The sequence below is a fragment of the Erinaceus europaeus genome, chromosome 3 (assembly GCF_950295315.1).
Source record: "Erinaceus europaeus chromosome 3, mEriEur2.1, whole genome shotgun sequence".
NCBI lineage: Eukaryota > Metazoa > Chordata > Mammalia > Eulipotyphla > Erinaceidae > Erinaceus > Erinaceus europaeus.
In genome coordinates, this window is record NC_080164.1 from 70,934,011 (window position 1) to 71,493,548 (window position 559,538).

The 559,538-nt window shown below is 41.0% G+C and overlaps 9 protein-coding genes, 1 long non-coding RNA gene and 1 other non-coding gene across 23 annotated transcripts; 6 read left to right on the forward strand and 5 right to left on the reverse strand.

The window, feature by feature from the left end:
* The first annotated feature begins 675 nt into the window (after positions 1–675).
* Positions 676–1,229, forward strand: LOC103112428 (large ribosomal subunit protein eL43-like). The gene has a single exon (XM_007521855.2). It carries the CDS (start codon positions 966–968, stop codon positions 1,227–1,229), a length of 264 nt encoding a protein of 87 aa, XP_007521917.1. The 5' UTR covers positions 676–965.
* A 3,164-nt stretch (positions 1,230–4,393) lies between these two features.
* On the forward strand, positions 4,394–18,588 carry LYG1 (lysozyme g1). Its single transcript, XM_007521854.2, has 5 exons — positions 4,394–4,514; positions 5,590–5,694; positions 7,898–8,082; positions 16,862–16,994; positions 18,265–18,588. The coding sequence occupies exons 1-5, from the start codon at positions 4,472–4,474 to the stop codon at positions 18,381–18,383; spliced, it is 585 nt and encodes a 194-aa protein (XP_007521916.2). The 5' UTR covers positions 4,394–4,471; the 3' UTR covers positions 18,384–18,588.
* LOC132537944 (small nucleolar RNA SNORA44) lies at positions 5,247–5,382 on the reverse strand. Its single transcript, XR_009549348.1, has one exon. It is a non-coding gene; the product is annotated as a small nucleolar RNA SNORA44 (small nucleolar RNA).
* A 20,571-nt stretch (positions 18,589–39,159) lies between the features above and the next one.
* LYG2 (lysozyme g2) lies at positions 39,160–58,956 on the forward strand. 2 transcript variants are annotated; one of them, XM_060187468.1, is made up of 6 exons: positions 39,162–39,371; positions 40,710–40,777; positions 50,864–51,004; positions 52,930–53,126; positions 56,010–56,148; positions 58,534–58,956. In XM_060187468.1, the coding sequence occupies exons 2-6, from the start codon at positions 40,735–40,737 to the stop codon at positions 58,650–58,652; spliced, it is 639 nt and encodes a 212-aa protein (XP_060043451.1). In that variant the 5' UTR covers positions 39,162–39,371; positions 40,710–40,734; the 3' UTR covers positions 58,653–58,956. The 2 variants fall into 2 exon arrangements, with proteins under 2 accessions (XP_007521940.2, XP_060043451.1); XM_007521878.2 differs by lacking the exon at positions 40,710–40,777 and having other exon boundaries at positions 39,160–39,371.
* LOC132537501 (uncharacterized) lies at positions 58,784–59,874 on the reverse strand. The gene is made up of 2 exons (XR_009548958.1): positions 59,518–59,874; positions 58,784–59,344 (listed from the first exon to the last, which is right to left on the reverse strand). It is a non-coding gene; the product is annotated as an uncharacterized LOC132537501 (long non-coding RNA).
* Positions 59,875–82,665: 22,791 nt separating this feature from the next.
* MRPL30 (mitochondrial ribosomal protein L30) lies at positions 82,666–97,577 on the reverse strand. The gene is made up of 6 exons (XM_007521877.3): positions 97,483–97,577; positions 90,136–90,270; positions 88,107–88,187; positions 83,409–83,555; positions 83,119–83,192; positions 82,666–83,034 (listed from the first exon to the last, which is right to left on the reverse strand). The coding sequence occupies exons 2-6, from the start codon at positions 90,184–90,186 to the stop codon at positions 82,902–82,904; spliced, it is 486 nt and encodes a 161-aa protein (XP_007521939.1). The 5' UTR covers positions 90,187–90,270; positions 97,483–97,577; the 3' UTR covers positions 82,666–82,901.
* A 95-nt stretch (positions 97,578–97,672) lies between these two features.
* On the forward strand, positions 97,673–120,490 carry MITD1 (microtubule interacting and trafficking domain containing 1). Of its 4 annotated transcripts, none has more exons than XM_060187465.1 (7): positions 97,674–97,890; positions 107,875–107,976; positions 112,217–112,368; positions 112,449–112,535; positions 113,458–113,573; positions 120,105–120,165; positions 120,283–120,490. In XM_060187465.1, exons 1-7 carry the CDS (start codon positions 97,740–97,742, stop codon positions 120,376–120,378), a joined length of 765 nt encoding a protein of 254 aa, XP_060043448.1. In that variant the 5' UTR covers positions 97,674–97,739; the 3' UTR covers positions 120,379–120,490. The 4 variants fall into 4 exon arrangements, with proteins under 4 accessions (XP_060043449.1, XP_060043450.1, XP_060043448.1 ...); XM_007521853.3 differs by having other exon boundaries at positions 97,675–97,890; positions 112,232–112,368; XM_060187466.1 differs by lacking the exon at positions 107,875–107,976 and having other exon boundaries at positions 97,673–97,890; positions 112,232–112,368.
* A 14,749-nt stretch (positions 120,491–135,239) lies between these two features.
* Positions 135,240–138,081, reverse strand: LIPT1 (lipoyltransferase 1). Of its 2 annotated transcripts, none has more exons than XM_016187569.2 (3): positions 137,475–138,081; positions 136,531–136,646; positions 135,240–136,406 (listed from the first exon to the last, which is right to left on the reverse strand). In XM_016187569.2, the coding sequence occupies exon 3, from the start codon at positions 136,403–136,405 to the stop codon at positions 135,284–135,286; it is 1,122 nt and encodes a 373-aa protein (XP_016043055.1). In that variant the 5' UTR covers position 136,406; positions 136,531–136,646; positions 137,475–138,081; the 3' UTR covers positions 135,240–135,283. The 2 variants fall into 2 exon arrangements, with proteins under 2 accessions (XP_016043055.1, XP_007521913.1); XM_007521851.3 differs by having other exon boundaries at positions 137,379–138,081.
* A 5,856-nt stretch (positions 138,082–143,937) lies between these two features.
* Positions 143,938–152,216, reverse strand: C3H2orf15 (chromosome 3 C2orf15 homolog). Its single transcript, XM_016187564.2, has 2 exons — positions 151,956–152,216; positions 143,938–144,600 (listed from the first exon to the last, which is right to left on the reverse strand). Exons 1-2 carry the CDS (start codon positions 152,050–152,052, stop codon positions 144,263–144,265), a joined length of 435 nt encoding a protein of 144 aa, XP_016043050.1. The 5' UTR covers positions 152,053–152,216; the 3' UTR covers positions 143,938–144,262.
* Positions 152,217–152,244: 28 nt separating this feature from the next.
* On the forward strand, positions 152,245–281,885 carry TSGA10 (testis specific 10). Of its 4 annotated transcripts, none has more exons than XM_060187473.1 (21): positions 152,443–152,641; positions 159,959–160,087; positions 165,358–165,513; positions 191,087–191,302; positions 194,692–194,757; positions 195,499–195,666; positions 198,158–198,313; positions 201,038–201,208; positions 201,301–201,378; positions 204,748–204,899; positions 216,757–216,872; positions 222,034–222,188; positions 231,083–231,138; positions 233,297–233,465; positions 237,072–237,182; positions 240,701–240,886; positions 246,351–246,560; positions 252,542–252,744; positions 260,407–260,511; positions 264,616–264,765; positions 281,150–281,885. In XM_060187473.1, the coding sequence occupies exons 1-21, from the start codon at positions 152,585–152,587 to the stop codon at positions 281,172–281,174; spliced, it is 2,835 nt and encodes a 944-aa protein (XP_060043456.1). In that variant the 5' UTR covers positions 152,443–152,584; the 3' UTR covers positions 281,175–281,885. The 4 variants fall into 4 exon arrangements, with proteins under 4 accessions (XP_060043459.1, XP_060043456.1, XP_060043457.1 ...); XM_060187474.1 differs by lacking the exon at positions 165,358–165,513 and adding an exon at positions 280,235–280,324 and having other exon boundaries at positions 152,447–152,641; XM_060187475.1 differs by lacking the exon at positions 165,358–165,513 and having other exon boundaries at positions 152,450–152,641.
* Positions 281,886–305,793: 23,908 nt separating this feature from the next.
* CRACDL (CRACD like) lies at positions 305,794–494,588 on the forward strand. Of its 5 annotated transcripts, none has more exons than XM_016187571.2 (10): positions 305,794–305,907; positions 440,329–440,408; positions 445,499–445,667; positions 450,081–450,216; positions 451,027–451,191; positions 459,047–459,274; positions 463,938–465,588; positions 491,783–491,970; positions 492,971–493,115; positions 493,758–494,588. In XM_016187571.2, exons 2-10 carry the CDS (start codon positions 440,339–440,341, stop codon positions 493,898–493,900), a joined length of 2,895 nt encoding a protein of 964 aa, XP_016043057.2. In that variant the 5' UTR covers positions 305,794–305,907; positions 440,329–440,338; the 3' UTR covers positions 493,901–494,588. The 5 variants fall into 5 exon arrangements, with proteins under 5 accessions (XP_016043057.2, XP_060043453.1, XP_007521937.2 ...); XM_060187470.1 differs by lacking the exon at positions 305,794–305,907 and adding an exon at positions 417,163–417,394; XM_007521875.3 differs by lacking the exon at positions 305,794–305,907 and adding an exon at positions 417,184–417,394 and having other exon boundaries at positions 493,761–494,588.
* The last annotated feature ends 64,950 nt before the right edge of the window (positions 494,589–559,538 follow it).

Sequence of the window (559,538 nt, forward strand, 5' to 3'; positions counted from 1 at the left end):
ATGCGCAAGGACATGGTTTGAGCCCTGGGCCCCAACCTGCAGGGAAAAGCTTTGCAAATAGTGAAGCAGATCTACAAGTGTCTGTCTCTCTTCCTCTCTATCTTCCCCTTTCCTCTCAATTTCTGAATATATATATATATATATATATTTTAAATTGTTTTTCTTTGCCTCCAGGATTATCTCTGTGGCTCAGTGCCTTTACTATGAATAACCTGTTCCTGTGGCTATTTTTTTTCGATTTGGGGGGCGGGGGTAGGACCTCCCTGTAGGTGGGGAGCCAGAGGCTCCAACCAGAATTCTCGCAGGTCCTTATGTTTTGTACTATGTGCGCTTAACTCGGTGTGCTACCGCCTGTTCCCCAATTTCTGAATATTTCTATCCAATAAAAAGATGTTTTTAAAAAAGGAGGAGGAAGAGGGGGAAGGAGGAGAAGGAGGATGTGGAGGGGGAAGGGGAAGGAGAAGAGGAGGGGGAGAGGGGAAGTAGAGGGAGGACGAGGGGAAGAGGAGGAGGAGGAGGAAGAGGGGGAAGAGGAGGAGAAGAAGAATTGATCTTATGAACTCTTCACCCCAGGGAGAGTTCCTTAAAAAAAATTTTAAGTTGGGGGTTGGGCGGTAACCCAGCGGTTAAGCGCACGTGGCAAGGACCTGAGGAAGGATCCCGGTTCCAGCTCCCCACCTGCAGGGGAGTCTCTTCACAGGTGGTGAAGCAGGTCTGCAGGTGTCTATCTTTCTCTCCCCCTCTCTGTCTGCCCCTCCTCTCTCCATTTCTCTCTGTCCTATCCAACAACGAACAACATCATCAACAACAATAATAACCACAGCAAGGCTACAACAACAAGGGCAACAAAAGGGGGGGATCCAGGAGCAGTGGATTCATGGTGCAGGCACTGAGCCCCAGCAGTAACCCTGGAAGCCAAAAAATAAAAATAAAAAATAAAAAAATCGGACCTAGTTTGTGGCGCCATGGCCAAGCACACCAAGAAGGTGGGCATTGTGGGTAAATACAGGACTCACTATAGCACCTCCCACTGGAGGATGGTGAAGAAGATTGAGATCAACCAGTACACCAAGTCCACCTGCTCGTTCTGTGGCAAATCCAAGATGAAGAGACGAGCTGTGGATATCTGGCACTGTGGTTTCTGTATGAAAACCAGGACCCATAACACCACTTCTGCCATCACAGTAAAGTCTGCCATCAAAAGACTGAAGGGCTTGAAAGACCAGTAAAAGTGCCACCACCTGAAATATTACTAGCCTGTAATAAATATGTTTATATATATATATGGAGAGAGAGAGAGCCACCTGCAGTTCTACTTCAACTCTCATGAAGCTTCCCCCCTGCAGGTGGGTACCAGCACTATAGTGTGTGCCCTAAACTAAGTGTGCTACCGTCTGGCCCCCAGATACTTAGTTTTAGTCTCAGGAAATGAGCTAGTTTTCAACTCACAATAAAAGTTAGATACTTTGACTCAGGTTTCCAAGATGAAGTCATTTTTTCCCCTAGGCAAGCAGCAAAAAGAGTAAAACACCAAGTTTAGGGGGTCGGGTGATAGGGCAGCAGGTTAAGCACACATGGCACAAAGAGCAAGGACCAGCATATAGTAGGTGTTGGAGCCCCGGCTCCCCACCTGCACGGGAGTCACTTCACAAGTGGTGAAGCAGGTCTGTAGGTGTCTATCTTTCTCTCCCCCTCTCTGTCCTTCCCTCCTCTCTCAATTTCTCTCTGTCCTATCCAACAATGAACGACATCAACAACAACAATAATGACCACAACAAGGGCAACAAAAGGGGGAAAAATGGCCTCCAGGAGCAGTGGATTCATGGTGCAGGCACTGAGCCCCAGCAATAAACCTGGAGGCAAAACAACAACAACAACAAAAAACCCCACCAAATTTAGTGTCTAGCAAGTTTCTTTCAATAGAGAAGATGAGAGGGGGCGGGCAATAATGCAGTGGGTTAAGCTCACATGGTGCAAAGCGCAAGAACTGGCATTAAGGATCTAGGTTCAAGCCTCAGCTGCCCAGGGAGGGTCGCTTCACAAGCAGTGAAGCAGGTTTGCAGGTGTCTATCTTTCTCTCCCCCTCTGTCTTCCCCTCCTCTCTTGATTTCTCTCTGTCCTAACAACAACAGCAATAACAACAATAACAACGAGGGCAACAAACATAGAGAAAAAATGGCCTCCAGGAGCAGTGGATTCACAGTGCAGACACTTCTTCTTCTAGCGTTTGCCCTTCCGTAGCCAGTCAACAGCGTCAGGTTGAAAGCTGTCCGGAGCTGCTTGTTGCTGGCTTTGAAAGTGACTGGGATCCATGTGTATTCAGTCGGCTAGGAAGGATCGTCAGTTTCCCCAATGAATGGGACACTGAGCCCCAGTAATAACCCTGGAGGCAAAAAAAAAAAAAAGAGAGAGCGATAATAAGAAGCTTCTATGAAAATACACATCACGAGACTACAAGTTTTTCCTGTGCTGATGTGACTTCCCTTTCATTTTCCTGGGATTGGCTGTCCTCTTTCATTCAGGGTTAGCAACTCAGTGGGTGTGGAATAAATAATCCCTGTTGTATGGCTGAATCAGAGCATTCCTGCAGACCCAGCTCAACTGGCTAGTATCTGTGTTTTTCTGATGTTGAAACTGAGCATGATATTTTTCTGTTCAACTAAGGTAATTTGGATTTAGACCATCTCAGTGTTATAAATAAAATAATAATAAAAAAAGACAAAAACCTGCCCATATCTGAAGGGTGCCATGCCTTCTTCAATTTCAGAAGACAATTCAAACAATTTCCTTCACATTTTTTCCCCTTCATTTTGATATGTAATCTCTTCCTGGGTCTTTGGTCGGAAGCACCCATAAAAATGACTTTAGGAAGAGACTTGCAGGTGGCTCACCAGGCACAATGCACATGGTATTATACACAAGGACCCAGGTGCCAGCTCTGAGCCACTATATGGAGCGCCTATGGGGCAAAGTTTCAAGAGGAGTGAATAGGTGCTGTGGTATCTTTCCTTCTCTTTCTGTCTCTCACTATCTAAAAATGAAGAAAGATGAAAAGAAGGGAGGAGTACAACTTTGGTGGTGGAAGTGCTGTGGAGCTTTATCTGTGTTATCTCATAATCTTGTAAATCACTGTTAAAAATTAAAAAGGGGTAGAAGGAAAGAGGGAGAGAGGGCAAGAGAGAGAGAGAGAGAGAGAGAGAGGAAGGAATGGGAAATGGCTGGGAGCTGGCACTGAGTCCCAATAACTACTCTAGTAGCAAACAACAACAACAAACCAAAACACTAATTTTTAGGCAGGGTGAGAGTATAGTAGTTTTACAAAAGACTTCCGTACCTGAAGTTCTAAGATTCCTGGTTCAGTCTCTAGCAACACCATAAGCCAATGGAAAGCAATGCTCTGTTAACAATAACAATAATAACTTTAAGGTGTGAAAAGCATTGTGAGAATGTCAAGTGCATTATCTGCATACTCCTATTTATAATGATAGTGAAAATTCATCATGATCAGTAGCCAGGCTTAGCTGATTAAGAGAGATGATGGGGAAAAAAAAGAGAACGAGAGATGATGGGAACACACTGCACTGGAAGGGGTTGGTGGTTGGTGGAGGTATGGGGACAAGACACCAGGTGTTCCAACTTCACCTGGGATCAACTAGAAACTATTCTGGGTGACATTTGAAGATTCATTTGATAGCTAGTATGGATATCAAGGTTCTTTGTACTTGTGGAAGATAATCAGAAGAATGACAGAGATGAGGAAGTGCATGAGAGTAGTGGTGACCAATTGTCAGTTTTCTCAGATGGCAAGATCCTTACTAGGTCAAACCTGGACTTCTCTTTATGACCTGGCTTCATGGGAATTTGGCTTTGCTGGTAGATGTAGCTTGTCTCTTTGTCCTTGCTGGGCACTAGATCAGCTTTGGTTCTGTACAGGAATTTTCTCAGAGGGAGAATGGGGAGTAAAATGGCCCAGCAGGTGTGAGATTCCTAGCTTGAGGTTCTACAGTAATAGAAAGGTTCTTCTAGGTAGAGGGTAGATAGCATAATGGTTATGCAAATGAACTCTCATGTCTAAGGCTCCAAAGTCCCAGGCTCAATCCCCCACACCACCACATGCCTGAGCTGAACAGTGCTCTGTTAACAAAATAAATAAATAAGAATTAAAAACAGAATTTTTTAAGAAAGAGAGAAAGAAATAAAGCTCCTTCCAACTCATTCTTCTATTTTTTTTTTTTCTTTATCAGAGCACTGCTCAGCTCTGGCTTGTGCTATCTCCTCTGCCCACCCAACTCATTCCTCTATTCAAACAAAACTATGTTGCATACCTGCTGAGCTAACTGCCTATTTTCTTTCCCTTTTTATCCCTTTCCATGGAAATATTAGGTTTTATAATGATGACTGATATTTTCGCATCTTCAAATTAATCCCTATTTTAAAATCACTGTGGGATCCTTATAGTCAAATCATCAACATGTCTGCACTGTGGCTGCTTCTGGGCCTCCTTTCTCTTATTGGTGAGTATGTTTCATTTTTCTACATGACCCTGGAGATGGGAGGGCTAAGTAAACATAGGGAATGCAATGGTACTTTTGATACTTGAAACTGCAGTAAGTAATTATTAATTTTCTCTTAAACTATTCAACAAATCCTGCAGTTAATAACAGGGACTGACACTTAGATGTTCTACCAAAGGAGAGATTCTCAGAATACTGGGTGGGTTTAAAACATTATTGTTGGGTGGGGGTATAGCATAATGGTTATGCAAAGAGACTTATATGCCTGAGGGTCTCAAGTCCCAGGTTCAATCCCCCACACCGCCATAAGCCAGAGCTGAGCAGTGCTCTGGTAAAAAAAAAAAAGTTTATAAAAAAATTATTGCTTGAGGAGGGCCAGGCGGTGGTGTACCTGGTTAAGCACACACATCACAGTGTACAAGGCCCCGGGTTCAAGCCCCTGGTCCCCCACCTGTAGGGGGGAAGCTTCACAAGTGGTGAAGCAGGGCTGCAGGTATCTGTTTTTCTCCCTCCCCTCTCAGTTTCTCTCTGTCTCTAATAATAAATCAATAAAAATATTAAAATATTAAACAAAATAAAAATAATATTGCTTGAGTCTAGACTTAACTATATGTCACCAGGCAACTCCTAAGCCTTGAAGGAGTATAACTGCTCCAACAAATCCTCATGATCTCAGGATAAGCAGTGAGACTTTCTTTTCTTTCATTTATTTTTTTATTTCTTTTTTTCCTGTAATATAGGAAAGATGAGTGGCAGCTACAAGTATTATTCTGACCTGTGCTGTCCAAGGCTCTCCAGGTTATTCTTGCATACAGTTGGAGATCCCATCCCACATCTACTACCAGCCATAAGCCTTAGAAAGATGCTGGCAGTGAGAATTTAATAATGAGTCAGTTTCTGGAATAATTTCTTAGTCAGTATACCATCAACTTCAAAGGTGTTGCCACTACAGAGTGAAGTGCTTATTATTTGTTTTATTTTAGTATTTTTATTAATTCCATTTCATTCATATATTGAAGGATAATCAAAACTATTCTAGTTAAATGTCTTAAATTAAAATTTTCTCAATTTGTAGACTTATCTGAAAGCAGCAATTGGGGATGCTATGGAAATATTCGTAACTTCAATACTCCTGGAGCATCTTGCGGGATTGGAAGACGCCAAGGCCTGAATTACTGTGGTAATTATAACCTCACTGTCCACCTCACCCTAGTTTTTTTCTTATTCAGAAGGTGACTCCTGGGGACCAGGTGGTGGCGCACCTAGTTAAGTGCACACATTACATACAGTGTGCAAGGACACAGTTTTAAGCCCCTGGTCCCCACCTGCAGAGGGAAAGCTTCACAAGTGGTGAAGTAGGGCTGCGTGTGTCTCTCTGTCTCTCTCCCTCTCTGTCTTACCCTCTCCCCTCAATTTATCTCTATCTCTATCCAATAATAAATAAATAAAATATTTTTAAAAAGTGACCCCTTTTGGCAAGACTGACTTCAACAGGATCTTGTTCTTTCCCCTAATACCCTATTCCCTGGTCTCCCTGTCCTTCTCCACTTTTTGATCATCTCAATATAACCTTTGCCTCCCACTGTACTACTGGGGGTAGAAGGAGTACTGGATATGGAGTCTCTCTCTGTATTGATTCTGCTCCTTGAACAAGTCACTTAGCTCCACCAAGCCTGTACTGGGAGTTGTGCAGGAGGGGTGGGTCATAATACTTATTTTACACTCTATTTGCTATAACATGGATAAAAGTGTTTTCAAAACCATAAAAGTGCTTAGAAAGTAATTAGACACAGGTTGTGGGGCTAGCGTAATGGTTATGTAAAATGTTTTCATGTCTTTGGCTCTGAGGTCCTAGGTTCAATCCCTAGCACTGTCATAAGCTAGAATTGAGCAGTGTTCTGGTCTCTCTCCCTCCCTCTCTCTCTCTTTCTCATATAATAAAATATTGGGGGGGTCAGGCGGTAGCATAGCGGGTTAAACGTACATGGCGCAAAGTGCAAGGACCAGCCTGGTTCAAGCCCCTGGCTCCCCACCTGTAGGGGGATTGCTTCACAAGCAGTGAAGCAAGTCTGCAGGTATCTATCTTTTTTTCCCTCTCTCTGTCTTCTCCTCCTCTCTTGATTTCTCTCTGTCCTAGCCAACAACAATGACATCAATAACAACAATAATAATAACCACAACAATGATTTTTTAAAAAAAAAGGGTAACAAAAGGGAAAAAATAGCTTCCAGGATCAGTGAATTCATGGTGCAGGCACCGAGCCCCAGCAATAACCCTGGAGGCAAAAATAAATAATTAAATAAATAAATAAATACATAAATAAAATATTGGGTCAGAAAAATCATTCATTTGGATAGTGTGGTAATTTGTTATGTGCAGATCCCAGGTCTGAGCCGAGCCCCCATCGCATTGGAGGATGCTTTGGCACTGTGGTCTTTTTCACTCTCTTCCTCTCTATATATCTATTAAAAAAAGAAGAAGAAAAAAAGACTAAAGGGGTATAGGAAGGTAAGTAGATTAGACAGATAAACTAGTTGGTTTTCATTATAAACAAAATTCTTATTTCATAGAGCTTGAAGTTCACACGTGATTTCTGGGTGTCACGTAGGGTGGAAAGGCAGGCAAAAGTAAAGAAACCTGTCAGGGAGTCTCTCCAAGGTTCCCTTGAAAGATTTGACAGAATATATTTCTCAGCATGTGCCCATTGTAGCTGATGTGAATGCTCATTTACTGGGTAGTTTCAGGGTGCCTATGGTGAGACTAAGGGTGCTCATGCCTACAGAATTGTTCTGGGTGGCGCCGGGCAGTAGCACAGCGAGTTAGGCGCACATGGTGCGAAGTGCAAGGATCAGTGTAAGGATCCCTGTTCGAGTCCCTGGCTCCCCACCTGCAGGGGGGTTGCTTTGCAAGGGGTGAAGCAGGTCTGCAAGTGTCTATCTTTCTCTCTCCCTCTCTGTCTTCCCCTCCTCTCTCTATTTCTCTCTGTCCTATCCAACAACAATGACAGCAATAACAAACAATATTAATAACAATGATAAACAACAAGGGCAACAAAAGGGAAAAAATAGCCTCCTGGAGCAGTGGATTTGTAGTGCAGGCACCGAGCCCCAGTGATAACCCTGGAGACAAAAAAGAAAGAAAGAAAGAAAGAATTGTTCTGGGTGACCCCAAGCAGCCTCTGTTGGGCACTGGCAGCCCAGAAAATACTATCTCAGTAGATGCCAACTCAAGTTCAGATCATAATCTCGGGTCTGGGAATGCCCACTGGATTTCAGACGGAAATGTGAATTGTTCAGATCTTTGGAGTATATTTTCTTTCTTCTCTTGAGCTCTGTTGTGGTATAAGGCACACTAAGCTACAGCCTTTTCTCCATCTTCTCTAGGAGTCCGTGCTTCTGAAAGACTGGCTGAAATAGACATGCCACACCTACTGAGATATCAACCCATTCTACGTACTGTTGGCCAAAAGTACTGTGTGGATCCTGCAGTGATCGCTGGTGTCTTGTCTAGGGACACTCATGGTGGCAATGTTCTGCTCCATGTGGGTGATGGGACCAGGCTGGTACAGGTAACCCTTCATTAAATATGTGGCCTTTGGCACAACTCCAAAAGGGACACTTTCAGACTTGTTGTTGATGGTGACACCCTGGAATCTGTAGAACAAGAAGCAAAAATCTCCCTAGAGTTATGGGTGTCGTGGAGCAGCCTAAGATAGTAGAGTAACAATGTTTCTCCTTTGCTTTGAGTCACATTTCTTGTCAAAGTACGCTTTTTTCTCTGGTTTCCATCCATAGTACCCCATTCTAGCTTTCCAATAAAGCAATGATGTCAGAGAAAAAGTCCAAATGTAATCCTTCCTCTGTTCTTTTGTGGCCCCTGGATAAAACATGTAATCCACATGGGCCTCAGTTTCCTCACCTATAAAATGTTTTTTTTTTTTTTTTTTTTTTCTGCCTCCAGGCTGATTGCTGAGGCTTGGTGCTGACACTACAAATCCACAACTCCTAGCAGCTATTTCTTTCCATTTTATTGGATAGGACAGAGAAATTGAAAGAGGAGGGGGAGATAGAGAAGGAGAAACAAAGAGAGATACTGCAGACCTGCTTCACCACTGGTGAAGTGTCCTCCCTGCAGATAGGGAGGGAGCGGGGACTTGAACCCAGGTCCCTGCGTGGGACCTTGTGTTTAGTCTATGTACACTTAACTGGGTGCACCACTGCCTGGCCCCTAAAATGCCATCCTTATAAAACTGTTCTGAAGATTCAATGAAATAATGTGATAAAAATAAAAATACTTAGTATTGGAGTATCAATATTGGATTCCTTTTCCCTTGTTTTCTTGCTTTTAAAAAATTATTATCTTTATTTATTGGATAGAGACAGTCAGAAATTGAGAGGGAAAGGGGTGATAGAGAGGGAGACAGAGATACACCTGTAGCACTGCTTCACCACTTGCAAAGCTTTCCCCCAGCAGGTGGGGACCTGGGACTTGAACCTGGATTCTTGTGCATTGTAACATGAGCGCTCAACCATGTGTGCCACCACCTGGTCCTTCCTTGTTTTCCTTCTAACAAAACTAAAAACAATTCTTAGTTCTGAAAATTGGGCTTTATTTTTGCCCTAATTTGTCTTGTATCACTTATTTCTTTTAAGCGTTAGGCTCTGTTACTATTACTGTAGTAGTAGTATTACCTTTATTTACATATTGGCTATAAACAGCCAGATATTGAGAAGGAAGCGGTGATAGAGAAGAAGAGAGAAAGAAAGACACCTGAAGCACTGCTTCACCACTCAAAAAGCTTTCCCCCCTGCAGGTGGGGATAGGAGGTTCGAGCCTGGGTTCTTGTGTATGGCAACATTTTCACCCAAAAAAGTGCCCATCACCCAACCCCTCTTGTATCACTTCTGCTGTAGAAATTTCCAGGGAACTGATCAGTAAGTAACCCTGTTGTCAAATGATCTGTGCACTGGGGAGATTTGGTGATGGCAAGGGAGCTAATGAGACTACATTTTTTTTTCTATTTTATTTTTCACATTGTTGTTGAGAAACCTACAAATATTGTAATCATTTTATTATTTTACTGCCAGGGCTTAATTGAGGCCTTGTGTTTGCACTGCTTTTTTTCAGAGAGGGTGAAAAGCAGAGAAGGAGAGAGACAGGTAGTAAGACAGAAAAGGGTAGGGTAGATAGCATAATGGTTAGGCAATGAGACAATCATGCCTCAGACTCCAAAGTCCCAGGTTCAATCCCCTGCACCATCATAGGCTAGAGTTGAGCAGTTCTCTAGTTAAAAAGAGAGAGGAGTATGGGGTCAGATGGTAGCACAAGGTTAAGTGCACGTGGCACAAAGCACAAGGACCAGAGTAAGGATTCTGGTTTGAGCCCCTGGCTCCCCACCTGCAGGGAAGCCACTTCACAGGTGGTAAAGTGGGTCTGCAGATGTCTACCTTTCTCTCCCCCTCTCTGTCTTCCCATCCTCTCTCCATTTCTCTCTGTCCTATCCAACAACGAACGGCATCAACGACAACAATAACCACAAAAAGGCTACAACAACAAGGGTGACAAAAGGGGAAAAAAAATGGCCTCCAGGAACAGTGGATTCATGGTGTAGGCACCGAGCCCAGCAATAACCCTGGAGGCAAAAAGAAAAAAGGGGGGGAGGGGCGGGTAAGGGAGCCTGAAGAGACACCATAGCACTGCTTCACTACTGGTGAAACTTCCCTGTGCAAGTGGTCCCATGTAGTAGTTGAGGGACTCAAACTCAGATCTTTGTGCATGTTAAAGTATTCATCTTACCAGCTTCCTGTCCTTTGAGTCATTTTATTTTATTTTTTAATTTTCTAATTGCCACCAGGGTTATTGCTGGGGCTTGGTACAAACACTACAGATCCACCACTCCCAGTGCCCCTTCTTCCTCTTCTTCTTCTCCTCCTCCCCTTTCTTCCTCTTCTTCTTTTTTATTTGATAGGACAGGGAGAAATTGATGCAGGGGAAGACAGAAAAGGAGAGAGCAAGGTAGACACCTGCAGACCTGCTTCACCACTTGTGAAGTGTTTCCCCTGCAGGTGGGGAGTAGGACCTCAAACCTTGGTCCTTGCACATGGTAATGTGTGTGCACACAACCAGGTACAACACTGCCTGGAACCCCCTTGCAGTTATTTTTTACATTTTTAGAAAAATGTACTCTTCAATGCGCTTTATTTTTTTTTAATTTCTTTATTGGGGAATTAATGTTTTACATTCGACAGTAAATACAATAGTTTGTACATGCATAGCACTTCCCAGTTTTCCATATAATAATACACCCCCCACTAGGTCCTCTGTTATCCTTTTCTTCAATGCTCTTTAAATTGACTTCCTATTAGTACCTACATGACACTTTTTATTTTTTAAATTTTTTTATATTTAATTATTTATTGGATAGATAATCAGAAATCAAGAGGGAAGGGGGTGAGAGGGAGAGAAACAAAGAGACACCTGCAGCCCTTGTGAAGCCTTCCCCCTGCAGGTGGAGACCAGGGGCTTTAACCTGGCTCTATAACATGTGCACTCAATCAGGTGCACCACCACCTGGCCCCCCTTACATAACACTAAATGTATTCTGTATTTAGCTTGAAGATTTATCCAATAGTCTAACAAATAGAAGGGAAGGCATACAATTCATCCTTTTTAAAATTAAAGTATTATTATTATTATTATTATTTGCCTTCAGGGTTATTGCTGGGTCTCAATGCCTGCACTATGAATTCACTACTCCTGGAGGCTATTTTTTCCCTTTTGTTGCCCTTGTTGTTTATCGTTGTTGTGGTTATTATTAGTGTTGTCGTTGTTGGAAAGGACAGAGTAAAATCACGAGAGGAGGGACAGAGAGGGGGAGAGAAAGATAGACACCTGCAGATCTGCTTAACCACTTGTGAAGTGACCCCCCTGCAGGTGGGGAGCCGGGGGCTCAAACTGGGATCCTTACTCCAGTCCTTGCACTTCATATGCCATGTACACTTAACCCGCTGTGCTACCACTGGCCTCCTATTATTATTTTTTAACCAGAGCACTGCTCAGCTGTGGCTTATGGTGGTGCAAGGGGAGGGGGCTTTGAACCTGAGACTTCCAAAGTCTCAGGCATGAAGGTCTTTTTGCATAACGATTATGCCATCTCCCCTGCCCTATAATTCATCCTTTACAAGTGAGGAAATGGATTCACGAAGAGAGAATCAGTGCCACAAACTCACAGTACTACTGGAAAAAGCAGACTGGGAGCACAGACACTGATGATGTTGGGGCTGCAGTCCTTCCCATCATCTTGTCTGCCTCCTGTGTGAAATCTGATTCTCAGATAAAAGACAAGTTTAACTCCTTTGAAGATGAAGAAAGAAGTTCCCAGAATCAGATGTTTCTCTTAAATATAGTGAAACCCACTTGGAGTGGTAACCCAAGGTACATAAGAAAAGCTAGAAGTAACTTTAGATATTCAGGTTAACTGAGAAGAGAATTACAAATACAGCTATGTGCCCTTTAAGGACATTTTATCAACAATGGTATAGTCTGAAAAGACTATATATACCATATTACCTAGGTGTGCAGTAGGTTAGTCATTTAGGTTTGTGTAATTATACTCTATAATAGTTGCACAATGATGAAACCATTTAAGAACATGTCTCATCATCAAGCAATGGATGACTACATGGGTTAAAAATTCTAATCCATCCCAGTTCAAGCCTCCAGCTCCCCACCTGTAGGGGAGTCCCTTCACAGGCAGTGAAGCAGGTCTGCAGGTGTCTATCTTTCTCTCCCCTTCTCTGTCTTCCCCTCCTCTCTCCATTTCTCTCTGTCCTATCCAACAACAGTAACTGTAACAATAAAACAAGGGCAACAAAAAGGAAATAAATATTTTTTTTAAAAAAATTCAATCCAGGGGGCTGGGCAGTAGCACGGGTTAAGCGCATGTGGCACAAAGCTCAAGGACCGGCATAAGGATCCCGGTTGGAGCCCTCGGCTCCCCACCTGCAGGGGAGTCAATTCACAGACGGTGAAGTGGGTCTGCAGGTGTCTATCTTTCTCTCCCCCTCTCTGTCTTCCCTTCCTCTCTCAGTTTCTCTCTGTCCTGTCCAACAACAATGACAACAATAATATTAACAACAACATTGATAGACAACAAAGGCAACAAAAGGGAAAAGGTGGCCTCCAGAAGCAGTGGATTCGTGGTGCAGGCACCGAGCCCCAGCGATAACCCTGGAGGCAAAAAAAAAAAAAAAATCTAATGCAGGAGTCAGGAGGCAGTGCAGCGGGTTAAGTGCAAGTGGTACAAAGTGCAAAGACCACTGTAAGGATCCCGGTTTGAGCCCCAGGTTCGAGCCCCCAGCTCCCCACCTGCAAGGGAGTCGCTTCACAGACGGTGAAGCAGGTTTGCAGGTGTCTATCTTTCTCTTCCCCTCCTCTCATCATTTCTCTGAGTCCTATCCAACAGCTCTGGCATAAATAACTACAACAATAAAACAACAAGGGAAACAAAAGGGAATAAATAGATACATAAATACATTTAAAATAACTCTGACCCATTTAGAAGACTTACATTTGTGACACTGAAACGAGGTGTCAGGTTAGTACCTATGCCAACTCTGTAGCCTCCAATTCTGTCTCTCACTATTACACAGTAACAGCAGTGAAGTGATCTCACTATTTCTTCCTTTGCTTAAACTTCAGAGCTTTATTATTTGCCCTCTGGGCCAGGCTGTGGTGCACCTGTATAAGTGCTCACATTACAGTGCACAAGGACCTGGGTTCAAGCCCCTGGTCTTCACCTGCAGGGGAAAAGTTTCACAAGTGGTGAAGCAGTGGTGCAAGTGTCTCTCTGTCTCTTTCCCTCTCTATCTCCCCCTCCACTGTCAAATTCTCTGTCTCTATCCAATAATAAAGAATGAAATATCAAAATGTTTCGAGAGTTCAATGAAAATGAAGACACAAGCTATCAAAATATTTGGGACACAGCTAAAGCAGTCCTAAGAGGGAAGTTCATAGCTATACAAGCACACATTAGGAAACAAGAAAAGGCACAAATAAACAGCCTGATTGCACATCTTAAAGACCTAGAAGAAGAACAACAAAGGAATCCTAAAGCAACCAGAAGGACAGAAATCACTAAAGTTAGGGCAGCAATAAATAACATTGAGACTAGGAAAACCATACAAAAGATCAATGAAAGTAAATGTTGGTTCTTCGAAAGAGTGAACAAAATCGACAAACCTTTAGCCAGACTCACAAAACAAAAAAGGGAGAAGACCCAAATAAATCGGATAGTAAATGAAAGAGGAGATATCACAACAGACACTGCAGAAATTCAACATATCATGCGAGGCTTCTATGAACAACTATATGCCACCAAGCTAGAGAAACTGGAAGAAATGGACGATTTCCTAGATACCTACCAACTTCCAAAACTAAGTAAAGAGGAAGTGGATAACATGAACAGGCCCATCACAGCTAATGAAATTGAAACAGTTATCAAAAATCTCCCCAAAAATAAAAGTCCTGGACCAGATGGTTTTACAAATGAATTCTACGAAACTTTCAAAGAAGAACTAATACCTCTACTTTTAAAAGTCTTCCAGAAGATTGAAGACATTGGAATACTCCCTGCCAGCTTCTATGAAGCCAACATCACCCTGATACCAAAAGCAGACAGGGACACAACCAAAAAAGAAAACTACAGACCAATATCTCTGATGAACATAGATGCGAAAATATTGAACAAAATTCTAGCCAACCGGATACAGCAGTATATCAAAAAGATTGTTCATCATGACCAAGTGGGGTTTATCCCAGGCATGCAAGGTTGGTTTCATATACATAAATCAATCAATGTGATCCACCGCATCAACAAAAGCAAGACCAAAAACCACATGGTCATATCAATAGATGCAGAGAAAGCCTTTGACAAAATACAACATCCCTTTATGATCAAAACACTACAAAAAATGGGAATAGATGGAAAATTCCTGAAGATAGTGGAGTCTATATATAGCAAACCTACAGCCAACATCATACTCAATGGTGAAAAACTGGAAGCATTTCCACTCAGATCAGGTCCTAGACAGGGCTGCCCACTATCACCATTACTATTCAACATAGTGTTGGAAGTTCTTGCCATAGCAATCAGGCAGGAGCAAGGAATTAAAGGGATACAGATTGGAAGAGAAGAAGTCAAACTCTCCTTATTTGCAGATGACATGATAGTATACATGGAAAAACCTAAGGAATCCAGCAAGAAGCTTTTGGAAATCATCAGGCAATACAGTAATGTGTCAGTAATGTGTCAGGCTATAAAATTAACATTCAAAAGTCAGTGGCATTCCTCTATGCAAACACTAAGTTAGAAGAAATTGAAATCCAGAAATCAGTTCCTTTTTCTATAGCAACAAAACCAATAAAATATCTAGTAGTAAACCTAACCAAAGAAGTGAAAGATTTGTATACTGAAAATTATGAGTCACTACTCAAAGAAATAGAAAAAGACACAAAGAAGTGGAAAGATATTCCATGTTCATGGGTTGGAAGAATTAACATCATCAAAATGAATATATTACCCAGAGCCATCTACAAATTTAATGCTATCCCCATCAAGATCCTGACCACATTTTTTAGGAGAATAGAACAAATGCTACAAATGTTTATCTGGAACCAGAAAAGACCTAGAATTGCCAAAACAATCTTGAGAAAAAAAGAACAGAACCGGAGGCATCACACTCCCAGATTTCAAACTGTATTATAGGGCCATTGTCATCAAAACTGCTTGGTACTGGAACATGAACAGACACACTGACCAGTGGAATAGAATTGAGAGCCCAGAAATGAGGCCCCATACCTATGGACATCTAATCTTAGACAAAGGGGCCCAGACTCTGCTTTTCCCATGGGGAAAGCAGAGTCTCTTCAACAAATGGTGTTGGAAACATGCAGAAGAATGAAACTGAATCACTGTATTTCACCAAATACAAAAGTAAATTCCAAGTGGATCAAGGACTTGGATGTTAGACCAGAAACTATCAGATACTTAGAGGAATATATTGGCAGAACTTTTTTCCACATAAATTTTAAAGACATTTTCAATGAAACGAATCCAATTACAAAGAAGACTAAGGCAAGTATAAACCTATGGGACTACATCAAATTAAAAAGCTTCTTCACAGCAAAAGAAACCACTACCCAAACCAAGAGACCCCTCACAGAATGGGAGAAGATCTTTACATGCCATACATCAGACAAGAGTTTAATAACCAACATATATAAAGAGACTGCCAAACTCAACAACAAGACAACAAATAACCCCATCCAAAAATGGGGGGAGGACTTGGACAGAATATTCACCACAGAAGAGATCCAAAAGGCCTAGAAACACATGAAAAAATGCTCCAAGTCTCTGATTGTCAGAGAAATGCAAATCAAGACAACAATGAGATATCAACTCACTCCTGTGAGAATGTCATACATCAGAAAAGGTAACAGCAGCAAATGCTGGAGAGGGTGTGGGGTCAAAGGAACCCTCCTGCACTGCTGGTGGGAATGTCAATTGGTCCAACCTCTGTGGAGAACAGTCTGGAGAACTCTCAGAAGACTAGAAATGGACCTACCCTATGATCCTGTAATTCCTCTCCTGGAGATATATCCTAAGGAACCCAACACATCCATCCAAAAAGATCTGTGTACACATATGTTCTTGGCAGCACAATTTGTAATAGCCAAAACCTGGAAGCAACCCAGGTGTCCAAGAACAGATGAGTGGCTGAGCAAGTTGTGGTATATATACACAATGGAATACTACTCAGCTGTAAAAAATGGTGACTTCAACATTTTCAGCCGATTTGGATGGACCTTGAAAAAATCATGTTGAGTGAAATAAGTCAGAAACAGAAGGATGAATATGGGATGATCTCACTCTCAGGCCGAAGTTGAATAACAAGATTAGAAAAGAAAACACAAGTCGAACCTGAAATGGAATTGGAGTATTACACCAAAGTAAAAGACTCTGGGGTGGGTGGGTGGGTGGGGAGAATACAGGTCCATGAAGGATGATAAATGACATAGTGGGGGTTGTATTGTTAAATGGGAATCTGGGGAATGTTATGCATGTACAAACTATTGTATTTACTGTTGAATGTAAAAAATTAATTCCCCAAGAAAGAAATAAAAAAAAAGATTGAAATAAATTTAAAAATAAATTAAAAAATCATCATCATCATTTACCCTCAAGGACATTAACGATGACATTAATTCATCCTAAGATGGAGGAAAGAAAGAGAATGAAAACAGGCAGCACTGCTCCTATTCATCTGACTTTCCTTCTGACTTTCTAGGACTCTGGCCATTTTGTTCCCATATCTCTGATCAGCTCGTCCCAAGTTTCCCAGATGACTGAGGAGCTGACTTTTAGAATAAAAGAAATCCAGAGGAGGTTTCCAACCTGGACACCTGACCAATACCTGAGAGGTATGTACAACCTGGGGGTCAGAGATTTCACAGGATGAATTAATAGCAACAAATGTAACATATTGCACCTAGTATAGGAGAAATAGCTCACCAGGTAGGGTGCATACCTTGCAATATAAACAGCATAGGTTTGAGCACTGGCACCACACTTGAAGTGTTATGTCACTGAAAGAAACTCCGTTGGTGGGGTGGTATCTCTCAATCTCTTTCTGAGTGAAAAGGTGGTCAGAAGTGGTAAAATCAGGAGGTGGTGCAGTGGATAAAGCATTGGATTCTCAATCATGAGGTCCCGAGTTCAATCCCTGGCAGCAGATGTACCAGAGTGATGGCTGGTTCTTTCTCTCCTCCTATCTTTCACATGAATAAGTGAATGAATGAATGAATGAATGAATGAATAAATAAATAAATAAATAAGTAAATAAATAAATAAATAAATAAGTGGTAAAATCATGCATGCACCTCTGGGAAAAAAATGCTTGAGATTCCCCAATACTTCATTTGCCTCCTGATAAGCAATTAGTAAAGAGTATCTAAATAGGGAGTCCTAGTCGGTTGGTAGCACACGGGGTTAAGCACACATAGTACTAAGCACAAGGACCGGTGGAAGGATCCAGATTGGAGCCCCCAGTTTCCCACTTACAGGGGGGCCGATTCACAGGTGGGGAAGCAGGTCTGCTGGTATCTGGCTTTTTCTCCCTCTTTCTACTTCCCCTCCCCTCTCAATTTCTCTTTGTTCTATTGAAAAAAAAAAGGGGGGGTTGGTGGGACCGGGTGGTAGCGCTGCGGATTAAGCACACATGGCTCAAAGTGCAAGGACCAGCATAAGGATCCCGGTTCAACCCCCCAGCTCCCCACCTGCAGGGGAGTTGCTTCACAGGCGGTAAAGCAGGTCTGCAGGTGTCTCTCTTTCTCTCCCCCTTCTGTCTTCCTCTCCTCTCTCAATTTCTCTCTGTCCTATCCAACAACAACGACAACAATAATAGTAACAACAACACCTATAAACAACAAGGAAGGGCAACAAAAGGAAAAAAATGGCCTCCAGGAGCTGTGGATTCGTAGTGCAGGTACTGAGCCCCAGCAATAACCTTGGAGACAAAAAAAAAGAAAAACAGAAAGAAAAGAAAGGCCTCCAGAAGCTGTGGCTTTGTAGTGCTGGCATCAAGCCCCAGTGACTAGAGGCAAAAAAAAGAAAAAAAAAAAAAATGAGTAAGTAAACTCCTAAGTACCTTAAAACAGTATGGTCAACATTTACCTTTCTTGTGAATTGTAGGTGGACTCTGTGACTACAATGGAGGTGCTGGCTATGTCAGAGGCACCCAAGACCTGAGCTGTGACTACTGCAATGATGTCCTTGCGAGAGCCAAATACCTCAAAAGACATGGTTTCTGATGTTTAAATCAAATTCAAGGCCACTATTACACATGAAATCTCAACTGTTACATGGGTAAAACTAGTCAATGGGGCTTGTAAATGCAAATCTTAAGTTTGATCTGAAGCTTTTCAAAATAGCATTACTGATGTTAAAGGAAGAATTGCATTCTGTGGTCTGGTGTATCTGTATAAATTAAAGACAGTATTTTTGTTTGTTTGTTTACCAGAGAACTGTACAACTCTGGTTTATAGTGGTTCTAGAAATTGAACCTGGGATCTCAAAGCCTCAGGCATGATCTTTTGCATAATCACTGTGCTATCTCCCTAGCCCTGGGCAGTGTTACTTTAAAGTATTTCCTTGGAGATGAGTTGTGATGTGGATTTCTGTACAATCAACCTGGTAACTCATTGATTCACTTGTCAGATTTAGCAAGTAAAAACACAGAAGTCCCAGTTAAAGTTAAATTTCAGATAAACAGCAAATAATTTAGGGGGACCTATAGATAAATCCCCTAGTAGAACACATGTTTTCTGTCCAAAAAATGCTGGGTTCAAACCCTGTAGCACCATGCTTTGACAAAACGAATGGTGGTATGGTACTGTGGTATTTCTCTTTTCTCTGCCTGTCTCTCCTCTCCTTCTTTCTCTCAAAGAAGTAAGAGGTGGTGGTCCGGGAGGTGGCGCAGTGGATAAAGCTTTGGACTCTCAAGTATGGGGTCCTGAGTTCGATCCCAGGCAGCACATGTACCAGGATGATGCCTGGTTCATTCTCTCTCTTCCTACGTTTCTCATTAATAAATAAAATCTTAAAAAAAAGATAAGAGGTGAACAAATTGGGCCTAGATGGCTACTCAGTTGTGATATTGCACATATGTGAGGCCCTGGATTCATCCCTCAATGTCACTTATTAAAAAATAAAAATAAATAAATCTAGCAACAAAAACAATAAAATATCTAGGAGTAAACCTAACCAAAGAAGTGAAAGACTTGTATACAGAAAATTATGAGTCACTACTCAAGTAAATTGAAAAAGACACAAATAAGTGGAAAGATATTCCATGTTCATGGGTTGGAAGAATTAACATAATCAAAATGAATATACTACCCAGAGCCATATACAAATTTAATGCTATCCCCATCAATATCCCAACCACAGTTTTTAGGAGAATAGAACAACTGCTACAAATGTTTATCCGGAATCAGAAAAGACCTAAAATTGCCAAAACAATCTTGAGAAAAAAGAACAGAACTAGAGGCATCACACTCCCAGGTCTCAAATTGTATTATAAGGCCATTGTCATCAAAACTGCTTGGTACTGGAACATGAATAGACACACTAGACACACTGACCAGTGGAATAGAATTGAGAGCCCAGAAGTGAGCCCCCACACCTATGGACATCTAATTTTTGACAAAGGTGCCCAGACTGTCAAATGGGGAAAGCAGAGTCTCTTCAACAAATGGTGTCGGAAATAATGGGTTGAAACATGGAGAAGAATGAAACTGAATCACTGTATTTCACCAAACACAAAAGTAAATTCCAAGTGGATCAAGGACTTGGATGTTAGACCAGAAACTATCAGATATTTAGAGGAATATATTGGCAGAACTCTTTTCCGCAAACATTTTAAAGACATCCTCAATGAAACGAATCCAATTACAAAGAAGACTAAGGCAAGTATAAACCTATGGGACTACATCAAATTAAAAAGCTTCTTCACAGCAAAAGAAACCACTACCCAAACCAAGAGACCCCTCACAGAATGGGAGAAGATCTTTACATGCCATACATCAGACAAGAGTTTAATAACCAACATATATAAAGAGACTGCCAAACTCAACAACAAGACAACAAATAACCCCATCCAAAAATGGGGGGAGGACTTGGACAGAATATTCACCACAGAAGAGATCCAAAAGGCCGAGAAACACATGAAAAAATGCTCCAAGTCTCTGATTGTCAGAGAAATGCAAATCAAGACAACAATGAGATATCAACTCACTCCTGTGAGAATGTCATACATCAGAAAAGGTAACAGCAGCAAATGCTGGAGAGGGTGTGGGGTCAAAGGAACCCTCCTGCACTGCTGGTGGGAATGTCAATTGGTCCAACCTCTGTGGAGAACAGTCTGGAGAACTCTCAGAAGACTAGAAATGGACCTACCCTATGATCCTGTAATTCCTCTCCTGGAGATATATCCTAAGGAACCCAACACATCCATCCAAAAAGATCTGTGTACACATATGTTCTTGGCAGCACAATTTGTAATAGCCAAAACCTGGAAGCAACCCAGGTGTCCAAGAACAGATGAGTGGCTGAGCAAGTTGTGGTATATATACACAATGGAATACTATTCAGCTATAAAGAATGGTGACTTCACCGTTTTCAGCCAATCTTGGATGGACCTTGAAAAATTCATGTTAAGTGAAATAAGTCAGAAATGGAAGGATGAATATGGGATGATCTCACTCTCAGGCAGAAGTTGAAAAACAAGATCAGAAAAAAAAAAAAAAACAAGTGGAACCTGAAATGGAATTGGCATCCTGATGGCATCATTACTTGGTCACCAGGTTCCAGATGTCATCAGGATGCTGGCCAGGCTTCCCTGGACTGAAGACCCCACCAATGTGTCCTGGAGCTCCGCTTCCCCAGAGACCCACCCCACTAGGGAAAGAGAGGCAGGCTGGGAGTATGGACCGACCAGTCAACGTCCATGTTCAGCAGGGAAGCAATTACAGAAGCCAGACCTTCCACTTTCTGCATCCCACAATGACCCTGGGTCCGTGCTCCCAGAGGGATAGAGAATGGGAAAGCTGTCAGGGGAGGGGGTGGGATATGGAGATTGGGTGGTGGGAATTGTGTGGAGTTGTACCCCTCCTTCCCTATGTTTTTGTTAATTTATCCTTTCTTAAATAAAAAAATAAATTAAAAAAAAGATATTTTAGTCCAAGGGGCCAGGTACACCTGGTTCAACACACACGTTACAATGTGCAAGGACCTGGGTTCAAGACCCTGGTTCCCACCTGCAGGAAGAAATCTTCACAAGTGGTAAAGCCAGGCTACAGGTGTCTCTCTGTCTCTCTCCCTCTCCATCACCCCCTTCCCTCTCAATTTCTGGCTGTTTCTATCCAATAAAAAATTTAAAAACATTTTTAAAAAGAAGTTATGGGATAGTGGTCTAGGAGGTGGTACAGTGGGTAAATAAAGCACTAGACTCTCAAGCATGAGGTTCTGATTTCAATCCCCAGCAGCACATGTACCAGAGTGATGTCTGGTTCTTTCTCTCTTTCTCCTCCTATCTTTCTCATTAGTAAATAAATTAAAAAAATATTTTTAAAGCTATGGAATAAGGAGCCGGAAGGTCATGTTCCCAGTTGAGTGTACATGTTACCATGTGCAAGGACTTGGTTCAAGCCCTTGCTCCCCACTTGCAAGGAGGAAGCTTCACAAATGGTAAAGCAGCTCTACAAGTGTTTCTCTTTCTCTCTCCCTCTCTCCCCCGCCCCCACTTTTCTTTCTTTCTTTCTTTCTTTCTTTTTTTTTCTTTTGGCCTCTAGGATTATCACTAGGGCTCAGTGCCTGCACTATGAATCTACTGCTCCTGGAGACCTTTTTTTTTTTCCACCATGTTTTGTTATTATTATTGTTGCTGTTGTTGTTGTTGTTGTTGGATAGGACAGAGAGAAATGGAGAGAGGAGGGGAAGACAGAGAAGGGAAGAGGAAGCTAGACACCTGCCACCTGTAGACCTGCTTCACTGCTTGTGAAGGGGATCCTTATGCCAGTCCTTGTGCTTTGTTCCACTGCACTACAGCCTCATCCTCTACTCTTTCAATTACTATCTGTCCTATCTAATAAAAAATAAATTTAAAAAAGGAGGGGCCAGGTGGTGGCACACCTAGTTAAGCACACACATTACAGTATACAAGGACCCAGGTTCAAGCCCCTGGTCTTCACCTGCAGGGGGAAGCTTCAGGAGTGGTGAAGCAGGGCTGCAGGTGTCTCTGTCTCTCTCCCTCTCTTTCTTCCCCTCTCCTTTCAGTTTCTCTCTGTCTCTACCCAATAATAAATAAATTTATTTATTTATTTAAAAAGGAAAGAAAAGGGTTAGTGCAGTGGATTAAGCTCATGTTACGCAAATCGCAAGGACAAGTGTAAGGATCCCGGTTCAAGACCTCGGCTCCCCACCTGCAGGGGAGTCACTTCACAAGCAATGAAGCAGGTCTGCAGGTGTCTGTCTATCTCTCCCCCTCTCTGTCTTCCCCTCCTCTCTCCATTTCTCTCTGTCCTATCCAACAATGACAACATCAACAACAACAACAATAATAACTACAACAATAAAAAAAAACAAGGGCAACAAAAGGGGATAAATAAATAAATGTTTTAAAAATCTTAAAAAAAAAAAAGGAAAGAAAAGAAAAGAAAAGAAAAGAAAAGAAAAGAAAAGAAAAGAAAAAAGAGAAAGGAAGAAAGAAAAAAGAGAGAAAGAGGGGGAAAGGGAATATGGTGACCAGTTTAGTCTATTGGGTTCTATAGTTTCCAGAGAGTCACACTTATTAACTTTGCATCATTAACTCAATCCTAAGACAGTTTTTATAAAGTTTACTGTCTCCTTTCCTGGGCCATAGAAGCTTCTACTTTGACCCCTTCTGAACTCAGCTTATTAGTCTCATGTTTGGAGCACTAACATAGCCAGGCCTTGGGATAGTGACTCATCAGTTGGAGTGGACCTCAAGGACACTGATCATGCACTATGTTGAAAATTTATTTAATTCTAGGGGTTGTACTCTATGAAAATAATATCATGTTTAGTCCCTTGTACCACAATAAGCCAGAGCTGAGCATTGCTCTGGTAAAAAGAAAAGTTGTATCTCATTCTAGCAACAGTACAATACCTACCATTATAGAGCACCATTCCTGAGCAATTGTCATTATTTTGAAAAGAAAATTTTAAAGCAACTAAGCACTATATAAGAGTCTCTGTCCTCAAGAACTATTAAATCATGAAATTTAGTTGAGGATAGTAATCAACCACATGTATATACAAGGTACTGAAGCAGTACCTACATCAGATGATGGTGTTCATCATCTTTGTCAGAAACTCTTGTAATCTGTTCATGTTTATTGGTATTTTACATCTTCTCCTCCAGGGCTGCTCCCCTTTTGATCTCCCCACCCTTTGCCTTCCAAGCCCTATTCACACTTAGAGGATTCCCACTGAGGAGAAAACAACTGAGATAATCTGGTGAGACAGTTTACCTGGGAGGGTGCCTGCTTTGTCAGGCACAGGCTCCATCATACTGAAGGAAGTTTTGGTGCATTTGTATATACACCATCACTAACCTTAACCTAACCTAACCTAACCTAACCTAACCTAACCTAACCTAACCTAACCTAACCTAACCTAACCTAGATATTCCTCCACTGACTGGATAGCTCAACATTCTGTCCACCTAATTCATTCCTGTCACTGTCCTGCCCCTGCCTCTGATTTGTCTTTCTGTCCTTGATTTTGCTCATGTTACTAGAAACAATAGTAGGAGAGATGCACAGAAATTCATGTCCTAGAAATGAAGGTTAGAGGAGGGAATGAGTCACAAGGATTACAAAGGGCCCAAGTAGAGCAAGTTTAAGCTGTGTTACTATTTGTTACAGCTGGATGGAGTGAATGAAGTGGTAGTGAGTGGAAAAGGTGTCCCGCTACCAAAATGTTTTATTTTTTTTGTTTTATTTATTTATTTTTGCCTCCAGGGTTATCATTGGGGCTCAGTGCCTGCACTATAAATCCACTGCTCCTGGAGGCCATTTTTCCCATTTTTGTTGTCGTTGTTGTCTATTGTTGTTGTTATTGCTGACGTTGTTGTAGGATAGAACAGAGAGAAATCGAGAGAGGAGGGGAAGACAGAGAGGGGGAAAGTTAGATACCTGCAGACCTGCTTCACCACTTGTGAAACGACCTCCCTGCAGGTGGGGAGCCAGGGGGGAGGGGAGAGAAACAAGATACTTAGTGGGGCTGGGTGGTCGAGCACCTGGTTGAATGCACATGTTACACATGGTATCATGCACAAGGACCTGGGGTTCAAGTCCACAGTCCCTGCCTGCAAGGAGTAATCTTCACAAGCAATGAGGCAGTGCTGCAGGTGTCTCTCTCTATCTCTATCTCCTCCTTCCCTATCAATTTATCTTTATCTCTATCCAGTAAATCAATAAAATATTTAAAAAGTAAATGTTGTATAGTCCTTGAAAATACTTTAAAGGGAGTCAGGCGGTAGCACAGTGGGTTAAGCGCACGTGGCGCAAAGTGCAAGGACCAGCATAATGACCCTGGTTCGAGCCCCTGGCTCCCCACCTGCAGGGGAGTTGCTTCACAAGTGGTGAAGCAGATCTGCAGGTGTCTATCTTTCTCTCCCCATCTCTGTCTACCCCTCCTCTCTCCATTTCTCTCTGTCTTATCCAACTACAACAACATCAGTAACAACAATAATAACTACAACAATAAAACAACAAGAGCAACAAAAGGGAAAATAAATAAATATTTATAAAAAAAGAAGAAAATACTTTTTTTTTGTGAATTATTTTTAATATTTATTTATTCATTCCCTTTTGTTGCCCTTGTTGTTTTATTGTTTTTTTTTAATTTTTTTATTTAAGAAAGGATTAATTAACAAAACCATAGGGTAGGAGGGGTACAACTCCACACAATTCCCACCACCCAATCTCCATATCCCACCCCCTCCCCCGATAGCTTTCCCATTCTCTATCCCTCTGGGAGCATGGACCCAGGGTCATTGTGGGTTGCAGAAGGTAGAAGGTCTGGCTTCTGTAATTGCTTCCCCGCTGAACATGGGCGTTGACTGGTCGGTCCATACTCCCAGTCTGCCTCTCTCTTTCCCTAGTAGGGTGGGTCTCTGGGGAAGCTGAGCTCCAGGACATATTGGCGGGGTCTTGAATCCAGGGAAGTCTGGCCGGCATCCTGATGACACCTGGAACCTGGTGACTGAAAAGAGAGTTAACATACAAAGCCAAACAAATTGTTGAGCAATCATGGACCCAAAGCTTGGAAAAGTGGAGAGGAAGTATTAGGGAGGTACTCACTGCAAACTCTAGTGTACTTCTGCTTTCTTACTTTGGTGCCATACTCCAAACTCAGTCAATTTCTGCTTTGCGTTTCTACTTCTTCTTTTTTTTTTTTTTTTACATGCATAACATTCCCCAGATTCCCATTTAACAATACAACCCCCACTATTTAATTCATCATTTTTCATGGACCTGTATTCTCCCCACCCACCCACCCACCCCAGAGTCTTTTACTTTGGTGTAATACTCCAATTCCATTTCAGGTTCGACTTGTGTTTTCTTTTCTAATCTTGTTTTTCAACTTCGGCCTGAGAGTGAGATCATCCCGTATTCATCCTTCTGTTTCTGACTTATTTCACTCAACATGATTTTTTCAAGGTCCATCCAAGATTGGCTGAAAACGGTGAAGTCACCATTTTTTACAGCTGAGTAGTATTCCATTGTGTATATATACCACAACTTGCTCAGCCACTCATCTGTTCTTGGACACCTGGGTTGCTTCCAGGTTTTGGCTATTACAAATTGTGCTGCCAAGAACATATGTGTACACAGATCTTTTTGGATGGATGTGTTGGGTTCCTTGGGATATATCCCCAGGAGGGGAATTGCAGGGTCATAGGGTAGGTCCATTTCTAGCCTTCTGAGAGTTCTCCAGACTGTTCTCCACAGAGGTTGGACCAATTGACATTCCCACCAGCAGTGCAGGAGGGTTCCTTTGACCCCACACCCTCTCCAGCATTTGCTGCTGTTACCTTTTCTGATGTATGACATTCTCACAGGAGTGAAGTGATATCTCATTGTTGTCTTGATTTGCATTTCTCTGACAATCAGAGACTTGGAGCATTTTTTCATGTGTTTCTCGGCCTTTTGGATCTCTTCTGTGGTGAATATTCTGTCCAAGTCCTCCCCCCATTTTTGGATGGGGTTATTTGTTGTCTTGTTGTTGAGTCTGGCAAGCTCTTTATATATGTTGGTTATTAAACTCTTGTCTGATGTATGGCATGTAAAGATCTTCTCCCATTCTGTGAGGGGTCTCTTGATTTGGGTAGTGGTTTCTTTTGCTGTGAAGAAGCTTTTTAATTTGATGTAGTCCCATAGGTTTATACTTGCCTTAGTCTTCTTTGTAATTGGATTCGTTTCATTGAAAATATCTTTAAAATTTATGCGGAAAAAAGTTCTGCCAATATTTTCCTCTAAGTATCTGATAGTTTCTGGTCTAACATCCAAGTCCTTGATCCACTTGGAATTTACTTTTGTATTTGGTGAAATACAGTGATTCAGTTTCATTCTTCTGCATGTTTCAACCCATTGTTTCCAACACCATTTGTTGAAGAGACTCTGCTTTCCCCATGTAATAGTCTGAGCCCCTTTGTCAAAGATTAGATGTCCATACGTGTGTGGCCTCATTTCTGGGCTCTCAATTCTATTCCACTGGTCAGTGTGTCTGTTCATGTTACAGTACCAAGCAGTTTTGATGACAATGGCCCTATAATACAGTTTGAGATCTGGCAGTGTGATGCCTCTGGTTCTGTTCTTTTTTCTCAAGATTGTTTTGGCAATTCTAGGTCTTTTCTGGTTCCAGATAAACATTTGTAACATTTTTTCTATTCTCCTAAAAACTGTGGTTGGGATATTGATGGGGATAGCATTAAATTTGTAGATGGCTCTGGGTAATATATTCATTTTGATGATGTTAATTCTTCCAACCCATGAACATGGAATATCTTTCCACTTCTTTGTGTCTTTTTCAATTTCTTTGAGTAGTGACTCATAATTTTCAGTATACAACTCTTTCACTTCTTTGGTTAGGTTTCCTCCTAGATATTTTATAGTTTTTGTTGCTATAGAAAAAGGAACTGATTTCTGGATTTCAATTTCTTCTAACTTAGTGTTTGCATAGAGGAATGCCACTGACTTTTGAATGTTAATTTTATAGCCTGACACCTTACTGTATTGCCTGATGATTTCCAAAAGCTTCTTGCTGGATTCCTTAGGTTTTTCCATGTATACTATCATGTCATCTGCAAATAAGGAGAGTTTGACTTCTTCTCTTCCAATCTGTATCCCTTTAATTCCTTGCTCCTGCCTGATTGCTATGGCAAGAACTTCCAACACTATGTTGAATAGTAATGGTGATAGTGGGCAGCCCTGTCTAGTACCTGATCTGAGTGGAAATGTTTCCAGTTTTTCACCATTGAGTATGATGTTGGCTATAGGTTTGCTATATATAGACTCCACTATCTTCAGGAATTTTCCATCTATTCCTATTTTTTGTAGTGTTTTGATCATAAAGGGATGTTGTATTTTGTCAAAGGCTTTCTCTGCATCTATTGATATGACCATGTGGTTTTTGGTCTTGCTTTTGTTGATGTGGTGGATCACATTGATTGATTTATGTATATGAAACCAACCTTGCATGCCTGGGATAAACCCCACTTGGTCATGATGAACAATTTTTTTGATATACTGCTGTATCCGGTTAGCTAGAATTTTGTTCAATATTTTCGCATCTATGTTCATCAGAGATATTGGTCTGTAGTTTTCTTTTTTGGTTGTGTCCCTGTCTGCTTTTGGTATCAGGGTGATGTTGGCTTCATAGAAGCTGGCAGGGAGTATTCCAGTGTCTTCAATCTTCTGGAAGACTTTTAAAAGTAGAGGTATTAGTTCTTCTTTGAAAGTTTTGTAGAATTCATTTGTAAAACCATCTGGTCCAGGACTTTTATTTTTGGGAAGATTTTTGATAACTGTTTCAATTTCATTAGCTGTGATGGGCCTGTTCATGTTATCCACTTCCTCTTTACTTAGTTTTGGAAGTTGGTAGGTATCTAGGAAATTATTCATTTCTTCCAGGTTCTCTAGCTTGGTGGCATATAGTTGTTCATAGAAGCCTCGCATGATATGTTGAATTTCTGCAGTGTCTGTTGTGATTTCTCCTCTTTCATTTACTATCCGATTTATTTGGGTCTTCTCCCTTTTTTGTTTTGTGAGTCTGGCTAAAGGTTTGTTGATTTTATTTACTCTTTCGAAGAACCAACATTTACTTTCGTTGATCTTTTGTATGGTTTTCCTCTTCTCAATGTTATTTATTTCTCCCCTAACTTTAGTAATTTCTGTCCTTCTGGTTGCTTTAGGATTCCTTTGTTGTTCTTCTTCTAGGTCTTTAAGATGTGCAATCAGGCTGTTTATTTGTGCCTTTTCTTGTTTCCTAATGTGTGCTTGTATAGCTATGAACTTCCCTCTTAGGACTGCTTTAGCTGTGTCCCAAATATTTTGATAGCTTGTGTCTTCATTTTCATTGAACTCTCGAAACATTTTGATTTCTTCCTTGATTTCCTCTTTGACCCAGAAGTTGTTAAGAAGTGTACTGTTGAGCTTCCACATTTTGGCACTGTTACTAATCTTTTGTTGATTGTTAAGTGTTAGTTTAATTCCACTGTGGTCTGAGAAGATGCTTGGGATGATTTCAGTGCTCTTGAATAGGCTGATGCTGTCTTTGTGGCCTAACATATGGTCTATCCTTGAGAATGATCCATGTGGATTTGAGTAAAATGTGTATTCCAGTTTTTTGGGATGAATGACTCTGAAAATGTCCAATAGTTCTAGTTTATCTATCTCTTCATTTAGCTCCCTTATGTCTTTATTGATTTTCTTCCTGGATGATCTGTCAAGTTGAGATAGTGGGTTGTTGAAGTCCCCTACTATGATTGTGTTACTGTTAATATATTGCTGTAGCTCTTTCAGTAGAAGTTTGATGTATTTAGATGGCTTCTCATTGGGTGCATAGATATTAATAATTGTTAAGTCCTCTTGATTGACTGATCCTCTGAGCATTAAGTAGTGTCCATTCCTATCTTTTTTAATCTTATCTATTTTAAAGTCTATCATGTCAGATATGAGAATAGCTGTTCCTGCCCTTTTTTGTGGGCCATTGGCTTGAATGATAGTTTTCCATCCTTTCACTTTAAGTCTGTGTTTGCCTTGTTGCGTTAGGTGAGTTTCCTGTAGACAACATATTGTTGGGTTGTGTTTTCTGATCCATCTTCCTACTCTGTGTCTTTTAATAGGTGAATTCAGGCCATTGACATTTATTGATATCAAAGATTGAAGATATTTTAACGCCATTCTTGTAGAGTTTTAGAGTGTTTTGATATATGTCCTATTTGTGGTGGTCTGATTATTTATAGGAGACCTTTCAGAACTTCTTTCAGGGCAGGTTTGGTGATGGTTGCTTCCTTCAACTGTTGCTTGTCTGAGAAGGTTTTGATGCTTCCATCTAATCTGAATGACAATCTAGCAGGATATAGTATTCTTGGCTGAAAGCCTTTCTCATTGAGCACTCGATAGATATCTTGCCATTCTCTTCTGGCCTGTAGTGTTTGTATGGAGAAGTCTGCTGCTAATCTTATGGGTTTTCCTTTGTAGGTGACTCTTGTTTTTCTCTTGCAGCCTTGAGGACCCTTTCTTTATCCTTATTCCTTTCCAATCTAAGTATGACATGTCTTGGTGTCTTTAGGTCTGGGTTAATTCTGTTTGGGAACCTCTGGGCTTCTTGAATCTTTATGTCTTTGGTGTTGTCTAGACTAGAGAAATTTTCAGCTATTATGGCCTGGAGAATGCTTTCTTCCTCTCCTCTTTCTTCCTCTGGTAAGCCAATAATGCGTATATTGTTTCTTCTGAAGTCATCCCATAGGACTCTGTTGATGTTTTCAGCATCTCTTAATCTCTTTTTGAGATCTCTTACTTCTTTTTTAGTTGTCTCTAATTCATCCTCAATCTTGCTAATTCTGTCTTCAGCCTCATTGATTCTATTCTCTCTGCCCTCTACTGCTTTCTGGAGTTCATCTATTTTGTTGCCCTGCTCTGATACTGTTTTAGCTTGTTCAGCTAGTTGCATTCTTAGCTCAGCAATTTCAGCTTTCAGCTCTCTAATAACCATGAGATAATTAGAATTTTCTTCCATATTCTCATTTGTTGTTCCTGCATTTCTGATTACAATTTTTTCAAATTTTTTACTCACTCCTGTTATTATTTCCTTGGCTAATGTTTGGATGTTGAACTTGTTTTGTGCTTCGCCCTCTGGAGGACTTTTAGCTGGACTCTTGTCCTGGTTCGAGTCTCCAATATTTTTTCTTGTTGTTTTAACCATTTTATATAAGTTAACAGTTTTTTCAATCCCTGAGTTGGAGTTCAGTGGTGTAAAAGCCTTTTTTTTTTCCCCTGTAGGCTATGGGAGCCTGAGGGCTTTTAAACTATCAATAGGCTTCTTCGGCTTAATCACTGACTCCTGACCAAGAGATAAAGCAGGGTGTGGCAGAGATAATCCAGTGGTTATGCAAAGAGACTTTTACAGCCCCTCAGCTATGCCACCGAGGTATAGGTCTTCTCCTGAGTTTCCCGGTTAGATCTCTGTACCCTGGTGTCCCTCCCTGTTGCTGCCCCAGATTCTGAGGGTAGTAGCAATGAAGACTCAGAGTTGCACTTGGTGAGTCTCTGGGGAGTCCTTTCCTCCCTTCAGCTGTCCCCTTGTTGGTGGAGCAGACTGGAGGTGGTGTCTCCACTGACAAACTGTTGAACTGTTAGCAGTCACTTAATCTCTCCTTAGGCCCCTCTCTCCTCTCTGTCTCCAGCCACGCGTGTTTGTACTCACGGGTGATTTACTGGGTTTCTGTGGTCATTCTAGTCCTGTCTTGTTTTGGTCCGGGTGGTCTCCTTTGGTATTCCTAGTTGATCTGGGAGAGGAGAGGAGAGGAGAGGAGAGGAGAGAAAGCGATCTGCTGCTCGTAGCTCCGCCTCCGGAAGTCGAATCCACAAGCGACTATTTCTTCCTCAGAAAATACTTTAAAATATTTATTCAGATAAGACATTCAGGAGTTTAGGACAGGAATTAAAACATTTTTTCTTTTGAAATTTAATATAAATTTAAATTGAATTATTTATTTATTTATTACCAGAGCACTACTCAGCTCTGGCTTATGGTGGTGTGGGGGATTGAACCTGGGACTTCAGAGTCTCTGGCATTACAGTCTCTTTGTATAACCATTATACTATCTACCCCCCACCCGAATTGAAATGCCTTAAGATTAAATTGAACATGCTAATGAAATTTTGTTGGTCTTCCTCCTACCTTTCCTGGCAGTCGTTGTTTTTAATTAATTAATTAATTGTAATTAAATACTTTTAATGAGAGATATAGGGGAAGAAAGAGACAGGTAGACAGACTGAGACCAGAGTACTGCTCAGTTCTGTTTTATGGTGGTGCTGGGGACTGAACGTTGGACCTCAGGACTTGAGGCATGAAAATCTTTTTGCATAAACGTTATGTTGTCTCCTCAACTCCTACCAATCATTATTACCAAAGTGTATATCAAGCATTCCCAGGCAGCCTCTTTACTATTTAATCCTTTAAACTGTACAGTAGATGATGAGTTGCTATTTTTTTATATTGCCCTCCCTCCAGTTTCAGCAGGTAGACTCCAAGGTCCCAGCAATTGCCCTTACTTGTCCTGTCATGTCTTTCCTAGCTGAAAAATGCCTTCCTTGTTACTTCCTGTCCTATATGTTAACTCCCATTATGTTTCCTGGAGTCACATAGATAAATAAACAAACAAATGAAATAAATCAACAAGAAGCTAAACTATCAGGATCTGAATGCAACTCATTCATAATAATATGTTTTCATTATCTTCAAAGCAAGGTCATGGGATATCATTAGCAAGCTACTGTGAACATCGACAGGTGAGACAAGCTAAAACTCAGAGTAGTAAGCATCCCTGGCTGTTCTTAAGAAAGGAGATTTGTGGCAGGAATTCACAAATGGCCATGTGGTGAGGCACCCAATCTCTAAAACCTCAAACTAATAATGGGAAGGAGGTGAATGAGGTTGAAGAAGAGACTGTACTAAGGGAGCTTCAGCTACCATAGGTACTGACTCAGGCAAGCTTAGGGCTCATATAATGTGATTTGAGTAATCCTTCAAGGAATTCCCACAAAAAATTGATTTTCTTGGCATGTATAATACCCTAGTTTCCATCATCATTCATATCCCTCTCCTAGTACAATGCTTTTTGAATTTCACCACTGGCATTTTCTTAATGTCAGAAGTCATTGATTTAAAGATCATTCTGAGGGGCAGGGGTAGATAGCATAATGGTTATGCTATCTACCCTCATATACTCTCTTATACCCTCTTATACTCTCATACCTGAGGCTCCAAAGTCCCAGATTCAATCTCCTGAACCACCATAAGCCAGAGCTGAGCAGTGTCTGGTTAAAAAAAAAAAAAAATCAGGTGGTCGGGCGGTAGTGCAGTGGGTAGTGCAGTGGGTTAAGCGCACATGGCACAAAGTGCAAGGGCTGATTTAGGGTCCCGGTTCCATCCCCTGGCTCCCCACCTGCAGGGGGCTCACTTCACAAGTGGTGAGGCAGGTCTGCAGGAGTCTTTCTCTCCCCCTCTCTGTCTTCCCCTCCTCTCTCATCTCTCTGGCCTATCCAACAACAATTATAGCAACTACAACAACAATAATAAACAAGGGCAACAAAAGGAAAAAAATAGCTTCCAACAGCAGTGGACTCGTAGTGCAGTCACTGAGCCCAGCAATAATCCTGGAGGCAAATAAAATAATAGATTTTTAAAAAATCATTCCGGGGACCCTTAGAGCACCTGGAGCAGTCTTAAGAGAGCTGAAGAGAGTTGGGAAAAAAAAAAATGACCTGGGACAGTGACATAGCTCATCTGGATAGTGCGCTGCTTTGCCATGAACACAACTCAGGTTCAAGCCAGAGCTGAATAGGAAGGAAGAAAAAGGAAGGAGTAAAGGGAAATCAAAGGTATATTCAGCTTAAAAGCTACCCACCCTACTGGCCTGGGAGGTGGTGTAGTGAATAAGATTTTGGACTTGAAACCATGAGATCCCAAATTTAATCCCTGGCATCAAATGTGCCAGAACTATGCTTTGGTTCTCTCTCCTCTCTTTAAATCAATAATAATTTTTTAAAGAAAGTCACCCACCTTAAGTAAAACACAAGATGATTTGTGTGTCATTTGATAAGAACAAAAATGTAGTTATAGTTTCCTTGAAAAAAAAAAGTGAAACTGAAATACAGATGTAATCTACATTTAAATTTCTTTACTGCATCTCCCATTTTTATTTCTTCTTCTGAACGTAGGGCATGCTTGATTCACTAATTCCAGCAGATTGTTAGAACCACAGAATACCTGTTCTCATCTGGAATTTTTATTCTACAGATGATAAAATGTTGCCCAGAATTGACTTGCCCAAGTTTCCTCAGCTGATAAGTGGCAGATCTGTAAATTGGGTCACTAAACTTTCAGGTCAAGACACTTCATGATAGGAATGATCAAAGAAAAACGTTTTTTTGAAAACTAAGAAATGTTACACATATACGAATCACTGTATTTAACTGTTGACTGTAAGCCATTAATCCCCTTCTTCTTCTAACGTTTGCCCTTCTTCCGTAGCCAGTTAATGGTTTTGAAAGTGACTGGGATCCATGTGGATTCAGTCGGCTAGGAAGGATCGTCAGTTTCCCCAATGAATGGGTACTCACGGGATGCACCACGAGAAGGTCGATCCAATGCATCCCCATTAATCCCCTCGTAAAGGAAAACAAGTGATTTTGTGGAAACTGCTTACACCTTGATTTAAGGTCTACTGCTGAGATAATTTAAATATTAGGGTGACTGGCTTCTTATTAGTAAAGCCAGAACCTCCAAATGAGTTATGACTTTACTGTTGCTATCAGTGAACTGTTACATTAAGAGGTCTTGGAGGTAGACAACTGGGATGGGATAGGTGTCAGGGCACTGGTTATAGTATTTATATAGCAAGGACATTTAATTAGTATAGATTGTATTTTTGTTTTAAGAAACATGGGATTGGAAAGATAGCAAATGGTTACATTGAAAAAAATATATATACATATATATATGAAAGCAAGATCTGACTTTATAGTAGGACACCAAAGTAAAAATCAATCTGTGTGTGGAGGGTGAGAGTAGATGTTCAACTTCACTGGGGGGGGGGATCGGGACACAGTCCTTTGGTGGTAGGAAGGGTGTTGATGTACACTCCTATTAACTTGTAGTCTCATAAATCACTATTTAATTAATTAATATTATATGAGGGAAAACTGATTGAATGTCTCAAACCTTTTAATGCACAGACTATAGTCTGAGTATATGTTCCTTCAGTCTAAGCACTTAAGACTTCAAATGTAGGGCCGGGTGGTGGCGCACCTGGTTGAGCGCACTTATTACAATACGAAAGGACCCAGGTTCGAGTCCCCGGTCTCTACCTGCAGGGGAAAAGCTTCACAATTGGTGAAGCAGTGCTGCAGGTGTCACTCTCTCTTTCTTCCTCTCTATCCCTACCCCCTTCCCTCTTGATTCCTGGCTGTCTCTATCAAATAAATAAAGATAATAAAAAAAAATTTAAAAGACTTCAAATGTGTAACCAGACTGAATTTTAACAGTGGTCTCAAATTGTTAATACATTTCTTTATTTTTATTTATTGGATAGACACAGCCAGAAACTGAGAGGGAAGAGGGTGATAGACAGGGAGAGATAAGAGAGACACCTGCAACACTGCTTCACCATTTGTGAAGCTTTCCCCCTGCAGGTGGGGACCCAGGACTCGAACCTGGGTCCTTTCTCACTGTAACATGGACGCTGAACCAGGTGCACCACCATCAGGCCCCTGTTAATGCATTTCTAATAATGACTTGTTCTTTGAAATTTTGACTTAACTAAAAGCTTTGACCAGGGAGAAAAGTAGCAATCAGTGGCATTAATTTATAAGGCACAGCTATATATAAACAATGTCAAAGGACAGAAATTATGGTGATGTCGTGTATGGTACAGCAAATTTTAACAATGGGACCTTTAAATTTAACCCAATTGTCAAATAATTTGATTATAGCAATAACTATCTATTGCTTTTTGAAATCCTAAGACAGCAGGAACCTTCTGCTTTCTCTATAAAGCCCATATTTCAGGCAAGGGTAGATAGCATAATGGTTATGCAAACAGACTGTCAAGCCTGAGGCTCCAAAATCCCAGGTTCAATCCCCTGCACCACCATAAACCAGAACTGATCAGTGCTCTGGTAAAAAAAAAAAAAAAAAAAAAAAAAAAGCCCATATTTCCCCCAGTCCTGGAACCTCTAGGGTGGGGCTCACTTTCCTGCATACTTCTCTCAATTCATACCAACTGATACTGCATCTGCTGGTCCCAACCTAATCAGTGCAATGCATACCACCTTGGCATGCTTTACTTCAGACTGTGTCCAGAGAAGTTAGGTGTGCATGTCAACCCTTCAGCCTCATTACTCGTGTGAGACCTTTCCTTTCTCATAGGACTCTCTAATTCTATTTTGACTGGTTCATTTCCTAGCAAAGCCCCTAAGCCTAGATAAAGATCAGGTCCCATGAGATAGGGCATATGTACACATTTATCCATAAATTAGGGCAAAATATATACCTGAAAGCAAAAGTGCACAATAGTTTGCAGTGAGTCAATATAGGCAGCAAGCAAGTAGAAAGACCTAAAAAGACACCATAAAGTTCCTAATGAAATAGTTTGTACATAGACCTAGATACCCTCTTCACCTACTTCCTATTACATTTCCCTCAGTCACTCCAAAACTAACTTATCAAAGTAAGGACTACAAAAGCTGAATAAAGGCAAGAGACTGGCATACTTCAATGATGACTCTCTAGTCACTATCAGGCTACCCCATCAGCTGGCAACCTAGTTGAGGAGTTCTGAGATTCCCACACAGACATGATGGGCCTAGACCTTGAATAGATCGCTCTCTCCATTGTCACTGGTCATCTCCATCAGGAACAACACAATAGACACCTTTGTGTACCCCCATAGGACCTTGCCCTCAATGTGGATCAACAATAGTAGAGAATGTTCCATCCTCTGAAGGGAGGTTGGATAACATACTGTGTCTACCACCTGAGGAAGATGGGCCCTGATATTGGGGCAGCTTGGAACGTTCCTACTCATGACCACAGAATGTGAGCTCAGATCTACAGGGATGCAGAGGTCACACAGGCTCCTAACCTGAATATGGGCCCTAGATCAGATGGGGGGGTCACAAGCGGTGAAGCAGGTCTGCAGGTGTCTATCTTTCTCTCCCCCTCTCTGTCTTCCCCTCCTCTCTCCATTTCTCTTGGTCCTATCCAACAACAATGACACCAATAACAACAACAACAATAATAATAATAACCACAACAATGATAAAACAACGAGGGCAACAAAAGGGGAAAAATGGTCTCCATGAGCAGTGGATTCATGATGCAGGCACTGGGCCCCAGCAATAACCCTGGAGGCAAAACAAACAAACAAATAAAGTGACTATACCACTGTGGATTTAGTTGATCAATATTATAATTCATTAATTTTTTTTTGTGGAATTATTTTTTCTGAGTTTCTTACATGTTTTATTTCATCACTCTGGGCTATTTTTTTCTTGCCTCACAGACTGTTGGACTTAATACCTATAAACCTTAGGAACCTAATTATGGTGTATGTCAAATAAATGTTTATTTATTTGTATTTTCACAATTGTAACAAAATTTAAGATTTAAAATAGTTATTTAAATTCTAGAAGGTTAGTGGGATTGTATTGTTAAATGGGAAACTGGGGAATGTTATGCATGTACAAACTATTGTATTTACTGTTGAATGTAAAACATTAATTCCCCAAAAAAGAAATAAATTTAAAAAAAAATTCTAGAAGGTCTATACATTATCACCCTCATGCTTAGAAGGCCTTGTATTCCTGCTATTTGAAAACAAGGAGGGGAATTAAATATGCTTCACATTCAATCATAATTATGATATTTTGATATTTTATCATTACATTTTTCTTTGGGGGCCCCTTGGGACAGTGTCTGCTACTAATAGTATTTTGGCAGACTGAAACTTTGCCCCTGCATGATTCCAACACTCCCAATGGACTCTTTCTTTAACTAATCAATTATTTTTATTTTATAGGAAAGAAAACAATTGAGAGGGAAGAGGAGATAGAGACATCTGCAGCACTACTCTAAAACTTGAGAAGCTTCCCTCCTACAGGTGAAGACTGGGGGCTTGAATGAACCCGAGCTCTTGCACATTTGGTAATGTATGCCACTGCCTCTCTTTTTTCTTATCTTTTCTCCTCCTCCTCTTTCTCCATCTACCAGAGCACTGCTCAGCTCTGATTTATGGTGGTGCAGGAGATTGAACCTGGGACTTCGGGGCCTCAGACATGAGAGTTTCTTTGCATAAGCATTATGCTATCTACCCTAAAAAGATGGTCCCTGGGAGTCAGGTGGTAATGCAGTGAGTTAAGCACAAACGGTGCCAAGTGCAAGGACCCGAGTAAGGATCCTGGTTCAAGCCTCCGGTTCCCCACCTGCAAGGGAGTCGCTTCACAGGCGGTGAAGCAGGTCTGCAGGTGATTATCTTTCTCTTCCCCCTCTGTCTTCCCCTCCTCTCTCCATTTTCTCTCTGTTCTATCCAATGATGATGACATCAAATAGCAACAATAATTACAACAATAAAACAAGGGCAACAAAAAAGGGAAAATAAATAAATGTTTTATATAAAAAAAAAAGCTTGTCCCTTTTTAATTTTCTTTTCTTTTCTTCTCTTTTCTCTTCTTTATTTTACTTCTCTTTCTTTTCTTTCACACCAGAGCACTGATCAGCTCTGGTTTATGGTGGTGAAGAGGATTGAACCTAGGACCTTAGAGCCTCAGGCATGCAAGTCTCTTTGCATAACCATTATGCTATCTGCCATGGCCTATGGCCCCTTTTTCTTTAAGACACACATAGAGAGATACCACAGCACCTGCCTTGCATGGTCCCCCAGGCCATAAACCATTATGCTTTGAATCTGCTGCTCAATCTCCTACATATCTCTCTTCACCTGGGAGATGTATAAAGGGATTATGGGCTGATTTAGAGATGTCTTGCACTTGTCAAAGCATCCATGACTCCTTCTGTTACTCTGGGAAATGTGCCAAGCTTATTTCTAGAATGCTCTTTTTACATCCTGTTTTGGGAACATATAGACGTAAGTATGGGGAGAGATACTCCATCCTTGAAGAAGATTTCACTCTTGACCAAATTATTTCTACCCATAATCTTGGACAGTTTGGGAAAACAGCATCCATATTGCTACTTCCTGACTACATCTGAGTAGATAGACACTATTTCTAGAGGCAGAAATGGAGCAAAGAAGCAAGTTCATCTATTGAGGTTATGTGACATATTGGCATGGAAGTTATGTGCCTATGGAATGAGGAACAAAGAGTAGGAGGCTCCATATTTCAGGCAAACATACAATCCTGGAATGAGAGTTGTTAGTATTTTCTGTTTATTTATTTATTTTTAGGCTAATTATCTGTTTCTTGTTCTCACATGTAGAAATGTTTTCCTGTTACAATTTTAGATACTTCAAAACAATCTACCAAATATATGCCTCCAGTACAACCTGGGGGTTCATTAGAATAATTAATTATAGTGGTTAATAAATATTTTGAAATCCTTTTATTAAAGGGGTCATGTAAGTCTAAAGTACTAGTATAATCAAGCCTAATCAGGTCAGTGATTTAAAGAGAGGCCTTTAAATCATATATAAAGCTCCTCCAACAATCAGTGGTGCAGGGTGAAGGTAGGAAAAGGCAGGTGAGTTGTTTAAAGAACTGCACAACAGCAGAGCCACACTGATGTTTGCTCAGGTGGAAGCTGGATGCCTAAGTGATCTACTCACTGATGGCTTCACAAATTATCAACTTTATGTTATAGGACAAAGGCCATGACTTTGTGAAAGCCTGAGGTGAAGTTTGTAGATGAATACAGATAATCTACAGAAACAGACAGGGAATTTTCTCTGCAAGGCTACAAATCAGGTAAGTGCTAAGCTTCTACTATCTTTTTTTTTTTTGCCTCCAGGGTTATTGCTAGGGTTCAGTGCCTGCACCACAAATCCACTGCTCCTGGAGGCTTTTTTTTTTTTTACCCTTTTGTTGCCCTTGTTTTTTATCATTGCTGTGATTATTATTGTTATTGATGTTGTTGAATAGGACAGAAATTGAGAGAGGAAGGGGAGAGAAAGATAGACACCTGCAGACCTGCTTCACCGCTTGTGAAGTGACTCCCCTGCAGGTGGGGAGCCGGGGGCTTCAACTGGGATCCTTACGTCTGTCCTTGTGCTTTGTGCCACATGCGCTTAACCGCTGTGCTACCGTGTAACGTGCTAACCTTCTACTATCTTATAAAACATGTAATCTGCCTTTTGAATGAAATCAAGAACTGAGGGGATGGTAAAGTCAAGGAAAGAAGTGAACATAGTCAACTTCTAAGTTGTGATCTCAATGCTCCTCTCAATGCTTTCTTTATAATTTGGATAGGAAAATATATATATATATATATATATATATATATATATAAATATATATATATATATATATATATATATGACCACATTTGGAGATGGGAGTGTGTGTGTGTAGTAATATATGTAAGATGTTTATAGGATCACATACTATATCAATAAAATTAGATTAAAATGATTTGGGAGGTTATGCTTAGAAAAGAGTGAATCAATGAACCATGATATGATGGTGCTACATCTTGAAACTAGAAAAAGAGTCTTAAAGTGGAAATGATACAAAAATATAAAAATTAAGAAATAAGTAGTCACCCAGGATGCCAGAGTGGATAGGTTGCTGGGCTTTTAAGCATGAGATCCTGAGTAATCCCTGGCATCACACATGCCAAAGTGATGTTTTGGCTCCTCCCACCCCTCTCTTTTCCTCTCTCATAAATAAACTTTAAAAGAAAAGGAGTTTAGTGTGATTTCCACTTCATTAAATTTTTATTATATATATATATATATATATATATATATATATATATATATATATGTATATATTTGGATAGCGACTGCCAGAAATAGAGAGGGAAGGGGGTAATAGAGGAAGAGAGACACCTGCAATACTGCTTCACCACTTGCAGAGCTTTCACCCTGCAGGTGGAGGCTGGAGGTTCAAACCCAGGTCCTTGTGTCATTTCCACTTCAATATCCAAATACCAGAGTATTGGTCAGTTCAGTCTTATAGTAGTTTGGGGGGTTGAAGCTGGGACCTCTGGTGCCCAGGGCAAGAAATTCTTTTGCATAACCACTATGCTACCTTCCCTACCCTTCCTTAATTTTTTAAACCAATTTCTTTTGCTAATCATAACAGGTGCTGTAGAATAAGACTCATCACCATGATATCGTCTATCCTGTTTTTGGGACTTACTGCCATCATTGGTAAGTCATCAACTGACATTTAGTATTGTTTGGAGATGTTTAGAAAAACATCCAGCACAGTTATAACTCAAAAAAAAAAAAAAAAAAAAGAGCAATGATCACAAGTAATGGAGGAGTGGGTTCTTTATATGACCACTAGTTAGCCCCTTATTCTGTAATGGAAAGTGTGTTAGGGGCCGGTGGTGGCACACTTGGTTGAGCGCACATATTATAGTGTGCAAGAATCTGGGTTCAAGCCCCTGGTCCCCACATGTAGAGGGAAAACTTTACAAGTGGTAAAGCAGGTCTGCAAGTGTCTTATCTTTCTCTTTCCCTCTCTGTCTTCCCCTCCTCTCTCGATTTCTCTCTGTTCTACCAACAACAATAACAATAGCAATAACAACAAGGGCAACAAAAATGGGGGGAAATGACATGCAGGAGCAATGGATTCATAGTGCAGACACCAAATCCCAGCAATAACCCTGGAGGCTAAATAAATAAATAAATAAATAAATAAGTAAACTTTAAAAACTTAAAAAGAGGGGCCAGGTGGTGGCACACCTGGTTGAGCACACATGTTACAGTGCACAAGGACCCAGGTTCAAGCCCCCAGCCCCTACCTGCAGGTGGGGAAGCTTCACGAGTGATGAAGCAGTGCTTCACATGTCTCTCTGTCTTTCTCTCTATATATCTCTCCTTCCCTCTCGATTTCTCACTGTCTCTGTCCCATAAATAAAGATAATAAAAAAAAATGAAAAGAGAGAGAGAGAGAGAGCTTGCCAAACAGGTGAAAATATTATGAGTGGGAATTTATGGATCAGTGTCTCAGGAGACATATGGAAAGAAAATACCAGTATCAGACAGTCAGTAAGAGATAGAAAAAGATACCAGCCTGGGGATAATTTAGTTGGAAGAGTTCACATCTAATCAGGGTGGTGAGACCAGAAAGGCTGTTTTATGGTGCTTGGTTAAAAAATATATATTTCTTGGAAGCAACCCAGGTGTCCAACAACAGATGAATGACTGAGCAAGTTGTGGTCTATATACACAATGGAATACTACTCAGCTGTAAAAAATGGTGACTTCACCGTTTTCAGCCGATCTTGGATGGACCTTGAAAAATTCATGTTAAGTGAAATAAGTCAGAAAAAGAAGGATGAATATGGGATGATCTCACTCCCAGGCAGAAGTTGAAAAACAAGATCAGAAAACACAAGTAGAACCTGAAATGGAATTGGCATATTGCACCAAAGTAAAAGACTCTGGGGTGGGTGGGTGGGGAGTATACATGTCCATGAAGGATTATAGATGACATAGTGGGGCTTGTATTGTTAAATGGGAAAATGGGGAATGTTATGCATGTACAAACTATTGTATTTATTGTTGAATGTAAAACATTAATTCCCCAATAAATAAATAAATTTAAATATATATATATATATTTATTTATTTATTTATTGCCACCAGGGTTATTGCTGGGGCTCAGTGCTGGCACTATAAATCCACAGCTCCCAGTAACTGTATCTTTATTTTTTTATATTATACTTGATAGAAGAGAGAGAAATTGAGAGGGGAGGCGAGACAGAGAGAGAGAGCAGGAAAAAATAGACACCTGCAGACTTGCTTCACTCCTTGCGAAGTGTCTCCCCCCCACCCCATGCAGAAAAACAAATGCTCAGACCTAGGTCCTTGTGCATGGTAATGTGTACGCTTAACTAGGTGTGCCATCACCTGGTCCCTTGCTTAAACTTTCTTTTAATTGCCAACTGGACTATTGCTGGGATGTGGTGCCAGTACTACGAACCCACTGCTCAGTGGCCATTTTTTTCTTCTTTCCTAATGTTTTTATTAGATAGGACAAAGGGAAGCTGAGAGAGAATGGGGAGATGGAAAGAGAGGAAGAGAAAGATAGACACCTGCAGACCCCCTGCAGCTGGATAGCAAGGGCTTGAACTTGGTCCTTATGCTCAGTAATATGTGTGATTTACTGGGTATGCTTACTGCCTGGCCTCCATGCTTGATTTTTTAAAAATATTTTTTAAGTTTTTTTATATTTATTTTTCCTTGTGTTGCCCTTGTTGTTTTTTATTGTTGTTGTTGATGTCATCGTTGTTGGATAGGACAGAGAGAAATGGAGAGAGGAGGGGGAAGACAGAGAGGGGGAGAGAAAGATAGACACCTGCAGATCTGTTTCATCGCCTTTGAAGTGATTCCCCTGCAGGTGGGGAGCCGGGGGCTTGAACCGGGGATTTACTTGATTTTTAATTAAGAGAGAGAGAGGGACCAGGAATTAACTCATCCAGAAGAGCTTGCATCTTACCATGCATGGGGTCCTGGGTTTAAGTTCCACCACAATATGGAAGCACCAGGGACTGCACTAGTGAGTTCCACAAGGGGCTGGGGAGATAGTATGATGGACTAAGACTCTGAGGGCCCAGAGTCCCCTGCACTACCATAAACCAATCCTGAGCAGTGTTCAGGACTGGACTGCACCAATGAGCTCCATGGATGGTGGAATGGTGCTGAGTCATCTCCTCTCTCAGCCTCTCTTTCCTCTCTTCAAACAAACAAACCAACAAAAAAAGAAAATCAATGGGTGCTGGGGCAGTGAAATAGCTCACTTAGATAATGTGCTGCTTTGCTGTGTATGAAACCCAAGTTTGAGCTCAGCCCCTACTACATTGAAGGAAGCTTCAGTATTGTAATCTCTCTCTCTCCCTCCCACCCTCCTTCTCTTTCTCTAAGAAAAGATATAGTGAGGAAGGGAGGGAGGGAGGGAGGGAAGGAGAGAGAGAGAGAGAGAGAGAGAAAGAGAAAGGAAGGAAGAGAGAAAGAAAAGGGGCCAAGTGGTGGTGCGCTTTTTTGAGCACACATGTTGCAATGCACGAGGACCAGGGTTCAAGCCCCTGGTCCCCACCTGCAGGGAGAAAGCTTTGCGAGTGGTGAAGCAGTGTTGCAGGTGTCTCTCTGTCTGTTTCACTCTCTATCACCTCCTTCCCTCACAATTTCTGGCTGTCTCTATCCAATAAGTAAATAAACACCATTTAAAAACTTAGAGAGAAAGAGAATAAATAGGTCCCAGGAAATCTCTCACACAGGAACCCTGAGTTCATTCTCTAGTTTTACATTAAAAAGAAAGAATAGGGGGATAGATAGCATAGTGGTTATGCAAAGAGGTTCTCATGCCTCAGGCTCTATAGTCCCAGGTTCAATCCCCTGTACCACCATAAACCAGAGCTGAACAGTGCTGTGGTAAAAAATACAAAAAAAAAAAAAAAAAAAGAAGAAGAAGAAAGGAAAGAAAAGAAAAGAAAGAAAGAAAGAAAGAAAGAAAGAAAGAAAGAAAGAAAGAAAGAAAGAGGGGTGGGGATAGATAGCATAATGGTTATGCAAACAGATTCTCATGCCTGGGGCTCCAAAGTCCCAGGTTCAATCCCCCATACTACCATAAGCCAGAGTTGAGCAGTGCTCTGGTTAAAAGAAAAACAAAGAGAAGACCTTACTGGATAGAGGGATGATTTTAGTAAAAGCACAGAGACCAGAAATGTATGCAAAGTGTTTGCAGGTCAGTGTGACTTGAGTAAGTGAGATTTCTGATAGAATGAAAAGGTAACCAGATGAGCGTGTTAAGGGGCCTTGAAGAATAAGAAAACACTGGGGGCTGGGAGGTGGTGCAGCAAGGTAAGCACACATGGCACAAAGCGCAAGGACTGGCTTAAAGATCCTAGTTTGAGCCCCTGGCTCCCCACCTGTAGGAGGATCACTTCACAAGTGGTGAAGCAGGTTTGCAGTTGCCTATCTTTCTCTCCTCTTCTCTGTCTTCCCCTCCTCTCTTGATTTCTCTCTGTCCTATCCAACAACGACAGCTATAACAACTACAAGGGCAACGAAATAGGAAAAATATCCTCCAGGAGCAGTGGATTTGTAGTACAGGTACTGGGCCCTGGTCATAACCCTAGAGGCAAAAATAAAATAAAATAAAGTAAAATAAAATAGAAACAATAAAACACAAAATCTGGCCTACTAAAATGAAAAGCTACGGGGGGGGGGGGGATAGTATAATGGCTATGCAAAAATACCTTGATGTCTGAGGCTCCAAAAAACCCCAAATTCAATCCCCTGATCCACCATAAGCCAAAGCTCAAAGCTCTGGTGGAAAAGAAGAAAGAAAGAAAGAAAGAAAGAAAGAAAGAAAGAAAGAAAGAAAGAAAGAAAGGTCATTGTAAATAGTGCCTTAGTTGCCTTCATTAGTATAGTGATAACTGAGAAGAACATGTTTCTAAATTTTTTTTAATTCCAGGGGTGAGAAGATAGCAAACATGGTAAGAGTATGCACTTTTTCATGCATAAAGACCCAGGTCCCAGTTCCCAACCACTACATGGGAGCACCAAGCAAAGGGAGAGTTCACTAGTGGAACAGTGCTGGGTTGTCGCTCCTGCTTGGTCTCTCAGCCTATATATGTCTTTTAAAAAGTCTGCCAGGGGGAGTCGGGCTGTAGTGCAGTGGGCTAAGCGCAGGTGACGCAAAGCACAAGAACCGGCATAAGGATCCCGGTTCGAACCCTGGCTCCCCACCTGCAGGGGAGTCGCTTCACAGGCGGTGAAGCAGGTCTGCTTTATCTTTCTCTCCTCCTCTCTGTCTTCCCCTCCCTCTCTCCATTTCTCTCTGTCCTATCCAACAACGACAACAATAAAACAACAAGGGCAACAAAAGGGAATAAATAAATAAAATAAATATTTTTTAAAAATTATAAAAAAAAAAGTCTGCCAGGGGGAGTTGGGCGGTAGCGCAGCAGGTTAAGCACACGTGGACCAGCATAAGGATCTGGTTCGAGCCCCGGCTACCCACCTGCAGGGGAGTTGCTTCACAAGCGGTGAAGCAGGTCTGCAGGTGTCTATCTTTCTTTCCCTCTCTGTCTTCCCCTCCTCTCTCCATTTCTCTCTGTCCTATCCACAGACAACAATAACAACAGTAATAACAACATTAAAACAAGAGCAACAAAAGGGAATAAATAAATGAATATCTTAAAAATTAAAAAAAAAAACCAAGATAAAAAGAAAAGTCTTCCAGAAGTTGTGGAATTTTGCAAGTTTGAAGGCTCAATTAAAAAAAATAAAGTTAGGCAGGGGTAGATAGCATGATGGCTATGCAAACAGACTCTCATGCCTGAGGCTCCAAGGTCCCAGGTTCAATTCCCTGTACTGCCATAAGCCAGAGCTGAGCAGTGCTCTGGTAAATAAATAAATAAAGTTTCCGGTTCGAACCCCGGCTCCCCACCTTCAGGGGAGTCGCTTCACAGGCGGTGAAGCAGGTCTGCAGGTGTCTATCTTTCTCTCCTCCTCTCTGTCTTCCCCTCCCTCTCTCCATTTCTCTCTGTCCTATCCAACAACAACAACAACAATAATAACTACAACAATAAAAAATAAATAAATAAATAAATAAAGTTTAATTCTAAAATTGAGAAAGTGATATCACTGCAAGCTAGTAATTCCTAGGTACGTATGCTCAAAGGCAGTGGAACACAGTTTTATTTTTTTTCCTTTCTTTAATTGCCAGCTGGAGTCAGGGATATATAGCTAGTAGGTTAATTATGAACTACTATACTAGTTGTGTTAACTGCAAGTTGACTATAATTAAGAAGGATGCTTGTGTTTTAGATGCCAATACAAGTAGTATAAGGTCCATGATCATAGTCCAATTCCCTTAATGTAATGGTTCCCAAACTAATGATAGGAGTCATTTGGGTACTCTTGGCATTTGATCTAAAGATTCTGGTTCAGTAGACGTGTGTGAAGAGTCCAGGTGCATGTACTTTTGGTAGGCTTCCTAATCACTGTGATAACTATGATCTGTGATTCACACATAGAATTTAAAAAAGGCTGTTTTCCCCGTAAATAGCAACACCAGTCCCAGTAATTTAGATAGCTTTTCCTTCTCATTCATTCATGTATCCACTATTCCCCATTCAACAAATATTTATTGATTGTCCTCTTTTATAAGATTTATTTATTTATTTATTTGTAAACCAGAGCACTTCTCAGTTCTGGCTTATCCTGGTGCAGGGGATTGAACCTGGGACTTCAGAGCCTCAGGCATGAGAGTCTCTTTGCATAACCATTATGCTATCTTCCCCACCCTTGATTGTCCTCTTTGTGATAAATTTTTCTAGAAACTGAAAAGGATAAAGCAGAGAAAAGGTTATTCAAATGAGAGGACAGGAACAAACAAAGGAGTGAGCAAGGAAGGAAGAACAAGTGGTTATCAGGTGGTGAATAAGTAAGATAGATAAAAATTTAAATGATTTAAGGTAATGGGAGACAAGGAATAAGATAGGAAACTTTTGTCTCTTTAATTCTTCTAGCATTTGCCCTTTTTCCGTAGCCAGTCAACAGCATCAGGTTGAGCCTGATGTAAAGTTTCGAGACCTCTGAATCTGGAGAGGTGGCAGTCGTTGACTATGTGGGTCATAGTCTGTCTGTAGCCGCAGGGGCAGTTCGGGTCGTCTCTGGCTCCCCAGCGATGGAACATAGCAGCGCACCGGCCATGGCCTGTTCGATAGCGATTGAGGAGGACCCAATCATAACGTGCTAGGTCAAAGCCAGGTTGACGCTTGCAGGGGTCTGTGATGAGGTGTTTGTTCTTTACCTCAGCTGACTGCCAACTCTGTTTCCAAGAGACTGGGACAGAGAAGTTCAGTGTAGGCGCAGGGGACCAGATTGGGTGACTAGACGTCAAGCGTTGGACAGGGTGGACGAAGATATCCGCGTATATTGGCAGGTCCGGTAGAGCGTAGACGTGGGAAATGAACTTAGATGATGCCGCATCCCGACGAATATCTGGCGGGGCGATGTTGTTAAGAACTGGCAGCCATGGAACCGGGGTGGAACGGATGGTTCCAGAAATTATCCTCATGGAGGAATATAATTTGGAATCGACCAAGTGGACATGGGGGCTACGGAACCATACTGGGGCACAGTATTCTGCAGTGGAATAGCATATTGCCAGAGATGATGATCGTAGTGAGGAAGCACTCGCGCCCCATGAGGAGCTGGCCAGTCTTGCAATGATGTTATTCCTCGTGCCCACCTTTGCTGCAGTTTTTATGAGATGTTCGTGAAATGACAGGATGCGCTCGAGAGTAACACCAAGATAGACTGGCTGGGCTTCATGCCGGATTCTCGTATCGCCAAGCTGCACATTAAGCTCACGCGAGGCCGAGGCATGGTGTAGATGGAAACACTCACGAAAGATATGTCTCTTTAATATCAGTAGGTAAGAAAAGCCCTCTTAAAAGAAAACTTTGGGGCAGGGGTAGATAGCATAATGGTTATGCAAAGAGACTCTCATGCCTGAGGCTTTAAAATCCCAAATTCAATCCCCTGCACCACCATAAATCAGAGCTGAGCAGTGCTCTGGTAAAAAAAAAAAAAAAAAAAAAAAAAACTTTGTGGGGGCCAGGTGATGCACAGCAGATTAAGCGCATGTGGTGCAAAGCCCAAGAACCGGCATAAGGATCCCTGTTCGAGTCCCCAGCTCCCCACCTGCAGGGGAGTTGCTTCATGAGCGGGTGAAGCAGGTCTGCAGGTGTCTATCTTTATCTCCCCCTCTCTGTCTTCCCCTCCTCTCTCCATTTCTCTCTGTTCTATCCAACAATAACGACAGCAATAACAATAATGATAAACAACAAGGGCAACAAAAGGAAAAAAACATGCCCTACAAGAGCAGTGGATTCATAGTGCAAGCACTGAGCCCCAGCAATAACCCTGGAGGCAAAAAGAAAAGAAAAGAAAAGAAAACTTTGTGGGTTGTGGTATACGCAGATGAGTAATCACATTTCCATATACAAGGACTTGGGTTCATCTTTGTGTTGTTTCTTTTAAAAATATAAGAAAATCCTACACACGCACATCTTCATATGCTCTTCCTTCCTTCAATAAAAAGTGTCTATGTCATGCCTGAGGCACTGAAGTCCCAAATTCAGTCCCTGCACCACCATAAACCAGAGCTGAGCAGTGCTCTGGTAAAAAAAAAAAAAAAAAAGAGTATGAGTCTATAAATACTGTTGTGTACCTGGAAATAATTTTATAGAAGCATACTAGAGTAGTTCCTATTTCCTTCTGTACAACTACATAGTACTCTGTTGTGTGGATGTATCTTTGATTTGTAAATCAGTTCCTATAATAATGGTATTTGGACTGAGGAGATAACACTAATGATTATGCAAATTTTAATTAATTAATTAATTAATTTGAAAAAGGAGATGTTAACAAAACCGTAGGATAGGAGGGGTACAACTCCACACAATTCCCACCACCAGATCTCTATATCCCATCCCCTCCCCTGATAGCTTTCCCATTCTTTTTTTTTTTTACTTTTGATATTAGTATTATTTTTTTAATTTCTTCATTTGGGAATTAATGTTTTACATTTGACAGTGAATACAATAGTTTGTACATGTATAACATTTTCCACATAACAGTACAACCCCCACTAGGTCCTCTGTCATCCTTCTTGGACCTGTATTCTCGCCCCCCACCCCATCCCAGAGTCTTTTACTTTGGTGCAATATGCCAATTCCAGTTCGGGTTCTACTTGTGTTTGCTCTTCGGATCTTGTTTTTCAACTTCTTCCTGAGAGTGAGATCATCCGTATTCATCCTTCTGTTTCTGACTTATTTCACATAATATGATTTTTTCCAAGGTTGGCTGAAAACGGTGAAGTCACTGTTTTTAATAGCTGAGTAGTATTCCATTGTGTATATATACCACAACTTGCTCAGCCATTCATCTGTTGTTGGACACCTGGGGGCTTTCCCATTTTTTATCCCTCTGGGAGTATGGACCCAAGGTCATTGTGGGTTGCAGAAGGTGGAAGGTCTGGCTTCTGTAATTGCTTCCCTGCTGAACATGGGCGTTGACTGGTCAATCCATGCCTCTCAGTCTGCCTCTCTCTTTCCCTAGTAGGGTGAGTCTCTGTCAAAGTGGAGCTCCAGGACACACTGGTGGGGTTGCCTGTCCAGGGAAATCTGGTCAGCATCATGCTGGCATCAGGAACCTGGTGGCTGAAAAGAGGAGTTACAAAGCCAAACAAATTGTTGAGCAATTATGGGCCTAAAGGCTGGAATAGTGCAGATGAAGTTTTGGGGGTGCAGACTATTGTATACTTTTGCTTTCAGGTATATATTTTGCCCTAGTTTATGGATACATGTGAACGTATGCTCTATCTCAGGGGACCTGGTCTATATCTAGGTTTTGGGACTTTGTTAGGAAGTGAACCACCTGGAATGGAATTTGAGAATACTATGAAAGGAAAGGTCTCACTGGAGTAATGAAGCTGAAAGGTTGTCATTCCACACCTGAAGTCTCTAGACACAGTCTGAAGTGAAGCATGCTGAGGTGGCACTCATTGCATTGATTAGGTTGTGATCAGCGGATGCAATATTATTTGATATTAAATGAGAGAAGCATGCAGAAAAGTGGGCCCCACCCTAAGGTTCCAGGACTGGGGGAAATATAGGCTCTATAGAGGAAATGTGAGGTTCCTGCTGTCTTAGAGTTCAAGAAGACAATGGATAGTTATTATCACATTATTTGGTAATTGGGTTAACTTTGAAAAGTCCCTTTGTTAGGATTTGCTGTATAATACCCAACATCTTGTATATAGTTGTGTCACCGGTTGCTTCTGTTCTCCCTGGTCTAGGCTTTTGAGAGAGTCAGCATATCAAAGACTCAGCCTATGTATTAAAAAGACTCAGTCTGTGCTTTAAAAAGTTCAAGACATACAATCAATTTTTCCCCCTCTCATATTAATTAACTAGTGATTTATATGACTACACTTTAATAGGAGTGTACATAAACACCATTCCCACCACCAAAAGACTGTGTCTCATCCCACCCCCACACCCCTACCCTACTGCCGCCCCAGGAAGCCGAGTATCCACCCTCCCCCTCACCACAGGCTTTTTACTTTGGTGCTTTTACTTTAGTCAAATCCTGCTTTTAGTTTCCCTTTCTGTTCTTCTTTCTCAACTTCTGTTGATGACTGGAATCATCCTATACTCATCATTACAGCAACCTGAGCAATGTTTATCTATTCTGCTCTCCTAGGCACTTCTAGGGGCTTGTACCCTTTAACGCACTCAATGAACCCTCACTTACATCCTCGTCTATACCATGGCTGCTATGGTGACATCTTAACCATGGAGACCTCAGGGGCCCCCTGTGACATAACCAGGTTGATTAACTGTGGTAAGTGAAAAATAAACATCTGGTTTTCCCTCTTTCAGATGATTTCTTAAGAAATACCTTCATTTTGAAAGGACATAAGCATTACTAGAGTTATAAAATCAAAATTATAGATTTTAAGAACTCAGAATCTGGGCCGGGTGGTAGCACACCTGGTTGAACACACATGCTACAGTGAGCAAGGACCTAGGTTCAAGTCCCCAGTTCACACCTGCAGGGGGAAAGCTTTGAGAGTAGTAAAGCAGGACTGCAGGTGTCTCTTTGTCTATATCCCTCTCTATCTTCCCCATCCTTCTCAATTTCTGGCTGTCTCTAACTAATAAATAAATAAAGATAATTTTAAAAAAGAAAATTGAAAAAAAAAAAGAAAAGAACTCAGAATCGGACCAGTCTAACAAACTGCTTCTTTCCCTTTCCCTCATTCTTTCCAAACTTTGTCCTGTTGTGTTTCTTTCTACATATTGAAATAACTGCTGAAACAAAGTGTTAAATCCTGATTTGGTCTTTTGTTTGTTACGTATTTACTTCATGTTACAATATCAGAAATTCAAGTAAGTCTTTTGCTATTCATACTTCCTCTCTTTTGTAATCCTATCTCAAGGTCTTCCTCATGACGGTATCCTAATAGTAGAAAGCATCTTTAAGGTCACATCTCACCCTACCTTCCCTTCCTTCCTTCCTTCCTTCCTTTCTTTCTCTTTTGCCTCCAGTTGCTGGGGCTTGGTGCCAGCAATATGAACCCACCACTTGTGATGGGGAAGGGGCTTTCTCTTCTTTTCCTTTTTTTCTTTTTCATTTGCTAGGACAGAAAGAAATTGAGAGGGAAGGAGTAGAGAGACACCTGCAGGCCTGCTTCACCACTCCTGACTTGTTCCCCTTGCACTTGGGGAGCAGGGACTCAAACCTGGGTCTTTGGGGATATTCTTTTGCATAGTACTATGTGTGCTTAACCGGGTATTACACTGCCCAGCACTCTCATTCTAATTTATAGATTAGAAAACTGAAGCTCAATGTGGAGGGGCTTTAGAAGACCCAGAGAAATTCAAACTTGGGCGGGCTAACAACTAGTTCAAGAGCTTCCCCAGTGCATTAAAATGACAGAAAGTGGGGGTCGGGCGGTGGCGCAGTGGGTTAAGCGCATGTGGCGCTAAGCGCAGGGACCGGCGTAAGGATCCCGGTTCGAGCCCCCGGCTCCCCACCTGCAGGGGAGTCGCTTCACAGGCGGTGAAGCAGGTCTGCAGGTGTCTATCTTTCTCTCCCCTTCTCTGTCTTCCCCATCTCTCTCCATTTCTCTCTGTCCTATCCAACAACGAATAGCGTCAACAAGAGCAATAATGATAACCACAACGAGGCTACAACAAGAGCAACAAAAGGGGGGAAAAAATGGCCTCCAGGAGCGGTGGATTCATGGTGCAGGCACCGAGCCCAGCAATAACCCTGGAGGAGAAAAAAACAAAAAGGAAAAAAAAAAAATGACAGAAAGAATGAGAAGAAATGGCACTTGAGTTTATGGACCTTTCTGGGTCTATGCAGAGATCAAAAGGCTGTCTTGAATTTTTTGTCCCAGACTGGGTGTTGGTGCATCTGGTTGAGCACAGCTGTTACAATGTACAAGGATCTAGGCTTGAGGCCCAGTCCCTACCTGCAGGGGGAATGCTTTGCAAGTGGTGAAGCAGTGTTGCAGGTGTTGTTCTGTCTCTCCTCTATCACCCCCTTCCCTCTCTATTTCTCGCCGTCTCTATCCAGTAAATAAAATAAAAGATAATGATAAAAATAAAAAAAGAAGTTATTGTCCCTAACTATGGGCCATAGTTATGTTAGCTCGGTCACTTGACTAAGTTATTAATCTATAAAAAAATAATAAAATAAAAGCTTTGCTGAAACTTCTGAAGAGGAAACAGATTCTTTTTTTTTTTTATTTGATTTAGGAATTCGTGGTTCTGAAATGTTTGCTGAGATGGATTTGAGGGCCATTAAGCCTTATCAGACTCTGATCAAAGAAGTTGGACTAAGGTATTGTGTGGACCCTGCTCTCATTGCTGCTATCATCTCCAGAGAAAGCCATGGAGGAACTGTCTTACAAAATGGCTGGGACCATAAAGGACATAGATTTGGCTTGATGCAGGTATTTAGCAATGAACTATCAATCAGTTATTTTTTCCTTTCAGAATCTCAACCCAAAATTGAGATCCATTTACAGTACTCCCAAACTTCAAAATACCTTGGCATTATTTTTTTTTAAATCTAAGCATGGTTTTCAACTATATATATTTAGGACCAGAGCACTACTTAGCTCTGGTTTATTATGGTGGGGGACCTTTAAAGCTACAAGCATTAAAAGTTTTTGCATAACCATTATGCTATCTCCCCAACCCTCAAGTATTTACTTTTTAGTAAGAATTATTTAGCCCCATCTGCAGGGATGGAATTGCTCCACAAGCAGTGAAGCAGGTCTACAAGGATCTATCTTTCTATCCCTTTGTCTCTCTCTCTTTTAAGATTTTATTTATTAATTAATGAGAAAGATAGGAGGAGAGAGAGAAAGAACCGGAAATCACTTTCATACATGTGCTACTGGAGACTGAACTCGGGACCTCATGCTTGAGAGTCCAATGCTTTATCTACTCTACCACTTCCAGGACCACCTCTCCCCCTCTTTACTCCCCCCTCGCCTCTCAATTTCTCTCTGTCCTAGCCAATGAAAAAAACTTATTGGAGGAAGGCCAGGTGGTAGCGCAGTGGGTTAAGTGCACATGGTGCAAAGCACAAGGACCAGCATAAGGATGCCAGTTCAAGCCCCTGGCTCCCCACCTGCCATGGGGGTTGCTTCACAAGCGGTGAAGCATGTCTGCAGGTGTCTATCTGCCTCTCCTCCTCTTGTCTTCCCCTCCTCTCTCAATTTCTCTCTATCCTATCCAACAACAATAACAATAGCTATAACAACAATAACAATAAAAACAACAACAACAAGGACAACAAAGATGGGAAAAATGGCCTCCAGGAGCAGAGGATTCCTGGTGCAGGCACTGAGCCCCAGCAGTAGCCCTGGAGGCAAAAATATATATATTGGAGGCTGGGCAGTGTCGCACCTGGTTGAGAGCACATGTTACAATGCACAAGGACCTGGGTTCAAGCCCCCAGGCCCCACCTGAAGGGGGAAAATTTTGCAAGTGGTGAAGCAGGGCTGCAAGTGTTTGTCTCTTTCCTTCTCTATCTCCCCTTCCCTCTCAATTTCTGATGGTCTATCCAATAAATAAATAAAGATAATAAAATTTAAAAAATTATTTAGGGCATCAGAGTTGAATGATGTGTAGAGGTTCAGCCTGCCTTTTGACCATCTGTGTATCCATGACCTGAGAATGTTTTTCATCTTTGTAAAATGGGGTATTAATCCCAACTTTCCAGAGCTGTCTTAAGAATTATATAATAGGCATGTAAAGCACTTAGTACCATAACCGGCACTTGGTAAACTCTCAGTAAGTAACACCAATGTTACTTTAAAATTTACATATATATATATTTTTTTTTCCACTGGAGCACTGCTTATCTCTGGTTTATGGGGGTGCTGGAAATTGAACCTGGGAAACTGGACTCTCAGGCACTGAAGTCTTTTTGCATAATAATTATGCTGTTTCCCTAGCCCTTTAAATTTTATTTTATTTTTATTTCATTGGGACTCAGTACCTGCAAGATAAATTCACCACTCCTAGCAGCCATTTTTTCTTTTCCTTTCTTTTTTAATTTGATAGGGACAGAGAGAAATGGTTGGGGGGGGAGTCAGGGAAAGAGACAGAGATACCTGCAGTACTGCTTCACTGATCATGAAGTCCCCCCACCAAACATACAGGTGGGGACCAGGGGCTTGAACCTGGGTCCTTGAGCATGGTAATGCGTGTACCCAACTAGGTATAGCACCACATGTGCACCCCGTTACTTTTTAAACAGGACACAGCTTAAATATCAGTGGTGTGAAGTGAAGAAAGCAGGAGCAAGAGAGCTAGACTAAGTTTGAAATTAGACTACTTGACCAATCCAACCTAACTTGTGAAATTCTATCAGTTCAGAGGGTGGTGCATCAGATGATGTGCTGGATGCTCAGCTATGAGGTCCTGAGTTTTTTTCCTAGTCCCATGTGCCAGAGTAGTGCTCTGGTCCTCCTTCCCTCTTCTTCTCATAAACAATTAAATCCAAAGGAGGAAAAAAAAACTTATTTAGTTAATTTTTGTTAGAGAGGGAAAGGTCAGAGCATCACTTAGCCCTGTACATGCAGGGCCTGAGATTGAATCTGGACCTCATACATGTGAATCCTGTGCGTAAAGGTGATTTATCTCCTAGGCCCAAGCATAATTTGTACTGAGATTTCTGTAACATATCTGTGATATTCCCTTCAAGGGTTATCAGTTATTGGCTATCTCCCTCAAAGTATTTAATACATTCATAACTATAATTCATAATAAGCAATATGCAATACACTTAAATTAAGAAAATTTATAAATGAGACCATCATAGGTATGTCCCTGTGGTTCATAAAGTAGAAAAAGACCTCCCATGTAGATCAAAACAATATAATTAAGCCCTACTAAACCAATTTAATCTTTAGGCAAATTGAACAGAGGGCATCAAAATCTCAAATATTTTCTTTCAGTCTCTCTTTTAAAATACCTATAGAAACCCTTCCTAGGTAGAAACAAAATTTAAATTTTTATTGCAAATGTTTACCCTTTGAATGCTAATTATTTCTTTCATAGCAACTACTCCATTCATGTATGCATATCTATCTGAAAGTTGCCTAAACTGTGTATGCCACATTTAATTTTCCCAAAGTTTACTTTGTTTCTCTGAGTCTCTTTCTGCAAGAATTGTAGAACTGATTCTACTGGGGGGAGGAGGACAGAAGGGAGGTGGGTGAGGCCAGTACCTGTGAACTTAAATACAAGGGGAGAAGGCAGGAACCACCAAAAAATGTATTCTTCACCCAGATGCTGATGGTGTTATCTGGATTTTCTAGATTGATAAACAAACCCATAAACCTGTTGGTGCCTGGGACAGCAAGGAACACCTTTTGCAGGGTGTTGGGATTCTAACAGACAGGATTAAGATGATCCAGAAAAAATTCCCTACATGGAATGTGTCTCAACACCTCAAAGGTAGGTCATATTTGTAGTGCTTTGTTTCAAAGAGCAGTGAGTGAGACTCCTTGAGACCAGATGTGCTCTGGACCTCCCTGGGAAGTTCCAGTAGGTTAGCAATGGGTCTGGGTAGGGCTGTCAAAAACTAGATTCAGGCTCTTTAAACCAGAGTTATTTTAAATGTATCTTTCTTCTTGAACTTCCACTTTCCATTCTGCCAAATAGTAAGATACTTATTACATCTCTCATTGGCAAGTGAGATATTGGGCGATGCCTTGATAGTTAATGCAGTAATTTAAAATAATATTTTTTTCTGAATTAGAGAAATTTATAACTACTTTCTGAATGTTTGAACAAATCATATTGTTAGCACTCTCAGTGATATCAGGGCTTCTTTTAAAATTTTTTTTATTTATTTGTTATTGGATAGAGACAGAGAGAAATTAAGAGAGAAGGGGGAGATAGAGAGGAAGAGAGACAGAGAGACGCCTGAAGACCTGCTTCACCGCCTGTGAAGCAGCTCCCCTGTAGGTGGGGATCCGGGGCTCATACTGGGATCCTAACCCATCCTTGCGCTTTATACCACGTGTGCTTAACCCGCTGTGCTACCGCCCAACTCTGACATCAGGGCTTCTTATACTATCATGTGTCTGAAAGCATCTCTCTGCTTGAGTGATCACAGGGCCTCTCAAGTTCAGCTTCTCCCAGAATTAACTTACTAGCTTTCTACTATAAATTTAGTCTTTCTTCTGCATTTTTTTTTTTTGTTTCTGTGAAAAGAGCTGTAATTTACCCAGTCATCTAAGTCAGTGAACCAAATGGTATTCTCAGGTGTTCTGTTTCCTTCTTTCTGCCTCTCTTTCTTTTGAAAAGAAAAGGCCTGGGGGTTGGACTTGGACCTAGATCATACACAAGGCAAAATAGAGCACTATCCAAGTGAGCTATTTCACCAGCCCTGTTTCCTTCTTTCTCTACATTCAAATACACTGATTCTTAACAGGTTTTCTTGCTATAGACTTATGGTATGTATTTAATGCTAGCCAGCTACACTTTTATGTTCTTAATTTAGAAAAAAACAGTTTTTGAGGGTTGGGCAGTAGCTCAGCAGGTTAAGTACATATGGTGCGAAGCACAAAGACCAGCTTAAGGATCCAGATTGGAGCCCCCAGCTCCCCACCTGCAGGGGGGTCACTTCACAAGTGATGAAGCAGGTCTGCAGTTGTCTATCTTTCTCTCCCCCTTTCTGTCTTCCCCTCCTCTTTCCATTTCTCTCTGTCCTATCCAACAACAACAACAATAACAAGAGCAACAAGGGCAACAAAAATGGGGAAAAAATAGCCTCCAGGAGCAGTGGATTCGCAGTGCCAGCACCGAGCCCCAGCAATAACCCAGGAAGCAGAAAAAAAAAAAAAATCACATCAGAAAAAAGTTTTCTTCTTCAAGGTCTTTGAAGGCAGAGCAGGGATCAGGAATATTTTTCTCACATTCAGACATTAAAGGCACACATTTTGTTTTGTTTTACTTTGTTTTACATATAAATACCTATCAAAAACAAAATTCTAGAATACAACATATATGCTTTCATATGCTTATTAATGTATACCACTATGAAGAACTGATTCTATCTTCAGTTCCTTATGCACCATGCAGGCACTATGGCACCCACCCTAAAGCACTTACTTTTTTTTTTTTAACCAGAGCACTGCTCAGCTCTGGCTTATGGTGGTGCAAGGGACTGAACCTGGGCCTTTGGAGCCTCAGGCATGAGAGTCTTTTTGCATAACTATTATGCTACCTACCCCTGCCCAACGCTTATCAAACTGTATGAGTGGGTGAGTGAATAAAAGAATGACTAAAAGGATGATGCTACAAGTATCCTCAGACTACAGATATACTGGGGGTATAATTTTGCCAGTCCTGGAATATATAGAAATCAAATATAATTTCTGTAGCAGGAGATAAAAGTCTTTTTAAAATATTTAGTTTATTATATTTAATAATATATATATATATTTTTTTTACCAAAGCACTGCTCAGCTCAACTCATGGTGGTGTTGGGGATTGAAGATTTAAGTATTTATAAGAGGAGAAAAATGAGAGCAATCTGTGATTTTAGTCTCAGTGATTCTTGTGTAGCAGTTCCTTTTAGTGGGAGAAAAAGGGTGAGGAGAATTTGAGACTGTCAGCTTCAGATTTACCTCAGGGACTGCCATCCCAGGAATGCTCATGGGTCTTCAAAGTTTTTGTTGTATTCAGACTACTGCATAGTTTTGGCTTAGGGTGGTGCTAAGGTTTGAACCTGGGAGTTCAGAGCCTAAGATATGAAAGTCTTTTATATGACCATTATTCTGTCTCTTCAGCAATAAAAGTTATCCCAATTTTAACCTCTATGTTTTATTTCAGGTGGTCTCTCAGCCTTTAAGTCAGGAACTGATGCCATTATCACCCCCATGGACATAGACTCTGATTTTGTTGATGATCTTCTCGCCCGAGCTAAATTCTATAAAAGACATGGCTTCTAGGCTGTGTGAATGGGTCAGGTTGACAAGTGCTCAAATGGCCCCTGTTTGCGGGTTTGACACAGATATATTATATTCAACACTGGCAAAGGGACAACTGCAATTATGACAGAAAAATGTATTTACTGATTATCTTTTTTTTTTTTGCCACCAGATTTATTGTTAGGGCTCAGTGTCTGCTATTACCAGTGTCCTGTTTTGCTTTGTTTTGTTTTTCTTATAGAGACAGAGAGAAATAGGGAGGGAAAGAGAGAAAGAGACATACCTGCTTTACTGCACCACTGCTCATAAAACTTCTACCATGGAACTATGGACCAGGAGCTTGAACCCATGTCCTCATGAATGTAGTGTGTGTGCTCTACTGGGTATGCCACTGGTCAACTTTGAATAATTTTCTCTTTTTTTTTACATTTTTTATTATCTTTATTTTATTTACTGGATAGAGACAGTCAGAAATCAAGAGGGAAGGAGGAGATAGAGGCAGAAAGAGACAGAGAGACACCTGCAGACCTGTTTCACCACTCGAAAAGCCTTCCTCCTGCAGGTGGGGCCTGGGGGCTTGAACCAAGGTCCTTGTATATTGTAACTTGTGTGCTCAACCAGGTGCACCACCACCCTGCCCCCCTTGACTAATTTTCTTAATGCAAGCACATAAGCATAGAAAAGAAAAGTCTAGGGGCCAGGTGGTGGCGCACCTGGTTGAGCACACATTTTTTTCTTTTTATTCTTTTTTTTTTTTTTTTTTTTAGGACAGAGAGAAATGGAGAGGAGGGGAAGACAGAGAGGAGGAGAGAAAGATAGACACCTGCAGACCTGCTTCACCGCCTGTGAAGCGATTCCCCTGCAGGTGGGGAGCCGGGGTTCGAACCGGGTTGAGCACACATATTACAGTGCACAAGGACCTGGGTTCGAACCCCCATCCCCCACCTGCAGGGGGAAAGCTTTGTGAGTGGTAAAGCAGTGGTGCAGGTGTCTCTCTGTCTCTCTCCCTGTCTAACTCCCCTCCTCCTCTAAATTTCTGGCTGTCTCTATCCAATAAATATAATAAATTTTTTTTAAAACAAGAAAAAGAAAAATCTATCTGACCCAAAGTATGTTTCCTATGAAATATACATAAATACACACATAATTAGTTGGCAGTAAATGTAATTATTATGGTAAGTGATGTCAATACATTCTAGTGAGGCCTTATTTAGGCCACAATTTTAAGGTCCACCTAGCTCCCTTTTTTATCAAAACTTTTAATAAGGACAGAGCTGACTTGATGAGCCTTTGTCCTTCCCCAGTATCTACTCAAGCCATGGGGTATAGCATATAAGAGCTATATAACTCATAAATCAGTAAACCCATGAAACAATGTAGAAGCTAAGGATGAAACTATAGTTCCATGAGTAATTGAGAATTGATTGTAATACTGCTGATTTTCCTCAAGTGATCAAGTATACCCCATCCCTAAGACCTGTTGCTCCTGTGTCTTCTTTCCTATTTGCTGAGTGTTCAAGACTGGATTCTCTTCCATTTTCTGTAGCTGCTTCCACACACTTTTACAAGAGGACCTCTTCACAAATTGTGACCGAAGACAAGAATACAGGGTCCAAACTGCTTTTGGTTCTTTGATTACTTCCAAGCAAAAGTAGTCAATACTGGAAAATTTAAACAGTAATAAAAAAATCATTGAACAGCAATCAGAAGACTTATAACACCAAGGTGAAAGTCAAAGATATGAAGAGAAACCAGAAAGCCTTGAGGTCTGGGTAGAAGGAACCAGTCAGCCACTACACTAGTGAATTATCAGCAAAATGAAATGTTCATTTTGTTCAAGAATAATGTCTTCTGGTCTTTTCCATACTACTATGTACTAGATGAGTACTTCATCTAATCACCAACTCCTTATTGGCTCTTTTACAACAATACTGTATGTGAAGATGAGATTATTTCTGAGAGTTTGAAACATTTATAATCTAAATCTAGTATTCACTTCACGACCTGTGTACCAACGGAAGTCCTATAGGAAAATTCATACTGAAGATGTTTTAGATAAGTTCCCTCCACCAAAGCAAACCCTGAGACAAATTTCAAGTGCAAGTAGTTTGAGAGGTGCAGAGAACACTGATAGGAAGGAGCCCAGTGATATATATGTGGGGGTTGGGCGGTAGGTCAGAGGGTTAAGAGCACGTGGCGCAAAGCAAGGACAGGCCTAAGGATCCAGGTTGGAGCGCCCACCTGCGGGGGTGTAGGGGTAGCATCACGGGAGGTGAAGCAGGTCTGCAGGTGTCTTTCTCTCCCCCTCTCTGTCTCCCTTCCTCTATTTCTCTCTGTCCTATCCAACAGCGACAACAATAATAAAAATAACGAGGGCAACAAAATGGGAAAAATAGCCTCCAGGAGAAGTGGATTCATAGTGCAAGCACCGAGCCCCAGCAATAACCCGGGAGGCAAAAAAAAAAAAAAAAAAGAAGAAGAAGAAGAAGATATATGTGTGTCAGCAAATAAGCAACACTTTTTTTTTTTTGCTGTAGGCACAGTGATGCAGATAATGGCAATTGTAAATCAACTATGAACCCTGAAACATCTGGAGATACGGAAAGGCCATTAATAACAGCTGCTTCACAAGGATTAGATATGCCTGGAAGTAGGAAATATCCCTGCAACTGTTTGCTTTCTTTCCTAACCTGATAATATGTAAGGACAATTCCTCATTATGCTTTGTGAATTTCATACAAGCTTAGTTATAATTTATTAGAATTTCTAATTATATATAGTGGTAACTGATTCCAAGGATTTATGGAGACTCGTTTATAAGATATTAGACTCATATGTGATTTCATTGAATATATTCTTTCAGTCAAATATATGCATATAATTGCTTATGCTCCCTTTGTGGATAATGAATTGCTAAGCTTACATCCTAATGTTTAAAATATAATTTATTTGAGTTATCTAGAAACTAAGATATTGCTGGTAATGAAGATTGTCATATATAAATGGTTTTCAAAGCAAATGCGTATCTCTATGGCTGGCCTTATTCACAATTATATTCTCATCCTTTCTTTCTCTGTTAATTAGTACCTTTTCGGATTTCAAGCATAAGACTGAGAACATTATTAGCTTCACAGATATGGAAGCTGAAAGTTCCTGTCTGTGTAATGCTAAGAGGACATAAATGGAAAAGGGGCTTAATAGCCAGATCTACTTCAGAGGGTGTTATGTTGATTAAAGAAGATAGAAATCACTGATATTTAAGCAGTCACTAAGTAATCAAGCAGTCAACATGTGTAGTGGTGGCATCATCACCAAATCAGAGACTTAAAACTACCAATTGGTCACCAGGATACAGGATTTCTGAAAGACCAATTATTTTAAAGACTGAAAATTAAGTGAATGATCTAAACTATTTCCCAACTGACAATCCAACTGAGTTTTAGCCCATGAGTTAGCCTTTAGTTTCCCTGACTGCTGCTTACAGAAGGGAGTAGACTTAATCATTTACTTCTTTTTAGTTGCTATTTCAGTGTTTATTTATATTAAGTTTAAAATCCTTTTTGAATTTTTAATGGAAACAGGAAAGATTAAGTATGGTAGGGCACATATCTGCCTGCCTTACTATATGTGCTGCCTCGGTTAGAGGCCTAGCACTGCGTTAGAGTGACCAGGCATCAAGGGCAACTCTGGTGCTTTGGTCTCTCTTCCCCTCTCTCTTCAAATGAAAACGTGTCCTAGGAGTGAGGTAACTGCACATGTGTGAAGTTCTAGTTCATCAAAAAAAAAATTTTTTTTTTCATTGTGAAATAATACAGGTATATAGGAAAGTGCGTGTAATAAAACTTTCTAGCAGAGAGTTGAGCAGTAGGGCAGCGGGTTAAGCGCATGTGGCGCAAAGCGCAAGGACCAGCATAAGGATCCAGGTTTAAGCCCCGGCTCCCTACCTGCAGGGGAGTCGCTTCACAAGCAGTGAAGCAGGTGTCTATCTTTCTCTGGCCCTCTCTGTCTTCCCCTCCTCTCTGCATTTCTTTCTGTCCTATCCAACAATAACGACATCAATAACAACAACAATAATAGCTACAACAATAAAACAACAAGGGCAACAACAAAAAAACTTCCTAGCAAAATAAACTATTTAATGTGTCGAAAGAATGACCAACTACAATCAAGAGACAAGTGCTATTAGATAATTTATGGGAGTCAGGAGATAGCGCATAGGGTTAAGAGCACTTGGCTTAAAGCGCAAGGACCTGCATAAGGATCCCGGTTCCAGCTCCCCGCTCCCCACCTACAGGGGAGTCGCTTCACAGACTGTGAAGCAGGTCTGCAGGTGTCTATCTTTCTCTCCCCCTCTCTGTCTTCCCCTCCTCTCTCCATTTCTCTCTGTCCTATCTAACAATGATGACATTAACAACAACAATGAAAAAAAAAAAAGGACAACAAAAGGGAAAATAAATAAAATATATAAAAAATCATGTATAGAAAAGATTATCTTGGGACTGGGCAGTGGCATGCCCAGTTGAGCACTCATGTTATCATGTGCAAGGACCCAGTTTCAAGCCCCCAATTCCCACCTTTAGGAGGAAAGCTTGGAGTGGTTAAGCAGTGCTATAGGTCTCTCTCTCTCTTTCACTTTCTGTTTCCTCTTTCCCTTTTGATTTCTCTTTATCTCTATCCAATAACTAATAGCCAAATTAAAAATATTTTAAAATAACTTTTTTAAAAAAAGGGAAAGGAAAAGATAATTTTGTAACTGCATAGTGGAGCATCCAGTAAAGTTCATGTATTAGGTGGTCTGGGAAGTGGTGCAGTGATAAAGTTTTGGACTCTCAAACATGAGGTCCTGAGTTCGATCTCCAGCAGCACATGTGCCAGAGTGATGTCTGGTTCTTTCTCTCTCCTCATATCTTTCTCATTAATAAATAAATAAAATCTAAAAAAAGAAAAAGTTCATGTATTAGGACCTATGTTCAAGTTCCTTGTCTCGACCTACATGTGGAAAAAAGTTTCGTGAGTGGTGAAGCAGTACTACAGGGTTTTTCTTTCTCTCTCTCTCCCTCTGTCTCATCCTCTCTCAGATTTTATGAGTTAGTATAATTGAACTATAAATCTTGATTCCTGGTAAAGTAAGTCTTCTTGCCTGGCTCTTAGAAAAATCCCACAAAAATAACTTTCAGGGTTTTTAAATTAATAAACTTACTTATTAAAATAATTTGTCACAACAAAACTGAGAAGAACGGAGTTCCCAGATAGTCTCTGTCCCCTGCCTCCCACACAACCTCTCTCAATACTGGTATCTTGTACTACAAGATGATCCTATAGTGAAACATCATTAGCATCCAACATCCATACTTTTTTTGGTAAGATTTTTTAATTTTTATTTATTTATTGGATAGAGACAGGCAGAAATTGAGAGGGAAGGGGGTGATAGGAAGGGAGACACAGAGAGACATCTGCAGCCCTGCTTCACCACTCACAAAGCTTTCCCCTTGAAGGTGGGGACCAGGGACTCAAACCTGGGTCCTTGCACGCTGTACATGTGCACTCAACCAAGTGCGCCACCACCTGGCCCTGGTCCATACCTTTTCATTAAGTGTTTACTCTTCACAATGTACATTTTATGAGCTTTGTGAAATGCATGACATGTATTCATCATTATAGAATCACACACACACACACACACACACACACACACACACACACACACACACACACACACTAGTTTCACTGCCCTAAGAGTCTGTGTTCCATCTGCTCATCCTTCTGTCCTGTCTCAGCTATGGTTTATAGTGGTACTGGGGATTGAACCAAGACCTTAGAGCCTCAGGAATGAAAGCTTTTTTGCATAAACATTATACTATTGGGTGGTCTGGGAGGTGGCACAATGGATAAAACGTTAGACACTCAAGCAAAGGTCCTGACTTCAGTCCCTGGCAGCACACCAGAGTGATGTCCAGTTCTTTCTTTATATATCTCTCTCTCTCCTCCTATCTTCCTCATAAATAAATAAATACAATCTTAAAAACAAAAACCAAACAAAAATCATTATACTATTGGGCAGAGGAAATAACATAATAGTTATGCAAAAAATAGTCATGCCTGAGACACAGATCCTGGGTTCAATCCCCAGCCCACCATAAGCCAGAGCTGAGCAGTGATCTTGTTTAAAAATATATATAATGGGGAGTCAGGCGGTAGCACAGCAGGTTGAGCGTACATGGCGCAAAGTGTTAATGGGCCAATGGAAGGATCCTGGTTCCAGCCCTTGGCTCCCCACCTGCCGGGGAGTCGCTTCACAGGCAGTGAAGCAGGTCTGCAGGTGTCTATCTTTCTCACCCCCTCTCTTGTCTTCCCCTCTTCTCTCCATTTCCCTCTGTCCTATCCAACAACAACACCATCAATAACGACAACAACAATAACTACAATAATAAAAAAAAAAACAAGGGCAACAAAAGGGAATAAATAAAATAAATATTTTTAAATATATATAATGGGAGTCGGGAGGTAGCCCAAGAACAGGTGGTGCAAAGCACACAGACCAGCATGGGGATCCCGATTAGAGCCCCTGGCTCCCAACCTGCAGGGAAGTCACTTCACAAGCGGTGAAGCAGGTCTGCAGGTGTCTTTCTCTGGCCCTCTCTGTCTTCCCCTCCTCTTTCCATTTCTCTCTGTCCTATATAACAACAACGACATCAATAACAATAATAACAACAATTAAACAAGGGCAACAAAAGGGAATAAATATATAAAAATTAATATATATATAGTTACATATACACACACACACACACACACACACACACACAGATGTATACCTGTAATAGACTGGTGATTCTAATAGGTGCGTAGCAGTTTTGTTTTTAATTATTATTTTTTACTTATTTATTTTCATGATAGAAAGTCAGAGCTCTGCTAAGCCCTGACATAATGTTGTGCCAGGGATTGAACCTGAGACCTTTGTACTATTTTCCAGACCCTCACTGTTTTAATTTGCATTCTCTTAATGATATATAATGTGGAACACCCCACCCTCTTTCTTTTCTCCTTTCTTTCCTTCCCTTTTTCTTTTCCCTTTCCTTCCTTTCCCTTCCCTTCCCTCCCCTCCCCTTCCCTCCCTTTCCCTTGTCTTCCCTTCCCTCCCCTGCCTTCCCCTCCCTTTCCCTTTCCCTTCCCTTCCCTTCTTTACCCTTCCCTTCTTTACCCTTCCCTTCTCCACCCTTCCCTTCTCTACCTTTCCCTTCTCTACCCTCCCCTCCCCTCCCCTCCCCCCCCTCCTCTTCTCTCCTCTCCTCTCACTTCCAGGGTTATTGCTGGGGCTCAGTGCTGGTACTTAAAATCCACTGCTCCTGGAGGCCATTTTCCTCATTTTGTTGTCCTTGTTACTATTGTTGTTATTGCTGTTGTTGTTGAATAGGACAGATAGAAATCTAGAGACGAGGGGAAGACAAAGAGCAGAAGAGAAAGACACCTGTAGACCTGCTTCACTGCTGGTGAAAAGACCCCTCCCCTGCAGATAGGGAGAGCTGTGGTGGGGCTCGAGCTGGGATCCTTATGCAGGCCCTTGCTCTTCTGGCCATGTGCGCTTAATCCGCCCCCCCCCCTTCTTTCTTTTTAATAGATTTTATTTGCTTTGGTATCAATGAATGAGTGAGAGATCAGACAGTGGCCATTTTTTCCCCCTTTGTGTTAGAGACAGACATAAATTGAGGTAAAACAGGGACAAAGAGAGGGAGAGAGACAGCTGCAGCACTCCTGAAGCTTCTTCCCTTGTAAACCTTGAACCTTGGTTCATGTAATGGTAACATGTGTGCTCAACCAGGTGTACCACTTCCTGGTCCCTTATTTCTTCCTTTTTATTCTGTATACATTTTACAGCCCCCATCCCCAGTGCATTTCTTAGGACTTCCAGTGTGACATTGAATAGTAACAGTGCAAAAGAAAATGGTAGTTACTAGTTCCTGATCTTGGCAGGAGTTTTTTTTTAGTTTCTTATCACTAAACATGTATGTTTTCACAGATGCTCTGTATCAGATTGAAGAAATTCCCTTCTGTAAGTAGTTTGCTGAAAGTTTATCTTTAATTTTACTTTATTTATTATTGGATAGAGGCAGAGAGAAATTGAGAGGACACAGGAAGATAAAGAGGAAGAGAGAGAGGTGGTAGATAGCATAATGGTTATGTAAAGAGACAAATGCCTAAGGCTCCAAAGCCCCAGGTTCAATCCCCTACACCACCATAAATCAGTGTTCTGGAAAAGAGAGGGGGTGGGGGGGAGAGACAGAGAGACACCTGCTACTTGTAAGCGTTCCCCCTGTAGGTGGGGACCGGGGCATGAACCCAGGTCCTTGCACACTGTAGTAAGTGCACTTAACCAGGTGCACCACTGGCTTGCCCCCTGAAAGTTTACCATAAAGAGTACTGATTGTTGCCAAATGCCTTTTCTTTTCTTGTTGTTATTATTTTTTTTTATCACATATGGAGAGAGAGACAGAACTGAAAGAGAAAAAGATACCTCCACATTATTCCACAACTCATCAAATTTTCAACCTGCAGGTGAGGAAATGTGTGTGCTATACCGCGTGCACTACTATCTGACCGCTGTAATTTTATTTATTTATTTATTTTGACTCCAGGGTTATCGCTGGGGCTCAGTACTGGTACTACGAATCCTCTGCTCTAGGTGGCCATTTTTTCACTGGTTAGGATAGAGATAAATTGAGAGAGGAGGGGAGAAATAGAGGGAGACAGAATGGTCCAGGAGGTGGCACAGTAGATAAGGTGCTGGATTCTCAAACATGAGGTCTTGAGTTCAATCCCTGGCAACACATATACCAGAGTGATATCTGGCTCTTTCTCTTTCTCCTCCTATCCCTCTCATACATGAATGAATGAATAAGTAAATAAATAAATATTAAAGAGAGAAAGAGAACACATGCAGACCTGCTTCGCCACTTGTGAAGTGACCCCCCCCCCCCCCCCGCAACACACACACACTGCTGCTGGGGATCCCGGGGCTCACACCGTTATTCTTGCGTGGGTCTTTGTGCTTTGTACTATGTGAACTTAACCACCCATCCCCCCTGTAATTTACTTTTAAAGAATATTTATTAAAGAGAGCGAACCAGACCATCACCATATGGAATGCCAGGGAGTGAAGTTGGCATCTTATAATTTGAAGTCCAGCTACCAGCTGTGCCACCTCATCATGTTCTACATAAGAACCATAGTATAGCTCTCTTATTAAAGTATGCATTCAGTGTTGTAAAATTTCTAAGCCCTGCTTTCACTGCACAACACAAATTTGGGTAAGCTGTGCTTTCTTTTAAATATTTTAAAATTTCTCTTAAGATTTCTACTTTGAGGGGCCAAGCAGTGGCGTACATGGTTGAGCACACGTTACAATGCTCAAGGATTCAGGTTCAAGCCCTCAGTGCCTGGCTGCAGGGGGCAAGCTTCACAAGTGGTGAGCCAATGCTGCAGGTGTCTGTCTCCTTTTCCCCTTCTCAATTCCTCTGTCTCTACTCAATAAATACATTAAAAAATGGGGGGCCGGGCAGCAGTGCACTGGGTGAAGTGCACATAGTGTGAAGTGCAAACTCTGGAGCAAGGAGTCTGGTTGGAGCCTCCCTTCCCCTCTCCTCCCTCCTCACCTGCAGGGGGCAGAGGCCACTTCGAAACTGGTGAAGCAGGTCTGCAGGTGTCTTTCTCTTCCCATCGCTGTCTTCCCCATCTCTCTCAATTTCTCTCTGTCCTATCCAACAACAACAGCAACAACAATGGGAAAAAGATGGTCAACAGGAGCAGTGAATTCGTGGTGCAGGCACTGAACTCCAGCAATAACCATGCAGGCAAAAAAAAATAATAATAAATTAAATAAAAATATTTCTATTTTGAGGTGTAAATAGACAAAATAGCTCACTTGGATAGTGCACTGCTTTGTCATGTGCATGGCACAGGCCTGAGCCCTGGCCCCATCACACTGAAAGAAGCTTCAGTGTTGTAGTGTCTTTCTCTGTCTCTTTCTGGCTGAATAAGTCAGTCTAGCAGTAAAGCCTTGGAAACAAACAAACCAAAACAAACCAAGACAATGTGTTTTTGTATTTTCCAGCTATCTTTCTATTATTGATGTCTAGTTTAATTTACAATTTTGTCAAAACACAGTCCATCTGTGGGGCATGCCCTATGTAAAAAAGGAAAGCAGTCTCATCAGATGTACTAGTAAATGTACCTCACCAAATGATAATTGAGAGAATCAAGTCTGCCCAATGAAAGCAAATTTGTTCTTATTTTGTTTGTGTGTTTGTTTGTTTTTTTTGTTTTTAACTTCATGGGGAAGTTAATGGATTACAGTATAATGAACACATCCTTACAGAATTGTAGTGATATACCATTACCATTACAACAGAACGCATAAAGACAGTAACTATGTTCTGGGCATTGAATTAGTTGCTTTATATGTATCTCTACATTCAATTTTCATGGCTAAACTGATATTTATTTATTTATTTATTTTTGCCAGAGTACTGTTCAGCTCTGGCTGTGGTAGTGTGGGGGATAGAACCTGGGACTTTGGAGCTTCAGGCATGAGAGTCTCTTTGCATAACCCTTATGTTTATACCTCCACTCTGTTATTTTCATTTTATTGGTGAGAAGTAGGAGGTACAAAATCACTTGCCTTTTTCCCACAGCTAGTAATAGTGTGGGATCTGAACTCAGACCTCAAACTTCAAGTCCAAGTAAGACAAACAGAGAAATTTTATTTAATCTCAGGATAAGGAATAGCATTAACATGATTAAATGGTGGCCAGCAAAATAGCTTACTTGCACAGTGTGCTGCTTTGTAATGCATGAGATTCAGGTTCAAGCCTGGCCTCTACCATATACAACACTGAAAGAAATGTTGGTGCTGTGGTCTCTCTATATATGCATATAGAGACTGTATGTGGTGAATTCAACAAATACAGCAATAATACTTAATTTTCCATCCCAACACTATCCTGGAGTTAACTGTCTGAAGGGTTGAGTTCTCCATAGGAAATCATGGACCTTCTTGTCTGAATTTCCAAAGTTGATAGACAGTATCACAAACTTATGGGAGACTGGAACAGGAGGAAATATATTAAGATAGTGCTTTTGATTAAAAAGATTAGGAAAATGAATAGAAAAATCTCCAAGCAGATAACAGCAACTAAAGTTGAGAAGTATGCTTGTCCTTAAATCCAACAAGAATGTTCTGAACACTACCAATCTACTGCTCCAGTTTCCACTGAGTTTTAAGAGTCATTTGCTTCAGGAGGAAAAAGTCTCTTTTTGTAAGAATAGTTCATTTTGTTCTTCCGGTGAATGTGGCTGAATTAGGTGTAGGGCTCACACTCTAGGCTGGGGCATGGGTGCATTTGGATATATGTGCTTTGTGGCTGCTTTTAGCATCAGAGTTAAAAGTGGTAGTCATGGTAGCTGCTTGCTTTCTCTTTTAAAAAAATATGTATGTATTTATTTTGGAGAGACAAAGAAATTGAGAGGGGCGAGCAAAAGGGAGAAAGAAAGTTGGCATACCTGCTTCTTCACTCATGAAACTGCCTCCCTACAGGTGGGGTACCCAGGTCCATTTATTTATTTATTTATTTATTTATTTATTTATTTATTTAACCAGAGCACTGCTCAGCTCTGGTTTATGTTAGTGTGGGGGATTGAACCTCAGACTTTGGAATCTCAGGCAAGAGAGTCTCTCTGAATAAATATGCTATCTTCTTCACCCCCAGGTCCTTTTGCATGGCAACATCTCAGTCAGTCAAATGCACCACCACCTGCCCCCTTTGCTAGCTTTCCTTATGTGTTTATTCTCTCTTCTCTATTCATACATCTATCCCTTAGTTTAACTAGACTTTAATATTATTCAGATATGGTAAGGTCCACATCAAGAGATAAGTGCTGTTAGAAAGATAGTTTATTTCCATACTCCCAAAGAGCGAAGATAGAGGTACATGGCCAGATGGCTCTGGACCCATATTCCACTGGGACCCAAAACATTAGTCACCAGGAATTTTTGTTTTTATACCATCACTGAAAAGGAAGCAAATCTGGAAAATACCAGAGGAAGTGAGGCACTGTTTCACTTATCTGAGTTGAGAAGAAGAAAAAGGAAGGATACTTGGAAGTAGTGTAGTACAGATATGACCATACCAAAAAATGAGAGGGAAAATATATATGTAGATAGATATAGATATAAAGTCAATCCATATCTGTGACCTTGGAAGAACTACTGAAGGAGAGGATGGGGACACAGAACTCTAATTGTGGAAGTGGTGTGGAATTATACCCCTATTATCTTGTAATTTTGTAAATGACTAATAAATTTTTTAAAATTTATTTCTTTATTGGGGAATTAATGTTTTACATTCAACAGTAAATACAATAGTTGGTATATGCATAACATTCCCCAGTTTCCAATTTAACAGTACAACCCCCACTATGTCATTTATCATCCTTCATGGACCTGTATTCTCCCCACCCACCCACCCCAGAGTCTTTTACTTTGGTGCAATACACCAATTCCATTTCAGGTTCTACTTGTGTTTTCTTTTCTGATCTTGTTTTTCAACTTCTGCCTGAGAGTGAGATCATCCCATATTCATCCTTCTGTTTCTGACTTATTTCACTCAACATGATTTTTTCAAGGTCCATCCAAGATCAGCTGAAAACAGTGAGGTCACCATTTTTTTTACAGCTGAGTAGTATTCCATTGTGTATATATACCACAACTTGCTCAGCCACTCATCTGTTGTTGGACACCTGGGTTGCTTCCAGGTTTTGGCTATTACAAATTGTGCTGCCAAGAACATATGTGTACATAGATCTTTTGGGATGGATGTGTTGGGTTCCTTAGGATATATCTCCAGGAGGGGAATTGCAGGGTCATAGGGTAGGTCCATTTCTAGCCTTCTGAGAGTTCTCCAGACTGTTCTCCACAGAGGCTGGACCAACTGACATTCCCACCAGCAGTGCAGGAGGGTTCCTTTGACCCCACACCCTCTCCAGCATTTGCTGCTGTTACCTTTTTTCTTTTTTTTTTTAAATTTTTTTAAAAATTTATTTATTTATTGGGGAATTAATGTTTTACATTCAACAGTAAATACAATAGTTTGTACATGCATAACATTCCCCAGTTTCCCATTTAACAATACAACCCCCACTATGTCATTTATCATCCTTCATGGCCCTGTATTCTCCCCACCCACCCACCCCAGAGTCTTTTACTTTGGTGCCATACACCAATTCCATTTCAGGTTCTACTTGTGTTTTCGTTTCTGATATTGTTTTTCAACTTCTGCCTGAGAGTGAGATCATCCCATATTCATCCTTCTGTTTCTGACTTATTTCACTCAACATGATTTTTTCAAGGTCCATCCAAGATCGGCTGAAAATGGTGAAGTCACCATTTTTTACAGCTGAGTAGTATTCCATTGTGTATATATACCACAACTTGCTCAGCCACTCATCTGTTGTTGGACACCTGGGTTGCTTCCAGGTTTTGGCTATTACAAATTGTGCTGCCAAGAACATACGTGTACACTGATCTTTTTGGATGGATGTGTTGGGTTCCTTAGGATATATCCCCAGGAGAGGAAGTACAAGGTCACAGGGTAGGTCCATTTCTAGCCTTCTGAGAGTTCTCCAGACTGTTTGCCACAGAGGTTGGACCAATTTGCATTCCCACCAGCAGTGTAGGAGGGTTCCTTTGTCCCCACAATCTCTCCAGCATTTGCTGCTGTTACCTTTTCTGATGTATGACATTCTCACAGGAGTGAAGTGATATCTCATTGTTGTCTTTATTTGCATTTCTCTGATAATCAGAGACTTGGAGCATTTTTTCATGTGTTTCTCAGCCTTTTGGATCTCTTCTGTGGTGAATATTCTGTCCAAGTCCTCCCCCCATTTTTGGATGGGGTTATTTGTTGTCTTGTTGTTGAGTCTGGCAAGCTCTTTATATATGTTGGTTATTGAACTCTTATCTGATGTATGGCATGTAAAGATCTTCTCCCATTCTGTGAGGGGTCTCTTGGTTTGGGTAGTGGTTTCTTTTGCTGTGAAGAAGCTTTTTAATTTGATGTAGTCTCATAGGTTTATACTTGCCTTAGTTTTCTTTGTAATTGGATTCGTTTCATTGAAAATGTCTTTAAAATTTATGCGGAAAAGAGTTCTGCCAATATTTTCCTCTAAGTATTTGATAGTTTGTAGTCTAACATCCAAGTCCTTGATCCACTTGGAATTTACTTTGTATTTGGTGAAATACAGTGATTCAGTTTCATTCTTCTGCATGTTTCAACCCATTGTTTCCAACACCATTTGTTGAAGAGAGTCTGCTTTCCCCATTGAATAGTCTGGGCACCTTTGTCAAAAATTAGATATCCATAGGTGTGGGGCCTCATTTCTGGGCTCTCAATTCTATTCCGCTGATCAGTGTGTCTGTTCATGTTCCAGTACCAAGAAGTTTTGATGACAACAGCCCTATAATATAGTTTGAGATCTAGGAGTGTGATGCCTCCAGTTCTGTTCTTTTTTCTCAAGATTGTTTTGGCAATTCTAGGTCTTTTCTGGTTCCAGATAAACATTTGTAGCATTTTTTTTCTATTCTCCTAAAAAATGTGCTTGGGGTCTTGATGGGGATAGCATTAAATTTGTAGATGGCTCTGGGTAACATATTCATTTTAATGATGTTAATTCTTCCAACCCATGAACATGGAATATCTTTCCACTTCTTTGTGTCTTTTTCAATTTCTTTGAGTAGTGACTCATAATTTTCAGTATACAAGTCTTTCACTTCCTTGGTTAGATTTACTCCTAGATATTTTATTGTTTTTGTTGCTATAGTAAAAGGAATTGATTTCTGGATTTCAGCTTCTTCTAACTTAGTGTTTGCATAGAGGAATGCCACTGACTTTTGAATGTTAATTTTATAGCCTGACACCTTACTGTATTGCCTGATGATTTCCAAAAGCTTCTTGCTGGATTCTTTAGGTTTTTCTATGTATACTATCATGTCATCTGCAAATAAGGAGAGTTTGACTTCTTCTCTTCCAATCTGTATCCCTTGAATTCCTTGCTCCTGCCTGATTGCTATGGCAAGAACTTCCAACACTATGTTGAATAGTAATGGTGATAGTGGGCAGTCCTGTCTAGTACCTGATCAGAGTGGAAATGCTTCCAGTTTTTCACCATTGAGTATGATGTTGGCTGTAGGTTTGCTATATATAGACTCCACTATCTTCAGGAATTTTCCATCTATTCCTATTTTTTGTAGTGTTTTGATCATAAAGGGATGTTGTATTTTGTCAAAGGCTTTCTCTGCACCTATTGATATGACCATGTGGTTTTTGGTCTTGCTTTTGTTGATGTGGTGGATCACATTGATTGATTTACGTATATTAAACCAACCTTGCATGCCTGGGATAAACCCCACTTGGTCATGATGAACAATCTTTTTGATATACTGCTGTATCCGGTTGGCTAGAATTTTGTTCAATATTTTCGCATCTATGTTCATCAGAGATATTGGTCTGTAGTTTTCTTTTTTGGTTGTGTCCCTGTCTGCTTTTGGTATCAGGGTGATGTTGGCTTCATAGAAGCTGGCAGGGAGTATTCCAGTGTCTTCAATCTTCTGGAAGACTTTTAAAAGTAGAGGTATTAGTTCTTCTTTGAAAGTTTTGTAGAATTCATTTGTAAAACCATCTGGTCCAGGACTTTTATTTTTGGGGAGATTTTTGATAACTGTTTCAATTTCATTAGCTGTGATGGGCCTGCTCATGTTATCCACTTCCTCTTTACTTAGTTTTGGAAGTTGGTAGGTATCTAGGAAATCGTCCATTTCTTCCAGGTTCTCTAGCTTGGTGGCATATAGTTGTTCATAGAAGCCTCGCATGATATGTTGAATTTCTGCAGTGTCTGTTATGATATCTCCTCTTTCATTTACTATCCAATTTATTTGGGTCTTCTCCCTTTTTTGTTTTGTGACTCTGGCTAAATGTATGTCAATTTTGTTTACTCTTTCGAAGAACCAACATTTACTTTCATTGATCTTTTGTATGGTTTTCCTATTCTCAATGTTATTTATTTCTACCCTAACTTTAGTGATTTCTGACCTTCTCGTTGCTTTAGGGTTCCTTTGTTGTTTTTCTAGGTTTAAGATGTGCAATCAGGCTGTTTATTTGTGCTTTTTCTTGTTTCCTAATGTGTACTTGTATAGCTATGAACTTCCCTCTTAGGACTGCTTTAGCTGTGTCCCAAATATTTTGATAGCTTGTGTCTTCATTTTCATTGAAGTCTCGAAACATTTTGATTTCCTCCTTGATTTCCTCTTTGACCCAGTAGTTGTTAAGAAGTGTACTGTTGAACTTCCACATTTGGGGACTGTTACTAATCTTTTGTTGATTGTTAAGTGTTAGTTTAATTCCACTGTGGTCTGAGAAGATGCCTGGGATGATTTCAATGCTCTTGAATTGGCTGATGCTGTCTTTGTGGCCTAACATATGGTCTATCCTTGAGAATGACCCATGTGGATTTGAGTAAAATGTATATTCCACTTTCTTGGGATGAATGACTCTGAAAATGTCCAATAGTTCTAGTTTATCTATCTCTTCATTTAGCTCCCTTATGTCTTTATTAATTTTCTGCCTGGATGATCTGTCAAGTTGAGAGAGTGGGGTGTTGAAGTCCCCTACTATGATTGTGTTACTGTTAATATATTGCTGTAGCTCTTTCAGTAGAAGTTTGATGTATTTGGATGGCTTCTCATTGGGTGCATAGATGTTAATAATTGTTAAGTCCTCTTGATTGACTGATCCTCTGAGCATTAAGTAGTGTCCATTCCTATCTTTTTTAATCTTATCTATTTTAAAGTCTATCATGTCAGATATAAGAATAGCTGTTCCTGCCCTTTTTTATGGGCCATTGGCTTGTATGATAGTTTTCCATCCTTTCACTTTAAGTCTGCGTTTGCCTTGTTGAGTTAGGTGGGTTTCCCATAGTCAGCGTATTGTTGGATTGTGTTTTCTGATCCATCTTCCTACTCTGTGTCCTTTAATAGGTGAATTCAGGCCATTGACATTTATTGATATCAAAGATTGAAGATATTTTAACGCCATTCTTGTAGAGTTTTAGAGTGTTTTGATATATGGCCTTTTTGTGGTGGTCTGCTTTTTTATAGGAGACCTTTCAGAACTTCTTTCAGGGCAGGCTTGGTGATAGTTGCTTCCTCCAACTGTTGCTTGTCTGAGAAGGTTTTGATGCCTCCATCTAGTCTGAATGACAGTCTAGCAGTATATAGTATTCTTGGCTTAAAGTCTTTCTCATTGAGCACTGGATAGATATCTTGCCATTCTCTTCTGGCCTGTAGTGTTTGTATGGAGAAGTCTGCTGCTAATCTTATGGGTTTTCCTTTGTAGGTGACTCTTTGTTTTTCTCTTGCAGCCTTCAGGATCCTTTCTTTATCCTTATTCCTTTCCATTCTAAGTATGATATGTCTTGGTGTCTTTAGGTCTGGGTTAATTCTGTTTGGGACCCTCTGGGCTTCTTGAATCTTTATGTCTTTGATGTTGTCTAGACTAGAGAAATTTTCAGCTATTATGTCCTGGAGAATGCTTTCTTCCTCTCCTTCTCTTTCTTCCTCTGGTATGCCAATAATGCGTATATTGTTTCTTTTGAAGTCATCCCATAGGACTCTGTTGTTGTTTTCAGCATCTTTTAATCTCTTTTTGAGATCTCTTACTTCTTTTTTAGTTGTCTCTAATTCATCCTCAATCTTGCTAATTCTGTCTTTAGCCTCATTGATTCTATTCTCTCTGCCCTCTACTGTTTTCTGGAGTTCATCTATTTTGTTGCCCTGCTCTGATACTGTTTTAGCTTGTTTAGCTAGTTGCATTCTTAGCTCAGCAATTTCAGCCTTCAGCTCTCTAATAACCATGAGATAATTAGTATTTTCTTCCATATTCTCATTTGTTCTTCCTGTATTTCTAATTACAATTTTTTCAAATTCTTTACTCACTCCTGTTATTATTTCCTTAGCTAATGTTTGGATGTTGAACTCGTTATTTTGTGCTTCACCCTCTGGAGGACTTTTAGCTGGACTCTTGTCCTGGTTCGATTTTCTTGTTGTTTTAACCATTTTATATATTATGTTATGAGTTCCCTTTATCGGTACTTTTCAAATTATTGATCACTATTGCCTGGATTGACTTGTGTCTAAGTAAGTTAATTTAAGGGTTCACAGTGGTGGAAGTTAACAGTTATTTCAATCCCTGAGTTGGAGCTCAGTGGTTTAAAAGCCTCTTTTTTTTTTTTTTCTTCCCTGTAGGCTATGGGAGCCTGAGGGTTTTTAAACTATCAATAGGCTTCTTAGCTTAATCACTGACTCCTGACCAAGAGATAAAGCAGGGTGTGCCAGAGATAATCCAGTGGTTATGCAAAGAGACTTTCACAGTCCCTCAGCTATGCCACCGAGGTATAGGTCTTCTCCTGAGTTTCCCAGTTAGATCTCTGTCCCCTGGTGTCCCTCCCTGTTGCTGCTCCAGATTCTGAGGGTAGTAGCAATGGAGACTCAGAGTTGCACTTGGTGAGTCTCTGGGGAGTCCTCTTCTCCCTTCAGCTGTCCTCTTGTTGGTGGAGCAGACTGGAGGTGGTGTCTCAACTTATAAACTGCTGAACTGTTAGCAGTCACTTAATCTCTCCTTAGGCTCCTCTCTCCTCTCTGTCACCAGCCACCCGTGTTTGTACTCACCGGTGATTTACTGGGTTCCTGTGGTCATTCTAGTCTTGTCTTGTTTCCGTCCCGGGTGGTCTCCGTTGGTATTCCTAGTTGATCCGGGAGAGGAGAGGAGAGGAGAGGAGAGGAGAGGAGAGGAGAGGAGAGGAGAGAAAGTGATCTGCTGCTCATAGCTCTGACTCCGGAAGTCGAATCCCCTAATAAAATTTTTTTTAAGTTTACTTAGAAAAAAAGTTTACTTAGAATTCCAAAAGAAAGAACTCATACCATATTATAATGGGCCACACATTATCATGAGAACCAAAACATCATTTTTGTACCTTCCATGTTAAAAATCAAATGTTTGAGTCTTATAGTCTTATTTTTTATCCACTGTGCCACTTCCTGGGTCATTTTTGGTGATATGATACAAAGCAATAAAACAAAACTAAGAAAAACCCACCAAAATCAAAACACTACCCTATGCCCACATTCACCATACAGATGTTCATTTCTACATTTTCAATTTCATATTTAGACCTATTCCTCTAGTCACAGGTTAATACTATTAACCTAAAACTCCATATGATTTTTTGGTAAAAATTAGTCAATATTTTTCCAGTTTAAAAATTATTTATTTTTTAATTATCTTTGTTTATTGGAGACAGCCAGATATCAAGAGGGAAAAGAGTGATAAAGGGAGAGAGACAAGAGACATCTGCAGCCTTGTTTCACCACTCGTGAAGCTTTCCTCCAGCAGGTGGGGACTGGGGCTTGAACCCAGGTCCTTGCGCACTTAACATGTGCACTCAACCATGTGCACCACCACCTGGCCCCTTTTCATTTATTTTACCACCAGGGTTATCTCTGGGACTCAGTGCCAGCACTATGAATCCACAGCTCCTGGCAGCCATTTTTCCTTTTTTTTTTTTTTCTATTTTATTTTTTTTATTTGACAGGGCAGAGAGAAATTGAGAGGGAAGGATAGACAGAGATACCTGATCACCTGCTTCACCACTTTTGAAGCATCCTCCCTGCAAGTGGGGTGTGGGGGCTTGAACTTGGATCCTTACCGTTGGCAATGCATGCTTAACTGGTGTGCCACTGCCCGGCCCACCTTATTTATTTTGTACATACAGAGAAGACAGAAAGGCTGAGAGAAAGAGATCACAGCCTTGAAGCTTCCTTCAATGTAGTGGAGTGTAGGCTCTAACCTGCGTCACATACATGACAAAGAAGCACACTATCCAAGTGAGCTATTTTACCAGCCCAGTTTTAAACACTTCTAATAGTAGCACAGTAAAAGAGCTGTAATAATTATAAAGCCAGCTTTTATTTGCACAGTTCTCAACCTAACTGCAGCAAAAATAATACCTCTTGTGACGTACAGGTCTCCAACTAGACTGAATTCCTTGAAGTCAGTGCCCCTCAGTTTTGTATCTTCTTTAGGCTTTTTATGCACTGGCTATTCCATCAAGGTTGAGCTGAAATTTTAATTACCATTACGTTTATTAATGAAACCTGGCTTCATTTAGGTGGCATATCTAGCTGATGCTCCCAAACAGCAAGATCTGTGACAGGATGAATACTGAGACAACAACGGGTATAGCAGTGTTATTGCTGTCTGACTCAAAATTTTTTTGAGATAAAAGAAAATGAATATAATTCAGAGATTCTTTGCTATTATCTCTGGCATTAGCTACATAAAATTTCCCACTATTGATACTAAAATTCTTTTTTTTAAATTTTTTTATTAATTTTCCCTTTTTGTTGCCCTTGTTGTTTTATTGTTGTTGTAGTTATTATTGTTGTTGTTGGATAGGACAGAGAGAAATGGAGAGAGGAGGGGTAGACAGAGAGGGCAAGAAAAAGATAGACACCTGCAGACCTGCTTCACCATTTATGAAGCGACCTCCCTGCAGGTGGGGAGCCAGGGGCTCAAACCAGGATCCTTATGCAGGTCCTTGCACTTTGCGCCACATGCGCTTAATCCGCTGTGCTACTGCCCAACTCCCTCTAAAATTCTTTTTTTTTAACATTTTGTTATTATTTATTGAGAAAGGAGAGAAATAACCAGACATCACTCTGGTACATGTGCTGCCAGGGATTGAACTTGGGACCACATGCTTGAGAGTTCAATGCTTTATCCACCATGCCACCTCCTGGACCACTGATCCTAAAATTCTTGCTTCTTCCCTTCCCTCTAGGTATCTTAAATAGAAATAGAGCATTGATGAAACTTAGGCTAACTTTAAAACTAGAAAACAGATGCTATTTTGTTATAAAATTTAAGGCTAAAATGAAACTATGTTCATATATGCATTAACAGATATTCAAGCACAAAGTAGGCAACCTAGCTGCACCCAGTGTTTAATGATTTCATTTGAATCTGTTCTCTCACAAAACAAATTGTAAGATAATATGGGGCAGGGACCATGTACTGGTCATTTTTGGATTTCTCTAATACATGACATATTTACTTAAAGGTTCACTTATACAATTTGTTTGATTCAATTAGATGAGAAAACCGTATCTTTTCTCTGTGTTTACTTTAGGACTTGAACTTTATTTTTAGTAGTGACTTAATAATGATTCACCAAATTACAAGGTAATGGGTATAATTCTGCACTGTTCATTCACACCACCAGTTTTGAAGTCCTATTCCCTCCATCAGGAGCTACAGTTCTCCCAAGGATGCAGATGAGTTAAATGTTTCTATAAATATATATATATATCCTTTTTCTTTTATATTTTATTTATAAAAAGAAAACACTGACAAAACCATAGGATAAGAGGAATACAACTCCACACAATTCCCACCACCAGAACTCCGTGTCCTCTCCCCTCCCCTGATAGCTTTCCTATTCTTTAACCCTCGGGGAGTATGGACCCATGGTCATTGTGAGATGCAGAAGGTGGAAGGTCTGGCTTCTGTAATTGCTTCCCCACTGAACATGGGCATTGACAGGTCGATCCATACTCCCAGCCTGCCTTTCTCTTACCCTAGTGGGGCAGGGTTCTGGGGAATCAGAGCTCCAGGACACATTGGCGGGGTTATCTGTCCAGGGAAGTCTGGTTGGCATCATGCTACCATCTGGAACCTGATGGCTGAAGAGAGTTAACACATAAAGCCAAACAAGTTGTTGACTAATCATGAACCTAAAAGCTGGAGTAGTGCAGATGAAGAGTTGGGAGGATCTCCGTTTTATAGATAGCTAGTAGGCATATTTTAGTTATATTCCAAAGGGCCTGTGGTTATACTAGTTTTTTTTTTTTCCTTGAGCCTGAAATCTGATATGCAGGTATCCAAGTTATTGTTTGGGAAGATGATGTCATGGCTGGAAAAAGGATCAGAAAGCTGGATCAGGGAAGACAGTAGCTCCCAAATAAGGGAAAGGTGTATAAATATTTCTGACTGTAAACCCCACTGATTTGATTTGATGTATGCCAATATTCAGTTTAGGAGACAGTGACCTCTGCATCACTGTAGATCTGAGTTCACATTCTGTGGTCATGAGTAGGAATATTCCAAGCTGCCCCAACAGCAGGACCCATCTTCCTCAGGTGTAGCATAGAGTATGTTGTCCAGCCTCCCTTCAGAGGATGAAACATTCTCTACCGTTGTTGATCCAAGTTGAGGGCAAGGTCCTATGGGAGCCCACAAAGGGGTCTGTTTTGTTGTTCCTAATAGAGATGACCAGTAAAAATGGAGAGAGGGATTTATTCAAGGTCTAGGCCCATCATGTCTGTTTGGGAATCTCAGGACTCCCCGAATAGGGCCTCAGTTGATGGAGGGCCTGATAGTGACTAAAGAGTCATGGTTAAAGTATGCCAGTCTCTTGCCCTTATTCAGCTTTTGCAGTCCTTGCTTTGATAAGGATAGCTTGGGAGTGAGTGAGGGAAGTATAGTAGAAAATAGGTAAGGAATCCTTTTTTTCCCATATGATCCTGTACTCTCTTCCCTCCCAAGTCATACCCACACCTATTACTACTTCTAAGTGTCTTTCCTCTTCTCTCTCTGAGTCCTGAAGTAGTTGGAGTTCTGAGCCCTCCAGTCATCTTCCCCTAACATTTCTCCCCCTCTGGAAGTATAGACCAAAATTCTTTCTGAGGGGTACAAAAGGTATGAGTTCTGGCTTCTATAATTGCTGCACTGGGTATCATTGTTTTCAGGTCGATCCATACTCCCATCCTAGAAAACAGCATCTTTAAAAAGTTAATGACAAGGGGTTGGGAGTGGCACACCTGGTTGAGCAAGCACACACAATTGCAATCATCATTTATTTTTAAAAATTTTTTAAATATTTATTTATTCTCTTTTGTTGCCCTTGTTGTTTTATTGTTGTTGCAGTTATTGATGTCATTGCTGGATAGGACAGAGAGAATAGAGAGAGGAGGGGAAAGACAGAGAGGGGGAGAGAAAGACACCTGCAGACCTGCTTCACCACCTATGAAGTGACTCCCCTGCAGGTGGGGAGCCGGGGGCTTGAACTGGAATCCTTAGGCCGGTCCTTGTGCTTTGCACCACGTGCACTTAACCCGCTGTGCTATCGGGTTATCGGGAATATCATGCACTGGATATAAAGCAGCTAAGTTGCCTGGTTTGTGCTTGAATATCTATTAATGCATATATGAACATGGTTTCATTTTAGCCTTAAATTTTATAACAAAATAGTATCTGTTTTCTAGTTATAAAGTTGGCCTAAGTTTCATCAATGCTCTATTTCTATTTAAGATACCTAGAGGGAGGGGAAGAAGCAAGAATTTTAGGATCAGTGGTCCAGGAGGTGGCATGGTGGATAAAGCATTGAACTCTCAAGCATGTGGTCCCTAATTTATTTTTTTTAATATAAATTGAGAGGGGAGGGAAAGAGGTAGGAAGACACCTGCTATGCTATTTTACTGCTCATGAAGCTTGAACCCTGATCTTTGCACACTATTCAATCAATGCCATTCTTTTTAAATTAATTTATCTATTTATTATTGGATAGAGACAGAGAGAAATTGACGAGAGGGGGAGGTAGAGAGAGAAAGAGAGAGAAATACACGCAGCCCTACTTCACTACTGGTGAAGCTTGCAGGTGGGGACTGGGATGAACCTGGGTCCTTGCACACATGTTAATGTGTGCTTAACCAGGTGCGACACCACCTGGCACCTATCAATACCATTCTTAGCCATGTTATAATGAAACTACTATAGAGGAAGGGGAGAGAAATAAACTGAGTAATAACAGAAAAACATCTAAAACTGAAAGGAAGAATGAGACCATAGTTAGTGAAAATAACTACTGCTTAAAATATATTTTATCTATTTATTTTCAAGTTTTATTTCCAGACACCTGAGAGATCACTGCTCAGCTGCGGCGTATGGTGATGGCAGGGACAGAGGCTGTGGCATCTAGAGCCCCAGGCATTAAAGTCTTACTTGCAGCCTCTGCATTATCTCCCCAGCCCCTGAAATACATTTAAAAAACACTTTCTTGCTGCCTTTAAATAAAATGATTTGTGTTTCTTAATCTCAAATGGTTCTGGTATTAGGACTTAATCATTTTTTGTTCCACAGGGGCTAGGTTCCACTTCAGCACTAATTCCCCAGTGCTCTTGAGGCACGTGGTATCCATATCCTCCTCTGTTGGAAGTCCTTGTGGTAATTTCAGAGGCTGGATTCTGTGACAAAAAAATAAAAAAAAAAACTTTAGAATTATAATGAATAATAGATGTTTAAAAATATTAAAATAACATATAACAAACCTTATTAAATGTTTAACCACTTTCAGTTTTGCATTCACTGAAGGGATATTCTTATGAACTTGAGGAGTATGTGCCTAAAATAAAGAAGACAGTGCTGCCAATCAATTTCAAAAGCAGATGATCCCATGTTTCGATTAAACTGAAGGCTCATTATGATTACATCAAACTTTCAAACGTATCACATTAAGTAAAATAATTGAACAAAAGCAAAATAATAAAGCTATACATTACAATTTTAAAGTATCAAATTTAAAACAAAAACACTAAAATGACTAAAAGTGGTTGCATACTTTTTCCAATCCAAGCATCTTTATTATGTCTTTTTCCCAATACGGACGTCTTTTTGTGCTTTTTATTCTGGTAACAATATGTAGTTTGTGAGGGTTCTGTGGGTCTCCACCATACTTTTCATGATCTTCAGGTGTAGGCTGAAATACCTAGAAAGAAAGAATTTTAAAAAATTTTTTATTTCTTTATTGGGGAATTAGTGTTTTACATTCAACAGTAAATACAATAGTTTGTACATGCTTAACATTCCCCAGTTTCCCATATAACAATACAACCCCCACTAGGTTCTCTTATCATCAAAAAAAAGAATTTTAAGTGATAAAATTTCAACCTACAGTTTCTTCCTTTCTTTCATCTTTATTGACTTATTGGATAAAGACAGTCACAAATCAAGAGGATAGGTCAGATAGAGAGGGAGAGAGAAAGGGAGACACCTGCAGCACTGTTTCACCACTAGCAAAGCTTTCCCCCTGCAAGTGGGGGCCAGGGACTTGAACCTGGGTCCTTGTGCATTGTTAACATGTATGCTCAACTAGGTGTACTACCACCCGGCTCCTCAACCTATACCCTTTTTTTTTTCTTTTTTAAATCCCAAACTGTTTTTTTTTTTTTTTGTAAATCCCAAGCTACTAACGACCTCATAATTTTTTATAACCATCATCCTCAAGATGAACATTTCTACTAGTCTGATTTCTCAGCTATATGAAGTCTAAGATTTTCAAACTTTTTTAGAAAAATAATCAAAGTGTTTTTTGTTGTTGTTTCATTAAAAATATTTTTTCCTTTTTATTTTGTTTGATAAAACCAAGAGAAACTGGGGCTGGGGGGGTTAATAAGGAGAGAGAATGAAACCTGTAGGCCTGATTCACTATTAATGAAGCTTTAAAAAGCATTATGACGGGAGTCGCCGGTAGCGCAGCAGATTAAGCGCATGTGGCGTGAATGGCGCAAAGCCCAAGGACCAGCGTAAGGATCCTGGTTTGAGCCCCCGCTCCCCACCTGCAGGTGAGTCGCTCCACAGGCAGTGAAGCAGGTCTACCTTTCTCTCCCCCCGTCTTCCCTTCCTCTCTCATTCCTCTCTGTCCTATCTAACAACAAAGACATCAATAAAAACAACAATAATAACTACAACAACAATTTTTTTTTTTAAAAAAGGGCAGCAAAAGGGGAAATACATAAATATTTTTAAGAAGTATTATGACAGGTGTCAGGTGGTAGCGCAGCGGGTTAAACGCAGGTGGCGCAAAGCACAAAGACCCACTAAGGATCCCGGTTCGAGCGCCTGGCTGGCTCCCCACCTGGCCCCCCCCCACCTGCAGGGGAGTCACCTAACAAGTGGTGAAGCAGGTCTGCAGGTGTCTATCTTTCTCTTCCCCTCCTCTTTCCATTTCTCTGTCCTATCCAACAACGACATCAGTAACAACAATAAACCAAGGGCAACAAAAGGGAATAAATAAATATTTTTTTAAAATACTATGATAGTACAGACAAATCACTACAGTGGATAAAAAAAACACTGACATTTTGATTTTCTAAGAATCAAAAGGTTCTAGGAAGTCAGTCCACAGAAACATAAATACATACAGTGTATTGGGGGAAAAAAAAAAGGATGTACATTGTAGCACCAGATGTAATACTGAGGAAAAAAAAATCAAAAGGTCACATCCATCTTTTTTTTTTTTAATTTCTTTATTGGGGAATTAATGTTTTACATTCAACAGTAAATACAATAGTTTGTACATGCATAACATCCTCCAGTTTCCCATTTAACAATACAACCCCCACTAGGTCATTTATCATCCTTCATGGACCTGTGTTCTCCTCACCCACCCACCCACCCCAGAGTCTTCTACTTTTACTTTGGTGCGATATGCCAATTCCATTTCGGGTTCTACTTCTGTTTTCTTTTCTGCTCTTGTTTTTCAACTTCTGCCTGAGAGTGAGATCATCCCATATTCATCCTTCTATTTCTGACTTATTTCACTCAACATGATTTTTTCAAGGCCCATCCAAGATCGGCTGAAAACGGTGAAGTCACCATTTTTTTTTCTTAAGAAAATAACTAAAGATGTTGGGGAGATGCTACAGTGGTTAAAAGTGCTGAATTCTCAAAATAAACTCCCGAATTCAATCCCTTGCATCATGTGTGTCAGAGTGATACTCTTGTTCTCTCCTCCTCCTGTTTCTCACTCATTAATAAATTAATATTTATAAAAATATTAAGGCATATATTCTAAAGAAGAGTAATAAAACAAAATATGTAACTAAATAAACAAGATGCTATATGCTACTGCATACAATGCTAACACTAATAATCTATTTTTTCTTTTTAACTAGAGCATGGCTCAGCTCTGGCTTATGGGGTGCAGGGATTTTGGAGCCTCAAGCATGAGAGTTTCTTTGCATAACCATTATGCTATCCACCCACACCCAATATTTTATTTTATTATCATGAGAGAGAGATACAGAGAGGAAGATACAGAGGGACACAGAACAGAACACAGCTCAACTCTGGCTTATGGTGGTGCTGGGGACTGAACCTGAGGGCCCAGAGCCTCAGGCAAGAAAGTCTTTTGAAAAAAACATCATGTGGTCTTGCCAGCCCTGCATGTGTGTCTCTCTTCTCTTTCCCTCTCTATTTTCCCCATCCCTCTCAATTTCTGTCTATATTAAGAGAAAAAGAAAGCACAAGGACTGGCGTAAGGATCCCGGTTCCCCAACTGCAGGGGAGTCGCTTCACAGGTGGTGAAGCAGGTCTGCAGGTGTCTATCTTTCTCTCCCCCTTTCTGTCTTCTCCTCCCCTCTCCATTTCTCTCTGTCATATCCAATAATGACGACACCAATAACAACAACAATAACTACAACAATAAAACAACAAGGGCAACAAAAGGGAATAAATAAATATTTTTTAAAAATTTAAAAGAGAGAGAGAAAGAAAGAGAGATCAATCTCCAAGGCAAAAATGGAGGCACTGCTTCACTGCCCATGAGTCTTCCCCTTTGCATTTTGCTCCCATAGGTGGCCATGGGCTCAAGTACATGGTCAAATGTACATAAGGAAAAAAAAAATTAAAAGCCTAACTCCACCCATATAGAGACAACTATTGTCAGCATCTTACACATCCTTTGTTGCTGTGTGTGTTGAAAGATGTGAACAGCTCATATAATGCCTTTCTGGCTGCTGTTTTCGTTTAGCAATTTATTTATTTTATTTACTTATTAATGATAAAGATAGGAGAGAAAGAACTAGACATCACTTTGGTACATGTGCTGCCCGGGATTGGAACTCGGGACTTCATGCTTGAGAATCCAGTGCTTTATTCACTGTGCCACCTCCCAGACCACTTATTTAGCAATTTAATATCAACCACTCAATAAATACTTTTGAATATTATCTGTATTGTTGCTATTTACAGTCAGTCATGGGACCTGGTACTCGCACAATTTCACCAGTCTCTGGCCAGGTCGTCATTCAGACAAGAGAGGCAGAGACACTGTAACAGTGGAGCTTCCCTTTGAGTGCCATAGCACTCCCATGGTGTGCCAGGGTTCAAACCTTTTGTTGCTGTCATTTAGGATTTCACTGCTCCCAGATCACTTCTTTAGAGAAAGGGAAAGACTCCACAACAGCAAAACTTCCTCCTGTGCAGTAGAAGCCAGTATTGAACCAGAGTTCCATGCCTGGCAAAGCAGCACACTATCCAAAGGAACAATTTTGCCAACTCATTATTTATTTATCTTGCCACCAGGACTATTGCAGTGGAGCTCAGTGCTAGCACTTTATAAAAAGTCTGCTGGGAATGGCAGAATTATGCAGGAACAAAATCCCAGGGAAGCCCTGGTGGTAAGTATATCAAAGAAACTCTCAAGCTGAGGATGTAAAGTCCCAGGTTCAATTTCCCATACCACTATATGCCAGAGATGAGCAGTGCTCTGGTAAAGGAAACAAAACAGGGGGAAGGGGGGAAAACCCCCAAAAGCCAGGGATCCTCCCAGATGAGCTATCTTAATGATCTCCAATTGATCCTGTTTCAAATTCTTTGGTACTACCTACATCTATGAATAATTTAACATATATATATATTTTTGCCTCCAGAGTTATCATTGGGGCTCAGTTCCTGCACTACGAATCCACTGCTCCTGGCAGCCATTTTTTTTCATTTTATTGGACAGGCCAGAGAGAAATTACAAGAGGGGAGATAAGAGAGGGAGAGAGGGGGCTGGGCAGTGGCGCATCAGGTTAAGCGCACCTAGTACAAAGCACAAGGACCTGTACAAGAATCCTAGTTTGAGCCCCTGGCTCCCCACCTACAAGCAGGTCACTTCCTAAGCGGTAAAGCGGGTCTGCAGGTATCTATTTCTCTTCCCCTTTCCTCTCAATTAATTTTTTAAAAAAAGGGAAAAATATTCACCAGGAGCAACGGCTTTGTAGTGCTGGCAATAACCCTGAAGGCAAAGGAAAAAAAAAAAGAAAGAGAGACACCTCACCACTTGTGAAGTATCCTTCCTGCAGGCAGGGCCTGAGTACTAGAGGCAGGATCCTTGCGTGGGTCCTTGCGCTTTGTACTATGTGTGCTCAGCCCAGTGTGCCACCGCCTGAACCCCAACATATTTTCAATATTACAAAACAGGTACCTTTTAAAATATCACATGTTCTTAAAAACAGTAACATTAAGAAGAAAAAAAAAACTTTGTTCTTACTTTATCTGGAATTCTTGACTTGGTAAATTTGTGACGAATCCAATCTGTACAGATGAGAGATTCCACACCTTTTGGCACAGTCTAAAATGTAACACAAGACATTAGTTTTCTCAGAACCCTGTCTAGCATAGAATTCCACACATACCAATTTTAGTTGACATAAAGTCTGTTCTTACCTAATAACTATAAAATGTTTATCTTAGTCTTCTAGCTGAATGTATATATTCACTAACATATAAGGCAAACATATACATACATCTATTAGAACAGGAATTTGTAGTATTTTTCAGTAAAGGACAAGAGAGTGAATACTTCCATGTTTGGAGATCATATTGTTTCTTTTGCCAATCTCAACTGGTTGCTCTTTTTTTTTGTTGTTCTTTTAGGTTTTATTATCTTTATTTATTGGATAGAGACTGTCAGAAACAGAAAGGGAAGAGCTGATAGAGAGAGGGAGTCGGGCAGTAGCACATCGGGTTAAGTGCACATGGCACAAAGTGCAAGGACCCGTGTAAGGATCCCGGTTTGAGCCTCTGGCTCGCCACCTGCAGGGAGGTTGCTTCACAGGCGGTAAAGCAGGTCTCAGGTGTCTTTCTCTCCTCCTCTCTGCCTTCCCCTCCTCTCTCCATTTCTCTCTGTCTTATCTAACAACGACGACATTAATAACTACAACAACAATAAAAAACAAGGGTAACAAAAAGGAAAATAAATTAAATAATTAATTTAAAAAATTTTTAAAAAAGAGAGAGGGAGAATGAAAGACACCTGCAACACTGCTTCACTATGCTTCACTACTTGGAAAGCTTCCCCTCTGAAGGTGGGGACCAAGGAGCTCTATCCTGGGTCCTTACACATTGTAACGTGCGCTTAATCAGGTGCGCCACCACCCAGCTCCCTCAACTGGTTGCTCTTTAGGGTGAAAGTAATACCTAGACAAATGGGCATGGCTATGCTCTAACAAAACTTTACTTATAAAAATGGGTGGTGGGCAGGCTGAAATAGCATGTAGGTTTGTCAACCTCTGTTCCAGACAACATGCAATACTTAAATTTTCAACAATAGAAAGTAAAAAAAAAAAAAAAAAGCCAAAAATGAGTTTTCAGTTTTTCCTCCAGTCCCAGCAATCCCATCACTTTTATTTCCTAATCTAGTGCTCTTTCTACAATCTTCAAGTGCTATTTCTCTCAAGCTGTTAAAGAAAAAACGATTCATGGGCAGGTGAGGGGAGGCGGAGTAAATAGCATAATCATTATGTAAAGAGACTCTCATGCTTGAGGCTCCAAAATCCCAGGTTCAATCCCCTGCACCGCCATAAACCAAAGCTGAGCAGTGCTTGGATTAAAAAAAAAATTACAGGGAGTCGGGCTGTAGTGCAGCGGGTTAAGCGCAGGTGGCGCAAAGAACAAGGACCGGCATAAGGATCCCGGTTCGAACCCCGGCTCCCCACCTGCAGGGGAGTCGCTTCACAGGCGGTGAAGCAGGTCTGCAGGTGTCTATCTTTCTCTCCTCCTCTCTGTCTTCCCCTCCTCTCTCCATTTCTCTCTGTCCTATCCAACAACGACAACAACAATAATAACTACAACAGTAAAACAACAAGGGCAACAAAAGGGAATAAATAAATATAAATATTTAGAAAAAAAATTACAATACGGGGTCCAGCAGTAGCACAGCGAATTCAGCGCAGGTGGCACGAAGCACAAGGGCCGGCGTAAGAATCCCTGTTCAAGCCCACGGCTCCTCACCTCCAGGAGAGTTGCTTCACAAGTGGTGAAGCAGGTCTGCAGGTGTCTGTCTTTCTCTCCCCCTGTCTTCCCCTCCCCTCTCCATTTCTCTCTGTCCTATCCAACAATAACGACAGCAATAATAATAACCACAACAACGATAAAACAACAAGGGCAACAAAAGGGAAAAAAAATATATGGCTTCTAGGAGCAATGGATTCGTGGTGCAGGCACTGAGCCCCAGCAATAACCCTGGAGGCAAAAAAAAAAATTACAGTAATAAAGAAATAAAGACAAGACATACTTACTTGCAGTGTGCCTGGTGATCTTTGAACTATTGAACGCAAAATCCCTGCCATGAGTGTAGTAACTTCTCTAGAAACTGTAAGAAGTAGGAGATAGATCCATAGGCCAAGTATGTCTTGAAAATAAATAGGCCCTTCCTGTTATAGTATTAAAAAAGTAAACAATTAAATCAGTTGTAAACCTGATTGAAGTTCAGCAGTAAAATGTTGGCATTTTAATACAAGGGCAAGAATTAGGTCAGTTAAGTATTTTATTCAGAGTTCAGCAAGACCACAGATAGCAACTACATATTAACCATATTACATATTTATCGAATGCATCAGATTCTAGGTTGGTTTAAAAAGTAAAGAAATAAAGAAAGGAGACAAAAAGAGAAAGAAAGAAAATAGGGGTTACTATAATTTAAGAAATGTTTCAGGGGCAGGGGTAGATTGCATAATGGTTATGCAAAGTGACTCTCATGCCTGAGGCTCCAAAGTTCCAGGTTCAATCCCCCCACACCACCATAAACCAGAGCTGAGCAATGCTCTGGTAAAAATAAATAAACAGAAATGTTTAGGGCAGGCAGGTTACCTCACCTGAGAAGTTAGTTACCTGTTTCGCCAGATACACAGTTCCAACCTAACACCCTATAGAAGAGAGAGCAATGGGGGGGTTGGACGGTAGTGCAGTGGGTTAAGCGCACGTGGCGCGAAGCGCAAGGACTGGCCTAAGGATCCCGGTTGAAGCCCTCAGTTCCCCATCTGCAGGGGAGAACCTTCACAGGCGGTGAAGCAGGTTAGCAGGTGTCTATCTCTCCCACTCTCTATCTTCCCCCTCCTCTCTGTCCTATCCAACAACAACAACATTAATGACAACAATAACTACAACAACAATGAAAACAAGGGCAACAAAAGGGAAAATAAATAAATAAATATATATATGTAAAAAGAAGAGAGAGCAACGAAACCATGGCTACAAAATAAAACATCTTTAGTAGCTGGGAAGATAGCTAAGCAGGCAAAAGGCAGAACTTGTGCGTGTGAACTACTGAATTCGATCTCTGGCACTGCATCTGCGAAAGTGGTGCACTGAACTCTAATGAAGTAAAACACACACACTTTTTTTTTTTTTTTTTTTGCTTCCAGGGTTATTGCTGAGACTGGGTGCCTGAACCACGAATCCACTGCTCCTGGAGACTATTTCTTTTTCCTTTTGTTGCCCTGTTGTTTAAGGTTGTTGTGGTTATTATTGTTGTCGTTGTTATTGGATAGGACAGAGAGAAATGGAGAGAGGAGGGGAAGACAGAGAGGGGGAGAGAAAGATAGACACCTGCAGACCTGCTTCACAGCCTGTGAAGAAATTTCCCTGCAGGTGGGGAGCCGGGGGCTCGAACTGGGAATCTTCTGCTGGTCCTTGCGCTTCTCACCACATGTGCTTAACCCGCTGCGCTACTGCCCTACCCTATATATTTATTTTTATTGAACAGAGAAGAAATCAAGTGGGAGGCCCTGAAGCACTACTTCTGCACTCTACAAGCTTTCCGTCTGCAGACGGTGCCGGGACTTGAACATAGTGACACGTGCATTCAACAGAGGGTGCGACCTCCTGGTTCCTGAAATCATTTTGTTAATTTTAAGTACTTAAAAATAAATAAATCTTCATCAACAAGGCAAGATTAAAAAATTCTGGGTCAGGTGGATAGTCGTAGCACAACAGGCTTTCATGTGAGAGGCACAAGAGGTCTCAGGTTCAAATCCTACTTATCACCATATGCCAGAGCTGAACAAATAAAATTAAATTAATAGATGAATACTTTGTTAAAGAATTACAGAAAAGGGTGGGGGTAGATAGCATAATGGTTATGTAAAGAGACTCTCATGTCTGAGGCTACGAAGTCCCAGGTTCAATCCCCCATACCACCATAAGCCAGAGCTGAGCAGTGCTCTGGTTAAAAAAAAAAAAAAAAAAAATCATAGAAAATTACAGAGCTGAAAGGAACTTGAGAGGCTTCAAATCTTGTAATTTTATTTCACAACACTCTTATTTCTCTCTGTCATATCTAACAATGACGACATCAGTAACAACCATAATAATAACTACAACAATCAAACAACAAAAGGGAAAATAAATAAAATACATAAAAAAAATTTTAAAAAGAAAAAAAGAACTCTCATGCCTGAGGCACCAAAAGCGCCAGATTCAAGCACCAGCACCACCATAAACCAGAGCTAAACAGAGCTATGATAAAAAACAAACCTCGAGGGGGTCGGGTGGTAGCGCAGTGGGTTAGGCGCATGTGGCGCAAAGCGCAAGGACCCCGGTTGGAGCCCCCGGCTCCCCACCTGCAGGGGAGTCGCTTCACAGGAGGTGAAGCAGGTCTGCAGGTGTCTATCTTTCTTTCCCCCTCTCTGTCTTACCCTCCTCTCTCCATTTCTCTCTGTCCTATCCAACAACGAACAACATCAACAATGGCAACAATAATAACCACAACAAGGCTACAACAACAGGGGCAACAAAAGGGGGAAAAAATGGCCTCCAGGAGCGGTGGATTCATGGTGCAGGCACTGAACCCCAGCAATAACCCTGGAGGCAAAAAAAAAAAAAAAAAAAAAACCTCGGGGCGGGTGGTGGCACACCTGGTTGAGCGCACATGTTGCAATGTGCAAGGACCCAGTTTCGAGCCCCCGGGTCCCCACCTGTAGGGGAAAGTTTTGCAAGTGGTAAAGCAGGGTTGTAGGTGTCTCCTTCTTCTCTCTCTCTCTCCCTTCTGATGGATTTCTGACTGTCTCTATCCAATAAATAAGGATAAAAAAAAAAAAAACTTCAAAAAAGTGGAGAAAAACATTTTGCCCCTTATATTCTATGCTTAATGACTTTTCCCCAGAGTGTAATAATAGAGAGTGAAACATAAACCATTTATGGTATAGTGTATCAAAGAAAGGAACTCTGGGGAGGAAGGAGGGGTGAGATGGATGGAAGAGAACTGTGGGGGCTGGGTGCATAATGAAATTATATTCATGTGACAATGACTACACTGTAAAGCATCAACCCCCTAAATAAAATAAATAAATAAGTGGGGGATGCAGCTGGGGAGGTGGTACAGTGGGTAATGCACTGGACTTTCAAGCATGAGGTTCTAAATTCCATCCCTGGAACTCAGGGCACCTATCAGAGTGATGCTCTGGTTCTCAATCTCCTTCAATCTTGTTTTCTCAAAAATAAATCTTTAAAAAGGGGAGAGGGACAATATTAGAGGAATCTGACCAGTGATTAGGTCAGATGATTATGATTACTATAACAAAAGTCAAGTTGAGTGTGAGTGGAGGTGGCATAACGGCTACAGAAATGGACATAGAAGCATGAGGTCCTGAATTTGACCCCCTACACTGCATATGTCAGAGTGATACTCTGGCCTTTCTTTCTCCCTCCTTTTCTCAATCTACCTATTTCTTTTCTTCTTCTTTTTTAAAATATTTATTCATTCGCTTTTGTTGCCCTTGTTTTTTACTGTTGTAGTTATTATTGATGTTGTTGTTGGATAAGACAGAGAGAAATGGAGAGAGGAGGGGGAGACAAGAGAGGGCATGAAAAAGATAGACACACCTGCAGACCTGCTTCACCGCCTGTGAAGTGACTCCCCTGCAGGTGGGGATCCAGGAGCCCGAACAGGATCCTTCCACTGGTCCTTCGCCACATGCACTTAACCCACTGCGCTACCACTGGACTCCCAATCTACGTTATTTCTTACGAAATAAATAAAATCTTAAAAAATTATGTTTCTGAGGGCCTGGGTGGTGGCGCACCCGGTTAAGCGCACACATTACAGTGTGCAAGGACCTGAGTTCGAGCCCCCGGTCCCCACCTGCGGGGGGGAAAGCTTTGCAAGTGGTGAAGCAGGGCTGCAGGTGTCTCTCTCTCCTCTATCACCCCCTTCCCTCTCAATTTCTGGCTGTCTCTATCCAGTAAATAAAGATAACAAAAATAAATTTTTTTAAATTATGTTTCTATTTATTTATTCCCTTTTGCTGCCCTTGTTGTTTTATTGTTGTAGTTATTATTGTTATTGATGTCATCATTGTTGGATAGGACAGAGAGAAATGGAGAGAGGAGGGGAAGACAGAGAGCAGGAGAGAAAGATAAGACACCTGCAGACCTGCTTCACCGCCTGTGAAGCGACTCCCCTGCAGGTGGGGAGCTGGGGCCCAGCTTGAACCGGGATCCTTAGGCAGGACCTTGCGCTTTGCGCCACATGTGCTTAACCCGCTGTGCTACCGCCCTTCTCCCAAAAAATTATGTTTTAATAAAGGTTATTCTTAATAAAATTTAGATGCATAGGGGCCTGGAGATGGCTCACCTGGTAAAGTACACATTTTACCATGTACAAAGACCCATGTTAGAGACCTCAACTACCACACAGGAGCATGGGCACAGGGGAGTCTGTAGTGCGGTGCTGTGGTGTCTCTCCCCTACCAAGACTATTCTCCCTCTCTTAGCCTCTATCTAAAACAAAAAAGAAGTCTGCATTAAGAAGGATCATATAGGTGCAGAATTCCAGCAATAAATCTGGTGGCAATAAATAAACAGTAACTTTTGGGTCTTGTAGCAATTATACTATCTCTTATGTACAACTTTTTTTTTTCTTGCGCTGATGCAAAAACAGGAAAATATATGCCTCATATGGGAAGTAAGATGCCATTGAAAAAAGACTGTGATTGGGTGCTGGGCAGTAGCAGCGCAGTGGGTTAAGCGCACAAGGTACGAATTGCAAGGACCTGCATAAATTTCCGGGCTCAAGCCCAGTTCAAGCCCCCTGGCTCCCCACCTACAGGGGAGGTCGCTTCACAAGTGGTGAAGCAGGTCTGCAGTTGTTTATCTTTCTCCCCCCACCTCTCGATTTCTGTCTGTCCTATCCAACAGCAGCAATAACAAGGGCAACAAAAATGGGACAAATGACCTCCAGGAGCAGTGGATTTGTAGTGTAGGCACAGAGTACCAGCAATAACCCTGGAGGAAAAAAAATTAAAGAAAAACAATGATTGTGATTGCACACACATACAGAAAAAAACTGTGTGATTACCAGAAAAACATTTAACATTTAACATCTGGAGAACAGGCTAACAATGTATGACTTGCCCTGTAATAATGTTTGCTTGTTAGTTAAAAATTAGCTTTAGAACCCATGTGTCAACAACTGTATTGTAAACCACTACCCTCGCACGAAGAAAGTGATTTGGAATTATTTTATTATTATTATTTTTAACAATGGTCATGCATGGGCTAGGGAGATAGTGTAGTGGTTTGCAAAAGGATTTTCATGCCCCAGGCACCAAAAATCCCAGGTTCAATCCCCAAGCACCGCCATAAACCAGAGCTGAAAATAAACAAACAAAAAAAAGTATTATAGATGTAGTATCTCCTTAAGAAGATCTTTCTTTCTTTCTTTCTTTCTTTCTTTCTTTTTTTTTTTCCCTCCAGAGCACTGCTTAGCTCTAGCTTAGGGTAGTGCTGGGGATTGACCTGGGACCTTGGGAGCTTCAAGCATGGAAGGCTCTTTGCAGAACCAACACGCTATCTCCCCAGCCTCTGTTTTCTTTTCTACAGAGACAAAATATATGTTATAATAAAGGTGGTGTAGTGGTCCGGGAGGTGGCGCACTGGATAAGGCTTTGGACTCTCAAGCATGAGGTCCCACGTTCAGTGCCCGGTAGCACATGTACCAGAGTGATGTCTGATTCTTTCTCTCTCTCCTATCGTTTCTCATGAATAAATAAATCAAAATTTTTTAATAAAAGTAAACAAAATATTTAAAATAAATAATAAAGGTGTTGTAACAGAACTGAAAGTGCAGGCGTGTAATCTCCCTTTCAAAAAGTCCAGGTGTCGGAAAACAAGAAATGTGCTTTTTAAGATCAGTAGTGCCTAACAAAATTTCTTGGCAAGAATACACAGAACAGGTAGCTCTGAGTCGCAGGTGAGCCAATCATGGTTACAAAGTGAGTCTTTTATTTATTTTGCCAAGGGGCCTATCACTGGGCTCTGCGCCTGTTTAGCTGCACTTTTCCCCCTCTCCTTTCTATAGCGAATAACACACCTGAGAGGAAGAGACTAGAGGAGAGACACCTGACACCTGGCAGGGGTGCCAACCTCCACCCCCGGGGTGCAAGGAGGCCCGCGTGCTCTTTGGGGTGCGCTAAGCCCCACCCCCGAAGGTCAATCACGAAATGGCCAATGTGCTGCTGTGCGGTGCCCCATCAAAGTTCACCAGGGATCCTGACAGGGTCATCTCCTTTGGACCTGCATTCAGACTTCAAGGAAGCTGGGCAGAAGGACGAGAGTGGGACGACGCATTCTCCCCCCCCCCCCCGTTATTGTTACAAATAATTATACTGTCACAATTGATTAATAACACTTTGGCAGTGCCTGGTTGGAATGGAGAATCAGAAGCACCCCCTCTCCCTTACCCAGGGGCATATTTGAAAGTTACAGTATGAAAGTGGGGAAGGTGGGTCAGCATAGATGGACAAAAGAAGTCATGTTATGACCTGCCCCTCAAAGAAAGAATGCAGAGATTGAGGCCTCCCCCGTACAAGTTGACGTATTGAAACAAAGAAAGATTAATAGTTAAACTGTACCAGATCTAGATGAGCAGTGGTCCACTAGGCAAAGATCTGTATGCCCCCCATAGAAGATTAATGATAGAAATAGCCCTCAGCAAAAGTCTAAAACAATTCTGGGTATGACCTCCCCTGAGGACAGGACGATACAAAGTATTGTACCATTCTTTACAGTTATAGTTGTGATATATAGTTATATATCACAAGACTATGATGTTTATTTCTACTTCTTTATGAGCTAGTTGTCTAGGCAACCTGAATGTAACCTGAAAAAAGTATAAAAGCTAATGCAGTTTCACTATTAAAATGAGTCCAGATAGAGTGTGGTGTCTATCTGTTCTCCCTCCCGCCGACTCCTGACCCACAGGGGAGGTTGCCTTCAAGACCCCTGACCCTCCTGCTGCTCATCCACTGTGGTGGTCCACGGCACTGCTGAAAATTAGGTGACCTCCTATGTACATTCCTCCAAAGTGGAGGTCAAGTGAGGGACTAAAGCAGAAGCGCAGGGCATGTGGAAATAAACAAACCTCACTGCCTCTCCCGGCCGGCCAGCCTGAGGGAAAACACTCGCACCCAGGAGTTTCTTGAACCCGGGAACCAGGTGACCAGGCAACGGCACCCAGGCCCATCTAGGTCGCTCTAACACGCACTTAAAAGTCCACTATAGAAAAATCATCCCGCTTCTGCATAGGGTTCCCAGAAATACAATTCTAGCGAAAAATGCAATACTACTTGTCACGCATATCCACTCACCCACAGCTAAATGTCGCCCGGCTGGAAGTTACCACCGGAGAGGAAGTTAAGCAAAGACCACAGAGCGCAGCACTCAAACCCTGCCACCAACCTGAGAGCTGCGGCACTTGCGTTCCGGTGTCTAGACTCTATCAATAAATGACGTAAAACAAAAGCGCGGGCGCGTTGGTATTATGTAAGCACTACCCGGATAAAAACAGGAGACCCAGCCCAACTTTGGCTAGGTTTGAGGTTCCGGGGAGTTAGCGGAAAGAAACATGGCCAAATCTATGCTGGGACAGGATCCTGAGAGCACAGCCGCGGTCACTATGTTAAAGCGGGCAGTGGAACTAGATTCCGAGTCCAAGTACCAGCAGGCTTTGTTGTGCTACCAGGAGGGGATCGACTTGCTCCTGCAGGTTCTCAGAGGTAAGCCGAGCCACTGGGGGAGAACTGAAAAAATTAAGTATTTCCCACGGTTTCTACGTCAGAGAAGAAAGGATTGTTAGATGGGGCGGGGCCCGGTGGCGCAGCGAGTTAAGCTCACATGGCATAAAGCGCAAGTACTGGTGGAAGGATCCCGGTTCGAGCCCCCGGGCCACCACCTGCAAGAGGTTGCTTCACTAGCGGTGAAGCAGGCAGTAATCCTGGAGGCGAAAAGAAAAGAAAGAAAGGGGGGGAGGATTGTTAGAAGGGCCGGGTGATGGTGCATCTGATTGAGTGTACATTGTTACAGTGAGCAAGGACCCAGGTTCGAGCCCCCAGACCTTACCTGCAGAGGGAAAGCTTTTTGAGTGTTGAAGCAGTGCTTCAGGTGTTTCTCTCTCTCATTCCCTTGCTATCACCCTTTTCCCTCTCGATTTCTGCCCGTCTCTATCGAATAAATAAATAAATATAACAATAATAGAAAATGATTGTTAAACGTCACGTGACAGAAGTCAGATATAGGAGATGGACTATTCTCCAAGACAAGTGAATCAGTTTCTCTTAATGTCTTTCAAGAAAATAGGAAGTACTACTCTAGATCTTTTAGATCAATAGCCAATTGTAATATGTGTTTTAAATGTGAAAGACATTTTCGGATCAATGTTAAAAGGTTGACTGTTCAGAAACAGAAGGATGAATATGGGATGATCTCACAGGCAGAAGTTGAAAAACAAGATCAGAAAAGAAAACACAACTAGAACCTGAACTAGAATTGGCGTATTGCACCAAAGTAAAAGATACAGATCCAAGAAGGATGACAGAGGACCTAGTGGGGTTGTATTGTTATATGGAAAACTGGGAAATGTTATGCATGTACAAACTATTGTATTTACTGTTGAATGTAAAACAAATTCCCCAATAAAGAAATAAAAAAATTTTAAAAAGGTTAACTGTGGACTAGGTAATATTAAAATTATTAATTTTGGTTGGTAGTCTCTCTTTTTCTCTCCAGCCCCCCCCCCAAAAAAAAAAAAAACCCTATTCTTAATTTTTAGAGATAGGAACTGCAGTATTTAAGGAGGAAGAACTATCTAAATTTTATTTTATTTAAGGGAAAAATTGGCTAAATGGGCATAGACAGCATAATGATTACACAGAAGATTGTCTTGCCTGAGACTCTGAGGTTCTTTATATATATATATATATATATTTTCCCTTTTTGTTGCCCCCCTTTTTTATTATTATAGTTATTAATGTTATTGATGTCGTCATTGTTAGATAGGACAGAGAGAAATGGAGAGAGGAGGGGAAGACAAAGATGGAGAGGGAAAGATAGACACCTGCAGACCTGATTCACCAACTGTGAAAAGACTTCCCTGCAGGTGGGGATCCAGGGGTTCGAACTGGGATCCTTAGTCTGGTCCTTGCGCTTCGCTCCACATGCGCTTAACCTGTTGTGCTACCACTCGACTCCCAACTCTCGACTCTGAGGTTCTGAGTTCAGTTCCCAGCATCACCATAAGCCATAGCTGAGGAGTGCTCTGGTCTGTCTCTCTGTATCTCATTAAAATAAACAAAATACATATTTTTTAAGTTGGCTAAATGATAGGCGGGAAAAATAGCATAGTAGTTTATCAAAAAGACCTTTGTGGGAGTCGGGCGGTAGCACAAAGTGCAGGTGCAAGGACTGGCCTAAGAATCCCGATTGGAGCCCCCCCTTCCCCCCCCTGCAGGGGTGACCCTTCACAAGTGGTGAAGCAGGTCTGCAGGTGTCTATCTTTCTCTCCCCCTCTGTCTTCCCCTCCTTTCTCCATTTTTCTCTGTCCTATCCAACAACGATATCAATAACAACAACAGTAAAACAAGGACAACAAAAAGGAATAAATAAATAAATATTATTTTTTAAAAAAGAAGACCTTTGTGCCTGAGGTCCTAGGTTGAGTTCCTAGCAACACCATAATCCAGAGCTGAGCAGTGCTTTGGTAGTAGTAATAATAATAATAATAATAATAATAATAATAATAAGTTGGCAAAATGCTGACAAAGTTTAAGTCTAGGAGATATACTTGTTCATACTATTATCCTTTTCTGTTTTAATATTTTTATCACAATGCGACAAAATCACATGACAGTAGAGAAAGCTCTTAAGAAATTGGTGTACTGGGAGTTGGGCTGTAGAGCAGCAGGTTAAGCATATGTGGTGTAAAGCACAAGGACCGGAGTAAGGATCCTGGTTCAAGCCCCGGCTCCCCACTAGGGGAGTCGCTTCACAGGCAGTGAAACAGGTCTGCAGGATTAAAAAAAGAAAGACATTGGTGTACTGAAGTTAAGTGTGAAAAATATGCAGGATTATGGCTGAAGAGACAGCATAATGGCTATGCAAAAAGCCTTTCAAGTCTGAGACTCTGAGGTCCCAGGTTTAATCCCTAGCCCCACTATAAACCAGGACTGAGCAGTGTTCTTGTCTCTTTCTCTCTGTCTCTCGGTATCTTTCCCTGTGTAGCTACTCTTTCTCATTAAAATAAATTATTATTATTTAATTTTTTTCTTTATTACATTTGACAGTAAATACAATAGTTTGTACATGCATAACATTTCTGTTTTCCACATAACAATACAACCCCTACTAGGTTCTCTATTATCCTTTTCCAGGACCTGTACTCCCTCCACCCACCCACCCCAGAGTCTTTTACTTTGGTGCAATACACTAAAAATAAATTAAATTTTTTAAAAAGTATGTAGGATTGTTGGTAGGGACAGTAAGACTTTTCCTGCACTGTGGTTATTCTGTCTTGACAGTACACAAGTAACAATGTTCAACACAACTCCAAGAACAGCAAATTTATCTGTGTTATGTACTAAATTAAGAGCATTTCTATTCCCTTTCCTGTAGAACTTCCAGTCAACTAGGAAGTCTTTTCCCTGTATTATGTATTAAATTAAGAACATTTCTATTCCCTTTCCTGTAGAACTTCCAGTCAACTAGGAGGTCTTTTCTTTGTGCCTTCTAATTTATTTATTTATTTAGTTTACCAGAGCACAACTCAGCTCTGGCTTATAGTCATACTGGGTAGGTATTGAACTTGGGACTTGGGAGCCTCATGCATTAGTCTTTTTGTGTAACTATTATGCCGTCTCTCCCACTCCACTGCTCCTGGAAGCTATTTTTTCCCTTCTGTTGCCCTTGTTTATAGTTACTGTTGTTATTATTACTGTTGTCATTGCTGTTGTTGTTGGAAAGGACAGAGAAATAGAGAGAGGAGGGGAAGACAGGAAAGACAGACACCTACAGACCTGCTTCACTGCTTGTGAAGCAACCCCAACTCTTAGGTGGGGAGTGAGTGGCTTGAACTGGGATCCTTGTGCAAGTCCTTGGGCTTTGCGCCATGTGTGCTCAAGCTGCTGTGCTGCCACCCAGCCCCCCCCATTTGTAATTTTAAGTGTCACTGAAGTTTTGAGACAGCAGAGGGCTTTCTCAGAATGCTTTCTTAAGGACTATAAACAACACATGATGACATGATGATGCTAACCTATGATAACAAGATAATCATTTATGTAAGCTGAGTATCAAGCATTATGAGAATAAATTCAAACGCATAATCAGAGTGTCAGGCTGTGGCACACTCGGTTAAGCCCACATAGTACTAAGCACAAGCACTCGTGCAAGGATCCAGGTTTGAGCTCCCAGCTCCCTATCTGCAGGGGGGATGCTTCACAACCAGTGAAGCAGTTCTGCAGGTGTCTCTTCTTTTTTTAAAAAAGAATTTATTTATTTATTTATTTATTCATGAGAAAGATAGGAGGAGAGAAAGAACCAGCCATCACTCTGGTACATGTGCTGCCAGGAATCGGGACCTCATGGCTGAGAATCCAATGCTTTATCCACTGCTCCACCTCTTTATCTCTCCCTCATCTCTCAATTTCTCGCTGTCCTATACAATAAAATGGAAAAAATGGCCACCAGGAGCAATGGATTCATAGTGCTGGCACTGAGCCCCAGAGATAACCCTGGAGGCAAAAATAGGTAAATAAAAGCATGATTATACCCTTAAAATTGATCAATGAAGTAGGTGATAATCCTCATTTTACATCATAGAAAAATAAATTTAGTTTTTCAGTTGTGCCAGTAGGAGGTGGTAAAGTCACAATTGGAATTCAGGGCTCTAATGGCTCTGGTATACTGCCTTCTCTGAAAAAAAAAAAAGGGGGTGATGTACAGTGTTGCTCATGTGGGACATTGCTCAAGTCCTGGCTGAAGAATAAGTACCAGGGAAACAGATCTATATAGGTGCACTGAAGATTTGAACAGTTAAATGTTGCTTCTTGCTGGGCAGGGGATTCCTAGGTCCACTGGAGTGTTATAGCTCTCATAGAGAAACCCAGGTGAACCTCTGAGCACAGGTTTGCCACAATCAGAGAGACAGACTTAATTTATAGGGAGCAAGTGAGATGCATGTATAGACATATACAGATGCCACAGAGAATAAACCTAGCTTTCGGCAGGGTTAGATAGCATAATCATTATGCAAACAGACTGTCATGCCTGAGGCTTCAAAGTCCCAGGTTCAATTCCCTGCACCACCATAAACCAGAGCTGATCAATGCTCTGGTTAAAAACAAAAAACAACAGGAGTCGGGCGGTAGCACAGCGGACTAAGTGCAGGTGGTGCAAAGCACAAGGACCTGCATAAGGATCCCTGATCGAACCCCCTGCTCCCCACTTGCAGGGGAGTCGCTTCACAGGCGGTGAAGCAGGTCTGCAGGTGTCTCTCTTTCTCTCCTCCTCTCTGTCTTCCCTTCCTCTCTCCATTTCTCTCTGTCCTATTCAACAACGACATCAATCATAACTACAACAATAAAACAACAAGGGCAACAAAAGGAAATAAATAATAAATAAATATTAAAAACAACAACAACAACAAAAAATACCTAGCTTTCCAGGGCCTAGTCCTTTTATAAGCTGTTGGTAGGCCAAAGAGAATATTATTCTGCTGTTGGTCCCTACAGGGATTGAGTGTTCCAAAATTTTTATGCCTTATTTGCATATTGTATCCCATCTCATAATAGTTGCTTTTGTCTTAAACAGGATGTGTTCAGGAAATAAGCTGGAAACCCTTCCCACAGGGCTTCCTTCTGACCCTAACCTGCCCTTAACAATTTGAAGTTGGAAAAGTGGAGTGTGTGTGTGTGTGTGTGTGTGTGTGTGCCTACTTTATTTGATAGAGACAGAGAAACTGAGAGGAAAGGGGAGGCAGAGAGATAGAGAAACACTTGCAGCACAACCTCACCACTTGTGAAGCCCCTCCCCAACCCCCCACCTCCTGCAGGTGCGGGCCAGGGGGTTGAACCTAGGTTCTTGTGTGTTGTAGCATGTACTCTTATTCAAGTGTGCCACTTCTCTGCCCTGGAATTGTTTTATTTATTTGTTTGTTCGTTTATTTATTTATTTATTTATTTATTTTTTCCTCCAGGGTTATCACTGGGGCTCGGTACCTGCACTATGAATCCACTGCTCCTGGAGGCCATTTTTTCATTTTGTTGCCCTTGTTGTTGTTGTTATTGCTATTGTTGTTGGATAGGACAGAGAGAAATTGAGAGAGGAGGGGATGACGGAGAGGGAGAGAGAAAGATAGACACCTACAGATCTGCTTCATTTCTCTCTGTCCTGTCCTACAACGACGACATCAATAACTACAACAATAAAACAACAAGGGCAACAAAATAAATAATAAAAAAAATTTTTTTTTAAGTTACACAGCCGATTGGGCTGGATAGTGAAACACCTGGTTGAATACACATGTTACCTAGCTCAACCCCCCCACCTGCAGGGGAGAAGCTTTACAGGGAGAAGCTTCACAAGTGGTAAAGCAGAGTTGCAGCCTTTCTCCCTTTCTATCCCCCTTCCCCTCACAATTTCTCTCTGTCCTATCAAATAAAAAAAAAATCACATAGCTGGTAAATACTGGTGAAATTTATTGACTGCTTCTTTATTACTATTGTAAAAATGAATGAGGACAAATTTTATCAAATGATGGTATAAATTCCATAATATATTAAGTGAAAATTGCAAAGAACAGAATATTTATAGTATGCTATCCTTCATGTAAAAAGGAAGATACAAGAAGATATTCATGTATCTATTTCATTTGCTTAAAAAAAAAATCCACACATTCAGGAAATATAAAAGCAGAAACTAATAAGGTTAATTACCTGAAATGAGTGAGTGGGAATGAGGAGGAAAGAAGGGGAAATGGGAATGAGGTATTAAGATGAGAGCATGAGAGACTTGTAATACAGAAGGAGATTGGGAAGAAAATAGGTAACCTAAGAAACAACAAAATAGACCCCTTTGTGGCCCCTCATAGGACCTTGCCTTCAACTTGGATCAACAACGGTAGAGAATGTTCCATCCTCTGAAGGGAAGATGGACAACATACTCTGTGCTACACCTGAGAAAAATGGGTTGATATTGGGGCAGCTTGAAATATGCCTACTAGCTATCTACAAGACAGAGTACCCCCCAGCTCTTCATCTGCACTATTCCAGCCTTTAGGTTCATGATTGGTCAACAATTTGTTTGTTTGGCTTTATATGTTAACTCTCTTTTCAGCCACCAGGTTCCAAATGCTACCATGATGTCAACCAGACTTCCCTGGACAGACAGCCCCACCAATGTGTCCTGGAGCTCCACTTCCCCAGAATCCTGCCCCACTAGGGAAAGAGAAAAGCAGGCTGGGAGTCTGGATAGACATGTCAATGCCCATGTTCAGCAGGGAAGCAATTACAGAAGCCAGATCTTCCACCTTCTGCATCCCACAATGACTGTGGGTCCATACTTCCACAGGGTTAAAGAATAGGAAAGCTATCAAGGGAGGGTGTTGTTAAAATTCGGAGGCTCTTGCTGGCCGGGCTAGCTTCATGGGCGGGTAACAGAGACGACCAGAGACATACGGCTGGGCAGGGAAGCTGTATTTCTTTATTCAGGAACAACGATTTATAAACTAAGACAAACTAATCACCAAACAGAACTCTGCTGCCTCTTTCCCCCGGCGGTGGCGCAAGCACTCTCGAACTCTGGAACTCTGGCACTTTCGAACTCTCTCGGGGTTCCCAGGGGCGGGGCCAAGTGGCCCGCAAAACTAACAGGACTGATCCAATTCTCTTGGCGGGGGAGAGCTAGGACAACCCAATGTAAAGCATACAACAGGAGGGGATGGGATATGGAGGGAGTTCTGGTAGTGGGAATTGTGTGGAGTTGTACCCCTCTTATCCTATGGTTTTGTCAATGTTTCCTTTTTATAAATTTTTTTTTAAAAAGTAACAATGATCTTCAGAAGATGGTATTTTAACTACTCTGTAAGGTTAAAAACAAAAAGTATAGTATATAAACAGAGTTGTAGTTACTAAAAAAAATTCCTAGAGGTCTGAGTTCAGGATTCTGAAGTTATGTATACATTGAACAAACCAATAAATACATTATGAATAATAAAAGTTACAAATAAGAAAGGGGGGGCTAGTTTGAGCTCACATTACAAGGTCATAGCTAGGAACATTCTAGGCCATACTCATTTCAGGACCTGTCTCCCTCAAGTTGCAGATTATGTTGACCCAGCCTCCCTTTGGAGAGTGGTGCTGTTTCTTCCATTGTTCCACATTGAGGGCAAGTCCTGTAGAGGCCCACAAGAGGGTTTATACTGTTGTTCCTAATGGAGATGACCAGTGATGTGGAGAGAGGGGTCCACTAGATGTCTAGGCCCATTATATCTATGTGGGTATCCCAGGATCCCCTGACTAGGGCCCTGGATGATGGGGTGGCCTGGTAGTGACCAAAAGAGCCATCATTAGAGTGCCGGTTTCTTGCCCTTATCTAGCTTTTGTAGTCCTTACTTTGTCTAATGGGATTTAATACAGAACTCTTGGTGGTGGGAATTGTACCCCTCTTATCCCACCATCTTGTCAATCATTATAAAATCATTAAAGAAAAAAAATTGTATCCATCAGTAAGATAGCTCACCTGGGAGGGTGCCTACTTTGCAATGAACTCAACCCAGGTTCAAACCTCTGGCACACCACATGCAAGCACTACAGCAATGGGAGGAGTTTCAGTGCTGTGGTGTGTCTCTTTAACTAGACCTCTGTTCAGCTTTGGCTTATGGTGGTACTGGGGATTGAACCTGGGACCTTAGAGCCTTAGGCATGATGATCTGTTTGCATAACCATTGTACAGTCTCCCTCACCTTTATCTTTCCCTTCATTTCCCTCTCAGAAACACCTCAGAGGTGTTGTAGTGGCTAGAACTCTGGATTTACAAACATGATGTCCTGAGCTCAATCCCCAGCATCGCATGTGCCAGAGTGATGCTCTGATTCTCTCTCTTCTTTTGCTATCATTAATAAATAGATTTTAAAAAACATTTTATTTATTTATTAATGAGAAGCATAGGAGGAGAGAGAAAGAGACAAACATCACTCTGGTACATGTGCTGCCAGGGATTGAACTCAGGACCTCATGCTTGAGAGTCCAATGCTTTATCTACTGCGCCACCACCTGGACCATGATAAATCTTTTTATAAAAAAAATTTGCCTTAGGGGCCGGGTGGTAGCGCATGCGTTAAGCCTACATGGCGATAAGCACAAGGATTGGCATAAGGATCCTGGTTCAAGCCCCCCGCTCCCCACCTGCAGGAGGGTCGCTTCACAAGCGGTGAAGCAAGTCTGCAGGTGTCTGTCTTTCTCTCCCTGTCTCTATCTTCCCCCTCCTCTCTCGATTTCTCTCTATCCTATCCAGCAACAACAATAGCAACAAAAACGGCCTCCAGGAGCAATGGATTCATAATGCAGGCATCAAGCCTCAGCAATAACTGTGGAAGCAAAAAAAAAAAAAAAAAAATTCCTGGAGCAATGAAGCATCAGCAATAACCAATAAATAAATTAAATTATGGTATATATTTAAAGGACACAGCCAGCATGGAGGACCTCTGAAAGCTGATGAGATGTGAGCAAGAAAATCATGATAGTATTGGACAGTTATATTCTATACAACTCATGTATAGAATATACTATACATGAGTTCATATTGATATAAATTAATAATAGATTAAATACATGGGAATAACTTTCCCTTACAGTGTAAATTCATTTAATAAATTATATAGCAATTGTAGAAATAGAAAAGTCATCACTTGGCAAACACTAGTAGTAATAAATGGCGGCTGGGCAGTTGTGAACTTAGTTGAGTGCACATATTACAATGCACAAGGACCCAGGGTCAAGCCCCCAGTCCCTAACTGCATAGGGGAAGCTTCTGGAGTGGTGAAGCAGTGCTGCAGGTGTCTTTCTGCCTATCTCCCCCCCCCATATTTCCCCTTCCTCTCACTTTCTAGCTGTCTCTAGCCACTAAGTAAATAGAGATAATGATAATAATCTTCTTCTAGCGTTTGCCCATGATAATAATAATAAATAATAGTAGTAACTGTAGATCAAGACCATCAGTAGATATTGATACTAGTAGATGAAGGAGTGGTGAGAAACAATAGATTTTCCAACAACATACTTGTTAATTAAAAAGAAGAAAATAGTTAATTTATGGTGGGAAAATCTGTGAATTCCACATTAACCAAGTTAATCAAAGTTAAGACCACTAAGAAGGCATATTGACACAAGTAACCATGGCCATGATCCTTCTATGATATTATTGCCAAAACACGCATGACCTCATTTTCGTTATGCGAAAGACATCATTAGAAAACTACCTAGAAATAAGAAATTAGTGGGAGGGCAGGGGTAGATAGCATAATGGTTATGCAAAGAGTCTCTCATGCCTGAGGCTCCAGAGTCCCAGGTTCAATCCCCTGCACCACCATAAGCCAGAGCTGAGCAGTGCTCTGGTAAAAATAAATAAATAAATTTGTGGGAAATGGACAGTGATTTCTACATTAAATAGAAAAAATTGTTTTGAAACTTGAGAACTTTTATTTTAATTTGTAGGCACTAAAGATGATACAAAAAGATCTAATCTCAGAAAAAGAATTTCCCACTATATGGACAGAGCAGAAAACATAAAGAAATACTTGGATCAAGAAAAAGAAGGTAAAGAGACCGATTAGAGAATAAGACCCACTTCACCCATTGCTTTCAACTCTGCCCTTTGGTCTGGACCATATATCTCTGGGAGCTTACTGAAATTTATTTGACTGTTCTGTTCCTGTTGAGAGTCTGTGAAAGCTGTACATACTGCTAAACTTTGAGTGTCGTCATAAGGAATTTACAGATACCTGTGGAGTTTGTGAGTTCCATTTTAAATAATAATACAGAAGAACACTAGATATAAGTCTCATATTCTATGTATCTTTTTTTTCTTTATTGGGGGATTAATGGTTTACAGGTGACAGTAAAATACAGTAGTTGGTACATGTGTAACTTTTCTCAGTTTTCCGAATAACAATCTAACCCCCCCACCTAGGTCCTCTACCACCATCATTTCCAGGACCTGAATACCCCCCTGTGTTTACCTTTATAAAATAGCCAAGATATTAAAGTTTTAAAGGAATTCCTGGAACTTTAGAATTATGTTCTAACTTAAAACATTTCAGGAGTTAATTATTACTACCAGCTAGAAGTACAGTAAGTATCACTCAGTTATTCCCCACTCATAAGCATTCAGGTATCTAGATCTATTGGATTGTCTGAAAAGTAATGTGTTTTTGCAGAGAAAAACAGAAGAGTGATCCAAGAGGAGGGGCAGTGGGTAAGACATTGGACTCTCAAGCATGAGGTCCTAGGTTCAGTCCCTGCCAGCACATGTACCAGAGTGATGCTCTGGTTCTCCTCTTCCTACCTCACTCATGAATAAATAAACAAACAAATGTAATAATTTTTTTAAAAAGAAAAACAGGGGAGTCTGACGGTAGTGCACCGGGATAAGTGCAGGTGGCACAAAGTGCAAGGACCGGACTGGCGTAAGGATCCCGGTTGGAGCCCCTGGCTTCCCACCTGCAGGGGAGTCGCTTCACAAGTGTTGAAGTAGGTCTGCAGGTGTCTTTCTCTCCAATCTCTGTCTTCCCCTCTCCATTTCTCTCTGTGCTATCCAACAACAATAACATCAATAACAACAACAATAATAACTACAATAAAACAAGGGTAACAAAAGGGAATAAGTAAATATTTAAAAAAGAGAGAAAGAAAAACAAAAGAGTATGTCCCAATATTTCCACCTTTGCCTAGAGTGCACAATCCTCTTTGATAGTCATACTGTAGCCCTCTCCCTGTCTCCTTCTTGTATTCTGCACCAGCTCATACCCTGAGGACCCCCACTGAGCTCCTCTGTTGAATGAAAATTAAGTTATTTCCTTTACCCCAAATTGAACTCTATAATGAAATTTATAATATTGGAATTATGATTTAGAAATAATAAATTAGGGGGTCCAGGCCGTGGCATACCTGGCTAAGTGCCAGGATAGCCTGAGGGTGCTTCTTCCCGAGCAAGTGCTCTCTGGGTTGGAGAGAACTCGACTGGAGACAACCTAGGCTGCTGTGTGGTAGAGGGATCAGGAACTTGTGCCGGGCTAGCTTGCAGGAGAGAGACTCTGGAACTTGCGGAGCCAGAAGGCAATCCAATGTGTGTTTAATCAGAAAAGAATCTGTATTTATACTTGCCAAGAAGGAAATAGTAGGGTGGAAAACAGGATGTGACAGAGAGGGTGGAACAAAAAGTGAGTGCAAACCAGTGGGATTAAACCAGTGCCCTGTAGGCAGGGTGGGTCTCAGGTAAAACAGTGATTATGTAAATAGACCACAGTGTTAAGCAATGGAGCAGGGGGGAGCTAGCATACTGCCCAACAACTAAGCACACATTACATCCTGCAAGGACTCAGGCTCAAGCCCCTAGTCCTTACCTGAAGGGGGAAAGCTTCACAAGCAGTGAAGCAGGGCTGCAGGTGTCTCTGTCTCTCCCTGTCTGTCTCCCCCAGTCCTCTCAATTTTGCTCTGTCTCTATCTAGTAAATAAATAAATAAATGAAACACTAAATTATCTGATGTAACTAGCTTGGCTTAAAAATGGATGTACAGGGAGCTGGGCGGTAGCGCAGCAGGTTAAGCGCATGAGGCGCAAAGAGTAAGAACTGGCATAAAGATCCCAGTTCGAGCCCTCAGCTCCCCACCTGCAGGGGAGTCACTTCATTGGCGGTGAAGCAGGTCTGCAGGTGTCTGTCTTTCTCTCCCCCTCTCTGTCTTCCCCTCCTCTCTCTATTTCTCTCTGTCCTATCTAACAAGGACGAGATCAGTAACTACAACAATAAAACAACAAGGGCAACAAAAGGAAAAATAAATATTTTTTAAAAATGGATGTACAGGGGGCCAGGTGGTGGTGCACCTGGTTGAGTGCACATGTTACAGTGCACAAGGACCTGGGTTCAAGCCCCCGGTCCCCACCTGCAGTGGGAAAGCTTTGCGAGTGGTGAAGCAGGGCTACATGTCTCTCTCTGTCTCTCCCTCTCTCTCCCCCTTACCTCTTGATTTCTGTCTCTATCCAATAAATAAATAAAGGTAATAAAAAATAAAAATAGTTTTTTTAAAAAAGAAAATGGATGTACAGTTGCTAGCTTATACATATTAGGAATTGAATCCAAACTACTTAAAATATTTTATTTTATTTATTGGATAGAGACAGGAATCAAAAAGGAAGAAGGAGATAGAAAGGGAGATAGGTGGCCCGGGAGGTGGCACAGTGATAAAGCTTTGGACTCTCAAGCATGAGGTCCTGAGTTCGATCTCCAGCAGCACATTTGCCAGAATGATGTCTGGTTCTTTCTCTCTTCTCATAAATAAATAAATTTTAAAAATCTTTTTTAAAAAAAGGGAGATAGAAGAAGAGATACCTGCAACACTACTTCACCACTTGTGAACACTTCCCTTCTTCTTCTAGCGTTTGCCCTTCTTCCGTAGCCAGTCAACAACGTCAGGTTGAGCCTGATGGCTGCTTGTTGCTGGCTTTGAAAGTGACTGGGATCCATGTGGATTCAGTCGGCTAGGAAGGATCATCAGTTTCCCCAGTAAATGGGTACTCAAGGGATGCACCACGAGAAGGTCGATCCAATGAAGGTGGGGAGGTGGGGCTTGAACTCAGATCCTTGTACCTTTAACGTGTACCAAACTGGGTGTACTTCCACCCAGGGCCCTTCCCCCTTTTCTTTTTAAGTTAAAGTGCAATCATCATGTAAATCAGGATCCACAATTGGTAGGTTCTGTGTTTTTTTTTTTCTTTTTTTACCACTGTACTGACCAGCTCTAGCTTATGGTGGTACATGGAATGGATGGAACCTTGAAATTTTTGGTGCCTCAGGCATGAAATTCTTGCATAAGCATTATGCCATCTCCTCAGCTACTTCTCTGTTTTGTTTTTTAATCTTAAAAGGGTTTGGTAATTTTTTAATGATTATTCATTTTGAATAAACAAAAGCAGTGGCACTATCCTACTGTTCTTATGGCATGCCTGTCTTAGCTTGGTTTGTTAATAAGTACTATCATTTTCTGCTTTAAACGATAACTGCAAATTGTAAGAACAATTAAAAAATTTTTATTAATATTCCCTTTTGTTGCCCTTGTTGTTTTATTGTTGTAGTTATTATTGTGGTTGTTACTGATGTCGTTGTTGTTGGATAGGACAGAGAGAAATGGAGAGAGGAGGGGAAGACAGAGAGGAGAGAGAAAGATAGACACCTGCAGACCTGCTTCACCGCCTGTGAAGCTACTCCCCTGCAGGTGGGGAGCCAGGGGCTCCAACCGGGATCCTTACACTGGTCCTTGCTCTTTGCACCACGTGCGCTTAACCCACTGTGCTACTGCCGACTCCCTGTAAGAACAATTTCTACACTCCATATTATGCTGCATTTATGTACTTAGTACTCACTTTAGTTATTGTAGGTCATAAAAAGACCTTAATCTAGAAAGTAAGGCCAGACAGACACTAAATGTTAACTTGGTTCTATTCACTGTGACAGGAATATCAGATATCCTTCTACATATAGTCTTCTCCTGAATAAACTGCCTGGCCTGTAGGAGTTAACTCAAGTACTTTCTCCAGAAACTCTGGATTTCTGCTTGCCTGACTTTCGTGAAGGTAGAAATTATTCGTGGAGAAGTTTGCTTTATTTACCTCTGTATGTTTAACATCATTTAGTCTGCATAGTGTTTACCTATCATTCAGAAAAAATGTTGGTGGATGGGGGAGTTAAAGTTAACTTGTATCTGATCCTGATTAATCACTGCATGTGCAATATATATACATATATATGTGTGTGTGTGACATGGTCATTGGCTTTATTGTTGAGGCTTGTATTTTGTAGATGGAAAATATCACAAGCAAATTAAAATAGAAGATAATGCAACGGGTTTCAGTTATGAATCACTTTTTCAAGAATACCTTAATGAAACAGTTACAGAAGTTTGGATAGAAGACCCTTATATTAGACATACTCATCAGGTAGGTAAAATGTAGTAAAACATAATAATAAAGTATTATGTATGTATTTGCTAGTAATAATCCATCCTACTGCCTTTCAGCTGTATAATTTCCTTCGATTTTGTGAGATGCTTATTAAAAGACCATGTAAAGTAAAAACTATTCATCTTCTCACCTCTCTGGATGAAGTAAGTATCTGAAAGTAGTTACTATTTAACTTTATTCCATTACAACTTGTAGTTATATCAAGGAAAACCTGGATTTAATGTGTTAGCTGGCGCTTCATCTGTGGGAATGAATTTATTACCTAACAATAGGCATAAAACACCCTGAGAAGGCCAGGGGTAGATAGCATAATGGTTATGCAAAGAGACTTTCCAAACCACCGTAAACCAGAACTGAGCAGTGCTCTGTTTTGTTTTTTTTAAGTGCTATTGATTCTAGTATGTCTTACCTTGGGGCTTGGCCACTTTGCCAAGTTCTCTTAGAGTTTGTCACTTTAGTCTCTTGGATATTGTAGAAGATGATGACATTGCCTGCACTTTTGAGGTTTTTTTTTTTTTAATTATTTATTTATTTTTTTCTTATAGACCCATTTATTTGGGGAGGGGATGTTGATTTACAAGACTTGCTGTCATAGGTGTATAATTTCACATTTCCTTGTGTCAGCACTACTGACAATTTAGCTATATCAGTTTTTTTTTTTTCTTCTGTCGATTTATTGCTCTGGGCTTCTGGGGGATCTCACAGCATGATAGCAGACATCTCTATTCTGATTTTTGACACAAATAAGAATGTTTCTAAATAATTCAAATTTCTGGGATTAATTTAAGATGAACACGGCCATATGTAAGTAAATTAACAGCTTTTACTAAAAATACATTTTAAGAGATAAAGTATTTTGTGTTATTAGGAAGAATGGCTGTTTAGACAAAAACAATTATGCTTAAATTAAATTACTTCATATTCTTTGAGGGTTTGTTTGCGAGAACAGACATTGACACTAGTATAAAATCTTTTGGTTTTAATCAATTCATAACACATTGCATAATTTAGGAATAATTTTAAATTAACAACTGAGGCAGAAAGTTGTGTTTTTCCTATTAACAGGGCAGTGGGCAATATCAACAAAGTAGTGGCCTGAAAGAAATAAAAGAGTCACTCAATAATCATGGAGTGCTGTTGAAATTAGAATACTCTTCCTCAATACATGACCGAGAAATTCGGTAAGTATAAAGTAATACTTAAGAAAACATTATTGTGGGAGTCCGGCGCTAGCACAGCGGATTAAGCACATGTGGCGCAAAGTGCAAGGACCAGCGTGAGGATCCCGGTTGGAGCCCCTGGCTCCCCACCTGCAGGGGAGTCGCTTCACAAGCGGTGAAGCAGGTCTACAGGTGTCTATCTTTCTCTCCCCCTCTCTGTCTTCCCCTCCTTTCTCTATTTCTCTGTCCTATCCAACGACGACAATAAGAATAACTACAATAATAAAACAAGGACAACAGAAGGGAATAAATATTTTTTTTTAATTTAAAAAAAATTACTGTGCGCATGTATGTGTGTGTTTTCAGAGCATTGCTCTGCCATGTATGTCATTCTGTTTTATTTCAACTTGTTAAGTGGTGCCAGAGATTGAACCTAGGGCCTCACACAAGGAAAGTTCTACTGCTGGGGCCTCTTCCTGGCTAATACTTAAGCAATTGAAATACACTAGTCTTTAGTTCTCTTAGTAAGTTAAATTTTACATAATTGCATATGAAGATTCAATTTATTTATTTATTTATTTAGCTTGTAGGGTTATCGCTGGGGTTCAGTACCTACACTAAGAATCCACTGCTGCTAGGGCTGGGGAGACAGCATAATGGTTATGCAAAAGCCTTTCAAGACTGAGGCTCTGAGGTCCCTGGTTCAATCCCCAGCACCACCATAAGCCAGAACTGAGAAGTATTCTGGTCTCTTCCTGTCTCGTGGTATCTTTCCCTCTGTATCTACTCTTTTTCATTAAAATAAATAAAATATTTTTTTTTAAAAAAAGAATTCACTGCTGCTGGATGCTATTTTTTCCCTTTCGTTGTCCTTGTTGTTTATCATCCTTGTTGGATAGGATAGAGAGTAATCCAGACAGGAGGGGAAGACAGGAGGAGAGAACACTTGCAGACCTGCTTCACCGCCTGTGAAGTGACACCTCCCCACCCTGCCACCCCCCACCCCCAGCAGGTAGGGAGCCAGAGGCTCCAGCCGAACCGGGATCCTTATGCCAGTCCTTGCACTTTGTGCCATGTGCGCTTAACCTGCTGCGTTACCGCCCGGCCCCCAGAAGGTTCAATTTAAATAAAGCTCAATTTTAATATCTTTCCTATAGTATTCTTTAATATCTTTACCATCATTGTGTGGAATCATACTTTTTATATTCTATACTTTTTAAAAAAGATTTTATTTATTAATTAGAAAGATAGGAGGAGAAGGAACCAGACATCACTGGTACTTGTGCTGCCGAGGATTGAAGGCAGGACTTCATGCTTGAGAGTTTAATTCTTTATCCACTGCACCACTTTCTGGGCCACACTTGTATAATTTTCTTTAGCTTTTTTACTTATTTTAATTTTCTTATATTTGATGGGACAGAGAGCAATTGAGAGGGGAGAGAGTCATCTGTAATACTGTTTCACCACATGGAAAACCTGCCCCCTGCAGGGGACTGGCATTTTAAATTTGGTTCTTATGCTTAGTAATGTATACTCAAGCCAGTATGCCACCATCAAACTTACTATAGTTTTCTTTAGAATCACTTTTGAAGAAAAGAATTCTAGCCTATTTTGATCAGAGTGTCATATTTATTTTTTTAATTTTTTTATTGTCTTTATTTGATAGAGGCAGCCAGAAATCGAGAAGTGGAGAGGGAGATAAAGAGAGACACCTGCAGCCCCTTCACTCATGAAGATTCTCCCTACAAGTGGGGACCAGGGACTTGAACCTGGGTCCTTGCACACTGTAACATGTGCACTCAACCAGGTGTGCCACCACCTGGTCCCCAGTATCCTATTTCTTAATAGAGTAGATTTGAGTTTGAGTTTTGTATTTCCTAATGGAATAAAATATATGTGTTCTGTGTCCTCTAAGAAGAAATACTTTTCTGTTTATTCTATCTTACATGTAATGAAATGATATTGGAATAATTTCCTTATCCAGTGTCATTAATATTTAACATATTTTTATTTTGTATGATTATTAAATATTCTAATAAGCATGACAGTATGTTGTGCTGTAAGAAGACACTATGTGGGAGTTTGGCGGTAGCACAGCAGGTTAAATGCACGTGGTGCAAAGCGCAAGGACTGGCAGAAGGATCCTAGTTCGAGCCCCCGGCTTCCCACCTGCAAGGGGGTAACTTCACAAGCAGTGAAGCAGGTCTGCAGGTGTCTTTCCCCCTCTCTGTCTTCTCCTCCTGTCTCCATTTCTGTCTGTCCTATCCAACAACAATGACATCAATAACAACTATAACAATAAAACAACAAGGGCAACAAAAGGGAATAAGTAAATAAATAAATACCTTAAAAAATTTTAAAAAAGGGAAGACACTATGTGCAGTTATTTTAGTAACATACAGCAACCTAAAAGGTGATGCAGTCTGGTGTTGGACTCTCAATATGAGATACCAGCATTGTTTGTGTCAGAGTGATACTCTGATCATCCATTCTCTTTCTCTCATTAATAAATCTTTGTTAAAAAGTAATATACTGGGCAGGGGTAGATAGCATAATGGTTATGCAAAGAGACTCTCGAAGCCAGAGGCTCCAAAGTCCCATGTTCAATGCCCTGCGCCACCATGTACCAGAGCTGAGCAGTGCTCTGGTAAAAAAAAAAAAAAAAAAAAAAATATATATATATATATATATATATATATATATATATATACACACACACACACACACACACTCATGGTCCAGGAGGTGGCACAGCGGATAAAGCACTGGATTCTCAAGCATGAGGTCCTGAGTGTGATCCCCAGCAGCACTTGTACCAGAATGATATGTGATTCTTTCTCTTTTTCTATCTTTCTCATTAATAAATGAATTAAATCTTTATAAAAAAAAAATAAATATACTCTTCTGTTTAACATAGCAACTCCCACCCCCCAACCCCCCAGAGCACTGCTCAACTCTGGCTTATAGTGGTACAGTGGATTAAACCTGGGACTTTGGAGCCTCAAGCATAAGTCTCTGAATAACTATTATGCTATCTCCTCTCACTCCAGATTTTATGTTTGTAGTAATAGCATCCTTCATTTTAATTAAAGCATAAAACAAACTCAATGCAAAACAGAAAGAGTGCAGTTTTTGTAGGAAGTTGAGGCCAGAATTTAGAACTCTTGCTGTTTTATTATTATTATTGATAAAAAATGTTTGACAAGTCTGTTGGATAAGAGAAGTACAGTTCCACACAATTCCCACCACTAGAGCTCTGCATCCCACCCCCTCCACTGGAAGTTTTCCTATTCTTTGTTCTTCTGAGAGTATAGACCCAGGATCATTGTGGGGTGCAGGAGGTGGAAGGTCTGACTTCTATAATTGCTTCTGCACTGGACATGGGTATTAGCAGTTTGATCCATACTCCCAGCCTGTTTCTATATTCCCTAGTGGGGCAGGACTCTGGAGAGGTGAGCTTCCAAGACTCACTGGTTAGATAGACTGCCCAGGAAGTTAGGCATCATGGTAGCATTTGCAACTTGGTGGCAGAGTACTGGAACTGAAGGGTTGACATCCCATGCCTGGCATCTCTGGACACAATCCGAAGTGAAATGTGTCATGGTGGTACTGGTTGCATTGATTTGGTTGAGCTCAGTAGATGTAGTGTCAAATGGTATGGATTGAGAGAAGCATGAAGGAAAACAAGCAAAGCCTGGGAAGTTCCAGGACTGGGAGAAATATGGGTTTTATAGAGAATGGGGAAGATTCCTGCTGTCTTAGAGTTTAAGAAGGCAATAGGGTGGAGGGTAGATAGCATAAAGGTTATGCAAAGAGACTCTCATGCCTGAGGCTCCAAAGTCCCAGGTTCAATGCCCCACACCACCATAAGGCAGAGCTGACTAGTGCTCTGGTAAAAAAAAAAAAAAAAAAATATATATATATATATATATATATATATGCAATAGATAGTTATTGTTATAACCAAATTATTTGAAAATCCCATGGTTAGGATTTACTGTACCATATAAGATCCTACCATGATTTATGTCATTTAATGCTATTTATAAATAATTGTATCTTATATGCTGACAAGACCAGCTGCTTCTGGTCTCCCTAGTCTAAGATTATAGGTGATTTAATAGTTATTTATTTATTTTAATTTATTTTATTTATTTATTCCCTTTTGTTGCCCTTGTTGTTTTATTGCTGTAGTTATTATTGATGTCATTGTTGTTGGATAGGACAGAGAGAAATGGAGAGAGGAGGGGAAGACAGAGAGGGGGAGAGAAAGACAGACACCTGCAGACCTGCTTCACCGCCTGTGAAGGGACCTGCCTGCAGTTGGGGAGCCGGGGGCTTGAACCGGGATCCTTATGCCAGTCCTTGAGCTTAGCGCCACCTGCGCTTAACCCGCTGTGCTACAGCCCGACTCCCTATTATTATTATTACTTTTTACCAGAGTATTGCTCAATTCTGGTTTGTGGTGGTGCAGGAGATTGAACCTGGGACTTTGGAGCCTCAGGTGTGAGGATCTCTTTGCATAACCATTATGCTATCTCCCCTGCTCTAAGTGATTTAATATTTCAAAAAAAAGTCATTATTAGAAATGTATTAACAATTTAAGCCCACTGTTAAAATTCAATCAGGTTACCAATTTGAAACCTTAAGAGCTTAGATTGAAGGAATATATACTCAGAACTGGAGTCTATGCATCAAAAAGTTTGAGACATTCAATCTGTTTTCCCCTCTTATATTGATTAAATAGCGATTTATGGGACTATAAGTTAATAGAAGTGTATATTAACACCATTCCTGCCACCAAAAGGTCTATGTCTCTACCCTTACCCCCCTATAGTGGAGGTGAAAATCATACCCATACTGTCCCTCTAGAGTTTTTTACTTTTGTGCAATACTCCAAAACCAGCCAATTTCTGCTTTGTTGTACCCTTTCTATTCTTTCTCAAGTTCTGTTTATGAGTGGTATCATCCTATACTTGTCTTTATCTTTCTGACTTATCTCACTTAACATAATTCCTTCTAGCTCCATCCAGAATGGGTCAGAGAAGGTGGGTTCATTATCTTTTTTTTTTTTTTTTACCAGAGCACTGCTCAACCCTGGCTTATGGTGGTGGAGGGATTGAACCTGGGACTTTGGAGCCTCAGGCATGAGAATCTCTTTGTATAACCATTATACTCTCTACCCCTGCCTGGTTCATTATTTTTAATATCTGAGTAGTATATATATCACAACTTTCTCAGCCACTCATCTGTTGTTGGGCACCTGGGTTGTTTCTGGGCTTTGGCTGTTACAAATTGTGCTGCTATGAATATAGGTGTACACTTATCTTTTTGGATGGGTGTGACTTCTTAGGGTATATCCCTAGGAGAGGTATTACTGTGTCATAAGTAAGGTCCATTTCTAGCCTTGTGAGGGTTCTCCAGACTGCTCTCCACAGGGGTTGGACCAATTTATATTCCCACCAGCAGTGCAGGAGGGCTCCTTTGTCCCTACAACCTCTCCAGCATTTGTTGCTGCTGCCTTTTCTGATGTATGACAGTCTCACTGGGGTGAGGTAGTATCTCACTGTTGCATTTATTTGCATTTCTCTGACCATCAGTGACTTGGAACAATTCTTCATACGTCTGTTGACTTTTTGTATCTCTTCTGTAGTGAATATTCTGTTCATATCCTCTCCTCCCTTTTGATTTGGGTCATTTGCTTTCTTGTTGCAAAGTTTGGTGAGCTCTAGAACTCTTGCTGTTTATGTTCCCCATCTCTATGTACAAGAACCCCCCCCCCCAAAAAAAAACAAAAAGAAACCCCAAGGCTCCACCATATGTTTGAATATATATATATATGTGTGTGTGTGTATACTTATTTATTCCCTTTTGTTGCCCTTGATATTTCATTGTTGTAGTTATTGTTGTTATTGATGTTGTCGTTGTTGGATAGGACAGAGAGAAATGGAGAGAGGAGGAGAAGACAGGGGAGAGAAAGACAGACACCTGCAGACCCTCTTCACCGCCTGTGAAGCGACTCCCCTGCAGGTGGGGAGCCGGGTCTTGAACTGGGATCCTTACACCAGTCCTTGCGCTTTGCGTCACGTGCACTTAACCTGCTGCGCTACCACCCGACTCCCTGTTTGAGTATATTTTAAAATCACTTGCTAACTAGCACTTTAACAGGCCCCACATATTGGGGCCAGGATTGGTAGCTAGTGCTAAGAGAAAATCCTTGATTACATTTTTGCCCTAGAACTGTTGCAGTGGCAGCTAACATTCAATGGGACACCATAAAGTTTAAAAAAAAAAAAAAAGGAAAGTTTTATCAACAAGCTAAAATTCAAAGAGTAAGTTTTAATTTATTGTTAAACTTTATCAGCTAATCAAATCAACTCATGGTTTCTGTGAAAAGTGTGTTTCATTATAGACATAGCTACCTGGATCAACTCATGCCATGAGGGAAATTATTTTCTTTGCTAAGGGAAAATCTAACTGATACTTAATACAGTACAATTCTGATAATTATCTGACTTAAACTGGGAATTAATGCTCATATGAATTCCATAGGTTTAACAATGGGTGGATAATTAAGATTGGAAGAGGACTTGATTATTTTAAGAAGCCACAGGTAATAAAACACACTCTTGTGAGTGAGTGTATAGCACTATTTTTTGGCACTAAACAAAATGGATTTGGTCCTTTTTTTTTTTTTTTTTAAGAAAACTCTCTTTTCTTCTCTTCTTAGGGTCGTTATTCCCTTGGATATTGTGATTTTGATTTAAGACCATGTTATGAAACAACAGTGGACATTTTTCATAACAAGCATACCAAAAAGATATAATGGTCAACCTAATTTACATTGTAGATTACTATTTTAAGTGAATATTAGATTTTTTATGTTGACAGATCATTCCTATAATGTATGAATTTAATAATAAACTTTTACATTTCTAGTCATTTATGTTCAGTTTTGAATAACCCTGTATGCTGTTGTAAATTATATTGATCAGTTGATGTACAGTGCTTCTTTCTAAGCCATACAGTTAACATTTTACCAACCAGAAATTTAGCCAGATTTTTCTTATTTGAATGTTGGAAAGGTGGGGTAGATAGCATAATGTTAATACAAAAAGACTTTCATGCCTGAGGCTCCAAAGTCCCAGGTGAAATCCCTAGCACCACTAAGTCAGAGCTGAGCAGTGCTCTGGTCAAAATAAACAAATTAACAACCAAAAAACCCCTCCTAAAAACAAATAATGAGTGGTCCAGGTAGTGGCGCAGCTGATTGAATGCACACATTACAGTGTGCAAGGACCCAGGTTCAAGCCCCCCCAGTCAAACCTGCAGGGGGAAGCTTTACAAGCAGTGAAGCAGAGCTGCAGGTGTCTCAATTTCTCTTTTCATCTTTCCCACTTTGGAGAAATATGTGAAAACTCACCCCATCTAAGCCCTAGAAAAAGACTTAAGAGGGCAGAGGTACATAGCATAATGGCTATGCAAAGAGACCCTCATGCCTGAGGTTCCAAAATCCCAGGTTCAATCCCCCGTACCACCATAATCCAGAACTGAGAAGTGCTCCAGTAAAAAATAAAAAGAAAGGAAAAGACTAATACACTGAATCATGAGCAAGGAAATATATATGTATGTGTAGGTATCTAAGACAGCAAGCACTCCAGGGTGGTCTTTGGGGACTTTTTAGATATTACTAGGAGATAGCAACAAACTGTTCTCTTCCCCATTGGTAAATGAAAGTAGACTCACAATCCAACCATATTTGGGGAGGAGGTGAAGGAGTGGATGTATGGGAAGTGAAGAGGGGTCTGATGGGCTAGGTTAACTCTTTGAAGAAAAACAGTATATGGCTGCTGTCATGTCCACATGTAAGGGTCAGTGTCCTGTAGTCATGATAAGAGCCTGGGGCTTGCAGTCACGTAGGGCCCTCTCTGTCACCTTCTACTTAAAATGGGGAAAAAATGGCCACCAAGTATAGTCCCTGAGTCTCAGTGATAACTCTGGTGATTAAAAATATAAGTTGAGGGGGCCGAGTGGTGGTGCACATCGTGAAAATTGTAAGGACCAGCATAAGGATCCCTGTTCAAGGCCCCAGTTTCCCAGCAGCAAGGGGAATTGTTTAACAGTGAAGCAGGTCTGCAGGTGTCTATCTTTATCTCTCCCTTTCAGTCTTCCCCTCCTTTCTCGATTTCTCTCTGTCCTACCCAACAACAACAACAACAGCAATAACAACAATACAACGGCAACAAAAATGGAAAAAATGACCTCCAGGAATAGTGGATTCATAGTGCAGGCACCGAGCCTCAGCAATAACCCTGGAAGCAGAAATAGATAAATAAGTTAAATAAATAAATGAGGGGTTTTTGGGGGGCAGATATTTACCAATATTTAGTTGGTATCTAACTTCCTAAAGGGAATTATTCCATTTAGCTATTTTTTCAGTTCATCCAATCCTGATTGGCACATTTATAAATCTTTGTATCTTAAATTCAACTAATCTCAGCAACAAAAAGGCAAACTACCCCATCCAAAAATAGGGAGAGGATATGAAGAGAATATTCACCAAAGAAGAGATCCAAAAGACCAACAAACATGAGAAAATGCTCCAAGTCATTGTCAGAGAAATAAAAGTAAAGACAGCAATGAGCTCCTACTTCATTCCTTTGAGAATTTAATGCATCCAAAAAGGTAGCAGCAACAAATACTGGAGAGATTGTGGGGACAAAGGAACTGTCCTACACTGCTGGTGGGAGTGTAAATTGGCCCAACCCCTGTGAAGAGCAGTCTGGAGAATTCTCAGAAGGCTAGAAGTGGACTTACCCTATGATCCTGCAATTCCTCTCTTGGGGATATGTCCCAATGAACCAAACACAACCATCCAAAAAGATTTATATATACCTATGTTCATAGCATCACAATTTGTAATAGCCAAAACCTGGAAGTAACAGATGAATAGTTGAGTAAGTTGTGTTATATATACACAGTGGAATAGTACTCAGCTACTAAAAACGATGAATTCAAGAGCCAGGTGCAACTGATTAAGTGCACATTGTGCAAAGCTCAAGGACCAGCACAAGGATCCCGGTTCGAGCCCCTTGCTCCCCACCTGTGGTGGTGGTGGGGGGGTCGCTTCACAAGTGATAAAGCAGGTCTGTAGGTGTCTTTCTCTACCCCTCTCTGTCTTCCCCTCCTCTTGATTTCTGTCTGTCCTGTCCAACAATGACAGCAATGACAACGATAAACAAGGGCAACTAAAGGGAAAAAAATAGCCTATAGGACCCTGCAGACACAGAGCCCCTGGAGACAAAATAATAATAAGGATGATTATGGGGTGATCTCACTCATAGAAGTAGAAAAACAAGAACAAAAGTGGAAAACATAAAGCAGAACTTGGACTGGAGTTGGTGTACTGCACCAAAGTAGAAGACGTGTGTGTGTGTGTGTGTGTGTGTGTGGTGGTGGTGGTGGTCGTGGTGGTGGTGGTGGTGGGGTGAGGTTCAGGTCCTGGAAGACAGGAGGACCTAGTGGGGTATCAATTGTTATGTGGAAAACAGGAATGTTACTCATGTACAAACTATTATATTTACTGTCAACTGTAAAACATTAATCCCCCAATAAAGAAATTTTAAAAAAGAAAAATAAACTAAGTAAATGAATAAAAGACTCGGGTCCAGGCAGTGGCTCACTTAAGTGCACACACTGCAGTGTGCAAGGTTGCAGGTTCCAGCCCCAGGTCCCCATCAGCAGGGGAAAGGTTTCATGAGTGGTGGAGCAGGGCTGCTGGTGTCTGTCTCTCTCCTTCTCTGTTTTCCCCTCCCTTCTCAATTCCTGTCTCTATCCAGTAATAAATAAATAAAAGATGGGTGAGGGGGAGGGTTCATGATGGCAGAGGAGCACCTAGAGGGGCTTGAGTTGTTATGTGGAAAACAGAAATGTTACACATGTACAAACTATTGTATTTTATTTTACTGTTGACTGTAAACCATTAATCCCCCAATAAAAAATTTTTTTAAAAAGTCAACTAATGTGGGTAAAGTTATCTATCCAGATGCCACTTGACTGGCCAGGGCAAAAACTAAGGCCCATGGAGATAGAGTTGGGAAAGGGGACACAGGCAGGGATAAGAAGCAGTCCAGAAGCTTAAAGGATAAACACAACCAAAGACTATAAAGGGAAACAAAAGTATTGGTATTGGAGAGTACACACATAAATGGCACATCTAGAGAAGTTTAAGTTCAAACTTAAATTCATCAGAGGACCAAAACCAGGTGGAAGCAGTAACAATAAGGTTGGGTAGAGTAGTTCTGAGTGACTTTGGATACCAGATTTATGTTTTGCCTTTGTGGATAGAACAATTGACTACATGATAGAGCTGTTGCAGAAATTATTCCCAAACATGAGACCTAAGCTGAGTTTAGGCGAGAGAATTGGATAGGAAGTTCTGCGCCCACCAAAGGAGTGACTTCCAGGAAGTTCTGCGCCCACCAAAGGAGTGACTTCCAGCTCTATAGGATTATACAGCATGGTTAAATTTCAGTTACAAAGGAGCAGGACAGGGTAAATGTTTTACATTCCTTGACACAATGCAACTAGGCTCTGGGGACAGACAAGTTATGGGGGATGGAACTTATCTCCCTGGCCAGCCTGGATTCCTCTCTCTTACCTCACAGGGATATCTCAGGCTGTTCTGCTTAGGAATGTGGGGATGAGTACAACAGCAGCAACCTCTGATTACTGTAAGGCAGGACATGAGGGAAATATGAACACAGGTTATGACAAAGGAATATTCATCTATTCTCTACATCAGAGTAGGCATAAAAGATCAAGGGCTTCCAAAACAGTCCCTAATACATTTTTCTGAAGTTTTCAGATGCAGGTGCTAATAATGCTGTACCTCAAAGCAGTTTTACTAAGCTTACTATATGGAAATTCAGGATCTCAGGAGAGCACTTCACCAAGTGTTGTACTTGACTAATAGTTACTTTCAGCAAAGTATCCTAGCTTATCTATCTTTCTTTCATTTTAAATCTCTGGGAACTTGTTCTATTTTTTCAATATATTTTTTATTATATTTATTTTCTCTTTTGTTGCCCTTGTTGTTGTAGTTATTATTGTTGTTGTTATTGATGTCATTGTTGTTAGATAGGACAGAGAGAAATGGAGAGAGGAGGGGAAGACAGAGAGGGGGAGAGAAAGATAGACACCTGCAGACCTGCTTCACCGCCTGTGAAGCGACTCCTCTGCAGGTGGAGAGCCGGGGCTCGAACAAGGATCCTTATGCCGGTCCTTGTGCTTTGCACCACTTGTGCTTAGCCCGCTGTACTACTGCCTGACTCCCTATTCTTTTTTTAAATCTTTATTTATTGATTAAATAGAGACAGAAATTGAGAGGGAAGGAGGAGATAGGGCGGGGGGTAAATAGCATAATGTTTATGAAAAGAGACTCATGCCTGAGGCCCCAAAGTTCCAGGTTCAGTCCCCCACACTACCATAAATTAGAGCTGATCAGTCCTCTGGTTAAAAATAAAAGGGGTGGGATGTGTGGGGAGAGAGAGAGACAGGCATCTGTAGCCCTGCTTCACCATTCGCAATGCCTTCCTTTTGCAGGTGGAGACTGGGGTCTCTAATGAACCTGGGTCCTTGTGCATTATAACGTTTGCTCAACCAAATGTGCCATCACGCAGCCCCTCCTAGTTTATTTTTCCAGGTATCTATCATTATGTGAAGGTAACCATTCCAATGAGAATGTACATTAACTTTCGTTACTTTTTGTATTAAAATAATAACTTGATTTCTAGAACATGCAAGTCTCTCACTATATAGCAGTTTACAACATTGAAGTTAACTTATCCAACTCTCATAGAAATCCTAAGACATCCTAAGATCTAATATTTTAAGTAGGGTCCAGGCAGTGGCGCACCAGGTTGAGTACACATATTACAGTGCGCAAGGACCCAGGCTCGAGCCCCTGGTCCCCACCTGCAGGGGGAAAGCTTTGTAAGTGGTGAAGCAGGGCTGCAGGTGTCTCTCTGTCTCACTCCCTCTGTCTCCTCTTTCTCTCTCAACTTCTGACTGTCTCTATCCAATAAATAAATATACTAAAAAAATGTTTAATAAAAAAAAATAATGAGTCTACAGTTGTGTTATCCATTCTAGGTATTTGCAATTCTATCCTCAGATCCAATTAGAACACCAGAAAGACTACCAGATGTAAAATTACCCACTAATTATATCAAGAAATGTGCAAGAGCTGTAAAAAGATGCCATACACTTACTAGAAGTATAAATAAGATAACTAGAGAACTTGAAAGACAAAATGCATGAATAGGAAGGCTTAATTAGATTTTAGCTTGATTAATCAGATTTCAGTTCTCCCTAATTATCTTGTAAATTAAATGTCAAAAAAAAAAAACCACTAAGAGGCTTGCTTGATGAGCTAAAAATCTGCATGGTTTTCTTGAAGTTTTATTTATTTATTCCCTTTTGTTGCCCTTGTTTTATTGTTGTAGTTATTATTATTGTTGTTGTTGGATAGGACAGAGAGAAATGGAGAGAGGAGGGGAGGACAGAGAGAAATGGAGAGAGGAGGGGAAGACAGAGAGGAGGAGAGAAAGACAGACACCTGCAGACCTGCTTCACCGCCTGTGAAGCGACTCCCCTGCATGTGGGGAGCCGGGGTTCGAACCGGGATTCTTATGCCCGTCCTTGTGCTTTGCATCACCTGTGCTTAACCCGCTGTGCTACAGCCCGACTCCCAAAGTTTTATTTGTTAACACAAGAGAGAAAGGGAGAAAGAGAACCACATCATCACTGGTGCATGTGATGCCAGGGATCAAACTCAGGATCTCATGTTTCCACATCCAACAATCTAACCATTTTATTGCCTCCCAGGCTTCTATAGTGACTTTTTTTTTAAGGTGGGGAGTGGATTTATTAGGGTTTAGATAAGTGAAACATGGACTGGACAGGTCAGGGAGAGAGATTTGACCACACATGTTGTTGGAATTAGAGAATTATTTAGGAATTGATAAGTAGAGCACTGACTTTGGTACTTAAGATTCCCAATTTTATCCCTATTGTTACATGTACCAGAGCAATGCTCTGGCTTGTGTCTCTGTGTCATATAAGATGCTTTTCATACATGTAATAAATTTAAAAGATCTTTAAAAAAAACACTTGGATATATAATACTTCAAACTTCAATAAAGTGAACCATAAAACTGCTTTTCTTTTCTTTCTAGCGTTTGCCCTTCTTCCGTAGCCAGTCAACAGCATCAGGTTGAGCCTGATGTCAAGTTTTGAGACCTCCTTTGAATCTGGAGAGGTGGCAGTCGTTGACTATGTGGGTCATAGTCTGTCTGGAGCCGCAGGAGCAGTTCGGGTCGTCTCTGGCTCCCCAGCGATGGAACATAGCGGCGCACCGGCCATGGCCTGTTCGATAGCGATTGAGGAGGGCCCAATCATAACGTGCTAGGTCAAAGCCGGGTTGACGCTTGCAGGGGTCTGTGATGAGGTGTTTGTTCTTTACCTCAGCTGACTGCCAACTCTGTTTCCAAGAGACTGGAACAGAGAAGTTCAGTGTAGGCATAGGGGACCAGATTGGGTGACGAGACGTCAAGCGTTGGACAGGGTGGGCGAAGATATCCGCGTATATTGGCAGGTCCGGTCGAGCGTAGACGTGGGAAATGAACTTAGATGATGCCGTATCTCGACGAATATCTGGCAGGGCGATGTTGCTAAGAACTGGCAACCATGGAACCGGGGTGGAATGGATGGTTCCAGAAATTATCCTCATGGAGGAATATAATTTGGAATCGACCAAGTGGACATGGGGGCTACGGAACCATACTGGGGCACAGTATTCTGTAGTGGAATAGCATAATGCCAGAGATGATGATCGTAGTGTGGAAGTGCTCGCGCCCCATGAGGAGCTGGCCAGTCTTGCAATGATGTTATTCCTCGCGCCCACCTTTGCTGCAGTTTTTATGAGATGTTTGTGAAATGACAGAGTGCGATCGAGAGTAACGCCAAGATAGACTGGCTGGGCTTCATGCCGGATTCTCGTATCGCCAAGCTGCACATTAAGCTCACGCGAGGCCGAGGCATGGTGTAGATGGAAAACAGATGATAAAACTGCTAAAAATGTGAGATAATAACCTGTCATGGGAAGGCAAGAAGTTGTACCAATGTATCAATTAACTGTACTGTAAGCCATTAACCCCACAATATGGTGGAAGGAAAAGGCTAATACTCCTAATATACATGGATAATATTACATTTCCAGAAAGTGAACTTGATCTCACCTCATTGAACCTTACTAAGAACTTGGTCCTTTGAGCACTTAAAAAAAATTTTTTTTTCTCCAATTTTTTAAAAATTTTATTTTGTTAGTGATTTAATAATTAATTATGATTGACAAGATTGTGGGATAAGAGGGTACAATTCCATACAATTCCTACCACCAGGGTTTTCCCATCCCCTCCATCGGAAATTTCTCTAATCTTTATCCCTCAAGTATGGACCCAGGATCATTATGGGGTGCAAAAGGTGGAAGGTCTGGCTTCTGTAATTGCTTCTTCACTGAACATGGGTGTTGACAGGTCGATATATACTCCCAGCCTATTTCTGTCTTTCCCTAGTAGGATTGGGCTTTGGAGAGGTGAGGCTGTCTGCTGAGGGAAGTCAAGTTGGCATCATAGTAGTATCTGCAACTTGGTGGCTGAAAAGCATTAAGATATAAAGTAGAACAAACTGTTAAATAATCAGGAACCCAAAAGTAAGAATAGAGAAGATGAGATCTGGGGTCTTCATATTGGAAGAAGCTCAGAAGTCTAATTTAGGGATATTCCAAGGAACCCATGACCTTACTAATGTTTTTTTATTTGCCTCCAGGGTTATTGCTGGGGCTCAGTGCCTGCACCACAAATCCACTGCTCCTGGAGGCTATTTTTCCCCTTTTATTGCCCTTGTTGTTTATTGTTGCTGTTATCATTATTGTTAGTAGTATTGTTGTTAGATAGGACAGCGAGAAATGGAGAGGAGAGGAAGACAGGGGGAACGATAGACATTTGCAGACCTGCTTCACGGCTTGTGAAGCGAACCCCCCCTGCAAGTGGGGAGTGGGGGGCTCAAACCGGGATCCTTACGCCTGTCCTCAAGTTTCAGCGCCATGTGCACTTTAACCCGCTGCACTACAGCCCGACCCCCGACTTCACTAATTTTTGGGCCCAACAGCTAACATGCTGGTGAGCTAAAAGTATTGTCTGGGAAGATGGTGTCAGTTTTTTTGTTTGTTTGTTTGTCTTAATGTTGGGACTCCTGCGCTACAAATCCACTTTTTCTGCAGCCAGTTTTATTTTATTTTACTTATTTTTGGATAGGACAGAGAGAAATTGAGAGGGGAAGGAAAGATAGGGAGAGAGAAGGACACCTGCAAACCTGCTTCACCACCTGTGAAGCGACCCCGCTGCAGGCTCAAACCAGGATTTTAAAAAAATATTTATTCCCTTTTGTTGCCTTTGTTTATTGTTGTAGTTAATATTGTTGTTGTTATTCATGTCGTTGTTGTTGGATAGGACAGAGAGAAAATGGACAGGAGGGGAAGACAGGGGGAGAGAAAGATAGACACCTGCAGACCTGCTTTACTACCTGCAGGGGAGTCGCTTCACAGGTGGTGAAGCAGGTCTGCAGGTGTCTTATCTTTCTCTCTCCCTCCATGTCTTCCCCTCCTTTCTCAATTTCCTTCTGTCCTATCCAACAACAACAACAAAATTAACAACAACAACGATAGACAACAGGGCAACAAAAGGGAAAAGGTGGCCTCTAGGAGCAGTGGATTCATGGAGCAGGCACCAACCCCCAGCAATAACCCTGGAGGGAAAAAAAAAACTGACAGTACAAGCCTAAACACAAGCTATATTGAGGACAAAAATGAGTAAAAATCAAATCTTGGGTGGTCTAGGAGGTGGCACAATGGACCTCTCAAGCATGAGGTCCCAAGTTCAGTCCCCAGCAGCACATGTATCAGAGTGATGTCTGGTTCTTTCTCTTTCCTCCTATCTTTCTCATTAATAAATAGATAAAATATTTTTTAAGAAATCAAAGGGGGCCCAGGTGGTAGCATACCTGGTTGAATGCACATGTTGCATTGTGCAAGGACCTGGGTTTAAGCCCCCAGTCCCCACCTGCAAGGGGAAATCTTTGTGAGTGGTGAAGCAGTGTTGCAGGTGTCCCTGTCTCTCTCTAATAAACAAAGATAAAAAAATAATAAAATCGTGGTCCTGGAGGTGGCGCAGTGGTAAAGCTTTGGACTCTCAAGCATAAGGTCCCGAGTTCAATCCCTGGCAGCACATGTGCCAGAGTGATGTCTGGTTCTTTCTCTCCCCCTCTATCTTTCTCATAAATAAATATTTTTTAAAAAAATAAAAATAAAATAAAATCTTAGAATGGGGAGTCGGGCGGCCCGCAGCACAGCAGGCTAAGCGCACATGGCACAAAGCGCAAGGACCGGAGTAAGGATCCTGGTTTGAGCCTACGGATCCCCACCTGCAGGAGAGTTGTTTCACAGGTGGTGAAGCTAGTCTGCAGGTGTCTATTTTTCTCTCCCCCTGTGCCTTCCCCTTCTCTCTCCATTTCTCTCTGTCCTATCCAACCACTATAATATCAATAACAACAAGAAAACAACAAGGGTAACAAAAGGGAATAAATAGATAATTCTTTTTAAAAAATCTTAGAATGAAAAAATAGGTGGTAGTTGGAAGTGGCAAGTCGGAACAGGATTGGCTAGGAAAGGGGGCGGAGAGGCAAAAGGCATGCTGGGAAGGTGGAAGCATCCTTAGCAACTGTTGGGATGGTTTTAACTGAATTAGCAATACCCTGAGGGGATAACGTGGTAGAGATATTTCAGGCAAAACAATGATTATGTAAGCAGAGCAGGGGGGCTGGCTTTAAGGCCCAACAGCACAGCACCAGGAGCAATGTGATTCTGAAGCATGAAGTCCTGTGTTTGATTCCCAGTATCACATGTACCAGAGTGATGCTCTGGTATTTTCTCATGTTAATAAAGAATTATAAAAATAGTGGGGAGAAAGCATAATGGTTATGCAAACAGAGTCTCATGCTTGAGGCTCCCAGGTCTCAGGTTCAGTCCCTTGCACCACCATGAGCCTGAGCTGAGCAGTGCAAAATAAAAAAAATTAAAAAATTTTTAAAAACTATATATATATATATATATATATATATATATGATATATATGGTTGGGTAAGAAGAGAAATGAAACAAATTAGGGTAGAAATAGGGCTTAGAAAAGTATATTGGCAAGTTCCAGATACTGGAACTCGTGTGGGTGGCCTCGCAGCAGAAAGTAAGCCAGACTGATCTCTCGTGCTAGTGATTACAGAACAGAAAGAGACCAGGGGACCATTTACCTGCAAAACAATCCAATTTATTGTACAGAAGGCAGGGTTTAAATAGCAAAAAGGAACAAAGGGTATTTTTCACATGTGACAATAATGATGGGTTTCTAAAGGTCAGAACCCTCATGGTGAAGGATCTAAGGAATGAAGAGAAGGGGGTGGGATATGGAGATTGGGTGGTGGGAATTGTGTGGAGTTGTACCCCTCCTACCCTATGGTTTTGTTAATTAATCCTTTCTTAAATAAAAAAAAATTTTTTTTAAAAGGAATGAAGATAATTGATAGGGGTAGAGGAGAGTTCAGGGATGATTAGAGTTCAGGGATGATTATAGCAGTTTTGAAACCAAAGAAAGACCCAACACTGGCCGCCAGCTATAGACCAATTTTTCTCCTCTCTGTGTGTTACAAACTCCTTGAGAGGCTGCTTTTGTCACGTATTTCTCATCTTACAGAGAAATTCCTATCACCCGCCCAAGCTGGTTTCCACCCAGGAAGATCTACCTGCGAACAAGCCCTGGCCCTCTCAACTTACATTGAAAATGGATTCCAGAAGAAGTTAAAGATGGGTGCTGTCTTTGTTGATCTCACAGCAACCTATGACACCGTCGTCTAGTCAAGATCTCAAGATGCCTGCCTCCATGGGTGGCCAAGACTATATCGTTTCTTCTCCAAAACAGAAGATTCCGGGTGCATCTGGGTGACAAGTCTAGCAGATGGAGACTTGTCTCAAGTGGCCTCCCCCAGGGCTCTGTTCTGGCTCCTACGCTATTTAATAGTTACATCAATGACCTCCCAGAAACTTCTTCAAGGAAGTTCATCTACGCCGATGACATCTGCTGTGCAACTCAGGCATCCAAGTTCGACATCCTCGAGGAAAAACTTACGAAAGACATGTCTCTGATATCTGATTACTGTAAAAAATGGCGACTAATCCCTAGCACTGCAAAAACGGTATCATCTGTTTTCCATCTACACCATGCCTCGGCCTCACGTGAGCTTAATGTGCAGCTTGGCGATACGAGAGTCCGGCATGAAGCCCAGCCAGTCTATCTTGGCATTACTCTCGATCGCACTCTGTCATTTCACGAACATCTCATAAAAACTGCAGCAAAGGTGGGCGCGAGGAATAACATCATTGCAAGACTGGCCAGCTCCTCATGGGGCGCGAGTACTTTCACTCTACGATCATCATCTCTGGCATTATGCTATTCCACTGCAGAATACTGTGCCCCAGTATGGTTCCGTAGCCCCCATGTCCACTTGGTCGATTCCAAATTATATTCCTCCATGAGGATAATTTCTGGAACCATCCGTTCCACCCCGGTTCTATGGCTGCCAGTTCTTAGCAACATCGCCCTGCCAGATATTCGTCGAGATGCGGCATCATCTAAGTTCATTTCCCACGTCTACGCTCGACCGGACCTGCCAATATACGCGGATATCTTCGCCCACCCTGTCCAACGCTTGACGTCTCGTCACCCAATCTGGTCCCCTATGCCTACACTGAACTTCTCTGTTCCAGTCTCTTGGAAACAGAGTTGGCAGTCAGCTGAGGTAAAGAACAAACACCTCATCACAGACCCCTGCAAGTGTCAACCCGGCTTTGACCTAGCACGTTATGACTGGGCCCTCCTCAATCGCTATCGAACAGGCCATGGCCGGTGCGCCGCTATGTTCCATCGCTGGGGAGCCAGAGACGACCCGAACTGCCCCTGCGGCTCCAGATAGACTATGACCCACATAGTCAACGACTGCCACCTCTCCAGATTCAAAGGAGGTCTCGAAACTTTACATCAGGCTCAACCTGACACTGTTGACTGGCTACGGAAGAAGGGCAAACGCTAGAAGAAGAAGAAGTGGCTATTGGGTAAGAGAGTTAATTAACTGAAGGTACTTAGAAAAACATGTTAATTATACCAGCAATGGAGAGGTAAATAAAGAAAAGCAGAGTACTGATATATGGAGTATATGTGATCAAAGAATGAGGAAATGGAGTGTGGGCCTTACTATTATTCTACTGACAGGGTAGGATGATGGAGTATAGTTTTTATGTGATCAAAGATGGTGAACTTAAAGTGAATTTTAAGCAGGCAACTATTTGGTTTGTAACAAAGGAATGAGTCAAGTTTTAGGGGGTGTAGGTTTCTGTGATGCTTGGGAGACTGACAAGAGGAAATTGAGTCAGAAAAGCTTTGCCCTCCATACTTTACCCCTGAAAGGGAGAGGCTGACAGGTGGGGTATCTTTTCAGACCTCCATCTTTATGATAGTAGTTCCCCTATGCTCTTACCATGCTTTCACAATTATCTCACAGCCAGATGGTGGTGCACCTGGTAAAATGCACACATTACAGTGTACAAGGACCCTTGTTCAAACCTCTGATCCCCATCTGCAAGAGGAAAGCTTCACCAGTGGTGAAGCAGGGCCACAGGTGTCTCTTTCCCTCTCTATTTCCTCTGCTCTCTCAATTTCTCTCTATTGCTATCTAATATAAATTTTAAAAAAGGTACAATGGTAGGGGCCAGGCAATGATGCATCTGGTTAAGTGCATAGAGTATAGTGCACAAGGACCCAAATTCAAGCCCCTGGTCCCCACTTGCAAGGGGGGAAGGTTCATGAGTGAAGCAGTACTACAAGTATTTCTCTCTCCTACTTTATCTCCCTCTCCCCTCTCAATTTCTGTTCTCGCCAATAATGATTTTTTTTCTTTTTTTAAAATATTTATTTGTTCCCTTTTGTTGCCCTTTTTTTTTTTATTGTTGTTATTGGCATCGTTGTTATTGGATAGGACAGAGAGAAATGGAGAGAGGAAGGGTAGACAAAGAGGGGTGAGAAAGATAGACACCTGCAGATCTGCTTCACCGCCTGTGAAGACTCCCCTGCAGGTGGGGAGCTGGGGGCTCGAACCGGGATTCTTGTGCCGGTCCTTGGGCTTTGCGCCACCTGCGCTTAACCCACTGCGCTACAGCCCAACTCCCGCCAATAATGAATTTTTAAAGAAATGTTAAAAAAAGAAAAAAGTGCAGTGGCTTTCATTTAGGGAGAGAGGATGAAAGACTAAAAATATATAAATGGCCCAGGAGGTGGCACAGCAGGTAGAGCTCTGGACTTGAAAGCATCAGATGGTGTATTGTACCAAAGTAAAAGACTCTAGGGTGGGTGGGTGAGAGAGTACAAGTCCTGGAAAAGGACAACAGAGGACCTAGTGGGAATTGTATTGTTATGTGGAAAACTGAGAAATGTTATGCATGTACAAACTACTGTATTTACTGTGGACTGTAAAACATTAATCCCCAATAAAGAAATAAAAAAGAGAGCATCAAGTCCAGAGTGATCCTCAGTATTGCATATTCCAGAGTGATGTTCTGGTTCTCTCTTCCCCTTGTCTCATTAATACATTAAAATCTGTGAGAATTTTAGAGCTTAAGTATCAAAGATGGCAAGAAGTCTGAGTTGCATTCCCAAGGTGAGAAAAAGAACTAATTTCTTCAAATTAGAGTACACAGTATGGTATATATCTACAAAATGGAAACAGAACAAGGAGCAGAAATATTAATATGTCAAGTATTAAAATCAACGGGGGGTAAAATAGCATATCTTAGAGATTAGCAGGAAATATGGAGTAGGGGTGGGGGGAGGAACAGCATAATGGTAACTCAAATGGACTCTTATGCCCAAGGCTCCAACATCCCAGGTTTAATCCCCTGTACCACCATAAACCAGAACTGAACAGTGCTATGGAAAAAAAGAGAGAAAAAGAGAAAGAGAGAAATAGAGAAAAAAGTGAAGTGGCTCTGGAAGTGGTACAGTGGCAGCAGCAATAAAGCATAGGACTTGCATGTATGATGTTGTTTGATCCCCAGCACTGCATATGCTAGTGATCTCTGGCTCTCACTCATAATATTTATTACAAAATATGGACAAAGTCAGGTGATAGACTATTTCAAATGACAGAATTTACTAAAAAAAGACTAGAACCTTTTACCTTAAAAGACATGACCCAAGAGTTGGGCTGTAGTACAGCAAGTTAAGCGCAGGTAGCACAAAGCACAAGGACTGATGTAAGGATCCCAGTTCGAGCCCTGGCTCCCCACCTCCAGGGGAGTCGCTTCACAAGCAGTGAAGCAGGTCTGCAGGTGTCTATCTTTCTCTCCCCCTCTGCCTTCCTCCTCCTCTCTCCATTTCTTTCTGTCCTATCCAACAACAACGACAACAACAAAACAAGGGCAACAAAAGGGAATATTAAAAAAAAAGATATGACCCAGGCATTAAAATGTTTATTTTTTATTAAAACTATCAGTATTAAGAAACAAACAGGAATCACATTATCCCCTTAATTTTTTCACAAAGAATATTCCATTTACTATATAGTTTATGGTCTTCTGGACATGTGCTGCGGAATGTATTTGTAAGAACAGCAGTTTCAGTTGGGCAAAACTTAATGCCAATAAGACCTGAATTTAGCTTGTCACATACTTCCAGTGGCAACCAATGATCTGGTGTCTCAATATTACAAATTTCAATTTTTCCATTCTTTACATTTATGAATACCTTAATTTCCAAGTATGACTCTTTATATAACACATTGAAGGAAGTATTTATACTAAAGTTTGGAGTTTTGCCATATATCCACTCCCAGCTTTGTAGTTCTCTCACCTTGTTACTTATTCCAGGGAATCGTGTCTCATCTGTTGGGTTTATTAGGTTAACGTGATTATCAATCTGGTGAACGCCAGCATACTCTGCAGCAATAGCATTCATTAGGACTTCACAGGTCAGCATAGGATCTTTTTCCCCAAGATTTTTTACTAAAGAAGGTATGCTAGTAGTGGCAGTGCTCTTGATCCCTTGGTAAGGACTCTTCAGCAAAGATGATAATAAGGCCCTGTCAGTACTACATAGCAATGTGCAATGGTGATAAGCAGTAGTCCGGCCAATTTTAGAAGCTGTTCCTGAGATTTTAAACTGTCCATCAAGTAAAAGATCCAGTCTTTTGGTAGCTTGCACATCCAGCTGGGGTTGGACAGCATTTAGAGCTCTCACAACTAATTTCAGATTTTCCATTCTATCATACTTTTTTTTGGTAGTAAAAAAAGTCAAATTGATATTACCCATATCATGGTAGACAGTTCCTCCTCCACTTCTTCTCCGAGCCAGCTTTATACCTTCTTCTCTCATAAGATTTAGGTTACATTCCTGCCAAGGATTCTGATGCCTGCCAATTATAACAGAGGGTGAATTTCTCCATAAGAAAAGAATTGGCTTGCCTTCGAGATTCATATGGTCATGAATCCAATCTTCTACAGCCAGATTTTGGTAAATGTCATTGGAAAGGGACTGTAAAATAAGTCCGTTTTTTACTGTGTTTTTAAAACCAGCTGCTGGCACCCTGAGGTTACAAAGTAACTGGAAACAATTCTTCTTTGGAAGTGGGATCAGCATCCTTTGGAAAACAGAAGACAAATTGAGAAAAGATTAAGGCTCAGTCTACACATCAAAATATAATAGGATAACATGATGGCTAAGGTTTGAGGACCAGGTAGGTAGCTCAGTGGTAAGGCACATACCTTGTATATGTGATGCCCTGGGTTCAGGCTTCATGACACTACATATGAGAAAGTAGTGCTCTGGTGTTTCTCATTCATAAAAAGAGTTTAGGCTGGTATTTTCCCTTTCAGTTTCACTGAGATATAAGTAACACATAACATTAGTTTAAGGTGTATAACCAATATAATGATTTGATGTATCATGAGTCTTGAGGAAATCACCTCAACTCCTGGGCTCTGGAGAAACCCTACTAAAGCCAGGGTGCCCTAAGAGTCTCCTAAAAGAAGCCTGGATTCACTGGTGCATCTCTTTCTTTTAAAACTAACGTTGCCTATCTCTCCTCTCACTTGTTACTCATTTTTACAGATTCCCCAGTAGTCCTTTATTATTTTTTAAAAATTGATAGGAAAGAAATTGAGAGGCGAAGGGGAGCTAGAGAGGGAGAGACACTGGCAGTACTGCTCATAAATCCCCCCCGCCCCCCATAGGTGCGGACCAAGGACTTGAACCAGTTTCCTTGCACATGGTAACATGCGTTCGACCAGATGCTCCACCATTCCTCCTCCCTTCTCCCTAGCAAATCTTATTTCCGGGCTCTAGGGGACACTTAGCTCCCCTCCCTCCCACTCCTTTGCACTGCCAGTCAAGCAGTTCTCCAGTCCTGATCCGGAAGCCTGAAATAAGCACCTGGGGGAGGAGGCAGGGAGGGGGTATAGGCAAGTCCAGCCCCCTGACCCCCTCAGTCACCAGGCTCATTTCCTACCCCTCGGACAGCACGTGGCTATCTCGAGTCTCAAGGGCGCGGGGAAGTTTTATTTCTCCCTTGGGGGGGGGGAGGGGCGCACAGCAGGCACCAGACATGACACACTTTTTTCTTAACCCTTTGTGTTGGGGATAAACTGCCTAACCGCGGACTTAGGTGGTTCTGAGCGCAGCGCGTGCAGGCCCCGCCGGCTCCACTCACCCGGCGGCTCCGCTCGCACGTGTAGAGCCGCGCCGGGCTGGAGCGGAAGAACCAGCCGGGTGATGGCGACCCCCGGCAGTTGCGCGCGGAAGGCGAGGGGCGGTCGCGGCGGCCGGAAGCGGGAGAGGAGGAGGGGCCGAGAGTCCCGACAGCACTCTGCGCAGGCTGCGGGGTTGCAGCCCCCACAACCTCCTGGCTGTGGTGCAGATGCGTTACCTGTCCTAGAGTCTTGGCTCAGATGGAAGTTCCCCGCGCCCCGCGCCGCGTCGCACCGCGTCGCACAGCTAACTCTCCACTCCCCGCCACCCCTCCACCACCTCCCTCCTCCGCTTGGGGGAGCGGCCCCGGGGAGCCCGCCAGCAACACAGTGCAGCCAGGTTATTCGCCCGCCCAGGCCGAGGTGTCCAGACCTTTCCAGTTCTCCACATAAGTCTCCAGGGCACAGAACCCCAACTGGAAAGTGAGGAAACGAAAATCAGTTTTAAGACAGATTGCACTGAGAGGTCGGGTGTCTAGGCCCATCATATCTATGGGGCAATCCAAGGATTTCCTATCTAGGATCCCAAATGATGGGGTGGACTGGTAGTGACCAAAAAGGCCATCATTAAGTGAACCAGTCTGTTGTCTTTTTTTTTTTTTTTTAATTCCCTTTTGTTGCCCTTGTTGTTTTATTGTTGTAGTTATTATTGTTGTCATCGTTGTTGGATAGGACAGAGAGAAATGGAGACAGGATGGGGAAGACAGAGAGAGGGGGACAGAAAGACACCTGCAGACCTGCTTCACAGCCTGTGAAGCGACTCCCCTGCAGGTGGGGAGCCAGGGCTGGAACCGGGATCCTTCCACCAGTCCTTGCGCTTTGCGCCATGTGTGCTTAACCCGCTGCGCTACAGCCCGACTCTGTCGATTGCCTTTACACAACTTTTTTTTTGCCTTTTATTTTTTTAAGTTTTTTCCTTTATTGAGGGATTAATGTTTTACATTCGACAGTAAATATAATAGCTTGTACATGAATAACATTTCTCAGTTTTCCACATATCAATACAACCCCTACTAGGTCCTCTGTTATTCTTTTCTAGGACCTGTATTCTTTCCCCCACCCTCACCCCAGAGTCTTTTACTCTGGTGCAGTACAACATTTAGACAGCTTTTGTAGTAACTGTTATTATATAGAGACAGAAATTGAGAGGAAAGGGGGAGGTAGAGAGGGAGAGAAACATCTGCAGTACTGCTTCAACACTTGTATAGCTTTCCCCCTGCAGGCGGGGACCAGGAGCTTGAACCTGGGTCCTTGAGCACTGTAATGTGTGTGTTTAACCAGGTGCGCCACTGCCTGCCCCCTTGACGTCACTTTATCTGACGAGCTTAGTCTTTCTCCCAGTCCTTAAAGCAGAAAGTCAGTTGTATCCAAACTGTTATTAGGCATATGGGATCTGGCCTCAAGTGTGGGAAGAAATAGACCTAGGATTTTAGTGGGGCTTTAGTTAGCCCAAGTTTTTCTGCATTTACTTGTTTGACAATTTTAATAAAGGTTGTCATAGGCACAATAATTGTCGTTTACTTGGTATATAGTTTTGCCAGTATAAATATTGGACAGTTGTATAGTGTTTCTTCTAAAACTTATCAAGGGGGAGTCGGGTGGTAGCGCAGCGGGGTAAGCGCAGGTGGTGCAAAGGACAAGGACCGGCATAAGGATCCGGGTTCAAGCCCCTGGCTCCCCACCTGCAGGGGAGTCGCTTCACAAGTGGTAAAGCAGGTCTGCAGGTGTCTTTCTCTCCCCCTCTCTGTTTCCCCTCCTCTCTCCATTTCTCTCTGTCCAACCCAACAACGACATCAAGAACAACATCAATAATAACTACAACAATAAAACAAGGGCAACAAAAGGTAATAAACTTTTTTTTTTTGGCTTCCAGTCGCTGTGGCTCAGTGCTGGCATTATGAAGTCATGCCATTTTTTAATTTTTAGTTTTATTTGATAGGACAGAGAAATTAAGGAGGGAAGAGTAAATAGTGAGAGAGAAAGACATCTGCAGACCTGATTCACCACTAGTGGTGTCCCCACTACAGGTAGGGAGAAGGGGTTCAAACCCAGGTCCTTGCACATAGTACTATGTACACTTAACCAGGTGTACCATAGCCCACTCCCCTTACTTTTTTTTTGTATAATTCACTGAGTAGATAGAGTGATTGAAGGAAGTAAGGAGTAAGAGAGGAGGGTGTTTAGGCCTAAGTAATAAATATATAGTTAGAGAATTTATGATGCCTTCTTTAGGCCATTCTACTAGAATGCCAGATTTATTACGTCTAAGTCTAGTCGTGGAGAGCTATTAAGCACTTTTACTTTGAGGTATGTAATTGCCTCTTGCTTTTTTAATTTTTTAATATTTGTTTTCCCTTTTGCTGCTCATGTTTTTATTGTTGTTGTAGTTACTGTTGTTATTGATGTAGTCATTGTTAGATAGAACAGAGATAAATTGAGAGAGGAGGGGAAGACAGAGAGGAGGAGAGAAAGATAGACACCTGCAGACCTGCTTCACTTCCTGTGAAGTGACTCCCCTGCAGGTGGGGAGCTGGGGAATGGAACCGGGATCCTTACACTGGTCCTTGTGCTTCACACAATGTGTGCTTAACCCGCTGCACTAATGCCTGACTCCCACCCCTTGCTTTTGGAAACATGTACACATGGACCTATTACTCTAGGCCTGAACTTGTATCTAGCATCTGTAACATTGTTAGAAAAGGTGCCATCTGAAATGGAACTAGGTAGTTCCATGTTAGGAAAGATCTCACCAGATTAGAGGAGTAAGAAGATTGCCATTTCAGGCTTGGTCTCTCTGGCAACAATCTGCCATAGCATGTCAGTAGCAGCATAATGTGGTATGGTGGTACTAGTACTGGTTGCATTGATTTAGTTGAGGTCAACAGGGACTGTATAACAGGGTAAGGGATCAGACAGAAGAAACATCAAGGGTGGAGGTAGATAGCATAATGGTTATGCAAAGAGACTCACATGCCTGAGGCTCCAGAGTCCCAGGTTGAACCACCGTACCACCATAATAGAGAGCTGAGAGGTGCTCTTGTAAACAACAAACAAACAAAAAAATTAAGAAATATGAGCAGAAAAAAAAATAGATAGATGTGTTTAGTAGGAATGGTAAACTGGCAGCCCAGGAAGTAGTGTAGTTGTTAGAAAGCTGGACATACAACTTTGAGGTTTGATCCCTGGCATCACATGTGCCAGAGTGATGCTCTGTTTCCCCAACTACCCCAACTCTATCACTAATAAATAAATTTTATTTTTAAAAAAGGAATATTATCTCCTTATTTATTTTTTACTTTTTTAGCAAAGCACTGCTCAGCTCTGGCTTGTGATAGTGTGGAGGATTGAACCTGGGACTTTGCATTAAAGTTTTTTGGCATAACCATATTGCTATCTCCCTCAATGGAAATATTCACTACCTTTTTCCAAGACATTTTAAAATGTGTGATTAACAGTGGTTTACAAGATTTTAAGGTTACAGGTTATAGTTTCACACCACACCCACCACAATTTTGTGCCCCTCACCCTCCCAACAATAACACTATAGTTATCACAAAGTCTTTGAGACAGTTTGTTCACTTCTGGCTAAAAGAAAAAAAAAAAAAAAGGAAAATTTATATATCTAATATGTAAAAAAGTTTTTTTCCAAATCATTTTACTGGGGAAATAGTAGTTTACAGGACAGTTGTTGACAGACAGGTACAATTTCCTATCTCCCCTTAATAGGTGTCTGCACACCACTCCCATCAGCAACTTAACTCCCTTTCATCATCATGTACTTGGTCTCTTGTGCCCTCTCTACCCACTACCCCAAGTCTTCTGCTTGGGAGCATATACCACACTAGTCCAAGTCTCACCCTGTGTTTTCCTTTTCTTTCCTGGTTTCTTAAGTTCTACCTATAAGTGAAATCACCTGGCATTTGTCCTTTGGCTTACTTCACTTGTCATGATTCCTTTAATTTTCATCCAATATGAGGCAAAGGAAATAATTACATCATTTCTTTCAGTAGAATAGTATTCCATTGTGCATTTGTACCACAAATTCCCTCCTCTGTCATTGGACATCTGGGATGTTTCCAAGTTTGAGCTATTACAAATTGTTCTGCTATGACCATAGGTATAAGTATACATGTCAACAGATCTTTTTGGATAGAGGTTTTAGTGTTCTTTGAATAGATCCCTAGGAGAGGATCTGCTGGATCATAGATTAGTTCTGTCTGGTCTCCTGAGGAATTTCCAGACTGTAAACAAGAATTTTTATTTATTGTTAATACAGATTTTATTTATGAGAAAGAACCAGACATTACTCTGATACTTGTGCTGCCAGGGATTGAACTTGGAACCTTATGCTTGAGAGTCCAATATTTTATCCACTGTGCCCCCTCCTGGACCACTAAACAAGAATTTTTAACACTAGGTTTATGTCTTATATAAGCTACTATTACAAAATAATAACATCTGCAAGAATAACTCTTACAGTTGGAAGTAACTGTTTGTGGATGGAGGTAGATAGCATAATGGTTATACAAAGAGACTCTCATGCCTGAGACTCCAAAGTCCCCAGGTTCAATCCCCCACACCACCATAAGCCAGAGCTGAACAGTGCTCTGGCTTAAAAAAAAAAAAAAAGATAATAATAATAAAAAAGTAAATGCTTTTCTAATTGCAGTGAATTCAACATGTGTGACTAAAACAGTTTTAAAAGGAAAACTGTTACACCCTGCATGTGTAAAGCTCTGGATCTGATCTCAGGTATCACATAGGAGCAGCCAGGAAAATTCCACTGGTGAAGTAGTGCTTTCATTCATCCTTCTCCCTCTTACTCTAAAGGAAAAAAGGACTGGAGAGGATGGCTCAGTGTTAATACACATTAAAAAATGCTCCTTGGGAGTGAGTGGTAGTGCAGCGGGTTAAGTGCAAGTGATGCAAAGCGCAAGGACCAGCATATGGATCCCGGTTGGAGCCCCAGGCTCCCCACCTGCAGGGGAGTCGCTTCACAGGCAGTGAAGCAGGTCTACAGGTGTCTTTCTTTCTCCCCCTCTCTGTCTTCCCCTCCTCTCTTCATTTCTCTCTGTCCTATCCAATAACGACAACATCAATAACAACAACAATAAACAAGGGCAACAAAAGGGAATAAATAAATATTTTTCTTAAAAAAAGCTTCTTGTGGGGTCTGGGAGATGGATAAGGTCCCGAGTTCAATCCCCAGCAGCACACATACCAGAATGATGTCTGGTTCTTTCATTTCTTTCTCTGCCTACCATACTTCATCAATAAATAAAATATTTTAAAAAGTGCTTCTTAAGGTACAAAAGTTGCTGGATGTTTGCACCGCCTTAAGTAGTATCACCTGGATAGAAATGCAAAAATGCAGGAAAATAAAGTACCTAAAGAAAAATCCTGGAGTTGTACCACATGACACTGGTACAACAGAGTATGTGAAATAGTAATCACAAATTATCTGGGAGTCCAGCTATAGCGCAGTGGGTTAAGCGCACGTGACAAGGACCTGCATAATGATTCCGGTTTGAGCCCCTGGCTCCCCACCTGCAGGGGAGTCGCTTCACAAAAGGTGAAGCAGGTCTGCAAGTGTCTATCTTTCTCTCCCCCTCTCTGTCTTCCCCTCCTCTCTCCATTTCTCTCTGTCCTACCCAACAACAACAATAATAACTACAACAATAAAACAAGAAGGGCAGCAAAAGGGAATAAATAAATAAATATTAAAAAGAAACTATCTGGATACAGCTTATATGTTTTGGCTTTTCCTCATTTGTTAGAAAACTGAAATTAACATTACTCGGGTGAGACCTTTCCTTTTATAGTACACTCTAATTTCATCTCAGGTAGTTCACTTTCTAACAAAGTCCCATAACCTAGACATACACCAGTTTCTGTGAGAGAGAGCGTATGTGCACACGTATCCATAAACTACTGCAAAATATATACCTGAAAGCAGGATTACACTAGAGTTTGCAGTGAGTACCTCCCTAACACTTCCTCTCCACTATTCCAATCTTGGGATCCATGTTTGCTCAACAGATTGTTTGGCTTTGTATGTTAACTCTCTTTTCAATCACCAGGTTCCAGATGCCACCAGGATGCTGGCTAGGCTTCCCTGGATTGAAGACCCCACCAATGTGTCCTGGAGCTCAGCTTCCCCAGAGACACACCTTACTAGGGAAAGAGAGAGGCAGACTGGGAGTATGGACCGACCAGTCAACGCCCATGTTCAGCGGGGAAGCAATTACAGAAGCCAGACCCTCTACCTTCTGCAACCCTCAACGACCCTGGGTCCATGCTCCCAGAGGGCTAGAGAATGGGAAGGCTATCATGGGAGAGGGTGGGTTATGGGGATTGGGTGGTGGGAATTGTGTGGAGTTGTACCCCTCCTACCTTATGCTTTTGTTCACTAATCCTTTCTTAAATTAAAAATTTAAATAAAAAAAAAAAAAGAAAACTGAAATTAAAATGTTTTGGTACTATTTGCATACTGCTACTCTGATTTTTGACAGAGATAGGATGCAAAAACCAAAGAAATATATTTTTTTGAATTTTGGAAACTTTTTCCTCCCTAAAGCAGCTTTTTGTTTCTACACCATCAAAACTGTAGTCAAAGATGATTCATAAATACTGGACAAGTAAGCAATTGTCTTCCTTCATTTTGCTAGGTTTTCTTGATAAGTCTAAGTTCTCATTCAACATATCCATGTCAACAGCAGTGTCTGGTTTCTTTGGTAGTATGCACAAATAACTATTCTACATCTGTCATTTCTATTCCATCACTTCCTTTAACATATACTACTGAACCTAAGTCTTTCTCTGAAAGAGATCCTGTGCCAGTTCCTTTACTCCTTGTGAAGTTTTCTTGGTTTGTATGTTCTAACCTTATCTTCTTGGTGTTTTGAAATAACTGAGTCACTGGATCCTTGTTTTTCTTGGCTCCTTGTATTAAGTGTTCATCCACTTTTGAGTTCACATGCATAGCAGACACCTGAGTAGCACATTTACTGAGAGAAAATCCCACTGGGACCCCTGAACAAATATCAAGGTGGCCTGCAGGTACTTCCTTAAGTTGTAGAAACTTGATTCCTTGAAGGAAAAATGGCAGTATGTGAATATACAATAGGAATTTAAACTTACTTCATGATGTATAGTTTAATAAAATGTCACAATGAGGACGACAAAATAAAGTAAAATTAACTTATACCTCTCAGTATTTACATTTTCTTTGTGAGAGGAGTTATAGGTATGGATTTTTTTTTGTATTTATTTATTCCCTTTTTTATTGCCCTTGTTTCCTTGTTGTACTTATTACTGTTGTTATTGATGTCGTCATTGTTGGATAGGACAGAGAGAAGTGGAGAGAGGAGGGGAAGACAGAGAGGGGAAGAGAAAGACAGACACCTGCAGACCTGCTTCACTGCTTGTGAAGTGACTTCCCTGCAGGTTGGGAGCCAGGGGCTCGTACCAGGATCCTTAGGCAGGTCCTTGTGCTTTGCACCATGTGCACTTAACCCGCTGCACTACCACCGAATCCCCCTCCCCTTTTTTTAAATTGCCACCAGGGTTGTTGTTGGGGCTCAATGCCAGCATTATGAATCCACCACTCCTGGTGGCCATTTTTTCCTGATTTATTTAAACGAGAGAAATTGAGAGAGGACATGGAGATAGAGGGAAGACATGACAGACACCAGCAGACCTGCTTCACAGGCTTGTAAAGCAGACCCCCCTGTGGTGAGGAGTAGAGGAGGGGGGTGTGCTCCAACCCGGGTCCTTGTGCTCAATAATTTGTGCACTAAACCGGCTCGCCGGTCCCCTACCCCCATCTTGTCATAGATTCTTTAAAAAGAATTTCTAGGTCATACATTTCACCTCTCCATGAGGAAAATAATATACTTATAAATTTAGTCCTTTTTCTTATCCCTATCTGAAAATTGTAATTACCAATGAATTAAAGACATAATTACTGAAGGCCAAATACTCTACTAGTTATTATGAACAAAATAAAGATGTTCCGACTAAATATTCACCTATCAAATGACATTACGTCAATAAAAATGATACAACAATGTACAGTACTGAAGGGAGCAATAGTTTTACAATAGGTATACTGATAAGTCCTCTCAATAATAGGTCAACTAGATAGAAATAAGAAAATTAAAGACATAAACAAGAGATTAAACAAATAGGTCTAACATATATATAGAACATTCTACCCAACAACAGCATGTGCATTCTTTTTTTTTTTTCTTGCCTCCAGGGTTATTGCTAGGGCTCAGTGCCTGCACTACGAATCCACTGCTCCTGTGGCCTTTTTTTTGGATAGGACACAAGGAAATTGAGAGGGGAGGGGAAAATAGAGAAGGGGAGACTTAAGATAGAAACCTGGGGGCCGGGCAGTAGCACGCACAGGTTAAACGCACATGGTGTGAAGCCCAAGGACCTGCACTATGTGCCTGCACTATAAATCCACTGCTCCTGGAGGCCATTTTCCCATTTTGTTGCCCTTGTTGCTGTTGTGTTGCTGCCAGATAGGACAGAGAGAAATCGAGAGAGAAGACAGAAAGGGGAAGAGAGTGGTCCGGGAGGTGGCGTAGTGGTAAAGCTTTGGACTCTCAAGCATGAAGTCCCGAGTCTGATCCCTGGCAGCACATGTGCCAGAGTGATGTCTGGTCCTTTCTCTCTCCTCCTATCTTTCTCATAAATAAATAATTAAAAAAAAAAAGGGTGAGAGAGATAGGCGACCTGCTTCACTGCCTGTGAAGTTACCCCCCCTTGCAGGTGGGGAGCTGGTGCTCGAGCTGGGATCCTTGTGTAGGTTCTTGCACTTCATACTATGTGCGCTACTGCCGCCCCCATGTGCATTCTTCTTAATTGCACCTGGAATATCTTCCAGGATAGACTAAGATTTTTTGGGAGGCACACAAATTGCAATGTACCCAGGTTCAAGCCCCAGCCCCCTGCGGGAAAGCTTAACAAGTGGTGAAGAAGTGCTACAAGTGTCTTTTTCTTTTTTTTTTTTCATTTATTTTTTTTCCTCCAGGGTTATTGCTGGGCTCGATGCCTGCACCATGAATCCACTGCTCCTGGAGGCCATTTTTTTCCCCTTTTGTTGCCCTTGTTGTTGTAGCCTCGTTGTGGTTATTATTATTACCATTGTTGATGTTGTTCGTTGTTGGATAGGACAGAGAGAAATGGAGAGAGGAGGGGAAGACAGAGAGGGGGAGAGAAAGATAGACACCTGCAGACCTGCTTCACCCCTTGTGAAGCGACTCCCCTGCAGGTGGGGAGCCAGGGGCTGAAACTGGCATCCTTACTCAGGTCCTTGTGCTGTGCCACCGCCCGACTCCCAGTTTTTCCTCTTTATAAATAAAAAAAGACATAAATATACAAAAACACATTTCATATACATGGTTTGGAAGATTTACTAATAAGTTGTCACTACTATCCAAAATGATGTACAGATTCAGTGCAATCTCATTCAAAATACCACTAATATTTTTGTAGAAATACAAAAACCTATTCTAAAATTTAGTCTCAAGGGTCATTGAGTAGCCAAAAACAACCATGAAAGACAGAAACAAAGCTGATGGTTCACATTTTCTGATATGAAAACTTACTATAAGTACAATTTTTGAAAATAGTATTATATTGGTCTTGGAAGTGGTGCAGTGGATAAAGCATTGGACTCTCAAGCATGAGGTCCTGAGTTTGATCCCTGGCAGCACATGTACCAGAGTGATGTCTGATTCTTTCTCTCTCTCCTCCTATCTTTCTAATTAATAAATCAAATCTTAAAAAAAAACCAGTATGATAGAGGTGTGGGAGGTGGCACAATGGATAATGCTGGACTCTAAGGCATGAGGTCTCAAGCTTGAGCACCAGCATTACACATTCTTCTTCTTCTTTTTTTTATATATTTACTTATTCCCTTTTGTTGCCCTTATTTTATTATTGTAGTTATTCTTGTTGTCGTCGTTGTTGGATAAGACAGAGAAATGGAAAGAAGAGGGGAAGACAGAGAAGGGGAGAGAAAGACAGACACCTGCAGACCTGCTTCACAGCCTGTGAAGCGACTCCCCTGCAGGTGGGGAGTCGGGGGCTAGAACCGGGATCCTTATACCTGTCCTTGTGCTTTGCGCCACATGCACTTAACCCGCTGTACCACGGCCCGACTCCCAGCATTACATATTCTTACTATATCAGACATTGAATTGAATCCTTAGAATGGTATTAGCACAGAAACTGGATTAAATTAGCTCAATAATAGGGTTAACATAGATAAAAAATATGACAGATCTAACAAAACTAAACAGCAAGCTTTTATATTTAAAAAAATTGTTTTTATCTTTACTTGCTTATTGGATAGAGACAATGAGAAATTGAGAGGATGGGGGAATGAGAGAGGGAGAGAGACAAAGAGACACAGGCAGCACTGCTTCACTACTCATGAAGTTTTTTTTTTAAAAAAAATTAATTTAAAAAAGAATTTCCAAGAGGATAAAATCTTTAAAAAAAAAAGTGTAAGAAATTAAGAAAACCCAGACCTGAGTTGGTGAGACAGCATAATGTTTATACAAAACTCTTATTGCCTGTGGCTCTGAGGTCCCACATTCAAATCCCAGCACCACCATAAACCAGAACTGAGCAGTGTTTTGGCCTATCACAATAAAATAAATGTATTTAAAAAAAAACAGACTGTGCAATTTGGGGAGTGTCTATTATATGAAAGAGCAGAAGTGCTATAAAAGAGCTAGCTAGGGCATGATGGAGCACTTACTGCTCCAAGTGAGTGAGAAGGGAAGAAAATTTTCATTTCTTGCATTACGAAAGGCAGTCAGTAGTCCTTAGTAGAAAAAGAAAGAGGGGCTGATTGGTAGTGCACCTGTGAGTGTACACACTATAGTGCACAAGGACCCAGGCTCAAGCCCCTGGTCCCACCTGCAAAGGGAAAGCTTCACAAGTGGTGAAGCAATGCCGCAGGTGTCTCTTTTACTCTCCCACGCCCTCTTTATCTTCCTTTCCCCTCAGTTTCTCTGTCTCATCAATTAAATAAAGAAAAACGAGAGAGAGAAAAAGTTTCATGTCCTGCTTTGACCTTAAAATGATCTTTTCCCTATATTCTTTCCAACAAAACTTGAGTAGTGTGTAGGTGATATACATAAATGCTTTCACTTCATTATCTTTTTCCCTAATGGAAGTACTTTCCTATTTCTTGTCCACAGCCTCCTCCTACCCCATTCTTTATCTCCAACTGAAAATTTCAAAGTTCATATTCTTTTCTACCTCTTTTCAATAATGCTAAATAATCAGAATCTTTTATTCAAAATAACCAAATATCTGAAAGAAGGCAAGAATATACATACTGTTGGGACTCAATGTCCATACAGTGACTTTACTAGTATAAAGGTCAATTTTTTTTTTACTTGGATAGATACCAAGAGATATAGGGGAGAGAGAAGAAAAGAGAGAAAACTGTAGCACTGCTTCACCACTCCTCATATTTCTTCACCTATTGCAAGTGGGGGCATAAAAATGTGTGCACTGTACTTGGTGTTCTACCTGCCCCACTTTCTTTAAACCAAAGCACTATTCAGCTCTGGCTTATAGTGGTGCTGGAGATTGAACCTGGGACCCTGAAGCCCCAAGCATAAAAAGATCTTGCACAAGCATTATGTTATTGCCCCAGTGAATACACATATACATAAAACATATACATAATATATTTTCTATAAAAATATTCCTGAGAGAATAATTATTCCTGAGAGAGGAATAATCAGAGACCATTGGAGACCACAGTACTGAAGCTTCAATAGAGTGGGGGACAGGCTCCAACCTGTGCTGCATACGTGGCAAAGCAGCACACTATCCAGGTGGGCTACTTCACCCACCCTAACATATGTAATTTAAAATTTTGTTTATTTACATATTTGATAGAGAAACAGAGAGAAAGAAAGAGAGTGAGAGAGAGGGAGGAAGGGAGAGAATAGATACCTACAGTACTCCTTCACCACTTGTGAAGCTTCCCTGCAGGTGGGGACAGGGGGCTTGAACCTGAGTCCTTGTACCTTGCAATGTGTGTGCTTAACCAGGTGTGCCACCAACTGGCCCTGATTTTTATTTAGTTATTAATGAGGGATTGGAAGGAGACAAAAAGATCCTCTGGTACATGTGCTGCTAATGATTGAACTCAGGAGCTCATGCTTGAGAGTCCCAACATTTTATGCATTCCACCACCTCATGGACCACATGTAATTTTTTTTTTTTCCAATAGGGTTATTGCTGGGGCTCAGCCAGCACTATAAACCCACTGCTCCCAGGGGCCATTTTTAACTTTTTTTTTTTTTAAACTTCTCTTTGATAGGACAGAAAGAAATTAAGAGGGGGTGATGGAGATAGGGAGAGAGACAGAGATGCCTGCAGTGCTGCTTCACTGCTCATGAAGCTCCTCCCCTGCAGGTGGGGACCTAGGGCTTGTACTTGGGTCCTTGTTTAGGGTAAGCTATGCACCACTACCTGGTCCCTGGGCCCATACTTCTTAAAATAACTTTTCAGGATTGTCTTTGATAGTTCATGCTTCTTTGTGTCTTATTTTGTCAGTTAAGTACAATTATATTTCATTGAAATGTTCCTCTTGGAACCTCTGACCTCTTTCTATAAAATAACAGGAATGGGGGAGCCGGACGGTAGCCCTGCGGGTTAAGTGCAGGTGGGCAAGGACCGCTGTAAGGATCCCGGTTTGAGCCCCCAGCTTCCCACCTGCTGGAGAGTCGCTTTACAAGCAGTGAAGCAAGTCTGTAGGTGTCTCTCTCTCCCCCTGTCTTCCCCTCCTCTCTCCATTTCTCTCTGTCCTATCCCAAATGATAATAAAACAAGGGCAACAAAAGGGAATAAATAAATTTAAAAAATAACAGGAATGGGGTTGGGGAGACAGCATAGTGGTCATGCAAAGATACACTAATGCTTGAGGTTCTAAAAGTCCCAGGTTCAATCCCCCATACCACAAGTCAAAGCTGAGCCATGCTCTGATAACAAACACACACAAATGAAAATAGGAATACGCAACTTAATCTTTTAACCTCTAACTATATTTATAATGTACATATCTCTGCAAAAAAATGTGAGACCTGTAATGGCACAAATAATGATGATAAATAAAAGTAGAGATTGGGTCCAGGGAACCAGTGTAATGGTTATGCAAAGAGACTCTAATGTCTGAGTCTCCAAAGTCTCTGGTTCAATTCTTCTCACCACCACCGATAAGCCAGAGCTGAGCAGTACTCTGATAAAAAACAGAAGACAAAACCCAGAGAGATTGACAGCTACATTTAAATGTACTTTTTGAGAATGGAAAACACAAAGCAGAACTTTGGCCTGGAGTTGGTGTATTGCACCAAAGCAGAGGACTCTGGGGCGGGGTGGGGAAATGTTCAGGTTCTGGGACATGATGGCAGAGGAGGACCTAGGGAGGATTAGATTCTTATGTCTAGGAATGTTACATGTATACAAACTACTGTATTTTACCGTCGACTGTAAACCACTAATTCCCCCAATAAATAAAAAATGTACTTTTTGCTTGCCTGCCAATAACACATCATGGGGAAAATGAATACTCACCTGGCAAAATCAGGAAATGTTAGCCTCTTCAATGTGAAATTACTTGGAGTGTAAAGTTATATAGTATATTAAGATCACCAGGGAACAACTATAAAAAGCAAGTTACCTATTACATCTGTAGGAAAATACAGGGAGATAGTCACCGTTACAAAAATAAAGTCATCGTTACAGTTCAGAAATTTTTCAAGTGGGCTTAAAAAAGAAAAAGCATGCCACCAGATGGGTTCAAATACTGGATTAATAATAATACAATTATTCTTTTCGTTTTTTGGCCACAAAGTCTATTTCTTCACTTTTAAGCAATGGAGATAATTCTCATACATCTGGAAGTCCCCCCCCAAATTACACCCAATAATAATACTGGGTGCCCAACAATAAGTCAACTAAGTTAAATGTTTGTTCCCAGCCTGAAGATTTGTAATTGAGAGAAAACGAATTTGGATGGCTCTAAGCAGAAAAACAATCACTGCAATGTCAAATATAAAGTCAGGTTGTATTTCCTTTCCTCACCGTCATCATTATTTTTGTTAACTATCACCAGTTTCACTGGGAAAAGGAGACTTGGAGGAGAGCTGGCACGTAGAGAAGGAATGCAGGTGGAGAACCTGTGCTTTCCTCAACAGCCCTACTGGCACTTGCTGTTTGACCCCGGCTAACTCCTGCAGGGCTGCCAGGGCCCAGGACGGCGCCAGTCCCGGTGGCTGCTGCACCAGAACCTGACCTGGCCCCGGTCTGCGGTGGGAGGGGGTCGTACCAACCTCCCAGCGCCCAGAGCAGGTCTGGGCTGGGGGGAAACGGATTCACTGAACGTGGGTCCACAATACTACCTGGCCATTGCGAAAAGCAGGACAAGCCAGCGTACAGATACAACAGGTGTTTCAAGAGGAGAGGGAAGATGGAGGGTGGAGAGGCAGCTGTGCGCATGCGTACAGCAGCCGCCCGCCTGGACTAAGAAATAAGCAAAGAGGGCTAGCGACTGGTTACTAGGAGACGGGACGCTCGGGTGGGGCGTCTAGCTGCTGCGTGGGCGTGCGCCTGCGCAGCGCGGATGGACCAGGAAAAGGCCTCTCCTAGGTTCCTAGTAAGGCCAGCAGGTGGACGTACGCGTCTCTACGTGCGTGGGTGCGCACGCGCAGCTTGTAGGACCCGCGACAGGGAGGGTCGATCCAGGTACGCGTGCGCACAGAGATTGGCGGCGCGTGGGACGGAAGCGGAGCGCAGGCGCCGGGCAGGAGGAGGACGAGCCCCCCTCAGGTACAGAGCGTGAGGGCGGGGCCGACAGCGACGCCGGCCGGCGCTAACCGCCCCCGCTTCCTTCCCTCCAGGTCCCGCCGTCCCCCGCCTCCATGGGGCGGAGCCTGGGCGACTGGGGGTGGTAGGGGAGGAGCAAGGGGCGGAGGCTGGAGGCCATGAGGGACGGGCCTCGCCGGTGGAGGCGGTCTCGTCAGTCGTCGGGATGAGCTCCGGGGAGGACCGCGGGCCGGGCCGCCCTGGGAGGGAGCTGGCGCCCCAGGTAGAGCTGGCGGGGGTGCGCGGCGCTGGGGTGAAGCAGCCCCGGGCCGGGGCCTCCGAGTCGGCGGCTGCACGGAGTGGGTGTGGCGGGCGCCGGGGCGGAGGGACCCAAGGGGCTTCTCGGTCCCGGCGGCGGCGGGGAGCTTCCTGGAGCCTCGCAGCGGCCTCGGCAGCCCGGCTTGAGCCCAGTTCCTATGGAGACGCCCCGCCGGCCGCCGCAGCGCGGGGCTCAGCCCGGCTCCTCCCGCCGCGCACACCCACTTGTGAGACTTGAGATCCGGGGAAGCGGAGGCCCGAGATTTATGGCTGTTTGCTTTAAGGTCTCGTCATCACTCCTTTAGTAGGAAGCTGCTTTTGTTTGGTTGGAACAACAACACCTGAACCTGGTACCTAAAAAACACACAGAAAGACTTTTCCCTTCCGCCCAAATGAGTCAGGGAGCTCGGCTTCGTTTTGGAAAAGTTTACAGAGAACGTAGGTGCCTTAGTCTTTGCCTCTTAACGACAGGCCATTATAGTTCAGGGTTTTTGTTGTTTAGAGTTGTTCTGATGTTCAGCATTTCAGGTGTACTTTTAAAAAAGACTTGTAAGGGGCGCGGGGGGGGGGGGGAGTCGGGCGGTAGCGCAGCGGGTTAAGCGCACGTGACTTAAAGCCCAAGGACCAGCATAAGGATCCCGGTTCGAGCTCCCGGCTCCCCACCTGCAGGGGAGTCGCTTCGCCGCCTGGGTCTACAGGTGTCTTATCTTCCTCTCCCCCTCTCTGTCTTCCCCTCCTCTCTCCATTTCTCTGTCCTATCCAACAACGACATCAACAACAACAATAACTACAACAATAAAACAAGGGCAACAAAAGGGAATAAATAAATATAAAAAATTAAAAAAGACTTGTAAGGAAATAGATCAGTTGGTTTGTAACCAGTGTAAGATAGGGATGACATTGTAAATATAATAGGAAAGTGTCGCTTTATTCTCCCAAGGATGAAACTGATTCTTGTTTGTACTTTAACTGAACTAAACTCACAGGTCTTAGTGAGAAATAACTAGAAACGTATATTAAGGCAATATTTTCTTAAACAGTAAATTTTAGTATTGTTGGGTACAGTTATTCAAGGAAAAATACCAAGAGACCAGAATGATGTAAGGACAAAGAGCTTTAATATTCCAGCCAGGCTAGGTTCTGCTAAGGTATATATGGCATATGTGACACAACTCATTTACACAGTGATTGCTTACAGTCTTACATTTGAAGTTATTCACTACCTATGTGAAGGGTGTGTGAAGGGTTTTTTTTAAAAATTTTTTTTAATGTTTTATTTATTCCCTTTTGTTGCCCTTGTTGTTATTATTGTTGTTGTCATTGTTGGATAGGACAGAGAGAAATGGAGAGAGGAGAGGAAGACAGAGAGGAAGAGAGAAAGATAGGCACCTGCAGACCTGCTTCACCGCCTGTGAAGCGACTCCCCTGCAGGTGGGGAGCCGGGGTTCGAACCGGGATCCTTAATGCCGGTCCTTGTGCTTTGCGCCACCTGTGCTTAACCCGCTGCGCTACAGCCCGACTCCCCTTGTGAAGGGTTTTTACAACTCTGGCTATCTTTTCCTGCCTCTGGACTCAGGAGGTGTCTTCTTTTGGCACCTCTCTTCAGGGGTCTGCATCTGCAGTTTGCCTTCAGGTTGCTGGAGTCCAGACCTGCCTATCTTTTAATTACCAATTTACATTTATTAATTCTAGCTCACATCCCATAGTATTACTGAATGGCAATTTTCATAATGTATTTTTCTTTGGCTACGTTTTGTAAAAAAAAAAAAAAGTCAAAGCTTGTAACTCAGCATGTAATTAGATGTAGTGGTTCTTTTTCTGATGTTTGTTTTAGGATGATTTGCTGCTGAAGTCCAGCATAGAGGCAGAACAAGTGTAATTACTCATTTTCCAACATGCCCATCTCTCTTTAGAGGTAGCCACTACCCTGACTTTTACGATCTCATTATCTTTGTATATCTACATGCACATTCTGGTATGGCTTGTTCTGAGCTTCTGTTGCATTTACTGGGTGTTATGCCTTTAAGATTTATCCTGGGGCCAGGAGAGGTAGCATAATGGTTATACAAAGAGACTCTTATGCCTGAGGCTCCAAAGTCCCAGGTTCAGTCCCCCTCACCACCAGAAACCAGAGCGCAGCAGTGTGCTGTGGTTTAAAAAAAAATTTTTGTTGTTGCTTGTAGTTATTTGTTAGTGTTCCACTGGAAGAGTATACTACAACTTATAAACACTGATAGGGATTTTCTTAAAAATATACACCCCTGGGCGGGGGTAGGTAGCATAATGGTTATGCAAAGAGACTGTCATGCCTGAGGATCTGAAGTTCCAGGTTCAATCCTACCCCCCCCCCCCACCATAAGCTAGAGCTGAGCAGTGCTCTGGTAAATGAAAATAAATAAAATATTAAAAACACACACATCATGGTAACCTTTTTTTTTAAGATAAGATTTTATTTATTTATGAGAAACATAAGGGGAGAGAGAAAGAACCAGACATCACTCTGGCACATATGCTGTGGGTGATCTAACTCGGGACCTCATGCTTGAGGGTCCAAAGCTTTACCACTGCGCCACCTCCTACACCACCATGGTAACCTTTTGAAGTGAGATTTGTCTTAGCTAATTCATTACCAAGTAATATTTTTTAGTTCAAAAAAGGCTCTTGAAAGCAACTAATTATTATTATTATTTTTTTTATTTCTTTATTGGGGAATTAATGTTTTACATTCAACAGTAAATACAATAGTTTGTACATGCATAACATTCCCCATATTATTATTATTATTTTTTGCCTTCAGAATTATTGCTACTCATCCACTTCTCCTGGAGGCTATTTTTTCCCCTTTTGTTGCCCTTGTTTATCGTTGTTGTTATTACTGTCGTTGTTGGATAGGACAGAGAGATATCGAGAGAGGAGGAGAAGAAAGACACCTGCAGACCTGCTTCACCGCTTGTGAACCCACCCCACTGCAGGTGGGGAGCCAGGGGCTCTAACCGGGATCCTCAACACGGGTCCTTGTGCTTTGCGCCATGTGCGCTTAGCCTGCTGCTCTACCGCCGGATCCCCGAAAACAACTAATTCTTAAGCTAGAGGCTTGATAAGTGCTGCCATTATTTTATGCTGCCTTAAAAAAAAGACAAGTTTTTATTTATTTATTTTTAAACCAGAGTACTGATCAGCTCTGACTAATGGTTGTGTGGGGGTTTGAATCTGGGACTTTGGATCCTCAAGGTATGAAAGTGTCTTTGTATGCTATCTACCCCCCCCCCCTTTTTTTTTAACAGTATGGTCTGGATAGAGAAATGAGTTTGGGTTTAGATGGGATGACTGGAGAGATGATTTTTTTCCTCATAAGAAAACTTCAACATCGTGGCTTTACTACCCTATGAGACATGGAGTAGGGGAAAGAGGTGGAAGAAGTCAGAGCAAACTGGAAACCACAGGCATGTAAGCCCAAGGTTCTACCAGTTGAATGATTTCTCCAGTCACAGTCCAGTCAATTACTCTATTAAATTGTTCAGTAGGTAATTGTTGAGCACATAGTATATGCATATCACTGATGATACTTTTGAGTATATCATCTTACCTTCCTGTTTCACTAAAAAAATAAATAAATAAAATTTGGGGCCAGGTGGTGGCTCACCTGGTTAAGTACACACATTACAATGTGAAAGGACCTGAGTACCAGACAAGCCCCTGGTTCCCACCTGCAGGGGGAAAGCTTCATGAGTGGTGAAGCAGGACTGCAGGTATCTCTCTTGTCTCTCCCCCCATCTCTATCCAATGATAGATAAAATATTTTTAAAAATTAAAATTCTAGGGCAAGAGAGAGCACTTGTCTAGAAGGGTATCTCCCTTACGATGAGTATGGCCTAGGTTAAGGTTAAGTGCTGTGAAACTGGGGAGGCTCTGGTGCTATGACACCTGTCTATCTCTCTCTGTCTCTTTATCTCTGTCTTTCTGAATGTAAAAATTGTCGGCCTGAGACCAATGAAATTATGCATGCATGAGGTCCACTGTACATATAAACACCTCACTATAATGCTACCAAGTAGAAACAGCTTTTGTTCCATCTTGTTTTTTAATATGTCTAGGAAATATATGTGTGTATATATATATGTGTATATATATATATATATATACATATATATTTGTTAGAGTCATTTTATTCATTAATGAGAGAGAGCTTGTATGAGAAAGCACACCAGAGCATTACTTTGGCATATTTGGTGCTGGGGATTGAACTCAGGACCTCTATTTTTTAGATTTTTTATTTTTATTTACAAAGTGGAAATATTGACAAGACTGTAGGATAAGAGGGGTACATTTCCACACAGTCCCCACCGCCAGAACTCTGTATTCCATCCCCTCCCTTGATAGCTTTCCTATTTATCCCTCTGGGATTATGGACACAGGGTCATTATGTTGTGCAGAAGGTGGAAGGCCTGGCTTCTATAATTGCTTCCCCACTGAACATGGGCATTGGCAGGTTGATCCATACTCCCAGCCTGTCTCTCTCTTTCCCTAGTGGGACAGGGAACTGGGGATGCAGGGCTCTAGGACACATTGGTGGGGTCTTCTGCCCGGGGAAGTCAGGTTGGCATCATGATATCATCTGGAACCTGGTGGCTGAGCAGAATAAATTGTTGACTACTCATGAACCTAAAGGCTAGAATATAGCAGATGAAGATTTGGGGTCTCTGTTCTGGAAAAAGCTAGTAGGTCTGTTTTAGGTATAGTACAAGGGGCCCATGACCCTACTATTTTTTGCATGAGCCTGACAGCTAATATGCAGGTGGACCCAAGTTATTGTCTGGGGAGATGGTGGTCATAGTTGGATCAGGACCTCTTACTTTTAAGTCTGATACATTAGTCACTCAGCCATCTCTTAGTTCAGTGTCTTGAGAATCTTAATTGTATGTGCGTTTAATATTTTATTATTTATTTACTCATTTTTGCGAGTGAGAGAGAGGGGAGGAAGAAGACCAGAACATATGGTGGTGCCTGGGATTGAATTTGGGACAGTTTCAGGCATGAAAGTCTTTTGCATAGCCATTATGCTCTCTCTCCAGCTTTCTCAATTTTTTTTTTTTGGTGTGGTTTCTTTTTCTTTTCTTTCTTTGCTTTCTTTCCGTTTCTTTCATACTCATTTATTTACTTACTTACTTACTTGATTTATGGTGGTGCAGGGGATTGAACCTGGGACTTTGGGGCCTCAGGTGTGAGTGTTTCTTTGCATAACCATTGTGCTCTCTACCCCCTCCCTCTTAATTGTGTTTGAATAGGTTTTCTTTACCTGGAAGATAGGGAGGGAGAGAGAGATACATCTGCAGCATTGCTTTACCACTTGCTTCCCCTCTGGGGATGGGGGGCAGGGTCCTTGTGCACTGTAATGAGTGTACTCAGCCAGGTGGAAATTTCAGTTTTGCTTGCTTTAATACATTGCTTCACTATCAACCACTATAGATCTTTGTTAATACTTTTTAATTCTTCCAAAGAACTCTGTGCAGGTTTGTAGGAATACAGAGAGCTCTAAGACATTGCTTGTTCTTTAAGATTATAATAACTGTAAGGAAAACATATCCAGAAAGAGCGACATCATCAACATCATTATGTGAGACCATATATTTGCAGTGGCTGGACCATCTACCTGGCTACTCTTGTCCATTAACTATTGTATCAATTTCTGCTTTCATCTATTATGTGTAAGAACACTAAGTCATATATCTCATGTTAAAACTTTTTTTATCTTTATTTTTATTGGATAGAGACGGCCAGAAATTGAGAGGAATGGGGAGATAGGGAGAGAGACAGACACTTGCAGCCCTGCCTCACCACTCGTGAAGCTTTCCCTCTGTAGGTGGGGACTGGGGGCCTGAACCCAGGATCTTGCACACTGTAACATGCTTAACCAGGTGTGCCACCACCCAGCCCCTACATCTCATTTTTTTTTTTTAATTCTGTCAATGAATGGTTAAAAATTATACCTCAGTGTTTGTTTTTTGTTACTAGGTTTATCAGTAGGGCTTGGTGCCTGCATAATCAGCCTGCCACTCCCTATGGTCATTTTTCCTCCCTTTTGTTGGTAGAGAGAGAAAGGGAGCCAAAAAGAGAGATCTGCAGCATTCCTCCATTGCTTGTGAAGATTCCCCCATAGGTGGGGACTGGGGGCTTGACCCTGGGTTTTTGCACATGGTAATAATGTGTGCAGTCTATTGGGGTTGCCACCTCCTTGGTCCTCTCTCTCTTTTTTTTGTTGTAAATATTTTTTATTTTTTATTTACTGTTGGATAGAGACAGAGAAATTGAGAGGGGGGAGGTAAACAAGAGAGGGTAAGAGACAAACATCTGCAAACATGCTTCACTGCTTGTGAAGCTTTCCCCTTGCAGGTGGGGACTGGGGGCTGGAACCCTGGATCCTTGCACACTGCAATATGAGCACTTAACCAGGTGCACCACTGCCTGGCCCCTCAGTGTTGTTTTAATATGTATTCCTCTATAAGGTAAGATTGAGTGTTTAAATGTATTTAAAAGTTATTTCTGTGAAATGTCCTTATTTGACAATTTTTCCATTGGGAATTTAATTTTCTTTTTTATTCTTTTGGAATTAGAGAAGCTGGATCTTTGTTGTATGGATAGCAGACATTTTTGTCAATAGATAGGACAATAATAAACAGGTAGTTGCTACTATACTAGACAACACAGCCCTCTATATAGTTTATTTTATTTGTTGACGGCCTATATTTCCTTAGATCAGTGATTAGCAAAGGAATGAGATGGCAATATCATTTTTGAAAAAAACATGGTCAATATTTTAGTACTGTATTTGAAAAACACACAGGAAATATTTTCTTTTTTGATTTATTTATTCATTAACATGGGCAGGGTTATGTGTGGCACATACGATTCCAGGAATTGAACTCAACACTACCCACTGTGCCACAGGAAATATTCAGTAACACAAAGATTTTAGAAAGTGAAGCTAGGGGCAGAGGGTAGATAGCATATGGTTATGCAAAGAGACTCTCGTGCCTGAGGCTTCAAAGTCTCAGGTTCAATCCCCAACACCACCATAAGCCAGAGCTGAGCAGTACTCTGGTTAAAAAAAAAAAAAAAAGTGAAGCTAGAGGAAGACCTCTTAGCAGATGAGGTAGGGTTTAAAGCAGTTGAAAATATATCTGAGGATGTTGTAAATTTTTTTTAAAATGCATTGATTGTTGCAAGATATCACAAAGATGTTTTAAACTAAATACCTTTGCATTATCATTGTTCTTTCCACTAGGTTACCACCAAAGAATATGATTTTGGTCTAGGGGCTCCAGTTTCTGAAGCTGAAAAATACCAGAATACTCTCCAACAAGAGCAAGAAGTGAGAAATCAAGATAAATTCATCTTTACACTGAAATTGCAGGTCAACTTTAGTTTATATATTTCCATGGATGAACTGTGGCGGCATGTCTTAAAACAGAGAATAAATATGAATTCAGTGTTCATTTAAATCTTTTACTTTTATTTTTATTTATTATTAGATAGAGACAGATAAATTAAGAGGGTTGGGGAGATAGGAAGTGAGAGAGACAGAGAGACACTTGCAGCACTGATTCACCACTTATATAGCTTTCCCTCTGCAAGAAGGGAAAGTCTGCATTGGGTCCTTCTGCATTATAATGCATGTACTTAACTAGGTGCATGACAGCCTGGCCCCCATTTAAATTATATATATATGTGTGTGTATGTGTATACATATATACATGATATATATATATAATTAGTTTTGTTTTAAAATTAGAGAAAGATACAGAGAGAGAGGAGAGACCAGGCCACTAGCTTATGGTAGGTGTGTGGGGGATTGAACCTGGGACTTCGGAGCCACAGATATGAAGTCTTCTTGTACAACCATTATGTTTTCTCCCCTGCCCGCTCATTTAAATCTTATGGATCTAAAATCATTCCACTTTTACCTTAACTGTGTTGGTATATATTGATTCAGAGTCAGCAAGTATAAACTATGTGCCAAATCTTGCTTATTAGGTCTCAGCCTTGTGAAAGGTTAGCGGTATAGTATTTGACTACTGAGTAACAGCTTGGATTCCTCTGAATTTCTAAACTAGTTCTAATCTGAACCCAGTTTCTATGAATTGTTTCTGGTCTCTTGGTACCTGGCATATTATGGTATAGCTGTCAATAAAGGCTATTGATAGAAAATTCCTCTTCTGGGAAGATGGAGCAGACTTACTTTTCTCTATTCATCCCACCAGTACAAAGGAAAACTCTTAAGTTCATTTATAAAATGAACACAAGAACCTTGTGCAGGGTGGGAAGAAGGAGGAAGCCTGCCCCACCTGCAGGGGGAAAGCTTCACAAATGTTGACACAGGCTGCAGGTGTCTCTCTTGTCTCTTTCCCTCTCACTATCTCCTCCTTCCCTTTCAATTCTTCCCTGTCTCTATCCAATAATAAAAAAATATATAATTAAGACTGGCTAGGGACTATAAGACACGAGGAATGACACACTAGTGAGTTTTTCTGTATTTTATTTTTACTCCCTATATGCTAGATAAAAAACCTGGCAATATATATGAAGATGTAGAGAAATAGGAGATGTACATAAATACATTTATACAGAAGCGAGAAGGTGGTGTACTGGGTTGAGCATGCACACTTCCATGGATCTGGGTTCAGGCCTCTGGTTTCTACCTGTAAGGAGGAAGCTTCATGAGCAGTGAAGCGGTGTTGCAGATACCTCTCTCTTCTTCTTCTAGCGTTTGCCCTTCTTCCGTAGCCAGTCAACAGCGTCAGGTTGAGCCTGATGTAAAGTTTCGAGACCTCCTTTGATACCTCTCTCTTATTTACTTAGTCCCCTCTCAACTTCTTTCTGTCCTATAAAACACACGCGCACACGCACACACACACACACACACACACACACACACACATATACATACACACCCATGGTGAGAAAAAGTTCAGCAGTTCCTCAAAATGTTAAATAAAGAATTACGAATGATTATGTACTAAGTATATCCCCAAGAGATTTAAAGCAGGGACTTAAACAGATACTTGTATTCACAATAGCCAAAAGGTAGAGACAACCCAGATTTCATTCATGGATAAGTGGGTAAACAAAATGTAGTGTATGCATGCTATTCAGCCTTACAAAAAGAATGAAATTCTGATACAAGGCTACAAAATGGATGAGCGTTGAAAATATGCCTAGTACATAAGGCAAACACAAAAGGACAAATATTTATTTATTCATTATTTTAATATTTTATTTATTAATGAGAGGGATAGGAAGAGAGAAAAAACCAGACATCACTCTGGTGAATGTGCTGCCAGGGATTGAACTCAGGACCTCATGCTTGAGAGTCCAACACTTTATCCATTGTGCCACCTCCTGGACCACAAAGGACAAATATTTATATAAAGTACCAAAAATAGTCAAACTCATAGTTTTTATACTTCTTTAAAAATTTTACTTATGTGGTCTGGGAGGTGGCGCAGTGATAAAGCTTTGGACTCTCAAGCATGAGGTCCTGAGTTCAATTCCCAGCAGCACATGTGCCAGAGTGATGTCTGGTTCTTTCTTTCTCCTCCTATCTTTCTCATTAATAAATAAATAAAATCTTTAAAAAAAAATTTTTTTTACTTATTTATTTTCCCTTTTGTTGCCCCCTTTTTTTAATTGTTGTTGTCATTATTGTTGTTATTGATGTCATCATTGTTGGATAGGACAGAGAGAAATGGAGTGGAGGGGAAGACAGAGAGGGAGAGGAAAAAAGACACCTGCAGACCTACCTGCTTCACCGCCTGTGAAGGGACTCTTCTCTGCATGTGGAGAGCCAGGGGCTCAAACCAGTATCCTTACGCCAGCCCTTGCACTTTGCACCACCTGCGCTTAACCCACTGCACTACTGCCTGACTGACTCCCCAAAATACATCTTTTTAATATATTTATTATGGTAGAAACAAAAATAGGATGGGGAAGAGAGAGACACCTGTGACTGCTCAACTACTCGTTAAGCTTCCCCCCCCAAAGGTGAGGATGGGGGCTTGACCCGGGTCCTCACACCATAATTTTTATTTTATTATTATTTTTTAAAGTATTTATTCATTCCCTTTTGTTGCCCTTTTTTTTTTATTGTTGTAGTTGTTGTTATTGATATCATTGTTGTTGGATAGGACAGAGAGAAATGGAGAGAGGAAGGGAAGACAGGGAGGGGGAGAGAAAGATAGACACCTGCAGACCTGCTTCATCGCCTGTAAAGCGACTCCCCTGCAGGTGGGGAGCCCAGGGCTCAAACCGGGATCCTTATGCCGTCCTTGCGCTTTGCACCACGTGCGCTTAACCTGCTGCGCTACCACCCGACTCCCAATTTTTATTTTTTAAAATTTTATTATTATTTGGTACAACAGAGAAAAATTGAGAGGGGGAGATAGGGAAAGAGACAAAGAGATACCTGCAGCACTGCTTCACCACTTGTGAAATTTTCCCCCTGCAGCAGGTGGGAACTGGAACATTGAACCTGGATCATTGTGCATGGTTATATATATACTTTACCAAGTGTGCCACCACTTGGTCCCCTAATTTTTTTTTTTTTTTTTTTTAACCAGAGCACTGTTCAGCTCTGGCTTATGGTGGTTTGGGGGAATTGAACCTGGGACTTTGGAGCCTCAGGCATAAGAGTCTTTGTATAATCATTATGCTATCTACCCTCCGCCGGTCCCCTAATCCTTGTTCTGTTTTTTTTTCTTTTTTTCCAGAACTCTATTCAGTTCTGGTTTATGGTGGTGCGGAGGTTTGAACCTGGGACTTCAGAGCCTCAGACATGAGAGTCTCATTGCATGACCATTATGCTATCTCCCCCTTACCCCCTAATTCTTACTCTTTAGAGAGTTATTGCTTAATGGGTTCAGGTGTTTTGTTTGGAATAATGAAAAAGTTCTAGAAATGAATATAGGGTGGGGCCAGGTAGGTACCTGACCCCTACATAAATTATTTATTTATTTATGCCCCCAGGGTTATCATTGGGGCTTGGTGCCTGCACTATAAATCCATTGCTCCTGTGGCCATTTTTCAATTTTTGGATAGGACAGAGAGAAATTGAGAGAGGAAGGGAAGACAGAGAGGAGAAGGATAGATACCTGCAGACCTGCTTCACCACCTGCCAAACGACCCTCGTGCAGATGGGGAGCCGGAGGCCTTGAACCGGGATTCTTGTGGAGGCCATTGCACTTTATGATCTGTGTACTTAACCCCGGTGTGCCACTACCTGACCCCCACCTGCTGATAAATAAACAAATTATAAGTAAATTATTGCATGACATTATGCATGTATTTTATGTCATCAAATTGTACATATAAAACAATTTTTAAAATGTGGAATCAACCTAAATGCACATGAGGGGAGATAACGGTAATGCGAAAGGACTTTAAAAAAATTTTTATTTTATTTATAAAAAGGAAACATTGACAAAACCATAGGATAAGAGGGGTACAACTCCACACAGTTTCCACCACCACAACTCCATATCCCATCCCCTCCCCTGATAGCTTTCTTATTTTTTAACCCTCTGGGAGTATGGACCCAAGGTCATTGTGGGATGTAGAAGGTGGAAGGTCTGGCTTCTGTAATTGCTTCCCCGCTGAACATGGACATTGACAGGTTGATACTCCCAGCCTGCCTCTCTCTTTCCCTAGTAGAGTGGGGTTCTGGGGAATCAGCTCCAGGACACATTGGTGGGGTTGTCTGTCTAGGGAGGTCTGATTGGCATCTTGCTAGCATCTGGAACCTGGTGGCTGAAAAGAGAGTTAACATACAAAGCCAAACAAATTGTTGATCAATCATGAGCTTACAGGCTGGAATAGTGCAGTGAAGAGTTGGGAGGTACTCAATATTGTAGATAGCTAGTAGGTATACCTTAGTTATATTCCAAAGGGCCTGTGACTATACAATTTTTTTTCTTTAAAATAAAATATGTTTAAAAAATTGTGGGAGATAGCATAGTGGTTATGCAAAAGACTTTCAGACCTCATACTCTGAAGTCCCAGGTTTAGTTCCTGGCAATATCATGAGCTAGACATGAGCAGTGCTCTGGTTAAAATAAAAAAACAAAAAAAAAACAGCAGTTAAAAGTTTGGCTGGAGGGTGGTGTTCAGGTGGACAGGGCAAAAATAATGTGGGATATATTCAACAGATTATTACTTCACAATTATAAAAGATCGTACTCTGTCATTTGGGACAAAGTGGATGGAACTGAAAGTGATGATGCTACTTTAAATAAGTACTGAGGTGACAGAACTACTGGATGGTTTCATTCATGTGGAATATAGACAACTAAAGCAAGCAGTTTTGCTAAAAAAAAAAAATAAAGTTACTAAACTGTCTCAAAGACTTTGTTAGAACTGCCTTGGCAATGAGATATGCCATCTCACACATGTGTGACTGACCCACAACGACAAAACAAAAGATGACGTGTTGGCAAGGATATGTAGAAAAAGGAACCCTGATACACTGTTGGGAGTGCAATCTGGTACAACTCCTATTGAAAATAGTATGGAGAAGTCTTAAACAAATAAAAATGGAAATACTTTATGGTCCATCAATGCCACTCCTAAACATATATTCAAAGGACATGATAGCACTAATTCAAAAAGATATCTGCACCCTTATGTTCATAGCTGCACTGTTACAGTAGCCAAATATGGAAGCAACCAAAATGCCAACCGACAGATGACTGGATAAAGAAGTTGTGGGATATATACTCATTGGAATACTACTCTTCAATCAGAAACGATGAGAATGTATGGTTTGGAACAAAATCGATGGAACTGGAGGTGATTATGCTAAGTGAAATAAGAGGTGAAGAACAGCTAACTACAGGATGGCTTTGCTCCTATGTGGAATATTGATTTTATAAAACAAATGAATTTGCAAAAGGCAATGGTAACCAAATTGTCTCTTGAACTTTGTGAGAATTGTAATAGTTATGGTAGAATGGGGGGAGGACACAGATCTTAGTGGAGGATGTGGTAAATTGCACTGACAATGTATGTTTGTGAAATTATAACCCTGTAATCTTACAATTTTGTAAAAACACTGTTAAATCACTAATAAAAAAATGACCTCTGCCCCCCCCCCCAAAAAAAAAAAAGTATGTTGGTATAAGAAAGTTAGGAGCAGAGATACTTTGGTGGTTGATGAAATAATTTGCACACATGCTTATTATAGGTGTTTAGCTATGCCTGTGAAATCTTAGAATTTTATAAACCACTGCCAAGTCACTAGTAATAAAAATTGTATAAAGCACAAGGACCCGATAGGGGTAGATAACATAATGGTTATGCAAAGAGACTCTCATGCCTGAGACTCCAAAGTCCCAGGTTCAATCTCTTGCACCACCATAAGCCAGAGCAGTGCTCTGGTAACAAAAAAGATAAAAAAAAAAAAAAAAAAAGCACAAGGTCCAGCTTAAGGATCCGATTCAAGCCTCCGGCTCCCCACCTGCAGAGGAGTCGCTTCACAAGCACTGAAGCAGGTCTGCAGATGTCTATCTTTCCCCCTCTTTGTCTTCCCCTCCTCTCTCCATTTCTCTGTCCTACCCAACATCGACAACAATCATAACTACAACAATAAAAAACAAGGGCAACAAAAGGGAATAAAATATTTTTAAAAATTGTTGTATAAAATGACATGGTCAATTTTATGATGTGTAAAATAAAAGAAGTTTAATTTAAAAAGCCTATAATAATAAACATTCAGGGCAGGGAGATAGCGCAATATTTATGCAAAAAGACTCATGTCTGAGGCTACAAAGTTCCAGGTTTAGTCCCCAGTACCACTGTAAACTAGAGCTAAGCAGTGCTCTGCATAGCAAGCAAACAACACTGCATGTCATCAGACAACATGAGAGAATGAATCAACATGAAAAATACCTGATCTAAAAAATAGATGGAGGAGCCAGGCAGGGCCACACCCAGTTAAGTGCACACCTATGCAAGCATCTGGGTTCCAGCCCCTGGCTCCCCACTTGCAAGGGGGTTGTTTCACAAGTGGCAAAGCAAGTCTTCAGGTGTCTATCTTTTGTTCTCCCTATCTCTCCTCCCACCCTCACTAAATTTCTCTCATCCAAGAAAGTAGAAAAAGATATGGCTGCCAGGAGTAGTGGATTTGTAGATTTGTAGTACTGGCACCAAGCCCCAGAGATAACCCTGGAGAAAAAAAAAAAAAAAGAAATATGCTGGAGAGGAGATAGCTCAGTGGGTAGAGTGTAAGACTTATGTCCTTTTAAAGATTTTATTTATTTATGAGGAAGAGAAAAGAACCAGATATCATCACTTTGGCACATGTGCTGCCGGGGACTGAACTCCGGGCCTCATGCTTGAGAGTCCAAAGCTTTATCACTGCAACACCTCCCGGACCACAGACTTATGTCCTTAGTCCTGGGCTCAACCCATGGGACTGCATAAACTAAAGTGGACTTTTGAAACTCATAAAATAGATAATATTTTAAATGATTTATAATAAATAATAATGAAGTCACTATCATGCTATTTCTGACCCTCATACCTGAGTTTATTTATGTATTTATTTACTGAATAGAGATAGAAATTGATAGGGAATGAGGAGATAGGAAGAGAGACACCTACAGTATTGTTTCATCACTCCTGAAGCTTTCCTCCTGCAGGTGGGGACTAGGGGTCTGAACCTGGGTCCTTGCACATGGTAATGTGTGCATTCAACCAGGTGTGCCACCAGGGTGAAAGACTGAGAGGGATACACAGACTTAAGGAAGAATTAAGATTCTATTTGCAGATGACATGATCTACCTAGATAATGTCATAAAATTTGCATGAACTAGAACAAATGAGTTCAGCAATGTCAAATTACTACATAAATGTGTTTTTGTGAATTAGCAGTTAATATGTGGAAATAAAAATAAAGATGCATTGTCATTTATAATCAAATAGAAAATATGATAAGGGCTGAGTAGTGACATTTGTTACAGTGCGCAAGGACCCAGGTTTGAGCCCCCAGTCCCCACCTGCAGGGGGAAAGCTTTGTGAGTGGTTGAGTTATGTTGCAGGTGTCTCGCTGTCTCTCTCCCTATCTCCCCTTTCCTCTTGATTTCTGGCTGTCTCTATCCAATAAATAAAGGTAATTTAAAAAAAATTTAAACTATGGTCTGTGTATTCTGAAGCTAATGAAAAAAATCAAAGATTAGAGAAATCAAGTGACATACTTATGGATTTGTAGCTTCAATATAGGAAAGATGTTTATTCTCACTGAATTAATACATAGACTTAAGGCAGTTTCCACTAAAATGCCATAAGAGTTTTGAAATAGAATAATCATTAGAAAGTCTTCATGAAGGGCGGGGGAGACAGCATAATGGTTATGCAAACAGACTCTCATGCCTGAGGCTCCTACGTCCCAGGTTCAATCCCCCGCACGACCATAAGCCTGAGCTAAGCAGTGCTCTGGTGTTTCTCTCTCCTCTCTTCATCTCTCTCAAAAATAAAATTAATTTAAAAAAAAAAAAGAAAGTCTTCATGATTTAAATTTAGCTGTAGTCACCAAAATTATGTAGTATTACTAGAAAGATGCAAAAATCAGTAATACAGAAGAGAATCCAGAAATAGATTTATGAAGTATAGCCAGATGATACTTGACTAAGATACTGATGAAGTTTAGTGGGGGGGGAAATGGTATTTTAAAAAATATTCTTTTTTTCTTTTGTTATTGTTATTATTGTTGTTATTGATGTCATTGTTGAGTAGGACAAAGAAATGGAGAGAGGAGGGGAAGATAGAGAGGGGGAAAGAAAGAGAGACATCTGCAGACCTGCTTCACTGGCTGTGAAGCGACTTCCTTGCGGACAGCGACTCCCCTGCAGATGGGAAGCTGGAGGCTCAAACCGGGATCCTTAAGCTGGTCCTTGTGCTTCATGCCACATGCGTTTAACCAGCTGCACTACCACCCGACTCCCAAAAATGGTATTTTTTTTAAATTATATTTATTTTCCCTTTTGTTGCCCTTGTTTTTATTGTTGCTGTCGTTATTGATGTTGTCTTTGTTGGATAGGACAGAGAGAAATGGAGAGAGAAAGACAGACACCTGCAGAGCTGCTTCACCACCTGTGAAGAGATTACCCTGCAGGTGGGGAGCCAGGGGCTCTAACCGGGATACTTACCCCAGTCCTTGCGCTGCGCTACTGCCCGACTCCCAAAATGGTATATATATATATTCCCTTTTGTTGTCCTTGTTGTTTTACTATTGTTCTTATTGATGTCATCATTGTTGAATAGAACAGAGAGAAATGGAGAGGGGGAGAGAAAGACACCTGCAGAACTGCTTCACCGCTTGTGAAATGACTCCCCTGCAGGTGGGGAGCCGGGGGCTCCAACTGGGATCCTTATGCTGGTCCTTGCGCTTTGTACTGCTTGGCGCTTATCCCGCTGCACTACTGCCCAACTCCTCCCAAAATGATATTTTTAACAACAACCAAAAAAAAAAATGACTGCTTATACACAAATGAGCTCAAACTGGATCTTAAATTTAGATGTGACTGAGAACTATGAAACTTGCAGGAAACATAAGAGAAAATTTTCAGGATCTTGGGATTAGTTAAAAGTTCTTAAGACAAGACAGCATACTTCATAAGAGAAAAAAAAGATTTTGGACTTCACTATTAATAAGATAAAAATTGAACTGTGTATTGTTTCTGTCAGAGAAATGTATTTAGAACATAGGAATGATATATGACTGACAAATAAGCATATACAAATATATTTATCCAGGCCAGGCAGTGGCACACCTGGTTAAGTGCACACATTACAGTGTGCAAGGAACCACGTTCTAGCCCCTTATCTCTATGTGCAGAGGAAAAGCCTCACAAGTGAATCAGGGTGTCAGGTATCTCTCTTGTCTTTTTCCATCTCTCCATCTCCCCCTTTTTTCTGTCTCTATCCAGTAATAATGAAAAAAGCATTTAAAATAAATAAAGATATTTATCCTTTCTAATTATCAAGGAAGTACAAATTAAGGCCTCAATGAAATAGCAATACTTCTCTAAGCACAGTTAAAATACAGTACGGTGACATTATGAAATGTTGACAATGATGATGAAAAACTGAATCACTCATTTTTGGTGGGAACAGAAAATGATACATTCATTTTTTTGCCTCCAGAGTTACCACTGGGTCTTGTTCAGTACTTGCACCAGGAATCCACTGCTCCTGGCAGCCATCTTTTTTCCACTGTTGTTGCTGCTGAGAGAAATTGAGAGAGAAGGGGAAGAGAGGGGGAGAAAAATACAGATACCTGCAGACCTGCTTTACTGCTTGTGAAGTGAGCCCCCTGCAGGTGGGAAGCTGGGGGCTCCAACCAGGATCCTTGCACCCAGTCTTTGTACATTGCACTATGTGTGCTTAACCCAGTGCACTACCCCAGATATTTTTTAAAGTGTTATTTTTATTTGATTTTGTATTTATTTATTGGATAAGACAGCCAGAAATCAAGAGGGAAGGGGGTGATAGGGAAAGAGACAGACACCTGCAATACTGCTTCACCACTTGCAAAGCTTTCCTTCTGCAGGTGGAATGGAAAATATTTTTTATAAAATTGTAAACACTTGTTTTATATATATTTGGGTGCACATGTATTGGGAATGTATATATTGATGATGTCTTGTTGAATTAATAACTCTTGACTAATATACAATGTCCTCTGTCTCTTACTACCTTCTTTATCTGAAAGTCTTTTTTTAATTAATTAATTTATTTTTTTTGCCTCCAGGGTTGTCATTGGAGCTCAGTGCCTGCACCATGAATCCACTGCTCCTGGAGGCTATTTTTTTTCCCTTTTGTTGCCCTATTTCTTTTTTTCTTTGCCTTCAGGGTTACTGCTGGGGCTCAGTGCCCGAACCATAAATCCACTGCTCCTGGAGGCCATTCCCCCCCCTTTTGTTGCCCTTGTTGTAGCCTTGTTGTAGTTATTATTGTTGATGTCATTTATTGTTGGATAGGACAGAGAGAAATGGAGAGAGGAGGGGAAGACAGGGGGAGAGAAAGACAGCCACTTGCAGACCAGTTTCACCTGTGAAGTGACTCCCCTGCAGGTGGGGAGACGGGGTTGGAACCAGGATCCTTATGCTGGTCCTTGCGCTTTGCCTCACGTGCACTTAACTTGCTGCGCAACCACCCGACCCCCTGTTTTTTTGTTTAGTGTTGTGGTTATTATTATTGTTGTTATTGATGTATGCTTGCTTATGAAGTATTCCCCCCTGCAGGTGGGGGAGTGGAGGTTTGAACCTGTGTTTTTGTGTATGGTAATGTATGTATCCAACTTAGTGCACCACACCCGGCCCCTTCTCAATCTTTTGATTGTTGAATTTAAGCCATTCACATTTAGGGTAATTATTGATATATATGGTTTACTTAGAGCCATTATGATTTTTGTTTTGATATTATTTTATATTCTTGTTAATTTTCTTGTTTGTTTCTGTCACTGTGTGAATGATTTTCTTTGCTTTTTTTAACATTTTAAAACTGATAGGACAGAGAAATTGAGAGGGAAGGGGTATAGAGAAGGAGGGGAGGGAGAGATAGAGTGACAGACAGACACCTGCAGCACTGCTTCACCACTCATGAAGTTTCCCCCCTGCAGATGGGACCAGTACCCTGAATCCGGGTCCTTGTGCATGATATTCTGTGCCCTTAACCAGTCGTGCCACTATCTGGCCCCTGTGAATGATACATGCTGTTGTACCATAAGTCTAATTTATAATATCTACAATTGTCTTATTTAAGTTGTTGTTGATTCTCCAACATTTGATTGTACTGCTCTCTTCACTTTCTTCACTTTACTATTTTCTTTGTTTCTTCCTGTTTCTGTTTGTCTTCCAGGTTCTATTCTGCCACTGTTCATTTCATTTAGAGTTTGGATTTCTTTGCTGCTTCTTTTCATGTGGGACTCCATTCAGTAATTTATGGAAGGTAGGGGACTCACTAAATAAATAAATAAATAAATAAAGTGAGTGGAGATAAGATCCTAATAAATCTGATTGTAAATGAAAGGGGAGCAATAACTATAGACACAGTAGAAATCCAATGTGTCATATGAGGCTTCTATACACAATTGAACTAGAGAACTTGGAAGAGATGAATGAATATTTTTTGTTTTTAAATATGTCTTTATTCCCTTTTGTTGCCCTGGTTGGAATATTTTTTATTTTAAGAAAATATTTAAAAAAATTTTTTTGGATAGGACAGAAATTGAGAGGGGAGGTAAAGATAGGGAGAGAGAAAGACACTTACAGACCTGCTTCACTGCTTGTGAAGTGGACCCCACTTCCCCATGCAGGTGGAGAGCCCGGGGCTCAAATCGGGATTCTTGAGCAGGTCCTTGTGCTTCGTACTATGTGCGCTTAACCTGGTACACCACTATCTGGCCCAATTTTTGGAAGCATACAACCTCCCACAACTGAATCAGAGGAAGTAGAAAACATTAGTAGACTAGTTTCAACTAAGTTTATTGAAACATCAATAAATCCTTCCTAACAACAAACTTCCAAGTTCAGATGGTTTTACAAAATGTACAAAGCCTTTAAGGAAGAACTAATACCTATACTTTTCAAGCCCTTCCATTCTATCAGGGACACAGGAATACTCCTTTCCACCTTTTGAAAAAGCTAACAGCACCCTGAAACCGAAAGCAGATAGGCAACAAAAGAATATTCCTGGTGATTGTAGATGCTAAGATATTGAACAAAAGTTTAGCAAAACAGATAGAAAAGTACACTAAAATGATAGTACATCCTGACTAAGTAGAGTTTATTCCAAGGATGCAAGATTGGTTTAGCATATAAGTCAATAAGTGTGATCTACCATATTATTATTATTTATTTCTTTATTGGGGAATTAATGTTTTACATTCAACAGTAAATACAATAGTTTGTACATGCATAACATTCCCCAGTTTCCCATATAACAGCACAACCCCCACTAGGTCCTCTGTCATCCTTCTTGGATCTGTATTCTACCCACCCCCAACCCAGAGTCTTTTACTTTGGTGCGATATGCCAATTCCATTTCAGGTTCTACTTGTGGTTTTTTTTTTTTTTTTTTTCTGATCTTGTTTTTCAACTTCTGCCTGAGAGTGAGATCATCTCATATTCATCCTTATGTTTCTGACTTATTTCACTTAACATGAATTTTTCAAGGTCCATCCAAGATCGGCTGAAAACGGTGAAGTCACCACTTTTTTTTTTTTTTACAGCTGAGTAGTATTCCTTTGTGTATATATACCACAACTTGCTCAGCCACTCATCTGTTGTTGGACACCTGGGTTGCTTCCAGGTTTTGGCTATTACAAATTGTGCTGCCAAGAACATGTATACACAGATCTTTTTGGATGGATGTGTTGGGTTCCTTAGGATATATCTCCAGGAGAGGAATTGCAGGGTCATAGGGTAGGTCCATTTCTAGCCTTCTGAGAGTTCTCCAGACTGTTCTCCACAGAGGTTGGACCAATTGACATTCCCACCAGCAGTGCAGGAGGGTTCCTTTGACCCCACACCCTCTCCAGCATTTGCTGCTGTTACTTTTTCTGATGTGTGACATTCTCACAGGAGTGAAGTGATATCTCCTTGTTTTCTTTATTTACATTTCTCTGACAGTCAGAGACTTGGAGCATTTTTTCATGTGTTTCTCGGCCTTTTGGATCTCTTTTGTGGTGAATATTCTGTCCATGTCCTCCCCCCATTTTTGGATGGGGTTATTTCTTGTCTTGTTGTTGAGTTTGGCAAGCTCTTTATATATGTTGGTCATTAAACTCTTGTCCAATGTATGGCATGTAAAGATCTTCTCCCATTCTGTGAGGGGTCTCTTGGTTTGGGTAGTGGTTTCTTTTGCTGTGAAGAAGCTTTTTAATTTGATGTAGTCCCATAGGTTTATATTTGCCTTAGTCTTCTTTGTAATTGGATTCGTTTCATTGAAGATGTCTTTAAAATGTATGTGGAAAAGAGTTCTGTCAATAGATCTACCATATTAAATTAACAAAAGGAAAACTAAACACTACATGATTATTTGAATAGATGTAGTAGTCTTTGTCAAGATTCAACATTTGTTAGAGAAAATGGGAATAGATAGAAAATTTCTTTTTTTAATATTTATTTACTTTTCCCTTTGTTGCCTTTTTTGTTTTTCATTGTTGTAGTTATTGTTGTTGTTGATGATGTCATCGTTGTTGGATAGGACAGAGAGAAATGGAGAGAGGAGGGGAAGACAGAGGAGGGAGAGAGAGATAGACACCTGCAGACCTGCTTTACCGCTTGTGAAGCAACTCCCCTGCAGGTGGGGAGCCAGGGACTCAAACCTGGATCCTTTGTGCCACGTGCACTTAACCTACTGCGCTACCACCTGACTCCCTGAAAATTTCTTAATCTAGTTGAATATATATACAAAAAATGTATAGCTTACCTCATACTCAATGGTGGGAAACTGATAGCTTTCTCAGATCAGGTACAAGACAAGGCTACCCACTGTGACTGCTATTATTCAATGTAGTTTTGAAAGTCTTAACCATAGCAATTGGGCAGGAAAAAGGAATAAAAGCGATATTTCCTGGAAGAGAAGAAGCAAAACTTGTATTTGCAGATGATATGATAGTATATGTAGAAAGTCCAAAACAATCAAACAGGAAACTTATGGCAACTATGAAGCAATATATTATGGCCATAGGCTACAAAATTAATAGTAATTCCTCTATGCAAACACTAAGTTATAAGAAATCCAGAAATTCCCATAACTTACTGTAGCAGCAAAAACAACCAGATAGCTATTAATAAGCCTAACAAAAGATGTGAAAGACTTGAATACTGAAAATAATAAGTAACTATTCAAGGAAATAGAAAAAGATACATAGAAATGAAAAGGTATATCATGTTCATGGATTGGAAGAATTTAATTAACATCTTGAAATGACTATCTGGAGCCATATAAAGATTTAATGCAGTCTCCATTAAGTTCCCACCAAATTTCTTTTATGAGAGTAGAACAAAAGCTAGAAAAGTTTATCTGCAACCAGAAAATAACTACGACTGCCCGTTATGAGGAAAAAAGTCCCCAACAAGAATGGATACATCTCACTTCTTGACTTCACATTTTATTTAAGGTCATTGTAATCCAAACTGCCTGGTACTGTGATGAAACTAATCACACAGACTAGTAGAATAGAACTGAAACCCAGAAATAGGCCTCACATATCTGCAGATGTCTAGTTTTTGACAAGAGTGCCCAAAACACTAAATGGAAAAGGAAAGTTTCTTCAATAAATGGTGTTTAGTAAATTGTGAGAATTGGGTTGAAACATGCAGAAGAGTGAAACTGGAGTGCCATATTTCACCAGGTACAAAAGTAAACTACAAGTGGATCAAAGATTTGGAGTTAGGCCAGAAAACATCAAATACTTAGAGGAAAACACTGGCAGAACACTTTTTGTTGTGTTCTGGAAATATTTTTGATGACTCAGACCCAACAGCCAGGAAAACAAAGGCAAAAATAACCAGGGGGACTGTATTAAACTATAAAACGTCTGTACAACAAAAGGAACAACCACCAAAACAGAAAAAGTCCCTGTGGAATTGGAGAAGATAAGCCAAACATTTGACAAAAGGCTATGAACTCACTTAAGTCAGTAAGGGGAAACAATAACAACAACAACAAGACAATCCTGATTTAAAAAAAAAAAAAGGGGGAGGTTTGGCATATTGCACCAAAGTAAAGGACCAGGGGTGGGAGGTGGTGGTGGGGGGAGGAGATTTCAGGTTCTGGTGTCTGATGGTGGAGGAGGACCTAGGCTGAGGGTGAGAATGTTTTACAGAAAACTGAAGAATTTTATTTTATTTTTCAAATGAGTCTTTGGTAAGTTTTTATTATTTTACTTTATTATTTTATTTTTTACCAAAGCACTGCTCAGCACCGGCTTATGGTTGTGCGGGGGATTGAACTTGGGACTTTGGAGCCTCAGGAATGAGAATCTCTTTGCATAATCATTATGCTATCTACCCTCTGCCTGAAAACTGAGAAGTTTTACACATTTACAAACAACTGTATTTACTATAAACCATCAATCCCCCCCCTAATAAAAATGTGTTAAAAATGAAGCTTTATTTTTTAAAAAATGAAGCTTTATTAAGTGCTAGAAAAAATGGGAGGGAGCCAGTGGAATCACTCACTTGGACAGTGCCCCGTTTTGCCATGTGTGCAACCTAGGCTTGAACTTAGTCCCCACTGCATTGAAGAAAGCTTCAATGCTGTTTTCTTTCTCTCTTTCTCTCACTCTCTCTATTTATCTAAAAAATGGGGAGAGGACATGTAGAGTCATCGCTGAAGAAGAGATCCACAGAGCCAACAGGCATATGAGAAAGTGCAACATCACTGATTTTCAGAGAAATGCAGATAGACAAACACAAGATGCCATTTCACACCTGTAGTAATGCCATATATTAGAAAGGACAAACAAGTGTTTGAGTTAGAATTTAAGGGAAAAGGAATCCTTCGGCATTTATATTGATAATGTAAACTGCTCCAGCCTGTGTTAAAACAGTCCAGAGAAGGGGCCAGGTAGTGGTGCACCTCACTGAACGCACATATGACCATGCACAAGGAACCAGGTTCGAGCCCCTGCTCCCCATTTGTAGAACTGATGCTTCACGAGTGTTGAAGTAGGTTGGCAGGTAGTCTGTCTTCCATCACTCTCCCCTCAATTTCTCTCTGTCCTATAAAAAAAAAAATTTAAAAAAAAGGAAAGAAAGAAAAAACAAAAACAGTCCAGAGACTTTTCAGGACACTAGAAATTAATTTACCCAATGACCCAGCAATTTCTGTCCTGGGAATATGTTCAGAGGAAGCAAAGACACCTATCCAAATAGAACAATGTATACCAATGTTCACTTTAAAAAATATTTTATTTATTCCCTTTTGTTGCCCCTGTTTTATTGTTGTAGTTATTATTGTCATCATTGTTGGATAGTACAGAGAGAAATGGAGAGAGGAGGGGAAGACAGAGAGAGGGAGAGAAAGACACCTGCAGACCTGCTTCACCGCTTGTGAAGTGACTCCCCCTGCAGGTGGGGAGCTGGGGCTTGAACCAGGATCCTTACACTGGTCCTTGCGCTTTGCGCCACCTGTGCTTAACCAGCTGCGCTACTGCCCAACTCCCATATACCAATGTTCATAGCAGCACAATTTGTAATAGCCCAAATTGGAAGCAACACAGATCCCTAATCACAAATAAGTGATGAAGGAAATTACGGTATCTTTACACAAGGGGATACTACTCAACTGTTAACAATTATGAAGTCATCTCTTTTGTTTAATCTTAAATGGAGCTCACAGTTACCATTTTAAGTGAGATAAGCCAGAACAACAACATGCACGCATACATACAAAATGGGGCCAAGATAAACTCACTCAGTAGAATGAAGTTTACCATATTGAAGGACTTGGGTACATGCTTTTCTGAACTTGGAGCTTGTGAAGTTTTCTCTGAGGATTTTTTTTTTCTCTTTCTTCAAGTGTTATCACTAGGACTGCATCCCTGCACAATTCCTTTACTACTCACAAACATTTTTTTTTTAATTTACTTTTTGGGGGATTTCTTTATTGGTTTACAGTCAACAGTAAAATATAATAGTTTGTACATGTATAACATTTCCACATAACAATACAACCCCCTAGGTTGTATTGTCCTCCTCTGCCATCATGGTCCTCCTCTGCCATCATGTTTCAGGACCTGACCCCTCTCCCCCACTCCAGAATCTTTTATTTTGGTGCAATACACCACCCACAAGCTCTTTTTTTTAAAAAAACTTTTTTTGGGGGAAGTTGGGCAGTAGTGCAGTGGGTTAAGCGCACATGGCGCAAAGCAGAAGGACCAGCTCAAGGATCTGGGTTTGAGCTCCCGGCTCCCCACCTGCAGGGGATCTCTTCACAAGCGGTGTAGCAGGTCTGCAGGTGTCTGTTTTTCTCTCCCCCTATTGTCTCCCCTCCTCTCTTGATTTCTCTCTGTTCTATCCAACAACAATGATATTAATAACAATAATAATAATCACAACGATAAAACAAGGGGAAAAAATAGCCTCCAGGAGCAGAGGATTCCTGGTGCAGGCACCGAGCCCCAGCAATAACCCTGGAGGCAAAAAAAAAAAAAATCTTTGAGCACTTCTGGGAGGTGAGGGCATGGAATAACTGGGATCAAAGTGCCTCTCCTCCCAAAACAATAAATACAACAAGAGACCCAACTGAAGTCATAGTCTACAGATGAAAGTTTTCCAGCCTCAGGTGTGTGCTTGCATGCAGTTGGAGCGAAAAGAGGCACGGGTTGGAGAACAGCAAAGTCAAATCAGAGTTCTGTGTGACCTGGGCACTAAACTGCACCATTTTGGTGATTTTACTTTAAGCCCAGCAAGCAACATTGTTCCTACTGCTGGAAGAAAAGAAAAAGGAGCTTAAAGCCTCTCATCCTTTGGCACAGGGGTTTTAGCCTTCTGAATTTAAGACAAGACACAACATAAAACAGGGCATTTGTAACCACAAGACAGCCCAAAGCAAGTACCCCCCCTCTACCTCACCCCACTTGCCACAGATCATACAAACAAGAGAAAACTAGAGATCACAACACACCACCTGCTGGCCATCAGTAACCAGCACAAAAAAATGCACAAGCAGAGAAACAGCTAAACAGCCAACCATGCTGTATCAGCCAGACAGAAAGGAAACAGGAAATCCAAGGAATTGCAAATTTAGAGAGACTCTCAGACTACAAAAAGCTCACTATGAGGACTCTCCAAGAATTTAAGCAAGAATTAAAAGAACATTTTACTATGGAATTAAAACACACAAGAGAGGAACTTAAAGTACACTAAAAATCTTCAAATCTTGAAAGAAGAACTTCAGTCAGAACTCACTAAACAGGAAGCATGAAAGAAAAATTTCAAACAGAACTCCAGGGAGTAAAAGACACTCTAACTGCGATCTATGCCCAGGTAGAAAAATTAGGAAGTAGACTCACTCATTCAGAAGAAATAATCTCTAATCTAGAAGATATGACCAGCCCACTCTTTCAATTCAAAGATGAGGGAGAGAAATGGTTCAGAAAGACTGAAGCAACTATGTGAAATTGCAGACTCCATCAAAAGATTGAATATAATAGTGATAGGTATATCTGAGTAGGAGGATAAGACCAAAGGCCCTGAACTATTTTCAGAGCAATTTTATCTGAGAACTTCCCTCACTTAGGAAACCCTCAGAACATTCTCATTCAAGAGGCAGATGATCACCCAGATTTATAAATACAAAAAGATCAATGCCAAAGCACATTATTTGTAAAACTATCAAAACCTCAGCAATAAGGGAAAAAATTTTGATAGCTGCTAGGGAAAGGAAAGAAATTATATACAAAGGCAGAGCTATAAGACTTTCATCGGATTTCTCTTCACAAACTCTAGAGGCAAGGAGAGAATGGAATGACATATTCAGAGTTCTAAAGGAGAAGGAATTCCAGCTACGAATATTGTATCCTGCAAAATTATCCTTCAAATATGAGGGAGAAATAAAGGTTTTCTCAAATATGCAAGAATTAAAAGAATTTTCTACAATAAACCCCACCTTACAAGAACTACTGAACTGTGTCTCACAAGAAAGGAGGAAGCAAAGGAGTACACGTTCCAAACACCAAGTTGCAGATGCTACCATGATGTCAACCTGACTCCCTTGGACAGACAACCTCACCAATGTACTCTGGAACCCCACTTCTCCAGAGCCCTGTCCCACTAGGGAAAGACAGGGACAGGCTCAAAGTATAGACCAACCTGCCAATGTGTTGTTGTGTGCCGTGGAGAAGAGAGGAAGTCCGGAGCGAAGAGGGAACACAAATCTTTATTTGTGCTGGCACCTCAGAGTTGGGTGCTAGAGAAGCAGGTTGGGCCATGTGGAGGTAGCGAAAATGGTCACCTCACGCAGTAACCTTTCCTGCGTGGAGTGAAGCGCTGGCAAGAGAGCGAGGTGCGGAAGAAGAAGGGCTTTTATAGGAGTAGCTTTTGCGAGAATGGGAAGGGGGAGGAGTAACTATAGCACTCCAGGATAGGATAATAACTCTCGTGAGAATGGGAGGGGGGAGGAGTAACCAAAGCACTCCAAATATCGTGGGGAAATAGACAATGACCTGAGGGCACAACATGGCGGAACAGGCACTCCGAGAATGTCCCAACTCTCCCTGGAACTAGCAGTAGCCTGAGGGGACAACGTGGCAGATGTGACTGCATCTGCACAATTTCCCAGCACCAATGCCCATGTTCATCGGGGAAGCAATTCCAGAAGTCAGACCTTCCACCTTCTGCACCCCATAATGACCCTGGGCCCATGCTCCCAGAGAGAAAGAATAGTAAAGCTTCCAATAGAGGGGATGGGATATGGAACTCTGGTAGTGGGAAATGTGTAGAATTTTACCCCTCTTAGTCTATGGTTTTGTCAATATTTTTTATTTTATAAACAAGTAAATAAAAATCTTTCCAAGGGGCCAGGTGGTGGCATACCTGATTGAGCACACATGTTACAATGCACAAGGACCCAGGTCGAGCCCCTGGTCCCCACCTGTGGGGGAAAGCTTCACAAGTGGTGAAGCAGTGCTGCAGCTGTCTGTCTCTCACTCTCTCACCTCCTTCCCCCTTGATTTCTGGCTGTCTCTATCCAATAAGTAAATAAACAAAGATTAAAAAAAAAACTACCCTAAAAAAGCTTTTCTTTTTCTTCCAAACCCTTTTTTCTTCCTCTTTAGATAGAAGTGAGAGAGAGGGACAGTGTGAGAGATAGAGAGATAGGGTGAGGAGAAATAATTCAGCACTGATTCACCACTAGTGAAGTTTCCTCCAGGCAGATACTCTCATGTGGTCAAGGCTCAAACCTGGGTCATTGTGTATGGTAAAGCTATACTAGATGAGTCATCTTCCAGTCCTCTTCTATGAGCAGTATCCAAAAGTTGAACACACCTTTTTGGTAGTGTATTCTTGGGGTTTGTGAACACCATTACCATTAATTAATATGGAAAAAATTGAGCAGCTACACAGCTCCAAATAAACTATAAATTGAAATGTTCTACTTTTGGATAGTGCAGGAAACCTTTATATAGTAGTTTGGTGTTTTGTGCATTAGGGGATGGGCAGGGAGAATTTGGTTGAACACATATGCTATCATGTGCAAAGACGTGGGTTCCAGCCCCTGTTCCCACTGGAGGGGTGGGGGGAGACTTCATGGTGGTGAAGTAGTGCTGTAGGTGCCTCTCACCCCCATGTCTGTCTCCCTTCCCTTTTAATTTCTCTGTGTCCTGTCAAGAGAAACCAAAACAAAAAGGAGGAAGAGAAGGAAGAGGAGAGAATGAGGAGAAGGAGGAACTGGCCATTGACAGTGGTGGATTTGTTGTGCAGGAACTGAATGAACCCCTAGTCACAGTAAAGCAAATAAACAAGTAAAAAAATAAAATGAGTCAAATAAGATTGTTTCTCATAGAATATCCAGAACTCATTTATATTGGATTGTCAGAAAAGTCACAATGTATTTTTTGTTGTTGTTTTTCTTATTTATTTATTTATTTATTTATTTATTTATTATTGGGTAGAGACAGAGAAATTGAGAGGGGAGAAGATAGAGGGAGAGAGAAATAGAGACACTGCAGCCCTGCTTCAGCACTTGTGAAGCTTTCGCCTTGTGGGGAGCACAGGTTGTTGTTTTTCTTTCTTTTTTATTTCTTTATTGGGGAATTAATGTTTTACATTCAACAGTAAATACAATAGTTTGAAGATGCATAACATTCCCCAGTTTCCCATTTAACAATACAACCCCCACTATGTCATTCATCATCTTTCATGGACCTGTATTCTCCCCACCTACCCACCCACCCCAGAGTCTTTTACTTTGGTGCCATACACCAATTCCATTTCAGGTTTGACTTGTGTTTTCTTTTTTGATCTTGTTTTTCAACTTCTGCCTGAGAGTGAGATCATCCCATATTCATCCTTCTGTTTCTGACTTATTTCACTTAACATGAATTTTTTAAAATAATTTATTTCTTTATTGGGGAATTAATGTTTTACATTCAACAGTAAATACAATAGTTTGTACATGCATAACATTCCCCAGATTCCCATTTAACAATACAACCCCCACTATGTCATTCATCATCTTTCATGGACCTGTATTCTCCCCACCCACCTACCCACCCCAGAGTCTTTTACTTTGGTGTAATACTCCAATTCCATTTCAGGTTCGACTTGTGTTTTCTTTTCTAATCTTGTTTTTCAACTTCAGCCTGAGAGTGAGATCATCCCGTATTCATCCTTCTGTTTCTGACTTATTTCACTCAACATGAATTTTTCAAGGTCCATCCAAGATCGGCTGAAAACGGTGAAGTCACCATTTTTTACAGCGGAGTAGTATTCCATTGTGTATATATACCACAACTTGCTCAGCCACTCATCTGTTGTTGGACACCTGGGTTGCTTCCAGGTTTTGGCTATTACAAATTGTGCTGCCAAGAACATATGTGTACACAGATCTTTTTGGATGGATGTGTTGGGTTCCTTAGGATATATCTCCAGGAGAGGAATTGCAGGGTCATAGGGTAGGTCCATTTCTAGCCTTCTGAGAGTTCTCCAGACTGTTCTCCACAGAGGTTGGACCAATTGACATTCCCACCAGCAGTGCAGGAGGGTTCCTTTGACCCCATACCCTCTCCAGCATTTGCTGCTGTTACCTTTTCTGATGTGTGACATTCTCACAGGAGTGAAGTGATATCTCATTGTTGTCTTGATTTGCATTTCTCTGACAGTCAGAGACTTGGAGCATTTTTTCATGTGTTTCTCGGCCTTTTGGATCTCTTCTGTGGTGAATATTCTGTCCAAGTCCTCCCCCCATTTTTGGATGGGGTTATTTGTTGTCTTGTTGAGTCTGGCAAGCTCTTTATATATGTTGGTTATTAAACTCTTATCTGATGTATGGCATGTAAAGATCTTCTCCCATTCTGTGAGGGGTCTCTTGATTTGGGTAGTGGTTTCTTTTGCTGTGAAGAAGCTTTTTAATTTGATGTAGTCCCATAGGTTTATACTTGCCTTAGTCTTCTTTGTAATTGGATTCGTTTCATTGAAAATGTCTTTAAAATTTATGCGGAAAAAAGTTCTTCCAATATTTTCCTCTAAGTATCTGATAGTTTCTGGTCTAACATCCAAGTCCTTGATCCACTTGGAATTTACTTTTGTATTTGGTGAAATACAGTGATTCAGTTTTATTCTTCTGCATGTTTCAACCCATTGTTTCCAACACCGTTTGTTGAAGAGACTCTGCTTTCCCCATGGAATAGTCTGGGCCCCTTTGTCAAAGATTAGATGTCCATACGTGTGGGGCCTCATTTCTGGGCTCTCAATTCTATTCCACTGGTCAGTGTGTCTGTTCATGTTCCAGTACCAAGCAGTTTTGATGACAATGGTCCTATAATACAGTTTGAGATCTGGCAGTGTGATGCCTCCGGTTCTGTTCTTTTTTCTCAAGATTGTTTTGGCAATTCTAGGTCTTTTCTGGTTCCAGATAAACATTTGTAGCATTTGTTCTATTCTCCTAAAAAATGTGCTTGGGATCTTGATGGGGATAGCATTAAATTTGTAGATGGCTCTGGGTAATATATTCATTTTGATGATGTTAATTCTTCCAACCCATGAACATGGAATATCTTTCCACTTCTTTGTGTCTTTTTCAATTTCTTTGAGTAGTGACTCATAATTTTCAGTCTTTCACTTCTTTGGTTAGGTTTACTCCTAGATATTTTATTGTTTTTGTTGCTATAGAAAAAGGAACTGATTTCTGGATTTCAATTTCTTCTAACAGTGTTTGCATAGAGGAATGCCACTGACTTTTGAATGTTAATTTTATAGCCTGACACATTACTGTATTGCCTGATGATTTGCAAAAGCTTCTTGCTGGATTCCTTAGGTTTTTCCATGTATACTATCATGTCATCTGCAAATAAGGAGAGTTTGACTTCTTCTCTTCCAATCTGTATGCCTTTAATTCCTTGCTCCTGCCTGATTGCTATGGCAAGAACTTCCAACACTATGTTGAATAGTAATGGTGATAGTGGGCAGCCCTGTCTAGTACCTGATCTGAGTGGAAATGCTTCCAGTTTTTCACCATTGAGTATGATGTTGGCTGTAGGTTTGCTATATATAGACTCCACTATCTTCAGGAATTTTCCATCTATTCCCATTTTTTGTAGTGTTTTGATCATAAAGGGATGTTGTATTTTGTCAAAGGCTTTCTCTGCATCTATTGCTATGACCATGTGGTTTTTGGTCTTGCTTTTGTTGATGTGGTGGATCACATTGATTGATTTACGTATATTAAACCAACCTTGCATGCCTGGGATAAACCCCACTTGGTCATGATGAACAATCTTTTTGATATACTGCTGTATCCGGTTGGCTAGAATTTTGTTCAATATTTTCACATCTATGTTCATCAGAGATATTGGTCTGTAGTTTTCTTTTTTGGTTGTGTCCCTGTCTGCTTTTGGTATCAGAGTGATGTTGGCTTCATAGAAGCTGGCAGGGAGTATTCCAGTGTCTTCAATCTTCTGGAAGACTTTTAAAAGTAGAGGTATTAGTTCTTCTTTGAAAGTTTTGTAGAATTCATTTGTAAAACCATCTGGTCCAGGACTTTTATTTTTGGGAAGATTTTTGATAACTGTTTCAATTTCATTAGCTGTGATGGGCCTGTTCATGTTATCCACTTCTTCTTTACTTAGTTTTGGAAGTTGGTAGGTATCTAGGAAATCATTCATTTCTTCCAGGTTCTCTAGCTTGGTGGCATATAGTTGTTCATAGAAGCCTCGCATGATATGTTGAATTTCTGCAGTGTCTGTTGTGATTTCTCCTCTTTCATTTACTATCCGATTTATTTGCGTTTTCTCCCTTTTTTGTTTTGTGAGTCTGGCTAAAGGTTTGTCGATTATGTTCACTCTTTCGAAGAACCAACATTTACTTTCGTTGATCTTTTGTATGGTTTTCCTATTCTCAATGTTATTTATTTCTGCCCTAACTTTAGTGATTTCTGTCCTTCTGGTTGCTTTAGGATTCCTTTGTTGTTGTTCTTCTAGGTCTTTGAAATGTGCAATCAGGCTGTTTATTTGTGCCTTTTCTTGTTTCCTAATGTGTGCTTGAATAGCTATGAACTTCCCTCTTAGGACTGCTTTAGCTGTGTCCCAAATATTTTGATAGCTTGTGTCTTCATTTTCATTGAACTCTCGAAGCATTTTGATTTCTTCCTTGATTTCCTCTTTGACCCAGAAGTTGTTAAGAAGTGTACTGTTGAGCTTCCACATTTTGGCACTGTTACTAATCTTTTGTTGATTGTTAAGTGTTAGTTTAATTCCACTGTGGTCTGAGAAGATGCTTGGGATGATTTCAGTGCTCTTGAATAGGCTGATGCTCTCTTTGTGGCCTAACATATGGTCTATCCTTGAGAATGATCCATGTGGATTTCAGTAAAATGTGTATTCCAGTTTCTTGGGATGAATGACTCTGAAAATGTCCAATAGTTCTAGTTTATCTATCTCTTCATTTAGCTCCCTTATGTCTTTACTGATTTTCTTCCTGGATGATCTGTCAAGTTGAGATAGTGGGGTGTTGAAGTCCCCTACTATGATTGTGTTACTGTTAATATATTGCTGTAGCTCTTTCAGTAGAAGTTTGATGTATTTAGATGGCTTCTCATTGGGTGCATAGATGTTAATAATTGTTAAGTCCTCTTGATTGACTGATCCTCTGAGCATTAAGTAGTGTCCATTCCTATCTTTTTTAATCTTATCTATTTTAAAGTCTATCATGTCAGATATGAGAATAGCTGTTCCTGCCCTTTTTTGTGGGCCATTGACTTGAATGATAGTTTTCCATCCTTTCACTTTAAGTCTGTGTTTGTCTCGTTGAGTTAGATGAGTTTCCTGTAGACAACATGTTGTTGGGTTGTGTTTTCTGATCCATCTTCCTACTCTGTGTCTTTTAATAGGTGAATTCAGGCCATTGACATTCATTGATATCAAAGATTGAAGATATTTTAACGCCATTCTTGTAGAGTTTTAGAGTGTTTTGAGATATGTCCTATTTGTGGTGGTCTGGTTGTTTATAGGAGACCTTTCAGAACTTCTTTCAGGGCAGGCTTGGTGATGGTTGCTTCCTTCAACTGTTGCTTGTCTGAGAAGGTTTTGATGCTTCCATCTAGTCTGAATGACAGTCTAGCAGGATATAGTATTCTTGGCTGAAAGCCTTTCTCATTGAGCACTCGATAGATATCTTGCCATTCTCTTCTGGCCTGTAGTGTTTTTGTGGAGAAGTCTGCTGCTAATCTTATGGGTTTTCCTTTGTAGGTGACTCTTTGTTTTTCTCTTGCAGCCTTCAGGATCCTTTCTTTATCCTTATTCCTTTCCATTCTAAGTATGACATGTCTTGGTGTCTTTAGGTCTGGGTTAATTCTGTTGGGACCCTCTGGGCTTCTTGAATCTTTATGTCTTTGATGTTGTCTAGACTAGAGAAATTTTCAGCTATTATGGCCTGGAGAATGCTTTCTTCCTCTCCTCTTTCTTCCTCTGGTAAGCCAATAATGCGTATATTGTTTCTTCTGAAGTCATCCCATAGGACTCTGTTGTTGTTCTCAGCATCTCTTAATCTCTTTTTGAGATCTCTTACTTCTTTTTTAGTTGTCTCTAATTCATCCTCAATCTTGCTAATCTTTCTGGAGTTCATCTATTTTGTTGCCCTCCTCTGATACTGTTTTAGCTTGTTCAGCTAGTTGTCTTCTTAGCTCAGAGATTTCAGCTTTCAGCTCTCTAATAACCATTAGATTATTAGAATTTTCTTCCATATTCTCATGTGTTGTTCCTGCATTTCTGATTACAATTTTTTCAAATTCTTTACTCACTCCTGTTATTATTTCCTTAGCTAATGTTAGGATGTTGAACTCGTTGTTTTGTGCTTCACCCTCTGGAGGACTTTTAGCTGGACTCTTGTCCTGGTTCGAGTCTCCAATATTTTTTCTTGTTGTTTTAACCATTTTATATATTATGTTATGAGTTCCCTTTATCAGTACTTTTCAAATTATTGATCACTATTGCCTGGATTGACTTGTGTCTAAGTAATTTAATTAAAGGGTTTACCGTGGTGGAAATTAACAGTTTTTTTCATTCCCTGAGTTGAAGCTCAGTGGTGTAAAAGCCTCTTTTTTTTCTTCCCTGTAGGCTATGGATGCCTGAGGGCTTTTAAACTATCAATAGGCTTCTTAGCTTAATCACTGACTCCTGACCAAGAGATAAAGCAGGGTGTGGCAGAGATAATCCAGTGGTTATGCAAAGAGACTTTCACAGCCCCTCAGCTATGCCAAGGAGGTATAGGTCTTCTCCTGAGTTTCCTGGTTAGATCTCTGTCCCCTGGTGTCCCTCCCTGTTCTTGCTCCAGATTCTGTGGGTAGTAGCAATGGAGACTCAGAGTTGCACTTGGTGAGTCTCTGGGGAGTCCTTTCCTCCCTTCAGCTGTTCCCTTGTTGTGGAGCAGACTGGAGGTGGTGTCTCCACTGATAAACTGCTGAATTTTAGCAGTCACTTAATCTCTCCTTAGGCCCCTCTCTCCTCTCTGTCACCAGCCACGCGTGTTTGTACTCACGGGTGATTTACTGGGTTCCTGTGGTCATTCTAGTCCTGTCTTGTTTCGGTCCGGGTGGTCTCCGTTGGTATTCCTAGTTGATCCGGGAGAGGAGAGCCTTCTGCATGTTTCAACCCATTGTTTCCAACACCATTTGTTGAAGAGACTCTGCTTTCCCCATTGAATAGTCTGGGCCCCTTTGTCAAAGATTAGATGTCCATAGGTGTGTTGTTGTTTTTCTATACAAAAATGCATCATGACTCTTCTTACAACCCAATATATTGGGGAGTGGAGGAAGACTAGGTCCTTCACATATGGCATTTTCCCATCTTATTCTCAGTGTGATAAAGTTCTATAAAGCTACAGGAATTACCTCTTATTTTCATTTTTAAGCAATTTTCTTTTTCAACTTTAATTTTATTCAATTTTTTTGGATAGAGAAACTAAGAGGGAAGGGGGAGATAATGAAGGAAAGAGGAAGAGAGACACATGCAGCACTACTTTACCACTCAGGAAACTTCTTCCCTCCTGCAGGTGGGGGCCAGAGACTTGAACCTGGGTCCTGGCGCATGGTAATATGTATACTCTATCACTGCTTGGCTCCTCAAGTAATTTTCTACACTACATGGGAGAAGACCAAAAAAGAAAATAACTAAACTAAGGAAAAGTTTATTTACAGTTTTACTTTTTTTAGAAAAATTATTTGAATTTTTTTTGTTCTTGGATTTGATAACTTAAACTCTTTTCATGAAATATCTCAAGTTAATGTGCTCTATAAAATATCAAGGGGAGAACTATATTAACATAATAGTCTTTGTGGTTGTGATTATAACTTCATGCACTGTATATATAATACCCTAGGTTCACTTGTCAGTACCCCCAAAGTAATAAAACAAAATAAAAAATGACTTTTATATGCTCCTTGCTATATAATATAATATAATACAATATAATATATGACATTGTGATATATTTAAATGTTAATTCATGACTTTTTAGATATTTTCGTGTGGGGCCATGTGGTATTGCACCTGGTTTAGCACACATTACAATGAATAAGGACTAGGGTTCAAGCCACTGGTCTCCATCTGTAGGAGGAAAGCTTCATAAGTGGTGAAGCAGGGCTCCAGGTGTTTCTCTGTCTCTTTCCCTCTCTTCCTCTCCTCTCTCAGTTTCTCTCTGTCTCTAATAATACATAAATAAGAAGATTAAAAAAGAAAAGACATTTTCCTGCTTTTAATTAATTAATTTTATTTTTATGAGAGATTTAAAAAAGTACAGGGAGAAAGACCAGAGTACTGCTCAGCTTTGGTTTATGGTGATGCTGGGGATTGAACCTGGGATCTTGGAGCCTCAGGCATGAAAATCTTTTGCATAACCATTATGTTGTCTTCTCAGCCCTTGAATTTTATTTATTTATTTATTTATTTATAAGACAGATAGGAGGAGAGAGAACCAGACATCACTCTGGCACGTGTGCTGCTGGGGATTGAACTCGGGACCTCATGCTTGAGAGCCCAAAGCTTTATTCCTATGCCACCTCCCAGACCACAGCCCTTGAATATTGCCTTATGTAGACACAAATTATAAAGTTTATATTAAAAAACTGTTCATTTTGTTGGTTTGGAAAGATCTATCTCTATAGCTGAAGACTACAGGGGTAGGACACGAATATTGATTGTTAAGATCACAGATTTGGCAGTTTTAAATGTTCCTTAAGAGACTAAGACTTCTTTTCTTCTGCTTTTTGTATCATCCACAGGGTTTCAGAATAGTAATTTGAATATAATAGGTACTTGTTAAGTGTTAGACATATAATTAGAGATAACACTATGCAATAGATTTTTTTTTTTTTTTTGCAATAGATCTTTTATATTACCACTTTATCTTACAGATAGATATTCCTGTTAGGGCACTTAACATAATGTTTTTTAATTAAACAAATTATCTGAGGACAGGTACTAACCTAGCTTTATCTTTGTAATTTTATGTCATTCCTAACATATAACATGGTTCAGTAAGTCTAATTTTTTTTTTTTCCTTTAAAGGAATTTGGATACCTTCGTGATAGAAAAGGCCCTTTTCTTCATCCATTGTTGGTTTGATAGTGGGCTGGGAAGGAAAGCTGTGGTCCACTTTAGTCAGCAAATACTTAATTGATTGGTATTTAGCCTAGTCAAGTAAGTTCTTGATATATTTAAAGGAAGTTTTCTAAAAGCTAACATAGTTTGATAATAATAATTAAAAGTATAGAGCTAGAATGATAACCCAATGGGTAGTGCATGTGTATTGCCCTGCGTGCCACTCAGGTTTGAGCCCCAGTACCAGGGCAGGAAGTGTCATGGCACCAGGGAAACCTTCATTGCAGTCATGTTCTCTTTCTTTTATTATTATTATTATTATTATTATTTATTTAAGAAAGGATTAATTAACAAAACCATAGGGTAGGAGGGGTACAACTCCACACAATTCCCACCGCCCAATCTCCATATCCCACCCCCTCCCCCGATAGCTTTCCCATTCTCTATCCCTCTGGTAGTATGGACCCAGGGTCATTGTGGGTTGCAGAAGGTAGAAGGTCTGGCTTCTGTAATTACTTCCCCGCTGAACATGGGCGTTGACTGGTCGGTCCATACTCCCAGTCTGCCTCTCTCTTTCCCTAGTAGGGTGGGTCTCTGGGGAAGCTGAGCTCCAGGACATATTGGTGGGGTCTTCAATCCAGGGAAGTCTGGCTGGCATCCTGATGACACCTGGAACCTGGTGTCATGTTCTCTTTCTTTCTGTCACTCTCTGTGAATGAAAAAGTCATACTAGGAGTGACAAAATCACTCAGAAAAAAATCAGAAGTTTAATTTTAGAACATGTAATTGATGGTATTATTAAAGTTAACTAAAAATGTTTTCATTATTTTTTGCAGATAAAAATTCTGACCATTTTTCTAATTAACTAAATATTATTATTATTATTAATTATTATTTTTGCCTCTAGGGTTATTGCTGGGGTTAGGTGCCTGCACCACGAATCCAGCTCCTGGAGGCCATTTTTTTTCCCTTTTGTTGCCCTGGTTGTTTTTGTTATTATTATCATTGTTGTTGATGTCATTGTTGTTGGATAGGACAGAGAGAAATCGAGAGAGAGGAGGGGAAGACAGAGACGGGGAGAGAGATAGACATTTGCAGACCTGCTTCACTGCTTGTGAAACGACTCCCCTGCAGGCGGGGAGCCGGGACTTGAACCGGTATCCTTGCGTTTTGCGCCACGTGTGCTTAACCCACTGTACTACTACTGCCTGATCCCCTGTGAATATTATTTTTTTTGAACTTTCTACCATATGAAATATAGCTATAAGCCTTTAAATTTGCTTTTAATAATTTTTTTTTTCAGATAGGTACTATCTAGTACAAAATTTAGAAAGTAAATAAACATATATAGTTGAGTTTCCTTGCCAGGGAAACAAACATTTTCTGATTTTTTTTTCCCCCAGAGCATTGCGCAGCTCTGGCTTATGGTGGTGCAGGGGACTGAACCCAAGACTTTGGAGCCTCAGGCATGAGAGTCTCTTTGCATAACCTTTACTCCACACTCAACCTTTCCTGATTCTAATGACCTGCTTATTTTCCTCAGATGGAAGCTAATGAAGTATTTTAATGTGATTATTTTCTTTTTAATTTTAACAGATTAAAGATCTCAAACAGACAAATCATGACTTGGAAGAATATATTAGGAAACTCTTGGATAGTAAGGCGGTGGTAAGCAGTCAAGTAGATAATTTAACCAGCCACAATGAGCACCTTTGTAAAGAATTGATTAAAATTGACCAACTGGCAGAGCAACTAGAAAAAGAGAATTTTTTTGTGGTGGATACTGCTGAAAAGAAACTTGAAGAAGCAAAGGTACTAGATTTAAACTACTCAGGATGTTGATTCTAATTTAGACATGATGCAACTATTATGTGCAGTGAGAAAAGTGACATTCTCATATCTTTTGAGAGCTTTTTAGGTTTGACATACTTAAATGTCTGTTCAGATAATTAAATCATATAGGTTTGAAGTTTATTTTTTGGGTATCCTTGACTTAATAAGACTTTATTTTTTCTTAGTTATTTAATGATGATTTACAAGCTTGTAAGATAGTAGGGTTAGAATCCCATACAGTTCCCACCACCAGAATTCTGTGTCCTATCCCCTCCATTAAAAACTTTCCTATTCTTTTATTTATTTATTTATTCCCTTTTGTTGCCCTTGTTTTTTATTGTTGTTGTTGTTGGATAGGACAGAGAGAAATAGAGAGAGGAGGGGAAGACAGAGAGAGGGAGAGAAAGATAGACACCTGCAGACCTGCTTCACTGCCTGTGAATTGACTCCCCTGCAGGTGGGGAGCCGGGGGCTCAAACTGGGATCCTTCTGCCTATCCTTGTGCTTTGCGCCATGTGGGCTTAACCCACTGTGCTACCACCCGACTCCCTCCTTAATGTTTCTTAAGCTAAAATATTACTTCCAGAGAAATGTTAGGAAATAACTTTAGTGTAAAGAATAAATGAGCAGGGGGTGGTGTACCTGGTGGTGGTGTACCTGGCTGAGTATACATGTTATAATGCACAAAGACCGAAGTTCAAGTCCCTGGTCCCACCTGCAGGGGGAAAGCTTCACAAGTGGTGAAGAAGGGCTGCAGGTGTCTCTTTTGTCTCTTTCCTTTCTATCACCCCATTCCCTTTCAATTTCTTACTGTCTCTATTCCAATAAATAAAGATAATAATAGTAATAAAAAGAATAAATGAGCAGTAATTACAGAAAACTAATGTATATAGTAAGCAAGATTAGGAGACATTTTAATTTAGAATAAGGAGGGAGAGATAAGTTTATGAATTTAGAAAACAATATTCCAACTTTTTAAAATTAGTGATTTAATAATGATTAACAAGATTGTAGGATAAGAGGGGTACAACTCCATATAATTTCCACAACCAGAGTATCCCATCCCCTCCATTGGGAGGTTCCCTAGTCTTTATCCCTCTGGGAGTATGGACCAAAATTCTCCTTATTTATTTATTTATTTATTTATTTATTTATTTATTTATTTATTTAATTTAACCAGGGCACTCATCAGCTCTGGATTATGGTGGTGTGGGGTATTGAACGTGGGACTTTGGAGCCTTACACATTAAAGTCTGTTTGCATAACTATGATGTTATCTACCCCCACATTAGACCAAAATTATTTATGGGGTGCAGAAGGTGGAAGGTCTGGCTTCTATAATTGCTTCTCTGTTGGCCATGGACACTGGTGGATCGATCCATACCCCCAGACTGTTTCTTTTTTTTTTTTTTCTTTTTTATTTGAGAAAAGATTAATTAACAAAACCATAGGGTAGGAGGGGTACAATTCCACACAATTCCCACCACCCAATCTCCATATCCCACCCCCTCCCCTGATAGCTTTCCCATTCTCTATCCCTCTGGGAGCATGGACCCAGGGTCATTGTGGGTTGCAGAAGGTAGAAGGTCTGGCTTCTGTAATTGCTTCCCCACTGAACATGAACATTGACTGGTTGATCCATACTCCCAGTCTGCCTCTCTCTTTCCCTAGTAGGGTGGGTCTCTGGGGAAGCGAAGCTCCCAGGACACATTGGTGGGGTCTTCAGTCTAGGGAAGCCTGGCCGGCATCCTGATGACATCTGGAACCTGGTGACTGAAAAGAGAGTTAACATACGAAGCCAAACAAATTGTTGAGCAATCATGGACCCAAAGCTTGGAATAGTGGAGAGGAAGTGTTAGGGGGGTACTCACTGCAAACTCTAGTGTACTTCTGCTTTCAGGTATGTATTTTGCAGTAGTTTACGGATACGTGTGAATATATGCTCTCACAGAACCTGGTGTATATCTAGGTTTTGGGACTTTGTTAGAAAGTGAACCCCAGACTGTTTCTATCTTTCCCTAATGAGACAGAGCTCTGGGAGATGAGGTTCTAGGACACATTTGTGAGGTTGTCTGCCCAGGGAAATCAGGATAATATCATGGTAGCATCTGCAACTTGGTGGCTAAAAAGTGGTAAGATATAAAACAGGACAAATTGTTTAATAATCAGGAACCTACAGGTAAGAATAGAGCAGATGCAACTAAGGGTCTTCATGTGGGAAGAAGCTAGGAAGTTCATTTTAGGTATATTCCAAGGGGCCCATGACTTCAGTAGTTTTTGCCTGAGCCTGACAGCTAACATGCAGGTGGGCTGAAGTTATTGTCTGGGAAATGGTGTCAGTTGAGAATAGGACTAAAGAGTAGCTCCCAAATATGAGGAAAGTATATAAATAACCATTAACTGTAAACCCCATCAATCTGACCTAGGGCTCATGTCTGTTCATATTTAGCACAGAAGTCTGTGTAACCTCTGCATCCCTGTCAATCTGATCTCTCAGTCCATGTTCACAGCTAGAAACATTCCAGGCTACACTTATTTCAAGACCAGTGGCAGAGTATGTTGACCTTCTTCCCTTTGGAGAGTAGAGCAGTCCTTACCATTGCTATTCTACCTTAAGGGCAAGGTCCTCTAGAGGCCCACAAGAAAGCTTATGATATTCCTGATGTAAGTGATCAGTGATGGTGGAGAGAGGAATCTATTAGAGGTCTAGGCCCATCATATCTATATAGGAATCCCAGGATTTTTTTACTAGAGTCCCAGATGATCGGGTGGCCAGGTAGTGATGGAAAGGGCCATCAATAAGTGTGCTGGTCTCTTGCCCTTATCCAGCTTTTGTAGTCCTTACTTTGTCTAACAAGGTTAGACTTAGTGTGATTGAGGCAAATGAAGTAGGGGGATAGGAGAGGAGGGTATCTGGATCTAAGTAGAAAATATTTGATTAAGTACTTTATGGTATCTTTTTTAGGTCTTTTGATTTGCTTACTGCATTTATTGAACATACTAGCTTTTTTTGTTTTTTTCGCCTCCAGGGTTATCACTGGGGCTCAGTGCCTGCACTACGAATCTACTGCTCCTGGAGGCCATTTTTCCCATTTTGTTACCCTTGTTGCACTTGTTGTAGTTATTGTTGTCATAGCTGTTGTTGTTGGATAGGACAGAGAAAAATCGAGAGAGGAGGGGAAGATGGAGAGGAGGAAAGATAGACACCTGCAGACTACTTCACCACTTGTGAAGTGACCCCTGCAGGTGGGGAGCCAGGGGCTCGAACTGGGATCCTTAGGCCAGTCCTTGCACTTGGCGCCATGTGCATTTAATCTGCTGCACTACCGCCCAACCCCTGACTAATGATTTTTGTCCCTGCTTTACAGATTGAACTCATTTGCCAGCAAAATAATATAATAGTCTTGGAAGATACAATAAAAAGACTTAGATCTGTAAGTATTTTTTTAAAAGTTTTATTTTTATTTTATTTATTTTGATAGAAACAGAAATTGAAGGAGGTTGGAGATAGGGAGGAAGAGAGAGAGATACCTATAGTACTGCTTCACACCTTGTGAAGCATCCCCCTTACAGGCTTAAACAAATATTACAAGCTTAAGCCTTGTATATGGTAATATTTGTGCTCTATGAGGTGTGCCACCACCCTGTCTCTGTTTTTCTTTATAAATATGTTTTTTTAAATTTATTTCATTTATTTATTCATTTATTGGATAGAGACAGAAAATGACAGGGGGAGGTAGAGAGACACCTGTAGTACTGCTTCAGCACTAGTGAAGCTTCCCCCTTGCAGGTGGGAAATGGGGGCTTGAACCTGGGTTCTTGTGTTATAGCATGTGCACTCAATCAGGTGCACCACCAGCTGGTCTACACATTTTAACATTATCATTAAAACTATTTGAAGCCAGGGGATATGCACCCATATGCCTTATCCTGTGTGAGATCCCTTTATCAATATGTAGAAGCAGCATGGACAGTACTTGGGGATCTCAATGGATGATGAAGTGGTTCTTTGGTGTGTCTCTTTTATCTCCTGTCTACAATAAAGAATGAAAAAAACTAGCCTGTGGAGGCCAAAATTTATTATTTTTAAGAATTCCATTTTTAAGTTTAGGTTAGGAAATGATGCTATTATTTAGCTTAAAGTAATGGTTTATTTTTTTTTCTTCCTTGACAAGATAATTTTACAGACTGAAAAAACACAGAGTGAATCTCCTTCCAGACTTGATTCCTTTGTCAAGGCTTTGGAAGCAGATAGAGACTACTATAAGAGTGAAGCTCAAAATCTGAGAAGGATGATCAGAAATAGATCTAAAAGTCCAAGACGCCCATCTCCATCCTCCCGGGTAGGTTTTGGAAACTTACAAATATCCAGGGGCTTATTGTTCTAACACTGACTTCTATTCTTTGACTTACCTTATCTGGTAATAATTCATTTTGATTCGGCATGAGTTACTATATCAAAGAGTTGAAAGACACAGTGGTCTCTCAGATGGTAGGTACAGTGGACATATTATTAAGTGGTTGGGAAATAATTAGACAAATATGAAAGGATTTAGGATGGAGCATTATTAGTGGTTGGGAAATAATTAGACAGATGTGAAAGAATTTGGGATGGGGCTGTTTAAAAGGGAGGCATTTAAAAATATTTTTGTTTATTATTAAAGACTGTACTATAATGTATGCACTTAAACAGGTGTGCTGTTGCCTGGCCCTATGAGGCATTTTAAAACTAAATTTTCCTTACTTCATTCTGTTGAATAGTCATGTTTGCCTTTAGTACTGTCTTTAGTATTACCTTTCTTTTTTTTTTAATTTATTTTTTATTTAAGAAAGGATAAATTAACAAAACCATAGGGTAGGAGGGGTACAACTCCTCACAATTCCCACCACCCAATCTCCATATTCCATCCCCTCCCCTGATAGCTTTCCCATTCTCTCTCCCTCTGGGAGTGTGGTCCCAGGGTTGTTGTGGGTTGCAGAGGGTGGAAGGTCTGGCTTCTGTAATTGCTTCCCCACTGAACATGGACGTTGACTGGCCGGTCCATACTCCCAGTCTGCCTCTCTCTTTCCCTAGTAGGGTGGGTCTCTGGGGAAGCGAAGCTCCAGGACACATTGGTGGGGTCTTCAGTCTAGGGAAGCCTGGCCGGCATCCTGATGACATCTGGAACCTGGTGGCTGAAAAGAGAGTTAACATACAAAGCCAAACAAATTGTTGAGCAATCATGGACCCAAAGCTTGGAATAGTGGAGAGGAAGTGTTAGGGGGGTACTCACTGCAAACTCTAGTGTACTTCTGCTTTCAGGTATATATTTTACACTAGTTTATGGATACGTGTGAACATGTGCTCTCTCTCACAGAACCTGGTGTATATCTAGGTTTTGGGACTTTGTTAGAAAGTGAACCACCTGGGATAGTAGTACCTTTCTAATAGTACCATATGTCAAAGAAGAATTTCAAATTTCTTTCTTTAAAGATTTATATACTTAGGGGCCTGTTGGTATGCTTCTAGTTCTGCTTCTGGGATCCCTTCTGTTATATTGCTTGACGTTGTGGTCTGTTTACATGGTTATTCTGTTACAGTGGTTTGGTCTCACTCCCCTTGCCTCTGGGAGATTTGGTTTAGCCCTTGCTAGTTTTGAGCTTTTTCCTTCTCCCCGCCCCCTATCCTATATACTTCTTGAGTTCCTGACACTGCCGCCGGAGGAGAAAGATGCAGGATGGATTTGTGTGGTGATTAGATTAGATTAGTTTTTTGAACCGTTTGCTCGTGAATAAAGAAATACTGCTTCTTCGCTCAGCCGTGTGTCCCTGGTCTCTGTCTCCCGCCCGTGAAGCTAGCCCGGCATACTGGCGCTCTGAACTTTAAACAACATACTTAGGGGCCAGATGGTGGCACACCTGGTTAAACACACATACAGTGCTCAGGGAGCTGGGTTCAAGCCCCCTAGTCTGCACCTGCAAGGGGAAAGCTTTATGAGTGGTGAAGTAGGGATGCTGGTGTCTCTGTCTCTCTCTTCTATCTCCCCCTCCTATCTCACTTTTTCTGTCTCTACCCGATAAGTAAATAAATAAAATATTAAAAAATGAAAGAAAAAAGAAAAAAAAGAATCTTACTAATATATATATATATATATATATATTTATTTATTAATAAGAAGGAGAGGGAGAGAGTGGTGGGGTAGGATGGCGGAGTAGGAAACCAGAGCATCACTCTGGCACATGTGATGATGTAATGCTGGTCATTGAACTCAGGTGTCATGTCATGTCATTCTTTCCATCAGGGTTATTTCTGGGGTTCGGTGCCATCATGATAAATACACCTTTCCCAATGACCATTTTTTCCTTCCCTCCCCTTCCCTCCCTTCCCTTCCTCTCTTTTCTCTTCCCCTCCCCTCTCCTCCCCTTCCCTTTCTTGTCTTTTTTCTTTCTTTTCTTTTTTATCTCTTCACTTTTTTTAATTGGATAGGACAGATAGTAATTGAGAGGAGAGGGAGAGAAAGAAACCTGCAGACCCATTCACAACTTATGAAGCATTACTCCTGCAGGTGGGGAGGTCAACCCAGGTCCTATCAAATGTGTACTTAACCTAGTGTACTTAACATTTGTACTTAACCTAATGTGCTACTGCTAGCAGTGATAATGTTATCTTTTAAAATATAAAAAAAAATTGAGGCCAGGGGATATTCACCCATGTGCTTTACCATGTATGAGGCTTTTAGTTCAAGCATGACAACATATGGGAGCACCATGGGTAGCACTAAGGGATCTCAAATCCAATGCTTTATCCACTGTACCACTCCCAGGCCACTCAAATTTCTTATATAATAATTGTAGGCTACAAACTGTGATGTAGAACTTTTGAAGACAACAAGGGATCGTGAAGAACTTAAATGCATGTTGGAAAAATATGAGCGCCACTTGGCAGAAATTCAGGGCAATGTCAAGGTTCTTACATCTGAGAGAGACAAGACATTCCTTCTTTATGAACAGGTAAACTTATTTATAAATGAACAAATATATAAACAATATATTGAATTCTAGTGATAGGTAATTTTTAAGTTCTGTAAGAATGCTTGAATCTGCCAGTAAAATCTAATGTTTGGGAATGAAATTTGTTCTTAATGAAATTCAGTCTATTTTCTACTCTATAAGTACATGTGCATACTCATACATATACACATGTGTTATTGCCATATCAATTAAATATTACATATTTATAGAAATAGTTTAATTTTTTAGAAGAAATGAGGAAAAATATATATATATAATTTTCACCAGGGTTATTGCTGGGGCTTCCCGCCTGCACTATAAATCCACTGCTCCTGTTGGCCATTGTTTTTTTTTTTTTTTTCCTCTTTCTATTTTATTTGATAGGACTGAGAGTAATTGAGAAAGGAAAGGGAGACAGAGAGGGAGAAGATAAACAGTCACCTGCAGACCTACTTCATTATTCCTGAAGTATCCCCCCTGTAGGCAGGGAGTAAGAACTCAAACCTGGGTCCTTGCACTTGGTAACAGTATTTCTTTTTTCTTTTTGCCTCCAGGAATGTCTCTGGAGCTCATTGCCTACACTAAGAATCCACTGCTCCTGGAGGCCATTTTCCCCTTTTTGTTGCCCTTGTTGTTGTGCTTGTTGTAGTTGTTATTGTTATTATTGTCATAGCTTTTGTTGTTGTTGGATAGGACAGAGAGAAATCGAGAGAGGAGGGGAAGATAGAGAGGAAGAGAGAAAGACACCTGCAGACCTGCTTCACCACTTATGAAGTGACCCCCTGCAGGTGGGGAGCCAAGGATTGGAACTGTGATCCTTCCACTGGCCCTTGTGCTTTGCGCCATGTGCGCTTAACCTGCTGTGCTACTGCCCAGCTCCTGGTAACAGTATTTCTTTCTCTCCTCCTTGCTTTCTAATAAATAAATAAATAAATAAATAAATAAATAAATAAATAAAATATTAAAAAAAGAAAGAAAGTGATAAGATGCAGACCCTGTTTTCTATTTTTGCAACTTGGTTGGAAAGATAAAGTATACAGCATTGTGCTTTTGTTGGTGCTTTTGTTTTTACTTAAGTATCAAGTAATCTAGAAGATAGCGTAAGAAATAAAAATGTGTGGGGGTTGGGGAAAAAAAGAAATAAAAATGTGGACTTTTTCTTAGTTATGGTTGCAAGAAAATCTTTGCTAGATGATGTGGAGCATAAGTAATGAAATGGTTTAATTTTTATTATCTTGAAATGTTTAAATAGGGATGTTCCAGACTATTGAAATGGTATAAGGCAAAGAATAAAGGCAAATAAATAAGAAATCAATAGCTAAATAGATCAGCTTAAAACTAGACTAAAAAGAGCAAGGGGTTATTAATTGTTAAAAGATTGGTTAGACTTCAGCAAAAACTTCTTTTCTGTGAAGGTCCAGATAATAGACGTTTTAGGTTTTTCAGTCCTTGTTTGCTGGGCTAGCTTCACGGGCATTTCTTCCTGGGCATGTGCTCTTTGGGTTGGAGAGAACTCCACAGGGCCAACCTGGGCTGCTGCTTACTCAGCGACGGGAGAGAGATCAGGAACTCATGGCAGAGAGGGAACACAGTGCAGTACCTTTATTGATCAGAGACAATGCCTTTATATATATCTTTAACCGGAAGTGGCAAGTGGGAAAAGGAAATGGCTAGGACAGGGGGTGGAGAAAAGAGCGTGAAGGTAGAAGCTTCCATAGCAGCTGTTGCTAAGGTTCAACCAGTGGGATTAACCAATATCCTGCAGGCAGGGCGTGTCTCAGGCAAAACAATGATTATGTAAATAGGCCACCGCATCAGAGCAAGGGGGCTGCCCTACACTTGTTCTTTTTTGTTTTTTGTTTTTTTCTTCCTTCAGGGTTATTGCTGGGGCTCAGTGCCTGCACTACGAATCCACTTCTCTCAAACAGACTCTCAAGCCTGAGGCTTCAAAGTCCCAGGTTCAGTCCCCCACACCACCATAAGCCAGAGCTGAGCAGTGCTCTGGTATTTGTCTCTGTGTCTCTCTCTATCTGCATCTCTCTCAAAAGTAAAATAAATAAAATATTAATAAAAAAAGATATTGACAGAAAGAGAGTCCAGAGCACTGCTAAGCTCTGGTTTATGGAGTTACTGAGGATTAAATTTGGGACTGTGCAGCTCCAGGCAACCAAGTCTTTTGCACAATCATGCTATCTCCTCAGCTCAGAACAGATGTTCTTTTTGCAATTGGCTGAACCTCTGGATGTATAACTTATAGCAGTACCAGCTGTACTGCTTTCCTAGTAAAATATTCTATTTTGTAATGAATGCCCTCCAAATTATTATTATTATTTTAATAGAGCACTACTTAGCTATGATTTATGCAAGCATTACACATTGAACCTGGAACCTCAGAGTTTCAGGCATGAAAGTCTTTTGCATAACCACAGTGTTCTCTCTCTAGTCCCAAAATTAATTAAAAAATTTTTGACAAAGATGTATATTGGGTTGTTGGAAAAGTCATGACATAGTTTTGCATAGAAAAGTTTGTCATGACTTTTCTAAAAGTCCAGTAGTAAACTACGTTCCTATTTCTATATATACACTTGCATTTACTTTATAAACTAAGTTAAAATATTAAGTCATTACCCTGTCATATACATATAAATACAGGATTGCATTTTAACTGTTATACAGTAAAATAGCTATATTTGTTAAATGAGCATTTATATATTTAAATAATAGGCACAGGAAGAAATTGCCCGACTACGACGAGAAATGATGAAAAGCTGTAAGTCTCCTAAGTCAACAACAGCTCATGCTATCCTACGACGGGTGGAGACAGAAAGAGATGTAGCCTTCACTGACTTACGAAGAATGACCACAGAACGAGACAGTCTGAGGGAAAGGCTAAAGGTTTGGAGGAATTTTATTTATATGAACACATAAGAAACACAATTCAGTGACATTGAAAGTACTTTTGTTATGTTTTTTTTTTTTTTAAACAGATTGCCCAAGAAACAGCATTTAATGAGAAAGCTCACTTGGAACAAAGGATAGAAGAGTTGGAGTGCACAGTTCATAACGTAAAGAAAAATAATTTTTGTGATTCTTACAATAAACCATCAATGGCTTCTTCTTTTTTCTTTATTCTGTGTTCAGAGATTTTCTCTTGTTTTTAAGATAATATTATTTATAGTCCTACAATGTTTAAGGTGGTTATATATAATGAAATTGTCACTCTCTAAACAGTTTTTTAAAACACTTTTATCAATTGTCATATTTTCATGATTTCCTTCTAAAAGTGGAAGTAAAGTCTTTTTAAAAATATTTATTTATTTACTCCCTTTTGTTGCCCTTGCTGTTTTATTGTTGTAGTTATTGTTGTTGTTATTGGATAGAACAGAGAGAAATGGAGAGAGGAGGTGACAGCGAGGGGGAGAGAAAGATAGACACCTGCAGACCTGCTTCACTGCCTGTGAAAGGACTCCCCTGCAGATGGGGAGCAGGGGCCTCAAACCGGGATCTTTACGCCAGTCCTTGTGCTTTGTGCCACCTGCGCTTAATCCGCCACACTACCGCCTGATTCCCTGAAGTAAAGTCTTTTATATTAGGTTGCAAACTGTACCCTTTAAAAAAAAATTAGGGGGCCGAGTGGTGGTGCACCTGGTTGAGTGTATGGTACAGTGCTCAAGGACCTGGGTTCAAGCCCCCAGTCCCCACCTGCAGGGGAAAAGCTTCACAAGTGGTGAAGCAGGGCTGCGGGTGTCTCTCTGTCTCTTCCTCTCTATCTCCTCTTACCCTCTTTATTTCTGGCTATCTCTAGCCAGTAAATAAAAATAGTAAAGAAAAATTAAAAAAAACACATTAGAGATGCATTTTCAGGGATTTTAGTGATTTGTTTTATGACAATTTCACTAAGTGTAACATTGCCAGATACAGAGAAAATAACTTAGTCTACCTATGAAGTAGCTAGAAAAAAAAATCATAGAAAAAGAAACTAATGAGAAAATTTGAATTTATACTGAATTTTAACACAAAGCATCGCACTTTTTACTAGTCAAGAATTTGATGGGTCCATACTCCCAGAGGGATAAAGAACAGGCAATCTATCAGGGGAGGGGATGGATTATGGAGTTCTGGTGGTGGGAATTGTGTTGAACTGTACCCCTCTATCCTATGATCTTGTCAGTGTTTCCATTTTTAAAAAATATTTATTTATTCTCTTTTGTTGCCCTTGTTGTTTTATTGTTGTGGTTATTGATGTCGTCATTGGATAGGACAGAGAGAAATGGAGAGAGGAGGGGAAGACAGAAAGGGGGAGAGAAAGATAGACACCTGCAGACCTGCTTCACCGCCTGTGAAGCGACTCCCTTGCTCGTGGGGAGCCAGGGGTTCGAACTAGTGTTTCCATTTTATAAGTAAAAATTATTAAAAAAAAGAATTTTAGATACTCTGAATATATGTTTGAGTTGCTAAAACTAATAAATAAGCAGCGTTGAGGGAATTTGACTATCTCTTCCCAATTTAAAAAAAAAATTTATTTATTTATTTTTTATTTTTGCCTCCAGCATTGTTGCTGGGTCTCTGTGCCTGCACTGTGAATCCACTGCTCCTGGAGGCTATTTTTTTTCCCTTTTGTTGCCTTTGTTGTTTATTGTTGTTGTTGGATAGGACAGAGAGAAATAAAGAGAGGAGGAAGACAGAGAGGGATAGGGGGAGAGAAAGACAGATACCTACAGACCTGCTTCACCACTTGTGAAGCAACCCCCCATCCCCCGCAGATGGGGAGCCGGGGGTTCCAACAGGGATCCCTATGCTGGTCTTCACATCATGTGTGCTTAACCTGCTGCGCTACCACCCGGCCCCCTCTCTTTCCAATTTTAAGTGACTACATTTTTTTAAATACATTTTTTTCCTTTTCTTTTTATTTTATTTATTCCCTTTTGTTGCCCTTGTTGTTTTATTGTTGTAGTTATTATTGTTGTTGTCATTGTTGGATAGGACAGAGAGAAATGGAGAGAGGAGGGGAAGACAGAGAGGGGGAGAGAAAGATAGACACCTGCAGACCTGCTTCACCGCCTGTGAAGCGACTCCCCTGCAGGTGGGGAGCCAGGGTTTGAACCGGGATCCTTATGCCCGTCCTTGTGCTGGTCATTGTGCTTTGCGCCACCTGTGCTTAACCCGCTGCGCTACAGCCCAACTCCCTTTAAATACATTTTATTTGCTTTGGATAGAAACAGAAATTGAGAGGGGAAAAAAGAAGAGAGAGAGAGAGAGAGAGGAGATCTGCATCACTTCTTCATCAGTTATGAAGCTTCTACCTTGCAGATGGGGAAGTGGGAGCTTGAACCTGCATCCTTGTACTCTGTAATGTGAGCGCTTAACCAGTTGCATCACCACTTGGCCCCACTTTTTTTCTTTATATTTTTTATTTGTAGGACAGAGAAACTGAAAGGCGGGGGGGGGGTGGGAGAGATAGTGAGGGAGAAAGACACCTGCTTGCCTGCTTCACTATTTGTGAAATATTTCCCCTGCAGGTGAGGAGCAGGGGATCAAGCTGCAGTCCAGTTGTGTGCTCAACTGAATGTGCCACTGCCCAGCCCCAATAAATCTTTAAAAAAAAGGATATGTGTGCTATAATTAAATGGAAACAGATAAAAATGCAAACAGTACTCTGGTAGATTTAATAGAGATGCTGTGCAATGGCTCTTTTTTTTTCTTTTGTTAAAAGACTTTATCTGCTTATTAATTAGAGAGGGACACTGCACTCTGGTACATGTGCAACTGAAATCGAACTTGGGACCTCATGTTTGAGAGTCCATTTTTATATACAGTGACATTCTTTTTAAAAAATTTTATTGGAGGGGTTGTTTAATGGTTTATAGTATAGTTTTTTTTCCTCCAGGATTATTGCTGGGCTCGGTGCCTGCACCATGAGTCCACCGCTCTTGGAGGCCATTTTTCCCCCTTTTGTTGCCCTTGTAGCCTCGCTGTGGTTATTATTATTGCCATTGTTGATGTTGTTTGTTGCTGGATAGGACAGAGAGAAATGGAGAGAGGAGGGGAAGACAGAGAGGGGGAGAGAAAGATAGATACCTGCAGACCTACTTCACCGCTTGTGAAGCAACTCCTTTGCAGGTGGGGAGCCGGGGGCTCGAACCGGGATTCTTATGCCGGTCCTTGCGCTTTGCGCCACATGCGCTTAACCCACTGCGCCACCGCCCGACCCCCTATAGTATAGTTTTTAACACATGGCATATGACTTGTTCTTATTTTACTCCACAGATACTTGTTCAGAGTATCTTTCAGAGTTCAAGTCTTAATTTCATTATACATATAGCTAAATCTTGGCACATACCACAGTTTGTACAAAAGCAGTATGGACTCTTTAAGACTATTATTAACACTTTTTTTAAAGTGATGGCAATAACCTTATCATTCCACTTATATAGCTTGATGATGAACGTATGGAACAAATGTCAAATATGACTTTGATGAAGGAAACCATAACCACTGTGGAGAAAGAAATGAAATCACTAGCAAGAAAGGCAATGGATACTGAAAGTGAACTTGGCAGACAAAAAGCAGAAAATAATTCTTTGAGGTAAACTAAGTTACCTTTAAACAATTAACAGTTTACTATAGTTCTGCTTTTTGTAGTGTGTTTTCTTACAATAATGAAATTATTTGCTGACTTTAATTTCTGAAAAGATTATTGTGAAGCAGTTGTAGAAATCCCAGTACACATTAAATGATTTCTCCAACATCAGTCATAGCCTGGTTTTATACCACAGTTAAGTGCGATTCAGACTTCTGATGTTAATTGTACACCTGTGAGTAGCCTCAATGTTTAATTAAATAACTTTCATAAATCTATCTAAGAACACAACACTTTTGACTTTATCATTATTTTTTATTTTAATTGTTTTTATTTCCTTTTTAAAGAGGGTGAGACACAAGGATAGGTTTAGAAGCTTCCTCCCTACCTTGTAACATGCACTCTACCAGGTCTAGGTGGCCCTTGATGTTATAATCTAATTATTTAATTTACCTTCTATTCTGAGAACTGAATACTATGAGAAAGCCCACACTTAACAGTAGCAAAGCAAATAGCTTAGCAAAGATTACAATGTAATGAAAATGCTTAACAAAGAAATAGAAACATGCACCTAGCCCCCACCTGCAGGGGGGAAGTTTCATGAGTGGTGGAGCAGGGCTGCAAGTGTCTCTCTGTCTCTCTCCCTCTCTATTTCCCCTCCCCCTCTCCATTTTTGGCTGTCTCTACCCAATAAATAAATAAAGATAATTAAAAAAATTTTTTAAAAAGAAATAGAAACATATAATGAAACAGAAGTTAATGGAATGCCAAATATTATGCTTGATCATTTCTATATATTGGTATGGCAGCTATGCCACAGAAATATCAATTAAATCAACCTTATAAAAGTATAGAGGAATAAGTTTTTGAAGATTTCTATGTTAGTGACTTTAGTATCCATTGATATGAGAAATAACAGTTTTATAGATTTAGTAAGTCTGAATTTTAGTATATCTATAAGTTATATAAAATAACATATAAGTGTTTATTATACAGATACTTGTTTCACTTGAATTTTCAGACTTCCTTTTCAAGCATTTGTGGTGCACACATTAGAATTAATTGTCAGGACTGATTGTCACTCAAATTCTCTAACAGCTCACCAGGAAGTCACCTGCTTTGCTATATAGGTGACAATGTATTTGATCCCAACCTGTCTCACTTTGGGGAAGTTTCTGTTCTGTGATGTCTTTTCCTCTCTCCCTATCTCTATTTTTAGCCAAAAAAGTTGTCCTTGAGCAATGAAACTCTGGAGATGACAAGAAAACATAATTTATAAACATATTTTAATAATAGACTTATTATTTATTATTACAACTTTTTGGAATTTTGGGGTGGAATTTTTTTCTTTTCTTTTTTTTGCTTCCAGGATTATTGCTGGGGCTCGGTGCCTGCATCATGAATCCACTGCTCCTGGAGGCTATTTTTTTCCCTTTTTTTTATCCTGGTTGTTTTTTTCTTAATCGTTGTGGTTATTATTATTGTTATTGATGTCACTGTTGTTGGATAGGACAGAGAAATGGAGAGAGGAGGGGAGGACAGAGAAGGGGAGAGAAAGATAGATATCTGCAGACCTGCTTCATCGCCTGTGAAGCGACAGGTGGGAAGCCGGGGGCTCGAACCTGTATCCTTATGTTGGAATGAAAGAAAAGACATATAATAAGGGCCAGCTGGTGGTGCACCTGGTTAAGCGCACACATTACAGTGTTCAAGGACCCAGGTTCATGTCCCTGGTCCCCACCTGCAGGGGGAAAGCTTCACAAGTGGTGAAGCAGAGCTGCAGGTGTCTCTCAGAATCTCTCCCTCTCTATCTCCCCCCTCTTCTCAATTTCTAGCTGTATCTAATAAATAAAGATAATTTTTAAAAAAATTTAGAGAACTTCTGATAATATTCGTAATGGAAGTGACCAGTGATGGTAAAGAGAAGGTTCTATTAGAGGTCTAGGCCCATCATATCAATGTGGGAATCCAAAGATTCCCTGACTAGGGCCCGAGATGATGGAGTGTTAAGGCTATACCATTTATGAAAAGGTCAAACTATAGAAAATCAGTTTTTCAACCATTCCTAGGTTTAATGTAATAATAACAAACTAAAAGTACGGTGGAGGATGGGGGTAGGCAGCATAATGGTTATGCAAAGAGAGTCTTGTGCCTAAGGTTCCAAAGTTCCACATTCAGTACCCTGCACTACCATAAGCCAGAGCTGAGAATTCTTAGGGGCTGGGTGGTGGTGTACCTACCTGATTATTGACTATGTCCTCCATGAAGGAAGGCGGGACCAATGCCCAGCTAGTTCACCATAGCTTCCTCACTAGCTGGCACCAGGCGTGAACTAGAAACTTAACAAATGTTTGTGGAAAGAATGTATATTTCTTTGTTATAGATTTATTTATAATAGTGAAAAATGGAATGAACCTAAATACCTGATTATAGGGAAATGCTTAAATGATTATACATACTTAAAAGTAAATGGTTATCTACAAAAATAAAAGATCTATATAATGAAAACTATAGGATTTTGCTTAAAGAAGTGGATGAAGACACAAATAAATGGAAACATATTCCATGTTAATGGATTTAAAAAATTATTATTGTTTTAATGGCCATACTGTACAAAGTTGTCTATAGATCCAGCGCACTCCCATCAAAATACCAAAGTCATTCTTAACAGAGAGGAAAAGCAACATAAAGTTTGTGTGGAGCCTGAAAAATAGAACAAAGTTGGACATTTCAAACTAGCAAATTTACTATAAAGACATAGTAATAAAAACATGCCAGGAGCTTGACTTCTGGAGGCGGGGCTATGAGCAGCAGCAGATCTGTTTCTCTCCTCTCCCGGATCAACTAGGAATACCAAAGGAGACCACCTGGGACTGAAATAAGACAGGACTAGAACAACTATAGGAACCTAGCAAATCACTGGTGACACACGTGGCTGGTGACAGAGAGGAGCCTAGGGAGAGACTAAGTGGCTGCTAACAGTCTGACGGTCTATCAGTTGAGACACCACCTCCAGTCTGTTCCACCCACAAGGGGACAGCTGAAGGGAGGAAAGGACTCCCCGGAGACTCACCCAGTACAACTCTGGGTCTCCATTGCTACTGCCCTCAAAGTCTGAAACAGCGGCAGGGAGGGACACTGGGGGACAGAAATCTAACCAGGAAATTCAAGAGAATACCTTTACCTCGGTGGCATAGCTATGGGGCTGTGAAAGTCTCTTTGCATAACCACCGGACTATCTCTGCCACACCCTGCCTTATCTCTTGGTTAGGAGTCAATGATTAAGTTAAAAAGCCTACTTATAATTAGAAGCTCTCAGGCTCCCATAGCCTACAGAGAAGGAAAAAAAAAAGGTTTTTAAATCACTGAGCTCCAATTCAGGGATTAAAATACTATTGAAACAACTGTTAACTTCCACCACTGTGAACACTTTAATTACCTTACTTAGACACAAGTCAATCCAGGAAATAGTGACCAGTAATTTGAAAAGTACTAAGAGAGGGAACTCATAACATAATATATAAAGTGGGTAAACCAACAAGAAGAAATATTGGAGAAACTAACCAGGACAACAGTCCAGCTAAAAGTCCCCCAAAGGGTGAAGCACAAAATGACGAGTTCAACATCCAAACATTAGCTAAGGAAATAATCACAGGAGTGAGTAAAGAGTTTGAAAGAATTGTAATCAGAAATACAGGAACAACAAATGAGACTCTGGAAGAAAACACTAACTATCTCAAGGTTATTAGCTGAAAGCTGAAATACCTGAGCTAAGGATACAACTAGCTGAACAAGCTAAAACAGTATCAGAACAGGGAAACAAAATAGATGAACTGCAGAAAACAGTAGAGGGCAGAGAGAATAGAATCAATAAGGCTGAAGACAGAATTAGCAAGATTGAGGATGAATTAGAGACAACTAAAAAAGAAGTAAGAGATCTCAAAAAGAGATTAAGACATGCTGAAAACAATAGCAAAGACCTATGGGATGACTTCAAAAGAAACAATATACGCATTATTGGCTTACCAGAGGAAGAAAGAGAGGGAGAGGAAGAAAGCATTCTTCAGGCCATAATAGCTGAAAACTTCTCTAGTCTAGACAACATCAAAGACATAAAGATTCAAGAAGCCCAGAGGGTCCCAAACAGAATTAACCCAGACTTAAAGACACCAAGACACATCCTATTTAGAATGGAAAGGAATAAGGATAAAGAAAGGATCCTGAAGGCTGCAAGAGAAAAACAGAGTCACCTACAAAGGAAAACCCATAAGATTAGCAGCAGACTTCTCCACAAAAACACTACAGGCCAGAAGAGAATGGCAAGATATCGAGCGCTCAATGAGAAAGGCTTTCAGCCAAGAATACTATATCATGCTAGACTGTCATTCAGACTAGATGGAGGCATCAAAACCTTCTCAGACAAGCAACAGTTGAAGGAAGCAACTATCACCAAGCCTGCCCTGAAAGAAGTTCTGAAAGGTCTTCTATAAACAGTCAGACCATCATAAATAGGACATATATCAGAACACTCTAAAACTCTACAAGAATGGCGTTAAAATATCTTCAATCTTTGATATCAACAAATGTCAATGGCCTGAATTCACCTATTAAAAGACACAGAGTAGGAAGATGGATCAGAAAATACAACCCAACAATATGCTGTCTACAGGAAACTCACCTAACTCAACAAGACAAACACAGACTTAAAGTGAAAGGATGGAAAACTATCATACAAGCCAATGGCCCACAAAAAAGGGCAGGAACAGCTATTCTCATATCTGACATGATAGATTTTAAAATAGATAAGATTTAAAAAGATACGAATGGACACTACTTAATGCTCAGAGGATCAGTCAAGAGGACCTAACAATTATTAACATCTGTGCACCCAATGAGAAGCCATCTAAATACATCAAACTTTTACTGAAAGAGCTATAGCAATATATTAACAGCAACACAGTCATAGTAGGGGACTTCAATACCCCACTCTCTCAACTTGACAGATCATCCAGGCAGAAAATCAATAAAGACATAAGGGAGCTAAATGAAGAGATAGATAAACTAGAACTATTGGACATTTTCAGAGTCATTCATCCCAAGAAACTGGAATACACATTTTACTCAAATCCACATGGATCATTCTCAAGGATAGACCATATGTTAGGCCACAAAGACAGCATCAGCCAATTCAAGAGCATTGAGATCATCCCAAAAATCTTCTCAGACCACAGTAGAATTAAACTAACACTTAACAATTAACAAAAGATTAGTAATAGTCCCAAAATGTGGAAGTTCAACAGTACACTTCTTAACAACTTCTGGGTCAAAGAGGAAATCAAGGAAGAAATCAAAATGTTTCGAGAGTTCAATGAAAATGAAGACACAAGCTATCAAAATGTTTGGGACACAGCTAAGGCAGTACTGAGAGGGAAGTTCATAGCTATACAGGCACATATTAGGAAACAAGAAAAAACACAAATAAACAGCCTGATTACACATCTTAAAGACCTAGAAGAAGAAGAACAAAGGAACCCTAAAGCAATCAGAAGGACAGAAATCACTAAAATTAGGACAGAAATAACATTGAGAATAAGAAAACCATACAAAAGATCAACGAAAGTAAATGTTGGTTTTTCGAAAGAGTGAACATAATCGACAAACCTTTAGCCAGACTCACAAAACAAAAAAGGGAAAAGAACCAAATAAATCGAATAGTAAAGGAAAGAGGAGATACCACAACAGACACTGCAGAAATTCAACATATCATGCGAGGCTTCTATGAACAACTGTATGCCACCAAGCTAGAGAACCTGGAAGAAATGAATGATTTCCTAGATACCTACCAACTTCCAAAACTAAGTAAAGAGGAAGTGGATAACATGAACAGGCCCATCACAGCTAATGAAATTGAAACAGTTATCAAAAATCTTCCCAAAAATAAAAGTCCTGGACCAGATGGTTTTACAAATGAATTCTACAAAACCTTCAAAAAAGAACTAATACCTCTACTTGTAAAAGTCTTCCAGAAGATTGAAGACTCTGGAATACTCACTTCCAGATTTTATGAAGCTAACATCACTCTGATACCAAAAGCAGACAGGGACACAACCAAAAAAGAAAACTACAGACCAATATCTCTGATGAACTTAGATGCTAAAATACTGAACAAAATTCTAGCCAACCGGATACAGCAGTATATTCAAAAGATTGTTCATCATGACCAAGTGGGGTTTATCCCAGGCATGCAAGGTTGGTTTAATAAATGTAAATCAATAAATTTGATCCACCACATCAATAAAAGCAAGACCAAAAACCACATGGTCATATCAATAGATGCAGAGAAAGCCTTTGATGAAATACAACATCCCTTTATGATCAAAACACTACAAAAAATGAGAATAGATGGGAAATTCCTCAAGATAGAGGAGTCTATATATAGAAAACCTACAGCCAACATCATACTCAATGGTGAAAAACTGGAAGCATTTCCCCTCAGATCAGGTACTAGACAGGGCTGCCCACTATCATTGTTACTATTCAACATAGTATTGTAAGTTCTTGCCATAGCAATCAGGCAGGAGCAAGGAATTAAAGGCATACAGATTGGAAGAGAAGAAGTCAAACTCTCCTTATTTGCAGATGACATGATAGTATACATGCAAAACCTAAGGAATCCAGCAAGAAGCTTTTGGAAATCATCAGGCAATATAGTAAGGTATCAGGCTACAAAATTAACATTCAAAAGTCAGTGGCATTCCTCTATGCAAACACTAAGCTAGAAGAAATTGAAATCCAGAAATCAATTCCTTTTACTATAACAACAAAAACAATAAAATAGGAGTAAACCTAACCAAAGAAGTGAAAGACTTGTATACTGAAAATTATGAGTCACTACTCAAAGAAATTGAAAAAGACACAAAGAAGTGGAAAGATATTCCATGTTCATGGGTTGGTAGAATTAATTCATCAAAATTAATATACTACCCAGAGCAATCTACAGATTTAATGCTCTCTGCGCCTCCCCGTCACGACCACCAGAGAGACTGACAAAATCATCTCCTCTGGACCTGCATTCAGACTTTAAAGAAGCTGGGCAGAAGGACGGGAATGGGTTGACGCATTCTCCCCCCGTTATTGCTACAAACAATTATACTGTCACAATTGATTAATAATGCTTTGGCAGTGCCTGGTGGGAATGGAGAGTCAAAAGCACCCCCTCTCCCTTACACAGGAGCATATTTGAAAGTTACATTATAAAAGTAGAGAAGGTGGGTCAACATAGACAAAACAAGTCATGTTATGACTTACCCTTCATAGAAACCATACAGAGATTGAGGCCTCCCAGGTACAAGTTGACATATTGAAACAAAAAAAGATTAATAGTTAAACTGTACCAGACCTAGATGAGCAGTGGTCCACGACTAGGCAAAGATCTGTATGCCCCCATAGAAGATTAATGGTAGAGATAGCCCTCAGCAAAAGTCTAAAACAATTCTGGGTATGACCTCCCCTGGGAACAGAATGATACAAAATATTGTACCCATTCTTTACAGTTATAGGAGAATAGCTTGCAGCTTGCCAAAGCCACAAGACTATTGTTACTTCTTTATGAGCTGGTTGCTTAGGCAACCTGAATGTAACCTGAAAAAAGTATAAAAGCTAATGCAGTTTCACTATTAAAATGAGTCCAGATTCACCCTCCAATAGAGTGTGGTGTCTATCTGTTCTCCCTCACCGACTCCTGACCCACCTGGGAGGTTGCCTTCAAGACCCCTGACCCTCCTGCTGCTCGTCCACTGAGTGGTCCGCGGCAGCTCTCCCCATCAAGATCCCAAGCACATTTTTTAGGAGAATAGAACAAATGCTACAAATGTTTACCTGGAACCAGAAAAGACCTAGAATTGCCAAAACAATCTTGAGAAAAAAGAACAGAACTGGAGGCATCACACTCTCAGATCTCAAATTGTATTATAGAGCCATTGTCATCAAAATTGCTTGGTACTGGAACATGAATAGACACACTGACCAGTGGAATAGAATTGAGAGCCCAGAAGTGAGCCCCCACACCTGTGGACATCTAATCTTTGACAAAGGGGCTCACACTATTAAATGGGGAAAACAGAGTCTCTTCAACAAATGGTGTTGGAAACAATGGGTTGAAACATGCAGAAGAATGAAACTGAACCACTGTATTTCACCAAATACAAAAGTAGATTCCAAGTGGATCAAGGACTTGGATGTTAGACCACAAACTATCAGATACTTAGAAGAAAATATTGGCAGAACTCTTTTCCGCAAACATTTTAAAGACATCTTCAATGAAACGAATCCAATTACAAAGAAGACTAAGGCAAGCATAAACCTATGGGACTACATCAAATTAAAAAGCTTCACAGCAAAAGAAACCACTACGGAAACCAAGAGACTCCTCACAGAATGGGATATCTTTACATGCCATACATTGGACAAGAGTTTAATGACCAACATATATAAAGAGCTTGCCAAACTCAACAACAAGACAACAGATAACCCCATCCAAAAATGGGGGGAGGACATGGACAGAATATTCACCATAGAAGAGATCCAAAAGGCCGAGAAACACATGAAAAAATGCTCCAAGTCTCTGACTGTCAGAGAAATGCAAATAAAGACAACAATGAGATACCACTTTACTCCTGTGACAATGTCATACATCAGAAAAGGTAACAGCAGCAAATGCTGGAGAGGGTGTGGGGTCAAAGGAACCCTCCTACACTGCTGGTGGGAATGCAAATTGGTCCAACCTCTGTGGAGAACAGTCTGGAGAACTCTCAGAAGGCTAGAAATGGATCTACCCTATGATCCTGTAATTCCTCTCTTGGGGATATATCCTAAAGAACCCAACATATCCATCCAAAAAGATCTGTGTATACATATGTTCTTGGCAGCACAATTTGTAATAGCCAAAACCTGGAAGCAACCCAGGTGTCCAACAACAGATGAGTGGCTGAGCAAGTTGTGGTATATATACACAATGGAGTACTACTCAGCTATTAAAAATGGTGACTTCACTGTTTTCAGCGGACCTTGGTTGGACCTTGAAAAAATCATGTTAAGTGAAATAAGTGAGAAACAGAAGGATGAATATGAGATGATCTCACTCAGGCCAAAGTTGAAAAACAAGATCAGAAAATACAAGTAGAACCTGAACTGGAATTGGCGGATTGCACCAACGTAAAGGACTCAGGGGTGGGTGGGTGGGGAGAATACAGGTCCAAGAAGGATGACAGAGGACCTAGTGGGGTTGTATTGTTATATGGGAAAATGGGGAATGTTATGCATGTACAAACTATTGTACTTACTGTTGAATGTAAAACATTAATTCCTAATTAAAAAAAACATGCCAGGATACATGGAACAGAGTAGAAAGATGAGAATTAGTGGCTTAGTGAATACAGTCAACTAGCATTTGATAAGGAAGCCAAGAGTGTGCACTGGGGTTAAGGACAATCTCTTCAGCAAAAAGTTCTGGAAAATCTGGGGAATTTATACAGATCATTGAAATTGGGCCATTATCTCACAACATTCACAAAAGTTGAGTTTAATAAACATGTATGACCTGATACTATAAAATTTAGGAAGAAGCTCATCAGTATTGGTCTTGGCTATGCCATTTTGTACATAACATCAAAAATCACAAGTAACGAAAGTAAATACAAACAATCAGGACTACATCAAAGTTAAAAGTTTCTGCACAGTAAAGGAAACAACAAAATGAAAATCCGATAGCCTCAAGAACAAAACTGTAACTAGCTAAATCAATTGATGGGCAGAAGATTAAACATTTTTCTGAAGAGAACATCAAATGGGTGATAAGCAAATGAAAAAGAGCAGCAACCCAGGCAATTACACAGTGGTTTAATGTTGGACTTAGAAGCAGGAGGTCCTGAGTTCTATCTCAGCATTGAATGTGCCAGAGTGATAGTCTGGTTCTCTCCAATCTCTCTATATAATTAACAAGTAAATCTTTGAGGAAAAGAATAAGAAGGGCTGGGCGGTGCATCTGGCTGAGTACACATATTTACGTAGAAGGACTAGGTTTTAAGCCCTGGCCCCCATTGGAAGGGGGAAAGCTTCATAAGTGGTGAAGCAGTGCTGCAAGTGTTTCTGTCTCCTCTGTCTCCTCTTAGTTTTTCTGTCCTATCAGATAAATGAATGGGATGTGGTAGGGAAGGGAAAAAAATGGCTGCCAGGAGTGGTAGATTTGCCCCATGGGCACTGAGTTGCAGCAGTAACTTTGGTTAAGACCCCATCAATCATCAGGAAATGCAAATCAAAGCCACAATAAGAAAGAACCTCACACATATTAGATTGGTTACCATCAATATGGTAAGATGTACTGGGAGCATATGTTAACAGGAACTCATATGTTTTTTGGTGGGAATATTAGTTGGTTAAACTATAGGAAAAAGGGGGCCCGGTGGTAACGCAGTGGGTTAAGCGCAGGTGGTGCAAAGTGCAAGGACTTGGGTAAGGATCCTGGTTGGAGGCCCCAGCTCCCCACCTGCAGGGGAGTCACTTCACAAGTGGTGAAGCAGGTCTGCAGGTGTCTATCTTTCTCTTCCTCTCTTTGTCTTCCCCTCCTCTCTCCATTTCTCTCTGTCCTATCCAACAACAATGCCATCAATAACAATAATAATAACTACAACATAAAAAAAACAAGGGCAACAAAAGGGAAAACATTTTAAAAATTATAGGAAATATGGAGATTCTTAAAAAAACAAAAAGGCTTGTTACAAGTTCTGGTAGAACGTACCATGCCATGTACAAGATTCAGGTTTGAGTATCATTCTCATGGATGTTACAGCAGTGTTGAGTAAAAGGGATGAAAAATTTGAGCCTGTGTGTGAGACATTGTGTTCATTCTGCATACAATTCATTAATTTTATTTCTGGATTTTATACCCAAAGGAAGTAAATAAAATTTACTGATTCTGATAAAATATATGTACTCCTATGTTTATCACAGCATTTATTCACAATAACAAACACTGAAGCAAGCCAAAAGCACAATAGATGAATGGATAAAACAATGTGGTACATGTGTATAATGGAATGTTATCTTGATAAGTAGATGGATTACCTTTTATGTTGACATCAATATACTTAGGGCACATTATGCTAAGTGAACTAAGTCAAAAAAGAGAAAGACAATTACTGTATAATACCACATATATGGAGTTTAAAATAATCAAACTGTTACACACAGACACACACACAGTGATTACCAAGGAAGATGGGTGTAATATGAGTGATGGTATTTAGCAGTACCAACTTGTAATGAGTACTAAATAAGCCATAGAGATCTAGCACATAGTTAAATTAATATAAACAGTATTTCACAGTAATTATACAATGTGATAAATATAGCAGTAATGAAAGTCATACCGAAGTGCATGGCATGTCAAAGTAATACTGTACACATGAATGTATATAATGTTACATGTCAAATTTCAGTTAATCAAAGGTAAATGGTTATTGTTAAGATACTATTTTCAACCAAAAAAGTGATTATTTAGAAGGCAGGACTATAATAATGAAAAGGATTAAAGGTTAAATAAAGGTGGAAATAAGGATTTGGTTTTGAATTAAGTATGGTAACTTCAAAATGTGCATAACAAAATACTACACAGTGAATGAATATCAAAATGCTAATAGCAAACAGTAGACTAAGGATCTCTTTTTATCCTTTACTCTGCCAACTTCCTACAATGTGGTTTTATAATGAAAAAAAGTATGTGTTAGTGTCCTTAAAAGTTTTAAGTATACTAAAAAGTTGACAAACAAACATTTCAGAATTAGTTTTATTATTAAAATGTTTGCAGACTTTTATATGAAAACACAGAAAAAGATCTTTCTGATACTCAGAGACATCTTGCTAAGAAAAAATATGAGCTACAGCTTACTCAGGAGAAAATTATGTGCTTGGATGAAAAACTTGGTGAGTTTTTCCTGTCATATTAATTTTTTCATATTAATTTTTTAAGCTTGATAGACAAATGTTTTCTTCACTTGTAATGTAAATGAACTTGGAATAGGTTCTTAAATTTAGTTTCTAAGTAAAAAATATTTTTTAATGCTTCTTTAACAGTACATTTCAAAGCCTATTTAGGACAATAAATATTTAAGACATGACTATGAAAAAAATAAAGCAGCAACACTTCATATGTTTATGATGATCACTTTTCCCCCCTTGTTTACCAGAGCACTGCTCAGCTCTGGCTTATGGTGGTGCAGGGCATTGAACCTGGGACTTTGGAGCCTCAGGCATGAGAGTCTGTTTGCATAACCATTATGCTATCTACCTCTAACCAATCATCACTTTTTAAAAAGATTTACTTACTAATGAGCGAGAAAGAGGAGAGGGAGAGAACCAGAGTATCATTCTGGCACATTCACTGCTGGGAATTGAACTGGGATTTGAACCTCATGCTTGAGGGTCCAGTGTCCATTGTGCCTCCCAGGCCACAGTGATAGTCACTTTTAAATTTACAAGACTATTATTTTGTGACTTGTCCATAGTTACTGTGATGAAATATAATACTGTAGATTATTGTGGAAAATATGTGTTTACTTAGGCCTATAAGGAAAATTACTGTTAGTCCATTTTTTATATTTTTACTAGTGATTTGTATGAAAATATAACAGTTTATAACTGTAAAATAAAATTTTGCTCAGTGTTATAAAAGAGTTCATTTAAATAGTGGGAGGATATTGTAAACATTTGTTGTTACTATTTTTTTTTGCCTCCAGGGTTATTGCTGGGGCTTAGTGCCTGCACCACGAATCCACTGCTCCTTTTGTTGTATTTGTTGTTTTATCGTTGTTGTTGTTATTATATTGTTGCCATTGCTGTTGTTGGATAGGACAGAGAGAAATCGAGAGAGGAGGGGAGACAGAGAGGGGGAGAAAAAGATAGACACCTGCAGACCTGCTTTATCGCCTGTGAAAAGGCCCCCCCCTCCCGGCAGGTGGGGAGCCGGGGGCTCGAACTGGAATCCTAAACGAGGGTCCTTGCGCTTTGCGTCATGTACGGTTAGCCCGCTGTGCTACCACCCAACCCCCTTGTTACTACTTTTTAAATGTCTGGCGTGAACTTAGGTGGAGGTACTCTTAAATGTGATGGGAAAATTAAAACAGAAACATAAAAGGGGCATATCGAGGAATTCATTTTGATATTTAATGTAAGAGTTAACTATTTAAATTACTATCTCAAAAGAGAAATCTGAGGTAAAAATATTCATATGGGACATGTCAGCATATAACAGATATTTTAAAATCATTGTATTACCTAGGGAAAGTACAGAGAATAAGGGTTTCCAGGACTGAGCAAGAATCTAAAGAAGTAGGAAGAAAATCTAAAAGAAAGTGTTACCTGGGGAACAAGATAATTAAAAATTTAAAGCAGGATATGACTAGTCACCAGATATTTTTAAGAAGTGAAATAAGATGAAAATGAAAAATGTTGACTGGATTTAGCAAATGGGGGACAACAATGACAAAAAAAATTTGAATGGACTGTTGGATATGGTTGATTATTGGGAGATGAAGTAGAGAAAGGAGAAAATAGAAAAAATCTTTTTTTTTTTTTTTTTTTTGCCTCCAGGGTTATCACTGAGGCTCAGTGCCAGCACTACAAATCTACTGCTCCTGGAGGCTGTTTTTCCCATTTTTGTTGCCTTTGTTGTTGCCCTTGTTGTGGTTGTTATTGTTGGAAAGGACAGAGAGAAATGGAGAGAGGAGAGGAAGACAGAGAGGGGGAGAGAAAGATAGACACCTGCAGACCTGCTTCACCACCTGTGAAGCAATCCCACCTGCAGGTGGGGAGCTGGGGTCTTGAATGGGGATCCTTATGCCTGTCGTTGCTCTTCATGCCATGTGCTCCTAACCTGCTGCACTACTGCCCAGCCCCCAGAAAAATCTTTCTTTTTTTTTTTTTTGGAACAATTCTTTTATTTATTTATTTATTTATTTATTTATTTATTTATTATTTTTTCAAAATTTCTTTTTTTTATTGGGGAATTAATGTTTTACATTCAACAGTAAGTACAATAGTTTGTACATGCATAACATTCCCCAGTTTCCCATATAACAATACAACCCCCACTCGGTCCTCTGAATCCTTCTTGGACCTGTAATCTCCCCACCGACCTACCCCAGAGTCTTTTACGCCAATTCCATTTCAGGTTCTACTTGTGTTTTCTTTTCTGATCTTGTTTTTCAACTTCTGCCTGAGGGTGAGATCATCCCATATTCATCCTTTTGTTTCTGACTTTAAGGAGTTTTGGTTGGGTCGGGCGGTGGTGCATTGGGTTAAGCGCACATAGTGTGAATTGCAAGAACCTGCTTAAGGATGGATCCTGGTTTGAGCCCCCGGCTCCCCACCACAAGTGGGGAAGCAGGCCTGCAGGTAGGTGTCTTTCTCTCTGTCTCCCCCTCCTCTCTGTTTCTCTCTGTCCTATCCAATAAATGGAAACATAATGGCACCAAGCCCCAGTGATAACCCAGGAGGTGCAAAAAAAAAAAAAAAGTTGAGGGGTTGGTTGGTGGCGCACTAGATTGAGTGCATGCATTATCATGCTTAAGGATCTGAGTTCAAGTCCTTACTCCCCACCTACAGGGGAGAGCTTCAGGAGCTGTGAAGCAGTGCTACAGATCTCTCTCTCTCTCTCTGTCTCCCTCTCCCCTCTCAATTTCTTTCTGTCCTACCAAAGTAAGAAGGAAAAAAAAGGGTGGGGGGTAAGGGTTAAGGTGGGAGATGGCCACCAGGGAAAGGTAGATTCATCATCCTGCAGGTACCAAGCTTCACTAATAAACCTGGTGGCAAAAACAGCAGGAAAAAAAAAGACTTTTAGTTTGAGTAAAACAAAATTGAGGATTTTGTTGAAGCTAGGTGATATTAGAGCTATCTTAATTATATGTTTTATGTCAGTGGGAGTGAACTGCAATATTAGTACAACCTAAATACATGACTTGCCTTAAAAAGTATTGTTTGGAAACGGACATGATTCTTTCTCAAGTACTGTATAAGCATTCTTTTGTCATATTGCAGGATGGTATTACCTCTCTTACTGAATGCCCTTGCCCAGGATTTACATAGGGATTGTGGCCTAGCAGAATCTTGTAGTGCTTTGGTCTGTGTCAAAGTCACTTGAAGACACAGTAAAGATCATTGAAGTCAGACCACTTGAAGTTGGAATATGGACAGGGCTTTTGTATCTTTATCAATTTACTCAAGTGTTTCTGATGGCTTAGAATCAGAAAACTTCCTTATGCATTAGAATCACCTGGAAGGGGTGCTCATTTAAGCAAATTGTGCCCATTTAGAATTTTGAATTCAGTAGGTCTGGGTAAGACCTAAAATTTGAACTTCTTAAAAATATTTATTTATTCAGTTCCCTTTTGTTGCCCTTGTTGTTGTTATTGATGTCATTGTTGTTGGATAGGACAGAGAGAAATGGAGAGAGGAGGGGAAGACGGGGAGAGAAAGACACATACAGGCCTGCTTCACCACTTGTGAAGTGACTCCCCTGCAGGTGGGGAGCTGGGGGCTCGAACCAGGATCCTTACTCGGGTCCTTGTGCTTTGCGCAACGTGTGCTTAACCCACTGTGCTATTGCCTGACTCCCAAGATTTGAACTTCTAACACATGCCTAGGTGATGCTGATGATACATCTGATGGATGAGAAACCACAGTTATAGACTCAGTCTTCTGTACCAAACATTTCAATCTTTCACCAAGGAACTTGGTTTGTCAGTGTTCTCACAAATTGAAAAATAATTCCAATGGTGACTTTCCCCCTAGATTTTAAAAAATTACTTATAAACAATCAGATTAGAAAATACTTGCCTCTGAAGATGACTTAGTTGGTTATTTTTTATTATGATGATGTAGTCATTGCCAACCTTTATGTAACAGTGATTTTTTTGTTGTAGGGAAATTGATGTTGAAATCAAGAGGCTTTTTTTCTTTATTGGGGAAATAACAATTTACAAAATAGTTGTTGTTATATGAGTTTCTCTTCCTTCCTTCCTCCCTTCTTCCTTTCTTTTTTTTCTTTCACCATTAGGATTATCTCTGGGACTCAGTGCCATTGCAACTCCACCACTCCTGGAAGCCATTTTTTCCCCTCTTGATAGAAGGTGAGAGAGAGAGAGAGAGAGAGAGAGAGAGAGAGAGAGAGAAAGACAGGAAAGCACTGTTCCACTACTGGGGAAGCTTCCCACTGCAGGCCCTTCCATGTAGTTTTCAGGGGTTTGAATCTAGATCCTTGCACGTGGCAATGTGTGTGCTCTAGTGGATAACACACCTATAGGCCTTTTAATTAATATAATTTCCTTTTTTTTCATTAAAATTTTTTTTTTCTAACCACTGTTAAAATTCAGTCTAATTACACGTTTGAAGTCTTAAGTGCTTAGATTGAAGGAACTCAGCCTATGGTCTGTGCATTGAAAGGTTTGAGACATTCAATCAGTTTTTCTCCTCTCATATTAATTAAATAGTGATTTATGAGACTACAAGTTAATAGGAGTGCACATCAACATCATTCCCACCACCAAATGACTGTCCTGTCCCATCCCATCTTGTAACCCCCCACCCCCATGAAACTGAACTCTTCACTCAGAGATTTTTACTTTGGTGCACTACTCCAAACTCAGTCAGATCTTGCTTTGAGTTTCCCTTTCTGTTATTCTTTCTCAACTTCTGTTTATGAGTGGGATTATTAATATAATTTATATCCTTGTGATAGGTTTGCACACCACTGCCACCACCAATTCAAGTCTTTCTCCTCCATTGTTTAGTGGGTTCTTAAAGTCTTCTCAACCCTTCTTGTCATCCTACTTACTTCACTCACCTAACCTTTCTCCCCACTAAACATGTAAATCTACTTTGAGAACTTGTAGTAGTTTCCCTTCTGCTGTTCTGGTTCAATGTGTAAATTGTACTTTCACATATGTAACTCATTTAGAATTTCATGATAATCTTAGTTTTCAGCTATTGAAAATAATATAGAAGAATGTACTTTGAAAAGTGCATCAGTTTGATTGAACTGGAAAAAACTGTCTTAATTAAGACAATGTCTTTATGGCTACATTTTTAGATAATTTTACAAGACAAAGTATTGCTCAACGAGAAGAAATCAGCATTCTTGGTGCAACTCTCAATGATCTGGCTAAAGAAAAGGAATGCCTACAAGCATGTCTGGATAAAAAATCTGAGAATATTGCATCCCTTGGAGAGAGTTTGGCAATGAAAGTATGTTCTGAGAATTGTGAGTTAGAAGAAATGTTTCAACTTAAATCTGAAGAAAATCATAGGATTTCTTCAAATATTTTCCTTGAAAACTGAAAATTTCAAAAATCTGATTTTTGAAATATTTTAAGATAGTCATAGGAAGTATGTGTTCAAATATTTTGCCTTTACCTTGGAAGACAAGTTATATTCCATTAAAATCATCTTTGTAATTATATTCCAAAGTAGGAGCACATTTTCACATTGTCTTCAGACTAGCCTTTCAGAATAGAGTCCGTGGAGCTGGTGAATAAAACTGGATAACCTCCACCCCACACATCAGAATAGGTGTTGCCAAAATGTCAGGGAAATGTTGATACCCTTATCTAAATCACAGACTGATTCTGAAAGTGTTTCCTCAAACTGTTTCCCACAAATGTCTTTAAAAAATTTTGGTTTAAAGCCTTTCCCCTCTCTAAGGAAACTAATAACTAATTTATCCAGCCATTCAAATATTTACTCACAAGGACTAGACATTATGTTTGGAACTAAGCATAAATGGCTACCTTCCCTAAACCTCTACTATAACTGGGAAAAAGACAAAGATGCTATTATGATAGAATGGATTAAATGCCATAATCAATTATGCAAAATGTGTGATTAGAGCCTGTTAAAACATAACTTGATTCAGTCTGGCAATTGGATTATGGGAGGAGGAAAATTTGGAATTCATTTGAGGATGTGATGATTGCCTGAATTGCCCCCAGATGACTAGGAATTAACCAGGAAAAGAGTTAGAGAAGGAGGATAGTAAGAATGATTTAAATGGTTGGAACTGGATTGAGAAGATAGTATAATGGTTATGCTAAAGACTTTCATATCTGAGGCTCTGAGATCATTGAAGCTGTTTATATGAAAGCCCAGTGACTTTTGTGAAATAATTTCATGAGACTTCCTCTCTCTCCCCCTCTCATTCTCATCACCAGGGTTATTGCTGAGACTCAGTGCCTCCACAACAAATCCACTCCTCACAGAAGCCATACATTTTTGTTTTTCTGGTTTTTTTGGGGGGCAGGGCAATAAAGACAGAAATTGAGTGGGAAGTGGGAAACTGAGAGGGAGAAAGAGAGATACCTGTGGCATTGCTTCACCACTTGTGAGGCTTCCCCACTCCAGTGGGGACTGGAGTAACAGATGTGTTCTACTTGGGTGTACCCTTACCATCCTGCCTCATGAGATTTCTTGATAGTTCAATGTGGCCAGAGAATAGGTTACAAAGAGGTGAAGATATGGGTTAGACAAAGACAATATGGAATAGTAAACAAAACTCCCATAAAAATACATGTATGTTCAGTGTAGATCCTCATTATGGATATACAGGATCACTGAAACATAATATAAAAGAAATGTTACAATGTTATTTGTTTTAAAATAAAAATTCTAACATTTTTAACCCACATAAAATATGGATGGTGGGGAAATAAGAGTAGCTCTGGCTTACCGTGGTGCAGGGGATTGAACCTGGGACTTTGGAGCCTCAGGCATGAGAGTCTCTTTGCATAACCATTATGCTATCTACTCCCACCCAAAACTGTATTAGTATAGCAGCAGTATCCACAAGAGACATAGTTTTTTTTATTTTAATTTCTTTATTGGGAAATTAATGGTTTACAGTCAACAGTAAAATAAGTAGTTTGTACATGCTTAATATTTCCACATAACAAAGCTACCCCCACTAGGTCCTCCTCTGCCATCATGTTCCAGGACCCGAAATCCCCATCCCCACCCCAGAGTCTTTTACTTTGGTGCAATACACCAATAGGCTTTTTTAAAAAAAAATTAAAGATATACTAATCTTTAATTAAAGAAGGCGATACAGTAGATACAGCACTGGCTTCTCAAGCATGAGGTCCTGATTTTGCTCCCCAGCATCAAATGTGTCAGAATGGTGTTCTGGCTCTCTCATTGATTAATATATCTTTACTCAAATTAAAAAAATATTTGTGTGTGCATGAGAGAGGGATAGAGAGAAACCCCAAAGTACTATTTTGTCATATGTAGTTCTGGGGATTGAACCCAGTGGTTTAATGAATTCATGGTATATGTTCTATCCACTGAACCAATTCCCAGGTAATCAGACATAGATTCTTAAGAAAGTAAGAGTGACAGAATGTGCTTTTTGATTTAGAAATCATAAAAAGTTTTCTTTTTTTCATCTTTATTTTTGGATAGAGACAAATAAATTGAGAGAAAAGGGGGAAATAGAGAGAAAGGATAGAGAGACACCTGCAGCCCTGCTTTTATGAAGCTTTCTCCCTGCAGTTGGCACATTGTAATGTATATGCATCACTGCCTGACCACAAGAGTATTTTTTAAAATATTTATTTATTTTCCCTTTTGTTGCCCTTTTTTTTTTTATTGTTGTTGTAGTTATTGTTGGTGTTATTGATGTCATCAGTACAGAGAGAAATGGGAAGACAAAGAGAGTGAGAGAAAGATAGACACCTGCAAACCTGCTTCACCGCCTGTGAAGCAACACCCCTGCAGGTGGGGAGCTGGGGACTCGAACCGGGATCCTTATGCTGGTTCTTGTGCTAAGAGTATTTTTTAATATATGATATAGGATACAGAAAATAGAACAGTTTGTATAGGAATTTTACTGATGTGCAGTTAAAATATTCATAGGATGTTTATTTTTAAAATATATATTGTTTTATTTTAATGAGAAAGATAGAGAGGAAGAAAGAGAGAGTGAGAGAGACCCTGACCAAAGCACTATTCATCTCTGGTTTTATGGTGGATTGAACCTGGAACTTTAGAGCCTCAAGCGTGAATATATCTTAAAGATTTTTAAATTCTTTTAAAATTTATTTATTATTGGATAGAGACAAATTAATTGAGAAGGGAGGGGGAGATAGAAAGGGAAAGAGTCAGACACCTGCAACTACTTAACCACTCGTGAAACTTTCTCCCTACAGGAAGAAGCCAGGGGCCTGAACCCAGGTCTCTGCGCACTGTAATGTATATACTTAACCAGGTGGACCACCACCTGGGCCCCCGTGAATGCCTTTTTGCATAATTTCTATGCTATCTTTTTTCCCCTTAATTTTTTATTTTATTATTTTTTGTGCCACCAGCATTATCACCAGGGCTTGTTGCCTGCACAATCCCATGACTCCTCGTGGCCATTTTTCTTCTTTTTTGATAGAAGATGAGGGATAAATAGAATTGGAGAGAGAAAGGAAGAAAGAGACAGAGATAGGAAAAGAACAGTAGCACTCTCCACCGCTCATGAAGCTTCCCCACTGCAGATAGAGAATGGAGACTTGATCCTAGGTCCTTGCACAGGGTAACATATGTGCTTTACTGGGGGCACCACCACCTGGTACCTAGGATCTTAAATTTTTAGATTTGGAGAAAAAATAGGAATTAATATTCTTGGGGGCTTGGGAAATACTACAGTGAGAGTGCTCCAGACTTACATGCATGAAGCTCTAGAGGACTCAAGTTCAATTCTTGGTGCCATTATATGTTGGAACTGAGCAGTGCTATGGTCTTTCTCTCCCTTTCTGTCTCTTTCATGAAAATAAATAACCAAGTCTTTTAAAAAAAAGAGCTAGGAGGTGATGTGCCTGGTTGAGTGCATACATCACGATGCACAAGGACCCAAGTTTGAGCTCCCGCTTTCCACCTGAGGAGAGCAGTGAAGCAGGTCTGCAGGTATCTATATCACTCTCATTTTCACTCTGTCCTAATTAAATAAAAAGAAAAGGAAAGATGGCTAATGGGAACAGTAGAGTCATAGTGCTATCACTGAGCCCCAGAAATAACATTGGTGGAAATATATATATTTTGGAATTATATTTGGAGACCAGAGTGCACCTAGTTAAACACACATAATACTAAGTGAGAGAGGAGATAGAAAAGGAGAATGAAGGACACCTGCAGACTTGCTTCACCACCTGTGAAGCTTTCTAGTTGCCGGTGGGGAGGGGCTCAAACCCGGACCCTTGTGTGGATCCTTGCACTTAGGACTATGTGCACTTAAGAAGGTGAACCACCGCCCAACCCCCTTTACTTATTATTGGGTAGAAACAGAGAAATTGAGAGGGAAGGGGAGATAGGGAAAGAGACAGACACACCTGAAGCCCTATTTCACCACTCGTGAAGCTTCCCCCCACTGCAGGTGGAAACAAGTTTGAACTTAGGTCCTTGCACACTATAATGTGTGCACTTAACCAAGTGTGCCACCATCTGGTCCCCAAATAAAAACTTCTTGGAGGATTATGATAGCAAACACATCCACGCTTTGAATGAAAAATATCTTTGTTGGAGGGGACCAGTCAGTGGCACACCAGGTTGAGCATACATATCACCATGTGCAAGGACTCGGGTTCACACTTTCAGTTCCCCTGACCTGCAAAAGGGAAGCTTCATGATTGATGAAGCAGAGCTGCAGGTACTAGCTCTCTTTCTCTTCCTCTCTATTTTCCCCATTTCTGTCAATTTTTCTCTGTCCTATCAGGCAAAATAAAAAAAAAAAAAAAGGAAAAACTGGCTGCCAGGAGCAGTGGATTCATTGTGCAGGCATTGAGCTCCAGAAATATCTGTGGTGGCAAAAAATTTAAAATAAATAAATAAATTGATGTGAGACATTCAAAAGAGAAGTTGTTTTCTATAGTGATATTGCAAGCTGAATTTACAAATACCCTTCAATGAATAGCAGTAGTTTTACAGTATAGTCTTATGATTACAGAAATGGAATACTATAGAAATAGAATAGTATAGAAAAATGATGTGGATAAAACATTTTTGGATAACTAGTTTCAAAAAGATTTTCTGCTACTTGCTAATAATTTAAGCTAGAAAAATATATAATATTTTTTGAAAACTTAGAGTTTTTTTACATTATTTCTGTATTGGGGGATTAATGTTTTATAGTCAACAGTAAATATAATAGTTTGTACATGCATTAATATTTCCCAGTTTTCCACATAACAATACAACCCCCACTAGGTCCTCTGCTGCCATCCTGTTCCAGGACCTGAACTGCCCCCCCACCCCAGAGTCATTTACTTTGGTGCAATACACCAGAAAACTCATAGAGTTTTGAATAAGGAAAGTAAGAGTTATTTGTGCAGAAGCTTAATTTGTTTATTTTTTTTTTAAATTCCAATATAGATTTGTGACTATTCTGTCCACAATGAATTTTTGATAATTAATTTGAATTTGTGGACCTAGTTGCACACATATATATTTAAATTGTAGAAGGAGTATTAATTAAAATTAATAATAACATACATTTGTACATCTTGGGAAATAGTGGTATTAGTACTATACTAAAAGAAAAAATTCTAAATTATGTATTATTGATTCTACCAAGTAATATTGTTTCCCTAAGATAATTTACAATGTTTTTAGAGAGTCTTATTTTCTTTTTTAATTTTTTTTTATTTTTTATTTTTTATTTTTTTATTTTTTTTTTATTTAAATTTTTAATTTAAGAAAGGATTAGTGAACAAAAGCATAAGGTAGGAGGGGTACAACTCCACACAATTCCCACCACCCAATCCCCATAACCCACCCTCTCCCATGATAGCCTTCCCATTCTCTAGCCCTCTGGGAGCATGGACCCAGGGTCGTTGAGGGTTGCAGAAGGTAGAGGGTCTGGCTTCTGTAATTGCTTCCCCGCTGAACATGGGCGTTGACTGGTCGGTCCATACTCCCAGTCTGCCTAGAGAGTCTTATTTTCATAATGTATGCCTATTGATAAAGGAAAGTTCTTAATCAAGGAATGCCTTTCAAAGACATAAAATTCAATTAGTTTTTCTTACTTATTTAGAAATGTATTAAATTACATTTAAAGACATGTAAATATTCTATTTTAGTATTTTCAGCTTGAGATTTCCCTTTTTATTTTATTTATCAATTTTTGAGTTTTTCCTTTTTAAAAATTTTTATTTATAAATGAAAATATTGACAAGACCACAGGATAAGAGGGGTACAATTCCACATAATCCCCACCACCAGAACTCTGTATCCCATTCCCTCCCTTGATAACTTTCCTATTCTTTATCCTGCTGAAAGTATGGACCCAAGATCATTATGGGGTACAGAATGTGGAAGGTCTGGCTTCTGTAATTGCTTCTCCACTGAACATGGGCTTGAAAGTTTGATCCATACTCCCAGCCTTTTTCTTTTCTTTTTTCTTTTTTTGCCTCCAGGGTTATTGCTGGGGCCTGGTGCCTACACCATGAATACATTGCTCTTGGAGGCTATTTTTCCCATTTTTGTTGCCTTCGTTGTAGTTGTTATTGTTGTCATATCTGTTGTTGTTGGATAGGACAAAGAGAAATCGAGAGAGGAAGGGACGACAGAGAGGGGGAGAGAAAGATAGACACCTGCAGACCTGCTTCACTGCCTGTGAAGTGACCCCATGCAGGTGGGGAGCTGGGGGCTCAAACCAGGGTCCTTATGCTGGCCCCTGTGCTTTGTGACAGGTGTGCTCAACCCACTGCGCTGCCACCCAGCTCCCTGCCTGTCTCTTTTTTTCCGTAGTGGGGCAGGTGTCTGGGGAGGCAGGGCTCCAGGACACATTCATGGGGTCATCTGACCAGGGAAGTCAGGTTGGCATCATAGTACCATCTGGAACCTGATGGCTGAAAAAGAGTTAAAATTTAAAGCAGAATAAATTGACTAGTCATGAACCTAAAGGCAAGTATTTTACAGATGAAGATTTGGGGTCTCTGTTTTAGAAAAAGCTAGTAGGTCTATTTTAGGTATATTCCAAGGGGCCCATGACTACTAGTTTTTGCCTGAGCCTGACAGCTAAAATGCAGGTGGACGCAGGTTATTGTCTGGGGAGATGGTGTAATAGTTAAAGAAAGGACTAGAAACTGGATCAGGGAAGAAAGTAGCTCCCAAATATGGGAAAAGTATATAAATATTGTTAACTGTAATCCCCACTGATTTGATCTGGGGCCCATAGTCAGCACAGGAGCCTATGCGTACTCTGCATCCCTGTAGGTCTGAGCTTGCATTCTGTGGTCATGGCGAGGAACATTCCAGGCTGCACTAATTTCAGGATACATCTTCCTTGGGTGGTAGGTAGAGTATGTTATCCAACCTCCCTTGGGAGAAGGTAACAGTCCCTACCATTGTTGATCCACATTGAGGGCAAGGTCATATAGAGAGTGTTTCCTTTTTAAAGGCCATTAATGGTTTTGGTAGTGGACATATATATTTTTAAGTGTTAATTTGAAAAATTCAGTGTTTTATTTACCTATAATCAAGGCAGGCAGTGAGTTAAACAAAATCAATCACGGTGAACCATTTGTAGGTGGAAGTTTACCTACTTAAGATGAATACCTATATCTGATTATTAATTTTAACAGATAGAAGCATTCAAAACCTATATATTTATAAATAGACTTTAACTATTGTGCAGTGTCCATTACTACCAGATGTGGAATCTATGCCTTGTTACCAGGACAGAAAGTGAGAAACTAGAGATTAAAAAGTTATAAAGAGGAGCACATGATAAAGGAAGATCATTCACACACACACACACACACACACACACACACACACACACACACACACACACACACCCTATGCTTCTCTAAAGAATAGGAACAGAACTGGTTGGGAAACAAAGGCTTATTTTTTTATCACGTTATTTGGTTATAAGGATTTGAAAATTCAAAAGGCAGAGTGAAATTTAGTGTAAAGAATTATTTTTTTTCTTTTTTTCTCTGTGTGTCAGGCATTGAATCCAGTGCTTCATACATGCAGAGCATCTGACCCCAGATTGAAAGCTAGTGCTATACCTAACTTTTTTTATGCAGTGTCTATAACTATTGATATTTCAGGATTAATGAGAGTTTAAAATGAGATGTAAAAATGATATTGATGGCACTAAGAGTCACACCCATTATAGCTTTGACTAACTCCACTAATTCAATTCTATTTCCATACCTTTGTAAAGGGAGAATGTTGTTTGTTTGTTTATTTTAGCTGAATTTCTTTTTTTCTTGATAGGATATATATATATAGAGAGAGAGAGAGAGAGAAAGAGAGAGAGAGACATCTGCAGCACTGCTTCCCTACTCATGAAGTTTGCTTCTGCAGTTGGGGACCTGGAGTGTGAACCCAGATCATTACACATTACAATTGGGTGCACTGCTGCCCAGGCCCTAAATTTATTTTTTTATTTTTTATTTTTTATTGGGGAATTAATGGATTACAGTACAGTTGTGGACACATAGGCTCAATCTCTCATCTCCCTGTGATAGGTGTCTATAAGATACTTTCACCCCCAATTTATGCTTATTATTTTAAAATAAATTATCCTAGACCTAACACATATTACATATTAGCTCACATCTGAATTTTAAAGTATACTTTTATAAGTAAATCCGTAAAATAAGCTATTTGAAGATGTTATTGACTAATGTAATAATATACTTGATAAAAGTTATTCTTAAGGATTAAATTAGATTTACATGCTTCACTTTTCTAGCTTTTGTAACATGAAGAAATTAGGAAGTAAGTCAGTTCTAGTCCTAGTAAGAATACTCCATTGCCAAATCATTGATTTTTTTCCTCCAGAAACAGTGATTGTGGGGTTCTTGTGTTGTTGGATGACTGCACAAAATATCTTATAACAAGGTATTTGATATATTAATCTCATATCAACACACTTATGTATAATCTTTAAATAGTATATTTTATTGTTTTTGTCTTATATAATATTCATGTTGCTATATTAGGATTTTGTTTTAAAGTAAGGAAACAATAGGAAGTTTGTTTAAACCAAATGTTTAAAATAAAAAAGGGAGGAATTTTTTTTATTCATTCAGTTTTACCAGAAGTAAGTTTATGGTAATTTCTATTTAATACTTATATTACTTTTCAAGGAAAAGACCATTTCAGGCATGAAGAATATCATTGCTGAGATGGAACAAGCTTCAAGGTAAATCATTCAGCATTTATTGGGGAGCAAAGTTTCATGTTTGGTACACATAGTAAGAAAAAGTGCTTTGTTGTTATATATGACTCTGATGTTGAAAGATCGAAGTCTGCAGGGGAAATAAAAGAGGACGGATTTTTTTTGCCAAGTAAAGAGAAGAACATACAAGGTAGTACAAAGAAAATCAAAGTACCACAGAGAACCATGGATAATGTTCAAGAGCATCCTGAATAACAGGTAGATAAGTGTGTTGGTACTTGAAATGTAAGGGAGAACATAAAGGAAAGAGAAGCCAAACAGGCAGTCAGAGGTTTGTATTACAGATAAATAAATCGTTTTACCCTGTGGGTTCTTAAGAGGTCATTAAGGAGTGTCAGGATATTTGCCTTAGAAAGATTAGCCAAACTGAAGAGGTGATAATAGATTGGGGTTCATGAGGGTGGGAAACAGGAATGAGGTACTTAGAAGGGAGTGAATCTAGAAAAATGTCAGATTTCTGACTGGGGATGAATATTGTACACAAAAGTATGTGAAGAAAGATGATATCCTTCTGTATTTGAGACTTTTGTATAGACCTGTTAATATATTTAGTTTATTTTTTAACTTATTTTTATTAATGATTTACTAATACTAAGGGGTATAGTTCTATACTGCACCTACCACAGTTCTGTTCCCTATACCCCAGCTCTCTTCCCTACACCCAGGACAAAGTCTTTGACTGTTTTTAAAAAGCAAGTACACGTGTTTCAGTTTTTAATATTGCACCTATGAACAAAACCACTTATGAGATGTCTTTCAGAGAAATACAGGTCATTTGGTAACAGATATAAACTATAGCAACAAGAATTCTCAAACAAACAACCAAATTACAGAACTTCAGGGGCCAGGTAGTAGTGCATCTAGTTAAGCATACATATTCTCATGTACAAGGACCTGGGTAAAATCCAGTAAAAAAAAAAAGTAAATAAAAGGAATAATGGCTGCTGGGAGCAGTGGATTCATCATCCAGGCACCAAGACCCAGCAGTAACCCTGGTGGAAATATATATAAAGAAGAATGAGAAAAACAAAAAAAAAATGTAATAAAGATTAAAAAGTACTAGTGAGAAAATAACATCATTTAAAGAGACATTGACAACTATATGCATTTAAATGTTATACATAAGAGTATTGTATATAACATATAAATATATCTAAGAGAGTATTCTTTTTTATTTTTATTTTTTTTTTATTTAAGAAAGAAGACATTAACAAAACCATAGAATAAGAGGGGTACAATTCCCATAGCCTGATCTCTATATTCCATCCCCTCCCCTGGTAGCCTTCCCATTCTCTATCTCTCTGGGAGTGTGGATCCAGGGTCGTTGTGGGTTGCAGAGGGTGGAAGGTCTGGCTTCTGTAATTGCTTCCCCGCTGAACATGGGCGTTGACTGGTCGATCCATACTCCCAGTCTGCCTCCTAAGAGAATATTTCTTAGACTGTTCTTGTTTTGCTGTGCTTTACTCAAATACCCTCTGTACATTTCTTCTTCTTTAATACTTTAAAGTTGTCCCATATTTCCATGGCTTGTGTTTCTGGGTCTCTTCTACTGTGTTATCACCTTGTTGAGACCTAAATGTTCTATGTGGCAGCCCCACTGAGCTTTTTTTTTTTTTAAGCCACTTTGTATGCAGTTGAGTACTTCTGTGTGGGCCCTTTAAATCTGCCATGTGGATTTGAAGTGATTACAGATATGGCACCCATTGAATCCTTCTCTTTTCCTCTCCTGCTCACACTGTATGTCCATGTGTAATTACCAGCCTTCAGATAGTGATGTTTCTCCATCCCAGATGGTCTCAGATGAAGTTTATTGTTATTTTGTTGTAATATTTGTTTTCTTAGGGAGAGGAAACTTCTTGAGACTAGGTTGTTATGGCTCCGCCTCAGAAGTCTAGGCATGGTTTCTTTACTGCCAATATAAATTTTAGATGTAAATTATAGACAGATAGGTATTAGTGGAGTGTAATGAAGAGACCCAAAGCTCCAATACGCTGGATTTACTCTACAAATGTGTTTTTAAAACTTCTTCAAATGTTTTTATGTTAACTATTCATTTCTTGTCTTGTGAGAATTTGTTTTAGGAAAATGTCTCTTCTTATATACTATTTGATTTGTGAAATAGACAGTCTACAGAAGCCCTAATTATGTGTGAGCAAGATATTTCTCGGATGCGCAGACAGCTGGATGAAACGAATGATGAGCTGGCGCAAATTGCCAGGGAAAGGGATATATTGGCTCATGAGAATGATGCACTCCAAGAACAGTTTGCTAAAGCGAAACAAGAAAACCAGGTATACTTGTTCCTAGAGTCTTTTCTTCCAAGGAAAACAATGTATTTTATCTTGAGCACAGCTCTTATGCCGTTGTACAGAAAAGCTCAGGTTTTGGATCCTACTGTTTAAAAAAAATTTTTTTATTAGGGGGGATTAATGGTTTATAGTAAATACAGTTGTTGGTACATGTGTAAAAATTTCTCAGTTTTCTGCAAAACAATCTCACTCTCAGTTTAAGTCTTCCTCCATCATCATGTGCCACCACTTGAAAGCCACCCCCAACCCTAAGTCCTTTACTTTGGTGCAACACACCAAATTTAGCCCAGGTTCTACTTTGTGTTTCCTCTTTCTATTCTATTTCTCAGTTTTTGTCTATGAGTGAGATCATCCCTTTACTATAAAGAATATGCCAGGGGCCAAGTGGTGGCAAACCTGGTTAAGGAACATGTTGCAGCAAGCCCCCGGTTCCCGCCCACAGGGGGAAAACCTTGCAAGTGGTAAAGCAGTGTGGCAGGTATCTCTATGTCTCTCTCCTTATCTTCCCCTTCCCTCTTAATTTCTGACAATCTCCATTAAGTAAATAAATAAAGGTAGTAAAAAATTTAAAAAGAATATGCCATAATTTCAGCATGAGATTTGGACATGTAAATGATTAAATCTTAAAGAAAAAAGGGAACAGGGAAATAAAATAGATTTGTATTAAGCTGTAGTAAGTAGTCCTTAGTAAAGGTTAAATATTCTAATGAAGCAATATTAAATATTGGTTTATTAAATTTTTAACAAATACTTGATAAACATTTTGTAATATTGTTCTTATTATAAAATTTGCATATTTTTTGCAATTAGGAAAATTGATTTTAAAACAATTTAATTTAAAACAATTTATTTTTTTTTCATTGGGTCATAGGCCTCAGAGTAGAAGATAAGTCCTTCTGTGGCCCAGAGATTGGATAAGAACCCATATGAAAATATTTGGAGAACACAGATTAAAAAAAAATTACTTATTTTTAGAGAGACAGATGATGAGAGAAGTATGAGACAGAGGGCCAGAGCACTATTCAGTTCTGTCATGAGGTAGTACCAAGAGTTGAACCTGTGGCCTCTGGGGCTTAAGGCATGCTCTAACAGGATGGGCTGTTTCCTCAGCTCATTGCCACAACTTTTAACAAATTAGGATGGATACATTTAGTATCTTATTTTCATTTTTGCACTAGGTGTAAATGGTAATTTTAGTTTTATTAGATATTACTCTAGACATTTTTCCATATGCATACTCTCCTATGTGATTATATACCATTAATATTATACCACTATTTACTACATCACTCAGTTAATGTGAGTAAAGATTGTCACAAATAATGCCTTAATGAACATTCTATTTATATATTTAAGTATTTATTTACTTATTTATTTATTTTGCCACCAGGGTTGTCGCTGGGGCTCTGTGCTGCACTACGAATTCACCGCTTCTGGCGTCCATTTCCCCACCACCATTCTCTCTCTCTCTCTCTCCCTTCAGTCACTGGGGGTTGGTGCCCGCACTACCAACCCACTGCTTCTGGTGGCCTTTTCTTTTTTTCTTTTTTTCTTTGATAGGACAGAGATAAATCGAGAGGGGAGGGTAGATAGAGAGGGAGAGAAATATAGATACCTGCAGACTTGATTTAGCGGTTGTGAAGTGAACCCCACCCCTGCAGGTGGGGGGATCCCAGGGCTTAAACCAGGATATTTGCGTGGGTCCTTGCACTTTGTACTATGTGTGCTTAACCCGGAGTGCCACTGCCTGACCCCATCTCTCTCTCTTAAATTTTATTTATTATTGGATAGAGACAGAGAAGTTGAGAGGGAGGAGAGATAGAGAGGGAGAGAGACAGAGAGACACCTGCAGCACTACTTCACCACTTGTGACGCTTTCCCCCTGGGAAAAGCGTGATAAGGTGCTTGAACCCAGGTACTTGTATGTTGTACTGTGTGCGCTAACCAAGTATGCCATCGCTTGGTGTATCCTGCTCCCTTTCTCTCTCTCTCTGTCTGTCTCTCTCTCTCTCTCTCTCTCTCAATCTCTTGTTTAGATAAGACAGGGAAAAATTGAGAAGGAAGGGGAGACAGAGGAGAGAAAGACACCCGGAGACCTGCTTCACAATCATGAAGGTCCACCCTGCAGGCTGGGACCAAGAGCTCAAACCCTGGTCTTTGAGCTTGGTAATATGTGCGCTCAACCGGCTGTACCACAGCTTAGCCCCCATGAACACATTCTTTTAAAATACCATTTTATTAGATTTAATTTGAAAATGAATCAAAGCTAAACTTAGTTATGAATTTTGAAAAATTGTATTTAATTTTTTTTGTTGCCAAGGGATTCACCATTCTGATGAATGGTGAATATTGGATTCACTAACTTTAGATAGCGAGAGAAAAACAGAGAGAAAACATTGTCAGGCTGGAGTAGTGGCCCTGCCTGTGGACTCTGATGTACACAGACAGGGTTTTCAGGTTCAAAACTTCTCCTTCCCAAAAGCTGGTGATTCACTGAGGAAAAAAAAAAAAGAAAAAGAAAAAGAAGCAGAGAAAAAGATAGCATAGCACGAAAGCTTCCAGTAGTGTAGAGGGGCTGAGTTTGAACTTTGTTTGCATACATGGCAAAATAGGCACCCTCCCAGGTGAACTATCTTGCTGGCCCCTAAATTACAAAAAAAAAATAATAAATAAATAACTGTAGGAACCAGGAAATAGCTCCTTCAGTAGGAACACATGCCTTGCTGTGTGAAGGTCCTGGGTTTGCATCTAGGCACTACATGGGCACACAATTAACAGCACTAGGGGAATAGGATGGTATTGGATATGTACGAAATCCAAGATTCATCCCCCAGTGTCATATTAAAAAAATTTTTAGGGAGCCGGGCAGTAGTGCAATGGGTTAAGTGTACATGGCGCGAAGTGCAAAGACTGGTGTAAGGATCCTGTCCAAGCCCTGGCTTCTCACCTGCTTCGCAAGTGTTGAAGCAGGTCTGCAGGTATCTATCTTTCTCTCCCCATCTCTGTCTTCTCCTCCTCTCTCTCATTTTCTCTCTGTTCTATCCAACAACAACAACAAAATGGCAAAAAAAAACCTCAAAAAACTTTTTAAAGGGGACATTTTAAAATATAGTGACTACCCATATATCCATCTCCCACCAAAAGGTAACTGTTTTGGGTCTTGTCTTTATAAGCATTTAAAATATTTATTAATATTATCACCATATAGGAAGTCACCAGTTTGCTTTTTTGCAAAATTGTTTACTCCAAGGATACATGGAAATATCTGTTCCTTGTCATAACAAAATAGCTTTAAATCCTTGCTAGTTTGATAGGCAAAATAGTATTTTTACTGTTTTAATTATCACTTCTTTGATTACCAGTAATCTTAATTTTTCTCAGGTATTACCTTTTGTGATTACCTTTTGTGATTTCTGTTTGAATTCTTTATACCCATATACTACTTGGAATGCTATGTTTTTATCATTATTTCTTATATATTAGATGTGTTGATTTTAATTTATATATTTTGAAAATATTTGTAACTTTACATATGCTTTGGCATGTATTATTTTATTTTTTGTAGTCAAATCTTGCTTTTTCTCATAGGTACTATCCAAAAAATTGAATGATACTCACAATGAGCTTAATGACATAAAACAGAAGGTCCAAGATACTAATCTGGAGGTTAACAAACTGAAGAATATATTAAAATCTGAAGTATGTATATATTTTTTCTTCTTTGCTTACCATGCCCAAGAGTTTTCATTAGAGCCATTGATCAATTACACTTATAGTGACAAGTAAATCAAATCGTTTTAGAAATATGCCAAATTTTCTGTTGTCATGATGACCAGAAATGTCCAGAAAAGAATCAAGAATATGTCCTTTTTAGTTTGCCACCCAGACATTCTAGACAAGTAGAATTTTTCTAAGAGGATAAAAAGGACCAGAAAAGGGTAGTTTTCTCTGCCATGCCTTTATAAAAGTGGAGCCATTTGATTGTATAGACTATTGTTGGGTAGCAGGAGAGGTGTTTATTTTTTATTATCTCTATTTATTTATTGGATAGAGAGAGCCAGAAATTGAGGGGGGGAGATAGAGTGGGAGAGAGACAGAAACACCTGCAGCCCTGCTTCACCACTCACAAAGCTTTCCCTCTGCAGCTGGGGACTGGGGGCTGGAACCTGGATCCTTGTGCATTGTAATGTGCACTCAACCAAGTGCTCCACTACCCAGCCCCCAGGAGAGGTGTTTTATTGCAGCCCTTTACCATGTAAGCTTTGAACCATGTCACAAAACTAAATTTAGTTTAAAAATTAGTTCCTATCTCTGAGGAATCTGAGGTGTTACTGGAGAAACTGTACATCCATTAACTTATTACTACATAAAACTGTAAGTCAATTTTAAGAAAATAACAAAACCAATCAGATTCCTACTGATAAATTTGTATTCATTTGAATCTCTAAAGTCAGTACAGTAGGGAGATAGCTCACCTGGTAGAGTGAATATTTTATCAGGCATGAGGAACTGGGTTCAAATGCTAGGCCACCAGGGGTGGGGAGCACCATGAAAAAAGGGAGCTGCCCAAGTAGTGAGGCAATACTTTGGTGCTTCTCCTCCTTCTCTCTCTCCCTCGGGCTCTCCCTCCCACCCACTACTGAAGAAAATGAACAAAAAAGAAAAATAGTTCCGTGGTACAGGCTGGGAAGTAGCTCAGTGAATGAGCATTGGGCTCTCAAGTTTGAGGTCCTGATATCACTTGTACCAGTGATGCACTGATACTCTCTCATAATTAATGAATAAATCTTACAAAAAGCAGTCTTCTGGGAGTTGTAGAATTATGAATATATCAAGCCTCAGTGAAATCTGCAGCAAGGAAAAAATGTACAGTAGTTTAGTATATTAATTTATTAAGTAAGACTTAGCAAAAATCTTTCATATTAAAATACAGTCATTCCACAAGGTGGCGATATTAGCTGTTTCAACCAGTCTCATGTAATTATGTGAGAATTTTAAGTTTGAATCAAAAGATTTGTTAGGGCGAGGCTTTATTTTATTTTTTCTTTTCTGCCTCCAGGATTATCGCTGGGGCTTGGTGTCTGTGCTACAAATGGCTCCTGGATGCTATTTTTTCCCTTTTTTTTTTTTTTTTTGCCCTTGTTGCTACTGTTGTTGGATAGTACAGAGAGAAATCGAGAAAGGAGGGGAAGACAGAGAGGGGGAAGGAAAGATAGACACCTGTAGACCTGGCTCGAACTGGGATCCTTACTCCTGTCCTTGCGTCTCGCATCATTTGCGCTTAACTCACTGCACTACCGCCCGACCCCATGAGGCTTATTTATTGCAATTTGATCATTTTATTTGGTGCAGTATTTCTGACAGGGAAATGCACTGTTTATGAACAGATAGGGAAGAAGGGGACCTACTGCCTTTTAAATTAACTACCCAAATTATAACTTTTAAAAGTTTATTTATTTATTGGTTTATTTACTAGATAGAGATGAAATTGAAAGGGAGATAAAGAGGGAGAGAGAAAGAGAGACATCTGCAGCACTGCTTCACCAGTAGTGAAGTTTTCCCCCTGCAGGTGGGGATAGTGCTGAATCCAGATCCTTACACACTGTATGTGTGTGCTTAACTGGGTATATCACTGCCTAGTGCTCAGAGAATAACTTAAAAAAAATAATAAATTTCCCAAATCATACCACTAAACTATGTTTTTAAACATAACCTCATAAGGATTACTCAGTATAGTTTATTATTATTTTTGTGGAGTTGATTTTTCCCCCTCTAATGATATACAACTTTAGTAAATGTATATATATATCGGGGTTATTTCTGGGGCTTGGTGCTTGCATAATGAATTCACTGCTACCAGTGGTCACCCCCCTTTTTTTTTTTATAAAGACAGAGATATAGGGAAGGAGAAAAGAGAGGGAGAGAGACATCTGCAACACTGATTTGCCATTTGTGATATTTACTTCTGTAGGTAGGGACTAGGGACTTCAGCCAGGTCTTTGGGTATGGCAACGTGTATTCTAACAGATAATGACAGAACTTTAAGTTAAAAAGGTAGTTCCTGGGCCTGGAGGGCGTTGCACCCAGTATGAGTCACACTTTACCATGCAGAAGGACCACAGTTCAAGCCCCCTGTACTTACCTATCAGGGGAAGTAGTGCAGGTATCTCTATTTGCTTCAGATAGCTCTCTTTCTCCCTCTTCCTTCTCCCTCTCTCCACCTTTCTCTTCCCCTCTCCCTCACTATTTCTCTGTCTCTATAAAAAACAATAAAAATAAAGGGGGAGGGGAACCACTGAAAGTGACAAGAGTCCTCATGCAGGCAGTAACCCTGGTGGTAAAAAAAAAAAAAAGTTATCAGAGTTCATGTGGTGGCACACCTGGTTAAGTGCGCAAGGACCAGAGTTCAAGCCCCTGGTAAGGACCAGGGTTCAAGCCCCTCGTCCTCACTTGCAGGGGGTGATGTTTAACAAGTGGTAAAGCAGGGCTGCAGGTATCTCTCTGTTTCTTCTCTATCTTCCTTCCCCCTTTCAATTTCTCTCTGTTTCTATCCAATAATAAATAAAAAGTTCTCTGTCACATGCTGATATACATGTAAATTAATGAATGACATTTATTGGCATATATTTGACATTTATGTCTGAGAATTGCAGACAAGTAATTAGAATAATAAATGAAAAAATGTTTGTCCATTATGGAGAAAAGTAAGGCTAGGATTACAAATGAAAGGCAGGAACCAGACAGGAAATATGCTGAAAGAATCTTTAGAAGTTGATAATTAAAATATGCAAGAACTCAGAAGCCCTATAATTAGCACGACCAAAAAAAAAAAAGTGTCCAAGAACAAGGGAATACACAAATACAAAAGGCCAAGTTCAAATAGAAACTCAGAGACTAGACCATCAGTTAGTCAATAAATTGATATATGAGAAGACAGACTACCATATTTAACCAGGTTCTAGAGAAAAAAGGGTAATTAACTTTACTAGAAGGATGAGTGTGGCTCAAGAGTCAGGTCTTGGTCCCATTCCCTTTTGTTCAATTACATGATCAATTTTATAAACTAAGACTTGGTTAGATTCATTCCTCAAGGCTATGTTCTAATGTAAATCCCTCCTTTGAGATAAATTCCCAATAATATAATAAATAATATTTAATTTGTATCATGTATTAAACATTTTACAACTTTTAAAGTACTAAGAGTTTCTTTTTCTTAGGAGTCTGAGAACCGACAAATGATGGACCAACTCAGAAAAGCCAATGAAGATGCTGAAAGCTGGGAAAATAAAGCCCGTCAAGTGGAGGCAGATAACAATACCCTCAAACTGGAACTCATCAGTGCTGAGGCAGAGGGTAACAGGCTAAAAGAAAAAGTAGATGCCCTCAATAGAGAAGTCGAGCAGGTAAATTTGGGGAAATGTGCTTAAAGCACATTCTGCATTATATCTAAGAGTTTTGTTTGGCTTTTCATAAAAATACATATAAACTATTATTTGTAATGTGAGCTATAGTATATTTTGCTTATACCTACTCTTTTTTTTATTGGGGAATTAATATTTTACATTCAAAAGTAAATACAATGGTTTGTACATGCATAACATTCCCCAGTTTCCCATATAACAATACAACCCCACTAGGTCCTCTGTCATCCTTCTTGGACCTGTATTTTCCCCAGCTACCCACCCCAGAGTCTTTTACTTTGGTGCGATACGCCAATTCCATTTTAGGTTCTACTTGTGTGTCTTTTTTTTTCTTATCTTGCTTTTCAACTTCTGCCTGAAAGTGAGATCATCCCATATTCATCCCATATTCATCCTTCTGTTTCTGACTTATTTCATTAAAATGAATTTTTCAAGGTCCATCCAAGATCGGCTGAAAACAGTGAAGTCACCACTTTTTTTTTTTACAGCTGAGTAGTATTCCATTGTGTATATATACCACAACTTGCTCAGCTACTCATCTGTTGTTGGACACCTGGGTTGTTTCCAGGTTTTGGCTATTACAAATTGTGCTGCCAAGAACATATGTGTACACAGATCTTTTTGGATGGGTGTGTTGGGTTCCTTAGGATATGTCCCCAGGAGAGGAATTGCAGGATCATAGGGTAGGTCCATTTCTAGCCTTCTGAGAGTTCTCCAGACTGTTCTCCACAGAGGTTGGACCAATTGACATTCCCACCAGCAGTGTAGGCCCAGCAGTAGTTCCTTTGATCCCACACCCTCTCCAGCATTTGCTGTTACCTTTTCTGATGTATGACATTCTCACAGGAGTAAAGTGGTATCTCATTGTTGTCTTTATTTGCATTTCTCTGACAATCAGAGACTTGGAGCATTTTTTCATGTGTTTCTCGGCCTTTTGGATCTCTTCTTTGGTGAATATTCTGTCCATGTCCTCCACCCGTTTTTGGATGGGGTTATTTGTTTTCCTGTTGTTGAGTTTGGCAAGATCTTTATATATTTTGGTTATTAGCCTCTTGTCTGATGTATAGCATGTAAAGATCTTCTCCCATTCTGTGAGGGGTCTCTTGGTTTGGGTAGTGGCTTCTTTTGCTGTGAAGAAACTTTTTAATTTGATGTAGTCCTATAGGTTTATACTTGCCTTAGTCTTCCTTGTAATTGGATTCGTTTCATTGAAGATGTCTTTAAAATTTATGCAGAAAAGAGTTCTGCCAATATTTTCTTCTAAGTATCTGATAGTTTGTGGTCTAACATCCAAGTCCTTGATCCACTTGGAATTTACTTTTGTATTTGGTGAAATACAGTGGTTCAGTTTCAGTCTTCTGCATGTTTCAACCCATTGTTTCCAACACCATTTGTTGAAGAGACTCTGGTTTCCCCATTTAATAGTCTGAACCCCTTTGTCAAAGATTAGATGTCCATAGGTGTAGGGGATGCCTACTCTTTTTTTATCACTCTATTTGGGAGTTAGTCACTTATAGTACAGTTGCTGACACATGGGTACAATTTCTCTTCTGTCTGTGATAGGTATCTGCAAAGCACTCTTACTTCCAACTTACGTTCTCTTTCACCATCATGCATCAGGGCATAGTGCCATGCATATGGCAAAATAGCACACTGTCCGAGATATTTCACTGGCCCTAAATATTTTCAAGTACATTTCCAAACACAGAAAGGGAAAACTCAGGATGAAACTTTAATTAGTTATAATTCATTATGTAGGTCCAAAGACCCTAAAGAAAGGAGGCAGGAAGGGTTGAAAGAGAGGTACGGACCCAGTGCCCTATGTTGGCAGAAGACCACAAATTGGCGTAAAGTGTGGTGTGCTGACATCTTTCATGGAGAGCTGTGAAACAGCATTTCTGTAACAACAGAACTTTTTTAGTCATTGCCATACTGTGGATATAGCCATTTTTCCTTTGTAATAAACTGAAAAAAAAAAAAACACCTTGGATCCTACTTTTGTTCTTCAGTTAATTAATAGTGTGACAACTGTTTTGTAAATCAACATTTGCTCCCAAAATAAAGTCATCTAGAAAATTCCTATACTAAGAAAATCTTACTTTTTTTGATTTTTCTCAATCCCTGTTTACTTTTTCCTATAATAAAATGATGCAACAAATATCCTTTTAGATTTTTCCTTGGGTACATTTTTCTCTAGGTTTGTGTCTGAGAGTAGAATAACTGGATTCAGGTTATGTGGAATAGCTCTTCTAAATATAACCAAATGTTCTGTCAGGTTTTACTTTTCCATTAGAACTTAAGGATGGATCAACTTCTCAAATACTAAGGAATTGTTGGAATTATGAGACTAATTTTCTTTAAAAATTAAAAAAAATCTTTATTATTTATTGCAGAGAGACAGCCAGAAATTCTGATGAAAGGGGGTGATAGAGGAGAGAGACAGAGAGACATTTGCAACATTGCTTCACTATTTGCAAAGCTTTTTCCCTACGGGTGGGAACCAGGTGCTTGATCCTGGGTTCTTGAACATTGTAACATGTGCACTCAATCAGATGCACCACCACCTAGCCCCCAACTTAAATTTCTCTACACTTTTTGTTTTATATTTCCTTGATTGCACTGGATATCTTTTAATGTTTTATTTTATTTTATTTGCTATTTAGAATTCCTCTCTTATTAATTTTCCCTTGACTTTTTCTTGAATGAATTTTTATAAAATCTGTTCATTTTTATATTTGGTTATTTTTTTTTCAGTTAACTTTCAGAAGTTTTCTACACATTTTATTTATTTATTTATTTGCCTCCAGGGTTATTGCTGGGGCTTGGTGCTGGCACTATGAATCCACTGCTTCTAGTGGCAATTTTCCCCCCATTTTATTGGATAGGACTGAGAGAAATTGAGAGGGAAGAGGGAGATAGAGAGGTAGAAAGAAAGATAGACACCTTTAGACCTGCTTTGATACTTGTGAAGCATCTCCCCTGCAGGTGAGGAGCCAGGGGATCAAACTTGGATTCTTGTGCAGGTCCTTGTGCTTAGTACTACTTGCACTTAAGTGAGTGTGCCACTACCTGGCCCCCTCTGTATTCTTCTTTCTAAACCGTTTAGAAAAGGGTTTGCTTCTGCAAAGGACTCCTGGTTGTGATTGACTTAGAACAATATTTATGTTAAAGTTTAGAAGAGGAAATCAGTAAAGTCAGACTCCAAAACTGAGTGAAGTCAGTTAGGCTTTCAGTTTCTCACAATTGATGTGAGGGCAATATCTGCCCTCAATATCTGCCACCCCATTGATAGTCAGGATTGATTCGGCTGATCTAGCTGACTATGCAAGTGTCTCTTTCCTCCCTCACTGTCCCTACCAAAGCTGTACACTCAGTAAAAGAGAATAACCTTCCCCAGATAAGGACAGATAGGTTATACAGGTAGCTCTGCTACTCTACTAGAACTTCCAAACAGGCTCTCAGTTTCTCACAGTAAACATTATTTTTTTTAAAATTTATTTCTTTATTGGGGAATTAATGTTTTATATTCAACAGTAAATACAATAGTTTGTACATGCATAACATTCCTTAGTTTCCCATTTAACAATACAACCCCCACTATGCTCAGTTTCTCACAGTAAACATTCTTTTCCATCTTCACAGACTGTCCAACTTTTGGTTGTCTCTATGATGTTGAAAGCATGTTTTTTTTCCTGGAACCTCCCTCCAGGGGTTATAGATTATGTGGTGGTCTCAATTCCAACTTTCCATTAGTCTTAAATTCTTGTTTCCTATCTTTGCTTAAGTGTTGAAGCATAAACCATTCTCTATTACTGGAGTTTCCTTCTCCTAGCTCTTAGTTTCAGGCCTCCTCTAGCTTTGTTTTCTCTTTGATTTTGGTATATGATAATTTCTTTTTCTTTTCTGAAAATGCATCTGTAAATTGCAAAAATGAAAGATAAATAAAATGTTTTACCTAGAGTTTCCCTATTATTTCAATTATCTATTTATTAGAACTTGAAACATCTAGAGTGGTCTTTCCAAAACACACAAAACCAATCTATCATCTTTGTCTATATTTTATCTTTTGATTAGATAAAAACTCAAGGTTTAACTCACCTTATGAGCTCTATCTTGGAAGTTTTGTATACCTGTAAGTTATAAATGTTATCATTCATACCCTTGTTTTCTGAGATTAAGAAATACTAGCCATCTCTCTTGTCTTAGAAGACATTTTTCCTCCATCTACAACACTCTTCTTAGGACTTTTGTACTTAACATTCCTAAGATTTTGAAAAGCTGCCTTCCCCATAGTACACTACATATCTACTTGCCTCTCAAATCTCAACTCAGTTGCCATGTTCTACCACCAGATCTCCGTATCCCATCCTCTCCCTTTATAGCTTTCCTATTCTTTATCCCTCTGGGAGTATGGACCCAGGTCATTGTGGGATGCAGAAGGTGGAAGGTCTGGCTTCTGTAATTGCTTCCCTGCTGAACATGGGCGTTGACTGGTCAATCCATACGTACCCCTCTCATCCTACGGTTTTGTTAATGTCTCCTTTTAAAAATAAATTTAAAAAAAGAAAAAAAGAAAAAGAAAAATATATTTAAAAAAATGTCATTTTCTCAGGGAAGCCTTTTCTGACTTTGCTACTCTCTCAGTTCAAGTCATTTTCTTTAGAAATATTCTTTCACTTTGTATTCATGTATTCACCTATATGAGATAATTGGGTTGAAACATGCAGAGGAATGAAGCTGAATCACTACATTTCACCACACACAAAAGTAAACTTCAGTTGAATCAAGGACTTGGATCTTAGACCAGAAACTGTCAAATACTTAGAGGAAAATATTGGTAAAACTCTTTTTCATCTAAGTTTTATAGGTATTTTCAATGACACAAGTCAAGTTGCAAGGAAGATAAAACCAAAAATAAACCAATGGGACTACATCAAATTGAAAAGTTGCTTTCTTTTTTTAAAATTTCTTTTAATATTTATTAATTTGTTGTTTTATTGTTGTAGTTATTGATGTCATTGTTGTTGGATAGGACAGAGAGAAACAGAGAGAGGAGAGGAAGACAGAGAGGGGTAGAGAAAGATAGACACCTGCAGACCTGCTTCACCCTGCACTTGGGGAGCCGGGGGTTCGAACCAGGAACCTTACGCTAGTCCTTGTGCTTTGTACCACCTGCACTTAACCTGCAATACTACTGCCTGACTCCCTGAAAAGTTACGTTCTAAGTACATTATAAAGAATGACCAGTTGACTGACTGACTGCCTTACCGTGGGTTTTATGTTATAGAAATTTAAAACTTAAATTTCTTCCTCAGAGTGCTTTGTATTAATATCACCTATATGAACTAAATGTTATATAGTCCAAGTTTACTATCATTAAAGATTTTTCCAATTTTGTTTTCTATTTGTTCAAGTTAAAAATGTGCATATAATCTTGTCTTGACAGCACTTAAATGCAGAACGATCCTACAAGTCTCAAATTTCTACTTTACATAAGTCTCTTGTAAAGATGGAAGAGGAGCTTCAGAAGGTTCAGTTTGAAAAAGTGTCTGCCCTTGCAGACTTATCTTCCACGAGGGAGCTTTGTATTAAACTTGACTCAAGCAAAGAACTTCTAAACCGACAACTGGTTGCTAAAGATCAAGAAATAGAAATGGTATGTAATATATTTATGTAGTTTCCTTAAAATTACAATAGAATTGCCACAATTTTAGAAAATTCTTTTTAAAATAAAATATTACATTAAGATATATCTTTCAATTAAATTTTTATTTTTTAAAAATATTTTTATTTATTTAGTTTGGGTAGAGACAGAAATTGAGAAGAAAGGGAAAACCGGGAGAGAGAGAGAGAGACAGAGACACCTGCAGCACTACTTCACTGCTTGTGAAGCTTATTCCTTACAGGTGAGAATTAAATTTTTATCTTTAAAGCCCAAGGAGCTAATTTATGACATCATTGTTATAAATAACTGAATAATGTAACAGAAACTCTTCCTTTTAGTTTGTGATTTGCATTTACTTTTAGCTAGAAGAACTACAAAATACTTCAACACAGAAATTAACAGAGTCAAAAGGTTGAGCTTTAGCCAAATTACAACTTTAAGGATATTCTTTTAATTGAATTTACTTACTGATGTACTGAGTGCTTTTAAACTGTAATTCATTTGAGTGTACTTACAGTGTGCTTTTCACTGTGACTATAGCTTTCAAAAGATACAGATCCTTGATTTCACCTGCTTTCTAGTGTTGACATACCTATACATTGGGGAAAGTTCTATTCTTGTATTTCCAGTTTTTTTTTTAGTTTCTTTTTTAAAAAATTTTTTAATTAATTTTTTTATTTTTGAGAGAGATGCAGAGAGAGAGACACACAGAGAAACACCAGAGTACTGCTCAGCTCTGGCTTATGGTGGTGTGGGGGATTGAACCTGTGACTTAGAAGCCTCAGGCATGAGAGTCTGTTTGCATAACCATTATGCTGTCACCCCCACCCTCCAGTTTTTTTAAAAGCCAAAAGTGAGTATAGCATCAGATGATTTTTCTATATCAATTAATACACTCTAGCAATTTTCTTTCTTCTTTTTTTTTTTTTTTGCCTCCAGGGTTATTGCTGGGGGCTTGATGCCTACATTACTAATCCACTGTTCCTGGTGGCCTTTTTTTTTCTTTCTGTTTTATTGGATAGTACAGAGAGAAATTGAGAGGAGAGGGGAAGATAGAGAGGGGGAGAGAAAGATAGATACCTGGGGAGTCAGATGGTAGCGCAGCGGGTTAAGCACAGGTGGTGCAAAGTGCAAGGGCTGGCTTAAGGATCCTGGTTCCAGCCCCTGGCTCCCCACCTGCAGGGGAGTTGGTTCACAAGCAGTAAAACAGGCCTGCAGGTGTCTTATCTTTCTCTTCCTCTCCTCTCTCCATTTCTCTCTGTCCTATCCAACACAACTACATCAATAAAAACAACAATAATAACTACAACAATAAAAATGGGCAACAATAGGGAAAAACAAATATAAAAAATTGGACAGGGACTGGGACTTAGCTCATTTGATGAGTATGTGCACACCTTATCATGTACAAAGCCCTGGGGACATTTAACAATTTTTTGATTTTTTGATTTTTTTTTTTTTTTTTTTTTTTTTACCAGGGCACTGCTCATCGTTGGCTTATGATAGTGTGGGGGATTGAACCTGGGTCTTTTTAACCTCGGGCATGAAAGTCTCTATGCATAACCATTATACTATCCACCCCCATTCTGGCTTTTTTTTCCCACCAGGATTATTACTGGGACTCACTGTCTTCATAACCCCACCTCTTCCCCCCTTTCTTTTTGATAGAGTTAAAGAGAGTGAGAGGGGGAGAGAGATATGAAGAGTCACATATAGCACTACTTCACTACTGGTGAAACTACCCCCTTGCATGTGGGAACCAGGATTTTTTTATTTATTTGTGGCCACCAGTGTTATTGCTGAGGCTTTATGCCTGCACTAGGAATCCACTGCTCCCAGTGGCCAATTTTGTCTTTCAATTTTTACTTGAAAATTTTTACAGAGAGAAACTGAGAGGGAAGAGGAGATAAGGGGAGAGAAAGACACTTGCAGACTTGCTTCACTACTCATGAAGTGTTTCCCTTGTAGTTATGGAGTGGGTGCTTGAATCTAGGTCCTTGTCCATGGGGCTATGTGTACTTAACCACCTGTGCCACTGCTGGCCTATGACCAGGATCTTGATGCTTTGTATGGTAATGGTGCATGCTACTGGGTAAGCCACCACCTGGCTCCTGGGAAAAAAAATTAAAGGCCACAAGTGGACTGAGGAATGCTACTGCCCTTCAGGGAACTGAGGCCATTGATGTTTTTAAACATCCCTATTTCACATAAGTATTCAATATAAGAGATCAGTACCATCAAGATTAAAAACACTATACTCAAAAGTAGTAACTTATTTTAACTATTTCTTTTATTATTAGTAAAGACAAATTTCCACATTTACTAATATTTTGTTTCTGTTCATATCACTAGTTCATATTTGCCATCAGACATTGTTCCACTATTTTTTTTTCTCTCTCTCCCCTTTCTACTTACTTGATAGTACAGAGAGAAATTGAGAGGGAGGGGAGACAGAGAGGGAGAGAGAAAAATAGATACCTGTAGACCTGCTTCACTACTTGTGAAGTGACCCTCCTGCAGGTGGGGGTTGTGGGTAGGTGGCTGGAACCTGGGTCCTTGGGCAAGGTGATATGTGTGCTAAACTTGGTGTGCTACTGTCCAACCCCCAATTTTGACTCTTTATATTGACTATTAACATATTTACATTTTATGTGGCCAAATGTAATTATTATTTTGCTTTTAGTTAGTAATGAGAGAGAGAATCAGAGTATCATGATGGTACATATGAAGCTGGGATCAAATTTGGGTCCTCATGTCTCTTAAGTTCAGTGGTCTAGTCACTGTACCATGTCCCAAGCTACCAAATGCCATTCTGAATTGTGTTTAGTTTAGAAGATTCATCCCCTACCTGCCTGTGCTCCATTAATTTCAGTTTTGTTTAATTCTCTTAGAGTTGTATGGTTACCTTTTTCACACTTAACTTCCTTTTTTTTTTTTTTTTTACTTTTACTATTGTCATTATTATTATTGTCACCAGGGTTATTGCTGGACTTGGTTCTGACACTGTGAAAATCCACTATACCTAGTGGCCATTTCTTCTTCATTTTATTTGATATGAAAAAGAGAAACTGAGAGAGGAGATGGGGAATAGGAAGAGAGATACCTGCAGCACTGCTTCACCTCTCATGAGATACTCCCCATATAGGTGTTGGAGCAGGAATTTGAATCTGTGTCTTTGTCACATGATAACATTTGCACTCTGTTGGCCAGCCCCTCATATTTAACTTTTTATTTATTTATTTATTCATTTCTGCCTCACATTTTTTTAAATTTTTAATTTCTTTATTGGGGAATTAATGTTTTACATTTGACAGTAAATACAATAGTTTCTACATGCATTACATTCCCCAGTTTCCCATATAACAATGCTATCCCCACGAGGTCCTCTGTCATCCTTCTTGGACCTGTATTCTCCCCACCCACCCACCCCCACACCAGAGTCTTTTACTTTGGTGCAATACACCAATTCCATTTCAGGTTCTACTTGTGTGTCTTTTTTTTTTCTTATCTTGTTTTTCAACTTCTGCCTGAAAGTGAGATCATCCCATATTCATCCTTCTGTTTCTGACTTATTTCATTAAAATGAATTTTTCAAGGTCCATCCAAGATCGACTGAAAACGGTGAAGTTACCATTTTTTACAGCTCAGTAGTATTCCATTGTGTATATTACCACAACTTGCTCAGCCACTCATCTGTTGTTGGACACCTGGGTTGCTTCCAGGTTTTGGCTATTACAAATTGTGCTGCCAAGAACATATGTGTACACAGATCTTTTTGGATGGGTGTGTTGGGTTCCTTAGGATATATCCCCAGGAGAGGAATTGTAGGATCATAGGGTAGGTCCATTTCTATCCTTCTGAGAGTTCTCCAGACTGTTCTCCACAGAGGCTGGACCAATTGACATTCCCACCAGCAGTGTAGGAGGGTTCCTTTGACCCCACACCCTCTCCAGCATTTGCTGCTGTTACCTTTTCTGATGTATGACATTCTCACAGGAGTAAAGTGGTATCTCATTGTTGTCTTTATTTGCATTTCTCTGACAATCAGAGACTTGGAGCATTTTTTCATGTGTTTCTCGGCCTTTTGGATCTCTTCTTTGGTGAATATTCTGTCCATGTCCTCCCCCCATTTTTGGATGGGGTTATTTCTTGTCTTGTTGTTAAGTTTGGAAAGTTCTTTATATATGTTGGTTATTAAACTCTTATCTGATGTATGGAATGTAAAGATCTTCTCCCATTCTGTGAGGGGTCTCTTGGTTTGGGTAGTGGTTTCTTTTGCTATGAAGAAGCTTTTTAATTTGATGTAGTCCCATAGGTTTATATTTGCCTTAGTCTTCTTTGTAATTGGATTCGTTTCATTGAAGATGTCTTTAAAATTTATGCAGAAGAGAGTTCTGCCAATATTTTCTTCTAAGTATCTGATAGTTTGTGGTCTAACATCCAAGTCCTTGATCCACTTGGAATCTACTTTTGTATTTGGTGAAATACAGTGGTTCAGTTTCATTCTTCTGCATGTTTCAACCCATTGTTTTCAACAGCATTTGTTGAAGAGACTCTTCTTTCCCTATTGAATAGTCTGGGACCCTTTGTCAAAGATTAGATGTCCGTAGGTGTGGGGGCTCAACATTTAACTTTTTAAACACACGCACACACCCACACACACACACGTGCGCGCGCGACACACATGTATTATGAGATAAGGAATAATTTCCCCTCAAATAGTAATGTTTGTTTCCCCTCCTTTGAAGAAACATTTGATTTGCAGAGCATTTTCTAGGCTACATATGCTCTTTAAGTCATATTTTGTAAAGCAAAATACAAAATTTCATAACCATCATAAATGGAACTATCTGGTGGAATGTATACTTTACCATGCATGAAGATCTGGGCTCCCCATTATACATGGGAGCGCTGCATCCCCACCACTGTGTGGAAGCACCATGCAAAGGGGAAAGCTTCACAAATGGTGGGTTGATGCTGTGTCTCTCCTCTCTCTCCCTCTCTGTCTCTTACTCTCTACCCTCCTCACCCCCCAAAAAAGAAAATAAAGAAATGCAAAAGGAGGGCTGGTGAAAAATAAAATAAATAAAAATTAAAAGTTTCCTACAGGTTTATCTGAGAGGGAGTGTACAATTGCTCTGTATCTTTAACTGTAGATTACAGTGATGTTCCATAAAAGTGGGTTTTTTTTTGTTTTGTTTTGCTTTTTGTTTTTTGCCTCCAGGGTTATTGCTGGGCAAGTAAGTGCCTGCACTACACATCCACTGCTCCTAGAGGCTATTTTTTCCATTTTGTTGCCTTTGTTGTTATTATTATTGTTGCTGGATAGGACAGAGAGAAATTAGAGGAGATCGGGAGTGTTCAGGGTGGGATGGCTATAGACAGGACAGAGAGAAATCGAGAGAGGAGGGGAAGAGAGAGGGGGGAAAGACCCACACCTGTAGATCTGCTTCACTGGGAGGCGACCCCCCCCCCCGTGGGTGGGGAGTCTGGGGCTCAAACCCGAATCCTTACACTGGTCCTTGCACTTTGCATCATGTGTGTTTAACCTGCTGTGCTACTGCCCGGCCCCCAGAGTTAGGTATTTGTAACTCATCTAACTCAGGACAAAAACAATAACCATAGCTATCACCATGCAAGTTTTGTGTAAAGATATATAGAAATATCAAAGCTAGAACTGGAAATTGTTTACAATTGGGACTAGTAAATCTTTACTAAATAAATTTCCCAGTATGATCAGCATGGGTAGAAAGTGATACTCTTGTGTGTGTATGAATGCGTATGTATTTGTTAATAAGGAGAACAGAACTTCTAATCAAGAAATTAAAAGAGGTTGTTAATATGTAAAATGTATATATTACACATATAAACTATGTATGAAACAATATGGCAATGTTATGAGTTTCATAATTTATTAGTTTAGTGAGTCTCATATTACTCATTAGTATAGATATGTTCCTATTTTTATACAGATGGAGAATGAGTTAGATTCTGCTCGTTCTGAAATAGAACTCCTCAGGAGTCAGATGACAAATGAAAGAATCTCCATGCAGAATCTAGAAGCTTTGTTGGTGGCCAATCGAGACAAAGAATATCAGTCTCAGATAGCACTTCAAGAAAAGGAATCTGAAATTCAACTTCTTAAAGAACACCTCTGTTTGGCTGAAAACAAAATGTGAGTTAGTTATCAATATACTAGCTTTGTCATATTTTGTAAAATTTTGGCATCTTATTAGGATTTTAAAGGTGGACAACTTAACTTTCATAATTTGTTATTACTTAAACTGAGGGCCAGAAAAATTGTGATTTGCCAAGAAGTAGCATTTATTTCTACTATATGTTTCCATAAATTTATTTAAATTAAACCACCTGTGCTAATTGTTTCCTAGATCTTTGGGTCTAATTGATTATTTGATCTAAAATATTGTCTTTAGGAAATACTATAACCAGATTAGAAAACAGAAAAGACCTGATTGCAGGATTAAGAACTTGTGCACCTTTTACAAAACTTAGCCTCTTTTTTTTTAAATCCAATGTTTGAATACAACAAGAATTGATGGCAGGTGATTTACTAATTAACCTCTGTTCTTATCTAGCTGAATTATGACACTTTGTTATCTAGCTTCAGTCCTACCCTTTTATCTGAGTGGGACCTGGAGAAGAGTAGAATAATGATCTCAGGAACTAGTCACTCATAGGAGTCCCTTATTAAGCAAAGGCTGCAGAGTCAGAACCAGTTTCCTTCAGAAACTATTTTCTGGTTATAGTAGCTATAATTGTCATTATTTTCAGTCACTGCAGCTGGATTTTTATGCTATGTCCAGTCACTACTGCAGTATCATTTGCTCAAGCTGGTAGATGGAAATCTGATTTAAGGAAGCATACAAAAAAAAAGGTGTCACTTTCACGGTTATACTCTGAGATTTACTGGGAAGTACCATTACAACTTGGAAGTTGTTGTTAAAGTTCGGGGGCTCCAGCAGGCCAGGCTAGCGTCACAGCGGTAGACAGAGACAGACTCGGGGACACACGGCTGGGCTGAGAAGCTGCAGTTTAATCTTTATTCACGAACAGGAAAATCACTACACCATGTGCTTCTCCATCATTTTCCCTCTGCTGCTGCTGTTGGGACTCTGGACGTCCTTCGCATAGGGGGCGGGGAGAAAAAGGGGCGCGAAACTAGCAAGGGCCAAACCAATTCTCTCAGAGTTGGGGGGAAGGGGAACAAACCAATATGAAACATAGCAACAATTCCCCCTTCTGTTTTTAACTAAATGACCACAGTATCAGGGGTGTGGGGTGAACAGAAACCTATATCGTACAGGCATTTTCAAAAAAGAAACTGGCACAAACATGGAGAAACATGTAAGCGAGTAACAAGAACCAGTGTGCTGCCAAGGGAAGGCCTGAGGGGGCCATTTTTTTGCCTCTGTGGGCAAAACTTTATCAGCTAAAAAAAACATTTCCTGCCTTTGGGGGGTGTACTTGACTCAACGGGCATTTTCTAGCATGGGGGGAGGGTGAGGCCTAGAGTCCCAAGGCATGGCAGCAGTCAGTCTTTGAGAAACCCAGTAGCATAAGTGGAAGCTGCTAGTTTTGTGCAAAGTGTCCAAGAGTTGTACCAGTGAGTCTGATAGAAATGCGAGGCCAAAGCAGATGACCACCAAAGAATTGTACATCTGTCTCAATGGGGAATGTTAGCCATCGGAATTCTGTTTTTCTGTAGAGAACTTGACAGCTGCAATTTACTTACTATGAAATAAAACTTGTAGCAGGTTAGAAGTTTACCACAATTTATAACTCTATCACAATTGGAAGTCCCTTCCAGCACGATTCTAAGGCTATTTAAACAATAAAATGTGGAAAGGCAAACATGAACCATAGAAAGAAAAAGGCCTCAGGCATGAGAATTATTAGCATAACCATAGCGCAATCTAACGTTCTAATTGAGAAGGAATCTGAGACTTTTACATATCAACAATGTCTTTTTAACCTTTTGTTACACCCATTCAAGATGGAGACACACCCTAGGTGTGCACAGGTTTTTTTTTTTTGACCAACTTAGTTAAAATATACTGATATTTAACCTAATTTTTAACTCAGACTTTAAATGTAAGTTAATTTTATCTTTATGAGAATTACGTTGAAAACCTTTTTCATTTAACTCTGTCTGGTAAGAATATAGCCTTAAAGTTATATTTTTAACCTTAAAGTTAATGTTACCAAACTTTAAACACACACGTAAACATGGTCTTTAATACACAAGGAGAGAAACTTTTGTTACGAAGACATTTCATTTTAAACACGAATTTAAATCTGTACTGTCTTAGTTGTTGGGGGGGGGGATCACCATCCGGAAGTGGCTTCCTGCGCAGCTCCACTTATAGGAATTGTAGGTTGCGATCTCTGGATGAATCTCTGTGTGTTCTAGCTTGTCTGCCTTCAGACCCAAGCTGGAGATCTCGGCCAGGGGGCCCAGTTTTGGCAGGGAGCCCACGGTCTCCGGGTGGTCCGGGATCTGTCCAGACCTCATAGCACGAGGGCGGGTGGACCAGCCTTGCAGAAGGCGCGGGCCGAGGTGCCACAGGGTGGTGGCGAGGATAGGCTGCTGTGGCCCTGCACCATGGCCCTGCCATGTCTGCTGCCCTGCTCCCAGCGGCCGAGCAGCGTGGAGGGAGCCGGTGCCCAATGCCCTGCACCATGCGGCGGAAAGCCGGCTCCTGTGGGCTGGCGTTGGGCTCCTGTGAGCTGGTGTTGGGCAGAAACCGCAGAGTGGTCCGGAGATAAATGTTCCAGAAACAGCGAAACAGTCTTGTGAAGAAAGGGCAGAGGCCTTTGGAGATCTCTTCACAAGCAGAAGAGAAGGCCATAGTACATAGGTAGCCAATTTGTCTTCACTTATCTGAGAGATGCGCAGGTCAGGTCCACATGGGCATCATTTGTTCTTAATGTTTCGGGGGCACCAGCTGGCCGGGCTAGCTTCGCGGTGGAAGACAGAGACAGAGACTCGAGGACACACGGCTGGGCTGAGAAGTTGCAGTTTAATCTTTATTCACAAACAGGCAAATCACCACACCATGTGCTTCCCCATGTTTTTCCTTCTGCTGCTGCTGGGACTCTGCACGTCCTTAGCATAGGGGATGCGGAGAAAGCGGGGCACGAAACTAGCAAGGGCCAAACCATTTCTCTCAGAGGTAGGGGGAAGGGGGCCAAACCAACACGAAGAATACCAACAGGAAGTATGATGAGCTTTTGTGTTATTAAGTTCTAAAGTTTAGATCTCAGTAGTCTATAATACAGTCCTGAAAGCAAGCAAAAACTATAGAATATATGTATTTAAAAATGTCTTCCCTTAATTTTTTAATCTTTATTTATTTGTTGAATAGGGACAGTCAGAAATTGAGAGGGAAGGGGGGGATAGAAAGGAAGACAGACAGAGAGAGACACCTGCAGCCCTGCTTCACCACTTGTGAAGCTTTCCCTCTGCAGGTGGGGATGGGGGCTTAAACCTTGTGCACTGTAACATGTGCGCTCAACCAGGTGTGCCACCACCTGGCCCCAGAATAATATATCTTATATAATACCATTTATTATAGTTAAAGTAGAAAGGAAGTCTTAAAGCTTTTTTTTTTTTTAATTTATAAAAAGGAAACAGTGACAAAACCATAATTCCCACCATTAGAACTCCGAATCTCACCCCCTCCCCTGATAGCTTTCCTATTCTTTATCCCCCTGGGAATATGGACCATTATGGGATGCAGAAGGTGGAAGGTCTGGCTTCTGTAATTGCTTCCCTGCTGAACGTGGGCGTTGACAGGTCAATCCATACTCCCAGCCTGCCTCTCTCTTTCACTAGTGGGGTGGGGTTCTGGGGAATCAGAGTTCCAGGACATATTGGTGGGGTTGTCTGTCTAGGGAAGTCTGGTCAGCATCATGCTAGCATCTGGAACCTGGTGGCTGAAAAGAGAGTTAAAACTATGGAATATTCTATGCAAGTAGGATTCAACTGTCATTATCTTCTTTATGATAGTATGTCTATCACAATTTTTTTGACTGTTACTTAGACCTAAAAGGATTCTTTGAAACTGAAGATTTTTGTTCTTAAATGTGTCTATATTAAGTTTATTATAAGTATATACAAAACAAACTTGGTGAATTATATACATACACATATGTAATAGACTATGTTAATCATGGTTCTAATGAATTCCAGTGTTAATTATACTAGTATATTTATGTACCTTTGTGAAAATGATTTGCGTATATATGTGACACATACAGAAACTGAGATGGAAGTTTTGCCTAATAAAATGGGTCTGGAACAGGCTAGGTTTTTTTCTTTTTTAAATATTTATTTATTCCCTTTTGTTGCCCTTACTGTTTTTTATTGTTGTAGTTATTGACGTCGTCGTTGTTGGATAGGACAGAGAGAAGTGGAGAGAGGAGAGGAAGACAGAGAGGGGGAGAGAAAGACAGACACCTGCAGACCTGCTTCACCGCCTGTGAAGCAACTCCCCTGCAGGTGGGGAGCTGGGGGCTCGAACCGGGATCCTTACACTGGTCCTTGTGCTTTGCGCCACCTGCGCTTAACCCACTGCACTACCACCCAACTCTCTTCTTTTTTAAAGATTTTATTTATTGATTAATGAGAAAGATAGGAGAGAGGAAGAACTAGACATCTCTCTGGTATATGTGCTGCTATGGATAGAATTAGGACCTCCTGCTTGAGAGTCCAATGCTTTATCTATTGCACCTACCTCCTGGACCACAGTTTTTTTTTTTCCCCACAGCACTGTTCAGCTCTGGCTTACTGGGTTACAGGGGGTTGAACCTGGGACTTTGGAGTCTCAGTCACCAAAGTCTTTTTGCATAGCCGTTATGCTATCTCCCTCAACCCAGTTTAGGTTTTTAAAATAGGTTATTTTGCACATTAGCTATACCCAAAATTAGCATGCTTTAGATGTACCAATATAATTTGTAAAAAGCACAATTTGACAATGATCACTGAGAAACCATTGCTAACATGGGTAATTCTATCTAAATTTAAGTTTAATCAATTGTCATCTTTTTTTTTTAATTTAAGAAAGGATTAATTAACAAAACCATAGGGTAGGAGGGGTACAACTCCATACAATTCCCACCACCCAATCTCCATAACCCACCCCCTCCCCTGATAGCTTTCCCATTCTCTATCTCTCTGGGAGCATGGACCCAGGGTCATTGAGGGTTGCAGAAGGTAGAAGGTCTGGCTTCTGTAATTGCTTCCTCGCTGAACATGGGTGTTGACTGGTCAGTCCATACTCCCAGTCTGCCTCTCTCTTTCCCTAGTAGGGTGTGTCTCTGGGGAAGCTGAGCTCCAGGACACATTGGTGGGGTCTTCAATCCAGGGAAGCCTGGCCAGCATCCTGGTGGCATCTGGAACCTGGTGATTGAAAAGAGAGTTAACATATGAAGCCAAACAAATTGTTGAGCAATCATGAACCCAAAGCTTGGAATAGTGGAGAGGAAGTGTTAGGGAGGCACTCACTGCAAACTCTAGTGTACTTCTGCTTTCGGGTATATATTTTGCAGTAGTTTATGGATACGTGTGAACATAAACTCTCTCTCACAGAAACTGGTGTATATCTAGGTTATGAGACTTTGTTAGAAAGTGAACCACCTGAGATGAAATTAGAGTGTACTATAAAAGGAAATGTCTCACCCGAGTAATGAAGCTGAAGGGTTGTCATTCCACACGTGAAGTCTCTGGACACAGTCTGAGGTGAAGCATGTTGAGGTGGCAATTGTTGCGTTGGTTAGGTTGTGATCGGCGGATGCAATATTATTTGGTATGGATTGGGAGAGGCATACGGGAAAGTGGGCCCTATCCAAGGGTTCCAGGACTGGGGGAAGTAGGGGCTCTATAGTGGAGATGTGAGGTTCCTGCTGTCTTAGCGTTCAAAAAGACAATGGATAGTTAATGTTATCATCACATTATTTGGTAATTGGGTTAACTTTGAAAAGTCCTTTTGTTATGGTCTGCTGTACAGTACCCAGTATTTTGTATATAGCTGTGCTATTGGATGCTTCTAATCTACTTGGTCTAGGCTTTTGAGAGAGTTCGTATCTCAAATACACAGCCTATATATTAAAAAGATTCAGTTTGTGTTTTGAAAAACTTCGAGACATACAATTGATTTCCCCCCTCTCATATTAATTAACTACTGATTTATATGTCTACATTTTGCTAGGAGTGTACATAAACACCATTCCTACCCCCAAAAGACTGTGACCCATCCCTCCCACCCACTCCCACCCCCCACTGTCCCAGGAAGCTGCATGTCTACCCCTCACCACAGGGTTTTTACTTTGGTGCCCTACTTACAATTTGGTCAGGTCTTGCTTTTAGTTTCCCTTTCAGATCTTCTTAGTTAACTTCTGTTGATGAGTGGGATCATCCCATACTCATCTTTATCTTTCTGACTTAGCTCACTTAACATAATTCCTTCTAGCTCTGTCCAAGATGGGTCTGAGAAGGTGGGTTCATTGTTCTTGATAGCTGCATAGTATTCCATTGTGTATATATACCACAGCTTTCTCAGCCACTCATCTGTTGTTGGGCACCTGGGTTGCTTCCAGGTTTTAGCTATTATGAATTGTGCTGCTATGAACATAGGAGTACACACCTCTTTTTGGTTGGGTGTTATGGAGTCCTTGGGGTATAACCCCAGGAGAGTAATTACTGGATCATATGGAAGGTCCATGTCTAGCCTTGTGAGAGTTTTCCAGACTGCTCTCCACAGAGGCTGTACCAATTTACATTCCCACCAGCAATGTAAAAGGGTTCCTCTGTCCCCACATCCTCTCCAGTATTTGTTGCTGCTGTCCTTTTTGATGTATGCCATTCTTACAGGAGTGAGGTGGTATCTTAGTGTTCTTAATTTGCATTTCTCTGACAATCAGTGACCTAGAGCAGTTTTTCATAAGTTTGTTAGCCTTTTGGATCTCCTCTGTAGTGAATGTTTTGTTCATATCCTCTGCCCATTTTTGGATGGGGTCATTTGCTTTTTTGGTGCTAAGTTTGCTGAGCTCTTTATATATTTTGGTGATTAGTTTCTTGTCTGATGTCTGGCATGTGAAGATCTTCTCCCATTCTGTGAGGGGTCTCTTTGTTTGTTTAATAGTTTCTTTGGATGTGCAGAAGCTTTTCAATTTGATGTAGTCCCATTGGTTTGTTTCTGCTTTAGTCTTCCTTGCAATTGGGTTTGATTCATCAAAGATGTCCTTGAGGTGTAGGTGGGAAAGTGTTTTACCAATGTTTTCCTCTAAGTATTTGATTGTTTCTGGTCTGACATCTAGGTCTTTGATCCATTTGGAGTTGATTTTTGTTTCTGGTGAGATAAAGTGGTTCAATTTCATTCTTCTGCATGTTACAACCCAGTTTTCCCAGCACCATTTATTGAAGAGAGCCTCCTTCTTCCATTTAATCCTTTGGGCCCCCTTATCAAAGATTAGATGTCCATAGGTGTGGGGGATTTATTTCTGGCTTTCAATTCTGTTCCACTGGTCTGTGTGCCTATTTTTGTTCCAATACCATGCTGTTTTGATGATGATGGCTTTATAATATAGTTTAAGGTATGGGAGTGTGATGCCTCCATTTCTGTTTCTTTTCCTTAAGATGGTTTTGGCAATTCTAGGTGTTTTCAGGTTCCAGATAAATGATTTTAGTGTTTGTTCTATTCTCTTAAAGAAGCTTGGTGGAACTTTGATGGGTATTGCATTAAATTTGTATATGGCTCTGGGGAGAATATTCATTTTGATGATATATCAATTGTCATCTTTATATTCTTCTACACAGGGCCATTCAAAGTAGAGATGTGGCACAGTTCAGAAATGTGGTAACACAATTGGAAGCTGATTTAGACATTACCAAAAGACAACTAGGGACAGAGCGCTTTGAAAGGTAAGTTTGTCTCTGTGTAGTGTTCAACCTGAAAAACAGTGTGTCTTAAACAGGTTTTTGTCTATTTCATGATAGTTAGATTTATTTATTTATTTATTTGCCTCCAAGGTGCCCATACTACTACTGGGGGCCATTTTTTTTTATTGGATAGGACAGAGAGAAATTGAGAGAGGGTAGAGAGGGAGAGAGATAGAGAGATAGATACCTGCAGACCTGCTTCACCACTTCTGAATCAACCCCCCCTTGCAGGTGGGGAGCCAGGCACTCAAACCAGATCCTTGTGTGGGTCCTTGCGCTGCACATTATGTGTGTTTAACCCAGTGCGCCACCGCCCGGCTCCTGTTAGACTTATTTATTTATTTATTTTAATTTCTTTATTGGGGAATTAATGTTTTACATTTGACAGTAAATACAATAGTTTCTACATGCATAATATTTCCTAGTTTTCCATATAACAATACAACTCCCACTAGGTCCTCTGTCATCCTTTTCAGACCTGTATTCTACCCTCCCACCCACCCCAGAATATTTTACTTTGGTACAATACAACAATTCCATTTCAGATTCTACTTGTGTTTTCTCTTCTGATCTTATTTTTCAACTTCTGCCTGAGAGTGAGATCATCCCGTATTCATTCTTCTCTTTCTGACTTATTTCACTTAACATGATTTTTTCAACGTCCATCCAAGATCGGCTGAAAATGGTGAAGTCATCATTTTAAATAGCTGAGTAGTATTCCATTGTGTATATATACCACAACTTGCTCAGCTACTTATCTGTTGTTGGACACCTGGGTTGCTTCAGGTTTTGGCTATTACAAATTGTTCTGCTAAGAACATATATGTACACAGATCTTTTTGGATGGGTATGTTGGGTTCCTTAGGATATATCCCCAGGAGAGGAATTGCAGGATCATAGGGTAGGTCCATTTCTAGCCTTCTGAGAGTTCTCCAGACTGTTCTCCACAGAGGTTGGACCAACTGACATTCCCACCAGCAGTGCAGGAGGGTTCCTTTGACCCCACACCCTCTCCAGCATTTGCTGCTGTTACCTTTTCTGATGTATGACATTCTCACTGGAGTGAAGTAGTATCTCATTGTTGTCTTTATTTGCATTTCTCTGACAATCAGAGACTTGGAGCATTTTTTCATGTGTTTCTTGGCCTTTTGGATCTCTTCTTTGGTGAATATTCTGTCCATGTTCTCCCCCCATTTTTGAATGGGGTTATTTGTTTTCTTGTTGTTGAGTTTGGCAAACTCTTTATATATGTTGGTTATTAAACTCTTATCTGATGTATGGCATGTAAAGATCTTCTCCCATTCTGTGAGGGGTCTCTTGGTTTGGGTAGTGGTTTCTTTTGCTGTGAAGAAGCTTTTTAATTTGATGTAGTTCCATAGATTTATACTTGCCTTAGTCTTCTTTGTAATTGGATTCGTTTCATTGAAGATGTCTTTATAATTTATGCAGAAAAGAGTTCTGCCTATAATTTTGGAATTTTGTAGATATCTAGGAAATCATCCATTTCTTCCTGGTTCTCTGGCATGGTGGCATATAGTTGTTCATAAAAGCCTCTCATGATATGTTGAATTTCTGTGGTGTCTGTTGTGATGCCTCCTCTTTCATTTACGATCTGATCTATTTGGGTCTTCTCCCTTTTTTGTTTTGTGAGTCTGGCTAAAGGTTTGTTTTGTTTACTCTTTCGAAGAACCAACATTTAATTTCATTGATCTTTTGTATGGTTTTCTTATTTTCAATGTTATTAATTCTTCCCTACCTTTGTTGCTAGTTATTTCTGTCCTTCTGGTTGCTTTAGGGTTTCTTTGTTCTTCTTCTAGGTCTTTAAGATGTGCAATCAGCCTGTTTTTTTGTGCTTTTTCTTGTTTCCTAATGTGTGCTTGTATGGCTATGAACTTCCCTCTCATTACTGCCTTAGGTGTGTCCCAAATTTTTTGATAGCTTGTGTCTTCATTTTCATTGAACTCTTCAAACATTTTGATTTCTTCCTTTATTTTCTCTTTGTCCCAGCAGTTGTTCAGGAGTGTACTGTTGAGCTTCCACATTTTGGGACTCTTACTTATCTTTTGTTAATTGTTAAGTGTTAGTTTAATTCTACTGTGGTCTGAGAAGATGCTTGTGATGATTTCAGTGCTCTTGAATTTGCTGATGCTGTCTTTGTGGCCTAACATATGGTCTATCCTTGAGAATGACTCATGTGGACTTGAGTAGAATGTGTATTCCAGTTCCTTGGCATGAATGACTCTGAAAATGTGCAATAGTTCCAGTTTCTCTATCTCCTCATTTAGCTCCCTCATGTCTTTATTGATTTTCTGCTTGGATGATCCCTCCAGTTGAGAGACTGGGGTGTTGAAGTCCCCTACTATGACTGTGTTGCTGTTAATATATTGCTGTAGCTCTTTCAGTAGATGCTTGATGTATTTAGATGGCTTCTTATTGGGTGCATAGATGTTAATAATTGTTAAGTCCTCTTCATTGACTGATCCTCTGAACATTAAGCAGTTTCCATCCCTATCTTTTTAAATTTTACTTATTTTAAATTCTATCATGTCAGATATGAGAATAGCTGTTCCTGCCCTTTTTTGTGGGACACTGGCTTGTATAATAGTTTTCTATCCTTTCACTTTGAGCCTGTGTTTGTCTTGTTGAGTTAGATAGGTTTCTTGTATACAACATACTGTTGGGTTGTGTTTTCTGATCCATCTTCCTACTCTGTGCCTTTTAATAGGTGCATTCAGGCCATTGACATTTATTGATATCAAGGATTGAAGATGTTTTAATGCCATTCTTATAGATATTTAGAGTGTTCTGATATATGGCCTATTTATGGTGGTCTGACTGTTTATAGGAGACTTTTCAGAACTTCTTTCAAGGCAGGCTTGGTGATAGTTGATTCTTTCAACTGTTGCTAGTTTGAGAAAGTTTTGATGCCTCCATCTAGTCTGAATGACAGTCTAGTAGGATACAGTAGTCTTTGTTGAAAGCCTTTCTCATTGAGCAATCAACAGATATCTTGCCATTCTCTTCTGGCCTGTAGTGTTTTTGTGGAGAAGTCTGCTGCTAATCTTATGGGTGTTCCTGCTGCTAATCTTATGGGAGAAGTCTGCTGCTAATCTTATGTGGAGAAGTCTGCTGCTAATCTTATGGGTTTTTGTGGAGAAGTCTGCTGCTAATCTTATCTGCTGCTAATCTTATTAGTCTGCTGCTAATCTTATGGGTGTTCCTTTGTTTTTCTCTTGCAGCCTTCAGTATCCTTTCTTTATCCTTGTTCCTTTCAATTCTAAATAGGATGTGTCTTGTTGTCTTTAAGCCTGGGTTAATTCTGTTTTGGACCCTATGGGCTTTTTGAACCTTTATGTCTTTTATGTTGTCTAGACTAGAGAAGTTCTCAGCTATTATGTCCTCAAGAATGCTTTCTTCTCCTCCCTCTTCTTTTTTCCTCTGGAGACTTACTTATTTATTTTTTAATCAGAGCACTGCCAAGCTATGACTTATGGTGGTTTGAAGGATTGAACCTGAGATCTTGGATATTTTGAGAGTCTCTTTGCATAACTATTATGCTTCCTCCCTCACCCATGGTTAGACTTTAAAGTATGATTTTAATTGTATTTTTTTTAAAAGTTCAAACTCAGGGGCCAGGCACTGGCGCACTGGGTTGAGTGCAAGGACTCTGACTCAAGCCTCTAGCTCCCCATCTGCTGGGGGGTTGCTTCACAGGTGATGAAGCACGTATCTTTCTCTCCCCCTCTTGTCTTCCTTTCCTCTCTTGATTCCTTTCTATCCTAGACAACATCAACAGCAGCAAAAATAACAATAGCAGCAGCAGCAACAACAATGGCAAAAGATGGCCACCAGGAGCGGTGGATTCATAGTGCAGGCACTGAGCCCTAGCCATAAACCTGGAGGCAAAAAAAAAAAAAATTCAAACTCTCAGCTTCTATCTGTAATGGGGAAGCTTTGCAAATGGTGAAGTAGTACTACAGGTGTTTCTCTGTCTCTCTCCTCCTCCCCTCAATTTTCTCTGTCCTATAAAATAAATATTAAAAAATAATAACAATACAAAGTTTAAGTCTTACTGTCTTATTTTAGGGAGAGGGCTGTGCAAGAACTTCGACGCCAGAATTACTCATGTAATGCTTATCATTTAAGTTCCACAATAAAGCAAAATGCAAAATGTCACTCACCAGACCGTGCTCATCATCGATCTCCTGACCGAGGCCTTGATCGATCATTAGAAGAGTAAGTAGTTTAGGGAAAGCAAAATAAGTCACTTGGGTAGTGTGCTGCCTTGCCGTGTGTGCAACCTGGGTTCAAGTCCAGCATCCGTGGTATTGAAGGAAGCTTTGGTGCTATGGTCTCTTTAATTTTCTCATTGCCTATCTGTCTTTATCTTAAAAAAAGAAAAAAATGAGTAAGTAGCTTAAGGATCCAATCTCTTTGGTCCATACAGACAATGAATATATGAAGGAGTAAGGAAATAAAAAAAGTTTGTTATTAATAGTTGCCAATTAAATATGATTAGATATGTTGACAATAAGAGTATTTTGATAGTTTCCTATAGCATATATGTATAGCTTGTTAAATGTTTGTATGCGTTATACTTTAAAGTATAATTTTCTTTGAATTTCTTCAACAGAAAATTTTCACATACTTTTTTGATTTAATAAAGTTTTATTTTTCAAAATATACATTTGGTGGGACCTATTCAGGTATTTTCACCAGCAGTTTGCCATGTCATATAGTTTTATTTTGTATTTATTTTGTTGTGAGTGAAGTTGATATCATTACATCTTTTCATATGTATAAAGACTACTTTTATATATCTTTCTGACATATTTCCTTTGTCTATTTTTATTTATTTTATTTTTAAAATTTTAAAAATATTTATTTATTCCATTTTGTTGCCCTTGTTCATTGTTGTAGTTACTATTGTTGTTGTTAGATAGGACAGAGGAAATGGAGAGAGGAGGGAAAGACAGAGAGTGGAGAGAAAAATAGACACCTGCAGACCTGCTTCACACGTGAAGTGACTCCCCAGCAGGTGGGAAACTCGGGGCTCAAATGGGGATCCTTACAACGGTCCTTGAGCTTCACGCCATGTGCGCTTAACCTGCTGTGCTACCACCCGACTTCCTATGTTTAAATGTTTATTGTCATCAGGATTGTTGCTGGCGCTTGGTGCTTGCATGATGAATCTGCCACTCAGTGGCCTTTTCTTTTCTTTTTGATAGAGACAGAGAGAAATTGAGAGAGAAAAGGGAGATAGAAAGGAAGAGATAAAGAGAGACAACTGCAGCACTGCTTTACGGCTTGTGAAGTTTCCTTGCTGCACATAGGGACAAGGGGCCTGTCCCTGGGTTCTTGTACATGTCAATGTGTGCACTCAGTGGGGTGTGCCACCATCACCTCCCCCCACCCATTTTTTTAAAATGAATTTTGCATAGGTTTGGAAGATTAGCCTATTATCACATTATCTCCCATTTTGTTTTTTTCTGTTGATTCAACTTATACTATATATTTGTTAATTGCCACCAGGGATGTTGCTAAGGATACGTGCACCAATCCCGGTGGCCATTTTTTCCTTTTCTTTTTTCTTTCTATTTTATTTGATAGGACAGAGAGAAGCTGAGAGAGGAGGGAAAGATAGAAAAGGAGAAGGGGGCTGGGTGGTAGTGCAGCGGTTTAAGCGCATATGGCACGAAGCACAGGGACCGGCATTAAGGATCTTGGTTCAAGGCGCCGGCTCCCCATCTGCAGGGGGGTTGCTTGCAGGCTATGAAGCAAGTCTGCAGGTGTCTTTCCCCCCAACTCTATGTCTTCCCCTTCTCTCTGGATTTCTCTCTGTCCTATCCAACAATAACAGCAATGGCAACAATAACAATAATAACAAGGGCAACAACAGGGCAACAAAATGGGAAAAAGTGACCTTCAGGAGTAGTGGATTCCTAGTGCGGGCGCTGAGCCTCAGAGATAACCCTAGAGGCAAAAAAAAAAAAAAAAAAAAAAAAAAGAAAGAAAGAAAGAAAGAAAAGAAAAGAAAAAGAAATACAGACACCTGCAGATCCGATTCACTACTTGTGAAGCACCCCCGTGCAGGTGGGGAGCAGGGGCTCAGCCTGGGCCTTTGCACACAGTAACATGTGTGCTTAGTCACTTAACCTGATGCTCCAGTAACTGGCCCCCGGCCTACATTTTTGTAAAATCTTTATTTTAATCTTATTAATCTCTGGATTTATTTATTTAATTCCTTGTATGATTAAGTTATCTTGTTTTTAATTCCCGCCCTAGTTTCTGAGTTGAGTTTATTACCATTCATTAATTTTTTAATTAAATTAACATTGAATTACAACTTTGTATAGGTTTCAGGTGTACAGCATGTACCATGCTTTTGATATGATTGTTAATTTTGGTTTCAACATTTTTTCTTATTATGTTATGATAACACCAGAGCACTGCTCAGCTCTTGCTTATGGTGATGCTGGGGACCGAACCCGGGACCTTTGGTGCCTCAAGCAATAAAAACTACTAGCAGAACTAGTATTTCCAGTCCTTTACTATATTTCTTAGTTGGGTTAATCCTTGCTTTTGTCTTTTCTTTTCTATTAATTCACTCATTCAATTTTTTAAAAATTTCTTTACTGGGGAATTAATGTTTTACATTCTACAGTAAGTACAATAGTTTATACATGCATAACATTTGCCAGTTTTCCATATAACAATACAACCCCCACTAGGTCCTTTATCATCTTTTTAGACCTCTGTTCTCCCCTTCTCCCCCCACAAAGCCCAGAGTGTTTTACTTTGGTGCAGTCTGCCAATTCCAGTTCAGGTTCTGCATGTGTTTTCTCTTCTGATCTTGTTTTTCAACTTCTGCCCGAGAGTGAGATCATCCCATATTCATCCTTCTGTTTCTGACTTATTTCACTTAACATGAATTTTTCAAGGTCCATCCAAGATTGGCTGAAAACGGTGAAGTCACCATTTTTTACAGCTGAGTAGTATTCCATTGTGTATATAGACCACAAGTTGCTCAGCCACTCATCTGTTGTTGGACACCTGGGTTGCTTCAGGTTTTGGCTATTACAAATTGTGCTGCCAAGAACATATGTGTGCACAGATCTTTTTGGATGGATGTGTTGGGTTCCTTAGGATATATCCCCAGGAGAGGAATTACAGGATCATAGGGTAGGTCCATGTCTAGCCTTCTGAGAGTTCTCCAGACTGTTCTCCACAGAGGTTGGACCAACTGACATTCCCACCAGCAGTGTAGGAGGGTTCCTTTGACCCCACACCCTCTCCAGCATTTGCTGCTGTTACCTTTTCTGATGTATGACATTCTCACAGGAGTGAAGTGGTATCTCGTTGTTGTCTTTATTTGCATTTCTCTGACAATCAAAGACTTGGAGCATTTTTTCATGTGTTTCTCTGCCTTTTGGATTTCTGGTGAATATTCTGTCCATGTTCTCCCCCCATTTTTGGATGGGGTTATTTCTTGTCTTGTTGTTGAGTTTGGAGAACTCTTTATATATTTTGGTTATTAGCCTCTTGTCTGATGTATGGCAAGTAAAGATCTTCTCCCATTCTGTGAGGGGTCTCTTGGTTTGGGTAGTGGTTTCTTTTGCTGTGAAGAAGCTTTTTAATTTGATGTAGTCCCATAGGTTTATACTTGCCTTAGTCTTCTTTGTAATTGGATTCGTTTCATTGCAGATGTCTTTAAAATTTATGCGGAAAAGATTTCTGCCAATATTTTTCTCTAAGTATGCGACAGTTTCTGTTCTAACATCCAAGTCCTTGACCCACTTGGAATTTACTTTTGTGTTTGGTGAAATACAGTGGTTCAGTTTCATTCTTTTTTTTTTTTTTTTGTAACTACACGGAGTGCAGGCAATGAATTAAAAATACAAAGTTTATTTCTGATTGCAACATACTTTTTAATGTCTATAGCCCTTGCTGAAGGGGAAAAACCTAAAGCATGTGTTTTGCCTGTTGGGATATTGTACAGATGTGTTTGAGTTAGGCAGGACCCCAAAACTACCATATTTCCATGCGAGTATTATTATTATTTTTTTATTTATTTATTTTCCCACCGCCCAATCTCCATATCCCACCCCCTCCCCCGATAGCTTTCCCATTCTCTATCCCTCTGGGAGCATGGACCCAGGGTCATTGAGGGTTGCATAAGGTAGAAGGTCTGGCTTCTGTAATGCTTCCCCGCTGAACATGGGCGTTGACTGGTCGGTCCATACTCCCAGTCTGCCTCTCTCTTTCCCTAGTAGGGGTCTCTGGGGAAGCTGAGCTCCAGGACACATTGGTGGTGTCTTCAATCCAGGGAAGTCTGGCCGGCATCCTGATGACACCTGGAACCTGGTGACTGAAAAGAGAGTTAATATACAAAGCCAAACAAATTGTTGAGCAATCACGGACCCAAATCTTGGAAAAGTGGAAAGGTAGTATTAGGGAGGTACTCACTGCAAACTCTAGTATACTTCTGCTTTCTTACTTTGGTGCCATACTCCAAACTCAGTCAATTTCTGCTTTGCGTTTCTACTTCTTTTTTTTTTTTTTTTTACATGCATACCATTTCCCAGATTCCCATTTAGCAATACAACCCCCACTATTTCATTCATCATTTTTCATGGACCTGTATTCTCCCCACCCACCCACCCACCCCAGAGTCTTTTACTTTGGTGTAATACTCCAATTCCATTTCAGGTTCGACTTGTGTTTTCTTTTCTAATCTTGTTTTTCAACTTCGGCCTGAGAGTGAGATCATCCCATATTCATCCTTCTGTTTCTGACTTATTTCACTCAACATGATTTTTTCAAGGTCCATCCAAGATCGGCTGAAAACGGTGAAGTCACCATTTTTTACATTGAGTAGTATTCCATTGTGTATATATACCACAACTTGCTCAGCCACTCATCTGTTGTTGGACACCTGGGTTGCTTCAGGTTTTGGCTATTACAAATTGTGCTGCCAAGAACATATGTGTACACAGATCTTTTTGGATGGATGTGTTGGGTTCCTTAGGATATATCCCCAGGAGGGGAATTGCAGGGTCATAGGGTAGGTCCATTTCTAGCCTTCTGAGAGTTCTCCAGACTGTTCTCCACAGAGGTTGGACCAATTGACATTCCCACCAGCAGTGCAGGAGGGTTCCTTTGACCCCACATCCTCTCCAGCATTTGCTGCTGTTACCTTTTCTGATGTATGACATTCTCACAGGAGTGAAGTGATATCTCATTGTTGTCTTGATTTGCATTTCTTTGACAATCAGAGACTTGGAGCATTTTTTCATGTGTTTCTAGGCCTTTTGGATCTCTTCTGTGGTGAATATTCTGTCCAATTCCTCCCCCCATTTTTGGATGGGGTTATTTGTTGTCCTGTTGTTGAGTCTGGTAAGCTCCTTATATATGTTGGTTATTAAACTCTTATCTGATGTATGGCATGTAAAGATCTTCTCCCATTCTGTGAGGGGTCTCTTGATTTGGGTAGTGGTTTCTTTTGCTGTGAAGAAGCTTTTTAATTTGATGTAGTCCCATAGGTTTATACTTGCCTTAGTCTTCCTTGTAATTGGATTCGTTTCATTGAAAATGTCTTTAAAATTTATGCGGAAAAAAGTTCTTCCAATATTTTCCTCTAAGTATCTGATAGTTTCTGGTCTAACATCCAAGTCCTTGATCCACTTGGAATTTACTTTTGTATTTGGTGAAATACAGTGATTCAGCTTCATTCTTCTGCATGTTTCAACCCATTGTTTCCAACACCATTTGTTGAAGAGACTCTGCTTTCCCCATGTAATAGTCTGGGCCCCTTTGTCAAAGATTAGATGTCCATAGGTGTGGGGCCTCATTTCTAGGGTCTCAATTCTATTCCACTGGTCAGTGTGTCTGTTCATGTTCCAGTACCAAGCAGTTTTGATGACAATGGCCCTATAATACAGTTTGAGATCTGGCAGTGTGATGCCTCCGGTTCTGTTCTTTTTTCTCAAGATTGTTTTGGCAATTCTAGGTCTTTTCTGGTTCCAGATAAACATTTGTAGAATTTGTTCTATTCTCCTAAAAAATGTGCTTGGGATCTTGATGGGGATAGCATTAAATTTGTAGATGGCTCTGGGTAATATATTCATTTTGATGATGTTAATTCTTCCAACCCATGAGCATGGAATATCTTTCCACTTCTTTGTGTCTTTTTCAATTTCTTTGAGTAGTGACTCATAATTTTCAGTATACAAGTCTTTCACTTCTTTGGTTAGGTTTATTCCTAGATATTTTATTGTTTTTGTTGCTATAGAAAAAGGAACTGATTTCTGGATTTCAATTTCTTCTAACTTAGTGTTTGCATAGAGGAATGCCACTGACTTTTGAATGTTAATTTTATAGCCTGACACCTTACTGTATTGCCTGATGATTTCCAAAAGCTTCTTGCTGGATTCCTTATGTTTTTCCATGTATACTATCATGTCATCTGCAAATAAGGAGAGTTTGACTTCTTCTCTTCCAATCTGTATTCCTTTAATTCCTTGCTCCTGCCTGATTGCTATGGCAAGAACTTCCAACACTATGTTGAATAGTAATGGTGATAGTGGGCAGCCCTGTCTAGTACCTGATCTGAGTGGAAATGCTTCCAGTTTTTCACCATTGAGTATGATGTTGGCTGTAGGTTTGCTATATATAGACTCCACTATCTTCAGGAATTTTCCATCTATTCCCATTTTTTGTAGTGTTTTGATCATAAAGAGATGTTGTATTTTGTCAAAGGCTTTTTCTGCATCTATTGATATGACCATGTGGTTTTTGGTCTTACTTTTGTTGATGTGGTGGATCACATTGATTGATTTACATACATTAAACCAACCTTGCATGCCTGGGATAAACCCCACTTGGTCATGATGAACAATCTTTTTGATATACTGCTGTATCCGGTTGGCTAGAATTTTGTTCAATATTTTCGCATCTATGTTCATCAGAGATATTGGTCTGTAGTTTTCTTTTTTGGTTGTGTCCCTCTCTGCTTTTGGTATCAGGGTGATGTTGGCTTCATAGAAGCTTGCAGGGAATATTCCAGTGTCTTCAATCTTCTGGAAGACTTTTAAAAGTAGAGGTATTAGTTCTTCTTTGAAAGTTTTGTAGAATTCATTTGTAAAACCATCTGGTCCAGGACTTTTATTTTTGGGAAGATTTTTGATAACTGTTTCAATTTCATTAGCTGTGATGGGCCTGTTCATGTTGTCCACTTCCTCTTTACTTAGTTTTGGAAGTTGGTAGGTATCTAGGAAATCATTCATTTCTTCCAGGTTCTCTAACTTGGTGGCATATAGTTGTTCACAGAAGCCTCGCATGATATGTTGAATTTCTGCAGTGTCTGTTGTGATATCTCCTCTTTCATTTACTATCTGATTTATTTGGGTCTTCTCCCTTTTTTGTTTTGTGAGTCTGGCTAAAGGTTTGTCAATTTTGTTTACTCTTTCGAAGAACCAACATTTACTTTCATTGATCTTTTGTATGGTTTTCCTATTCTCAATGTTATTTATTTCTGCCCTAACTTTAGTAATTTCTGTCCTTCTGGTTGCTTTAGGGTTCCTTTGTTGTTCTTCTTCTAGGTCTTTAAGATGTGCAATCAGGCTGTTTATTTGTGCCTTTTCTTGTTTCCTAATGTGTGCTTGTATAGCTATGAACTTCCCTCTTAGGACTGCTTTAGCTGTGTCCCAAATATTTTGATAGCTTGTGTCATCATTTTCATTGAACTCTCGAAACATTTTGATTTCTTCCTTGATTTCCTCTTTGACCCACAAGTTGTTAAGAAGTGTACTGTTGAGCTTCCACATTTTGGCACTGTTACTAATCTTTTGTTGATTGTTAAGTGTTAGTTTAATTCCACTGTGGTCTGAGAAGATGCTTGGGATGATTTCAGTGCTCTTGAATAGGCTGATGCTGTCTTTGTGGCCTAACATATGGTCTGTCCTTGAGAATGATCCATATGGATTTGAGTAAAATGTGTATTCCAGTTTCTTGGGATGAATGACTCTGAAAATGTCCAGTAGTTCTAGTTTATCTATCTCTTCATTTAGCTCCCTTGTGTCTTTACTGATTTTCTTCCTGGATGATCTGTCAAGTTGAGATAGTGGGGTGTTGAAGTCCCCTACTATGATTGTGTTACTGTTAATATATTGCTGTAGCTCTTTCAGTAGAAGTTTGATGTATTTAGATGGCTTCTCATTGGGTGCATAGATATTAATAATTGTTAAGTCCTCTTGATTGACTGATCCTCTGAGCATTAAGTAGTGTCCATTCCTATCTTTTTTAATCTTATGTATTTTAAAGTCTATCATGTCAGATATGAGAATAGCTGTTCCTGCCCTTTTTTGTGGGCCATTGGCTTGAATGATAGTTTTCCATCCTTTCACTTTAAGTCTGTGTTTGTCTTGTTGAGTTAGGTGAGTTTCCTGTAGACAACATATTGTTGGGTTGTGTTTTCTGATCCATCTTCCTACTCTGTGTCTTTTAATAGGTGAATTCAGGCCATTCACATTTATTGATATCAAAGATTGAAGATATTTTAACGCCATTCTTGTAGAGTTTTAGAGTGTTTTGATATATGTTCTATTTGTGGTGGTCTGGTTGTTTATAGGAAACATTTCAGAACTTCTTTCAAGGCAGGCTTGGTGATGGTTGCTTCCTTCAACTGTTGCTTGTCTGAGAAGGTTTTGATGCTTCCATCTAGTCTGAATGACAATCTAGCAGGATATAGTATTCTTGGCTGAAAGCCTTTCTCATTGAGCACTCGATAGATATCTTGCCATTCTCTTCTGGCCTGTAGTGTTTGTATGGAGAAGTCTGCTGCTAATCTTATGGGTTTTCCTTTGTAGGTGACTCTTTGTTTTTCTCTTGCAGCCTTGAGGATCCTTTCTTTATCCTTATTCCTTTCCAATCTAAGTATGACATGTCTTGGTGTCTTTAGGTCTGGGTTAATTCTGTTTGGGACCCTCTGGGCTTCTTGAATCTTTATGTCTTTGGTGTTGTCTAGACTAGAGAAATTTTCAGCTATTATGGCCTGGAGAACGCTTTCTTCCTCCCCTTCTCTTTCTTCCTCTGGTAAGCCAATAATGCGTATATTGTTTCTTTTGAAGTCATCCCATAGGACTCTGTTGTTGTTTTCAGCATCTCTTAATCTCTTTTTGAGATCTCTTACTTCTTCTTTAGTTGTCTCTAATTCATCCTCAATCTTGCTAATTCTGTCTTCAGCCTCATTGATTCTATTCTCTCTGCCCACTACTGCTTTCTGGAGTTCATCTATTTTGTTGCCCTGCTCTGATACTGTTTTAGCTTGTTCAGCTAGTTGCCTTCTTAGCTCAGCAATTTCAGCTTTCAGCTCTCTAATAACCATGAGATTATTAGAATTTTCTTCCATATTCTCATTTGTTGTTCCTGCATTTCTGATTATAATTTTTTCAAATTCTTTACTCACTCCTGTTATTATTTCCTTAGCTAATGTTTGGATGTTGAACTCGTTGTTTTGTGCTTCGCCCTCTGGAGGACTTTTAGCTGGACTCTTGTCCTGGTTCGAGTCTCCATTATTTTTTCTTGTTGTTTTAACCATTTTATATAAGTTAACAGTTTTTTCAATCCCTGAGTTGGAGTTCAGTGGTGTAAAAGCCTTTTTTTTTTCCTCCTGTAGGCTATGGTAGCCTGAGGGCTTTTAAACTATCAATAGGCTTCTTGGCTTAATCAATGACTCCTGACCAAGAGATAAAGCAGGGTGTGGCAGAGATAATCCAGCGGTTATGCAAAGAGACTTTCACAGCCCTTCAGCTATGCCACCGAGGTATAGGTCTTCTCCTGAGTTTCCCGGTTAGATCTCTGTGCCCTGGTGTCCCTCCCTGTTGCTGCTCTAGATTCTGAGGGTAGTAGCAATGGAGACTCAGAGTTGTACTTGGTGAGTCTCTGGGGAGTCCTTTCCTCCCTTCAGCTGTCCCCTTGTTGGTGGAGCAGACTGGTGGTGGTGTCTCCACTGACAGACTGTCGAACTGTTAGCAGTCACTTAATCTCTCCTTAGGCCCCTCTCTCCTCTCTGTCACCAGCCACGCGTGTTTGTACTCACGGGTGATTTACTGGGTTTCTGTGGTCATTCTAGTCCTGTCTTGTTTCGGTCTGGGTGGTCTCCTTTGGTATTCCTAGTTGATCCGGGAGAGGAGAGGAGAGGAGAGAAAGCGATCTGCTGCTCGTAGCTCCGCCTCCGGAAGTCGAATCTTCAGTTTCATTCTTCTGGATGTTTCAACCCATTTTTTCCAACACCATTTGTTGAGGAGACTCCGCTTTCCCCATTGAATAGTCTGGGCCACTTCTTCAAAGATTAGATGTCCATAGGTGTAGGGGCTTACTTCCAGGCTCTAAATTCTATTCCACTGGTCAGTGTGTCTAGTTATGTTCCAGTACCAAACAGTTTTGATTACAATGGTTCTATAATACAATTTGAGATCTGAGAGTCTGATGCCTCCAGTTCTGTTCTTTTTCTCAAGATGGTTTTGGCAATTCTAGGTCTTTTCTGGTTCCAGATAAACATTTGTAGCATTTATTCTATTCTCCTAAAAATATGGTTGGGATCTTGATGGGGATAGCATTACATTTGTATATGGATCTGGGTAGTATATTCATTTTGATGATGTTAATTCTTCCAACCCATGAACATGGAATATCTTTTCACTTCTTTGTGTCCTTTTCAATTTCCTTGAGTAGTGACTCATAATTTTCTGTATACAAGTCTTTCACTTCTTTGGTTAGGCTTATTCCTAGGTATTTTATTGTTTTTGTTGCTATAGTAAAAGGAATTGATTTCTGTATTTCAATTTCTTCTAGCTTTGTGTTTGCATAGAGGAATGCCACTGACTTTTGAATGTTAATTTTGTAGCCTGACAGCTTACTATATTTCCTGATGACTTCCAAAGGCTTCTTGCTGGATTCCTTAGTTTTTTCTATGTATACTATCATGTCATCTGCAAATAGGGAGAGTTTGACTTCTTCTCTTCCAATCTGTATCCCTTTAATTCCTTGCTCCTGCCTAATTGCTATGGCAAGAACTTCCAACACTATGTTGAATAGTAATGGTGATAGTGGGCAGCCCTGTCTAGTGCCTGATCTGAGGGGAAATGCTTCTAGTTTTTTACCATTGAGTATGATGTTGTTTGTAGGTTTGTGTTGTTAAAGTTTCGGTGGCGCCAGCCGGCCGGGCTAGCGTCACAGTGGTAGACAGAGACAGACTCTTGAATCTTTTGAATATACTGCTGTATCCGGTTGGCTAGGATTTTGTTCAATATTTTAGCATCTATGTTCATCAGAGATATTGGTCTGTAGTTTTCTTTTTTGGTTGTGTCCCTGTCTGCTTTTGGTATCAGAGTGATGTTGGTTTCATAGAAGTTGTAAGTGAGTATTCCTGTGTCTTCAATCTTCTGGAAGACTTTGAAAAGTAGAGGTGTTAGTTCTTCTTTGAAGGTTTTGTAGAATTAATTTGTGAAACCATCTGGTCCAGGACTTTTATTTTTGGGGAGGTTTTTGATAACTGTTACAATTTCATTAGCTGTGATGGGCCTGTTAATGTTATGTACTTCCTCTTTACTTAATTTTGGGAGTTATTAGGTATCTAGGAAATCGTCCATTTCTTCCAGGTTCTCTAGCTTGTTGGTATATAGTTGTTCATAAAAGCCTTGCATAATATGTTGAAATTCTGCGATGTCTGCTCTTTCATTTACGATCCGATCTATTTGGGTCTTCTCCCTTTTTTGTTTTGTGAGTTTGGCTAAAGGTTTGTTGATTCTGTTCACTCTTTCAAAGAACCAACATTTAATTTCATTGATTTTTTGTATGGTTTTCTTATTTTCAATGTTATTAATTCTTCCCTACCTTTAGTTATTTCTGTCCTTCTGGTTGCTTTAGGGTTTCTTTGTTCTTCTTCTAGGTCTTTAAGATGTGCAATCAGCCTGTTTTTTTGTGCTTTTTTCTTTTTTTCTAATGTGTGCTTGTATGGCTATGAACTTCCCTCTCAGTACTGCCTTAGGTGTGTCCCAAATTTTTTGATAGCTTGTGTCTTCATTTTCATTGAACTCTTCAAACATTTTGATTTCTTCCTTTATTTTCTCTTTGTCCCAGCAGTTGTTCAGGAGTATACTGTTGAGCTTCCACATTTTGGGACTCTTACTAATCTTTTATTAATTGTTAAGTGTTAGTTTAATTCTACTGTGGTCTGAGAAGATGCTTGTGATAATTTCAGTGCTCTTGAATTTGCTGATGCTGTCTTTGTGGCCTAACATATGGTCTATCCTTGAGAATGACTCATGTGGACTTGAGTAGAATGTGTATTCCAGTTCCTTGGCATGAATGATTCTGAAAATGTGCAATAGTTCCAGTTTATCTGTCTCCTCATTTAGCTCCCTCATGTCTTTATCGATTTTCTGCTTGGATGATCCCTCCAGTTGAGAGACTGGGGTGTTGAAGTCCCCTACTATGACTGTGTTGCTGTTAATATATTGCTGTAGCTCTTTCAGTAGATGCTTGATGTATTTAGATGGCTTCTTATTGGGTGCATAGATGTTAATAATTGTTAAGTCCTCTTCATTGACTGATCCTCTGAACATTAAGCAGTTTCCATCCCTATCTTTTTAAATTTTACTTATTTTAAATTCTGTCATGTCAGATATGAGAATAGCTGTTCCTGCCCTTTTTTGTGGGACACTGGCTTGTATAATAGTTTTCTATCCTTTCACTTTGAGCCTGTGTTTGTCTTGTTGAGTTAGGTAGGTTTTCTGTAGACAACATATTGTTGGGTTGTGTTTTCTGATCCATCTTTCTACTCTGTGTCTTTTAATAGGTGCATTCAGGCCACTGACATTTATTGGTATCAAGGATTGAAGATGTTTTAATGCCATTCTTATAGATATTTAGAGTGTTCTGATATATGGCCTATTTATGGTGGTCTGACTGATTATAGGAGACTTCTCAGAACTTCTTTCAAGGCAGGCTTGGTGATAGTTGATTCTTTCAACTGTTGCTAGTTTGAGAAAGTTTTGATGCCTCCATCTAGTCTGAATGACAGTCTAGCAGGATACAGTAGTCTTTGTTGAAAGCCTTTCTCATTGAGCAATCAACAGATATCTTGCCATTCTCTTCTGGCCTGTAGTGTTTTTGTGGAGAAGTCTGCTGCTAATCTTATGGGTTTTCCTCTGTAGGTGACTCTTTGTTTTTCTCTTGCAGCCTTCAGGATCCTTTCTTTATCCTTGTTCCTTTCAATTCTAAATAGGATGTGTCTTGTTGTCTTTAAGCCTGGGTTAATTCTGTTTGGGACCCTCTGGGCTTCTTGGCCATGTTGGAGGATATGAGCCATTCTCTTCTGGCCTGTAGTGTTTGTGAGGAGAAGTCTGCTGCTAATCTTATGGGTTTTCTTCTGTGGATGACCCTTTGATTTTCTTTGTAGTCTTCAGGATCCTTTCTTTATCCTTTCCATTCTAAATATGATGTGTCTTGGTGTCATGTGGTGTGTATTCTACCTGGTACACCACTACCCAACCCTTACTGTTAACTATAAATGGTATCCTTTGACTGTTACCTATTCTCTAACCAATAGTCAAGTCAATACTAAATTTATGTTACCCAACCACTGATCTGTTTCTGGTCTCTATAGCTTTGGCTTTTTAATGCTCCATATGATTTGAATTATACATGTAACCTCTAGAGATGGACTTTTTTTTTTTTTCCTCCACTGTTATTGCTGGGCACGGTGCTTGCACCATGAATCCACCACTCCTGGAGGCCATTTTTCCCCCTTTTTTTGCCCTTGTTGTTGTAGCCTCGTTGTGGTTATTATTATTACCATTGTTGATGCTGTTCATTGTTGGATAGGACAGAGAGAAATAGAGAGAGGAGGGGAAGACAGAGAGGGGGAGAGAAAGATAGACACCTGCAGACCTGCTTCACTGCCTGTGAAGCGACTCCCCTGCAGGTGGGGAACTGGGGGCTCGAACCGGGATTCTTACCCTGGTCCTTGTGCTTTGCGCCACCTGTGCTTAACCCACTGCACTACTGCTCGACTCTCTCTCTTTTTTTTTTTTTTTTAATTTCTTTATTGGGGAATTTTACATTTGACAGTAAATACAATAGTTTGTACATGCATAACATTTCCTAGTTTTCCATATAATAATACAACCCCACTAGGTTCAGAGGCAGTTTTAAGAATAGTACAAGCATTCAGTCCTACATTATCTCTTACCTACCTCAGCGACAACATCCTAGAAAACTGATATGTATACTGTAAGTCTTGTTCAGTTTTCACTAGTTCTTACATGAATTTCTGTGTGTGTGTACACTTAAATTTTTTTTTTTTTTGCAACCACTATATTGAGATACTGAATTCTTTCATTCGTACCAAGGAATTCCCTCCTTGGTGTTACCCCTTTTCATCACAAGTCCTCCTCTTCTCCATTCTTCTTCTGGTAAATATAAATTTCTTTTCTGACTTTATAATTCTGAGAATGTTACATGAGTAAAATATATACATTTTAAGGTTGACTTTTTTCATTTAGTATAGTTTTCATGAAACCCACCCAAGTTGTTGCATGTATCAATAGTCCATTCCTTTTTGAATAAAATTAAGTGTTATTAGTGATTTAATAATAATTTATTGTTTTAAAATTATCTTTATTTATTTATTTAGATAGAGACAGCCAGAAATGGAGAGGGAAGGGGGTGACAGAGAAGGAGAAAGACAGAGGGACACCTGCAGCCCTGCTTCACCACTTGTGAAGCTTTCCCTTTGCAGGTGGGGGTTGGGGGATTGAACCCAGGTCCTTGTGCCACACTGTAATGTGCACTCAAACAGGTGCACCACCACCTGGCCCCATGACTTAATAATAATTTATAAGATAATAAAATTACAGAGTATACCTCCAACTGTACTCACTGCTAAAGTTTTGTGCACCCACCCTTCCCAGTAATACCAAAGTTCTCTCAAAATCTTAGGAACAGGTTGCTACTTATTTTTCTGAAGTATACATGTTTCAATTATCTATATTTCATATAGGAGTGAGACCATCTACTAGTTGTCTTTCACATCCTACCTTATACAACCATCTCCAAAACCATTAATTTTGTCCCAAAATATATAATATCATCCTTTTAAATTGCAAAGTAAAAGTACATTGAGTAGGTAGCCTGTAACTTCTTTATCTAATTGTCCATTAATGGGCATTTAAGTTGCTTCTACTCCTTGGCTATTGTGCATAATGCAGCTACAAACATAGGAATGCAAAAGTTCCTTTAAATTAGTGTTTTAATGAACTCTGGATATATGTCTAGGAGTGGTGTTGCTGAATAGAAGGTGTTTCCATTTTTATTTGCTTAGACTCTCCATACTGTTTTCCATAGGGACCACACCAGGTTGCATCCCCACTAACAGTTTATCAGAGATCCCTTTTCTCCACATCCTCACCAACACTTTTCATTTCCTATTTTTCTGATATAGGCCATTCTCACAGGTGTGAAGTGGAATTACTTCGTGGCTTTGCATTTCTCAAATGATGAGTGAAGTGTATCATATTTTTACATGTCTGTGGGTCATATGTATATCTTCTTTAGAAAACTGTTCAGCTCTTTTGCCATTTAGCATGCAAGGTTGTATACAGCACTCCTAGCAACCATTTTCTTTCCTTTTTTTTTTTTATAGAAACAGAGAGAAATGGAGAGATAAGGGGATAGAGAGGGAGAGACAGAGAGCCACCTGCACCTCACCACTAGTGAAGCTTTCCCCTTGCAGGTGAGGACTGGGGGCTTAAACCTAGGTCTTTGTGCATGGTAATGTGTGTGCTCAACTTGTGTGTTACCACCCAGCCCCCTTTGCCCACTTTTTAATTGAGTTATTATTGTTATTTGTCATCATAGGTGCTTCATTGCACCAGGATGACTTTTTCAGTCATTGAGAAAGATGGGGGTAGGGGTAGGGGTGTGGGGAAGAGAGAGAGAGAGAGGCTACAACACAGAATCTTCCTTTAATGTGGTAGAGGCCAGGCTTGAAACCTTGGGCATGAGTTTGGCGAAGCAATATACTATATAAGTGAGCTTTTTGCTGACCTTGATTATTTTATTATTTTGTAGTTGTTATTGTTGAACTGTATGACGTTTTAATGTATATTTCATTTCTTTTATTGTTGAAAATCATTCCATGGGGTTTGGGAGGTAGTTCACCTGGTAGAGTGCATGCCTTGCCATGTGCCAGGATCCAAGCATGAGTCCCAGCACCACAAAGCACCTCTATGAATAGCACCAGTGGATTCTCCATAGATAGTGGAGCACTGCTATGGTATGTCTCCTCTCTGATCCACCCCCTCCAGCAAATATGAAATAAAAAGAATATAAAGGATGGCCCTGGAACACTGGAATTGCATGTGTGTGTGAGGCCAATTACTCCATTGTATGGTATCACAGTTTGTGAAAAATGAATAAAAATGCATTATATATCTGTTTTTCTTCATTGAATCAGGGGTAAGGGGCTTGGTATTGTCAATTACAATAATGGTAGAATACATTATACAGATTGAAATCATTAAGTGAAAGTATTAATCAGCACTGTTTTCTCTCATAGGAATCTTTGCTATAGAGATTTCTGATACTCGAAAAGACTCTTCACTTCATTGGGAAAGGTCAAAGCTACAAACTGATTTTTTTTTTTTTGCTATATGATTGCATTTATCTTTTGAATGCTTCACAATGTTAAATGTATTTATTAACTCCAAGCCTTTGAATCTCTGTTCTCACATGTCATATTGCGGTGGTATAAGATGAATTATACAAAACAAAAATGTATATGGCTCTTTCTATTCATACAGTAATAGTGAGTGTAAAATCTGCTTACTTCACTATTGAACACTGTAATACAAACTATCCGGAGTAAATAAAGAAGCTTATAAAAAAGAGGAAAAAGTGTTTTTACAAAACTGGTTTCCTTTCCTTTCATGGTATCTCAAATAATTGGTTGGCTAAATTTTTCTTTGTAATTTGTACTTTCATGGCTGGAGAAATTGTACCAGCATAGGCACAGTTTACAAATACTGGCCTGGAAACCAATATTCCATTTTGGATGCAACCTGACATAAATTCCAGGCCATAATCCAAAACATTAAAGCAGCAGCTCATAGGAGTGTGCCAGGGCTTTAAATCTGTAGCATTCTACCACTAATTAACCCACATTTTCTACAATTGTGCTTACTCTACTATTTTTAGAAAGGTAGGTAATGTGATATCTGTTGAAAATGTAAGATTTTTTTAAAAAATTGTATTTTCAGTAAGTTTCGTTTAAAACATTAAAGTACTGCAATCAACTTAATGGCCATTTTATTTATTTGTTTTTGCCTTTGGCTGCTGTGTGTACTATAGAATGATAAGTTTAGTGATGTTACTTTATCTGAAATCTCTTGAATCTAACCTTTTCTGTTCAGAGACTGATTTAATGTTGATAGAACTCAAATAGTACTACTTTTACTGACACATACTACTTGTACTCTTTCCTCTTTAATAAAAAACATAAATATGGGGATTGGTGAAATAGCTCACCTGATGGAATAATATTAAAAAGCTCACTCTTGATAGTATTAAAGAGTAAACTTATAAATATGCAGCATTTTGATGATCATACTACTATATTTTATATTGTTTTGATGTAGTTAATTTTTAATTAAATAAAACCTTTATTTTTGTTTTTATATTTAAATACCATAGGCATGAAAAACACTACATCATTTAGGTTGCTTATTAAAACCCCTTTCACAGTCAACATAAGACCTTAGTACTTTATTTATTTATTTATTGGTTTTCATGTGTGTTCAGCTTCTTTTTTATTAGTAATTTAATGTTGATTTGCAAAATTGTAAGGTAATAGGGGTATAATTTCCATACAGTTTCCACCACCAGAATTCTGTGTCCCATCCCCTCCATTTAAAACTGCAATAGTTCTCCCAAGGTCACTGATACAGGCTGATTCTAAATCTAACTATATCTGTGTATATATATTTTTTTAACCTATTTTTCCAGTGGTCATGCCCTTACTTCCTTTATAGTTCACTCCTACACCTATTGCTAGTTATTTTCCTTTTATCCTTTTCTCTATTAGATAAGCAAAACAGTACCTGGCTTCCTTTGGTGTTTTCCAGATTCATTTCCCTTTCATTGATGGTATAAAAACAAGATTCCTGATGACAAACACTTGGGTCCTGGTGGCACTGGGGGCATAGAGCCCTCTGGTTTACTTCCTCTGTTGCTTACCCCTCTGGGAGTATGGACCAAAATTATTTCTGGGGTTCAGAAGATGGGATTTCTGGCTTCTTTAACTGCTTCTCTGATGGACACAGGTGTTTGCCGGTCAAACCATACACCCCAGCCTGTTTCTGTCTTTCCCTAATTTGGTAGGGCTTTGGAGAGGTGAGGTTCCAGGAAGCACTGGTGAGGTCCTCTGCCCAGGGAAGTCAGGATGAAATAATAGCAGCATCTGCAATTTGGTGGCTGAAATGCAGTAAGATGGAAAGCAGGACAAAATGCTTAATGAACAGGAATCACAAAGTAAGAATAGAGCAGATGAAAGTAGGGACCTTAGGGTGGAAGAAAACTATGGAGTCTATTTTAGGAATGTTCTTGGGGGCTGGGAGGTGTCACACCCAGTTAAGCACACATGTATGAAGTCCATTTTGTCCCTAATGACACAATGTAGTCTTTTTTTATTGCAGAGCAGTATTCCATGGTATATATACCCCATAGCTTCTCTGTCCAGTCATCTGTCCATGGGCCTTTAGGCTGCTTTCACACTTTGGCTATTGTGAATAATACAGCTATGAACATAGAGGTACCATGCCCCTTCGAATTAGTGTTTGCATGTCCTTTGGATGAATTATTAAGAATGGTACTACTAGATCATAAGGTAATTCCATTTTTATTTGCTTAAGGACTCTCCCTAAAAGACTGTATATAGGGGGCCGGGTGGTAGCACATATGATTAAATATACATAGTACAAAGTGCAAGGAACAGCTTAAGGATCCTAGTTTGAACCCCCAGCTCCCCACCTGCAGGGTGGTAGCCACGCAAGGGGTGAAGAAGGTCTGCTGATATCTTTCTCTCCCCCTCTCTAGCTTACCTGCCTCTCTCAATTTCTCTTTCCCCTATCTGACAACAACAACAATGGAAAAGATGGCTGCCAGGAGCAGTGGATTCCTGGTGCAGGCACTGAGCCCCAGAGATAACCCTGGAGGCAAAACAACCAACCAACCAAACATACAAACAAATAAAAAAAATTATCTGTTTTTAGGGGTACAATTTCATACTCTCTCACTATATGTGTGACTATACTATGCCCACCACCAAAATGTCAATGTCCCTCTACCACTTACTGGTCCTGTTTCCCCTCAAAACCTCTCCCCCCAATAACTCTGCTCTGCATTTGAAGTCTTAAGTATTTGCTTGTTATTATTATTTTTAATGTGGTGCTGAGATCAAACCCAGTGTATCACACATGTACATCACCACAAAGCCACCTCCTGGCTTGACATTTTTCTATTTTTAGAAAGAGAGAGATAGAGGTGAGATGGGAGGGAGAGTTTGTGTGAATGAATGAGCCAGCACAATGTATCACTCCACCATCCACAGAGGTCTCCTTGCTGCTGTCATGTAATACTGGTCCTAGAACCCAGAGCCTCAAGCCTGTGAAATGGGTACTCTACTGCAGAGCCATCACCTAGACCCTGCTGTGTGGCATGACCGGTTCCTTTATTTTATATATTTATATCCTAGATATGATCATCAGTATTTTCTTTCTGCTTCTGGCATATTTCACTTAGCACAACTCACTTCAACTCTGTCCACACAGCAAAAGGCAAGATCTAATGTTTTCTAATAACTGAATAGTAAGTACTCTGTTGTTCATGTACCACAACCTCTTTATCCTCTCCTCCATCACTGGGCACTTGTATTGTTCCCATATTTTGGCTGTTGTAAATAGTACTACAATGAATATATATATATATATATATTTTTTTTTTTTAAGGGGGGGAGAGAGGTAATGCTTTTGTGTCCATAAGATAGATACCTAGGAGTAGAATTGCTGGATCTTAGAGCAGACTTATTATTAATATTTTGATAAATCTTCACACTGGTTACCATGGGAAGTTTGCTGATTTACATAATTTACATTCCCTTCAACTGCCTACAAAGACCTTTTTTCTCTCTCCACACTTTCACAAGAACTTGTTATTTTTGACTTTTTCACTACAGTCTATTCTCACAGGTATGAGGTAGTATCTCATTAGACTCTCATTCCTCACATAAAAAGTGATGATTTTTTTCCCTTTTGTCATTACCAGGATTTCACTGCTTTGGGGTAACTTTTTTTCCATCTTTTTCAGAGATAGAAAGACAGACACAGGGAGCCAGACAGTGGTGCACCCAGTTAAGCACACATAGTATTAAGTACAAGGACTTGCACAAGGATCCAGGTTCAAGCTGCTGCATGTGTCTTTCTTTCCCTCTCCTCTCAATTTCTCTCTGCTCTATCCAATATTAAAACAAAAAGAGGGGAGAGTGAGAAATGGTCACCAGGAGCCGTGGAGTCATAGTGGTGGCACCCAGCCCCAGCAATAACCCTGGAAGCAAAATAAAATTAAATAAATAAATAAATAAATAAATAAAATAAATAAATAGGAAAGACAGACACAAAGAGGCATAGAAAGAGAGTGAAAGAGACTCTGTAGCTTTTTCCAATTCAGTGGAGGCTGGGCTAAAACCTGGCCTGCACACATGACAAAGCAGCTTACTACCCAAGTGAGTTTCTTTGCTAGCCCTGTGAAGAGCATTTCAAAATATGCCTGTTTGCCACCTATGTGTTTTCTTTGGTCTCTTCTCCCCACAATTTGATAGGGTCATTTTGTTAAGTTTTTTTTTTTTCTTTCTCCTTTTGCCATTAGGGTTACTGTTGGTGCTCAGTGTCAGCAAACAAATCCACCGTTCTGGGTGGTCATTTTTCCTTCCTTCCTTCCTTCCTTCCTTCCTTCCTTCCTTCCTTCCTTCCTTCCTTTCATTTTCCTTTCTAGTTTTATTAGGATAGAAAAAAATTGAGAGGGGGGAGTGGGAGGCAGAGAGGGAGAGAGAAGAATAGACACCTGCAGATCTGCTTCACCACTTGTGAAGCATCCCCCCTGCAGGTGGGGAGTGGGACTCAAACTCAGGTCATTGAGCATGGTGTTATGTGTACTCAACTGGGTGCACCAATGCCCTGCTCCTGTTGTAGAGTTTTGTTTTTTTTTTTAAGTTTTTTTATGTATCTTGGCTATAAGCCTCTTGTTAGATATATGTTGTACAGGCATTTTTCTCCTATTTAGTAAATGTTTTCTCTTAGTGATAATTACTTTCATGTGTAGAATCTTTTTATTTTTAATTAAATTAATTTATTACCAGAGCACTGCTCAGCTCTGGTGTACAGAGGTGTTGGGGATTGAAACTTTGACCTTGGTGCTTCAGGCATGAAAGTATTTTGCACAACCAGTGTTCTTTCCTAGAAGCCCTCTGTCCCCTCCTGCAACCCACACCTCCACTTCCTTTCTCTTGCCTTGTGTGTTTTGCCAGTATATGTACTTTTTTTTTTAGCTTTTTTTTTTTTTTAAACTTCATTCCCTTTTGTTGCCCTTGGGCTTTTTTTTGGTTGTTGTAGTTATTATTGTTGTTGTTACTGATGTCATTGTTGTTGGATAGGACAGAGAGAAATGGAGAGAGGAGGGAAAGACAGAGAGGGGGAGAGAAAGACAGACACCTGCAGACCCGCTTCACCGCCTGTGAAGGGACTCCCTGAAGGTGGGGAGTCAGCGCTCTAACCGGGATCCTTACGCAGGTCCTTGCGCTTTGTCACGTGCGCTTAACCCACTGAGCTACTGCCCCGACTCCCTATATATACATTTTATAGGGCTGTTTCTTTAGAATAGTCAGGAAAGCATTAGGTTAATACTTGTCATTAAGGTATTAGTTTACTATCATGTCAATTTATTATCTAAGGTTTATGTAATGGGTACATTTAAATGAGAGTGGTAGAGTAGGATAAAATGCGGCTTGATAAGGCAGGCGAGAACATTTAAAGCATTTGAGCTACAAGAGAACTATTAGTGGGTCAGAAAACGATCTTCACCTACTTTACAACTTAGTATGGGTTATCCCCACCCTCCATAATCTTGTACAAAATCATAGATCAGACATCAGACAACTTAATACTAAAATAGAATCAAGAAAGCTTTAATATACTTATGAAGTAAATTACTTCCAGGTATTTAGGATTGGAAGAGATGACTGTAAAACATTAATCCCCCCTATAAATAAAAAAAAAAAGAATTGGAAGAGATTATAAAGGGAACAATAAAATGGTAAACATCTGTTAGAGTTATCATAGCATCAGATACCATCCCATTTCTTTTGGGGAAGTCTCCAAATCTACCTAAAGCCTTATAAGTACAATGGATACATAATTCCCACATGCTGATTTTTCCATGGAAACAAAGAAAAAAAATTATACTTCATCTTGTTTTGATTTCAAACACTATTTTTAGCATTACCATTTGCTATAGAAACATTCACTTATTTCTTTCACCTTAAGTCATATCATTTCAGTGACAGAGACTAGGAGGAGTTGCTTCAGCAGATTTCAGAAGACAGTATATGCTATGGGCACCAAACAACTTCTTAGTGAGCATGTTCTTGGTCATAACTCAGGCAAAAAAAAGAGGAATTACTCAAATAGTTATAATTACAAAGACTTTCTGTAATTTTTAATTTATAATTATCAATAAAATGCTGATTTCCTATCAAAGAAGAGGATGCTAATTTTTTAATCAATAATATAATTTTTACATCAATATTTTGCTGGTGATTAACAGCAAGCTATGGGTACTATATAACATACCCTCCTCTAGTGGGATGTGGGGGACAGCTCAACCATCAACATGTAACCTTGGGCTAATTATTATTGTCTCAAGTGCAAAACTTGCCCCCATAAAATAAGACTTAAGAATATGATTTCTAAGATTCTAGACAGATCCAATCTTCCAAATATGAATTCTAGTCACGTAGCACATCCATCATGCTGGGGAGGCAAGCTCCTCAAGCTCCAGGAAGCTTCATCTAAATGAAAATCATGAACTGCATTGGGTACTCAGAAACACAGCAGTGTGTTCATTGGCAGAGATTATCACTCTTATTCAGTGCCTTACATTTATACTCCCACATTTGTTCTTCTTGCTTCTAAATTAGTCAGTATAAAGACTTCTAAAAGATTAGCTGGTTTTGAGCCACATTTGCAAAAGGGATGATGTGGGCCAGCACATAAATCAGATCCATGCTTGTTGTATCTCTACCCAAAAGAAAAGTAGAGTTTTAGTCTCTCTTTTTTAAAATTTTTATTTTAATTTATTTTTTAACCAGAGCACTGTTCAGCTCTGGCTTATGATGGTGTGGGGGATTGAACCTGGGATTTGAAAGAGTCTCAGGCATGAGAGTCTGTTTGCATAACCATTATGCTATTTACCTCCACCCTGACAGTCTCTTTATAAGTATAATTATTGTTCTCATTTCTCTTATTTAAAATATTATTCCATATAAACACAAAATGGGCATTTCTCCAAAATTGCCTTCTAGATTCATCCCTAGTTCAGGAAGCTGATGTTAGGTTTGAGCAAAGGTTAAGTATGAGTGTGAAGAGTTTATGGAAAGTAACTATCAATGTTTTAAATTTTTTAAGTGATTTTTAGATAGTACAACAAAAAGCATACTTTTTCATTTTTTAAAATTTATTGGGAGATTAATATTTTATAGTAGACAGCAAATACAATAGCTTGTACATGCATAACACTTCTTAGTTTTCCACATAACAATACAACCTCCACTAGGTTCTCTGTCATCCTTCTCCAGGACCTGTACTCTCCCCCACACCCACCTCAGAGTCTTTTACTTTGGTACAATACACCAACTCCAGTTCAGGTTCTACTTGAAAAAGCACACTTTTATCAAAGACAAAAGAATTAAAAATCTTTTCAAATAGGGAAAGATAAAACTTAAATTGCTTTTTTAATTATAAGGAGAAAATGCTATAGACATTTCTGAAAGGTCTATAAATTTCTGAAAAGTATTTAAACAGTCCAAAATTTCAGATTGTCAGTGTCTGACACTTGTCAAAAAAAAAAAAGAAAAAAAGAGGTGAGGAGGTGTGGGGTGGAGAGGAGTCTCCTACAAGATAATTTTCTAAGAGTCTATATCCCTTCAGAGTAGTTGAAATGATAATCTGCATTTAAAAATATTAAACATGGCTCACAAACTTGTAAATGCTATCATAATTCCATCTTGAACTCCTTGGGCAGACAGTCTTACTAATGTGTCCTGAAACCTCACCTCTCCAGAGCCCTACCTCACTAAGGATAAGATAGAAACAGGCTGAAGGAAGAGAAGGAAGACCAGACAGAAAAAAGGGTAAATATATATAAATATAGATAGATAGGTAGATAAATATATAGACAGACAGACAGACAGACAGACAGGGAATAATAGTCAACTCATATCTGCAACCTACTATAGGTTCCAATGGAGGGAATGAGGCTACAGAACTCTGATGATGGAAATGGTGGGGAATTGTATCTCTGTTATTTTGTAATTTTGTAAATCAATATTAAGTCATTAATAAAATTAAAAAATATATTAAGCACAACTGGGAAAGTGACTCAGTGGGAAAGCACAAGACTTGCATATATGAAGATCTGGTCCACACATACTAACAAAAATGCTTTCATCTCTGTCATTTTTCATAAATAAAATTTTCTTTAAAAAGCAAGAAATAAACTATCAAGTGCATTTAGCTAGGAATTAGCCAAAGCATGTTTGAATGTGGATTCTCTTCTATATAGACTATGCCAGAGACTTGGAATAGAGAAATGGTACTTATAAAAATAAGAGTAAGTGATTTTCAAATATATTACTTTCCTACTGTCACATGAACAAATTACCACAACCTTGGTGGTTAGACACAACACAAATCGTTATTTTACAGTTCCAGGGGTGGGAAATATGGTATGTATTTCATTAAGCTAACATCTAGATGTTATGAGGATTGTGCTCCTTCCTGAGACTTGAGGATAATTTCTTTTTTTTTTTCCAAGCTTTTAAAATATTGCCCACTTTGGCTTGTAACCACATCACCTTCCATCACCTTTGAAGTCATTATAATTCAACTGAGTCTTTATAATGCTACTTTTTCTCTGGTTTTCATTTGCCTCTATTCCCCCCCCCCCTTTATTGATTTAATAATGATCGACAAGACTGTAGGATAAGAGGGGGTATAACTCCACACAATTCCCACCACCAGAGTTCCTATCCTATCTCCTCCATTGGAAGATTTCTTATTCTTTTTCCCTCTGGAAGCATGGACCCAGGATCATTATGGGGTACAGAAGATGGAAGGTTTGGTTTCTGTAATTGCTTCTCCACTGGACATGGGTGTTGGCAGGTCAGTCCATACTTCCAGCCTGTATCTTTCTGTAGTGGGGCAGGACTCTGGAGAGGTGAGGTTGCAGGATACACTGGTGAGGTCATCTGCCTGGAGAGGTCAGGTTGGCATCATGATACCATCTGCAACCTGGTGGCTGAAAAGCATTAAGATATAAGGTAGAAGAAATTGTTTAATAATCAGGAACCTAAAGGTAAGAATGGAATAGATGAGATTTGGGGTCTCCATTTTGGAAAAAGCTAGTAGGTCTATTCTAGGTATATTCCAAGGGGCCCATGACTACCAATTCTTGCCGGAGCCTGACAGATAACATGCAGGTGAGCTAAAGGTATTGTATGGGGAGATGGTTTTAAGCAATATTGGATTCACCCTGATAATTCAGAAAACTCAGCTTATATCCTTTTTTTAAAAAAATTTTACTTATAAAAAGGAAACACTGAGAGTCGGGTGGTAGCGCAGTGGGTTAAGCGCACGTGCAAGGATTGGTGTAAGGATCCCTGTTTGAGCCCTGGGCTCCTCACCTGCAGGGGAGTGATGAAACACTGTTTCATAAGTCGTGAAACAGATCTGCAGGTGTCTATCTTTCTTTCCCCATCTCTCTCTTCCCCTCCTCTATTTCTCTCTGTCCTACCCAATAATGACGACGACATCAATTATAATGACTACAATAATAAAACAAGGGCCACAATAAGGGAATAAATAAAAAAAAAATTTTTTAAAAGGAAACACTGACAAAAACCATAGAATAAGAGGGGTACAACTCCACACAGTTCCCACCATCAGAACTCCGTATCACATCCCCTCCCCTGACAGCTTTCCTATTCTTTATCCCTCTGGGAGTATGGACCCAGGGTCATTATGGGGTGCAGAAGGTGGAAGGTCTGGCTTCTGTAATTGCTTCCTTGCTGAACATGGGCGCTGGCAGGTGGATCCATACTCCCAGCCTGTCTCTCTCTTTCCCTAGTGTGGCAGGGTTCTGGGGGGGGCGGGGCTTCAGGACACATTGGTGGGGTCGTCTGCCCAGAGAAGTCCAGTTGGCATCATGCTAGCATCTGGAACCTGGTGGCTGAAAGAAGAGTTAACATATAAAGCCAAACAAATTGTTGACTAATCATGAACCTAAAGGCTGGAATAGTGCAGATGAAGAGTTGGGGAGGGGAGTCTCTGTTTTTCAGATAGCTAGTAGGCTTATTTTAGTTATATTCCAATGGGCCCATGACTATACTAGTTTTATATTATTTTATATTATACAATACACAAAGACCTGGGTTTGAACCCTACTGTCAGCGGGAACAGGTAGCATAATGGTTATGCAAAGAGACTTTCATGCCTGAGGCTCCAAAGTCCCAGATTTAATCCCCAGTACCACCATAAGCCAGGGCTAAGCAGTGCTCTGGTTAAAGAAAAAAAAAAAATAGTATGTATGAAAAAAAAAAATCCTAAACCCCACTCCCTAAAGCTTCATGAGTGGTGCTGTAGGTGTCTCTCTTTTACTCTTCTTCTGTCTCCCCTTTCCCATAGGAACAACTTAAGAAACAAGAACAGAAAGGGGAAACACGAAGTAAAACTTTGGCTTGTCTGCTGTATTGTACCAAAGCAAAGGACTCTGGCAAAGGTGGACAGGGAGTGGGTGGGTGGGGGCTTTTCATGTTCTGGTACATGACGATGGAAAAGAACCTAAGCTGAGGTTAAGAGTGTTCTCCAGATACCTATCATGGTGAGATGGGAAATTGTACCCATGTACCAGCAACTGTACTGTAAACCATGAATCTCCTAATTAAAAAAAAAATGGGGGGGTTGGATGTAGCATAGCGGGTTAAGCGCACATGGCACAGGACGGGCGTTAAGAATCCTGGTTCGAGCTCCCGGCTCCCCACCTGCAGGGGGTCGCTTCACAAGCGGTGAAGCAGGTCTGCAGGTGTCTTTCTCTCCCCCTCTCTGTCTTCCCCTCCTCTCTCCATTTCTCTCTGTCCTATCCAACAACAACATCATCACCAACAATAACCACAACAATGATTAACAACAACAAAAAAAACAAGGACAACAAAAGGGGGAAAAATAGACTCCAGGAGCAGTGGGTTCGTGGTGCAGGCACTGAGCCCCAACAATAACCTTGGAGGAAAAAAAAAAGGAAAGGAAAGAAGAAAAGGAAAACAAGAAAAGAATGGAGTATGGCCACTAGAACCCCAGCAATAACCCTGGTGGCAAAAAATAATACTTATTTCCATACCTCATAGATTTTTTTGATAGATATAACCAAAAGTATTGTACACTGAAAACCAGGAATTATTATGAAGAGAAAGAGAAGATTACAAGGAAATTGAAAGATTTATCCATGCTTATTGATAGGAACAATGAACACTATTAAAATGACCATCCTACCCACAGCAATATACAGATCCAATGCAATCCCTGGTGAAGTCTCAGTGAATTCCCTGGGGTTTCAATAGAGATTCCACAGAAATTCACTGGGACTTCAATAGGAATTGCATTGAATTATTCTTTTTCTTTTGAGTTAGTGACTTACAAGATTTATTTAAGATAATAGGTGGATAGTTCCATAACACTCCCACCACCAAAGTTTGTACTTCTACCCACCAGTGATAACCCAAGGTGTTAAATACAATTCTGTATTTCACACATGAGTCAATTATTCCAGCTGTCCTTCACTTTCTTATTTACCTCACTGAACATAATCATCTATAGTCCTACCCATTTTGTCCCAAAGGACAAAATATTATCTTTTAAATTAATTTTATTGTATATTTATTTATTTAGCCTCTAGGGTTATCAATGGGGCTCAGTACTAACCCTATAAAGCCACAGCTCCTGGTACCCCCTCCCCCGGTTTTATTCTATAGGACAGAGAGAAATTGAGAGAGGAGGGGAACATAAAAAGGGAGAGAGAGAAAGGTAAGACACCTGCAGACTGGCTTCACCGCTTGTGAAGCATCCTTGCTGCAGGTGGGGAGTGGGAGTTTGAATCCAGTTCCTTGTGCAGGTCCTTGCACATAGTACTATATACATTTTTTTTTTTTTTGCCTTCAGGTTATCCTTGGGGCTCGGTACTTGCACTATGAATCCATTGCTTTTGGCGGCCATTTTTTATTCCATTGTTGTTGTTGTTGTTGCTGTTATTATTGTTGTTGCTGCTGTTGTTGGATAGGATAGAGAGAAATAGAGAGAGGAGAGGGATACAGAGGGCGAGAGAAAGATAGATACCTGCAGACCTGCTTCACCGCTGTTTGTGAAGCACCCCACCACCCATAGTTTGGGAACCGGGGGCTCAAACTGGGATCCCTAAACCAGCATTTGAGCTTCGCACTATGTGCATTTAACCCGCTGCTCTAGCGACCAGCCCCCCACTATGTGCATTTAACCCGGTGCACCACCATCTGGCCCCCAATATCATATTTTTAAATTGCTTAACAGTACTCCATTGAGTAAATGTCCCATAATTTCTTTATGCAGTCATCTGTTGATGGGCAATTAGGTTGCTGGAATAAATTGATTATTACAGAGTGTTTTTTGTTTGTTTGTTTCTACCATCACTTCACTTCTTTGGGCTGACTTTTTTCAGATAGAAACACACACACACACACACACACAGAAAGAAAGAGAGAAAAGCAAAGCACCAAAGCATACATTACCATACATCACACACCATACATTAGAGAAAGGGCTAGTATCTGAAATATATAAATACACTTATGGAACTAATCAACAAAAATATAAACAAACAATCCCATCAAAAATGCTATCTGAGCATATATTTTCCCAAATAAGATATACAGATGGCTGATAGACATATAAAAAAGTTCACTGTCACAGTATCAAATGCAATTTAAAACAGTAAAGAGATGTTTGTGAGAATGATCTACATCAACAAGGATAGAAACAAGATCTGGTGAGAATATGGAAGAAAAATATATATATTTTTTCCTCCAGGGTTTTGCTGGGCTCGGTGCCTGCACCATGAATCCACCACTCCTGGAGGCCATTTTCATCCCCTTTTGTTGCCCTTGTTGTTGTAGCCTCATTGTGGTTATTATTATTACCATTGTTGATGTTGTTCATTGTTGGATAGGACAGAGAGAAATGGAGAGAGGAGGGGAAGACAGAGAGGGGGAGAGAAAGAGACACCTGCAGACCTGCTTCACCGCTTGTGAAGCGACTCCCCTGCAGGTGGGGAGCCGGGGGTTGAACCGGGATCCTTATGCGGGTCCTTGCGCTTTGCGCCACGTGCGCTTAACCCACTGCGCCACCGCTGGACCCCCAGAAAAATCTTTTTACACTGTCGATGGAAATGTAAATTGGTCTAGCCCCCAAGGAAAACAGGTTCTAAATTCCTCAAAGTAATATTAAACAAACCTACCATTTATGATCTGACAATCCTTCTAGGTATCTATCTGAAGAACACAGAAACAATTATCTGAACAGAGATAGTCATACCTACATTAACTGCAGTGCCATATGCAATAGCCAAGATATAGAAACAGCCCAAATGTACAATAGATGAATGGATAAAGATGTGGTATGTATACACAGTGGAATACTATTCAACTATAAGAAAAGATGCGGTTTTATCTTTTGCTACAACCCAGATGGAGATGGAGGGGACAACGCTAAGTGATGTAAGTGCGAAGGTGAAAGACAAATAACAGATAATCTTACTCATGCAGAATTTAAGAGACAAAGTAAAGGAAAAGAGAATGAAACACAAACTCTTGGTCTATATCTGTAGGTCTGAAATAACTGAAAGAGGCAAGGAGTAGGGTTAAAAAGGTGTCCAAAGGCATATGGTAGAGGGAGATGACACTTTGGTGGTGGATGTGGTGTGCTAATATAATTTTTTGGGGAGGATATGAAGTTGTATTCCTGAGACAGCAATAACTTTATCTCTTTTCCTCAATTAAAACAAATTAAGACACAATTGAGATTAGAGAATATAAATTGTGGTTTGATCTGTGATTTTCCATGACAGCATGGGAATGCCTTGTGGAAACAGAAATACTTGATATAAGATTGAGTTTTCAACCAGGAGGGTACAGTAGGAAGACTAAGAGATGAGGACAAGTAGGTGATGATGGCAGTAAAAAGGACAAGATCAGGGCTATGACGGGTGGAGAGTGAGCAGGGGATAACACTTAGAACAAAAAGAGTAGAAGTTTTGGACATGGGGAGCAAAACCAGGGTAGAAAAGATTTGTGAAAAGAGAATGGGGACTTCTGATTAACATTTTTTAGGGAAAGTGATTCAGATAATAGACCACTGTGAAAGCTCACTGATTAATGAATATTTCTGAAACAGTTACTATGTACAGCAAAGGTTCTGGAAATGCAATATAGCTGCTCAGAACTATACATAATCTGCCCTTCTGGAATTGTATTCAAGTAGTGGAATTCAATATGAAGCCAAGAGTAAATCATTACAAAGTATACTATGTACTATAAAGAAAAGAAAAGATGTAAGCATGGAAATATGGTTCAGAAAAAAAATTAAAAGGGAATGACATTAAAGCTAAAACCTGAAAATAAGAGTTAGTCAGGTGAAGGGTGTGGTACAGCATTCTAGGGGGTCGGGTGTTGGGGCAAAGACCCCCAAGGCATGAAAGAGACTGGAGTTGTCAGGAAATGGAAGAACAGTTTGGCTCTGTGTGAGCAGATGGTGGTATTGAAAGGAGTCCTTAAAAGATGGGCAAAGAGCAAATCAAATCCTGTTGGTGGAGTGGATTATTTATTTATTTATAAAAAGGAAACATTGACAAAACCATAGGATAAGAGGGATACAACTTCACACAGTTCCCACCATCACAACTCCCCTCCCCTGATAGCTTTCCTATTCTTTATCCCTCTGGGAGTACAGACCCAAGATCATCGTGGGATGCAGAAGGTGGAAGGTCTGGCTTCTGTTGTTGCTTCCCTGCTGAACATGGGCATTGGCAGGTGGATCCATATTCCCAGCCCATCTCTCTCTTTCCCTAGTGGGGTGGGGCTATGGGAAATTGGAGCTCCAGGACACATTGATGGGGTTGTCTGTCCAGGGAAGTCTGGTTGGCATCATGGTAGCATCTGGAACCTGGTGGCTGAAAGAAGAGTTAACATATAAAGCCAAACGAATTGTTGGCTAATTATGAACCTAAAGGCTGGAATAGTGCAGATGAAGAGTTGAGGGTTGTAGATAGCTAGTAGGCCTATTTTCGTTATATTCCAAAGGGCCCATGACTATACTAGTTTTTTTCCCCCTGAGCCTGAAATGTGATATGCAGGTGGATCCAAGTTATTTTATGGGGAGATGATGTCATGACTGGAAAAAGGACCAGAAAGCTGGATCAGGGAAGAGAGCATCTCCCAAATATGGTGAAAGGTGTATAGATATTGTTGACTGTAAACCCCATCAATTTGATGTCATCTGGGGCCCATATTCAGCTTAGGATTCTCTAATTCCATTTCAGGTGGTTCACTTCCTAACCTAGATATAGACCAGGTCCCATGAGATAGAGCATATGTCCACATACCAAAAGGGCCATCTTTAAAGTATGTCAGTCTCTTGCCCTTATCCAGCTTTGTAGCCCTTTATCTGATGAGATTAGACTTTCTCCCAGTTGTTAAAGCATTGAGTGTCATTTGTTATATTCAGAGAAGAATTAGGTTTATGTGGTATGCCTTCTTTATTTAAATAAAATTTTTTTTAATTATCTTTATTTATTTATTGGATAGAGACAGTCAGAAATCAAGAGGGAAGGGACAGAGAGAGTGAGGGACACCTACAGCCCTGCTTCACCACTTGTGAAGCTTCCCCCCTGCAGGTGGGGACCGGGGGCTTGAACCTGGGTCTTTGCACATTGTAACGTGTGCACTCAACCAGGTGCGCCACCACCCGGCCCCGTGGTATGCCTTCTTTGGGCCTTTATATTAGGTTGTCAAGCTTATTAGATCTAAGTCTAATAGGTTAGAGAATTTACGATGCCTTCTTTAGGCCCTTCTACTAGTTTAATTCTCTAAATTCCACATATAAGTGAGACCATCTGTAGTTGTCCTTTACCTCTTTACTTCATGAAGCATAATCTTCTCCAGTTCTATCCATTTTATCCCAAAAGACGTAACATCTTTTTTATTACTAAGTAGTACTCCATTGAATGTATGTTCCATAACTTTTTATCTGGACATCTGTCAAAGGACATTTTGGTTGCTTCCATAGTTTGGCTATTGTGAGTAATGCAGTTATGAAAATGGGGGTACATATATCCTTTTGAATTAGTATTATTATCTCTTTTGGATAAATTCCTAGAAGGGGAATTGGTGGATCATAAGGTATTTCCATTTGTATTTGTTCAAGGATTTTTCATACTGTTCTCCATAGTGGGTGTATCAGTTTGCATTCCCACCAGCAGTGTAATAGAGTTCCTCTCTCTCCACATCCTTTCCAACACTTATCCTCTCCTGTTTTGTTGATGAAGGACATTCTCACTAGTGTGAGGTGGTATCTCAATTTGCTTTTAATTTGAACTTCTCTGGAGATGAGTGAATTGGAGCATTTCTGCATGAATCTGTATGTCGGGCTATTGACCCATTTATAAATGGCCAGTAAATAAGAGGGAGATGTTGGGAAATTGTGAGGATGTATTTGAGCTTGGCAGGGCTTGAGCCTGAGGGGGTGTGTCAGTCCTGTTAGTCTCTCTCTCTCTACCGAGAGGTTGAGCTAGGAGGGACAGTAGAACCCCAAAGGTGTGCCTCCTCCTATCAGTCTCCCTGCCTCACAAAGCGTCCTGCATTCCTGATACTATGGCCATTAGATAAAAAGAAAGGGGGAGATGTTGGGCAGTACACCATCTTCCCCTGCTCCATTGCTTAGCTGTGGTCTATTTACATAATCACTGTTTTACCTGGGACACGCCCTGCCTGCAGGGCACTGGTTTAATCCCACTGGTTTGCACTCTTTTCACTCTGCCCCCTCCCCTAGTCACACACTGTTTTTACACTCTACCACTTCCTTCCTGGAGTGTATAAATGCAGATGAATAAAGCCAGCATGGCATTGCATTCCAGTTCAGTCACGAGAGTTCCTGGTTCTTCTCCTCCATCGCTGAGTAGGCAGCAGCCTAGGTTGGCTCCGGCAGAGTTTTTTCCAACCCAGAGAGCACATGCCCAGGAAGAAACACTCTCAGGCTAGCCCGGCATCTGTGGGCCATGTGTATCTCTAGAAAACTGTCTATTCATATCTTCTGCCCATTTTTTAAATTGGGTTGTTCTTTTTTTCTTTTGTTGAGCAGTATGAGTTCTTTATAGATGTTTGATATTAACTGTTTGTCTGAAGTACAATGTGGGAATATGTTCTCCCAGTTACTAGGTTTCTTGTTCAATCTTGTTTTTGTTTCCATTGTTCATAGGGTGGAGTCTCCAAATACATCTTTAGTGTTAATGTCATGAAATGTTTCACTGATATATTCTTCTATGTATTTTATCACTTTAGGTCTAATATCCAGATCTTTGTTCTGTTTAGAGCTAATTTTGGTGTATGATGTTAATTGGTGGTCTAGTTTAATTTTTTCTACATGTGGCTCTCCAGTTTTCCCAGCACCATTTGTTAAAGAGAATTTATTTTCCCCATTTTACAGTTTTTTCCCCCTTTGTCATATATTAGGTGCCTATATGCATCGGTTTAGTTCTGGGCTATCCTATTCCATTGGTCTATATGTTCATTTTTTCCCTCCTTTTTATTGTTTCTTTCATTTTTTCTTAGTTATTTAATAATGATTCACAAGATTGTGGTATAAGAGTGTTACAATTTCATGCAATTCCCACCACCAGAGTTTTGTATCCCATCCCCTCCATTGGAAGTTTTCTTATTTTTTTATCCCGCTGGGAGTATGGACCTAAGATCTTTATGGGGGTGCAGAAGATGGTAGTTTTGGCTTCTGTAGTTGCTTTCCCACTGGATATGGGTGTTGACAGGTTGATCCAAACCCTCAGCCTGTTTCTACCTTTCCCTAGTGGGGTAAGGATCTGGGCGGTGGGGTTCCAGGAAACACTGGTGAATTCATCTGCCCAGGGAATTCAGGTTGGCATCATGATAGCATCTGCAACTTGGTGTCTGAAAATCATTAAGATATAAAGCAGAACAAATAGTTTAATATTCAGAAAACTAAAGGTATCACATGTATCTTTTTGTTTCAATACCACACTGTTTTAACTACTATTGCTTTGTAGTATAACCTGAAGTTAGGTATTTTACTTATTTTTTTGGTGGCACAGTGGGTTAAGCGCATGTGGCGCAAAGTGCAGGGACCAGCATAGGGATCCCAGTTCGAGCCCCCGGCTCCCCACCTGCAGGGGAGTCGCTTCACAGGTGGTGAAGCAGGTCTGCAGGTGTCTCTTTCTCTCCCCCTCTCTGTCTTCCCCTCCTCTCTCCATTTCTCTCTGTCCTATCCAACAACGAACAAAATCAACAATGGTAATAATAATAAACACAACGAGGCTACAACAAGGGCAACAAAAGGGGAAAAAAATGGCCTCCAGGAGTGGTGGATTCATGGTGCAGGCACCGAGCCCAGCAATAACCCTGGAGGGAAAAAAAATTCTTTATTGGGGAATTAATGGTTTATAGTAAACAGTAAAATAGAATACAATAGTTTGTACATGTGTAACATTTCTCAATTTTCCACATAACAATCCCATTTTTCAAATCCCATTTTTCTTCTTTTTTATCAATAGTGCTTTTGCTATTCATGCTTTTTTATAATTCCACATGAATTTTTGAATAAGTTGTTCAATTCCCTTGAAATATGTCATTTGGGTTTTAATAGGGATTGCATTGTATCTACAGATTGTTTTTGGCAGAACTGTTGTATTAATGATATTTATTATTCCAATCCATGAATAAGGAATGTTTTTCCATTTTTTTGTATCATCCTCTATTTCTTTTAATAGTGCCTTATAGTTTTTGCTGAAAAGGTCCTTCACCTTCTTTGTTAGATTTATCCTTAGGTATTTTACAGATGAAGTACCACTATTATCTCTATGCTGTAGTTGAGGAGAGTCACAAAAAGAGCAAGTAATGTGCCATGGTCAGGCAGGAAATAGGTGGTAGAGCTAGTATTTGAAACCTACAACCTACACTCTTCACACTGAATAGTCTGATTTTCTAAGAATGACATCTAACCCTGAAAACTGAAACTTAATTTTAATTTATAAAGGGGGTGGTGGTGGCATGCTCCACTAAACACACAACTTACCAAGAGTAACTTTTTTGCAAACTGTAAATAGGATTACTTCTTTCAGTTCCCTTTCCTGTGGCCCATCTTTCATGTAGAGAAGCGCCATAGATTTGTGGGTATTAATTTTGTAATGTGCCACTTTACTGAATTTATTGATGATTTCCAGTAGTTTTTTAGAAGAGTTTCTGGAATCCTCTAGGTATGTTAACATATCATCTGTAAATAATGATAATTTAACATGATCCTTTCCAATCTGGATTCTTTTGATATCTCTTACCTGATTGCAAAGGCAAGGAATTTTAGAACTATGTTAAATAGAAGTGTTCGCCATTTTATTATTATTATTATTATTATTATTATTATATGCCATCGGGGTTATCTCTGGTGTTTGGTGCTGGCACTATGAATCCATTGCTCCTGGTGACTATCCATGTCCTTCCCCCCTTTCTATTTTTCTTAGATAGCATGGAGAGAAATTGAGAGGGGGTGGGGAGGTAGAAAGGGACACACCTGAAAACCTGCCTATGAAGAAAGAGTTCTCTCTGAAGTGGGGAGTCGTGGCTCAAACTGGGTCCTTGCACATGGTAACTTGTGTGTTTAATGGAGCATGCCACCACTCCCCTTTTTCTATATTAAAATTAAGTTTCAGTTTTTAGGGTTAGATGTCATTCTTAGAAAATCAGACTATTCAATGTGAAGAGTGTAGGTTGTAGGTTTCAAATACTAGCTCTACCACCTATTTCCTGCCTGACCATGGCACATTACTTGCTCTTTTTGTGACTCTCCTCATCTACAATATAGAGATAATAGTGGTACTTCATTTGTAAATGGTAGGTTTTACTTCAAGGTTCTTGCTGGGGACTGAATTATTTATATGCATGACTAATTACAAATGGCTTAGAACAGTGTCTAGTATTTGATGAAACTGTTTCTAGATGGGGTGAGATATATTCAGAAGCAGCACGCTCGTTCTTTTTGCTTTATCTCAACCCAGCATCAAGATTTGGTCCATGAGGCATTAGAGGAAAAGAACTCCTTTGAAAGCCATAGACTAGGCCTGGGAATCAGAATTCTCAGAGAGAAGGTGGAATTGACTGGGGTTGGGGAGGAAAGGAGTGGCAGGATCCTCTTCCTTTCAACATTTCTAAAACGTGAAGATACTAGCTCTACCAGGCTGTAGATAAGTTTCCATTTTCCTAACCTATTCACAAAGTTCCTCACAACTTCTTATTTTGAGTATTGGCACTATGTTCTTTCTCAGCCTTAGCTTATCACCAAGAATCTCAGTTTTTGTCCTTTCAAAATCTCCAGGAACTTCAAAGGCCACCCATAGCACACACACAAAGTTAGATGCTTAAGATAGTTCTGAGAACAAACAAAATTCTTAGGCAGAAAGATCACTTATAGAGTTAATAAACATTTAGTTGTTACAGCAACAACAAAATCACATGTAACTTTGAATAGCAAGGAACAGGGTCAAGATGGGAGAAAAGTTTTGTAGATTTGTCTGCAGCTGTTCAATTTAGTCTGAGGATCTTAACGTGAGTACACATAGCAAAAAGCTATTATTACCTGTTCATTGTGACTAAAGGATATTAACTTGGTGAGGTGGATTGTAGGCTGATATATATATTTTTGTTCCTTGCAGACAGGGCATTTAGAACAATTAATCCTGGAGAAGGATTTTAAGCAAATAGCTTGTTCCCAAGTAATTACATTAAACAATTAAAAAGAAACTCTCATTTATATACTCAAATAAATGAGATCTCTCTGTAGTCTTTTAAATTTTTAAATTCTGCCTCGGATTCTTGTATTTGGAATAGTTTCCTTGTTTTAAAGCCAGGTGAAGAGGGCCCTTGTAGGGTGTCACCCTGACTCTGCTGCAGATAATGTGCAAACATGAGCGTCCAGAGTGGTCCGTGTCTGAATGCAAACACGATGAGGTTCACCTCTCCCGGGGCCCCTCCCACAAGCACCTGGACGTGGTCCTCTGCCACTCAGGCTCTGCACTCTACCACCTGAAGGGTAACGTGGTGTAGGCTGCAGTGGCTTCGGCTCCCAGAGCACACACAGTTCATGCTCCTCCCTCCCTGCCTGAAAAGCCCTCTCCTCCTGCCCCACTTCTGGGGGTGCGAGCTTGTGGTGGTGTCCTGGACTGTGCATGCAGCAGACCTCCCTGTGCTCTGAGTCTCCTTAAATGGACCAGCCCACCCCAAGCTTTGGCCAGGGAGAACAGAAGCAACCAGAGGCACAGCTATATACAAATAATGACAAAGGACATAGATTATGGTGATGTTGTGTATGATATAGCAAATCCTAACAAAGGGATATTTCAAAGTTAACACAATTGGCAAATAATGTGATTATAGCAATAATTCTCTATTTTCTTCTTAAACCCTAAGACAGCAGGAACCTCCCACTTCCTCTATAGAGCCTATTATTGCCCCCAGTCCTAGAACCTCTAGGGTGGGACTCACTTTCCTGCATGTTTCTCTCAATTCATACCAAATGATACTGCATCTGCTTCTTCTTCTTCTAGCGTTTGCCCTTCTTCCGTAGCCAGTCAACAGCGTCAGGTTGAGCCTGATGTCTGCTTGTTGCTGGCTTTGAAAGTGACTGGGATCCATGTGGATTCAGTCAGCTAGGAAGGATCATCAGTTTCCCCAATAAATGGGTACTCACGGGATGCACCACGAGAAGGTCGATTCAATGCATCCCGCTGCATCTGCTGATCTCAACCTAATCAACACTAGTAGCACATCAGCATGCTTCACTTCAGACTGTGTCCAGAGACGTCAGGTGCCAAATGTAAACCCTTCAGCTTAATTACTTGCTGAGACCTTTCCTTTCATAGGATTCTCTAATTCCATTCCAGGTGGTTCACTTCCTAACAAAGTCCCAAAACCTAGATACAGACCAGGTCTCATGAGATAGGGCATATGTTCACATGTATCCATAAACTAGGGCAAAATATATACCTGAAAGCAAAAATACACAATAGTCTGCAGTGAGTCGGTATAAAGTTCATAATGAAATAGTGTCTACTTAGACCTCCTCACCTACTTACTATTTCATTTTGCTCACTCACTCCAAAGCTAACCTTATCAAAGCAAGGACTGCAAAAACTAAATAAGGGCAAGAGACTGGCATACTTTAACGATGACTCTTTAGTTACTATCAGGCCACCCCATCAGCGGGGGCCCTAGTTGGGGAGTCCTGAGATTTCCAAACAGACATGATGGGCCTAGACCTCAAATAAATCCCTCTCTCCATTGTTACAGGTCATCTCTATTAGGAACAACAAAACAGAACCTTTTGTGGGTCCCCCATAGGACCTTGCCCTCAACTTGGATCAACAACAGTAGAGAATGTTCCATCTTCCGAAGAGAGAATGGACAACATACTCTATGCTACACTTGAGGAAGATGGGTTGATATTGGGGCAGCTTGGAATGTTCCTACTCATGACCACAGAATGTGAGTTCAGATCTACAGGGATGCAGAGGCCACATAGGCTCCTAAGCTGAATATGGGCCCCAGATGACATCAAATTGATGGGGTTTACAGTCAACAATATCTATACACCTTTCCCATATTTGGGAGATGCTCTCTTCCCTGATCCAGCTTTCTGGTCTTTTTTATCAGCTATGACATCATCTCCCCATAAAATAACTTGGATCCACCTGCATATCACATTTCAGGCTCAGAGGAAAGAAAAAAAAACAACAACCTAGTATAGTCACAGGCCCTTTGGAATATAACTAAAATAGGCCTACCTGCTATCTACAAAACGGAGACCCTCAACTCTTCATCTGTACTATTCCAGCCTTTAGGTTCAATTTGTTTGGCTTTATATATTAACTCACTTTTTAGCCACCAGGTCCCAGATGTTAACATGATGCCAAACAGACTTCCCTGGACAGACAACCCCAATATGTCCTAGAGCTCTGATTCCCCAGAGCCCTGCCCCACTAGGAAAAGAGAGGGGCAGGCTGGGAATACGGATGGACCTATCAATGCCCATGTTCAGCAGGGAAGCAACTACAGAAGCCAGACCTTCCACTTTCTGCATCCCACAATGACCTTGGGTCCATACTCCTAGAGGGTTAAAGACTAGGAAAGTTATCAGGGGAGGGGATGGGATACGGAGTTCTGGCGGTGGGAATTGTGTGAAGTTGTACCCCTCTTATCCTATGGCTTTGTCACTGTTTCCTTTTTATAAGTAAAATAAAATTAAAAAAAAATTGGGGTGGGGTGGGGGTAGTAGGGGGGGGCTGAGAAAGTCCCCAGCAGCTTTTCTTTCTTTAAAAAAAAATTTAAGGGAGTTGGGTGGTAGCGCAGCAGGTTAAGCGCATGTTGCCCAAAGCACAAGGACCAACTTTTAGGATCCTGGTTTGAGCCTCCGTCTACGGGGCATGGCTTCACAAGTGGTGACCACGCAGGTCTGCAGATGTCTATTTTACTCTCCCCCTCTCTGTCTTCCCTTCCCCTCTCCTTTTCTTTCTGTCCTATCCAACAATGACGACATCAATAACAATAATAACGACAACAATAAAAAAGGGCAACAAAAGGGAATAAATATTTAAACAAAAAAATAAAAAAGTCTTTATTTATTGGATAAAAACAGCCAGGAATCAGAGGGAAGAGGGAGAGAGAGAGACAACCTGCAGCCCTGCTTCACCACTAGCAAAGCTTTTCCCCTGCAGGTGGGGACAGGGGTCTTGAACCTGGGTCTCGCACACTGTAACATATGCATTCAATCAGGTGCACCACCACTGCCCTCCGTACCCCAGTAGCTTTTCTCCGCTCAAGAAGTGTCACAGGACCCTCAAGACAGGGAGGCAGCTTCCTTAATGAGCCTGGAGACGCTTGAGACTCACACATCTATGGGAAGTGGGGAGGAAGATATGCAACTTTTACTTTCGTTCAAATGCGCATATCCCACCTATTCGCCTGCTCTCTCTGGCTTGGGCCTGCCAGCCTCCCTCGGGGTCCGGGAGCGAGGGTTGCAGCCAGGCCGGGTCTCCGCAGGGGCCCGCAGATGAGCCGGAGCGTGGGCGCCCGGTCCTCCACGCCCTGCATGTCAGGGGCGCCCGTGGGATCTGCTCCCGAGTGGGGGTCCCGCCCCGGGGTGCTGAGGGGTCCCCGTGCGCGCGCGGGAAGAGCTGCCTGCGCCTCCTCGCCCGGGAGCCCTCAGCCGGGCGGCTGGGGGTGGCGGGTGGCGGCGGGCGCGCCGCGGGGGAGGTGCGCGCGGCGGCTTCGGGCGAGCAGAGCGCCGTCCGCCCCCGCCGAGCCGAGCGGAGCCGAGCGGAGCGGAGCCGGCGCACCCGGGGCTGGGAGCGCGCGCTGAGGCTGCGCGAGGGCCGGCGGCGTGAGGGTCTCACGGGTGCTCGCGTCCCGCTCGCTCCCTGGCCACCGCTCCCGGCTGTGGCGAGGCCCTGCGGACACCTGCTGCGTCGCTTCGCCAGCCGTCGCGCTCCCACGCGGGTGCGGGCTCGGGTGGGGCCGCCGGGCGCGCACCCCGGGCGGGAGCGGCCCCTTAGTCCCCGCTGCCTCCGCCGCCCCCGCCACCTCCGCGTTTCGTGCGTTGCAGGCGGAGCCGCGCTCCGTGCCAGGTACCGGGATGGTTCCTAGTGGCGTGGCCGCCAGGCGTGCGTGGGCCTGGGCGCTGAGGGTCTGGGCGGGGGCGGCGCGCGGGGCGAGAGGGCGGCGAGGAAGAGCCCCGGCAGCCGCTGCCCCGCAGGCCCGGGTGGGGGGGGGCGCCGTGTCTGCTGCCGCCTCAGGCAGCTGGGGGCCGGGGCGCCCCTAGCAGCCGCTCGCGCTCGCGCTCGCGCTCGCGCGGTCGCCCCAAGTTTCCCTGCTTCGCTCACTTGGCCAGACTTAAGTTTGCTTTGTGAGTCAAAGCCTAGCCGTCAGACGCGTGCCGAAAATAAAAGCGAGGAAGCGGGAAGGCTGCCTTGCGGGCGAAGAGTGATAGTAGTCGGGGTCCCGCTGCGGGTGCCGCTTGGCGAAGGCCCCAGAGGAGCCGGCGGCGGGAGACATGAGTTAACAGTCTCCCTTGGCTCCAGGGAATGCTTTATTTGCTAAACAGGTTTTTGATTTCGGCTTTCCTTTCATGGAAGAAGTGTTGGGAGTTTGAGTCAACTACACATATTTGTTGGACAGGCGCTTTATACCCGGCAGAGCTTTACGGAGAGGTGAAGGAATAATCAGAGCGGAAATAGTTTCTCAAAGGGGCTAACTGACTTTTGGAAAGATAGTGCGGCCCTGCCAGCGCAGGTGCCGGGGTCCCTCACCCCAGGCCAGCGGCGGCGTGGCGTGGCCGGCGGGGCTGCCCGCTCCTGGCTGTGAGCTCCCAGCTAGTTCACCCCACAGTGCTGGCTCGGCCCGCAGGGCTGGCGCTGGGATCTCGCTCACTCGGAAGAGCCCTTGGAGAAGCGCGTCTGTTCACAGGGCCATTTGGGGCGAGGGGAAAGGTTGAGCTGGGCTGATTTTCTGGCTCTGCCCCTGAGTCATAGCCGGAGAAAAAGGGAAAAATCAGCAGTACTGACCCTTTTAAACTTGTGATTATTAGTACTATTTCCCCCATTCACTAGAGCACTGTTTAGTTCTGGTTTATAGTGGTGCAGGGGATTGAACCAGGGACTGGGGAGAGCCTCAGGCATGAAAGTCTGTTGCATAACCATTATGCTCTCTTTCTCGTCCTAAGTTCTGATTATTCTGACAAAAGATGTGTGTGTGTGTGTGTGTGTGTGTGTGTGTGTGTGTGAATTAAGTTTGGTGTTTTAAATTATTATATTAAAACAGGTGCAAGAGGTGACCGACCTGGTAGAGTGCACTCCTTACCATGTAGAGGACCTGGGTTTGAGGCCCTGCCACCACATGGGAGCAACTGCTCAGTCTCTTGTAGGGGAGGAAGCTTCAGGTGCAGTGGAGCAATGCTCCGGAGGTTCTCCACGTAGTGTCTTTCTTTCCTTCTCTCTCTGTCCTTCACCCTCTATCTAAAAGAAAAAATAGTGGGGAGGAGAAGAGAATGGCTTCTGGGAGTGGTGGAGTTGTGCAAGCACTGATTCCCAGTGGCAAATGAATAAAACATTCACCTTAGGGAGGTTCTTGGGACCCTCTTAAATATGCCTCAGGTGAGTGCTTCACAGGCTTCACCCTCGTTCTGAGTCTGTTCTGTGAGTCAAGCTTATAACCTTGCTAAGCATTAACATCCTCGTTTATATAATTAAAAATGAGTGGTTCATCCATGGGTGTTGTGCTTGTCCTGGTCCTGTTGTTAGTCAGCTTGGTCACCTTGACTTAGTCACAGTAGTCACAAACTCTTGTTGACTCTTAGCAAACTGAGAGTCCTGACAGACCACCCAGGGATTCTGTCAGGTTAGGCGAGATACTGTGTGAAGGTGCCTGGCCCATCTGGAGGTAAGTTTACTGCAATGGTTTGTGAAGCTAGACTTGACTTGGGAAAATGCTTTTTCTCTGGAGGTTAGTGTTGTGCTTTGTCATGCACAGACACTTTGAATTTTGGTGTGTTGCAAGGAGGTTGTGTGGAATGGTTTAAATCAGAGTTGGAGATGTTGCCTGCCCAGTGTTCTGGAGGAGTGAAGTAAGTCAGCAGCACCTTGTGGTGTCCAGAGGTTTTTTGTAAGTGAACTTAATTTTGCTATCTCCAAACACATGTTTGGTCCTCACTCATCACTGTGTAAATATTTTGAGCCTATATATCAAATGATCTTTTCTCAGTCAGTAGTGAGCTTAAAGCAGCTTGTTCTCTTGAGAGCCAGTTCCTCTGTGTTTCCTGGTCACTCTGGAGCCCTCCTGCTTGCTGTAGTTTCTGCTTTCTGAGATAAGGTGATAGGACATTGGGGTAGAGGAGGCTCTTGCTTGTCATTTGGTCTGGTTACTGTTCTTTGGTGACTTTTCCATCATCTGTCAGTTTCTTTTCTCCTGTTTCCACAAGTATTATGTAGCTGGGTATCATTAGAGTGAGCCATAACTTGGGCCCTGTTTTTTGCATCTGGTCCTGAGGTCTCCATACTCTGAGAATATACTTTCCCATGCTCCCCACATTCCCTCAACTTCTCAGGAGTCCTTTCTTTCTCTCTTTCTTTCTTTCTTTTTTTCTTTTCTGCTCGCTCTTCTCCAGGCAAGGGGCAAAGAGAGGGAGAGCCCAGTACTTCTAAGTTCCTTTCCTCCAAGTATTGAAAAAACTTTCTTTTTATTTTCTCTCTCTTTCTTTTTTTTGGATAGGAATCTTAGGACCTATCTTTTGTACTCTGCACACTGAACCTTAGATTAAGGCTCTGAGCTCAAACATTCTAGGTTTTCTTTAAACTTTCAAGCTGTGCTTTTGATATGCAATTTTAAACATTCATCTATTAACCCCACTATGCCTGGAGGTCAAACCTTCTAAGCAGTTTAAAAAGTGAGGTTTAAAGGAGGCATCTGGGAAAATGGACAAGAAACTATTTTCCACTTCCCTATCTCCATATTTGTGGGCAGGTAGATCTGGACTATGTACACACATAGAATTCTGCTGGTGGGAACAGTGTGGAATTGTGGCTGTGTTATGTTGTAATTTTGAAAATCAATATTAAGTCATGAATAAAAAATATAGAAAGGAAAAAATGGCCACCAGGAGTACTGGATTTGTGTGCTAGCACTGAGCCCCAGCGATAACCCAGGTGGCAATAAATAAATAAATAAATAAATAAAGTGGGAAGGAAAAGAAGCCTCCACCGAAGTCTCCAGAAAGGCCTCCTCCAACACTTCAACAGGCTTGTGTGGCCACTTTGGTCTGGTCCCTTGTACAGTCAGGCAGTGTGAGTTCCAGCCCCTGCACCCTCCTCCCTCACAGTTTCAAACCTGTGTTTTCTTTTTTAAAACATTTTTTTATATTTACTTATTTTCCCTTTTGCTGCTCTTGTTTTTATTGTTGTTGTAGTTATTATTGTTGTTGTTATTGATGTCATCATTGTTGGATAGGACAGGGAGAAATGGAGAGAGGAGGGGAAGACAGAGGGGGAGAGAAAAACAGACACCTGCAGATTTTTTTTTTCCTCCAGGGTTATTGTGGGGGCTCTCTGCACTATGAATCCACTGCTCCTGGCGGCCATCTTTTTTCCCATAGTTGCTGCTGTTATTATTGTTAACTTCTGTTGCAGAGAGGATACAAGAGAAAGAGCAGTGTTGAACATGGGAGGACAAGAGAATGACTTCTACTTAAACAATGCTAAGCTTGGCCCTGCAAATCAATTTCATGTGAATTCAAGTATTCCAAGTGATCACTCTTATTTATTCTGCTTTTCTTCAGTATCAGAATGATCCCAAGTGCTCGGTATTTACTAAAAGCAATAGGAAAAGTACAGAAATATCCAGATCATAATTCCTCCTTCAGAGAACTTGTGAATTATTTGAAGCACAAGATTAGCCTTCTTGAAGCCTAAAGCTGTATATCTGAGCTCTGGGTTTTGTTCACACTTGATGGTTGGAAGGTAAAGTAGTCAGGAAAGGCTTTTTGCAGGAGTTGAACTTCAAATAGCACTTAATTTAGCCAGATGGCTGTGAGATGAAAGAAATACTTCTGGGGGCTGGATGGTGGCACACCCAGTGGAGTGCACACATTAAGGACCTAGGTTCAAGCACCTGTAGGGGGGATGCTTCACAAATGGTGAAGAACATCTGCCAGTGACTCTCTTTCTCCCTCTCTACCTTTCCTCTCTCAATTTCTCTCTGTCTATCATATATAATAGAAAGGGGGAAAAAAGGGCTAAAAGTGACCTCGCACAGTAGTTGATTCGTAGTGCTGGTATTGAGCTCCAGCAATAACTCTGGTGATAAGGTGTGTGTGTGTGTGTGTGTGTGTGTGTGTGTGTGTGTGTACAGGTTGGGGAGAGAATGCTGTGAGATAGAGTTCTTGAATGCCTAAAGCCATAAAGACCAGCCCAGGAGTGGCCTTTCTCAACCTACCTGTGGCTTGCACCATCCTGGCATAATACTTAGCCCTTTTATTTTCTAGGTGCCAGCAACCTGCAGTACTGGTATTGTCATCGGTAAGTAGAACAGGTTATTATAAATTTCTTGTGTTTTCCCCAATCTCAGTGGAAATTGGAGACATTTTCATCTAATCCTGTTATTACTAGATGTCATTTCAAACCTTTAGGTCAGGTAAATGGTCCTTGTGATGTGTTTGTGATTCTGAGAAATTACCTCAAACTTCTTTGTATTGCTTTTAACATACTTTTAAAGTAGTATTCCTGAGCTCAGTGAATGGCAATTCAGAACATGCCATATGAGTGTTCAGCATATTCAGCTGCAAATTGACAATGGTGGGACAGGTGCATCCATGAAGCTAGGGGCTCCCTCTTATCAGGATCAGCCTCTAACTCTGTGGCCTCTTAAACAATCTGTGCAAATTGGTGGGAGGGTTCTCTAGAATCTTCTTTATAATCACAGAATTTGTGGAAAAATTATAAGAGATCAGTTTGAAAGATGAGTAGTAATAGAAAGTTGTTTACTTCTGTAAGCCTCCCCATGGAATATGGGACTAGTCTTTTTTTTTTCTTTCTTCTTCTTCTTCTTCTTCTCCAGGGTTATTACTTGGTGCTGGCACTATGAATTCACTGCTCCTGGTGGCCATTTTTTCCATTTTATTGGATAGGACAGAGAGAAATTGAGAGGGGAGGGGGAGACAGAGAGGGAGAGAGAAAGACACCTGCAGACCTATTTCACCACTCTTGAAGTGTCCCCTCTTCAGGTGGGAAGCTGGGGGCTCAAATTGGGATCCTTGAGCAGGTCCTTGAGCTTCACACTATGTGCGCTTAACTGGGTGCACCACCACCTGACCTCCCAAGGCTGGTCTTTAAAGATATGAAGTTTGAGGACTTCCAGAATACTAGTCCTAATCTCCTAGCTTATAAACCAGTCTCCATGGTTTCTGTCCCTAAATTCTCATATCCACAAAGTCAAGAGGCATTAACTGTTGTGTGTACTACTATTTTCAGGAGGGCTGTTTTGAATGTGGAATGTAGGAATATCGAAGGGCATTTGCTTTTTGAAATCAGGTGGGCTGGCCAAGAGGGGCAATTGGAGCACTGGTTTCAACTTCACCACTTAGCAGCCTTGTGACTACAGGCACCCCAAAGAATGAGGGTGGACACACACCCACACGTGTGCACACACAGCCCTGAACATCACTTAAGGTAATATATCAGCAGAGAAAATGCTTCATAAATTAGTCACTCATGCTATTAGTTTCCCCAGGTCTTTCTCAGAAGGTGAAAGGACATTTATTATAGCTCCCAAGAAGGACTTCCTACAAAAGCACCCTAAAGCAATGAAAGTGTCCAGATGCATTTGCAAATGGATTCCATTTAAGGACAATGGGCAAATTTGTTATATGGTGTGTTTCTGACCTAGTGGCAGATGACTTGGGAGAAATGACCTTGATACAACTTATATAGCAAGAAGCATGAGTAGAGATAGGTAGGAGAGGGGCAAGGAGGTGGGAGACCCACAACACCTGAGTTTTGGGTATATAGCCCTCCTGTGTTTGCTCCATCCCTGCAGCACCAGCTTTCCCATTGAGACATAGTTACAGGGCCAGAGACTAGCACTAACAGTAGGACCATGATGGGAGGTGCCCTGGGCCATCTCTCTCTCTCACAGACACATGTTCCATTGAAGGGATGCAGGATAGTTTAGCTTTGCCACACCTGCGCCTCCCAGTGAACTGGAGGATAAGAATGGGCATCACCAATGGGCAACTGGATTATGACAGATATTAGCTTTCTCTTTTTTATATTTAGTTTCGTGCATATGAGTATATCTATAAACAACTCAGCCGCCTTGGCCATAGGTAGTGCCTCATGAATGTTAGGTATCTTTGATCCTGCCATACCTTTCTGTCTATGCTCAGTGCACACATACTCTTATTTACCAAGTACCAGTTTATACTTAACACATCTTACAAGAATCATCCATCCCATTTGCTGTTTTGTCTTGAACTACACATTCTTAAACAGTAACTCATATAAATTACATATGAACACCAACTAGTCTCTTAAAGTCACTCTCCAGATTGAGTGTATTTATTTTTAATATTTATTTATTCCCTTTTGTTGCCCTTGTTGTTTTATTGTTGTAGCTATTATTGTTGTTATTGATGTCGTCGTTGTTAGATAGGACAGAGAGAAATGGAGAGAGGAAGGGAAGACAGAGAGGGGAAGAGAAAGACAGACATCTGCAGATCTGCTTCACCGCCTGTGAAGCGACTCCACTGCACGTGGGGAGCCAGGGGCTTGAACCAGGATCCTTATGCCAGTCCTTGCGCTTTGTGCCACCTGCGCTTAACCCGCTGTGCCACCGCCCGACCCCCGAGTGTATTTTTTTGAAGGTGGGTAAATGGGGGTTCTTGGGAACCTCTAAGACAGGCATAGATCTGTGGAGGTTTATAAGGCTTGTTCACATCTACCTCAGCATTGTACTCTGGGCTGGTTTCTGCTCTTGACACCTCAGGAAAGAAGTGGTCAGGGAAGATCTTCGTCAGTCACACTGTAGATGCTGCTTTGAACCTTCTGAGAGCTGGTCACACTTCTTTTTGGTGGAATTTGCCACTTGGTGGCCACTTTGCCTCCACCTGGTGGGTGTGAGGATGGGAACAGTGGGCTTAGGCTCAGACATGTGTCTCTTGAGTTCTCTTCACTGTTCTGCACTGAGAGGGAAATGTAGAGTTGCTCTGAAGCACTTTTACCTGCTACTACTCTAACCCATCTTTAATATTTGACTCCTTGTCCTGAGGTCTCATAATCTTGCTTTAATTTCTTCATTATTCACTTCCAAACTACCAAGAACTGTTTTAGGAATCCTTTCCACATGGAGCATTTGTGGCTTGGAAGCTGTGGAGATCACTCTGTTAATGGAAGGGAGGAGGTAGAGGACAGGGTTTGTTGTCAGGTCAACCCCACCCACTTGGCCTCTGAATCACAGGGTCACTCTACCTGGTGATTCATCCTCTGTCAAGTGGGATCATCTCCAGTAGAGTTAGCCAGTTTTTTTTTTTTCTTTTTCTTGTGTTGCTGGGTGTTAACTGCATGCTTCATTGGAAAACATATCTTTAAATCATCATGTATGAGTGTTGCCAATATACTCTGTGGGTGAAAATGAGGCTTTAACATATAGACAAAGCATTGTGAAGATTTAAGTCATCTGTTTTCTTAGCCTTAGCTTCATCTAGTTGCCTTCCTGACCTTCGAGAGGAAAGACCTGTCTTTGCTTTGAGGTCTTGTGATAAGCAGCGCTTGTCTTGTATCAATTCTAGAAGTGAAAATAACTGGGTGCATTTCATGGGCCTGGGGGCATTGCAGGGGAATTTGTAGGTCATGGAGAAACTACCATAGACAGAACTCAGGCCAATAAGCAGGGAAGATCCAGAAGTTAGTGAACTTGGCACGGAGTAGGCCTGCCATCTGTCTAGGACTAGACTTGTAATTTGGCTCATGGAAGCTGGTATGATCTCTGGATGCTCCCTCATGTGGCACAAGGCTAGGCGCTGCTGTAACAGATAGTTTCTACCATTCACCAGAACTGGGGGCAGAACATAAGTAGACATCTTGATAACATTCAGGGGCACATCTTTCCAAGCTTGTGTCTTGAATATACATGTATGCACAAAGTACATAGTTAAGAGCAAGAGAATGTTTTGTGGGCTGCTGCTTCAAAATTAGTAAGTTGTGTTGAGCTTCTTTTTCACATTATTGGATATTTTCCTTAGCACAAGTTCTTATAGTTTGAGAAATTCTATAGTATGGATCTCTGACTTAGTTATCCAAACCTTCTGTTGGATGCATGTTTACTTAGGTCACTTTTAAGACTTTCACCTTTTAGTAACAGTACTTGATAAACATTCTTATCTGTGCTATTTTGCATGTTTGATTGATTCCTTTGAAGCATTAACTTGTCCTGCCTGAACTAATTTTGTTTTTTCATACTAAGGTTTTTTCCCATTAGATTTCCTGCACCTAGGGCAGGGGTAGATAGCATAATGGTTATGCAAACAGACTCTCATGCTCCAAAGTCCCAGGCTCAGTCCCCTTGTTGAACTATGTTTTCAGTACCTGTCTTATTCAGTATTTACACTGTAGTTGATTTAAGCAGAAGATTTAATGTAGGGAGTTCAAGGCTGACAGATTGTGGGAAGCATGGTGCTTAGCTACACCTTTGGGAGGGGCCTCAGAGCAACACTGTAGCACTGGCTTCCTGGGAGCAACTGCCTGCCTTCCACCACCTATCCCTGCTTCATGAAGGGCCTCCTGCTGCCCAGCATCACTCTGTGGAACTATGGGCTCTGGGACCTCTGTCACCACTCACAGGGAAACCTGATGCCTTCATGGTGTTGTCTGTTGCAGAGACAGGCTCTCTGCCAGGTGGTGAGTCTGGAAGTAGACAGGGGAATGTGGTCTATGGTTTTCTAGCCTCCTGTAGGCAGTGGACAAGCCAGGTAGGATGAATGGAATGCCAACCTTCCTTTCTCTTTACATTGAGGACTTTGTTGTTATATTTGGGGAAGACAGAGGTGAGACTCAGAATCTAGACATGGGTACAGATGGCCCTGGCCTTGTCTCATAGAAAGACCAGTCATCATTTTACATTTCACCCTCTTCTCATCAGTTTTTGTTTTGATCTGAGTCCAGAACCCATTTTCTACTCTTTGAAAAATCATATTGGAAGCTTCCTCTGTCCAGCCTGTAAATAGATGAAGCCATAGACAAATAGTTCTTGCAGACTTAGCTCGTACATAGACTGGATATTTGAAAATCAGATGCCTGGAGACCTGCTTCAGCAGGAAGGGTGTGGGTTGCAAAGGGAATGTCTGGTTATTTTCTCTCCATTTTGAGAACTCTGAGCTTTTGCCCTTTCTTGGTGGTGTCGTGGTAATGGCGTGGGTAGGGAGCAGGAGTGAATATACTGACTGCTACATTAATAGCCAATTCTTTTTTTGTTTCCCCTGATTTCTCACTGATCAGTAGTCACTTCATGAACCTTCTTTCTCTCTGCCTCCGCAAACAGGCTTTTATGTGTCATTACTGTGAATTCAGGTACTTGTATAGTTCCAGGCTACCCCTCTGAGTGGATTACAGTATTTTCAGCTGTTTAAGGAAAGTGTTGTTAAGGAAGGCTTCCAGGAATGGCTGTGTTTTTAGCTATGCAGAACCTGCAGGGACTGGGCGGGGGTTGGGGGGCTGAGTTTGGAGGCTGTGGAGGCAGCTGGGAGACTGATGGTACATGCTCTTGTTCCTCAACAGGATCTCTACCTCTCACAGGGAATGTCACCCCCTCAGAGGGACTCCCTGAAACAACCTGATCTTTCATACAAACTGAAAGCTCCAAGGGGTGTTGGGGTGAAGAATAGAGAAAAGCTCAGACCCATAACTCAGGATGGAGCCAGGTAGCTCTTGGGAGTCAGTGTTGGAGGGTCTAGCATATCATGCTTTCAGCAAGGCCCATCAGAGAGATAGACGTCTTTTATCTTTCTTTGACACCAGGGTATTGCTAGGGCTCAGTGTTTGCATGATTTCACAGCTCTTTGCAGACTTTTTCTCTTCTCCCATTTTCTTCTGCTTCCCTTCCCTTTCCATCCCCTCTCACTTCCTTCCTTTCTTCCTTCCTCTCTCTTTTTCTTTTAATATTTTTATTTGTTATTAAAAGTTTGTTACAAGATTATAAGATTACAATGTATAGTTCCACCCTTCCTTCCTTCCTTCCTTCCTTCCTTCCTTCCTTCCTTCCTTCCTTCTGTTCTTCATAGTAGAGATGGAGGGAGAGAGAGAGGGAAACCTGTGACACTGTTCAACTACTCATGAAGTTTCCCCTTCAGGTGGAGACAGAGGGGTTGAACCCAGATCCTCACATATGGCAATGTACATGCTATACCAGGCATGCCATTGCCTGGCTTCTAAAATGGAGAAAATAATAGTGACATGATAGATTGCAAATGACTCACCTTAAATTCCTATAGCACCTTCTAAGAATTAAAAGAAGGCCTTGATTTGTATGTAACAGCTGTTTCCCTTTCTTTACTTTTGGGGAATATATATGTTGATTGCATATAATGAAGTGAACTGTAGTAATTATCTCACCAGAAGCAGATGTTGTCTTTCAGTTCTTCTGTCTATACAAAATAATAAATAATATTCTGAGTGTATGTGTTGTTTATAAACCTTGAATAATCCAGGCCTCCCATTGCATACCTCCACTCTCTGTCCCCAATCTTGTGCTTTCCCCAATCTTGTGAGTGGTGGGGTGGGCACAGTGGGTTAAGTGCACATGGTGTCAAGCGCACAGATTGGTGTAAGGATTCAGGTTGGCTCCCCACCTGCAGAGGGGACACTTCACAAGCAGTGAAGCAGGTCTGCAAGTGTCTGTCTTTCTTTCTCCCTTTCAGTCTTCCCCTCCTCTCTGGATTTCTCTCTGTCCTATCCAACAACAGCAATAACAATAATAACAACAAGGGCAACAAAAATGGGGAAAAATGGCCTTCAGGAGCAGTGGATTCGTAGTGCAGGCACTGAGCCCCAGCACTAACCCTGGAGGCAAAATACATACATAAATAAATGAAATAATTCATCAATTGTGAGTTTGTATATGACTAGCTGAAAGTCTCCAGCTCCTGAGCTGATAACATTGAGCTGATCATTGTATTTCCTTTCTGTTGAAAATGATTTGTATATTGGTATATTTGCTTCACCCATAACCAGTTTTATCCTCATTTCATAGAGGGGAAAATTGAGGTGTAGAGACTGCTCTCTGAGGATGAAGACAGAAGAGATGCAGTGAGAGAGAAAAGGTCCTCATACCATAGAATGACCATGAATTATATTCCAGCCCTGTCAGGTAATTAAGAAGTATCCAATCACACTGACTCTTAGACTAACCCTTAGAAGCAGAAACTATTTATCTCTTTTTCTGGGTAAGGAAACTGAAGCTCAGGGAGACTTGACCATCCCCTATTCCAGGAGACCTGGAGGAGTAAAGAGGGAAGTGGTCACCAACCCCCTGAGGGATGAGGTCCAGAGATAATGACTAGAATCTACCCCTGAGGTCCTGACTTGGCACTGGACCAGCTGTCATGTGGCACAGGGTGGCTGGATCCTGAGTTTTTCTGGCTCCATGGGTGGTTATAAGTGAATTGTTCACCATGTGTCAGAAGGATTAGTTGAAGGAGCAGAGACTTACCAAACGTTATCTATTCTTGTTTCTCTACAATTCCTAAACAAACACTTCTGTTGGAATATCATGTTGATGTTATAACAGCTCTTTGCTCTTCTGATGGATGGACGTATAGTCTTTTGTACACAGCTGCAAGTTAAACACCTCACAGTCAATCAAACTGGGGTCCCGAATTTACCTCAAGGAGCGGTATCCAGAATCACCTCCCAGAGCATGTGGTTTCTTTAAGGCTATCAGTTCTTCCCTAAAACCTGTGTACTTGGATTTTCTGAGTATGAGCATCTCTAACACTGAACAGTATAGGGAACATTTCACATGACTATATCTTCATGACACAGCAGTGAAGAAAATATATGTAATCAAAAAGATATGAATTTTGAAGCTCATCTTGATGACATTATATTTTATCAGTCACATTTGCAGAATAACAACCTGTATATGTATGTGATGTAATACTAACTCCATTTCTAGATAGTGCTTGCACATCAGGTATACACGTTTAAAGAACTGAGAGTTTATATTCTGAGACTTGATATTTATAGTCTTTTTTAAAAAGTAGATTATTGGGGAGTCGGGCGGTAGCTCAGTAGGTTAAGCACACATTGTGCAAAGTGCAAGGACCAGCGTAAGGAACCCAATTCAAGCCCCCTGCTCCCCACCTGCAGGGGAGTCGCTTCACAGGTGGTAAAGCAGCTCTGCAGATGTCTATCTTCCTTTCCCCTCTCTGTCTTCCCCTCCTCTCTCCATTTCTCTCTGTCCTATCCAACAGCGACATCAATAACAACATCAATAATAACTATAACAACAACAACAAAAGTAGATTATCCTTTGCACTTTCCTTCTTCCCTCCTTGGTACTTTGCTTGCAATTTCAGTAATTTCCACCAGGAAGTGTCTGAGATCTTGATGCTTCTGCAGGGAATGAGACTATCATCCCAGCTATCAAAGTATAGCTTTCAGTGAAATATTCCTTTTTTTCTTTTTCTTTTCTTTCTTTTTTTTTTTTTTTTTTTTTAACAACACTGATCAGCTCTGACTTATGGTGGTGGTGCAGGGAATTGAATCTGGGACTTCATAGCCTCAGGCATGAGAGTCTTTTTGTGTAACTTATGTTTTGTACACCACCCAAAGTATAGTTTTCTACTCCTGAATATTTTCTATTTTTGTAACAAAACTACTTTATCAAAAAGACATGAGCTGAGGTGCCAGGAGATAACTCACTTCGTAAAGTACAACTTTGCCATGTATGAGGACCCTTGTTTGCACCTGCTCAGGGGAAGCTTGACAAATGGTGTATCAGAACTGTGTTATCACTTCTTTCTTTGCTTCTCTCTTCATCTCTGTCTCTCTGTATCTCTCTCCCTTTCTTAAAAAATATTATCTTTACTTATTGGATAGAGACAGCCAGAATCTGAGAGGGTAGGTGGAGATAGGGAGGGAGAGAGAGAGACACCTGCAGCACTGCTTCACCACTTGCAAAGGTTCCCCCCTGCAGGTGGGGACCAGGGGCTCGAACCCAGGTCCTTTCACATAGTAACATGTGTACTCAACTTCTGTATCTCTCTGTTGTAAAGAAATGAAAGAATCCACTGGGAGTGGTCAAATAAGTAGGTACCAGTGATATTCCTTGCAGCCAAAAAGAAAACATGAATTAAGATAGTATGTCAGGCCTGGGGAAAAGCACACTGGCTATGCAAAAAGAATTTTTATGCCTGAGACTCCAAGGTCCCAGATTCAGTCCTTTGGCACCACCACAAGCCAGACCTAACCATTAGTTAAAATTAAAACAAACAAAAGATAACCAACTTATGATCTAAATGAGGTGACCAAATATGAAGACAAATGTAGAAACTGAGCATGCTAAGTAACAACAGAATTCAAACTGTTCATCACTGCTTTCTTTTCCCTCTACTTTTTTTTTTTAGCTTCCAGTCATTAAAAGCAATCCTGAACACTGACCATTGCACTGCTTCCAAAGAGTCTGAAGCATCACAGCCCAATAAAGCTCTATCATTAGAAGTTCACAGATTGCCTTAGCTGCTCAGATATGTGAGGAACCCCGTATGTGAGCTCTCCATTCTTTTGAATTTGTCTTTGCAGGGAATAGCCAACACAGAGTCACAGAGGCAGGCAAAGCATGCTCTGTGACTTGACTTTGCACTGAGTGAGTGTAGAATGGGGTTGGGATAGGGACAGAAGAAACCCCCAAATGTCTTGGCCAGAGGCTGTTAAATGAAGGTAAAAAGGCTTTGCATCTACAGGTTCAGGATAAGTCCTTGTCTGCCTCATGCTTAGGTGTCACTGAGACGTAGCCTCCCAGAAAGCTCTGGAACTCTTGTGGGCATCCCTGTCCCTCAGACAAGTCTCATAAAGGCAGCTTGGGTTTCTACTCACCTATGAGAGATTGCTGGGTATCCACCTAGTTTGAATATGAAAGCTCTAGCGAGAAGAAAATCTGGCAAAAGTCTCTAAAAACAAACAAATGAACAGCCCCAAAACATCACTTTGCCCATAATCCCACCAGTAAAAGTTTACTTTTATTCATTCTATTTAGTCTTCTTTCAGTATATATTTTTGTGGTCCTTGAAGATCACACATTTGAAGCTGGAGCCATAAATAAATCATCATGAGTGCAGTGAATGTGATATTGGAGGCAGTGGACTCTACAGGAGGATGTGAGGTGTTCAGGTTTGGAGGTGCTCTAGGCCATGCTTGAGCTGGGATTTCCATGGGGAGTGAGTGTCTAAAGGGCCTGAATGAGGGGTGGGCGGGTCCTTTAGGCATAGAGGAGCATAATACTGAGGGGCCCATAAAAATATTTCAGTTAGGGAGTCGGGTGGTAGTGTAGCAGGTTAAGCGCATGTGGCACAAAGCGCAAGGACCAGCATAAGGATCCCGGTTCGAGCCCCTGGCTCCCCACCTTCAGGGGAGTCACTTCACAAGCGGTGAAGCAGGTCTGCCGGTGTCTATTTTTCTCTCCCCCTCTCTGTCTTCCCTTCCTCTCTCCATTTCTCTCTGTCATATCTAACAATGACATCAATAACAACAACACTAATAACTACAACAACAATAAAAAACAAGGGTGACAGAAGGGAAAATAAAAAAATGTTTCAGTTAATTATTATTATTATATTTTTGCCACGAGGGTTATTGTTGGGGCTTAGTGCCAACACTATGATCCACCACTACCAGTGGCTATTCCCCCCCTTTATTTTCTTTGTAGTTTATTGCATATTATAGAGAGAAGTTGAAAGTGGTGGGAGAGCTAGAGAGGGAGAGATAAAGATAGATACCTGCAGACCTGCTTCACTGCTCATGAAGCAACCCTCTCCCCCTGCAGACTCGAATGAAGTTCCTTGCTCTTGGTAATGTGTGTCCTTAAGCGGGTGTACCACAGCCCAGCCCACTCTAAAAATGTTTTCTTTTTAAATCACAAGGAAAACAACTTTAGGCCGAAATGTATACAATAAAGTCTATTATATGAGCTATAATATATAATTACATAATTTATATAACATGCTTAAAGTGTATGTGTGCATTATATGTCTGCATATTTTATGATATTGAACATATTTCATCTTTACATTGATGAAATTATAAAATATGCTTATTTTTTCATTTTTTAATATTTATTTTATTTATTTATTCCCTTTTGTTGCCCTTGTTTTATTGTTGTAGTTATTATTGTTGTTATCGTTGTTGGATAGGACAGAGAGAAATGGAGAGAGGAGGGGAAGACAGAGAGGAGGAGAGAAAGATAGACACCTGCAGACCTGCTTCACCGCTTGTGAAGCGACTCCCCTGCAGATGGGGAGCCAGGGTTTGAACCAGGATCCTTATGCCGGTCCTTGTGCTTTGCGCCACCTGCACTTAACCCGCTGCGCTACAGCCCGACTCCCAAAATATGCTTATTTTTTATGAGAAGAAGTAGCCTGAAAGTGCCTGGGGCCCAAGAAAGTCATAATGTAGCCCTCAAAAGGAGTGTGACAGAGGAGTACTTGGGGAACCACTTGAACAGAGTCCCAGAGGCAAGAGTGACCCGGAGCAGGAAGGTTTGGCCTAACAATGCAGTGGTGCAGGATGGGGCTGGAGGAGAAGTAGGGGCTCAGGAAAGACTTGCTTCAGAGCCCTTTCAAGTGCAAGCAAACAGCCCTGTGTCTCCAGGGTCAGGATGTAGTGTTTGGGTGCCTCAGGATGATCACTGAGGATAGGTACTTGGGAACTTCAGGATCTTGGAATGTTAGGCAGGAACCAGAGAGATAGTTTAGTGGCAGAGTGCATGCCTTGCACATAGGAGGACTTGGTACCATATGAAAGCAGCTAAGACAAAATAAAAAGAGCCCCACTGATGTGTAATAGTGTTGTGGCCTCAGTACTCTTTCTTTATCTTTAAAAAAAAAATTAAAATTGGACCAGAGAAATGGCTCAGTGGTAGAGCACCTACCTTGCATGCCTGAGACCCTAGGTTAGATCCCTACTACTACTTAAAAAATATTTTTTTAAATGATAATTCAATTTTTTTGTTGTAGTTATTATTATTGTTGTTGTTGAAGTCATTGTTGGATAGGACAGAGAGAAATGGAGAGAGGAGGGGAAGACAGAGAAGGGGAGAGAAAGAGAGACACCTGCAGACCTGCTTCACTGCCTGTGAAGCGACTCCCCTGCAGGGTGGGGAGCTGGGGGTTCGAACTGGGATCCTGATGCTGCTCCTTGCGCTTTGTGCCACGTGTGCTTAACCTGCTGCGCTACCACCCGACTCCCCCCCCAAAAAAATGTGTCTTAGCTAAACAAGAAAAGATTTAATTTCTCAGATATGAAGTATATTTTTGGGTCCTATTCTCAGCCAGCTTACTTGAGGTAAGACTTACACTCTCTGAATGTGTATCCTGGCACAAGAATGTATGTAGGTTTGCTGAGGGAATTGGATAATATGTGTCCTGTGCTTTCCTAGCTTAGTGCCTAGCCTCCAGAATTGTCAGGTGTTGGTTCCTTTTCACTCACTTGTCTACTTTGCCTCATTCAAGGAGGACCAAAGAGATGGAGGTCTAGTCCCAGGCTGTACCTGTGTGTCATCCCTGACCTCACCTACCAGGCTGACTCAGGAAGCCTGGGAGGGACTGCTATTTGTGTTTAACAAGCTTTGCATGTGAATCTGCTGTGTGCAGCTGTAGCTGTAGCTGAGAGCCTTGTGTCTGGACTATGATTGGGCAGGTAGGGTTTCTAAGACCAGTCCTTCCACCTTCCCATGAGAGGGAGGGGCCCAAGAGCTTGTCTGGGGAGATTCCAGGGACTAGACTGGCCTGCATCCCATCCACTTTGAAGAGGTACAAGCAATCCTTTGTCTTCACCCTTGTGGACCTCCCCGTCTTCCTGGAATACTTCCTTTTAGTTGGGGTAAAGAGTAGAGGTTTGGGTAGATTTTCCCCACAACTCAGGGCACATTTCCAGTTTCCTTCATCCAGTTTGTCAACTAAATTTTATGCAACCCTGGCCACAGTGCTGTGATTTGAGGCAGTGTGGCTTAAATGTGGGTGGGACCTTCACAGTGCCACCTGATAAGGCACAAGGATGTGAATAATTTTTAGCTTAATAGGGACTAATGGAAAGAGAGTCCATTTTTAAAAATGAAGAATCAATGGGGATTAATGAATGTGGTTTATGGTGATAAAATTTGAATAGCTTTTCAAAAGTGTTATTTCTACTGGCAGCGAAGACAGGGAGAGAGGGTGTTTCCAAAGAGGAAGAATCTGAAATGCGTAGAATGTCTGATTGGACAGGATGTAGACTGTGCTGAGGGCTTTAGAAAACAGGGGAGTGTCAAAGGAGCAAAGCTTACCTGGAGGGACCTAGATTCCCAGAGGCAAATGCTGGCCCCTTTAGTGGGCATGGTCCTGGGTGTGCCCAGGTGGTGAGCACTTAGAAAAGGCTTTGGGACCTGCTATGCTTGCCTTGGGGGACATTGGAGACAGTGCCTACAGGTAAAAGTGTGCACAGTGCAGCCTCTCTCCCCTCAAGAAGGTCAGGAAATGTGGTGGGAATGGAACAACCAAGAAAGACATTAATAGAAAATATATAGAACTTGTACAAAGAACATAGGCACACAAAGGAATACTTGTATAAATGGAGATGTTAACGTATTCCTGGGAGGGAGAGATCAGTATTTTAAATTATCCCCAAATTAACTTATGGGTTTAATACAATTTTTAGTTGTAGTCTTCATGGGTAACTTGCCAGATACTAAAAAATAAATTTTATATTGGGGTTGAAAGCAAATCCTTGGAGCTGACTAGAAAGTCTGGAAAATAAAAGTTAATGGACCTAGTTAATATTTAATTAACTAGTGGGAGTCCACCAGGTCCCTCATGCAATCAAATCCCAAAATACTTTCCAAGTGGATTAAATATTTAAATAAAAATTAAATTACTAGATTCATTTGAGGTAAATATTTAAGACTACATTGTAGAATAAGAAACAGTTTTATCAAATACCAAAATTCATTACAGTGAAGAAAATCTTTAACACTCAAAGATAAAAAAAAAAAACTTTAGTTGATAAACTAAGAAAAAGTACCGGGGCCAGGTGGTGGTGCACCTGGTTAAGTGCTCACATCACAGTGCACAAGGACCCAGGTTCAAGCTCCTGGTCCTCACCTGCAGGGGGAAAGCTTCATGAGTGGTGAAGCAGGGCTGCAGGTGTCTTTGTCTTTCTCTCTATATATCTCCCCCTTCCCTCTCAATTTCTCTTTGTCTCTATCCAATAATAAATAAATAAAACAAATAAAAATTTAAAAAGCCTATAGCATGTGTGATAAATGAAGAACTATAGTCAGTATGAAGTTCAATTATGCTTGAACTTCTTCATTTTTGCCTCCAGGGTTATTGCTGGGGCTCAGTGCCTGCACTATGATTCCACTGATCCTGAGGTCATTTTTTTCAATTTTTATTTATAATTATTTTTTCATAGGAAAGAGAGAAATTGAGAGGGGATGGGAAGATAGAGAGGGAGATAGAAAGACACCTGCAGACCTGTTTCACCGCTTATGAAGTAACCCCCTGCAGGTGGGGATTCGGGGGCTTGAATTGGAAATCCTGCGCAGGTCCTTGTGCTTCATAATATGTGCATTTAACCTGGTGCACCACGGCCTGGCCCCCTGTCTTGAGCTTCTTAAAAGAAAAGCAAATGAAGGATATTATTCACATAATAAACAAATGGAAGTAAATGTGAGAAAGTCATTGTTACGGCTGGAGAGACATCTTGATAGTACAGCATAGGACTTATATGCGTGGAGCTTCTGGATTTGAGCCCTAGCACTGCATGTGCACTAAACTGTGCTCTGGTACCTCACTCATGAAAACAAATAAATACATGTTAAAAAAGAACATCAGTTTTTTATTTTTTAAAAATTTATTTCTTTATTGGGGAATTAATGTTTTACATTCAACAATAAATACAATAGTTTGTACATGCATAACATTCCCTAGTTTCCCATATAACAATACAACCCCACTATGTCATTTATCATCCTTCATGGACCTCTATTCTCCCCACCCACCCACCCCAGAGTCTTTTACTTTGGTGCAATACGCCAATTCCATTTCAGGTTCTACTTGTGTTTCCTTTTCTGGTCTTGTTTTTCAACATCTGCCTGAGAGTGAGATCATCCCATATTCATCCTTCTGTTTCTGACTTATTTCACTTAACATGAATTTTTCAAGGTCCATCCAAGATCGGCTGAAAACGGTGAAGTCACCATTTTTTACAGTGGAGTAGTATTCCATTGTGTATATAGACCACAACTTGCTCAGCCACTCATCTGTTGTTGGACACTTGGGTTGCTTCCAGGTTTTGGCTATTACAAATTGTGCTGCCAAGAACATATGTGTACACAGATCCTTTTGGATGGATGTGTTGGGTTCCTTAGGATATATCCCCAGGAGAGGAATTGCAGGGTCATAGGGTAGGTCCATTTCTATCCTTCTGAGAGTTCTCCAGACTGTTCTCCACAGAGGTTGGACCAATTGACATTCCCACCAGCAGTGCAGGAGGGTTCCTTTGACCCCACATCCTCTCCAGCATTTGCTGCTGTTACCTTTTCTGATGTATGACATTCTCACAGAACTGAAGTGATATCTCATTGTTGTCTTTATTTGCATTTTTCTGACAATCAGAGACTTGGAGCATTTTTTCATGTATTTCTTGGCCTTTTGGATCTCTTCTGTGGTGAATATTCTGTCCAAGTCCTCCCCCCATTTTTGGATGGGGTTATTTGTTGTCTTGTTGTTGAGTCTGGCAAGCTCTTTATGTATGTTGGTTATTAAACTCTTATCTGATGTATAGCATGTAAAGATCTTCTCCCATTCTGTGAGGGGTCTCTTGGTTTGGGTAGTGGTTTCTTCTGCTGTGAAGAAGCTTTTTAATTTGATGTAGTCCCATATGTTTATACTTGCCTTAGTCTTCCTTGTAATAGGATTCGTTTCATTGAAAATGTCTTTAAAATTTATGCAGAAAAAAGTTCTGCCAATATTTTCCTCTAAGTATATGATAGTTTGTGGTCTAACATCCAAATCCTTGATCCACTTGGAATTTACTTTTGTATTTGGTGAGATACAGTGACTCAGTTTCATTCTTCTGCATGTTTCAACCCATTGTTTCCAACACCATTTGTTGAAGAGACTCTGCTTTCCCCATGTAATAGTCTGGGCACCTATGTCAAAGATTAGATGTCCATAGGTGTGGGGCCTCACTTCTGGGCTTCAATTCTATTCCACTGGTCAGTGTGTCTATTCATGTTCCATTAAGAAGCAGTTTTGAAGACAATGGCCCTATAATACAGTTTGAGATCTGGGAGTGTGATGCCTCCAGTTCTGTTCTTTTTTCTCAAGGTTGTTTTGGCAATTCTAGGTCTTTTCTGGTTCCAGATAAATATTTGTAGCATTTTTTCTATTCTCCTAAAAAATGTGCTTGGGATCTTGATGGGAATAGCATTAAATCTGTAGATGGCTCTGGGTCATATACTCATTTTGATGATGTTAATTCTTCCAACCCATGAACATGGAATATCTTTCCACTTCTTTGTGTCTTTTTCAATTTCTTTGAGTAGTGACTCATAATTTTCAGTATACAAGTCTTTCACTTCTTTGGCTAGGTTTACTCCTAGATATTTTATTGATTTTGTTGCTATAGTAAAAGGAATTGATTTCTGGATTTCAGTTTCTTCTAACTTAGTGTTTGCATAGAGGAATGCCACTGACTTTTGAATGTTAATTTTATAGCCTGACACCTTACTGTATTGCCTGATGATTTGCAAAAGCTTCTTTCTGGATTCCTTAGGTTTTTCCATGTATACTATCATGTCATCTGCAAATAAGGAGAGTTTGACTTCTTCTCTCCCAATCTGTATCCCTTGAATTCCTTGTTCCTGCTTGATTGCTATGGCAAGAACTTTCAACACTATGTTGAATAGTAATGGTGATAGTGGGCAGCCCTGTCTAGTACCTGATCTGAGGGGAAATGCTTCCAGTTTTTCACCATTGAGTATGATGTTGGCTGTAGGTTTGCTATATATAGACTCCACTATCTTCAGGAATTTTCCATCTATTCCCATTTTTTGTAGTGTTTTGATCATAAAGGGATGTTGTATTTTGTCAAAGGCTTTCTCTGCACCTATTGATATGACAGTGTGGTTTTTGGTCTTGCTTTTGTTGATGTGGTGGATCACATTGATTGATTTACGTATATTAAACCAACCTTGCATATCTGGGATAAACCCCACTTGGTCATGATGAACAATCTTTTTGATATACTGGTGTATCTGGTTGGCTAGAATTTTGTTCAGTATTTTCCCATCTATGTTCATCAGAGATATTAGTCTGTAGTTTTCTTTTTTGGTTGTGTCCCTGTCTGCTTTTGGTATCAGGGTGATGTTGGCTTCATAGAAGCTGGCAGGGAGTATTCCAGTGTCTTCAATCTTCTGGAAGACTTTTAAAAGTAGAGGTATTAGTTCTTCTTTGAAGGTTTTGTATAATTCATTTGTAAAACCATCTGGTCCAGGACTTTTATTTTTGGGAAGATTTTTGATAACTTTTTCCATTTCATTAGCTGTGATTGGCCTGTTCATGTTATCCACTTCCTCTTTACTTAGTTTTGGAAGTTGGTAGGTATCTAGGAAATTGTCCATTTCTTCCAGGTTCTCTAGCTTGGTGGCATATAGTTGTTCATAGAAGCCTTGCATGATATGTTGAATTTCTGCAGTGTCTGTTGTGATATCTCCTCTTTCATTTACTATCTGATTTATTTGGGTCTTCTCCCTTTTTAGTTTTGTGAGTCTGGCTAAAGGTTTGTCAATTTTGTTTACTCTTTCGAAGAACCAATATTTACTTTCATTGATCTTTTGTATGGTTTTTTCTGCCCTAATTTTAGTGATTTCTGTCCTTCTGGTTGCTTTAGGGTTCCTTTGTTGTTCTTCTTCTAGGTCTTTAAGATGTGCAATCAGGCTGTTTATTTTTGCTTTTTCTTGTTTCCTAATGTGTGCTTGTATAGCTATGAACTTCCCTCTTAGGACTGCTTTAGTTGTGTCCCAAATATTTTGATAGCTTGTGTCATCGTTTTCATTGAACTCCCGATACATTCTGATTTCTTCTTTAATTTCCTTTTTGACCCAGAAGTTGTTAAGAAGTGTACTGTTGAGCTTCCACATTTTGGGACTGTTACTAATCTTTTGTTGATTGTTAAGTGTTAGTTTAATTCCACTGTGGTCTGAGAAGATGCTTGGGATGATTTCAATGCTCTTGAATTGGCTGATGCTGTCTTTGTGGCCTAACATATGGTCTATCCTTGAGAATGACCCATGTGGATTTGAGTAAAATGTGTATTCCAGTTTCTTGGGATGAATGACTCTGAAAATGTCCAGTAGTTCTAGTTTATCTATCTCTTCATTTAGCTCCCTTATGTCTTTACTGATTTTCTTCCTGGATGATCTGTCCAGTTGAGAGAGTGGGGTGTTGAAGTCCCCTACTATGATTGTGTTACTGTTAATATATTGCTGTAGCTCTTTCAGTAGAAGTTTGATGTATTTAGATGGCTTCTCATTGGGTGCATAGATGTTAATAATTGTTAACTCCTCTTGATTGACTGATCCTCTGAGCATTAAGTAGTGTCCATTCCTATCTTTTTTAATCTTACCTATTTTAAAGTCTATCGTGTCAGATATGAGAATAGCTGTTCCTGCCCTTTTTTGTGGGCCATTGGCTTGTATGATAGTTTTCCATCCTTTCACTTTAAGTCTGTGTTTGTCTTGTTGAGTTAGGTGAGTTTCCTGTAGACAGCATATTGTTGGGTTGTTTTTTCTGATCCATCTTCCTACTCTGTGTCTTTTAATAGGTGAATTCAGGCCATTGACATTTATTGATATCAAAGATTGAAGATATTTGAACGCCATTCTTGTAGAGTTTTAGAGTGTTTTGATATATGTCCTATTTGTGGTGGTCTTGTTGTTTATAAGAGACCTTTCAGAACTTCTTTCAGGGAAGGCTTGGTGATAGTTGCTTCCTTCAAATGTTGCTTGTCTGAGAAGGTTTTGATGCCTCCATCTATTCTGAATGACAGTCTAGCGGGATATAGTATTCTTGGCTGAAAGCCTTTCTCATTGAGCACTCGATAGATATCTTGCCATTCTCTTCTGGCCTGTAGTGTTTGTATGGAGAAGTCTGCTGCTAATCTTATGGGTTTTCCTTTGTAGGTGACTCTTTGTTTTACTCTTGCAGCCTTTAGGATCCTTTCTTTATCCTTATTCCTTTCCATTCTAAGTATGACATGTCTTGGTGTCTTTAGGTCTGGGTTAATTCTGTTTGGGACCCTCTGGGCTTCTTGAATCTTTATGTCTTTGATGTTGTCTAGACTAAAGAAATTTTCAGCTATTATGGCCTGGAGAATGCTTTCTTCCTCTCCTTCTCTTTCTTCCTCTGGTATGCCAATAATGCATATATTGTTTCTTTTGAAGTCATCCCATAGGACTCTGTTATTGTTTTTAGCATTTCTTAATCTCTTTTTGAGATCTCTTACTACTTTTTTAGTTGTCTCTAATTCATCCTCAATCTTGCTAATTCTGTCTTCAGCCTCATAGATTCTATTCTCTCTGCCCTCTACTGTTTTCTGGAGTTCATCTATTTTGTTGCCCTCCTCTGATACTGTTTTAGCTTGTTCAGCTAGTTGCATTCTTAGCTCAGCGATTTCAGCTTTCAGCTCTCTAATAACCATGAGATAATTAGTATTTTCTTCCATATTCTCATTTGTTGTTCCTGCATTTCTGATTATAATTTTTTCAAAATCTTTACTCACTCCTGTTATTATTTCCTTAGCTAACATTTGGATGTTGAACTCGTTATTTTGTGCTTCTCCCTCTGGTGGACTTTTAGCTGGACTCTTGTCCTGGTTTGAGTCTCCAATATTTTTTCTTGTTGTTTTAACCATTTTATATATTATGTTATGAGTTCCCTTTATCAGTACTTTTCCAATTATTGATCACTATTGCCTGGATTGACTTGTGAGTAAGTAAGTTAATTAAAGGGTTCACAGTCTTGGAAGTTAACAGTTGTTTCAATCCCTGAGTTGGAGCTCAGTGGTTTAAAAGCCTCTTTTTTTTTTCTTCCCTGTAGGCTATGGGAGCCTGAGGGCTTTCAAACTATCAATAGGCTTCTTAGCTTAATCACTGACTCCTGACCAAGAGATAAAGCAGGGTGTGGCAGAGATAATCCAGTGGTTATGCAAAGAGACTTTCCCAGCCCCTCAGCTATGCCACTGAGGTATAGGTCTTCTCCTGAGTTTCCCGGTTAGAACTCTGTCCCCTGGTGTCCCTTCCTGTCGCTGCTCCAGATTCTGAGGGTAGTAGCAATGGAGACTCAGAGTTGCACTTGGTGAGTCTCTGGGGAGTTCTTTCCTCCCTTCAGCTGTCGCCTTGTTGGTGGAGCAGACTGGAGGTGGTGTCTCAACTGATAAACTGCTGAACTGTTAGCAGTCACTTAATCTCTCCTTAGGCTCCTCTCTCCTCTTTGTCACCAGCCACACGTGTTTGTACTCATGGGTGATTTGGCAAGAAGTCTCAGAATTCTTAAAAGAAACCATCCTTTACACCATGATTCTGGTTGTAAGAATTATTCTCAAAGAAGCAAATCTGTAATAACTAGATTTCTATGTAAGGGTGTTCATCACAATGTTATTTATGAAGATGAACATTTGGAAGCAACTTAAACATCCAGAATAGGGAATGAGTCATGTGTACCCCAGAATGCAGTGAAACCCTTGGGAACATCTCTGAAGTATGCTTAGTCACAAAGGAATTTTGTGATCTAAGGCTAGAAGAAGGCAAGAAGGATGATAGACCACAGCTGGGGGAGAACAGACCTATGGGAAAGAGCAGGTGGCCAAAGGGAAGGTGGGAGATAGACGATGCAGGATGTGTTGGAGAAAAAAACAAACTTTGAACAGGTATTGGATGTGAGGGGCTATTAATTAGACTAGATTTAGAGAAAGAGAAAGTTTGGGTGCAGTGAGCTAAAGGAATCAGTGCCACCACCTGGCAGGATGTCACTCAGGGTAAGAGACTGACATTCTGCCCTGTGTCTGGCGTATCTGACCCCTCTACCCACACCTTTCCCATCCAATTCCCAGCATGCCGCTGTTCTTACCTCCTACTCTCAATGTGCTTGAGGGGCTGGAATTCAAAACCAAACAAAAAACTTCAGTATATAGAACTTTAAAATAAAAAAGTCAGGACATAAAGCTTTTAAATAGAAAAGTTACAACCTACACAAAAATAAAGGCACACATTGTTTATGTGAGTATGTAAGAAAGGCCAGTGAAATAGCTCACTTTAAAATAAATCAGAATATAAAGCTTTAAAAACAAAGGTTACAGTCTACATAAAATTTACATATTATAGATGCAAGTGTATAAGAAGGGCCAGGAAATAGCTCACTTGGATAGTGTGCAGCTTTGCCCTGTGTGTGAGCCAGGTTTGAGCCCAGCCACTACCACACTGAAGGAAATTTAGGTGCTGTAGTGATGTAAACTGTCTGTCTTTGTCTTAAAGAAAAAAAAGTGAATGTTAAAAAAAGGACTGTTAGGAAACACACCAAAATATTTTTGGTTAACTCTTTTAGAATTGGGGAGAATTTAATTTTTGTGTATGTTTTTGTCTTGAAAATACTTCTGCCATGCTTTACTTTAGGACATGTTTTTATGAAGAAACAGATTTTGAATTGTTTTGGTTTTATGAACTGTGGTTTTTGTTTGTCCCTCCTCCTTTTTTATAAATGACTCTGAAACTGTAGCTAAAAAACAGTCATAGGTAACGTATGATTGATAGGATGTGGCTGTGGTCCAATAAAACTTTATTAAAAGAATAGATGACTGGCTGGATTTGATCCATGGGCTGTAGATTGAAGTACCATGGTATTTTCTTTTTCTAATCATTTTGAGTTTATTAAAAATAACTTTATTGGGGATCAGGCGGTAGTGCACCAGGTTAAGTGCACATAGTGCGAAGTGCAAGGACTGTGGAAAGATCCCAGTTGCAGCCCCTGGCTTCCCACCTGCAGGGGGGTCGCTTCACAAGTGGTGAAGCAGGTCTGCAGGTGTCTGTCTTTCTCTCTCCCTCTCTGTCTTCCCCTCCTCTCTCCATTTCTCTCTGTCCTGTTCAACAACAGCAACAGAAAATGCTGGCCTCCAGGAGCAGTGGATTTGTAGGCACTGAGCCCCGGCGATAACCCTGGAGGCAAATAAACAAAAACAAAATCTTTAATGACATGTAATCTGCATGCGTTTAAAGTACAAAATTTGATGTTTTGATGTATATATACACACATAATGCAAAACCACAGTCAAGTTAATGACCCTGTCCCACACCCCCCTCAGTGTTCCTCATGCCCATTGTAATCTATTCTCTCTATCCTTCCCCTCCCCACTTCCCTACCAGACTATCAGATTGCCACTCCCTGCCACTATTATTCAGTTTACATTCCTTAGGCTTTTATGTAAATGGAATCATATAGTATGGTATGTGCCCTGTGTGGTATCTTTCCATCTGAAATTATTTTATGATTCACCCATTTGCAGTTTATATCAATGGTTTCTTTTCTGAGAGGGAGAGAGAGAGAGAGAGACCTGAGCACACTGCTTCATCAATTTATATAGTGCCAGGGATTTAGTCCAGGGCCTTATTCTTGCAAAGCATGTGCTTGACCCACAGAGCCACCTCTCTGGCAGTGGTTTATTCCTGTTTATTATTTGGTAGTATTTGTGTGGATATAGAAAAGTTGAAAAAAATCTACTGAATTGCTTTTATAATTAAGAAAGCCCCCCTTTTAAGTGCACCCTGACTTGAACCACGTGATGAGGGTATAGGTCCTTGCTATTGTCCCTCTGTGGGACAGTTTTCCACTAGCTTTGAGCACAGCAGTCCTGTAAACCAAGGTAGGCCACATGCACCAAGCTCAAGGTGCATGTGCTATGCATGTTTGGTGTTTTCATTTCAAAGAGACTGTGAATAGACATCTTGAGGGATTGTCCTGGTGCTTCACCTTGGCTGTAGTTATTGAAAGCTTGGCAGAAAGAGTTTGACTTCTTGTCAGAAATCGGTGTTGAGTGTATAATTTTGGGTCTCTCATGGAACAGGGCTGTGCTGCTGCCTGGTGACCATACTCCAGTGCAGCTAACAGCTTTTTCCTCACCACAGCAGCCCCCTCTTTGTGTCTTGTTCCTCCTCTGCACCTGTGCAGTGAAGTTCCTGCTTCTGTTCTGTTGCCTTGCAGCTTCTGTCCTTCTCTAGGACAGAGAGGGACCTGCTTTCCTATGCTCTCTGGTGATCATCACGGTCTCCCTAACTCTTGCACAAGCCTTGGCAGTTCCTTTAGAACTCCCAATGCCCCTGGTTCCCTAGATAGTCATATTTGCTCCAGGCTCCCTTCTTCCCCCCTTTTTAAAATTGTTGTTGTAGTTCTTGTTATTGATGTCGTCGTCGTCGTTGTTGGATAGGACAGAGAAATGGAGAGAGAAGGGGAAGACAGAGAGGGGGAGAGAAAGATAGACACCTGCAGACCTGCTTCGCTGCTTGTGAAGTGACTCCCTTGCAGGTGGGGAGCTGGGGGCTCGATCCGGGATCCTGATGCTGCAGGTCCTTGCGCTTCACACCATGTGCGCTTAACCTGCTGCACTACTGCCGACTCCCCAGGCTCCCTTCTTATCCGTCTTCTCTTACCCCTCCAAGTAGAAGTCAGATCCAGTCTCTGAGTTCAGACTGGGAGATGGACACCTACATCCTGGCCACACCCCCCATTATTTCTCTCCTGAGTGCTCCTGCGCCAACTCCTTCACTAAAACCACCAACACTGGCAGAGACCTCAGACTTTCAGAGAGCTGGTGCCTGGACTCATGCCTCTCCTGTTCTGGAATGCTCTCTTGCCCAATGGACACCTGCTGTGACATACCCAGAGGGGCTGAGAGAGGCTCTTAGAGTTGCCTCAGAAGAGAAGGAAGGGAGGCTTACTGTGTAGGGCCTAGTCCTGGAGGGGTGCTGACTCATGAAACTCCTCCTGCTTGAGTAGGGACAGCAAGGGCTTCTTGGTGAGGAGGACCTAGGTCTCAGGCTTGGGTGAACAGGCCTTTGTGAGCCCTTCAGGGCTCCCTACTTCCCTGCAGTGTCTCCTGTTGTATAAAATGTCTCCTTGGAAGAGGATGGAAACAAACACTAAATCCGCCTGGACAGTATCCAGCCTATGTAATCTTAGAACTACTGTGGGTGTCCAGAGCCCCAGATCCTGTAACTCTAGATCTAGTGGAGTGAGCCCAGAGCAGGCTGTAAATGCTCAGTTTCTCAGAAAGCTCCTTGGGGCTCAGCACACCCACACAGGAGCTTCTTGGTGGTTGAGTCCCTTGCTGAGTGACAGTGCTGCCTGCCTGGCTGCCCACACACAGGAGCTCAGCTGAGGCAGGGGTCCTGGAGCCTGTGGGTGGGGTGATGCCCTGGGGAGGAGAAGGAACCTCAGCATCAGAGGGTGGCAGGACCCTGCTCAGCTGCTCAGTGGGCCCTTCCTGTGTTTAAAGATACCTGTGTGGTGTGTGTAGCTGGTGGCATCCATTTACATGTAGGCACACTGCAATGCACAGAAAGGGGGACCCTCCCGCTGGAAACCTGGCTCTGCAGGCTGCAGGCCTTGGAGAGAGGCTCACTGGCCACCTCAAGTCAATTTCCACTCTGCTCGTTGGATTGGCTGGAGTGCCGTGTAGAGGTGGGAGGATGAGACTGGCCTCAGCAATGGCAATGCATTATGGAATCTCAGGAATAACACCATTTGGGCTCTGGGTGCACCTACCAACCCTCCCCCTGCCCTTCACCATGTGAACTCTAACTCCTGACCTCAAGTCTCACATAAGCTGGCCATATACCAATCTGTCGTCACAGGGAATGACACGATGGTAGTAAAAGCCTATAATACAAAGGCATTTCTAGATTTCTCAGTAAGGTGTGTGTTACTCCCATTGGTGTTGAGGAGGAGGCTGAGGCTCAGAGAAGTAACTTTCCTCTGTGGTATTGCTTCTAGACTATGGACCTGAGCTTTGGCCCCCATGTTGTCTGGTTCTAAGCTGTGCCTTGTCCCCATGCCCTCCTGCATCAGTGCATGATCACCAGCCACAGACCAGGTGCTGTGTATACTGCAGCTTCCATATAGCTTAGCATATTTAACCCCGAAAGTGGCCCTGCCAAGTAGACATTGGTTTGATTCATTAGTCTCATTATTGCGAGGTTCAAAATATGCAAATAACATGTCCAACCACATTGACTAGTATCTCTCTGCTCCTGAAGACCACTGTTTCAACACCCCTAGGATGCCTGAACTTCTTTTGATGGAACTATGGGATTTTGTTACTAGTGGTTTGCTGTCACGGACTCCACAGCCTGACCAGTGTTTCTTGTGGGTAACCACTTCTGATTCCTGCCCCCTGTCCTCACTGTACACAGCTTGTTGCTTTGATAACCCCTATTTGCAAAGCATCCCCACACTGCGGACCTCAAACCTATGTCTTCAATGCTCAAAATCTTGGTTCCCCCAGCTGATGGTTACTGATGACTCCCTCCCTCCCCTCCTTCACCTCTTGTCAGAAGTAACACTTCCCATCTAGCACCCTGCATGTGCCTTCACTCCAAGCGGGTTCCAGAATTGTCTGTTTGACTCACTCACAGACCAGATTTCCTGAGGGCAGAGATTGAGCCTTATGTTTGGGGGACATGCAAAAGAATTACACATGATAGGTGTTCAGTAAATGTTTTTAAAAATTAGGTTGAATAACTTTCTAGGTACATATAGTATCCCCCCCTGTTCTGCTCTAATGCTTTATATGTTGGAGAACTTTATCAATAGGAGGAACATTTTCCACACATCAAAATGGATCTTGATGCTAAAGTGTAATGGAGATTTAAATGTTAACTCCATGGTTGTGTGCTGTGAGTGTATGACTGGCTATCTTAGAAAATACATGGAAGTTAGGATTTGGACTTGCTGCACATCAGTATGATTTGATTGAGGTGGCTGGAGACTGTAGTTCCATCTCTGGGTGCCACTGCTAAGCCTGGGGATGCTGGGCCCTAGATGGACTTGGTGCCCAGTGGGTGGTGTCTTGTGGCCTCTTTCACCTTGTCCCTGTTTCTGGGTGCCTCAGAAATCAGTCAGACCATGTGCAGCGTGGGCTTGTGCAGGTGGCAGGGAGCCCAGAATTAGCTCTGCTGCGTTTCAACAGGGCTGCAGCGGGAGGGGTGGCTGCCAGGCAGAGGGCTCAGAGGCAGGCATCCCTGAGCTTCTGTGGGGGCTGGCTTGGGAACTATCACAAGCCTCTGGGCATGGGGGGCGCCTCTGCTTTGTTTGGGGTCCAATGGAACAACATCATCAGTGAACAGTGGGCTGGAGGGGCTGGGTTTGTGCTCGCTACAGCTTCTGTGACCCCAACATGCCCACATGAGACAAATGTGTAGATGAATGGGTGTGGCAGGTCATCCCCAAGGAGTGAGTGGGCATCACCATGCTTGCTGAGTACTTTCTGGCAGTTTAGTGCCCTTACCTGTCATTAGCATATCCAGGCATAGCCAAACTGAACCTCACTTGCTTCATTCCCGGATAGCATGAATGCCTGTGCTGGCATTCTTTTGCTCTCTGCAAGCCACCTTTTTGTTAGAAGTAAGGGAGTGGTTAGCATGTGTATTTAAAGGAATTGCTGAATGCTTTGTTCTCCCTTGTTTCCTTTCCTGTTCTCCCCACTTTTGGGCACAGGCATATTACCCAGGACACCAGTGGCTGTTACTATGGAAAACAAGGCAGCAGTACCCATAGTTCCTGCTGCTCCTTTAGGGCAAAACGCAAGAGGCTTCATGCTTCCCAAGGCTGGCACTTGTTGCCACCAAATGAATCAGGTGGGTGGAACTGTAAAATATTCTATCACGTGAGTGTCAGCATTGCTCTAGAAAAAAAATTCTTAAAGGTTTTGGAATACAGTTTAGTCACATGATGTTACTTTTGTGGTTTTCCCATTGCCAGGTGAGCAATGAATGATTGGTGTGCTTGGAGTATCCATGGGTTTAATCATGTGACTTGGGAGTTTGGGGAAGAGCACAAGGCATCTGAAGGTTTTCAGGGCTTTCCAGCAGTTCAGCAATTATTTTATTCCAAGAGTTGTGGCCTGTACTCTGGAAGTCAGTGTTTGAGCTCAGGAGGCCAAGGCAGGCTGGTTCCAGAGGGTAATCAGGTGTGCTATCTGCTGCCAGCCCCATAGAGGATGGGCCACTCTGTACAGCTGCCTCTCTTTCTTGTGGTGGCGTTAGTAGCCCAGACCTGCTCACCCCTGGAGATGTTGGTCATAGCAGGAGAGATGTGCTGGACCATGCCTGGACCTGGTACAGGAAGCGGGGAGAGGTTCTCCTGTGAGATTCTGAGAGCAAGGAACACACTTCTGTGGGCTCTGAAAATGGAGGTCTAGGACTCCCATAAGTTATTGGGAGCTTACTCCCTTTCCACATTCCTCATCTGGCACACAAGCCCTGCCCCCACCCCCAGGGGTATTTGTGGAAAGGGGCTCTTAGGTCTTTGATTTGCTACCAGAATTATTTTTGGGGCTTGGTGTTTGCATGATGAATCCACCACTCCTGACAACTATTATTTCCTTTTTTAAAAAATTGCGATAGAGACAGAGCAATAAAGAAATAGGATGCTGGGGGGGGAAGGGGGAGAGAAAAACAGGCACCTGCAGTACTGCTTCACCATTTGTGAAGCTTCCCCCCTGCAGGTGGTGTCTGGGGACTCATAAACGTGATAACTTGTGCATATTACAAGTTGCTCCACTGCCTAGCTCCCCATAAACCTTTTTTTTTAAATTAATTTATTTTTATATATATTTTTATTTATTTATTTTTATTTAAGAAAGTATTAATTAACAAAACCATAGGGTAGGAGGGGTACAATTCCACACAATTCCCACCACCCATTCTCCATATCTCACCCCCCACCCTGATAGGTTTCCCATTCTCTATCCCTCTGGGAGCATGGACCCAGGGTCATTGTGGGTTGCAGAAGGTAGAAGGTCTGGCTTCTGTAATTGCTTCCCCGCTGAACATGGGCGTTGACTGGTCGGTCCATACTCCCAGTCTGCCTCTCTCTTTACCTAGTAGGGTGGGTCTCTGGGGAAGCGGAGCTCCAGGACACATTGATGGGGTCTTCAGTCCAGGGAAGTCTGGCCGGCATCCTGATGACATCTGGAACCTGGTGACTGAAAAGAGAGTTAACATACGAAGCCAAACATGAACCCAAAGCTTGGAATAGTGGAGAGGAAGTGTTAGGGGGATACTCACTGCAAACTCTAGTGTACTTCTGCTTTCAGGTATATGTTTTGCAGTAGTTTACGGACACGTGTGAACATATGCTCTCTCTCACAGAAACTGGTGTATATCTAGGTTTTGGGACTTTGTTAGAAAGTGAACCACCTGAGATGGAATTAGAGTATACTATGAAAGGAAAGGTCTCACCCGAGTAATGAAGCTGACGGGTTGTCATTCCACATGTGTAGTCTCTGGACACAGTCTGAAGTGAAGCATGTTGAGGTGGCAATCATTGTGTTGGTTAGGTTGTGATTGGCAGATGCAGTATTATTTGATATGGATTGGGAGAGGCATACGGGAAAGTGGGCCCTATCCAATGGTTCCAGGACTTGGGGAAGTAGAGGCTCTATAGTGGAGATGTGAGGTTCCTACTGTCTTAGGTTTCAAAAAGACAATGGATAGTTAATGTTATCATCACATTATTTGGTAATTGGGTTAACTTTGAAAAGTCCTTTTGTTAGGGTTTGCTGTACAGTACCCAGTATCTTGTATATAGCTGTGCTATTGGTTGCTTCTGATCTACTTGGTCTAGGCTTTTGAGAGAGTCTGCATATCAGTTACACTGCATATATATTGAAAAGATTCAGTTTGTGTTTTGAAAAACTTTGAGACATACAATTAATTTTCCCCCTCTCATATTAATTAACTAGTGATGTATATGACTACATTTTACTAGGAGTGTACATAAACACCATTCCCACCACCAAAAGACTGTGACCCATCCCTCCCACCCACCCACTCCCACCCCCCACTGTCCCAGGAAGCTGCATGTCTACCCCTCACCTCAGGGTTATTAATTTGGTGCCCTACTTACAATTTGGTCAGGTCCTGCTTTTAGTTTCCCTTTCAGATCTTCTTCCTCAACTTCTGTTGATCAGTGGGATCATCCCATACTCATCTTTATCTTTCTGACTTAGCTCACTTAACATAATACCTTCTAGGTCCGTCCAAGATGGGTCAGAGAAGGTGGGTTCATTGTTCTTGATAGCTGCATAGTATTCCATTGTGTATATATACCACAGCTTTCTCAGCCACTCATCTGTTGTTGGGCACCTGGGTTGCTTCCAGGTTTTAGCTATTATGAATTGTGCTGCTATGAACATAGGAGTACACACCTCTTTTTGGTTGGGTGTTATGGAGTCCTTGGGGTATAACCCCAGGAGAGGAATTACTGGGTCATATGGAAGGTCCATGTCTAGCCTTGTGAGAGTTTTCCAGACAGCTCTCCACAGAGGCTGTACCAATTTACATTCCCACCAGCAATGTAAAAGGGTTCCTCTGTCCTCACAACCTCTCCAGCATTTGTTGCTGCTGTCCTTTTTGATGTATGCCATTCTTACAGGAGTGAGGTGGTATCTTAGTGTTGTCTTAATTTGCATTTCTCTGACAATCAGTGACCTAGAGCAGTTTTTCATATGTTTGTTAGCCTTTTGGATCTCCTCTGTAGTGAATGTTTTGTTCATATCCTCTGCCCATTTTGGATGGGGTCATTTGCTTTTTTGGTGCTAAGTTTGCTGAGCTCTTTATATATTTTGGTGATTAGTTTCTTGTCTGATGTCTGGCATGTGAAGATCTTCTCCCATTCTGTGAGGGGTCTCTTTGTTTGTTTAATAAGTTTCTTTGGATGTGCAGAAGCTTTTCAATTTGATGTAGTCCCATTGGTTTGTTTCTGCTTTAGTCTTCCTTGCAATTGGGTTTGATTCATCAAAGATGTCCTTGAGGTGTAGGTGGGAAAGTGTTTTACCAATGTTTTCCTCTAAGTATTTGATTGTTTCTGGTCTGACATCTAGGTCTTTGATCCATTTGGAGTTGATTTTTGTTTCTGGTGAGATAAAGTGGTTCAATTTCATTCTTCTGCATGTTACAACCCAGTTTTCCCAGCACCATTTATTGAAGAGAGCCTCCTTCTTCCATTTAATCCTTTGGGCCCCCTTATCAAAGATTAGATGTCCATAGGTGTGGGGGATTTATTTCTGGCTTTCAATTCTGTTCCACTGGTCTGTGTGCCTATTTTTGTTCCAGTACCATGCTGTTTTGATGATGATGGCTTTATAATAAAGTTTAAGGTATGGGAGTGTGATGCCACCATTTCTGTTTCTTTTCCTTAAGATGGTTTTGGCAATTCTAGGTGTTTTCAGGTTCCAGATAAATGATTGTAGTGTTTGTTCTATTCTCTTAAAGAAGCTTGGTGGGACTTTGATAGGTATTGCATTAAATTTGTATATGACTCTGGGGAGAATATTCATTTTGATGATATTTATTCTTCCAATCCATAAGCATGGCATATCTTTCCATTTCTTGGTATCAGTTTCTATTTCCTTGAGTAGCAACTCATAGTTTTCAGTATATAAGTCTTTCACTTCTTTGGTCAACTTTATTCCTAGGTATTTGATTGATTTTGCTGAAACAGTGAATGGGAGTGATTTCTGGATGTCTTCTTCTTCAGATTTAGTGTTTGCATATAGAAATGCCACTGATTTTTGTACATTAATTTTGTAGCCTGATACTTTGCTATATTGCCTAATAACTTCCAGTAGTTTTCTTCTGGATTCTTTAGGTTTTTCTATGTATACTATCATATCATCTGCAAATAGTGAGAGCTTGACTTCTTCCCTTCCAATCTGTATTCCTTTGATTTCTTTCTCTTGCCTGATTGCTATGGCAAGAACTTCCAATACTATGTTGAAGAGTAACGGTGACAGTGGACAGCCCTGTCTAATCCCCGATCTGAGGGTGGCGCCTGAACAGGGACTGAAATAAGCCCTGAAACATGGACCGGCATCAACGTGGGACCCTACCCACCCATCGTCCAGATAAGTAAACTTGGCTACCCATCCACCATGGGTTGCCTTTCTACTTATGAAGAGGTTTGCCAAAGCCTCTACTGTTTCATCATGAGACAGTTAGTCTGTCTCTGGAACATTTTACTCTGGGCCACATTTCGGTTCCCTGACCGGGAACTTTGGTTTCTTATGACCGGGATCATAGAGCTTGGGAGATGCACGGAGATTTCTCCTTGGACTTTCTGGATTCCCTCTCCCATGTTTCCTGAGGAAAAGGACTACATTTTGCTCCGGGCCACAGTTTGGTTCTTTATGACTGTGATCGTAGACCTTGGGATATGCATGGGGATTTCCCCTGGAACTTTCTGGACTTCTTCTCGAGTGTTTCCCGTGGAGAAGGACTACTCTAATTTGAAGAACATTCTCGAGTACCCTGGCAGTTCCCAAGTATGGAGACACGTGGTTAGTTCTACTCTCCTGATTGGATTCTTTCTTCAATGGAAAGACGCTTTTAAAAATGGGTGCCTGAAGCAATCCAGCAGGAACAGTCAGAAACACCCTAAATGGAATTTCGAGGAGCTTTTTGGACTAGGACGCCCTCCGGGGACTCTTAATCCTATATGGTGAGATCTTGATAATGTGGTTCAAGTTGCGTTTCATAAGAGAATGATTTGAATGACTGAATTTTTGTTTGACATTGACTTAAAAAAAAAATGCTGGACGCAGCCATGATTTCTAGAGACATCCAGAAACAATCCAAAAAGTTGTTTTTTCCCTCCTTTGATTTCTCTTTTACGTCTTGACATGAATCTGAAACGTTTAATCCTGAAAACTGTATGAGTTATGGGTGGGGCAGATAGTGCAATGATTATGTTAATTATTCTCATGCCTGAGGCTTTTAACCGTGGTTCTTCTGTTTACCTTTCCACATTTTATTGAGTTTAAACTGTTTAAACAACCTTAAAATCATACTAGAAAGGACTTCCAATTTTAATGGAGTTATCAATTATAGTAAATTCTAATCTGCTACAAGTTTTGTTTGACAAGTAAGTGAATTTCAGCTGTCAAAGTCTTCACATGAAAAAGCATCTACTCAAATGAAAATTTCTGGAAACCCATTTGGACGCCTGTTCTCTGACATTGCCCACAAGATGGAATGATTACAACACACCCCCGGAAACCAATGATGAGACCTGGCACGACCTGAAGAAACAGATTCACAGACTCCAAAGCTCACTCTCTACAGAAAAGCAGAATTCTGGTGGCCGACATTCCCCATCAAGACAGACGTACAGCGTTTCATCCCTTGGCATTTTCTTCTGTGGTCAGCTACTTTGGACTGACACCTCCATCGGACTTACTGGTACACGCTGCTGTGTTTCTCAAAGACTAACTTCAGCCAGTTGCCTTGAGACTTTATAGAGCATGTCCCCTTGCCTGCAGGCTCTGTTCCAGAGGCAGAAAACTCCCCCTCCTTATTAGGTTATGCCCACAGAGGCATGAAGCGCCCCAAGAGGCAAGAGATGCCCACAGAGGTAGGAAACGCCCTTTGAGGCAAGAGATGCCCCCAGAGGCATAAAGCACTCCCAGAGGCAAGAAATGCCCTTTCGCCTGCTAGACCTTGCCCTTTGAGGCAAGAAACATTCCCCTTGGCATCACACTGGTTATTGCTGCTCGCCTATTTTGTTTTCCATGTCTTATGCCAGTTCTTTTGAAAACACCTGTACGATATAGGTTTCTGTTCACCCCACAATGGCCATTAATTAAAAAGAAAGGGGGAATTGTTGGTATGCATGAGACCCTTTCTGTTTCATTTGGTTTAAATCCCCCCTGCTTAACACTATTCTATTTACATAACCACTGTTAACAAGTTCCACCCTCCCTCCAGGGCATTTGTGGTTCAGTGATAGGATTCTTGCCTGCTCTGCCCCCTCTTTGTCACACTCTGATTTTCACCAGTCACTTTTCTCTCCACCCTCTCTATGTCACATCCTGTTTCCACCCTACTTCGCAAGTATATATATAAAGACAGCATTGTGAGTTGTACTGTACTTTACCTTGAGTTTAGCTTAGCTCATCTTAGATTGTGCTGCGTCCTGCATGAATAAAGAGATACTGCCTACAGCTCAACCATGAGTCCCTGGTCGTCTGTCACCTGCCTGTGAAGCCAGTCCGGCAAAAACAACATAACCCGTCGAAAACAACATGAGGGGAAATGCTTTCAGCTTCTGTCCATTGAGTATGTTGTTGGCTGTAGGTTTGCTATATATAGACTCCACTATCTTGAGGAATTTCCCATCTATTCCCATTTTTTGTAGAGTTTTGAGCATGAATGGGTGTTGGATTTTGTCAAAGGCTTTCTCTGCATCTATTGAAGTAATCATGTGGTTTTTGGCTTTGCTTTTTTTTTTTTTTAAATTTTTTATTTAAGAAAGGATTAGTGAACAAAAGCATAAGGTAGGAGGGGTACAACTCCACACAATTCCCACCACCCACTCCCCATAACCCACTCCCTCCCATGGTAGCTTTCCCATTCTCTATCCCTCTGGGAGCATGGACCCAGGGTCGTTGAGGGATGCAGAAGGTAGAAGGTCTGGCTTCTGTAATTGCTTCCCCGCTGAACATGGGCGTTGACTGGTCGGTCCATACCCCCAGTCTGCCTCTCTCTTTCCCTAGTAGGGTGTGACTCTGGGGAAGCTGAGCTCCAGGACACATTGGTGGGGTCTTCAATCCAGGGAAGCCTAGCCAGCATCCTGGTGGCATCTGGAACCTGGTGATTGAAAACAGAGTTAACATATGAAGCCAAACAATTTGTTGAGCAATCATGGATCCCAAGCTTGGAATAGTGGAGAGGAAGTGTTAGGGAGGTACTCACTGCAAACTCTAGTGTAGTCCTGCTTTCAGGTATATATTTTGCAGTAGTTTATGGATACGTGTGCACATAAGCTCTCTCTCACAGAAACTGGTGTATATCTAGGTTATGGGACTTTGTTAGAAAGTGAACTACCTGAGATGAAATTAGAGTGTACTATTAAAGGAAAGGTCTCACCCGAGTAATGAAGCTGAAGGGTTGTCATTCCACACGTGAAGTCTCTGGATACATTCTGAGGTGAAGCATGTTGAGGTAGCAATCGTTGCTTTGGTTAGGTTGTGATCGGCAGATGCAATGTTATTTGGTTTGGATTGGGAGATGCATACGGGAAAGTGGGCCCTATCCAAGGGTTCCAGGACTGGGGGAAGTAGGGGCTCTATAGTGAAGATGTGAGGTTCCTGCTGTCTTAGGGTTCAAAAAGACACTCAATAGTTAATATTATCATCACATTATTTGTTAATTGGGTTAACTTTGAAAAGTCCCTTTGTTATGGTTTGCTGGACAGTACCCAGTATCTTGTATATAGCTGTGCTATTGGAAGCTTCTAATCTACTTGGTCTAGGCTTTTGAGAGAGTCCGCATATCAAATACATAGCCTATATATTAAAAAGATTCAGTTTGTCTTTTGAGAAACTTTGAGACATACAATTGATTTCCCCCTCTCATATTAATTAGCTACTGATTTATATGTCTACATTTTGCTAGTATGGGATGATCCCACTCATCAATAGAAGCTGACTAAGAAGATCTGAAAGGGAAACTAAAAGCAGGACCTGATCAAATTGTAAGTAGGGCACCAAAGTAAAAACCCTGTGGTGAGGGGTAGGCATGTAGCTTCCTGGGCCAGTGGGGGGTGGGAGTGGGCGGGAGGGATGGGTCACAGTCCTTTGGTGGTGGGAATGGTGTTTATGTACACTCCTAGCAAAATGTAGACATATAAATCAGTAGCTAATTAATATGAGAGGGGGAAATCAATTGTATGTCTCAAAGTTTCTCAAAAGACAAATTGGCTTTGCTTTTATTGATGTGTTGAGTGACATTGATTGATTTACAGATGTTGAACCAGCCTTGCATTCCTGGGATGAATCCCACTTGTTCGTGATGAACAATCTTTTTGATATGTTGCTGTATCCGGTTGGCCAAGATCTTGTTTAATATTTTGGCATCTATGTTCATCAGAGATATTGGTCTGTAGTTTTCCTTTTTTGTTCTGTCCCTATCAGCTTTTGGTATCAGGGTGATGTTGGCTTCATAGAAGGTGGAACGGAGTATTCCTATTTCTTCAGTCTTAATGGAAAAGCTTAAGAAGTATGGGTACTAACTGTTTCCTGAAAGTTTTGTAGAATTCGTTTGTGAAGCCATCTGGTCCAGGACTTTTGTTGTTGGGGAGGTTCTTAATAACGGTTTCAATTTCTTTGTCTGTGATTGGTGCATTTAGATTTTGTAGTTCTTCTTGGTTCAGTTTTGGAAGGGCATATGCTTCTAGGAATTGTTCCATTTCTTCCAGATTCTCTAGCTTGGTGGCGTATAGTTCTTTATAGAAGTTTCGCAGGATTCTCTGGATTTCTGTGGTGTCAGTTGTGATATCTCCTCCATCGTTTATAATTCTATTAATTTGAGTCTTCTCTCTTTTTTGTTTGGTGAGTCTGGCTAGGGGTTTGTCAATTTTGTTTAATCTTTCAAAGAACCAACATTTGGCTTCATTGATCTTTTGTATGGTTCTTTTATTTTCAATGTTGTTTATTTCTGCTCTAACTTTAGTTATTTCTGTCCTTCTGCATGCTTTAGGGTTCCTTTGTTCCTCTTCTTCCTCTTCCTCTAAGTCCTTGAGGTGTGCAGTAAGGTCGTTCATTTGAGCTTCTTCTTGGTGTTTAATATGTGATTGTATGGCTATAACTTTCCCTCCCAGTACTTCTTTAGCTGTGTCCCAAATATTTTGATAGGTTGTGTCTTCATTTTCATTTGTTTCCAGGAACATTTGAATTTCCTGCTTGAGTGAATCTCTGACCCAGTGGTTCTTAAGGAGTATGTTGTTTAGTTTCCAAATTCTGTGACTTTTAATAATTGTCTGTCTGTTGTAAAATGTTAGTTTTACTCCACTGTGGTCTGAGAAGATACTAGGGATGATTTCAATGTTCTTGAATTTATTGATGCTGTCTTTGTGGCCTAACGTGGTCTATCCTTGAGTATGTGTTATGTGGATTTGAGAAGAAGGTGTATTCCAGTTTTTTGGGGTTTTTATACAACTGTCTGCTGATTTTTTTCAAGGGACAGTGTACACCCAGCAGTACTATTTGTATCCCACATTACCTGTGAATTGGGCAGGGCCCAAATCAACACACTCCTTTCAAAGACAAGATCTCTGTGTCCTCAAAAGCAGAAGGAATATAGCTGCTTTGGGAGCAGAATCATGGCATAATATGTTTCCTCCTTCTCTACCCAATACCCAGGTGCCTGTGGCTACATTCTCCCATCAAGACAGTCTACCAAGTGCTACCCAGAATTCTGTGTAATGACTCCATTGGTGAATATTAAGTTGGGACATTTTGGGGGAATAACAGTACCATAGGTTGGAAAACTGTATTCTCCAATCATGAACACTGAAACTGGGAAGAGAGAAGTTAACCTTCAGTAGTCTGAATATGGGAAAGAAGTTGTTTGGGAAGAACTAAAAATAAATTTCCCATCAAGATTAAAAATATTTTAGTAGCAGTATTGGTAAGACATTTTATTTTATTTTTTTTATTTAAGAAAGGATTAATTAACAAAACCATAGGGTAGGAGGGGTACAACTCCACACAATTCCCACCACCCAATCTCCATATCCCACCCCCTCCCCTGATAGCTTTCCCATTTTCCATCCCTCTGGGAGCATGGACCCAGGGTCATTGTGGGTTGCAGAAGGTAGAAGGTCTGGCTTCTGTAATTGCTTCCCCACTGAACATGGGCGTTGACTGGTCGGTCCATACTCCCAGTCTGCCTCTCTCTTTCTCTAGTAGGGTGTGTCTCTGGGAAAGCTGAGCTCCAGGACACATTGGTGGGGTCTTCAATCCAGGGAAGCCTGGCCAGCATCCTGATGGCATCTGGAACCTGGTGACTGAAAAGAGAGTTAACATATGAAGCCAAACAATTTGTTGAGCAATCATGAACCCAAAGCTTGGAATAGTGGAGAGGAAGTGTTAGGGAGGTACTCACTGCAAACTCTAGTGTACTTCTGCTTTCAGGTATATATTTTGCAGTAGTTTATAGATATGTGTGAAGATATGCTCTCTCTCACAGAAACTGGTGTATATCTAGGTTTTGGGACTTTGTTAAAAAGTGAACCACCTGAGATGAAATTAGAGTATACTATGAAAGGAAAGGTGGTAAGACATTTTTATAAGAGCTACTCTTTTTGCTTTATTTTTAGTGATTTGATAATGCTTTACAAAACGATAAGATTTCTGGAGTATTTCTACACTCACACATGCTTTGTGTAAGTCATCACACCCTTCACCAAATTTCTGTACCCCTTACCCTTCCATAACTACTTTAGTTCTCACAAAGTCCAGGAGATGGTTGGTTTCGTTGCCATTTCTTTTTTGCAAGTTCATTAATTTTAGCGATCTATATCCCACATGTGAGTGGAGTTATCTGGTAGTTATTCTTCAACTCTACTAATTTCATTCAGTGTAGTCACTTCCAGGCTCATCAATTTTATTCCAAATAATACAATCTTATCTCATCTCATCTCATCTCCCATCTCTCTCCTCTGTTAGAGAGCTACTCTTAAGATAGAGATGCCTGGGGCTGGGGGGGGCAGTTAGATGTTTAGACATTTCCTTTTCTTTTTTGCCATAAGGGTTATCACTGGGACCTGGTGTTGGAACTGCAAATCCACAACTCCCAGATGTCACTCCCTTTTTTTCTTTCTATTTTTATTTGATAGGACAGAGAGAAATGGTGAGGGGAGGGGAAATAGAGAGGGAGAGAAACATAAAGACACCTGCAGGCAGACCTGCTTCACTGCTGATGAAGTTTCCCCCTGCAGGTGGGGAGCAGGGGCTTGAACTCGGGTCCTTTCACATGGTAACATGTGAGCTTAACTGGGTTTGCGACTGCTTAGTTTTCCAAGACATCTCCTAACAATCTTGCAGGTTTGGAGATAAGTTTTTTAGTAAATAAAAACTTTCTAAGGTTTTGTGAGTTTCTGTCCAGCATGCAAATTGGAACCTGAGGCCCCCTCCTTTTTAAAATGTGTTTTTTATTTATTTTAATTATATATTATATATTATAATATATATAATATATTACATAATATATTATATATAATATAAAAATATATATTTAATTAAATATATATATAGAGAGAGAGAGAGATACAGAGAGAAAGACCAGAGCACTGCTCATCTCTGGCTTATGGTGGTACTGGGGATTGAACCTGGGACTTCAGAGCCTCAGGCATAACCATTATGCTCTCTCCCCAGCCCTCCCCTCCTTTTTATTTTTTTAACTGAGAAGCAATTCCTGCATCCTCCAGCCAAACAGTTGATCTGCTTTACCTCATTTAATACTCCTGTAAACACTGGAGAAGTTTGACAGTAAATGAAATGTTCACAGTGGGAATAGATACTCACTAGGGTTTTTCCAGCCAGTAAAATGGAGCTAGACCTGGTGGGCTCTGAACTCTGTACTCTGGTGATAGGAGAAGGTGTCTGTATATGTGTGTGTATGGGGGGAGAGGCACATTTGAACTCTTATACCCTTGGTGTTGTGAACCAAGGCTAACATTGACTGGGGTGCAGGGAGTGAGGGGGGGTGTCCTTGGAGCAGTGGAAACAAGGAGTTCAGGACCCATTCTTCTTTTTAGTTGATTTAATAATGATCGACAAGGCCACTAGATAAAAGAGGTACACACAATTCCCACCACCAGAATTCCACATCCCATCCCCACCATAAAAAAGGAAGCTTTCCTATTCTTTATCCCTCTGGGAGTATGGACCCAGGATCATTATGGGGTGCAGAAGGTGGAAGATCTGGCTTCTGTAATTGCTTTTCCATTGGACATGGGCATTGGCAGGTCAATCCATCCACCCACCCTGTTTCTATCTTTCCCTAGTGGAGTAGGGGTCTGGAGAGATGGGGTCCCAGCACACATTGGTGAGATTGTCTGCCCAGGGAAGTTAGGTTGGAATCATGGTAACATCTGCAACTTGGTGGCTGAAAAGCATTAAGATATAAAGCAGAACAAATTGTGTAATAATGAGGAACCTACAGATAAGAATATAGCAGATGAGTTTTGAGGTCTCCATTTTGGAAAAAGCTAGGATCTCACTTTTTTTTTGGGAACTCACTTTTAAGGATGGTTCGGTGACTGTCTGTTCTGAAAGGCAGCAGGGGAGGGTCTTTTGTTTGAGGGCCCCTCCTGGTGCACAGCCCTTTTGGTAAGAGAGCCTTGAATTCTGCTTTCTGCAGGTTGAAGCAGCTGGAGGAGGAGGATATGGAACATGTGTGTATGTGTGTGTGTGTGTGTGTGTGTGTGTGTGTGTGTGCCTGTGTAGTGATGCCAGGCTGGTGAAGGGTCGGGGGGTGCAGAAAGGAATAGACCTTCCAAAGTAATGTGGGCAAGAAGGACACAGTGAAGAAAATTATATATCTATGTATAGATACCTATATCATCTATATATAGATACATCTTTTTACCAGAATACTGCTCACAGCTCTGGCCTCTGGTGGGGTGGAAGATTGAACCTGAGACCTTGGAGCTTCAGGCATGAGAGTCTTTTTGCATAACCATTTTGTTGTCTCTACCCCCCACTGCCCCCCCCCCCCGCCACCCCAATAATATTCTTGGCTGATCAGGATGTTATATTAAAGCAGAGGTCTGAGGATCAGGGCAACATGCAGCAGTTTCCTCCTTCAGGATTAAGTTATCTTGTTTTTGAAAGTGCCAAAACTCATTCCTTTTGTTGTTGGCTTCCATTAGCTATGTGCTGGTCCTTTGCCATGCCCACAGATGGGCTTTGGACCTGGAGACGGGCTTTGTGTGTTTACAGGTGGCGCAGGAACAGGATTCTTCTAGTTTAAAGGGAACAGGAGAAAAAGAACAGCTGGCCAGGTGGCTCAGGGTTGCTCCCAGATGAAGTGTTCAGTGTAGGGCCTAAGTTTCCCTGGGAGGCCAGGTCATTTTCAGTATCAGATTTCAATGGGTCCTAGCAGGTCAGCAGTATATATGTGCAGGAGGGAGGAAATTCCATTTTGCATAGCAGGTGTTTGTTCTCATCCATTGACTTGATAGCTCAATTAGTTTGTATTTGCTGACTTCATGAACAGTGGTTGATGATGATTGATTGGGTCCAACTACTTGGAAACCCTCTGAATTTCCTCTGGAATCCTTTAATATAACAATCAGGACTGTTTTATCAAATAGGGACATCAAATAGGGATTTTTCCTTACCTGTTCACATCTTTTACATTGTGACAGTGACATCACATGGCTGTCACATGTAAATCAGAAGAAAACAGAACCAAATTTTAATAACAAATCTTGAGATGCCCAGGGAATCTAATGCAAGCATTATAAGAGAATTTAAGAATTTATAGTTGCTTTAAAATATGAATTTCGCACTCTGGGAGGTGGTGCAGTGGCTAGAGCATTGGACTTAAAGGCATGAGTTCCCAAGTTTGATGTGTGGCATTCTGTGTGCTAGAGTGATGCTCTGCTTCCACACCCTCCCATCTTAATAGACAAATCTTTTAAAATATAAACAGGTGTGTGTCCAGAAGTCTTACAGAGAAATTACCTGACAGTTCTCTGCTAGTCTTCTGAATCTTCTTTGCTAGAGAGCACTCATAGGTGTATCCAAGGGAGCAGTTTCTGAAATGTTTATGAATCTAAATCCAAGATGCATTTATATAGCAACTACTCTTAGCATTTGCATTCACTTCTAGCATAGATTGGGGAAGACAGGTTTCTGGCAGTGTACTTTTTCTATGTGTAGAGAACTGAATCTTTAGGATTATTCTAGCTACTTATAAAAACAAGTATAGGGATTCAGTCCAAGCTGAGAGATATATGGGAGGTATACATGAAATCAGTTTCTCCCTTCCTTTTTTTTCTTCTCTTCTCCTCCCTCATTCCCACCCTTGCCTTTCTTCCTTCTTTGTCACTAGGACTTCGATGATCCAAGCCAACTTTATCTATCTATCTATCTATCTATCTATCTATCTATCTATCTATCTATTTTCATGTAGGAGAAAAGAGACAGAAGGAAAGAGGGAAAGACCCTCACATCAAAGCTCCCTCTAGTGTGGTGGAGGCCAGGCTTGAACAAGGTTGGCACATCACCCAGGTGAGTCATTTTGCCAACCCCTGCATTTGATTTCTTTACACATGGACTGTTAGTAGAAGTTGTGAGATTTTGGTTTCAACTTCCGGAGGCGGAGCTACGAGCAGCAGATCGCTTTCTCTCCTCTCCTCTCCTCTCCTCTTCCCCCCCTCCCCTCCTCTTCCCTCCCCTCCCCTCCTCTCCCGGATCAACTAGGAATACCAAAGGAGACCACCCGGGACCGAAACAAGACAGGACTAGAATGACCACAGGAACCCAGTAAATCATCCGTGAGTACAAACACGTGTGGATGCTGACAGAGAGGAGAGAGGGGCCTAAGGAGAGATTAAGTGACTGCTAACAGTTCAGCAGTTTATCAGTGGAGACACCACCTCCAGTCTACTCCACCAACAAGGGGACAGCTGAAGGGAGGAGATGACTCCCCAGAGACTCACCAAGTGCAACTCTAAGTCTCCATTGCTACTACCCTCAGAATCTGGAGCAGTGACAGGGAGGAACACCAGGGGACAGAGATCTAACCGGGAAACTCAGGAGAAGACCTATACCTCGGTGGCATAGCTGAGGGGCTGTGAAAGTCTCTTTGCATAACCACTGGATTATCTCTGCCACACCCTGCTTTATCTCTTGGTCAGGAGTCAGTGATTAAGCTAAGAAGCCTATTGATAGTTTGAAAGCCCTCAGGCTCCCATAGCCTACAGGGAAGAAAAAAAAAAGAGGCTTTTACACCACTGAGCACCAACTCAGGGATTGAAAAAATGTTAACTTCCACCACTGTAAACCCTTTAATTAAATTACTTAGACACAAGTCAATCCAGGCAATAGTGATTAATAATTTGAAAAGTACTGATAAAGGGAACTCATAACATAATATATAAAATGGTTAAAACAACAAGAAAAAATATTGGAGACTCGAACCAGGACAAGAGTCCAGCTAAAAGTCCTCCAGAGGGTGAAGCACAAAACAACGAGTTCAACATCCAAACATTAGTTAAGGAAATAATAACAGGAGTGAGTAAAGAATTTGAAAAAATTGTAATCAGAAATGCAGGAACAACAAATGAGAATATGGAAGAAAATTCTAATTATCTCATGGTTATTAGAGAGCTGAAAGCTGAAATTGCTGAGCTAAGAATGCAACTAGCTGAACAAGCTAAAACAGTATCAGAGCAGGGCAACAAAATAGATGAACTCCAGAAAGCAGTAGAGGGCAGAGAGAATAGAATCTATGAGGCTGAAGACAGAATTAGCAAGATTGAGGATGAATTAGAGACAACTAAAAAAGAAGTAAGAGATCTCAAAAAGAGATTAAGAGATGCTGAAAACAACAACAGAGTCCTATGGGATGACTTCAGAAGAAACAATATACGCATTATTGGCTTACCAGAGGAAGAAAGAGGAGAGGAAGAAAGCATTCTCCAGGCCATAATAGCTGAAAATTTCTCTAGTCTAGACAACATCAAAGACATAAAGATTCAAGAAGCCCAGAGGGTCCCAAACAGAATTAACCCAGACCTAAAGACACCAAGACATGTCATACTTAGATTGGAAAGGAATAAGGATAAAGAAAGGATCCTGAAGGCTGCAAGAGTAAAACAAAGAGTCACCTACAAAGGAAAACCCATAAGATTAGCAGCAGACTTCTCCATACAAACACTACAGGCCAGAAGAGAATGGCAAGATATCTATCGAGTGCTCAATGAGAAAGGCTTTCAGCCAAGAATACTATATCCTGTTAGACTGTCATTCAGACTAGATGGAGGCATCAAAACCTTCTCAGACAAGCAACATTTGAAGGAATCAACCATCACCAAGCCTTCCCTGAAAGAAGTTCTGAAAGGTCTCCTATAAACAACAAGACCACCACAAATAGGACATATATCAGAACACTCTAAAACTCTACAAGAATGGCGTTAAAATATCTTCAATCTTTGATATCAGTAAATGTCAATGGCCTGAATTCACCTATTAAAAGACACAGAGTAGGAAGATGGATCAGAAAACACAACCTAACAATATGTTGTCTACAGGAAACTCACCTAACTCAACAAGACAAACACAGACTTAAAGTGAAAGGATGGAGAAGTATCATACAAGCCAGTGGCCCACAAAAAAGGGCAGGAACAGCTATTCTCATATCTGAAATGATAGACTTTAAAATAGATAAGATTAAAAAAGATAGGAATGGACACTACTTAATGCTCAGAGGATCAGTCAATCAAGAGGAGTTAACAATTATTGACATCTATGCACCCAATGAGAAGCCATCTAAATACATCAAACTTCTACTGAAAGAGCTACAGCAATATATTAACAGTAACACAATCATAGTAGGGGACTTCAACACCCCACTCTCTCAACTGGACAGATCATCCAGGAAGAAAATCAATAAAGACATAAGGGAGCTAAATGAAGAGATAGATAAACTAGAACTATTGGACATTTTCAGAGTCATTCATCCCAAGAAACTGGAATACACATTTTATTCAAATCCACATGGATCATTCTCAAGGATAGACCATATGTTAGGCCACAAAGACAGCATCAGCCAATTCAAGAGCACTGAAATCATCTCAAGCATCTTCTCAGACCACAGTGGAATTAAACTAGCACTTAACAATCAACAAAAGTTTAGTAACAGTCCCAAAATGTGGAAGCTCAACAGTACACTTCTTAACAACTTCTGGGTCAAAGAGGAAATCAAGGAAGAAATCAAAATGTTTTGAGAGTTCAATGAAAATGAAGACACAAGCAATCAAAATATTTGGGACACAGCTAAAGCAGTCCTAAGAGGGAAGTTCATAGCTATACAAGCACACATTAGGAAACAAGAAAAAGCAAAAATAAACAGCCTGATTGCACATCTTAAAGACCTAGAAGAAGAACAACAAAGGAACCCTAAAGCAACCAGAAGGACAGAAATCACTAAAATTAGGGCAGAAATAAATAACATTGGGAATAAGAAAACCATACAAAAGATCAACGAAAGTAAATGTTGGTTTTTCGAAAGAGTGAACATAATCGACAAACCTTTAGCCAGACTCACAAAACAAAAAAGGGAAAAGAACCAAATAAATCGAATAGTAAAGGAAAGAGGAGATACCACAACAGACACTGCAGAAATTCAACATATCATGCGAGGCTTCTGTGAACAACTATATGCCACCAAGCTAGAGAACCTGGAAGAAATGAATGATTTCCTAGATACCTACCAACTTCCAAAACTAAGTAAAGTGGAAGTGGATAACATGAACAGGCCCATCACAGCTAATGAAACAGTTATCAAAAATCTTCCAAAAAATAAAAGTCCTGGACCAGATGGTTTTACAAATGAATTCTACAAAACCTTCAAAGAAGAACTAATACCTCTACTTGTAAAAGTCTTCCAGAAGATTGAAGACACTGTAATACTCCCTTCCAGCTTCTATGAAGCCAACATCACCCTGATACCAAAAACAGAGACACAACCAAAAAAGAAAACTACAGACCAATATCTCTGATGAACATAGATGTGAAAATATTGAACAAAATTCTAGCCAACCGGATACAGCAGTATATCAAAAAGATTGTTCATCATGACCAAGTGGGGTTTATCCCAGGCATGCAAGGTTGGTTTAATATACGTAAATCAATCAATGTGATCCACCACATCAACAAAAGCAAGACCAAAAACCACATGGTCATATCAATAGATGCAGAGAAAGCCTTTGACAAAATACAACATCCCTTTATGATCAAAACACTACAAAAAATGGGAATAGATGGAAAATTCCTGAAGATAGTGGAGTCTATATATAGCAAACCTACAGCCAACATCATACTCAATGGTGAAAAACTGGAAGCATTTCCCCTCAGATCAGGTACTAGACAGGGCTGCCCACTATCACCATTACTATTCACCATAGTGTTGGAAGTTCTTGCCATAGCAATCAGGCAGGAGCAAGGAATTAAAGGCATACAGATTGGAAGAGAAGAAGTCAAACTCTCCTTATTTGCAGATGACATGATAGTATACATGGAAAAACCTAAGGAATCCAGCAAGAAGCTTTTGCAAATCATCAGGCAATACAGTAATGTGTCAGGCTATAAAATTAACATTCAAAAGTCAGTGGCATTCCTCTATGCAAACACTAAGTTAGAAGAAATTGAAATCCAGAAATCAGTTCCTTTTACTATAGCAACAAAAAAAATAAAATATCTAGGAGTAAACCTAGCCAAAGAAGTGAAAGACTTGTATACTGCAAAGTATGAGTCACTACTCAAAGAAATTGAAAAAGATACAAAGAAGTGGAAAGATATTCCATGTTCATGGGTTGGAAGAATTAACATCATCAAAATGAATATATGACCCAGAGCCATCTACAGATTTAATGCTATCCCCATCAAGATCCCAAGCACATTTTTTAGGAGAATAGAAAAAATGCTACAAATGTTTATCTGGAACCAGAATAGACCTAGAATTGCCAAAACAACCTTGAGAAAAAAGAACAGAACTGGAGGCATCACACTCCCAGATCTCAAACTGTATTATAGGCCCATTGTCATCAAAACTGCTTGGTACTGGAACATGAACAGACACACTGACCAGTGGAATAGAATTGAGAGCCCAGAAATGAGGCCCCACACCTATGGACATCTAATCTTTGACAAAGGGGCCCAGACTATTACATGGGGAAAGCAGAGTCTCTTCAACAAATGGTGTTGGAAACAATGGGTTGAAACATGCAGAAGAATGAAACTGAGTCACTGTATTTCACCAAATACAAAAGTAAATTCCAAGTGGATCAAGGACTTGGATGTTAGACCACAAACTATCATATACTTAGAGGAAAATATTGGCAGAACTTTTTTCCGCATAAATTTTAAAGACATTTTCAATGAAACGAATCCAATTACAAGGAAGACTAAGGCAAGTATAAACCTATGGGACTACATCAAATTAAAAAGCTTCTTCACAGCAGAAGAAACCACTACCCAAACCAAGAGACCCCTCACAGAATGGGAGATCTTTACATGCCATACATCAGATAAGAGTTTAATAACCAACATACATAAAGAGCTTGCCAGACTCAACAACAAGACAACAAATTACCCCATCCAAAAATGGGGGGAGGACTTGGACAGAATATTCACCACAGAAGAGATCCAAAAGGCCAAGAAACACATGAAAAAATGCTCCAAGTCTCTGACTGTCAGAGAAATGCAAATCAAGACAACAATGAGATATCACTTCAGTTCTGTGAGAATGTCATACATCAGAAAAGGTAACAGCAGCAAATGCTGGAGAGGGTGTGGGGTCAAAGGAACCCTCCTGCACTGCTGGTGGGAATGTCAATTGGTCCAACCTCTGTGGAGAACAGTCTGGAGAACTATCAGAAGGATAGAAATGGACCTACCCTATGACCCTACAATTCCTCTCCTGGGGATATATCCTAAGGAACCCAACACATCCATCCAAAAAGATCTGTGTACACATATGTTCTTAGCAGCACAATTTGTAATAGCCAAAACCTGGAAGCAACCCAGGTGTCCAACAACAGATGAGTGGCTGAGCAAGTTGTGGTCTATATACACAATGGAATACTACTCAGCTGTAAAAGATGATGACTTCACTGTTTTCAGACGATCTTGGATGGACCTTGAAAAAATCATGTTGAGTGAAATAAGTCAGAAACAGAAGGATGAATATGGGATGATCTCACTCTCAGGCCGAAGTTGAAAAACAAGATTAGAAAAGAAAACACAAGTAGAACCTGAAATGGAATTGGCATATTGCACCAAAGTAAAAGACTCTGGGGTGTGTGGGTGGGGAGAATACAGGTCCATGGAAGATGATGAATGACATAGTGGGGGTTGTATTGTTAAATGGGAATCTGGGGAATGTTATGCATGTACAAACTATTGTATTTACTGTTGAATGTAAAACATTAATTCCCCAATAAAGAAATAAATTATTTTTAAAAAAAAGTTGTGAGATTTTGTGTACTCAGGTTCAGACTACAACTTTTTGTAGGTTCTGTACACTGTTGTTTCATTGAGAAAGGCAGTGCTCCAAGGGCGAGGTCATTGGAGCTGGAGCCACCTTGGAAACCTGAGCCTTGGTTTGATGTCAAGGGCAAGTGGCAGCTTGTACCAGGGAGGGGATGGACGGCTTGTTCAGGTATTAATCTGCCTGATAGACATTCGCAGTGATAGGGTGAGTTTGTGTTTTTATCTGGGTTGATAAAAGCCTTCTGTTTACCTACAGTCTGTTATTTTGACAAGCTCTCCCCATGCTGTGGATGGGAGAAGCTGTGAGTTCATCTAACTGTGTAGTCAGGAGGACTGCTGGTCTTTACCCCACCTAGACCTCTGCAGAGCCAGAGGTAGACACAATCCAAGAAAATGACTTTAGTTGGAAGACTCACATGGTTTTGACTCACATGAGAGACAGCATGTGACTTACTCCTGCCACACAGTTGGGGATTTGGAATTATCTTAAATAGACCTGATATTTGGTGGTAACCTCAGAGTTCTCTAGACTGCATGCTTAGGTTCTTCTGCCTTGTGGATTACTTTAAAGATGAGATGGCCAGTCAGCTCACTTGATAGGAACTTGAAAGCTTTCAGTTTCTTTCTTTTTTTTTTTAATATTTATTTTATTTATTTATTCCCTTTTGTTGCCCTTGTTGTTTTATTGTTGTAGTTATTATTATTGTTGTTGTCGTCGTTGTTGGATAGGACAGAGAGAAATGGAGAGAGGAGGGGAAGACAGAGAGGAGGAGAGAAAGATAGACACCTGCAGACCTGCTTCACTGCCTGTGACGCGACTCCCCTGCAGGTGGGGAGCCGGGGTTCGAACCGGGATCCTTATGCCGGTCCTTGTGCTTTGTGCCACCTGCGCTTAACCCGCTGTGCTACAGCCCGACTCCCAAGCTTTCAGTTTCTATGACAAGAGCTGGACTTGGCTAGAAAAATTATGGGAGGACGGCCTCTCAGTCCATTGTTAAAAACTGCATGTCTCTGTGCTGTCAGAGATGAGAACTGGCTTCATATTCTATTGTTTAATTTGAGACTTTAAAAAAATTATTTATTGGATAGAGACAGCAAGAAATCGAGATGGAAGAGGGTGAGAAGGGAGAGAGACAGAAAGACACCTGCAGCACTGCTTCACCACTTGCAAAGCTTTCCCCCTGTAAATAGGGACTGGGGGCTCGAACCCAGGACCTTGCACATTGTGACATGTGCTCAACCAGGTTCACCACCACCTGCCCCCAATGTTTAATTTGTATGTGTATCTTTTCAGCCCTGATTTCTTTCCAGATATGCATATATTTTCTTCAAATTTGGGAGCTACATTCTGCTTTAATCCAGCTTTCTAGCCTATTCTCAACTCTGACATCATCTTCACAGACAATATTTTAGTGCATGTTAGCTATCAGGCTCAAGCAAAAATTAACAAAAGTCAAATAACCAAAATATATAAAGAGTTTACCAAATTTAGCACGTAACAACTTAGTAAGTAACAACAACAACAACAAATCACCCCATCCAAAAATGGGGAAAGGATACAAACAGAATATTCACCAAAGAAGAGATCCAAAAAACCAACAGACATATGAAAAATGCTCCAAGCTATTGACTATCGGAGAAATACAAATTAAGACAACATTGAGGTACCACTTCACCCTTATGAGAATGTCACACATCGGAAATAATAGTAACAACAAATACTGGAGAGTTTGTAGGGGCAAAGGAACCCCCCTGCATTGCTGGTGGGAATGTAAATTGGTCCAACCCCTGTGGAAAGCAGTCTGGAAAACTCTCAGAAGGCTAGAAATAGACTTACCCTATGGCCCTGCAATTCCTCTCCTGGGGATATATCCTAAGGAACCAAACACACCCATCCAAAAAGATCTGAGTATACATATGTTCAAAGCAGCACAATTTGTGATGACCAAAGCCTGGAAGCAACCTATGTGTCCAACAATGGATGAGTGATTGAGCAAGTTATGGTATATATATACACAATGAAATACTACTCAGCTATTAAAAACGATGAGTTCACCTTCACTTCATCTTGGACGGACCTTAAAGGAATCATGTTAAGTGAGATAAGCCATTTCTGGTAGAACCTGGACTGGAGTTGGTGTATTGCACCAAAGTAAGACTCTGGGGTGGGGGGAGAATACAGATCCTGGAAAAGGATGACAGAGGACCTAGTGGGGGTTGTATTTTTATGTGGAAAACTGAGAAATGTTATGCATGTACAAACTATTGTATTTACTGTCGAATGTAAAACATTAATCCCCCAATAAAGGAGAAAAGAAAAAGAAAAAGAAAGGTAAATATGGGATTATCTGATTCATAGACAGAAGTTGAGAAATAAGAACAGAAGGGGAACCACAAAGCAGAACTTGAACTGTATTTGGTGTATTGCACCAAAATAAAGGACTCTGGGGAGAGGGGCTTTTAAGCTCTTGTTGCACGATGGTGGAGGAGGACCTAGATGGATGGATAGAGTGTTTCGCAGAAACACTGAGAAATTTTACACGTGTACTAACAACTGTATTTACTCTTGCCTGCAAACTATTAATCTCCCCAATTAAAAAAAATAACAAAAATTTCAATTACTTTACAATACAGAAAACTTCATGTCTAAATGGTCACAGTGTTGAGAAGACATTCAGGGAACAAACAGTACTAATCTCACACAAGTACTTTTATAGAAGGTAGAAAAGAAGAAGTACTTCCCATATAATTTTATGAGACTGGCATAATCATGGTTTTTAAAAAGCAAAGAAGTTAAGATTAGTATTTGTCATGAATACAGGAATATATGTAAAAACAATAAAACTAGTATATCAATACAGTAATAAATAAAAAAGATAATATCTTAAAAGGGAAAATAAATAAATAAAGATAGTATCTCATGTCCAAATGAAGTTTACTGCAGAATGCAAGGTTGGCTTAACATGTGAAACTCAATGAATATAATTAAAAAAATAAGTTCAATAAAATTAAAAATTTTAATATTTTTAAATTCTTTTATTCCCTTTTGTTGCCATTGTTGTTTTATTGTTATAGTCATTATTGATGTCATTGCTGTTGGGTAGAACAGAGAGAAATGGAGAGAAGAGGGGAAGACAGAGAGGGGGAGAGAAAGATAGACACCTGAAGACCTGCTTCACCACCTGTGAAGCGACTCCCCTGCAGGTGGGGAGCCAGGGGCTTGAACTGGGATCCTGACATCAGTCCTTGTACTTTGTGCCATGAACACTTAAACCGCTGTGCTACTACCCGACTACCAAAATTAAAATTTTGTAATATGTTTAGTAGTTGTTGAAAAAAACATTTGACAGAACTTACAGCCTATGTATGATTTAAAACTCATCAAACTCAGAATAAAAGGAAAATTCCACAATCTGTTAAAACAGCTTCCAGAAACTCACAGCTAAAATCATCCTAAGTGAACAATTAAATGTTTTCCCCTTTGATCAGTAACAGTGGCAGGAAGTTTTCTTTTACCACTCTATAGGGTATAGTACTGGAAGTGCCCATTATTACAAGAAACAGTAAAAAGAGGGGCCAGGCGGAGGTATACCTGTTTGAGCACCATGTTACAATACTGAAGGACCTGGGTTTGAGCCTCCTCCCACCCCATCCCCACCTGTAGGGGGAAAGCTTTGTGAGTTGTAAATCAGTTGAAGGTATCCCTCTGTCTCTCTCTCCCTATCAACCCCTTCCCTCTTGATTTCCGGCTGTCTCTATCCAATAAATAAAGATAATAACAAATTTATATAAAAAATAAAAGACAGTAAAAAGATAAAGAGTATAAAGGAACAGAAAATTGGAATGATCATTATTTGCAGAAGGCATAATTCTAAGGAGTCTGTCTAAATGCTACTTGAACTAGTAAGTTAACTTTTGCAAGGTCATGAGATATATGGTTAATATGTAAAATTAATTAAACAATATACAGAGACTGCTCTGGAGGCTGGGTGGTGGTATAACCTTACATGTTATAATGCTGGTTGACCTTACATGTTATAATGCTCAAGAACGCAGGTTTGAGCTCCCAGTCCCCACCTTCAGGGGGAAAGCTTTGCAAGTGGTGAAGCAGTGTTGCAGGTGTCTCTCTGTCTCTCTCCCTATCACCCCTCTCCTTCTCAATTCCTGGCTGTCCCTATCAAAAAAAAATAAACACAGATAATAAAAAATAAAAATAAAACAAAAACTGCTTGTATACTATTTGGAGTTTTCAGAAACAAATTAAAATATTCCACATCACATATTGTCTTTGCTTGGAACCTTTGGATGACATCTTATTATACTCAGAATAAAATTCAAAGTCTTAGGCAGGGGTAGGTAGCATAATGATTATGCAAACGGATTCTCCTTCCTAAGACTTCAAGGTCCCAAGTTCAATCCCCCACACCATCATAAACCAGAGTTGAGCAGTGCTCTGGTAAAAAAAAAAAAAAAAATTCCAAGTCTTGTTCGTATGCTACAAAAGTTCACTTCCCTGGCAGACCTAATATGTCTCTGATCTTTATTTCATTTTCTTCTGTCTCCAGGACCTTTGAGTTTTCTTTTTTTTAAATTTTTTATTTATAAAAAGGAAACATTGATAAAACCATAGGATAAGAGGGGTACAAGCTTCACACAATTCCTACTACCAGACCTCCGTATACCAACTCCTCCCCTGAAAGCTTTCCTACTCTTTAACCCTCTGGGAGTATGGACCCAGGGTCACTGTGGGATGCAGAAGTTTGAAGGTCCGGCTTCTGTAGTTACTTCCCTGCTGAACATGGGTGTTGACACGCCAATCCATACTCCCATCCTGTCTCTCTCTTTCCCTAGTGTAGAAGGGCTCTGGGGAAGCGGAGCTCCAGGACACATTGTGGGGGTTGTCTGTCCAGGGAAGTCTGGTCGCATCCTGCTAGCATCTGGAACCTGGTGACTGAAAAGAGAGTTAATATACAAAGCCAAACAAATTGTTGGACAATCATGAACCTAAAGGCTGGAATAGTGCTGGTGAAGCATTGGTGGGTACTCCATTTTGTAGATAGCTAGTAGGCATATATTTCAAAGGGCCTGTAGCTATACTAGTGTTTTTTTTTTTGTTTTTTTTTTGCCTGAGCCTGAAATCTGATATGCAGGTGGATCCAAGTTATTGTCTGGGGAGATGATGTCATGACTGGAAAAAGGACCAGAAAGCTGGATCAGGAAAGAGAGTAGCTCCCTAATATGGGAAAGGGGTGTAAATATTACTGTAAACCCTATCAATTTGATGTGATCTGGGGCCCATAATTAGCTTAGGAGCCTGTGTGACCTCTACATCCCTATAGATCTGAGCTCACATTCTGTGGTCATGAATAGGAACATTCCATGCTGCCCCAGTATCGACCCATCTTCCTCAGGTGTAGCATAGAGTATGTTGTCCATCCTCCCTTTGGAGGATGGAACATTCTCTACATTGTTGATCCACAGAGGGGTCTATTTTGTTGTTCCTGATAGAGATGACCGGAAACAATGGAGAGAGGGATTTATTTGAGGTCTAGGCCCATATAGTCTGTTTGGGAGACTCAGGACTCCCCAACTAGGGCCCCCGCTGATGGAGTGGCCTGATAGTAACTAAAGAGTCATCGTTAAAGTATGCCAGTCTCTTGCCCTTATTCAGCTTTTGCAGTCCTTGCTTTGCTAAGGTTAGCTTTAGAGTGAGTGAGAGAACTGTAATAGGAAGTAGGTGAGGACCTTTGAGTTTTCTTTCCTCTGTTCCTGCACACCCTCCTCTACTTAGACCCAAGGCTTAACTGGCTCAGGTCTCTGCTCAACTGTCATTTTCTCAGAGAAGGCCCTCCCCATTCTCCGAATATAAAAGAGCACCTCCTTCTCTTTTAAGCCCTTGTTGCCATTCTGGCATCCTGTCTGTCCACAGAGAAAAGAAAATGAGAACAAGGACTTTGTCTTTTCAGAATCTATCATGCATGGTGCCTGGGACTTAGTGATAGTAAATATTTGTTTCATGAATGGTTAAGTGCAAGATGCAGGGCTGATAGGGACAAGCCTTGGGGTAAACACTGAAATGAAAGTACTTGGTGTAATAGGCTTCTGAGTTTGTCTTTATCTTAAAAAAAATCTATGTGATCTTACTGTGGAAGAAAAGTTTCAGTTAAAAATCAGGACATGTCAGTGGGGAAGCAATTACAGAAGCCAGACCTTCCACCCTCTGCAACCCACAAGGACCCTGGGTCCATGCTCCCAGAGGGATAGAGAATGGGAAAGCTATCAGGGGAGGGGATGGGATATGGAGATTGGATGGTGGGAATTGTGTGCAGTTGTACCCCTCCTACCCTATGGTTTTGTTAATTTATCCTTTCTTAAATAAAAAATTTAAAAAAAATGGATGAAGAATTAAAAAAAAAACCTCCAAAAAAAAATCAGGACATGGGGGCCAGGTGGTAGCATAGTAGGTTAAGCTCACATGACACGAAGTGCAAGGACCTGCATAAGGATCCCAGTTTGAGCCCCTGGCTCCCCACCTGCAGGGTGGTCACTTCACAAGAGGTGAAGCAAGTCTGCACTTGTCTTTCTTTCCCCCTCTCTGTCTTCTCCTCCCCTCTCAATCTCTTATCTTATCCAACAACAACAGCAACAACAACAAGGACAACAAAATGGATAAAAATGGCCTCCAGGGACAGTGGATTTGTAGTGCAAGCACTTGCTATTTGCACAGTGCACCATCATCAAAGTGGATTTTAGGATATTGCCACAGAGAGTCTACACAGGGCTGGGGAGAGAGTGGGTAGGATGGTGAGTCTAAGGGATTGAGTTGCCTTTTTCTGGCTGTACAGACCATCTAAAAAGCCAGGAGTCCTGGATTTCAGTTTCATGTTCTAGTCCACAACAGACCATCACTGGAAACTGGCCCCATAACAAGAGTTCTCAGGATCACTCAATAGGCAGGCTAGCCCCTAAGTCTGATCTTCATGAGCTTGACTGTTCTGTTATCACTGTTTTATGCATAGGCATTCAGGGATAGGTTATAGTTGTAATATTCTAGATGGTTGAAATATGCTTGTAGGCAGGGACTATAGGAATAGGACTGTAAAGGGCTCCAGATTGTGAATTGGCTTCAGCTACTAGAAGAGCCCAGGTAGGTTGGGTTGGGGGAGGTGGGGAAGCTAGGCTGTGAGTGATTCTGCTGGGGCCTGACACCTGTCACCTGTCACATCTGTGTGGGGTTTAGCTGGGGGAGAAATAAAGGCGACTTTTTCTTTTTTGATTGAAAATAGCATCAGTTAGCACTTATGGGTCCAATGCTACAGGGAAGATTGGGCATTGGCATGCTGTCTGTCTCTCATTGGATCCTCAAAATAGACAAGAAAAAATGCCTTTGTCATCCTCACAGATGAAGAAACAGGAACAATCATGTGGATTTCCTAAAGTTAAACCCATATTCAGGTGCTCTTTGGAGGGCTCAGAGAGAGAGGGACTTTGTGTATTGAGAAATTGGCCATGGGGAGGGACTGGGACAGAGAATGTTGTATAGTGGCTTCAAGAGCAAAGACTTGAAGTGGAGGAGGGGGTTCCTGTAACCCCAGCTAAGGGAAGGGGTTAAAATATGAGAAGTGGACACATTCATTCCAGCTGTTCTGCGTTTGGAGTCTGTTTTCTTATCAGCTCTTCACCTATATGTCTCTCGGGGGATCATTTTACCTTGTCCTCATGGGGTTTAAAGCTTTTCACATGGAGGCTGACAGTAGCTTAGAGTATCATTGATGGCATGGATGAGAGAAGCTAAGAGCTCTCTTACATGAGGCTCTGGGCTCTGTGCCACAGGTGTCATTCAGTGCCAGATATCAGACAAAGGGGCAGCCCCTGGACCACAGCCCAGAAAGTAGGTCTTGGGGTGTAGCAGAATTTTCATTTCTTCATGTCACTGTGTGTGTGTGTGGGGGGGGGGGTTGTGCTAGAAAGAATGTTTTCTTCCTTCTAAATCAGATACACATCAGAAATAAAAATTACTATGAAATTCAGCCTGCAGAGCAGTTTGTAGGATAAGACGTATTAGCAGTTCTCAGCTCACAGCTGAATTTGCATGCATGAGGACCCAAAGCTCTCCATTTCAGTTCTTGCCACCACCATAAGTCTTAGCTGAGCAGTGGTCTGATCTCCCTATCTTTTATTTCCTTCTAATAAAAACAGATCTTACATGCACACGCGCGCGCGCGCGCGCACACACACACACACACACACACACACACACACACATGGCGGGGGGGGGGGAGGTAAGACTCCTTAGCTTATTCTCAGTGTTTGAGTTTAATTATAACACAGATATTTTTCATCCATGATATATATATACATATTAGAAAAATATTATTTTTCTTGAAGCTACTTGATGCTCATCTGGAATTAATTCACAGAGTGAAGTGTGGCACCCTCTGTTTTACATTTTAGCAAGATATTGTAAGAGAACTTCTAATTTTTTTCCAGGAAACAGTTTTTCTTATTTGGGGGGAAAACAGAATGGGTTTTAATATCAGGGAATTCTGTGATGTGCTGTGTCCCAGAAGTGGGTATAAAGAAGGCTTCTTAGGAAAGCTAGTGCTGTGGTCCAGGAGGTGGCTTAGTGGATAAAGCATCAGACCCTCAAGCATGAGGGCCCAAGTTCAGTCCCCAGCAGCACATATACCAGAGTTATGTCTTGTTCTTTCTCTCTCCTTCTATCTTTCTCATAAATAAATACATAGATAAAATTAAAAAAAAACACCAAAAAACAAACAAACAAAAACTTTGGCTGCAAAGCTAGTGCCTCAGCCTACCACCAGATGCTCTCAAGGAGGTTGGTAGGTGCCTGCTCCTTGCATTTGGCACTTTGTGCTGGGTCTGTGCAGTACAGAGAAGGGCATGAGTTGAGATTGTTCTTTTCTTGGGAGAAGTCCTCATGAACCTCCCCACTAGGGCATGGAGGGGGAGAGTTTTTCTTTTCTTTGTATTATGGGGGCTGGGCTTCCTAAGAGTCAGAGACTGAGCTCAGCAAAAATGGATGGATACTGAGCTCCGGACAGTGTAGCCCCACTTCTCCTAATATGTGTGTGTGGGAGTATGCAGTGCAGCTCTTAGAGAATAGATCTCTTAACCAAGCTTTGAGTGTTCCATTGTCAAAGGGGTGACTTTGGTCAAAGCTGGTAGTGGCTATGAGGACAGATAGTACTTTTTCTTTATTTTTTATAGTATTAATTTTTTTTGTATTATCTTTATTTACTTATGGGATAGAGACAATCAGAAATTGAGAGAGAAGGAGGAGATAGGGAAAGAGATACCATTTGCAAAGCTTTGCTTCTGTAGGTGGGTATTGGGGCCTTGAACCTGTGTCCTTGTGCATTGCAACGTGTGTTCAACCAGGCAAATAGTACTTTTTCCAAAACAGGGCTAGCTGACTTGAGGCCTCTCAGCTTGCCTTGTAGAGAAGGCCTGTAGACTAGGGCATAGCTTCTGAATGAAGAAATGACTTTCAAGAAAAGACTGTTGACCCCAGGAACCAGTAGATGACTCAGGTTCACAGAGTCCTGGGAGGCCAGCTATGGAGAGGCCTTCTTAGGTCACTTCTTCCCATGAGGAGAACCTTAACTGGTACAAGACTGCATACTTGTCCTGAAGGATGATCAGACACTAGTAGTAAGTAAGTCTTCCCTACCCCATCAACTTATTCAAAACCAAAATAACTGAACACCCAAAGTCTGGTTTTCAAATTTTGTGTGGTGGATTCATCTGCTCTGAAATCATAATCTGTGCCTAAGCCTGTTTCTCAGGAGGGGTACCTTGGCACCAACATTCTTGTAGAGCCTTCTTGACATAAGCTGAACCAGGAGCTGCATGTGAGAAGTCTCTCCCATATCTTTTTTAAAAGTTTATTTTATCTGTCTTATTTTAATGAAATAGATACAGAGGGAGAAGGAGGGAGGCAGGAAAGGAGAGAGTGAGAGTGAGAGAGAGAGAATGAGAGAGAGAATGAGAGAGAGAGAGAGAATGAGAGAGAGAGAGAGAGAGAGAGAAGGAAGTGAATGACCAGAGTGCTCCTCAGCTCTGCCTTAAGGTGGTGCAGGGTATTGAACCTGGGACTTTGGAGCTTCAGACATGAAAATCTTTTGCATAACTATTATTCTGTCTCTCCCACTCCTTCCCATATCTTTTCAAAATTTTTATCATTTTATTTTTTAACAGTTTTTTTTTTTGTGCCTCCTGTGTTATCGCTGGGGCTTGGTGCCTGCACTACAAGTTCACTATTCCTGGAGGCCATTTTTTCCATTTTTGTTGCCTTTGTTATTGTTCTTTTTTCTCTTTAGTATTTTTCTTTTTTAAATTTTTTTATTTGTAAAAAGGAAACATTGACAAAACCAGCCTTTGTTATTGTTATTGGGTAGGACAGAGAGAAATCGAGAGAGGAGGGGGAGAGAAATATAGACACTTGCAGACCTACTTTACTGCCTGTGAAGTGAATCTCCTGCAGATGGGAAGCAGGGGACTCGAACCCGAATCTTTACTCTGGTCCTTGTGCTTCACGCTATGTGCACTTAATCTGCTATGCTACCACCCGGCCCCCTCCCATATTTTTTATGCGTGTGTAGAGTCAGGGTTTGGCACATGCCCAGTTTCACTACTGTCAGGCAGACTTTAATCAGTGAGCTGGAGACACAGACATACACAGAGAGGGAGACACCACAGCACCAGAGTCCTCCCCTCCAGTGCTGTGACACTCCTATTTTATGTCAGAGCTAGAGGTGGACCTTATATGTGGCAAGGCAGATGCCCTACTGGTCGAGCTATCTCTGGGCTCCATGTTTCCATTATCTTAGGGAAGAGATTTTCTGGAGATGGGATAGGGGGCAGCACTTGCTCACTCCCTGGATCTGATTCTGAGTTTTTCAGCCAAAGCAGGTGTAAAGGGCTTTCCATAGGGCTGGTCACACTCAGAGAGAGGGGAACTCATGCCTGTGTCTATTACTATAACTGTCCTGATTCCATTTGCTCATGACTTTACTTCCCTGTCCAATCTGGATCAACATCCAAACCTCCCTGCATGTTTTTTTTTTTTTATATTTTGTTTTCCCCTTTTTTGTTGCCCTTGTTGTTTTCATCATTGTTGTGGTTATTATTATTGTTGTTACTGATGTTGTTGCCAGACAGGACAGAGAGAAGTGGAGACAGGAGGGGAAGAGAGAGATGAGGAGAGAAAGATAGACACCTGCAGACTTGTTTCAATGCTTGTGAAGCTATTCCCCTGCAGGTGGGGAGCTGGGAGCTCTAACCGGGATCCTTATGCCAGTCCTCGAGTTTTGCGCCATTTGCGCTTAACCCGCTGAACTACAGCCCAACCCCCCTTGCATGTGTTTTGAAGCCACATTTAAGAATGGCAAGTCTCAGGCTGGGAGTATGGATTGATTTGTCACTGCCCATGTTCAGCGGGGAAGCAATTACAGAAGCCAGACCTTCCACCTCTGACACCCTATAATGACCCTGAGTCCATACTCCCAGAGGGATAAAGAATAGGAAAGCTATCAGGGGAGGGGATGGGATACGGAGTTCTGGTGGTGGGAATTGTGTGGAGTTGTACCCCTCTTATCCTATGATTCTTGTCAGTGTTTCCTTTTTATAAGTTATTAAAAAAATTTTAAAAACTAGTAAAGTCAACAGAACTGGAGGCATCAGACTCCCAGATCTCAAATTGTATTATAGGGCCATTGTCATAAAAACTGCTTGATACTGGAACATGAATAGATACACTGACCAGTGCAATAGAATTGAGAGCCCAGAAGTGAGCCCCCACACCTATGGACATCTAATCTTTGACAAAGGTGCCCAGATTATTCAGTGGGGAAAGCAGAGTCTCTTCAACAAATGGTGTTGGAAAAAATGGGTTGAAACATGCAGAAGAATGAAACAATCACTGTATTTCACCAAATACAAAAGTGAATTCCAAGTGGATCAAGGACTTGGACGTTAGACCAGAAACTATCCATACTTAGAGGAAAATATTGGCAGAAGTCTTTTCTGCATAAATTTTAAAGACATCATCAATGAAACGAATCTAATTACAAAGAAGACTAAGGCAAATATAAACCTATGGGACTACATCAAATTAAAAATCTTCTGCATAGCAAAAGAAATCACTACGCAAACCAAGAGACCCCTCACAGAATGAGAGAAGATCTTTACATGCCATACATCAGACAAAAGTTTAATAACCAAAATATATAAAGAGCTTGCCAAACTCAACAGCAAGACAACAAATAACCTCATCCAAAAATGGGGAGAGACATGGACAGAATATTCACCACAGAAGAGATTCAAAAGGCCGAGAAACACATGAAAAAATGCTCCAAGTCTCTGATTGTCAGAGAAATGCAAATAAAGACAACAATGAGATACCACTTTACTCCTGTGAGAATGTCATACATCAGAAAAGGTAACAGCAGCAAATACTGGAGAGGTTGTGGGCTCAAAGGAACCCTCCTGCACTGCTGATGGGAATGTCAGTTGGTCCAACCTCTGTGGAGAACAGTCTGGAGAACTCTCAGAAGGCTAGAAATGGACCTAAACTATGATCCTGCAGTTCCTCTCCTGGGGATATATTTTAAGGAGCCCAACACATCCATCCAAAAAGATCTGTGTACACACATATGTTCTTAGCAGCACAATTTGTAATAGCCAAAACCTGGAAGCAACCCAGGTGTCCAACAACAGATGAGTGGCTGAGCAACTTGTGGTGTATATACACAAAGGAATACTACTCAACTATTAAAAACAGAGACTTCACTATTTTCAGCTGATCTTGGATGGACCTTGAAAAAATCATGTTAAGTGAAATAAGTCAGAAAGAGAAGGATGAATATGGGATGATCTCACTCTCAGGCAGAAGTTGAAAAACAAGATCAGAAGAGAAAACACAAGCAGAAGCTGAACTGTAATTTGCATATTGCACCAAAGTAAAAGATTCTGGGTTGGGTGGGGGTGGGATGGAGAATACAGATCCAAAAAGGATGACATAGGTCCTAGTGGGGGTTGTATTGTTATATGGAAAACTGGGAAATGTTATGCATGTACAAACTATTGTATTTACTGTCTTATGTAAAACATTAATTCCCCAATAAAGAAATAAAAAAAAAACTAGTAATGTCATGGGCCCCTTGTAATATACAAACAGACCTAATAGCTATTTCCAAAACGGAGACCCCAAATCTTAATCTGAAATATTCTTGCCTTTAGGTTCATGGTTAGTCAACAATTTGTTCTGCTTTCTATCTTAACTTTTTTTCAGCCACCTGGTCCCAGATCCTAGCACGATGCCAACCGAACTTCCCTGGGCAGATGGCCCCAACCAATGTGTCCTGGAGCCCCACTTCCCCAGATCCCTGCTCCACTAGGGAAATAGAGAGACAGGCTGGGAGTACTGCTCGACCTGCCAACGCCTATATTCAGCAGGGAAGCAATTACAGAAGCCATACCTTCCACCTTCTTCATGCCATAGTGATCCTGGATCCATAGTTCTAGATGGTTAAAGAATAGGAAAGCTATCAGGGGAGGGGATGGGATACAGAATTCTGGTGGTGGGAATTGTGTGGAATTGTACTCGTCTTATCCCATGGTTCTTGTCAAGTGTTTCCATTTTATAAATAAATAAACAAATAAATAAAACCTGCTGAAAAAAAAAAAGAATGACAAGTCTCCAAATAGTTAACCCTACTCTTTCATTTGAAGGGTGTGGTAACTCTTTTATATTAGATTGGCCTCTTCTGACTATCCCAGTATAGGGGGCTCTTCCTCTTACAAACAACCACTTTCTCAGTCGGTGTTATATTTTGCCTTACTTCACTCACCAGCTTCTCCTTGTGTTCACATCTTACTGCTTAAACTACTACTGCTTCCCTTGGGGGGGGATGAGCTAAATTTGACCCTGAACTCTACTACTGGGGGTGCAGAGTGTTTTCAGCAAACACTTACTGGTTCTCCTGACAATGAAGTTCAAGGAACACACATACAGTCAGGATTCACCCACGTTTGCCCATTTCTGGACTTTAATTAAAGAAAAAAGGATCCTCTCCCAACTTCAGACCAGAGGTTCTAGACTGGGTTTTTGTGTGTGTGTGTGTGTGTGTGTGTGTGTGTCTGTGTGTGATATAGAATATTAAGAAGGGGTAGAAGAATTCACTGTGTACTTGTGTGTCAGTCAAAGTTCAGGGTGCCAGTATGCCGGGCTAGCTTTGCGGTGGGAGATAGACGACCAGGGACACATCGCTGAGTGGTGAAGCAGTATTTCTTTATTCACGAGCGAGTGGTTCAAAAAACTAATCTAATCTAATCATAACCCAATTTTGTCTTGCCTTTCTCTCCTCTGGCGGCAGAGTCAGGAACCAAGGAAGTACATAGGATAGGGGTTGGGGAGAAAGAAGAAGCGCGAAAAGGCAAGGACTCAACCAAAATCTCCCGGAGGCAGGGGGAGTGAGACCAAACCAATGTAACAGAATGACCATGTAAATAGACCACAACGTCAAGCAACGTAACAGAAGGGATCCCAGAAGCAGAACTAGAAGCATACCAACACTTGTGATCTTATATGTGGTACCTAGTTCTATCATCCTGGATTACATAATCACTACACATTAATCTGTGTTTTTCCATCTACCCACTTGTCACTTCATATACACTGAATTGTTGATGCTGTGTCAGGACCTCCAGCCCCCACACACTGGCCACTGAGATATATCCTTCAACCTTCAGGACTCTGAGCTGTTTTTTAAAAATTTTATTATTAATGATTTAATAATGATAATACAGTTCCCACCACCAGAGTTCTGTATTCCATCCTCTCCATTGGAGGCTTTCCTATTCTTTCTTCCTCTGGGAGTATGGACCAAAGACCTTAAGGGTTGCTGAATGTGGGAGTTATGGCTTCTGTAATTGCTTCTCCACTGGACATAGGTATTGGCAGCTAAATCCATACCTCCAGCCTGTTTTTATCTTTCCTTAGTGGGGTAGAGGTCTGGAGAGGTGGGGTTCCAGGAAATATTGATGAGGTGGTCAGGTTAGCATCATGGTAACATCTGCAACTTGGTGGCTGAAAAGCATTAAGATATAAAGCAGAAAACACTGTTTAATAATCAGGAACCTACCCTGGAGTTGGTGTACTTCACCAAAGTAAAAGACCCTGGGGTGGGTGGGTGGGAAGAATATAGGTCCTAGAAAAGGATGACAGAGTGGGGGTTGTATTATTATGTGGAAAAAAATCAGGAACCTAAAGGTAAGAATAGAGCAGATGAAATTTGGGGTCTTCATGTTGGAAAAAGCTAGGAAGTCTAATAAATTGTATATTCCAAGGGGCCCATGACTTTACTAATTTTTGCCTTAGCCTGACATCTAAAATGCAGGTGGGCTAAGAGTATTGTCTGGAAAGATATGGCTATGAGCTCTTGAAGAAGGAGACCTCAGACTGTGCCTTTGCCAGTGGTCAGTGAGCTGTGTGGATATAGGATTAGCCAAGCCCTGGAAGGAACGCCTCCTGCTCTCCTGCATGGGACACCCCCTCCCCCAACAATAAGTAATTTGTATAGTACTGGCAACTTTCATACTGCTGCAGAGGCTCTAGGCATGGCCCCTATGTTCTGTTCACAGTTTATGAGGCCTGCTATGGCCAGGTCTTGTGACAATACAACTGTATTATCATCAGTACTACAAATAGATATGGCTCACTTTGCACAGATGACAGAGCAAATAGATGTCAGGAAGAGTTCTAGAACTTCCCCAAGTTCATTTTACTCTAAGTAGCATCTTATTCCAAGACTGCAACTCAACTTAGGGTCTGTAAACCCCCGTGCCTTTTGAAGTTTTAGCCTCTGATTTCTTGACCCCTTTACTTGTTGAATCATTTGCTGCCCTAAGTGAGGACTTCTCCTTGGTAGGTATTTCTGTAGAACTTAATTCTTTAAAAATTTTTTTTATTATGCTTAATTATGATAGTCAGTCAGAAACCAAGAGGGAAAGGGGTGATAGAGAGGGAGAGAGACAGAGAGACACCTGTAGACCTGCTTCACCACTCAGGAAGCCTCCCCCCTTGCAAGTGGGGACTGGGGACTAGAACCTGGGTCCTTATGCATTGTAACATGTGCGTTCAACCAGGTGCACCACCACCTTCCCCCTAGAACTTAATTCTTCTCCCTTGGACATCCATGATTGCTGGAAGTAAAGATGGATAACTGGCTCCTTCACAGACAAGCTCCAAATCAGGCAGCTGTCACCACAGGTAGACTGAACCTCTTCTCTGATTGTTCCCTGTGCCTGGCTCACTTTGCCCAGCAAGGCAGAGTTTTCTTCAAACTGTTCTCTTTGGGATGAGCTTTGGGTTTCTGCCTGATTGGATACTGGTCTTTGCACCATATTTGGGGTTCCAGCTCAGGATATGATGACTGCCCTTAGCTTTCTTGTCTAGCATTCTTTGTACTTCATTAGACAGTTTACCTTTCCCTTTGGCCTCCCACCTGGGCACAGTTGACAGGCTCTGAACCCACCTTTGCCTTTTGTTTCACTTGGTTCCCCAGATTTTTTTGTAAAGTGAATGGGAGTAGGATTCTGGAAGGGTCAAAGCTGGGTGGTTTTTGTGGTCTGACTCTAGCCTCAGGGGAAATTGGGGCACCCCACACTCCAGGCTGACAGTGCATTCCTGTTGCCAAGATTTCTCAATTACATTTCCCATCTTTGGCCACATTTTCCCTCTAGTGTGTCTGGTCAGGCCAGTTCATCTGGTGACCACATCTTGGGCTTTGTTGTCTTTGTACCATGCTCACTCTTTGCACCCCACCCCCACATTCCTGTGATACCCATTTATACTTTGTTCCCTCATCTGGACAGGACTTATCTGTCCTTCAGAGTTTGGTAGCAGTCCAAGCTTCAGAACATTCTTCCTGGTGTTCCAGACTCAGAGTGATCGAAGTCTGGACATTCTCTTGGCACTTGCTCATGTTTTGCCTTAAGGATATTTTTTCTCTCTGGAGAGTTCTTTAACTTATTATGTCTGTCTCTCCCATGAAACTCCAAGGTTGTATGAGGTCTCTTGTCTTCTTTCTTTCTTTCTTTCTTTCTTTCTTTCTTTCTTTCTTTCTTTCTTTTACTTCTGTTTAGGTGCTTATTAAATATCTTTAACTTTGCAGGAAAGGTTGATGCCTGACTCAAGTGTTAAGACACTCTGTCTCTTAGGAAATTACCTTCATTGATAGATCAAGAGAGCAGTTTGAAGAAAACTCCAGACTCAACAAAGCTCTATAAGCTTCCTGTAGACTTTAAAGCTATATCCGTAAGGATGCTCATCAAATGAAAAGTTCAGTGAAAGAAAACTTCAACAAAGTCAGAGGAAGTATGGAAGAAACTGTAACAGAAACAAGAAAAATAAATGACATAGTAACTAGCCAAAATACACACCACCTCACACACACATTCTCTCTCTTTCTCTCTCTCTGGGAAACATCAGCGGAAAGAATCCACAGGTTGAAGTGATGTGCTAGAGGAGAGAATAGAGGAAGTCATCCTCCCACACCCCTTAAAGATGGGTAGAGAAAGAAATTAAAACAAATAAAGATAAATAAAAGAATTTGAGACAACATCAAGAGTAATAACATCCATTTGAATGAGCCAGAAGAAGAGAGAAAGGAGTGAAATTTTTATTTGAAGAAATATTATCCAAGTATTTTCCCAAACTGAAGAATGGAAATAGACCCTCAGATCCAGGAAGTTCTAAAATAAGTAAATAAACTAAGCTCATCAAGGAACATAATAACTATAATGGCAAATGTTAAAGATAATTAGAATTTTTATTTAATTCTTGTTGTTTCACTAGGGTTATCTCTGGGGTTGGCTACCTGCATGACATATCCACTGCTCCAGGTGACCTTTTAAAATTTATTTTTATTTATTTATTTATTTATTATTGGGGGAACTAATTATAGTAAATACAATTGGTAGTATATGTATAACATTTCTCGGATTTCTGAAATACTTTCTTAGCCCAGTATAGGTCCTCCTCCACTAGGACCCTCAGAGTCCTTTACTTTGGTACATTATACCAAACCAGGTGGCCTTCCCCCATTTTCTTTTTTGAAAAGAGACAGAGAAATTGAGAGGGAAATGGGGGGTAGAGATGGAGAGACACCTGCAACACTGCTTCACTGCTCATGATACTTCCTCACCGTGCATGGGGACCTGGGACTTAAACCCAGAATTCTTGCACATGGTAATGTGTGTGCTCTACCAGGTGGTTCCAAGAGAGAATTTTAAAAGTACATATAGACAAGTAAAGAGTTACGTATAGGGCCAGAAAGGATTGGCATGATCTATTCAAATGTTTGCGTGGAAAGAACCTCTAACCAGAAATATTCTATCCAGCTAGGTTTGAAGATGTGATGAACTTTTCAAGTAACAAAGGAATTCACTAATTCTAAACCAGTCTACAAGAAATGCTAAAGGGACCTACATAAGAGGAAAACATCTCTCCCTCTGTCTCTCTCTCTCTCTGTTTCTCTCTCTCTCAATTAATGAGAAAGATCAAAAGAGAGAGAAAGAACCAGACATCACTCTGGTACATGTGCTGCCAGGGATTGAATTCAGGACCTCATGCTTGAGAGTCCAATGCTTTATCCACTACACCATCTCCTGGACCACAGCACTCTTATTCTCATATGGGGTCAAAACAAGCAAACAACAACAAAAAATCAGTGTGTGGGAGATAAAAATAATGGCTATGCAAAAGACATTCATACTTGAACTTCTGAAGTTTCAGTTCTCCTCAGCACCTTATAAGCCACATCTGAGCAGTGCTCTGATCTAAAATAAAATAATAGAATTTTTTAAAAACGAAACGAACAGGCAGAGTCAAAGGAAGCTAAGCCTTTGAGCTCATACTGAAAAACTAAAGTTATCAGTGTGGGTTAGAGGGTGGGGCATAAGACTAGAGAGGGTTCAGTGGACTTTGATATTGGTGCTTTGGTGCTGGGTTAGGTGTGATAACACACCCCCCCCATACCACTATCACTTTAATGAGGAAGTACTGATTTTCAGGATTTTTGTTCTCACAAGTGTACATTTTCACATTTCACTGAGATAAGTATCAGTACATTTCACCCCACCCAAGCTGTCATTTTATTTCACCTTAAGGTCTTAGATCTCCAACATCCCCTTAGTAAACCCCTGTCACCTATTGATTCCCTGGATAGACTGTATTCCATTAAAGATTCATCCTGTGTTGCCCTTTGCTTTGGATAACACATTCTGAAGAGGCGATAAGTTGTACTTCCTTCCCCCTACCCCAAATCATCCAAATGATTTTCTTGGGGAAATACTTGTTTATAGGATAGTTGTTGATCCAATTTCTCATCTCCCTGTTATAGATGTCTGCTCACCATTCCCACCACCAACTTAAATATTTCTCCACTATTGTGCCCTGGGTCCCAAGACTCTCTCCACCTCTCCCCTGTCTATCCTGTCCCCAGAATATTTTATTTTGGTACAATATACCACATGTAAGTTTCACTTTATATTTTTTATATTCACTTTATATTTTCCCTTTCTTTTCCATTGAAGTTCCACGTGTGGGATTATCTGCCCTTCTTCTGGCTGAGAATTTGCATGTATTAAACACATTTTGAGTTACCTCAAAAACAAAGCATGATTAAATGCAAAAAAAAAAAAGAATTCTGTACCATCTCCTTGTGTTGCTCAGTGGTTAGCATTGTGCTAGGTCATCAGCCAATTGTTATGGACAAACTGTATAAGGAAGAGGGACTTCATGGAATTTTTCTAGAAGTGGAATGTAGTCTGGGTGGGCAGTCTCTCATGGCAACAGGTGAATGTAATGTTCTCTGTCTACATGCTGACTGCAGAGCACCTCACATCTTCTATCCTTTGGGCCCTTCTATGGCTCAAGATAAAAGGTAGGTTTCTCTCATGTTGGTTTTGGGGAGCCTTAGTAACTGTGACCTGGAACAGGGCTTTTCCTATTCCCTACAAAGCATTGCATTGTGACTCTTCTCTGCATTTTAACCTCAAACTTTCACCTTTTGGGAAAAAAAAAAGGCATCCATTTAGACAGGAACTATCATATCCTTCTATTTAAGGGGGAAGGAGAATAGACTTTTGCTGTATAAGGCAGGGTAGCAGTTTGTCTTCTACACATCTGTGAAGGCTGCATGCTGTGCTTCTGGGGTTGAGGAAGAAACAGGAAGGTGTTCAAGGCCTGGTGGACTCTGCTGAGCTCTGGATGATGTGGAAGCTGCAGACAGGTGCTTTGAGTCTGGATAGATGAGGTCTGGTCCTGGCAGACAAGTTGTTAGTTTTAGCAAGCCCATTTGAGTCAGACATGTGTGTTCTGGTCAGATCATGCTCACTGGCTAGGAAGCAGGACTTAAGGCTCACTGATGAAGATCTTAGGACAGTTGGTTGGCTATTCCAGCTTCCCTTTTCTAAATTTGTGACATATATTACCTTGGTCTGCATCAGCATTCATTTTGTGACATGCTTTGATGCTTTTTAAAAAATAAATATTTAACTTGAAAGGACAGAGAAAACTTGAGAGGAGAAGGATGGAGGGAGAGATAGATAGGAGATAGATAGGCTGCAGCACTGCTTTACCACTAGTGAAGCTTCCCCCCCCCCCCCCCCCCGTGCAGGCGGAGACTTGAATCCAAGACCTTGCTCATGGTAATGTGTGTGCTCAACCAGAGTGCGCCAATTTGATACGTTTACTTTGTGATTTTAGGAAAGTGAGAATTTTATTCCCAAGTGCTGTTGAGACGCCCACATTGCACCAAAATTGATTTGCCCTTGACTGTTATTATTATTATTTTTAAATATTTATTTATTTATTCCCTTTTGTTGCCCTTGTTGTTTTATTGTTGTAGTCGTTGTTGGATAGGACAGAGAGAAATGGACAGAGGAGGGGAAGACAGAGAGGAGGAAAGAAAGATAGACATCTGCAGACCTGCTTCACCGCCTGTGAAGCGACTCCCCTGCAGGTGGGGAGCCGGGGTTCGAACCGGGGTCCTTATGCCGGTCCTTGTGCTTTGCGCCACCTGCGCTTAACCCGCTGCGCTACAGTCCGATTCCCTATTATTATTATTTTTTTGTGGAATTGAGACCTTATGTATGCTTGATCTCACCATTTCTGGGCCACTTTTTTTTAATTAGTGAAGATAATGATTCATTCATTTATTCATTCAATAACAATGCATATAGTGATACAACTTTTCCTGTGCATGGATAACTGCCTAATTTTGTACAGTTGTACAAAATACAGTCTACAGATTAGAGTAAGTAGTTTAGTACACTGGTCTCCTGTTCTCATTTTTCTTTTAAAAATTTATTAGTGATTTATAAGATGATAATATAGTAGGGATATAGCTCCATACCATTCCCACCACCAGAATTCTGTGTTCCTGCCTCCCCTCCAACGATAACTATCATAGTTCTTCCAAGACCTTAGAGATGAGTTGACTCCTTTTTTTTTCATTAGTGATTTAACAATGATTGACAAGATTATAGGATAAGAGGGGTACAATTCTATACAATCCCCACCACCAGACTTCTGTGTCCTATCCCCTCCATTGGAAATTTTCCTATTCTTTATCCCTCTGGGAATATGGACCAAAATTCTTTATGGGGTGTAGAAGGTCAAAGGTTTGGCATCTGTAATTGTAATTGCTTCTCTGCTGAACATGAAAATTGGCATGCCTTTTTATTTTTTTTGCAAATTCATGTTTCAATTTCTTATATTACACATGTGAGTGAAACCATCCAGTAGTTGTCTTTCACTTCTTTTTTATTTCACTAAGCACAGTCACCTCCAACTCCATACATTTTGTCTCGAAGGACGCAATATCTTCTTTTTTAATTGCTAAGTATCATGGGTCACTTTTTCATTCAATTAGAGAGGGAGACAAACAGGCACACGTGCGTGCGCACACACACACACACACACACACACACACACACACACACGGGGGGGGGACTTCTTCCACTGCCATGGCATCTCCCCTGTGGTGCTTGAACCAGCATTATGTGCATAGTAAAGCATGTTCCCATCCAGTGAGTTTCATTTCTCCAGTTTCTCCCTGACCCTGCACTGGACTCTTTTTTTCTTTTCAAATTTATTTAATTAATTAATTAATTTCCACCAGGATTATCATTGGGGCTTGTTGCATACTTCCATTGCTCCCAGTGGCTATTTTCCCCTTTTTATTCTTATTTATTTATTTATAAAAAGGAAACACTGACAAAACCTTAGGATAAGAGGGGTACAACTCCACACAGTTCCCACCACCAGAACTCCATATCCCATCCCCTCCCCTGATAGCTTTCCTATTCTTTAACCCTCTGGGAGTATGGACCCAAGGTCATTGTGGGATGCAGAAGGTGGAAGGTCTGGCTTCTGTAATTCCTTCCCTGCTGAACCTGGGCATTGACAGGTCGATCCATACTCCCAGCCTGTCTCTCTCTTTCCCTAGTGGTTTTCCCCCTTTTTGATAGAAGGTGAGAGACAGTTAAAGGAGAATCACCTGCAGCTCCATTCTACCACTTATGAATCTTCTTCCTCCACTTTATGTATTCATATATCTTCATACCCAGGGCTCGTACCCATGTCCTTTTGCATAGTAAGGTGTACACTCTACTGGGTATGCCACCTATAGGTCCTGGCATCTGAGTTTTAAAATGAGTATTGCTATTGACTTTACCCTTTTCTTTGTAAAGAATGAAAAAGGCACTTTCCAGGCAAGTGACATGTAGAGAATGTTTCTTCAGTTGATCCAATGGTTTCTATATTGTGATTGTTATAGTAGTTAAACTCTAATATAGTCAACTCACTGTAGCTGACTTTGAGGCTCTCTGGCCTATTCCATGGATGGGAGCTTGGTGAGCTCTGAGGTGGCCCATAACCCAAGCAAGCTGCAGTGAAGGAAGTAAGCCTGCTACAGGAAACCTCACAGTGGGCTCTGAGATCAGGGACTCATTTGGAATCCAAGGAATGTGCTGTTCTTCTGTCTCCAGTACCCTGCTCTACACATGCAGGCACTCAGCAGGATTTGCTGAATAAAGAATTAAACAAATGTGTCATCCAGAGTTGCCTAGTAGCCCTGAATTCTGCAAATAGGGAATATGAATCCAAGATTGAGAAGCAGTCCTTTTCTTTGCTGCAGATATCTCTTTCCCTTTTTGTCTTCCCCCTTCCCTCTCAATTTTTCTCTGTGTCTATAAAATAAAAGAGAAAAAAAATGACAGGCTTGACTTGGTCTCCCAAATTAGGTTTCTAAAGACTTAATGACTGATTTTGATTTTTCCAACTGGGTTGCATGGGCTCTCTCATCTTTAGGAATCAGCAATGGCCAGAAAAAAAGCTATAGCAAACAAATCCTTCTGGGGATATACTGTTTTACTGATCTGTTTCAGCAAAAGTTACTGACTTTCATATTCTACACTTTAAATTTGGGGTACTGCTTTCAGGGCACTTGTAATAGAAAATGATTTCTTTAGTATCTGTGAAAGGGAAATTTAGTGATAAAAAGAACAAAGCAGTTCTTTTCTTTTAAAAAATATTTATTTATTCCCCTTTGTTGCCTTGTTTTATTGTTGTAGTTATTATTATTATTGATGTTATCACTGTTGGATAGGACAGAAATGGAGAAAGGAGGGGAAGACAGAGAGGGGAAGAGAAAGATAGACACCTGCAGGCCTGCTTCACCGCCTGTGAAGTGACTCCCCTGCAGGTGGGGAGCTGGAGGCTCGAACCAGGATCCTTACGACGGTCCTTGCGCTTTGCGCCACCTGCGCTTAACCCGCTACACTGCCACCCGACTCCCCACAAATATACATTTTCAGTACTGTCTGTGCTTTTGTAGTTCATACCAGAGAGTGAAAAGAACAAATAGATGCAACAGCTTGGATGAGTCTCAAAAACATCATGCTCAGTGAAGGGAGCCGCTCTCAAAATGTTACATACTGTACAGTTCCATTTTTGTGACATTTTCGAAAAGACAGGACTACAGTGATGGAGAACACATTCATGGTTGCTAGGGGATGGGGTGGGGAGAGGGGAGCATTTTACTGACTGTAAAGGAGCAGTACAGGGAGGTGTTCTGAGGGATTGATGGAACTGTTCTGGATGCTGGCTGTGATGTTGGCGACATGAATCTGTACATGTGTCAAAACTCAGGGAACTGTGCACCAAAACCAAGTCAGATTTACTGGAAGAGAATCAAGAAAAAAAAATGTCAAAAGGGCAGCAGTGCCTGGATTATATAGTTACTAACAGCTGGTTCAGTTTTTTTTAATAATTAAATATTCCTCTTTTTTTAATTGTCTTTATTTATTTGATGGAGACATCCAGAAATCAAGAGGGGAGATGGTGATAGAGAGGGAGAGAGACAGAGAGACACCTGCAGCCCTGCTTTACCACTCACAAAGCTTTTCCCCTGCAGGTGGGGAGTGGGGGCTTGAACCTGGTTCCTTGCACACTGTAACATGAACACTTAAGCACCTGACCCCTGGTTCAGTTTTTAGTTCCTTTCTATTCCAAAGTAGCTGTTTCTGTGCAAAGAGATAGAACCTCAACCTGAGGTCAGGGTCATGTCTGCAGTGTCATTTGGTTCATAGTTGTCAAGACACTTGCAAAGTTACCACCTGTATTTCTTTGTTGTCTGACAGATGGGAGAGTTTGTCCTGTTACAGACCTGCCTCTTAGGGGTGTATGGAGATTGCAGGTGGGGTGGATTATTTTGGCTACTCTAAGAATTTCCTTGTGTCTATTAATGTTTATATGAAGCAGTTATTTCTTTCCAGCTGTTAACCTATTTCTGTGAAATGTCTTCTTCTCTATTGGCAGTTCCAGAAATGTGAACACACTTTTCTCTCCTTTTTCAGGGAGTGAGTGACTCCACCATCCTCTTACTTGCTTACATTTGAAACCCAGGGTCAACGCTTGTCATCTCTTCTAGCCCTGTTTGAGGCAACATGTGTGTTCTGTCATCGGTAGCCTTATAATTGACCCATTCACGTCTATCCCATGCCACCTCTCTAGCCCCCTTTTTCTCCAACCCTGCCTATCAACCAGAGGGATCTTGATACTCAGATTTGATCATATCATTCTTCTGTGAAAGTCTTGTCATACTCTTACTATCTTTTAGAATAGAACCCAAACTCCCTGATTGGAGTTAATATACTCAAGTCATCTAGTTTTCCTCTATTGTTGTAGCTTAGTTAACTCACCCCACTCCCACCTCAATGCTCATGCTTCTTCCAGGGCCTTAAACAGAATTTGTAAATGGCTTCTTTGAGGCCTTTGTAGTGCTAGTGCCTGGTCTTAGAATAGTGCACCCTTCCCTCAGACACACACACTATTTTTCTGGTGATTTTTCTGTTCATCTGTCCTCAGACTAATTCACTTACTTCCTGGCCTCAGAGTTAGCTGATCTTCTGTCCTGGCTCCTGCCACATCATAACTGCCCTGAGATCTTTGTGGGAAGGATCTATCCTCCATTGTCAATGTTATTGCTAGGCATCTGGCACAGTACCCCAAGTTAGAAGGCTAGGAAAAAGGCTCATGATGATTAGACAGAGCCATGTATAAAATCTCAGAGCCAGCAGCTGACAGGTATTTAATGACATTGAGGCACTGGTCCTTGCCTTCTGCATTGCATACATTTTATTAGTAAAACAATAACTCTTTAAACACTTGAATAATAATTATTGAAACACTTGAATAATAACTCTTGAAACACTTGAATAATAATTGTGTAAAACCCTGTGACTTGAACTCCACATGCCAACAAGGGAGAACTTGGGGGTTGAAATTGTTGAGGCAGATGGAGAAAGTTTTGCAGAACTCCTTTCTCCAAACCATTTATCTCCCTGTCTTTTCAGAATATACAGAAATATACTGTACAGATAGCTGACTCACCCAAACTGAGCCAAAAGGGCCCACCCTAATCACTGTTGTGGGTGACTTCGAGTAGTCTGAAGGTTTTTCTGTAACAGTTTAGTGGAAATCATACTACTGCTACTTAATATGGTCACTCTGCCATAGAATCTCTCTCTTTCATATGGCTTTTACTATGTGGTATGGTTGTGCTATTGCTCCTCTGTTCTAGTTAATGTTGAAACCCCTCCAGGGTAACCTCTTTCCTACACTTAGAAACACGGTTTTCTACTTGGAAAGCACAGTGTATCAAATATAACTCAGAGTACATGCACTACTGACTGGAGTCTGCAGTGGTTTTGAAAGCAGTCCTTGCACTATGGCTTACCACAGAATATTGCTGGAACTGCCTACCTGTGCCCAGCTCCACTAGCTGGGGATTTCTGCTGGTCACCAGCCTGTGTGCTCAGACTCTACACCTTGGTGATTGAGGGGATGATGCTGTGCTCATGAGGTCCTTGCTAGCCCCCTGGGGAGGGGAGTGTTGTGCTGCTTACACAGGACTGGGTTTGGTCATCTTGGAAGTTGTGTCTAGGGCTAAACTGTGTGAGCCTGCCTGACTGGTCTTAAGGTTCCCTCAGGGAAGTTTTGCTTTGTGCCTCATACCCAGCAAGACTTCCCTCATTTCCCAAGTAGAAGTGCCACAGAGCTGACAGGATCTGATAGTTTGACAGTGCTGCCCTGGGTGAGGGCTCCTGCTAGTTCTTTTTTCTTTTTTAATTTTCTTTTAAATTTCTTTATTGGGGAATTGATGTTTCACATTCAACAGTAAATACAATAGTTTGTACATGCATAACATTCCCCAGTTTCCCATATAACAATACAACCCCCACTAGGTCCTCTGTCATCCTTCTTGGACCTGTATTCTCCCCATCCCCCTCCCACCCCAGAGTCTTTTACTTTGGTGCAATACGCCAACTCCATTTCAGGTTCTACTTGTGTTTTCTTTTCTGGTCTTGTTTTTCAACTTCTGCCTGAGAGTGAGATCATCCCATATTCATCCTTCTGTTTCTGACTTATTTCACTTAACATGAATTTTTCAAGGTCCATCCAAGATCGGCTGAAAACAGTGAAGTCACCATTTTTTATAGCTGAGTAGTATTCCATTGTGTATATAGACCACAACTTGCTCAGCCACTCATCTGTTGTTGGACACCTGGGTTGCTTCCAGGTTTTGGCTATTACAAATTGTGCTGCCAAGAACATATGTGTACACAGATCTTTTTGGATGGATGTGTTGGGCTCCTTAGGATATATCCCCAGGAGGGGAATTACAAGGTCATAGTTTAGGTCCATTTCTAGCCTTCTGAGAGTTCTCCAGACTGTTCTCCACAGAGGTTGGACCAATTGACATTCCCACCAGCAGTGTAGGAGGGTTCCTTTGACCCCACACCCTCTCCAGCATTTGCTGCTGTTACCTTTTCTGATGTATGACATTCTCACAGGAGTGAAGTGGTATCTCATTGTTGTCTTTATTTGCATTTCTCTGACAATCAGAGACTTGGAGCATTTTTTCATGAGTTTCTCAGCCTTTTGGATCTCTTCTGTGGTGAATATTCTGTCCATGTCCTCCCTCCATTTTTGGATGGAGTTATTTGTTTTCTTGTTGTTGCGTTTGACAAACTCTTTATGTATATTTGTTATTAAACTCTTGTCTGATGTATGGCATGTAAAGATCTTCTCCCATTCTGTGAGGGGTCTCTTGGTTTGGGTAGTGGTTTCTTTTGCTGTGAAGAAGCTTTTTAATTTGATGTAGTCCCATAGGTTTATACTTGCCTTAGTCTTCTTTGTAATTGGATTCGTTTCATTGAAGATGTCTTTAAAATTTATGCGGAAAAGAGTTTTGCCAATATTTTCCTCTAAGTATCTGATAGTTTGTGGTCTAACATCCAAATCCTTGATCCACTTGGAATTTACTTTTCTTTTTTAATTTTTTATTACTGATTTACAAAATTATAAAATAACAGGAGTACAGTACCACTTTGTTCTCACCACCAGAGTTCTATGTCCACATTTCCTTCATTGGAAATTGCAGTGGTTCTCCCAAGGTCACAGATATGGGTTGACTATTATTTATATAACTGTTTGTTTTTATGTCTGCCTGTCTGTCTGTCTGTCTGTCTGTCTGTCTTCCTATCTATCTAACTATCTATCATCTATCTGTCTATCTATCTATCTACCTCCAGGGTTATTGCTGGAGCTAAGTGCTGGCACAATGAATCCATTGCTCCTGGCGGCCATTTTTTCCATTTTATTGGATAGGACAGAGAAAAATTGAGGGAAGAGGGGGAGATGGGGAGAGAGATTGACACCTACAGACCTGCTTCACCATTTGTGAAGTGTCGTCCCCCCGCCCCGCAGTTGTAGAGCTGGGGGCTCAAAACTGGATACTGGCACAGGTCCTTGTGTTTAGTACTATGTGCGCTTAACTGGATGCACCACCACTTCTCCCCTCCATCTTTTCTATGGTTGTGCCTTCCCTTCATTTCTAAGTCACACCAACACCTGTTACTCCTTCCAAATGTCTTTCCTTTCTTCCTCTTCTCTCTCTGGGTCCTGATAGAACTGGGTTTCAGATCCCTGTAGGCATTTCCCTTAACATTTTTCCCCCTCTGTGAGTATGGGCCAAAATTCTTTTTGGGGTGCAGAAAGTGGAAGTTCTGGCTTCTGTAATTGCTTCTCTGATGGATATGGGCATTGACAGGTCAATCTCCTTCATGCTTATTCTTGTTTCAAACTTTTGTCTGGTGCTCTGACTGAAAACAAACCTCCAGAAACTGGGTAGTACCATGGCCTTAGAATGGGGACACTAGCTATGTGGCAGGGCTGTGATTTCCCCTGGCTCCCTGCTGGCCAGCTCATGGGGCACACTGACAAATCACTTCTGTTTCCTCACCTCTTAAAAGAAGGGATTGGAAGTGGTGGTTGCTATGATTTTCTACAAGAGCTTAACTTAATAAAATTCTTGTTTTGGGAGTTAGAGTTTGGGATGGTAGACTAGGTATCAGATGGTGGACACAACTCTAGTTCTCTCCTCTCTGGGTTTCCATGAAATAAAAGTGATGGCTGGGTATAGAGCTCATTGGCATAGTGCAAGTTGTATGTTTTGTGTGTAAGAGACCCCGAATTTGACCCCAACACCAAAATGAAAAAAGAAAAAGAACAAACAGTGAAATCAAAAAAGGTAAAGCCATTTCACCTTCAGTGAGTCAGAAATGCAGAGGAATCCCTAGAAAGTGAAAACATCCTAGCTTGATAAAGGACCAAGGTATAGAATGTTATCATTCAAGCCCTGAGGGACACAAAGGTCTTTATTTCTCCCTCCCTTCCTTCCTTCCTTCCTCCCTTCCTCCCTCCCTTCCTTCCTTCCTTCTTCCGTCCCTCCCTCCCCCTTTCTTCCTTCCTTTTTTTCTTTCAATATTTTTATTTATTTTATTTTAATGAGAAAGAGTAGATACAGAGGGAAAGATTCTGGAGAGAGAAAGAGACCAGAACACTGCTCAGTTCTGGCTTATGGTGGTGCTGAGGATAGAACCTGGGACCTCAGAGCCTCAGGCTTAAAAGGCTTTTGCATGACCATTATGCTGTCTCCCCAGCCCCAACAAAGGTTTTTCTTAGGGGCCCTGAAGTAGCTCAAAGTTCCATCAGGTTAGACACAAAGGACTAGACGAGTCCTCTCTGACACTGCAGTTTATCCCAGGCATGCCACTGCCTAGACTCTGGCCACTTTTTTTTTTTTTTTGCCTCCAGGGTTATTGCTGGAGCTCAGTGCCTGCACCATGAATCCACTACTCCTGGAGGCCATTTTCCCCCCTTTTGTTGCCCTTGTTGTTGTAGCCTTGTTGTGGTTATTATTGTTATTGTTGATGTCGTTCATTGTTGGATAGGACAGAGAGAAAATGGAGAGAGGAGGGGAAGACAGAGGGAGAGAGAAAGAACACTGCAAACCTGACAACAGGTCTCAATCATCACTTCTTTAACCAGTCATTGTCATTGAAGATTTAGGCTGCTTCCATATTCTGGTTATTGTACATAGTGCAGCTATGGACTTAGGAGTGCATATATCTTTTCAATTTAGTGTTTCTGTATCCTTTGGATATAATGACTAGGAATGGTATCCTGTATATTAAAGTATTCCCGTTTTTATTTGCTTTAAGGATTCTCAAAACTCTTCAAGGGGCTATATCAGTTTGCATTCCCAGCAACAATGTAACAGAGCTCTATTTTCCCCTCCAAATCCTTGCCATAACTGGTCATTTCCTGTTTTATTGATGAAGGCCATTCTCACAGGCATGAAATAGTATTTAATTTTGGTTTTAACTTACATTTCCCTAGTGATGAGCATTGTATAGCATTTTTTCTTTTTTTTTTTTTAATTTTTTATTTAAGAAAGGATTAGTGAACAAAAGCATAAGGTAGGAGGGGTACAACTCCACACAATTCCCACCACCCACTCCCCATAACCCACTCCCTCCCATGGTAGCTTTCCCATTCTCTATCCCTCTGGGAGCATGGACCCAGGGTCGTTGAGGGTTGCAGAAGGTAGAAGGTCTGGCTTCTGTAGTTGCTTCCCCGCTGAACATGGGCGTTGACTGGTCGGTCCATACCCCCAGTCTGCCTCTCTTTCCCTAGTAGGGTGTGTCTCTGGGGAAGCTGAGCTCCAGGACACATTGGTGGGGTCTTCAATCCGGGGAAGCCTAGTCAGCATCCTGGTGGCATCTGGAACCTGGTGATTGAAAAGAGAGTTAACATATGAAGCCAAACAATTTGTTGAGCAATCATGGATCCCAAGCTTGGAATAGTGGAGAGGAAGTGTTAGGGAGGTACTCACTGCAAACTCTAGTGTAATCCTGCTTTCAGGTATATATTTTGCAGTAGTTTATGGATACGTGTGCACATAAGCTCTCTCTCATAGAAACTGGTGTATATCTAGGTTATGGGACTTTGTTAGAAAGTGAACTACCTGAGATGAAATTAGAGTGTACTATTAAAGGAAAGGTCTCACCCGAGTAATGAAGCTGAAGGGTTGTCATTCCACACGTGAAGTCTCTGGATACAGTCTGAGGTGAAGCATGTTGAGATGGCAATCGTTGCTTTGGTTAGGTTGTGTTCGGCGGATGCAATATTATTTGGTTTGGATTGGGAGATGTATACGGGAAAGTGGGCCCTATCCAAGGGTTCCAGGACTGGGGGAAGTAGGGGCTCTATAGTGAAGATGTGAGGTTCCTGCTGTCTTAGGGTTCAAAAAGACAATCAATAGTTAATATTATCATCACATTATTTGTTAGTTGGGTTAACTTTGAAAAGTCCCTTTGTTATGGTTTGCTGTACAGTACCCAGTATCTTGTATATAGCTGTGCTATTGGAAGCTTCTAATCTACTTGGTCTAGGCTTTTGAGAGAGTCCGTATATCAAATACATAGCCTATATATTAAAAAGATTCAGTTTGTGTTTTGAGAAACTTTGAGACATACAATTGATTTCCCCCTCTCATATTAATTAACTACTGATTTATATGTCTACATTTTGCTAGGAGTGTACATAAACACCATTCCCACCACCAAAGGACTGTGACCCATCCCTCCCGCCCACTCCCACCCCCCACTGGCCCAGGAAGCTACATGTCTACCCCTCACCACTGGGTTTTTACTTTGGTGCCCTACTTACAATTTGATCAGGTCCTGCTTTTAGTTTCCCTTTCAGATCTTCTAAGTCAGCATTTTTTCATATACCTGTGGGCCACCTGAATGTCTTCTTCAGAGAACTGTCTCTTTAGATCTTTTGCAATTTCTTTTTAGATTTGGTTGATTGTTGAGTCATTTAATTGTTTATAAATTTTTGATATCAATTCAAGTTAAGCAATTCTTTTTGCCTCTCTGTCAAAATTCTTTCCTCCAGGTGACAGATAAAAGGTGAAAAATTCTAGCCCCAACTGATATGAAAATAGCAAAAGTAGCAGACAGTGGAGTTATTCACAAGGAGATGTGAACCGTCAGTGACAGTTTGGAGATATTGACAGGAAACAGCCACTGCATATTTCACTGGCAACTGATTGCCAGTTCATATTTTCTTTATATTATCCTGTCCCTTTAAATATAATGCATCACAAAAAACATTTCCTTCTCCCACCATATTCATTTGCTGTCACCATAGTAATGAAAGCCAGAAGCTCTGCATCTCAAAGGAGTTTTCTCACTATTAAAAAAAAAAAAACCTGATAGAAAGATTAGGATATCATGCTCCTAATTCATAGGCATTAGAAAAATCCCAAGATAGAGGAGCTCAGTGTCTATTTACTCTGGTCAGTAGCTGACTACTCTCCTATCCTTCCAAACCCAATAAACATGCTTTTATTAATTTGGTTACTTGTTGCTACCAAAGTAATTGTTGGGGCTCGCTCTCTGTGCCACTCCAGTGTTTCTGGCAGCCACTTTTCCTTTAGATAGAAATTGAAAGACAGGCTGGGGTATGGATTGACCTGCCAATGTCCATGTTCAGTGGAGAGGAAATTACAGAAGTCTTCCACCTTCTGTGCCCATTGAGAATTTTGATTCATACTCCCAGAGGGATAAACAATAGGGAAGCTTCCAGTGGAGGGGATGGGACACAAATTTCAAATGTTGGGAACTGTGTGGAATTATACCCCATTATCTTACAATCTTGTTAATAATTATTAAATCACTAATAAAAAATCAAAAATAAAAGAAAGTAAAAGACAGAGAGGGAGAGAGAGAGAGACAGCAAGAGAAAGAGAGGTACCACAACACTACTCCACCATTTGTGAAACTTTCCTGTGCAGGTACTCCCATGTGAGGACCCAGGCTCAAACCTGGGTCCTCATTTTGGTAACATGTGCACTATAGTGTAGCCATTTGCCAACACTTTCAATAAATGTGCGTTTCATGTGACACATAAATGTGACCTGTCTTTGAATTTTTTCTGACGACAAAGTTGAAAAACTCACCTGAGCTGCAATGGTAACAGCAGTGCACATTACAGTGTAATGTCCTTCTTGTTCTGTATGGTCGTCTTCTCACCTGCTGTTTCTTCTCCCTATAGTCTCCCCAAATCCCTCAACAGATCAGAGTGTGGCACTGACAAAAGCAGGGGAGTACAAGGAGGGCATGGGAGTCACTGGGAGTGGTTTGAGTTATGTTGAAAAGAGCAAACCATTCATTTTTTAACCTTGGCTTGACACTGGAACCATCTGGGAAGGTTTAGCACATTGACTCCCAAGCCTGTCCTCAGCAAATTCCATAAGACTTGTTGGGGATGGCACCCAGGCAACTTCAGAGTTCAGATGAATCCAAGTAGATGTGTAGATGTGAGCCCCGAGCTTGGTCTATAAATAGTTACATACATATATATGCAGATATGTACATATATACATACTGAGGTGTTTGTTTTTGCATATGTGAAATCATTCTATATTTGATTACTTTATGTATATTTTAATTTAAACTCCATAATTATTTTATAGATAGATTTTTTTAGTAAAAAGGAAGCATTGATAAAACCATAGGATAAGAAGGGAACAGCTCCACACAATTCCCACCACCAGAACTCTGTATCCCATCCCCTCCCGTGATAGCTTTCACAGTCTTTAACCCTCTGGGAGTATGGACCCACGGTCATTGTGGGATGCAGAAGGTGGAAGGTCTGGCTTCTGTAATTGCTTCCCCACTGAACATGGGCATACTCCCAGGCTGCCTCTCTTTCCCTAGTAGGGTGGGGCTCTGGGGAAGTGAAGCTCCAGGACACATTGGTGGGGTTGTCTGACCTGGGAAGTCTAGTCGGCATCATGCTAGCATCTGGAACCTGGTGGCTGAAAAGAGAGTTAACATACAAAGCCAACAAATTGTTGACCAATTATAAACCTAAAGGCTGTAATAGTGTGGATGAAGAGTTGGGGGGGCGCTCCATTTTGTAGATAGTTAGTAGGCATATTTTAGTTATATTCCAAAGAGCCTCTGGCTATACTATTTTTTTTTTTTAACCAGAGCTCTGCTCAGCTCTGGCATTGAGTGATGCTAGGAACTGAACCTAGCACCTTTGATATCTCAGATATAGAAGCCTTTTTTGCATAACTCAGTCCTAGATACTTAAATATCAGGAAATAGATCTATCTCATTTATTTTAGTAACTCTTTAGTATTCTAAATAATATTTAAAATGATGTTTTATTTATTTATTTATAAAATGGAAATATTAACAATACCATAGGATAAAAGGGGTACAATTCCACATAATTCCCACCACGGTCATGGTTTACTATTCAGGACAAAGTGGATAGAACTTGAGATGATTATTTTAAGTAAAAATAGGTAGATATGAAAGATAACCACTGGATGGTTTCACTTGTGTGGGATATAAATAACTAAAGCAAACAAACTTGTTTTCCTCCTTTTGTGTTAAATTGATATTTTTTAATTTTACTTTATTTTTTATCAACAAGACCATAGGATAATAGAGTACAATTACACACAATTCCCACCACCAGAGTTCCACATCCTCTCCCCTCCATTGGAAGCTTTCCTGTTTTTTATCCTTCTGGGAGTATGGACCCAGGATCATTGTGGGGTGCAGAAGATGGGAGGTCTGGCTTCTGTAATTGCTTCTCTGCTGGACATGGGCATTGACAGTTTGATCCATCGCCCAGCCTGTTTCTATCTTTCCCTAGTGGGACAGGGCTCTGGAGAGGTAAGGTTCCAGGACACACTGGTGAGGTCATCTGCCCAGGGAAGTCAGGTTGGAATCATGGTAGCAAGTGCAACTTGGTAGCTGAAAAACACTAAGATATAAAGAAGAACAAATTATTTAATAATCAGGGACCTAAAGGTAAGAATAAAGCAGATGAGATTTGGGATCTCCATGTTGGAAAAAGCTAGGAAGTCTATTTTAGGTATATTCCAAGGGGTCCATGACTTTACTAATTCTTGCTTGAGCCCAACAGCTAACTTGCAGGTGGGATAAAGGTAATCTGGGGGAGATAGTGTCAGAGTTTGAAATAGGACTAGGAAGCTGGATCAGGGAAGAGAGTAGCTCCCAAATATAGGAAAAGTATATAAATACTATAACTGTAAACCCCATCAATCTGATCTGGGTTCCTATTCAACACAGGAGCCTATGTAACTTCTGCATGCTTGTAGGTCAGAATTCGCATTCTGTGGTCATAGCTAGGAACATTCTAGGCTGCACTCATTTCAGGACCTATCTTCCTCAAGTGGCAGAATATGTTGACCCAGTTTCCCTTCAGAGAGTGAGGCATTGCCATTCCACATTGAAGGCAAGGTCCTGTAGAGGCCCACAAGAGGGTCCATGATGCGGTTCCTGATGGAGATGACCAGTGATGTTGGAGAGAGGGATCTGTTAGAGCTTTAGGCCTATTTGGGAATCCCAGGATTCCCTGACTAGGGCCCCGGATGACAGGATGGCCTGGTAATGACCACAAGGGCCATCATTCAAATATGCCAGTCTCTTGCCATTACCCAGCTTTTGTAGTTCTTACTTTGTCTGACAAGGTTAGCCTTAGAGAGATTGAGGGAAGTGATTGAGGGAAGTGATTGAGGGAAGTAGGTGAGGAGGGCTATAACAATAACTATCTATTGCCTTCTTAAGCTCTAAGACAGCCAGAACCTTCCCTTTTCTCTATAAAACCCAAACCATGCTCCTCCCAGTCCTGAAACCTCTGGGGCTTGACTCACTTTCCTTCATGCTTCTCTTGATCCACACCATTTGATACTGCATCTACTCAACTTAAGCAAATCAGTGCAGCCAGTACCATCTGGACATGTTTCACTCTGGACTGTGTACAGAGATACCAGGCCTTGTGAATGCCAGCTCTTCAGCTCCATTTCTTTGCTGAGACCTTTCCTAGCTCATAGGACTCCTTCATTCCACTTCAGGTGGCACACTTCCTTAAAAAGCCACAGATCCTATATATAGATAGACCAGGGCCCATGAGATAGGGCACATGTGCATGTGTATATCCATATGTTATGGAAAAATATATACCTTAAAGTAAAAGTATACAGTAGTCTACAATGACTCAAGTGCAGCAGGCAAGTAGAAAACCCCCCCAAAAAGACACCATAAGGTACTTAATGAAACAGTTTCTTTTTCTTTCTTTCTTTTTATTTTCTTTTTTTCCCTCTAGAATTATCACTGAAGCTCAGCAGGCATTATAAATCCACTGTTCCTGTGGCCATTTTTCCCATTTTATTGGATAATACAGAGAAATTGAGAGGGAGGGAATGCAGGGGAGGGAGAAAGAAAGACACCTGCAGACCTACTTAACCACTTGTGAAGTGACCCCTTCCCTACAGGTGGGGATAGGAGCCTGAACTAGGATTCTTGCTCCAGTCCTTGTGCTTTGTACTATGTACACTACTGCCTGCGTCCCCCTTAAGTTGTATCTTAAAGTATCCATTTTTTGGTTTGTTTTTTAAAAGATTTTATTTATTGATTGATGAGAAAGATAGGAGAAGAGAGAAAGAACCATTTATCACTCTGGTATATATGCTGCCAGGGACCTCATGCTTGAGAGTCCAATGCTTTATCCACTGCGCCACCTCTCAGACCACTCTTAAAGTATTCTTTCAGTACCACTATCCCCTCTTCATCTGAGACTCCAAATACATGTATGTTGATATGTACAATACGTCCCATAGGTCTTTGAGGCTGTGTTCATTTTTATTCATTGTATATTTTTTTTGTTTTTTTCTGTCTAGTTAATATCAGTTAACTTATCTCCTAGTTCCCTTAATATTTAAGCTTAGATCTGCTGTCAAACCTTAGGGTGATGTTTAAAATTTTCATTTGTTACATTTCCAAATTTCTCTTTGGCTCTTTTATCATTTATTTATCTTTATTCATGTTCTGCATTTGGTAGGACACAATTCTCATACTTTGCTTTTTACATAGATTCTTGGTTCTTTGAACATATTTTAAAAGAATGAATCTGCTGGGCCAGGTGGTGATGCTCCCATGGTAGAGCACACATGGTACTATGTACAAGGACCCTGGTTTCAAGTTCCTGGTACCCACCTGTGGGGAGGCAGGGGGAGAGCTTCATGAGTGGTGGAGCGGTGTTGCAGGTTTCTATTTCTCTCTCCCCCTTTCCTCTTTCTTTCTGTTTCTCCCTATCTTAAGAAAAGAGAGAGAGAGAGAGAGAGAGAGAGAGAGAGAGAGAGAAAGGAAAGAAGGAAGGAAGGAAGGAAGGAAGGAAGGAAGGAAGGAAGGAAGGAAGGAAGAAAGAAAAGAAGGAAAGGAGGAGGGTGGGATTGCAATAGGTAAAGAACAGGATTGAATTGAATCACTGGCAGTCTATATGCTGGCTAGGTTGCTATGGCTTCTCTCTTAAAATAAATATTAAAATGTCACCAATTTTAGTTGTCAAATAGATCCAACATCTGGGATTCCTCCATATGGATTTTTTTTTGTAACTTTGCAATTTTTTTGTTGTACATTTGAAATATAGAACATGGCAGTTTTAGATATCATACTCTGTCTTCCCAACATTTGCTGTTGATTATATATTGACTTTATGGTAGTGCTGCTACAAAGTCTGCATTTGTTGTAATGTGTAGTCAGTGATAACTCTGCTAGTTATCTTAGTAGTTAGCTAATGATTGAATGGAGCCTTTTTTTTCTTTTTCTTTTTTGCCTCCAGGATTATTGCTGGGGCTCAGTGCTTGCAATACAAATCCACTACTCCTGGAGGTCATTTTTCCCACTTTTGTTGTCCTTGTTATTATTATTGTTGTTGATGTTATTGCTGTCATTGCTGTTGGATAGGACAGAGAGAAATTGAGAGAGGAGGGGAAGAAAGAGAGGGGGAGCGAAAGATAGATACTTGCAGACCTGCTTCACTGCTTGTGAAGTGACCCCTCTGCAGTTGGGGTGCCGAGGGCTTGAACCAAGATCCTTGCATTGGTCCTTGTGCTTTGCGCCATGTGCACTTAACCTGCTGCGCTACCATCTGGCAGAATGGAGCCTTTAAAAAAATTATTAGTGATTTAATATTGATTTACAAAATTATAAGATAACAGGTATAATTCCTTACCTTTCTCACCTCTAGAGTTCTGTGTTTCCATTCCCTCCATTGGAAACTGCATTAGTTATCCCAAGATCACAGCTGTGTATTAACTATTATTTCTTTTTAAAATTTTATTTATAAAATAAAAAATATTGACAAGACCTAACTATTGTTTCTATATCTATATATCTATCCCCCTCCCCATGGCCCTGTCTTCTCTTCCTATGTCACACCTACTACTTCTGAGGGTTTTTTTTTTTTTTCTTTTAGGGTCTGGATAGAATTGGAGCACAGAGCCCTCTGGTCGTCTTCCCCTAACATTTCTCCCCCACTATAGTATTGACCAAAATTCCTTATGGAGTACAGAAAGTGGGAGTTCTGGCTTCTGTAATTGTTTCTCTGCTGGACATGGGCATTGACAAGTTGATCCATACCCCCAACCTGTTTCTATCTTTCCCTAGTAAGGGTAGGGCTCTAAGGATGTGAGGCTCCGGGACACATTGGTGAGGTCATCTGCCCAGGGATGAACAGAGACTTTTAAAATTATGTATACTCAGTAAGCTTCTCAGTCTTTGCTGAGGAACTCTGTGTGTTTTGGCGTTGCTCCTTCAAAATTAAGTAGCTCTGTTTAAAACTTCATTTCCTACTTCCAGCAGGAACAGCCAGAGATGAGAGTATATAATGTTCTCAGATCTTTCTCAAGTATGTGCACAGACAGCTCTACATGTGGTGTAAATTCCCAGGAATACACTGGGCTGTTCCTTTTAAGCATTTTAGCCTGTTTGTCCCAATTGTTATCCATTGCTAAAGTAATGTTAAATATTTGCCTTAGTTGTTTTCAACAAATAACTCAATGGGAGTAGGATTTGGACAGGTGTTTTACATGGGGTGATCTCTGACTGAGGTCAGAATAGGATTCCCCCCGCCCTGCAATTGGGGTTTTCCAGGGAACCACATGACAGGTGACAGAATGGAGCTTTGAAGAAGCTCTATCCTTATTCTTTTTCCTCTGGTGGCTGCCAAGCTGATGATTTACACAATACAGTTAACCCTTGAACAACATGAGGATTAGGAATTCAGTAAAAAATGCAACTATAACTCTTGACTTTCCTAAAATGTAACTACAGTTGTATCTTGGTGGAAATTGGTTCCAGAACCCTTACCCCAATACCATAATCTGTGGATGCTCAAGTTCTGTGTAGTCAAGCTAACATAGATATTAGCAGATTCTGTATCCTTGGATCCAACTACTCAGCAACTATAGTTGGTTGAGACTGTCAGTGTGAAACCCATGAGTTGTGAAAAAAAAAAATTGGTGGATAGTCACAGTTAAACTGATGTTGTTCAGTAGTCAAGTATAGTTTTGAAGCTGCTAGCTTTCAGGGCTCCCATAGAGTTGAAAAGGAGGGAACTGAAATCAAACAAGTTAAAATGCTACAAAATCTATTTCTTTTACCAAGATTCAGCCATTTTTTTTCTTGAATAAATGCTCCGTAGTGTGCTACAAGTCACTGGCTCTTCACTGAGTTCTGAAAAATGTTGATTCTAATGTTTATGGCCAAATTTTTTCATTATTTTTATGGAGGAGAGAAGAGTTTTGTTGTTGTTGTTTGGCAAGTACTTTGTGATTGTGATGTCACAAGCTTTTGGTATAATTATCTAAAGTATATCTGATCTCATCAGATGTTTGACATCATCATATTTGGTTTCTTTGGAGAACTGTTTTGCTGAGAATTCACTATGTCCTGGGAAAAGTTACAGAATCTGTCAGCTTTAGTTCTGTAGCTTGAAAAAGTGTTTGATTACCCAATGAAAACTCCATTTTTTACTACCTCTGGATTCCAGATCTTCTAAAGGCCATGTGTTCTTCTGCATTTTCAGTTCTTCCTCCTGCTAACATACTGGGTTTATATTTTAAGTTCTTACCCTAGCCTGCCAATCATATTTTTATGATAATTATTTTGTTCTGAACTGTCAACATTCTTCCTCTAGCATCAGAATGGTTCTTGACTGTTATTTATTCTTGCTGAGAAACCAAAAATGTAGTTGCTATGTATTTCATCAGAATAAAAAAAAATGCAGTTGTTCTTCCCATCAATGTCCTGTGCACCTTGGCTTAACAGCTTCTTATCACAAAGTTGGAGGAGAGGCCTATATATTGCCCACAGAAAGGGTAGAGATATCTGGGTCCAGAAGTAAGATGCTGTATTACAGAAGCCACACATTTCATCCCTTTACAGGTGCTGAAGAATGGACCCAACTGCATATTTCAGTCCTGTCTTGACTGTATCATCTCCCTGAACTGCAGCCCTATGCTTGGGTCTCAGCTTCATTCTGATGGCCCCAATAGCACAGAGGCCTAACTGCCTGCATGCGCCCTCCCCACATTTCATGGCCTATGTCAGATGTGTCCTCACTATATGACTTTCAGGTAAGCCCAAACCGGTACCTTCATGCTCCCTGAATTTGGGGAAGGGGCCAGTGGCTCTTGTTACCCTGGAAAGCTCAGGTTCATCCTCCCAATTTTAGGTCCCTGCAGGTGGGGACCAGATCTTCATTCTTGTTTCTCTTTTCCTATGACGTGGGACTGGGTAGTAGTGACCGGGGAGGGGTGGTTTGTTGGAGAGTATAGGATTTAAGTCCAGTTCTTTCTTTCACTTTACCTCCCTCTTCATCTCGTCCTGCCTTTCACGTTTCTTCACTTGTGCCTTAGGTTGTGATAGATTCCCTGGTTCCCTTCCTGCGCCTTGTCTCTCTATGCTGAGCTCTCCCTCCTGGCTCTCTGAGCCATGCAGGCCTGTGTAGTTTGACTAATGCAGGATATTGCTGCTGACCCAGGACTCAGTGCTGATCATCCAGGCAGGAGACAGCAAGAGTTTGCCCTGTGTTGTCTGTCGTCAATGTCTAACCCACAGTTTCCCTCACGCCCTCTGCTGGCCTGTGTTTCCAGGTGGATCAGGCACCTGTGGATCAGGCAGGCCCTTCCTCCCTCCCTGCACAGGCTGCTCCCAGCCCACTGATCATCTTCTGTGGGCGGCACTATTTTCAAATCCCAGTGAGTTTGGGACGGGACAACCAGAGCAAGCCTTGTGTGAAGGTGGTGTGGGCGGATGCCCATGTGCTGCATTCTGAGAGGTGCCAAAAATAACGGTGAGCATCACTCCCTCCCATTAGTTCCATACTTCCTTTCTCCATTACATCATCTCACTCGTCTTTTACAGCAGACTGTACAAAATGTCTCATGGTTGCTGAGAAGCTGATACTCAGGACTCCAGTATAGACAACTCAGAGCTTTTTTTTTTTTTTTTTTCTTTCTGTTTTACAAACCCAAGTTTATCCTCTCTGTTTGACTGTAGGATTTTATCACTTCTGGTTGGTTCATTACACAGACTACACTTGTGTTAGTGTTGTACAGACACACTTACCCAAGGTGAGACAGGCATGACCAGTGGGACCCAGGTACTGTTGTGGGTGCCTTTCACAGAGTTCCTGTTGTGAGCCAGCCTCAGGTTGGGATCAGTACAAGTACCCTACAAACAGTTTCACCTTCTTATAGCTTAGCTTCATTCCTTTTGTGAGCTCAGGGTGCAAGGCTGCTGGTCATAATATCAGCCAGTACAGTTTCTTCCAGCCTCCAGGGTCCAGAGGGAAGTACCTAGGTTCTGGGCAGTGGACTATGGTTCTTGGTATCTAGATGAGAGAAATGCTGTCAGTCCTCACTGACTGCAGTTGATTTTTATCAAGACCTGTCTTCTCCTGCTTCAGCGCCAACCACTCTGTTTTGTTGCTGGTTCTTTCTTCATTGTGTTCTTGAAGTTTGGTGACCTGACCCACATTGGGTATCTTGAATCACAGGCAGCCTTCTATTGCTGTTCCTAAGCTCTTGTGGCTCTTTTCACTGGAGGAGCTTGCTGCCACCATCTCATTCCACTCTTGTCTGGCTCATTCTCAAGCCCTGAACCTTCATTCTGTGTCAGCTTGTCCCCAGCACTGGGATACATGGGAGCACTTATAGAAAAAGGACAGAACTTGATGATTACTTCTTCTGGTTATGGAATTGTTTGGAGGTGATTCTGATACAAAGGTATCATTGCCTCTGCTCTGTTTAAATATACCACGAACCAGCTCCTCCCTTACTGATATCTGTCTTATCATTTACCTTAGCCTGTACTGAATGTAGCTGCCCTAAAAGAATACCAACCCATTATGTTCTATAAAGCTAAAAATAGAACCAAGCAAATCATGTCCAGGTGGCTCCAGAGGGTTCAGATGACTTGCCCTCACTCATTCAGCTCAATTATATAGTGAGTTAGCTGGGACACTTTTGCAACCAAGGCTGTTTGACTTTTTAAAAACCAGAGAAGTAGATTTTGTATCCTATGTAACTATAAAACTCCGGAGATTCAGGAACAGCTGACTGAGCAGAGTCCTCAGGTGCATTTACTTTTTAATCTGTATCGTTCGGTGCTTCTTCCCTCTACTAGATAAGATCTTCCCAGACCCAACAGAAAATAAATGATTTTTTATAAACAATCCCAAACATTCCATGAAAGATCTGAGCTTTATTTTCCTTGACTTGAAATGAGTCACATGGCTGTCCCTGAAACTACTACTCTTGAACTAACCACCTTAGGCCTGACCTTTTTCTGTAGTTTCTGCTTTGTACAGCACTCTGTCTGAAGGCTCAGCTCTAAGAAGATTCACACCAAATCAATGTGTTTTGGGGTCTGGGTGAATAGCCTCATCTGCTCAGTAGTTCCTGTGAGTGGAGTTGCTACTCCTGCTGTCAGTTTCAAGTGTCATGCAGACTCAATGCTCAGTTCTCACTCCCTACACTCATATGGGGCCAAGCTCGATTCCATTTTCTGATGGTGAAGGTGCCAAGCTTGTGGAAGTTCCTTGCCATTATGGGGGAGCACCTTTCTCATGGAGAGTGTCTCTTCAGGTGCCCAGCTTCAGGTTTCTCTAAGGATGGGAGGGCCACCCATACTTGAAGGCATCCACAGGTCTCCAGAGTAGTGGTTTTCCCTCCGGGAAATCATCTTGAAATCACTGAGGAGGTTAAAAAAATTCTGACGTGAGTTCCACTGCCAGAAGTTGGGGTGCAATGTAACTTGATTCCCAAAGGCTTTGTAGCTTCCAACTGATTCTAATGTGCAGCCAGAGTGGGGAGGTGGAGAACAACTCAGTGGTCTTCATATAGTTTTTAATTGGAGGGATATTAATGACTTATAGTAAATACAGTTGTTAGTACATGTATAATTTTTCTCAGTTTTCTGAAAAATGTTCTTACTTCCATCATGGGTCCTCTTCCACCATCATACACCAGGCCTTAAAAGTTCCCCTCTCTGGTCCTCACATTTGAACATGCTGAGAAATTACCTGGAGAACATCCAGTTTGCATTTGACCCATTGGATTTGGGAGGAAACAAGAGTTGGCACCATTAACCATCTGCCAGGTTGGTGGGGCTGCTGGTCCTGGGTTGCATGCTGAGTGGCAGGAGAACTGCTGTTCCATCATGGGGCCTTTGAATGGCTCATGAAATAGGGAGAAACACCTGGACCAATGCTCTTCATCCTGGACTCTAGTCAATTTAACTGCCTCCTTTAGAAAGGAGAGCTACAGGGCCAGGAGATGGCTCACTGGGTAGAGCACACACTTGGCCTTGTATGAGGAGCAGAGTCTGAGTCCTGGCCACCACATAGGAATACCATGCAAAGGGGAAGATTCAAGAGTGGTGGAGCAGTGCCATGGTGTCTCTCCTCTCTATCTAATGTTGAAAGAAAAAAATACGAGTCCTCTGGGAGTGGTGAAATCATTCAGGCACACTGAATCCCAGCAGCAAGAGGAAAAGGAGGGGGGGGGGGAAGAAAGAAATAAAGCTATAGTGTCAAGGTCAGCCAATTTTATATGCTAGCCATGAAGCTATTAGGATCTGAGACAGCACTGTCATCTGCACGAGGGTGGAGGGTGGGGAAGTGAATCACTGGTTATATAGGTGGCTCTCTACCTCTCAGCAACCAAAATTATTATGCAGAACACTCAGCAAGTTGTCCTTCAGCCTCAGGGCTCCCAAGTGGCAGAGTCAGTAGGGGCAGGTGGTTTCCCCTTGGGTGTGTCAAAATTGGCTATGAGAACCAGCAGGTTCTCAGCCCTTCCTCAGAGCTCTAGGACCCAAAGTCTGTCAGTACAGCCATTCTGAGTAGCAGCTGGCTGCATCACCTTTTGCCATTGGAAGGGAATCTAACTAGATAAAGGTAGCAAGAGCCTCCATGCTGTGAAGCTACTTGATCTTGGGGCCAGAGAGCTGGCCATTCTGTTATGGCCTCATCAGAGGCATCCAACAAACAGCAGAAGCAGGAATCCATGGCCTCGGGGGCTCCATGCCGTCCATTCCAAGCCTGTGTGGTGCTTTGTGTTGCTATAGACTGCCACCTGGTGACTCTGTGTCATTGACGGAAAAATAATCAAATAGGTTAGTATTGTTCTTTTCCTGTTTTGTTTTGTTTTGGTTTTTTGTCATCACTTGATGCTTCACCACTCCAAGCCAACTTTTTCAGATACATGGAGACAGGGAGAGAGGGAAACAGCACTAAAACTTTCTCCACTGTGGTGAGGGTTGGGTTCAATTACTATTATTCCGAAAAACTTCACAGTTGAGATGGTGCACTATGACCTGTGAAACAATTCCAAAGTCAAATGCTAAGTGGTATGGGGCATCTGTATGAAAGCCTACCCTCATGGGAATATTTAAGAAGATGGGGGCTTTCCTGCTTTAAAAAAAAAGTCTTTAAAACACAAAGAGGCTGAAAATTTTGAAATATTAAATGTCTTCAGTGAGCCAAATGCATGTTCATATTGCTCCATGTCTTTATTATCCAAGTGTGATGTCTCCAAAAGGCAGAACTGGAAGATATTTATGTCAAACTCAGCCAGCCCCCACATCTGAATCACAAAGGAGCACTTTGTCAGAGAATCTTACCAAAATGGCTCAAACAAAATCAGCTGTTTGAGAATTTTGTTTTTCTTTACATGCTCTGAGGTTAATAAAATGAAAAACCTTTCGATGTGAATTTAGATTTATTTGTAATGAATGTGATTCTTAAACTTTATAAGCACAGTTGATGAAGCTCACTCATTCGTAAAATATTTACCACACACCTACTATGCATGGGTAATTAGGGCTGCAAAGATGAAAAGAGCTTGTTCCTGTGCTCTAGAAGCTCAGAGTGCAGCAGGGGTGATGTGTAAGAAGTGCTGGCCTTGGGGGTCGGGCATAGCACAGCGGGGTTAAGCACACCTGGTACGAAGCTCAAGGATCAGCATAAAGATCCTGGTTTGAGCCCCGGCTCCCCACCTGCAGGAGGGGTAGTTGCCTCACAAGCGGTGAAGCAGGTCTGCAGGTGTCTATACCCCCCCCCCAGTCTGTCTTCCTCTCCTCTCTTTATTTCTCTTGGTCCTACCCAACAACAATAATAATTACCACAACAGTGATAAACCATCAAGGGCAACAAAATGGGGGGGGGGGAATAGCCTTCAGGAGCAGTGGATTCATGGTGCAGGCACTGAGCACCAAGCAATAACCCTGGAGGCAAAAAAAAATGTGCTGCCTCAAAGGAAGGATGTGGGGTATCCTATAAATGCAAAACACCCTCAGGACTACAGTGGTGGTAAAAGTCACTGACGGGTATGGGTGAGGCAAAGGGCAGGCATTCCCTCCGGAAACAGGTGCTGTGTCAGGTGGAATTTTGCATGTGTGTGTGTGTGGGGGGGGGGCTGATATCTTTTCATTCCATGTTTTCAGCTCAAGCAGGTTTTATATGTTGGCTAACTAAAACATCTTCACAAGGAAGAATGTCATACCAGCTTTATAGACACTTAAATTTTAGAAGCAATGCAATATGGACTGCTAGCTGTCAGAGTCCACACCATTCATATCATAATTGAGGATTGAGGTCCAAAGAGGGAAATGACTTGTCCCGAGTCACTCAGCTGGTTAAGAAAAGAGAAATGACTCAACAATTTGTTTGGCTTCGTATGTTAACTCTCTTTTCAGTCACCAGGTTCCAGATGCCATCAGGATGCTGGCCAGGCTTCCCTGGATTGAAGACCCCACCAATGTGTCCTGGAGCTCAGCTTCCCCAGAGACCCACCCTACTAGGGAAAGAGAGAGGCAGACTGGGAGTATGGACCGACCAGTCAACGCCCATGTTCAGCAGGGAAGCAATTACAGAAGCCAGACCTTCTACCTTCTGCAACCCACAATGACCCTGGGTCCATGCTCCCAGAGGGATGGAGAATGGGAAAGCTATCAGGGGAGGGGGTGGGATATGGATATTGGGTGGTGGGAATTGTGTGGAGTTGTACCCCTCCTACCTATGGTTTTGTTAATTAATCCTTTCTTAAAAAAAAGAAAAGAGAAATGATACTGGTTAAATAGCTAGTAAGTGAACCCAGTTCTGCAGTTATTGCTTTATTTGCCAATGGTGTCTTGAAAGCCAAATGCTGCTCCAAACAACTGGTCAGAGCTTCCTGGAGTGTGCCGAACAATTTTGAGAATGTTGTTGTGGTTGGTTACTGATGTCTACCAGGGCAAGTTACAGAGGGCAACAAGTGTGTCTGGAGTTATCATTCTGACTTAGCATTTCTTGTGACAAGAATAAAACAACAGGGGGAAAAACACCTAGAAACTGTGGTGGTAACTTTAAAAATTAGACTCCCCAGATATCTATTTACATTGGTAACCACTGATTGGCTTTAACACGAGTTCTCTGTGCTGGAATATGTTGGCTGCAATATGCTGGCCCTTCCTCAGCTCAATCTCAGGACAAGAGCTGTGTTCAGGGAGGAGTGTCAATAGCTTGTAACTACAGGAAAAGATGAAAAATAACTTCATAGTAGATTTACATTGTGCTATTTTTTAAAAAATATACTATACTGGTTGTCCAAATCATGTAGATTAAAAAAAGTTAGAAGCCAGCAAGATAGCTCACTTAGGAGGGTGCCTGCTTTGTCATGCATGACATCTGGGCCCCACTGCACTAGAGGAAGCTTTGTTCTTTTTTGTTGTAGTATCTCTCTCACTCTCCCCCTCTTTCTATTTAAAAATGTTGGTCCAAAATGATAAAGCCTACAAAAATCTTTTTGTAGTTGACAACAATGAGAAAGAGAGAGAAAGAGAGAAAGAGAGAGAAATTAAGCTAATACCTTTTTAGGTATTAAACTTGCAAAGTTATTTTTCTAATATTTATTTGTCGATTTATTTATTTTGGATAGAGGCAGAGGGAGAGAGAGAGAGGCATGGACTTGAGCCTGCATTGCACACATGGAAAAGCAGCACACTATCCAAATGAACTATTTCTCTGGTCCTGCAAAGTGGTTTTAAACCTATAAATACCTTTCATTAATTAAAAATAAAGGCAAAAAAATGTGACCAAGGAGGTGGTTTAACTGTAAACTGCAGGATTTGTGCACCTGGGTCTGATCCTGGACACTATCCATATATACTAGAATAGTACTCGGGCCTCCTTGTCCTTTTCTCTGGGAATAAATAGGTAGTATTTAACACTGGGGAATGAACTCAAATTTTCCCGTATTGTTATATTGTGAGTGGTCTCTCAGGCCCAATTTTTTGTTTTTTCATAAGGGGTAGGGAGAGGTGGACAGAGGAGATATTCAACAGCACTCTTTCATTCATGGTGCTGTCCACAGGGCTTGGTCTCCAAACCAAGAATGTTAGGTTTACAGCTCATTTTTCTGTGCTTGCTTTGCTCTTTCCGTGTCAGCTGGGAGCATCCCTTCTTCACAAATGTTGACCTACTTCATCATGTCTCTGTATTCTAGTGGACAGTTGTCACAGTATCATCTGAGGAGCTCACTGAGACAATACTGTCAGGATTTATTAGCGGGGCTACACAGAAGAACCATGCCTTACACGAAGAGCAGGGAATGTGGTATTTGGTTGTGTCTTTTCCTCTAGCCATGATCTGAGTGAGCGGTTGAATCTTCCTCTGTCTCCATGCCTGCACTTGCTGAGTGAGAGACAGACCATACTGTCTCTTGTGACTTTGCTTTCAGTGGGTTGGTGGGCATGCCAGTAACCTGCCACTGAAGTTCTTTACTGAGGCAGCTGTTTAGATCAAATGGACTTTGGGAGATGAAGTTGCTCACATTCCTGCCTGCAAACTGTGGTTGTCTTGTGGTACCTGGATCCCAGGAGGGAGTGAAATGAACAACAAGTTTAATGCCAGACCTGGGGACTAGAGCAGAATTGTTGGGGACAGGATGCCTTGCCATCCTTTGAGAGGATTCCAGGGAGCATAGAGTCTGTAGCTCCTGATGAGTGAGTAGACAAGAAGAAGCTTCCTTGTAGAAAACACTAGCATCTCTGCCACCTCTAAAGGTGAGGTGATGCAGTGACAGCCTGTGACAATGATAGGCTGAACCCAGGCCAGAACAGAAGGCACAACCAGCTGAGTCAACCCTTACTTGGGATCTCCCAGGATCCCTGAGCTGAACCTAATCCATTCCTGCAGTGTGTGTTTCTGGTGGGGGATGGGTGTGGGGGTGGGAAGAGGCCAGACCAGTGGTTGCATTTTTAAGACCAGATTATTAAACTAATGACTTTTCTTTTCTTTGTATCTCTGGAAGATTGGTGCATAGGGCATGGTATGCTGAGGGTGACAGGTTCCATGTGGATGGACTGAGGTGAAGTGTATGCAGGATGCCCTGACTGACAGGGTACTGCCCCCGGCTTGATTTTGGTGCTCCCACAATTATGCCCAGATGGAAGGAACTGTGAAACACTGCCCATATGGTGACATGATGTACAGCTGCTCCTTCTAGTGCTTCATTTTGGTTCAATATGACCTGTGATGGCCATTGGTTTCTTCATAATGTCACTTTGGGATATTAAAGCAAGCAAAGGACGTGTGTGTGTGTGTGTGTGTGTGTGTGTGTGCGTGTGTGTGTGTGGTGTGTGTGTGTGTCAGATCCTACTTGTAAAGGCTAACACTGAACAACACATGGCAATTATCTGGAGTGAACTATCTCTACTGTTGATGGTCACATAGTCTGAATGTTCAAAGCATGATGAGAGGAAAACCACTTTGTGATGATTTTAATATCCCATGAGTGGGCAAGGGTTGTTCTTAGAGGCATGACCAACTAAGCATCCCTGTACCAGACCTGTTAAATGTGGGGACTTCTATCCTAGGGCAGTTCCTTTGTAGGGGGTGAAAAAGGAGTGTTAGAGGTGGTAGAGCCTGGAGGGAAACTGTGTTCTGACAAGACAAGCTCCCTTCAGGTCAGCGGTGGGCTGGCTCTGTGCCACTGTGGCCAGTCGTTGCCTTCCTCGAAAGTCAGTGGCTCTTTAAGCTGACAGTGATAGTTTCCCCTTTCACACCTTTGTCACAGAAACCTGTGGAGCCAAATGATGAAGCAAATATGAAAGTCCACCAGATAGACAAGAGAATGGCTTCTCCTAGACACAAGCTCTTATTCCTGGTGTTTGGAGGGGCCAGGGCTTGACTCTGCTGAGATGCTACTGTGTGCCAGGCCAGGGACTCACCTGTAGGGCTGGCTTTAGTTCTCCTAATAACCAGCTTTTCTTTTATTTTTTAATTAATTATTTATTTGTTATAGGATAGAGACAGAGAGAAATTGAGAGAGAAGGGGGAGATAGAGAGGAAGAGAGACAGAGAGACACCTGAAGACCTGCTTCACTGCTTGTGAATCGACTCCCCTGCAGGTAGGGAGCTGGGGGCTTGAACCAGGATCCTAAATCACCAGCTTTTCTAAGTTAGGAAACTGAGCCTCAGAGAGGAAGTGCTTTGACTCTAACTTCCAGGTCTGAAGCAAAACCACTGCCTTGTTTTAATATGTGTGTGTGTTTCTCCCAATTATGATTAGGTTAAAATACATACTCAATTAGAAAAACTGCAAAACACAGAGAGAAAATTTAAAATACACATGCATAATTCTGTGATCTCAGAATAATTGCAGACCACATTTTCTTGTGGTCCTTCCCCTCTTCCTTTTATGCATTAAAACACTTTTGGGAAAATAGTAATGGTTTTCACTTTACGCTCTATGATGCTCATCAAAGAAGGGCTTGTAGGCAGCATCATTGCTGTCAGCCAGGAGCTTGTTAGAAATATATGAATCTCAGGCCCCACTCAGTGTTACTGGAGCAAAATTGGTATTTTGACAAGCTCTTTGGATGACAGATGTATATGTTCACTTTTAGAAGCACTGTTGTAGCCTACTTGTCCCCTTTTGAAATATATTGTGAGCATTCTCTTATGTCAATCAGTGTTTTTGAATAACACAATTTTTGTGTCTGTGTAACATTTCCTTGTATGGCAATATCCACACAATCTTCTATTTATGTGTCTAACTATTGGTCTCTAGACTATTCCCAGGGTTCTGTTGTAAGGAGGAAATTCATGATTTCTTGAAGATAGGACTCCCCTCACCCCAAGCTTTGTTACTGGATCAACAGGCTATGAGGACTTTGAAGGCTTTTGGTACTTGTTGCCAGACTGAGCCCAGAGAGGAGGCCACTTGAACAACCGCTTATGTTTGGCCTGATCTTCTTAGGAGATCACTGCCTTCATGGGAGAGTGTACCCTTGGGTGAGACCTTGATTTGAGATCAGAGTTTCCACATACCAGCTCAGTTATCTTGGACCAGCAGCTTAACTTCTCTGATTCTCCATTTCCTCACCTGCAAAAAGGAGATGAACCATTTCATTCATAGGTGGGTTTAATCATTAAATGAGAATATAAACCATTCAGAACTTGTTTCAGAGGGAATGAACGGGGGTGCGGGAACTGAGGTGGTCCTATCACAACACTCTTTGATTTAAAAAATATTTATTTATTATTGGATGGAGACAGAGAGAATTTGAGATGGGGGTGGTAGAGAGGGAAAAAGAGAGAGAGAGAGAGAGAAAGAGAGAGAGAGAGAGAGACAGAGGCACCTGCAGCTCTATTTCACCACTTGTGAAGCTTTCCTACTACAGGTGGGGACCAAGAGCTTGAACCCTGATCCTTGTGCACTATACTGTGTACACTTATCCAGGTGCACCACCACTTGGTCCCTGATTTTCTTGCATAAAAGATTTTTTAATTGCTGTGTATAAATTGTATTGAAATAGGAGTGTATGGCTTGTGCACTGCCCTCTAAGAGGCAAGTGAGCAAGAGTCAAAGAAAGAAAACTGCTGAAAAAAAATTTTTTTTTTTTGCCTCCAGGTTTATCAGTGGGGCTCGGTGCCAGCACCACGAATCCACTGCTCCTGGAGGCTATTTTTCCCGTTTTTGTTGTTGCCCTTGTTGTGGTTGCTATTGTTATTATTGTTATAGTTGTTGTTGTTGGATAGGACAGAGAGAAATGGAGAGAGGAGGGGAAGACAGAGAGGAGGAGAAAAAGATAGACACCTGCAGACCTGCTTTACCACTTGCGAAGTGACCCCCCTGCAGGTGGGGAACCGGGATCCTTACATTGGTCCTTGCACTTTGCACCATGTGTGTTTAACCTGCTGCACTACTGCCCAGCCCCCTGAACATTTTTCTTGAACTTGAGCAGATACTGAAGATGAACCATGGAGAGCAGGCTGGGAGGCGGTCAAGGATAGTAGGAAGAGACTGTGTCAAGGCCCAGAGCTTGGCATGCTTTCTCTGCTTTTCCAAATACTTCTCCATTCCTGGAACATCCCCTACAGTGTGGATGTGACCATCTGAAAAGTGGTATCTTGTGACCAGGAGAAATAGCTCAGCTGGCAGAATGCAGAACTTTCATGCCTTAGGCTTCTGGTTCAGTCCCTGGTGACACATGTCCTAGAGTGATCATCTGGCTTCTCTTTCTTGCTATCTCATATACAAATTTTAACAAGTGCCATTTTCTTGGGACATTGGGTCCCTAATTGCTGAGTACTGTCCCGGAGACAGGGCTACCAGTAGTACATTTTGACCAGGCTCCTGGATTTGGCCTGCTGTGCCCCAGGGGAGAGAGCACTATTACTGGGACTTCTTGGAGATGACAGTCCTTCTGTACTCACTCTCCTGTGTGAGCTCCCGAAGAAGCTGGATTCCCGACCAGTCTTTTGTCCCCTCCAGAGAGAAGGCTGCATTGACAGAATCCAATTCTTCCTGCCAACAGGGAGGCAGCAGGGCCTTAAAGCTACCTTCAAAGTACTTGGTGGTTATTTCCCAAACTTTGTAACCTCACTGCTTTCTTTGGTCACTATCAATTACATTTGCTTTTCTTCATTTCTTTTCGATTATAAGCCATTTGCCAAGAACTTTAGGTACATTTTGAAGAACAGAAAAGCAAACTGGGACTTGTTTAGAATCTTCTTCAGGACATCCGCCTCCATCCCCTCCCTGCTTCCTCTCTGCTCTTGGTTGTAGGAAGACAGAACTTTTCCTGTAGTCTAGGTCCTTCTGTCAACCCCACAGATGTTGCCCAGAAGCTACAGACCATCCCCAGGCAGCAGCCTTTAGACTTTGGACAAACTCAAGGCAGGCACATTCACAATACTAGGTCTCAAGGGTGTGTTACCCTGAAGTGGTAGGTGCAAGTCAGAAAACACGTCACCAGGGAAGGCCACCTTGGCTGACAGCTTCCTGTAACAGGAAGATTTCTCCCTGGGCAGGGCTGGCTGGTGCACCTGCCAGGTGTGTTTTTCCAGAAGGGAGTTCTGAAGCTCCTATCACTACCACAGTGAGTGAGGAAACAGGTGTCTCCCTGAAAGGAACATTTGGAAGATCTCAGGAAAGTATATCTAGGCTGGGCCTCTAGGAACAAACAACAAATCTAAAGTTAGAGGACTCTATAAAGCTAGAGCTGCAGGTGCCCCCCCCCCCCCACACACACACCGTCCACATAATCACAGTCTCACGGTCCCTTTGCTCTTCAGGTAACAAGTGCACAAGGAGGGCAGATGTGTTCTGAGTCCTTGGTGTTGGCCTGAGAGGGGAGCATAGGACTTGGTGTGCTCCACCCAGAATTTGTTTGTGATTTTTCCCGATATTAAATCTTCCTTCTTCCTGGTATTAGCCCCTAACTCAGATGCAGAATACAGCCTCAGCCTCTCATTGCCCTTTGATTGTTCCTGTGGTGAGGGCAATAAAACAAAGCATAGAGGTGTTATTTTTCATCTCCAGTGAATTGGCAGTCACTCCATTCAGAGGGAGACAGCTTCCTGGGGCCTCAGGCCACTCCCACCCCTTCTGTTGAGCCTTGGTGTGGAAGAAGGAAGTGCTGTGAAAGCCTTCACTGCTGCGTGCCTGCTCACCTGCCCCAAGAGCTCAGGAGTGGGTGAGATTGGCAGGAACCCCATTGCCTTGTCGCCTATGGCTGTTGCCAGGTCCAGTGAATCTTCTAGGGAGGTGGATGAAGACTTTTGATCAGAATCCTGTGGCAACCCAAGGTCCCTATGTCTGTTTCTTTGGGGAGAACAGGAAGGCCCTGACTTTTTCCTGCTGTAAATCCCCAGAAGGATGACACCAGGTGCTCACTCCACACTCTGGAAGATGACTACCTTTTACAAGTGCATCAGTGCTGATCCCAGGTGGGCCTTCTGAGAGCAAAGAAATGACAGAGGCAAAAAGGGAGGAGGCTTTCTGGAAGGGGGATATGCTAGAAGTGCCAGGGAATGAGCAGCCCTAAACTCTGGGGCATAAGCATAGATTCTCAAATATCTGTTGCCACATGTTCAAGATTGCTTATGACCGCTTTCCTTTCAGACATTATTTTGTCTCTGAGTTATGTAAATTCTGGAACAAAATCAGGATTTTTCTTTGTAGTACACACACATTGACGAAGAAAAGAGAGCAAAGCACAGAAGGTGATAAATGAAAGGAAAGAAGGAAAAGGGAAGCTCAGAATAGCAGATCATTTTACCCTGAATTTCTCATGCCATGACTTGAATTGATATACAGAGTCTTTATACTTTGGGTGGAGGAAGGCAGCAAAGGTCAAGGAAAAAGACCAGGCTAATCAGTCCTATATCATGAAATCAGAATCAAATGACTCTCTCTGCTAACAGACAGACAGATTCAGTTCAGGAGGTCCCACAGCACCTCCTGGCTCTGCTGCAAGGGGTATCATCCCCTGAAGGCATTATGCTCAGTGCATCTTGGTGCAGTTGGAATAGTCTTAAGAGGGAAGTAGAACTGTGGCATGAATTACATTCTTTTGCTCTGTACAAAGGAGCCAATGCCTCATTGCTTGTTTCATATACCTCTGTATGTAGGCTTTTTTGGGGCCCTGTGATTGTCACACCAGTATATTACTCGGGTTAAATGAATGGTCTTGGGATATTGTTGTTATATCTTGACAGTGAGAAGGGCAGACTTGGGCAGACAGTTCATCTCTTCAGCCTTACTCTCCTGCTTTGTTATATGGGGATGATAACAGGGATTTCTTCTGAACTCAAGCCTTCATACTATGGAAAGTCCTGCATATAGGAGTTACCATCATCATTACCATTTCATAAAAGTTTTCCTTTTTCTGATAGTTGTTCAACCTCAGTGACTAATTCTATTTATTTTGAATGGGCCAGAATAGATTGGTGGTGTTATATCTCCTTATTAATAGGCATTAGAGCATGACTTCCTACTGAAAAAAAAAGAAAAGAAAAGAAAACAAGTCCACATCTGCTGTGCTGCAGCAATGCCAATCACATATGTAACATCCTAGGTAAATTAAGCCTAAGAACTCTTTCACGTCATTATTTTTGGTATAAATGTATTTAAATAGTATTTTATTACCTCAGTAAACCCATGAGGCTAAAAATAAACCAGCCTTAGTGAAGCCGTTACCTCCCTGTGCTCCTGGATCTGGGATCCTCTTCATTTGGCATCTTCTCATGTAGCAGTTGGTGCAAGCGACAGCCCTCATTCAAGGGCTGAAAGTTTCCAACTTAGAAATTGTCTTAAAAATACCCCCAATATTAGAATAATATTTTATTATCTTACCCAAAATTATGGGACTACAATATCTGACTGCGAAGTTTAAATCTTTGCTTACTGGCTTTTAAAATAATGGTGCTGTCAAAGCCTCTGCTTGATTTCTCTTAATAACCTAAGAACAGTTTGACCAATGTTTTTCACATCTTGTGACAACATTCACCTCTGGATACATGAAACTAGGTGAGTCCTGTGAAAACTGTTGTGTGTCACAGTCTGAAACATGAGCTTTGTTGAGGGACATCTGAGTAGGCTGAAACCATATATGTGAACACAGGTCATTCTGTGGCTAGCTATATACTTATATACACTGCTTTAGGCAGCTGTGCCTATTCTAAGCTAAGTAACTTACCAGTTTGCCCATTCACTAGGAATAGGGGCACCACAAAATCAATTGTCATGTAAGTTTCAGAAAGCATTGTAGTTTGTTTTACCTATGATTTTATTTATGTGCTTGTAGACTGAGCTTTTCATCTTGTTCACATTGACTGAATTTGTTTGAATGAAGCTTTATAGCCTGTTTGTAAAGAGATTACCCAGAGAGTTGACACCTGTTGCTTCCGTTTCTCTGGATTCACTGCCAGGACCAGTGGGTAACCTAAGAGTGAGGACAGGGTGTCTGGACCAGGGCCCTCCTCCATACCCATATTCCTGTGCTCCTAAAGACCACTGAAGTTCAGCTCTACTGGATTCTAGGGTAGGTGATGTCTAAAGGAAGAACTGGACAAGAAGGATTCAGGATAAAGAACTGCAACATTGTCTAGCTAATTTAAGGATTTTAAAGGAAACCTGTCTTTAAGCTGTTGGCATACTGCCTGACATTGGGAACTAGAAGTTGTTTGTGCTTTAATTTTATCAGGAGATGAAACTTTTCCCCCAGCAGCTATTACTGATAAGTTCCTCTGACTCATTCATTTAGCAATATTTATTGAGCAGCAATTGGTACTGCTAAGAGGGTACATATTTCTGTTGAATTTTTTGTTGTTTTGTTTTAACCAGAGCTATGGCTTATAGTGGTACAGGGGATTGAACCTGGACTTCAAAGCCTCAGGCATGAGAGTCTCTTTGCATAACCATTATACTGTTTTCCCTCGCATACATATTTCTTATCTTTATGGAGTTAGCCTTCATTATACTTGGAAAAATGAGATGACTCACTTTTTTTAGGCCAAGCTCAATTTTAATTGTTTTTCTAATAACATAAAAATTATAGAACACTAGGAAACTTCAAAACTGACCGTACAGTAAGTTTCCTTTTCTCTTTTTATACAAATTTTCTTTTCTTTCTGTTTTTCTTTTTTTTTTTTTTTTTTTTTTTTACAATATTACCTGCCAACAGGGGTTTAAATCCACACCATTCCCACCACTAGAGTTCTGAATCTTCAGTCTCTCCACTGCAATCCACTACAGTTCCCCTAAGATTTTAGATAATGGGTTAACCATCATTTCTACAACTTTCTGTCCACATTTACACATAATTTCCCCTTTTTCCTCCTGGTTCAATCCTCTCTTCCCCTCCAAGCCACTCATAACAACAGAACTACCTCTATATGCCCCTCTCCTTTTCCTTCTCTCTCTCTGGGTGCTGATGGAGCTGGAGTGCAGAGCCCTCTTACCTTCATCCTATCACTTCTCCCCTGCTGGAAGTACAGATCAAAGTTATTTTTGGGGTGCGGAAGGCAAGAGTTCTGGTTTCTGTAATTGTTTCTCCACTGAACATGATTGTTGACAGGTCGATCCATACCCCAGCCTGTTTCTATCTTTCACTAGTGGACCAGAGCTCTGGAGGTATGAGGATGCAGGGCACATTGGTGAGTTCATCTGCCTAGAGAAGTCAGGATGGAGTCATGGTAGCATTTATAACTGGGTGTCTGGAAGGTGGCATGACCTAAGTTGAGACAAAATGGTTAATGAATAGGAACCAAAAAGTAGAATTAGAGCAGATGTGATTAGGGGTTTTAGGGTAGAAGAAAGGTAGGAATTCCATTTTAGACATGTTCCTGGGGGCATACAACTATGGTAGCTTTGCTTGAGTTTGACAGCTAGCCTGAAGAGGATAAGAATATTTATTGTCTGAGAGAATGGTGTTATAGTAGAGAAAAGGGCTAGAAAGTTGGATCAGGGCAGAGAGTAGCTCCTGTTCTTGAAAAAAAAATCTGTGGCTAAAATTAACTATTTACCTCCATCTATCTAACCCAGGGTATTTATATTTATATTTTATGTTTACATTTATATTTAGCACCAGAGCCTATGTAACCTCTAAGTCCCTACTGGTCTGAGTTCATAGCTCATGGTCACATCTGGGAACATTGTAGGCTGCACTTATTCCAGGACCAGTCTTTCTCGAGTGGCAGGGCAGGATATTCCAGCCTCCCTGCAGAGATTGGGGCTATCCCTACCATCATTTCTTTATGGTGAGGACAAGGTCCAGGGTCCAGTAAGTTTCTTAACTCTTTCCCTTGTATTCAGCTTAGTTCTCTAAACCCTAGCTTGTGAAATGTTTTTGCTTTCTTTTTTTTCCCCACTTACCATAGTAAACCTATTCCTCTCTTCTCTCTGTCCTTCCTATCAAGTGGGCAAACTAAATATTTTTGCACACGCATTTAAGTGTCTGTTCTTTAGCTCCTTCTAGGAGAAACAGTTGGCTGTGGTGAAGTCCAATCTCACTACCAGAATTTAGGGTAAGGGCAGTAGTCAGTTTCTCTGCTCTTAAGGATAATGTACCATGCAGCAGCAAACTGGCATAACTTTTGAACAGAAATTTCTCACAGGAACTTTGCACACATTATACATTCTATTTGTCTCACTAATGTGAAGCTTTTTTTCATTCTAAAAAGAAATGTACAGGCAGATCCAAGCATGACTCACAAGAGAACAGTAGTTAAGCCACCATTTATTTTTGTCTTTTTTTTTCCAGATTGAGTGTATAGGGAATATAAGCAGGTTTCACTCAGTAAAAGGGAACTGACTCAACAAATCATGCAAACATAGACAATTGTGATTACACCTCACCAAATACTGTGAATGAAGATATGGGACTCTGCTGGTGCATGATAGAAGGTTCTGTCTTTCCTGGTGGTTTAAGTTTTTTTAGGGAAGTGGAATTGAAGCTGCTATCTGAAAAATTTTATTTTTATTTAATAATGATTGAAAAGACCATAGAATAAGAGGGGTACAGTTCCACACAATTCCACCACCAGAGTTCCACATCCCTTTTCCATCCACTGGAAGCTTTCCTATGTTTTATTTTTCTGGGAACATGGACCCAGGATCATTATGGGGTACAGAAGGTGGGAGGTCTGGCTTCTGTAATTGCTTCTCCACTGGATATGGGCATTGGCAGGTCGATCCATACTCCCAGCCCATTTCTTTTTTATATTTATTTATTTATCTATTTATTTATTTGTAAAAAGGAAACACTGACAAGAGCCATAGGATAAGAGGGATACAACTCCATACAATTTCCACCACCAGAACTCCGTATCCCACTCCCTACCCTGATATCCTTCCCATTCCCTAACCCTCTGGGAGTATGGACCTAAGGTCATTGTGGGCTGGGAGTTGGACAGTAGCACAGTGGGTTAAGCGCAGGTGACTCAAGGTCATTGTGGGATGCAGAAGGTGGAAGGTCTGGCTTCTGTAATCGCTTCCCCGCTGAACATGGGCACTTACAGGTTGATCCAGACTCCCAGCCTGCCTCTCTCTTTCCCTAGTGAGGTGGGGCTCTGGGGAAGTGGAGCTCCGGGACACATTGGTGGGGTCGTCTGTCCAGGGAAGTCTGGTGGGCATCATGGTAGCATCTGGAACCTGGTGGCTGAAAAGAGAGTTAACATATAAAGCCAAACAAACAAATTGTTGACCAATCATGAACCTAAAGGCTGGAATAGTGCAGATGAAGAGCTGGGGGGTACTCTGTCTTGTAGATAGCTAGTAGGCATATTTTAGTTATATTCCAAAGGGCCTCTGGCTATACTAGTTGCTTGTTTTTTCCCCTTAGCCTGAAATCTGATATGTAGGTGGTGGATCTAAGTTATTGTCTGGGGAGATGATGTCATGACTGGAAAAAGGACCAGAAAGCTGGATCAGGGAAGAGGGTAGCTCCCTAATATGGGAAAGGGATATAAATATTGTTGACTGTAAACCCCATCAATTTGATCTGATCTGCGGCCCATATTCAGTTTAGGAGCCTATGTGACCTCTGCGTCCCTGTAGATCTGAGCTCACATTCTGTGGTCATGAGTAGGAACATTCCAAGCTGCCCCAATATCAGGGTCCATTTTCCTCAGGTGTAGCATACAGTATGTTGTCCAGCCTCCCTTCAGAGGATGGAACATTCTCTACCATTATTGATCCAAGTTGAGGGCAAGGTCCTATGGGGGCCCACAAAGGGGTCTATTTTGTTGTTCCTGATAGAGATGACCGGTAACAATGGAGAGAGGGATTTATTTGAGGTCTAGGCCCATCATATCTGTTTGGGAATCTCAGGATTCCCCAACTAGGGCCCCCACTGATGGGGGTGGCCTGATAGTGACTAAAGAGTCACTGTTAAAGTGTGCCATTCTCTTGCCCTTATTCAGCTTTTGCAGTCCTTGCTTTGATAAGGTTAGGTTTGGAATGAGTGAGAGAACTATAATAGGAATTAGATGAGGAGGGTATCTAAGTCTAAGTAGACACTATTTCATTATGAACTTTATACTGACTCACTGCAGACTATTGTGTATTTTTGCTTTCAGGTATATATTTTGCCCTAATTCATGGATACATGTGAACATATGCTCTTATCTCACAGGTCCTGGTCTGTATCTAGGTTTTGGGACTTTGTTAGGAAGTGAACCACCTGTAATGGAATTATAGTATCCTATGAAAGGAAATGTCTCATTGAGTAATGAGGCTGATGGGTTGATATTCCATGCCTGATGTCTTTGGACACAGTACGAAGTGAAGTATGCTGAGATGGTACTAGTTGTGTTGATCAGGTTGGTATCAATGGATGTAATATCATTTGGTATGAATTGAGAGAAGCATGCAGGAAAGTGAGCCCCACCCTAGAAGTTTCAGGACTGGGGAAATATAGGATCTATAGAGGAAGCAGGAGGTTCCTGATGTCTTAGGGTTAAGACAATAGATAGTCATTGCTATAATCACATTATTTGGCAATTGGGTTAACTTTGAAATATCCCTTTGATTTGCTGTATCATACACAACATCACCCTAATTTATGTCCATTGACATTATTTGTATATAGCTGTGCCACCGGTTGCTTCTGTTCTCTCTGGTGTAGGCTCTTAAGAGAGTCAACATATCAAAGACCCAGCTTATGTATTAGAAAGACTCAGTCAGGGAGTTGAGTGGTAGTGCAGCGGGTTAGGCTCACGTGGTGCAAAGTGCAAGGACCTGTGAAAGGATCCTGGTTCAAGCCCTTGGCTCCCCACCTGTAGGGGAGTCTCTTTACAGGCGGTGAAGCAGGTCTGCAGGTATCTGTCTTTCTCTCCCACGTCTGTCTTCCCCTCCTCTCTCCATTTGTCTCTGTCCTATCCAACAACAACAACATCAATAACAACAAGAATAATAACTACAACAACAGTAAAAAAACAACAAGGGCAACAAAAGGGAAAATAAATAAATATTAAAAAAATTTAAAAAAGACTCAGTCTGTGCTTGAAAAACTCTGACACAGTCAATTTTTCCCCTCTCATATTAATTAGTGATTTATATGACTACAAATTAATAGGAGTATACATAAGCACCATTCCCACCACCAAAAGACTATGTCCCATCCCATCCCATCCCCCCCAGCCCCATGAAGCTGAATATCTACTCTCACCCTCACCCAAGGTTTTTACTTTGGTGCCCTACTCCATTCCCAGCCCATTTCTTTTCTTTTTTTTTGCCCCCAGGGTTATTGTTGGGGCTCGGTACCTACACTACGAATCCACTGCTCCTGGAGGCCATTTTTTCCCTTTTGTTGCCCTTGTTGTTTATTGGATTTGTAGATACTATTATTGTTGTTGTTGTTGTTGGATAGGACAGAGAGAAATGGAGAGAGGAGGGGAAGACAGAGACGGGGAGAGAATGATAGACACCTGCAGACCTGTTTCACCACCTATGAAGCAACTCCCCTGTAGGTGGGGAGCCAGGGGCTCAAACTGGGATCCTTATGCTGGTCCTTGCTCTTTGAGCCATGTGCACTTAACACACTACATTACCTCCCGGCCCCTCCCAGCCCATTTCTATCTTTCCCTAGTCGGGCAGAGTTCTGGAGAGGTAGGGTTCGAGGACAGATTGGTGAGGTTGTCTGCAAAGGGAATTCAGGATGGTGTCATAGTAGCATCTGCAACTTGGCAGCTAAAAAAGCCTTAAGATATAAAGCAGAACAAATTATTTAATAGTCAGAAATCTAAAGGTAAGACTGTAGCAGATGAGATTTGGGGTCTCCATTTTGGAAAAGGCTAGTAGGTCTATTTTAGGTATATTCCAAGGGGCCCATGACTTTACTAATTTTTGCCTGAGCCCGACAGCTAACATGCAGGTGGGCTATGTGATGATTTGCTACATGTATATTTGTGAAATGATTGCCACAAGAAGACTATTTAATATATCCATCATCTCATATAATTGCCTTCTTTTTTTTTATATAGTTATGGTGCAACAACTCTCTTAGCAATAGCTATACACCTAAAATAGACGAAGTCTGAGGAAAGGGAAGGACATGCATAAGCAGAGGGAAGTGTCCATAAAGGCCCTGGGCTAGAAGGAAATGAAGCTCTGCTGCAAAGGGGAGAGAGAGAGGCTGAGACACATGCTTATGCTTGTTGTGCACAGGGGCTTGGTTGAAATTCAAGCTCTATCTTTGCTTTATCCATCTGTATATTCCCCCCCCCATATATTGCTCTCCATCTCTACCCCATATGCAAAATCTCATCTGAGGTCTTCACTAAATACTTGTTTTCATGTGAGGTTGCTGGACACAAATTATAATGAGTTCATCTTTAAAATTTTTATTAGTGATTGAACGAATTTTTTAATGTTTTTATTTTATCCTTCCACCACCACAACACTCCTCTACTCCCCTGGAGGCTTTATTAACATATTTCTTACATATTATAAGTGGGTTTCAATATTTTTTAATTATATGACTATGCCTATAATCAAATTTTCAAACATATTTGTCTCTTCCTCCCATACGCACGAATCTTGTGGCCATTGGCCATCACTTCCCATTCTACCTCCCTATATCCAAGCAAGCACTAATCTAATTTCTGCCTCTATGAATTTGCTTGCTTTAAATATTTCATATATGTGGCTCCTACTATCTGTGGTCTTTTGTGTCTGACTTCTTTGACCTAGAATAATGTACTCAACATTCATCGATGTAGCAAAGATTAGTATTTCACTCTTTCTTGAGGCTTCAATAGCTTTTCACTATATGTACTTACTTTATTCTTGTATATTTGTTCAACAAAAGGTTATCTCCACTTTTTGGTTATTATAAATAATGTTGCTAAGAACACACATAAATATTTTCTGTTTACTTTTAGTCATTCTCTGTTGTGAAATATACATAACCTAAATTTTAACCATCTTAACCATTTTTAAAATTATGTAGTACTAAGTACATTCATTTGTTGTTCACTGTTGCCACCATTCATCTCCTGAATTCTCTTCACCTTGTAAAACAAACTTTATCTATTGAACAGTCACTGCCCATCCCCTTTCCCCAGCTGCTGGCAGCCACCATTCTATCTGTAGTCTATCTCTTTGATTTTGATTCTTCTTAGTAATTGACTTATATATACTGTGTGTCTTGTTGTGACTGACTTATTTCACTTAGTATAATGTCCTAGTTTTAGCATGTTTCAAAAATATTCTTCCATTTTGAAACTCAGTGGTAAAGATGGACTTGCTTCTGTCATTCTACAGTTTTCTCCATGTCTTACAGCCATTTTAATCCCTCATTTTCTGCATCACTGTTTTCGTTTGTGTTAAGTTGGTTTTTCTTTATTTTTACTTTTTATTAGTGATTTAATATTAATTTACAAAATCATGAGATAACAGGGGTATAATTCTACACCGTTCCTACTACAAAAGTTCTGTGTCCCCATTCCCTCCAGTGGAAAATGCAGTAGTTGGGGCCAGGCTGTGTTGCACTGGACTGAGGACACAGTACAAAGCACAAGGACCTGCACAATGATCCCCACTTGCAGGGGGGTCGCTTCACAAGCAGTGAAGCAAGTCTACAGGTGTTTATCTTTCTCTCTTCCTCTCTATCTATACTCCTATTTCAATTTCTCTTTGTCTTATCCACTAAAGAGAGAGAGAGAGAGAGAGAGAGAGAGAGAAATGACCACCAGGAGCAGTGGATTTGTAGTGTAGGCACCAAGCCCCAGCGATAACCCTGGTGGCAAAAAAAAAAAACAAAAAACCCTGCAGTAGTTCTCCTAAGGTCACAGATAGGGGTTGACATACACACACACACACACACACACACACACACACATACACACATATATACATATATTTATATATGTATATATACATATATACATGTATATATATGCGTATATATACATATATATATTCCTTTTAATATATAGTCCTGCCTTCTCTTCCTTTCTATACCGGTTACTACTTCTGAATGCTTTTTTTCTCTCTCTTTGTGGGTCCTGATAGAATTGGAGTAAGTAGCCCTCTGGTCATCTTCCCCTAACATTTCTCCCCCTCTGGGAGTATGGACAAAAATTCTTTATGGAGTGCTGGAGGTGGGAGTTCTGGCTTCTGTAATTGCTTCACCACTGGACAGTGGATATTGGCAGGCCAATTCATACCCCCAGTCTGTTTCTATTTTTCCCTAGTCGGGTAGAACTCTTGAGAGGTGAGGCTCCAGGGCACATAGTGAGGTCTTCTGCCCAGGAAGTTCAGGATGGAATCATAGTAGCATCTGAAATTTGGTGGCTGAAAGGTGGTAAGATATAAAGCAGGGCAAAATGTGCCATTTGAAATGGAACTAGGTAGTCCCATGTGTTAGGAAAGGTCTCACCAGGTCATTGTTAGCTGGAAGGTTGACATCTCTCTCCTATTTTTTGTTACATATAGGTTCTTGGTTAACAGGTTTTCCCTTTTATCACTTAAAATATATTAGCCTCTACCTTCTTCCATCCAAACTTCCTGATGAAAATTCTGCTGATCACCTTATTGACAGAGCTTTATATATGAAACTGACTTCTCTCTTGGCTTCTTTCAAAATACATGTTGAATGTCTTTGAAGTTTAGTTGCCATATGTTAACAATGTGAGTCTGTTTGAGTTCATTATTCCCAGAATTTGTTGAATTCTCTAGATATTTATAGTCATATCATTAGCCAAATTGGCAAGGGGGTGGACTGGGGCTATTTGTATCTTTTCTGTTCCCTTCTCTTCTTTTAGGACCCCCATAATATTTAATCCTGATATGCTTGACAGTGCCCACAGGTCTCTTAGGTTCTGTTCACTTTATTCTAATCTTTTTTTTACTTTCTTTTATTCAGAGGCTGTAATCCTCGCTCTTGTTCTATATTCAGGCTTTCTGATTTTTTTCTTTGTGCTATTGAAATTAAATTGAATTCCTCTAATAAAACTTGCAGTTACTGTACTTTTCTAGCATTTGAGGGAAAGATTTCTTTTTATGTTTTCTGTCTCTTTGATATATTTTTTTCTTAAACATGCTCACAAGTGCTTTTTAAAATATTTATTTTATTTATTTTACATTATAGAGAATTTCATATGAGATAGAGAAGTGAGAATACCATCCTAGTACACATGATGTCAGGGACCAAACTAACAAACTTATAAGTCCCACCTCTTTACTATTTTCTCAACTATTGATATTTTCATTTTGTTACCCATTGTTTTCTTAATTTTCTCACTACCTCCCTTTTGTTTTTGTTTTTGGAAGCATCTTTTAAACAATCATTTTATGATCCTTATAAAGGAATTCATCCTAAAACAGTATCAAGTAATTCCAAATCAGGTCTGTTTCAGGGAAATTTTCTTTCTTGCTTCCTTTGTATTTTTTTCCTTCTGAATTGGTCATACTTTTCAGTTTCTTTGTCTTGCATTTTGTTGTTGTTAAAAATTGGACCTTAAAATCTAATAATATAGTGACTCTGGAAGTTAACTTCTCAAGAATTGCTTTTTTTTCTGTTTGTTTTTCCCAGTTATTGTAGTGTATCTTTGTACTGAGCATCAGCCTTTTAGCCATTCCCTAAGCATGCCTGGTGACTTTCTAGTTTCCCTTTGAAATGTGGTTGAATGTTAATATCTAGGCCCTTGATGTCTGGCTGCTAACAGAGGAAAGAGAAAAAGGGGAGGGGGCAGGGGGGCATTAACACTTTAAATCTCCTGGGGGGGGGGAAGAAGGGGGTTTCAACAATGGCAGCTGTGGGATACAACAATGACTGCTCATTTCTTTGCCTGCAGCTTGAAATCATAGCACAAAGTTCCAGTGTTTGAAGAAAGGTGTCCTTTTCCCCACTTGGCACTTTCAAAGTGCACATAAGCTGTTCCTTGAACAAATTTATATGAGGGGGGAGGTGATGGAGGATGCTAGTGTGCTAAGAACTGAAATTGACAAGTTAACTACAATTTACATATAAGCCTTCCCTCGGTAAATTGCAACCCTTCAACTGACTCTTGAGTTCTAAGATTCTAAGATAATCATGTGAGACAGATTCTTCCAACAGTGTAGCTGTTGTTTAGGTGGAAGACCAATTTCTGGTGCTTCCCCCTTAGCTCACTTTCTAGAATATCATAGAGATGTATGTGTTTATTTCTTTTGGGTTGATACCAGGAGGAGAATAGTTGGGCTGAATTGTACCTTTTTTCTTTCTTTTTTTTTTTTTTAAATTTTTTATTTATAAAAAGGAAACATTGACAAAACCATAGGCTAAGAGGGGTACAACTTCACACAATTCCTACCACCAGACCTCCGTTTTCCCTCCCCTCCCCTGATAGCTTTCCTATTCTTGAACCCTCTTGGAGTATGGACCCAAGATCATTGTGGGATGTAGAAGGTGGAAGGTCTGGTTCTGTAATTGATTCCCCGCTGAACATGGGCATTGACAGGTCGATCCATACTCCCAGCCTGTCTCTCTCTTTCCCTAGTGGGAAAGGGCTCTGGGGAAGCAGAGCTCCAAGGCACATTGGTGGGGTTGTCTGTCCAGAGAAGTCTGGTCGCATCCTGCTAACATTTGGGAACTTGGTGGCTGAAAAGAAAGTTAACATACAAAGCCAAACAAACAAATTGTTGACCAATCATGAACCTAAAGGCTGGAATAGTGCAGATGAAGTGTTGGGGGGGGGGGGTTCCTCCATTTTGTAGATAGCTAGTGGGCATATTTTAGTTATGTTTCAAGGGACTGTAGCTATACTAGTGTTTGTTTGTTTTTTTTTCTTTTTGCCTGAGCCTGAAATCTGATATGCAGGTGGATCCAAGTTATTGTCTGGGAAGATGATGTCATGACTGGAAAAAGGACCAGAAAGCTGGATCAGGGAAGAGAGTAGCTCCCTAATATGGGAAAGGGGTATAAATATTGTTGACTGTAAACCCCATCAATTTGATGTGAGCTGGGGCCTATAATTAGCTTAGGAGCCTGTGTGACCTCTGCATCCCTGTAGATCTGAGCTCACATTCTGTGGTCATGAGTAGGAACATTCCATGCTGCCCCAGTATTGACCCATCTTCCTCAGGTGTAGCATAGAGTATGTTGTCCATCCTCCTTTCAGAGGATGGAACATTCTCTACCATTGTTGACCCAAGTTGAGGGCAAAGTCCTATGGGGGCCCACAAAAGGGTCTATTTTGTTGTTCCTGATAGAAATGACTGGTAACAATGGAGAGAGGGATTTGAGTTTTAGACCCATCAAGACTATTTGGGAATCTCAGGACTTCCTGATTAGGGCCCCAGCTGGTGGAATGGCCTGATAGTGACTAAAGAGTCATTGTTAAAGTATGCCATTCTCTTGCCCTTATTCAGCTTTTTCAGTTCTTGCTTTGATAAGGTTAGCTTTGGAATGAGTGAGAGAATTGTAATAGGAAGTAGATGAGGAGGGTACCTAAGTCTAAGTGGACGCTATTTTATTATGAACTTTATACTGACTCACTGCAGACTATTGTGTATTTTTGCTTTCAGGTATATATTTTGCCCTAATTTATAGATACATGTGAACATATGCCCTATTTCATGGGACCTGGTCTATATCTAGGTTTTGGGACTTTGTTAGAAAGTGAACCTCCAGGAATGGAATTAGAGAATACCATGAAAGGAAAGGTCTCACCTGAGTGATGAGGGTGAAGGGTTGGCATTCCATGTCTGACGTCTCTGTACACAGTCTGAGGTGAAGCATGCTGAGATGGTACTCACTGTGTTGATTAGGTTGGAATCAGTGGATGCAACCTTTTTTTTTTTAATTATCTTTACTTATTTATTGGGTACAGACAGCCAGAAATTGAGAGGAGGAGGGGAGATAGAGAGGGAGAGAGACAGAGAGACACCTGCAGACCTGCTTCACCACTCGCAAAGCTTTCCCCCTGCAGGTGGGGACCAGGGTCTCGAACCCAGGTACTTGTGCACTGTAATGTGTGCTCAACCAGGTGTGCCACCACCTGGCCCCCCTTTTTTCATTTCTTTTTTTGCCACCAGAGTTACTGCTATAATTCTGTACCTGTAAAATGTCAACATTTCTGTTAGACATTTTCCCTCCTCTCCTTTTTTCTTTATTTTTGATAGAAAGTGAGAAAGGGGGCAGGGGAGACAGCATAATGGTTATGCAAACAGACTCTCATGACTGAGGCTCCTAAGTCCCAGGTTCAATCCCCTGCACCACCAGAAGCCAGAGCTGATCAGTGCTCTGGTGTTTCTCTCTATGTGTGTCTCTCTGTATCTCTCTCAAAAATAAAATTAATAAAATAAAAATATTTAAAAAAAGAAAGTGAGAAAGAGGGAGAGGGAGGGAGGGAGAGAAAGAGAGGAGATAGAAAGAGAGAGAGAGAGAGAGAGAGAGAGAAGAGGCACCTACAATACTTTTCTACTGCTCTTGAAACTTCCCTCCTTGCACGTGGGGACCTGAACCCAGGTCCTCATGCATAATAACCTGTGTGCTTTACCTGGTGAGCTACCACCCAACAAACACTGGGCTGCATGGTACTTTTATGATTACTGTTTTCAGGAACTGTTTTCCAAAAAGAATTTAACATTTTGCATTTCTATCAGCAGTTACTGAGGGTTCCAATTTCTTCATGTCTTTAGAAACCCTAGTTATTTATTATCTGTTTTGTTATAACCATTCTAGTGAGTGTGAATTAGTATCTCACTGTGGTTTAGATTTATAATTCCTTAACAGTTAACAATGATGTCAGTATCTTTTCATGTTCTTACCATTCCTCTGTCTTCTTATATGAATACCTGTTCAAATCCTTAATTTTTTTTTTTTTTTTTTTTTTTTTTACCCACAGGGTTATTGCTGGGGCTCGGTGCCTGCACTACAAATCCACTGCTCCTGGAGGCCGTTTTTCTCCTTTTGTTGCTCTTGTTGTCTATTGTTGTGGTTATTGTTGTTGTCGTTGTTGCATAGGACAGAGAGAAATGGAGAGAGGAGGGGAAGACAGAGAGTGGGAGAGAAAGATAGACACCTGCAGACCTGCTTCACCATTTGTGAAGCAACCCCCCTGCAGGTGGGGAACTGGGGGCTCGAACCGGGATCCCTATGCCAGTCCTTGCACTTTTTGTGCCATGTGCGCTTAACCTGCTGCGCTACTGCCCAGCCGCCCAAATCCTTAATATTTAACTTGAGGTATAATTGGCATGTAGCATTATATAAATTTCAGTTGTATAACATAATTATGTGATATCTCTATATATTACAAAATTATCACCACAGTAGGTTTAGTTAATGTTCATTTCAGATGTTTTGGTTATTGAGTTATAAGAATTCTTTACATATTCTGAATATAAATCTTGTATCAGATTTATGACTTGCAGATATTTCTCCCAGCTTGTGAGCTATTTTCATACTTTACTGATACAGAAATTTTCAAAGAGTTTATAATTTTGATGAAGTCCAACTTACCCATTTTTTTTTCTTGTTGCATTAGTCTAACCCCGGTCACAGACTTCCTGCTTTCTTAGGATTTACACTTCAGATAGTTGGAGGTAATTTTGGGGGCAGAAGTACAAGTTACATTTTGCATATGGATGCTCAGTTGTTCCAGTACCATTTGTTGAAAATACTAATCTTTCTACCATTAAATTGTCTTAGTGCTCTTGTGGAAAATCAGCATACTGTATATGTATGAGTTTATTTTTCTATTCTAAATCCTATGTTCTGTTGATATTTATGTTCATAGGTGTGCTGTACCACATAATTTTGGTTACCATAAATTTGTAATAAGCTTTAAAACTGAGAAATATAAACTCTTCCATCTTTTTCAAGATTGTTCTGTTCCCCTGTATTCCTAGAGTAATTTTCAGATAAACTTATCAACTTCTGCAGAATAGATCAGCTGGGATTTTGGAAGTGATTAACTTGAATTCATATATCAATTTGTAGAGTATTGTCACTTAATTATGTCTGGTTTTGATTCCTGAATATAGGATGTCTTTCCACTTATATCTTTTTTATTTCTCTCTTTATTTTATTTTATTTTATTTTTGGTGGTGATGCCAGATCCTCACACATGCACAATTTAATGGTCTCCAGGCTGGTTTTTTTTTCATTATTTCTTCTACTTTCAGATATAGATAGATAGGTAGGTAGGTAGGTAGATAGAGGCAAAGAAAAAGACAAAGATAAAGAGAGAGATATCACAGCACCTGAACATGGGCATGGGCTGGGTTCAAGTCTCATCACTAGTTGGGATTGCCACAGCATCAGGGATGTTCAGGTACAAGGTACAGGTGATATCACCTGTAGATAAATGAACTGTCTTCCAGCCCTGTTTTCTTTAATTTCTGTGTGTGTGAGAGAGCCACAAATACAGGATATCTTTCCACTTAATTATATCTTTTATTAATTTTTTTTTTTTTTACCTCCAGAGTTATTGCTGGGGCTTGGTGCCTGCACCACAAATCCACTGCTCCTGGAGGCCTTTTTTCCCCATTTTATTGCCTTTGTTGTCATTATTGTTATTGCTACTGTTGTTGTTGGCTAGGACAGAGAGAAATGGAGAGAGGAGGGGAAGACAGAGAGGAGGAGAGAAAGACAGACACCTGCAGACCTGCTTCACCGCCTGTGAAGCATTCTCCCTGCAGGTGCGGAGCTGGGGTTCCAACCAGGATCCTTACACCAGTCCTTGAGCTTCGCTTCATGTGCGCTTAACCCACTGCGCTACTGCCCGACCCCCTCTTTTAATTATATCTTGACACTTTGTGATCTAAAAAAAGTCTCTCAGTATTTTTTATATTTATTTTTTTACATTTATTTATTCCCTTTTTGTTGCCCTTGTTGTTTTATTGTTGTTATCGATGTCTTTGTTGTTGGATAGGACAGAGAGAAATCAAGAGAAGAGGGGAAGACAGAGAGGGGGAGAGCAACTCCCCTGCAGGTGGGGAGTGGTGGGGGGAGGCTCAAACCAGTATCCTTACGCTGGTGGTTGAGCTTTGCGCCACCTGCACTTAACCTACTGAGCTATTTATTGCCTGACTCAATCTTAATATTTGTGTATATAAAATCATGTTATATAAATAGAAGAGTTTCATTTTTTCCATTTTAATTTCAATGATTTTTATTTCTGTTTGTCCCCTAACTACCTTGCCTAATATCTCTAGTAAAAAGTTGAGTAGATGTCTAGGAGAGATAGCTTATGGAGAAAGCATCTAAACTTTCACCACTGAGTATGGTGTTGGCTCTAGATTATATTGTGAATGCCCCTTATAAATTGAGAATGTTTGCTAGTTTGTCAAGTGTTGCATCATGCAGTGGTTTGAATTTTGTCAGATGCTTTTTCTGAATGTATTGAGATGATCATGTGATATTTGTCTTTCATTCTGTTAATATGGTTTGTTGAGTTGGTTGCTTTTCATGTGTGGAAACTACCTTGCATTCAGAGATAAATCCTGCTTGTTTGTGATGTATAAGCCTTTTTATATGTTACTCTGTTGACTTTCTTAGTATTCTGTTCAGTGTTTGTGCATCCTTATTATGTCTGCTGCCATTGAGATAAGCATGTGGTTTTATTCTTTATTAATATGGTTATTTTATCAATTGATTTCTATATATTAAACAACCTGAGATAAACTGCACTTTTTATTTATTTATTTAAACTAATTTTTATTTTTTATTAGTGATTTAATAATGACTGACAAGATTGTGGGATAAGAGGGGTACAATTCCATACATATCCCATCCCCTCCCATTGGAAGCTTCACTATTAAAAAAAATTATTTATAAAATAGAAATATTGACAAGACCATAGGATAAGAGGGGTACATTTCCACACACTTCCTACCCCCGGAACTCCATATCCAATCCCCTCTCTTCATAGCTTCCCTATTCTTTATCCCTATGGGAATATGGACCCAGGATCATTATGGGGTGCAAAAAGTGGAAGATCTGGCTTCTGTAATTGCTTCCTTGTTGAACATGGGTATTGTCAGGTCAATCCATGCTCCCAGCCTGTCTCTCTCTTTCCCTAGTGGAGCAAGGATCTGGGGAGGCGGGGCTCCAGGACACTTGGTGGAGTCGTCTGCCCAGGGAAGTCTGGTTGACATTATGGTATCATCTAGAACCTGGTGGCTGAAAAAAGAGTTAAGCTATAAAGCAGCACAAATTGTTGATTAATCATGAACCTAAAGGCAAAAATATTGCAGATGAAGATTTGGGGGTCTCTGTTTTAGAAAAAGCTAGTAGGTCTATTTTAGGTATATTCCGAGGGGCCTATAAGTTTATTAGTTTTTGCCTGAGCCTGACAGCTAATATGCAAGTAGACCCAGGTTATTGTCTAGGGAAATGGTGTCATAGTTGGAGAAAGGACTAGAAAGCTGGATCAGGGAAGAGAGTAGCTCCCAAATATGGGGAAAGTATATAAATATTAACTGTAAACCCCATCGATTTGATCTGGGGCCCATAGTCAGCACAAGAGCCTATGTAACATCTGCATCCCTGTAGGTCTGAGCTTGCATTCTGTGATCACGGCTAGGAACATAGTAGACTACTAATTTCAGAACTCATCTTCATCGGGTAATAGGTAGAGTATGTTATCCAGCCTCCCTTCGGAGAATGGAACATTACCTACCATTGTTGATCCACATTGAGGGCTAGGTCCTATAGGGGCCCACAAAGGGGTCCATAATGTTGTTCCTGATGGAGATGACTGGTGACAGTGGCGAGAGGGATCTGTTAGAGGTTTAGGCCCATCATGTCTGTGTAGGAATCCCAGGACTCCCTGACTAGGGCCCCAGGTGATGGCTTTCCCTATTTTGGGAATATGGGCCAAAATTCTTTATAGAGAGCAGAAAGTGGGAGGTCTGGCTTCTATAATTGCTTTCTCCACTGGACATGGGCATTGACAGTTTGATCCATACCCCCAGCCTTTTTCTAACTTTCCCTAGCGAGGTAGGGTTCTGGGGAGGTAGGGTTTCAGGATACATTGGTGAGGTTGTCTGCCCAGAGAAGTCAGGTTGGCATCATGGTAGCATCTACATGCAACTTGGTGTCTGAAAACCATTAAGATACAAAGCAGAACAAATAATTGAATAATAAGGAATATAAAAGTAAGAGTATAACAGATGAAATTTGGGGTCTTCATGTTGGAAGAAGCTAGGAAGTCTACTTTAGGTATAATCCAATGGACCCATTACTTTACTAATTTCTGCCTGAGCTCGAAAGCTAACATGCAGGTGGACTAAGAGTATTGTTTAGGAAGATGGTGTCAGAGTTGAGGATAGGACTAGAAAGCTGGATCAGGGCAAAGAAAACTCCTAAATATAGGAAAAGTATATAAATGCCATTAACTGTAAACCCTGTCAACCTGACCTAGGATTCATGTCTATTCATATTTACCACAGGGGCCTTGTAACCTCTGCATCCCTGTCAGTCTGAGCTTAAAATGGTCACACCTAGAAACATTCTAGGCTGTACTCATTTCAGGACCAGTCTTCCTGGAGTGGCAGAGTATATTGACCCAGCCTCCCTTCAGAGAGTGGGGCAGTTTCTACCACTGTTGTTTTTACATTGAGGTCAATGTCCTGTAGAGACTCACAAGAGGGTTTATGATGTTGTTCCTGATGGAGATGACCTAAACTGCACTTGTATATGTTACTGAATTTGATTTGGTAGTATCATGTTGAGAAAGGGGAGACCAGGAAATAGCCCAGCAGATAAAGTGCATTCATTACCATGTATGGAGGATACCATGTGTTCCCTGGCTCCTTGTGGGAGCACTATGGACAGCACTAAAGGGAGTTCAGTGGAAAACAGAGTCAACAGTGCTAAGACTAGAAAGTTATAAAATAAGGGAGTCGGGCAGTAGCGCAGCTGGTTAAGCGCAAGTGGCGCAAAGTGCAAGGACCATCATAAGGATCCCGGTTTGAGCCCCTGGCTCCCCACCTGCAGGGGAGTCGCTTCACAAGTGGTGAAGCAGGTCTGCAGTTGTCTGTCTTTCTCTCCCCCCTCTGTCTTCCCCTCCTTTCTCCATTTCTCTCTGTCCTATCTAACAATGACGACATCAGTAACAACAACAACAATAATAACTACAACAATAAAAATCAAGGGCAACAAAAGGGAAAATAGATTTAATATATATATATATATATATATATATATATATATATATATGATTGGAGAAATCATTTAGTGATATCACACATCTGTGAGGCCTTCAGTTTACTCCTTGGAATCCCTTGAAAATAAAAAGAATAACAAGTGCATTATATGGTTTACCTGCTTTTTAATTCATCCTGCCCATTCGGCCAGGCACCTCTGGTAGGACCTGCCACCAAACTAGATGCGCAGATGAACAAGATAAGGAGTCTAGGTCTCTAAGTGCTTCCTCTAACAAGGGAACTCTGAGGTTTCTCTCAGTGTGATCTTGGAATCAATTTTCTCCAGGACATGGTAACTCCATGTTAATTCACTGTTGGCACTGGGAAAAGCCCAAGAGAAGCACACAGATTTGGACCTGCCAAAACACCATCACTTCAGTGTAAATGTGCATCTTTTTAAGGTCATGTTGCTCTGTAAAGAAAATATGTCTTTCTGCTGGGCTAGCTTTGTGGGTGTTTCTTCCCGGGCATGTGCTCTCTGGGTTGGAGAGAACTCGACCGGAGCCAGCCTGGGCTGCTGCTTACTCAGCAGTGCGGGAGAGAGACCAGGAACTTGTGGCAGAGTGGGAACGCAGCGCAATGCAGTGCCTTTATTGATTAGAGACAATGTCTTTATATTATCTTTAACCGAAAGTGGCATGTGGGAAAAGGAAGTGGCTAGGAGAGGGGGTGGAGAAAAGAGCGCGTGAAGGTAGAAAGCTTCCATAGCAGCTGTTTTGAAGGTTCTAACCAGTGGGATAAACCAATGCCCTGCAGGCAGGGCGGGTCTCAGACAAAACAGTGATTATGTAAATAGACCACAGCATCAAGCAATGCTGATGTAATGTCCAACATCTTTCAACTCCTTCTTAGTTTGTAAAGGGTCTTGATAAGGGTTCTTTGCTTTCTACAGTCAGGAATCAATCATGCCTGGAGGATTTCCTTAATCTTAAATTTGGGTGTGAAACTAGATCCACTTCTGTAATCCTACTGTTTTTCTTTCTGTTTGTACCTGTTTGGCTCCTCAGTTCCTCCATCAAATATCAACTATCTTGTTCATGTGTTCAGTTCCTTGCTTTAGGTATCAGCCCAGGCACTGGGAAGAGGGCAGTGGGTGTGGCCATCACTGAGCTTTCCTGCAGGATTCACAATGTTAGAAGAGAGGGGAATACTAAGCAGACATCTGACAGGCAAGTTATTCCTGTCAGTGGTGAGTGCAAAAAGGTAGAAGGGCTAGGAAAGAATACCACCAGTGGCCTGGAGGGTAAATTAATTAGCAGGCCTATCAGGCTTGACCCAAGCCTCCCATGCATAATAGCATACTTGGAGGTAGATGACCAGGTTATGGGCCTTTTTCTTTACATTGCATAGGGAAATGTGATGGATTGGAATCTTTAAAATACCATACTGAAATCTGTTCATATTCATCATGTGAGTAAATATGAATTATTGACATTTTGTAGATTTGTAAAATGATAAATGGCAGTTGATGGAATTCTGCCATAACCTGGGTGGTTACAGTTAGGGTTCAGAAGGGAGCAGCCCTCAAAGGGAGCCTTCTTTGAATATGAAATGCTCTGTACCCCCACTGAACTCAGTAAGTCTTACTTAACTTGAACTGAGCCCTCAGAAGAGTGGGGAGAGGGGTGGGACAGAGGCTGGATGAGGGGATCTGATGCCTCATGATACTGAAGAAGCAGGAAGTAGGAGGGCTGTTGGGAGATAATGGATATTTTCCACATTGCCTTTATTTATTTATTTGTTTGTTTGTTTTTGTAAAGAAATGAGGAGAATCTATTTATTATTTTTTAATGAGCCGTTATTTATCTTTACGTAAAGGGGCCTGTTAATTTTTTTTTAATTTCTTTATTGTGAGATTAATGTTTTACATTTGACAGTTAATACAATAGTTTGTACATACATAACATTTCTCAGTTTTCCACATAACAATACAAGTCCCACTAGGTCCTCTGTCATCCTTTTTGGACCTGTATTCTTCCCACCCACCCCCACCCCAGAGTCTTTTACTTTGGTGCAATACACCAACTCCAGTTCAGGATCTACTTCTGTTTTCTCTTCTGATCTTGTTTTTCAACTTCTTCTGGAGAGTGAGATCATCTCATATTCATCCTCTGTTTCTGACTTATTTAAGTTAACATGATTGCTTCAATCTGGGCTAAGATGGTGAAGTTACTGTTTTTAATAGCTGAGTAGTATTCCATTGTGTATATAGACCACAACTTGCTCAGCCACTCATCTGTTGTTGGACACCTGAGTTGCTTCCAGGTTTTGGCTATTACAAATTGTGCTGCTAAGAACATATGTGTACACAGATCTTTTTGGATGGGTGTGTTGGGTTCCTTAGGATATATACCCAGGAGAGGGATTGCAGGATCATAGGGTAGGTCCATTTCTAGCCTTCTGAGAGTTCTCCAGACTGTTCTCCACAGGGGTTGGACCCATTGACATTCCCATCAGCAGTGCAGGAGGGTTCCTTTGACCCCCACAATGTCTTCAGCATTTATTGCTGCTACCTTTCTGATGTATGACATTCTCACAGGAGTAAAGTGGTATCTCATTGTTGTCTTTATTTGCATTTCTCTGACAAGCAAAGACTTGGAGCATTTTTCATGTGTTTCTCAGCCTTTTGGATCTCTTCTCTGGTGAATATTCTGTCCATGTCCTCTCCCCATTTTTGGATGGGTTTATTTGTTTTCTTGTGGTTGAGTTTGGCAAGCTCTTTATATATTTTGGTCATTAGCCTCTTGTCTGATGTATGGCATGTAAAGATCTTCTCTCATTCTGTGAAGGAAGGCTCTCTTGGTTTGGGTAGTGGTTTCTTTTGCTGTGCAGAAGTTTTTTAATTTGATGTAGTCCCATAGGTTTATGCTTGCCTTAGTCGTCTTTGTAATTGGATTAGTTTCATTACATATGTCTTTAAAATTTATGCAGAAAAGAGTTCTGCCAATATTTTCTCCTAAGTATGTGATAGTTTCTGGTCTAACATCCAAGTCCTTGATCCACTTGGAATTTACTTTTGTGTTTGGTGAAATATAGTGGTTCAGTTTCATTCTTCTGCATGTTTCAACCCATTTTTTCTAACACCATTTGTTGAAGAGACTCTCTTTTCCCATTGAATAGTCTGGGCACGATTGTCAAAGTTTAGATGTCCATAAGTGTGGAGGCTTACTCTAGGCTCTCAATTCTATTCCACTGGTCAGTGTGTCTATTCATGTTCCAGTACCAAGCAGTTTTGCTGTTTGTTAGTTTATATAAAAGTAACAGATGCTAATATTAGCTTATAGTATTGTATGATTTTAAGAGTATAGTTATGTTTGTGTGTGTGTAGCTCACCACACCTACCACCAAGTTTCGTGTGTCCTCACATCAAATAAAACTTAACCTATTCTCCCTCTTCCTTCTTAGTTTGGTGGAGTTTATTCTCATCATGTGTGGTGATCTCTCATTGTGATTTTAATTTGCATTTTAAAATACTTTATTTTATTTTTATTCATATATATATATATATTTCTCCAGGTTTATTTCTGGGGCTCCCTTTTGTTGCCCTTGTTGTTTATCGTTGTTGTTGTTATTATTGTTGTTGTTATTGCTGTCATTGTTTCTGGATAGGGCGGAGAGAAATAGAGAGAGGAGGGGGACAGGGGGAGAGAAAGATAGACACCTGCAGACCTGCTTCAGCACCTGTGAAGCGACTCCCCTGCAGATGAGGACGCGGGGGGCTTGAACCAAGTTCCTTATGCAGGTCCATGTTCTTTGTGGCATATGCGCTTAACCTGCTGCACTACCCCCCAGCCCCCACTTTATTTTCTTTTATTGGATAGAAACAGAGAAATTTAAAGGGACGAAGGAGATGGGGGGGGTCAGATAGGGAGGAAGTGAGCACACACAAAGACCTAGCACTTTCTTACTGCTCATGAAACCCCTGTATCTGCCACCCCCTGCAGGTGGGAACTAGGGGTTTAATCCCAGGTCCCTGTGCATGATAATGTGTGTATGTAAACAGGTGCACTACCACCAGGTCCTCAATTTGCATTTTTTCTAATAATAAGTGATGTTGAGCAATTTTTATGTCTGTGGACCATCTGCATGTCTTCTTTGGAGAAGTGTTTATCCCAAACATTTGTTCACTTTTTTTAATTAGGTTGCTTGCCTTTGTTGTTGAGTTATATGATTTATTTATGTTAATTTTAACAATCAATCCCTTGTCAGATATGTGGCATACAAATATCTTCTCTCATTTTCTAGGTTACCTTTTTTTTATTTTGTGGAGGTTTCTTCTGATGTGTAAAAGCTTTTAAATTTGAGATAGTCCCATTTGTTTATTACTTCTTTAGTTTCCTTTGCCCACAGAGTTGAGTCTCCGCATATACCTCTTATGTATATCGCCAATCTTTCTTCTATGTATTTTATAGTTTTAGATGTAATATCTAAATTTTAATCCATTTGACTTAATTTTAATGTATGGTATTAAGTGATGATCTAGTTTTATTTTTTATATGTGACTGTTCAGTTTCCCTAATACCGTTTGTTGAAGAGGCTTTCTTTTCTCCACTGTGGTTTTGGCTGCTTTTCCATATATTAGATGCCTATGTATTTGGGGGGTAATTTCTGTGCTTGCCATTGATCTTACTGTTTTTGTTCAAATACCATACTGTCTTAATTTTTACTGCTTTGTGATCTAAAATCAGAGAACTTAAGGGCTGATGAAGTAACTCACTTGGATAGTGTGCTGCTTTGCCATATTCTTGAACCAAATTCTAGCACAGACCCCATAGCATAGAAAGAAGCTTTGGTGCTGTGGTCTCTTTCACTTTCTGTATCTCTGCCTCTCCATTTCTTTTTTTTTTTAAATTTTTAAAAAATATTTATTTTATTTATTTATTCCCTTTTGTTGCCCTTATTGTTTTATTGTTGTGGTCCTCATTGGATAGGACAGAGAGAAATGGAGAGAGGAGGGGAAGACAGAGAGGAGGAGAGAAAGATAGACACCTGCAGACCTGCTTCACCGCCTGTGAAGCGACTCCCCGGCAGGTGGGGAGCCGGGGTTCGAACCGGGATCCTTATGCCGGTCCTTGTGCTTTGCGCCACCTGCGCTTAACCCGCTGTGCTACAGCCCGACTTCCACTCTGTTACTTCTTAAATGTACTTATCTTTAATAGAAATGGAGAGGCAGGGAGTCGGGCTGTAGCGCTCCCACTCTATTACTTCTTAAATGTACTTATCTTTAATAGAAATGGAGAGGCAGGGAGTCGGGCTGTAGCGCTCCCACTCTATTACTTCTTAAATGTACTTATCTTTAATAGAAATGGAGAGGCAGGGAGTCGGGCTGTAGCGCTCCCACTCTATTACTTCTTAAATGTACTTATCTTTAATAGAAATGGAGAGGCAGGGAGTCAGGCTGTAGCGCAGCGGGTTAAGCGCAGGTGGCGCAAAGCACAAGGACCGGCATAAGGATCCCGGTTCGAACCCCGGCTCCCCACCTGCCGGGGAGTCGCTTCACAGGCGGTGAAGCAGGTCTGCAGGTGTCTATCTTTCTCTCCTCCTCTCTGTCTTCCCCTCCTCTCTCCATTTCTCTCTGTCCTATCCAACGAGGACCACAACAATAATAACTGCAACAATAAAACAACAAGGGCAACAAAAAGGGAATAAATAAATAAATAATTAAAAAAAAAAGAAGTCAGAGAGTGGGGCAGGACAGTGGCACACCTAGTTGAATGCACACATTACCATGCACAAGGACATGCCTTCAAACTCCCAGTTCCTACCTGTAGGGGCAAAACTTCCCAATAGTGAAATAGTGCTGCAGGTTTCTCTGTGTTTTTCCTTATCACCCTCTTCTCTCTTGATTTCTCTCTGTCTTCTATCTAATAACTAAATAGATAAAATGTTTAATAAGTCAGAGAGCTAGACACCAGTTGCTTAGTAGTGGTTTAATTCTCCTTATAGGTAGGGGTCTGTCAGTCTTGAAGGATTGGGATGCTCGGACATTGCTGGAAACTCAGGGATCCTGATGCTTTTGAATGGTGGTCGTATAGTTAGTTATTTGCATAGGTTGACGTTGTCTTCATAAGACAGAAGTGACACTCATCTGCATTTTTGTGTGTATTTATAGCATCTTTGATGAAAACATGAGCCTGCTGTGAGAAGCAAGCCATAGCAAACAGCAGCTAGCTGTTCTTCAAAACACGCGCGCGCACAGTGTTCTTAGTTACATTTTTGCACAAGTGTTTTTTAGCCCCATTTTGCATATGAGGGAAACTGAGGCTCAGCACTACTAAGTGATGTGGTGGAGAGACTTCCATACCTTTGCCTTCTTTCTTTGTGCCACATTGCACTCTCATTGGTAGGAAGGTGTTCAGAACATAAAATCTGAGTATGGTTTAAACTACCATGAGTGATGCTGATTTAACATTTCTTTGTCTGTGAGGTGACTTTTGCCTCTGTGTGAATCCCTAAGCACCCTGGCATCTGGCAGTACCCTCTCCCTTTGGACCCCACCCAGATGTCCCTCATGGCAGGCTGAGGAGTTGGCTTCCTCTTGGGACTCCTACCCCTCCCTGGTGCTGAACCCTCTTCTCTGTGTGGCTTTATCATCATTCAACCCAGAGAGGAAGAATCCTGAACTTATAGACCTGCTCCAGTTTCCTTGGAATGGAGTGCCATTCTGCTCACCTATCACCTCTCAGGACTTGTGCACACTCACACACACCTACCTACATGTTCTCAACACTTCCCAGCAAAGAATATTTTATTAAACTTTCCAGAGGAGACTGGACATTCTGAAGATAGCACCATTGGTTCAGAGCATTAATTGGCATAGCATGGCAGCTTCAGATTGAGATTCCCTGTTAGACATAGTAGATTGTTCCCTGGGACTTCTTCAACTTCTGGGGCTCTGGCTGATCTTGGATGGGATGTTTTGTAGTCAGGACCATTTTAGTGAGAGGCTCTGTCCTTTACATTTCCTGACTTCTTCCTTCAAGCATGGGACACAGTTCAGGACTTGCTCCTTCACTTTCAAGAGTCAGGGACCAGGTCAGTCTCAGTCATCTTTGTAACTTCAGGCCTCAGAAATGCTGGTACAGGTTGGATCAATAGTCAGCCAACACTGTAAACTGGTGTTTCTGTGTTGTTACTTTGGGACTAGGTAACAAACTTTGGGCCAATTAACTAACTGATTTTCGCTCCAAAATAGGAATGCTAGAAGTTCTTAGGCATTAAATGAATTAAATAATTCAAATGATATGCTCCATGATTAGCAAATATTTGCAGTTGTGATAACTCCAAATTTAGGCAATTGAAATCTCATGCACTTAGAGCTCAGTGGCAACCTGAGAGGATTGTGCCTGGGTAAAATAGTGACCCTGTCCAACTATTTACTCTCTATCTTCCTCTTATTATTCTGTTTCCTTCTCCATTTCTCATATATGTCAGAACCAACTTTGGCAAAGATCCATGACTCATTTTTTTCTGTTTATTTTGTGTGTGTGTGTCTTCCACCATTTTCCATTTTATGTTATGTACAAATGGTAAATATTAATTGGCTAAATATCTTGAGACACCTTTTTTCCCTTTTGTTGCCCTCATTGTTTATTATTATTGTTATTGCTGTCATTGTTGTTGGATAGGACAGAGAGAAATCGAGAGAGGAAAGGAAGACAGAGAGAGGGAGAGAAAGATAGACACATACAGACCTACTTCACTGCCTGTGAAGCAACTCCCCTGCAGGTGGGGAGCCGGGGGCTCGAACCAGGATCCTTAATGCCAGTCCTTGTGCTTTGCTCCTTGAGCTACTCCCCCCTTTTAAGTGTAAGTGTTCATAATAAGGAACTAAGCTGAGGGATGAGGGCCTGTTGCAGAAAACTGAAAAATTTTACACATTTACCACCCACTGTATTTATTGTAAACCATTAATCTCCCCAGTTAAAAAATATATAAAGAAAATGGCTTTCTATATGTGAATTAGTGCAGGTGGGATAGGGTGTACTATTTAAAAGTCAACTTTAAAAGGCAGAGATTGGTCAGTATTCTGTAACAGAACCAATAATATGATTTCCAAAAATAGGAAATTTTTAAATCTAGGAATCCAAGTTCATATAGATAAAAATGATAATGTCTGGGATTATTTGCTTTGAAATAACTTAGTGGGTGTAGAAGGGGAACAAATAGTAAACTATTTGTTGTTTATTTTCTATACTTTCATATCTACTGGAAATTTTTTAGAAGTTCAGTAAAGAACTCAGTGTAGGGGGCCAGGATATATCTCATATGTTAGAGCATATACTTTACCATATGCGAGAACCCAGGTTCAAGCTATAGGGTGGCCACATGGAAACATCTGCTCCATGAACCATGAAGCAGTGCTTTGGTCCTTCTCTTTCTCCCTCTCCCTCTCCCTCTCCCTCTCCCTCTCCCTCTCCCTCTCCCTCTCCCTCTCCCTCTCCCTCTCCCTCTCCCTCTCCCTCTCCCTCTCCCTCTCCCTCTCCTTCTCCCTTTCTCTCTCTCTGTCTACCTCTCACCCTATGTCTAAGGGGAAAATGGTCTGTTGGGAAAAACAGTAAAACTGGTCAGGTACAGAACCCAAATGGAGCCCTGGGGAGAAAAAAGGAAAGAAAAAAAATCAATGTAAATAAATCAATCCAGCAATAACCCTGGAGGCATTAAAAACAAACAACAAAACAACAACAAGATTCCTGGTAACAAAGGCTTCAGATCCTGGTGGAATTGGGATTCAGAGCCCTCTGATTTTCTTCTCCTTCCCATGACTTCTCTGGGAATATGGACTAGAGTTCTTTTGGGGTGCAGAATGTGGAAGTTCTGGCTTCTGAAATTGCTTCTCCACTGGTCATGGACATTGACAGGTTGATCCATACCCCTAGTCTGGGTGAATTTTTTTTCCAATTATATGTTTCCATTAAACTGTCCTGGTCAGCAACTAGATAAATACCTTTGTGGTTTCTATCTTAAGTAGTAGGCATGTTTTGGGCCTGTCCTGACCTGTACTCTGCCCTGGAATGTCTTTGCTGGGTGTGTACAGACAAGGTCCTGTGCAAAAAATAGTCACCACCATTTCAACTCATAACAGTTTTTTTTAACATGAGTTTCCATCTGATTTTAGTGAGCTGACCATGATATCCACCAGAGTGATGGATGTTAAACTACGGGAGACTGCAGAAGGTCTTGGGGAAGATAGCACAGGTAAGATCCTCAACCTCCCTGCTCTGGGAAGACCTCTCTTTGGGTTGTGGGAACATGAGAGGAAGGGGCTAACAGGGCCAGACTTTGGAGTTCTTTCTGTGGAGGGTTTTCAGTGAACTCAGATAGCCCTAGGCCTATGACAGCATGGAGAGCAATAGGCCTGTGTTATATTAAGCCAGAGACAGCTCTTTTGCCTGTCTGTCAAGTATGGAGGTAGAGTCATTTTCCTCATTCTTGAACATGACTCTATGCTTGGTTGATTTGAAAGCAAAAGAAGAGGAACTTAGAGGAATCATTTACTATCTGAGAGCAAACAGAAATATCATTAAGCAGTTGGGCAAAGTATAAGGCAGTTTGTTTGTCCAGAAGAAATGATGGTGTCAAGAAGGGAAGACTTTTGTTTTTCTTTCTTTCATTGCCATTAGGGTTATTGCTAGGGCTTGGTGCTGACACTAGTTATTGCTAGGGCTTGGTGCTGACACTATAGTCCACCAATCCTTCTTTCTTTTTTTTTTCTTCCCCTTCCTTTCTAATTTTTATTAGATAGGACAAGGGGAAATTGAGAGAGGACACAGGGAGCTAGAAGGAGAGAAGTCTAGACACTTGCAGACAGGCTTAACTACTTATGAAGCAGACCCCTACAGGTAGGGAGCAGGGGCTCAAACCCAGGTCCTTGCACTTGTAATGTGTGTGCTTAACCGGTAAGTCATCATCTCATAACATATTCCAAGAGTTACCCAGCTATAAGACTTGCCCACCAGTATTCATATATTGCTATTTATGTCTTGATAGAGTTTGTAAAATTGACATTCAAATGATTGTTCTCCTCTCATTGTACCTTTACTCTAGATTATGTTCATCTTATTTTGCTAACAAAGATCACTATCTCCTTCTTGTTTAAAGTAAAAACATGCAGTGATTTTAAAATCTCTATTTCATATGCCATAGATTTTTTTAACTATTTACATTTTAGAATTATCTAAACTCTGTCACATCTCAGTAGGCACCAAATAAACCCAAATGTAAGGTGATATTTAAAAAGTAGTTTACAAAAACAGTAGAGTTTCAAAGTATATGATGTCCCAGATCATAGACTTGTCACTACTTTAACCTAGAAAATATTGCTTGAACAAGTATTTCATTGGCCTATGGCAACTTCAATAGATGCTAACTTTGGATACATATAGGTGTCACCATGAAGAATCAGTTTTGTTTTGTGTGTTCCAGTTTTGTTTTGGCATTAGGGCTTCATATCTGCACAATTCTACTTCTCATTTTTTTCTTTTTAATTTCATATAGAGGTATTGAGGAAGAGATGGGGGGAGAGAGAAAGAGATTGATAGAGAAGAGAGGGGCCGAGAGACATCCCAGTACTACTCTAGCATTCATGAAGTTTCCCCTGATGTCTACATGGTACTCCCATGTGGTGGTCAGAGTCTCAAGCCTGGGTCCCTGCACATGGTAAAATGTGTGCTGTACTGGATGAACTATCTCTCAGCTTTGTGCCAGCTTTTAGAAATAGAGTAACTAAATATTCTTTCCCCCCAAAGGTTAAGTTAATTAGATCTGTGTATTATCATTTAAGTTTTAAACTTCTAGATAAGACCTTTTAAGGAATCTTTTGAAAGTATGATTATTGATACCAAAGTTGACATAAAAATAGTAACCCCAGAAAAGTAAGTGAACATAGTAATATAATTTATTCATTTTGGAAATCTTTAATTACATTTCATGTCTTCATGGTGTGGAAAGTGAGGGTGAGATAACAGAATGAAAGCTCTGTACAAGTGGGCTTTATAAGATAAGTCTCCCTATAACTAGCTGGAAGGTCACGGAGTAACAAAAACTAATTTCACATGAGTGAGAGGTCAGTACTTTCATGTAGATTTGTAGATTACACTGGTATCACTTGGGAATCTCAGCCCTTGGACTTGGTTAGTAGTGTTCTTAAACTGGATAAGACCACAGATTTCTCACAGAAGCTAACACTCTTCTTTAAAGGGCAGCACCTTCTATTTAGACTTCAAATTTTTATAGAAAATAATACTTTTAGTACTGTAAAAAAACAGTGAGAATCAGTCCTAAAAGCACAGGGAATAAAAACCAGCATGTTATGGTGGTGAATTGTGACCCTGCAAAATTCACACTTTGGAAATCCTAACCCCCAATATATCAGAATATGATATTAGTGGGAAGTTGGATCGTTGGAGGTGCAGTTAGTTAAGATGAGGGCATGCTGGGTTAGGGTGGTTCCCTCCCTAATTCATTGTGAATGATGTTCTTATAAAAGGAGGAAGTTTGGATATAGGCAAGCACACAGGAAGAACACTATGTGAATGTGAATATGAAGTTGAGCGTTCATGGTGATGGTGTCTGTAAGCAAAGAAATGCCAAAAGCTACTAGCATAGCACCAGAATTAGAGGAGAAGCTTTGAGTAGACATCTCCATCATGACCCTTTCAAGGAACTAACAATGCCAAGGGCTCCTTGATCTCAGACTTGTGTCTTCACGACTGGGAGACCATGCACTGTACTGTTTAATTCACCTGGTTCATGGTAATTTGTTAGGGCAACCCCTGTAAACTAATACACAGCAGAAACAAAAGGAAGACACACAAAGACCTCAGATGTCAGAATTATCAAATGTATGCTGTAAAACAGCTATGTATAGTATGTTTGAAGAAGACAAAATGCAAAGTCAAATTGTTTATTTGATTTTAATGTGCACCTCTATGTTCATAATAGCAGCCAAAATCTGAAGAGCTGGAGAGATAGATGCAAGAGACTTTCATGCCTGAGCCTCTAATGTCCCAGGTTCAATTCCCAGCATCACACTAAGCCAGAGCTGAGCAATTCTCTGCTTAAAAAAAAAAGTAAATTAGTTAATAACAGCCAAAATATGGAATCAAGCTCAATTCCTGTTGACAGACTAGATAGAGAAGTTAGGAGTTATGTATTCAATGGAATACTATTATGAAATTTGAGAAACAAAAGATGATATGGTATCATTCAGGACAAAATACATGGGGCTAGAAGTGATTATACTTGGTGAAATAAGAGATGAAAAACAATTACCAGATGGTTTCATTCCATCTCAGAATATAGACAACTAAAGCAAACGAACTTGGAAACACACACATACACACTAGTAACTGTCTCTTGGACTTTATGAGAACTGTGTTACTGTGGTTGTTATCAGAGATAAGGGACTGTGAGGCACAGGAACTTTGGTGATAGGTACAGATGCACACACAGGCTTGAAACTGTACCCTTGAAACCTTATAAATTTGTAAATCACTGTTAAGTCACTGATAATAAAAATTACGAGAAAAATATCATTTTGTGACTGTAAAGGTAAGAAAATTTTCACTGGGAATTAAGAAAACATTACTGCATTTCTTTTTCTTTTGGGACAGGAATTTGTTGTAAGGTAATGTGAGAACTCCTGCTAGAGAAATCCTAAGTAACTCTTCCCATTAAAGAAAGAACATATAAACTGCCTAAGGGGGTATTGGTACAAATAAAACATAAATGTCTTTTTTGTTTTATTAAGAAATTCAACTATAAGATCATTCCCTTATAAAACATATAAATTGTTATAGCACATTCCCAGACTATATTCACCTCCTGGTGATCTGTGATGTCGTGTCCTATTGTTAGTTCTCATAAATATTCAGCTGGAAGGGAATGACTTTGCTGAGCTGCTAATGTGAAATCACAGGATCCTGGATATGATAAAACTTTTAGGTGAGAATGAAGGAGACATCAGAGAAGCGGCTGTAAGGTGTTTAAAATTATATATTTGGTCAATCTGAGAAGTATGGCAGAATCAGACTCTGCTTTTTGTCAATTTCTCGCCTAAAGTTGGAAGCTCATCATGGCCTTTTGCCCTCCAACCTGCACCTCTTGTCCAATTGGGCCATTTTTTTTTTTAATAAGGTAGAGAGAGAGAGAGATTGAGAGAGAGAGAGAGAGAGATGGAGAGAAACTTAAAGAGACCATAGCACAAAAACCTCCTTCAGGGGGTTGGGCAGTAGCACAGCAGGTTCAGCACACATGGCGCAAAGTGCAAAGCGCAAGGACAGGCACAAGGGCTAGCATAAGGATCCCAGTTCGAGCCCCTGGCTCTCCACCTGCAGGGGGTTGTTTCGCAGGCGGGTGAAGCAGGTCTGTAGGTGTCTTTCTCTCCTCTCTGTCTTCCTCTCCTCTCTCGATTTCTCTCTGTCCTATCCAATAACAACAGCTATGACAACAATAACAATAACAGCTACAACAAGCCAACAACAAGGGCAACAAAATGGGAAAAATAGCCTTCAAGAGCAGTGGATTCATAGTGTAGGCACTAAGCCCCAGCGATAACCCTAGAGGCAAAAAAAAAAAAAAAAAAAGAAAAGAAAAAGAAAAAGAAAAAGAAAGCCTCCTTCAATGCTTTGGGGTCCAGGCTTGAACCTGGGTCTCATATATGGCAAAGCAGCACACTATTCAAGTGTGCTATTTCTCCAACCCAAGGATGGGCATTTCTAGTGATCCTTAGTATTTATGCCCATGATAAATGAAGTACTTGAGAATGATTTTGAAAAATAAGTTTTAACATGGTCTTATCATTATCAGGACTTTTTATTGTTAACGGTATATTTTATAAATCAAAACATGATTTCAGGTGAAAGTTGCTTGTGCTTTGATTGTCTGATAATGATCCAATGATTTATTGGATCTCTTTTTTTATTAAATTCTAAAATAAACAGAAATCAAGATTTGTTTCAGACTGATGAGATGGCTTACTTGGGAAGGTACCTGCTTTGTCATGAACAGTCTGGGTTCAAATCTTGGCTTCCATGGCTCTGGGAGAAGCTTCATTGTCTGATCGATTCAGACTGGAGAGTGGTGAAACCTCAGTCATGCCAAAAATAAAATAATAAAGATTGTTTCAGGGGTGCAAAAATGAGATGCTGTGTACTTACAGACTTCTGTGAGATAGAGGGACCCTCCAGGAATGAATAGTTGACTCAAGGACAGAAATCTTGCTTTCTCAACTTGAGAGGCACTTTTCACTTGCTTGATAAGTACACACTGGCATTATTTCTGCACAGGAAAGAAGAAATCCAAATTCAAAACGTTTAAAAAGTTCTTTGGGAAGAAGAAGAGAAAAGAATCACCTTCATCCGCAGGAAGTAGCTCCTGGAAGCAGAGTCAGGCAAAGAGCGAAGTCATTGCCATTGAGGCACTGCCAGTAGGCTACGACTCAGAGGATGAGCTTGAGTAAGTTCCCTCCCCGTCCGTCCCTCAGACCCTGCACTCCCAGAGGCAGGAGGGGCCTCAGTAGGACCCAATTTATTGTCTTGTTGCCTTAGTTAACTTCTGGATGCTGAGCCTACTGTCCTCCTATGTAATTCCATTTTGGAGGTGCTTTCTGTCTTTTTAAAATCAAGATTGCTGGGCTAGTGAAAGAATTCACTTGGATAGCGCCTTGCTTTGAGATGTGCATGACCCAGGTTTGAACCCAGTCCCCATGGCATTGAAAGAAACTTCCTCTGTGAGACTCACACCTCCAGCCCTGATTCACCACTCTCAAAGCTTTCCCCTTGCAGGTGGGAACTGGGGGCTCGAACCTGGATCCTTGTGCTTGGTAATTTGTGGACTTAATCAGGTACACCACTGCCGTCCCCCCAGTGTTTTATTTTTTGTATAATGCTCAACCAGGTGCGTCACCACCCAGCACCCTTTTATGTTTTCTTTTAAGAACACTGACTCCTATATTTGAGACTAAAGCCCTTCAGGAGGCATAATGAGACTTGGGGTTTGGTGACAGACTGGGTGGAGATGGGTGGAGATGTTGTCAGAGGTAGATGGGGTCATGGGCTGCAGCACCCTTGAGGGTATCCTGCTTTCCTTCTACCCCCTCACCCCCAGCCTACTTACCAATTTTAAAGAAGTAGATTATTGTCCATTGGTCCATACTCCCAGAAGGATAAATAATAGGAAAGCTATCAGGGCATGGGATGGGATATGGAGTTCTGGTGGTGGGAATTGTGTGGAGTTGTATCCTTCTTACCCTATAGTTTTTTTAATAAAAAATTTTAAGTGTATTATTATACTGACCACTTGGTGGCGCTAAATGACTGAAGAGGAGAAATTGGAGGTTTTTATTTGTTTATTCTAAGTGGTTGTTTTTGTTTGTTTGTTTGTTTTCTTGATGCTATCAGGGAGCAGATGGATCCACCATTGTCCATGTGAGGCACACGGAAGACAGGCTGTACTCCTTTTTAGCCAGCATGCTCCAAACAGGGACAAAATAGTACCATGATAATGTTGCTAATTATTCTTTAAAATTCATTTATGTGTGGGTGAGAAAGAACCAGAGCTTCACTCTGGTATATGCAATGCCAGGAACTAAATTTAGGATTGCTTGTTTGCAAGTCAGGTACTCTACCCACTATGCAGTGAGCCATAGCACTAAGTATTTTGCTGAGTATTAAATGTCTTCATTGGACTAGTCCCTGGAGAATTTAGATGCCCCTACCTATCCCTGTCTCCTGACCAGAATATGTGGTGACCCCTCCAGCCACACCTGGAATGGTACTATAGCAGGAGAGGAGCTGGGACTCTGTCACTGGAGTTGATGGAAAGAGGGAGCAGTGTCCTTTTCATCTTTAAATTCCCAGTTACTGGTAGGAGGATAGTCATCAGTTATTGTTTAAGAAATGTTGGACTGGGTGGGGGTAGATAGTATAATGGTTATGCAAAGAGACTCTTATGCCTGAGGCTTCAAACTCCCAGTTTAGTACCCTGCACCACCATATACCAGAGCTGAGCAGTGCTCTGGTAAAAAATAAATAAATAAAAATACTGAACTAATGTCAAGTAAGTTGGACAAGACAACACAAGATCTTTATTTGTTCCAACTTTATTAAAATTGACATTATATTGTAGAAGTTTAATATGTACACTAACTTATTGCAAAATGATTGCATCAATTAACACCTGCATCAAGATAATTACTACTTATTTTTGTGATGAGAACACTTGAGATCTACTCTCTTAATAATTATAAAATGTACAATATACTATTATTAGCTATAATAGCCATCCTATGCATTAACTACCCAGAACTTAGTCATTTTATAACTGGAGGATATACCCTTCATCCACCATCTTCCTATTTCCCACATTCCTTAGTCCTTGGTAATCACAGTTCTACTCTCTTCCCATGGGTTTAACTTTTCTAGACTCCATATAAGGAGATATTTTTTAAAAAACTATTTATCTTTGTCTTTCTGACTTACTTCCCTTAGTATAATGTCCTCAATATCTACAGTTATCTGTGTACATATGCTTCTTCATTCTTCATTACCCATTCATCTGTTGATGGGTGTTGTTTCCATATTGTGGCCATAGTAAATGATGTTGGAGTGCAAATATCTCCTTGAGATTCTGTTTTGTTCCCTTTTGATATGTATCCAGAAGGGGAATTGGTTCCAATTGTAATTTTTTGAGGAACCTCTGTACTGTTCTATACAGTGGTTGTGTCAGTTTGTATCTCCACCAGTAGTTCTCTGTATCCTTACCAGCACTTGGTATTTCTTATATTTTTGAAAATAATAAGTCTAACAAGTGTAGTTTTGATGTTGAGCACCAGCTCGTGTCTTTGAAAAAAGGTGTGTGTGGAGAAACCATTTTTTCTTCTCTTTCTACTTATTTATTTGCTGCTGGAGTTTTTCATCTGTGTGAATTTTACCGCTCCTGATGGAATATATATATAGTAGAGGGTGAGAAGTAGAGAGGGAGAGAGAGAAGGAAAGACATCACCACTCCACCACTTGTCAGGCTTACCCTTTGCATAGTACTCTCATGTGGTGGTCAGGGACTTGAAGCTTGTTCTTCACACATACATCACAAGATGTATGCTCTACTGGTCAAACTATCTCCCTGCCCCCCTATTCTTCTATTTCTTAAAATAGAAGCAAATATGCACATTTATTTGTTCACGTGTTCCAGGTTTATTCATAATTACCTTTTTCCCACATAGAGCTGATACACCATCCACATTTTTCTGCACTGTTTTTATTTTTGTTTCCTGACCACTGCTCAGCTCTGGCTTCTGGTGGTGTATGATTGAACTCGGAACTTTGGAGTCTTGGGCATGAGAGTTTCTTTGCATAACTACTATGCTATCTCCCACATCCTCTGCAGTGGTTTTTATGATTTATTTAGTCTGGTGATATCTACATACATTTGACAAAGACCCTCCTCATTTGTCAGCCAAACGAGTCTCCATTCTGTGATATCCCATAGTTTATTCAGACACCTCCTAAGGGACATTTACATAGTTTCTAGACTTTTGCTTCTATAAATGTAGCGAATGGCCCTGAACATATGGCATTTTGCAGTTTTGTCTGTGTATCTTTGTGGAGGCCTTTTCAGACTGTCCCAGCACTTACTCAATTCAACACCCAGAGTAGAGGTGTTTGGGCAGTGGTTATGACCATGAGCAGGAACTCATGGTCATAGCAGGGAACTCCAGGTGCACTTGTGATATTTGTGACAAGAGCTGCTGCCTGCTCCTGTCCCTTTACTGGCCTCCATTCCAGGAAAGTGAAGATACACTCTTCCGGAGCCCTAGACTGGCTGCTTTCACAACTTACTCTTGCAGGCTAGAAGAGCAAGCATCTCTAGCCAACAGTTTGGTGCGCAGCGGAGCAGGCCCACAACTAAGAAGAGTCCCTAGTGCCCAGCACAAGGCTGGATGCCTGAGTGGGGAGGGCAGGGGTGGGCTCGTCATTGTGCACAAGATGCCCAGAGTCTGTTGGGATCAGGCCTTCCCTTCTTCATCATTGGGTCTTAGTCATCTCCTTCCAGCTATTGTTCGGGCAGCTACCACTTGTAGGAAAATCTGACTGCTGACTCTCACACCCTCTTAGGATATTCTATAAGTGTCCTGTGGGTACAGTTCCAATTTGGAGACTTTAATCTTGGGGCCAGGGAAAGGCTGGTTGGGACAGTGATGACAGAAGTACTCTCCATCTGCCTATAGGTACATAGGCATACAGATGAGCTTGCACAGACCCGATGGGATAATGAGCAGAAGGTTTGGCTTTGCAGATCACATTTCAAACCCAGGATGTGTGCTTTGGACTGCCTTCTGAGGGTGGAAACATGACCTCCAGTCCACTAAGAGGCTGCCTGTTTGCTCTTAAGGAATGACCTCATCCTCCTGACCCAGGCACAGCCTGCCAGCCAGCAGAGGGCACTACCCACACTTCCTTTCTGCAGACGTACTGTTCTGAATCTCACACCTCTTCAAACCTTGGTTTTTCTATTAGTGGAAAGAATTCACACAGTCTTCAAAACTGTTAGGAAAATTCCTGTCTCTGTGAGGCTCCTAATAATTGACTGTAGTATTTAACAGGGTAGGGATACATTGAAGTGAGAAGCAACCAAAAAGTAAATGCACAGGGTTGGGGTGTGTTGGGAGGGGGCGCTAGATATTAGCACAACACAAGCCTTGCATATGTTAGGCCCTGAATTCTGTTCTCAGCAGCACATTAAAAAAATACAAGTAAAACAAAAAACAAATCCAGTGAAGGGCTAGCTGTCTGACCCTCCATGAACCCATGCTCTTGTTTGTCCTGAACAGTGAGGCTGCCGAGTTTCACAGTGCCACTTTCATCCTAGGGAGTCCAGAGGAGCACTGGGCAACCGGGCCCTCTCACACGACAGTATTTTCTTTCCTGAGTCGGGACAGGACCCTTCTCGGCCAGTGCGTGTGTTTTCCCAGGAAAATGTATGTGACCGAATCAAAGCTCTACAGGTAAACTTTTCCTTGGCAGCTCCATTTGGTATGTATGTTGGCTATAAATCAAGAAGTCCTGAAAGACATTTCTACCTAGTTTGTCTCACCTCTGGCTTGAAGTGTAGTAAATGGCATACTCATCACTCTCTCTCAACACTCCAAGCTAGTTACAGTTGATAACTATATCTTAGCTGGTCCTTAGCTATAGCCACACAGTTCCAAGATGAGTATGAAGCTGACAGTTTCGTCAGTTAAGTCTTCTGCTCTGGACAACAGCTCTGAAAGTATCTCTGGAATGGATGAACTGGAGCAAGTTTTGCTCATACAAGTCACCAATAAAGAGCTGGGAGGGCACTTGCTTTGTCATGGGTTCAACCCAGGTTCAGGCCAGTCCCTACCTCTCTTGGGGGAAGCTTTGGTTCTGCGGTGACTTTCCCTCTCTCCCTCTCTGTCTTCACTATCTTTTTTTTTTAAGAAAGGATTAATGAACAAAACCATAGGGTAGGAGGGGTACAACTCCACACAATTCCCACCACCCAATCTCCATTTCCCACCCCCTCCCCTGATAGCTTTCCCATTCTCTATCCCTCTGGGAGCATGGACCCAGGGTCATTGTGGGTTGCAGAAGGTAGAAGGTCTGGCTTCTGTAATTGCTTCCCCGCTGAACATGGGCATTGACTGGTCGGTCCATACTCCCAGTCTCTTCACTATCTTTTGACTCTCCCCCCTCCACCCCACCCCAGAGCAGTAAAGTCCCAGCAGTAACAGCAGCAGCAACAACAAAGTGACTGATAAAAACAATAGCAAATGTTCTCTGTCCTGCTTTAGTTAAAAATACAGTGTAATGTGAAAATTGGGCCACCACCTCCCATGGGGGGCCTTCCAGTCAAGCGGGGAGACGATGCTGGCATGAGTTCTGAGGATGACGGGCTGCCCAGGAGCCCCCCTGAAATGTCTCTGCTGCATGATGTCAGTTCCAGCACAACTATAAGGGCAAGTACATCCTGAGACCACGAGGATGGTGGGGTGGGGATTGCGGGGTTGGGAAGCTCTATGACTATTCCTCTAAGATTTCCAGGGTGATGACTGTGCTCCCTGTGACTGGGAGGTGACATGTGCCCAGGCCACTAGGATGCATAGCCAGTCCTTGGGCTGTTTGTATTTTTATCCTTTGAGGAGAAATTTGCATCTTAGTAGGAGATATGATTTGGCTGACATTTTTGTTGGTGACTGTAATTCTGATGCAGTCAATCCCTAGCTCCTTTTTCCTGTCCAAGCAGATGACCAGACCGGACACCCCATATAAAGACGGGAAAACACCTTTGTGTCTGTTTTCTGTTGCTATGGCATTTGGCCATAAACAGGGAGTGGTAAATATATTTGACTCCTGTGTTTGAGTTTAGAACTGTGAGAACTTGTTTGTTTAGAGGTAGAACTGTGAGGCACAGTGCTGGTAAACTGGGCGACAGGAAAAGCTTGACAAACAGAAGAGGTATTTGTGGCCCCAGAAGGCCGTGGAACCTGCTCCCAGTTAACATCTGCTCCTTTAGCTTGTATTAGCAGCACGGCCCAGAGTGCAACCATTTTAAACCCACACAGAGTATTTGTATATACACTATCTTTTCCCCCTTTGTAGATAAGCTCTAACTCTGCATTTCACAGCAGAGCTTATCTACAAAGGGGGAAAAGATAGTTTCCACTTGGAAACCAAATATAAGATGGAGTCCCAAAACTACATGGCTTCTCTGTGCCCCTAGCCTGAACTGTTGGAACAGTCACTTCTGCCCTGATTTATGCCTCTTCATAGTGATGTTGGGGAGGAGCTCATCATGAATGACTGCATAAGTATATTCAAGAGGCCCTTTAACTCGGATGTCCATATCCCTCCATGAGAAGGCTAACCTGTATGTAGTTATATGATCCCAGAACATCACTGCTGGAGGGCAGAGGAAGGACTGTGCTGTGGCTGATTGTTCAACCACAGGCTCGGAAGTTTATAGATAGCTTTCTTGAGAATTCTTCCCTGCAGAATTCTCTGGAGGGTGAGCATTTCTCTGCTTGCTTCACAAGAAGGGCCAAAGGACAGTGTTTGCCCACTTCTAGGAGAAGAAAGAGTGCTCAAGGTGGGTGCTTTTTCCTATTTCTTAGACTCCAGGCCAAGCTTGCATTCCTACACACCTTGAATGCTGGTGGGGAAAGGTGGTTGGTTCACAGCTGCCTCAGGTGTAATTGCTGTGTGACAAACCATCTCTGTTTGCAATAGCAGGTAGACTGCCCAGGGTTCCTTGTCTCAGGAATTTTGTGTGTTTCAGAGCTTTGTGGTATGGAAATGCCTGTCATGAGTCCTCACTGGCTTGCCCTCGTTCCACCCAAAGGTTCTGTGAATCCAGGGCATAGGACTCATCAAGAGTGAGAACAGCTCCAGACCAGCAAGAGTCCCACAGTGCAGTGATTCCAGAGTTAGCTGAACAGGAGCCACTCACACTGGCCAATCTGACTTCATCTTTTTCGACATCCCTCTTATGGTTGTTATATTATTTAAGAAATAAATGTTCTGAGATCTTAGCAACTTTTGGGGTAGTATGAGCAATCCCCTGGCCTCATAGAAAAATCAGAATTTGAGGTTTTTCAGATTGAAAGAAAAGAATAAACTTAATCATATGGTTTTGTAGACATAAAGATTGTATTTTATGCCCTGGGAGTTTTTCAGGCATAACTAACTGATTGGGAGGGGAGGAAAACAATGTACTCTTTAAAATGTGTTTATATAACACATGTTATTTGAGATAATGGGATCTTTAATTTCAAAGGGATGGGACTGTGGGTTGTCTGATTTCTCTCTGCTTTCTTTCTTTTTTTCTCTCTTTTTTTCTTTCTTTCTTTCTTTCCTCCTTTCTTCCTCTCTTTTCCCCCCCTATCATTACATCTTACTTGGCCTCATATGCTTGACAGGGAAACTTCATTATTTTGGAGGAAATCTCTTCAGAAATGAGGATTTAATAATAACACCAAAGTGACATTTCTTGATAAAGTACATTTTTTTTAATTCTCTTACCATATGAGGTAACGACTGCTGAAATCTTACTTGGTGATTTTTAAGGTAAAATAACATCTCACATAGTTACTGTCTAGGTGACCTCCTGTTAAGTAGGGAGAATTGGGCAGAGGGGGGCAGACGAGGAGTCTGTTTTCCATTGGGGGCTGACAAAAGGTGACAGGCAGAGAACACAGCACTGACAGCAGGACAAAATGAAGCCTCCATGTTAGAGCAAGGCTTTGGGCATGTTCAGTCATGTCTTGGGAGCTATGTCCTGAGTGTTTATGAGTTGAGAATGCCACTTACACCTCCCCTTCTGTCACAGAAAAGGCTAAATAGCCAGCAGGTTTCTCTTTGCTGCTGTGTGTCTGTTGGACCTTCCCACTGCTTAGGGCTTAGCCCTGACCTATGGAGGCTCTTTCTTCTTCTTCTTCTTCTTCTTCTTCTTCTTCTTCTTCTTCTTCTTCTTCTTCCTCTTCCTCTTCCTCTTCCTCTTCCTCTTCCTCTTCCTCTTCCTCCTCTCCTCCTCCTCCCTCTCCTCCTCCCTCTCCTCCCTCTCCTCCCCCTCCTCCCTCTCCTCCCTCTCCTCCCCCTCCTCCCCCTCCTCCCCCTCCTTCTCCTCCCCCCTCACCCCCCCCTCCTCCCTTCTTTTTTCCTGCTAGGGATTTCTGCTGGGGTTTGTATCTGAAAAATTCCACTACCCTCAGCAAATCCCTTTTTTTTTTTTTTTTAAATAAGAGGTTGAGAAGCAAAGAGGGTGAGGGAGAAACAGAAAAGAGATAAGACACTGCTGCTCAATCACTCATGAAACTCCCAGTGTTGAGTGCTCCTCTATAGTGTCAGGGACTCAAGCCCAGGTTCACAAACATGGTAAACTGTGCACTCTACCAGGTGAGCTATCTCCCAGGCCCCAGAGTCCCTCTTTTGAGGACAAATAGGCCAAAGAAGCTGCCATACAGGGTTGCTCCCCCAACACATTTCAGAACCCAGACTGTTTCCCCAGTGCTTCTTGAGCCATATTCCCCCAACAGAGGACCACCCATTAGACTTTCAAATCCTCCACTAACAGAACCATCCAAAAGCAAAGATTTCTGGAAAAATTGGGTGAGTGGGAGTAAGTAAGTGCAAATGTGACTGTTCCAGGTGCTGCCAGCCTACTGATGAAAACACAGGTTAGCTTTCCTCTCTTTCTCCTCCCTGGGGCAGGAGGAATGCATGGTTCTCTTCAGTCCTGGAGGAGCTGGTCTTCTCAGGCCCTAAGAACTCTCAGAATGGCTGTGGAGGTGGAGCAGTTAGGCTTCACTCAGTTGCCTGATTGGAAAGTCAACTGTGACAACTGGCACAGGGGTTGCCTGGGGACAAAATTTATTTTTCCCCCACCAGTTATTGCTGGGGCTCAGTGCTGGCACTGCAAATCTATTGCTCCTAGTGGCCATTTTTTCTTTCTATTTTTTTTATTTGATAAGACAGAGATAAATTGACAGTGTGTGTGTGGAGGAGGTAAAGAGGGATAAATACCTGCATACCTACTTCAACACTCATGAATTGTCCCCCTACAGGTGGGGAAGCAAGGGCTCAACCTGGGTCCTTGGGTATGGTAACATGTACATTCAACTGGGTGTGTCACCACCTGCCCATCACCTTTTAAATATATTATATTTTTTGAGAGATACAGAGAGAAAGACCAGAGCACTGCTCAGCTCTGGCTTACTTGGGACTGAACCTGGGACCTCAGAGCATCAGTTATGAAAGTCTTTCGCATGACCATCATATTTTCTCCCCAGCCCAGACAGAGATTCTTGTTCATAATGTTGAAGAAGTTAAGTTCCTTGGCTAATCACAGCCCAGGATCCAGAGTGAGTTACAGTTTAGGACCCACTCACTGATCAGGCAGTGAAGACTCAGAGCAACCCAGGATAGAAGCAGCTGGGACTACATATCCTCTGAATTTTTAATGTGGCTATAGGTCCTTGTTGTCATATGCATAGTAACCATCCATGTCCATGGAACTACCTGCATATATAAGGCAACTCATATTCACTGTTCCCTTGAGTCCCAGAAAGTAAGAAAAACATAAAATTTCAAGTGTTTTAATATATATATATATTTTTTTTTCCACACTAGAGACAGTTACAGTGAAGGAGCCTATGGTTTTGGAAGCATACCTACATCCTGTTTGTGACATGTAAGGATGAGGCCTAGGAAAGGTGCTGTTGCCTGCTCAAGCTCAGCCAGCTTCCTGAGTCATGAGCCACAGGCAGCTTATCTTTAGTTTTTCATGCTTTATCCCCATAAGAACTTTGTTTTTCTGAGTAGTTAAGTCAAGAGAACTAAAACTCACTGTGTTCTAATCTTTTTCTCTTTTGTAATCATCTTCTTCCAGTTGATAGAGTAAATCTCCCGTTGCATCAAAAGTTATAAGGAACCTCTGTGTTGACAAGGAAATAGGTTCCTCTCTGAGGCCATTTCTTTTGTAAAGGCAGTCCCCGAGTCAGAGCCTGACTATCCCTCACTGTCATCCTTAATTTAGGGGAGACTACTGGGCACAATGTGGGGCCCCCCGCACTGTGGGGAAGAAACCAGACAAGAGACATGGCCTGGGAGCCTGCTTGCCCTCTGCATCTTGTCACCCTTCTTTCTGGGGAGACTGATGTCAGGGGAACTTACTTAAGCATTTTGAGGTGCATGAAACTGTGATACTAAGTATAAAATACAAATTAGTTACTACCTACCTCACACCCTTTAGAATGGCTACTATAACAGAGCAAAACAAAACCAGGGAATCCTGTTACTAAAGATGAAGAGAATTTCAAACTTGTATACACTGCTGGTGGGAAGGTAAAATGGTGTAGCTTTATGGAAGGCCCATAAAGATGTAGAAAGAGAAATTCCATATGATCTATCAATTCAACTTCTGGATGAATTCCTAATAGAATTGAAAGCAACTCTCAGAGATTTGTTCACCTACTTTCATAGAGGCATTTTATTCACAATAGCTAAAACCTGGAAGCAACCCAAGTGTCCATTTACAGATAAAAAAGGTCAGCAAAATGTAGCACATTCAAACAGTGGGTTGTTATCCATCCTTAAAAAGAAAGTAAAGTCTGACATTTGCTACAGCTTACTTGACCTTGGAGATATTATGCTAAGGGAAATAGACAGGGTCAGGGGGATAGCACAGCAGCTATGCAACAGACTTTCATGCCTGAATCTCTGAGGTTCTAGGTTTCATCCCTAGTAACAATGTAAGTCAAAGCTGAGCAGTTCTCTGGTACTAATAAATAAATGCTTTTTAAAAATGTGAAGCAATAGCTTACCTGGATAGTATGCCTGCTTTATCATGTGCTTGACCCAGGTCTGAACCCTGCCCTCACTATATAGAGGAAGATTTAGTGCTGTGTTGTCTTTCCCTTGCCCCACCCCTTTTGAAAACTTGACCCAGGGTAGTGAAGCCCTGGGGGCGAGGGTGGCAAAAAAAAAAAATAGAAAGGAAAAGAAACCAAATTGAGGCTGGGAAGACAATATAGTTATACAAAAAGACATTCATGCCTGAGGCACCAAAGGTCCCAGGTTCAATCCCTAGCACCACCATAAGCCAGAGCTAAGTATTACTCTGGCTTAGAGAAAAAAAAGAGTAGGCAGACCACCATCACCACCCTACCCCACCCCAAAAGACAAATGTCTATATGATTCTACTTGTAACATTTTAATTTTTTTCTTTTATTTATTGGATAGGGACAGCCAGAAATTGAAAGGAAAAAGGGTTATAGAGAGGGAGAGAGACACCTGCAACACTACTTCACCATTTAAAAAGCTTTCCCCCTGCAGGTGGGAACTGGGGGTCCTTGTGCATTGTAATGTATGTGCTCAAGCAGGTGTGCTACCACCCAGCCCCTCATTCTGCTTGTATAATGTAACTTGTGTAGTTAAATTCTTAGAGACAGGAAACAAAATGGAGTCTTTTCAGAGCCCTGTGTTTGTGTGTGTGTGTGGGGGGGGCAGCAGTAGATGGAGAATTACTGCCTAAAGGGTATATAGAGTTGCAGTTCTGCAAGATGAGGAAGATTCTGGAGATGAATGGTAGTGGTGGCATACAGTTTAGTAAAAACAAGGGGCCACGAGATAGCTCACCCTATGGGGCACGTGCCTTCCCATGCTTGAGACGTTGAACTCAAGCCCTGGCACCAAGTAGGAGCACGTGGCATTTTGGGAGCCCTATAAATGGTAGGGAAAGCTGTAATATCTCTCCTCTCTGTCTAGCTATCCCTCTTTTATCTTTTTCTTCTTCATTCTTTAGGTATATAAAATGAGGGGAAACTGGGCTGGGGAGATTGCTTGATGGTATCATGTGCACAAGGCCCTTGATTTAGTCCCTAGCACTACATTGAAAAAAGGGGTTAATAATGAACATTGGAAAAGCATGTCATTTTGATCATAATATTGAGTGCAATACTGGATGAAGTTGTTTGTTAGTGGCAGGGTTGTAACTAAAGCCCAGTGCTTTCTAAATTCTCTCCATTTTACTCCTGATCAGGGCTGAATTTGTTCCTGGGTGTGTGTAGTGAGTGCCATCTTATAATTTATCTGGTAAATGTCTCTGCAAGAGAGTCCCATCAGATATCACTCAGCCAAGATTTGTGGGCACATTTCTCAGTGTGTTACCATCATTCTTCCAAATGATTATCAAATTCCCTTCCTTCCTGGCAAGGAAGGACTTTTGTTCTTTGCCAAATTTCGGTCAGTCTCTGCTGAGGTATAGACTAGTAAAACATTTGAAACTTAACAGATGGTAGCTAAAACCCAAGTTTCTCCAAAAGAATGCTTGAAAATACAGAAACATGTATGCACCAGGACCCAGGTTTAAACTCCTGTTCCCCATGTGTGTGGGAAGCTTCATTAGTCATGAAGGAAGTGTTGCAGGTGTTTCTCTTTCTTCTTCTTTTCTTTCTCCCCTACCCCTCTCAGTGTCTCTTTTTCCTATCAAATAAAATAAAAGGGGAAATAAAAAAAAAAGGTCATTGGAAGCAGTAGATTCATTATGCAGGCACCAAACCTCAGCAATAAACCTCATGGCAATTAAAAAAGAAGGGGAGGGAGGAAGGAAGGAATAGGAAAAGCAGGAAAGTAAGGAAGGAAAGAAGAAAGAGAAAAAGAAAAGAAAGGAAAAAAGAAAGAGGAGGAGGAGAATGAAGAAATGAACAAATTAGGACCACTAAAACAGCCCACCTGACTAGTGTTCTTGCTTTGCTCTCAACCCCAGAGGAATCTTTGGTGTTGTGGCCTCTTGCCCTGTGTGTCCCTGTATCTCTCCTTCTACCTGAAAAAAATAAATAAATAAAAGGACTGACTGGAATAGTAAAGCCCTAGTGTTGACTAAAAAACAAATGAGGCTGAGGTGAGGCTGAGGCTGCAGGTGGGCTCACGTCACAGCCTTCTTGGCTTCCAGAGAGATAGGATCAAGCCTGACCCCCCACCCCACCCACACACAATGCCCTTGGAAACATCAGTCAGTTCTCTTTCATGGAAGAAAGTAGCTCTTGTCTGAAGTGTCTGCTGTGGGAGACTGAAGCGGGGTTACCATGCTTAGGATCTTGGATCCAGAGAATGGGTGATAGGTTTCTGAAGGTAACCTAGCACTTGTCACTCCAGCCATTTACCTTTCTGAAAGAGCAGCAGAACCTGTCCATAAATAGCCCAGAAATAGCAATGGGAAGACTGAGCACAGTAATAGGAGAAAGTTGATGTTAGGACTGTTACCTGTTGCCTATTCAGAAGTGAATGCTTGCTGACTTTGCTTCTCGTCCCATAAAGGTCTCTTTAGCTCCCTCATCTAGGTCGCTATCCCCAGAACAACTCTTCTTCAGACAGATGAGCGAAGCCAGTGTCTCTCCCAGGACCTCGGACAGCAGCATGGCACCTGTGGCTGATTTTGATTACCCTCCTGAATTTTCTTCCTGCTTGGACAATTCCGCAGCTAAGCACAAGCTCATGGTCAAGCCTCGCAACCAGCGGTCGAGTAAAATGCGGCGACTGTCTTCGGTAATTGGGCTTTTTTCCTCTATGTTCTCCCCTAGTCCACTCCATCTCTCTCCCCTTGGTACCACACTCCCACCTACACACACCCCTCTTCTGAGACTCCACTGTCAGTGGGACTGTGCTGCAGGAGTTGAAGCTACTAGTATTTTTTCATCATAAATCCAGATAAATCTCTTTCTTATATCAATATTCCATTCATTCATTACTTCATTCAGTTGTCAACACTGATGAAGAACCTGCTATATGCTGTGGCTCACTGACTCAGTGTAAGGACCACACTCCACACTCTGGGGCTCAACCTGGCCTTGCTTCTGTTTACTCTCAGATTTGCTCCTATTTCCTCTCTATATTCAACACACTTTGTCTTCCTTTCTGCTTCTTAAACTTGCCACAGCATCTCCAGTCTCAGAGATTTTTCTGACTGTATCACTTGCTCTATACCTTCCCCTGGATTGACTCCTTCTCAGATGTGGTGGTCTCAGCTCAGAAGTCCCATCCACAGAGAGGCTCACCTGACCTGTGAGAAGCAGTCCCAGCTTTCTATCCCAGAGTGCACTGCCTCCCTAGACCACACACTGACATTCCTTTGTTGTGTCTGTCCTCATTTGTTTACTACAATTCTTCTAGACCATGTGTCAGCCCCTAGAGCCGTGCTACTCACAGAATATTTGTTGACTGGATGAGTAGAATAAACAGATGAATGAGTGAGTGAGTGAGTGAATCAATGAGTCAATGGATGAATGCAAAAGAAACTGAAGCAACAAAGTTGAACATCTGCCTTGGTAGAGGACCTGCTTAACAGTATAGAATTACACCCATGTAAGGTCATACCCTCTTTACTTTCAAATGATTTAGGCTTGAACCTCATTAGAATCATGGAAATGTGATTTCAGTCACATTTAGGTAAACACAGCCACTCCTTTATCTAAATGCTATCATTTTTATATCTCCCCTCCTTCTTTCCCTTCCTTTCTTAGTAGGGAGCAGGACTGATTATGTTAAACTTTTAGTGATGATCTTATTTTCTTGAATGGACAGAGGTATTTAATCAATAGCCGCCAGTATCACTTGTGGGTCTGAAGTTGGAGATCTCTCCTTCAGTGACCATGCCCCCCTCTGTCTTTGGTCATGACACACCTCTGTCCAACCCTGAAGACTGTCCTGGCATCCTGACCCCTCTCAGGGATGAAAGTGTTTTAAGATGTTGTTGTCCTGCTCTTGCTCCGCTCCTGTTCCTACTCCATGAGTGTAGAGACATCACACTGCTGCCTTTATTGCCCTCCTAACTCTGGAGAATTCTGTTGAGGTTCCTGTCCCTTGGACTTTAGTGGACACTGAGGTCCAAATTTGTCCTGCCTTTTTGATCCCCAAAGCACTTGGGGTTTCTTTCTCTATCGCCCACTATCTCACTGTCCTCCCCTCATGCTTTGGCACCTCCAGAGCCTCTTCCTGCTGCTGCCAAGATCTCTCCTTTACTGGAATAGAACAAATGACCTAGCCTAGGCAGTCATTCTATACTCTTTCATCAGTGGATTAGACTCTCTATGGACTCTGAGTTATTCTGGAAGTCTAGGAGGAAAGAGAATTTAAGAAAACCATCTTTTGGGCTGGGAAGGTAGCTCATTTAGATAGTGTGCTTGATTTGTCATGGGCATGCCCCAGCTTCAAGCCTGGACCCCACTTCAGTGAAGTAAGCTTCAGTGTTGTAATATCTTTCTGCCTTTATATTTCTATCTCTTTTTATCTTTTAAATAAAAGTCAGGGAGTCGGGCAGTGGCGCAGCGGGTTAAGCGCATGTGGCATAAAGCGCAAGGACTGGCGTAAAGATCCCGGTTTGAGTCCCTGGATCCCCACCTGCAGGGGAATCGCTTCACAAGCGGTGAAGCAGGTCTGCAGGTGTCTGTCTTCCTCTCCCCCTTTCTGTCTTCCGCTCCTCTCTCCATTTCTCTCTGTCCTATCCAACAACACGACAACAATGTTAAACAACAATGGCAACAAAAGGGAAAATAAAAAAAAGAGAGTTAAAAAAAAAAAAAGACAACCTCAAGCAGTGAAGCCCCAGTGATGACCAAAAAAAGAAAACAAACCATCTTATACAGTCAAAACAAAATAAACCCTTGGCTATTCAGACTATGATGTTTACTACTAGTTTGAGTAACAGATTCAAGAGTGCATTTGGCCCCTAATCCTACTCTAACCTCACCTCAAAGCAGATGTTGAAAAAGAGAAAAAGGAGAAAGACAAATGCTGATTGTTGTCTCAGCATTTTATCCCACTTCACTGTGAGAATCTTGCTTGCATATGGCTCCAGCACACTTGGAGCAATAATGCCCATAAATTTACACTAAGGTCTCACCACACCACTTGGTCTTCATTCCAACACAGGCATTGCCAGGATCAGGAAATATTACTAACTGTGCCTTTATAGCAGGGCTGGGGAACATCCCGCCCATGGGCAGTATATGGCCCATGAAATCATTTAGTCTGACCCTGTCAAAGTAACCTCAGGAAGAACTCAAAATTGAGTAAATCTAGGAGTGTTACTCATAGAAACATTAAGTGCTAGTTTTTAAATTGGTAATCTTGTATGGCCCATGAACAATATTATAAATCTCCAAGTGGCTCTTGGCAGAAAACAGGTTCCCCACCCCTGCTTTACATAAATAAAGCACAGTGTGATTACATCAATAGCTAGCTGCCACCTGTAAGTCAGGGGTCATAGGCAAAGACTCTATTATTATTATCATAATTACTATTATTATTTTAGTTTTTTATAATTTTTACTTATAAAAAGGAAACACTGGAAGAAACCATAGGATAAGAGGGATACAACTCCACACCATCAGAACTCTGTATCACATCCCTTCCCCCTGACAGCTTTCCTATTCTTTATCCCTCTGGGAGCATGGACCAAGGGACATTATCTTACTGTAGCAGCCAAATACCTGTATTTCAGTTAAATCAAGAACCTACAGCTTTTGACTGTTCTTCCTAGCTGTCTCTTTTTAACTCAGAGGAATGGCATAATGGAATGTTTTTGCTTGCATTAGCTTAGTTGTCAGAAGCATCCCATTTATCCTGCTAGCAAGCAAATGCCAGCCTGGAAATGTTAAAATAACAGCAACAAAACCTATTATGAGCATCCTCCTAAGTATTACATTCTTGATGGGGGAGTGGGGGACTGGGGAGAGAAAGCTGCCATTATGCCACAGCCTGGTACTTCTCCAGGCCTAATGTTATGAATGTTTTCAAAAGATCAATCTCAACCTTTTGGTCATTTTCACATACTGATTCATGAGTGCCTTGATGTCCTCTCCTGCCTGAGAGAAGGAACTCCATACACAGTAGGGAGGAAGTTGGACTAACTCTGAATTCCAGAGCCCTTCCAAAAGAAAAATCCTACAAGGCAGTGCCTGACTGTCAGCCAGAAGAGCTTCAGGGGAGGAGAGCCCTGAGCTACAGGAGCAGGCAAGAGTTCCAATAAATAAAAAGATTAAAATTTTTAAAGAGAATAGCAATAAATTATTTAATTTTTTTAATTATCTTTATTTATTGGATAGAGACAGCCAAAATTGAGGGATGAGGGTGATAGAGAGGGAGAGAGACAGAGAGACACCTACCTCACTGCTTCACCACTCGCAAAGCTTTCCACCTGCAGTGGGGACCAGGGGCTTGAACCCAGGTCCTTGTACTTTGTAACATGTGTGCTCAACCAGGTGTGCCACCACCCAGCCCCAGAAGAAACCATTTCAAACTGGAGAACATAGAACTTTAAATGTAGCTGACAAATTTAGACTTCCTCCTGTAAGCTTCGGTTTGCTCTTGATCATGTGAAACATGATATGAGTCATCTTTTAAGCAAGCCTGGAGAGAGGGGGCATTGAGTGGGAGGTGGGTTCTGGGGAATCACTGGGCCAGAGAAAGCTAGCCTTGCAACTGTGCCACCAGTTGATCAAGCTGTCCGTTGAGGAAATACAACCCACAGCTACTGCAGGTTCTCATACAGCCCCCATCAGAATGTACATATTGTAATAAAGCGAAACACCAGAGTTTCCTAGTTTCTTAATGCATAGAAAAGTTACATATACAATATACTATAGTTGATTGTGTTTACAGTAGCACTGTGCCTAAAAATATAGGTACTTAAAAAATGTGACTCAAAGACACCAAGTGAGCACATACTGTTGGAAAAAGTCACTAATAGACTTGCTTGACATAGGGCTACTGCAGACTCTCAGTGTGTATAAGCAAAACAAAACCCAGAAATATCTATGGAAAACAACAGAGGGAAATAATGAAACGAGATATTCCTGGAATTATTTTCTTGTCTGGGACAAATCAAAGAGTAAATGAAATAACAAGTGTAAGGCATAAATCAGGGCAGACACCCACCTCTGTTGATCCCCTTCCCTTTGTTTTCTTTGTAGAGCAGTGCTCATTAGTTTTGTAGCTGGGTCACAAGGGTCTGAAGTAACATTTATTGTCACTGCCCCAAATAGGTTAGTAAGGAGGAGATCTGCTAACTGTCTGCTAACTTTAATAATATGCTAACTTTCAAGACAACCTTCTTCCTTTACACCATACTGACTCTTGAGCAAAAATGGGAAGGCCATAGACTTCCTGATATTCAAGATGATGACACTGTCTTTCGTCTTTTTCCCCCTAGCGAGCACAATCCGAATCCCTGAGTGATCTGACATGCACCCCAGAGGAGGAAGAATGTGAAGAGAAGCCATTATCCAAAGTCAGCACAGAAGAGAAGCCCAGTCTTGGACAGCAGGATGGGGACAGAAGCCCTGAGCTGAGGGTGACAGCCAGCATACTACAACCTGGGGGGGTCCGAGCCAGACGGGCACGCTTGCAGCACTGTCCAGCACTTAGTGCCAGTGCTGAGGAGGAAAGCACCCCCGGGGTTGACTCCTCTAGCCGCCCAGCCACCCCAGAGAGCCCTGAGCCTCTGTCAGTCCCAGTTCCTTGCTCAGAGTCCCTGTCCCCTCCAGAAGACAGCTCACACCCTCACACAGAGAGCGAGAGCGAAAGCCAGAGAGAAGAGCTGTCCCTGGAAAGCACAAGTGCCCCAGCAGGACACATAGCTGATGAGGTGGCCAGTGCTTCTGGGGATGTGGAGAGTGGGTTATCTCCCTGCACCCCTGAGGGGGACATGGCTGCTCCTGAAACTGACCCCACCACCACTTTGGAGACACCTTCAGGTCCAGATGGGCCAGAGCAAAGTGTTCAGATGGAGGTGGAGCTGATACTGGAAGCGCCCAATCTGCAGGGATCAGAGAAAGAATCTACTGAAGCCCCCACTCCAAGCCCTCTGGCCCCTAAGAGCTGTTTGAAACACAAGGCCGAGGTACCAAGAGTGAGCCTCAGTGTGTCTCCCACTCAGCCCGTTGCAGAGGAGTCTAGAGAAGAGCCCAGCCCCTACCCTCTGGACAAAGAGCCCACTCCCTCAGAGCCCCCCAAGGTTGAGCAGGAGGATGCCCCACAGGGAGAACCTGAGAAGGTAGCCCCAGAGCAGAAAATTGAGAGAGGGGGCACCGAGCTGCAGAGCGTGAAGAAGTTCTCAGTATCCTCAGGCCGGGTGTGGTCCCGCACAGGCAATGCCCACCCACCAGAGCACACAGGGCTCACAGGACTCTCCACTGTCCGGCTGCCCCTTCTGCGGAGCAGCCTGGCCTGGAAGAGTGAGGCAGCACTTGATCTCCAGGTGCTTCCTGAGTACCCGGACAGAAAGATGGACACTCAGAAGCCACCTGCCCCAGCTGACTGTGGCTCACAGGACTCAGGGGACAGTTTGGCTGGCTCAACTGGGTCAGACAAGACTCCCCAGGATGCAGTAACCATGCCAGGCACAAGAGAGCCCTGCCTAGCCACTCAGGAGTCACCCTTGTGTGAGGACATACACCCCTTCCCTGTCAAGCTCCGGTCCACTTCTCTCTCTTTCAAACACAGAGATGCATCTTCTCCAGAGGCAAAAGCAATGAAGAGATACAGTGCTGAGATCAGATTAGAAAAAGGAGGGTTGACTTTGCTCTCAAAAGATGAGAAAGGCTCAATGGGGATAGCTTCTGCTTCTCGGGGTGGCAGGTCCCCCAGTGACCAAAGAAAGGGGAAGGGGAAGGCCCGGCCCTCAGAACCACTCAGCTTCAAACCACCCCTGCCCAGAAAGCCACTCCTGCAGACACTCACCCTCCCACACCTTCCTGCACCCCCTGACTTGGATTCAGGAGAGCTGGAGAAGGTTGTGCCACCCCTGGGCCCCAGGAAGGAGAGTAGGACTGCAGAGAAGAAGGTACCCCATCGAGGAGCTGGTAAGATTCTGCATGGAGTGGCCCAGTGTGAGGGTAGCTGGGGAAGGGACAGCGAGGGGGAAATTGTGGTGGTTGGGCTGTTTGACTGGATGTCTACCGAGTATGTAAATACCGTGGGTAAAAACCTTGTTGCTAAGGAAACTTCCTCTTGGTACCACTAACAAATTTGATTAAGACTTAGGAATGAAGAGTAGAGAGGGAAAAGCAAATATCAGGATTCAGTGTTAGTTTAAAAAAGTCAGGGAAATGTAAAAGCTCTCTCTTTGCAGCCTGATCCCTGAGAGGAGATGTGCTTCCCATGAGATCACTCACATGATGTGCGTGCTCTTGCCGATGGAGGCTTTCCTGGGACCTAAGCCACTTCTCGCTTATAAACGAAGTGCCAGGTTCTTTTTAACACTTAGCATCCTCCCAGCTTTTCCCCTCTAAGGAAGTGTTTCCTCCAGGAGACTAAACAGACTCACATGGTCTGACGTATTGCAGTGTTGGCAAATTGTGACACCCCCCCCCCCCCCGGGCGAGTGTTAACGCTCTGTGCCCACAGGGAGATCATACTAGGATTGGGGAAGGATGTAAGAATCTTCCAAAGCAACTCTCCTTTAAAATGAGCAGAGAGAAAAAATAGCTGACCTTTCTATGTCTCTGACATTCATCACTTTTTTTTTTCATAGTGTTTCAGATGAAATAAGAAGTTGGTTGGGAGTATTTCTAGTGGTGACTGAAGACTCTTTCACTGCTGGTTTCTTTCATTAGTAGAAACCAGTGCCCCAGAAAATGCAACTACACTGATTAGTCATGTGTGCATGTGATGGAGGCCCTTAGGAGATATTTTCATGGCAAATTTTGCTTTAAGAAATATCTCTTTCAGGATATGTTAAGTGACTACTCCAGGACTTCATTTAAGCATTGCAATGTGAGACAGAAAGGAACTAGAACCAGATTGTCCTCCAAGGAAAGGTGGAGGACACATAATGGAGCAGAGTCCTAGCCAACAGAGCAGTGCAAAGATTTCCAAAGAAACTTTAGCCATATCTATCTCCTTCTAGGGAACTAATAATGCAGTATGTAAAGTGCTTTGAGTTTCTACTAAGACATTCAAAAATGCAGACAGTTCCAGAGAGGAGTGCCAGGAAAACATCCCAGCAGAGCCTTCCTGCATGACCTTCTTGATCCAGAACCCTTGGCCCAGTCATGATTTCTTGCACAAACTGCTGCAGCTGTTGCTACACTAGAACAATCAGTAAGGGATCTGTGAGGGAGGCTCAAACCTTGAATGATGAGCCTCTTGGCAGATTTCCAGGGAGGCTATTGAGGTTATTGAAGCTAGAGTAGAGTGATTCAAAAAAGCTGTTGAAATAACAAGGGAAGAAGTGGTTTGCTCTGAGCATATAAAACCTTAACATCAGCACCATCCATCCACCTTCATGGCCTCCTAGAGGCTTGCTGAATGCATGAACTTAAACACAGGATACTCATGCTGTGGTCAGAAATGGAACAGAAGCCTCAGAGGGCAATGTCTTGACACATTAATAACTTATAACTTCCTCCATCTAAGCTGTGAGAGGGGGACCTTGTTCAGTGTTAGAGAAAAAAAAAGCAGCAATGTATTTTTATTTACATAATGCAGCATAGTATTTATCAGTGGCTTTCCTTAAATATTAGAGGAGAACTGTCTTACTTATCTTTATCATTATTCTCTCCACTACAGAAGTGACTATTAAATGAATTCTGGCATGGAAGAACCTAGGTTACTTTATGGGACATGGGTAGCAATTTACATTTCAATGCCAAGAGAGGAGGGGAAGCATTACCTACGTTGTTTTTTTTTTTATTTTTATTTATAAAAAGGAAACATTGACAAAAACCATAGGATACGAGGGGTACAGCTTTGCACAGTTCCCACCACCAGAACTCTGTATCTCATCCCCTCCCCCAATAACTCTCCTGTTCTTTAACCCTCTGGGAGTATGGACCCAACATTACCTATGTTGGAACATTACCTATGTAGAAACCCATCCTTCTTCAAGTAGTGGTGTTTGGAGATGCTTGCCTGACCCCACCCAGATCATTGAGATCTGGAGGCTGCTTCATGCAGACCAGAGCAGAAGCTGATGGGGGATGGGGAATCCCCTGCTGTTAGACTCCATCAGTGAAACAGTTTCTGTATCTTCCCCCACTTTGAGTCTGTTTGTGGTTTAATTCATTATTATTACTTCTGTAATTTTCATTGCTCCCAAGTATGGCAGCTGGAAACAATTAAAGTCATATGAAACAGATAATAAAAGTTTTAATAACAGGATTATTCAGGCTTTCAGAAAGTTCTAATTATTGCTGTTTATTATCTGGGCAAACATTTTACCCAGAGCTCCCAATGGGCTGCCATCTCCCTGCCCCTCCCCTGGGATGCACATTTCCCAGAGGAGTGCAAGGTACTGCCTCAGGGATGCAAGCTGCTTTGGCCCCAGACAGCACACTATTCCTCCTCCTTTCTTTTCTCCTTCCTTCCTTCCTTCCTTCCTTCCTTCCTTCCTTCCTTATTTATTTTAAAAAGGAGACATTAATAAAACCATAGGATAAGAGGGGTACAACTCCACTCAATTCCCACCACCAGAACTCCATATCCCATCCCCTCCCCTGACAGCTTTCCTATTCTTTATCCCTCTGGGAGTATGGACCCAAGGTCATTGTGGGATGCAGAAGGTGGAAGGTCTGGCTTCTGTAATTGCTTCCCCGCTGAACATGGGCGTTGACTGGTGAATCCATACTCCCAGCCTGCCTCTCTCTTTCCTTAGTAGGTTGGGGCTCTGGGGAAGCGGAGCTCCAGGACACATTGGTGGGATTGTCTGTCCAGGGAAGTGTGGTGGGCATCATGCTAGCATCTGGAACCTGGTGGCTGAAAAGAGAGTTAACAGAGAAAGCCAAACAAATTGTTGAGCAATCATGGACTGAAACTCTGGAATAGTGCAGATGAAGTGTTGGGGGGTATTCACTGCAGACTATTGTGTACTTTTGCTTTCAGGTATATATTTTGCCCTAGTTTATGGAGGATTTGATGATTATGCCAAAAAAAAAACCCAAAAAAACAGAGGTGTCATGCCTGCAAACTAGGCTGGGCATCACAGGGCTACCCTGGGTAGTTCCTGCAAGCCAGGTTCCTTTGTGTTCTCTGCAAAAAGGAAGCTGGTTAATTTGCCATAGGAGGAAAATGGCCATGGGTTACGAACCTTGTCCATTTGCACAGGACATCACCCATCCTCTTGTTGAGCCAGTCAACCTTATAGTCTTAAAATGACAGGTCAGGAAACAACTTCCTGGATAAAGGTTTCACATTAGATCAAGAGTTAGATAATCTCATGTGGAGAAATGTTAAAATAATGCAGGAAAAAAAATCACTGCTGCTCTACTTTCTGGATATTATCTCCATTAGCCTTTCCTTCTAGTCCCTCTCTTACCACAGCTTGTTTCCTTCCTTTCTTTCTTTCTTTCTTTTTTTAAATTTACCACAGCTTGTTTTCTTTGAGGTTGTGGTCACATGCTGCATAATTTGGAAAGTAACTGAACAAATTGCCATCCTTACCTTGAGGCCCATTTTTGTTTTGGAAAAAAAATATCTATTAGAGAGAGAGAGACTCAAAGAGAAAGAACCAGAGCGTCACTCTGGGATATGCAATGCCAGGGATTGAACTCAAGACTTCATGCTTGCAAGTTCAGCATGCTACCCACTGTACAACATCCTAAGCAATGCTCCTCTCCTCCTGACCCAGCTGGTGATACAGTGACATACCCAGGTCTCTTACTCTTTTTGCAAACTCCAGTGCTTATCTAGGCATTCATTCTTTCAACAAATGTTTCATGTACTCCTGATACACATACAGCACTATACTGGTCCTTAGGGACACTGGGACAAGCTGTAAGGTCTCATACCCTGGAGCAACCAGCCAGAGGAGGCAGGTGGCAGCCAGATGCCACAGGGCTGTGTAGACAGATACTCATCTTATCTTTGGATGTTTAGGATACTTTCTGAAGAAGATGAACTCACAGAGATTATCACCTTCTCTAATGATAAAGTGACTTTAGTATGTTCAAATTCATTTGAGTATTACACAGAGGGATAGGGATTTGATGTCGTGCTAAAAATGTATCCTTATATCTTGAATTTATTATTATTTGTTGTAAAGGTTGCACCTCAAACAAGCATGAATTGAGCCAGGAGCTCTGAGCAAATTCTGTGCAGTCGGCTGGTGCTGGCATGGCTGGTGTCAGGGAACAATGGGAAGAGTCATCAGAACTGGGAACTGCAGGGAAGCTGGTGCCCTGCAGAGACCCCATTATGGAGTGTCCCCTCCAAACCCAAAAGGAGCTGCAGCTGTGGCAGCTGTGCTCATGGAGGTGCCATGGGTTACCTTCCCTTTTGGGTTCATGACAGGCCCAGCCCCAGAGCACTCAGCAGTGCAAGGGCAGCACCCTGGCTTCTCAAGACCCTTGAGAGGGGGAGAAGATAAAGAGGAGGCACCCCAGGAATGATGTGAAGCCCAGACTCATTCCTCACCTACAAGAAACTGACTGGGGCTGTTTTAGCAAAACTGCTCAGTTTTAACAGGAGCCAGTCTTAAAAGTCTATAAACTTAGTTACTCCATGCATATGCCATCTGGGAAAACACAAAAAGTACAAAGACAGGGTTTGAGAGCAGAAGTGGCATGAGGGAATCCTTTAGGATGTTGCCACTGCTGTGTATCCTTTTTGTGATATTGTTAGGAAAATCTTCAGTGGATGTTAAAACTCAGAATTCTACAGCAAAAAAGATGAATTTTACTATATGTAAAAATTACAGTAGTCTTTTGAGCGACATACACAGACATGATGATTTCTGAGACCAATCTCTGAATCACTGTAATCCCAGAACCCACCAAGGAAACAAGCTATCACTGCAAGATTCCTTCCAGCTCCTTCCTGGACCTGTTGGAACCATAGTCACATCAATGTTAATACATATATATAGGCAGACAACTCTCCCCCTTTTGAGGTATAATTTATCTATACATTGTATTTCAGGTGTACTTTATTTTTTATGAAAGAGTCTAGAGCACCACTCAGGTCTGGCATATGAAGTGCCAATGATCAAACCTGAGGTCTCACACATTGTAAGTTCTGTGTTCTGCTGCTGAGTTATTAACCTTGCCCTTGATGTCATTTTACTGAAGACATTCTGGTTGTTTTAATTTTCATTTTCCTTTTTCTAACATTGCTGTAGGAACCATTTTGTCCATTTTTAAAAATTTAATTTATTTATAAGATAAAAAATAGAAAATACTGACAAAACTATAGGATAAGAGGGGTAAAACTGCACATATTTTCCACCACCAGAGTTCCATATCCCACCCCCTCCACTGGAAGCTTTCCTATTCTTTGTCTCTCTGGGAATATGGACCCAGGATCATTATAGGGTGTAGAATGTGGAAGGTCTGGCATTTTTGTCCATTTTATCTCTATACATTCACATTATTATTTCTCTTAGATACATATATTTGCCTCCAGGATTATCACTGGGGCTTAGTGTTGGCACTACAGATCCACTGATCCTTTTTTTTCCCCCATTTTTATTTATAAAAAGGAAACACTGACAAAAACCATATAAGAGGGGTTTCCACCACCAGAACTCTGTATCCCATCCCATCCCCTGATAGCTTTTCTATTCTTTATCCCTCTTGGAGTATGGACCCAGGGTCATTGTAGGATGCAGAAGGTGGAAGTTCTGGCTTCTGTAATTGCTTCCCCACTGAACATGGGCACTGACAGGTTGATCCACACTCCCAGCCTGTCTCTCTCTTTCCCTAGTGGGGCAGGGCTCTGGGGAAGCGGGGCTCCAGGGCACATTGGTGGGGTAGTCTCCCCAGAGAAGTCTGGTTGGCATCATCTGGAACCTGGTGGCTAGAAAAAGAGTTAACATATAAAGCCAAACAAATTGTTGAACAATCATGAACCTTAAAGGTTGGAATATTGCAGATGAATATTTGGGGGTCTCTGTTTTGTAGATAGCCAGTAGGCCTATTTTAGTAATATTCCAAAGGGCCATGACTATACTAGTTTTTTGTTTGTTTGTTTGTTTTTGTTTATCTGAGCCTGACATCTGATATGCAGGTGGACACAAGTTATTGTCTGGGGAGATGATGTCATGGCTGGAAAAGGGCTAGGATTTTTCTGGCTTACAAGATGTGTGAAGTTTTACTTTAGTACATGGATTCAAATCAAACTTTCATAAAGTTGGTACAGGCTTACACTTCAAACAGGACAGAGACTTATTTCTCCACCCTCTCATCATTAGTTTTTGTCTATCTATTTTTGATGGTTGTTTTCAGTTTGATGGATGTTGGATGCTAATGATGTTTTATACTTTGGTAATCAAATCCTTGTCATCCTAGTGTAAAATGTCTTTGTCAGCTTTTACTCTGTTTAATCTAATACCGAGCACATCTCTACTCTGTAACTCTCCCCTTGCTGTGTCTTTCTTAAATCAATTTAGTCCTTGGTAAAATGAGGAGTGGTGGTAGCATCCTTAATATTAATAATAATAATAACACTTGGGCAGCAAAAGTCTTTTAACTGCAAATGATGATACAGTTTCATACAGTACAGTCATAGTTTCATAAGATTGGATCAAAATCTCTTCTGGCTAAATAGTTCAATGTTTAGGAAGAGGACTTTGCCTGTCCAGGTTTGGGTGAAGGTGCCCTGCAAGGATCTAAGACCCAAGAGAGGGTCTGTCTACAGAATCTTTGGGAGCCATGAGCCACTCTGAGAATTTACAGGGGTCCCGAGAAAGAAGGGGATGGTAAGAGACTTGCAGAACTCCATCCCCAATATCAGGCTGTACTTTGCTCTGTCTCCAACCTGCCAGCCCTTCATTTAAGTAACTTCTTGCAAGGATGCAATCCATCTCCAGGTAGTGGGCCAAATCCTGTCCACCTGCCATATCTGTGTCACTTCAGAGGGCACTTCAATACTTTCTCCAGGGAAGTTATGAACCCCATCCCAAGACCCAGTGCAACAAAAGAAAAGTGGATTTGAAGAGAGAAGACAGGATCTTCATGAGAAAAGTAGGTGAGCATCCAGGTAGAGGGCCCCTCTGGGGAAGGCTGAGGACAGACAGATGGTTCCAGAAAGTTTGAGAAGAGGGACCAGAGATGGAGACTTTGTAGGCATCAGGATGGACATCTCTGGTAGTGGACATGAAGATTTGAGTCAGAGATACTTATGGGGGGCACCAGAATCTGGAGAATGAGGATCTGGACCATCTGGCCTTCCAGGAGCTTTATATCAGCCAAAAGGAACACTACCCTGTGGGCTCCTTGGTGAGGATCTCTGAACAACTTCAGCATCAGTGAAGATGTTGCTGAACATCATTTGACATTGTTGCCTGCAAATCTGGTCATCCTTGCAGATTCTGGGCAGTGGGAATTAATGTCTCCTTTGTGGTTCTATGTGTGCCCAGTATTGAAAATGTGTGTTCTAGGACATCTCTGAGTTTTAAAAAAATATTGTTAAAATGAATATTCTAATTTAGGAGGTCTTGGCTGAGAACAAATCTGCTAGTTCCCAATCCTACTTTGAGTAGCAAGGATGCAAATCTTTGCTATCTATCTTAGAATGACTACCTGCATGTGGCTGTTTAAACTTAAGTGAAATAGAAGTAAATTAGAAATTCAGTTTCTCCATCAATGGTCTTATTTCCAGGGCTCAGTAGCTGTACATGATGGCACAGAAAACATTTCCATTATTTTATCACTAGAAAGTTATACTGGGGGGGGGTGGGTAGGCAGTGACACACCTGGTAGAGTACTCATGTTACAATATGTAAGGAACCAGGCTCAAGTCCCAGGTCTACAACTGGAGGGAGGAAGCTTCATAAATTGTGGAGCAATGCTGCAGGTGGGTCTCTCTCTCTCCTACACCTCTTGCAGTTTGTGTCTCTTTCCAAAGTGATTAATTAAAAAAAAAAGAAGGGGGGGTTGCAGTAGCACAGCAGGTTAAGTGCACATGGCGCTTAAGGATCCTGGTTCAAGCCCCCAGTTCCCCACTTGCAGGGAGGGGGGTTGCTTCACAAGTGGTGAAGAAGGTCTACAGATGTCTATCTTTCTCTCCCCCTCTCTGTCTTCCACTCCTCTCTCAATTTCTCTCTATCCTCTCCAACAACAATAACAATAACAACAACAACAACAAAACGGTAAACAACAAGGGCAAAAAAAAATGGCCTCCAGGAGCTGAGGATTCATAGTGCGGGCACTGGGTCCCAGCAATAACTGCACACACACACAAAAAAAAGGAAGTTCTGACACTTCCAGAGGTGGGGCTATGGAGCAGCAGGAACTGTCTTTCTCTCCTCTCCTCCTCTCCCAGGTCAACTAGAAAAACCAAAGGAGACCACCTGTGACCGAAACAAGACAGGAATAGAACAACTTCAGGAACCCACCAAATCACTGGTGAGTGCAAATATGTGTGCCTCGTGGATAGAGAGGAGCCTAGGGAGAGATTAAGTGGCTGGTAACAGTCCAGCAGTTTACCAGTTGAGACACAACCTGCAGTCTGTTTCACCAACAAAAAAATGGCTAAAGAGAGGAAAGAACACACCTAAGACTCACCAAATGCAACTATGAGTCTCCATTGATACTGCCCTCAGAATCTGGAGCAGCAGTGGGGAGGCCCTGAGTTGACACTGGGGGAAAGAGAACTAACCAGGAAACTCAGGAGAAGATCTGTACCTCAGTGGACTAGTGGTAGGGCTATGAGAGTCTCTTTGCATAGTTACTGAATTATCATTGCCACACCATGCTTTATCAATTGGTCAGGAGTTAGTGATTAAGCTAAGAAGCCAACTTATAGTTTAGAAGCCCTAAGGCTCCCATAGCCTATAGGGAAGAAAAAGAACAAAAGAGGCTTTTAAGCACTGGGCTCCATTCAGGGATTAAAATAATATTGAAACAACTGTCAGTTTCCACAACTGTGAAACCGTTCATTACCTTACTTAGACACAAGTCAGTCTAGTCAAGAGTGATCAGTAATTTGAAAAGTACTGAAAGAGGGACCTCATAACATACTATATAGAATGGTTAAACCAACAAGAAGAAATATTGGAGAAATGAACCAGGACAAGAGTCCAGCTAAAAGACCCACAATGGTTGAAGCACAAAATAATGAAGTCAACATCCAAATGCTAGTTAAGGAAATAATCACAGGGGTGAGTAAAGAGTTTGAGAGAATTGTCATCAGAAATGCAGAAACAACCAATGAGACTGGAAGAAAACACCGATTATCCCAAGGTTATTAGAGAGCTGAAAGCTGAAATAGCTGAGCTAAGAACACAACTAGCTGAACAAGCTAAAACAGTATCAGAACAGGGTAACAAAATAGATGAACTCCAGAAAACAGTAGAGGAGAGAGAGAGAATAGAATCAATGAGGGTGAAGACAGAATTAGCAAGATCGAGGACAAATTAGAGACAACTAAAAAAATAAGAGATCTCAAAAAGAGATTAAGAGATGAAAACAACAACAGAGACCTATGGGATGACTTCAAAAGAAATAATATACGCATTACTGGCTTACCAGAGGAAGAAAGAGAGGGAGGGGAAGAAAGCATTATTCAGGACATAATAGCTGAGAACTTCTCTATCCTAGACAGCATAAGAGACATAAAGATTCAAGAAGCCCAGAGGGTCCCAAACAGAATTAACCCAGACTTAAAGACACCAAGACACATCCTATTTAGAATGGAAAGGAATAAGGATAAAGAAAGGAACCTGAAGACTGCAAGAGAAAAACAGAGTCACCTACAGAGGAAAACCCGTAAGATTAGCAGCAGACTTCTCCACACAAACACTACAGGCCAGAAGAGAATAGCAAGTTATCTATCAAGTGCTCAATGAGAAAGGCTTTCAACCAAGACTACTATATCCTGCTAGACTGTCATTCAGACTAGATGGAGGCATCAAAAACCTTCTCAGACAAGCAACAGTTGAAAGAATCAACTATCACCAAGCCTGCCCTGAAAGAATTTCTGAAAGGTCTATAAACAGACCAACATAAATATGCAATATATCAGAACACTCTAAAAATCTACAAGAATGGCGTTAAAATATCTTCAATCTTTTATATCAATAAATGTCAGTGGCCTTAATTCACCTATTAAAAGGCACAGGGTAGGACTATGGATCAGAAAACACAACCCAGCAATATGCTGTTTACAGGAAACCTACCTAACTCAACAAGACAAACACAGACTCACAGTGAAAGGATGGAAAACTATCATACAAGCCAACAGGCCGAAAAAAGGTTAGGGACAGGTATTCTCATATCTGACATGATAGACTTTAAAATGAATAAAATTAAAAAAGATAGGAATGGAAATTACTTAATGCTCAGAGGATCCGTCAATGAAGAGGACTTAACAGTTATTAACATCTATACACCCAATGAAAAGCCATCTAAATACATCAAACATCTACTGAAAGAACTACAGCAATATATCAACAGCAACACAGTCATAGTAGGGGACTTTAACAGCCCACTCTCTCAACTTGACAGATCATCCAGGCAGAAAATCAATAAATAAATGAGAGAGCTAAATGAGGAGATAGAGAAACTGGAACTATTGGACATTTTCAGAGTCATTCATCCCAAGAAACTGGGATACACATTCTACTCAAGTCCACATGGGTCATTCTCAAGGATAGACGGACTGTATATTAGGCCACAAAGACAGCATTAGCAAATTGAAGAGCATTGAAATCATCCCAAGCATCTTCTCAGACCACAGTGGAATTAACTAACACTTAACAACAAAAGATTAGTAAGAGTCCCAAAATGTGGAAGCTCAACAGTATACTACTTAACAACTACTGGGTCAAAGAGGAAATCAAGGAAGAAATCAAAATGTTTTGAGAGTTCATTGAAAATGAAGACACAAGCTATCAAAATATTTGGGACACAGCTATGGCATTACTGAGAGGGAAGTTCATAGCCATACAAGCACACATTAGGAAATAAGAAAAAGCACAAATAAACAGCCTGATTGCACATCTTAAAGACCTAGAATAACAACAACAAAGGAACCCTAAAGCAACCAGAAGGACAGAAATCACTAAAGTAAGGGCAGAAATAAAAAACAGAAAATAAGAAAACCATACAAAAGATCAATGAAATTAAATGTTGGTTCTTCGAAAGAGTGAACAAAATCAACAAACCTTTAGCCAGACTCACAAAACAAAAAAGGGGGAAGACCCAAATAAATCGGATAGTAAATGAAAGAGAAGATATGACAACAGACACCACAGAAATTCAACATATCATGAGAGGCTTTTATGAACAACTATATTCCACCAAGCTAGAGAACCTGGAAAAAAATGAGCAATTTCCTAGATACCGATGAACTTCCAAAATTAAGAGGAACTAGATAACAGGAACAGGCCCATCACAGCTAATGAAATTGAAACAGTTATCAAAACCATCCCAAGAATCAATGTCCCAGACCAGACGGTTTTACAAATAAATTCTACAAAACCTTCAAAAAGAACTAATACCTCTACTTTTAAAAGTCATCCAGAAGATTGAAGACACTGGAATATTCACTTCCAGCTTCTATGAAGCCAACATCACTTTGATAACAAAAGCAGACAGGGACACAACCAAAAAAGAAAACTACAGACCAATATCTCTGATGAACATAGATGCTAAAATACTGAACAAAATTCTAGCCAACCAGATACAGCAGTATATTCAAAAGATTGTTCATCATGACCAAGTGGGGTTTATCCCAGGGATGCAAGGTTGGTTTAATATACGTAAATCAATCAATGTGATCCACCACATCAATAAAAGCAAGACCAAAAACCACATGGTCATATCAATAGGTACAGAGAAAGCCTTTGACAAAATACAACATCCCTTTATGATCAAAACACTACAAAAAAGGGAATAGATGGAAAATTCCTGAAGATAGTGGAGTCTATATATAGCAAACCTTCAGCCAACATTATACTCAAGGTAAAAAACTGGAAGCATTTTACCTCAGATCAGGTACTAGACAGGGCTGCCCTCTATCACCGCTACTATTCAACATAGGGTTAGAAGTTCTTGCCATAGCATTTAGGCAGGAGCAAGGAATTCAAGGTATACAGATTGCAAGAGAAGAAGTCAAACTCTCCCTATTTGCAGATGGCATAATAGTATATATAGAAAAACCTAAGGAATCCAGCAAGAAGCTTTTGGAAATCGTCAGGCAATACAGTAAGGTGTCAGGCTACAAAATTAACATTCAAAAGTCAGTGGCATTCCTCTATGCAAACACTAAGGTAGAAGAAGTTGAAATCCAGAAATCAGTTCCTTTTACTATAACAACAAAAGCAGTAAAATATCTAGGAATAAACTTAACCAAAGAAGTGAAAGACTTGTATACTGAAAATTATAAGTCATTACTTAAGGAAATTGAGAAGGACACAAAGAAGTGGAAAGATATTCCATGTTCATGGGTTGGAAGAATTAACATCATCAAAATGAATGTACTACCCAGAGCTATGTACAGATTTAATGCTATCCTCTTCAAGATACCAACCATATTTTTAGGAGAATAGAACAAATGCTACAAATGTTTATCTGAAACCAGAAAAGACCTAGAATTGCCAAAACAATCTTGAGAAGAAAGAACAGAACTGGAGGCATCAGACTCCCAGATCTCAAATTGTATTATAGAACCATTGTAATCAAAACTGCTTGGTACTGGAACATGACTAGACACACTGACCAGTGTAAAAGAACTGAGAGCCCAGAAGTAAGCCCCCACATCTATGGACATCTAATCTTTGACAAAGGTGCCCAGACTATTCAATAGGGAAAGCAGAGTCTCTTCAACAAATGGTGTTGGAAAAAAATGGGTTGAAACATGCAGAAGAATGAAACTGAACTATCGTATTTCACCAAACACCAGTTTACCAAAGTAAATTCCAAGTGGATCAAGGACTTGCATATTAGACCAGAAACTATTATATCCTTAGAGGAAATATTGACAGAACTCCTTTCTGCATAAATTTTTGAAAAATATTTATTTATTCATTCCCTTTTGTTGCCCTTGCTGGTTTTTTATTGTTGTAGTTATTATTATTATTGTTGTTGGACAGGACAGATAGAAATGGAGAGAGGAGGGTAAGACAGAGAGGAAGAGAAAGATAGACACCTGCAGACTTGCTTCTCAGCTTATGAAGCGACTCCCCTGCAGGTGGGGAGCCCGGGGCTCGAACCAGGATCCTTACTCCAGTACTTCAGCTTTGTACCACGTGCACTTAACCTGTTGCGCCTTTGCTGGGGTCCCCTTCCTCATAATTTTAAGGACATAAATTTTAAGGACATCTTCAATTAAACGAATCCAATTACAAAGAAGACTAAGGCAAGCATAAACTTAAGGGACTACATCAAATTAAAAAGCTTCTTCACAGCAAAAGAAACCACTATCCAAACCAAGAGACCCCTCACAGAATGAGAGATCTTTACATGCCATACATCAGACAAGAGGCTAATAACCAAAATATATAAAGAGCTTGCCAAACTCAACAACAAGATAACAAATAACCCATCCAAAAATGGGGAGAGGACATGTACAGAATATTCACCAGAGAAGAGATCCAACAGGCTGAGAAACACATGAAAAAATGCTCCAAGTCTTTGATTGTCAGAGAAATGCAAATAAAGACAACAATGAGATACCACTTCACTCCTGTGAGAATGTTATACATCAGAAAAGGTAACAGCAGCAAATGCTGGAGAGGGTATGGGGTTAAAGGAACCGTCCCTCCTGCACTGCTGGTGGGAATGTCAGTTGGTCCAACCTCTGTGGAGAACAGTCTGGAGAACTCTCAGAAGGCTAGAAATGGACCTACCCTATGATCTTGCAATCCCTCTCCTGGGGCTATATCCTAAGGATCCCAACACACCCATCCAAAAAGATTTGTGTTCTTAGCAGCACAATTTGTAATAGCCAAAACCTGGAAGCAACCCAGGTGTCCAACAATAGATGAGTGGCTGAGCAAGTTGTGGTCTATATACACAATGGAATACTACTCAGCTATAAAAAATGGTGACTTTACCGTTTTCAGCTGATCTTGGATGGATCTTGGAAAATTCATGTTAAGTGAAATAATTCAGAAACAGAAGGATGACTATGGGATGATCTCACTCTCAGGCAAAAGTTGAAAAACAAGATCAGAAGATAAAACACAAGTAGAACCTGAACTGGAGTTGGTGTATTGTACCAAAGTAAAAGACTCTGAGGTGCATGGGGGGGGGCGGAGAATACAGGTCCAAAAAGGATGATAGAAGACCTAGTGGGGGTTGTATTGTTATATGGAAAACTGGGAAATGTTATGCATATACAAACTATTGTATTTACTGTTGAATGTAAAACATTAATTCTCCAATAAAGAATTTTTTTTTAAAAAAAGAAAATTCTACTGGATGGTACTGATCTTGAATTAATGCGCTTATTCAGGACCAACTATAAGGGTATGCTCATACACAAAAATATGTATCTCATGGCAAATACAGTATACAATTTTTTAATTTTCTTAAATTTTCTTATCTTTTATTTATTGGATAGAGACATCCAGAAATCAAGAGGGCAGGGGGTGGTAGAGATGAGAGAGAGGCAGAGAGATACCTGCAACACTGCTTCACGACTTGCAAAGCTTTCCCCCTTCATGTGCGGACTGGGGTCTCGAACCTGGGTCCTTGGCATTGCAACACGTATGCTCAAGCAGGTTTTCCACCACCCGGCCCCTAAAGTATACAATTTTTACCTATCTGTGCAGCTGCCTACTTCACTGCATCAACTTCCCAAAGTTACATACCACTCATAATTTTCCATACTCAGTACATGGGGTAAATAATAGCAACTGTAGCGTACATTAAGCATGTTTGGAAGGCCTAGTTTCCTATTAAGTGCTTACATTTTCTTTTCCAACAGTAGCACTGTTTTGTAAACAAGAAGCTGAAACTTTGGCCAAAAAACTTGCCCAAAGGCACATCACCTGTGGGGGGGAAGTTGGGGCTGTGTAGCTTGCCCTTGCAGCCAGTGTTAGTCATTGATACACAGTGATGGTTCTCAGTTGGGGGCCGTTTCCCCCCCACACACCTCCAGGACACTTGGCAACATTGGAGGCCCATTTGTTGCCACTGTGGTGAGGGAGGAATAGAGATAATACCATCAGGGGCCAGACAATGGCACCCCTGGTTAAGCACACACATTACAGTGCACAAGGAGCAGAGTTCAAGTCCGTGGTCCCCACCCGCAGTAGGAAAGCTTCATGAAACAAGGCTGCAGGTGTCTCTGATTCTCTCCCTCTCTATCTCCCCCTCCCTCTCAATTTCTCTCTGTCTCTATCCAATAATGAGTACATTTTTAAAAAAGGTTAAGAATAAGGGGCCAGATGGTGGCATACCTTGTTGAGTGCATACGGTACAATGTGCAAGGACCTAGGTTTGAGCCCCCAGTCACTGCCTGCCGGGGGAGATCTTCATAAATGGTGAAGCAGTGCTGCAGGTGTCTCTCTGTTTCTATCTCCCCCTTCTTCTCAGTGTATGGCTGTCTCTAGCAAGTAAAGATACCAAAGAATTAAAAAAAAACTCAAGAAATTAAAAATAAAACACACACACACACACACACCAGAGAACTTTCCAGTCCACCCAGCCTAGATCACAAATGAAGAACAACTACAGGCTTTCCCCACATGTGACTGATCAGGAGCTATCTGTATGAGTAGACTGATAACTTATCCAGACAAGCTTTAAAAAAAAAATGGGGGCTGGGCGGTAGTATACCGTGTTAACATGACTTAAAGTGCAAGGACTGGTGTAAGGATCCCCACCTGTAAGGGGGTCACTTCTCAAGCAGTGAAGCAGGTTGGCTGGTGTCTATCTTTCTCTCCCCCCTCTGTCTTTCCCTCCTCTCTCAATTTCTCTCTGTCCTATCCAACAACAGTGATAACAATAATAACAATTGGCAACAAAATGGAAAAAATGGCCTCCAGGGGCATTGTATTCGTAGTGCAGGTAATGAGCCCCAGTGCCCAGTGATAACCCTGGAGGCAAAAAAAAAAAAAAAAAAGAAGCTCTCTTGACTTTTGTACAGCATAGATGAAACCCTATGTGTCTCCAGGGCCCCCACCCCCCCCACCCAGCTATCCTCCTGGTGTCTGTCTACACATCTTGTCACCTGCACACACACCAGAGCAGTAGCAGGGGATCTAGAAAGGACAGAAACAGTGGGCTGTCATTCTATTGCTTAAACAACAAAGCACTTTGTGGCTTCAGCTAGTTGTGAATAAAGTTGGTGTTGCATGCACTCTCTTTTTTAAAAATTTTAAAAATTATTTTCTTATATACATATTGTTTATATTACACATATATACATAATTATTTGATTATACATATATATTTATTTTGGATAGAGACAGAAACTGAAAAAGGAGAGAGAGAAAATATGACTAAGAGAGTAAAATTGTTGAAGTGAGGATATGAATAGGACATTGAACTTAATGGTATACTTAGAAGTAGCCTAAGCAGATCTGAGTGTTGAACTCCAGTTGGGAAGCAAGAGAACATTAAAGAAGAAGAGATGAAGGATAAGGTTGGAAACATGAAGCAATTCATACATTTAGGGGCAAGAACTTGGTGAGAACCTAGAAATGGAATGTTCCAGGAGGGTATGTTAACAAATGAGAGTTCACTGATACTGCTCAAAGGACCAATTAACTAAGAGGCAAATGTTGGTATAAGAAAAACATTCCAGGGGGTCGGGCGGTGGTGCAGTGGGTTAAGCGCAGGTGGCGCAAAGCGCAAGGACCGGCGTAAGGATCCCGGTTCGAGCCCCCGGCTCCCCACCTGCAGGGGAGTCGCTTCACAGGCGGTGAAGCAGGTCTGCAGGTGTCTATCTTTCTCTCCCCTTCACTGTCTTCCCCTCCTCTCTCCATTTCTCTCTGTCCTATCCAACAACGAATTGCGTCAACAAGGGCAATAGTAATAACCACAACGAAGCTACAACAAGGGCAACAAAAGGGGGGGAAAAAAAAGGCCTCCAGGAGCGGTGCAGGCACTGAGCCCAGCAATAACCCTGGAGGAGGAAAAAAAAAAAAAGAAAAACACTCCTTAAATGGGTTGTTAACACAGCCTGAGAAGATGGCAGTGCTACATTTCAAAAAACAGTCAACATCTTAGACAGTGAGCAGTTTTTTTTTTTTCTTTATTGGGGGATTAATATTTTACAGTCAACAGTAATAGTAGTTTGTACATGCATAACATTTCTCAGTTTTCCACATAACAATACAACCCCCACCAGGTCCTCTGCCATCATATTCTAGGACCTGAACTCTCTCCCTACCTCCAAGAGTCTTTTACTTTGGTGCAATACACCAACTCCAGTCCAAGTTCTGCTTTGTTTTTTTTTGTTTGTTTGTTTGTTTTGTTTGTTTTTGCCTCCAGGGTTATCACTGGGACTCGGTGCCTGCACTATGAATCCACTGCTCCTGGAGGCCTTTTTTTTTTTTTTTTCATTTTCACTTTTTTTTTTTTAATTTTTTTTCAAGGGAAATTTCCCTATTTTTTTGTTGCCTTATTGTTTTATTGTAGTTATTATTATTATTTTTTAGAAAGGATTAATTAACAAAACCATAGGGTAGGAGGGGTACAATTCCACACAATTCCCACCACCCAATCTCCATATCCCACCCCCTCCCCAGTAACTTTCCCATTCTCTATCCCTCTGGGAGCATGGACCCAGGGTCATTGAGGGTTGCAGAAGGTAGAAGGTCTGGCTTCTGTAATTGCTTCCTCGCTGAACGTGGGCGTTGACTGGTCGGTCCATACTCCCAGTCTGCCTCTCTCTTTCCCTAGTAGAGTGTGTCACTGGGGAAGCTGAGCTCCAGGACACATTGGTGGGGTCTTCAATCCAGGGAAGCCTGGCAGGTATTTTTTTATTGGATAAGACAGAAATTGAGAGAGGAGGGAAGATAGAGAGGGAGAGAGAAAGACAGATACCTGCAGACCTGCTTCATAGCTTATGAAGTGACCCCCCCTGCAAGTGGGGAGCTGGGGGCTTGAACCAGGATCCTTGCACCTGTCCTTGCACTTCACACTATGTGCACTACTGCCTGGCCCCCATGTGCAGGGCTTTTAAGGGTAAGGAGTGGAGAGGTAGGAGCTGGGGAGAGGCTGCAGGTGTCAGCCTCTGGCTTTCTCTAAAAGCCTCCACAAATTCTTCAGATAAGGTTCTATTAAAGTTCCTGCTGTGCTCTGATCCGTATAACTTCAAGGTCAGTCTGACCCACAGCAGTTTGTGTACTAAGGCCAGCTCCTGGAGCTCTGTTAGATATGTGGAGAGCAAAATCAAGTTTGTGTTACATACCAACAGACAGGCTTCCTGAGATTGCTTATGTAACCCAGAGCTGCAATAAAGCAAGTTGAGAAAGGACAAAGACTTTCAGTTTTATGGTTTAGTTGTGATGTGAAGCAAGAAGAGAGCAGTGTTTATGTTGTGACTGAGACAGGAATGAGCTAGCGACACAGAGGCTATTAGAGCTGAGGCTAGAGGAGAAGGAGAGTTGGAGATTCAATGGGATGGAATTCCACTGGAGACTTTAAGTTTTCCTTCTTTAATCCCTCACTCTCTCCATCCATCCATCCATCCATCCATCCATCCCTCATGTTTTCCTCCTTTCTTCCATCATTCTGCTGCTAGGGTTATCACTGAAGCTCCACAACTGCACAGTTCCCCCATTCCTAGAAGACTTTTAATTTGTATATATTTCAGATAGAGGATGAATATCAGAGAGATGCAGAGGAGAGATAGAGAAAAAAGGAGAGACACTGCAGCACTGCTTCACCACTAGTAAAGCTTCCTACAAGCAAATGCTCTCATGTAGTGGCCAGGGGCTTGAACCTGGGTCCTCATGCATAGTATAGAGTGCGCTCTACTAGACGAGTTATCTCCTGGCCCTTTGGAGACTTCATTTCCTTTGAAAGTTGACACAGGCATTTGTCAAAGCAGAGAGAGCCAGAAGAGGCAGGAAAAGATAAGTGATGATGGGTTCCTAGGAAACAGCAGAGCTGAGACTTCAGGCAGCAACCAGGAGAGCGCAGGAGCTATTCTGAGCTGCCCAGGTCAGGTCAGTGTAAGTGAAGCCAAAGCACCCTCCTCAACTCAGGCAGAAGACTGAAACCTACTCAGCAGTGAGTCCTAACCATCTCCCCTCCTTGGTGAGCAGGGAGCAAAAAGACAAGGACTATAGGCTGAATTGGAGGCAAAAACAAACAAAAAAAGTAGAATAATGCCCTATACACCTGTGTGCCAGGCCATAAACAGTGGCACCAACTCATCCTGGATGATCTGCACCTGTTGCTGAGACGTGGCAGGGCCTTTACTTGATTGACCAAGATGCACTATGTCGAAGGGAAAATGGGGTGGGGGCAGATCTAGGTCTCTGTTGTGTGTGGTGGCAGACAAATGTTCAGGGAGGCAGGCTATGGAGAACTTTTGCATTCATTGTGCTTTCTATATAGTTATAAGAAGACATTTGCTTAGTTGGCTCCTTTTTTTTTTCTTTTCATGAAAGTAATAACCACTCTGTATAAAATATGAAAATGCAGAAGAATTGAAATGAAAGGGAGTGGGCATGCAGTGGTGCACAAGTAGAGCACACATACTATTGTTAATAAGGATCCAGGTTCAAGCCCTCAGTCTCCACCTGCAGAAGGGAAACTTCATGAACAGTGGAGCAGTGCTGCAGCTGGCTTTCTCATTCTTTTTACCTTTCTCTGTCTCACCATCTGTCAAAAAAAAAACAAAGAAAAAAAAAGCAAACAACGAAGGCCACTAGTAGCAGTATAGTGGTCACTCAGACACTGAAGTGACAGCCCTGGTGGCAAAAAAGAAAGAAGAAAAGAGAGGGCATGCATGACTCATTGTTTTAACACCCATAGATAAATACTGTGAACATGAATAAAATTCAACAAAATGTTATGGTTTTAAAATCATATTTCTCTTATCTCCAAAACATTAAGATAAATAACCATGGCCAGTCTTGGTGTCATTTTCTACAAATAGGAGATGATGCTTACAACTTTGGAAAGGAAAGAATAATAGTCTATTGATAAGTTCTTAGCAAATCAGAAATCAGGTTGCATATGTACAGGAGCAAAATGACAGGTTTATAAGAAAGAAATCTTATCTATTTATGTACGCACTTTTATCTTATTCCAGAAAATACCTTGCCGGAAGAGGTAGCTTTAAAATGTGCGTAGAGGAGAAATTGCATTTAGTTTTTTTGTGGCTCAGGTCCAAGGAACATAATCACTTCAGTGCATCTATTTTCATACTATTATCAGTATTATCATTGTTACTATTATTATTACTACATTATTACTATTACTAGTATTATTATTGTCATCACTGGGGGCTTCCCTGCTCCAGGCCAATATTTTTAGGTAGAAATACAAAGACAGAGACAGAAAGACATGACAGCACTGAAACCTCCCTCAGCTATGAGGACCTGGTTCAAATCTGGATCATGCCTATAACAAAGCAAGTGAACTATCTAAATGAGCTGTTTAGCCCTCGTACATCTTTATTTTTTCCAGTTTTTTATTTGTGATTAATAGTGGATTACAGTATTTTAAGATTATAATGTATAGGTACACACCAGACCCACTACCAAAATTCTGTGTCCTCACCCTCCCACTTCCCCAAAATAACCATCATCACTCTCATAAGTATTAGAAATAGTTTGTTGCATCTTAAAATGAAAAAACAACAACAACAAAAAACCAATAGAGTGCTGTAGAGAAAAGTAATGATTTCACCAGAAAGGCTCCAGGACACTATTTTCTCCTTCCATCCCCTAGCTTTCCTTGTCCCCTGAGTCCTAGGATAGTATTTATCTTTGTGTGGGAGAAACCAAAGGTGACACTGACTGCAGAGGGACTGGGACTATTTTTTATTAGTGACTTAATAAATATTGAATTATAAAATTACAATATAACAGGAGTATAATTCCACACTGTTCTCACCACCAGAGTTCTATATCCCCATTCCCTCCATTGGAGGCTACAGTAGTTCTCCCAAGGTTGTAGATATGGGTTGACTATTATTTCTATAAGTATCTGTCTATATTCATATTTTTTTGCCCTTTCTTTTAATGGTCCTCTCCTCGCTTCCCTTTAAAGTTATACCCACATCTGTTACTACTTCCAGTTGTGCCTCCTCTTCTCTTCTTTCTCTACATCCTGATGGAGTTGGAGTTCAGAGCCTTCTCTTCCTCTAACATATACCCTTCTGGGAGTATGGACCAAAATTCTTTTTGGGGTGCAGAAGATGGGAGTTCTGGGTTCTGTAATTGTTTCTCCATTAGACCTGGGAGTTGGCAGGTTGATCCATACTGCCAACGTGTTTCTGTCTTTACCTAGTGGGGTAGGGTTCTGGAAAGGTGAAGTTCTGGGACACATTGGTGAAGTCATCTGCCCAGGGAAGTTGGAATGGAATGATGATAGTCTCTGTAGCTTGGTAGTTTAAAGGTGATAAAATATAAAGCAGGACAAAATGACTAATGAACAGGAACCAAAAAGGTAGATATAGAGCAGATGAGAATAGGAATCTTAGGGGAGAAAGAAGTGAGTAAATATATTTTAGATATGTTCATAAGAGCCCATAATTTTTGTAGTTTTTGCTTGAGTTTGATAGCTAACAAGGAGGTAGACAAAAATATTGCCTGGAAAGATGGTTCAGAGTTGAGAATAGGGCAAGAAAGTTGGATTAGGGCAGAGAGTAACTCCCAGTCTTGAAGAAAAGCTATGAATAAAATTAACTGTTGGGGGTCGGGCGGTGAAGCAGGTCTGCAGGTGTCTATCTTTCTCTCCCCCTCTTTATCTCCCCTCCTCTCTTGATTTCTCTCTGTCCTATCCAACAATAATGACAGCAATAACAACAATAATAATAACAGCAGCAATGATAACAAGGGCAACAAAAGGGAAAAATGGCCTTCAGGAGCAGTGGATTTGTATTGCAGGCACTGAGCCCCAACAATAACCCTGGAGACAAATAAATAAATAAATAAATAAAATTAACTATTTACCTCATCAACCTAACCCATAAACATGTTTAGCACAGGAGCCTTTGTAACCTCTGAATCCCTCTGAATCCTCTGAATCAGCGTAACAGCTGGGAACATTCTAGGCTGCACTCATTCCAGCATCAGTGTTCCTTTGGTGGCAGGGTAGAATGACCCAGTCTTCCTTTGGAGAGTGGGCAGTTCCTACCATTGCTACTTTTTTTTTTTTTTTTTTAGTTCAGGAATTTTCTGTTTTTTTTTTTTATTTTTAAATTTTTTATTTAAGAAAGGATTAGTGAACAAAAGCATAAGGTAGGAGGGGTACAACTCCACACAATTCCCACCACCCAATCCCCATAACCCACCCACTCCCATGGTAGCTTTCCCATTCTCTATCCCTCTGGGAGCATGGACCCAGGGTCGTTGAGGGTTGCAGAAGGTAGAAGGTCTGGCTTCTGTAATTGCTTCCCCACTGAACATGGGCGTTGACTGGTCGGTCCATACTCCCAGTCTGCCTCTCTCTTTCCCTAGTAGGGTGTGACTCTGGGAAAGCTGAGCTCCAGGACACATTGGTGGGGTCTTCAATCCAGGGAAGCCTTGCCAGCATCCTGGTGGCATCTGGAACCTGGTGATTGAAAAGAGAGTTAACATATGAAGCCAAACAATTTGTTGAGCAATCCTGGATCCCAAGCTTGGAATAGTGGAGAGGAAGTGTTAGGGAGGTACTCACTGCAAACTCTAGTGTAATCCTGCTTTCAGGTATATATTTTGCAGTAGTTTATGGATACGTGTGCACATAAGCTCTCTCTCACAGAAACTGGTGTATATCTAGGTTATGGGACTTTGTTAGAAAGTGAACTACCTGAGATGAAATTAGAGTGTACTATTAAAGGAAAGGTCTCACCCGAGTAATGAAGCTGAAGGGTTGTCATTCCACACGTGAAGTCTCTGGATACAGTCTGAGGTGAAGCATGTTGAGATGGCAATCGTTGCTTTGGTTAGGTTGTGATCGGCGGATGCAATATTATTTGGTTTGGATTGGGAGATGCATACGGGAAAGTGGGCCCTATCCAAGGGTGCCAGGACTGGGGGAAGTAGGGGCTCTATAGTGAAGATGTGAGGTTCCTGCTGTCTTAGGGTTCAAAAAGACAATCAATAGTTATTATTATTATCACATTATTTGTTAATTGGGTTAACTTTGAAAAGTCCCTTTGTTATGGTTTGCTGTACAGTACCCAGTATCTTGTATATAGCTGTGCTATTGGAAGCTTCTAATCTACTTGGTCTAGGCTTTTGAGAGAGTCCGCATATCAAATACGTAGCCTATATATTAAAAAGATTCAGTTTGTCTTTTGAGAAACTTTGAGACATACAATTGATTTCCCCCTCTCATATTAATTAACTACTGATTTATATGTCTACATTTTGCTAGGAGTGTACATAAACACCATTCCCACCACCAAAGGACCATTGCTACTTTATAGGGAGGACAAGTTCTAGGAATGGCCCACGAGAGGGCTCATGATGATGTTCCTGATGGAAGTGACCAGTGATTGTGGGAGGGAGCTACTAAAGGCCTAGGACCATGGTATCTATGTGGGAATTCAAGGACTCCCTATGTAGAGCCTCAGATGATGAGGTGGTCTGGTATTGACCAAAAAGGCAGTAATTAGGTGAGTCAGACTCTTTCTCTTATCCAGATTTTATAGGCCTTTCTTTATCTGACAAGTTTAGACTTTCTCCCAGCTGTTAGTTTTGGGTGGCATTTGTTGTGTCCAAACTGTTATATAAACCAATGGGGTCTTCTTTCTTTTGGCCTTTCTACTGGGTTGCCAAGCTTATTAGGTCTAAGTCTCAATGGTTAAGAATTTTTGATGCCTTCTACTAGGATCTCAGGCTTATTAGGTCTAAGTCTAATCACAGGGTTATAAAGCACTTTTTACTTTGAAGTATATGATAGCCTCTTGCTTATGGAGACATGTAGCCAGTACCCTAGGCCCTAGCCTATACCTAGTATCTTTAACTTTGTTAGATAACATGCCATATGAAATGGAACTAGGTAGTCTTATAAGTTATGAAAGATCTCACCAGATTAAAGGAATTAGGAAGCTGACATCTCAGGCTTGGTGTCTCTGGCAACAGTCTGTAGTAACAAGGCAGTAGAAGCATAATGTGGCATGGCAGCACTGGGAGCATTGATTTATTGAGGTCAATAGGGGCAGTATAATGGTAAGGGATCAGAGAGAAGAAGCATCAAGAAATGTAGGCATAGTCCTAGAGGTTCCAGAACTAGGAGAAATGAGAACACTAAAGATAATAGGAAGGGATCCTCTAGTCTTAGAATTTAAAATAGCAGTACTTAATTATCATTATAAATAACTAAGTTAGTTGGGGCTTTGTTTTTCTATGAAAATCCAATGGTTAGAATCTATGGTAATATACTTGACCTCACTATACTTTGTGCCTCTTAGGTGTATCTGCTCATTACTGTATTTTAGATACTGATAGTGCCAAATGGTTTTGATCTATCTTGCCTAAGGTTGTGAGTAACTCAGATTTTTTTTTAAAGTATAGTTACAAATAAATTTTTAGAGCTCCTTGAGCAATTTAAGCCTAGTGTCATAATTTGGTCATCTTAAAAATATGATACATTAAATACCTAAGCTAAAGAAAATGTGAATACTCACAGCTATGGTCTAGGATTGACATTGAAGGCCTGTCATCTGTAGACATCCTATGTCTGGTGTCTCTTGGACATTGTTCAAAGTAAAACATCTTGAGGTGGTACTGGTTGCACTGATTTGGCTGAGATCAGCAGATGCAGTATCAAATGGAATGGATCAAGAGAAGCATGAAGGAAAATGATTCAAGCCCCAGAAGTTCCAAGACTGGGAGAAATATGGGTTTTATAGAGAATAAGGAAGGATCCTGCTTCTTAGAGTTTAAGAAGCAAAATATAGTTATTATTATAACCAAGTAATTAGGACATCCTTTATTTCTTTTCCCAGTGTCTAAATATATATATTTGTTGAAATGAGTTCTTTACCTCCTTCCTAACTGCTTAGTGAACTGATTGAAGTTATTCTTTCATGTTTTCTAAGTTTTTAGAGAACTCTGAAGTTCTTTCATGTTTTCTAGTTTCTTAGAGAACTATATTTGAAGCTCTTCTTTTGTGTTTCCTAACTCCTTAGTGAACTATTCTTTCAACTCTTGAATATACTTCTCCATACTATGCTTAGATTCTTGGAGAGTTCTCATAATGAGCTTTCTGTAGTCTTTCTCTGTTTGCACATTTATTGTTCTGGTTATTGCTAGCTAATTGTGATCTCTGGGCTTCGCTTTGTTTATATGTTGCGTGGTGGAGAGGTAGGGATTGGGGCTAGGTTCTTTTATTGTTTCCTTGAGCTGTTTTATGCTCTGTGTGGTGCATGTATATGGTTTCTCTGTATGATTTCAGTCTGAAACTAAGCCTCAGGGGTTTGCTGTGGGGCTCACTTTGTTGTCTAACCACCATCACCTGTGACATATTACCTTTATGTTTTGGCAAGAGACCAGACCTCTTTTGGTCAAAAATGCTCCCTAATTTCTTGGTGTGTTTGCCTGTAATTCAGTAGGCTAGTGCCTCTAAGGTCATGGATTAAAAGATCATAAGTTCTAAAAAAAAAAAAAAAAAGTCATGGGATATATACTCTATGGAGTACTACTCAGCAATAAAAAAGTTATAAGTTCCCTTCTCTCAAAGCCAGCACTGTGTGTTGCCTTGACTACTGCTGCACTTAGAGGGAAAATGGTGCCATGCTCTGCCAGAACTCTAAATTCTTCATGTTTGGCTTTAGTCCCATACCCCTTCTCACCCCAATCATGTGTGTGAGGACCCACCTGAGGTTGTGGTGGTTCTGTGGGCGTCTCAGTTGTAGTTGATGAATTTTGTTAAGTCCGATAGTTGTAGATATTTGTTGTTTAAAAGAAGACTCTAATCTGGTTTCTGTTACTCTATAGCTACAGCTACTGGAAGTTTCTCCTTCCTGTTTTGTATAACCTTATGTCAATACCCACAGAGAAGGGTCAGCCTCCTGTAGCAGTAGGACCTGCAGCCAACAACCAGTCTGCACCGCCCTGGATCACCATCACTCGGCAGAAGCAACGAGGGGGCCGGGACCTACTACCTGACCAGGAAGACAAGCCCAGGGCAAGAGCCCTGAAATCTGAAGCAGGAAAGCCAGCCAAGGTGCCCGAGAAACCCCAGGTGCTTAATGCAAACAGTGTCTTTCTCCAGATGCAGATGAAAGCAAAGAGCTGGGGCCCCCATAATGATCACAAACCATCCATGGCCACTACAGAGACCATGGGTGACCTCTGATTGCTGATAGTGTGTAGTGAGCCATTAAGGAGACTGAGAAAATGAGTGTATCATTTAGGCAGTAGAGACAACTCTCCTTCCCTGCCTCTTAGGCAGCTCAGATCAGCATCTGGAGGAATAGAAACAGGGATAACATATTTCCTTAGTTGCTCTATTCACTGACCACTTTAACAGCTCCACCCGCAGCTGACTCCATTGTGATGGCCCAGCCATTTCTGCCATACTAGACATCTGCTGGGCCTCCTTTCATCTCATATGGCACTGAGTTTGAGGTTCTGTTTTACATTCTGAACTGAAAACAATTTTCTGAAATCCAAACAGCTATGCTTAGGAGCAGATTGAGACTCACAGTTTTTGGATTGCCTCTAATAGCCACCACGACAAATTCATAAGCATGTTTCAGCCATGTGGGAAGTCAGCCAAAGCCTGTGGTTGGACCTGTTGCCTTTCACTAAACTTTCACTTAAACTGTATCCATGTTTGCAAACCCCTCATACTGGCTGGAGGATTTATAAGACAAATAATAACCAGTATTCCCATTTGGAACATCCATAGTGGTACTAAGTGTCATAAAAAAATCTTAGAACTATTTCCAAACATAATTCATTTTGACTTTCAAATGAAATCCCTGCTGTCCAGCATTTGATACTGAAGGCAGGGCAAAAGTGTGAGGCCTTTGTGAGCCTGGAAGAAGGTCCATAGCAGTCTGACCTTTAGTCTCTGACTCCTTGATGTCAGCAGGTGTATAAATAAGAGCCGTGCCAAATGCTAGTAGCTCCATTTGTCTTGGCATTGAAGCCTTGTAATCCATTTATTGTCTTGGGTTGTGTTTGGCCCCACTTGAATCTCATGTGACTAGGGTATGTGTCTTTCTTGTGCCTAACAGGAGCCCATGAAGCAAGTTGACTTTGTCCGCAGCAAGTCCTTCTTCATAACTCCTGTTAAACCTACTGGGGACAGAAAGCAGGGGACAAAACTCCACCTCCAGGAGGGACTGCAAAGAGGAATATCATTGTCTCATCAGAACTTGGGTATGAAACCTGCGCATACTATCAACCACTTAGACATAGGCTTCTGGGATAGGTCTTACCAGTTTGGTTTAACTTCTCTGAATTACTTGCCACATTGATTTTTCTAAGTTTCTATTGAGTTATTTATATGCCATTGGTCATATCTATATTAAATATATGATTCAGTGGTTATTTATTTATACTTTCTTCTTAAGGAGTTGTACAGACATCCTGGCAGTTCAATCTTAGAACATTTCCCTCATCTTAAATTTTTTTTTCAAATTTAGGTGGCCAGAAGATAGTTCACCTGTTAAAGTGTACGCTTTATCAATATGTGAGGACCTGATTTAGAATCTTCACAAGTGATGGAGCAGTGCTGTGATGTCTGTCTTTTTCTGTTTCTTCCTCTCTCTTACCTTCTCCCTCTCCCTTACCTAAAAAGAAAAAATGTCTACCAGGAGTAGTGGGATCATGTAGACATGAAGCCCCAGCAATAAACATGATGAAAAAAAGAAAGAAATCCTATGCCTAAATCTTTCTTACACATAAATATATTATATGTCTGAGATCATAGTTGAGACTTTGATATGTATTTTAAAGGAGTTTAAATGAAAATCCAATCTCATTTCTCTCATTTTTATTTGTTTTCTTTCTTCTTGCTAGCAGACCAGTCAGCTGTGATGACAGAAAAAGAATTGCATCAACTAAAGAGAGCCAGTTATGCCAGTACAGAGCAACCTTCCTGGATGGAACTTGCCAGAAAGAAATCTCAGGCTTGGAGTGACATGCCACAAATTATAAAATAAGTTGGCAGTGAACTAATAAGGAACATCTAATAGCTTCGTGGACCACTAAGTTTAAAACTGCCTCTAAATCAAGGCAAACAAACTATGAAATTTAAGAATGATTTTATCCCCAAGTTATGGGAGAGTGAACTTGGAGGAAGCAGAAGGAGCCAGGCAAGTAAGAAGAACAGATACACAGCCATAGTCCTGGAACCAAGGAAAGCTCAAAGTGAGAACACCACTGGAAAGGGCCAGAAACAAGGTCCTGTGCTCAAGATGTGAGTTTGAGCCTTTTCAGAATCCCCATTGATAAGGAAAGCTCAGACACAGACAGCAATGACATGTGGGTGCATAAAGAGGATGTAATTGCAAGACCAGAAGGGAAGACATTCCAGGGGGATGTGCGCCTGTGCTTCCACTTGAGATCAACTCATGTATCTGGTTGTCATCTTGCCTGCAGAGCCTGTCTTCTTTTATGTTTACTATTAGGCATGATATTTATGGTAAAACAAGGATACCTTTTCCAAGAGCAGCTACAAGACTATCATTTTTTCCTGAAGAGAGCCACTCTGAGGAGTAGAAGGAACATAGCAGGGCTCATTAATTCATAGACCGTTTCCAAAAATAATTTTTAAATTTCCCCACTAGGCATCTGTGTCCTTAACCATTGCACAACAAATTGCCTGTTCAATAAAAAGTTTCAAATGCACTTTTGTCCTGTGTGTTATCTCCGGTTATCTTGAAACTTAGAGGACATCATGCAGCACTGAGCTAAGCGCAATACATGGAATTCATAGAATATATAATAGGGGTGGGGAGACAGCAAAATGGTTATGCAAAAAGGCTTTTGTGCCTGAGGCTTCAAGGTCCCAGGTTCAATTCCTCAGTGCCACCATCACCAGCCAGAAATGGGTAGCTCTATGGTAAAAAAAAAAAAAAAAAGAAAAAAAGAAAGAGGAAGAGATGTAACTGCTCATTTAAGATCCCCAAATGGATTGATTTTAGTTTTTCCAATAAAATTTGTTTTTGGAAATCAAGTGATAGATTTCCCCCACACACACCTTTTGATCTCTTTGGTATAACATCCTCAAAATGGGTGATTTCCTTGAGAGTTGTAATTCTTTAGCTTCTAATTAATTTAAGACACATATTTCTATGAAATCTAGGTGCCTCACATGCTGAATGTGAGGAATCCAGCAGAGGGAGAACATGTATGTGAGATCCCAGTATTTTGGCTCAGCTATACAATACCTGTATTTCTAAAACTTTTCCTGTTAGTTAATTTGAATAAGCTAATGCCCATTGGACAACGTAGCCACCAGAATCACCTCATATATATCATGGCTTGATTCTATATACCCTAAATTCTGCTGCTTTCACTAAATTTTCCATTTTTATAGTCATTTTTTTTTTTTGTAACAAGAAGTACTACAGCTGGTAGATGGCATAAGTTGCATGCCTGAATTCCATGGTGTCTGTTTGCTAAACAAACACTCCATCCTTTTAGTATTGCTCTAAAAGCTTAGATGTGAATAGTTTTAACTAGGAAGAAAAAACCCCATGACACAGAAATATTATTTCTATTAGCAAAATGTTTTAGATGAATAATTTTGGGGGGCAAATTTCACTATACTGTAACAAAATTTTGGTCTAGTTTTGGTCTAACAAAAGTTGATATTCTCTGTGTGTCTCAGGCCTTGGTTTAGATTTCTCTGGCATCTGATAAATTAGAAGGGTATATATCTATAGGGCATTGGGAGAATTCACTAGGTCCCTCCACTGTAGGAAGTGTATGACCCTCTGCCATAGCAAGTGGTGCTGAAGCAATGGTCAACATCTGGGAATGATGTGGAGGTCTAAAAAGGTGTGCACTAATGATGGTAAAAATCTAAAAGGAATCACCAGTATTGTTTGTTCTAAGGCAGACAGTGAACAGTTACTATGTCCCTCCTATGAGCCAGGCACTGCTCTTGAGTGCTTCATATATAGTGTTTATAACTCTCTTCATAGACATCTCCAAGTACTTGTGGATAAGTACTTATCTCCATTTTACAGATAAAGAAACTGAGGCACATTGATGTTAACGTCTTTCTCTAAGATCTCAATGTTTGGTTCCTGAATGAGTAGTGCTATCATTTGTAGAAATGACGTGTGGGAGAATATGCCACAAAAATCAGTTGAAGGGGCTACAGTGCAACAGCTGTGTTTCTCTCCTCTCATCTCCTGGGTCAACTAGGAATACCAAAGGACATCATCTGGGACCACAACAAGGCAGGACTAGAATGACTTCAGGAACCCACCAAATCACTGGTGAGTGCAAATACGTGTGGCTCACGGACAGAGAGGAGCCTAGGGAGAGATTAGGTGACTGGTAACAATCCGGCAGTTTACCAGTTTAGGCACCACCTCCAGTATGTTTTACCAACAAAAAGATGAAGGGAGGAGAGGACTCCCCTAAGACTCACCAAATGCAACTGTGAGTCTCCATTGCTACTGACATCAGAGGCTGGAAGAGCAGGAGGGAGGCCCTTTGCTGACAGTAGGGGACAGAGAACTAACCAGGAAACTCAGAAGAAGACCTACACCATGGTGGCTTAGTGGTGGGGCTGTGTGGTGGAAGCCTTTCCATGTTGTTCTCCTGATGAGAACATAGTGAATAGTTTGCCTTAGAACCTACATGTTGGTCTGCTTCTAATTCTGCTTCTAAGACCCCTTTTGTTGCATTGCTTAACGCTGTGGTCTATTTACATAATCATAGTTTTGTCTGAGACCCGCCCTGTCTGCAGGGCACTGATTTAATCCCCACTGGTTCACACTCTCTTTTTGCTCTGCCCCCTCTCCTAGTCACATCCTGTTTTCCTTCCTGGAAAATATAAATGCAGATTCTTTTCTCAATAAACATTGCGCTGCTTCCCAAATTAGCCATGAGTCCCTGGTCATCTATCTCCTGCCCACAAAGCTAGCATGGCATATGGCGTTTGAACAGGGACCAGCACTACATACTATAAACAGGATTTATTTAGAAACTCACAGGGCCCAGCAGTGCTGCCCGGCTTGGCAGAGAAGCTGAATTGAGCATGGGGCTTTGGATCCTTTGGGTGTGAGAGCCTCTTTGCGTAAACACTGAATACAATGAATATCTTTCCTCAACCCTGCTTTATCTCTTGGTCAGAAGTGATGGATTAAGCTAAGAAGCCTACATATAGTTTAGAAGCCCTCAGGCTCCCATAGCCTACAGGGAAGAAAAAGAACAAAAGAGGCTTTTGAGCCTCAGAGCTCCAACTCAGGGATTAAAATAATACAATTTCCACAACTGTGAACCCGCTAATTACCTTACTTAGACACAAGTCAGTACAGGCAAGAGTGATCAGTAATTTGAAAAGTACTGAAAGAGGGACCTCATAACATACTATATAGAATGGTTAAACCAACAAGAAGAAATATTGGAGAAATGAACCAGGACAAGAGTCCAGCTAAAAGGCCCACAATGGTTGAAGCACAAAATAATGAGGTCAACATCCAAACACTAGTTAAGGAAATAATCACAGGAGTGAGTAAAGAATTTGAGAGAATTGTCATCAGAAATGCAGAAACAACCAATAAGAGTCTGGAAGAAAACACCAATTATCTCAAGGTTATTAGAGAGCTGAAAGCTGAAATAGCTGAGCTAAGAACACAGATAGCTGAACAAGCTAAAACAGTATCAGAACAGGGTAACAAAATAGATGAACTCCAGAAAACAGTAGAGTAGAGAGAGAGAATAGAATCAATGAGGGTGAAGACAAAATTAGCAAGATCAAGGACAAATTAGAGACAACTAAAAAAGAAGTAAGATATCTCAAAAGGAGATTAAGAGATACTGAAAACAACAACAGAGACCTATGGGATGACTTCAAAAGAAAGAATATATGCATTACTGGCTTACCAGAGGAAGAAAGAGAGGGAGGGGAAGAAAGCATTATTCAGGACATAATAGCTGAGAACTTCTCTATCCTAGACAGCATAAGAGACATAAAGATTCAAGAAGCCCAGAGGGTCCCAAACAGAATTAACCCAGACTTAAAGACACCAAGACACATCCTATTTAGAATGGAAAGGAATAAGGATAAAGGATCTTGAGGGCTCCAAGAGAAAAAGAGTCACCTACAGAGGAGAACTCATAAGATTAGCAGCAGACTTCGCCACACAGACATAGTGGCAGAAGAGAATGGCAAGTTATCTATCGAGTGCACAATGAGAAAGGCTTTCAACCAAGACTACATTATCCTGCTAGACTGTCATTCAGACTAGATGGAGGCATCAAAAACCTTCTCAGACAAGCAACAGTTGAAAGAATCAACTATCACCAAGCCTATCCTGAAAGAAGTTCTGAAAGGTCTCCTATAAATAGAGCACCATAAATAGGCCATATATCAGAATACTCTAAAAATATACAAGAATGGAATTAAAACAAATTCAATCCTTGATATTAGTAAATGTCAATGGCCTGAATGCACCTATTAAAAGGCAAAGAGTAGGAAGACGGATCAGAAAACACAACCTAGCAATATACTGTCCATAGGAAACCAACCTAACTCACAAGACAAACACAGACTCAAAGTGAAAGGATGGAAAACTATCATACAAGACAGTGGCCCACAAAAAAGGGCAGGAATGGCTATTCTCATATCTGCCATGATGGACTTTAAAATCAACAAAATTAAAAGATAACAATGGGCATTACTTAATGCTCAGAGGATCAGTCAATGAAGAGGACTTAACAATTATTAACATCTATGTACCCAATGGGAAGCCATCTAAATACATCAAACATCTACTGAAAGAGCTACAGCAGTATATCAACAGCAACACAATCATAGTAGGGGACTTCAACACCCCACTGTCTCAACTGGAAAGATCATCCAGGCAGAAAATCAATAAAAAAATGAGAGAGCTAAATGAGGAGATAGACAAACTGGAACTATTGAACATTTTCAGAGTCATTCATCCTAAGAAACTGGAATTCACATTCTACTCAAGTCCACATGGATCATTCTCAAGGATAGACTGACCATATGTTAGGCTACAAAGACAGCATCAGCAAATTCAAGAGCATTTAAATCATCCCAAGCATCTTCTCAGACTACAGTGGAATTAAACTAACACTTAACAATCAACAAAAGATTAGTAAGAGTCCCAAAATGTGGAAGCTCAACAGTATACTACTTAATAACTACTGTGTCAAAGAGGAACTAAAGGAAGAAATCCAATGAAAATGAAGACACAAGCTATCAAACGATTTGGGACACAACTAAGGCAGTACTGAGTGGGAAGTTCATAGCTATACAAGCACACATTAGGAAACAAGAAAAAGCACAAATACACAGCCTGATTGCACATCTTAAAGACCTAGAAGAAGAAGAACAAAGGACCCTAAAGCAACTAGAAGGACAGAAATTACTAAAGTAAGGGCAGAAATAAAAAACATAGAAAATAAGAAAACCATACAAAAGATCAACAAAAGTAAATGTTAGTTCTTGAAAAAGAGTGAACAAAATCAAGAAACCTTTAGCCAGACTCACAAAACAAAAAAGGGGGAAGACCCAAATAAATCGGATAGTAAATGAAAGAGGAGATATGACAACAGACACACAGAAATTCAACATATCATGCGAGGCTTCTATGAATAACTATATGTCACCAAGCTAGAGAACCTGGAAGAAATGGATGATTTCCTAGATACCTACCAACTTCCAAGGGTGGAACTAGATAATATGAACAGCCATCACAGCTAATGAAATTGAAACAGTTAGCAAACACCTGCCCAAGAATCAATGTCCCAGACCAGATGGTTTTACAAATGAATTATACAAACCCTTCAAAGAACAACTAGTATCTCTACTTTAAAAACTCTTCCGGAAGATTGAAGACACTGGAATACTCACTTCTAGCTTCTATGAAGCCAACATTACTTTGATAGCAAAAGCAGACAGGGACATAACCAACAAAGAATTCTACAGACCAATATTTCTGATGAACATAGATGCTAAAATACTGAACAAAATTCTAGCCAACCAGATACAGCAGTATATTAAAAGATTGTTCATCATGACCAAGTGGGTTTATCCCAGGGATGCAAGGTTGGTTTAATATGCCTAATCAATCAATGTGATCCACCACATCAATAAAAGCAAGACCAAAAACCACATGGTCATATCAATAGATGCAGAGAAAGCCTTTGACAAAATACAACATCCCTATATGATCAAAACACTACAAAAAATGGAATAGATAGAAAATTCCTTAAGATACTGGAGTATATATATAGCAAACCTACAACCAACATTATACTCAAGGTGAAAAACTGGAAGCATTTTCCCTCAGATCAGGTACTAGACAGGGCTAGTACCACTATCACCGCTACTATTCAACATAGTGTTGGAAGTTCTTTCCATAGCATTTAGGCAGGAGCAAGGAATTCAAGGTATACAGATTGCAAGAGAAGAAGTCAAACTCTCCCTATTTGCAGATGACATGATAGTATATATAGAAAAACCTAAGGAATCCAGCAAGAAGCTTTTGGAAATCATCAGGCAATACAGTAAGGTGTCAGGCTACAAAATTAACATTCAAAAGTCAGTGGCATTCCTCTATGCAAACACTAAGGTAGAAGAAATTGAAATCCAGAAATCAATTCCTTTTACTATAGCAAAAAACAATAAAATATCTAGAAATAAACCTAACCAGAGAAATGAAAACTTGTCTACTGAAAATTATGAGCCACTACTCAAGGAAATTGGAAAGGACACAAAGAAGTGGAAAGATATTCCATGTTCATGGGTTGGAAGAATTAACATCATCAAAATGAATGTAGTACTCAGAGCCATCTACAAATTTAATGCTATCCCCATCAAGATCCCAAGCACATTTTTAGGAGAATAGAACAAATGCTACACATGTTTATCTGAAACCAGAAAAGACCTAGAATTGCCAAAATAATCTTGAGAAGAAAGAACAGAACTGGAGGCATCAGACTCCCAGATCTCTAATTGTATTATAGGGCCATTGTCATCAAAACTGCTTGGTACTGGAACATGACTAGACACACTGACCAGTGTAAAAGAACTGAGAGCCCAGAAGTAAGCCCCCACACCCATGGACATTTAATCTTTGACAAAGGTGCCCAGACTATTCAATGGGGAAAGCAGTCTCTTCAACAAATGGTGTTGGAAAAAATGGGTTGAAACATGCAGAAGAATAAAACTGAACCACCATATTTCACCAAACACAAAAGTAAATTCCAAGTGTATCAAGGACTTGGATGTTAGACAGAAGTTACCAGATACTTAGAGGAAAATATTCACAGAACTCTTTTTTTTAAAGACATCTTCAATGAAATGAATCCAATTACAAAGAAGAGTAAGGCAAGTATAAACCTGTGGGGCTACATCAAATTAAAAACTTCTGCACAGCAAAAGAAACTACTACTCAAACCATGAGACTCCTCACAGAATGGGAGAAGATCTTTACATGCCATATACCAGACATGAGGCTAATAACGAAAAAATATAAAGAACTTGCCAAACTTAACCACAAGAAAACAAATAAACCCATCCAAAAATGGGGAGAGGACATGGACAGAATATTCACCACAGAAGAGATCGAAAAGGCCAAGAAACACATGAGAAAATGTTGTAAGTCTTTGATGGTCAGAGAAATGCAAATAAAGACAATGAGATACCACTTCATCCCTATGAGTGTGTCATACATTAGAAAAGGTAACAGCAGCAAATGCTGCAGAGGTTGTGGGGTCAAAGGAACCCTCCTGCACTGCTGGTGGGAATGCCAATTCGTCCAACCTCTGTGAAGAGCAGTCTGGAGAACTCTTAGAAGCCTAGATGGATGTACCCTATGATCCTGCAATCCCTCTCCTGGGGATATACCCTAAGGAACCCATCCAAAAAGATCTGTGTACACATATGTTCTTAGTAGCACAATTTGTAATAGCCAAAACCTGGAAGCAACCCAGGTGTCCAACAACAGATGAGTGGCTGAGCTAGTTGTGGTATATATACACAATGGAATACTACTCAGTTATTAAAAACAGTGACTTAAATAAAAAAAAAACAAACGGTGACTTCTCTGCGGATCTTGGATGGATCTTGAAAAATTCATGTTAAGTGAAATAAGTCAGAAACAGAAGGATGAATATGGGATGATCTCACTCTCAGGCAGAAGTTGAAAAACAAGATCAGAAGAGAAAACACAAGTAGAACCTGAACTGGAATTGGCATGTTGCACCAAAGTAAAAGATTCTGCGGTAGGTGTTGGGGAGAATACAGGTCCACAAAGGATGATAGAGGACCTACTGGGGTTTGTATTGTGTGGAAAACTGAGAAATTTTATGCATGTACAAACTATTGTATTTACTGTTGAATGTAAAACATTAATTCCCCAATAAAGAAATTAAAAAACAAAACAAAAAAAAAAGGTGACTTCACCACCGATCTTGGATGGAACTTGAAAACTTCATGTTAAGTGAAATACGTCAGAAACAGAAGGATGAATATGGGATGATCACACTCTCAGGCAGAAGTTGAAAAACAAGATCAGAAGAGAAGATACAAGTAGAACCTGAACTGGAGTTGGTGTATTGCACCAAAGTAAAAGACTCTGAGTTGCATGGAGGGAGAATACAGGTCCAAAACGGAAGACAGAGGACCTAGTGGGGGTTGTATTGTTATATGGAAAACTGGGAAATGCAATGCATGTACAAACTATAGTATTTACTGTGGAATGTAAAACATTTATTTCCCAATAAAGAAATTTAAAAATAAATAAATAGAAATAAATAGAAATATGAACTAGCTGGGACTAGTGTAGTGATGCACATTGCTGAATGAACATGTTACTATGTTCAGTGTTACTACATCCTTACCCAGGTTCAAGCCCTCCAGTCCTGCGGGGGAAAACTACAGGACTGGTGAAGTAGGGCTGCAGGTGTCTCTTTTTATCTTTCTCTATCTCCTCTTTCCCTCTCAATTTCTTTCTCTCTATATCCAATAAAAAAAATGAAATTTTTAAATGAAAAAAATAGAACAGTAGTTACAATGAGGATGGGTATGTGACAACTGGAGAGATTGTTAGAAGGGATGTGCAAGACCATGTTTATATGTGGATAGGAATGGGCTGGATAGGAGGGTAGGAAAGGTTGCTGAAGTGGGTCTTTCAGGAGCTCACCTCTCCTAGAGTTCCCAACAGGATGAAATGCCTGTACTGTGGACAGCTTTTGTTTCTGGAAACAGGAACCCCAGGTTTTGATCCAGCTGGTAAGGGAGGCCCCACTTGCATGACCATGTTCTAATAATATCCTGGCCTTGCTTGCCCTACGTCTTCCATTCCCATGATCTCCTCCTTCACATTTAGAACACATGCATTTTTTTTTTTTTGAGCACTGTTGTCTTTCCTCAAAATTTGACCCCTTCAGTAAGTTATACCAGATATTCACATACAACTGGTTTTCTTTTGTCTAAATTGAACCTAGTTTGTGTTGAATATTTGAAGTTTCTGGAGTTGCGTCACACACAGTGCTCATCACCCTCTCTAACTCCCTAGTACCACAGTTCCACCCCCATTTGAAGGGCATATTTCTCTTGGTTGTGCCCATCATGTCAGATCTGTATTGATCTCTCATACTCACAACTATTCAAAGAGGTTTAGCAGAATTCCTTCAAAGCAAATGCAGTCATCTTGCTGAGGATTATCTTGATGAATAAGACTTTTTCTACTTCTTTCAAGCTCTCCCTCTATTAAAACCACCAGCAATAGGATCTGTGGCTCCCACAAAGTTGATATGATTCTATCCATTTTGAGTTATCACATGCCTTTCTTCAAAGCTTTTAATTTATAGACTAAGTGGAAAGTCCTGGGAGTTGGTTCCTTTCCTACTCTGCATAAGCTTGAATACTTTTCTCCCTAAGAGTATAGTTATTGTCTCTAACTTAAGCAAGGCTGCCAATTTGAGGATAACCAAGGTTACTGATGCAGAGCCATGCATCAGTTTCCTAGTTGTCATCAACAAGAAGGAAAAGCACTAAACGAATATGTGTTCTTGACACATTAAGAAAAATGCAATCTGTGAGGTGGACCCTTATGTTTGCTTCCTTTTTTTTTTTTTCTTTTTCTTCTGCCTCCAGGGTTATCATTGGGGCTCAGTGCCTGCACTATGAATCCACTGCTCCTGGAGGCCATCTTTTCCATTTTGTTGCCCTTGTTGTTGCTGAATAGGACAAAGAAAAATCAAGAGAGGAAGGGAAGATGGGGAGAGAAACATAGATACCTGCAGACCTTCTTCACTGCTTGTGAAGGCACCCCCCTGAAGGTGAGGAGCAGGAGCTCAAACCAGGATCCTTATGCCTGTCCTTGCACTTCATGCCATGTGCACTTAACCCGCTGTGCTACTGCCTGGCCTCCTGATTGCTTCCTTTTTAAATGGAGGACTGAGGAAGTAAACAATTGGAAAGTAACAGTCTTTGTGCTGACACTAAGGGACCACCTTGGGGAATATTTCAGTGGCATCAGCAGTGGTTTCAGAATATGTCCAATGAATCTTTAACAGTCTTCCCTCCAAAAAGTGGAAGCTAGTTCCTCTTCCCAAGAGTGAGGCAGACCCAGTGCTCATTTCTAACATAAGCCTGATACTGACCCTTACTCTAACATTTGATTCTGACTCTGACACAGAAACTTAGCCCTAACCCTAAGATGACCCTAAACCTGACCCCTGACCTTGCCCTTCTATCTCTGGCCCTGAGCCTGAGTCTAGCTCTGATCCTGAGCGTGACCCTGATCTGAAGTGATTGCTTCCTTTACCCTACACTCCTGTAAATTGTTCTCTCTGAGCGACGTCAGTTGTCATGTCTTGAGGACACTCAAGAAGCCTATGGAGGAGCCCATGTGAAAAGCAACTGAAATACCCTGTTCCCAGATAAATAGTAACACACACACACACACACACACACACACACCATCCCCCAAGACTAGCCTCTGTTTAACTCAAAATATGACTAGGTTTGGAGACAAGACCTTTAAAGAGGTCAGTTAAATGAGATTGTTACGGTAAGTGGCCACTAAAACAATATGACTGGTGTCCTGCTAAGAAGAGGACAACTGGACACAGATACAAAGGAATGGCATGACAACACAGGAAGAAATTAGTCATCTACAAGCTAGAGAGGGAGACCTTTGAACATTTCAATCTCAAACTTCTAGTCTCCAGGACTAGGAGATAAAAGTAAATTTCTGTTTTTTAAGCCTCCCAGTTTTGTCATGCTTTACTTTCCCAACCTTACCAAACTAAACATATTTACTCAGTTACCAGCACCAACCTGCAGCCAGAGAAATGAGCCACCTAATAACTCTCCACTCCAGCCCCAGTGAAGCCTTCATATGATAGTGTGGCCACAACCTCATGAGAGATTCCAGGTGAGACTGCCCAGGTGGGATGCTTCCAAATTCAAACCCACTCAATTTATTAGGCAGTAAATGTTTGATATTGTTTTAAGTCATGATATCTTACTGTAATTTGCCACACAACAGTGACTGATAAAGTGGTTTCACATTCTTGTTCTGAGTCCAAAGGTGAAAGTTCCCTACTTGGCTTAAACTTAATCTTTTATCTGTGGTTAAGGACTTAATCATAGGGCTGGATAGTGGCACACCAGGTAGAGTGTACATGTTACCATGCATGAGGACCCAGGGATAAGCTGCTGCTCCCACCCTGTTGGGCATTACACCAGCTCCTGTGATGCTGTGGTCTATTTACATAATCATTGTTTTGCCTGAGACCCGCCCTGCCTGCAGGGTATTGGTTAATCCCACTGGTTAGAACCTTCACAACAGCTGCTATGGAAGCTTTCTACCTTAGCGCTCTTTTCTCCACCCCCTCTCCTAGCCATTTCCTTTCCCACTTGCCACTTCCGGTTAAAGATATATATAAAGGCGTTGTCTCTGATCAATGAAGGCATTGCATTGCATTCCCACTCCACCACAAGTTCCTGGTTCCTCTCTCCTGCATCGCTGAGTAAGCAGCAGCCCAGGTTGGCTCCGGTGGAGTTCTCTCCAACCCGGAGAGCACGTGCCCAGGAAGAAACACCCGCAACGCTAGCCCAGCACACCCCCACTTGTAGAGGTGAAGCTTCATGAGTAGTAAAGCCGTGCTCCAGGTGTCTCTGTCCTTTTGTCTTGCTCTCCCTCCCCTCTATCTCTTTCTGTCTCAATTATCAAACAGAAAAATGAAAAAGAAAAAATGTCCTCCAGGAGTAGTGGAATCATTGTAAAGGCACTAAGCCCCAGTAATAACTTTAGTAAGAAAAAAAAAGGACATAATTATAAATACAATGAGATAATTTTATTTAACACTTTCTAAACTATAGTGTTCCTTAGGTTATATGATGAGAGAGAGAGAGAGACTGCTTTGTTTTGAGCACAAGGAGAGAGGGATACTAAGTGCCAGCAGTCCCCTTACAGAGTATGCAGTTGTCTCTAGAAGCATACCTAACACACACCTACCTGTATGTGGGACCCAATCATTGAATTCTGGCTAGTGGACTGTGGGCAGAAGAGAAATGCATCCCACATACTAAGTGGTAGAGAAGATCTAGGGAGGACCACCAAGATTCAAGGAAGTATCCTGTGGCAGAGGCTGCAGGTAAAAGAGATATGTAACTCAGAAGGAGAGAGAGAGGGGGAAAGAGAGAACATGTGCAAAGGGAAGCAGGAAAGATGTCTCCAGCTGTTTGAAGAAAGAAGAGGAATAAATTTATTCTGTGTAAACTCACAGAGAACAAAATCAGAAATGAAAATTCAAGAGAAAAGACAAAGGAAGAAACACTTTAACTGTTAGAGTTGCCCTATCTTTTGACAATCTACCCAGTCAAAGTGAATTTCCTGACACTCAGAGTGAGCCAGGGAGCCAGCTGGGAGAGAGTGGCCACTCCTCCAGATAGTGGGAGGAGTGGCCATTCACACTGGGAGGAGCTTGCAGTGGCCTCTGCCTGGACATACTCTGAATCTACACAGGGGAGATAGGCCTCTTTCACATAAGTTTTTTAAATGTAATTACACCATACTGCTTTTAATACCAATTATTACTGAGAAGTAATCATCCAGGAAATAAGGCAAATGGGCTTTTAGGCAGATGTAGCCTTCTGAAGTGCTGTGAAAGCTTTTTATGGCCAGAAGATGGAAGCCATGCACAAGCAGATGGCAGGAAGACAGGATCCTCTCTGCTCTCCCGGCACACTCCCTCCCCCTTTGTGTGTGTGTGTGTGTGTGTGTGTGTGTGTCCTGGGTTTTTTATTGCGGGTGCTCGGTGCCTGCACTAAGAATCCACTGCTCCTGCAGCCACCACCCCTCCATTTTATTGGATAGGACAGAGAAATTGAGAGAGGAAGGAAAGATGGAGAGGGGGAAGATAGACACCTGCAGACCTGTTTCACCACCTATGAAGCAACCTCCCTGCAGGTGGGGAGCCAGGGACTCGAACCCTTGCATGGGTCCTTGCACTTTGTCTATATGTGCTTAACCCAGTGCACCACCGTCGCCCTCCCCCCTTCCTACCCCTCTTTATAGGTGGAAGAGCCATGGTGACCCAGATTTCCAAGACCACACCCACCCCCAGTCTTCTGGTTGGTACTATTTAGATCCTATGTAGACAGAAATATTTATTCCATTTTAAATGAAAATAATCCCTGGTGAACTGGCTTTTCAGGACTGAATAGCAGAATAATGCAGGCTGAATACATGTGTTTAGAGTAATAGCACAGGTATCCAGGCAGTGATTGACATCTGCTTTATTTGCATTGTTGAGCATCATCCCTCCCGTCTCAATGGGGAGATTATTCTCACTAGCATGGAAATAAAGGAATTAAGTGTTTGAGATGCCCAAGAGATTTATTTTATTTTTTATATATTGTAATAACTATCTATAGCCTTCTTTTATTTATTTATTTTATTCCCTTTTGTTGCCCTTATTTTATTGTTGTAGTTACTGTTGTTGTTATTAATGTCGTTGCTGGATAGAACAGAGAGAAATGGAGAGAGGAGGGAAGACAGAGAGGGGGAGAGAAAGACAGACACCTGCAGACCTGCTTCACCACCTGTGAAGCGACTCCCCTGCAGGTGAGGAGCCGGGGGCTCAAACCAGGATCCTTATGCCGGTCCTTGCGCTTTGTGCCACATGTGCTTAACGCATTTAATTTTTTTAGATGGAGACAGAGAGGCAAAGAGGGAGAGAGAGAGAGTAGGAAGGAGAGAAAGAGAGACTTCCTTCAAAGTTTCCTTCAATGCAGTAGGGGCCAACTCAAACCTGAGTCGTGCACATGGTAAAGCAACACATCACCCAAGTGACCTATTTTCCTGGCCTAAAGTCCAGAAATTTAAAAAAAAAACAAAAACATTCACACTGGTTGTTGGAGTATGCTTTAGGAAATTTTGGTGTTTTTCTTTTTCTTTTTTCTTTTCTTTTAAAACTTTTTTGTATTTTATTTATTTATTTATTTATTGGGTAGAGACAGCTAGAAATTGAGAGGGAAGAGGGTGATAGGCGAGAGACAGAAAGACACCTACAACACTGCTTCATCACTCTAAAAGCTTCACCTGCAGGTGAAGACTGAGGGCTCAAACCCTGGCTCAACCAGGTGCACCACTACCCGCCCCTTCTTTTTTTATTTTAGACTAGGAGTTTTATTTATTTATCATTTTATTGTATGTTAATGGTTCACAGTACAGTTGTTGACACATGGGTACAATTTCTCATCTCTCCATGATAGGTGTCTGCAGAACACTCTCACCTCCAACCTGAGTCTCCCTCCACTATCATTTACCAGGACCCTAAAGGCCCCTCCCACTAAGCCTTTCCCTGCCCTCCCTTACCAGAGTCCTTTGCTTTGTTGTAATACAATAAACCCAGTCCAAGTCTGACTTTGTGTTCACCCCTTTTTTTATTAATTTAATAGTGACTGATAAATCCATTGGATAAGAGGGGTATAATTCCACATAATTTCCACCACCAGACTTGTGTTTTCCCTTTCTGTCCTTTCTTAAGTTCTGCCTATGAGTGAGAGCATCCTTTTCAGTGACATAAGCCAAAAAGAGAAGGATGAATGCAAGCATTTGTTTTTAACCACTCCTAAGAGTCCCCTAAAGTATTTGCTGAGAGTCAGAAGGCCTGAGTATGAGCAGCCTCCTTGCCATGCACCCAAATCCACAGTTGCTGTTACATTTGCAGAAACTTAGGAATTCAACATTTAGCCCATTATTTAATAAAGAACGAGTTGTCCCTGAAAAAAATTCCCCACGGAAATATGATGCTTGATTTCAAACTTAGGAAAATACAGAACTGCTACTAAAACAAAGGAAACTAGAGGCAAATCATAGGGGAGTCCCATAGACAAAATTAGCCCAATCTCTCAGAAATAGAAGCTTTTAAATTGACATGTCCCTTCTGTCTTCCCAAAGGAGGGAAAGGCTGGAAATGATCAGATTGTTTACACTGCCACCCTTCCCTGCTCCCTCTTCTGTCATCTTGTATGCAAGGACCAAGAGCCCATCAGACTGGCTCTCTAGGGTCCCAGAGGACAGAGCAAGAGGCAGAGGTCAGATACCCCAAACATACTGAATTAAGATGTTCCCTCCTCTTGGATGTGGAACTCTGATAGTAGGAATTGTGTACCCCTCTTATCCTATGGTCTTGTCTATCATTATTAAATCAATTAAAAAAAGAAGATATAAGACATTGTGCCTATGTGTTAAAGACTATACTGTAAAACATTAACCACACAATAAAATTAAAATAAATAAAATTCAAAAGAAAAAATGTATGTCCCCTTCTCAACCTGTGCTCTTAGAAGTACTGAAAGGTTGTGAATATACAAAGAGTTTACAAATGGTGTGGGCCAAGCAGTCAGCTCAAGCTGACCACACTGGGATCTGACTTTCCTGATGTACCTGAAGCCGAACATGTACTCAGAGACCCTGACCTGCCAACAGCACCTGCCCTTCCAGGCTCCAGTTTTGTGCATCTACTGGATATTTTGGCGATGGTCATAGCAAGTTTTTAGAGCTCACTTCCATTTATAATCTCTTCCCACTGGGTGTTGTGCTTCCAAGAAGCAGCAGGCTTAATTGTCCTTTGATAGGTAGCTGGCATATTTTTCTCCAGCCTTTTTTCTTAATTATTTTTATTAGAGGGTTAGTGGTTTATAGTGCGTGAGTACAATTTCTCATCTCCCCTTGAATGGTTTCTACAAACAATTTCACCCACAACTTAGGTCTTTTTATATCAGTATCCCAAGGTTCTCTTCATCCTCTCCCTCCTTTCCCAGAGTCCTCTGCTTTGGTGCAGTACACCAAACCCAGCCCAAGTTTTGCTTTGTGTTTTCCATCTCTTGTTCTGTTTCTTAAGTTCCACCTGTAAATGCGATAATTCATTATTTATCCTTTTTTCCCCCCAGCCTTTTACTTTTAACCCATGTTTCTTTATATCTAAAGTGGGTTGGGTCCAGGCAGTGGTGCACCCCCGTTGAGTACAAATGTTATAATGCAAAAGGACCTGGGTTCAAGCATTCAGACCCCACCTGCAGGGAGGAAGCTTTACAAGTGGTGAAGTTTCCTTCTCAATTTGTGTCAACCTTATAAATAAATTAATTAATTTAATTAAATATATTTTAAAATAAAGTGTGTTTATGATAGGGCCAGCAGAATAGCTCACTTGGCTAGTGTGCTGCTTTACCATGTGCACTACCCAGGTTCAGGCCCAGCTCTCATTGCATTGAAGGGAGATTCAGTGCTATCTATGATCTTTCACTCTCTCTGCCTTTCTAGTCTGTTTCTATCTAAATAGATATATCACTTTACCTGTCTATTTACTGGCATCTGTTGAGTGTATTTTTTTTTTTTGCCTCCAGGGTTATTGGTGGGACTCGGTGCCTACATCACAAATCCACTGCTCCTGGAGGCTATTTTTTTTTCCTTTTGTTGCCTTTGTTTTATTTCTTGTGGTTATTATAGTTATTGTTATTGATGTCATTGTTGTTGGATAGGACAGAGAGAAACCAAGAGAGGAGGGGAAGACAGAGAGGGGGAGAGAAAGATATACACCTATAGACCTGCTTCACCACTTGTGAAGTGACTCCTGCAGGTGGGGAGCCAGGAGCTTGAACCAGGATCCTTCTGATGGTCATTGCGCTTTGTGCCATGTGCGCTTAACCTACTGTGCTACCGCTCCAACCCGAAGTGTATGACGTTTTTAAACAATCTGAGTCTGTCTTGAAATAATATATTATTTCACAGATATTGGAAAATTTTTATAACAGTTTTTCTCTCCAACCTCTTGTGCCATTGTTCGAATGCATTTTACTTTTACATATGCTATGAACACAGATTCCACTATCACCTTACTTACAAAAATAAGGAAAAAAACATTTTATTTTACTTTCATTAATCATGGTCCTCTGTTTACACTTCTCATACTCTTCACCCTAAAGCTATTATAACTAGGTGTAGATTTTTGACATATCAACTGATTTCTTTAGTACAGTAAAAATATTAATCCATTGTTTCTGGCTTATATTGTTTCCAACCAAGTGTCTATTTTAATTCTTTTCCTTGTTTTTCTATAGGTAATATGTCTTGTTTTCTTAACTGCCATTAAGGTTCTCTTTGTCTTTGATTTGTCGTACTTTGTGTATGTTACATTTAGATGTGTATGCATATTTGCTTTTGATATTACCCTGTTCTGATATTTATTAGGTCTATGATTTTGTTGATGTCATTAACTTTGGAAAATTACTGGTTACTTATTTTTTCAAACATTTCTTCTGTCCATTTTCTCTTTCTCCTCCTTAGATTCCAACTATGTTTCTATTAGACTGATATTTACTTTATTTTATTTATTTATTCCTTTTTTGTTGCCCTTGTTTTTATTGTAGTTATTATTGTTGTCTTTGTTGGATAGGACAGAGAGAAATGGAGAGAGGAGGGGAAGACAGAGAGGGGGAGAGAAAGACAGACACCTGCAGACCTGCTTCACCACCTGTGAAGTGACTCCCCTGCAGGTGGGGAGCCGGGGGCTTGAACCGGGATACTTACACCAGTCCTTATGCTTAGCACCACCTGTGCTTAACCCGCTGCGCTACCAACCGACTCTCTAGACTGATATTTTATCATGCTCTAAAATAATCTTATTTCATTAAGCATAATAACCTCTAGTTCTTTTTTTTTTTCCTAAAGAACACAATATCATGTTTTTTTAATTGCAGAGTACTATTGCATAGAATATGTATCCCATAACCTCTTTACCTACTCGTCTTTCAATGGGTATTTAGGTTATTTCCATATTTTGGCTCTTGTACATAGTGCAACTATGAATATTTGAGTGCATATGTCCCTTTGAATTAGTGTTTTCATGTCTTTTGGATAAATGCCTAAGAGTGGTACCGCTGGATCACAGAGTATTTTCATTTTTATTGGTTTAAGGATTTTTCCATAGTGACTATACCAGTTTCATTCCCCCACTAGTGTAACAGAGTTCCTTTCTTCACATCTTCACCAACATTTACCATTTCCTGTTTTGTTAAAGTAAGCCATTCATACTGGTGTGAAGTGGAATGTCAGTGTAGTTTTTATTTGCATTTCTCTAATGATGAGTGAAGTGGAGCATTTCTTCAGATGTTGTGGGCCATGTATATCTCTTTCTTTGAAAACTATGTATTTATAGCTTTTTGCCCACTTCACCACCTTTTAAATATTTATTAATGATTTAACAGTGGTTTACAAGATTACAACAGGAGTATAGATTCACACCATGCCCACCACAAAAATTCAGTGCTCCAGTCTCCACTGATAGCCACCATAGCTCTCTCAGAGTCTTAGAGATAGTTTGGTTACTTTCTTTGTCTTCTTTCTTTGTCTTCTTTCTTTCCTTCTTTCTTTCTTTCTTTCTTTCTTTCTTTCTTTCTTTCTTTTTTTCCTTTTTTCCTTCTTTCTTTCTTCCTTCCTTCCTTTCTTTCTTTCTTTCTTTCTTTCTTTTTATAAGTTCATGTGTTTCAGTCTCTGTGTTCCACACATAACCAAGACCATTCAATAATTGTCTTTCAGTTGCTTGCTTATTTCACCTCTGGTTTTGTGTGTGTGTGTGTGTGTGTGTGTGTGTGTGTGTGTGTGTGTGTGTGTGTCCCAAAGGACACAAATAGGTTACTCAGCTTTTTTGTTGTTGTTCTTGAGTTGTATGAGTTTTTTTTTTTAATTAACAATATTTTGTTAGATGTGTGATATGCAAACATCTTCTCACAGTTAATAGATTGCTCGTTTATTGTTATGTAGTTTGCTCTTGATGTATAGAAGCTTTTTAAATTTGATGTAGTCTGATTTATTTAATCTTTTTTTAAAATAGTTTCACCTACCCATGTGGTTGTATCTCCAAATATATCTTTGATATTAAGGTCTTAAAGTTTTTCACAGACATTTGCTCCTATATATTTTGTCTTTTTCAGGTTTAATATCTAGGTTCTTGATCCATTTTGATTTAGTTATGATGTTTATTGTTAAGTGGTGGTCATTTCATTTTTCTACAGATGACTACCCAATTTTTCCCAGCATCATTCGTTGAAGAGACCTTCTTCTTCCTCCCATTGAACAGTCTTGGTCCCTGCATCATATACTAGGTGCCCATATATGTGTGGGTTTATTTCTGGGCTCTCTACCCTGTTCCATTGCTAAAGACTACAATTTTTTGTTATTATTATGACTTCAGTTGCTTCAGTTTATTGTATGGTGTATTGCCTCAACACAAATAAATTACACACCATGATCTGAAGTTATCATTATCATCATTATCATCGCAATATAATAAAAAGTACTATCTCAGGGTATTAGTTCTATGTAGAGGTGCCTCTTCTCTGAAACATTTTTAAACTTTCTGGTTGTTTAGCTGCTTGTTTTGGTGTTCAGGGCTGTTATCATTGGTGGGAAGCCAGGTGCTAGATTTTATGGCAAGACAGCAAAAGCACCCAGATCTTCCTTCCTTCAAGGACTCTTCCTTCTTAAACAAAGTCCATCAAAAAGGCAGGTCAGCAGGCACAGAGGCAGGGATAAATAGCCAATGCAGCTTTCCTTCCTCTGTTCTGTAAATCACCTGTCCCTGCCTTACCCCAAGGCCATATCTTACAGGTCAAGCTCAGTGCTTTTGGGAGCTCTGTTTCTTTATCTCAGGAGTATTTGAGAAAATTGTACAAATTCATTGGACAGAGTTATTCCCCCCACCCCCCGGTATGTTGAAGAAGCTTAGATAAGTAGGGTGGGAACTAAAAAGAATGATAGTATTGCTGTCATGATGTGAGAAACCACTATCAGTGATTAAGAATAAATCATGGGAGTCAGGCGTAGCACCACAGGTTAAGCGCACATGGCACAAAGCACAAGGACCAGCGTAAGGATCCCAGTTCGAGCCCCCAGCTCCTCACCTGCAGGGAGGTCACTTCACAGGTGGTGAAGCAGGTCTGCAGGTGTCTGTCTTTCTCTCCCCCTCTCTGTCTTCCCCTCCTCTCTCCATTTCTCTCTGTCCTATCAAACAACGATGATATCATCAACAACAACAATAATAACTACAGCAATAGAACAACAAGGGCAACAAAAAGAAATAAAAAAAGAATAAACATAAGGGGAAAATACCTACATTTAAAAATGCATCTTGGACCCTTCAACTTTCTATTCTTGGTAGAATTCTAAGCAGTACCTATAGGTGATATTCCTGAGAAAAGCTTCAGTTACTATGTTTGTTTTTTTACAGAGCTGCAAAATTCAGATAACTGGAATCTCCCTTACCCCTCTATAGGTCATAGTGACTCCCCAAAAGATGCCATGCTACTTACTGAATTTTTGAAATTACTTATTGGCCTTAAAAAAAAATAGAGGAACTAGCAAAATAGATCAGTGGATAGTGCTCCTGCTTTGCCATGTATGCTGCCCAGGCTTAAGCTTGGCTCTGACTATACTGTTAGTGACTATACTGTTAGTGTTGTGGTCTCTTTCCCTCTCCCTCTTTCTCTCTTTGTCTCTCTCTTTCTGTCTGAAAAATAATGGAGTGGTAAAGCCCTGGTAATAATGACAAAAAATTATAGTGCTCTCAATCTGGTTGAAAAACAAACTAAAATTATAAACGGAAATAGTCAGTCAGCTCTTTCAGCAATGCCAGCCTCCTTCCTCCAGTCCCTGGGAAGCTCAAAGGAATTTACACAGGATTGTTCTGATAGGTATTTACTGTCTCTTGATGGTGCAATATATCCTAAAGAATGCCTGTCTCCCAAGGCTCAGTATCTGTCTACAAAGTAATGGAAGACGAGTGAAGGACGTATCTTGTGAGTGCCAGGAATCTACCGGGACCCACAAGAGGGAGCCCCCTAAAGTATATTACTTCACTGCTGGCACTCTGACAAACTTTCAGTGTCCTCTGACTCAGAAATCAATTCCTCATCCAGGCAAAGTTTTCTTTCTCTGATGCAGGTGAACTCCCTAAGTGACAGTCTTTCACAAAAACTTCGCCTGGCTTTCCAATTTAAAGTAAGTTCATTCTATGTCAAAGACCATCTGAGGGACTAAGATCTTTAATCTCTAACTGACAGACATCAGGATAGGTGGCTTTTAATGCAGGGAGCACATGGTTTTCATGCCAGGAAAGGTTGACTGTTAAAGAAGCCAGTTGGGGTAGGGGGACAAACAGTGCTTCCTCCCCAGTACAGGGGTTGGGGTGGGCTTGGGTAGGAGCAGGAAGGAAGGCTTACCCAGATTCAATCTATCTCTTCTACTTTGAATAGGCTGGTAAAGCTGCATTATCACCTGACCCAAAACTAGAATCAGGAGAAACCTGGTCCACAAGTGGAACTCTTAATTACAATACCATGCTGCAGCTAGACTTGTGTAAAAGGGCAAACAAGCCGACTGAGCCGGCTTCCCCACCCCCACCTCCATGTGTTCAAGGCCTTCTTTTTAAATCCTGAATTGTAGGGACATCCGCAGCCTCTGCTAGGAGTAATAGCAATTTTGAAAAGCAGCAAGTAGATGTCATTGCTGTCTTGGTGAAAGAAACCCTTGGGTGCTTGCCTGGGCTTGCTGGGGCCTCACATCTGTGTGATTCCACTGCTCCCAATGAACACTTATTCTTTCCAATTTCAAAGAGAAAAAGAAATGGCTGGGGGGAGGGGCAAGGCACCACTTGTGAAACTTTCCCTGTGTATGGTGCTTCTGCATGGTGGCTGGAGATTCAAACCTGGGTGCTTGTGCAGGGTAAAGTGTGAGCTCTACCTGGTGAGCTGTCTCCCAGCCCACACAGTGCTTTTGATAAGAGAAATTAGACAGAGAAGGGAAAAATGACAGTGCAGCAATTGGCTACCACCTTGCTGCCTCAAGGCCACCCAAGTGGGTTTGAGTGGGTGGTCTGAAAACATAGCAGAGCCCTAGGTTGCCTTAGATGAAGCATGTAGGAAAACTGGTTTTTGTTAGATGCTGGAACTACCTGTGCTGTCAACTTCCTCTCCAATAATGCTGTACTATAACGGACATTGCCAGGCAAGAGTAAAACATTTTCCTCACTCTTTCCTCCGGGTTCCTGAGTGCCCTGCGACTCCTACGAGGACTTATTAACTAAGTGGGTTAACTCTAAAATGTGAAAACTGGGGGATGGAGTGGTGGTGTACCAGGTTAAGGGAACATACTACAAAGTACAAGGACCCACACAGGGATCCCAGTTCAAGCCCTCGGCTCCCCAAGTGGTAAAACAGATCTGCAGGTGTCTATCTTTCTCTCCCCATCCTCTCTCAATTTTTCTGTCCTACACACACACACACACACACACACACACACACACACACACACAAAACCTACAGGAGCAGTGGATTCATAGTGCAGGCATCAAACCCCAGTGATAACCCTGGAGGCAAAAAAAAAAAAAGTAAAAACCAATACTTTGAAGGGCTAAAACTAAAGGTGTTAACTTACTGTTTTACAAATCTCTGAAATCTACTACAATCTGTTTCTTCAAGTTGTTCTTTTATTAGTGTTTAAAATGTAAACACCTAGGAGATTGAAGACACTGTCACGAGGGACTGGATAAAAAAATAAGAACGAAAACAGTCATTTTAAAGTGCAGAAGAGTAAAAAGGGTTTGTTTGTTTGTTTTGGCTTTCAGTGTTCACTGGTAGCCAAGAATTTATTTATTTATTTATTTAAAAAAGGAGACAGGTAGTCAAGAATTTTAAGAAAGGAACAAAATAAAATTAATGACATAAATAAAAGAAAGGAAATGAATAAAATTTTTGGAGTAACTGGCCCAAAATGATTATATATATATATATATATATATATATATATATATATATATAAGGTTTGTTTTGTCAAATTAAAACTAGTTCAAAATTTAAGAGTTTACTTTGAAATATTAATGTTTTTAAAGTTTTCATAGTGATAAAACATTTTGTTCTACACATATGCTAAAGGGCAGCAGTTAACTCAGGGCATCTAATATGGAAAATAACTGACTATTCGGACAAACTGGAAATGATGGAAGTATTTTTGTTAAAGAGAAAGGGGAATCTATTGATCTTGACAAGGGAACTGCAAAGGTAGAAGAAGTAAATCTAACTCAGTAATAGTGGGTTAAAGGAAGAACTGTTACTTGGTGGAAGAACTCAAATAATTCATAATTGGCCAAGTCTATATGACTTTACCAAGACCTGACATCAACATATGAAAAGTGATTTTCTGTTATTCCAAAGAAATACAGGGCAGTTGCTCTTTATGACTGAGTTACTCAGTGTATCAGGATTATCAGAGATCTTGCTAGGTGCCGACACTGGATCTCACAGCATGAAGAAGTCCTGGTCCCATAGTGTCAGTAGCCACATACTTTTCGGATTCCTGGTGTGTGTGTGTGTGTGTGTGTGTGTGTGTGTGTGTGTGTGTGTGTGTGTGTGTGTGTGTGACAAGGATTGATCCTCAGCATCCTCAAGTTCTTGCATCTATCTTAAGTAGTTATCAGAAAACAGAGACATAAAAAATAGCCAAATATACATATATCTGTGTATACACACACATACACACATTTTTTTCCTTTTTAATTAATAAAAATCAACAGTGTGGACCACTTAATGTAGGTTATGTGTCACCTATAAGATATTGAAATGGGGGCTAGTGGTGGCTGGGTGGTGGTATACCAAATTAATTGCAGATTAAATGCACATAGCATCATGTACAAAGACTCAGGTTCAAGCCCCTACTCTTTATCTGTAGCAGGGATGATTCTTAAGTGGTGAAGCAGGTCTACCGGTATCTATCTTTCTCTCTCCCTCTCTCTCCCCTTCCCCTCTCAATTTCTCTCTTTCCTGTCAAATAAAATAAAAATAAACTTAAAAAAATAGCTGCCAGGAGTGGTGGATTTGTAGTGTTGGCACTAAGCTCCAGTGATAACCCTGGTGGTAAGAAAGAAAGAAAGAAAGAAAGAAAGAAAGAAAGAAAGAAAGAAAGAGAGAGAGAAGGAAAAAGAAAGAAAAAGAATGAAGTGGTTAATTGCTGTATCTGAAGTAGACAGATCTGGGTTTAGACATGAGTCATTGGTTCCAGGAATTTGACATTCTCAAAGAAACACCAGCAAAGCCAGAGCTAAAGGAACATCTTTAAACTAATTTGACCCCTTCATAAATCCAAGGGATAAATTAAATAAATGAATTATCCAAGGCCAGTTGATTTGTAGTTTATATGTATTCTGTAAACACTCAACTGTGGATTTACTATTGCAAATGTGAAGCTACATGATTCAGTGCTGAAGCCCTTTTGGGTCTTTGGCTATTGAGGCCTTGGAAGTTATATGGATGTATTTTCCACAATAGCTACTTATGTTCTCTGCACAAAAAAGAAGCATATTGCCAAGAATGTTATTTAAAACTGGAAAGAAATGGGGGCTGGGAAATAACTCACTCAGCAGAACACACACATTGTCATGCATGAGGATGGAAGTATGAGGTCCCACCCACTATGCAAAGGAGGAGCTTTACAAGTGGTGGAGGGGATGCTATAGTATCTCTTATTCTCTCTCATTTCCTTTTCATTTATTTATTTATTTATTTTTCTATTATCTTTATTTATTAGATAGAGACAGCCAGAGACTGAGAGGGTGGGGGAGATAGAGAGGGAGAGAGAAAGAGAGACACCTTGAAACCTGCTTTACCACTCACAAAGCTTTCCCCTAGCAGGTGGGGACTGGGGCTTGAACCTGGGTCCTTGCACACTGTGACATGTGCGCTCAACCAGGTGCACCACCACCTGGACCTGTCGTCTCCTTTTCTATTTCTCGTTCTCTATATGGGGTGAATGTGGGGGTGGATAGGAAGAGTTTGCTAAGAGCAATGGAATAGTATATATACAAAGTCCCAGTGAAGCTCTGGTTGAAGAAAGAGAAAAAGAAAGGAAAGGAGAGAGAGAGGGAGGGAGGGAAGGAGGGAGGGAAAGGAGAAAAGAGAAGGGAGAACATTTTCCTCTTTATTCTACAATGCATTTATAGGAAAACATTAGAATAGCGTCTGTAAATGCTAACTCTTAACTATCACTCAACCCATTCTTGGACCTGTGAAATGAAAAGCAGTACCTAGCTAGCACTGATACAGGAATATGACAGAATGTAAACTATGTTTTAAAAAAAAATGCCTGGGTGTTGGGCAGTAGCATAGCGGGTTAAGCGCATGTGGCGCAAAGCACAAGGACTGGCGTAAGGATCCGGGTTCGAGCCCCATCTTCCCATCTGCAGGGGAGTCGTTTCACAGGTGGTGAAGCAGGTCTGCAGGTGTCTGTCTTTCTCTCCCCCTCTCTGTCTTCCCCTCCTCTCTCATTTCTCTCTGTCCTATACAATAATAATAACTACAACAATAAAACAACAAGGGCAACAAAAGGGAATAAATAAATAAAGTGCCAAAACAGGTCGCGAATAGTTCATCTGGTAGAATATGTACCTTCCATGGTAATGCAAAATCATGTAGGTTTTCACTATTTTGCATCTTGTGAATGTACTAAATGGACATTATTTAACTTGAGCTACATTGAAGGAAAAAAAGACTAGGCCCACCTGTGATAGTTGATTTTTTTATGTCAACAGTATACTTGGATGTTTGGTTAAAGCAGTATTTGAGTGTGTCTAGGAGAGTATTTTAGGAAGGGACTAGATTTAGGTTTGTTGGAGGGCAGTTTAGTGAAAGCAGCACCCCTTCCCTTACACCCAGCAAGAAGTTGGGAGAAGGCGCCAGAGGCAGGGACCAGAAGTCTACTGTGTCTGCAGATCCTGCACCAGCATTCCCTCCCCACTTGACTGCAAAGGCCATAAAATGCAAGCTGAAGCATATGCCCTGAGGGTCCCACCCTTTCTCTGAAGGGACCGTTTAGAAGACTAAGAGGCCCCAGGTCTTGTCTCTCTCTTTCTCAGGAGTCTACATACATACATGGCTTGTACTTTCTTCTCCCTTTCTGTCCTTACTTTCTCCCAATAAATACTCATTTTCCTGAAACATGACTGGCTTGCTAAGGATTCTTCCATATAGAAGTCAGACTAGAACCCCACAGGAGGGAACTGGGGAACGGTCCCAGCTAGCTGTTGTATCTTCCTCTTATAGGTTGATAGACTAAGTAAAGCAGGTGATCTTCCCCATGTAGGAAGGCATCATCCTGTCTGTTGAGGTTCAAACTGAACAAAAAGGCTGAGGAAGTTTTGGATTTGCCTCCTTTTTTTTTAAATATTTATTTATTTACTCTCTTTTGTTGCCCTTGTTTTATTGTTGTAGTTATTATTGTTGACGTCACTGTTGGATACGACAGAGAGAAATGGAGAGAGGAGGGGAAGACAGAGGGGGAAATAAAGACAGACACCTACAGACCTGCTTCTCTGCCTGTGAAGAGACTCCCCTGCAGGTGGGGAGCCGGGGGCTCGAAACGGGTTCCTTACACCAGTCCTTGCACTTTGTGCCACCTGTGCTTAACCCACTGTACTACCGCCCGACTCCCTGGATTTGTCTTCTATCTGCCTGGCCATGAATCCGTGGCCCCAAAGGGATAAGGTTATTTGACATGTCCCTAGGGAGGACTTGACATTGATAAATTAGGTTTGACAAAGGTAACAGCTCTCAGAGTTCTGTCTGTAGGTACTGTTTTTTCAAGAAATAATTGATATAGGGGACTGGTTGGTGACCTATCCTATAGAGTGCACACACTTTACAATGAGCAATGACCCAGGTTCAAGCAGGTGGCTTCTACCTATGGGGAATGGGGGTAAGGGAGGGAGGCATCACATGCTGCAAGTGTCTCTCCTTCTCTCTTTTTCTCTTTTCTCACTTCTTTTTTTTTTGCTTCCAGGATTATCACTGGGGCTTGGTGCCAACACTATGAATACATTACTCCTGGTGGCAATTTTCCCCCATTGTATAAGACAGAGAGACATTGAGAGGGGAAGGAGATAGGGAGGGAAATGCCTCCCCCCCCCCCCCGCAGATGGGGAGCTGGGGCTCAAACTGGGATCCTTCTGAGGATCTTCTTGTGCTTCGTACTGTGTGTGCTTAACCCAGTGTGCCACGGCCTGGCCCCTATCTCTCACTCTTTGTCAAAGAAAAGAAAAAAAGAGAAAAAGTGTAGTAGAATTCAGGCACTGAACACCAGGGATAACACTGTGGCAAACAAAGAGAAAGAAAGAGAGAAAGAAAGAGAGAGAGAAAGAGAGAGAGAGAGAGAGGGGAGGAAGGAAGGAACCTTGGAGAAAAAAAGGAAACAACAAAAAAACAAAGAAAGGGAAATTAGAGACCCAGACCCCACCCTTCTGTGCTTCTGTTTCCCTTCAAAATAAAGAATAGTTAAGCCTGTTAAAAGCTTTGTACTAGGAAGAAATTTATGGAAAATTCATCATGATCCAAGAAACCATAACATCTGATGGCCAGAGGCCCCCAACCTCTTTGCCCTAGAACTCAACACCTGATTTTCTAAGTTCTTTGTCTTATTTATTGTTTGTACTTTTATTTGTTACTGTTATTAATTTAATGATTTATTTATTCACCAATGAGAGGAAGAGAGAGGGATAAGAACCAGAGCATCACTCTGGCACATGCAGTGCTGGGGATGTACTCAGGACTTCATGCTTGAGAGTCCAAGATTTTATCCACTGTGCCACCTCCTAGCTCAAAATTATTATTATTATTATCATCATTATCATTATTATTTTTATGGTATTGAGGCCTTTTGCATGTATAGTTCTACCACTCCTGGACAACCCTTCCATCCCTTTTGTTTTGAATAGAGTCAGAGAGGGAGAGAGAACAGGAGAGATACCTGACAGTCTTTTGCACTGCCAGCACTCGAACCTGGGCTTTGTGCATCTGCCATGCATGCAGCGTATCCTATGAGCGAACTATCTTCTAGTCCTCTCTAGACCCCCTCTACCTGTACAAATTTTCCCTGAGATGAAGTAGAGAGACTGATGCCAGTAAATGAGATCTTCCTTTTATGGAAAGGCTGGTATGCTAAAGCTTGGTTTTCTGTAGCACTCAGTAGCTGCTCTGGTGGCCTCATTCATCTTCAACTGCTTAATCTAGAACATTGATCTTCTGCTTTAGCACTCCTGGTTCTCAGATCGTCAGTCTTAGACTAGATTCTATACCATCTCCCTTCAGTGTTCAGGTTTAGAACACTGTGAGCTTTTGTGGGCCTCCAGCTTGCAAAAAGCAGTTTGCAGGAATCACAGCCTTTATAAATATGGAAGTCAGTACCTTACAATAAATCTTTCTCTCTCGGTAGACAGTCAGATACCACTTTTCCCCCCTTCTATTTATTTATTTTATTTTAATGAGACAGAGAGAGAGGGAGAGGGACAGAAAGAGGGAGAGGGAGAGAGCAAGATATTCAAAGAGAAAGACCAGAGTACTCTTCAGCTCTGGTTTATGGTAGTGCTGTAAATTGAACCTGGGACCTTTGGTGCCTCAGGCATTGGAATCTTGCTGTCTCCTAGTCACCACTGGACTCTATATTTAGATTTTTTTTTTCCTTCTAGAGATTGCTAGAAAAGAAGAAGAGTCATGAGAAAACTAGAGAGGTTATGTTCTCAACTCATGATGTTTCAGTATTGATTTTTCAATATAGACAGGAGCAAGCAGTGAGAACAAAGCAACAGGACAGTACAGGGTGTAGCCAAACTATCAAAGACAAGGAGAATGTTAACAACTGACGCACCTGGCTAAGTCAGATAGGCATCCTGTGTTGACATGAACAATGGCACGAATTAGTTATTGCTACAGAATAAATGGATCAATGGAGGACTCACACTCTGAAGAAATGTCCAATTGCCATGCTATGCTGAGGAGACAGGCCTGGTTTTAATGATGGAAGGTATATATTGTTTGCTAAACAGCAAATGGCAGGCTTGATAGTGTTCTTTTTTATTATTATTTAAGAAAGGATTAATTAACAAAACCATAGGGTAGGAGGGGTACAACTCCACACAATTCCCACCACCCAATATCCATATCCCACCCCCTCCCCTGATAGCTTTCCCATTCTCCATCCCTCTGGGAGCATGGACCCAGGGTCATTGTGGGTTGCAGAAGGTAGAAGGTCTGGCTTCTGTAATTGCTTCCCCGCTGAACATGGGCGTTGACTGGTTGGTCCATACTCCCAGTCTGCCTCTCTCTTTCCCTAGTAGGGTGGGTCTCTGGGGAAGCTGAGCTCCAGGACACATTGATAGGGTCTTCAATCCAGGGAAGCCTGGCCAGCATCCTGATGGCATCTGGAACCTGGTGACTGAAAAGAGAGTTAACATACGAAGCCAAACAAATTGTTGAGCAATCATGGACCCAAAGCTTGGAATAGTGGAGAGGAAGTGTTAGGGAGGTACTCACTGCAAACTCTAGTGTACTTCTGCTTTCAGGTATATATTTTGCAGTAGTTTATAGATATGTGTGAAGATATGCTCTCTCTCACAGAAACTGGTGTATATCTAGGTTTTGGGACTTTGTTAGAAAGTGAACCACCTGAGATGAAATTAGAGTATACTATTTTCAGGGTGTCTCTCTTCCTCTCCGGCAGGGTGGCCTCCAGGGGAAGGGTAACGGGCTGGTTCTTTCTCGCTCATGACAGGGGTGACACGAAGTAAAAGACACCAGGGGACTCTTAGCGTGAATCTAGAATCTGAGTCCTTAGAGTCCCAGAATCCTAGAGTCCGTTTATTAGCAAAGTGGACATGAGTTAAATAGAAAAGCAATGAAGTTAATTATTGTTGAAATATGACAGAAATTACAGGTTTCTTAACAGTCAGCATGCCCCTAAGGTAGGGGTTTGGTATGACAGGAATTGATGAGATACAAGACAGTTATTCTCCATAACACAAGCAACTTAATTATCCAAAGGTATTTGAGAGAAGCATAGGGGTTAAACCCGTAGGGTGAGACAGAAAGAAGATGAATATCAAAAGCCATATAGTTTGGAGTTTCTCTTGTCTGGGGTCTGAGGTGTGTGATGAAGTGTGTGATAAGGTGTGTTCTTCTGTGATTAGAGGGTGACTTTGAATGAGTGAATCTGCGGCCATGTGGCCTGCAGTTAATGGAGGGAAGTACTGGGGTATCTGTGGGCCTGAGAGTCAAGAAGGAAAGAACCAAGTCTGAGTTTCCCCCCTTATGCTCACCTCGGTTGAGAGAGACTTACCAAGAGGTTATCTTCTCAGACCTCCATCCAAAGATGGGGGTGGTTCTCCCTAAGCTCTATCAGGCTTACACATGTTCCCAACATACTATGAAAGGAAAGGTCTCACCCGAGTAATGAAGCTGAAGTGTTGTCATTCCACATGTGAAGTCTCTGGACACAGTCTGAAGTGAAGCATGTTGAGGTGGCAATCGTTGTGTTGGTTAGGTTGTGATCGGCAGATGCAATATTATTTGATATGGATTGCGAGAGGCATACGGGAAAGTGGGCCCTATCCAAGGGTGGCTTGATAGTGTTCTAAACAATTATCCTAGATAGACATCTCCTATTGTCCTTTCTCTGGATAGCTCTGCCTGAATAGTCCTTAACAGTGATTCCTAATTTCGTGTTTCAGGAATCATAACTACCCTATCTGTCCTCATGTATTTGATTCTAGGATGACATGGGAAGTGTTTTTACAAACTCCTGTTTTACCTTATATAATTTCTTCCCACTTCGTAAATAGATTGGTGGGTCACAAAATGCTCACTGAGGGATGAAGTGGTAATGGGACTACAAGGTCCCAGAGAGAGAGTGTGTGTGTTACGAGGATTTCTACTTTGAAACTAAAGGCAGCAACACCTATGTTCACCTATGTCTATGCAAAGTTTGCCTACATCTCAAAAGCAGGGGTTGGGAGGAAGAGGGCCTCAGGATTGACCCTTTCACTTACACCTAACCCCACCCACACACATGCACAATTGATTGTTATTCTGAGGTTGCATTTCAAAGCCTCTGAAGAGACACAGGTCACAAGCCTTCTTATGACAAACTTTTAGAGTTTTACACCTGCATTACAACCAACTCACAGTGCTGTAGGATTAATCCAATATCCAATAGCCCTAATAGGAAGCAGAGCAAATGATGGCACCTTCCATAGTCAGAACAGCCTGCATGTAGGCAAAAGGACAGGTTGGCCATCTGACCTCTTCTGGTCTCCCAAGGTCATGCTCTCCCCCAGGGGACTCTGTAAACACCTCTGTGTTAAATAAAGAATAGGTATACATTTCCTGTTTGACTTGAGTACCTGATGTCTGGTTCCAGGAGCCTGACAAGTTCTATTCTACTTGTTACCTAGCACAGTCCCAAATAGTAAGGCTGGAATTAAGGGTGTTCTCCCCTGAGGGATTCTTGAGTTATTCCAGATATCTTCCGGCTAAAGATTAAATCTCAGGGCGCCGGTAGATAGCATAAAATTTATGCAAAGAGGGAGTCGGGCTGTAGCGCAGCGGGTTAAGCGCAGGTGGCGCAAAGCACAAGGACCGGCATAAGGATCCCGGTTCGAACCCCGGCTCCCCACCTGCAGGGGAGTCGCTTCACAGGCGGTGAAGCAGGTCTGCAGGTGTCTATCTTTCTCTCCTCCTCTCTGTCTTCCCCTCCTCTCTCCATTTCTCTCTGTCCTATCCAACAACAACAACAACAATAAAAACTACAACAATAAAACAACAAGGGCAAAAAAAGGGAATAAATAAATAAAATAAATATTTAAAAAAAAAAAGAAAAGTATTTAAAAAAAAAAATTTATGCAAAGAGACACTCATGCCTGAGACTCCAAGGTCCCAGGTTCATTCCCCCACACCACGATAAGCCAGAGCTGATCAGTGTTCTGGTATAAAAATAAAAAACAAACAAAAAAATATAAACAGGGGCCAAGTGGTAGTGCACTTGATCGATTAAATCTCAGGTCAGAGAGATGTCATGGTGGTTATGCAAGAGACTTTCAGTGCTTGAGGCTTGAAGTCACAAGTTCAATCCCTGCCAATTTTTTTTTTAATTTCCATATTGGGAGATTAATGTTTTATATTCAACAGTAAATATAATAGTTTGTACATGCATAACATCTCCCAGTTTTCCATATAACAATACAACCACCACTAGAACCTCTGTCATCCAATGTGGACCTGTATTCTCCACTCCCCATGTGTTTCTCAGCCTTTTGGATCTCTTCTGTGGTAAATATTCTGTCCATGTCCTCTCCCCATTTTTGGATGGGGTTATTTGTTGTCTTGTTGTTTAGTTTGGCAAGCTCTTTATATATGTTGGTTATTAAACTCTTGTCTGATGTATGGCATGTAAAGATCTTCTCCCATTCTGTGAGGAGTCTCTTGGTTTGGGTAGTGGTTTCTTTTGCTGTGAAGAAGCTTTTTAATTTGATGTAGTCCCATAGATTTATGCTTGCCTTAGTCTTCTTTGTAATTGGATTCATTTCATTGAAGATGTCTTTAAAATTTATGCGGAAAAGAGTTCTGCCAATATTTTCCTCTAAGTATCTGATAACTTCTAACATCCAAGTCCTTGATACACTTGGAATTTACTTTTGTGTTTGGTGAAATATAGTGGTTCAGTTTCATTCTTCTGCATGTTTCAACCCATTGTTTCCAACACCATTTGTTGAAGAGACTCTGCTTTCCCCATTGAATAGTCTGGGCACCTTTGTCAAAGATTAGGTGTCCATAGGTGTGGGGGCTCACTTCTGGGCTCTCAATTCTATTCCACTGGTCAGTGTGTCTGTTCATGTTCCAGTACCAAGCAGTTTTGATGACAATGGCCTTGTAATACAATTTGAGATCTGGGAGTGTGATGCCTCCAGTTCTGTTCTTCTCAAGACTGTTTTGGCAATTCTAGGTCTTTTCTGGTTCCAAATAAACATTTGTAGCATTTTTTCTATTCTCCTAAAAAATGTGCTTGGGATCTTGATGGGGTTAGCATTAAATTTGTAGATGGCTCTGAGTACTACATTCATTTTGATGATGTTAATTCTTCCAACCCATGAGCATGGAATATCTTTCCATTTCTTTGTGTCCTTTCCAATTTCCTTGAGTAGTGGCTCATAATTTTCAGTAGACAAGTTTTCACTTCTCTGGTTAGGTTTATTCCTAGATATTTTATTGTTTTGTTGCTATAGTAAAAGGAATTGATTTCTGGATTTCAACTTCTTCTACCTTAGTGTTTACATAGAGGAATGCCACTGACTTTTGAATGTTAATTTTATAGCCTGACACCTTACTGTATTGCCTGATGATTTCCAAAAGCTTCTTTCTGGATTCCTTAGGTTTTTCCATGTATACTATCATGTCATCTGCAAATAAGGAGAGTTTGACTTCTTCTCTTCCAATCTGTATGCCTTTAATTCCTTGCTCTTGCCTGTGATTGCTATGGCAAGAAATTCCAACACTATGTTGAATAGTAACGGTGATAGTGGGCAGCCCTGTCTAGTACCTGATCTGAGGGGAAATGCTTCCAGTTTTTCACCATTGAGTATGATGTTGGCTGTAGGTTTGCTATATATAGACTCCACTATCTAAAGGAATTTTCCATCTATTCCCATTTTTGTAGTGTGTTGATCATAAAGGGATGTTGTATTTTGTCAAAGGCTTTCTCTGCATCTATTCATATGACCATGTGGTTTTTGGTCTTGCTTTTATTGATGTGGTAGATCACGCATATTAAACCAACCTCGCATGCCTGGGATAAACCCCACTTGGTCATGATGGACAATCTGTAATATACTGCTGTATCCAGTTGGCTAGAATTTTGTTCAGTATGTTAGCATCTATGTTCATCAGAGATATTGGTCTGTAGTTTTCTTTTTTGGTTGTGTCCCTGTCAGCTTTTGTTATCAAAGTGATGTTGGCTTCATAGAAGCTGGAAGGGAGTATTCGAGTGCCTTCAATCTTCCAGAAGACTTTTAAAAGTAGAGGTACTAGTTCTTCTTTGAAGGTTTTGTATAATTCATTTGTAAAACCATCTGGTCTGGGACATTGATTCTTGGGCAGGTTTTTGCTAACTGTTTCAATTTCATTAGCTGTGATGGGCCTGTTCATATTATCTAGTTCCCCTTTATTTTAAAGTTTGGAAGTTTGTAGGTATCTAGGAAATCGTCCATTTCTTCCAGGTTTCTTGGTGGCTTAGAAGCCTCACATGATATGTTGAATTTCTGTGGTGTCTGTTTTCATATCTCCTCTTTCCTTTCCTATTTGATTTATTTGGGTCTGCTCCTTTTTTGTTTGTGAGTCTGGCTAAAGGTTTGTCGATGTTGTTCACTCTTTCAAAGAACCAACATTTACTTTTGTGTGGTTGTCTTTTTTCAATGTTATTGATTTCAGCCCTAACTTTAGTTATTTCTGTCTTTCTAGTTGCTTTAGGGTTCCTTTGTTCTTCTTCTTCTAGGTCTTTAAGATGTGCAATCAGGCTGTTTATTTGTGCTTTTTCTTATTTCCTTATATGTGCATGTATGGCTATGACCTTCCCTCTCAGTACTGCCTTCCTTGTGTCCCAAATCTTTTGATAGCTTGTGTCTTCATTTTCATTGAACTCTCGAAACATTTTGATTTCTTCCTTGATTTCCTCTTTGACCCAGTAGCTATTAAGTAGTATACTGTTGAGCTTCCACATTTTGGGACTCTTACTAATCTTTTGTCGATTGTTAAGTGTTAGTTTAATTCCACTGTGGTCTGAGAAGAAGCTTGGGATACTGTCTTTGTGGCCTAACATATGGTCAGTCTATCCTTGAGAATGACCCATGTGGACTTGAGTAGAATGTGTATTCCAGTTTCTTAGGATGAATGACTCTGAAAATGTCCAATAGTTCTAGTTTATCTATCTCTTCATTTAGCTTCCTCATGTCTTTATTGATTTTCTGCCTGGAAGATCTGTCAAGCTGAGAGAGTGGGCTGTTGAATTCCCCTACTATGACTATGTTGCTGTTGATATATTGCTGTAGCTCTTTCAGTAGATGTTTGATGTATTTAGATGGCTTCTCATTGGGTGCATAGATGTTAATAATTCTTAAGTCCTCTTGATTGACTGATCTTCTGAGCTTTAATTAATTTCCATCTCTATCTTTTTTAATTTTATTGATTTTATAGTCTATCATGTCAGATATGAGAATAGCTGTCCTGCCCTTTTTTGTAGGCCACTGTCTTGTATGATAGTTTTCCATCCTTTCACTTTGAGTCTGTGTTTGTCTTGTTGAGTTAGGTGGGTTTCCTGTAGACAGCATATTGTTGGGTTGTATTTTCTGATCCATCTTTCTACTCTGTGCCTTCTAATAGGTGAATTCAGGCCATTAACATTTATTGATATCAAAGATTGAAGATATTTTTAATGCATTCTTGTAGATTTTTAGAGTGTTCTGATATATGGCCTATTTATGGTGGTCTGACTGTTTATAAGAGAGCTTTCAGAAGTTCTTTCAGGGAAGGCTTGGTGATAGTTGATTCTTTCAACTGTTGCTTGTCTGAGAAGGTTTTTGATGCCTCCATCTAGTCTGAATGACAGTCTAAGCATACAGTATTCTTGGTTGAAAGCCTTTCTCATTGAGCACTCAATAGATAACTTGCTATTCTCTTCTGGCCTGTATGTTTGTGTGGAGAAGTCTGCTGCTAATCTTATGGGTTTTCCTCTGTAGGTGACTCTGTTTTTGTCTTGCAGCCTTCAGGATCCTTTCTTTATCCTTATTCCTTTCCATTCTAAATAGGATGTGTCTGGGTGTCTTTAAGTCTGGGTTAATTCTGTTTGGGACCCTCTGGGCTTCTTGAACCTTTATGTCTTTTATGCTGTCTAGAATAGAGAAGGTCTCAGCTATTATGTCCTGAATAATGCTTTCTTCTCCTCCCTCTCTTTCTTCCTCTGGTAAGCCAATAATGCGTATATTGTTTCTTTTGAAGTCATCCCATAGGTCTCTGTTGTTGTTTTCAGTATCTCTTAATCTCTTTTTGAGATCTCTTACTTCTTTTTTAGTTGTCTCTAATTTGTTCTTGATCTTGCTAGTTCTGTCTTCACCCTCATTGATTCTATTCTGTCTCTCTCCTCTACTGTTTTCTGGAGTTCATCTATTTTGTTACCCTGTTCTGAGATACTGTTTTAGCTTGTTCAGCTAGTTGTGTTCTTAGTTCAGCTATTTCAGTTTTCAGCTCTCAAATTACCTTGAGATAATTGGTGTTTTCTTCCAGAGTCTCATTGGTTGTTTCTGCATTTCTGATGACAATTCTGTCAAACTCTTTACTCACTCCTGTGATTATTTCCTTAACTAGTGTTTGGATGTTGACCTCATTATTTTGTGCTTCAACCTTTGGGGGGCTTTTATCTGTACTCTTGTCTTGGTTGATTTCTCCCATATTTCTTCTTGTTGGTTAAACCATTCTATATAGTATGTTATGAGGTCCCTCTCTCAGTACTTTTCAAATTATTGATCACTCTTGCATGGATTGACTTGTATCTAAGTAAAGTAAATAGAGGGTTCACAGTTGTGGAAATTAACATTTGTTTCAATATTATTTTAATCCCTGAGTTGGAGCTCTGAGGCTTAAAAGTATCTTTTGTTCTTTTTCTTCCCTTTAGGCTATGGGAGCCTGAGGGCTTCTAAGCTATAAGAAGGCTATAAGCCTATTATAAGTAGGCTTCTTAGCTTAATCACTGACTCCTGACCTAGAGATACAGCAGGGTGGGAGAGAGATAATCCAGTGGTTATACAAAGAGACTCTCACAGCCCCACTGCTAGACCAATAAGGTGTAGATCTTCTCCTGAGTTTCCTGGCTAGTTCTCTTTCCCTTGTTGTCAGCTCAGGGCCTCCCTACTGCTGCTCCAGATTCTGAGGGCAGTAGCAATGGATACTCACAGTTGCATTTGGTGAGTCTTAGAGGAGTCTTCTCCTTCCTTCATCTGTCTTTTTGTTAGTGAAACAGACTGGAGGTGGGGTCTCAACTGGTAAACTGCCGGACTGTTACCATCCACTTAATCTCTCCCTAGGCTCTTCTCTGTCCACGGGCCACATGTATTTGCACTCACCAGTGATTTGGTAGGTTCGTAAAGTAATTCTAGTCCTGTCTTATTGTGTTCCCAGATGATCTCCTGATTCCTAGTTGACCCAGGAGATGAGAGGAGAGAAACACAGCTGCTGCTGCTCTGTAGCCCCACCTCTTGAGTCCCAGCTCCTGCCACTTCTATTTTTTAAAATCAGAACTGAGCAGTGCTCTGGTTAAAAAAAATAAAATGTGAAGACTAAATTCAAAACTCACCTTTTCCCAAAGCTTTTTATTTATTTAAATTTTTAAAAACTTTATTTATTAGAAAGATAGGAGGAGAGGGGGAGAAAGAACCAGATATCAATCTGGTACATGTGCTATTGGGGATCGAACTCAGGACCTCATTCTTGAGAGTTTAGTGCCTTAGCCATTGCACCACCTCCTGGACCACCCCAGAGCTTTTTACAATCCAAGTTTCCATACTTCAAACAGTGGGTTAGTACCTTGTGGTATGTAACCAAGTCGTAAATGGACACACAGTATATAAGTAATGATGAATTGAAATTTGCACTCCAAAGAAAAATATGTAAGCAATAAAGAAGAGGCTGGGGATGGCAGTTGTGTATTTATCAATAGCAGGTCTGGAAAATGTTTTGAGAATGGTTTTATTTAATTTAATTTATTATTATTATTACTTTCAGAACGGTTGGGTTTTTGAGACTGATTTGAAATGTGGCCAGAAAAAGGTGAGGGCAACACAGGTGAAACATATTGGCCCATGTTCCTGGCATTCCTGGGTTCCTGGCATCTTTGAGAGTTCTCCTGCTTCCCTGACTACACAGTTCCCAGTATCCAGCAGAGACAGACTGAGACGCCAGTGAGCAACACTTCCAACATCAACAACACTCAGATATGCATTCAGAGAGGCTGGGCCACAGGTTTCTGAAAGCTCATTTTATAACATCTTTTGACAAAGTCTTCTCTACTGTCTATCCCCCCTGAGCCAGAGTCAGGCACTAGATATGCAGAGGCAGTGCAGGGGGGAGATGAGTCTTGACGCAGGGACAGTGTGACTCTCCTGTGTAGTGGCACAGCTTACCACCTATTGTAAGAGATAGAGAACCCCCACAGGAGCAAGCAAGAGGGGTGTCCCCCACCCAAGTTGAGGTGAGCAGAAAGCAGATAAAGAGATGTCTGCATTACTATCCTACCCAGTGGGGGAAGAGTACTTCGAGAGAGAATGATGAAGAGTTTAGAGTTTATTCTGAAATCTATGGGAGAAAAAGCAATGAAAATTCAGCCTATGTGACATTCTTCTTCTTCTTTTTTTTTTTATTTTTATTTTTTACAATGGAAATATTGGCAAGACCATAGGATAAGAGTAGCACTACTCCACGCAATTCTCACCACCAGAACTTCGTATCCAATCCCCTCCCTTGATAGCTTTCCCATTCTTTATTCTTCTGGGAGTATGGACCCAGGGCCATTATGAGGTACAGAAAGTGGAATGTCTGGCTTCTGTAATTGCTTCCCTGCAGAACATGTTTATTACCATCTTTCTTTTTTTAATTATCTTTATTTATTTACTGGATAGAGACAGACAGAAGTCAAGCAGAAGGGAAAGATAGAGAGGGAAAGAGACAGACACCTGCAACCTTGCTTCACCACTTGCAAAGCTTTCCCCTTGCAGGTGGGGACTGGGGGCTTGAACCTGGGTCCTTATGCATTGCAACATGTGCGCTCAACCAGGTGCACCACCACTTGGTCCCTATTACCATCTTTCTATCTCTACCACAGCTCCTGCTCTCAACTTCAATTCCCTTCTCATAATCTCAAGAAATACAATTGGCTCTGAGAATCTGGACATCTTGCCTCCACACAGATTGGCTGTTCTATCATAATCCTTGTGGTGCTGCAATACAATAAGAAATATATACCAGTAATGCAACAAAGTAAAGGATTCTGGGACAGTGTGTGTGGGGGTGTTCAGGTTCTGGGGCATGATGGTGGAGGAGGACCTAGGTGGGGGGTTAGAGTGTTATGCAGAAAACTGAGAAATGTTACACATGTACCAACTACTGTATTTTACTATCAACTGTAAACCATTAGTCCCCCCCAGTAAAGAAAAAAGAAAGAAAGAAAGAAAGAAAGAAAGAAAGAAAAAAAGAAAGAAAGAAATCTCAACAATCCCTGTGTTGTGATGGTAAACTTTATAATCTATGGATTTCCCAATAGTACAAAAGCAATATGTATTTAACAAAAACCATATTTCAGACTTTCATATTGACCTCTGGGAAGAGTTCAATCTGTTTTGCAGACCTCAGGGAGAAGGTTTACTTAATAATTCTATCTTAAAGAGTCCCAGTGATTCACTCTTTCATGGCAGGACTTGTTCAAGTAGTCTCAGGAAAGCAACTCTGGAAAAACAACCTTTTGAAGAGACCCCCTCCAGCTATATGGACAGGACCTAAGGCAGGACCTTCTACATCAGCCATATGGCTTTGGGGCTGAACCCCACCTCCTCCACTGGCCCACTGCCCTTTGTAAGCACTGACCCATCTCAGAGGAAGATGTTCTTTGAGAAAAGAGTGCCATTTTCCAGGTTCTGCTAGCTGTTGTCTTCTTCCACCAACCCTTGACTCTTCACTAATTGGCATTTCAAGCAGCAAGCAATGAACCTTTGATATGTTAGCAATACTGCATGCTGATGCACTTCTATGCATCTCTCCCCACCCTTCTGACATGCTAATCTTTGGTAGCTTGAAACTAGACATAATAGGAGTAATTTTTACCATAGAAATGTACAAAACCTACAAGTCAGAGTTTTGAAAATTCCCAGAGAGTAACTTGTCCTACAGTTGCCTGCAGACCACTGAAGAAGAGCATTCAAAGCACTTATGAAGTGTGAAGTCATTTGAGCAAACAGGAGAAAAAGCAGGAAACACAGACAAGTGGTGATAGGGGTAGGAGCCTCTTGGCAGAGATTTGGGACTTTTTTTTTTTTTTTGGTCTGATGATTTCCATTTTTCCCTGTTTGGAGCTAAAGTCAACTGCTGAGTTATAAGGGAACCCAAGAAGAAAGTATAGAATCAGAGACCCAAACTAGTAAATCTAGAATTTGAAGAGAGCAGACAGGTTGCTAAGGCTTTCCAGTGGTGTGTATTAGGAGGTGTGAGAAAATGAGTAAACAAGATATCCAAAGAAGTGACAGGGAGAATTGAAGATTTCAGAGCAGCTCAAAGGATGTGAGAGCTGACCATGTGCAGGTGCTGAGCTAAAGACAGTGGACACAGAGGCGATCAAGAAAGATCCTCATCTTATTGCATCCTGTTGAGTTGGCTAGTAGTTAGGAGAAACAGAACAGTTATAAAATCCTAGTAAGAGTTGTGAAGCAGTAAAAGGACAGAGTAATGCCAAGTAGCAAGGAGTTTATGTTTCATAGGGTGGCAACCGCAATGAGAGAAGATGATTAAAAAGGAGAAAGCCTAATAAGTGTGTTTGATTGAAGGTGAGTGAGACAGGCTGGGAGTATAGATCGACCTGTCAATGTCCATGTTCAGTGGGGAAGCAATTATAGAAGCCAGACCTTCCACCTTCTGCACCCCATAATGACAGTAGAATACAATAGTTTGTACATGTGTAACATTCCCCAGTTTTCCTTTTTTAAAAATTTTATTTATTTATTATTGGATATAGAGAGGGGAGGAGTAGGTAGGGAGAGAGACAGAGAGACATTTGCAACCCTGTTTCAACACTCATGAAGTTTCCTGCCTGCAGGTAGGGACTAGGGGCTTGAACCCGAGTCCTTGCACACTGTAGTGTGTGCGCTTAGCCAGGTGTGCCACTGCCTGGCTCTACATTTCCAAGTTTACCACATAACAATATAATCCCCACTAGGTTCTCCTCTGCCATCTTGTTCCAGGACCTGAACCCTCTCCCCACCTCAGAGTCTTTTACTTTGGTGCAATACACCAACTCCAGTCCAAGTTCTACTTTGTGTTTTCCCTTCTGATCTTGTTTTTCAACTTATGTCTATGAGTGAGATCATCCCATATTCATCTTTTTGTTTCTGACTTACTTCACTTAACATGATTTCTTCAAGTTCTGTCCAAGATGAGGTGAAGAAAGTGAATTCACCATTTTTAATAGCTGAGTAGTATTCCATTGTGTATATAGACCACAACTTCACAACTTACTCAGCCACTCATCTGTTGGACACCTGGGCTGCTTCCAGGTTTTGGCTATTACAAATTGTGCTGCTATGAACATAGGTATACACAAATCTTTTTGGATGGGTATATTTGGTTCTTAGGATATATCCACAGAAGGAATAGCAGGGTCATAGGGTAGGTTCTCTTCTAGCCTTCTGAGAGTTCTCCAGACTCCTCTCCACAGGGGTTGAACCAATTTACATTCCCACCAGCAGGAGGGTTCTTTTGTCCCTACAATCTCTCCAGCATTTGTTGCTGCTACCTTTTCTGATGTATGACATTCTCACAGAAGTGAAATGGTATCTCATTATTGTCTTTATTTGCATTTCTCTGACCATCAATGACTTGGAGAATTTTTTCATATGTTTGTTGGCCTTTTGGGTCTCTTCTATGGAGAATATTCTTCACAAACTAATTTTAAATGAGAAAAGAAAAGAAGATAAGGAAGTGAGTAAGAGCACATTTCCCAATTTGAGTGAGACTAACCTGGCATTTGTCAAACTGGAACAGTTCCTAAGTCACTTACTAGAAGGAAAAAGGCAAAACCTGACTGACTGCATTAAGTGTCATATCAATGTGCGAACTAGAAGCCAGCCTTTCTCCCCTTCCTATCTGTTTGTATTCTTCACATTGACCTATTACTCTAATAATTTATTCATGTACCAAATGATCATTTTCTCATAATTTGTTAGTTATATTTCTTTACTTTTATTATCACATTAGAGTTTTACACATGGGAACCTATGAGGGACATCTTTGTTTACTAGTTTATAACTTGAAATGAATAGTTTATATAAACATTTAAAACAGAGGCAGAAAACTCCTAATCCAGTTTTATCACAATGCTAAAATGTTATCACTAATTCTTGTGCCTCCAAGCACTGTGCAAACAATCCTTGAGGAATGGCACTATCAATTATTAATAACTATGAAATTAGCATAGAGTTAGATTTTTTTCCCCCTAAGTATGCTTCATAACTGGAGCAGAAAACAAAAAGTGCTCTACTTTTTCCTATGTCTCTGAATCAGACAGCGCAAACTCTGGCTCTGTCCACTGAATGGCCCATCAATCTGAGAACTACAGCCCCTTCCCAGTACAGCACAACTCAGAAAGGAAGTACCCCATTCCCAGGACATCCTCTGAGATGGAAGGAGAAGACCATCTCCCAAGGAATTCCTGACAGGGACAAGTGACTCCAGTGCTCTCTACAAGCTTTATTGGAGTTTGTCACCCTCACCATGTGTGACAGACTGAGTTATGAGCTCCCAAAATTAATATGTTGGAATCGTATCCCTCTGAGGTAAAGAACAAACACCTCATCACAGACCCCCGCAAGCGTCAACCCGGCTTTGACCTAGCACGTTATGATTGGGCCCTCCTCAATCGCTATCGAACAGGCCATGGCCGGTGCACCGCTATGTTCCATCGCTGGGGAGCCAGAGACGACCCGAACTGCCCCTGCGGCTACAGACAGACTATGACCCACATAGTCAACGACTGCCACCTCTCCAGATTCAAAGGAGGTCTCGAAACTTTACATCAGGCTCAACCTGACGCTGTTGACTTGCTATGGAAGAAGGGCAAACGCTAGAAGAAGAAGTAGCTCAGAATGAGACCGTATTTGGAAATGGGCCCTGTGGACAGCTGAGTTAAAATGTGGGTGATAAGGCAAGTCATAATCCCATGTGACTAGTGTCCTAAGAAGTGAAGGATAGAAAACTGGCACCACAGACAGAGGGACAACCACCTTCAGCCAAGGAGAAAGGCCTCAGAAGAAAGCATATCTACTGGAATCTTGATCTTGGACTTCTGGCCTCCAGAATTGTAAGATTATATGCTTTTAATGTTTAAACCACCAATTCTATGGTGTTTATATGGTATCCTGGGTAGATTAGTACACCGCCTTTTCCCTAACTTCTACTAGCTCCTTCATGTCTCCATTACCCAATTCTGTTTCCAAGGGACCCTTGTGAACATGTAGATCTCCTTTCTTTTAGTATATGTGCTGCCAAAGCAAACACAATCTCCTTTCTTTTAAGACATGATCTGGGATGGGGAGGTGACTTGGCAGTAGCTCACTTGGTTTGCATGTATGAGACCCTGGGTTCCATCCCATAAAATGGCAAAGAGTTTTTCTTTGCCTTCCCCTTCTGCTGCCCCACTCCTTAAAAAACAAACAAACAAACAAACAAAATCTAGGTAGCTGTGCTTTGGATATTTATTTTATTTTATTGATGTTTTAATAATGATTAACAAGACTATAAGATAACAGGTACAATTCCACACAGTCCCCCACCACCAGAGTTCTGTATCCCATCCCCTTCACTGGAAGCTTCCCTATACTTTTTTTCCCCTTTATTAGGGGGATTAATGGTTTATAGTCAATAGTAAAATACAGTAGTTTGTACATGCATAATATTTCCCAGTTTTCCACATAATAATTAAACCCCTTCTATGTCCTCTGCTGTCATGTTCCAGGACCTATTTCCTGAACCCTCCCCCCACCCCAGAGTCTTCTATTTTGGTGCAATACACCAACTCCAGTCCAACTTCTGCTTTGTGTTTTCTTACTTTTCAGCTTCTTTTTTATTATTAGTGATTTAATAACGATCAACAAGATTGTGGGATAAGAGGGGTACAATTCATATACTTCTCACAACCAGAGTTCCATATCCTATCCCCTTCATTAGAAGCTTCCCTATTCTTTATCCCTCTGAGAGCATGGATCAGAGATCTCTATGGGACACAGAAGGTCAAAGGTCTGGATTCTGTAATTGCTTATCTGCTGAACATGGGTGATGGTATGCCCAGCCTGTTTCTGATCCATATGCCCAGCCTGTTTCTATCTTTACCTAGTAGGGTAGGGCTCTGGAGAGGTGAGGTTCCCGGATACCCTAGTGAGGTTGCCTGCCTGGGGAGGTTTCGGATAACATCATGGAAGCATCTGCACTTGAAAAGCAGTAAGATATAAATCAAACTGTTCATTAAACAGGAACCCAAAGATAGGGATATGGGTGTTCATGTGAGAAGAAGCTGTTTTAGGTATGTTCCATGTGGCCCATAACTTCAGTAATTTTTGCCTGAGCCTGACAGCTAACATGTAAGTGAACTAAAAGTATTGTCTAGGAAGATGGTGTCAGAGTTGAGAATAGGCCTAGAAAGCTGGATTAAGGCAGAGAGTAGTTCCCAAATACGAGGAAAGTATATAAATACCATTAATTGGGAGTCGGGCTGTAGCGTAGCGGGTTAAGCACAGGTGGCATAATGTACAAGGACCGGCGTAAGGATCCCAGTTTGAGCCCCTGACTCCCCCCCCACCTGCAGGGGAGTCGTTTCACAAGTGGTGAAGCAGGTCTGCAGGTGTTTGTCTTTCTCTCCCCCTCTCTGTCTTCCCCTCCTCTCTCCATTTCTCTCTGTCCTACCAACAATGACAACAACAATCGTAACTAATAAATAAATACCATTAACTGCTAACCCCATTGATCTGATTTAGGGCCCATGTCTACTCATATTTAACACAGGAGCCTATGTGATCTCTGAGTCTCTGTCAATCTGTGTTTGCAGTCGATGATCACAGGTGGAAACATTTTAGGCTCTACTCATTTCAGGACCAGTCTTCCTCAAGTGGCAGAGTAGGCTAGATCCAGCCTCCCTTCAGAGTGGGGTAGTCCGTACCATTTCTGCTCTACAGTGAGGTCAATGTCCTGGAGAGGTCCAAGAGGGCTTATGATGATGTTCTTAATGAAGGTGTGGTGTAAGAAAATGTGACTACCTTATTACCTTGGCCATGGTAGTGACTGAGCCATGGCAGACTACTGAAGAACTACTTTGGATCTCAGTATCTGCATTTGAATAGAAAGCATAGAGCAAAGGGACTCTTCTATCTGATTCTCACCCACACAAAACCCTGCCTTGCTCTCTGCCCTCCTCACAGGGTGTGTTTACAACTGTTTCCTACCCTATGGACATTGGTGCTCCATAGAAGTTACCTGACTTTTAGCTATATGATTAAGGAACTATATATTAACTGCTGCTGGTGTCCCCTGAAGTTACCCCATCTCCAGCAATTTTCTAAGACTGAAATACTCAATCATAGTGAAAAGGATTGCTTTTTTTTTTTTTTTTTTTTTTTGGTAATAGGAAACCTTCAAATGCCTCTGGTAGAGACCAGACTGCATGGAGGCAGCAGCAGAAGGCCAGTTACCTCCCTGTTCTAGAAATAGGGGGAGGGATGCCTTAGAGGACAGAAGACAAATGAATGCAACTGAGAGAGCCCTGCCCTTCTTCTGAAGGCTCTGCACAACCCTTTAATTCTCAGTTCTAGTGCATATTGGGGAACTAGGTGAAGGCCATGATTCTTAGAGTCCAGTTGTCCTGTGGCAAATCCCCTGTGCCTCTGAGAACTTCATCTATATTCTGTGCCATCAAAGCATGGGGTCAGGGACAAAGACATGCCAGGAAATACCAGAAATTCAACCACTCCACAGTCCTGCAACAATTGACATGTGTTGAGTCATTTAGACAAACCCCAAACCACAAATAACCTTCATAAAAGGGAAAAAGAAATTGCAAGTGCCAAATTCTGGCAACATAGTACCTAGAATACCAGTTGTTGACCTTATTATCATATTGCTGGCTCTGACCTGAGGTGCAGTGCTGCTGGCCAGCTTCTCAAAAAACCATCTTACTGCCTGCCTATCATGAGTCCCAGAAAAGTTCAAATTTCAAAATTAGAAATACCATTCCTAAGACTGACATTTTAACCATACTTTTCTGGTTGTATGAGTTTAAACTCTTTTACTAAAGTTAAATATCATGTAAACAACACTCTTTGATTTAATTAGAACCCCTAGCTCAGGTTTTATGATTTTTTTTCTCCCAGTATATATAGAATCATATGTTGTGTTTTTTTTCCTGGAGTGGGTTAAATCATCACAGTTACTAGGATTAGATATTATCCTTTGGGGAGGGGGACAACCATCAGTATGTATGATTTTCAAGTAGGAAGGTTTAGAAGAGACAGATTAAATATTCTCAGAGCCCCTAAAATAACCAATTCCTTGTTTGAAGGTAGGAATTGTCCACCTTGTGATTTATTCAATATCCCATTGGCAATTTGTTAAAAAGAAAAAAAAAATCTGGGGGCCAGGTGGTAGCACATTGGGTTGAGTGCACATAGTGTGAAGCAAAGACAGGCACAAGGATCCCAGTTCAAGCCCCTGGCTCCCCACCTACAGGGGGGTTGCTTCACAAGTGGTGAAGCAGGTTTGCAGGTATCAATCTTTCTCTTCCTCTCTATCTCCCCATCTCTCTCAATTTCTCTCTGGCCTATGCAACAACAATTGAAAAAAAAATAATAGATTCCAGGAGCAGTGGATTTGTAGTGCAGTAGGTACCAAGCCCCAGTAATAATCCTGGAGGCAAAAGAAAAAAACAAAAACCTGTCTTGAAATATACTTCGCACATCACTCAGCGTACCATATTAAAATGGCTTTTTAATACATTGGCTTTTAATACATTCACCAAGTTAGGACTCCATTACCATACTCATTAGGGCACTGTTACTTCTCCAAAAAGAAGCCGTGCCCCAACATCATGCCTTAGTCCTTATGATGAGCAGGTGCTCATTCCCACTCCTAAGTAGTCCCTAATCTAGTTTCTGTTTTTTACAGTTTTGCCTAGTCTGGATATTTCATAAGAATGGAATCATACAGGTGTAACTCTGTTTTCCTTACCTTCTCCCTTCCTTCCTTCCTTTCTTCCTCCCTTCCTTCCTTCCTTCCTTTCTCTTCCTTCTTCCTTTTCTTCTTTCTGTCTCTCTGTTTTCCTTTAACCCTAAACCTGTTGTTTTCGCCGGGCTGGCTTCACGGGCGGGTAACAGATGACCAGGGACTCATGGTTGAGCTGTAGGCAGTATCTCTTTATTCATGCAGGATGCAGTGCAATCTATACCAAGCTAAGCTAAACTTAACTACAAACAATCTTGTCCTTATAAATATACTAGCCCAGTAGGGTGGGAACAGGTTGCAACGCAGAGAGGGTGGAGAGAAAAGTGACTGGTGAAAATCAGGGTGTGACAAGGAGAGGGGGCAGAGCAGGCAAGAATTCTATCACTGAACCACTAATGCCCTGGAGGGAGGGTGGTGCTTGTTAACAGCGGTTATGTAAATAGAATGAAGTGGTTATGTAAATAGAATAGTGTTAAGCAGGGGGGATTAAACTAATGAAACAGAAGGGGTTTTTAGAAGCATACCAACATAAACCTTAAGCCTAACCTACCATATATGGCTCTGTGTGACTTCTTTCATTTAGCATTGAATGTTTTAAACAATTTTTGTTATCTTTATATATTTATTAGATAGAGACAGCCAGAAATCAAGTGAAGGGGGGAGATATAAAGGGAGACACCTGCAGCATTACTTCACCACTCATGAAAGTCTTCCTTCCATATGTGGGGACTGGAGGTTTAAACCTAGGTTCTTGAGCATTGTAACATGTGTGCTCAACCAGGTGTGCCACCAGCCAGCTCCACATAACAATCTTAAGGCCTGGTTTTAAAGTAAATCTTAAAAATTGGTTAAAAGTCATCATATAGTAATTGGCACAAAGTCAAGATGCTCAATAAATACTTATGGGAATGAAGTTGTCATTAAGTTATTTGCCCAGAATTATAAAAATAGTTAAATTATTCTTATTAAATACTCTTAAGCAAATAGTGAATTAATCAGTTTTAAAACTTTCCCATTCAAGAATAAAAATCAAGAATCTGTGCTTAAAAGCATTGTAGCTGCAAGAAGCTTGATTTTTCTGGAATGATTTGTTCTCAGGGACTCCAGATAGTATGTCTTGGTGAGCTATGTGTCCACTCCTTTTTATTTGCTCAGTCAGTTCTTTATCATTAACGTCTGTGATAATACAAATTTCATTCTCTAGATCTATGGCCACTAAATTCTATTACAACTGTCTTTCTCCTGTATCATATGAATAGCTAATACGTTTTGACACAATACTGGCCCATATTTTTCATTCAGACAGCATCTTTTATCATCACTGTTGAAAATTTAAAATATACTGACCTAAGACCAATCTTTTGTTGGTATGTTTTAAAAACCCCTTCTGTTTCATTTGGTTTAAATCCCCCCCTGCTTAACACTGCATTCTATTTACATAACCACTGTATTCTATTTACATAACCACTGCTGTCTATTTACATAAATCACTTTTACATTTACATAAAACACCACCTTCCCTCCAGGGCATTGGTGGTTTAGTGGTAGAATTCTCACCTGCTCCACCCCCTCTCCTTGTCACACCCTGATCCTCTCCTTGTCACACCCTGATTTTCACCAGTCACTTTTCTCTCCACCCTCTCTGCGTCACATCCTGTTCACACCCTACTTGGGAAGTATATATAAAGACAACATTGTTCGTTTTAGTTAGTTGTTAGTTTAGTCTAGCTTGGTATAGATTGCACTGCATCCTGCATGAATAAAGAGATACTGCGTACAGCTCAACCATGAGTCCCTGGTCGTCTGTCTCCCATCAGTGAAGCTCAGCCCAACAACCTTTGAAAACCCTCTTCATGGTTTTTTTTTTTTTTTTTTTTTTAATATGGTAGCTTGTACAATGAGATACCACTGAGTGGAATCTTGGGACCATTTATTATTATTACTTATTTCTTTATTCATTTATTTTTATTTATTTATTATTCCCTTTTGTTTTCCTTGTTTTTTATTGTTGTTGTAGTTATTATTGTTGTTATTGCTGATGTCATCATTGTTAGATAGGACAGAGAGAAATGGAGAGAGGAGGGAAAGGCAGAGAGAGGGAAAGAAAGATAGTCACCTGCAGACACCTGCAGACCTGCTTCACCACCTGTGAAGTGACTCCCCTGCAGATAGGGAGCCGGGGGCTCAAACCGGGATCCTTATGCTAGTCCTACACTTCGTGCAAAGTGAGCTTAACCCATTGCACTACCGCCTGACTCCCTATTATTACTTATTTAGAGAGAGGAGAGAGAGAAAAGACAACTCAGCTGCACTCCACAGAGCTCTCCTAGTCTATTATTGTCTATGGTACCTAGGCTTGAACCCAGGATCTTGTGCAGGATAAGGTAGTCACTTCAACAGGTGAGCTATTCCCTGGATCTTCTTTGTATGTTTTTCACTACTGACATTTTGAGCACATCTCTCTGGCTTGTTGTGTTTGTTATGCTGAAGTTAAGATTTACCGTTGTAAATAACAGCCTTTGGTTTACCAAACTTTGAAGCAGTTGTAAAGGTTTTCTAAATATGACAGTTATCCCCAAAGTCATATCCAAGACTATCTTATACGTATTCCTTGAGAGAATTAAGTAGCAAGTGATCCATAATGACTACAATTAGATATTTCCTTGGTGACAGTTCTGATAATTATTTTTTAGTCATTTCTGCTCATTAGTTACCTTGCTAATTCTTCTCAAGTTACTAAATTACTGGCAACTATTTAGGGACTCTAAGTCTCCAGAGTTTGTGGTTTGTGCATTTCTCTGCTTTAATTGAAGATAAATTAATTCTTTCATATTATCTTCCCCAAGTTTAGTTCCTAATTCTAGTGTTGAATCTTCATATAACCTAGAACCCACTATTGGCAGTGGTAGCTACCCGTCAAGTTCAAACTTAGAGAAAATGTGGTGCTGACTCTTTGGTGCCTCCCCCTCCCCCCCCCCCCCCCCACACTGCAATGACACCCTTCTGGAAGTTCTTGGAAACCAAAGGAACTGTTCTCATAAATCACACTTGAGAGCAGTTGCCTTTCTGGAAACCTTGTAATTAGTGTCCAGGAAGGTTTGGCTCTAGCTGCCATCTGACTCCTCCAGTGCCCAGAGCCATCTCAGGTCCAACCCTCCTTCTCACAGTGCCCCCACCCCTTTGGTTTATGGCTTCTCTGAGCTACTCTTTATCTGGCTCATTATAACTGGCAGCCGGCCTGATGCCTTATCCTTTAAGGGCAGGAATCACGTGGAGAGCAGATTCCCCTTTAAGACTTTGAGCTGACCCAGCATCAGATAATTTATACAGACTGTTCTTGTTCTTGTTCTTTCGTACTTCAATGTAACTGTTCCCCAGCACTAACCAGCTTCCTCTCTTTAGAGTTGTTCTCTTTTCCGGAAACTATCTAGCCTGTTCCCAATTTTCTGTAGCCCTACATCTTAATTACAAAAATTGGAAAATCATATGTAGAGTTTCATAGAAGGATAAATAGAACTCCCATATGCACCCACAATTTATTCACTTTAAATGTATTTCTTTCAAAATGCAGTTGATCATTTGGTTCTGAAACCAGATGGTATAAAAATTATCATTCGCTAAAGTAGAGATATTAGTGGTTATAATCTTTTAGAAAGGTGATTTAGTAATTTGTGTCAGGACCACTCAAAAATCTTTGGGATTACACATTCCACTTAGGGATTTGTTTTTATTGTTATTATTATTGCATAGAGATATAAAGAAACCAAGAGGGTAGGGGGAGGTAGAGATGGAGATAAACAGAGAGACACCTGCAGCACTGCTTCCCCACTTGTGAAGCTCAACCCCTGTATGTGGGGACAAGGGACTTGAGCTTGTTTCTTTGTGCACTATAATGTATGTGCTCAACTGGGTGAACTACCACTTGACCCCTCAGAAATTTATCTTAAAGACATCAGTAGACATGCACCATAATTTTTGTGTAAAAAGTATCATGCAGAATTTCTGTATTGGGGAAGCTTGGAAATAATCTAATTGTCCAAAATAGAACTAAATAAATAAAATATGACTGTTAAATAGCTATTGTTATGTCTTTGAACTATTGTTTTGAAATAAGAGTAATTCCAAAACTTTTAAAGAGCCTTTAAATTTTTTCATTGAAAAATGGGATATAACAATATATGTAACAATATCCAGATTTCATCAGAGAAAATAAATCCTTAGGACAAACACAAAAACATTAATAGCATTTATCTCTAGGAAAAATTACTGGCGGTTTTAAAGATTGTTTTTCTGAATACTCCAAACATTCCACGATGAATATATTACTTTTTAGCTAGAGAAACTATTGTCATTTGCTAAAAAGAAATGAAGGGGGGCTGGGTGGTGATTCACTCAATTGAATGTACGTGTTACAATGCACAAGAACCTGAGTTCAAGCCCCTGGTCCCCACCTGCAGGGGGGAGCTTCCACAAGCAGTGAAACAGTACTGCAGTTGTCTCTCTGTGTATCTCTCTGTTTCCCCCTTCTTTCTTGATTTCTCCCTGAGTCTATCCAATATATAATATGTAAAACATTTTATCTATTTATTTTTTATAATTTTTATTTATGAAAAGGAAACACTAACAAAAACCATAGGATAAGAGGGGTACAACTTCACACAATTCCTGCCACCAGAACTCTGTATCCCATCACCTCCCCTGATAGCTTTCCTATTCTTTATCCCTCTGGGAGTATGGACCCAGAGTCAATATGGGGTGCAGAAGGTAGAAGGTCTGGCTTCTGTAATTGCTTCCCCGCTGAACATGGGCATTGGCAGGTCGATCCATACTCCCAGCCTGTCTCTCTCTTTCCCTAGTGGGGCAGGGCTCTGTGGAAGTAGGGCTCCAGGACACATAAAATGATATGAAAGCTCAAAACCTAGCAAAATCACTATAAGCCTTTTCTGTAATTTCCACTCCATCCAATGTCAAGGTTCAGAAACAAGAGGAACTGATAGTTAATAAACCAAATCCTCTAGCTCAAGCAGGTACACATTTTTCTGAACCTCTGGGTAAGGAAACAAAATCACAATGAAAAAAGTGGGGAAACCATGGTGTACATCTAAATCAGTTATCTGCAAAGGCATGCTCTTCTCACTTCTTTTTTCCCCCCATCATCAGCGTTCTTGTTTTATTATTATTATTATTAGTCATTTTATAATGATTAACAAGATGGTAAGATAACAGGGGCTCCACACCATTCCCATTACTAGAGTTCCATATCCTACCCCCTTCCTATTCTTTATTGCTCTGAGAGTGTGAACCAAAATTCTTTATGGGGTGCAGAAGGTAGAAGGTCTGGCACCTGTAATTGCTTCTCTGCTGAGCATGGACTTTGGCGGGTTGATCCATACCCACAACCTTTTTCTATCTTTCCCTAGTGGGACAGTGCTCTGGGGAGGTGAGGTTCCGGGGCACATTGGTGAGGATGTCTCTCCTAAGGAAGTCAGGATGGCATCATGATAGCATCTTCAACTTGGTGGTAGCACCTAGAAGGAGCCAAAGGAGAGCAGGAACAAGGCCTCATGGGGCTGCCACTCTTAAATTTAAATTTACTTTTGGTAGCAAAGATATCCAACTATCTTAATTTTTTTAACCTGGTTGAAATTTTTAAAAATATATATATATTTTTTTAACTTTAGAGTTTTATTAAGTATAGTTTACAGTATAGTCTTTTTTTCCACCACTCCCATCACCAAAGTTCTGTGTCCTATAATGTTTATCTATGGGGATGGGGACACAGGATATTCAACCATCTATACAATTCTTGTTGTAGCTGACTTTCTCTACCTAAGTATGTTAGTTCTTTGAAGAATTATATCTAAAAGACAGCCTGATTCATATAAATAAAATTGATAGCAGTGTGTGTGTGTGTGGGGGGGTGTCTTTCTTTTTGGGTGCAGTAGCCATTGTAAACAAATGTTAGCGACAAATCTTAGAGAAATTAGTTTATCATAATAAAATTGAAGGAAGCTGTCATCTCTTCAGCTCCTCTGAGAACATGCTTGTGTATGGTACCATCAGAATTCTGCCTGGCCATGAGGTGGCCTGACAGGCTGCAGAAACCCCCAGGGAGGAGCTAACTAGGCCTCTAATGTGTCATCCCAAGGCCCATAAGGTTGTTCATAAGGCATGCCACCTGGACTTAAGATAAGAATTTATAATTATGCCACATGCACACTTGTCCTTTCACTGTGTAACTATGATCACTCTGTGCTGCTAGGTGGTTATCAGAAGACATCTCAGGAACTGAGCAGACATGGTTGAGTTGACCAAAGTCCAGCTATCATATCTCATACTTTACAGTTAGGAAACAGGAGGCCCAGAATAGATAAGCACTTTTTACAAGGCTAGACAACTTTGATTACACCGGCTTCTCAGAGCTGGACTGTTTAGTACAGCAGGGCTGCGCTGTTGCCACAGGTGGCTTCTGTATGCTTGCTCCATATGTAGAAATGAAAGCTCTCATGGCTTTTCAAGACTGAGTCTGGAGAAAAGAACATAACACTTTTATTTGTGCTTTTTTTTTTTTTTTAATAAATGCAGAGAGGAAGAGAGAGAAAGGGTGAAAAGGACCAAAGCACTGAAGCTCCCTTCAATGCTTTGAGGGCTGGACTTGAACCTGTGTCACACACAGGGCAAAGCATCGCATGAGCCAATGAGCTACTTTGCCTGCCCTCATTCACACTTTTTCTATTGGTTACATATTAAATTATTATCTTGGATATGTTGAATTAAGTATGAAATTAAAGCTTATTTTACCTTTTTGATTTTGTTTGTTTTTAGATATAGACAAGAGGCAGAGCTTGATGTCTAGGCGGGGCCTATACCCCCTCTCTCTCCTTATGCTGAAAGAGACTATAGCAACTGTAGCTTCCTCCAGTGCAGTGGGGGCTGGGCTTGAACCTGGGTCATGCTCATAGCAAAGCAGTGCACTATCCAAGTGAACTGTTTCACCAACCCTTTTGCTTTTATATATATTTTAAAAGTTTCTCTCTCTCTCTCTCTCTCTCTCTCTCTCTCTCTCCTCTCCCTCCCACTCCTACTGTCAGAAATTTACTGGGACTTCATGCCTTCACTATCTCACTCTTCCTGGCAGGTTATTATTGTGTTTTTTTCAGGTAGAAAGTGAAAAGCAGAGAGAATGAGAAGCAGAGAGAAGAAGAGACAGAAAGAGATGGAGAGACATCACCGCATTTCTTCACTGTTATGAAGCTCCCCCTTTGTATGGTGTCCCCATGTGTTGGCTGGGGACTCAAACCCAGGTCCTCCTACATGGTAAAGTGTGCACTCTATCTGATGAATCATCTCCCAGCCCCTACTTACCATTTTTTAAAATGTGGTTACAAGAAAACATGGAATCACAAGTGAGGCTCATTATATTTCTGTTGGAGTCTGTTGTAAAATGTGTCTCTTCATTTGTAGAATGAAACTCAGTGAAGACACATGTAAAATAGACCTGCTTCCCACCGCTTTTTCTCTCCAGAACACTCAGGTCTCCCGACATTCACATGCATGTATGTTCACAGATTTTAAAAGAAAAATTTCCCTTCTATTTCCACTTAGATTCATCTTTAGTAGGGCTTTTTTTTTGTTATTGTTTAAGTCAAGTGCTATTTGGAACTTTCTGCTGTGTAGTTTGTAAATAGCAAGCCAGGAGTTGGTAACTCAAGCCACAATACTGAAACTGGCTTGCCTAGCACAGAGGCTTTAGAGACTGCACCCACTTACAAACTCCACACAGTGGTAAGCCAGTGGTAAGAAGACATGGGGGCCAGCTCATAGACAGGAAATGCACCTAGGTAATGCATTGAAACTACTTACAATCTGACTGTGACATGAATTACTTATACATATTTTTTCTTTTTTACCAGAGCACTGCTCAGCTCTGACTCATGGTGATGTGGGGGATTGAATCTGGGACTTTGGAGCCTCAGGCATGTGAGTCTTTTTGCATAACCATTATGCTATCTCCCCCTCCCCTGCCCTGATGAATTATTTATAGCTCTCTCATGGCATCCTTATATTGAAGGTCAATGCCAATGCAGGACCTGTACTCCCCTCTCTGAATCTGTGCTGAGTGTCTGTGTATAGGATCAACACCTCATTCTTTAATTGGCTCTCCTCTAAGCAGTTCTAGTAACAGCAGTTTCTCACTATAACTCGGCTTCTTCATTTAACTGTTTAAATATGGATGGATTCATCTAGCTGCCAGTCCAGTACTTCCAAGTTGGTTTATGCCACTCCTTTCACAAAGAATTTATAGCAACTAAATTAAAAAAAAAAAAAGAATTTATAGCAACTGGATGATATAGGTGGGCTTTTGTTGGATTTTTTTTTTTTTTAAAAAAAACATCCTTTAGGGGAGTCGGGCAGTAGTGCAGCGGATTAAGCCCATGTGGCGCAAAGCACAAAGACCAGTATGAGGATCCCGGTTGGAGCCCCCAGCTACCCACCTGCAGGGGAGTCACTTTACAAGTGGTGAAGCAGGTCTACAGGTGTCTATCTTTCTCTCCCTTTCTCTGTCTTCCCCTCCTCTCTCCATTTCTCTCTGTCCTATCCAACAGCAACAGCATCAATAATAAAAAACAACAAGGGCAACAAAAGGGAATAAATAAATATTTTAAAAATAATCATAATAAAAACCATCCTTTGGGACTGGGGAAACAGCATAATGGTTATGTGAAAGATTCTCATGGCTAATGCCCCAAGTCCTGGGGTCAATCCGCAGCACCACCCTAAGCCAGAGCTGAACACTAATCTGGTCTCTGTGTGTATCTTTCTCTCTGCATCTCTCTGTTACTAAAAATAAAAAATCATCCTTTAATTTCATCTTTCAGATAGCCTAATTAGAAATAACAAATTCACAGACTAAAAGGCCCAAGCAGTTATAGTGATGAGAAGTAAGGCAACAGGGAATGGTGGGGATGCTCCCAAGTGGAGAGTGATAGCCCCATCTACAGGGGCAGCCACTGGCAGAAACAGACTGCTTGTTGCCTGCCTTGTGAAGATGCATAAGTGACATTTTACAGCTTCTGATTTTTCACAAGAAGCCAGATTCCCAGATTTTAATGTAGAACTCTGATTTTTCTTTTAATTTGAGGGTTCTAAATTAATTCTCTATTGTCCCAACTCAGCCAACCAGTTTATAATTTCTGATCTTGTTCACTTACCTGTCTAGATAGTAGGTTTTTCTGGAATGGGATATTTAGCTCTCACTTCCCCCATATAGCTTTTGTTCTTTGTTATCTTCCCTCTAACTCTTTGCATGGTGCATAGCATTTCAATGACTTGTGATTTTCAATATTAGATACAAATTTGCTACCTTTATAGTCACTCTAGATCCTTCTTTTCCCTTATTTTAAAATTTTTATTTATTTACTGTTATTATTTTATTGTTTATGTTACTGGGCTTCATAGCTCCAGGCAGACACCTCTCTTTCTCTCTCTCTCTCTTTCAAGAGAAATTCACTATAGCACCAAAGCTTCCTTCAGTGCAGTGGAGGTTGGGCTCCCCTCTTTCTTAGTCATTCCTCTTCATGTCCTTCCTCTTGTTTCTTTAAGCTCTTCAGATACCGCAAAGGAAGAGGAAATATGAATAGGTTGTAATGACTCTTCTCTGAGCACACACTTCCATCTGTAAAACACTGTAGGTAAAGCCCCCTTTCCATGTCTTAGTTTTTACATTGTCATTATGTTGTTAAAGTGACAGATACTCAGAAAGAAGAGGGGTCAAATTCCAGGTTAGGGTCCAGGAGACCATTTATTTATTTATTTTTGATGCTGGGGCTTTTGATGCTTGTCTATTCCACCTTCCTTTCCAATATCAAATAGAGGCAGAGAGAGAAAGGAGATTCCCTTGTACTGCTCCACCATTGGTGCAGCTTTATTTGTGTGTGGTCCTCCACGTGATTCTGGGAGCTTGAACTCAGGCACTCATGATACAATGCACACTCCACTGGATGAGTCATCTCCCAGTCTAAGGTCTCTCCTTTGATTTAAGGACTGCTGAAAGCATGTCTGCCCCATGGTCCTACTTGCTGTCCCCATGCAGCTTTGATCCCCACCCCACCCCATTTCAGCTCTCCATGCACCCCCATCCCATCTTTGAAATCTTTCTTTTCTGGGGGCTTGTTCTCTGAGATGAGCCACTGCCTCCTGATACTCAACCCCATTAATCCAGATACTTTGTCTTTGGTGATATGCTCTCACCAAGGGTGAGATCCTAGGAAAAAAGCTAGACTGTTTCTAAAAGGGCAGTCAAAATCTTTAAGTCAAGTTCAGTTCTGTAACTCACTATTTTGGGTCTAACACATAGTTGAGGTGTGTGTGTGTGTGTGTGTGTGTGTGTGTGTGTGTTTGCTTTTTTCTGTGTGGCACTGATAAAGTCACGAGCTGACTTTTGTCTATAGGAAACAGATCCAGACCACTTCTCCATGGATGCTCTGAGTCAATTTTTTGAGAACTACACCATAACCATAAAATATGTTAAAGCATATTTTAAGGAATTGAAAGAAGACAGCTATGTTTTTCAGGAAATGAACTGAGAAACACTCAGTGAAGAGAGTCAACATATCAGCCTATGTATTAAAAAGACTCAGTCTGTGCTTTTAAAAGTTTGAGACATACAATCAATTTTCCCCTCTCATATTAATTAAATAGAGATTTATATGACTACAAACTAATAGGAGTGTACATAAATACCATTCCCACCACCAAAAGCATGCCTGAGTTTTTACACAGGTGAAAGCAAAAAAAGCCTAGACCTGGGAGAACAGAAGAACCAGTGGCACAGCTATATACAAATAATGTCAAATGACATAAATTATGGTGATGTTGCGTATTATACAACAAATCCTAACAAATGGATTTTTCGAAGTTAACCCAGTTACCAAACAATGTGATTATAACAGTAACTATCTATTGTCTTCTTGAACCCTAAGACAGCAGGAACCTCACATTTCCACTATAGAGCCTATATTTCCCCCAGACCTGGAACCTTAGGGTGGGTGCACTTTCCTGCATGCTTCTTTTAATTCAGACCAAATCAACCTAATCAATGCAACGAGTATCACCTCCGCATGCTTCACTTCAGACGGTGTCCAGAGACTACAGGTGTGGAATGACAACCCTTCAGCTTCATTACTCGGGTGAGACCTTTCCTTTCATAGTATTTTCTAATTCCATTCTAGGTGGTTCATTTCTTAACAAAGTCCCAAAACCTACATATAGACCAGGTGCCATGAGATAGAGCATATGTTCACATGTATCCATAAACTAGGGCAAAATATATACCTGAAAGCAAAAGTACACAATAGTCTGCAGTGAGTAGCCCCCAACACTTCTGCGCTATTCCAGCCTTTAGGTCCATGATTGTTCAACAATTTGTTTGGCTTTCTATGTTAACTCTCTTTTCAGCCACCAGGTTCCAGATACCAGCATGATGCCGACCAGACTTCCCTGGACAGATAACCTCACCAATGTGTCCTGGAGCTCCACTTCCCTAGAGCCCCACCCTGCTAGGGAAAGAGAGAGATAGGCTGGGAGTATGGACCAACTAGTCAACACTCATGTTCAGTAGGGAAGCAATTACAGAAGCCAGACCTTCCACCTTCTGCATCCCACAATGACCTTGGGTCCATACTCCCAGAGGGTTAAAGAATAGGAAAGCTATCAGGGTAGGGGATGGGATACAGAGATCTGGTGGTGAGAATTGTGTGGAGTTATGCCCCTCTTGTCCTATGGTTTTGTTAATGTCTCCTTAAATAAATAAATAAATAAATAAACATAGAAAAGAAAAAAAAACAGGCATGTGGTGGGAAGCCAGCCATCCTTGTAGACTCATGGCCATACCGAGTTGGTAAGACACCAGTGGTGGACCAGAGTAAGCTTTGCCAGTGGCATCTACCTGACTCGTGAAATACAAGAGCGGCCACACAGAAACTACTGTGATTTGGAAGGTGACACATGTGATACAAAATTCAAAGTTAAGCTGCTGTTTGAAGATTCAATGTACACACACATGGGATTTGTTTTTCAAGAGTTTTTTCCCCCAAAATCTTGGAGCTTGTGAGGCTTCTTTAAATTTCTTCAACTAGTGACACCATGACAGACATTTAAAAATTCTCAGTAGGAACAGATGAGCCTTCCCAGCCCTATTTTTAAAGATAGGGATTATTAAGAGACCGTTTAGTATTTGAGGGCATACATTTTTGCCTTCATATTTCATTCTGGGCAACATACACCAACTTAAACTTGGTGTTTGAGATCACACAAGTTGATTATCTTCAGAGAAGAGCATGCCTTGATGTTCCTATGCTTTAGTAGATTGGGGGGGGGCAAATGCTAGAAGAAGAAGTAGATTGGGGTAGATTCCTGCTGTCCCATCTCATACCACATAAGTGTACTTCATCTTGTGCCTCTTGACTTCTGTTTTGGGTCACACTGCATGGTCTATGTTTTCTGATGTAGGGTGTGTCTTGATGCTTCACAACTGGTATTATAGATACACCTTGCTCCACATTCCCATGGCTTGAGATATAGTTTATTGCTTATGAAGTGTGGTGCATGTCTAAATGGAGTATTCCATGCTCTCTGTGGATACATCTCTACATCGACAGTGACTAGGAGGACTCCAGCCCCTGAGGGGGGCTGCATTGGAGAAAGAACCATACAGTTATATAACTCTGTACTTTGATAAACTCTAAATTTTAAAGTGAGTGTGTGCCAGATTAGCTTCATGGGCGAGAGACAGACGACTAGGGACTCATGGCTGAGCTGGGAAGCAGTATCTCTTTATTCATGTGGAACGCAGCACAATCTAAGCTATCTAAACTATCTATAATCACAATCCTGTCCTTATATATATACTCGCCAAGTAGGGTGGAAACAGGATGTGACGTAGAGAGGGTGGAGCAAAAAGAGACTGGTGCAAATCAGGGTGTACTATGAGAGGGGGCGGAGCAAAAAGACATCATGAACCAGTGGGAATTAAACCAATGCCCTGCAGGCAGGGCGGTGCTTAGTTAACAGTGGTTATGTAAATAGAATACAGTGTTAAGGGTGGGGGGATTAAACCAATGAAACAGAAGGGGTTTTAGAAGCAGAATTAGAAGCATACCAACAAGTGTGCTACTCCCAGTCACCTGGTGTCTGTTTTTTGGCAATGCTTCCCCTCATGCTCACCTCATATTCATGACCACATAGGAGCAGGCATTTTGAAAATCTGCCTACTAGCCACAGGCATCTGGCTTAGAGCTGGGTTCCAGGCAGCACCTGGTCACCTAGATTTACCTTTGCCAGACAGACCCCATGCCCAAACCAGTGATGAGTAATGTAGGGGTGGTACTGTGAACCATGTTAAACTAGTCAGACTCTTCCCCTGGGATTTTAAAACTGAAACAGGTGAAGAATAAGTGCCTTCCTAGGAGATCAAAACATAACATAGAGGGCTGGGGACATCGCATAATGGCTATACAAATGACTTTTATGACTGAGACTTTGAGGTTCCAAGTTCAATTCCAAGCTGAGTAGTATTCTAGTATTTATATCTCTATCTCTCATTCTCTCTCAGTGTGTGTCTTATTAAAATAAATAAATGAAATTTTTTTTTTTGGCCTGAACTTTTTTTTTTTTTTTTTAACCAGAGCACTAGTCAGCTTTGGTATGAAATATTTTTTAAAATACAATATATGACAATGTAGACAGGCATTGGCAACTAGCTCGAAGAGCAGGGAGAGGACACTACTAAAAAAAAAAGAAAGAAAGAGAGAAAGGCCTACTCCCAGAGGGATAAAGAATAGGGAAGCTTCCAATGGAAGGGATAAGAACTGTAGTGGAAGGAACTGTATTGAATTGTACCCCTGTTATCTTACAAGCTTGTAAATCATTGTTGAATCATAATAAAGCAATTAAAAAGTGGGGAAAAGGCTAATAGTCAAATCTGAATTTCAGTTACTGTGAGCAAGAAAATTCTGCATCTCCCACCCACAGATGAGAAAGTGAGGGAAGAATGTGTATTTTTGGAGAGAGAGAATGTGTTTGGTTTTAAAGGAGCAGAAATTCGTCCCTAACTTTGTATGGGAGCCTAAGATAACCATGTAAACATGTTTTTTGTTTGTAATTTTCTATTGTTGATCATGATGTAAACATGTTTTTATTAGTGATTTAATACTGATTTACAGAATTATAAGATAATAGGGGTATAGTTCTATACCATTCCTACCACCAAAGTTCTGTATCTTTGTCCCCTTCCATTGGAGACTGTAGAGGTTCTACCAAGATCAGAGATATGGGCTGACTTCATAACAATATTTATATAGTTTTTCTGTATTCCATTTTTTCTATGGTCCAGGTCCTTTCTAAGTCACTCCTATACCTACTACTACTTCCAAATGTCCTTCCTTTTTTCCCTCTCAGACAAAAGAAATAGGCCTGGCTTCTTCTAGTGTTTTCCAGCTTTGCTTCCCTTTCAGTGATGGTTCCTGGTGACAGATGCTTTGGGTGTTAGTGGAATAGGGGGTTCAGAGCCCTCATGTCTTTCTCTCTGATCATTTACTCCTCTGGAAGTATGGACCAAAATTCTTTTTTGGGGGTGCAGAAGGTGGAAGCTCTGGCTTCTGTAATTGCTTCTCTGCTGGACATGGACATTGACAGGTCAGTCCATGCCCCCAACCTGTGTAAACATGTTTTTCACTTACTGCTGCTGCACATGATCACTGCATGATGACAGCCTGACCTGGAGCAACTCTGCAGTTTCCAGTGGAGGGGGATAAAGATAACAGTACTCTGGTGGTGGAAATGATATGGAAGTATACCTCTATTATCTTATAATTCTGTAAATCAATATTAAATCACTAATAAAAATGTGTTTACATCATAACCTGGACCTGTGAGTTGGTGGTTTTCCCCCTTTTGTGTGATTTAACATAAGTATACCCTGCATTTGGCTGGAGGACAGTGGCATTTGCCGTCCAGCTTCTTGACAGAGGGAGCTGTTGTTGCTGCTGCCCTGGGAGCTGACCAGGGTTGCTGGCCTAAAGATCAGCTGCTAAGATGTAGAGTTGCTAAGCAAAGACTGAACAAAGAAGACCTAAGTTGAACTGGCTTCCCACCAGAATAAAGGTGTGCCCTACCTCTACCTGCTATTGGTGCCTACCTGTGTTTCCTCCTGCCCACCCCTGCGTCCCTGCTCAGAAAGAACACTGTCCCTCACATGACAAATGGAGGGTCATGACAAACATACTGGTAGAGCCCACTCTGGGTTCTTTCTATGTTGGATACTCTATAGAGGTGGTGTCAGAGTAGATGTGAGAGTAGAGGAACAGTAAATGAAGATACAAATCTAAAATGGCTGATGTCACTCAGTTTACTGATTCTACCTGATTGATTCCAAATGATACAAAGTTGGAGAAAGTCACAAATTCCGTAAGAATGAGAAGAAAAACAAAAAACAAAAGAAGGAAACTTCCAGCCCCCAGGAGAAAGACTGCCTTTCCAGGCAAATCCAATTGGGCACCCTCTTCGCAATGGCCATTGCTCACTATGTTATAGCTGCCTAAACAGATGGAGCCAATCACAGCCAAAAGCTGTGGCAGCTCATATGAAGGAAGGGACTAGGTAGAACTTACATAAAACCAAAGGACTTCGGGCCTTGATGCAGAAACTCTGCCTGCCTCGTCTCTTGAGTGTGCACTTTAATATTTTCTGATGGACCATTTATTAGTAAGTTGGTGGTATCTGCACTCTGGAATTCCTTTTCTGCAGTGCAAGACAAGAAACTAAAAGGTCACTAAGGAAGGGCTCTAGGACCCCCAGTAACACTGGAATCATCAGATAAAGATGCAGTTGGAAGGCAACCCTGATTCTGGATGCAGGCCAACTCAGAAGTCTGTTGAGGACACAAGTGGAGGTGGAAGAAAATGCTCATAGAAAGTATGAGTGTGAAAGCAGGAAAGAGCCCACTTGGCAGAGCAATGGATTATCATACTGCCAGTTTGATCTCCAGGACTGCATATACTGGAGTGGTACTCTGACTTCTCCCTCCAGTTCTCTCTCCTCCCTTTCTCATTCTCTCTTAAGTAAGTTCCTACCCCATGTACTTGACTGCCTATTCCTGTGTACTCTCAAATGCAGGTTGAAAACTAGTCATATTTTTATGTGAACAGTGTTTTTGTATTTTCCTTAAATCATTTCATGTAGTTACACAAATAGAATGACCTCAAGATGTAATGCATTTCCTGGTTGAATGTAAAAGATGATCGTTGGATAGCAAAAATCTCTCCCTATTCTGCTTATGAGATTTACCACCACCCAAAGAGCTTTACCAGTTTGGGGAGAGGCCGTTATTTTGCAAAAGAAGCTTTTTGTTTCTCAGTCTATGTGTAGGACCATTTAGGAAATAACCATGTCTGCACAGTAAGTTTTTTGTGGAGTTGTTTTGGCAAAAGATACTCATTTAGTGTTTTTGCATTACTGCATCCTGTTGGCAACAAGATGAAATGCCATTAAAAGGTGAAAGTTACCAACTGCAACTCATAGGCTGGGAGCTTTGAATGTTTAGAAGTGGAATAATCCTAAAAAAAAAAAAAAAAAAAAGGTCATGCCAACATTGCACAGTCTGAATCCCTGGTACAGATCAAGGATTTTTCTTATATAGCATCTAAAAGGACATACTGAGCTTGTTTCTTTGTTGTTGTCACCGTGACTATCATTCTGGCCAAGTTTTCAGGTAAAGAGAGAGAAAGATATGTGGGAGGAAGTATCACAGTACTGAAACTTCCTCCAGTGTGGCTGGGTAGGACTAGAAAGTAGGTCGTCTCACCAATATGTCCTGGAACCTCACCTCTCCAGAGCCCTACCCCACTAGGGAAAGATAGAAACAGGCTGGGGGTATGGATCAATCTGCCAACGTCCATGTCCAATGGAGAAGTAATTACAGAAGCCAGAACAGCCATATTCTGAACCCACAAAAGAAACTTTGTTTATATTCCCAGAGGGGCAGAGGATGGGGGAATAAACCAAAGGGCCCTGGGCCCCCATTGCACCAGGACCTGGAGTGTTTGTCACCAGGAACCTTGTTTTTATACCATCACTGAAAGGGAAGTAAACCTGGAGAACACCAGAGGAAGCCAGGCACTGTTTCTCTTATCTGAGAGAGAAAAGGAAAAAAGAAAGACACTTGGAAATAGTTATGGGTGTAGGTGTGACATAGAAAAGAAGTGAAGGCAAGAGTATTAAAAAACGGGGGAAAAAAACATGAATAGATAGAATCAGCCCATATGGCTGGCCTTGGGAGAACTAAGGCAATTTCCAATGGAGAGGATAGGGACACAGAACTCTGATGGTAGAAACCGTATGAAATTACACCCTATAATCTTACAATTTTAGAAATTTTTTAAAAAGTGTTTCATAAACATGGAAAAACAGTGCACCATCCAAGTTGAGTCTATATTCTTGCTTCTCCAGAGTGGGTCAAGGGGCGATTCATGGAACCACTTTTCCTTTGCCCATTTCTCCTTTAGTCATTCCCATATGGATCTTTTCATGTAAAATATTCATCAACACTTCCCTCTTGGTATGCAGAGTGGGGGTGGAGTTGGATGTGGGGGGAGATATAAAATAAGAACTTAGGGGGCTGGGTAGTGATGCAGCGGGCTAAGTGCACATGGCTGGAAGCAAGAACCGGCATAAGGATCCGGGTGTGAGCCTGTGCTCCCCACCTGCAGGGGGATCGTTTCACAAGCAGTGAAGCAGGTCTTCAGGTGTCTATCTGTCTTCCCCTCCTCTCTCAACTTCTCTCTGTCCTATCCAACAACAACAACAGCAACAACAACAACAATAATAGCAATAACAATGATAAACATCAAAGGCAACAACAAAAAAAAAAAGGAAAAAAATAGCCTCCAGGAGCAGTGGATTCGTAGTGCAGGCACTGAACTCCACCGGTAACCCTGGAGGCAAATGAATAATAAATAAATAAATAAATAAAACATAGAAAATAAAATAAGAACTTCTGCTAAGTGACTGAGAAGAACATGCAAACTCAAGGTGACCTCTCAGGAAAGGCCTGAGGATATCTGTAAGTTGAATTAGGCTCTAGGGGGGCATTGGATCCCACTGCTTTCTTTTAGACTGTACCCTTCTTTTCC

Coding starts and splice junctions, on each gene's coding strand:
- LOC103112428 (XM_007521855.2), top strand. CDS start 966: ATGGCCAAGCACACCAAGAAGGTGGGCATTGTGGGTAAATACAGGACT.
- LYG1 (XM_007521854.2), top strand. CDS start 4,472: ATGTCTGCACTGTGGCTGCTTCTGGGCCTCCTTTCTCTTATTG. Junction 5,695..7,897: donor CCAAGGCCTGAATTACTGTG/GTAATTATAACC, acceptor CATCTTCTCTAG/GAGTCCGTGCTTCTGAAAGA. Junction 16,995..18,264: donor ACCTGACCAATACCTGAGAG/GTATGTACAACC, acceptor TGTGAATTGTAG/GTGGACTCTGTGACTACAAT.
- LYG2 (XM_060187468.1), top strand. CDS start 40,735: ATGATATCGTCTATCCTGTTTTTGGGACTTACTGCCATCATTG. Junction 40,778..50,863: donor GGGACTTACTGCCATCATTG/GTAAGTCATCAA, acceptor CTGCTCTCCTAG/GCACTTCTAGGGGCTTGTAC. Junction 53,127..56,009: donor ATAGATTTGGCTTGATGCAG/GTATTTAGCAAT, acceptor TGGATTTTCTAG/ATTGATAAACAAACCCATAA.
- MRPL30 (XM_007521877.3), bottom strand. CDS start 90,186: ATGGCAGGGATTTTGCGTTCAATAGTTCAAAGATCACCAGGCACACTG. Junction 83,556..88,106: donor AGTCAAGAATTCCAGATAAA/GTAAGAACAAAG, acceptor CTTTCTTTCTAG/GTATTTCAGCCTACACCTGA. Junction 83,035..83,118: donor GTGGTTAAACATTTAATAAG/GTTTGTTATATG, acceptor TTTTTGTCACAG/AATCCAGCCTCTGAAATTAC.
- MITD1 (XM_060187465.1), top strand. CDS start 97,740: ATGGCCAAATCTATGCTGGGACAGGATCCTGAGAGCACAGCCGCGGTC. Junction 107,977..112,216: donor CTTGGATCAAGAAAAAGAAG/GTAAAGAGACCG, acceptor TTTATTGTTGAG/GCTTGTATTTTGTAGATGGA. Junction 112,536..113,457: donor TTCTCACCTCTCTGGATGAA/GTAAGTATCTGA, acceptor TCCTATTAACAG/GGCAGTGGGCAATATCAACA.
- LIPT1 (XM_016187569.2), bottom strand. CDS start 136,405: ATGCTGATCCCACTTCCAAAGAAGAATTGTTTCCAGTTACTTTGTAAC.
- C3H2orf15 (XM_016187564.2), bottom strand. CDS start 152,052: ATGCGCACAGCTGCCTCTCCACCCTCCATCTTCCCTCTCCTCTTGAAA. Junction 144,601..151,955: donor CTGCTTTTCGCAATGGCCAG/GTAGTATTGTGG, acceptor TTTTCCTTCAAG/GAATCAAGTTTCTACAACTT.
- TSGA10 (XM_060187473.1), top strand. CDS start 152,585: ATGAGCTCCGGGGAGGACCGCGGGCCGGGCCGCCCTGGGAGGGAGCTG. Junction 152,642..159,958: donor GGAGGGAGCTGGCGCCCCAG/GTAGAGCTGGCG, acceptor TCTTTCCACTAG/GTTACCACCAAAGAATATGA. Junction 191,303..194,691: donor AGAAACTTGAAGAAGCAAAG/GTACTAGATTTA, acceptor CCTGCTTTACAG/ATTGAACTCATTTGCCAGCA.
- CRACDL (XM_060187470.1), top strand. CDS start 417,372: ATGGTACTAGTTGTGTTGATCAG. Junction 417,395..440,328: donor GTACTAGTTGTGTTGATCAG/GTTGGTATCAAT, acceptor ATCTGATTTTAG/TGAGCTGACCATGATATCCA. Junction 465,589..491,782: donor GGTACCCCATCGAGGAGCTG/GTAAGATTCTGC, acceptor CAATACCCACAG/AGAAGGGTCAGCCTCCTGTA.